Genomic DNA, 563,960 nt, shown 5'->3' with positions numbered 1-563,960 from the left:
ATAGAGAATTGAGTGATTCTGTGGTACCAACAATTTCATATTTAAACCTCCATGGAAAGTTTCTGTAACGTTATTTCCTAAAAAGAAATCGAATCTAAAGTTGACAATGCTGGAATCTAGTCTTGGAAATGAATATTGACTATTCCAGGCCTACTCATTACACTTGGTCCATGTCTTAAACACATTACACAATCATCAGACATTTTTTTCTCTTCTTGTGCTGATTCTGGGTCTTGAACTCAAGGTATGGGCACTGAGCATTTGTGCTCAAAGCCAATGCACTATCACTTGACGTATAGCTCTGATTCCAACGCTTGCTTTTGGTGGCTAAGTGGAGATAAGAGTCTCACAGACTTTCCTTCCCCAGGCAGGCCTTGAGCTTCTAACAGTGATCTTTTGATCTCAACCTCCTGAATAGCTAAGATTATGGGCATGATCATCAGATTTTTATCAAGTGTCACAGTCTATAGCATTGTCTCAGCCTGTAGATGGGGGAGGTGACATACCACAAATGTAATAAGGTAGTGGATGATTTTCTCAATGTAACAAAGCTTATCAATGTGTGTAGAGAAGACACCAGATTCCTTTGACTAAGCAAGGACCATTATCCCAGTCACAGCATTAACTGCCCACAGTTCATGGTGGGTCCATATTTTAGAGAGTCATCCTTTTTTTTTTTTTTTTTGTCAGTTGTGGGAGTTGGAGCTCTGGTCCTGGGTGCTGTCCCTCAGCTCTTCAGCTCAAGGCCAGCGCTCTACCACTTGAACCACAGTGCCACTTCCTAGAGAATCATCCTTGACTAAACAAAAGTCACTTCAAGTAAGAGTTTATATTTCTGTAGTCTTTACATGGACCCTGTTTTCTTAACAGTGAACTTGAATTCAACTGTGGCTAAAGAGCTTGCTATGTGATGAGGCTGACTCATGGGCTGACTCATGTCCCATAAAACAACATCTTCTTTACCCAGCTTTTCCCTTGGGCCCTGGCCCTACTAAGCTCCTCTCCTTCTCCTCCTGGGAGGATTCTCTTGAGAAACCACAGGCAAAGAATCCCTGTCTCAGGCAGGGACTAATCCATGTTCAATAGTATTCTTATTCAAGGGGCAGATAGAAGCAGAAATTCAGCCCAAACCTGTGGGCTGAGTTACACTATTTAGTACAGACTTGAGAGCTTTGGCCCAAAGCTGAGATTCAAAATGCAGGAACGCCACACTTCAAAGCTCACATTGTCCATGACAGTGGGGTGCTGTCGCCATAGAGGACTGAAGAGGACCAGCAAGGCCAAGGTGGGAGACAGGAAGCCAAAGTGGAGGAAAAGACACCGTTTTACTTCTCTATCAGGAAGATAGAGAAGTAAATAATTTGTCATTTGCAGGGGGGGAAAAATCATGCACAGTGAAAGAAGTCAGGTTCTGAGAGACAAAGGACTCATGTTTTCTCACAAATGTGGAAGTTAACACTAATATATAAATATATATAAGCATATACAGGGTTGTATGCACATATGCACACACATATTAAAGTAGATACAGGGTAGATACAGGGGAGGAGTCCAGTGGAATAAGTCCTTTAAACAACTTAACAGTTTAACAAAATAAATATCAAGAAACTGGAACATGTATTTTAGGGAGAAGGGGTGAGGGGAAGGGGAGGAAGGGGAGATACGTGGGAAGAAGAATGGATGAATACATTTCAGAATATTCAATATATATGAGAATGAAATCTGGTAAATTTAGAGGATGGCTGGGGTTGGGAGAGATAGTGGAAAATAACAGAAGGGGTGACCCTGATAAGATGCATTGTACTCCCAAAGTGACATGCTGAATCTTAACTCCTCTGTCCAACCACTTCAAGATAATGAGCCAATTAACTAAAAAATCTGGAAAATGAATTTAATAAATAAATAAAATATACCCATGTGCCAGTTTCCTCCCTGAAGAATGACAAAACCACAAGCAGTTTGTTCAAAGAAAAGATTTTCCCTAAAAGATCAGAAAGTAAATTGTTCCCCAAGTTGTAGTACACATTATCTTCCTACAAACGGGGTCATTCTGCTAAATCACCACAAAGCAACCTTTCAGAAGCAGGAAAGGAACACTAATGCAACACTGCCCTCTAGTCCTCACTCAAATCACTGGCCCCTACTGTCTCAGTAATGTCCTGTGTAGCAGAAGCATCCAGCCCAAACATGTCTCTATGTCTCATCTCCTTAGCTTCCTTGGCCATGGGTACTTCTCAAATGGTCTTGGGTTTCATAACCTTCATTGACTCTGAAATATCACCAATCTACGACATTATTATTTTTATTATCTTGTGTGTGTGTACACACGCATGCATCCTTAAGTTTGAACTCAAGGACCTGGGGCCAGAGTTGTTTTGGGATTTTGTTGTTGGTGGTGGTGGCGGTGGTGGTGGTGGTGGTAGTGGTGGTGGTGGTGGTGGTGGTGGTGGTGGTGGTGGTGGTGGTGTGTGTGTGTGTGTGTGTGTGTGTGTGTTTGGCTCAAGGCTAGTGCTCTAAAGTTGAGTCACAACTTTACTTCTATCTTTTTATTGGTTCATTGTCAATAGGAGTCTCACAGGACTTTTCTGCTCAGGCTGGCTTTGAACCATGGTCCTCACATCTCAACCTCCTTAGTAACTAGGATTAGAGGTGTGAGTCACTACAACCGAGCTATTTGATATAAAAAAAATTTTTGTCAGTCATGGGGCTTGAACTCTTGGCCTGGGCGCTGTCCTGCAGCTCTTCAGCTCAAGGCAAGCACTCTACCACTTGAGCTACAGTGCCACTTCTGGTTTTCTGGTAGTTTTTATTGGAGATAAGAGTTTCACGGAGCTTTTTTCTTGCAAAATGTCCATCATTGTTGAAACTGTACAATCCTATAAAACATAAACAATACTTGCTCATTGACAGTGTCCCAGACTTAACATTATCCTCATCGAGGGCTGGGAAGGTGGCTCAGTGGTAGAGCGCTTGCCTTGCATGCCTGAGGCCCTGGGTTCAATTCCTCAGCACCACATAAGCAAAAAAGAAAAAAAAACCGGAAGTGGCGCTGTGGCTCAAGTGGTAGAGCGCTAGCCTTGAGCTGAAGAGCTGAGGGGCAGCTCCCAGGCCCAGAGTTCAGGCTCCATAACCAGACCAAAAAAAAAAAAAAACAAAAAACATTATCCTCATCGATAAACATGTTTGTTTTCATGATCCTATTTCTATGCATTCACACAGATTTTTTTATGGCACTGATAATTGAACCAGGACATTCTGATTGCTAAACTTAAGCAATACCTCTAGCCCTTTTATTATTTATTTTCCTTTTAGCATAGCATCTCAATAAATTTTTTCCAGAATGATCTAAAACTTGGGATCCTCCTCCATTCACATCTCTAAGTGGCTTAATCACAGGTTTGTACCACCTTACTCCCGCATTCACACACACACACACACACACTACAACCTCCCTTGACTCCAGTATTATGTTTTAACAGATCACTTGTAAGTATTTCACAATGTTCCCGAGAGCATAACGATTCTTTGAAGCATATATGATGTTGATACCCTTATCATTTTTCCTAAATAAATGTCTTTCTTTAACCAGGCACCAGTGGCTCACGCCTATAATCCTAACTACTCAGGAGGCTGAGATCTGAGGTTCAAAGCCAGCCAAGGCAGGAAAGTCCGTGGGACTCTTATTTCCAATAAACCACTGGAAAACTGGAAGTGGCGCTGTGGCTCAAGCGGTAGAGCGCTCACCTTGAGTTGAAGAGCTGAGGGATGGTGCCCAAGCCCAGAGTTCAAGCCCCACGACCAAGCAAAAAACAAAAAAAATGTCTTTCTTTAATGAATTAAAAGGAATGAATGGATCATGAGTGTAAACTCTGAGTCATTTTTAACCTAATTTGAGGAAGTAGACAAAAAGTCAGTGATAGCAAAAGAGTAAACAATCCATACTATTGATTATATTGGAGGCAGAAAGGAAAAGAAGATTTAAGAAGGGAGGAAGAAGAAGAAGAAAAAGGAGATGAAGAGGAGAAAGAACTGCAAAAGGAAGAGAAGACAAGAGGATGAGAAGGGTGACAAATGAAAGGAAGAAAAGAAAGCTGAGGGGAGGAGAGGAAGGAGGGGAAATATGAAAACTCCCAAGTGATAGAGATTTTCTCCTACTCTGCCTCCGGGACCATGTGAACAACTTCAATGGGAGAAAGGACATTATCTTACATCAATCAAATTCCCTTTCACAATAGAAATAGCTCACTGTCTTAACTGAAATTATGTGTTAGTTACATTTTCTACCAAATGGTATTTATATTATCTCATCTCATCTCAACAACACTGGAAGCCTCTATAAGGTAAGAGGAGCAGAAATATACTTTAGTGTACATTTCTCAAAACAAAATAACTGCAGTACAATAATGCTTGACAAGAAATGTACTCATTATCTTGCCCATGCAATTGTAACCCCTGGTATTTTCACAATAAAAAAAGAATACAGACATGCAAGCTGCAAAAGGGAAAAAAATAACTGCAATAGTATGTAATGACCAGTCCACAAGTCTATCCTTAGACTATCCTTAGGCTATGGATGTACAAAAGACCATCCCAAAGAGATGTTTTGTGTTCCATTAAGTAATTTACATTCACTTTGTGATACCAGGTTCAGCAAGAAGAACAAAGACAATATTGATCCTTACACATCCTTGCCCTTTGGAGCTGGGCCTAGAAACTGCATTGGCATGAGGTTTGCTTTCACGAACATCAAATTTGCTGTCATCAGAGTCCTGAAGAACTTCTCCTTCCAACCCTGTAAGGAAAACCAGGTGAACCAGAAACTTTCTGTATAAATGATTTATTGATTTATGAGGAAGTCCTTTTACAAGTTGTATGTATGTGAGTATGTATATATAAATGATAAAGGAGCATAGTGGGTTTTTTTGTTTGTTTTGTTTTGTTGTGGGGTTTTTTGTTTTTTTTTTTTGTCGGTCATAGGGCTTGAACTCTGGGCCTGAGCGATGTCCCTCAGCTCTTCAGCTCAAGGCGAACACTCTACCACTTGAGCTACAATGCCACTTCTGGTTTTCTAGTGGTTTATTGGAGATAAGAGTCTCACAGACTTTACTACTCGGGCTGGCTTTGCACCATGATCCTCAGATCTCAGCCTCCTGAATAGCTAGGATTACAGGCATGAGCCACAGGTGCCTGGCTGCATATATGTTTTTAATATCTTAGCATTATATCTTTAGCATTTTTCCTCTGGAAAAATTAAAAATATATCTTAGCATTTTTCCTCTGGGAAAATTATCTATTTGGAGCTAGTTATGAACATCAAAGGATTTTTTCTGAAGTTATAAATCTGTGCAGGAATGAAGCACAATTATACTGATCTAATATCAGTGAAATCAGCATGACATGATTCTATGTGACCTCCTTGAAATTGGTTTCAAATTAAGATGGAACATGAAGGTACAATCAAAAGAAGTTGGAGGGCTTCACTTTACCAGAACTAGCACAAAATCCCTCCCAATTAATGTTTCCAAACTACTGCTTGTAGTCACCAAAGAGCTTAACATATCCATGATGCTTGATCATCTCAAGTATTTACAAATAACTCACAAGAGCATGTCTTTTCAAAGCTCCTCATTGGTGAATCACTGGTTTAAAGCACTGCTTCTAGCTATGAAGAACAATCTGGTCATCCTACTTGACCTCACAGTTCAGGAGCCCTGTCCTATACAAACGGTAATCCTTTAACTTAACCCTTTACCTTATTCTTCACATAAGCCAGGGATAGTTCAAATCCAAATTCAATTTCCAAACCCCTAGAAGTCTTCCCTCTCTTGTCCAGGCTCCACTGATACCTCTGCTCCATTATAGCTTCCTGTAGGCTGTTTTCACCTGTGTGGATGATACCTATGTTGTCATGAAACCATCTAATTTGGATCTGCGTATTTTCTTTGTGTTGAAAAATGTCCCCTTTAGTTTCTTCTTTCCCTCCCTTCAATTATTCCATAAGCTCCCAATGATAGGGAGCTTGTGAATCAAAATCCTTCAGTAAATGTTTAAGAAGTAACATGCAGTTATGTTAGAGCTCTTTGATAAACACCTTAAAATATTTTGACAAATGTCATTTGTGTGTACCTTTTTGTGCCTCTCTCCAGGGAAAATTTAAATGTATGTTTTTAAAAAAAATAAGATGGTGCCATTTCAAGAAAGTCTGTAAATGTCTCCTTTGTAGAACTTAAAGAAAAAAATTGACCCCTTTCATGTGACAGAAGTCCTGAGCAGGTAAGTTTTCAGGTCTCAAGCACTCCTCCCTCCCATAGACATTTTGCATGGCAGGAGTGTAAGCATGGTTATCCCTCCTTTTCACTATGAAGTTCTGCCTGGACCACTCTCTGAGGCTTTTTCTCTCCCAGTTCTGCTCTCAATCCTCTCATTTTTTTTAATGAACAGGCACAATCTGTTCATATGCCAGTGTATGTTTTTTTGTCACTCTTGCTGGTTCTTCCTTTTTCTTCTTGCCACTACTGAAGTTTGAACTCAGGGCCTCCCGTTTGCTCACCTTGCTTGGTCAGCTAGTGTTCCATCATTTGAACTACACTTCCAGCCTGGATTTTTTTTTTTTTTTTTTTTTGTTCAGTCGTGGGGCTTGAACTCTGGGCTTGGGCACAGTCCCTCAGCTCTTCAGCTCAAGGGAAGCACTCTACTGTTTGAGTCACAGAGACACTTGCAGTTGTCTGGTGGTGAATTGGAGCTAAGAGTCTCACGGACTCTTCCTGCCCAGCTGGGTTTGAACTGGGATCCTCAGATCTTAGCCTCCTAAGTAGCTAGGATTACAGGAATGAGCCACCAGCACCGGGCCCAGCCTCGATTTTTTTTGCTGGTTGAGGATAGAAATTCTTGGACTTTTTTACCCAAGCTGTCTTTGAACTACAATCCCTCAGGATTCAGCCTATTGAGTAAGACTATCCGAGTGAGCTACCCACATGAGGTTTTTGCTTGACTTTCACTTCCATCACTATATAGCTGCATGTGCTCTATTCGGTGTTGGGAACTCACTTTACTAAAGTAGACTCTCCTATTCTTGCTTCCAAAAGCACCTCTTCATTTAAAAAATACAGTTCTAAACTGTGTGCCAATGGCTCATTCCTGTAATCCTATATACTTAGGAGGCTAAGATCTGAGGATCACAGTTGAAAGCCAGCCCAAGAAGGAAAGTCTGTGAGACACCACCAAAACAACTGGAAGTAGAGCTGTGGTTCAAAGTGGTAGAGCACTAGCCTTGAGCAAAAGAGCTCAGGAAAATACTTAGGCTGTCACTTCAGGGTCAGCAACCCCCAAAACATGCAGTTCTAAGTCTAAACTACAGAAATCTCTGGAAGTGGCGCTATGGCTCAAGTGGTAGAGCGATCACCTTGAGCTGAAAAGCTGAAGGACAGCGCCCAAGCCCAGAGTTCAAGCCCCACGACCAACCAAAAAAAAAAAAAAAACAGAAATCTCAACATGTTCCTATCATTACACAACTAAAAGTGAGGTTTCTCCTCAGTTGTTTCAGGACCCTTCCCTACAAATACATAAGTGCCATTAGTCCACCATTTAAAGTGGCGCTGTAGCTCAAGTGGTAGAGCACTCACCTTGAGTTGAAGAGCTGAGGGGTGACGACCAGGCCAAGAGTTTAAGCCCCACGACCGACAAAAAAAAAAAAAAAACTATATAGAGCACCCATTAGTCCACCATTTAAAAAGTGCTTGTAGGTGGCTCAGTGGTAGAGTGCTTGCCTTGCATGCATGAGGCCCTGGGTTCAATTCCTCAGCACCACATAAGCAAAAAGAAAAAAGCCGGAAGTGGCGCTGTGGCTCAAGTGGTAGAGCGCTAGCCTTGAGCTGAAGAGCTGAGGGACAGTGCCCAGGCCCAGAGTTCAGGCCCCACGACCAGACCCAAAAAATAAAATAAAATAAAAAGTCCTTATATTTCTGTTTGTGTGTGTATGTGCATGTGTGCAATCATGTGCATGGGGGGGAGGTGCTCATGCACATGTGGAGTACTGTGGCTAAATTCAGGGCCTCCTTTGTCCTTTTCATTCATGACTTGTACTCTATGATTTGAACCACACCTCTGGCCACAGTAGTTTATTACTTAAGAGATACAAGTCTTATGAACTTTTCTAATTATGATCCTCTAGGTCTCAGCATCTTGTGTAGCAAAGATTACAAATGTGACTACCAGCTTGTATTATTATTCTTGTGTTGTTGTGGTTGGTTGCAAAGCCTGAACGCAGGGCTAGGGTCCTGTCCCAGAGTTCTTTTCCTCAAAGCTAGTGTTCTACCACTTTGAGCCAAAGCTCAACTTCCAGTTTCTGATGGTTAAGAGGCGAATGGGAACTTTTCTGCCCAGGCTGGCTTCAGACCATCATCCTCAGGTCTCAGCCTTCTGAGTAGCTAGAATTACAGGCATGAGCCACAAGTGCCTGGCTTCTATTATCGCTTTTTTTTTTTTTGCCACTGTGGAGGTTTGAACTCGGGGCTTGAGCACTGCCTCTGAACTTCTGTTCCAGTCTAGTGCTCTACCACTTGAGCCACAGCACCACTTCCACATTCTTTTGAGTAGTTTATTGGAGGTAAGAGTCCCATGGACTTTCTTGCCTAGGCTAGCTTCAAACCACAATCCTCAGATCTCCACCTCCTGAGTAGCCAGGATTATAGGTGTGAGCCACAGTCACACAGCTCATTATTATTTTTTTCCAAATTCTTTATTGTGATTACATGATTACATAATTTCTCAAATTTCACAGTATTGTGGGATAGTGAATCTTAAAGTCACAAACACATTCTAACTTTCATGGGGCAAATTGTCTATCATGGTCTATAACATTTATGAGTTCTATGAACTTTGCAATACACTTATTTCTTCCACATTGGGTGACATGTACATTTCTTTTGTTTTGCATAGCATCAGCTGGTCCCTCTTTCCCACTTCTTCCCTCCCTCTGATCACTGCCATTGAGTTGCTTAGTTCATTTTGATCAATGTCCAGTAAAGCTGATGGGTCATACTGGTGTATGTTTTTCCCTGATTCCCTCTAGTTCTGTGTCGTCCTCCTGGTTTCCCTCCAGTGTGCACATATATACCATATATGTGATCAGCAGCATGGGGTTATTTAGTAGTAATTTGGCCAGATGAGTGGAAGTCCTTTGTTTCTTAAGTCTTGTTAATTTTGTTGTATCACCTTACATTTTGAATTTAACATCCACTTATCAGGGAGACCATGTGCCTTTGTCTCTTTCCTCTTGGCTTACCTCGCTCAACGTGATTTCTTCTAACTCCATCCATTTCCCTGCAAATGCCATTATTTGTCCTTTCTAATGGCGGCATAATATTCCATTGTGTATAGATACCACAATGTTTGGATCCATTCCTCTGTGGTAGGACATCTGGGTTGTTTCCATATCCTGGCTATTGTGAACAGTGCTGCAATAAACATGGAGGTGCATGTGTCTTTGTATACTGGTTCCTGTTGTTCAGGATAATGCCTAGAAGTGGTATGACTGGGTCATAAGGGAGGACCCTCCAGACTGCTTTCCAAAGTGGTTGTATAAGTGGACATTCCCACCAGCAGTGTAATAGGGTTCCTCTTTTTCCGCATCCCCTCCAGCATTTGTCGTTGGCTGACTTGAGGATGTGGGCCATTCTGACTGGGGTAAGGTATGGTATCTCAGGGTTGTCTTTATTTGCATTTCCTTCACAACCAGGGATGGTGAATATTTCCTCATGTGTTTCTTTGCCATTTTTATCTCTTCTTCTGAGAAGTCTCTCTTTAGTTCCCTTGCCCATTTAGTAGTTGGTTTGTTAGTTTGAGAGGGATTAGTTTCTTGAGTTCCCTGTATATACTGGATATTAACTCCTTGTCTGATATATTGCTGGAAAATTTTTTCCCAGTTAGTTGGTTATCTTTCTAGCTTGGCTTCTATAGCTTTAGCTGTGCAGAAGCTTTTTATTTTAAGGTAGTCCCATTTGTCGAGTCTCTCTCCAATTTGTTGTGACCCTGGGATGTCGCTACCGCCTCGACCAGCAAGGAAGACGCGACACCGGACTCTTCTCTCTGCCGTTTATTCAGGACCTTTGAGTAATCTTCTGACCCCAACCCCGGGGAGAATTCCCCACAGCCTTAAGTACCCGCTGGGTAGCCAACCCTGATACGCCACGTGGGAACCACCAATAGGTTCAGGTGCGCGGAAGCAAGCCAGATTCTTTGCCTTAGCCATATAAGGAGTTGTTTACCACGAGAGCACTCGCCATCGGGAAGGCGGAGGGCGGAAGCCGGCGCCATCTTCCAGGTGCGGCCTCTCGCAGCTCTCTACACTGGAACTCTGTTCAGGAAGTTCCTGCCTGTGCATATAAGTTCAAGTGTCTCTCCTATTCTGTCCTGCAGTAGTTTCAGAGATTCAGGTTTTATGTTAAGGTTTTTAATCCATTTTGAATTGGTGTTGGTGCATGGTGATATTCTGGGGTCCACTTTTAGTTTTCTTCCAGTTTTCCCAGCAGTGGTTGAAGAGGCTGTGTTTCTTCCGCTGTATGTCTTTGGCTCCTTTGTCAAATATGAGCTCACTGTAGGCATGTGGTTTTTTATTTCTGGATCTTCTATTCTATTCTATTCTGGATATTCTATTCTATTCTTGGTCTTTGAGTCTGTTTTTGTGCCAGTACCATGCTGTCTTTGTTAGTATGGCTCTATAGTAGAGTTTGAAGTCCAGTGTCGAGATTCCTCCCATGTTGTCTTTTTTGCCTAGAATTGTTTTGGCTATTCTAGGTCTTTTGTTGTTCCATATAAATTTTTGACTGTTTTCTGTATTTCAGAACTGTACGTCATTGGGATTTTAATAGGAAATGCATTGAATTTGTATATTAATTTTGGCAGTATTGCCATTTTCACTATATTAAGTCTGCCTATCCAAGAGCATGGAAGGGCTTTCAATTTCCTGGTGTTTTCTGTAATTTCTTTCTTTAACTTTTTATATTTTTCATTAAATAGTTCTTATACATCTTTGGTTAGGCTAATTCCTAAATTTGGGGGGGGTTATTGTAAATGGGGTTGCTTCATTTATTTTCCTCTCTACTTGTACATTGTTAGTGTACAGGAAGGCAACTGATTTTTGTGGTTTGATTTTGTATCCTGCTACTTTGCCAAAGTGACTTATAATTTCTAAGAGTTTGTGGATGGAGTTTTGGGGATCGCAAAGGTATAGTATCATGTCATCTGCAAAAAGGGATTGTTTAACTTCTTCCTTCCCTATTCGGATCCCTTTAATGTCTTTTTCTTGCCTTATTGCCCTGGCTAAGGGTTCCAGGACTATATTGAAGAGGAGTGGAGACAGTGGGCATCCTTGCCTTGTTCCTGATTTTAGGAGAATTGGTTGTAGCTTTTCCCCATTAAGTATAATATTGGCTATTGGTCTGTTACATATGGCTTTTATTGTTTTAAGGAATGTTCCTTCTATTCATATTTTCTCCATCGGATCTGAATGCTAGCTTTGCTGGGTATATCAGTCTGGGCTGGCAGTTATTGGTTCTCAGGGCTCATATGGTACTTTCCCAGGCCTTTCTTGCATTCAGTGTCTTGTGTGGAGAGATTTGCAGTGATTCTAATTTTTTCCCATGTAGCATAGTTCCTTCTTCGTTTTTGCTGCATGCAAGATTGTTTCCTTATTATTCAGATCTATCATTTTTACTATAATGTACCTAGAAGTGTTTCTCCTGGACTCCTGCTTGTTAGGAGTTCTATATGCTTCTGTTATGTAGGTAAGATGTTCTCTTTTAAGATGGAGAAAATTTTCATTGATAATCTTGTTGAATAGGTGTTGCATTCCCTTGTTTTGATATTTCTCACCTTTGTCCACTCCAATTATACGAAGGTTAAATTTCTTGGCACTATCTGCTTGCTCTTGTATTTCCCTTTGGCATAATTTATTTTTCCATATCTGTGACTTTTTGGTCCACTTGGTGAATTCTGTCTTCTGTATCTGACACTCTAAATTCCATATCATTCACTCTGTTAACTATGGTTTCAATTGTGGTTTGCATTGAGGAAATGGACTCAATTATGGATTCAACGTTGGTTCTCAAAGTACTAATCTTACATCTTAGTGAGGTGTGTACTGCCTCTATTTTTGTACTAATTTCACCTCTTAGTGAGGTGTGTACTGCCTCTATTTTTGTGTGCACCTCCTGTTTGAGACCTTGCATCTCTTTCAATAGTTCGTCCCTGTGTTTTTTAAATTTCTGGTCTATTTCTCATTTAATTCTTGAGTCATTGCCTCCAGCATCTCTTGGATGTAGCATTTGTCTTCCATTCCTGCTTTGTTCCCACTGGGGCTCTCCCCTGGGTGACTGCTGGCTTTTGGGGGTAGCTTGATATCCTAGGTGTTGATAAACCTTGTAATTTTTCTCTGTGATTTTTGCATGGGTATTCGGGGATTATTGGAGACTATCTGAAATTTTGTTTTGGTCAATAAGTGTCTTTGCTTGGTTGCTGTTTCTGGGCTGGTGGAGAGAGTCTGTACCTGGTCTCGATTCTGTTAGGGGCTGACCTCCAGCCGCTGGTCTGACCCTCGTATGGCTCTCAGCTCTCTGCTGTAGATCACTGGCAGTTCCTGCCTTTAGTAGGACTCAGCAGCTTAGACTGCTCCTGTTTACTCCTACAGGTGCTCTTGTCAAGATCGGGTGTGCTGGATGTACTCTCCCAGTTGCTGGAGTCTGTTACGGGTTCCTGATGAGTTTTTTTTTTTGGGGGGGGGGGTTGTTTTTGTTTTTGGCCAGTAGTGGGCCTGAACTCTGGGCCTGAGGGCTGTCCCTCAGCTCTTCAGCTCAAGGCTGGCACCCTACCATTTGAGCCACAGCACCACTTCTGGCCCTTTCTGCTTATGTGGTGCTGAGGAATCAAATCCAGGGCCTCGTACACACAAGGCAAGCCCTCTACCACTGACCACCTTACCAGCCTGAGCTCCTGACTATTATCAGGTGCTGATGGCCTGAGTTGTCCAATTCCCAGCCTAGAATCTAAGGGTCGGGTTCTGGTGGGGTTTGGGCTTCTGGTTCTCTTGCCCTGGACACCCAGTGTGATTCCCAGGGGGTGCAGTTCCCTGTTTCCCCCTCTGCTGAGGCGTATGCTCAGCTTCTGACTTCAATAAGGAGGAGTTGGTTGTGTTACTCAGGTACCGGATCCCCAGGCCTGGTCCTGGCTCCCCGTCTCCAGCCTGGGGCATGCCAGGTTGGCCTGTGTTGCTGTGTATCCCGCCTGAGTTACGCAGCCTGGAGTACACAGTTCAAGTTTCTTCCACTGTTGGTTGTTGTGACCCAGGAGCGCTGTTCCTGGCTTGGGTGTTTCAGCTCCCTTCCAGAGGCACTCTTGATCTAGCCTGGCTGCCTGGATGTGTTCCACGGCTGGTGGAGCTCTCGAACAGTTCCCAGTTTTAGTGGGTCCTATAGTCCAAGTGTTGGGGTAGAGGTCTGGGTCAAGATCTGGGGGTTCCCACCTGCTCTGGTCTCCCTTGAGGAGGGATACACTGTCCCCTGCAGGATACTCACCGTGGAGCTACTTGTTTTTTTTGTGCGATGTTGGTGACTGGTTGTCTTTGCAATCAGAGTTCAGTTAAGATGCTTGTGGGCTCCAGAGGGTGGTGTTGGCTCTTTGTGTTTCTCCTCTGTCTCTGCCTCTGTTGATGCTGTTGGGGTCAGTGCCGAGGGATGGGCCTCTGGCTAAGGGCCAAGGGGGTGGGGGCTAGGTCTCTGTGCAGGTTCTGAGCGCTGGAGTTTGTCTCTGTTTACACTCTCCAGATCAGCACCAGTACCTTGCAGGTCTTCTGCTCTGGCGTTCTGTGGGCAACCCATGTAGTTCTGGGGTTGCTGTGGGGCTGAGTGGTTTTGGCGGGATGTTTTGAGAGATGGACCATAAATGGAGCAGTACTTCTTTGTTTTTCAGGAACAGTAGAGACTTTAACTTACTGTATGATTAAAATAATGATGAACTACTTTTGATGGATGCTCAAGAGATCAGTAATTCATTAAAACTGTTCAGTATTGCCTATAAAGTATCATTTAGTTAACAAAGTACAGGAAATGACTACATTGTTGCCAGATAAGCAGATTCATCATTTCCAGATCTTCTGGAATTATCTGTATCCAATTTCATCAGTTCCTTTTCAACTCAGATTAAAATGAACATGTCTGTAATTTTTTTGTCTGTCATGGGGCTTGAATTCTGGGTCTGAGTGCTGTCTCTGTGCTCTTCAGCTCAAGATAAGTGCTCTACCACTTGAGCCACAGTGCCACTTCCAGTTTTGAGGTGGTTAATTGGATATGAGTCTCATGGGCTTTCCTACCCAGGCTGGCTTTGAACCAAGATCCTCAGATCTCAGCCTCCTGAATAGCTAGGACTACAGGTATAAGCCATCAGTGCCTAGCTATTTCTCTGTAATTTTATCAATGATTTTTTTTTATGGAAAATGGGAATTCTTGTGGAAACTATAGTAGTGAGATTTATATCAAATGTTTTCTTTGTAATAAACTTATGATAAATGTTAAATTAAGAAAATAAAAATCTCTCTGAAAATATCTGCTTTGGTTATAAGTATGGTAAGAGGGTGACTATGCCAAACACTGTGGCTCATGCCTGTCATCCTAGTTTCTCAGGAGGCTGAGATCTGAGGATCCTGATGGAAGCCAGCCCAGGCTTTCACGTATTTCAAGTCTTTGTGATACTCTTATCTCCAATCAACCATTCAAAAACTGGAAGTGAGCAAGAAAGTCGTGAAACTCTTATCTCCAATAAACCACCAGAAAAATGGAAGTGGCAATGTGGCCCCAGTGATAGAGAGGTAGCCTTGAGCTGAAGTGCTGGGGGACAGCACCCAGGCCGAGTTCAAGCCCCATGACCGACAAAAAAAAAAAAAAAAAAAAAAAACCTGGAAATGTAACTGTGGCTCTAAGTGGTAGATGCTAGCCTTGCAAAAAAGAGCTCAGCCCCACAATTCACAAAGAAAAAGAAAAAAGAGGAAGGGTAGAACATGAGTGCTTAAATTTATCTAGGATTAGGAATAAGTTTTCCTTATTCCTTGCTATGAAGAGCTAATTTTCTATTTTATGCCCAGCATATGTTTATCTAGCCTTTAGGGAATTCTCAAGAGTTTGACTCTGGTGTACATAATGGAATGTATGCCTGAAGACCAAATGGTGGCATTGATCCTTCCTATCTCTTGGTTTACTGGCACCTCATCTCTGCAGTCTATGTTTTGTTTGACCAAAGTTTATTCCATCCTGTGGAATGAGAGATGTAGGCACAAGAGATAGCTTAGTTTAAATGAGTGTTCATTTTGAGTTTCCCAGCATGAATAACAGACAGGAAAATTATGTGTAAGATTAAATTTCCATACAAGCAATATGACCAACTGGCCAGTAAAGTAGCTGTTTACAACTGGAAGTTTTTAGGCAGTTCCTGCTACCATTTCTTCCCTCTTCTACCCATCTGGCTTATCTGATTTGTGAACCACATTGCTGATCAGTCCTGTTGTTGCAATTTTTACATTTTTTACAATATATTAGTTATACAAAGGGGTTTCTCTGTGATTTCTGTATATGCGTGCAATTAACTTATTCATGATGCCGTCATGAGGACCATTTAGACAGTTGTGAAAGAACTTTAAAAAAACATGAGATGCTGAGTCTATTTTAGTGGTTAATTTATCCAGAAAGACTCTAAGCCCTTTGTGATGGCACACTCCTGTAATTTCTGCAACTAAGAGCCTGAGTCAGGAGACTGAGCTCCAAGCCTCCTAGGGTTACCTAAAAAGACACTTGTTTCAAAGTAAAAATAATAACAAAAGCCAGACAACAGTGGCTTGTGCCTGTAACACTAGCTACTCAGAAAGCTGAGATCTGAGAATCTGTGCTTGAAGCCAGCCTGGGCAGAAAATTCTGTGAGACTGACTCCAATTAATCACCCAAAAAGCCAGAAGTGGATGTTGTCCAAAAACAAATGTCCTCTTCATCTGACTTATATAACTGCACTACTCTTGTACATCGCAAAAATTAAATAACAATTTAATTTTTAACAGAATGCTTAAGAGTAGAGGGTCCAATTAAATATATACTGATCTAAGTACAAGCCAGAAGTGGAAATGCGTCCCACGTGGTAGAGTGCTAGCCTTGAGCAATAAAAGCTCAGAGAGGGTACCCATCAAGGCCAAGTTCAAGCACACACACAAAACAAAACAAAACCTGCATCATCACCGTGTGATCTTCCGCCGCCCACCAGTAGTCTCTGCATTCTCTCGGCTCCATTACCCGAAAGACGCGGCCCACCACGCGGACTCACCCGGCGCCCTCGGCGCCTGGCACCCTCCCCCTGGACCCACCCTGCCCCCAGGCCCGGGCTCTACCTGCTCCCACCTCCATTCCTGGAGCACAGACCGCTGGGATGCCGGGCTCGACGCCACACGGGCGGCCTCCGGGCTCTGCGCTTGCTGAGGAGAAAGCTACTCCCACCTGGCCGCCTCTGTTCGGTGGCCTGGAGGGGAAGAACGGTGAGGGGATCTTTGTGAAGAAAGGACAATGGAGACGCTGCACAAGGAAGCTCGGGGATCCGGGGTTTTTCCTCAGCAAAGGCAACCAAGCTTCCAAAATGCCGGCGCAGGAGGAAGACCCTTGCCAGGCAGCACGGAGAGGAGAGCTCAGACGCGGGCATGGGGGAGGAGCTGAGAGAAAAAGGCGGGAGGAACCTTGGGGCGGAGCAAGGCGAGGCTTGCGAGCCCATTGGTTGCAATAGCTAGGGGGTGGGCTTAAGTGGCCGCTCTTCCCGGGTGCGGTTGGCTCTGACCCGGAAGGTCTTGGTGGGCTTGGCAGTGTGTGTGTGAGCGTCCCTGCGCCCCTCCCCTGCTCTCACCTCTTACCCCAAGGGGTCACCTAGCACTCGCACCGGGAGGCCTCACCTAGCAGCCAGTACTGAGCCATTCCTGGACCGCAGCCATCTCCTCCCCAAACTCAGGCCGTGGAGCCATGGCTCCTGCGCCACCCCAGCTGAGCACAGCGCCAAGCCATCCCAACCTCAAGCGGTGTGCGGGCAACAGAGCTTGGCAGTGGGGGTGAAAGGCTGAGCCCAGGCAGGATTGCTGAACCACAGGGCAGGAGGGGTCAGGAAAGCCAGCTTAGTGACCCCCGTGAGTGGCTAGAGTTGGGATTCCTCTGCCCATCAAGTTTCCTGACTTCCTGCCCAGGACAAGGGAGTGTAGGAGAGAAAGGCCCCAAAGGGGCCTCCCTCCCTCCCGGGAGGCCTCCCACTGGCTCTGTTTGCCAGCTACCTGGAGGCTGTAGAGTGGACCCCTACATCTTCACCGGGGAAAGCCAACTGGGGCCCTCTAGAGGACTGTTGACCTTCAGAGGTGCCCCAACTCTTTTTAAGGGTTGGACTTTGGTTGGTCTCCAGCTCTGCTAGGAAGTGTCCTCCCAGTGGAAAATTTAAAACTCTCTCTACCACGGGCTGCCCTCGTACCACTTGCCTTCCCATCGCCAGTAGTCTTTCTGCAGTGGAAGGCTGCCCTCTATAAGATGTGTGTGAAGTTATTACAGACCCTCTGAAAAGAAATGGCCACAGGGCCATCATTACACTTATGGACATGCACAGGTGGGTGATGTGTTCCTTATCTCTGAAGCGGCAGTTTAAGCATATATTTTCAGAGTAAAGCAAAATGTTTAAAGCTCATAGTTGTTGAGTGTTCCAGTGTCATTCCAAGTGATATTGTTGTAGTGGTAACAGACACTCTGATCCACAATTGGTTTTATCTTGCTTTATGGTTTGTTTGTTTGTTTTTTTTGGGGGGGTCCAGTCATGGGGCCTGAACTCTGGGTCTGGGTGCTGTCCCTCAGCTCTTCAGGTCAAGGCTAGCACCCTACCACTTGAGCCACAGCGCCACTTCCGCCTTTTTTTCTTTTTGCTTATGTGGTGCTGAGGAATCGAACCCAGGGCCTTATGCATGCAAGGCAAGCACTCTACCACTGAGCCACCTTCCCAGCCCCGTATATATTGTTTTATAAATACCACAGTGACCTTTGGTAGAAAAAAAAAAGATTCCTCATCCCTGAATTGGCATACATTCCTAAAAGAAGGCCAGTTGGAGGAATTAGCTATAGCTGTGTAGTTTTCTTCCTGGGTCTTCTATATTGTTGGTCTTCAGGTCTTTCTTTGTGTCAGTTCCCAGATGTCTTACTTGTCTTAGAATGACTCCTTTGAATAACTTGAAGTCTGAAATTATCACACACCACCTCAAATGGTATCCTTTTTCCTTAGAATAACTTTTGCTATTTGGGGTCTTCGAAGCCTCTTTATGAATTTTTGGACTGTCTTCTCTGAGAGGCATGATACTGAGATTTTTTTTGATAGGTATTGCTTTAAATTTGTGCAGTAAGGTCATTTTCATGATAATAATTCTACCAATCTATGAACATAAGATATATTTTTGCCTTGTGATTCTTCTTTTTTCTTCAAGCTTTCATATTTTTGTTGCAGAGGTCTTTCACTTCCTTGGCTAAGGTAATATCCAGAGTTTTGTTAGTTTTTTTTTTTTTTTTCGGTCGTGGGGCTTGAACTCTGGGCCTGGGCGCTGTCCCTCAGCTCTTACAGCTCAAGGCGAGCGCTCTACCACTTGAGCTACAGCGCCACTTCCAGTTTTCTGGTGGTTTATTGGAGATAGGAGTCTCACGGTCTCTCCTGCCCGGGCTGGCTTTGAACCGCGATCCTCAGATCTCAGCCTCCTGAGTAGCTAGGATTACAGGCGTGAGCCACCAGCGCCCGGCTTTTGTTAGTTTTTTTAAAAAATTGTTTTAGGAGCTATTGTAAGTGGAATTATTTCCCTATTTCTCAGTTTCTTAGCCTGTCCGTTCCCCACACACACACATCCCAGTTCTGGCGCTTGAACTCAGGATCTAGGTGCTGTCCCTGAGTCTCTTTGTGCTTAAGGCTAGCACTCAACAACTCAAGCCACTGCACTACTTCCAGCTATTTCTGAGTAGTTTATTGGAGATAAGAGTCTCACAGGGGCTGGGAAGGTGGCTCAGTGGTAGAGCACTTGCCTTGCATACATGAGGCCCTGGGAAAAGGAAAAAGCCAGAAGTGGTGCTGTGGCTCAAGTGGTAGAGTGCTAGCCTTGAGCTGAAGAGCTGAGGGACAGTGCCCAGGCCCAGAGTTCAAGGCCCCACGACCGGACCCAAAAAAAAAAAAAAAGTCTCACAAACTTTCTTACCCGGGCTGTCTTAAAACCGTGATCCTCAAGTCTGTGGTAGTGTGTTAAGACTAGAAAGACAATTAACTGATGAGTATAACTTATTGTGGGAGGGCCTTGGTGAGGAGAGCTTCCACATTTTTTTGTTTTTTTTAAATTTATTAAGCAATTGTACAAAGAGGTTACAATAAGTCAGGTTATGAGTACCATGTATCTTGATCTATGTTACCCCTTATATTGTTCTCCCCCATTTTCCCTCCACACATCTCTACTCTCAAGTTATGTACTTAGTTCAATTTTTACATACTGTACATTTGATATAATGACTGCATTTGCTCACTCTTCCACTCTCCATTTGTGTGCCTTCAGTTGTTCCTCCCCCAAACATGTTTCCACTTCCTGGTAATCATGCTGATAAATAATTCATTAGTTGTCCATAGTCCTCCCCTAAGTATACCATCCTTTAGTCAGTTTGTGTGTATATGCATAAAACCCTGTATATATTATCACACAGGTTTGTATTTTAGATCTAGCTTTCACGTATGAGAGAAAACATGTACCATTTGTCTCTCTGAGCCTGACTTATTTCACTTAACATCATTTTTTCTAGGTCCATCCATTTCCCTGGAAATGACATTATATTCTTTCAAACAGATGAGTAAAATTTCATTGTATATATGTAAAAAAAAAAAAAAAAAAAAAAAAACGTGATCCTCAGATCTAAGGCTCCTAAGTAGCTAGAATTAGAGGAGAGCCTTCAGTGCCTGGCCAACCTGGTCATTCTTTGTCTTGTTTTTGTTTGCTAGTCCTGGGTCTTGAACTCAGTGCCTAAGTGCTGTCCCTGAGCTTCTTTTGCCCAAGGCTAGCACTTTACCACTTGAGCCACAGCACCACTTCTGGCTTTTTCTGCATATGTGATCCTGATGAATTGAACCCAGGGCTTTGTGGATGCTAAGCAAGCACTCTACCACTAAGCCACCTTCCCAGCCCTCCATTCTTGATATAGAGAAAAGTGATAGCTGGGCACCTGTGGCTCACGCCTGTAATCTTAGCTACTCAGGAGGTTGAGCTCTGAGGATCAAGCTTGGGAAGCCAGCTTGGGCAAGAAAGTTCATGAGACTCAGCACCAGTTAACCACCTGAAAACTGGAAGTGGCCCTGTGGCTCAAAGTGATGGAGTATTAACCTTTAGAGAAAAAGCTCAGGGACAGCACCCAGATCCTGAGTTCAAGCCCTACGACTGACCAAAAAAAAAAAAAAAGTGAACCTTTTTGAGTATTGATTTTGTATCTCCCTACCTTTCCAAAGGTATTTATCAGTTCTAATAGTTTTTTGGTGGCATGTGTACTATCTGTTAAGCATAGGATCCTATCATCAGAAGACAAGGTTTTATTTGTATTTACTATTTGAATCACTTTTCTTTCTCCTATGTTATTACTGTGGCTAGGTATTCTAAAGCTATATTAAATAATGGGGAGAAGAGACATCCTTGTCTCATTCCTGGCTTTAGAGGAAATGATTTTGATTTTTGATCATTTAATACAGTGTATGGATTTATCACATATAGCCCTTACTAAATTTAGGTACATTCTGTCTTCAGAGCTTTTATCAGTAAAGGATGTAGAATTTTGTTAAAGGCTTTTTTTTTTTTTTTTTTTTTTTTTTGTCAGTCATAGGGCTTGAACTCTGTGCCTGGGCACTGCCCCGCAGCTCTTCAGCCCAAGGCAAGCACTCTACCACTTGAGCCACAGCGCCACTTCAATTTTTCTGGTGGTTTATTGGAGATAAGAATCTCATGGACTTTCCTGGCCAGGCTGGCTTTGAACCATGATCCTTAGATCTCAGCCTCCTGAGTAGCTAGGACTACAGGCATGAGCCACTGGTGCCTGGCTTTGTTAAAGGCCTTTTGTGCATCACCTGATGATGTGATTTTTTTTCTGGTGACACATTACGTTGATGTATGTACTTTTTCTTTTGATGTTGCTGTATTCACTTTTCAAGAAATTGAGAATTTTTGCTTCAAAGTTCAACAATGAAAATTGTGCATAACTTTTGTTATATCCTTGTTTGGTTTTGGATTGCTTTATATAGACTTTGGCAGCATTGGATTGCTTTATATAGACTTTGGCAGCATTCCTTTCTATTTCATGGAAGACTTTATTTTTATTGGTATTAGTTCTTTTGAAGGTCTGAGGGCTGGTAGAGTTCAGCCATAAATCCATCTGGAGAGACTATCACTATTTTGATATCATTACTTATTATAACTCTGTTTATGAGGTTTATATCATCTTGGTTCAGAGGGTCAGCTGTTTCTAAAAATCCACTTCTAAAATTTCTAGCTTGAGGGGCTGGGAAGGTGGCTCAGTGGTAGAGTGCTTGCCTTGCATGCATGAAGCCCTGGGTTCGATTCCTCAGCACCACATAAGCAGAAAAAGCTGGAAGCGGTGCTGTGGCTCAAGTGGTAGAGCACTAGCCTTGAGCTGAAGAGCTGAGGGACAGTGCCCAGGCCAAGTTCAGGTACCATGACTGGCAAAAAAAATTCTACCTTGAGTATAGATTTTTAAAGTATTCCTTAATTATCCTTTGGGTTTCTTTGGTAGCTGTTGACATTCCCTTTTTCCACTGTATTTTTTTTTTTTTTTTTTTTTTTTTTTTTTTTTGTCGGTCGTGGGGCCTGAACTTGGCCTGGGCACTGTCCTTCAGCTCTTCAGCCCAAGGCTAGCACCCTACCACTTGAGCCACAGCTACACTTCCAGTTTTCTGGTGGTTAATTGAAGATAAGTCTCATGGACTTTACTGCTTGGGCTGGCTTCAATCCACAATCCTTAGATCTCAGCCTCCTGAGTAGCTAGAAATACAGGCATGAGCCACCAGTGCCCAGCTATGTCTATACTATTGTTGTATTGTTATTTTCTTCCTCTAAGTATATCAGAGGGCTATTTGGATGTTTACTAGTAATTTTTGTGATGTAGGCATTCTTGGCTATGAATTTTCTCTCAGCATTGACAGTCTTTGCTATGTATGTCCCAAATATTCTGCTGTGTTTTCATTTGCATTAGTTTCCAGGAACTTTTTGACTTTTCCTCTTATTTCTTCAGTGATTCATGTCTGTCAACAGTGGTTGTTTGGTCTCCATGTATTTGAATATTTTCTGTAGGATCTTTTGCTGTTGAGCTGTAGTTTAAATCCATTATGATCTGACATGATATGTTCAATTGACAGGATGAATTGAAACTCGTTGGTACATTTAAAGATTTTTTTTAAAAAATCGTAATTTCAGTTTTCTTGTGTTTTCTCCTATTTGCTATACTCCTAAGATATGGTCTGTTTTGAGGAAATTTCCATGGCCTGCTGAGAAGAGTATGTATTGTCCTACCACAGGGCAAAATACTCTGTAGATGTTTGTTAGGTTCATGGTGCCATTTAATTCTCAGGATCTTTGTTGATTTTTTTTTTTTTTTGCTTGATGACCTGTCTGTTGGTGAGATTGGGTAGACATATATTTAAATGTTTAAACACCTGATGAACTTAGTCTAAGTAATTGTACAATTTCACATTTCCACCAGCAGAATGCATTCCAGGTGCTCCATCTTCTCATACTTAAGCCATTCCAGTAGATGTGTGCTGGTATGTATAAGTTTTCATTTGATGGAAGAAGTCCCTTTCAATGGATGATTTGTATTTAGAGCTGAGAAGAGGCCAACTGAACAGGAGAGCAAGGCCAAGTGTCAAGTGTCTCTCAGATTCCAAATGTCTTCGGAGAGATGGCAGCTATAATAAAAAATTTAACTCTGGGGGCTGGGAAGTTGGCTCAGTGGTAGAGTGCTTGCCTTGCATGCCTGAGGCCCTTGGTTCAATTCCTCAGCACCACATAAGCAAAAAGAAAAAAGCTGGAAGTGGCGCTGTGGCTCAAGTGGTAGAGCACTAGCCTTGAGCTGAAGAGCTGAGGGACAGCGCTCAGGCCCAGAGTTCAGGCCCCACGACCGGACCCCCCCCCCAAAAAAAAAATTACCTCTGGCTGGGATGTAGCTCAGTGGCAAAGTGCTTGCTTAGCAGGTGCAACACTCCAGGTTCGATCCCCAGTACCATTAAAAAAAGGGGGGGGCTGGGAAGGTGGCTCAGTGGTAGAGCGCTTGCCTTGCATGCCTGAAGCCCTGGGTTCGATTCCTCAGCACCATATAAGCAAAAAGAAACAAGCCAGAAGCAGTGCTGTGGCTCAAGTGGTAGAGCGCTAGCCTTGAGCTGAAGAGCTGAGGGACAGCGCCCAGGCCCAGAGTTCAGGCCCCACGACCGGACCCAAAAAAAAAAAAAGTAACTCGGGTCAACACACAAACCATTGATGTAGTAGCCTCCATGGCCTCTAGCAGCTTTGGGAAACAGACCTCCGAAGTCCACACTGAATGCCAGTGGGCCCTAGGGGAGAAACTTCCCATTGGATCTGGCTAGCAGGGGCTCATCAGCCTTACCTAAGCATCTGAAAACTGGGGGAGGCACAGAATAAGAGGAGCAGTTGTTGCACAGGGACCTCAGTGCTGCCTAGGAAGAGCAGTAGCCCCATACGTGATGTCTCAGTTAAGCAGATAGCACTCCTGCCTTGGTGAATGCCACCTCACTCACAGCTGATGGCCCAGGAGCCCCACTGGCTTCATGAAAATGAATCTGTCATAGTTGCCTGACAAGAAACAAGTGCTGAAATCTTGTGTTTCAAAAATATCCTCTGCCTTGTTACTATTTATGTTTTTTAGAGTGCAAAATGTGGGGGAAGGAAGAAGTACAAGAGCCACCTAAAGATACAGCATAGCTCACAATTACACAGTACAGATCTGGCCAAAGACAAACTTACAGAGCAGCCAGTTTGGGAAGGCTAGGCATACATTACACAGCATTCACACTAGTTATGTAGTTCCTGGAATCCTAACAAGAAAACTCTTTGGTGATGATGGAATAAAAGTTTACACAGTTACAAATACACAGACTTTCATTTGTAAAGAAACACATTGTTTTTAATACCTACAAACATCATTTTCTTGAATCAGCACACATGCCAAACAGGTACTACCTCGTCACCCCTCCTGGCATCCAGGACCCCGAGGGTCTTGGGTGACAAGGGCCTAGATACATGGAGGACAGTTCATTGACAAGAGGTAGGTAGAGAATGCAATTCAGCAGAGGTGGATGGGACCAAGAACACCTTCCCAGGCCCAGGGGACTCACAGGAATACCCACAGGTGCAGAGGATCAAATACTTTTCCCAAGTGAACTTGAGTCAAGGATGTTTTCTCCCAGTGTTATTCTCCAAGCCCCCAAAAAAGTTACTGGCATACGGCAGGGCTTTAGTAAATAGGAGCAAATCAAGAGAACACAGAAAAAAAGCATTTTATAGACTATAAAGTGCCATCCAATATACAGCATTAATACCAGTTCATCTTCCAGATTCTAGGCAGATCTCTGAATTTTTTAAAAAATACTCTCATGTTTATTCAGTGACTGATAGCAAAATATTAATTTCCTAATAGCTGTTGTTATAGTGCAGGGAAAATCGGGATAGGGAAATGTTACAAAGGGCAGAATGTTACAGCCAGACACAGGAGGCATGAAGAAAACAAACTAGTTTAAAGGAGGAATAGGAGAGGCTGGCAGAACAGGGCTGTGACAGGGTATGGCACACCACAGAATCTCTGTGCCAGGAGCACAGAAGGTGTTCAATAAATATTTATAAAATGGGAAAGGGAAGGGAGGGAGGGAGTCTGAGCTGATGATCTTGCAAGCAGCACTGGGCTCTCAGGAAAATGAGCTCCAGGCTGCTGACCACATGACAAATGGCAATGAGCCAAGGAATGCTGAAGCGCCCTAGAGCTTCCCTGCATGCCAAGGGAAACTGTCCATGCCACTGCTGCGCCCTGCACTTTCTCACAGGCTAGAGGGCATGTGTAACCCACCCCTCACCCACCAGCCAGGCACATGGGGGTCTCACTGCACTGGGGGTTCTTGGCGATGCTGGGTCTTCTGGTGCCGGTTGAGAATGGACCTCTGGTTGAAGCTGCGCCCACAGGCAGGGCAGTGGTAGGGCTTCTCGCCCGTGTGGATCCTCTGGTGGCGGACCAGGCGCTCACCCTTGCTGAAGCGCTTCCCGCACACCTGGCAGCCGTAGGGCTTCTCACCAGTGTGGGCGCGCCGGTGCACGGCCAGGTTGGCATTCCTGCTGAAGCTCTTGCCACACTCGCAGGTATAGGGCTTCTCACCGGTGTGTGTCCTGCGGTGCACCTGCAGGTGCTGGCGGCGGCTGAAGCTCTTCCAGCAGTCAGCACACTTGTAGGGCTTCTCACCCGTGTGGCTCCGCTGGTGCACTTCCAGGTGGTGCCTCTGGCTGAACGTCTTCCAGCACTCGCTGCACACATAGGGCCTCTTCCCCAGGTGTGTTCGCTGGTGCTTGGTGAGATACTCCCTCAGGGTGAAACCCTTCCCACACTCCACACAGCCAAATGCCTTCTCCTCCTCGTGGGTCCTCTGGTGGCGGACCAGGTTGGAGCTCCGACTGAAGCCTTTCCCGCACTCAGGACATTGGAAAGGCTTCCACGAACTGTGGACGTGGGGGGCATCAGGCAGGGGGACACCGTGCTGGGGTGCTGGAAGTCCAGGCAAGTCACCCGCAGGGCCCCCAGGCTCCTGCTCACAAGCTCGTCCGGGGCCAGGCCCCTGGACAGCAGCTTCTGCAAACCTCTCAGGAGCCAGCCCACCGAATGCCCCTTTCAGGTCCTCCTCATGGGGCTTTGCATCCTTGTCCTTGCTCCCTGAACCTATGAAGCAAAGGTTAATACTGATGCTGTGACCACAAGGAACTACTGCCCACAGGAGTCCAAGAACTGCTCTTCTCCCTCACTCCTACATTCAAACATTCCCCTCTTTTCCCTTCCCTGACAGGTTCCAACAGCTGACAGCTGCACTGCTTGCTAAGTCCTACAAAATCCAACAAACACATTCCTCTCACAGTCTGAGGATTTGCTCTCCATGGCATTTTCTGCACTATACTCAGTCCTTGTTCAGCATTTCGTCACCTGCTTCCTATGGCAAACATTAACACCTATGGTTCTCCCTGTCCTCTTGCTCAGCTCCTGCCCTCATGCTGCCTCTGCCCAACCTCCTGTCACTCACTGGGCTTCCTGGCAGGGGTCACCTGCAGGAAGATGGCCATCAGTGCTGGCTGAATGAATGAGCCTGGTCTGCACCCTATGCTGACACAGCTGTCAGGAATGAAATGATCTGAATGTCACCACAACCCAACCTCATCCTTTTTTGCCCTAATTCTGGTCCTTCTACAACTCTATAATCTACGGAGACAACTGTTACTAGGGAATGAAGAATACCAAAGAGGATGAAATAAACCAGGCACTGGTAGCTCATGCCTGTAATCCTAGCTACTCAGGAGGCTGATATCTAAAGATCATGGCTCAAAGCCAGCCGAGGCTGCAAAGTCCTGGAGACTGTTATCACCAAAAAAGCCAGGAGTGGAGCTGTGGCTTAAGTGGTAGAGTACTAAGCCTAGGCACAAAAGCTCAGAGACAGCAACCCAGGCCCTGAGTTCAAGCCCCAGGACTGGCACAAAAAAAAAAAAAAAAAAAGGCAGAAATGACAGTGGCACTTAGAAAAGGAGAAAACCCTTTCAGGTAAGTCCAGGACCACATGAAAAAGAACTGGAAGCCAGGCGCTGGTGGCTTACACCTCTAATCCCAGCTACTCAGTCAGGAGGTTGAGATCTGAGCATGGAGGTCCCAAAGCCAGCCTAGAAAGAGTTACCACTGATTTTTATTCTTTATGAACTTTTCATGAAGGGCACAAAATATGAATGCAGAGCTCAAAGAATTTCCATATCGAGCACAATCTTGTAAAGAGCTCCACTCCCAGCTGCATCTCCACCCAGGCCTCTCAAGCCCGGAGATGCCTATCTGGTAAGGGTGGACTGGGAATCCAAAGGAGCTGAGAGCCCACCAACCATGTCCCCAGATTCACAGGCCAGGACCACAAGCAGCTCAGGCCCAGCCCCTGTGGCTGTCACCGCAAGGACTACATGACATGGAACGAATGCCAGAAGTGGGGAAGGATCTGGAAAACAGACCTTCATGTCACCCAACAGAAACAAATTGGGATATGTGCCAGTTAGTTTTGAAACATGGAGCTAGTGAGGAGACAGTCAATATGCTCAGGGTCTCCATAACAATCAGAAACAACCAGAAGGGTAGAAAACCACATGGAGGCATGGTAGAAGTTCATCTCTATGTGGGTTGGGATCATGGCACTGGGGAACATCATAGAGCCCCTGTTTTAGGCAGTTGTTTATCCTAAGGGCTTGCTTCCATGTCCTTGGCCATCATATCAACCCCAGGGCTCCATGTAAAGCATGCCTGCCTTAGAAAGATAACCTGGCTACACCCATGTCTCCCAATCCCTCACCACCCAGGGCTCTTCCCAGTTCCTGGAACCACTGTGGCATGACTTGGCCATCACATAAACTATCAGACCCTCGAGGCAAGCATGCTTCCCCTTAGGATTGGGTTTTACTATATGCAGCCCAGCCTGGCCTCAGCCCACCACATGGCACCACCATGCCTGGCTTAGGGGCAAGCCCATTATTTTTCTTGACTGTACTGGGGACAGAACTGGGGTTTGAACTCAGAACTTTGCACTTGCTAGATAGGTGCACTACATAAGCTACACCTCCAGCAGCACTTTTATTTTTAACTCTTCATTGACCAGCAGAGCTCTGCCATACAGTAAAATACCAAGTTAACCTTCATAGGTGAATAAATATCAACTGGCCTATAAAATAATCAGTAGTATTTATATAACTAAGAAAAATATCTGACACCACTGTCTGACACATGTCCCCTTTCAGCCTCACAAAGCCTGAGGCCATGCCTGTATACAGCCCATTTCACAACTGGGACGGCTAAGACTTGGGCATCAAGGGAAATGTCCAAGGTGGTGGTTAGGAGGCAGTGGCCAGAGGGCATCTTCTGTCCTGAGGGACAGTCCTCACTCATCCCTTAAGTACAGGAAGGTGGGCAAAGACTAGGAGCTACTATCAATATACAACTTACCAAGTTATAAGAGGAAACAGAACTGGTGGGAAAGAAGACAGCTTCTCCCAGCCATGTGTCCTTTCTCTTCCTCGTCCTCATTGAACCTGAGATTTTCCACAGTCCTCCTGACTGGCAGACCTCCCGACTGGCAGACCTTCCATGCTGCCCTGGCTCTCTTCTGCTCCTATCATGTGTGGGATGGCTATGCCCTCACAGGTCATACCTGGCCACCAGCCAGGCTGCTGCCTCTATGACACAGGCCCACCCTGACCTCTCTCATTTCTAACACCTATTGCACATCCACACATGCACTTGTGGTCCAGCCCTACCTTCTTCCTGCCCTAACACAAAGCTACAGCACAGGACCTGCACACAGAGTGCTCACTAACAATCTCCTGAATGAACAAGATCAGAAGCCCCCTTGTTTTCATCCTGCTGTCAGCCCTCCCTACCCTTTAATCAAGGACACACAGCAGATATATGTGGTTCCTAACGACCAACTGTCATGTGCAGCCACAATAACATCTTGGCATTTTCCTGCTCTCCGCTCAGACCCTACCCTTGACACAAGAGCACACGCAGCCAGCGCCTTCCATCCCCAACCCATGCTCTTCTTGGGTGCCATGGAAACCCCATCCCTTGCAAGTAGCACCAGGACAGGGCAAGACCCATTACATGTAGGTTCCGAAACTCCGGTCTTACCTGGAGGGCCCCCACAGTCCTGTGGTTCCACATATTCCCCAAAGCAGTCGATCTGGGCTGGGGTCACATGCCTCCACTCCTCCTCGGGGAAGACCAGGGCCATGTCTTTAAATGGCCCCAGTCCCTGAAACAGCAAGAGATTGCTAGAAGTGAAGAGTGCCTACAGCTGGTGCAGCCTTGTAATTCTAGCTACTTGGAAGGTAAAGAGAAAGGATTGCAAGTACAAGGACAGCCCAAGCTATACAATGACACCTGTGTCAAAAAAAGAAAATAGAGTGGGCTGGGAAGGTGGCTCAGTGGTAGAGCGCTTGCCTTGCATGCCTGAGGCCCTGGGTTCAATTCCTCAGCACCACATAAGCAAAAAGAAAAAAAAAAGCTGGAAGTGGCACTGTGGCTCAAGTGGTAGAGCACTAGCCTTGAGCTGAAGAGCTGAGGGACAGCGCCCAGGCCCAGAGTTCAGACCCCATGACTGGACCCAAAAAAAAAAAAAAAGAAAACAAAAGGCCAGGATGGTGGCTCAGGGGTCAAGTGCTTTCCTTGCATGCATGCGGCTCTGGGTTCGATTCTCAGCACCGCTAGAAGCAGATAAAAAATGGAAGTGGTACTGTGGCTCAAGTAGTGGAGTGCTCACCTTGAGCTGAAGAGTCGAGGGACAGCATCCAGGCCCAGAGTTCAGGCCCACAACCGACAAAAAAAAAAAAAAAAAGAAAAGAAAATATAGCCAGGTGCCAGTGGTTCATGCCTGTAATCCTAGCTATTCAGGAGGCTTAGATCTGAGGACTGCAGTTCAAAGCCAGTCTGGGCAAGATACTCCATGAGACTACTATCTCCAATTAACCAGCAAAAAGCAGAAGTGGAGCTGTGGCTCGAGTGGTAGAGCACTATCCGTAAGCAAAAATAACCAACCCCCCCCCCCCCAAAAAAAAACAACTCAAGGAAAGCACCTAGACATTGAGTTCAAGTCTCAGGACTGGCACATACACACATAGAAAGAGAGAGAGAAAAAATACAAACCAAAAGACTAGGGTGTAGCTCAAGTGGCCACGCACTAGCTTAACATGCAGGAGTCCCCAGAAAGTGCTCCTTGGGGCACACAGGAAGGACTCAGCAGAGGAAGGCAGATGCCCTGGAGAGAAACAACCCACCTCCCAACAGCTTAAGGGAGTGCTCAGCTGGTTCAGCTTGGGCATCCCACATCCGCCCTCATGCTTCAGAGCCCCAAGCTGCTGTCTTAGGCATAATGCCATGTTGCTATGCCAAAAGTCAAGTGGGCTGGGGGATACGGTATACAGTTTAATGGACAACTAGTATATACTAATAAAAAGAAAATACATAAATGCAACTTTTTTAACAATTGTGTCACACTACAACGTGAGGAACCACTAGGGTGAAAGGAGGCTCTGAACACAGGGAGAATCGCCCACACCCTTCCCTACACCCTGCAAACCATGTCCTTGGAATCAAATGGAGAATGGCAAAGGCATCAAGTCTCTCCACAGGCAGCTCCCAATGGGTCCAATGTACACCTTTTTTTTCTACCAAATAACCCCTTTCCCTTATCAAAGAACACTGGCTAGCTTCTAATTCATGATTCTTCTGCCTCAGCTTCTGGAGAAGTTGAGAGTACAAGTATATAACAATATAACTTACTAAAGGTATGGCTTTTTTAAAGACATGGCTTTTTAAAGATATTTTTAACACTTGCCCCACTCAAAAAGGCACCTCTGGAAACCCTGTAGAAGATTCAAGCTGTGGCAAGAAGCTCTGTTTCTCACGAACCCTAACCTGTGTGTGGCAGGTTCACATGTTCACAAGACCCCAATTCCTGAAAGACAAGTGTGAGCCAGAGACACTGCTTAGCACCCAGGACCCCCAACTCAGGGCCCAGTGCCACAAAAGGCAGCTATTTCCAAACAAGCAGTTTCCCCAGACCCATACACAGGTTTTCCTCAGTAGCAATCTCTCCTCTCATGAGGAAGAAAATAACAGCCACAGTCAGTCTGGAACTTCAGCCAGGTATGATGTGCATACCTGTAATCCCTGCACTCGGATGGCTGAGGCAGACAGACTGCAAAATCCAAACTAATCTATGCTACATTGTCTTTTTTTTTTTTTTTTTTAATCTGGAGCTTTTCTTTTTTTAGTCTGGGATTTGGGGTCCAAGCATAAGCTGGTGTGTTTAACCACGGACCATGATGAAGTAGCAAGAACAACGTGGTAGAGCCATCACAGCTAGGAAGGCAGTGGCTGGCTTTATGGACAGCATAAAACCTCAGAGAACGAGAACCCCAGTCTAAACAGGATCAGGATTTCCAAAAGAGGAGGGAGCCTTGCTCACCTGGGATCCTGCTGTAAGGAACCCAGCTGCCATCTCTTGTTCTCTGGCACTCACTGTGGGGAGAGATGGACCTGGCGGGAGGATAGGCAGCGCTGAGCAGGGATGGAAAAGACAGAAGGATTAGCACTCTTGTCAGTCAGTCCATTCTAAGAGCATCACCCACTCAACACACAACAGCTCAGGAACACACAGGCCCCAGAGTGACCCACATCCGGGGGCAGGGGTGGGGGTCTGACTGTCCTAGCTCTTCAGGGTCGGTCAAACTCCCTGGTCACACTCATGAACAACTCTCTTTGAGAGAAAACAAAGTCACGTATGGGTGTGCTCTGATGTCAGCTGCACATTTCCTAGTGTTTTCTAGAAGGGATGTGAGGGAAGGGAGAAGGAACACTAACTCCACCATCCCCTCCAGACACCATGTGTTCAGTTTGGTTGACCAAGTGGCTGGGAATTCAGAGTCACACCTTGCAGGTTTACCTCTACTGGACTTCTAAAGGAGGCTGGCCAGAGGGCACAGTTTCCAGGCTCCTCAGTCCTCACCATCTGCATCTTACCCTGCTCCGGAAACGCCTGTGTCCGGTCCCCACGATGCTGACTCAGCTGTTCGTCAGTGCTTTGGTCTAGGCCTTGAACACCTTCCGCATGGGGCATCCCCCACTCAGGCTTAACCTCCACTGGCCCCAGATGAACCCCTGGCTCCCAAGAGCCTTGGCCAAGGGCTGTCTCCTGCTGCTCTCCCAGCACATGGCATGGAACCTGAGGACAGTCCCCAACACCAATTAGTATCAGGATTGGTCAAGGCCATTAAGAAAGGAGTTGAGGCACCAGGGCTCATGCCTATAATCCTAGCTACCCAGTAAAAGTTGAAATCTAAGTATCAAGGTTTGAAGCCAGCCTAGGCAAGAAAGTCTCTGAGACTCTCATCTCTAATTACCCACCCAAAAGCCAGAAGTGGAGCTGTGGGTCAAGTGGTAGAGCACTAGCCTTGAGTAAAAAAGCTCATGGATAGTACCTAGACCCTGAGTTCAAGCCCCAGGACTGGCACAAAAAAGAAAAAAAAGAAAGAAGGGAGTTGAATTGAAACCTACTGAGAACCAAGGAAAGGACCCCATGGCTTCAGAGAGGAGTTTTTCCCAGGGCAGCAGAAAATGTTGGAAAGGAAGCTCAACTCCCTGTATGGAGCCCAGAGCAACTTGGATCTGTGCAAGCCAATTGACAAGGGTCCCTCTGCTGCCTTCAGAGGCAGAATCCCCATGCTCCACATCACAAGACAGCCCAAAACTGCACCACATTCACTGCAAGAAAAATTTCCTAAGCTGACAAAGCTGAAATTTCAAAGAAAAAAGACAATGCCTACAGTCTACAGTGGATCAGTGAGAAACAGCTGCTCTACAAAGAGGACAACCTGGAGAGAGGCCGGGGGAGGGAGGAAGGAGGGAGTGAAGGGAGGACCTCACTCTAAGATACAGCCACAAAACAAAGTCCTCCTAGCCCACTTCTAAGCCCCTGCGTTGAGAGTGAAAATCAAATTCGCTTAGGACTCTCCGGCGAGACAAGAGGGACCCCAGCAGTGTGGCAAGCATGGGACTTGTCAAATGACTACTGCAGTGACCAAAATACAACCAGAGTCTGGAAGCAGCATATGGTAAGTCCTTCATACCATGAGAACAGCACTACAGCTCTGTCACAGGGGCCCAGACATGAAGACAGCACAGCTATAGGCCCCTGCACTATCCCCCCCCCAAGAAGGGCTGGGTCTGTGGGGGGACTCAGAATAATCACATCGCAGCCCTTTGACACACCAGCATCTTCCCTGGGAATGGCTCTTCTTGTGGAGACTCCTGCCTCATCCACTTCCTCTATACTCTCCACTCATTAGGCCCCACGCCAACCAAGACCTGGAGGCCCTCTTCTCACCCACCGCCTTGGCCTCCAGCGCACTCTCTGTCAAATCCTCCACCATGGCCACCAGTGCCTTGCCACTCTCCAGGCCGTGCTCCCGAATCCACGCATAGAACTCCCGGGGCAGGATGGTCAGGAACTGCTCCAACACCAGCAGCTCCAGGATCTGCTCCTTGGTATGCAACTCTGGCCTCAGCCACCTGCGACAGAGCTCCTGGAGCTCCCTAAGGGCTTCCTGGGGACCAGCTGCCTCCTGGTAGCGGAACTGGCGAAACCTCAGACGAAAGGTTTCAGGACTGGAGTCTTCCCTCGCCCTGCCCCAGGGCAGCTCCTTCTCCAGCTTCACCACAGGAACCCCCATGTGCTGCTGAGGCTCTTCCGCCATCCCTGGGCGCTCCTTAAGCATCTTCACTCTCCCTCGCAGAAGACTGAGAATGGAGGGACAAAGGAGCGTTTGAGAACACAAGACATGTTACGGCCAGTCCATCCCAGTCCTGAGGCATCGTCAACAAATATTCTACCAGGGAACAAGCTATAAAGGCCAGCAGAGGCATTTCCAAAGGGCTGAGTATACATCCCCAAAGTCCTGCCCATTAAACTCAGGATTCGCTCAGTACACAGAATACACAGGAAAAAAAATGTGGCACTGTGGCTCACGCTTATAATCCTACCTACTCAGGAGGCTGAGATCTGATGGTCACCACTCAAAGCCACCCCAATTAAGAAAGTCTGTGAGATTCTTATCTCCAATAAACTACTCAAAAAAAGTTGTAGCAATCGAGTGATAGCCTAGAGCAAAAGAGGCTCAGGGAGAGGCTGGGAAGGTGGCTCAGTGGTAGAGCGCTTGCCTTGCATGCATGAGGCCCTGGGTTCAATTCCTCAGCACCACATAAGCAAAAAAAGAAAAAAGCCGGAAGTGGCGCTGTGGCTCATGTGGCAGAGCACTAGCCTTGAGCTGAAGAGCTGAGGGACAGCACCCAGGCCCAGACTTCAAGCCCCATGACCAGACCTAAAAAAAGAGGCTCAGGGACAGCACCCAGGCCCTGAGTTCAAGTCTTACAACCAACAAAAAAGAGTGTGGGGGGAGGAAATGTGTAAGATTCAGCTCATACCCACAAACAGCTCAGGACCTCATTGGGAACATAACCCTACAACTGGGAAATAATAAAAGGGTAATATTTAGGTCTTCATTTAACACACACACACCATGTACCACATAACAGAGCACAAGCATACATGATGGTGGTCAACAAGGGGGCTAGGAGCCAGGTGCTCATGGCTCACACCTGTAATTCTAGCTGCTCAAGAGGATGACATCTAAGGATTCTGGTTCGATGCTAGTCTGGGCAGGAAAGTCCATGAGATTCTTACCTCCAGTTAACCAGCAAGAAGCTGTAAGTGGAACTATGGCTCAAGTGGTATTATACCAGCCTTGAGGGGGAAAAAAAAACACAATCTCAATGCTAGGCCCTGAGTTCAAACCCCAGGACAGGTACAAGAAAGGTGAGGCAGGTTGGGTAGGCAGCTTGCCAAGGATGGCAAGGCCCTGGGCTCCATCTTCAACACTAGGGTTAAAAAACATTAACACTGAGCTGAAAAATTCCTACCACCTAATAACATCATTGCCATGGAAATATGTAACATGGACCCAACACATGACATGTTTGTGCTGACACTGGAGTAACAAGCCTCCTGTACTGCCTATTGTAGTTATATACTACCCATAATATTCAATAATGACAATAAAGAACTGATAACCAATGACTGTTACAGTCATGTGTTTACTATACTGTATTATGGTTTTAATTGTTTTGCGTATTCCTTCTAATAATTTTTTAAAAATGTAAAAGGCATTCTCTGCATGTAGCAAGCAGCCTATGTATCTCATGTTTATTGTATATATTGATTGTATCACAAGGCCATGTCAAATAATCCACCCCTAACATCGAGATTTGTATACATACAGTCCATGATGTTCAAACAACAATGCATTTTTCAGGATAGATCCCCATCATGAAGTAACAAATGACTGTACCTATATGTCGGTGGGTGGGTGGGTGGGTGGGTGGGTGGGTAGGTAGGTAGGTGGATGGACAAATAAGTAGATAGTGGAATATCCACTCCACTCTCTGACATGTAGAAGATAGAAAAAAGACAGGCAAGGCATTTACCCTATTGAAAGAGGGTATAATGCTATACACTCACTCACACACACGCATGCACCCGTGCATACACGCATAGACACACACACATTAAATGTAAGCAAATACATAAAAACTGCAACTGGGAGCCAGGTGCTAATGGTTCATGCCTGTAATTCTAGCTACTTAGGAGACAGATCTTAGGATCACAGTTCAAAGCCAACCTGGGCAAGACAGTTTGTGAGTCTCTTACCTCCGGAAATGGAACTATGGCTCAAATGGCAGAACCTTGAGCAAAAAAGCTCATGAGCAGTTCCCAGGCCCTGAGTTCAAGCCCCAGAACAGGTGCACACACACGCACGTGCACACACACACACATGCACACGCATGAGCACACACACATACACACACAAATTGAAACTGGGGAAGAGTTCTATGAACAAATAAGTAGAGGTGGGAACATGGGGGGAGACAACAGACTTAAGAAGACTTTTCTGAAGATAGAATCTTAGGAATGAAAATGAGCCAGTCATTCAAATATTTCAAAGCAAAAGCCCTGAGACTAGAAATTGCCATGCATGTTCAAAGACAAGCCAAAATCCAGTGTGGCTTCAGCTGTGTGGCTGAGGGGCAGAGCCACACTAGAACAGATGGCAGAATTAGGCAGAACCCAAATTACCCAGGACCTGGGCCATGGTGTGAACCATGGATTCAGGGAGAATGCCTGTTTCAGCAGTAGAGCACTTGCCTACGATGCCTGAGGTCCTGGCTCAAGCCCAAGCACTGTAAAATAAAAAAATAAAGATTTACCGGCTTTATTCTTACTTCTTAGCTTAGTAGGGAGCTACATATTTTACAAAAGTCATACATGCCTGTACAGACAGAACAGATTAGAAGAGACACAAAGGCAATGGCCCAAGCAAGTGACAGGAGCTGACAGGGTGCAGACAATCAATCAGATAAAATTAAGACATACTGGGGCTGGGAAGGTGGCTCAGAGGTAGAGTGCTTGCCTTGCATGCATGAGGCCCTGGGTTCGATTCCTCAGCACTACATAAGCAGAAAAAGCTGGCAGTGGTACTGTGGCTCAAGTGATAGAGCACTAGCCTTGAGCTGAAGAGCTGAGAGACAGCGCCCAGGCTCAGAGTTCAGGCCCCACAACCGACAAAAAAAAAAAAAAAAATTAAACATACTTTGTAGGTAAAACCAACTAACTAGCCGGCCGATTGAGATGTGATAGTACACTCAGTCTAAAGCTAATGGTCTTCCTCACAAATACATGGTGTAGATCAGAATCATGGGGGGGCTGGGAAGGTGGCTCAGTGGTAGAGCGCTTGCCTTGCATGCATGAGGCCCTGGGTTCAATTCCTCAGTACCATATAAGCAGAAAGAGCTGGAAGTGGCGCTGTGGCTCAAATGGTAGAGCACTAGCCTTAAGCTGAAGAGCTGAGGGACAGCACCCAGGCCCAGAGTTTCCCACAACTGACCAAAAAAAAAAAAAAAAAAAAGGTAATCATGAGAAACTAAAATAAGAGAAAAATTGAAGGGATGGGAGAGGATGATGAAAAGGGTAACACTGATCAAGATGTCATTGTATTCAAAAGCTGTTTTCTTGAATGAAAACTCCTTTGTACAACTATATAATTTTTTTAATTTAATTAAAAAAGAGCCAGGCACTAGTGGCTCAAGCCTGTGATCCTAGCTACTCACACTTAGATCTGAGGACTGCAGTTGAGAGCCAGGGCAAAAAAGTGATTATGAGACTTTTATCTCCAATAAACTACTCAAAAAAGCCAGAACTGGAGCTGTGACTCACATGGTAGAACACTGGCCTTGAGCACAAAGAGGCTTAGGGACAGTGCCCAGGCCCTGAAGAGGCTTAGGGACAATACCCAGGCCCTGAGTTCAAGCCCCAGGACCAGAAAAAAAATAAAAAAATAAGGGCTGGTAAGGTGGCTCAGTGGTAGAGTGCTTGCCTTGCATGCATGAGACCCTGGGGTTTGATTCCTCAGCACCACGTAAGCAGAAAAAGCCAGAAGTGGTGCTGTGGTTCAAGTGGTACAGTGCTAGCCTTGAGCTGAAGAGCTGAGGGGCAGTAAAAATAAAAAATAAATTTAAAAATTTAAATATATATATATATATATATATATATATATATATATATATATATATATATATATATATGAGAGAGAGAGAGAGAGAGAGAGATTGACTGAGACAGGAATCCCCAGAGACCGAGACAGGAGAACTGCAACTTGGGCAACAAAGCAAGACCCATAAATTACAAATTAAGCTGGGTGTGGGTGTCTATCTGTGATCCTATCTACTCAGGAGGCTAAGATCTAAAGATTCTGGTTTGAAACCAATCCAGACAGGAAAGAGTGAAACTCTTCATCTCCAATTAACCACCAAAAAGTCATGAGTGGAGCTGTGGCTCAAATGGTAGAGTGCCAGCTTTCAACGAAACAGCTAAGGAAGCCTGACCAGGCCCTGAGTTCAAGGCCTAGTAGAGAAACAAATAAGTAAATAAGCAAGCAAGCAAAGGATGAATGTAAGCACCTGGGAGACAGGAGGGTGATACCTAATCTCTGTGCCAGCCTTCAGGAAGGAAACAAGACCTGAACCCCGAAGAGATGTGACTGAACAGAGAAAGAACAGGAGGCGTGCCCAAGCTTCTGATAAATAATCTATTCGGCATTTGTGTATTTATCCTCCTCGAAAAAATTTTGGTTAGGTTGGTTGCTTTTGTTTTGGTGCCAGTACTGAAGTTTGAACTCGGCCTCACTCTCACCTTCGGGTAGCAGTTTGCTAGCTATTTTGGAAATGGAGTCTGGTGGACTTTTCTGCCCGGCTGGCTGTGAACCACGACTTTCCAGATCTCAGCCTCCAGACTAACCAGGATTATAGTCAGGAGTCACCAGCGCACAGCTGTTGGTTTTTTGGGAGACAGAATCCTAGTGCTCTATTTTTTTTTTTTGGGGGGGGTCCGGTCGTGGGGCCTGAACTCTGGGCCTGGGCGCTGTCCCTCAGCTCAAGGCTAACGCTCTACCTCTTGAGCCACAGCACCACTTCCGGCTTTATTTTTTTGCTTATGTGGTGCTGAGGAATCGAACCCAGGGCCTCAGGCATGCAAGGCAAGCGCTCTACCAACTGAGCCACCTTCCCAGCCCAGAATCCTAGCTTTGTAGCTCAGAATGTCCTCCAACTCCTGCTATTCCAAGTTGGGCTTCCAGCGTGCTGGGATTACAGGTATTCACTACCAAGCCCGACCGTCAAGCCCAATTTACATCTTACTGTCTACGATATGCAGTTTCCCTGCTGTGTCGGGGTTTCTCCTTCTGATTTTATAGCTATTGCACTAGTTCCCGCCACCGGTGCGTACAGCACTGATACAGACTGGTGCGTACATAGGTACCGGGGTCTCCTTCCACCTTTCTTCCAGGTATGGTACTAGACAAACAGGAGACTTCGCGTGGCTGTTCTTTCAATAGCCCGTCCTAGGTCCTGTTCTAAATCCGCACTTTCACTTTTCAAAGAGTCCCCCCCCCCCCCGGGTTCAAGCCCACCCTGCGGTAGGCCACACAGGGCCTGGTGGGACCAGCCACGCTCCTACCTGAGCTATCGCGATGCGACGCGACGCGGTACGTTCGAGCCCCGGTCCTCAGAGCCACGGCGTCGCAGCTATACCACAGCCAGCCCTGCCGCCGGTCCGCCGCCACCTCCGCCGCCCGCCGCCGAGGCCCCGAACCCCGGCTCTCTCCCACGAGCACCCGCACCTGAGCGGGCCTCGCCTGAACGCTCCGCGAACCGGAAGTAGGTGGCGGAGGCCGTCGGACAGGTGCGCAGGGCAAGATAGGCCACTTCCGTTTCCCCTCTAGGGCGCTGGGAGGTCTCGGAGGTGCGTCTCGATGGTCTTGCGTCACCGCCATAGGCTCCGCCCTCCGGGCTGACGGCGGCGCGCAGGTTTCCCGCGCGGGCTCGGACGTGTCTCTGCTGTGACTTGGCCCCTGCTTTCCTCCTGTGGATGGGGTTCAGTGTGTTGCACGGGTCTGTTTTGCGCTACGGTGCTTTGGAAGAAGCGTAGAGGGAGGGAGGGTGGGACAGAGGAAACACTGGACATACATGGGGCTCACCAACCAGGCAGCCGCCTGGAGCACAGGGTGTGTGTGGAAGGGAGGGAGCGGCCGGGAGCCTATGGGGAGTGTGTGCTGTAATGTGGGAAGGCTTCCTGGAGGAGCAAGACAGTTGAAGTGTGGACCCAGAAGTGCCAGGAACTGGTGTTATTTCCACATCAGCAGAGTCACTGCAATGCATGGCTGCACTAGCATACAGCACACACTCTCCTGCCTGTAATCCTAGCTGCCTAGAAGGCTGAGACCCAGAAGATTGAAGTTCAAAAATTCCACAATACTCCATTCGCAAAATAAGCAGGAAAAAGGGTCCAGAAGATGAATCAAGTGTTACAGTAAGCTGAATGAGCATATGGTCCTGAGTTCAAATCTCAGTACCAAAAAAATGAGTATTAATTACTTGAGAAAATCTCTGAGGGAATGCATCTGTACATTATCCTTTTGTATTCCAGTCCTGGGGCTTGAACCCGAGGCTGTCCCTGAGCTTTTTTGCTTAAGGCTAGCACTCTTACCACTTGAGGCATAGCTCCACTTCGGGCATTTTTATTAGTGATTAATTGAACTTGTGAATCTTATGGACTTTCCTGAATGGGCTGGCTTGGAACTACAATCCTCAGATCTCAGCCTTCTACATGATCTACAGGTGCTGTGCTCTTTTTGTCTTGTTTTGCTTTGGTGTTGCTTCTGGGGCTTGAACCTGGAGCCTTTTTGCTCAAGACTAGTCTGCTGCCATTTAGGCCACACTTCTGTTTCTAGTATTTTGCTAGGTAATTAGAGATAAGAGTTTCATGGACTCTTCTGCCCAGGCTGGCTTTGAACCATGATCCTCAGAACTTAGCCTCTTGAGTACCTGGCTATCATCTTGACTGTGGTGATGGTTTTTACTGGAATATTTGTCAAATTTTGTGGAGTTACATACTTGGTGTGCAGTTTCTGGTCAGTTCTACCTCAATAATGCCACTCCCTTTGCCATTACCAGGGCTTGAATTCACTGGGGCTTTTTTCACTCAGGGCTAGCACTCTACCACTTGTGCATGCCTTGCAGTCCAGTTTTTTGTTCATTATTTGGAGATGGAGTCTCTCAGACTTTCCTGCCAAGGTTAGCTTTAAACCTAGTCCTCAGGTCTCGTAATTCCAGTAAAAGAGAAATAGTCTGAGCATGCAGGAAACCTCTGGCCATCTTTTTGGTCATTCGTCAGGGTACCATACATGTAGGGAGGGAAAGCTGTTATGTTGGTAGATGACTTGCCTTTACTCCTCCTATATGCACAGACTTAATTAGGTTCAAGCTTCTGGTCCCAGGAGACAAATTTTTGCCCCCTTTCTCAGCCCCAAATCTCCCCTCCTCCAAATACATATTGGGGAACATTTCCTGTACTAAGACATGCATTTATGCATTTATCTAGGAACATCACTTTTTAATATCAATGCAAATCCTGTGAATGGGTCTACTCTATATGTTGCTTTAAAAATCTCACTTCCTTTGATCATGTAATAAATATTCTTTCATCTCCAGGCTTGGTTTTTAAGGTATGAATCAACACCTGAAAAATAAAGAAAAAAGAAAAGAAAGTTACTCAAGCCAGGAACTGGTGGCTCATGCCTGTAATCCTAGCTACTCAGGAGGCTGAGACCTGAGGAACACAGTTGGAAGTCAACCTGGGCAGAAAAGTCCCCATGGGACTTACCTCCAGTTGACCACTCAAAAACCGGAAGTGGTGCTGTTGCTCTGGTGGTAGAGTGCTAGCTAAGAACTACTAATTGTACGAAGGAGAAAGACAGTCACTATAGCGTGAGGGAAGTGGAGGTTTAACTTGACCCTCAGAAGTTCCTCAAAGGGCTGGGCACTGGTGGCTCACGCCTGTAATCCTAGCTACTCAGGAGGCTGAGATCTGAGGATCTCAGTTCAAAGCCAGCCTGGGCAGAAAAGTCCATGAAACTCTTATCTCCAATAAACCACCAGAAAACCGGAAGTGGCGCTGTAGCTCAAGCAGTAGAGTGCTAGCCTTGAGCTGAAGAGCTGAGGGACAGCACTCAGGCCCAGAGTTCAAGCCCCAGGACTGACAAAAAAAAAAAAAAAAGTTTCTCAAAGGCAGCAGAGAGGCTGGGTGCTGGTGACTCACATCTATTATCCTAGTTACCCAAGAGGATAAACTCTGAGGATGGTAGTTCAAAGCCAGCCTAGGCAGGACAGTCCATGAGACCCTTTTCTTTTTTTTTTCTTTTTTTCTTTTTTCCAGTCATGGGGCCTGAACTCTGGGCCTGGGCGCTGTCCCTCAGCTCTTCAGCTCAAGGCTAGCGCTCTACTGCTTGAGCTACAGCGCCACTTCTGGTTTTCTGGTGGTTTATTGGAGATAAGACTTTCATGGACTTTCCTGCCCAGGCTGGCTTTGAACTGCTATCCTCAGATATCAGCCTCCTGAGTAGCTAGGATTAAAGGTGTGAGCTATTGGCATCTTTGAGACGCTTATCTTTAACCAACAAAAAGCCAGAGTAGAGCTGTGGCTTAAATTATTAATATAGTTACAGCTGAGGGACAGAGCACAGGCCCTGAGTTCAAGCCCCAGTATCAGAGAGCAGCAGGAGAGGAGAGTCATGTACACTAGGAACGCATACTCACCTGGCTGGAAAGAATGGTAGAAGGCGATATCTTGGGCTAGATAACTGTTTCTTCCTTCAGCAGTGTCTCCTTCTGTATGGAACTGAGGTCTCCTCCCAAATTCTCTAGCTTCTCCAGGTGTGGAGTCCCCTGGGTCTGCTCAGTGTTCTGGGAAATGGGCAACAAATGGCAGCTAAGGCAGGTTATTTCCTCAGAAAGGCAGATGGCACCTAGGTTAGAGCAAAAGCTTGGGTCAGGTTGGAGAGAAAGAGTGCAGAGCTCAAAGCTCCCTCCTGTAATGCAAGCCCTCTCTGTCTTGGGGCCTCCTTCCATGGCTCCCCCTCCAGAAGAGTGCCTCAGGAATAGAATGAGTGCTTCCAACCACAGGAATACCACCACATAGGTAGAAACCACAGAACCATGGAAAGTGGGAAATAATCTTATCAGGAAAATCCAGGCTTCTTAATGCCTAGCTCAAGAGGCTCAGTAAAGTAAAACAAAAGGGCAAAACAAAAAAGGATGTTCAGGGGCTGGGAAGGTGGCTCAGTGGTAGAGCGCTTGCCTTGCATGCTCGAGGCCCTGGGTTCGATTCCTCAGTCCCACATAAGCAAAAAGAAAAAAGCCGGAAGTGGCGCTGTGGCTCAAGTGGTAGAGTGCTAGCCTTGAGCCTTGAGCTGAAGGACAGCGCCCAGGCCCAGAGTTCAGGCCCCACGACTGGACCCAAAAAAAAAAAAAAAAAAAGGATGTTCATAAAATCAAAATGGAGGGGCTGGGAAGGTGGCTTAGTGATAGAGTGCTTCCCTAGCATGCAGTAAGCCTTGGGTTCAATTGCTCAATACCACATACAGAGAAAAGGCCAGAAGTGGCGCTGTGGCTCAAGTGGTAGAGTGCTAGCATTGGGCAAAAGAAGTTCAGGGACAATGCCCAGGCCCTGAGTTCAAGCCCCAGTACTGGCACAAAAAAAATAAAAATTAAAAATAAACAAAGTGAGACAGTGTGAGTAAATAATAAAAGCTATATTAAGGCTATTTTTTTTTGTCCGTCATGGGGCTTGAACTCTGGGCCTGTGCACTGTCCCTCAGCTCTTCAGCTCAAGCAAGCGCTCTACCACTTGTGCCACAGTACCACTTCCAGTTTTCTGGTGGTTTACTGGAGATGAGTCTCATGGACTTTCCTGCCTGGGCTGGCTTTGAACCGAGATCCTGAGATCTCAGCCTTCTGAGTAGCTAGGATTGCAGGCGTGAGCCATTGGTGCCCGGTTAGGCTAAATTTTTTTTTTAACTTACATTTTCAGCATTACAAAAGAGCAGATACTCTCAGCAGAAGCCTAGCACAGGCTCATGCCTGTAGTTCTAGCTACTCAGGAGGCTGAGCTCCTAAGGATCACAGTTCAAAGTCAGCCTAGGTGGGAAACTCTGTGAGACTCTTATTTCCAATTAACTAGCAAAACAGCTAGGAGGCGCCCGGACTTCAAACCTCAGGACTAATTAATAGCCAGGTGCCAGTGGCTCACACTTATAATCCTAGCTACTCAGGAGGCTAAGATCTGAGGATTGCGCTCAAAGCCAGCCCAGGCAAGGAAGTCCATGAGACTTTTATCTCCAATTAACTATCAGAAAACTGGAAATGGCACTGTGGCCCAAAATAGTAGAGTGCTATCCTTGAGCTGAAGAGTTCAGGGACAGCATCCAGGCCCAGAGTTCAAGTCCCACAAACAACAACAAAAAAAATCTATTGAAATATAAGCAAACAACAAGAGAATATAAAATGACAAGACTTACGACAACACTTATAGTTATGAAAATAGGTACAATAAAAATCATAACAGAAGCCGGGCGCTGGTGGCTCACGCCTGTAATCCTAGCTACTCAGGAGACTGAGATCTGAGGATCGCGGTTCAAAGCCAGCCCAGGCAGGAGAGACCGTGAGACTCCTATCTCCAATAAACCACCAGAAAACCGGAAGTGGCACTGTAGCTCAAGTGGTAGAGCGCTCGCCTTGAGCTGAAGAGCTGAGGGACAGCGCCCAGGCCCAGAGTTCAAGCCCTACGACCGACAAAAAAAAAAAAAAAAAAAAAATCATAACAGATGAGACAAGGCTAAACAGCAGCTGGGTAATACAAATGTGAGCAGGACCTAATAAAGAAATGAAACAAGTGAAGAAGGGGAAAGGGTAAAAATGTTGAAGGATGCTGAGCATTGTGCTACAAGCATTCTGGAAAGGAAGGCAAGAGGGTAATTAGCTCAGGAGCCCAGCCTGGGATATACAGAAAAACAGGCAAGACAGTGTAAAAGAGAGGGCAGATCTTTGGAAGCGTTTATTTCTAGACCCAAAAAGGATGAGAAGAGGAAGCGTAAAAATGGGGCACAAGGCTCAAAGTGCAGAGCAATGCTGCCCCATAGAACTTTCTAAAGTGTTGGTATTTCCTCCACCTCCTGTTCAATGCAGTAACCACTACACTAGTCACCTATGGTTACTGAAAATATGAAATGTGCCTTGTGAAACTGAGGATGTGGGATGTATTAATGGGGTGGGGGAAGAGATACTAGGAGTTGAATTCAGGGCCTGGGCACTGTCCCTGAGCTTTTTTACTCAAGGCCAGCACTCTCCCACTTGAACCACAGCTCCACTTCCATCATTTGCTGGTTACTTGGAGATTAAAGAGTCTCGGGGACTTTCCTTTGATCCTCAGAGCTCAGCCTCCTGAGTTGCTAAGGTTACAGATGTGAGCCACCAGTGCCCAGCCATAACTGAAATGTTAACTTATTCCCTTTTAGTGAAGTGAAATAGTGTGTGTCATAGGGCTACAGTATGGAAGAGTGAAGCTCAGAAACAATCCTTGAGCAGCTTTGCAACTGTGGCCAGAGGGCAGGCAGCAGGCAGCCCTGGGCACTCACCAGCCACTAGGAACAGCAGGATACCACAAGCCAGGACGTAGTACGGCCACTGCACAGAGAACTGCGTGGGAGTGGGCTTCGACCTCAGATCCCGGATCTCCAGGGCATGCAGCAACAAGGCCAGGAATGCAGAGGCCCCTGTGGGGCACAGGCAGGTGGCCTTGCTCTCCCTGTGCTTCCTGCCTTTATCCCAGCCTCCCTCACAGTGAGTCAGATGTAATGTGGCTCCTGCTTAAAGATGCTTCTATCCTTACCTTCCCAGAGCCAGCACCCGCCCTCCCTCCCAGCTTATCTCAAAGCATGCCCCTCACCTCCAGGGCCTGTGCCATCACACATCCCTTTGCTGATCCCTCTGCATCTGGGTACTTGGCTCACATCTGGCTGGGCCCCCTGGGTGTCACAAGCCAAGCTGATTTTCCCAATGCCTGTGTTCAACCCCTTGCCTTAGCCCAGGAATTCCTGGGATGGGGCCTTCCTCGACCTTCTAAAACATCAAAGAGCCCAAAAGGCAGAGACAGGCTCTTCCATTCATTACTTCCAGAAACAGTCACCTATCCTTATACTAAATAAGTCACTCAGAATTCTCTGCCACTATGGCCTCCCTAACATGGAACCCCAAGCCAACAAGGTCAGAGCTGGAAATACAGTGTTGAGAAAATCCTAAACTATGAGAAGGTGGATGTGGGGCCTTAATGATGTCTTTTTTCTCCTTGCACTCCTCCCAGGTTCTCCCAAAAGACAGGGTCCACACCTGTGCAGAAGCTGATGAAGGCTGACAGGACATTGTGCTTCCGGGTCCTCAGGAGGAACTCAGAGGCGGTGGAGACCATGAGGAAAGTAGTGAGGAATGCCAAGACAACTGCAGAGAGCAGGAAGACTCGGCCAAGGAGGATGTAAACTGCAGGGGAGGGAGAACCAGGCTGGAGCTCAGGACACTGGCCCCCAAAGGACAGAGCCCCCCCATAGAGCCTGGCACGATGGCTCCAGGGCCCCTCGCTACTCTCAGATCTAACATATGACCTTGGGACCTAAGCTGTAACCTGTCACTTCACCCCCAAGAATGCTCTGGTTCACCAGATTGCTTCCAACAACATGGAAGTGTACATTAAAAACAAATTAGAGGCTGGGTGCCAGTGGCTCACACCTGTAATTCTAGCTACTTAAGAGGCTGAAATCTGAGGATTGGGGTTCAAAGTCAGTCTTGGCAGGAAAGTCCATGAGACTTTTTTTTTCCCCATGGGGCTTGAATTCTGGGCCTGGGCACTGTCCTCAGCTCTTAAACTCAAGGCTAGTGCTCTACCACTTGAGCCACAGCGCTACTTCCTGTTTTCTGGTGGTTTAGTGGAGTTAAGAGTCTCACGGACTTTCCTGCCTAGGATGGCTCTGAATCTGGATCCTCAGATCTCAGCCTCTTGAGTAGCTAGGATTACAGGCATGAGCCACAGGTGCCCAACTCCATAAGACTCTTATCTCCAATTAATCATCAGAAAACTGCAGGTGGGCCTGTGTCTCAAGTTGCAAAGTGCTAGCCTTGAGTGAAAAAGCTCAGGGACAGCATCCAGGCCTTGAGTTTGAGCCCCAGGACTGGAAGAAAGGAGAGGAGAGGAGAGAGGAGAGGAGAGAGGAGAGGAGATGGGAGGGGAGGAGAGGAGATGGGAGGGGAGGAGAGGGGAGGGTTGGGGAGGGGAGGAAGGGGCCCAGACAGTATTCAGCCACATAGATCATCCCTGGCCTAAAGTGAAAGTTTGTTCCTGCACAATGGGTCCCAAGCCCAAGGAGAACCATAACTTCCTAAGGCTTCCCAGCTTTCCACATTCACTCCTCTTACCCCCAGAGTAGAGACATGTTCTCGTAGCTTAGTAAATTTGCCCTCCACCCCTAGGGCCCTGTTCCCTCCCAACCCCTGCCCCTACTGGCCAATCTCCCTTCTCTTCCCTCTCCCCAGCTTCTCCTTACTAGATAGGGGTCGGGGTTTCCAGCATTTGATATGGAAGCAGTTCTCAAACAGGCCACTGAAAAACACTTCCTGGGTCTCCTCATTCACAAGTCGCACCCAAAAGGGAAAGATAGAGACCAGCAGTATGTGTAGGTAACCCAGCGTGGTCAAGATCGGGGCAATGGCCCAGGCGAATCCCTTCCTGTCCTTGTTCTCCAAGCTGAGCATCACCTGGGGCAAGGAGAAGCAGGGCAGAGATAGGACATTTCTGGCACATGGGGTAGGTGGAAAGAAGGTCTAAGGGTAGAAGAAGGGTTTGGCAGTCAGGTGAGGTTCCCTGGACTCATCTCTGCTTTGCCTAACTCTATAGGTGCATACTGCCAACTGCTGCTGACTCACTGGCTTGTGTGTTGGACATACTGTGTCCCACTGCCAGCAGAAGGACCTTGCCACCTACCTCCTCTTCAGCACCCTTCCTCAGTGGCCTTCTGACCACAGGAACCTGAGAGATTCCAATGGGTTGGGGGTAGAGGAGCACCTGGTCAGGAGCCTTACGATAAAGAATGGGGACACCCCTCCACCCCCACCCCCACACACACATAAAATCTGCACGTAATTTCAGTGTTTCACATGCTAGGCCTAAAAGCAGAGCTCTCAGTTAAGGAGTTCTCTTCCATCAAGTCCATTGTCCCAGTTTATCTTCTCCTTCATAGGTCTGTAAGATCTTCTCTCCACTGTTAGACCAGCCTCACCACTTCTTGGTCATCTCAAGGAATTTTGCTCCAACTCTCTGGACCATGGCCTCCTCATTTGGAAAGGGGGGGTCATAAGACCTGCTCCACAAGGCCATTGGGGAGACAAAGGAGGAAACATACATGCAAGTGTCACACTCAGTGCTCTGTCCTCACATCCCTGGTTAAACTTGGGGGTCAGGGACAGGGGTGGAGACATCTAAAATCCACATCTCCCCTGCAGGAAGAGATGACAAGGTAGTCGCAACTTGGGGCCATATTTGCTGCACCAGTGTGCTTTCCTCTCCGCCTTGTGGAGCAGGCAGTGTGAGGAAGGAGGATTGTCTGTGAGGGAAGATCAGAGGATGGAAAGGTGGCTGGAAGTCCCCAGCTAGCTTCAAGGAGGATAGGCCTGGTGCCTTGGTTCTAGCTCCTTCCTCCCCCTTTCCCACAGTTCTTCAGTACTGTATGGTTGCCTGTCACTGAATCTCTGACTTTGTCATGGCTCAGTCACATCATCCCCAGGATCTCAGTCCTCCATTGTGCCATGGTGACTTGGGCTGGAGCGGAGTCCCAGTGAACGGTGGGGAATCTCCCATGACAACTGTTTTCTCCTGGCTTACCACAACGCATCTAGAGGGGACCTCCACCCTTCCCTATTCTCTTCCTTCTCCAGCCCTCTCCAGCTCCAGCCTTGAGCCTGGACCACTTCTTCCCGTCTGTCCCTCACTCAAGAAGGTGTGCAGGCTGCCGTCTGCCTTCCTTCCTGCCCCCCCCCCCCCGTGCCTCCTGGGAACATCCGAGCTTCAAGGGTGCGGCTTGCTCCCGCCCCTCTCTCCATGCAGCCCACCCTTACCCGTGGTTCCCTCAACAAAACCCAAGTGTGCACTTACTGACAGTCCCATGCCCATGGAGGGATGAAAACAGACAGGTCTCCTTGCGTCTTGGTTAACTGCAGAGGGGAGAGACACGAGGAGGAACCGTGATTTCCTCTCCCCAACTCTGGGTGCCCCCCTCCCCCACCCGGTCCCTCAGTGGCTTGGGGGGAGGGGATACCATGCTGATGGCCCTGGAGGTCCCTTTCCTCATCCACAGGGCCGTTTTCCAGACCTTCATCTCCACCCCAAGATAGGCCCCAGACCCGCCCTGTGCATCCCCATCGCTCCCGGGGTCTCTGGGGAGGGAGGGGACCAGGTCTTCCCTCCAGGCTGGTTCCCCATCTATCCGCCTGCGCCCACCCGGGTGGTCCGCCCAGAGCTTCCGTTGGGTTCGTTCTCTGGGGATCCCCCGGCTCAATCAGGCCCTGATGCTGAGTTCCTCCACCCCCCCCCCACGCCATCTCCGGGCCCTGGGAGGATGGGGGACTGGGCCCCCTGCGCCACCGCCCACTGCTCACCTGCCTAGGGAGGCACTGGGCCTCAGCAGCTGGCTCTGGGGCTCCGTGAGCAGTACCGGCCTCTCTCCCAGACCGGTGGGGGTCGGGGTCACCCAGAGCTGGATCTGAATTCCAATCCCTACTCTGCTGTGACTAGCAGAGTAAATTACTTCTCCTGGAGAGCCAGTTGGATCTTATTTGTTAAAACAAACAAACGTGAGAATAACAATGGTAACCTGCCCCATGGATGGCTGGGAGGAAGTACCCAAGCAAAGGTAGAGCTAACTACACCACTGCTGCCACCTGCAAGTGGAGGAGGCCCAGAGTCTCTGATTCCCCAGGTCCCTTACTCATCACCCCCACCCCGGCCCCCATGCCTCTGATGCCCTGCAGGCCCCCTGCTTCCCACAGTCAGCCGACGATCTCCTCTCCCAGAGGCTGGTCTTTGGGGTTTGTGTTCATTCCATTTTTCTTGGTGCCAGTCCTGGGACTTGAACTCAGGACCTGGACACTGTCCTTAAGCTGCTTTTTGTGCCCAAGGCTAGAGCTGTACCACTTGAGCCACAATTCCACTTCAGGCTTAAAAAAAAAAACAAAACTGGGACTGGGAAGGTGGCTCAGTGGTAGAGTGCTTGCCTTGCATGCCTGAAGCCCTGGGTTCGATTCCTCAGCACCACATAAGCAAAAAGAAAAAAGCCGGAAGTGGCGCTGTGGCTCAAGTGGTAGGGTGCTAGCCTTGAACTGAAGAGCTGAGGGACAGCACCCAGGCCCAGAGTTCAGTCCCCACGACTGGACCCAAAAAAAAAAAAAACAAAAAACAAAAAAACTAATTGGAGATAAGAGTCTCTCTGATTTGTCTTCCCTGGGCTGGCTTTGAACTGCAATCCTCAGATGTCAGCCTCCTTAGTAACTAGGATTACAGGCACAGGCATGAGCCATCAGCGCCTGTCATCAAATTTCCTACACCACCCTTCCACCTGGCCCAACAGCCTCTCTTCTTATTTCATCCATCCGAATCCTTCTAAAGTACCCGCTGAAAGGTAGCTGTCTCTAGGGAAACTAAGCCTGATTCAGGCTCCCAGGCAGAAGTGACTTCATTCCTTTGGATCAAATGGAGCTGTAGCTCAGAGCACCAGCCTTGAGCAAAAAGCTAAGGGACAGTGCCAGGCCTTGAGTTCAAGCTCCAGGAGTTGGAGGAGGAGCAAAGTGGGAAGCCAGCATGAGCAAAAGGTACTGGCAACCTTATGTGAAATATAACTAAAACAAAGTGGGTTGTGCTGGGTGCCAGTGGCTCACGCCTGTAATCCTAGCTATTCAGGAGGCTGAGATATGAGGATTTCAGTTCAAACCCAACCTGGGCAAGAACATCCGTGAGACTCTTATCTCTAATTAACTACCAGAAAACTGAAATTGGCACTGTGGCTCAAGTGGTAGAGCACTAGCCTTGAAGCGCCCAGGTCCAGAGTTCAAGCCCCATAACCAACAGGAAAAAAAAAGGGGGGACAAAGGGTGAGGAAGATAGCTAGTAATACTTACATTTGATACCCAGCACTGCATAAGATATATATATATATATTGACAACAAGTGTAAAAGGATTGCATTCTCAAAGCCCTGATTAGCAAAATGGATAAAGAACATACTCTAAGCTGGGTGAGCTACTCAGGAGGCTGAGATTTGAAAGATCTGAAACAAGCCTGGGCACGAAAGTCCATGCCACTCGTCTCCAATTACAAAAAGCCAGAGTGGAGCTGTGGCTTAAGTGGTACATTGTTAGCCTTGAAAAGCTCAGGGACAGCACCTAGGTTTTGAGTTCAATCCCCAAGACTGGAAAAACAAACAAAAAAAGAATATACTCTAGATGCAAACCATATACAAGAGACAGGCCCTAAATATACAAAGACAAACTAAAAATGGAAGGATATAAAACAATAGGCTGGGCATCAGTGGCTCACACCTGTAATCCTAGCTACTCAGGAGGCTGAGCTCTGAGGACTGCATTTCAAAGCCAGACCGGGCAGGAAAATCTATAAGACTCTTATCTCCAATAAACCACCAGAAAACTAGAAGTGGCACTGTGGCTCAAGTAGTAGGACACTTACCTTGAGCTGAAGAGCTGAGGGACAGTGCCCAGGCCCAGAATCCAAGCCCCATGAAACAACAAAAACAAAGTAGGTTGGGCTGTGGCTTTAGTGATGAGATTATTACTTAGCAACTATGAGGCTTGTTAAACCTCAGTAGAAGCATATGGTGTACATTATCCAAACATTTATTCTTCAATTAAATAATCCAACTCCTTTTTTTAATCTTACGTATTTTCTGTGCGAGTCCTAGGGCTTGAACTCAGGGCCTGGGCACTGTACCTGAATTTTTCTTGCTCAAGGCTAGCACTCTACCACATAAGTCACAGCTCCACATCTGGCTTTTTGGTGGTTAACTGGAGAAAAGAGTCTCAGACTTCCCTGTCCAAGGTTGGCTTTGAACCATGATCCTCTGATCTCAGCCTCCTAAGTAGCTAGGATTACAGGTATGAGTCACCAGCACCTCGCTTCCTTTTTCATTTTTTTTTTTTTTAATTTTGTTGGTCATAGGGCTTGAACTCTGGGCCTGGGCCCTGTCCCTGAGCTCTTCAGCTCAAGGCTAGCACTCTATCACTTGAGCCACAGTGCCACTTCCAGTTTTCTGGTGGTTCATTGGAGATGAGTCTTATGGATGTTCCTGCCCAGGCTGGCTTCGAACTGTGATCCTCAGATCTCAGCCTCCTGAGTAGCTAGGATTACAGGTGTGAGCCACCAGTGCTTTTTGTTGTTGTTGTTGATCATGGGGCTTGAACTCTGGGCCTGAGTGCTGTCCCTCAGCTCTTCAGCTCAAGGCTAGAGCTCTACCACTTGAGCTACAGCACCACTTCTGGTTTTCTGGTGGCTTATTGGAGATAAGAGTTTCACGGACTTTCTTACCCGGGCTGGCTTTGAACCGCGATCCTCTGATCTCAGCCTCCTGATAGCTAGGATTACAGGCGTGAGCCACCGGCGCCCAGCTCATTTTTTTTTTTGGGGGGGGGGGTCCAGTTGTGGGGCCTGAACTCTGGGCCTGGGCACTGTCCCTCAGCTCTTCAGCTCAAGGCTAGCGCTCTACCACTTGAGCCACAGCGCCGCTTCCGGCTTTTTTCTTTTTGCTTATGTGGGGCTGAGGAATCGAACCCAGGGCCTCATGCATGCAAGGCAAGCACTCCACCACTGAGCCACCTTCCCAGCCCATCATTTTTTCTTTTTAATGGCTATACTCTAGATAATGGTGGGAAGGCTGACTGAAATAAAAATGCTGACATGAAAAGATCAGTTTCATTTCCCATCAGCTGGTGGTTGACCTGTCTACTGTTTTATACCCACAAGGCATTCCCTTTGGGTTTGGACCTGGAGAGAAAATTGCATCTTCCCTAAGACAGGTGAAGTAGAATGGGTTAGGAATCAAATTTTTTCCTGTCACTGGTATGGCTGTTTATTAATTTATTCATATTCTGAGCCTCTGCAAAGACCATGCAAGAGTTTTGTCAGTGCTGCTGTGGCTATGCTCTGCCATGCAGAGGAGATGGGCTTTCCTAATTTGTGATAGGTCTTCAGATCTTTTTGTTTTGTTCTCTAAGTCAGTAGTCTTGTACAGGGCCAATTCTAAGCATAAGTTTAATCTTGAGCCTGTGGTCTGTCTGAGAGTCATGGATAGTTCAGCCTCTCACCCTGGCTATAGCAGCTCCTGCTCTGGGGGTGAGCCTATGGACTGTGGGGCATCAGGAAACCCTAGGTTCTATCTCTGATGATGCAAGCCCAGATCTCTAATAGTCTTTGGAGCAGGGCTTGGGATGTGCAGAAGCCTCAGGAAAGGGTGAAAGAAGGGACAGAGAGGCAACAGTGAAACTTCCTAAGCAGCACCCAGCTCAGAAGCAAAAAGCTCCACGCCTTCTCCAGGAGAGATGCCCAAAGGGTACAGTCAGCCAGCTCAGCACCAACTGCTCAGGAGGGACCTGCTGAAACCAGTATCAACCTGCAGCAAGGATCTGCAGCCCTACCCAGCCCTCAAAAGTCACTCCGACTCCACAGGCCCCAGCTCCAGAAACACAGGCACTCCTAACTCCAGGAACCTTCAGAACCTCAGGGTCCTCCATGAGCACTTCAGGCTCCCTCTGGGCAGCTTGGAAGTCTAACTTGATCAAATTCCACAGTGAGCCAGGGTCATCTTCTGTGTCCACCTTTACTCAAGGAGGGATTGAAGGCAGATGGTTGCCTTCATACCTACCTTTTATGGACTGAGGAGACCCAGAGTTAGTTGGTGGCCATCAGATTCCTTCTTGCTATTGCCCCCATCCCATCCGTCCCTCAACTTAGCCATCTCCACCTCCCTTGGAAGTCACAAGGCCAAGCTGATTCTGCAAGGCCTCCCTCCAGCCAATCCTCTATACCCAGCCCCTTCCAGCTTTGTCTGAGCAGCCTCCATGGGCCAAATAGGCACAAGAGCCTTTGAGAAAGGCCCAACATCCAAGCAGTTTACCATAGGCTTACCAGAGCCCTACTTGATAGATCAAAGCAAGAAAAAAGGTCACTTGTTCAACTGTGCCTAAGGGAGTTCCTGTTCATTTCAAAAAGAGCAGCTAACAGTTATGGGGCATTGTGTGTGTGTGTGCTGGTCCTGGGGCTTGAATGCTGACAGTTTTGTTGTTGCTGTTTGCTCAAAAATGGTGTTCTATCACTTGAGCCACAGCTCCATTTTTAAGTTTTCTTTTTTTTTTTTTTTTGGAATGTGGCTTAGTGGTAGAATGCTTGCCTAGAATACATGAAGCCCTGGGTTTGATTTCTCAGTACCACATAAACAGAAAAAGCCAAAAGTGATGCTGTGGCTCAAGTGGTAGAATGCTAGCCTTGAGCAAAAAACTCAGGGACAATGCCCAGGCCCAAGTCCCAGGAAAAGAAAGAAAGAAAGAAAGAAAGAAAGAAAGAAAGAAAGAAAGAAAGAAAGAAAGAAAGAAAGAAAGAAAGAAAGAAAGAAAGAAAGAAAGAAAGAAAGAAAGAAAGAAAGAAAGAAAGAAAGGAAGGAAGAAAGGAAGAAAGAAAGGAAGGAAGGAGAAAGAGAGAGAGAGAAAGAGAGAAAGAGAGAAAGGAGAAAGAGAGAGGAGAGAGAGAGAGAGAGAGAGAACGCTTTGATGCTTAATTGGAGACAAGAGTCTCATGGGATTTCCTGCCTGGGCAGGCTTCAAACCATGATCCTCAGATTTAGGATTACAGGTGTCAGCACCCAGCACCCAGCTCTCCCATGCTTTTTTAAAATATAGGGTTGAGCTCCTTAAGAACCTTGTTCTCAAACTTTCTCCACTGGGTAATGACTAACATATCTGAGGCCTGGATACAGTCTCAGGGTTGGGGAGTGCACAGCTGCTCCCACACCATTCCTAGGGTTGCCATCTTCATCTGTAAGGTTCAGAGTTGACACCCCCTTTGCTTCAGACTCTCCGTGGTACTGTTGTGGCGCTCCCCATGTTTCATTAGGCCTCTATTTCCATTCAGGAATGCAGCTTGATTTTTCCTGTCACTTTGCTCCACTAGGGTAAGGATGCACGCCCATTATACCAAGCTTGATTAGGAAAAGCTCAACAATTCTGGGACATAAGAAATGCAAATGTGGGGGCTGGGAAGGTGGCTCAGTGGTAGAGCGCTTGCCTTGCATGCCTGAGGCCCTGGGTTCAATTCCTCAGCACCACATCCACATAAGTAAAATGAAAAAAGCCGGAAGTGGCACTGTGGCCCAGTGGTAGAGCGCTAGCCTTGAGCTGAAGAGCTGAGGGACAGTGCCCAGGCCCAGAGTTCAGGCCCCATGACCTGAAAAAAAAAAGAAATGCAAATGTGAAACTAGCAATGGGAGTGGGGATGTTTGAGCAAAGCTAGGAATGTGGAAGCTTTCCAATTACCTGTCACCTTTGTTAACCTGTCAAATGACCAGTATGCTTCAAGGAGCTTAGATTAGCTTTACGTGTGCATTCACTTCTAGCATCCCAGAAAGCCCTGGTAACTTCATCATCATTTGCAGGTGACAATACTGAACTAATGAGGATGTAACAGGACATGAAGAGCCATCAGAATTAAGTTCTCAGAGTTCCAAGTTGTCCAGTAACACCATCACCACGTCAATGGATAGTTTTGGAGTCAAATAGATTGGACTTTATGCCACTAACTTACTGGGATCCAATTTAACTTTTCTACACCCCAGCTCCTCTACAAAATGAAGCAATTAATTCAGAATTGTGAGAATTAAGTTTAATCTGTACTTACATATGTGTGCATGTAGACAGGTGGTGGAAGAAAATAAATTAAATGTTCTTTTACAGCAGGGGTGGGGAACATCAGGCTGCAGGCTATGTAAGACCTTGAAAATGATCGGACACACAGTGGACAGATGTGTATGCTCCTGGTTGGCTGCACTTGGCTGCCTGAATTGATGATTTTGTAAGGTCAGTGGATAATATCAGAAATATTCAAGTGGGCTTTGGGAGAAAAAAGGTTCCCACCCCTGCTCTATGGGCTTCTTCTCGCCGCCTCCCCTTCAAGAACAGAGACAGGACACAAATTTACATTGTATTGCACCAATTAAGTGTCCTCAAAAAATATTTGGGCTTCTTTTTAAGTATATTTTTTACTTCCAAAATCCCCCATTTTCCAAGTTCTACCAAAACTGCCAAACTTCTGGGCACCCATGGCTCATGATCACAGTTCGAAGCCAGTCTGGGCAGGAAAGTCCTGTGAGACTCTTATCTTCAATAAAGTACTCAAAAAAAGCTAGAAGTGGTGCCATGGCTCAAGTGGTAGAGCAGTAGAGCACAAAGAGGCTCAGGGACAGTGCCCAGGACTAAGTTCAAGCCCCAGAATGGGCAAAAAAAAAAAAAAAAAACCCAACAACTGTAAAACTTATTTACTCTTCTACAATACACAGCAATCAAGTTAATAACCCATTAGATCCTGAACACTGAGCTGAGTTCCTGGGGGTAGGGGGGTGGCTATGGAAAAGCATGCTATAGGATCCATTCTTAATGAGAAGCAAAATTGCAGTCAAGAAGGTTATTTCATATTCCCAAATGCTTTCAGCTGAGGCCTTCAGATTTTGTTTAAAACAGATCTCAGAATATCAAGCACACCTTTATTCAAGTACAAAAGCACATTCCTAAATCAAATGCATACATATGATTTTTTAAAACATATTTTTCTATTTAGGGATTAATTCTGTCTCATAGTCACCAGAGAGGAAGGACTATTGGTCTCTACAAGAGTATACATGTGTGATAGAAAAAAAAAAAAAACCCAAAAACATGCATTTTTCATTTGCTTTTACATTTAGATCAACTCACAGCCTTACCTTGCCCTGATGGTGTCTTATGCTTGCTGACAGCAAAGAAGTAAACTACAGTGGCAGAGCTATTCTAGAGGTTAGCCACAAGAGGCTTAGAGAAAGAGCAGTATCTTTTTATATATTGGTTTAGGATTCCTAGTGAGTATTATAACATCTAAATATGAAAGCCCCAATTGCTTGACTGACAACTCAAAGTTTAAGTAACATTTGTCTTATTCACAAAATGTTCTAAAGACTAAAATGGAAAAACAACAAAATGCTTTGACAACAGCTGAAGAATCATGAACTCTTTAGGTATAGACGATGACACCAACACCCGTGATTTTTATTAATCAAAAAGAGCCATGTTCTTTTATATGGCCTGTAAATTCTACAACATACAAAAATACAGGCATGGTAGTACATGCCCAAAGAACCAGTTACGTGGGAGGCTGAGGCAGGACTGACAAGAAGAGGGGGGAATTCAAACAGATAAAGAAGCAATTCTAATGGTTACACTTTTACCAAGAACAGACCTGCCACTTTCTTGAAATACTGCTCTAGAAACAATACAGAACAGCAACATCTTTGTTGGAAGGCCGTATTCATTTGCAATGTTCTCATTTCCTAGGTCCTTTACATTTTCCCTATCAAAAGCAGACCTGAGCATTTTGCTGGCCTTCAATAGAAGCATATAGAAGAATTCTAAACTAACACATGCAGAATAGGCACTGAATGAATACAGCTAGGTCACCAGGAGCCTTCCTGGCTACCTTATGTCCTTATTTCTTAGAGGGCTGTGGATGCAGAAAAGGCAGCTATAAACTTGGCATCACTTCAAAATGTCTAATGGCCTGCTGCACAAAGGGAGATTGAATCTCTGTCCTTGTGGATGGCTGGTGTGGAAATCCCAATTCTTAGAAAACACCAGACCATACCAAATTGGAACAGCATATGTACTAGTGAGGAGCTTAAAAATAGGAAGTCATCACTTGAAGGTGCTTAGGAGAATGCAGAAATCGACAGGAATGTAAGGGTTGTAACTAGAAAGGAGCAGGATGTAGGATCCTCAGAAAAGAGCAAGCCTAAGAGTCTGTACTAGGAAAACTTGGGCCAAGAACACCATGGAAAGCTAAGTGAGCTGCTTTCCGCTCCTGGCATCTTAACCCTGGTGCATTGACAATATCCTACAGAAACCAAATAAGAACCAATTTCAAAAAATATAAATTGTGTATAGACTATAGTAAAATAAAAATAGCTTATGTCTGTAAATAAAATTCTCGTACCTACTTAGAACACTTAAATTAAAAAAATGCCATATGAAAATAGGACTGGTTTCAGCAAGTTACCTTTCAGACTAGATTCACCTGCCGTGAAAAAGACTGGGACTAAATACGAACAACTTCATACATGAATAACAATTTTCTCTCCAATAAGTTGAGGTTGGGCAAAGCCTGAAATACTTGCATTCCATCAGAACTTCATTTGGTATACAAATTCTGATCATGGCCTGACACATACACTGTACTCCAATGACTTCTCTGGGGCTATATTAGATGTTCAATGAGCACTGGGTTATGAGTGAATATCCTCACACAGAAACATTTATTACATTCATAGGCTTTCCATATGGCATGAATTTGACACTCAAGGTAGCTTCTTTTACTGATGGCTTTTTCATGTTCAGTTCAGTAGAGGAATTTTATTCTAGTACCAATTCCCCAAATGTGGAGAATTAACCACATCCAATACATTCATCAGCTTTCCTTAGTAGTGTGGATTTGCAGGAGCCAATTAAGTTGAACAATACTCAAATACTCCCAATACTGGTCACATTCAAAGGGTTTCTCTCAATGTGAATTCTGCTGAACAAGCTTGAGCAGTGGCTGAGTGCTTTACCACATCCAGTGTGGACGTAACTTCATCCCACTGGGAATTCAGAGGGTGAAGGAGGCTTGAACTGGACTAAGTGCCTGCCCATGTTCACTGCATTCATAAGGCTTCTCTTTGGTCTGAATTCTCTGATGTGGAACAAGATGTGCTCGTGGACTGAAGTTGTTTTCCCAGGCCTCACAATCAAAGCCTTTTTCTCTGCTGAGAATTTCTTGTTGCAGGGTAAGATCTGAGCTGTGACTGAAACTTTCCTCATCTTCATTCCGTTCATAGGCTTTCTCTTTCCTGTGCATCTTGTGATGCTGAATTAGGTATGAGGTCTGACTGAATACCTGTCCACATTCATCACACTCGTGCGCTTTCTCTCCTGTGTGAATTCTTTGATGCTGAATAAGATGGGAATTCAATCTGAAGTCTTTTCCACATTCTTTACAAGTATAGGGCTTTTCTCTGAAACGAACGCCTCGATGTTTCACATAGGCCAACCCACACTCATCATACCCGTAGGGTTTCTCTTGATGGTGGATCCTCTGGTGTTCAACCAGGTAAGAAGTATGACAGAAGTCACGGCCACACACACCACACTTGCAAGGCATCTCTCTGTGCACTCTCTGATGCTGCGTGAGATGCACGCTGCGGCTAAAGACACGCTCACAGCTGCTGCATTTGTATGATTTGGCTTTGGTGTGAGTCTTCTTATGCTGAATTACATCTGAGCTTTGACCACCGGATTTATCAGATGTTTCACATGACTTTTCAGATACTTCACATTTATAGGGTTTTTCTCTAGCGTGTATTCTTTTATGCCGACTGAGACTTGAACTCTGACTGAAAGACTTATCACATTCTTTACACTTGTAGGGTTTCTCTCTCGTGTGAATTCTCTGGTGTCTGGTGAGGGCTGAGCTCTGATGGAAGGCTTTCCCGCACATGTCACATTTGTAGGGTTTCTCAGTGGTAAGTGTGCTCTCCCATTTGCTAAGGTGGGAGAAGTCCATTATGCTTTCTTTATATTCACTACTTTGTGAGTTCTGTGTTAGACTTATTTGTTCATGTTTATCAGCAGCTGAGTTTTGGTTAAAGTTCATGTGGAACTTACTGTCATCGACAGTCTGTATTCTAAGAACCCTCTGGTCTGTATCAAGAGCGGAGTCGGCACAGAAGCTCTTCTCAGGGTCGTTACACTCGCTGCTCTTCTCATTGGCAGAGGTTTTCTTGCTGATAGTTATTTGCCTAAACTCTCTCTCCAGGAAGAGAAATTTCCTTAGGATTTCCTGAAGCCTTTCTAATCTGTCCTCAGACTTTTGTACTTCTCTAGTCTCAGGAACTTGGGCAATATCCTGTTTGGGTCTTCCTACTCTCATTTTGTCTGAATGAACTTCTTCCAGATTGTTTTCTTCTCTTGCCTCTCCATCTGATACAAAATACAAATATACAAATAGAAAATTCAAATGTAATCTGTACTCTGCCCTTAAAAAGAACCCCAGATAGGAATGAAGTAAATAATTTAGTATCTATGAAGATCAGAAAATTTATTTACTCTGAAAAACATGCACAAAAGTTTAACAGCAGACATAAGGGCATGAATAGGAGCAGTGATAGAGGATCCAAATGGACTGAGAAAAATGGCAGAAATGGGGGGGCATTTCTTGCAGAGTAAAAAAATATCTAGGCAAGGTGTTTCAAAGGCAATAAAAGGGAAATAGTTGAAAAGAATTTTAGACAAGGGGCTGGGAAGGTGGCTCAGTGGTAGAGCGCATGCCTTGCATGCCAGAGGCCCTGGGTTCGATTCCTCAGCACCACATAAGCAAAAAAAAAAGAAAAAAGCCAGAAGTGGCGCTGTGGCTCAAGTGGTAGAGCGCTAGCCTTGAGCTGAAGAGTTGAGGGACAGTGCCCAGGCCCAGAGTTCAGGCCCCATGATCGGACCCAAAAAAAAAAGAATTTTAGACAAGCAACTTGAATAGGGACCAAGTATTACTTGTACCAAAGGGGTAAAACACACAGAAAACATCAGCCTAAACTGCAAAGAAAGCAGATGCTCTCCATTCAGGAAGGCAGAGCTCTGTTTTGAATATCAAAGCAGCCAAAACATGGCTCAGTACTTAACTTTATATCCCTAAGTCCATTTGATTAATTCTGCCTTACTCACCTGAGCAGTCATCTCTTAAGACTTCTCTATCCTTAGTTTCAGGATCAAAGACCTGTAGATCTTGTTCCAGTGGGGTGATCTCATCAGGCTTAGAAATTGGAAATCCTGCTCATAAAAAAGGAAATGGGATGTGGCAATTTATCCTCAGATGCTACACCAGCCACATTTTCTTTTAACTGATAACTAGCAGAGAGAGAAGGGAAGTTCTGAGAAGACATTAATACAGAAGGCTTGGAGAGTAAGGACGACAAAGATGCTCTACAAGGAGCTCAGATTCGTGCTCTTTTGTAGGAGGGGTGAGCTAAACACAGCACAGTGAGCTGAACTGTGGCAAAAAAAAAAGTACATATTTCAAGGACCAACCTCAAGGAATAGGGAGCACCAAACCACAGAGGAATTAGTATTTCTGGTTCTCCTTTTGCACAACAGGGTTAATGACAGACTAAAAAACACTATTTCTTTCTTCTTTTTTTTTTTTTGGGGGGGGGGGTCGGTCATGGGGTTTGAACTCAGGGCTTTAGGCGCTGTCCCTGACCTCATATTTCTTCAAGGATAGTGCTCTACCACTTTGAACCACACTATCATTTCTGGTTTTCTGGAAGTTAATTGGAGATAAGACTCTCACAGACTATCCTACCCAGGCCAGCTATGAATGGAAAAGCCAAGTGAGAGTACAAGGCCCAGAGTTGAAGCCCTAGTATTGCCTCATGCATGGGTGTGTGTATAAGTACATACATACATACATACACACACACACCACAAACACACACACCATAAACACACACACACATGAGCACACACAAATACACACCACCAATTAATGTTTAATCATCCTGATTTGGTTACTGAATTAGCACAATGTATCAAAGTATCCCATGAAAATATACAAATATTATCTCAAAAAAAATGTTTTTGGTGCCAGTCCTAGGACTTGAACTAGGGTCTGGTAACTGTCCCTGAGCTCTATATTTTTTTCCCCCCTCAAAGCTAGTACACTACCTCTTGAGCCACAGCTCTACTTCCAGTTTTTTTGTGGTTAACTGGAGATAAGAGTATCATGGAATTTCTTGCCCAGGCATATTTTGAACCTTGGTCTTTGGATCTCAGCCTCCTGATTACAGACATGAGCCACTGGCACCTGGCCTCAATTTTTCTTTTTTTTGTCAGTCATGGAGCTTGAATTCTGGGCTTAGGCACTGTCCCTGAGCTCTTCAGCTCAAAGTGAGTGCTCTACCACTTGAGCCACAGCATCACTTCCAGTTTTCTGGTGGTTAATTGGAGGTAAGAGTCTCAAGGACTTTCCTGCCCAGGCTTGTTTTGAACCATGATCCTTAGATCTCAGCCTCCTAAGTAGCTAGGATTACAGGCATGAACCACCAACGCCCAGCTAAATTTTTTTTGTTTTTTAAAAGAAATTATTTGTTTCAGTGCACATGAGGAAAAAAGAATATGGTCCACAAGAGTTAGCTTACAGTTTTGCTTATTCAATAAGCATTTTTGGAGAACATCTTATAGGCCAAGCATGCAGGGGATGAGATCACACTAACTGCAGAGACAGCTGTAAACAATTCAACATTACCACAACGTGGAAATATGATAAAAGTGATCACTGCAAAAGGGGGAACTATGGTAATGAGGTTGTCAGCAGAAAGGGGACACAAAAACAATAGTGATCAGGGAGGAAAGAATAAAATCAAAGTATGTATGTATGAAAACAGCTTAATGAAACCCACTAAAAGCTATTAGAAAGGGGCAGTAAATTAAGAAAGAGTAATAGAGGGGGCGATTATGATCCAAGTATATTATATGTACATATGTAAATATCACAATGAAACTGCTTTGGACTATTAACTTGCACTAATGCTGTAGCCGGGCGCCAGTAGCTCACGCCTGTAATCCTAGCTACTGAGGAGGCTGAGATTTGAGGATCACGGTTCAAAGCTAGCCCAGGCAGAAAAGTCCATGAGAAGCCGGGCGCTGGTGGCTCACGCCTGTAATCCTAGCTACTCAGGAGGCTGAGATCTGAGGATCGAGGTTCAAAGCCAGCCCGGACAGGAGAGACTGTGAGACTCCTCTCTCCAATAAACCACCAGAAAACGGGAAGTGGCACTGTAGCTCAAGTGGTAGAGCAATCGCCTTGAGCTGAAGAGCTGAGGGACAGCGCCCAGGCCCAGAGTTCAAGCCCCACGACCGACAAAAAAAAAAAAAAAGAAAAGAAAAGAAAAGAAAAGTCCATGAGACTCTTATCTCCAATTAACCACTAGAAAACCGGAAGTGCTGCTGTGGCTCAAGCAGTAAAGCGCTCACCTTGAGCTGAAGAGTGCAGGGATAGTGCCCAGGCCCAGAGTTCAAGCCCCATGACCAAAAAAAAAAAAAAATTGTAAGCTGAGCACCAATAGCTCACTAAACTATTCAGGAGGAAGAGATGAGAGGCTCATGGTTCTAAAACTTCACAATAGTCAACAAAATGCCTGATTACAACATGGCTCAAGTGGCAGAGCATCAGAGGTGTGCACCTCAAGCCCAAGTACCAGCACAAAAGAAAAAGTGTATCTGCACAGAAAACAATTTTTCTATGACTTGCCTAAAGGCCTGCAAGGACCTCATCTCTTGTACTAAAGCATCAGGTAGTCTGATTCTAAGAGAACAAAACTTTGGTATTATTCTAATAGCCCAGAGAAGTTTTGTTTTGTTTTTGTTGGTCGTGGGGCTTGAACTCTGGGCCTGGACGCTGTTCCTGAGCTCTTCAGCTCAAGTCTAGCACTCTACCATTTGAGGCAAAGAGCCACTTCTGGTTTTCTGGTGTTTTATTTGAGTTAAGAGTCTCACGGACTTTCCTGCCTGTCAGAGAAGGTGAGTCCAGATAGTACACATACAAGATCTTCTATGAGCCCTTAACCTCCAAAAATATATTTATTCAGTGACTATAAATTTTTTCCCCTTACCCTGACATGTCACTATATAATATTTACAGATTGTTACAAATTGGCTTTAGACATTATCATCCCCACTCAGTTTATACTTGTTGATAGTCAGGACCATGTACCTTGCAATTTTTTGATTAATTTACTCAACAGCTACATATGTGCAAGTGTCAAAGTGTGACAGCATTTCAATTTTATAAAAAGGGTATTTTGGACCAGCAAGCATGATAGACCAATAGCCTGGGATCCCACATAAGACCCCATATGCAAGGAGATCAGAACACATCAAAGGCATTTACTACAATTCTGAATCCCAGCTGGGATTGATAGTCACTTTTCCTTTGGACATATTAATGTTTTGTGTCAAAAGTTTTGCTGTGTACATAGCCGTTGGTGAATCCCGAGTACTGAAAAAAGCTTAAAAAATAGCATGACATGAAAGACTCAGAATTCTAGCAGTATACTTTGTAACTTTTAACTTTTGGGGTACTTACTAAGGTGTTTTTTAGCATTTCATTTAGTTAGTTACACTGAAAATACAAAGGCATCAGGCAGTCCTCATGTGGGATAAGAAGTTGGGTTTTAGATTTGTTAAAGGCAATGCAAAGTGTGAGAGAAAATGCCTAAAAGGCAGTTAGAAGAGGTTAAGAGTGCCTTTTAGATATATACACTTATGAGTCACAACCATCCATATATTATAATATTGCTTACAAAATACTCAGTAGGTATAAGGCACAATGTCAAGAGTATTAAGTTTTTTACTTATTAAATACTCACCATAACTTTACGAGGGACAACAATGGACAACTTCCCCAAGGTCAGAGTAACTGCTGAAGCTTGGATTCCAACCCAGTCTTACTTCAGAACTTGGCTTTTAAACACTCGACTATAGCATAAAATGATGACTATAAAATAAACCCAATTTTTTAGTTGATGAATAAAGAAAACAAACATTGATAAAAGATTAAAATAGCTGGGCACCAGTGGCTCAAGCCTGTATTCCTAGCTACTCAGGAGGCTGAGATCTGAGGCTCACAGTTTAAAGCCAGCCTGGGCAAGAAAGTCCATGAGACTCTTATCTCCAGTTAACTACCAGAAAAACCAGAAGTGGTTCTATGCTCAAGTGGGAGAGTGCTAGCCTTGAGCTAAAGGGCTGAGGGACAGCACTCAGGCCCAGAGTTCAAAAAAAAAAAAAAAGGAGCCAGGCACTGGTGGCTCACACCTGTAATCTTAACTACTCAGGAGGCTGAGATCTGAGGACCACAGTTCAAAGCCAGCCCTGGTAGGAAGGCCCATGAGACTCTTATCTCCAATAAACCACCAGAAAACTGGAAGTGGCACTGTGGCTCAAGTGGTAGAGCACTCGCCTTGTGCTGAAGAGCTGAGGGACACTGCCCAAGCCCAGAGTTCAAGCCCCATGACCAACAACAACAAAAGATTAAAAACAAAAAGTCTTAGCACAAAATATGGGAGAGCTGGGGGGTAGGAGCACAGCTCAGTTATAGAGTACTTGCCTAGCATGCAAGAGGTCCCTGGCTGATTTCTAGCCTCCTCTTGTCTTGATCCAAAAAAAAAAAAAAAAAAGCCAGAATTCTTAGAATTTGGAGTCATAGAAATTATATTTAAAATTATCTAACTGGCTATTTTATGACAAAGAAATGCAAATTTCTTATATTGAAAATTCACACCGCGGGCTGGGAAGGTGGCTCAGTGGTAGGGCACTTGCCTTGCATGCCTGAGGCCCTGGGTTCGATTCCTCAGCACCACATAAGCAAAAAGAAAAAAGCTGAAAGTGGCGCTGTGGCTCAAGTGGTAGAGCGCTAGCCTTGAGCTGAAGAGCTGAGGGACAGCACCCAAGCCCAGAGTTCAGGCCCCATGACCGGACCCCCCCCCCCAAAAAAAAAGAAAAGAAAAGAAAAGAAAATTCACACCGCTAGAATGGTCTTAAGCAATATCTAACTTGAGGAAATTAACAGTATAAAGTAACATAAACATGCTCCTTTTGTGTTTGTCTTAGAAAATCTGGCCTACATTTCATTTGCTGTGTTCTCCAAAGTATTTAACATAAAACAAGATTTAGCCATCTGGAAGCATCATGCTTTTCTTGGTCCTTAATAAATATGCAAGTGAAAACTCTACTTAGCAACTGCATTCTTATGTAGCTACCTGGTAGGCAGCAATACTTCTCGAATGCAGGTCCCTTCTGTTCTCACACTGTATGAATTGGCCTGTCTGCCCAATTTGTTATGGTCATTTTGAATTTTCTTGCCATCAGAAAAGATAACACATTAAAAATTCCCAAACATGAGCTGGGAGCTGGTGGCTCATGCCTGTAATCCTAGCTACTCAGGAGGCTGAGATCTGAGGATCACGGTTCAAAGCCAGCCCAGGCAGAAAATTCCATGAACCTCTTATCTCCAATAAACCACTAGAAAACCGAAGTGGCACTGTGGCTCAAGCAGTAGAGCGCTCGCTCGCCTTGAGCTGAAGAGTGCAGGGATAGCGCCCAAGCCCAGAGTTCAAGCCCCACAACCAACAAAAAACAAAAAACAAAACTGCCATATGCAGTTGGACCTACTGTCATAAAAGGACAGATTTGGATCCCAAACCTACCTGATCTTGTAAAGGTAACTTCTCTGAGCCTGTTTCCTCAGCTATAAAATAATAATATCCTCTGCTCACAGAACTTTGATATCTAGTACCACGTATAAATAGGAAACAACCATCTCAGTAGAAAACATCTTATAGAAAATCACTTGTCCTCCATGACATCAATTTCAAAAAGCAATGGGAGAGCTGGGCCCTTGTGGCTCCCGACTGTAATCCTAGCTACTCAGGAGGCTGAGACCTGAGGATCACATTTCGAAACCAGCCCAGGCAGGAAAGTCCCTGTGAGGCTCTTATCTCCAATTAACTCACAGAAAACTGTGGCTCAAATGGTACAGCACTAGCTTTCAGCACAAAGAGGCTCAGCAACAGTACCCAGACCCTGAGTTCAAGCCCTACAACTGACAAAAACAAAAACAAAAAAAGCAATAGGAAAGATGTGGGAAACACAATCTACTGATTCATTTTTCAACAAGAATTACAATAAGCATATTTCTAACACCAGGACACCTGCCACAATGACACATGTGAAATACATTCTAGCCCTCTTCCCAGGTCTCACTCTCTAGGATTAACTCCCATTTGGGTATAACCCTTCAAGTCAGCTGTTCATTCATTGTCAACAGAATATGGTTCTTCTTAAATTTGATAATAAATAGCATTTAATATCCGATTTTCAAGAATGTGGGACTGCTTAAGTCAAACTTAATTATGCAGTCCTATTCACAATTCTAAACAAGAAATAAAATGACAAACATATAACCTTAAACTTTGGGTGGAGTAGTGCAGAACCCACATATGAAAATCACTTCCCAAGAACTGTAGAAATCTAAGGAACCGACAGGTGGTTCAGATAGGTGGTTCACGCCTGTCATTCTAGCTTCTCAGAAGTCTGAGATCTAAGGATCAAGGTTCAAAGCCTGCCCAGGCAGGAAAGGATATGAGACTCATCTCCAATTAACTATCAAAAAGCCAGAAGTAGAGCTGTGGTTCCAGTGGCAGCTTGACAGTCTTTTGAGTGAAAATGATAAGGGACAGCATCCAGACCCTGACTTCAAGCCCTAGTACTGGTATGTGCACATACACAAAAATAAATTGCTAAGATGTCACTGACTTGGTCACAAAAGTGAGCTGAGTAGGAGGGCTGCCTGGTGTGAGTGTGCATTTGTATCCAGTGTGTATGCACAGATGGCAGGAAAAAAGAATAAAGTCTAGTTTGGTAGATTCTTGGGCTATTAGGCTTTGTTAAACTGATACCAACTTTCTTTACGCCAAGAAGTAGACAAGTTAATGGTTGGAAATTCTGTAATTAATAGGTAAAATTAACAGTAGTTTACAATTATATATGTATCGCTTTACAGTTTACAAAGTTATTAAATATACATTCATTTTGATGCCCTGAAATAAAAGTCTTAATTTTTTTCTTAACTCTCCAGTTCCCCTCCATTAAGACAGCATTAAGGAACACTGAATTGGGAAAGGCAATATAAACACGCCAATCTGTAGGGCACTACAAAGAACCAAGGGCAGAACCTTGAAGGAAGGAGAAAACTATGATGTGAAACATGAAGAAAGTCCAAGAGTCACAGGACAGTGTGGCCACACAAGGGTCAGGTCATGTTCACTACTGAAAAGGAGGACCCATGTTCCACACTCTAACATGAAAAGAACATTAACTGAAGAAATGGGGGTGAAGTTGGTGTTTTTCAGAACAAAGCAGCTGACTACCAAACATGGTTTCCAAAGAAGCTGGGTTCAATCTGCAGCTGGTTGCACGGAAGTCTTCCTTCACCCCTCGAGTTAGAAACAACACCGGTCATTTGAGCAGTTGCAACTTTACAGAGTGGTGGCATCCTGAGGAGCATCCACTCCAGGAACCAAGCTTAATCTCACAATTGTGGAAAAGAAGTTCCCGAGCAGGCACGTGCACTACCGATGGAAAGCCGACACTTGGGCCACCTCTTGGAGATTCCTGCCGTAAGGACTGCAAGTGTTTCTCCAGAGAAAGCACAAGCCTGGGTATGACTCAGGGCTGGGCAGGAATTCACACAATGAATCCGGGTGGTGGGAAGGCGGAGAAGTATGCCTACAAAGATCAAAGAACCACGAATGGGAAACACACTAAAAACCTTCCCAGTGGGCAAACTGCTTCCCCACAAGAAGACCTCTTGAACACTAGATGTAATCAAGAAGAGAAAAAGTGTCCTAGATGTCACCAAAATAGGCAAACTAAAAAAGGGGGAGGAGACCCAAGAAGAGAGTGAGCAAGTATACACACATTCACAAGAGTGCAAAAGCAGACAGGCCAAAAAAAACAAAAGAGAAAAAACAATGCTCATCTCAAGGAGATTGTCAACAACCCCCTCTGATACTTCTCAGCAGCACATAGGCTTGCCTAATTTCAGCTGCCTACTGCACTAATTCAGACTTACAAGAGAGATGTGGTGGAAGGATTTACCCCATCTCAGAGTGATGCAAGGAGTGGGGTAAACATGTGAGACTTCTGCTGGCCTGGGTGTGGTTATTTAGGATTACCATTTAGGTGACTCACTGAAAACTACTCAGTGAGTCAGGTCTTTAAATGAAGTCTCTCAAACTTCCCTACTTAGAGATGAACTTAGGGATCTTAAGAAATGAGAGAGATTTTAGCTTATCTTTTTAAAAAGGTATTTTTCTTCAGTGGAAAATTTTCAGACACAGGGGCACTGATATATAAGAGGAAAAGAATTTAGCTGGGGGTTGGGAAGACATTCAGATCTCTCATAAAAAAGAAAAAGAGAAAAGGTGAGAACTTAGGCAAAGCACAAACAAGCTTTCCTTTGCTAACAAGGAACGGATGTCCCACAAAACAGGAAACATGAACTGGGGATAAAGAGTAAAATGTCTTCTTGACACTCCAAAGGAATTTTAGTTCCCCTCCCATAGGAGATGACCTTAAAGATAGAGGATTCAGAGGCTCTAAAACCTGAAATCTAAGCCACACTCTACTGACCTCAGAGATCATAAACCTACTCAGAAATAGGTAATTTGCATAATAAGAAAGCTGGTCCTTACCCAGTGAGACCACGTTCCCATAATTCTCTAACATCACTTCTCTGTAGAGATCCCTCTGAACAGGGTCCAGGCATCCCCATTCCTCTCGAGTAAGGTGAACAGCCACATCCTCGAATGTCACAAACTCCTGAAATAATACATCCTGGATGGTCTAGGGAATAAGGCCAATGCAGTACCATGACCAGAGAGTGAAGATGAGAACAGAGATGGTATTTGGTGTGTGTTTATGTTGGGGAGGAGGGAGAATGGAGAGAAGCCAGGGTATAAATCCCTTAACATCTAATACATGCCCATCACAATATCATGGACAAAGGTGGTGTTGGGAGATGGGAAAGAGGTTTACATAAGGTCTAGGTCTCCGAAGAGGAACAATGCCACACCTGAGGTCTGCTACTGAAAAAATAAATAAATAAATCCACGCAAGGTTCACAGATAGGATGAGGGATAGGCCACACTCAAGCAGCAACCACAGTCCCTGAGGAAAAGCAGAGGGTTCCTCAGCTCACCTGGTACCTGGCTGTCAGGAGTGCAGCTGCCTGGTCTCCTGGGCTTCCCTCATGGGGAAGAGCAGGTACCTGCAGAACAGATGGAGCTGAGGGAGGAGAAAGGAGCCAAGAGTGAGAGCAGCCCTTTCCTAGGGCTCCCTTTCAGAAGAAGCACAAGGGGTGTCAATGGGACCCTCCTTCATGTCAAATGTTCTAATGAACCACTTCTCAGGTACTGGGCATGCCTGCTGCCCCTCCTACTAGCTCCCACTTACACGTTTAGTCCTATGATACAGGAATTTACTACTATCCTCATGAATGATATTCCTCTTACAGAAGAGTAAGCCCTGTACCTGTCTTGGCACATGAGCAAAGCAAAGCATAAAGATGTGGATGTGTAATGACTTATCTAGGCCATTTGTCGATGAGCACTATCTCTGCAATCAGTGTGTAAAGCTTCTAGAAACAGGAATGATCCTCTCTCAATGCCCCCCCCCCCCACCTCATGGCACTCCACAGTGTTGCTGACGCACAAGTTACTTCAAGTACTGGAGCTGGCCACAGCAATCTAGGAACCAGCTGTCAAAAACAGGGAAAAGAAAAAAAAAAAAAAAACCTGACCAACCTATTTATATACTAACATGTGACTGCATGGTCAATATGTAACATATATACATCCAAACAGGCATTATGCTCATCCAAGGACTTAAATGGTTGTTTTCTTGCTGGTAGTTCATGTCTCTGTAATCTCAGGAGGCTGAGATATGAGGATGGCAGTTCAAAGCCAGTCTGAGTAGGAAAGGTCTGTGAGACTATCTCTAACTACCAAAAACCCACAGTGGAGCTTTGGCTCAAGTGGTAGAGCACAAAAGCTCAGGGACAGCACGTAGGCCTTGAGTTGAAGCCCCAGGACCAGCAAGCACTGCCCCTCTCAAAAAAAAAGTTGCTTGTCAAAAATTAGATATGTTACAAACACTGCAGCTGCAACAGAATGGCAGGGGCAAAGCACAAAACGTCACAAGGAAAGAGAAACTAAATGAAGGGAACAGGAGGTAAAGAGGGTGAATTTAAGAGGAAGCCCAAGTCAGTCAAGGACTGTGAGATATGGCAAAAGCAGCATATCTGAGGAATTATTCTGGATGTGGCAACTGGGACAAAGGGAAGGTTTTCTGAAGGACAAACAGCCAGAGCAGAGCAAGTGACTACCACTCTGACATTAAAGCAAGATGAGCCAGGCTTAGTAGAAGGGTCAAGAAGGAGCTGAGCTATAACTGCCCCTCCTGTCCAGTCCTCCCTCTAAGGGCCATCTTCTTATTCAAGGCTCTGGACTCATACCAGGCCCAGGATGTAAGTACCATCTCTGTCTTACCCCCAATGAGTCCCTGTTCCATGTTGGTATCTTGCATGAACTGAGGCTCTGGGGAAAGACACTCAGGTCTTTCAAAGGTCTCCAAAGACTGAAACTGGACCCTTGATGATCCTGCTGTTTCCTCAGTTGATATTTCCTCCATCCCTATCCAGGAGGTCAATGAGCATCACTGCAGGGTGAAATTAGGAGAAAATATTGTTGTAAGTTAAAACATCCCATAATTACTCAGGACTTAGCAAAGTATCTTTGTTTACTGTTCAAAATTAATCCCGATAAACCACCCAAAATTTGGAGGGGGGGGAAGGATATTATTCCGTTTCAAATACTTAAGATCCAAATGAGAATGTCCAACATTATTTCAACTCTAAGAAATTTGAACTTGTAGCTTTTTTGAGGCTATTTGTTTTTGTTGGAGTTGTTGGTTTTGGTTTTCCAAGACAGGGGCTCTGCTGGGTCTAGGCCTGGAACTCTGGCTCCCTCTCCCACTCACCCTCCCTTGTGCTGGGATTATAGGCGTGCACCAGCACACTAGCATTGTCATTTTTCTTTTAAGGGAAAAAAAAAAATAAACACATCAATTCAACAGTGTAAGGCTTTTCGGAGAAAGTTTTAAGTATCTGGGAATTTGCAATCTTCTCTGGAGGCTCCAGTGTGTTCTCAAGAGAACCAAGTCAGTTATGATTACTCATTGTTTTTCTCCGCCCCCCCCCCGCCCCCAAGGCAGGCCCTTTAGGAATTATTTAGTAACGCCGCCAGCACACCGTCAATTAATAAACAGGTCGGACTAATAATAAAAAGTCCAGTATAGGCGCCAGCCCCTTGGTTAGGCTGAGTGGACAGTCTGCAAGAGCTACGATTCCGATCGGGTTGAGTGATGTCCTTCAAACCCAAGGACGTAACGGGGCCCGGTCCTCCGCACCCAGCCCTCGCCCGCTCCCAGTCAGGCCCTCCCAGGGCCTCGCCCTGCGCCGCCCGCCTCCCACTTCCCCTTCAGAAGCGAGAAAGCGCAGCGTCCGAGCGGGCCGAGCGGGCCGTGCGGACGCAGCTCAGGCCAGGGCTCGGTCACCCGGTCCTGAGCGCCGAGCTCTGGGTCCCCGGGGCTTCGGGACTAACCAGGACGGAAGAGAAAAGCAGGCCCGGACGCCTGGGCCTCCGCGTTCCCACAGACGTCAGCCGAGGCCGGCCGCCGCCTCCTCCTCCTCCTCTCAGGGACTCGAAAGCAGGGCCTGCTCCCACGGCGGCGACGCCACAACGGCTTCCGGAAGACTCACCCGAGCGCAGAGGCGGCACCAGCGACCGTCCCGTCACCGACACACTCACTCGTTCGTCGGCCACGCCAGCCTTTCCAGGGCCGCTCTAGACTGCCGGGAGGACTGCGCTTCTCGACGTCACTTCCGGCGGGCCCCGGATGAGGGCCCCGGATGAAAGCCCCGGATGAAGACCCCGCCCAGGAGCCTTCTGAAGCTGTCACTCATCAGGCTGACGCTAGGTTGATCACTAGAATGATACTCTTTTTCCCCCCGGAGTTAGTGGGGTTGCGCAGAGCCACATGATTCTGAAAATCCCTTTTTCTTCTCTTTTGGTGCTGGTACTGGGATTTGAATTTCACACTCTCTCCCAGCTTTTTCCATCCATGGCTGATACTCTACTACTTGAGCCATGGCTTCAGCCCAGGTTTGTGTGTGTGTGTGTGTGTGTGTGTGTGTGTGTGTGTGTGTGTGTGTGTGTGTGTGTGTGTGTGTGTGTGTGTGTGTGTGTGTGTGTGTGTGTTAGCTAACTTGACTACTCAGGCTGATTTGGAACCGCTATCTTCAGATCTCAGCTTCCTGAGTAGCTAGGATTACAGGTGTAACTCACCAGGAATTTCTCTAATTCACAGGAAATTCTCTAATTCTTATATTATTTTCCTCTTTGTCCTAAACCTTATGCCAGTCACTCCATCCCCTTCTACCTATTTAGCATCCCAGTCCATAAGTGATTGTCAGTGGCTACTAAGGACTAGCAACACTCAACCCATCCTCATTAATGGAGGTCTCACTGGTCTCCTGGAGAACAACAACTAAACGAGTCATTCAGGTAAAGTACATCAGCTGTCCAAGACCACTGGGTCCTCTAGGGTAGAGCCTGAGGCTGGGATGCAGAGCCATGTGATTTACTATGAGTAATTCTTCAGGAAACACTTTGAGTCAAGAGGGCTGAGAGGACAGGGAAGACAAAGCAAGCATGGGTGTGGACTAATTTCAAGAAGATTTGGAATACAAACTGCACCAGAATTTCTGTCCCCTCTCAAGGCAGCAAATGACTCAGCCTTTGTGCCTCTTATCAGTCAGTCACTGCAGAGTGGCTTGGAGAAAGAACTGTACAAGGCAGGCCCTACCTTCTGAAGGTGATTTCCCCCAGATTCAGAAGGACAGGTGTGAGCACTTAGCAGCTGAGGTCTAGTCAAGGCACCATGATAACACACACAGAAGATCACAAGTACCAAATGGGCACTAGTTTTGCACCAGGCAATACCAGAAGGAGCAGTGATTCAGGAGTGTCTAGAAGCACTCTCTCTAGCAAACAAGCTCAAGTCCATGCTCCCAACCACCTCAACTTTCCCCCCACAAATTTCTGACTGATGCCAGATATAGCAGTGCACATCTGTAATCCCAGCACTCAGGAGGCTGAGGCAGTAAGAAGCCATCAATTAGAGGGTAGCCTGGGCTATATAGACTTCTAAGTCAGTGGAGCTGCAGAGTGAAGATGTCTCAAAAAAAAAAAATCCTACTGGGCTGGGAAGGTGGCTCAGTGGTAGAGCGCTTGCCTTGCAGCATGAGGCCCTGGGTTCGATTCCTCAGCACCACATAAGCAAAAAGAAAAAAGCCAGAAGTGGTGTTGTGGCTCAAGTGGTAGAGCGCTAGCCTTGAGCTGAAGAGCTGAGGGACAGCATCCAGGCCCAGTTCAGGCCCCACGACCAGACCCAAAAAAAAAAAATCCTACCAAGATGTTCCCAAACGGCAATGCTGAAACACATCCCTCTCTGGTCTAGCTGTGACATAAACTGAAACTCACTGTAGATACCATCTCCTTACATGGGAGGCCTTCCCAAGTACCACATACTGCACAGACCAAGTCTTTAATTCAACTTTGTCCCATTCCTTCTGTGGAATTTACTGCCTTCTCCTTTTTGGTTCAAGACTGGGACCTGAACTGTTGGTGTGGGGGGGGATGTGTCATGGGTGGGACCTGAAGTTTGTACCTGATGCTTTTGCTTATTGGCTAGTGCTCTACCAACTGAGCCACAATTCACACACTTGTCTCCTTCTTGTACTATGCTCCATTCCATAGTTTTGTATGTCTATTCTCTTCTCTGCCTCCTCAGGTCCCTCTCTCCTGACTTAAGTTCTGACCAACCTGTAGCACTGTTTCTTAATTTACAAATTAACACTCCTCTTTCTACCAGCTAGCCTTGTTCTAGAACAATCAAAATGAAAAGAAGACAGGGTTTCATGGAGGGTAAAGACTGAGGCAAGCAGGAACCTCATCAGGCCTCTGAACTCCCATTTCGCTAAATAAAATAAAATAAATGCCTGAAGTCAATTTCTCTTCAAAGGATTTAATACTCAAGATGGGAACAATGGAGCATTCTAGAAAAGGTTCATTGCTGAGGTACCCAGACGGATATCATGCTAAGGAGTTCTTTCCTTCACTTCACTCTTCCCTGAATAGATACACTGTCCAAAAAGAAGGCAGAAACTACAAATAAAGCTTATTTCTACTGCATTCACGTGTCAATTTTCTGAGTTCCACATAAGCAATGAGTACCATCCGGAAGGCTTTCCTTCATCCACCGTCCAGAGGTTCTTCTGGTGGCTTGGGGAGGACACTTCTGGAAAGCCAGCAGGGATTGATTTCTGGTGGACAACTGGCGGGTAATGAAGGCTGAGTTCTCATGGCACAGTTTCACCACACCCACAGGGGACGGTTGGATGGCTGTGCGGGGGAGATGACGTGTGGGGAGCTGTGTGCGGGAGGGCAGGCCTAGACGCTGAAGGGGCTCCTGGGGCCTGTCCTTTCATGGCTTCTCAGGTGCTTCAGGAGGCTTCCGCTCCAGCTGAAGCTCACCCCGCACTCCTTGCACTGGAAGGGCTTCTCGCCAGTGTGGATTCTCTGGTGTTGGCTGAGATGGGACTTGAGGGCGAAGCCCCTCCCGCACTCGGGACACTGATGGGGTTTGGGGCTCACGCAGACTTTCGGGGGTGGCTTGGCGTGGGGGCACGGGCCCGCGCCTTCCCTGCACGCGGCGCACCTGCGGGCCTTCTCCGCCGTGTGAGTCCTGTAGTGCTGAATGAGGTCGGGCGGGTGCGGGAAGGCTTTCCCGCACACGTCGCACTGGTATGGCTGCGCCTCCAGCTCCACCTTCTTCTCGTCGGTCACCGTGAGGTTCCAGCCCGGAGCCTCCTCGCCGGGGCCGTGGGTTTCCTTCTTCGGGCCCACGTGCAGCACCTGATGCTCGATGAGGCTGACGTACTGGAAGAAGATCTCCCCGCACTCGAGGCACTGGTGGGACCTCTGGCGGGAGTGCAGCCGCAGGTGGCCGGCCAGGTGCGAGCGCCGGCCGAAGCCCTTCCCGCACTCGGGACACTTGAAGGGCCGCTCGGCGCTGTGCACGCTCTGGTGCTGCACCAGGTGCGAGCGCACGCGGAAGGCCTTGCCGCACACGGCGCATGCGTACGGCTTCTCGCCCGTGTGCACGCGCTGGTGCTGCGTCAGGTGCACGCGCTGGTTGTAGCTCTTCCCGCACTCGTCGCAGCGGAACGGCTTCTCGCCGGTGTGGATGCGCCGGTGCTGAATGAGGTGGGCGCTCTGGATGAAGCTCTTCCCGCAGTCCCCGCATTTGTGGGGCCTCTCTCCGGCGGGGGACAGCTTCTTGGGGACGTCGCCGCCGTGCATCCTCTTTGTCGGGGGCTGTCCTGGGAGCTCTTTCCTAGGGAGCCCCGGCGTCCTCTCCGCTGGGCCTTGGGGGTCACAGCCGTCTCCCAGACTTCGAACTTCAGAGGTGTCTCTTTGGCTTTTCCCCGACAGCTCCGTGTCAGCGGCTGCAAAGTCTGACATTTTCTTCTTAACGCTCAGCTTCGTGTTCTTGGCTCTCTTGTCACCACCTAAAAATAAAGCAAAGAGCACATACATGGGCCATCGGTTCTTTTTTTGTTTTTGTTTTTTTGGTTGGTCGTGGGTCTTGAACTCTGGGCCTGAGCGCTGTCCTTCAGCTCAAGGCTAGCGCTCTACTATTTGAGTCACAGCGCCACTTCCGGTTTTCTGAGTGGTTTATTGGAGATAAGAGTCTCATGGACTTTCCTGCCCAGGCTGGCTTTGAACCGCGATCCTCAGACCTCAACCTCCTGAGGAGCTAGGATTACAGGTGTGATCCACTGGTGCCCGGCTCGTCACGGAAGAAAAACCAAATGATCAGGTTTGAAAAAGGCAATCATCAGATGAACCTAGGATATGACACAGTAATGGGGATACTGGAGGCACTTGGTGTCAAGGAGAATGAAAAGGAACAACCTTTTGGTCTTTGATCAGTGGGGAAAAAAAAGTGAGAGACTGACCACAATGAGAATAACTCAGGTTAAGCAAGAACAGACATGACTTTTTGTTTTGCTTTGTTTTGAAGTGTGGTTTCTCTATGGAATTCTGAAATGGGAGGATGAGAGAAAGGAGGGGGAGTGGCTCAGTAACCCACCATGAGGTAGGCAGGAAAAATAAGGAAGAATAAACATATACAACTGGATGGTGAGAGAAGTGACGGAGACCATAAGAATGACAAGCAAAGGATTATGAACAGAATATGGAGTTGGGAGAATATCTAATGAGGAGCTGGGAGAAATGACCCAGAAAAAAAAATACTATCAAGGCCAGGCTCAGTGACTCACACGTGTAATCCCAGTTACTTTAGGAGGCAAAGATAGGAGGGTCATGGTTTGATGTTCCCAGGAAAAGTTAGTAAGACTTTAACTCCAAGAACAAGTAGGTCAGGTGGGGTTCCTCTGTAATCCCAGCTACTCAAGAGGTAAGAGGATCAAGGTCTGAGGCTGGTCCATGGCTAGCTCTGGCAAAATCATGAGAAGTTATCTTAAAACAAAAAACAAAAACAAAAAAAAAATTGGGGCATGGATCAAATGGTAGAAGGCTTACCTAGCTAAGACTGAGGTTCTGCATTCAAATCTTAGTAAAACACACATACACACACACACACACACACACACACACACACACTGACAAGAGGACAAATGATACATGTAGCAATCCCTGCTTTCTTTACTCAGAGCTGGTGTTTTGCTTCAGTTTCCTGCACACACACCCTCACACTTCACCTAGGGAGTGCTCACGGCCTTTCCTGTCAGCTAATCCACCAGTCAATTCATGAGGACTCAACCAGGGTTTGTTCTGTTCATTGCCAGACCTTGAGAACCTAGTATTAGAGGCTCAAAGAACAAAACAGCTGGATGAAAAAGTGCTCCACACAAAAAAGTGTGGGGAGGGGGGTAGGAGTATTAACTGGGAAATCAGCCACAATTGCAAGTAAGATAAGAAAGATAGTATTTTAAGCCAGGCCTGCAATCCTAACTACTCAGGAGACTGAGATAGCAATTCAAAGCCGGTCATCTCTAAGTAAACAGCCAAAAGCTGGGATGGAGCATGGCTCCTGTGGTAGAGCACCACTCTAGCAAGCGCAAGGCCCCAAGTTCAAACCCCTATACTACCAGATTGCTTTTCAAGTCCAGAGTGTTTGGGTGGATTTCCCAACAGAATGGGATAAACCTGGTTGAGAGCCCAGATCAACACAGAACTTTCAACACATCACAAAACTCAATTTCTATATCATGACAGGGTACTTGAACAGCTAGGCTTGGGCTATTCGTATCAATTTTATTTAATACTGGGGTTTGCTATGCCCAGGGTTATTTTTTTTTAATTAACAAGTTGAATAAGCAGAAGAAATTTATTCAGGCCAGACACCCGTGGCTCACACCTGTAATCCTAGCTACTCAGGAAGCTGAAATCTGAGGATTGTGATTCAAAGCCAGCCCAGGCAGGAAAGTCAGTAAGACTTTTATCTCCATTCAACCACTCAGAAAACTGGAAGTGGTGCAGTGGCTCAAGTGGTAGAGCGCTATCCTTGAGCTGAAGAGCTGAGAGACAGTATTCAGAAAGTTCAAGCTCCATGACTGACAAAAAAAAAATAAAAAAGAAAAAAAAAGAAATTTATTTTCATTATTGAAAACTCTGAGTAATTTCCATTTTTTTCCCTAAGTGACATTAAACGTATATGGAAGAGATCACTGTAAATGGTGCTGTGATCTTTTAATACTCAATTATTAAGCTCATGAATTATGCCAAAAATTTAAAACCAATTTTTTTTGAACAAAGAAATTTCTTCTATTTATTCAACTTGTTTTTATGTGGATGTGTGCTGAATCTGGGGCTTGAACTCAGGGCCTGGGCGCAATCCCTAAGCTTTTGTGCTCAAAGCTAGCACTCTACCACTTGAGCCACAGCTCTTCTTATATTTTGATGGCTAATTAGAGGTAAGAATCTCATGGACCTCCCTGCCCTGGGGCTGGCTTTGAACTGAGATCCTCAAATCTCAGCATCCTAAACTGTTAGGATTACAGGAGTGAGCCACTGCTCCCAGGCCTACTCCTACTTCTGGGGTCTAATATAAGGAAAAATCCTAATTATAGGAAAATCTGTCAGGAAAACACAGTTATCAAGTCAAAAAAAAAAAAAGTTCAACACGGGAACAGCTGGATAATAGGTTGCAATGTCACCCATGGTGGCAAGATGGTGAAAAATAAGCAACAGAAGGGCTGAGACTCACTGGAAAATGTTGAGTGATAGCACCCTGTGAGTACAGCCTGGTAAAATGGGATCCTGAGGACAGAGAAATACTACATGACAATAGTGCTATTGGTTAGGGGTCGTGGGAGACCTTTACTTCTTTCTTTCCTTCAGTCTTACCTCAATACTGCTACTTTATCATTCTAAAATAAAGTGAGTGGATTGCAGTAAGTGAATCTAATTTGGTAGGACAAGCAAGGTCGCAGATCATATGCAAAAGGTTCCAGCAACAGCAGCGCCAGAGCAGAGCCCTATGAGCCACAGGCAGACGGCCCTGGGGAAGGGCGGGTTGTAGGCAGGGGTGACCAGGGGATCGGAGTACAAGGGAAGAGGTGCACGGGCTGGCATCTTTGCCAGGCAGTGGGGTGGGGTCCGGATGAGGCGGTGGCAGCTCCATCCGTCTGTCCGTCTGTCCGTCCACCACCCGTCCCCACACACACCCCTCCCGCGTGCGTACACCGTTGGGCCTTCTCCCTGGCATGGCGCTTCAGGTGCTCAACGAGGTGCGAGTGGCGGCCGAAGCGCTTCCCGCACTGGGCGCAGGCGTGGGGCCGCTCGCGGCTGTGCACGCTGCGGTGCTGCACCAGGTGCGAGCTCACGCGGAAGGCCTTGCCGCACACGGCGCATGCGTACGGCTTCTCGCCCGTGTGCACGCGCTGGTGCTGCGTCAGGTGCACGCGCTGGTTGTAGCTCTTCCCGCACTCGCCGCAGCGGAACGGCTTCTCGCCAGTGTGGATGCGCCGGTGCTGAATGAAGTTGGAGGCTTGCAGGAAAAACTTCCCGCAGTCGCTGCACCGGTGGCCTCTCTCCCCACCGCCTCCAGCGCCGCTGACTCCGCCAGTGCCAAGGCCGGGCTTGGGGGGCGCAGAGTGCCGCGACCTCCCCGCGGGGGGGCTGACCTGCCACCTCTGCACCACCCCCTCCCCGCCCGGGGAGCCGCTGCCGGCTGGGCCCGCTGCAGCCATCCAGTGCGACTCGGCCTCCTCGGAAATCTGCTTCACCACGAGCTCCACAGCGTCCTTGGACTCATAATCTGAAGGAAAGGAGGGGAGACCGGCAAGTCAGCCACGGCTGAAGCCGGCCCAAAAATGGAGGAGGGGCACAAGAGCAGTAAGTGGACAAGGGCAAGGACGGCACGACCTTGTAACATGACCTGGCCGACTGGTGTGCCTGACTTTCGTGGTCCCGACTACTTGGGGGGCAGACATAGAAATGTCACCATCCCTATCCCCCAAATAAACTAAAGGTAGACTGGGGACATGACTCAAACGATAGACTGGCTTGCTTGGGGAGTAGAAGTTCCATCCCCAACACTGATCAAAACAAATGAACAACAACAAAAGGCTAAAGAGAGCTTCCATCTAGCAGCCAAAGCTAAAATACTAGTAACAATAATTATAATAATAGCAATAGTTTAAAAAAAGAACTATCCAACTTGCAAGGGATACATTAACTGCTAAAATTAAAACTAAAATCGATTTATTTTAAGCATTTATCAACACTATCCACTGCAAAGGAGCACAGAAGGAGTGACATTGACCAAGATAAGATGCATTATACTGGGCTGGGAAGGTGGCTCAGTGGTAGAGTGCTTGCCTCCCACACATGTGGCTCTGGGTTCGATTCCTCAGCACCACATAAGAAGAAAAAGCTGGAAGTGGTGCTGTGGCTGTAGTGGTAGAGCACTAGCCTTGAGCTGAAGAGCTGAGGGACAGCACCCAGGCCAAGAGTTTGCTCCACAAGGGACAAAAAAAAAAAAAAAAAAAAAGATAAAAGAAAAAGGAAAGTATCAGCAGTAGAAACATATCTGCTTTTGTAGCATGTGATAGAAACATTGTTTACAAGATAACAAAATGAAGATGCCTTAAGTCCATGCAGTGTGATCATTCTTCTTACCCATGCAAGTAATCCTCCCATAATTGTCCTTCCTGCTGTCCCTATACAAAGACTTCTGGGCCGGATCCAAATGTCCCCATTCCTCCAGGATAAAGGACACTGCCACATCTGCCACATCTTCAATTTTCACCAACTTCTGAAACAGGAGAGGTCGGGTAAATTCCCACTCCTCATATTCAAATCATGAGCTAGGAGAAGGCCTTGTCATGAAGGAAGGGAATGAGGGGAGGTGCTATGCCTCAGAGGAGAGGAAGGAGGGAAGAAAGGAAAAGGACAGAGGGAATGAACCTACCAGACCTACCTGGGCATGGATGCATGAACGAAAATAACCTCCCTATAAAGACTTGGCTGAAGGCAAAGAAGTTCTGGCTTACCTGGGACCCAGCTGAGAGAAGTGAGGTTGTCAACTCCTGGCTGTCCTTCAGGGGAAGGGGAGGAACCTGGAGAACAGGAAGGGCTATAGGAGGAGAGAGAGAGGTGTCAGTGAGAATACTGCAGTCTAGGTCTGAAACCATCAAAGACCTCCTTTAATCAAGTCCACAATGCCCCCTGGCAACTGCTTAGCTCTCAAGACCCTCTACAACCAGGTGGGGTGGTGCACATCTGTATTCCCAGCTATGGAGGAAGTGTAGGTAGGAGAACCATGGTCCTAAGCCAGACAGGGCAAAGAGCAAGAAACTCTATCACCCAGAGACCTCCCTACATGGAAGGTTCTGACTCAAGAGGCCAAGGATATTCTGATTATTTCTTCCTTGTTCACTCCATATAGTGTGTGTGTGTGTGTGTGTGTGTGTGTGTGTGTGTGTGTGTGTGTGTGTGTGTGTGTGTGTGTGTGTGTGTGTGTGTGTGTGTGTGTGTGTGTGTGTGTGTGTGTGTGTGTGTGTGTGTGTGTGTTGTGGGGCTTGGATTAGGGCCTGGGCACTGTCCCTGGGTTTTTTCACTCAAGGCTAGCATTCTACCACTTTGAGCCACAGTACCACCTCTGGTTTTCTGGTAGTTAATTGGAGATAAGAGCCTCATGGACTTTTTTGCCCAGGCTGACTCCTGATAGGTGTGAGCCACTAGCGCCCAGCTAGTAACTTCTGAGTGAAATGTCACAGGCCCAGCCTCCCTGGAAGCTGCCTAGAAGTTCATCATAAGTTTCCAACCCTGTTCAACCTCCAGATCCCAAACTGCTTCCAGCCTCTCTCTTGCTCATATGGCCAGAGAGACTTCCTACTCTCACATCTATTTCACTGAACCACAGAGCCTCACCGTTTTCTTCCAGGAGATGGGGCTTCAGTGGCTCTTGATCAGCCTCAGGGTCTGTGGACAAGGCCTGGTGAGCGAGGGACTCCTGCACTACTTCAGGCAGGACCATCTTCGGAGGAAGCGCTTCAGGACACACAATAATCTAACAACAACAACCATAACCTATCAGCAGTGTTAGTGGACCAGGAAACAACTTAGGAGAGTCCAGCCAGACTTTTCATTTGTTCCAATGTTTCCTATGCATCTACAATGAGCCAGGCATTGACTAGGCAGGGTCTAAAGAACCACAGTTGGCTTCTATTTGGAGAACTCATACACACACACACACACACACACACACACACACACACACACAATTGTGAACTGTGTTACGTCTTAAGACAGGAAAGATATGCTGCCTTGAGACAGAATAGGTGAAACCCACTTTAGGCTTTTCTAGGTAAGGGTCCTTTTAAAAACCTACGATTAGAAGAAGAAAGCCAGAGGGAAGGCAGAGAAATAACCCAGACAGAAAGAGCATGTTAAAACTCTCCTACTAAGAGATGTGGAATGCAATCCAGGAAATGGAAAAAGCCCAGAGTGAGTAAAAGTTAATTAAGGGGCTGGGAAGGTGGCTCAGTGATAGAGTGCTTGCTTCGCATGCATGAGGCCCTGGTTTCAATTCCTCAGCCCCACATAAGCAGAAAAAAGCAGGAAGTGGCACTGTGGTGCAAGTGGTAGAGCGCTAGCCTTGAGCTGAAGAGCTGAGGGACAGTGCCCAGGCCCAGAGTTCAGGCCCCACAACCAGCCAACAAAAAAAAAAGTTAAGAGGAGAGAGCAGGGTGCTGGGAAGGTGGCTCAGTGGTAGAGCACTTGCCTTGCATGCCTGAGGCTCTGGGTTCGATTCCTCAGCACCACATAAGCAAAAACAAAAAAGCCGAAAGTGGCGCTATGGCTCAAGTGGTAGAGCGCTAGCCTTGAGCTGAAGAGCTGAGGGACAGCGCCCAGACCCAGAGTTCAGGCCCCACGACCAGACCCAAAAAAAATAATAATAAAAGAGGAGAGAGCAGGGCCCCTGTGGCTCATGCCTATAATTCTAGCTCTTCAAATGGGCTAAGATCTGAGGATTGCAGTTTGGAGCTAATCTGGACAGGAAAAACCATGAGACTCTTATCTTCAATAAATCACCAAAAAAAAAAAAAAATCACCAGAAGTGAAGCTATGACTCAAGTGGTAGAGTGTTAGCCTTGAACGCAAAAAGCTAAGGGATAGCACCCAGATCCTGAGTTCAAGCCCCAGGACTGGCAAAAAAAAAAAAGGAGAAGATTAAATTATATAAAGTTATAAATTCCCACTATACTGACATATGATTTAACATAACCTTAACAATACCAACTATATTTTTAGGGCAATGGAAATAAAACAATCTCTATTTTTCTGTCTTCCTTCCTATCACCCTTCCTTCCTTCCTTCTTTCCCTCCCTCTCTCTTTCCTTCCCCCTTCCTTAGAAAGGGTCTCACTATATAGCCCAGACTGGCCAGGAACTCATGATCCCTCTGCCTCATTCTACTGAGTGCTTGGATTACAGGTATGTACCACCAAGTTTGTCTCTAAAAAAGTAATTCTGAGGGCTGGGAAGGTGGTAGAGCGCTTGCCTTGCATGCATGAGGCATGCAAGAAGAAAAAAAGAAAAAAAGAAAAAAAGAAAAAAAGAAAAAAAAGAAAAAAAGAAAAAAAGAAAAAAAAGAAAAAAAGAAAAAAAGAAAAAAAAGAAAAAAAAAGAAAAGAAAAAGAAAAAAAGCCGTAAGTGGTGCTGTGGCTCAAGTGGTAGAGCGCTAGCCTTGAGCTGAAGAGCTGAGGGACAGCACCCAGGCCCAAAGTTCAGGCCCCATGACCGGACCCAAAAAAAAAAAGAAAAAGAAAAAACAAAAAGTAATTCTGACATTCCTAAAGGGAAAAGAAAGCACTGGAAAAAAAAACCCCAACAAACTGGGAGGAGTAAAAGTAGCCATACCAGATATCAAAAATATTTACACAAGTCAGGCACCAGTGTCTCAAGCCTATAATCCTAGCTACTCAAGGCACTGAGATCTAAGGATTGTGGTTCAAAACCAGCTCCAGCAGGACAGTGTGTGAGACGCTTATGTCCAGTTAGCTACCAAAAAGCCAGAAGTGGAGGTGTGCTCAAATGGTAGAGTGCTATCCTTGAGCATAAAACCTCAGAAACAGGCCCCAGGCTCTGAGTTCAAACCCTAGGACTGGCACCAAAAAACAAAACAAAACAAAAACTCAAAAAAAAAAAAAGGAAAAAAGAAACCAAACATTTACAGAGCTCAAATAATTCAAATAATGATACATGAATAGGCAATAAACTTGCTAAAATAAAATATACCAGAAATGGATCCCTATAAGCAGAAATCTGATTTGTGCTAGAGGTGACATCTTTAATCAGCTAAAATTTTTTTCTAAGTGCTATAACTGGATAGACTTCTAGGGAAAACAATAAGCTATAACTACATCAAACATGCTACATGAAAATAAACTCTAAAGAGAACACTTAAGAGCATTAAAAGGAAAAAAAAGGGCTGGGAAGGTGGCTCCTCAGTGGTAGAGCGCTTGCCTTGCATGCCTGAGGCCCTGGGTTCGATTCCTCAGCACTAGCCTTGAGCTGAAGAGGTGAAGGACAGCGCCCAGGCCCAGAATTCAGGCCCACGACTGGACCCCTCCCCCCCCCCAAAAAAAGTTGGGTACTAGTGGCTCACACCTATAATCCTAGCCACTGAAATCTAAAGAATCATGTTTAGAGGCCAACCAGGGAAGAAAAGTTCCAGTCTGTATCTTGATAATAACTAGCAAAAATCAGAACTAAAGGTGTGCCTCAAGTAGGAGAGCATCAGCCTAGCAAGTAGGAGGCCCCCGAGTTCAAACCCAAGTACTGACAAAAACAAAAAACAAAAAAGGAAAAGAAACAATGAGAAATGTTTTCATGACATTGTAGTGAAAGAGGCCTATTTAAAAGAATATGAAACCCAGAAACCACAAAATAAAAGTTAAACCTTAGCCTCAACTGGCAAGATAAACAACAAACTAGAAAAGTTACATATGCAAATCATATAGCAGACACACTTATTGTTGCTAATAGGTGAGAAATACAGATAAGAAACAGATCATTTGTGAGAAATAGCTTTTAAAAATATGTATGTGCTCATAAGAGAAACACAAATGATAACTGCACAGAAATGAAATGAAATTTCACATCTTTCACATTGGTAATATCCCAAAAGGTTGGTAATTCCATATTAGGCTGTGGTTAAAACAAAATGCTCTTGTGGACTGCTGGTGGGACTAAGAATTGGTATAACCTCTCCAGGAGCAAAATGCAACAGCTATCAAAACTGGAAATATACCTCTGAGCCAATAATTTGATTCCAAATCTTCCATTTTACAATCACTTATATAATGGAACAGTCATTACAGTCAACATTCCAAAACTATCTAAAGGAACAACTTCAATGTGACAAGTTACAGTCTTTTAATAAGACTGTAATAAATTACGGTATGTCATATGGTAGAATGTATGGATTCAGGTCAAAATTCAATAGAATGTAGTTTCAAGAGTAGGGCAGCTCTACTTACATTTACTTATATTTAAGATATAGTAGATAAAAAGGAAGAGGCAGAAGTACACAGAAACTTACACACACAGAAACATCTGTGTGTTTTTTAAGCACGCCATATACTTCTGTAATAATATCCAAATGAATATGGTATATCTCTGTAAAGATCTACAAGTATCAGCAAACGATAGCTGCCTCTGGAGAGAAGAATGAGGCAGATAAGCAGCAAGGGGTGTAAGGAAAAACTTACTTTTCATTATAATCTTATGTACCTTTTTTTTGTACCATGCCATTCAAGAAAATATATACAATCTTAAAAACAAATAAAAATTGCAGATTGTCTTCTGCAGGTTAACACACTGGATATTGCTTCTTTTTTTTTTTTTTTCCTCCTGGAGTGGCAAGGAATCTCCATAGTGTACCTAATTCCAGGAGAATAAAATAATATGAATGAAATACCCAAGGGCTAAGAATCTCACCCCTGCTCAGCAGCTCCTAAACTCTTTCCTCCTCTCTCTTTTCTCATTGCTCAGATCTTTTCTTCCACTCACCTGCTCCCTGCGTTCTTCAAGGTCTCTCTGTATACTTTCAATGACAGCCACGGCCTCTTCTCCGTTTTCAGGGTGATGGTCTCTGACCCAGGCTTGGAATTCTTCAGGCAGGATGGTCAGGAACTGCTCCAACACCAGCAGCTCCAGGATCTGTTCCTTGGTGTGCAGCTCGGGCCTCAGCCACTCACAGCAAAGCACCCGGAGCTGGCTCAAGGCCTCCCGAGGTCCTGAGGCTTCATGGTATTGAAAGTGACGGAACCGTTGGTAAAATGACTCAAACGTTGGCGGATTGTACTCCTGCATCCAGGTGCAATCTTCTTCTTCTTCCACCTTTACTATTAGAAGGTCCTCTTGTTCTTGAGACGACTCAGATGGAGGGTCTAAGTCTATAACTTCCCGGAACTCTGTCATTATCATTCCAACTCAGAGGGAAGTCTCTCGAAGTTGGGCTGTGTTACTCTGACTCAATTTCTTTTCTGCCCTTTAAGCTCTTGCGAAGGTCATTTTTTAGTATTGTATAACCTACTGATATATCGAGAATCATTGTTAGCAAAGAGAGATGGCAAAGGCGTCAACCATACTAAAGAGAACCACTTATCAAAGTAACTCACTTAGAATGACAGCCATCACTCCACCCTTAAAAATGATTACAAGCAGGGCAATCCTCAAGATTTTTCTTTTAAAGGTAAAGAATAGCCATAAAAATCGGACATCAGACCCAACCGTTTTAGAGGTGAAAATACATTTCGTATAAATAAGGGGCCAAGATATACACGAAACTTAAGTCAGCATAAGTGGGAAGAACCATTTAAAATGATCACAACTGTCCTGTCCTCCGAGCCACGAAAGCTTGAGAGATCCAGGGGAGACTTCATTAGTCCCGTTGGAAAAACTGGGCTTATTGGTACAGATGCGGACCGGGAATTCGCAGCGTCACCCCTGACCCCAAATCAGAGAGACCCTCCCCAGGGTGAGGGACAAGACCCCAGGCCGGACACAAAGCCCTAGGCCTTCCCACTCCGGTCTCCAAGGTCGGGGAACTCTCTTCTCAAAGATCAAGCACCCGGCACGCAGGCTGGGGAAGATGGAGTTCTTACAAACCCTGACAACACCGAACCCGACACTTCTCAACACTTCCTCGCCGGAAGTAAGCAAGTCCAAGCTTAAGCCATAAATCCCACCCCCGAGAGCACTTCCGAGTCCTCTCTAGGAATCCCGGAGGTCCTCTCCTCACAGCGGGCGGGCGGCCGGGAGGGAGGTGTCGCCTCTAGTCCCGCCCCGACCACGCCTACAGATGGAAGTCGACCAATCATCAAGGAGATGATAGGGCGTGGGTCTGACCCCCCTCCTGCCCGCTTCCTCTATAGCCTGGTAATCTAGAGGCCTGCCTGGGAGTCGACGGTGCCCAGTCACCAGAGTGGGTCGGAAAACAAGCCTTTCTGTAGTTCACCCCACACCATAGTGGCCTGCGCTCCCCTGGTTCCTGAGAATGGGAACAAGGGGGCGGGACCTCAGCGGAAGGACAGTAATTGCAAGCTTCTGATTGGATGTCACCATTCATCACACACCGAGGCTTACTTCGAAGTAAATCTGTACATTTCTGAAAAACCACAACCCTCAATCATCTTAAACTTTGGGCCTTTCTGTTTTTTTCTCAGCTGAATTCTCGCCAGTCCTCAAGTTCCTTTTCCAAACACACACCTCTGACCCCTGTCAATTCCCTTGGCCGAAATCTTCAACATCACCGGCCTCAGACGCTGTCGGGACTACATCTCCCAGGAAGCCCTGCGCGCGCCACACAGGATAACCAATACGGTTGCGAGCTCTCAAGAGCCTATCAGAATGCAACAAGGTTGGATAGGCGGGTCCTCGAGCGCCTTTCTGGCACGCTCAGAAAGAGAGGCGGGGCGTCTGTCAACCTCACCAGGGAGGAGCTCCTGGGAGGATATTGGTCTCTCCGGGCTACCCTGGCGCAGGAATGTTCCCATGGTAACCATCTCTCCCTGTCGGAAGATGCTCTAAGAGTTGTCCTCAGTTTTCAAAGCTATTGGACAAACAGGATCAAGAGTGCCTATCGCTGCTCTTTAGGATCTCAGAGGAGAAACTGATATGGAATTAAAGCCTCTGATAACAAATGAAAAGAGGTATTTAAAGGTTTAAGGACATTGGGGGAGGGGTGGGACACCTAAAATCATACCAGATAGGATCAAGCTTCTGGTGAAAGTCTGCAGCGTTGTGTTTTGTGTTTTGGTGAGTTGATAACTTAAAATAAGAGTAAGACTGTGAGAAATGAACTGTGTAACTTGTGGGCAGGGATAAGCCGTGGATAATTGAGGGAAAGCGATGGAAAAGGGAAAAGGAAAATGTCCAAAAGGATTGTACTTTTTTAATTTTTTTTGTCGGGTGGGGCCTGAACTCTGGGCCTGGGCACTGTCCTTCAGCTCTTCGGCTCAAGGCTAGCGCTCTGCCACTTGAGCCACCGTGCCACTTCCTGCTTTTTCTGCTTATGTGGTGCTGAGGAATCGAACCCAGGGTCTCATGCATGCAGCAAGGCAAGCACTGTACCACGGAACCACCTTCCCAGCCCCAAGGATTGTACTCCTATCTGACGTATGAAATAGTAACCCCTCAGTACAACACCTTAATGATAACAACAAAATTATATTTTAAAAAATGACTGCGACTCAGAAATAGGTTTGCCTAGTGAGCTAGATGCTTTGGGTTCAATTCTCGGCACCAATAGACCGATCAAATAAAAATCTTTGAAGGTTGTAGGTAGTATAGCAATTTTGCAAGGATGGCTTAACTTTGCTCCTTTATGTTGAATTGGCTTAGTTTATTGTTTATAAAAACTCCCTTAAGCCGGGTGCTGGTGGCTCACGCCTGTAATCCTGACTACTCAGGAGGCTCAGATCTGTCGATCACGGTTCAAAGCCAGCCCGGGCAGGAAACTCCGTGAGACTCTTATCTCCAATAAACCACTAGAAACCCGGAAGTGGTGCTGTGGCTCAAGCAGTAGAGCACCTGCCTTGAGCTGAAGAGCACAGGTAAAGCACCCAGGAACAGAGTTCAAGCTCCACAACCGACAAAAAAAATTCTCTAGGGGCTGGGAAGGTGGCTCAGTGGTAGAGGGCTTGCCTTGCATGCTCAAGGCCCTGGGTTCGATTCCTCAGCACCACGTAAGCAAAAAGAAAAAGCCGGAAGTGGAGCTGTGGCTCAAGTGGTAGAGCGCTAGCCTTGAGCTGAAGAGCTCAGGGACAGCGCCCAGGCCCAGAGTTCAAGGCCCCACGACCGGACCCAAAAAAAAAAAAAAAATTCTCTAAGCCAATATATGTGCTACCATTTAAACAATTTACAAATGTCCTTTATATCTTAAAATTTTCATTTGAATAGCTATACATTTAAGCTCAAACTTGACGCTTTTACAGAATGATTTTTCCTCCCATTCCTTATTCTGCATCTAATCATAAAGATAGTCGACTAATTTATTTTGTGTCAACCAAAATCATATATATATATATATTTAATGTACATATATATATATATATATATATATATGAATCGTCAGGCAAACATTTTACATGTAAATAACAGCACAGTTTATAGCTTTTCTCTACCCAACTATATTTACTTAATAAATCATGGAGCGTGTCTATCCTTGTATAGTGTTCGCATTATCTTACTGAGTAGTGTAGCATTTGCAAATAAATATATGTGTGTGCGCGCGCTAGTATTGGGCCTTGAACTCAAGGCTTTACATTCCTTCTTGCTCACGCCTTAATCTCACTTTTGGAGCCTCCAAATTTTAAGACAGTAACCTCCTGCTTAAGCCATCCAATTTGTGCTATGTTGACGGAGCGCTAACAAGTGCTGCCTCTTCACTTCTTCTGCCCAGGGAGGATGGAGAAGACGAGCTGCTATGCTTGAGCTTCATTGGCAATGGTTCTCAGGAAATAGTCATTGGGCACTTTATGACTGGAGGCTTAGTGTGTCCTGTATTGTGCTAAAGAGGTGCTGTGGCACATATTAACAGTAAATAGTCTGACGTGACTTGCTGCTTTCCTGAGTGCAAAACACTGTAGGCTTTTAACTCGAGTGAATTAGGCAGCAGTTAGAGAGAAGGGGGAATGACAATAAACGAACATAGTAACCGTGGAAAGACCTCAATTTTTGAGTTTGAAACGGACAATCATTGGTTTTATGTATCAAGTCATTATCAACTTGAAGTGGGGCATGGCTTAAGTTCCTCCAGCCTCGGTTTCCTCATCTTTGTTTGCCGAGACTACAATACGTGGTGTACAGGAAAGCACTTAAGGTTTTATTTCCCCCCCAATCCTGAAGGTTCCCTGCATCCACACTCAGCCACTTAGTCCCTTATCTTCTTGATCTGTGGCTAACTGGCCGGGGACCTGCTTCGCGGTGCTGAGGACCATAAACCACCGAGATGTGCTTCTCTTATTCCTCCCAGGCGCCTAGAGTGGTCCCGGAAGTACAAGGAGCGAACCCTTCAGGGTTTGTGAGGCACTTCCGGCACGGGATTTGCATTGTGACTTGGAGGCGGGGGATTTCAGCGGAGAGCGGCGGTGGAGGCTTCAGTTTTGCCAAGATCCCATGTTTGAGGAGATTCCCCCAAGACTCCGGGGAAGTCACGCCAGTCGGGCTTGACCACCCAAAGTCTCTGATGGCTGCAGGGCTCGGAGTCCCCGCCTCGTCCCTCTGTGAAGGGCTGTTGATGGTGAAAGTGGAGGAAGACTCACCCCGAGATTTGGAATCCGAACAGCCGGGGGGCTGGCAGCATCTCGAAACTTCTCGAAAGCAGTTCCGGCAGCTGAAGTACCAGGAAGTGGCGGGGCCCGAAGAGGCGCTGAGCCGACTCCGGGAGCTCTGTCGGCGGTGGCTGAGGCCCGAGATGCACTCGAAGGAGCAGATGGTGGAGCTGCTGGTGCTGGAGCAGTTCCTGAGCATCCTGCCCGACAATCTGCGGGCCTGGGTGTGGGAGCGCGGCCCCGAGAGCGGGGACCAGGCCGCCGCCGCAGCGCGGGCTTGCCAGACCACCCTGGACCAGGCCTCGTCTCAGGTGAGGCGGGGAAAGGTCTGCCTAGCGTGGAACCGGCGTGGAGAAGGGGACAGGTGAGGGAGGCCTTGCGCTTCAGACAGCCTTCCTTCCCGGATTCTCAGGCATCTGAACTTGAGGGAGGCTTTTGCGTTTGTCTGTGTGCTGGTCCGGGGACTTGAACTCAGGGCTACGCGTTGCCCCTTTTTCAATCAAGGCTGGTGCTCTACCAGTTGAGCCGTAGTTTTGCCTCTGCGTTTTTTGGAGAGTTAACTGGAAATGAGTCTCACAGAAAAAAAAAAAAAGTCTCACAGACCTTCCTGCCTGCCCTGACTCTGAACCTTTTTTTTTTTTTTTGGGGGGGGGGGTCCAGTCATGGGGCCTGAACTCTGGGCCTGGGCGCTGTCCCTCAGCTCTTCAGCTCAAGGCTAGCACTCTACCACTTGAGCCACAGCACCACTTCCGGCTTTTTTCTTTTTGCTTATGTGGTGCTGAGGAATCTAACCCAGGACCTCAGGCATGCAAGGCAAGCGCTCTACCACTGAGCCACCTTCCCAGCCCCCCCTGACTCTGAACCTTGATCCTAATCTCTCAGCCTTCTGAGTAGCTAGGCACAAGATGGCACCCAGCAAGCATTGTTCTGTGTAGTGCCGGTAGAGATGCTTGAACTCAGCCTTAGTGCTGTCCCTTACTTGTTTTCGCTCCGGACTGGCGCTCTACTATTTAAGCCACACTTGTCCTAGCATGAATCTTTTAGGTAACAATGACTCAAGACCTTAGAATTACTGTTAAAATCATTTCAAGACACCCTGTTACCTGACTGGGGGAGATGTTAGGATGGGAAGCAAGCTCACATCCCTAAATCTTTGTGCTAAAAACTGTACTCTCTCACCGCTTTGAAAGTGACCATCTTTTTTGTTGTTCTTTGAGATCACCGATGCTCCACACATCGATTCTGGGTCTGTGACAAGTGGAATTTCATGGCAGAAGGGCTATGGTGGAGCAGAACTGTTCACATGGCAGCCAGGAAGTACAACAGAGCTACAGGAAGGTGCCAGGGTAAGATACCATTTCCAAAGGCACATTCCTCTAGACAGGACCTCTTTCCTAAAACTTCCAGTAACTTCCAAAATAGCACCACCAGCTGGGTACCAAAGCTTCAACACATCCCATTTCGCATTCAAACTTAAAACTAACAGCCCCATGGAATAAGTTTGTGACATTCATAGGAAGCTGGACGCTCTACTTTTAGGACCTTCTCTTTCTAAGAATTGTGGGTTTAATCTGAGTGATTGGTTTATGTGTTTATTATTTATTTATTTTTGATTTTTTTTAATAGGGACATCTCAAAAGACTTTCAGCCATATGCTGGTGGCTCATGCCTGTAATCCTAGCTACTAAGGAGACTGAGATTTGAGGATTGTGGTTTAAAGCCAGCTCAGGTACAAGTCTGTGAGACTTATCTCCAAAAATTAAAAGCTCAGGACAGCACCCAGGCCAAATTCAAGCGTCAGGACCAGCACACACAAAAATGACTCATTGGATAATTAGCTTACCATGAAGTAGTCAAGTGAAAGAAAACATTAGCAAACACCTGCTGTGGGTGATGTACCCTTTTCTAGACATTATGTCTCAGAAATCTGCATACACAGCATCTAAAGTTAGCACTAGAATGTACACTAGAATGATTTTGTGTTTTTATCTATATCTAGTTTACATTTTGATAAATCAGTGATTTAACTCAGTTTTATTTGGTAGTCCTAGGATTTGAGCTCAAGGTCTCATGCTTGTGAGGCAGGTGCTATATCACCTATACCTAGCCCATTTTTTGGTTTCTCAGATAACATCTCATGTTTTTCCCTAGCCAGCCTGGATCACAATCCTATTAATGCCTCTCACACAGCTGAGCTGACAGACATTTGCCATCATGCCCAACTTGGTTGGGGAGGGGTGAGGGCCTCATTACCTTATTGCCTAGGCTAGCTTCGAAATTCAATCCTCTCAATCTTTGCCTCCAAATGGCTGGGATTACAAGCATGAGCCACTGTACCCAGCTAGCTCAAATATTTTACTACTAAATTATACTCCAGAGAAAGTCTTTACAGGGATACAAAAGAATGTTAAACTCTAGTCAGTACAAAACTCATTGGGAAAAGCCATGACTGTTTCTGGAATCCAGCCTCATGCTCAAGACTAGCAGTATCATGTCTGTGGGGATCTTGTGTTCCAGGGCTCTATGTGTTTTGACGATGTGGCTGTCTCTCTAACTTGGGAGGAGTGGGAACAACTGGATGCAGCTGAGAGGAACATCTGCAGAGAGAGCACACAAGATTATGGTAGCCCTGTCCTGCCTAGTAAGTGTTGTTGTTCTGCTGGTTTATGTTGTTTGTGATGTGCAAGGGGCTGGGCTCACTCCCATCCTCAGGCTTCCCCTCACAGACATGGGTCAAGACCCCTTGTATTTTTTCTGTGACTCCAGGCAGCACCTTTCTGTTCTTTTTTACAACATGACAGATTGAGTTTTTTATTTTTGTTCATTTTTAACATTGTGTTATTTTATTTATTTTGTGACATTACTGAGACTTGAACTGGGGGCCTTATGAAATTGCTTGACTTTTTGACTCAAAGCTGTAGCCCTACCACTTGAGCCATACCTCTACTTCCAACTTTCTGCTGGTTCATTGAAGCTAAGAATCTCACGGACTTTCTGGTTGTTCAAACCAGGACACTCAGAACTGAGCCTACTGACTAGCTAGATTATAGGCATATGCCACCAGCACTAGTTATTTTCATTTTTGAGACAGGGTCTCTGAGGAGCCCAAGCTAACTTCAAACTTGGAGGGTATGCACCACCTGGCATTTATTTAGTTATTTTTGTTGGTTGTGGGGCTTGAACTCCGGACCTGGGCGCTGTCCCTCAGCTCTTCAGCTCAAGGCTAGCACTCTCCTACTTGAGCCACAGCACCACTTCCTGTTTTCTGGTAGTTTATTCAAGATAGAGTCTTCGGACCTTTCTGCCTGGGCTGGCTTTGAACTGCGATCCTCAGATTTCAGCCTCCTGAGTAGCTAAGTATTACAGGCGTGAGCCACTGGTGCCAGGCCTCATTTTTCTTTTCTTTTCTTTCTTTCTTTTTTTTTTTTTTGTCAGTTATGGGGCTTGGGCACTGTCCCTGAGCTCTTCAGCTCAAGGTTAGTGCTCTACCACTTGAGCTACAGCACCACTTCTGGTTTTCTGGAGATAAGAGTCTCAGGGATGGGCTGGGAAGGTGGCTCAGTGGTAGAGCACTTGCCTGCATGCTCGAGGCCCTGGGTTCGATTCCTCAGCACCACATAAGAAAAAAGCCGGAAGTGGCGCTGTGGCTCAAGTGGTAGAGCGCTAGCCTTGAGCTGAAGAGCTGAGGGACAGCGCCCAGGCCCAGAGTTCAGGCCCCATGACCGGACCCAAAAAAAAAAAAACAAAACAAAACCAGAGTTCAGGCCCCATGACTGGCAAAAATAAATAAATAAATAAACTGAAAAGCTGTTACTTTAAAAAAAAAAAAAAAAAGAGTCTCAGGGACTTTCCTGCCCTGGCTGGCTTTGAACTATGATCCTCAGATCTCAGCCTCCTCAGTAGCTAGGATTACAGGCGTGAACCACCGGCACCCCTGAGCCCTTCAGCTCAAGGGGTGAGCCACAGAACCACTTGAGCCACAGAACCACTTCCAGGTTTCTGAGTGGCTTATTGAACATAAGAGTCACAGACTTTTCCTGCTTAGGCTGGTTTGGAACTGTGATCCTCAGATCTCAGCCTCCTGAGTAGCTAGGATTATAGACATGAGCCACAGTGCCCGGCTATTTTTCACTATTTTATACATTAAAAAGATAAAGAAAACCTGCATATTTATGATCCAGGTTTGCCCAATTTTAATATTTGGGCACACTGGTTTCATTTTTTTTATTTTCCCAAGATGCAGCTGTAGGTGTAGCCTGTGTATCTCGTTCCTTCTCCAGAGGTAACAGTATCCTGTGGTGGCATGTATCATTTTCCATGCATGTCGTAGTCTTTCTAACTGTACCTGCATGTTGTCACAAAGTGTGTATAATTAATACATGATTCTCTGTATTCAACATTGCTTTTTTTCTTTTGGCAATACTGTTTTGTTCATTGTTTTCTGCCTTGTCTTTGTTATTTGGTGGTACTAGGGACTGAACTCAGGGCACTGAGCTCCCTAAGAAGGCGTTCTACCACTTGACTCATATACCTCCAGTCTGGAATGCAGGTTTCATGCTTGCTAGGCTGGTGCAACATTGAGTCATGCCTCCAATTCTGTTCATTTTTTTGGTGGGTGGAGGTTGGTTGGGTATTGAACTCAGAGCCTGGATGCTGTCCCTGAGCTTTTGCAATCAAGGCTAGTGCTCTACCACTTTAAGCCACAGCACCAGTTTTTCTAGTGGTTAACGTGAGATAAATGTTTCACAATATTTTCTTTCTTTTTTTTTTTTTTTTTGTCGGTCGTGGGGCTTGAATTCTGGGCCTGGGCGCTGTCCCTCAGCTCTTCAGCTCAAGGCGAGCGCTCTACCACTTGAGCTACAGCGCCACTTCCGGTTTTCTGGTGGTTTATTGGAGATAGGAGTCTCACCGTCTCTCCTGCCCGGGCTGGCTTTGAACTGCAATCCTCAGATCTCAGCCTCCTGAGTACCTAGGATTACAGGCGTGAGCCACCAGCGCCCGGCTGTTTCACAATATTTTCTAGCCTGGCCTGGCTTTGAACCATGATCCTCAGATCTCAGCCTCCTCAGTAGCTCAATCCTATTTTTTTGCTGGTAGTTTGCCAAGCCCATGTCTAAGCTACAGTCCACTTACTCTTAGGCTTCTTGTTATTGCTGGGATCAAAGGCTTGCACCACTGTATCAGCTTCCCTCTGCTCTGTGGATATAGAATCTTGTGAACTTTTCCACCTTGATTGTGATATTCCTATTCTGAGCCTCTTAAGTATGTAGAATTACAGTCATGAGCCACTAGTATCCAGTTTTCAACATTACATTTTTGAAATTTATCCATATGGACGTGTATAACTCTTTCTCTTTTTTTCCGGCAGGTCCTGGGGCTTAAACTCAGGGTCTGGGCACTGTCCTTGAGCTTTTGTGCTCAAAGCTTGGTGCTCTACCACTTGAGCCACAGCTCACTTCTGGCTTTTTTGATGGTTAATTGGAGATAAGAGTTTCATGGACTTTGCTACCCAGATTGGATTTGAATCATGATCCTCAGATCTCAGCCTCCTGAATAGCTAGCATTACAGACATGAGCCACTGGCTCGCTCTCCTTTAAAACCCAAGTAACTATGAATAGTCCCAGACTCACCTAGTTAAACTGTAAGCATCTCTGACAGATTAGTTAAATAGTTAAAATAATTATTTAAGGAGTTCAGTGAATAATTAGAAAGTAGTTAGGAATGTTCTTTTGATAGCATTTGCTTCTTCCTTGCAGAGGGATGAAAAGCAGCAATTTCTATTTTAATTTTTTAGGTTTGGAAACCAGAGCTGAGAACGAGAGGTTGATTCCAAAACAAGAAAATTTAGAAGACCAACCACAGGACTGGCTACAAGAAATTGGGCCAGGGAAGACCCTCCCATTTCCTGAGTGTACTGACATCTGTGGGGATGGAGCACAAAAGCCCATATCCTTGAAACTCACAAATCCTCCTAAAGAGCATGAACTCACCAACACAAAAGGGAGTTCCACGCAAAAGGGAGTTTCTGGGGATAGTCTTAAAATGGAGAGGCCCACTGATGATGATGAACATGGGAACAAGCACACCTCAAGTCTGGCCAAAGGGAAGTGTCACTGGGTGAAACCTTACAACCATGCTGCCAGTGGAAGCAGTGTCTGCAGTTCTAGCCTTTCTGGGGCCCACATGCAGTGCTGTGAAGAAAGACCTTATAAATGTGAGAGCTGTCTGAAGGCTTTCAAACAGCGCTCAGACCTCTTGAAACACCAGAGGATCCACACAGGTGAGAAACCCTATGAATGCCATGACTGTGGGAAAAGCTTCCGCCAGAGTGCCGCCCTGATTAAACACCAGAGGACGCACACAGGTGAGAAGCCCTATGTGTGTCCCAAATGCGGGGAGTGCTTCCGACAGAGCTCACACCTAAACCGGCACCAGAGAACCCACATTGGCAAGAAGTACTGTCAGTGTGAGGAGTGCGGGGAGATCTGCCATGTTTCTAGCCTTTTGAAACATAAGAGACTCCATAAAGGGGAGAGACCCTATCTGTGCGAAGACTGTGAGAAAAGCTTCAAGCAGCGCTCTGACCTCTTCAAGCATCAGAGAATCCACACCGGGGAGAAGCCATACGGATGTACCATGTGTGGGAAAAGTTTCAGTCAGAGTGCAACCCTCGTTAAACATCAACGAACTCACACAGGAGAAAAACCTTACAAATGTCTTGAATGCGGGGAGAGCTTTAGACAAAGTACACATCTTATCCGACATCAAAGGGTCCATTGAAATAAAGTGCCAGCACTTTATTATGATTCTGTGTCACCTGTGTTCATGGGAGGATTAAGCAGCCTCTCACAGACATGATGCTGTGTGTAGGTGTTTATGGATGAGTTTTGGTTCATGTGATCAATTTCCTTGTCATCTGTACTCCTACCTCTGCTTTTCTTGTTGTTGGTCGTGGGGCTTGAACTCTGGGCCTGGGCACTGTCCCTGAGCTCTTCAGCTCAAGGTGAGCGGTCTACCACTTGAGCCACAGCACCACTTCCAGCTTTCTAGTTGTGCATTGGAGATAGTCCCACAGACTTTCCTGCCCGGGCTGACTTTGAACTGTGATTCTCAGATCTCAGTCTCCTGAGTAGCTAGGATTACAGGTGTGAGCCACTGGCACCTGGCTCCTACCTCTGCTTTTAGAACAAATCTTGACCCTTTCAATTACTTCACTAAGGCTTTGTTTTTTTTTTTAATTTGTGTGTGTATGTGTGCGCATGCGCGCGCGCGCGCTAATGCTGGTGCACCAGCCCAAGCAGAAAAGTTTGTGGGCTATTACATAAAAGTAGTCTTAGAGCACAGTAAGCAAATAGCTATAGCTGTGTTCCAAAAGAAATTTGCTACCAAGGCTCCTACTCCTATACAATATTGTCTTGACCTGTCCTGCCTAATGGAAGTCACATCATAGCTGTGAAGGGTAGGATAGGAGGAAGTTGGAGAAGGGAGCTATGGGAATAGACACCGGGCCTCAATTTCCTCCAGGCCTCTCAGTTCTGACCCCTGTCCCTGCTCCATCCCATTGGCATAGACAATCATAGGGCAAGAGAACAGGCTGATAGAAGAACATATCTAGAAGGATAATGCAGTAGGATTTCCTATATTGCAACTCACTGTGTTCAAGTCACAGGTAGGGCACAGTATACCCCCCTCCTGTAGCCTTTGGAGCAGAGGCTGTCCTTTCTTGACAATATACAGTGGTGGGAGAGAACACCCTTTTTGGGTGATCACCCTAACCAACTGCCTACAATCACATAACTAAGACATACAACTAGTTCTAAGCATGAAGGGATCCTTTGCCTTTTTGTTTTTGTTTTTTTTGGTCAGTCGTGGGGCTTGAACTCTGAGCCTGGGCGCTGTCCCTCAGCTCTTCAGCTCAAGGCGAGCGCTCTACCACTTGAGCTACAGCGCCACTTCCGGTTTTCTGGTGGTTTATTGGAGATAGGAATCTCACAGTCTCTCCTGCCCGGGCTGGCTTTGAACCGCGATCCTCAGATCTCAGCCTCCTGAGTAGCTAGGATTACAGGCGTGAGCCACCAGCGCCCGGCTATCCTTTGCCTTTTTATTTTATTTTTTATTTATTTTTTATTTTTTAATTTTTTTTGGGTCCAGTCATGGGGCCTGAACTCTGGGCCTGGGCGCTGACCCTCAGCTCTTCAGCTCAAGGCTAGCACTCTACCACTTGAGCCACAGCACCACTTCCGGCTTTTTTTTTTTTTTGCTTATGTGGTGCTGAGGAATCGAACCCAGGGCCTCATGCATGCAAGGCAAGTGCTCTACCACTGAGCCACTTTCCCAGCCCCTCCTTTGCCTTTTTATAAAAATTATTTTGTCAGTCGGGGGGCTTGAACTCTGGGCTTGGGTGCTGTCTCTGGGCTAGACTCTACCACTTGAGCCACAGTGACACTTCTGTTTTTCTGGGTTTTAATTGGATGAAAGAGTCTCACAGACTTTCCTGCCCAGGCTGGCTTTGAACTGCGATCCTCAGATCTAAGCCTCCTGAGTAGGATTACAGGTGTGAGCCACTGGTGCCTGGCTTAAAAGTTATTTTTTTGGTTTCTTTTTTCTTTTTTTTTTTGGGGGGGGGGTCCAGTTGTGGGGCCTGAACTCTGGGCATGGGCGCTGTCCCTCAGCTCTTCAGCTCAAGGCTCCCACTCTACCACTTGAGCCGCAGCGCCACTTCCGGCTTTTTTTTCTTTTTGCTTATGTGGTGCTGGGGAATCGAACCCAGGGCCTCATGCATGCAATGCAAGCGCTCTACCACTGAGCTACCTTCCCAGCCCCTGGTTTCTTTTTTCTTTGGTCAGTTGTGGGGCTTGAACTCTGGGCCTAGGTGCTGCCCCTCAGCGATTCAGCTCAAGCTGAGAGCTCTACCACTTGAGCCACAGTGCCACTTCTGGTTTTCTGGTGGTTTATTGGAGATAAGAGTCTCAAGGGGGCTGGGGAGGTGGCTCAGTGGTAGAGCGCTTGCCTTGCATGCTCGAGGCCCTGGGTTCAATTCCTCAGCACCACATAAGAAAAAAGAAAAAAGCCGGAAGTGGTGCTGTGGCTCAAGTGGTAGAGTGCTAGCCTTGAGCTGAAGAGCTGAGGGACAGTGCCCATGCCCAGAGTTCAGGCCCCATGACCAGACCCAAAAAAAAAGTCTCAAGGACTTTCCTGCCTAGGCTGGCTTTGAACCGTGATCCTCAGATTTCAGCCTCCTAAGTAGCTAGGATTACAGGCTTGAACCACTGGCACCTGGCTTATTTTTTAGGTTAATAATTCTTTTGTGCCAGTATTGGAGCTTGAGCCAGGGCCTTGAGTTTCCTTGGCTTGCTTGCTCATGTAAGCCATACCTCCAGCCTGGCTTTTTGCTGGTAAATTGGAGATGGCGTCTCCAAGAGCTGTCTGCCGTGTCTGGTTTTGAAGGCCAATCCACAAGATCTGAGCCTCCTGAGAAGAGCTAGAATTACAGCCATTAAGGCACTGGGGCCTGGTTGCTCCCTTCCCCCGCTTTTCTGGTCTGCTTGATGTACAGACTTGAAAAGCACTACTTGCCCTAAAGGGAATGTAAGTTTGCTTAACCACAAAGCGAATGGAGGTTGGTAAGAGCTTCTTAACTATAAAGATCATGCACATCCTGCTGGTGCCTTAGAGGCTGCTTGGGAACCGCTGGCGAGCTGTCCCTTCCTGTGTACAATTACCTCTTCAAACTCCCATTTGACCTGATGCTCACTTCTGACTATCTAAAATGCTATTTCCCAGTAGCGTGCATCACATCTTCGCAATCACATCTGTTTTTCCCCATAACCAAATCCAGTGTTAAATTCATCGCACTCTGATCCTAAGCGGCTGAAAAACGAGCATCCCCCAAATACTCAAAAGGAGGTTCCACACGGGCCTCTAGGACCCTGCGCCAGTACCCTGGATTCCCTGGCAGGCCGGGGGGGGGGGCGGTAGGGGGAGAGGGGGAGTGTCACTGGGTGTTGGATCCCCAAACACTGACAACTTTCTTCACTGTCTTCTTTCCCAAAACCTTCCCGACGCTTCCAGCCAGCCGCTGCTGTGTCTTCTTCAGAAAGTCCTGAGCGCAGTGTTTGGAGACCGTTGGTAGTGGTAGGTTTCCTCTGGTGGCTCCCCAGCTGGTCCACCGCTCAGGTCAGCGATTCTCCACAGACCCCAGACCTCCGCCTCCAGAAAGGCCGCCTCCTTCTCCACAGCCGTACGCATGCGCGTTTCTATCGGCCGCTCTAGGATGGCGGAGGTCTAGCAACTCGCTGATCAAGAAAGCATCCATTCACACGCCTCGGCTGGCCCGGACCAATCAACGATCTCAGAGCAGTTACGTAATATTCAGGCCCCTCCCCACTTGCTATTACCGAAGCAAAGCTTTGGATTTTCCCACTGGGAAGAACGAGAGAGACACGTTGGACCGTGGCAATGACTAGATTTCTCTAGATCGGGTGCAGAACCTCTAGGGGGTGGGCGGTAAGGCAGTGGTATATGTGCTGTCACTTCAACATAAAAATAAAAACAGGTGCTTTTTCTCAATGTCATTTTGTAGGCTGGGAAAGTGGCTCAGTGGCAAGAATGCTTTCCTTGCATGCGTGAGGCCCTGGGTTCATATTCCTCTGCACCACATAAACAGAAAAATCCGGAAGTGACGTTTTAGCTCAGATGGTAGAGTGCTAGCCTTGAGCTGAAGAGCTGAGGGACAGTGCCAGGCCCGGAGTTCAGACCCCACAACCAATAAATTGTCATCTTGTGACACTTCTCTGCTTCATAATGCAATTCTTTTATTTAAAAAAATAGCCATATGACAAGTTAGTAGTGGTTATAGCGATTAAATAGCTGGGCTCTTTAAATCATGTATGTGAGAAAATTATAATAGTTGCGTCTTTATTTCTGCCTACTGATTCGGAAACTTATCTATCTATCCAGATATTTATTTATTGTCAGTCTCAGGGCTTGAACTCTGGGCCTGAGCGCTGTCCCTCAGCTCTTCAGCTCAAGGCTAGCACTCTACCACTTGAGCCATAGCGCCACTTCTGGTTTACTGGTGATTTATTGGAGATAAGAGTCTCATAGACTTTTCCTGCCCAGGCTGGCTTTGAACCATAAGAGATACTCATATCTCAGCCTCCTGAGTAGCTAGGATTACAGGCGTGAGCCACCAGCGCCCGGCTTGGAAATTTATATTGGAAAGCTCTATATGCAACCTACGTGTGTGTGTGCGTGCGCGCGTGCATGCTCGTGCAGGTCCTGAGGCTTGAACTCAGGGTCTGGGCAATGTCGTCCCTGTCTTTTATGCTCTTATCTCTTGAGCTACAGCCCCACTTTCGGCTTTTTGATGGTTAATTGGAGATCAGATTTAAGGGGACTTTCCTGATCAGGCTGGCTTTGAACAGCGAATCTTCTGATCTCTACCTCCTGAGTAGCTAGGATTACAATTGTGAGCCACCTGGGCCCGGAGGCTATGCGATTTAAAAAAAAAAAACAAACATTTTTTTAAATTTAAATTTTATTTTATTTTATTTGAGAGCATACTGTACAGAGGGGTTACAATTACATTGGCAGGATAATGCATACATTTCTTACCAAGCATTGCAGCCCTTCACCTCCCTTCCCAGCCTCCCCCCTCCCCCCAATAAAAAACATTTTTTAAGATGCATAAATGTAAGCTTGCCTGTGATTTGTAAATCAAACCTGGTCTTCAGCCCTTTTTGGTGTTGTGAGACAGGGTCCAGTCAAACTCGTGATCATTTTTGCTTTCCAACTGCAAAGATTACTGGGACATTTCACCTAGCTCCAACTACCCTATCTTGTAATACGGCCCCAGGGCTGTCAACTGTCAAGGGCTCATTTTGTTGCCCTTCAAATCATGGCATCTTTCCAAGTCCAGCGAAAGACTGTATTACCAGCTGGTGACCTACTTCCCGTGAGCCTCTGCTCCCCGCGCCCGCTTGCGCGTAGGCTCTCTACCCAACATCCCTTGCGCGGCGCGGCTTAGCGGACAGCAGGACTCCGAGATGGCGTCGATAGGTGAGTCCCTTGTGTCTTTTTTGGATGTGGCGTTGACGGCCGGGTCCAGAGCCGTACTGGGAGGAGAGGGAACTGAGGAGCCGCCCGCCTTTCCTTCAGCGACTTCCCCACAGCCTCACGTGAGGCGCGATGGACCCTGGCTCCAGGGTTCTGAGCCATCCGACCCTCCTTGGCTCGCCCGGCCGGCTCCGAGCCCGCCGGGGCCTGCGCCGGTCGCGCAGGGCTGTGCGCAGGGTGAGGGTGGCCTGGAGACGCGCCCCCGGCCTGGCAGTGTGCTGCCTTCGGCCCCTCCATCCCCCCCACTAAGGATCGGTTAACTGCATCCTCCCCTCTGAGACTCGAACCTGACGCGCAGTCTCTGCCCTTCCCCCAAGCTGAAGCTCCAGTGAAGGTCTAGGGAAGAGCCGGTGCCCACGACGGTGTCGGACGCCACATTCGGGTTGGATGCGTGTAGATCGTTTAGGCTTGCCCAGGTGAAATGACCTGTTCAAGGTCACAGCTCTTGACCCAGCAGAGCTGAGCCTCAAGTCAAGCCAAGTGTGAAGACTCCGAGGTACATGAGCGCAATTCACACAAGTCTGGGCTGAGGACCGGCTGTCGGTTCCCTGACACTCATCGGCCGTGCATTCCGATTGATGGCTCCTTTCCTGAGTGTCTCTCGTGGTAACTCCAGGCTGATCTTGAATTTGCGATCCTCTTGCCTCAGCCTCTCAAGTGGATGCAGATGTGCTGCCACCATGCCCGGCTTGATTTTTAAGTCTGCATCATAGTAGTCTTATTAAGGAGTCAGTGCGGCTTGTGTTAATTCATTTTATTTCATATATACATTACTGAAATTTGAACTGGCCTTGAGCCATACCCTATTTATCCTTTTGTAAAGATGGGGAAAATAAGTGTTTAAGATATGTGGCTTGTGGGGCTGGGAAGGTGGCTCAGTGGTAGAGCACTTGCCTTGCATGCCTGAGGCCCTGGGTTCCATTCCTCAGCACCACATAAGCAAAAAGAAAAAAGCCGGAAGTGGTGCTCTGGCTCAAGGGGTAGAGCTGAGGGACAACGCCCAGGCCCAGAGTTCAGGCCCCACAACCGGACCCCCCCCCCTCAAAAAAAAATATGTGGCTTGTTAAGGTCCTGTCATCCCAATAGTGGTAGAGTATTGTGGGGTTTTTTTTCTTTTTTTTTTTTGGCAGTTTGGTGGTGGGGCACGCCATGGGGCTTCAGCTCATGGTTGGGTGCTGTCCCTGAGCTCTTTTGTTCAAGGCTAGTGCCATAGCCCAACTTCTGGTTTTCTGGAGATGAAAGTCCCAGGGACTCTTCTGCCCGGGCTGATTTTGAGCCATGATTTTCAGAGCTCAGCCTCCTGAGTAGCTAGGATTATAGGTGTGAGCCACCAACACTCTACTGATAATGGGTTTCTTGATCCACCCTTGGTACTATGTTGCTTTATCCAGGAACCTTCCTATGTTTTATTGCTACTCATTGGATGTGGCCTGAGCCCACCAACCCATTTGGAAAGGCTCTTACTAAGTTATTTGATTTCTTGAAATATGTTGTCTCATTACTGTCTCTGAAAATTGTTGATCGTAGCTGTTCCAAGTAGGCTGCATGAGAGTGGAATTCCTCAGGCTGGTATACCTGGGGAGGTTGGCACCTGATGGAGCCAGATGCTTCTCAAAGCCCACACTTAATGACCAAGTGCATCCACTCAGAGCCAGGAGTATTTGGAGGTGCATCCGCTGGGCTCCCTCTTCCCCTCCAATTCTCTGGCTACACATTTCCAGGGGTAGGACCAGTTATCCTAAATTCAGGAACATGGCTAGTTCTGAGGTTCAGTTCTGCTGTCAGGCTGGGGGTGAGACCTTGGCCAAGTTGCCTAACCTTTCTGAGTATATCTTTTCCCACCAAGGGAAAGACATGATTATTTATGATGATCAAATTAGCCAAAGTATGTAAAGCGTTAGTCTTACAGTAACCTATTCTGCACTTTCTTCCTCTCTCCCCTCTCCCTTTCTTCCTCTCTTCTTCAATACCACATAAACAGAAAAAGCTGGAAGTGGTGCTGTGGCTCTCAAGTTTGGTAGAGTGCTAACCTTCAGCAAAAGAAGCTCAGGGACAGAGCCCAGGCCCCAGCACTAGCCGAAAACCGCAAGTGGCACTGTGGCTCAAGTGGTAGAGCGCTCACCTTGAGCTGAAGCGCTCAGGGACAGCACCCAGGCTTAGAATTCAAACCCCAAGATAGAAAGAAAAAGAAAAGAAATTAGATGCTCAGGAAAACAAGCTATCATTTTTGCATAGATTTAACGTGCAGTATATAGCCTAACAAATGTCCCTTTTGGGTTATCAAGTTGATGGAAAAAAAAAATTGTGTCCAGAAACACATGAAGAAGGTACATAGTACATCTACACACACCTTGCCCTTGAAAGACAAATGTGTTCACAGTTTTACTTAAGGAAAAAAAATAACACTTCTTATAAAATAACACAGAATTATTGATTAAAGTTCAAATTTCTAGAAGAAGACACAACCCAAAAGGAAACAAAACCACTCACACACTGAAAACACACACATCTGACCACCTCAAATACTGGTCTGGTTTTTATACAAGTCCACCTACAAAACAATTACTAAAACTTGAGGCAAAAATAAGCAAAACTGGGCAACGATTATAAACATTTTTTAATGTCACAAGGAAAATTATCAATAATACACAAAACATCTACTTAAGCTGCCTTACAATAATAACTTCTCCCACATAAAGCATACTGTTTATAGCTCTTTTTGTAAGTTATTCCTAGCAAGGTGTAATTAAGATATCCTCTTGCTCCTTAAAGCAGTTGAGCAGTTTTGCCATTATATAAGCTTAGACCTAAAATAACAATTTTGACAGAATGTCCTTATTCATAATTTGATCTATGTATAGCCTGTGTGTAGTGACATCACACTCCTTCCTGAATATCTGAAATGTTAGCTTGGTCCTGGTAGCTCATGCCTGTAATCCTAGCTACTCAGGAGGCTGAGATCTGAGAATCATGGTTCAAAACAGGCACTAGCAAAAAAGTTCCCATGAGACTCATCTCCAGTTAACCATTAACGCTAGCCTTGAGCTTAAAGAGGCTCAGGGACATTGCCCAGGCCGAGTTCAAGCTCCACAACCGACAGAAAGATCGTATTTGGACTGTTGGCATATTATTCAGTGAGTATATTTTTTTTGTTCTTCTTTTCAGTACCACTGAAGGAAAAGAAACTAATGGATGTCAAACTAGTAGAGCTGCCAAACTGGATTTTGATGCGGGACTTCACCCCAAAAGGCATTGCTGGAGCATTTCGGAGAGGTCAGAGACTATTGATTATGTGTAAACAAAAGCAAACCTTTGTTCTTCCATTTTCTTTTTGCAGTGAATTAATTTGAGCAAAAAAACGTCTTTGTTTTAAGCCTAGTAAATTCTATAGAGAAGGACAGGAGAGGGATTTCACCCTTGAATTTCCACATTTGAGTCATCTGGGCTAAGATTTTAGCCCAGAAAATGTTTGTTTTGCTTTCTTTGGTTTTGAGATAGCTTATTACTATATTGGCCAAGGTAACCTGGATCTCACAATCCCGCAGTCTTGGCCTCCAGAGTGCTAGGATTACAGGTGTGCCACCACACTTAGCTAAAAAGGGAAGAAAAAAAAAGTTTTGTTGGTTTGAATCAATACTCCTTCATCAGAGGAATGTCAATAAGTATTTTGGATCGTCTCAGTCTATAAGAGCATTCATATCTCTATGCCATGACTCTCACGGAAAACAGTTAAAATGGCCCATCTTCCAGCTGTATGCATTTAAAAAATGCAGGACTTCTGAGTACAGCCAGCTACTCAACGACTTGGAAGGCAGAGATTAGGAGGATTGAGATTGGAGGCCAACCCAGGCAAAAAGCTATCTCAATAAGGTGTGGGTCACATCCACAGTCCCCAGCTATGAGGGAGGCTATAGGAAAGAACAGCCTTGTCTGAGCAGGCCCTGAACAAAAACGCAATACCCTCTGTAAAAAGTAAAGGGAAAAAAAAAAAAAAAAAAAACACAAAAAAACAGGCTGAGTTCGTGGCTCAAGTTGTAGAACAAATGCCTAGCAAGTGTGATAGCTTGAGTTCAAATCCCAGTTCTCTCAAAAATAGAAAGCATGCTGGGCACCCATGGCTCACCTGTAATCCTAGCTACTCGGGAGGCCAAGATCTGAGGATGGCGGTTCAAAGCCAGCCTGGGCAAGAAAGACTGTGAGACTTTTTTTTTTTTGGGTCTGGTCGTGGGGCCTGAACTCTGGGCCTGGGCACTGTCCCTCAGCTCTTCAGCTCAAGGCTTAGCACTCTACCACTTGAGCCAAGGTGCCACTTCCGGCTTTTTTTTGCTTATGTGGTGCTGAGGAATCGAACCCAGGGCCTCGAGCATACAAGGCAAGCACTCTACCACTGAGCCACCTTCCCAGCCCAAGACTGTGAGACTCTTATCTCCAATAAACCACTCAGAAAACTGGAAGTGGTACTGTGGCTCAAGTGGTAGAGTGTTAGCCTTAAGCTGGAGAGCTGAGGGACAGTGCCAAGGCCCAGAGTTCAAGCCCCACGACCGACTGGAAAAAAAAAATAGAAAGCACAAGACTAATTAGAGAAGTGCTTCATAACCTGTCATATCTCCAGGAATGGAGATTCAGATCATCCACAGAGGACAGGGAGCTACGTAGTCTCCACCTCATCTTTCTAGTGCTCACTCCCCTCTTTCTGGGCCTGCCTGACCCAGTGAACCACAATCAAGTAGCCCTTACTTGGGGTTGAAATCTGGGACACAAGAGTAAGGTAGATGGGGCTGGGAAGGTGGCTCAGTGGTAGAGCACTGCCTTGCATACAAGAGTAAGGCAGAATTAGGGTGGGCCTGGCACTGGACTTGGTCTTAGACTTAGACTGTGGGACTGGAATCTACAGAGGGTATTTGTGCTGTCTGCCTTTAATCAGCCAGTGAATATAGGGTGAGTATCTTGAGAGCTAAGATCAGGACCTGAATTCCAAGCAGAACCCACTGTGAACTACAGGACGCAGTCTGTCAATAAGCACCTTTTCTGTTGCAGGTTATGACCGGTACTTCAACAAGTACATCAATGTGAAGAAAGGGAGCATCGCTGGGATCAACATGGTGCTGGCTTGCTATGTACTTTTCAACTACTGCCGTTGCTACGGGGAGCTTAGTAAGTGCCTCTAGTTCTCTATAAGATTATAGCATGGTCTAGCTCTATTACATAGGGAAGCATTTTGGAGGGAATAGTCCAAATGCAGCATATAGAATACTGTTTGTGACGAAGAACAGAAAAAGACTAAATATAATACTTGTGTTAGATCTGCCTCTGGATGTTGGGGTATCACACAGTAAGAACACCAACTTGAACTCAGCAAGGCAGTTTTTACTTCTGCAGAAGCATAGGCCGACTGCCAAAATCTGGCAAGCCAATCACACAGCAGACAGGCTGATCCCCTTTTTATCCCTAATCCAGCAGGCCCCACCCCTCTGCTTGGATTGGCTAAGCTCAGGTTCACAACCTGCTACACGATGTGTTTAACAAGAACAGGCTAGGGTGTGTAACTAAAATTTAATCAGAAAGGGCCAAGCCAGGAACTTGTCAGAAAAAGTTCTTCCAAGATTGCAGAAAGAGACCAACTTTGATAGAAAGGACTGCTTTTCTCACTCCTGAGAAGCATTCTGTTCAGACATTGCAGGCTTGATCTGCAGTCAGTGCAGAGGAAGAGGTTCATGTGGCGTGTCAGCTATGTGGCTCCAAGACCTGGGCTTGTCTGGGAGGATGCTGGGAGCTGTCAGTAGCTGCTTTCTGAAGCTGTTTCTGACAGGATCCAGCCCCTACCAGTCTGCTGTGCCAGAGCAAAGCTGTCTCCAGATGGGCTCTTGGGGAGCTTTGTTCAGTGCCTTCCTAGAAAGGAAGGTCTGCTAACTCTTGTGGCACCGGCAAAAGGGGCTGGGTCATCTATAAGGAACTAGGAAGGTTTTGTGTGATCATACTGCTATGATTTCACAAGAACCCTTCTGAAGGCACTTTTTCCTGATTTCAGAACATGAACGGCATCGCAAGTACCACTGAAGAGCCCATGAGGCTACCTGCATTCTTGGAGGCTGTCTGGCCTGGCTCCCATCTGTCAACTTAATCACAGCAGAGTCCTTTCACATTCTGAGACAATTACTGCTCAATAAAAGGTGACCGGTATTGCTGTCACTGTTTGGCACCCAGGACTTTGTCCCGTGATACTTTAGTGGTCTCCATACAGCACTATTAGCTTAAAGGGTTCCATATCATTGTCCACAGTCCCCACCTGGAAGCACTGTGACCATTTGAAGAACTTCTGTCAGGTGACACCATATATAGCAGTGGCTGTCACTGAGAATGTCAGAGTTGGCCTGACCATATTCCCTCCCTCCATTTTCACATGAACTCAAGCCACCAAAAACTCCAGGATGAGATCACCGAGCAATGTGGCACTCTTAGTAAGATAGCTCCATTGGCAGAAAGTTCAAGCACAGGCCTAATGTGAGTTTACCATCCCCTGTGTGCCCAACATCTCTCTTCCTGGCCCTCTGGAGGTCTTGAAAGATAACTGAGCCAGGGCCCTCCTAGGTGAGTAGTTTGGAGAAGCAGATGTCATCCAGCATCTGACAGGCTGTTACTACTGTACAGTGGCCCTTCCCTCCTCTCCATGAGATCTAGTGAGGGACAGGAAGTACCAATGTCACCCTCTTCAGAACTCCCACGAGGAATAAGACACAGTTTAAAAAACAAGCTTTAATCAACTTCATAAAAATGGTGTTGTGGTTGAACTGGGATAGGCCCACTTGCCCAGCAGGCTGCAGGTGATGATTTCACATTTTCTAGGCTCCAAGATGGGGTGGTTTCCTCCGCATGCCCCATGTCTGAGTGACAGTACAGATGCTCCATTGGCAGGAGGTAGGCGCAGAAGGATTGGGTCAGCTATTTAAGGGGTGGTCTGTGATTCCAGCTGAAAGTGTACTTTAAGCACTATTAGGCAGGGTGCTCCACAGGAGTGAGCCCAGGGCCAGACAGGACAGGAAGTGACTGGACTTGGCGGGGAAGATGCCCTCATTCAGATCATATGGGTGGCTTCAGGACTCATGATGCCAAGTGTGAAGAAGCTGACACGACCAGCCCACAGGCTCACATGAGCTGCCCTGAGAAGAAAGGCCATCTTCCATACCCAAGAGCCTTTTGCCTCAAGCACTATCCCCCCCGCCTCCCCCAAGGCTGGTATTAAGGAAGGCCCAGCAAAAGGCCCTGGTGCCCAGGCAAATGTGGTGGTCACTTGGGAGCCCCACTGAAACATGTGTCCCTTAACTTACAGCACAAAGATAGACCAAGAGAGGGCCCCACTGTGGCCCTGCACAGGTGCCCGCAGGCTCGGCCAGAGTCCCACCAACACTACATCCAGTAGTCAAGTGCACACTCCCAGCAGGGCCCCTTGGGCTGCTCTGAGCTGGCTCCAACTGCTGTCACTGTCCACTGAGAAAGGCCAAGTGCCCTTTGGTGCATCTGTTGGCATAGTGTCCTTTTTCACCACACTGGGAATAGCAGGGGAGGAAGAGGAGACAAAACAATATTTTTTTTTCAAATGCAATTTCCAACCAAGGCTACCCATCAAATACCAGCCGGGAAAGACTGAAAATGTTGGCACAACTCCTTGAAAACACAGCCGACAGCTCCAGGCGGAAGAAACCACAGGAAGCTAATTGGTGGGTGGAAGGGAGAACGAGGCCACTAGAGTGGCCTTACTGCCCGGGCTGGCCTTACACAAGCTAGGGCCAGGCCAGAGACACTCTGTACAAAGACCACTTACCTCTGAGCCAACACCTAGAGCCCTCCAAGGAGACAGTGAACAATGTGAGGGAAGCCCCCAGGCTCTGGTCATGCTGTGGACATGGAGGGTGATTGCACCTGAGGGCTTCCCTCTGGCCTTTACCTATGTCTAGGCTACCCCTGGGTCTGGTTTCGTTCACGGGGCCAGAGATGGGCAGCGGTTAGCTGGGTGAGTAGAGATAGCTGCATCACCTAACACACGACTTAGACTAGCTGATTATCCAGGCTTGTCTGTACTGTCTGCTCTTGACACCTTTTTAAGGTGAATGGCACAGGGGTGGGAGGTAGCTGGAGCCCCCAGGTCTGCACTCTTCCTTGCCACCAGACCCCCATTACCCCTGCCCCCAGGCTTGCTTCCTTGATGATGCCCTACCACCTCTACCCATCCACTTCACCTGTTCCTCATGTTACTTGGGGTTTAAGTCACCTCAGTGACGCCCGCCCTGAATCCATATGCATCTTTCCTTTCCATGTTTTTAGACACCTGGACAGAGCAGGAGCAGGCCAGAGGAATGCCTGGCTGCTGAGCCAGCACCCTGGGGTCCCATCTTTCTTGACAACAACTTGTACACACAGGTTCAGCATGCATCCTTTTGCTCCACACTGCCTCTAGAAAGCACTGAGGTCGATGACAACAGACAAGAACTAAGATGTCCATGTGGCAGTCGTACTGTCACTAGGAGCCAAGGTCATAAACTGTCAACAGAAAACTGGTAAAAATTGTGATTATGCAGCCATTATAAATTTAAGATTAGATTTCCTATGTTGGTACAGAAGGGACTCTTCGGATTTTGATATATAAATCACCTTGTGAAGCACAGGCTGGCCTCAAAATCATGATCCTCCAAAGAGAGCCTCCTAAGTGCTAGGATCACAAGTATGGCCACCACATGTTGCTCTTTTGATATTAAGATGAGCTTGTGTGAACAGGTTTTCAAGAGCATTTCGACACAGGAGGCTTGAAGGACTCTAAAGGTTGGTTCAGAAGGACATGACTGATGGACAACATTTCTTGTGTTCAGTTTTTTTTTTTTTGTCAGTTGTGGGGCTTGAACTCTGGGCCTGGGCGCTGTCCCTCAGCTCTTCAGCTCAAGGCTAGCGCTCTACCACTTGAGCTACAGCGCCCCTTCCGGTTTTCTGGTGGTTTACTGGAGAGAAAAGTTTCCCAGACTTTCCTGCCCAGGCTGGTTTTGAACCGCGATCCTCAGATCTCAGCCTCCTGAGTAGCTAGGATAACAGGTGTGAGCCACTGGCACCCGACTGTGTTCAGTTTTTATAGTCATGTAGCAACCCTGTGCTTTGCTTTGTTGAGCAATTCCCAAATCTGCAGGCTTTGTGGGTTTAGTTCTTTTGCTGGCCATTACTGCTCACTCCCCTAGTGGTGTCTGCATTCTGTGTAGCATGGACTGCACACATACTGCTCAGAGCATGTGGAAATGCTTCTAAGAAGTGCCAGGAGTGAGAAGGGATGGGCAAGCAGAGATTAGAAAACGCGGTGTGGCTGGGTGCTAGTGGCTTATGCATGTAATCCTAGCTACTCAGTGCTGAGATCAAAAGATTATGGTCTCAAGCCAACCCTGGGAAGGAAAATCCATGAGATTATCTCCAGTTAACCACCAAAAAGCCAGAAATGGTACTGTGGTTCAAAGTGATACAGCAGAAAAACTCAGGGACAGCTCCCAGGACCTGAGTTCAAGCCCCAGGACCAGCACAAAAAGAAGAAGAAAACCCTGTGCATAACTTCAGCTCTCATCAGGAGTATGAACACAGGAAGTTAGCATGCAAATCTGAGCACTTTTCCTCCCCACCCAGAGCCGGGAATGAGAAAGACAAGCTCCTTAATAGGTTTAGGTTTTTGGTTTTGTCCCCCCAAAAGCTTTCCTAATGCAGTTCCTCCCAGTGCAGGCCCAACGCTGTCCTGCTTCTCCTAGCCACAGGCTTCAAGGCACTGCTTCTCCCTGCACAACTCAGTTCCGTGTTCAGCCTGTTGAAAACTTCCCTCCCACTTATCCACTCTCCACTGTGCTCCATCTTGCCCTGGTGTGCCTAGGAGTTCTAAGCCACCCTAGTGGCCCTCCTTGATTCTTGCAGTCAGCAAAAGCAGTGCTTCAATTTTCAAAAGCAACTAGAACATGTGGGGAGCACAAGAATGGAATGGCTGCTGACTTGAGAGAGGTCCCCACCGCTCCCCAAGCCCAAGACTCACCTTGTAACAGGTGACCTGCTCCAGCGGCCGGGGTCCCCGGTTGCCTGCACTGCTGTTCTGACTCTGCATGACCCCGATGACCTGCGGGGCTCTCTGCTGATTGGGAGAAGAGTTCTGACTCGTTAACTGGATCAGGGAGGACGACCTTTGTAATGGCGGATTGTTACTTTGCTGGAAAGAGTTACACAACACGGTTTTACTGCGGAAAACACGTGCACGAAGACTACCGTGGGGACAGAAAAAAAGAGGGCGGGACTGCTCCCGCATGACCAGCAGGGCTCCGCAATGGCCCAGCTCTAGAGAGCGGGCAGAGAAGGAACTTCTGATGATGATGGCAGTAGCCGCTGCCCGAAAACACCATGCAGACACACAAAAACGAAAAAGAAAAGAAAAGAAAACACCAAAGAGACAAGAGGAGGTCTCTGGGGCGGTGGGGCGAGGGCATGATCAGGCCTTACTTTTGTTTCTGAGGTTCTAGCTTCATGTCAGGATGAACGCTTGGTTCAGCCAGATGTTTAGCAGCCTACACGGCGAGCAACAGTCACAGAAAAACAGTTGGAGCCTGATACTCTGACCTGCATTCTAGGGGCTGACAGGGCCCTCCTCTGGGGAGTCGATGTGACAAAGAGGGAGAGGGGCTCCAGCCCGGAAACTTCCCTGTGCTAGGAAGTGTGACTGGCGTGGCACTGCCAGCTCCCGAGGGTAGATGGAGGGCAAGCTCAGCCATATGGCACTGATGAGGCCTGAGTGGGCAAGGGGCTCAGGCCATCCGGGTAAGAAGACTTGACAATGGGCGGGCCAGTTTACTGGGGTAGGGGCTGAGGGCGGGCTGCTGCTGGAAGCCCTGCCTGCCTTCCTGTGGGCCTAACCACCTCTCCTCCTATATCCAAACTAGGGTGTTCTTCGTTTGGGGGTTGCTTCCCGCATCTGTGTTTTCCTCTTTCCTGATACTGAGGTGATAGACCACAGCACCATGTACAGTCTAGAAAACTACAGCAGTGATGGATCTAGCCAGAGAGCATTGACACAGTCCTGCCCTCCAGGTGCAGACACCCTGCCTAGTGGTTACCCTGAGGCAAGTCCCTTCCTGTGGAGTCGTTTTCCTGTGTGTAAAGGGAAGTCTTCCCCACCCATCTCTTCAGGCAGACACAGCCACCCTTCCCATGCTCACACAGACAAACGGAGGAGACCTCAAAGTCCTTCTGCTCTAACGGATGCCCCCCATCTCCAGAGGCCATGTGAACTGTTCTGCTCTGACGCCCCCCTCCCCACCCCACTCCAGCCCTCAGCCAGGTCAGAGGCAGATGCACACCCAGGCGGCACGGTACCTTTGTCGGTGGCTGCGTCTGCTGCGGCAGTGGGGGCTGCTCAGTGGTTCCCATGGGCAGTTCAAATCGAGGGCTGGTCACCACCAGAGGGGATGAGAATGAAAAGAGGGGACAGGGCAGGGGGTGTGGGATAATGAATCACACCAACCTTGTAAGCACAAGTGGCCTAAAGCACAAGTGGCCTAAGGGGGGTGGGGGGGGGGCTGGCACTCAGCCATGCTACTGGGGGCTGCAGGAAAAACAGGATAGCCACCCAGAACTGGCAGAGGAGTCTTGCCTACTATGTAGAAAGGGCTATGTTCATAGAAGCCCTGCCCCTCTGGGGGTTACCCCATACTACTTGGAACCCAAACACAGAACCACTTGGGGTGTCTAAACTTCCCAACAGACCCAAAGCCTTCCAGGTCCCCAGATGGGTCATAGCAAGGCTGGCCTGGGCAGAGCCACCATTGGGTTCCAGAAGGAGCAGTAGCCATAGTGTGTTTTTGCCATCTCCCACCCAAACCACCCTCCAGGTTGGAGGCCACTCAAGGATCAGCCCCTAAGCACCTAGGGCGGAGGCAGAGTACTCACTGCATGAATTTACACAAGGGTCCCTCCGGGCAGAATCCCACGAGGTAATTTACGCAGATGACTCTCCGTGTGTGCCGGTGCCTGCACAGGGGACCTACGGAGCCCAGCGTCTGAGTCACTCAGATGTCCCCTCTGCGAGAGAATGCCCTGGTGTCCCAAACAGCCTGGGTGCAGAGGACCAGGGCACAGCACCAGATGCCACCTTTGCTGCGTAAAAAACCAGCAAGCTGCCCATTGCGCTAGAGGCCTGCTTATTTGTGGAGGACAACAGGTAAGACTTGGCCTCTGCACTAGCCCTCTCATCAAAAACACAGGTGAGAATGCAGCCCCCATGTCTCCACTGGGAGATGACGTATGAAAAAGCCTCACAGCTGGGTGTGGTGGTAAATAGCTACAATCCCACAATCCCAGGCTAGGAACGCAGAAGACCATCCTGGGCTTTAAAAAAAAAAAAAAAGGGCTGGGAAGGTGGCTCAGTGGTAGAGTGCTTGCCTTGCACATATGAAGCCCTGGGTTTGATTCCTCAGCGCCACATAAGCAGAAAAAGCCGGAAGTGATGCTCTGGCTTAAGTGTAGAGCCTTGAGCTGAAGAGCTGAGAGACAGTGCCCAGGCCCAGAGTTCAGACCCCATGACAACTAAAAAAAAAAAAAGCCTCAAGCCAGGTGCCTGTGGTTCACACCTGTAATCCTAGCTACTCAGCTACTAGATCTAAGGATCACGGTTCAAAGCCAGCCCAGGCAGGAAAGTTGCCCATGAGATTCTTATCTCCAATAAATGACCACAAAACCGGAAGTGGTGGTGTGGCTCAAGTGGTAGAGCCCTAGCCTTGAGCTGAAGAGCTCTCAGGGACAGCGCCTCAGCCACAGAAGGTCAGTTTTGCTTGGACAGGTGGAGTGACTTTCCCGGTGACCAGCCCAGGAGCCCCAGGGCCCCACGTCCTGGCACCTACCATGCTTGCAGAAGCCACGGTCGTACCAAGGGCAGTCCTTGATCTTGGACTCAGGGTCAATGTGCAGGAAGGGACACTCCTTGTTGCTGCATTCCCCTGAAGGAGATCAGACGTGTGGGCTCCCGGGGCAGGACAGTCCCCTTTTAGCCTCCAGCCCCCCAGGCTGAAGTCTTCTCCAAGTCTTCTCAGATCCCTCTGCCAGAAGTCAAGGCTACCGTGGGCATCACCACTGCTCATTTCCTCCCCTATACTTTCCAAGAGCCATTTCTCTGTTCCACTGTATTATCTGCTACCCATCCCTGGGTCACTAGAGCAAGAGCTCCATGGGACACAAGGATGGTGTCCCCTTGGTGCTTAGAAGAGGGTCCTCAACAAAAGCCTGTGGCCAAGTGACCCACAGGTATTGAGCTTGCATCTGTGCAGGCTCTGCAGGGAACAGGCAAGCGACATGGGAAGTGCCAGGCCCAGAACTGTCAGCAGAAAGGAGGGAACCCCAGGCCTGCCCCGTAAATATTCGGGGACAGATCTGTTGTGGCTGATGGCAAGACCTCAAGGGTGTGGGGAGCCAGGAAGGTCAAGTCCTGTCTGTTTGCTTTGAGGACAAAACAAGCCACAAGCACCATTAATAAGCCAGCAGCCAAGCCTGCTGGATCACTGAGATAATTAACACCTCTAAAAACACAAAGCATGTCTTGCATACCTCAGCTCATCCATTGCATAGCTTCCTGTAGGCTTTTGACCAGCCTAGTCCCTGTACAGGGCCTGATGCTGGCAGTTCTAGAGCTACAGCTAGCCCTTGTTCTGACCACCTGAGCTGCTTTCTGAGGCTGCAAAATCCACACCATCCTCATCCCTGGATCCTGCATACAGGCTGCCCAGGACAGGGGACCCATGCTCTCCAATCATAGCTTAAAGCAATCTTCCTTTCTGGGTGAAGAGTGGAGCTCACTGCCACCAGAAGTCAGCCCCCTTCCCCCTACTATCATGAGGTCTGTTGGCAGAGAGAAGGAACCCCAGCAGGCCCTGGGCAATCAGCAACCACAGTGGAGAGAGAAGGACATGCAGACTTCTGGAATAAGGCTGATGTCTATGATAGCTGTGCAGTTCACTTCTCATTGCAAAACCCTTCTTAATCTCGGGATAACCCCAGAGCACTAAACAGCACTAAACAGCTCTCTGGCTTACCAGAGAGTCCCAACATCCCCTCACCAAAGAGCCAGCTCAGGCTTCCAGGCTCTGCCCGTGTCCCAGAAGGGTGGGAGGAGGCAGGCAGGGATGGAGTCTCTGTCAGCTCTGGGCGGAGCCTCCCAGGGTTCCATGCAGCTTACCAAACTTGGAGTAGAAGTAGCACTCGGGCATCTTGGTCATGTCATACTCATGCAAGAACTCACACTGGTCCCCTTTCTTGCACAGCCCTCGCAGCCAGTGCTTGCACACCACTGTCTTCTCACCGCTGATGTGGCGAAATGGGCACATACCCCCTGGCAAGGAAGAAGGGCAAGGCTGTGAGGAGAGAGATGGGCCGGGGTGGGAGTGGGGGATGACAGGGACAGGTCTGGGGTAACCAGGCCATCTTCATCCCACACAGTGAACAGTTCATGCTGGATGGCGGGTAAGGTACCCCTGGCAGAGGTAAGCTAGTGTGCTGGCAATTATTTTCAGTTCACATAGCTATGCATTTTAAGATGTTTTGGCATTGAATCATGATCTTAGAGATACTAGAAGACGGAAGCCAAACAAGCCTAGAGTAGGATGGTAGATCCATTTGTTAATTTAATCCAAGCACAGCTCCAGTAGTACACAGGCATGAAAAACTATAGTAACATTATTAATGACTAGGGTTTAGGAAACCCTAAAGGAGAAAGACAACCATCAGCAGAAGCGCCAGGTATGGTGGTGCATGCCTGTAATTCCAGTTGAAGATAGCCTACATTTCATTCATGAAGATAGCCTACATTTCATTCATAGTGAGATTTTTTAAAGTGTCCATACAGCCTCAAGATTAAGATCAACTTCATGACTGAAGCAATTAAATGAGCACATAGGTAGAGGTGCCCCACAGCAGGATCTACCTGGCCTTGCTGGGGCAGGACCATCCTCTGGGGATGTCGGATGTCTAACTGGCCTTGAGGACCAGAATAAAGCTGTGACTGAGAAAGCCCAAGACCAGCTCTGTTAAGAACTGTCCAATATGGCCGCCACTCATCACACATGGCTATCTGGTACTTGAATGATCACTAGTGTGCTGAGGAACTAGATTTAGAATTCTTCAAATTTTTATAACACATCTGTGGCTAGTGGCTACAGGACTAGCAGACAGTTGTGGCACTCTGTGTTAAGATGAGTTATCACAGAATGGGGCTGGCATAGGACAGGGTAACTGAGCAAATATGGCAATGAGACCAGGAGCCAGTGGGGGAATGACACACAGCATGAGGAGCTGGCTGGCACACGAAGCCATCCCTTGCCATGAACTTCCTATTCAAGCTTCTGACTCTCTTTCCCTACATGGAGGAAGATGCCCAGATCTCTACACACCTTTAATTAGGAGCTAATGGATACACTCAGCTTCACATGGCTTGTTGGGCTTTGTGAAGAAGATTCAAGAAGGAAATATTACCCTAGGCCTTTGGCTAAGAAGCCACACAGGTCAGGAAGCCCTTGTACACTGCCAGTAGAGCGGCCTGGATTCAGACACTGAGTTCAACCATACAGTAACCATGGAACCATGAGAAAATTCGTGAAAGTGTAAATGTCAGGGGGCCTCAGTCCACCTCACAGGGAAAGATCAGTGAGCCAGGCTCAGTCTTGGGCTTAGAGTTGGGACACAACACCCAGTCACAGCTTCATCCACATCATTATTTGTCTGCAGAAGGCAATGGTAACTGCAGAGATGTGGTGGCTCTTAGCTCTGTTAAGGTACCAAAGGAGGCTCGGCAAGAAGCCAGTGATAAGGGTCTTACCTTTGCCACAGGCAGCTTTCAAAAAGAATTCGCAGACAGCAGCCCCGGACTCTGGAGAAAGGAGAAAAGGCAACAACATCAACCAAAGTCAGGTGCCACCACTGTCAGTGACAAACAGACAGTGGAGGGTAGGGGAAGAACACTTACTGGTCTTTGAGCCAGGACATAGGAAAGAATATAAACAATGCAAAGTCCAACCAGCCAGCTCAAACCTGAATATTTACCACCATGCCCTGAAAAATGAGATGTGTACACTGAGACCATTATTCTGAGCTTTCTGATCACACCTGCAATTCCAAGAGGCAGGGGTAGGAAGATCAGAGTCAGGGGCTAATCCAGGCGAAAGCAAGACCTTATGTGAAAACAGACTAAAAGCAAAGGACTGAGGGCATGCTACCCTGCGTTTGAACTCCACATCACCCACCAACACACAAAACAACGAGTGGGTATTACAAGATCCCAGAACTAAAATTACCCCCTCTTAGGAGGGCTAATTCAAGGAGTCTTTATTTAACAGAAGCAGTGGGATAGAATGAAGCTCACAGAAAATACCATCAATGGAAAATGGCCCTCTGGGACCAGATTCTAGGAGGAAGGACACAGGTGTTCTATAGAGGCCCATCCACCTGGAGGAGGTGAAGAGGAGCCCCAGAAGCAGGACTGCTCTTTTTTTTTCTGGTCATGGGGCTTGAAATCTGGGCTTGGGTGCTGTTCCTGCGCTCTTCAGCTCAAGGCAAGCACTCTACCGCTTGAGCCACAATGCCACTTCCAGTTTTCTAGTGGTTTATTGGAGATAAGAGACTCACAGACTTTCCTGCCTGGGCTGGCTTTGAACCACGATCCTCAGATCTCAGCCTCCTGAGTACCTAGGATTACAGGCGTGAGCCACTGGCACCGGGCAGGATTGCTCTTAATAGGCCATGGCCACGTGTAATTACAAAGAGCATCATCTACACAAGTGTAGCCAGTTCTGGTGACAGAGCAAGACTGCAGAGGCAGTGCCCTGAAGTTGGTGCCATTCTGATGGGCCCAAGAATTCCCTGGCAACAGCTTCTAGAACCAACTGTCCTTGAGCCAGGGAGGCAGCTCCCTGGGAGAGTGCTCATGTGGGAGGCTCTGGACTCAACCTCCAGTACCAAAGAAAATAGAAACTCATTCACAGGCCTCCCTTGTCAACTTGCCACTTCCTAAAAGTGGGCAGGTATTGTTAGGACTGAATTAAGGCTGTAGAATTTAGGGGTATCAAGGGGAGTTAAAGAGGGATCACTTTTTGGCTTTGAAAAGTTGCATTAGAACAATGTACCATTCAGGAAACCCTGGCTGGTGCCAGCCAATGAGCAAAAGCATCAGATACTGAGTTTGAGTCCCAGTCTTAAACAAAAAAAACCCAAACAAACATATTTCTGGACTAGGTATTTAACTGGATGGGAGAGTGCTTGTCTAGCATGTACAAGGTTCTGGGTTCCATTCCCAGCACTACAATTAATATTTAAAAAAGAAAATCATTCAGAGGTTAAGGTTGCATCATTCCCTAGTGAGAAATTCAGTGCTTGGAACAGGGTCACAGGCTGACATTAGAGCATGCCTACGGGTCAATCAGTTTTCACACCAAGAAGGGAACAAAGCAAAGGGACCAAGGGGAAAGGGCATGATCATCCAGAGCCTTAACATATTGAGCCCAATCTCACACAAGTAGTGTATACTCACACAAGCAGTGTATACTGAACCAAACACAAACTAGCATTGCAAACTAACACAATCACAAACCAGCACTGCATACTGAACACAATCATAAGTCTATGAAGGCTGAAGCCCAGGCTAAGACAGCACCCTTCCTAAGAACAGGTATGTGCAGCCCTCACCACAGCACCCATCCCCATAGGGCTAATGACCTGTGGTGCCAGGCAGGAGAAGGGTGGAAGAGAAGGCTGTATGGGCAATCACAAAGTGATCAAAGGTTTCGAGGGGTAAGGCTGTGAATATGAGCAGTTGCTTGTTAAGGATGTCAGATGTGATAGTGTATGCCTATAATCCCAGCCCTCAGGAGACTGAAGCAGGAGAATGTTGAGTTCAAAGCTGGCCTGAAGACTCCCTTGAGAGGAGTAAGGATGGGGTGGACAGGCAGGAGGGCACCAGCTGCAGCCCTATGGCAGTTAGGGGGGACAGCAGGGGCCCCAGCCCGTGGTCACTAGTGGGAGTCCTCAGCAAATCCTTCCCACCCTGGGCCTCAGATTCCTCACCAACAGATTGAATTCAGTGATTTCTAAGAGCCTGGGCTTTTGGGGGGGCGGGGGAAGAGAGGGTTAGGTTTCCAGTACATCCAGAATGGAGTGAATAGGGAAGCTGCTGGTTTCTCTTAACACACAAGACATCCCAAATGAGTAGGGGAGGTGGAGCGCCAGAAGCCACCACGTGAAGCGAGATAATTAAAGGGGATATTGGTTAAGGGTCCATCTCAACTACCTGCCTGCCGCAAAACACCCACAGTTGGGGGTACAGAGAAGCAGGGCCTGGCCCAGACTGGGAATGAGAAGCCCCCACCCCCAGGACAGCGAATCCTGGGGAAAGAACAGAGTTGGAGCTTCTAGTTGAAGGGGGGGGGGTCACCAGCGGAGAAGAAGCGGGGTCCTTCCCTCCAACGGCCTAGCTTTAATCCAAACAAGGGCGTCCAAGTGAGCGGGGGTGGGGGGGAGGCTGAGAGAGACGAGGGGGGGGGTCTCCCAGGACTTTCCTCTAGCGGGGGGGGGGAGAGGGGAGCATGGAGGGTACCCCAATTCACGATGGTCTGTTCTCATCCAAGCACGGCACCCACAACCCGCCGCCCGAGGACCACCCCCCCACCCCCCCGCTTCGGGGGTCAAAGGCCAAACCAGGCAAAGTATGGATGGGGACTCCCGAGTTCCACAGAGGGGACAAGAGGCTCCAGAGAAGGGGGGGAGTTCAGGGCCCGTCCGCCCGGTCCCCGCGCTCACTGTCCATGCCCGGGAAGGGCAGCGGCTGCGCCCCGAGCTGCTGCTCCACGGCGATCTCCAGGTCGAACTTGATGTGGTCCACGCTGGCGATGATCTCCTGCATGGTGGCGGCGGCGGCCCCACTCGGCCCGGCTGCCCCCTCAGATCCCCGGCCGCCCTCACGCCGCCGCCCGGCCGTCCCGCCGTCCCGCCGCCCCGCCGCACTCGGTGCTGCCGCCGCCGCCGCGCCCGCCACCGCCGCCGCCACCGCCGCCCGAAGGATGTCGGGAGCGCCCCAAGCGCGCCTTGGCCTTCCGCCGGCCTAGGCCTAGCCAATCCAGCGGCCGACTACGGCCACGATGCCAGACATAGTTAGCAGAAAGCCGAGCCACCGGCGGGTCGGCGCTTCGCCTCCAGCCCTGCGCGTGCGAGAGCTCGAGACGCGGACTGCGCCTGCGCGAGCCTCGGCTGCGGCGCCTGCCTAAGGTATTGGGTGACACCGCCCGGCGACCGCCCGGGGGACGCGCTGAGGACCGCGCGGGGACCAGCACGGCGTTCTAGGCTCCCGGCCGTTCCGGTGAGTTCCTGTTCCATCCACGCAGGAGTTCTGAGACCCTGGCAGAGCTGGCCCGTGTGGCAGCGAGAGTCCTGAGCCCAGGACTGACTGGAACTTGGGGCTTGACTGGAACTCAGGCTCTGAGGGCCTGGGGAGAAGGGGGTCGCGCTGGGTCGAGGGCCGCGGGATGGGCAGTGGGGTCTTCAGCGTGTCGGTGATTCTGGAGTTGGATTGGTCGATTGGGGTGCGGTGGAGGGGGGCTGGTGTCTCACTAGGAAACCCAGGCGGGCCTCTAACTCGCGATCCTCCCGATTCAGCCTCCTGAGTGCGGGGGATTACAGTCGAGCCTAGGAGAAAGAATGGATTTCCTAGGAAGATAACTCTCGCTTTACTTTTTTTTTCCCCCTGTGTAAACCTTAGCATTTCCTTCCCTGATTGGCAGAGAATATGTTAGCAGTGGATTTGTCAGAAGACAGTTTGTGCAGCTACCACACAGGGTGGTCACTCGTGCTATCATTTAGGCGCACTTCTGCTGTGAAATTACCATAGGCTTGTGTTATCTAATGCATTGAAAACTTCATAGACTAGTATACCACATATGCATGTACAGTACATATGTACACTGCTATTGAACTACAGTCCGACTCCACTCTAGTCTCAGTTATTGATGTATTGTCTTTTTTTTTTTTTTTGGTCCAAGACTGGGACTTGAACTCAGTACTTGAAGTTTTCACTCATTGACTAGCACTGTAGCAACTGAGCAATGCTTCCAACCCCAGAGTCTTTCTAACGTATCCAAACCTTAAAGGTATTTTCATGCTGCCAGTCTCCAGTAGCTCATACTTGTAATCTTAGCTACTAAAGAGGCTGAGATCTGGGGGAGGTCAAGGTTTGAGGCTAGTCCAGGCATGGGAGTCCTAGAGACTCCATCTCCAAAAATGATCATCCAATAACGAGGCTGGAGGCGTGGTTCAGGAGGCTAGGATTGATTATTGGCAGGCCTTATATAACCACTACCCAATCTTCTGCCTTTGTAACTGTGAAGCTGACTTGACTTCCTTAATTTGTTTGAAATATTACAGGCCCCGGTGGGACAGGAAAGCCAGACATGGATATTATGAGACTTGCCCGCCTCTTCTCTGGTCCTGGCCCTGTGGGACTGTCCATCCTCCAATGCCTTGGTCCTCGTGGAGTCTGGTGGGCAGGAGGCAAGGAGGGGCTGGTTTGGCCCAGGATCCTGCAGCCAGCACGGCCAGTGTCAGCAACCTTCAGCAGCTCCCTGGGGCAGGGGAGCCGGAAGAACATGAGCAGCCAACACAGTGACCCCAGTCAGCCCAGCACCCTAACCCCTCAGGAAGAAGAGGAGGAAGAAAGCTTTGGAACTCTCTCTGACAAATACTCCTCCCGAAGAATATTCCAGAAATCCACAGCTGAGTTGTATAACTGGCAGCTCAGAGAGCAGAATGTGGAGGAAGATGAAGACGGGGAGACAGAACCCAAAGCATGGCAGGGCCGAAGGAACACCCCATATTGGTACTTCCTCCAGTGCAAACGCCTGATCAAAGAAGGGAAGGTGAGGGAACCTGGCATTCCTTCTGCTTTCCTGAGCTCAGTGTTGGGTGTGTAGCATCTCAGTGCTCCCCATTACTAAATGTTGGGGTGCTCAGCAGCACTTGATCCATGGGCCCTTTTGTTCCTTGTCTTTTTTTTTTTTAAGTGGTACAGGGATTTGAACACCCCCAACCTTTTTTGCTTAAGTTAATTTTCAGATAGTGGCTCATGCTTTTGGCTTATGCCAGCGTAGACTATGATTCTCTTACTTATGGCCTCCTGTATACCTGGGATTACAGGTATGGGCCACTATGCCTGGCTTATTAATTGAAATAGAGGGGAATCTCACTTTTCCCCCCCTCAGGCTGGCCTCAAACTTGCAGTCTCCCCAATATCTACTTCTTGCATAGCTGGAATTGCATGTGTGAATCACTATCCCCTTTCTTTACTCACCATGGTGACCCAGCAGTCTCATAGCATGACTATAACTCAGTTTCTACTGTTCAGGTCTCCTGCCCCAGCCTCCTATAGAAGCTGGAAGTATATATGTACAGCTCTGGCTGTTTGCTGGTTAATTGGAGATAAGACTCTCAGATTTGTCTGCCGGGGCTAGCTTTGAACTGTGATCTGCAGATCTCAGCCTCTAAATGGCAATTCTATTATTCCATTTGCTTGGTCAAATTTCCTTGGGTCATGCTCTATTCTCTTTCTCTGACCCACACTACCTCCAAGCTTTTCCAACCCTGCCCTCAAATGTCTGGGTGTAGACTTTCCTTTACCTCCTCAACTTTGGTGTTTTTTTTGGTTGTTGTTGTTGTTTTGTTTTGTTTTTTGTTCTTTGGTGGTAGTACTGTGAGGTTTGAAGTCAGGGCTTCTATTTGCCAGGGAGGTGCTCTACACCTGAGCCATACTCCCGACCCTTTTGCTTTGATTATTTTTCAAGGAGGGTCTTGCAGATTTTGCCTAGGCCAACCTGGCTCATGATCTTTCTATCTATAGCCTCCTGCCTTGCTGGGACTACAGGTGTCTATCACTGTGTCTAGCTCTCCTCAGCTATTAAGGACATTTGTCACTAGGTCTTCTGTCAATATCATGTCCTTTGCCACCTACTTGCAGCACAGAAAGCAGATCCTGATCATCTTCTCCCTCAAACTACCAAAGTATCCTGTGCCATTGCTTTTATGTTGCTGGTTAGAGCGTGTGGCTCAGTGTGCTTGCTCAGCTCACTCAAGGCCCTGAATTCTATCCCCAGCACTGAAAAAGAAAACAAAAGTTTCTTAAAGATTGACAATGACATTGTGTTTATATTTTAAAATCTCTTAGTGGTAGGTGCTGAAGACCTTTTGAGTGTTTGGGATTTACTTTAAAAAATGGCATTTGGGGCTGGGAAGGTGATTCAGTGGTAGAGTGCTTGCCTTGCATGCCTGAGGCCCTGGGTTCGATTCCTCAGCACCACATAAGCAAAAAGAAAAAGCCAGAAGTGGCGCTATGACTCAAGTGGTAGAGCGCTAGCCTTGATCTGAAGAGCTGAGGGACAGCGCCCAGGCCCAGAGTACAGGCCCCACGGCCGAACCCCCCCAAAAAAAATAAAAAATAAAAAAAAATTTTTAAAAAAATGGAATTTGATGCTGGCTATAGGTGGCTCATGCCTGTAATCATAACTACTCAGGAGGCTGAGATCCGAGGATTGTGGTCCCAAAAAAAAAAAAAAAAGCCAGAAGTAGAGCTGTGGCTCAAGTGGTAGAGTGTTAGCCTTGGGTAAAAAAGCTCAGAGACAAAGTCTAGGCCCTGAGTTCAAGTCCCAGAACAGGCACCAAAAAAAACCAAAGGGGGAGAGTGCCCAACTCAGAGTTAATAAGATCAGCTAGTCATTGAGCCAGCATTGTATGTACATCCTTTTCCCCTACTCTTCTGTTCACTTGGAATTTACCATTGTGAGAAGTTAAGAAATAAACAAAGAAGGCCAGGTTCCAGTGACTCACGCTTATAATCCTAGCTCCTCAGGAGGTTGAGATCTAAGGATTGAGGTTCAAACCCAGCTGGGGCAAGAAAGTCCATGAGACTCTTAACTCCAATTAACCACCAAAAAAAAAATCAAGTGGAAAAGCACTAGTTTTGAATGGAAAAGCCGGGACAACACCCAGGTGCTGAATTCAAGCCCCAAGACTGGCACAAGAAAAACAAAGGGAAGCCAAGATCCTCACAGTGGTTTATGAGGACCTGGGGGATCTACTGCCCCATCCCATTTCTCTCCATCCTCCTACTCCCATGCTGTGTGGCCATCTGGGCACCTTGGCTGCTCTTTTAATCCTTCCCACTTCCGTGGCCTCAGGACCTTTGCACTGGCTGTCCCTTCCCACCTTTCTCCCTTTGCTGAGCATCTTGGAGACCATCCTGAGCCCCTGCCCTGTCCATCTCCACTTTCCCCTCAGCTGGCCAATGCTCTGGACCTGTTTGAGAGGCAGATGCTGAAGGAGGAGAGACTGCAGCCACTGGAGTACAACTACACGGTGCTGATTGGTGGCTGTGGGCGTGTTGGCTACCTGAAGAAGGCCTTCAGGCTCTACAATGATGTGAGTGCAGGGGGTGGGGGGTGGGAAGGCAGGCAGGGCCTCAGGGCTGAGCCTCTAAAGGTACATGCACTGGGTGCAGGACCTAAGGGTGCTAGTTGCCAATGCTTGGGCCAATAACTCAGACTTCCTGGAGTCAGGTTCACCACTGTAAAATGCAGGTGGTCTCAGGGGATTGAATGAAGCAATGTGAAGAAACATCCTTTACCTGAGCAGATGGCTCACACCTTTAATCTTAGGTACTATCTGAGGATCATGCTTCAAATCCCACCTGGGCAGGAAAGTCTATGAGCTTCTTTTCTCCAGTGAACCACCAAAAAAAGCCAGAAGTGGAGCTATGGCTCAGGTGGTAAAGCGCTCTCCTTGAGTACAAAAGCTTAGGCCCTGAGTTCAAGTCCCAATACTGGTACCAAAGAAAAAAAAAAGGAATATCCTTCAACACTTATCATGCCTGGGCTGTGGTGTGCATTTCCTGAGTACCTTTTTTGTCCTGTGTGTGCTTATTCTTTTTCTTGATCCCACTCCATCCAAGCTAGCTCTTTGGGAAAAGACCTCCCTAAGAGCCAGGGAGCCATTTCCTTTTTTTTTTTTTGTCGGTCATGGGGCTTGAACTCTGGGCCTGGGTGCTGTCCCTCAGCTCTTCAGCTCAAGGCGAGCGCTCTACCACTTGAGCTACAGCGCCCCTTCCGGTTTTCTAGTGGTTTATTGGAGATAGGAGTCTCACAGTCTTTCCTGCCCAGGCTGGCTTTGAACCGCAATTCTCAGATCTCAGCCTCCTGAGTCGCTAGGATTACAGGCGTGAGCCACCAGCGCCCAGCGCCATTTCCTTTGTGTGTCAGAAAGGAGTGTGGCCCTGGAGACTTGGGTGCTCACAGGGGAGAGCTCATCTCCTGCAGCCTGAAGCCAGCCCATGGCAGCCCATGCTCTTACCATTTGGTATACTCTGCTCTTGGCATGACCATGGGGAGGCCAGGAAAAAAAGGGGTGTGTGTGTGTGTGTGTGTGTGTGTGTGTGTGTGTGTGTGTGTGTGTGTGTGTGTGTGTGTGTGTGTGTGTGTGTGTGTGTGTGTGTGTGTGTGTGTGTGTGTGTGTGTGTGTGTGTGTGTGTGTGTGTGTGTGTGTGTGTGAAAGAGAGAGAGAGAGAGAGAGGAAGACCAAGGAACATCATGGTCTTTCAATGTCCCTGTATTTCTCCCATCTGCACAGATGAAAAAGAGACAGCTGGAGCCTTCAGACGCCACATATACAGCCTTGTTCAATGTCTGTGCCGAGTCCCCGTGGAAGGACTCAGCCCTGCAGAGTGCCCTGAAGCTCCGACAGCAGCTGCAGGCCAGAAACTTCCAGCTCAACCTCAAAACCTACCATGCCCTGCTGAAGGTAGCTGCCAGGTGTGCAGACCTCAGGATGTGCCTCGATGTGTTCAAGGTGGGGAGCCGCCCCTCTTTCCTGCCCCTCCCCTGAGGGTCTTAGGGTACTCCTGTGGGGTGAGGAAGTAGAGGGAGTGTCCCAGGAAGGCAGTGGCTAACTCTGACATGCCCAAAGGGCCAGTGAGAAGTACTGTGGCAGTGTGCTAATCTTGGTGGGCTGTTCCCACTTGCTCCCACAGCTGGCCAGGGGTTGGGTTAAGAGACCCCCCCCAGCTCTGTGACTGCCTGGGTGGCCTTTGCAGAGGTGCTGCCCAAGCTGGCTGGAAGCAAGGTATGCGGCCTGGGCCCTGCTGTAGGTTTGCAACCAGCCTGCCTTGCTCCCCACCTAGGAAATCGTCCACAAGGGCCACTTGGTCACTGCGGAGACCTTCAGTTTCCTGCTTATGGGCTGCATCCAGGACAAGAAGACAGGCTTCCGATATGCCCTGCAGGTCAGTCCCTCCTACCCTGAGCCTCATGCGCCGGGGTGCAAAGCAGGTTGTGTGCATGGCCAACTTTGGCCCTCCTGGTAACCATCATGGGGCACCTGGAGCCCCTGTTTTGTAGACAGCAGGAAACAAAGGTGTGCAGATGGGCAGTGACTCTGCCCCCTAAACTCCCTGCTGACCCCCTGCAGTGTGATCACTAAGAGTGCAGAGATCAACACATCCAACCTGAATCCCACCCCACTTACCCCCATGCACACATGCATGCAGTCCCCTTCATTGCAGGGTTGGTTGGTGTTTACATGGGTGTTGTGGCTGCTTCTGTGGCCTCTCAGTGTCATCCTCTGCATCCTAACGTGTGTGTCAGAGACCAGCAGCAATCCCACCCAGCCTCCCATCCTGTCCTCTGTCCAGCAAGCTCCCCCCGCCCTCCCTAAGCAAAACCACAACTTATTAGGACCTCAGGCCTGTGTCCCTCTGCAGAATTCCCAGAAGCTGTGGCTGCCCAGCTGGCCTCCACCTCCTAAGATCAGCCAACACATTCCCCTTGGCCTTGGTCTGTTCTGGTTAAAGTACCCTATTGTCCTCAGGGGGTGTTTGTGCTGCACAAACACTGAAATGCCTCTGCCCGGCTCTGTGAGTCCCATTCTGCAGGTGAGGAAATGGAGATTGGTGGAGATTTGAAACTTCCCTGAGACCCCACATCCACTGAGCGCTGAGGCTAAGACTGAAGTTGATGTGACCCTAGAGCTGACTCCCTGCCACCATCATGGGGTAGCGTGTGTCCCTTACACATACACACACACTCCTTGTCTGTGTGGCTGTCCAGATCCTTACCATCCTCAAGATCCTGCCCCAGCAGGCGGTTGGGACCTGGCCTGCTGCTCTCCCGGGCAGCTTTGGGAGTGCCATTCATCCGGTGAGCTGGGATGTCAGGCGCCACCCTGGCCCCAAGTTCGGTGTAGATGCCTGTCTGAGCCTGCAGATGAAACACATAAGCTAACTGGCATCATAGAAACAACAGCACAGTCCTGGCCCAGATGTGACCCCAGTGCTGTGGGTCACCCCCACACATGTGCTGGGTGTATGTTGCAAACACGGGAATAGCTTGAGATGTGGGGTTTAGGCCACAGCCTGACAATCTACATTGCTGGCTCTCTCTGCCTCTGTCCTGCTCTGCATCTGACATGATGAATTCAAGTCTCAGCATCTAAGCCTCAGCCTTGGGGCCTGTGGCTAGGCATGCATCAGGTAAATGGGAGGCACTGCTGAATCTCAGCCTGCAAAGTCAGCCTAGACTCTTCTAGAACTTAGCCTCTTTGGCCAGCCCTACCATAGGGGAGGCGAAGGAGATGATGGGCAGAGATCTCAAGTAGAAGGGTTCTGAAGAGATGGTAAAGGGACCATACTGGTAGAACAGTTTAGGGGTGAGCTTGAGGAAGGAGAGGAGAGCTGCTGGAGTCTGGAGTCAGGTAGACACTTGTCAGATTCTTCTGGCCACTTAAAAAAATATACATATATATTATACATATTATTATATGTAACATATACTGCATATCTATACATATACATAGTGTTTATATATGTATAGACATGCGTATATATATATATATATAGTGTTTTTACTATGTTACCCAGGTGATCCTTGAACCTAGTCTCAAATGAGCCTCACATCTCAGCCTGCTGAATGCTGGGACTACTGACCCACACCATTCTGCTTTTTTTTTTTCTTCTTTTTTTCTGGTATTGGGTGGAACCCAGCTTTTCACTGCGCCTTGAGGGTTTTAGGTACCTTTTGACTTTGCCATCTGATTCCTCACTCCCCTGCTGCTGGAGGCCTTGGATTGGTAGAACTCTGAGCCAGTGTCTGTGTTTTCCTCACAGGTGTGGAGGCAGATGCTGAGTCTGGGAATCAAGCCAAACCAGTATGGCTACAACTTGCTCTTGGGGGCAGCTCGGGACTGCGGCCTGGGGGACCTAGAGTTGGCCTCCAGGCTGCTCCTGAGGCCCCAGGAAGGCACAGTTCTGCTCCAGCCATCTACAGGCAGGCGGCGGGTAGGAAGGAAGGGCCAGTTCAAATTAGGTGATGGTATGGCAGCAAGACTCCACGTTGAGGCACTGGAAAAGGAGCTGTTTCTGGAACCTTCTCAGGCACTAGAGAGGCCTCCAAAGCCTCGGGATGCCAGGGTGCCTAGCAAAGCCCAGCCCGAGATGGAAATGGAGGCACAGGCTGACCACTCAGCAGCCCTCGCCCCACTGGCCCTGAGGCCTCCTCCCATGGAGCCAGAGGTCAACCTCTTGGCTCTCGGGGCTGTCTCCCCAACTGTGGTCTCCTTTGGGAATGTGGCCACTCCTGCTGACAGGCTGGCCTTGATGGGGGGCCTAGGCGGCTTCCTAGGCAAGATGGCAGAGCACGGGATCCAGCCAGACATCAAAACCTTCACATTGCTGGCAGAGGTGGTAGAGCCCGGGAGCCCTGCAGAGGCCTCGCTGCTGACCTCACTGGACACACACCAGGTGGAGGCTGATGTGACGTTCTACAACACGCTGATGAGGAAGAAGAGCAAGTCAGGAGATCTGGAGGGGGCAAAGGTAAGGGGCTTGGCTGGGGGTGGGGCAGGCCCCAGGCACACTCCCATGAGCCCCTTTTCCCCTTCCTCTCTGGATCCCATTGTGAAACGTGGCTCTAGAGCCCAGGCCCTGCATGATGCCTGCAGCAGAGGGCACTGGGAGGCCTTTGAACAGACCTGGGCCCCTGGGGGCTCCAACAGCCCATCCAGGGCTTCAGCACAAGTCCTCCCCTGGGAGGGCGAGCCCCAGAGGACAGACATGATACATTTGACCTCACAGGCTCTGCTGCCAATCCTGGCAAAGCGAGGAATTGTCCCTGATCTGCGGACGTTCTGCAACCTGGCCATTGGGTGCCGCCAACACAAGGACGGTCTGCAGCTGCTCGCAGACATGAAGGTGAGGGGGTCCAGGCAGGTCTCCTGTGGTAGTGCGCAGGGTAAAAGTTGTCAAGGACATGGGGGTACAGACCCTCTACACTTGGGAAGGGTAAGTGGACTCCACACTTGGGAAGGGTAAGTGGACTCCACACTTGGGAAGGGTAAGTGGACTCCACTTCCAGCACAGAGTGGCATCTACCCCCTTGGGGACCAAGGGGAGCTGCTGTGGGACGTGGCACAGAAACAGGCCATTTCCATACTAAAGATGGTGCTCTTGGGGGGCCCATGGAGGGGATGGGAACAGGTCTGGGCCCAAGCACCCTGGAGGGATGAGAGGTATTTCTAGAGGACAATGGATTGGAAGTCTTGGGGGTCAAAGGGCAGTTATCACTGCCTTGTCCAGTTCTGATACATACCCTGCCTGGCCCTCATCGGATCTTAGTGCTAAATGGATTTTATCTGAGCCTAAGAGGGCGCTTTCTTCGGACCACATATGCCCCTCATGGTCAGCCTATGGCAGCTCCTCTCCAGGGTGCTGCCACCTCCCTGTCCCCAGGAAATAGCCAGAAGCGAGGCCCTGGAAGCTCCTGTGACCTCAGCAGCAGGCTTCTCCCAAGTTCTGCTGTCCTTTTGGAGGGGGAGGACGGCCAGTGTTGCCTTAAGGCTCTACCCTTCTGGCCCCTGATGACTGGCCCCAGAGCCGGCCTGATGATGACTGCCCCTGCCATCATACCGCTGTGTGCTTTCATTTCAGAGATCCCAGGTGACCCCCAATACCCACATCTACAGCGCCCTCATCAATGCAGCCGTCAAGAAGCTAGACTATGCCTACCTCATCGACATTCTGAAGGACATGAGGCAGAGTGGTGTCCCTGTGAATGAAGTGATCATCCACCAGCTGGAGTTTGCGGCCCAGTACCCCCCCAACTTTGACCGAGTATGTGCCCCAGGCTGAGCATTGCCTTCTTGGCCAGGGTCACCCTGGTTCTGGCCTTTGGGGGCTGTCTAGCAGCTTCTTGGAGAACCCTCTCCCTCTCCCCTGGAGATAGTTGTGGTCCCAGGACGGAGGTGCCTTCAGTGTGGGGGCAGTGAGTGGATGAAACCCAGTGACTATGGCTTGTGGGGCTAGGAGACCTCCATTGGGGAGATGACACTGCCTGGGCAGGGATCTGACCTGCCCAGTGGGGTGGCCATCTTGCCAGGAATCAGGCTGACTACAGCTTTTCTGCCTCTCCCTGTAGTCTGCTAGGAGGCAGCAGGGAACAAGGCCAAGCCAGCTGATGGGATTTGGGGTTGGTGGCAAAAGCACACAGACCCTGATGCCCTCTTTATCATTACAGTACAAAGGGAAGAACACCTACTTGGAGAAGATCGATGGCTTCAGAGCCTACTATAAGCAGTGGTTGAAAGTGATGCCAGCAGAGGCGGCCCCCCACCCTTGGCAGGAGTTCCGGACCAACCCCCAGAGGGACCAAGACTCGAGTGAGGACACTGGTGTGGACAAAGGCCATGGGGGACAGAGGTGATCAGAGGCTATGTGGGACAAGACGCCCTCACGCTGTCCAGAGGAGCCCCAGGAGTCTCTTCCACCTAGTCAAGGGAGATGCCGTGGCATCTCCATAACAGGTACTATGCTGGTATGAAACACATTTGGAACCTACGGTGCCCACATTACAGCAGGGAAAAAGCAGGTCCAGTCACCCCTGCTCAGGTCAGCCAGACCCGTACAGTTTTCATCTTCACTGAGGAAGCACACTCGCTCAGGGCCACCCTGCACCTAGCAAGGGGAAGCAGGACGCCCAACTCAGGACCAAGAGGTGGAAAGGTTTTATTTTTACAAATCACAGCTGGTGAATGCCAACGCTTTCACCTGTAGAGGCCACCCACAAATGGGGTCTGAGGAACTGCTCTGACAATAGCCAATCCTAGGAAGGAGTGGGCACAGTCAGCAGGAACCTGCGAGGTCCACAGTCCAGGATGGAGAAGGGGGTCTGGGCCAGGGGTCTCAGCCGGAGCAGCCACGGCAGCCACAGTGTGTGCACTCGATGATGCGGCCCTGCAACAGAGGACGCTTGTCAGACTGCAACCCACCGCCATACCCCTGCACCCACAGAACCAGTAGGACATTCCCTATGGGAAACATGAGAGTTCTAGAGGGAATTTCATTCCCTGTGTGCATTTCATTTATGTGAATTCATTGCTGGATAAAAAAAAAAAAAAATCTGTGTGCCTAAGTCTTATTCTGAAGAACCTTGGGCCCTCTGCTGGTGGGGACACTGGACAGAGTAGGCCCACAGGTTACTGTGGCTCACTGGCCCAGCGCCCTGGTGGCCCTAGAGCAGTGGGATGGGTTCTACCTTTCCTGACTCTTGGAGGAATTAAGTGTAAGCACCTCCTCTGGTGAGATCCAGTTAAACCCAATCGTGACCCTCTGTGCAGTCCAGAGGCTCTCCAAGGGGAGGGGCTTCTGCCTGCTGCCTGCCCCCCACCCCCAATCCATGTTCCCAGCGCACCTGTGTGTGCATGTGGCCTGAGCACAGCTTGGCTCCAGGATGAACATTTGCTGTGCACAGGCTTTGTGGAGGGGGCACCTGTGTGAAACTAGAGGCGAAAAGGCCACACTGGCCAGACCTCCAGCTGGGCCAACAGCTACCATGGGCCATATGCCAGTGACTCCTCTGCCTTTCAGCTGCATTTCAGAGGGGCTGGAGCCCTAAGCGCAGCTACTGCTTATCAGCACCACTCCTGGGTGCATGGCCAAGCTAGAATATTAGTTCTTGCAAAAGGAATGTAGTAATGGTGACACTGAAGTGTCTGAGGACAGACGAGCAGTCACACTTCTCTAGTGTTAGCAAAAGGGGCTCAACACTGACCTAGATACCCCACCTAGCATAGACTCCAAAGAGAGAGAAGCGCTCCCAGGAAGGATGGATAGCAGGGCCCCTGTGACAAACTGCATCCCAGATAAGTGCTGCTCAGTGCTCAGCAGGAATTAACATGTAATGGAACCATTAGACATTACCACTTCCAGCTTGCTTTTGGGAACCCGGCAAATGCAGTTTGTCCCAAAATTAGTGTCCCGGGTCTGAATGCAGCGCAGGCAACACAAATTCTCATAGCCCTGTTTTTTCCACTTTGCAATAAGGTTCTTGTCCGCATAGCCTTCTTTAATACAGTATTCATAGAGTTCTGCCAAAGAGATGAGCAGAGGGCATCAGATTGCAGCATGACAAACCCACCTCCAACCTCAATTAAAAAAAAAAGTTGCCCTCCTTTTTTTTTCGGTTGGTCATGGGGTTTGAACTCGGGACCTGGGTGCTATCCCTGAGCTTTTCTGCTCAAGGCCACAGCTCCACTTGAGATTTTACTTGAGAATTATCAATTGAAAACCACCGAGTCATGGGGCTGGGAAGGTGGTAAAGCTCAGTGGTAGAGCGCTTGCCTTGCATGCATGAGGTCCTTGGGTTTGATTCTTCAGCACCACATAAGCAAAAAGAAAAAAGTTGGAAGTGGTGCTGTGGCTCAAGTGGCAGCCCGCTAGCCTTGAGCTGAAGAGCTGAGGGACAGCGCCCAGGCCCAGAGTTCAGGCCCCACGACCGACCCCCACACTCCCCCCCCCCCAAAAAAAGAAAATCCCCACTGAGTCTTGCAGACATTCCTGCCCAGGCTGGTCTTGACCTGAAACTTTCAGATCTCAGTCTCCTGGTTAGCTAGGATTACAGGCATGAGCCACCAGCTTCCCCCATTTTTTTTTCCTTTTTCTTTTTGCCAATCCTGGGGCTTGAACTCAGGGCCTGGGCACTCTACCACTTGAGCCACAGCACCATTTCCAGCCTTTTCTGTTTATGTGGTACTCAGGAATCAAACCTAGGGGCTTCATGCATGCTAGGCAAGTACTCTACCACTAAGCCACATTCCCAGCCCCCAGAGTTTCCCAGTTTTTAATGGTAAGACAAATCTCAGTGTTTGCTGGGGTAACAAGGACAAGACTCTACTTCATTTTGGAAGCTGTTCAAGTGTAATAGGCTGAGAAAGTTTAGCCACTCACCTCTGCTTATGGCTTTCCGCTTGTAAAAGAGGTCAAAGATATAGCGGGTTTTTTGGTGGTGGATTCTAAAGATGGGCCAGAGGGATTCCACTTTCCTCTTTCCTTCATGAGGCTCTGTTTCAGCTGTGAAGAGAAAAGTATAAATGACCGTAGTGTGTTTAGCAGAGTAGATGCAGTCTGCACAGTGGGGAGGGTTTTGTTTAAGACAGAGGATTGTCTCAGATTGAGGACATAGCTCAGTGGTACAGCACTTGTCTACCATATATAAGGCACTGGGTTCTGGGTTTCATCCCCAGCAATGCAAAAACAAAACACCAGCATCTTACTATATAGTGCACCCTAAGTAAGGATGGCCTCAAAGTCTGGATCCCCTGGCTTCAGTCCCCCAAGTGCTAGGATTACGGATGTAATCCCAGGAAACAATCTGGAAATTCCTCAACAAGTTAAATGTAGAGTCAGCCATTGACCCAGAAATTTCACTTCTAGGTGCATACCAAAGAGAACTGAAAATGTGCCCACATACTTGTACGTGAATATTCACAGATGAAAGGGTAGAAAGAACCCAAATGGCCATGAGTAGAGGCATGGATAAACCAAGTGTGGATTCCCCACACAATGGAATGTTATTCAGCCAGAAAAGGAATGAAGAAGTGATTGACACATGCTACAACACAAAACAAACTGAGTGTACACTAAGCACCTCTTAACTAGACACTTTAAACTTTACAGTATTTGATCTGTGTCTCAATCAAACAGTAAAATAGAGATCTTCAACAATTACATTGAAGTCTTATGACTAAAGGACAATGGGGGGGCTGGGAAGGTGGCTCAGTGGTAGAGCGCTTGCCTTGCATGCATGAGGCCCTGGGTTCGATTCTTCAGCACCACATAAGCAAAAAGAAAAAAGCCGGAAGTGCTGCTGTGGCTCAAGTGGTAGAGCACTAGCGCTAGCCTTGAGCTGAAGAGCTGAGGGACAGCACCCAGGCCCAGAGTTCAGGTCCCACGACTGGACCCCCCCCAAAAAAAAGTAATAATAAAAAATAAAGAACACCGAGGTCTGAAATCAGGGTGCTTATCAACTTCAGGAGAGCAAAGAAATGCTGAGAAGTTATGCTGTTAGAGCAAAATGGCCCAAGGAATATTCTTTTCACAAATAAAGAATATCACATACAAGGCAAGATTCCCCAGGGTTAGATCCCTAGTACTGTAAAACACTGCTCCTTTGAAGAGTAAGTTATAATTTTATTTTAGTCTGTCATGGGGCTTGAACTCAGGAGCTGAACTCTGTCCCTAAGCTCTTTTATTCAAGGCTATTGCCCTAACACTGTGAGCCACAGCATCACTTCCAGTTTTCTAGTGGTTAATCTGAGATGAATCTCACATATTTCCTGCCTAGTTTGGCTTCAAACACTGACCCTCAGATCTCAGCCTCCTGAGTAACCATGATTACAGGTGTGAGCCACCAGTACCCACCTGGAAGTTTTGGGTTTTTTTTTGTCGCTCTACCACTTGAGCCACAGCACCACTTCTGGCTTTTTCTGCTGATGTGGTGCTGAGGAATTCAGGGCCTCATGCATACAAGGCAAATGCTCTACCACTGAGCCACCTTCCCAGCCCCATAATTTTTTTTTGCCAGCCCTGGGGCTTGAACTCAAAGCCTGGGCACTGTCCCTGAGCTTCTTTTGATCAAAGCTAGTGCTCTACCACTTGAGCCACAGTGCCTCTTCTGGTTTTTCTGTGAATCAGACCCAGGGCTTCATGCATGCTAGGCAAGCACTCTACCACTAAGCCACCTTCCCAGCCCTGGAAGTTATAATTTTAAAGGACTCTTTATTCCAGCACTCTCTTGTCTCCTTTATTATGACAAGAGCTGCTTGGAGAAAAAAAAAAAAAAAACCCTCTCATCTCACATTAACCTTGATTACTGTAATTTCCTCACCCACAAGTTACCTTCTGTTGTAAAAACAAGAGATAAAGTAACAGGCCATCTGACTTGTGATAACAGCTAATTACAGTAAGACTTCATAATTACAATGACTAGATTAGCAACAATAACCATTTAAAAATGGACAGAGTAGCACACATCTGTAATCTTAGCTACTCAAGAGGCTGAGACCTGGAGGGTAGCAATTGGAAACCAACCCTGGCAGAAAAGTTCTAGAGATTCCATCTCCTGTTAACCAGGAAAAATGCCAGGCTAGAGGTGTGACTTAAGTGGTAGAGCAACAGCCCAAAGCTGAACTAGAGTGAGAGGCTCTGAATTCAATCCCTAGTACCAGTACACACACACAACTTTAAATAGCAATTCAAGTGCTTCCACCGTGATTATAGGTCAACAGATCTTTGTGTTTCTGATAAAATTTCAGAGACAGTATATACATAGGTTCACAAAGTGCAAGATCACACCCTATGTAGAAAGAAGTAACAGTACATCTAGAAGACTAAAATGATGCCAAGACTAAGAAATAAAAGAAACAGTGTTAAAGATGCAAAACAGTATCAAAAAAAAATGTTCCATAGAACATGATTGTGAAAGAGCATTTCCAAGTAACAACACATAATACTAAATATATAAAAAACTGAAGTAAGCCGGGCGCTGGTGGCTCACGCCTGTAATCCTAGCTACTCAGGAGGCTGAGATCTGAGGATCGTGGTTCAAAGCCAGCCCGGGCAGGAGAGACCGTGAGACTCCTATCTCCAATAAACCACCAGAAAACCGGAAGTGGCGCTGTAGCTCAAGTGGTAGAGCGCTCGCCTTGAGCTGAAGAGCTGAGGGACAGCGCCCAGGCCCAGAGTTCAAGCCCCACGGCCGACAAAAAAAAAAAAAAAAAAACAAACTGAAGTAGTACATAATTTATAGGTAGGCCATCTGACCTTCGTTCCCTAAAGCTTTAATATTCAAGTTGATCAAAAAGCTTTTGGAAGTGGCACTGTGACTCAAGTGGTAGAGCGCTCGCCTTGAGCTGAAGAGCTGAGGGACAGTGCTCAGGCCTAAAGTTCAAGCCCCACGACCAAAAAAAAAAAGCTTTTGGAGACTGGTGCCAGTGGCTCACGCCTGTAATCCTAGCTACTCAGGAGGCTGAGATCTGAGGATTGCAGTTCAGAGCCAGCCTGGGCACAAAAGACTGTGAGATTACTATCTCCAATAAACCACCAGAAAACCAGAATTGGTGCTGTAGCTCAAGTGGTAGAGCGCTTGCCTTGAGCTGAAGACCTGAAGAGCTGAGGGACAGAGCTCAGGCCCAGAGTTCAAGCCCCACGAAGCTTTTGGAAGGCCTTTTCATTAATGTTATTTTACTGGCAGCATTTCCAGCACTGTGTGTACCGACAGGTCACTGTTAGTAGACTTGTCTCTTCACTATAATGAGTTTATGCCCCTCCTGGAGGCACCAGTCCTTCTCCAGCCCACCCACACAGGAACATCTCCACTCACCTTCTCTCATCTTCTGATCTAATTCATCCAATGTTGGCTCAATCAACTCCCAGCCATCTGGGGGGGCTTTCCGGCTTCTTTTTACTTTAGGCATTTCCCCCCAACAAGATAATTTTCAAGGATCTGGAGGGGGTAAAAAGCAGTGGATTAGTTTGTGAGCCTCAAGTTACCAAAAGCCTTTACCAGTCACTATATTTGGAACACCTTGACTTTAGGGTTGTAACCACAGGAAGTAGTTCAGCATTCCAGTCAACCTGGGTTTAAATTGAAGCTAGCCAAGACAGGAAAAGTCCAAGACTTACTATTTCCCACTAGCCACCAAAAAACCTAAAGTGGAGGTGTGGCTCAAGTGGTAGAACACCAGCCTTAAGGGCTGGGAAGGTGGCTCAATGATAAGAGTGCTTGCCTTGCATGCATGAGGCCCTGGGTTCAATTCCTCAGCACCACCTAAACAAAAAAAGCTGGAAGTGGTGCTATGGCTCAAGTGGTAGAGCGCTAGCCTTGAGCTGAAGAGCTCAGGGACAGTGCCCAGGCCCAGAGTTCAGGCCCATGACCAAAAAAAAAAAAACCCTCCAGCCTTGAGTAAAAAACCTCAGGGACCCAGGGACCCGGGGAGGGGTGGGGGTGGGTGGGAGTGTGTGTGTGTGTGTACCAGGCCCTGAATTGAAGCCTCAGTACGTGAATTGAAGCGCGCGCGCGCACGCGTGCGTGCGTGCGTGCGTGCGTGCGTGCGTGTGTACCAGGCCCTGAATTGAAGCCTCAGTACGTGTGTGTGTCTATGCACACAGCATTTGCCACTAAGAGGTGAAATCTTAGTAAGATTGACAAACAAGATTACAAGCCTGGGGAGAAAGGACATCAATTATGATAGTGTAAATAGGACTACAACTGAAAGAGCTATAAGGAGTTAGAATTTAGAGAAAAAACAGCCACAAAATCATGGTACCTTAGAATCTTTCCTGGTCTTTGCAGTAACAGGCTTGGATTCTTTCCAGCTTTATCAATTATTCTGTGACTTTGGAGAGATTGCTTTCCCTCTTTGGTCCTCAGTCTCACCTGAAAATTGAGGTCTTATATTACCCAAGTGCCAAAATCTCTTTTAGACCTAACATGAAATCTGGCCAGTCCAAACTTAAATATCAATGTACTTTTAAAACCACAAAGCATTTCCTAACTGGCAAAACAAACTCCTACCATTAAGCACAGCAAACTTATCTTCCTCAAATCCATTCAGTCCCTCCCATTGTAAGGTGCTAAGGTGCCAGGTGTTTTACAAAGACCCTTCTCATAAGAACTCTCCCATTACCATTTTTAAAAAGGGAAAAGGAAGAAGGAAGCTGGGTGCTGGTGGCTCATGCCTTGCAAACCTTAACCACTCAGGAGGCTGAGATCTGAAGACCAAGGTTCGAAGCCTGCCTGGACAGGAAAATCCCTAAGACTCTTATCCCCAATCAACCATCAAAATAAAAAAAAAAAAAAAGCCAGAAACAAAGCTGTGATTCAAGTGGTGGAGTGCCAGACTTGAGGGAAGAAAAAAAAAAAGATCTTAGGGACAGCACCCAGGTTCTGAGTTCAAGCTCTAAAACAGGCACACCCCAAAGAAAAGAAGAAAAAGAAAGAAAGAAAAAGTGGAGGAGGAAGATGAGGAAAGCAGCAGCAGTAGCAACGAATTCTACGGGGGAGCACATCTGGATGGAACTGCAGGAGTGGCGCTGAACAGGGACTCCTGACATCCCCAACCAATGGTCTTTGCAGGAGTCCCTGCTCTGAAGCTAGAGACGGGTGGAATCTGGTCCTTGTCCCAGAGCGTCCCGGGACGACAGCCCCACTTTCCTCCGATCTCCGATCCCCTCGGGGAAGGAAAGGGATCGAGGGGGACGAGGGCGCTACCCAGAACTAGAGAGGGGTGCTGGGGAGAAGAGGCGAGAGAGGAAGACAGGCAGGGAGAACTCTGCAGCCATGCCCACGATGGAGTCGGCATCGGGACAGAATGGAGGAAAACCAACGGGAGTTTACACAGAAGGCGTCCGTCCCAGCATTGAACCGCGGCGGGAGCGGAAACGAGAAAAAGATCCCAAATCTACCCGCCGCCTCAGGGCATCCGAGCCTAGTGGGCCCCGCCGGCTCAGGCCGCACTCCAGGCCCTCCCACCCCAGCTGGCGCCCCGGGCCGGCGATGGGAACGGAGGAAAACACACTCACCAGAAGCCCGGGCGCCGAAAGCCGTCGCTTTTCTTCTGACAGCTTCCGCTCCTGTTGGGCTCTCTTCAAGAAGCGGCCTTCGCGGGGGGGGGGGGGCCCGCCCCTCCTCTCGCGAGATTTGTCGCCTTAGCTGCCCGCAGCGCTGCCAGCTAGAATTCCGTGGTGGCCCTCCGCCCTCACTTCCGGTAGGGTTAGCCGTCAGGGCTACGCGTCTCCCCAGACGGGAACACTGAGCGGGGCGGGGGTGGGGGGTTGTTGCCTGGCAGCGCCCTGGCCGGCCTGAATTCAGGCGACTGGCGGGGGCAGTCCCCGCCTCCGGTGAGGTCCTGATCTTCGCGGCGACAGCGGCGGCGGCGGCGGCGGCGCGCGGTGGGGGTGAAGGGGGAGACTGAGCCCGACGGAAGAAGTCGAACCCAAGATATTTCCGGTTCCGGTGTCAGTTCGAGGCGCCGCCGCCGCCGCCGCCGCCGCCGCCGCCGCCGCCGCCGCCGCCGCCGCAGCTGCCGTAGCCGCGATGCCTAAAGGAGGTGAGGTGCGGGCGCGCGTGGCCCGCGAGCCTGGAAGGGTGGCCTGGCGTCAGCTCTGGTGGTCCCCTCGGCCCACGGGCGGCGCGGAAGGCGGCGCGGAGGGCAGCGCCGGGCGCCAGCTGCCGGGGCCTCGCTTTCCAATTGTCCTCGTGGGGAGGGAAACTGAGGCCCGGGGGGTGATGTGGAGGCTCCAGGTCCGGGGTGTGAGGAGATGGAGAGGCCCCGAGTTCTCCCCTCGAGGTGCAAAAAGCCGGTTCCGGGCGCGCTGCTCCGTCCGATCCCGGGTGGGGATGGGGCTGGGGGGTGGGGGTGGGGGGGGATCTGAAGTTTTCTCCCACTTTGAGAATGTCCGGAGACCGAGTCCCCGCGCCCCGCGCTGGGCACGGCAGGGCCTGCCCGCCCCGCGGGGCAAGTGCGGGGCGCCCTGGGGGCTCCAGCATCCAGTCGCATCCTCCCTCCTCCTCCCCCCTCCCCCGTGTCTCCATTTTCTTATTTGCAAATGGGGAGGCAGTGATTGTGTCTACTTCATAATACGAGGCGTAAGCGACAGGCCTCCAGTGCCAGGCCCCCTGGAAGCGGTAGCTATTAACTCCTCGTAGGGTTCTGGTAAGATCCATAACGTCCACGGCTTCCTAGTGAACATCGTAACCCGTCTAACCTGTCCTCTTCTCGCTTTTTTAAGAGTCCATACCTAGTGTTGGGCTTGAATCCCAGGTGTCTTCCCCGTCGAATTCTGTGCCTCGAGCACGTTATTTAATCTCGTCCAGCTTATCGTCTGCCTCTGAGTGTCTGGGGTGTTGTCTTAGCTTGGTGAGTTGGGCAGAGAGGTAATAAAATGACAGGACATGGGAGTGGCAGGCTTAGCTCCTGGCACAGAACAGATGTTTAGTTGCTATTAGTGGATTAGGTGTTTTAGGCTTATTAATGCATTCTGGCCTACAGGAACATCTGCCCCGGGCTTTTTGAAACCTCAATTGCTTCCTGCCTTTACTACACTCAGAGATACTGACTGGGCTTTACAAAGAAGAATCTCTATATTCAGTGTCATTCTCTGCTGAGTTCTCCATCTGGAAGAGACATGTCAGTTCTCTGGTGCCTTGTCTATAAAAGGCAGGAGGGGTGGTTTTGTTTCCAGCTGTGGGTTGGAGGTTACAATTACAAGAACTAAGTTACAATTACAAGCTAAGGTGGCTTGGTCTTTTGATTTGTGCTAAGCTTTTCTGACAGGTAGGGTTGCCTTCCTTGTTTTAAGGTGCTAGAAAAGCCAAGAAAACATGAAGATGTTAAAAGAAAAAAAAATCCCCCAAGATCAGAGACCAACTCTTTGTTCTCATTGTTCTAAAAGTCTCGAAGAACCTCTGATAAAAACCTACTTGCACATCAGGCCAAGGCAGTGTCTGGAGTCTAGGATGAGAGCCTATAGAACCAGTTTAGTTGTTAACAGTTGCCTGGAATATTAAGAAAGGGTGTGAGATTATTTTTTTTTAATGGCAAGTTTGATTTCTGACAATAGGCTTTCCTGAGTACAGACTGAGATACTCCTGGGAATGGAGGTAGTCATTAAAAGTGGGTGGTGTGGGCCATACACTGCCCAATTATAGCTCTGCAGCTGCTGTCTAGGAAATCAGAGGAGGCTGATACCTCTGCTACTGTCTCTGGAGTCCAGGGCTGCTCTGGCTGGCTAATTACAGATTCTCTTCTCACTGAAGGGCTCTCTGGAAGTCAGGTGGGCTTTAAGATTGCCAGAGGGGATGCTGCCTTCTGTAAAAGTGTGTCAGATGGCTTTAGTAAGGGTCAGTCTGTTCTTAGAGGCTTAGAATGTAACACTGACACTTTTTCTTGTTGTTGTTGTTGGTCATGGGGCTTGAACTCTGGGCCTGAATGCTGTCCCTCAGCTCTTCAGCTCACGGCTAGCACTCTACCATTTGAGCTACAGTGCCACTTCCGCTTTTCTGGTAGTTTACTGGAGATAAGAATTTCATGGACTTTGTTGCCTAGGCTGGCTTTGAACCACGACCCTCAGATCTCAGCCTCCTGAGTAGCTAGGATTACAGGCGTGAGCCACTGGCGCCTGGCTAACACTGACACTCTTACATGACCTTTAGTTGGTAGTCACTTTTTCTTCTTTTTTTTCCCTGGACAGTGCTGGAGTTTGAATTCAGGGCCTCACACTTTCTGATCAACTACTCTACCAGTTGAACCATATCCTGCTTTTTTTTTGCTTCAGTTACTTATTTGGATAGGCTCCTGGATTTTAGCCAGGAGCTGGTGAGATCATTTCACCTACTGCCTCAGATGCAGTTGAAGTGACAGTTGTATACCACCCCATCCAGCTTATTGGTTGAGATGGTGGGGAGTGGGGGCAGGGGTGTCCCATCAACTTCTTGCTGATGCTGGCTTTGAATTGAAATATTCCCAATTGCTATCTCTGAGTTGCTAGTCACGGTAGACTGTATAGTTAGGTTTTATATTGTTTTGCTAGTGGGTCTTGAGGGTTGATTCCCTTAAGTTTTCTTACTCTACCACTAAAATGGATGTGAAATATTTTATTCTCATTTGATATTGCTTATGTGGCCAGTGGAATTTGTTACTTTCCCACCAAATTCTCTATCGAAGAAAAAAATGAAAATCTCAGAAAACATTTTTGGAGTGCTTGTCCAGTGTCAGGCACCACCAGCATCTCTATCTATGTTAGCTAATTTATGACCATGGCAGCCCAGGGAAGTAGGAACACAAATGAGGAAACTGAAGCTCTAAGATAGAGATGGAGTGCTTGCTTAGAGTCACAAATGTAGCAAGTGGTAGTGCTGAGTTTTGACTCCCAAAATTTGTCCCTTTCCCTGTTTCATCTTAAGTCCGCTTTGATCTTAAGTCTATCAAATGAGATTAACACTGGCTCTTGCAGCATCGGTTCCTGAGGATCTGGTGAGCCTGTGCCTGTGGCAGCTTTGCAAGTAATATCTTCTGTCATTGGGGTGGGAGGCAAGTACTCCCAAGTGGAGACCGAAGGGGTCATTCTGGGTCATGTACTGTCCTGTATTTTCATGGGAATATGCTTCTGCAAAGTTGTTGCACCAGGCGGTGTCCTTTGAACACTGGAGGGTAGGTCTGGGTATTGGGTGAGGGTGGGTCAAACGTGCAGCCTTCAGCCCTCTGAGGGGTAGGATGATCAAGGCAGCCGTCTCCCTCTTCCATTCTGAATTGTTACTGTCTGGACAGGGAGAAAGGGAGGCCATAAAGGCCGGGCAAGGCAGTATACAAGCCCAGAAGAGATCGACGCCCAGCTCCAGGCTGAGAAACAGAAGGCCAGGGTGAGTAGGAGCCTGTCCAACCACTCTAGTGGTTCAGGGTGGTGTCTCTAGTTCCAGGGAGGAGTCCTCACTCTTATGTGAGAACCAGAATGTGGAGTGGGGAGGGACAGCCATCCTGGGGACCGTCCTGTGACTGGGCAAGTAAGGAAGAACTTGGTTCACAGTCCCTCTCCCTGCCTCTGCCCATATACACTCATGCTCCCAGTGTGCCACCTGTCTCTACAGGCACATAGGACTGCTTGCCAGGCTTGCCCTCAGAGTCTCATTTGCTGCTCTGGCTTTGTTCAGTGTCACCTCCTTCAGGACTTCCTGGGGCAGCCCCACCCCTGGTGCTTCTAAACTCGAGAGATAAACTTCTTATCCAGGCTGCCCAAGGTGTGTCCCAGAACAGGGTCTTCTACAGCAGTGTGAGGGACTAGCCTCAGCCCATGGTGCTGCATGGGTCGATTCCCTATCTCTGACTCTAGTCTCCCACACTGGGGACCAGGCACACAGAGTAGAACCCTTGTCATACTTAGTTCCAGTTTCTAGCAGTTAAATGTCAAGGTTATTATCTGGGGGTAGGGTGAGGCGGGGGTCCACAGTGGTGGGGGGATGTTTTGCGTTCTTAGATTTTGAGTTCTTTTGTCCATTTTTGAAATAGGAAGAAGAGGAACAAGAAGAAGGTGGTGATGGGGCTGCAGGTGACCCCAAAAAGGAGAAGAAATCTCTAGACTCAGATGAGAGTGAGGATGAAGATGATGACTACCAGGTACTGAGCCTGATAGAGGTCTGAGACTTGGACTCAGTTCAGACAACATTTACAGGTCCTGTCCTGATGGGAGATCAGACAGTATGAATTCAGTGTTGTACCCTGGTTTTTGTTGTTATTTTGGGCTTTTTTTGGTGCTCCTGAAGTTGGAACTCAAGGCCTCACACTTGCTAGACAGTGGCTCCACTGCTGTGAGCCATGACTGCAGACCTTGAGTGATTTTGCTGTAGAATGTTTTGTTTTATTTGTGATGAGTATTACGGACAAAACACACTATGATGGCAGGTATGAATAATGTGGTGATGAGGTAATGTAAGCTGAGATACGGAAAGCAGGACGAGTCAGTCATGGTGAAAATGTTTTGCAGAGAGATTAGCTAGGGCATTGGGAACAGAAATGACCAGATTTTCTTATAAAGGATGGTTTGGGCTACCCTAGAGAAGGGTTCTGGGACATTGAGATTGGAAGGAGTGAAGTGGCATCCCATGGCGAGGAGAAACTGGCTTGCTGTAGGTGTGGCAGCGCCATAGAGGAGAGCTGTCATACTCAGGCCATGTTTGCAGTCTGCTGGACAAATTAGGAATCAAGAGTGTTCTTGGGGTGAACAGGAGCAGGTGCAGGAAGGAGAATCTCAAGTTCATTCTTCTACTTGCCTTGTGCAGTCCAGGGCGTCTGGGTGGAGTTGTGAGTAGGTGGCACACGGAACCGTTAGTCAGATGATCACTATTAAGCTGCCTTCTTGGTCACTTGAGAAAAGCTAGGATGGACAGAGCAGAGAATTGTGACCAGACTTGATAAATAACTGGTATTCTCTATATCTTCACACACATAAGTGCATGCGTGCATGCACAGCAAACCTGCAGACTGTGATCCAGTGATCACGTTGCTCACAGGTTGCCCTTCGGTCTGCTGAGACAGGCAAGGCTGGGGTGGTCAGGAGAACACTTCTCCTTCCTTCCTCTGCATCCCTCCCCCCTCCCCTCCCCGCCCCCGCCCCCGGGGTCCGGCATGTGCTTCTTGAAGCCAGGCAGGGCTTCACTGGGAACAGCTTCTAGAGGCTGTGCTTAGAGTAGGGAGCAGAGCTCTCGTGTTGAGGCCTCTGCACATCTACTGTCCTCTTCTGGTTCACCTTGGGCATGTTTTCGACCTTTAGTTGCCAGTGTCACCTCTGAAGTTAGGGTGATAGTCCCCAGTTGCTGGGGCTTGCCAGAGTAAACCTTCCTTTTACATGCTTGTGTTCCCTTCCCTGCCTCCCCCTCCCCAAGCTGGTAAAGTACTCCTGACTTCTGTGCCCCTAGGAGATTTGCACAGGCGCCCTCTAGGCTGGAGGTAGAGACCTGGGGCTTTGGAGAGATGGTGGGAGTGGCCTTCATGGGCTCTGCCAGTCCTGAACTTCTTGCTCTTGTCTTAGCAAAAGCGCAAAGGCGTGGAAGGGCTCATTGACATCGAGAACCCCAACCGGGTAGCACAGACAACCAAAAAGGTCACACAACTGGATCTGGATGGGCCAAAGGAGCTTTCGAGGAGAGAACGGTAATGTCTGCCAGGCAGGCCTAATGACCTGAACGCAGAGGCAGAGGCTGAGGTGCCTGGTAATTGAGTGGGGGGCCACACATCTAATTTCATCTAATTCCCAAAAGCTCCACAGTAACTCCTTGAGAGAGAGAGAAAGCCAGATGCTGGTGATCACTCTTGTAATCCTAGGTACTCAGGAGGCCTCAGCCTCCAGAGGGTTGTGGTTTGAATCCAGCGTGGGCAGGGACATGCTGCCCAGCCAGCACATTCCCACTTTCCTTTGGGTGCCATGTGAATGTGGTTGAGATCAAGTTCCCATGTGCCTGCGCATGGTCAGTCCTGAGAAGACGTCCCTTGACTTTTTTTGAGGGGGGGAGAGGGTGGTGCTAGCGATCGAACCCCGGGCCTTGAATGGCTGATGAAGTGCTCCACCACTGAGCCACACCTCCAGCCCCAGTGACTTGATGGCCTCCAGGTAAGAGGTTGAAGGCTTCTTGGCAAAAGGGCCCCGATTCCCCGATTCCTCTCCTGCTCAGCCTGCTAGAGCTTCAATCCGCCATCCTCTAGGTCCTGGGTAGCTGAGTTCAAAAACTCCACAGTAAGGGCCATGAGCTCAGGGCATCATTGGAGGCTACAGGACTCCTCCATCCTCATCCTTCCATTAGCTTTTCTGGGAATTGACTGCCAGAAACCCAGCAGCTCTGGCTCCAGTGTCCACCCTGGTTCTGCCACCTTACCCCTGATCAGCCTCAGACAAGTCACTGCCTTTGGGGGCCTCAGTGTCCTCTCCAGTACCTGAGGATCCTTTGCTTCCTGCTTGACAGAAGGGATACCATCAAGGCCAACCCCTGCCAGGTGCCCAACCGCCGAGGGTCCCTGGCACACGCTGGGGTAGCCTTGCACCTTCTGGGGGGCCAACTTAGACAAGGTGTTCATCTCCTCACCTGGTCTACGTGTTTTGGCCTCTGGGTGAGGTGTAGACAAGACCCTGGCCCAAGTTTCTTGCCCGTCCCCTCTAGCCAGGCTCTTTGCCTGGGACTGCACAGGCCTCTTAAGAGGTCAGGTCCTTCCCCACCTCCTGCTGGCCAGGGCTCTCCTCCCCTCTAGCGCAGTCACAGGCTTGGGAGGATCTCTCTGCTTACTGGGGTGATGACTGGTCCCATGGAGTATAACTGGCCTCGAGAGGCAGTCTTGCACACCTGAGCTGGCACAAGAACGTCCCGTGTCACGATGACCTCTTTCCATCTACAGCCCTCCTTCCCTGCCCCCTGACAATCTGAGGCACCTATTTCTCTGTGGTCTCCAGTGCCTTTATCCCCCTGATCATCTTCCTTGGTTTGGGTCCCCCCGCCTTTTTTTTTTTTAACTGTGGCCACCATACTCTGGTCATGACTCCCTTTGTCACCACCTTGACCCACAAGCCAGGCTTTGAGCTCATGCCAATTCTCTCTCGGGTGTTTATCATTTGGGCCTGTTCCTTCTGCTTGTTTGGTGGTGTGTGGAGCCAGGGCCCTTCCTGCAGCTAAGAGTACATCTTTCCCCCTTTATTCTGGCTTTCATAACCAGGTGAGCTAGTCTTGATACGAAAGATGTCCTCTGATACCATTTTATCCAAACAGAGAAGAGATCGAGAAGCAGAAAGCAAAAGAACGCTACATGAAAATGCATTTAGCTGGGAAGACAGAGCAGGCCAAGGCTGACCTTGCCCGGCTGGCGATCATCCGGAAGCAGCGGGAGGAGGCAGCGAGGAAGAAGGAAGAAGAGAGGAAAGGTAAGGCCAGTATTGGCTGTGTGGCCTGTCTAGTAGAGGCCAACCCAGTGTGGGGGGTAGACAGGAGCTCTAAGAGAAGCCAGTGGGCTCGTGGAATGTGGGTGGACATTCAGCAGAAAACTGTCCATGACAGTACTTTCGCTGTCACCAGCAGCTAGTGACAAGAGTATCAGTAATACTGGAAGTCCTGCTGAGGCCTCTGGTGCCTAGTGAAGCCAAGCAAGCTGATAGTTCCTACCATGTACCCAAAGGCTAGACACAAAACCCTGCAGATTCTCTGTGTGCCTCCCCCATGAGTGTGTGTAGGTCAGAGGCTTTACAGAAGCATTTGCTCATGACTGTCCGTGTCCCCGAGGCTGGGGAAGCCCATGGAGGTGAGGGCAGTTCAGGGCTCGGTTACAGTTCCCATCCTGCGAGCCCAGGCAGGAAAGGACCTTGTGCAGCCAGGGGATGTTGCTGCTGATGTAAGACCCTGTGGAGAGGATGGACCCCACAGGGTTTTGCACTGGGGCTTGGAGCTTTTGGTCTTCCTCGGCGGTAACAGCCTGGGCCCATTGGGTCTCTTCCTGTGTGCTGGCTGATGAGCACTGTCCTTGGAAACCTAGAGTTCTGTGGTTCACTCTGCTGTGTTCTAACTCCTGCCCTTCCCCTTCTGCTCCTCAGCAAAAGACGATGCGACTTTGTCAGGAAAGCGAATGCAGTCGCTGTCCCTGAATAAGTAAGCTGGCTATGGGAGGAGATGCCAGGGAACCCGGCCGTGCCGTCAGGACCTCTGCAGCATCTCACCCACCCTGTGCTCTGGCGCCGCTGCAGCAGCCCTTCATGGCCGCGAGCCCCCGGCCTGGGGCCTCCTCCATCGTGGCACAGAAATTGCGGGGCTGTGGGGGGAGGGGCAGCTGCTATCTTTGTGACAGAAAGATGCAGGACAGCATTTCATATGTAACCATTTGAATGTTTTTGCTGTTTTTAGAATTCAGAACCCTGGTTGGGGGGTGCTGGGAGGTGGGGTAACAAGAGCTTCCGTTTGTCCAGTAGATTGCACGTCGGGGCAGGGTGCAGGGGGCAGGGCAGCTTCTGTGGATTTGCAGCAGCCAGCCCCAGTCTGTTGCTGGGTGCTCACGTGGGGCTGTTGTCCGGAGCCTGCATAATATCTGGGTCCCTGAGGGTCTTGGTTTGTCCCTGGCCAGTCTCTTCCCGCCAAGGCCCTCTCTGCTCTTCCCCACCCTGTTCCCACCCATCTGGCCAGGGCTAGTGCCCATTTTTACCTACCCATGAATCATTTCAAGAACCTCTGGTTCCTGTGCAGCACCAAGGCAGAACATGTTCCATAAATTCAACTTGTATATTTGGCAGATTAAAGTTGACATTATCGTAACTCACGTTTCAGTTGTCTTGTTGCTGATGCTTGTGCCCCTGCTAAGGTAAGCTTGGCTGGGGAAGCCTGTCAGGTGGCACAAGCATGATATGGGGACTAAAAGGGAAATCAAGCGGGGAAAGCTCTGATGTCATGGCTAAGGGCAAGTCCAGCCCAGCAGAGTCTGGAGCAGCCAACAGACATTTGTCTTCTGGCCTTCGAGTGCCCCCTAGTGGTAATGGCCTGGTTCTGTGTTAGCTTGCTAATAGCTAGGTTTGCCTGAGTGTGCTTCTATATGTGTGGTTGGGGGGGGGGGGGAAGGGGGGTGATGAGGCTTAATGCCATTTAGGGCTATCTGTGGACTCTGCTACCTGGAGGAAACTCCACAGCCAATCCTACCCTCTACATTTTTTTTGGTTTTTGGTTGGTCATGGGACTTGAACTCTGGGCCTGGGTGCTGTCCCTTCGCTCTTCAGCTCAAGTGAAGAGTTCTACCAATTGAGCCACAACGCCAATTCCAGTTTTCTATTGGCTTATTGGAGATAAGAGTCTCACGGACTTTCCTGCCCGGGCTGGCTTTGAACTGTGATCCTCAGATCTCAGCCTCCAGAGTAGCTAGGAATACAGGCGTCAGCCACCGGCGCCCAGCTTCCTCTACCTTGTAAAATACATGGTCCTCAGAAGCCAGCACACCTGCAGTGGCTGGATGCAGAAGGGAGTGTGGGTGAGAGTATTATGGTTAACTGACACCATGCAAAATTATTTAGTGGTAGATACTGGGGCAGGGGCAGGGAGGGGACTTAATCTGTCTAGATTCCATTTTATTCATCAGGTGGAATTCCACCACTAAGAAGTCCTTATAATTCACTACTTAGATTAAGATTCTTAGGTGAAGAGAGATCCAAATCTGTGCTTTAGGAAAAAAAATACCCTCTAGGAACAATGGAAATAGGAAAAGGATCTTAACTGGAAAATCATCAATTTATCAAAGCCCAACTTCCTGCGTCATGTTTGCACTAAAGTCCAAAACCAGCCAAATGTCCACTAAAAATCATGACCTAAAAGATACCTTTTTTGCCAGCTTTGAAAGGTGCTGCCCACCGGGCACCGGTGGCTCACGCCTGTAATCCTAGCTACTCAGGAGGCTGAGATGTGAGGATCACAGTTCAAAGCCAGCCCGGGCAGGAAAGTCTGAGACTTTTTTTTTTTTTGGTCCGTCGTGGGGCCTGAACTCTGGGCCTGGGCACTGTCCCTCAGCTCTTCAGCTCAAGGCTAGCACTCTACCACTCGAGCCACAGCACCACTTCTGACTTTTTTCTTTTTGCTTATGTGGTGCTGAGGAATCGAACCCAGGGCCTCATACATGCAAGGCAAGCGCTCTACCACTGAGCCACCTTCCCAGCCCTCCTTGAGACTCTTATCTCCAGTAAACCACTAGAAAACTGGAAGTAGTGCTGTGGCTCAAGTGGTAGAGCGCTCGCCTTGAACTGAAGAGCTGAGGGACAGCGCCCAGGCCCAGAGTTCAAGCCCCAAGACGAACAAAGAAAAAAAAAAAGGGGGGGGGCTGCCCAGGCAGGGCTGGGCTGTGGTGGGAGCTGGGACTGTTCACTGGGCTTCAAGCCGGTGGATACCAACTTTCCAGACACAGGCAGACATACCACATTTGTAACATTTATTACCTCCCTTCTGAAGCAGTTCATGACCAGCATTGTGCTTTAGGAGCATTTTTACAATAAATGCAAGCATTTCTTTGTAAAGAAAAAGGTACATGTTCTTTGAATAGGTAAGAAAAGCCCCCACCCCTCCCCTGCGTGGACTCATACTGGTACCTAGAAGCATTCAGCAAAGCCACCCTCAGCCTCCTGTCCCCTGGTCCTTTGCCCAGCAGCATGTATGAAGCGGGGACAGCGTTCCTCCCACAGCTCACTTGATCTTCAGGTCCTTCAAGGCGGACTCCAAGCTCTGCAGGGAGGCAGAATGGACAAGCAGACTCAGCTGCCTTGTGCTGACACCCTGCCATGGACAGTCCCTGCACATCTCTCAATCCCGGCACTTTGAATCCTGACCTAGAGACTTGAAGGTCAAAGGGATGCCATTGTTCCTCTCTCTCCTCCCATCCCAGGACTTTTCTCCTGTAAGGATTCCAGACAGGAGGAGTGGGGGAAATCAACCCTGGAGGCCTGGCAGGAAGTGGGGTTCACAGCAGGCCTTACCTTCACATCCCAAATGCTCATGCCACCGTCCATGCCTGTAGTGCAGAACTGTGAGCACTTAGCCTTGCCACCGCTCAACACCGAGATCTGGCTGTAGAGAGGATAGAGGGTTCAGGAGCTCCCAGACCCCTGGTGGAGCCCACTCTCACGCTGAGCACCAACATGGGGTGTGCCAGCCAGGGGCTGCCTGGAGAGCGCACTTCCCAGCCTGCTTTGGGGCGCAGTGGTGTGGCTGGCAAGGATGGCCATCTGGGCCAGTGTAACATTACTGAAGGCTTGGGTGGGGAGGAGGGACACAGAAAGTGCCTTTAGTGCCCCAGGCCAGGGGGAAAAGCTAGAAATGGGCCTATTAGGATGTCATGGCTGACTGAAGAGCCCCTTCCTCTGCCTCCTGGCCCCGCCCACGCCGATCTGCGCCCCACCCCCATTGCCCTGGGCGGACAGGCACGCCCACCCGGAGCCCCGCCCACTCGCACCTGACGCTGTTCTTGTGCAGCGAGTCCAGGCCCGCGCCCGCGCCGGCGCCGCCCTCGGAGCTCGCCTTCTTGTCCAGGCTCTGGAAGCGCTCGCGGGCCGTCATGCCGCGCTGTGAGCTCTGCTTGGGCACATCCAGCCGCCCTCCGAAGCTCAGCGACCCCGAGGCGCTGTCGTAGGTAAACAGCACCGGGAAGCAATCGTGGCCCTGCAGCAGGATCGAGAGGTGTCACCTGGGAGATGTCACGGGCCACTGGCCACTCACCACACGGGAAACCAAGGCTAGAGGAGAGGCCACCCCACTGCTGCGGGGGAAGCAGGCCTGCTCGGTCCAGGCCTGGCCCGCCGGGGAGGAGATCTCTACCCCAGGCAGGCCTCGCACCCGACCATGTGCAAGACTGCCCTCTGCCCTCACCCCAGATACCCAGCCCACCGGGGACGCCCCAGGATCCCTGGCCCCTGCCCGGAAGCAAGCAAGCCTCATCCTCCTGGCAGCCCCATACTGTACTGCAGAGGGATGAAAAGAAAGTTGGCATCCACGTGGGCAGGCGGGTGAACGCATAGTGGACATGGTTGTCCACTCACTCACAAGCCTGTCCTTTAAGGGTCTGCAGATGCTTGTAGCTAAGTAGCCCAAGCTAGCCTCAAACTCACATTCCACCTGCCTCAGCCTCCTGAGTGCTGGGATGGGCATGCACCACCATGCTGGGTCCCGTTGGGAATTTGTTACTGCAGCATCACCCAACCTATTCTACTACACCACATTCATGGAGGCATGGATGGATGAGTGGATAATGAATGGATGATGGATGGATGGGTGGCAGATGGACAGGAGGGAAGTAGGGAGAGCAGAATGGATGAGTCGCATGGACTCAGCCTACCGCTGCCACCAGGCTGTTGTCGGTGATGAAGGTGAGGGCCAGCAGCGGGAGCGTCTCCGAGGTAAGGGTGGCAACCCTGAGGGGGAGAGGAGGTCAGCCGCGCCCTGCTGCTCTGGGCCCTGGCTTCCCGCAGCCGCTCCCCCCACCTGCTGGACTCACGCCATCTTCTTTTCCGCGTCGGCCAGGCACACAGTGCTGTCGTGGCTCACCCAGGCCACGCGGCTCCCACTGGCTGAGAAGCAGACGCCATGCACCCAGCCGCAGCTGCTGCTGGACTCGAACATCAGCTCCCCGAAGGGCATCTTGGAGCCCCACGGGGTGGGGGCTGGCCTCTCCTCCACCTCCTTGATGTAGGCTGAGAAGATCCTGCGCGAGAGATCACCTAAGAAGGGCAGCCCTCTTCCAAGGCAGCCACGGAGCCATCTCAGCATGGTCAGTGCATGGAGTGAAGCCTGGGCCTCAGTGTCCCCTCTGAGTAACGAGCTGGGGGCCCAGTGGTCTCCCAGCTCAGCATCCTCTGACCTCCTGCAAACCCTGGGCCCTAACTTGAGCCAGCCAGGAATGAAAATATGAATGGAAACTAGACACTTGATAGTCTAGGCTTTTAAGGTAATAATAAAGGCAGCTATGCTTCATCTTACTAGTCTTTTACACTTGAGTATGAATCAGGATACCCATTCACTCTCCTCCAGACAAGCCAGGAAACAGCTGTGGTGAGAGGGTCTACTGAGGCAGGAGGAAGGCTTGGACAGGACCCTGCTGACGTTCAGAGGTGACATGGGGTGTGCCCTGCTAAGCCCACCTCTGGGCATGTAGCCCCATCCCTGCACAGCTGCCCACCTCACCTGCACTTAAAGTCACAGGAGCCAGCAGCCAGGAGCACGTTGTTGGGGTGCCAGTCCAGGCTGAGCACGGTGGAGCGGATTGGCTTCTTAATGTGCTTGCACACCCACCTGGGCACACGGGGCGAGAGGGACAGGCAGGTGGTCACCATGGGTCCTGCAGCCCTGAGGCACCAGGTGCCCCTGGCTCCCTGCCACCTCCTGTGGCCCAGTGGCTCCAGTGGCCATGTGCGCTGGTCCCATCTCCCTGCCTTGTCTCCTGTATGTGGCTAGAGGCCACGGTGGGATTTGAACTGAGGTCTCCCAGACTCGAACTGCGCTTCTGCCTGGATCCTGACCTCAGGACACCCAGTCTCACACACCTGACAGGGTTGTGCAGAGTGATGGCTCCTTGTATTCCCAGCTATTTGGGAGGCAGAGACCAGGAGGATCACGAGTGGGGCTGGTCCAGGAAAAAAAAAGAGAGAGTCCCCATCTCAACCAGTAACCAATAGGCACGGTGGGGCACACCTGTGGTTCCAGCTGCAGGGGCAGCACGGACAGGAGGAGACCCAACCTCAAGATGACCTAAAGCCAAAAGGGCTGGAGGTGTGACTCCAGTGGCCGGCGCTTGCCTAGCAGGTGCAGGGCTCTGAGTTCAAGTCCCAGTAGCGCATACACACACACACACATACACAACCATGTGTGTGCGCCAAAAAACGACGACTGATAGCCCAGAGCTTGGAGCTTGTCCGCGGCGCCCCACAGCCTCCTCGTGCCCCTGTGTGAAGCCGGCAGCCTGGAGGGCTGCAGGGAAGGGGGCACTGGTACCGCCCTGTCCCTCTACTGCACGGATGAGGCCCTGAGCCGGAGCTCTCGGGGGTCCCCGTGCTCTTGTGCGACACTCATTCCTGCCCTCCCCACGTCCCTCCGCCCCTCCCACACACTCACCAGTCGTTCTCCTGCTCGAAGTAACAGATGGAGATGACGCGAGAGCCACTGCCCACTGCGAACTTGTTCTCCTGGGGCGCCCAGCGCACGCAGCGGGCAGCGCGATTGATCCGCAGGATCACCAGCGTGGGCTTCCACGTGTGGCCCTTCAGCGTCCACACGTAGGCGTTGCGATCCGTGCCGCAGGTCACAATGCGGTTGCTCTCGGGGGCCCAGTCGATGCCTGGGGGAGGTGCAGGGCTGAAGCCGCGCGCGTGCGCGGTGGCACCTGGCCGCGTGGGAGCCACTTCACGGTCTTCCCACCTCGCGAAGCGGCTCTGCGGCGAGCGCGCCCCTCTCCCCCATGCTGCTCCTGGAGCCTACCTGAGAACCTGACAAGCCTCCCGAACTTTCAGATGGGCAAAGAGGCAGGAAAGAAGCAATGTGTGGCAGTGAGGAGCTGCTGGATCAAGCCTCTCCTGAGGCCCAGACACCCCTGCATCGCTCAAGCCAGGGCTAGAGCAGAGTCTGGTGATGCCCCGTGTATTCCCAACTGTTCCACCCTGGAGGCCAGGGAGAGCGCCAGGCCCTGACCCACCTGTCACCTGCCCGTTGTGCTCCTTCAGCTCGTGCACCTTCGTCCACTTGGCCCCGCTCTTCTCATAGATGTGCACCTCGTGGTTGTTGGGGCAGATGGCGATCTCTGTGGGAGAGAGGACGGGGTTCAGCCCCCCCCTCCCCACCACGGCCCCCGCTCCTGAATGCCTTCACAGGGCTGCGGACTGGGGCCCTCCCCACAGCTCATGACCTCTGCCACTTCCGCCCACTGCCTGGCTCCAAACCTCCAGGGAGCTGCTTCCTCCTCTTCCTCACTCCTCCTCCCCTTTTCCATCCCAAAAAGGTCTTTCTGAGCACCAATTCTAACCTGGTACTCCTGCCTTTCTTTTCTTTTCTATTAGTCATGGGGCTTGAACTCTGGGCCTGGGCGCTGTCCCTGCGCTCTTCAGCTCAAGGCAAGCGCTCTACCACTTGAGCCACAGCGCCACTTCCAGTTTTCTGCTGGTTACTTGGAGATCAGAGTCTCATGGAGGACTTCCCTGTCCAGGCTAGCTTCAAACCACAATCCTCAGATCTTAGCCTCCTGAGTAGCTAGGATTACAGGGATGAGTCACCAGTGCCAGGCACCCCGGCCTTTCTATCTTCCTTCCCTTCCTCCCCACCCCCAGGTAGGTGCTCCACGGCATGCGCTCCTCCCCCTGTCCCTCTCTCCCTTCCTCTTTACTATTTGGAGACAAGGTCTCACTATGTAGCCCAGGATGAGCTTGAACTCCCAGTCTTCCTAGTTCTGAGATTACAGGCATGTGTAACTATGCACAGCCGCTACCATTTTTCCCACACCTCCATCTGCTCCCCAAGACTGCATGTTCTCCCTTTGCCTGCCTCCCCCTGGTCCCCTCCATGCAGCACCCCAACAGGGCCCAGTCCCTCCCCACCCGACTGCCCTGCTTGTTCTGGGTATCTCATTGTCACCCCTCCCAACACAAGGACTGGGGAGGGACTCAGGGAGCCCCACTTCAGAGGCCTGCCTGCCTCTTTCCCGGCCCTGCCCCCCAGCGGATCCCCACTGCCCAAGGGGCAGCGAGCACTCACGTGTGCGGCCCTTGTTCCAGGCATGGCAGCTGATAGGCTCCACCAGGAAGCTGTGGTACGCCATGGCCGCTCAGCTCCTGCCACGACCAGATAATCCAGGTGACACGGGGTCCGGGGCTGTGCACCCCACCCCACAAGGGAGGACTCTGGCCCATGGCCTCAGTTTCCCTCATCTCAGACAGTAGCCGTGTCCAGGAACAAGGGTGGGGACAGGCAGCAATGGGAGGGGGGCTAAGCTGAGCTGCTTCCTTTCCACAGGCAGCCGTGGCTACTCAGAGGCTCACAGCCAGAGACCACTCCACCCAGAATATGGGGTGCAGATGGAGACAGCCCCACCAACCACGCAGCACCAGCATGTGGCCCCCAGCCGAGGGTCTGAGGGGAGGACAGAGGTAGGCAGATGGTCAGACAGATGGTGTCCCTGGAGGAAGGAGGGCATGTGAAAGGAGGTCCCACATCTGGCCCTAGCACCGCTGGTAACTCCCCCACAGAACACATTCTGCCCACCTGCCCAAAGCCCCAGGTCTAGTTTCTGGGGGACCTTCTGGGTGGTGGCAGGGGACTAACCCAAGCCCAGCTCAGGTTGGAGTATGGGGCACTGCCCCCTGCCCCTCCCACCTCTTCACGTGGCTATCCATTACCATCCCTCCCTGGAACGCCCGCTGCCCTGAACACGCTTGGAGGCCACAGGCCCCCTGGCCTTTGCACCGGCTCTTCCTGTCCAGCTGGTGTGTCATCAGGGCAGTGTGTGTGTGTGTGTGTGTGTGTGTGTGTGTGTGTGCGCGCGCGCTGGCCCTGAGCTCTTTTTGCTCAAGGTGAGTGCTCTACCACTTTGAGTCACAGCACCACTTCTGGTTTTCTAGTGGTTTATTGGAGATAAGTGTTTCATGGACTTTACTGGCTTGGAGATGCAATCCTCAGATCTCAGCCTCCTGAGTAGCTAGGATTACAGGCGTGAGCCACCATTGCCTGATCATTTTTATTTCACTTTTGCTGGTACCAGAGCTTGAGCTCTGGGCCTCCCACTCTCACTCGGCCTTTCCTGCTCAAGGCCGGTGTTCTACCACTTGAAACACACCACAACCCTCAAAGCCATCCTTTTCACACCTGTAATCCACACCCCCTGCTCTGGTCCAACTCAAGGCAAACACAACCTCCAAACCCACTCCTGCCATTTGCAGATCACCAGGTGGGAGGCAGAGGCCCAAAGCCCTTGCCAGATGTGTGGCCCCGGCTCCTCTCCTTGTCTGCATTTCCTCACGTGTGCGCAATGCAAAGCGTAGAGAGGGTCAAGTAAGATGATGCACCTAGGCCAGGCCTGATGTGCATGCCTATAATCCCTCCACTGGGGAGGCTGAGGCAGGAGGAACATGAGTTAGAGGAGAGCCCAGCTACATAGTGAGACTGTCTCAAAAAAGCCTCAGCTCTAAGGGTCACCACTGGAAGTTAGCCCAAGAAGAAAAGTCCATGAGACTCCCCCACCACCTCCCCAAGTCGTGGGGCTTGGGCACTGTCCTCAGCGCTTCAGCTCAAGTCTAGCGCTCTACCACTTGAGCCACAGCGCCACTTCCGGTTTTCTGGTGGTTTATTAGAGATAAGAATCTCTTGGACTTTCCTGCCGGGGCTGGCTTTGAACCGAGTTCCTCAGATCAGCAGCTAGGATTACAAGTGTGAGCGACTAGAGCCAACTCCATGTGACCCTTATCTCCAATTAACCAGCAAAAAGCTGGGAGTGGAGCTGTGGCTCAAATGGTAGAGTACTAGCCTTGAGCAAATAAAGCTCAGACAGTGCCCAGGCCCAGAAGTCAAGGCCCTGGACCTGCACAGATTAAAACAGGGAGGGGAGAAGAAGAGTTGTATCATGTCTGCTAGTGACAGCTCCGGTCCACGGGGTGGTGATGGCACCCAGCCTCAGTTTACCCATTGTGAATTATCCTCCCTGGCCAGGTCAGAGGGGCACAGAACCCACTGTGTCAGGCCCCTACACTGGCTGCTTCAGCCCACACAGCCAGCCCCAGACACAGGGCTCTGAATGGCACCGCCTACTTCCTGCTTACCACCTGCTTCTCTATGTGGCAGAATGTTCTAGAAAGTCCTCAGGGCCACATGGGACAGACACAGTGTGTGCACACACCTTTGTAGGTGTGAGATGCACACGTGTTTCCTCCACATTTAGAATGGCATCTTTACTTGCCCTTTGCTGAGGGGATGTGTGCAGATGTGTGTGCACACAGCTCAGGCCTCAGGAGCGATCAGTGTGGCACCCGCACGCATGCACACATAACCAACCACTGCAGCCACTGGGTCTCACCTTAAGAGTGAGAAGCAGCCTTCACAGCCTCCTCCGCCCCTTTCCCGTGAAGGCCTCTGGGTAAGGGACAGACAGGTCCGCAGGCCCGACCAGGCTTTTCCTGAGGGCTTCTGGGGCCAGAGGCCCAGCTCCGGAAAGGAAGCTCCAGGCTAGTCTGCCAAGCTGTTCCTCCAGCCCAGGCCACTGTGCAGGAGGCCAGAAGCCCACCTCCAAACTCCAGCAGCAGTGTGCCAGGTACATGGCTGCTCTGGCTGTAGAGAAAGAGCCATTGCCCCCATTCACAGCCTCTATGCCCTGGAGGAGGCCAAAAGTGGGGGGGGGGAGGTGAACAAGCTAGTAAACATAGCCATAGGCAGGGTGTGAGGGCAGAATGAGTTCAGATCACTTCTATCAGCCAGTCACACTTTAGTATGAATTCAGACAGCTCCCCAGAACCTTACAAAGTGTAGGGGAAGGGGCAGGGGAGGTAGGAGAGAGGAAGACTCATTTCCCCTTTATTCCCTTGTCATCCCCCTCACCCCCAGCCCAAACAGCAAGACTCCAGCAGATTGGCCTACCAAAGAAGGAAGTGGGAGCCCCGAAAGGGGTAGGCCTCAGGGCTCACATCATGTGGTTATATCCCGGAAGCAGCTTTCTCTGCCTCAGCTCCAGCCCTGGCTTTATCTAAACCTCCAGCCTACCAAGTAGGCTGCACACCCACCCCAGGCTCCTGGGGGAGGGAAAGGCTGCCCGGGCGGGGCTCCCATTCAGGCCCATGGGTATCTTATTTTAGATTTTTATAGTGCTGGGGATGGAACCCGTGGCCTCCCACAATGCTAGGCAAGCGCCCCACCCCTGGCCTTCCACCTGTATTCCTTCCTCACATACTAGAAATGTCCTGTATTGCCAGGAATGGTAGCACATACCTAAAATCCCAGCTACTTGGGAAGAGAAAATAGGTGGATCAACGCCCAAGGCCAGCCAGGGTAAAAATGCACGAGACCCTATCTGAAAAAAATAATTTAAAAAAAAAAAGCAAAAAGAGGCCAGGCACCAGTGATCTGCACCTGCCATCCTAGCTACTCAAGAGGCTGAGATCTGAGGAGCAAAGTTTGAAGTCAGCCTGGGTAGTTAAGTCCATGAGACAAATATCTCCAATTAACCATTAAAAAGAAAAAGAAAGAAAGAAAAGATAAATTCAAGAGGGGGATGGGAGTACATGCTCCAAATGGAGTCAGTAATCAGGGGAGGCTTGGAGCCGCCTCTGGCCTCCAGTCGGGGTGCACAGCCCCCTGCAAGCCAGCCTGACACAGCGGCAGGCTGTGGGTCTTGGGTCGCAGGGCTCCTTGCAGCAGGGCTGGGTGTCCTCAGCCCACAATCCCCTGGTGTATCCTGGAGTCCCAGGTATCACTCAGCTTCCCCGAGTGTAGGATCTCAGGCAAAAGCCGGCAGGCGTTGCCTGCAGCAAGGTCTTGGCTCTAGGAGCTCCCCAGGAAGTCCACGCCCAGCTCTGGCTGCCAGCAAGTCACCCAGCGCAGGGCTAGGCGTTACTCAACTTCCTGTTGTGCGCTGGAGCAGGGGGCCGGGAGCAGCCTGGGGGGGGGGGATAGGATCGAACACCAAGCTCAGATTCAGCCCCAGTAGTCTTCCTAGCCAGGCCAGGTCAATCCGAAAACAGACACACCAATCACCAGAAGGCATGCAACAGCAGCCCACAGAGTCCCAACAAACCCCACACACAGGAAACTCAGTGCCAGCAGGATGGTGGGAAAATCCACACAGCTGCCAACTCTTAACTCTCCACAACTGTGGAAGGTCACTGTGAAAGGGAGACCCGAAGGAGAAGGGAGGGAGAAAGGAGAGAGAGAAGGGGGTTGGATATGACCAAGTACCCATAAGTTTGTGTGTGTGTAAATATAGATAGATAGATATACATAAACCATATATGATATGGTATATATACATATATGTACACACCATACAGGATATATACATATACATGTCATATGACATATAGACACTACATAGGAGATAGATAAGATAAACAGATTCCACTAAAATCTGTTAAAATGAGGGCATAAGGACATTATATGCCACTATGGAAGTATCACCATGCCCTTCTGTATAATTTATGCTAACAAAAATTAGAAAAGCCAGACATCTGAGGATCAAGGTTTGAGGCCAGTCCAGGAAGGGAAGTCCAGGAGACTCTTATCTCCAAATAGGCATCAAAAAAGCCACAAGTGGAGGGAACAGTGGCTCAAATCATTAGAGCCTAGACAGCCTTAAGTTCAAGCCCCAGGTCCTGAACCAAAAAAAGAAAAGAAAAAGAAGCCAGGCTCTGGCAGTTCAAGCCTAAAATCCTAGTCAGGAGGCTGACATCTGAGAATCACAGTTTAATCAGCCCAGGCAGGAGAGTCCCTGAGACTCTTTCTCAAGCGGAAGTAGAGTTGTGGCTCAAGTGGTAGCCAGAGCGCTGCTAGCTCAGGGACAACACCGAGGCCCTGGGGCTCAAGCCTCAAAACTGACAAAAAGAGAGAGAGAGGAAAGAGAGAGAGAGAGGGGGAGGGAAGGAGAAAGAGGGGAACACGTAGGCCCTGGGGTTCAAGCCTCAAAACTGACAAAAAGAGAGAGGGGGGGGAGGGAAGGAGGAAGGGAAGGAAGGAGAAATAGGTTTCACATTAAAACTGTGTGAGAGCACAGGACAGATTCACATTTTGTTATTTTTAAATTGCTGGCAATCTTAGGTTCATGTATAGCCTTTGTAGGGCTAAGGAATCAACCACCAATATTTTTTTGAAATTATGTTAATGTTCACAAAAGCCATTGGTTTTACAATGGTGACAAGTTAGAACTTAGGTTAGACCCTCCCAAACATGTAGAGTTTGCTGCACTGAGTTTAGGGGGCTCAGCATAGGGCCCCGTTAGCAGAATGCATGCCCAAGCATGCACAGGGCCCTGGGCAAGGAAAAAAAAAAAAAGAGGAACAAATATGAAATTTCGTCCAGTGCGGTGGTTCATCCCTGTAATCCTAGCTACTTAAGAGGCTGAGATCTGGAGAATCTCGGTTCCCAGGCCAAGTCCCAGAGGCTCCATCACCACTTCACCACCCAAAGGGAGGGCTGGAGACGTGGCTCAAGAAAAACGATCCACTGACGACGATGCAGAGAAGATGGAGCTACTTCCCCGGCCGGGGTTAAGCTAGAACTTTCTCTCGCACACTTCTCTCTTTTGGGGCCCTGAAGCGATCCTGAGACGTCTGTTTCCTTGGGCTCTTCCCCCCCCCTCTTTTGTAGCCGACCACAGTCAAGAATCCCTCCAAGTCACACAAGTCCTCCCTGGCTCGGCCTAGGACGGGGGACCCCGAATCACACCAGGTCTCCTGGGGTCACCCCGGGGGTCCACCTCCGTGTCCTCTGCACACCGACCCCCCATTTTCCAGGTGAGGAAGTGGGGACCCCCGGCCCGGGTGGAGGATCGCGGGGGAAGGGGGAGGTACGGGCCGCCTCCACCCCGACCCCCGGGACCCCGGCGGGACCCCGGCGGGACCCCGGGCCCCGCGCGCGGCCGAGCGGGCGGGGGCGCCAGCTCACTTCCCGGCCGCAGCCGCCCGAAGGCGGGAGCGCGGCGGGGAAGCGGCTGGGCGTGGGGCCCTGCGCCCCGGAGTAACGGGGTGACGCGGGGGGGGGGGTCCGGGCCCGGGGCGGGGGGCCGGGCGCGTGCTGCGACCCCGCGCCCCTGAGGTGCGGGGCGGGGGGGGCGCCCCGCTTCTGCCCTCCGCAGCCCACGCCGCACTTCGCTCTCTTCCGCATCCCCTCGCCGTCGGGCAGCGTCTCCCACCCAGAGCCCCCCACGTAAGGCGACCGCGAGCCCCCACCCCCACCCCGGGCCCGGCGCCCCCTCACCTCGGGGCGCTCCGGCCGCGGACTCTGGACAGTCGACGCGCCGACCCGGCTCTGGCCCCGCAGCGCTTCCTCGTGGGCGGAGGGCGGGGCCTCGCGGGGCGGGCCGGCGGGGCGGGGCCACGGGGAGACGGGCGGGGCCACGATGAGAGGGGCGGGGCTTCCTGCCACGCCCACCCCGCGGGTATGGGGATCCGCCCTGGACGTCAGACTCCCCCCCTTCCGCGGTCGCCCCTTCCTGCTTTCTGGGTGGGGAAACTGAGGTTGCTAGAGAGGTGCGCGCAGCCTGAGCGCCCGGGGCGGGTGGCCATAGGACCCAACCATTTCGCGACCCCTATCGCCCTGTCCCAAGCCCCGTCCCGTCCCACGAGGGTTCCCCGCCCTCCCCGCCCTCGGTGTACCGCGGGCGTCGGCCCTGGCGGGGGCCCGGGGAGCAGGGCGGGGGGAGCCCCTGACGGCGAGCACAGGGCCTCCTCTGGGGACTCCCTGTCCCTGTACATTCTCTCTCTCCCCTCCGCCTCCCCCCCTCCTCCCCATTTCTAGTCCCACTGGGCCTGCTTCTCCTGGGCTGCCTCGCGGCCACACGCTTTACACCCTTGCCATTCAGGTTCCCCTCGGATGGAGGCCCTGGGTCCGGGAAATCTGAGAGCTCTAAGGGGTATTTTTATTTTTGTGCGTCCGTCCTGCATTTTGAACCCAGGTCCTGCACACTGTCCCTTAGCATCTATGCTCAAGGCTAGTTCTCTACCACCGGGGCCACAGCTCCACTTCCAGGTGCTTAGATGGAGAATAATCTTACGGACATTCCTGCCTGGGCTGCCTTTGAACTGCCATTATCTGCTTTTAGCCTCCCGAGTAGCTAGGATTTCAGGCGTGGGCCATCGGTGCCTGGCCCACCTAGTCTTCTTTTGCCAACTTGGATTTGTCCTGCATGAGGAGGCTGAGGACCCATGAGGTCACTTTGCCCCTGTCACTGCCCTTCCACCAAGGCAATGCCTGCTAAGCTCCCAATAGCCATCGTCACCAACTTGAGACTCTACTCGGAGTCCCTGAGCTCTGCCCGGGAGAATTCTGCATCAAAAATTTCAGCTCAGATTTATTTAGTTCTGAGAACACCGGGAGGGGCTACAATCCAGTCCCCCTTCCCCGCAGCCTGCTGTTCCTGCATATTTGTTTACATAGCCTTGGCAAAGCCACGTAATAGCTTTTAGCTTAGAGAAGTTTCCAGCGTTTTGTAGCAGCAGCTTCCTTCCCATGGGAGAAGGGAGGCAGGGAGCTTGTGTGTTCTAAGTGTATCAGCTCCAGCTATCTTCTGTCCCAGGCTGTGACCTAAGCTGACCCAAAGCTTTGGATCTTGACCAAAGCTGAACCATGTCTATAACTCTGGGGTTGGCGATCCAGGCCAAGAAACCCCTTTCTGAACATGAAAGTGCCCCCAGCCTAGGGAAAACAATGCCCCCAACACAGTGCAAAGAACCCTAGAGAAAAAAAACTTCCTGTGTCCACTCAGCCTCCAAAGGATTCAAATAGGTAAGCCAAGACACCTGCTGAATCTTCCTTTCTTTCCTTCTTTCTTTTCTGTTTTGATTTTTTTTTTTTTTTTTTTGGATCCGGTCATGGGGCCTGAACTCTGGGCTTGGGCACTGTCCCTCAGCTCTTCAGCTCAAAGCTAGTGCTCTACCACTTGAGCCACAGCGCCACTTCCGGCTTTTTTCTTTTTGCTTATATGGTGCTGAGGAATCGAACCCAGGGCCTCAGGCATGCAAGGCAAGCGCTTTAACCACTGAGCCACCTTCCCAGCCCTCTGTTTTGATTTTTGAGACAGGGATGGTTCACTATTGTAGTTCAGGCTGCCCTCCAACTTTTGATCTTCCTGCCTCAGCCTCCTAAGTGCTGGGATTACAAGTCTGCTTTGCCACACCCAGCCAATGTGATATAATATTATATATATATGTGTGTATATATAAATATATAATTTGCCTGGGGGGCAGGTGGGAGTATTAGGGCTTGAACTCAGAGTCTTGTACTTGCTTAGATAGGTACTCCACTTAAGCCATGTCTCCAAGTCCTTTTTACTTTCGTTATTTTTTTCCATAGGGTCTCTTCCTTTTGCCTGTGCTGGCCTCAGACCATTATCTTCCTTCCTTCATCCCTCTGCTTTCATATAGCTGGGATTATAATGCACTACCATGCCTGGACTGGCTTCAAATTGGTTTGTGCTGCTCTTCTGCTATCCATTACCAGAAGCATCCCAAGCACTAGGTAGGCCTGAGGACGTTTCTCTGAGGCTGGCTGAGGTGAAGAAAGACTCAGAGTTGACACAGGAAGCAGCAGCAAGGTTTGCATAACCCACTGTGCCCCTTGAGGGGGATATCCTCAGCATGATCACATGTGGCCCACAGCAGAAGGCAATTCCAGTTGGGCCACTTTCAGCAGTGGTAGTACCCTCAGGGCCCCTCCTCCCCATGACGGCAGAGGGCCTTACAAACCTGCCCTAAGGCCCTGTGAAGCAATGGGAGCTGTTATTTGAAATGGCCCAGCCTAGTCTTAGTGAGGCAGGGAGGGGCAGGAGAGCTGAGGATGGAGGAGTCTCATCTGGAGTGTGGAGGGGGCTTGGGCAGCTTCCTGGCATCTGAGTGTCCAGGGATGAAGATGCTCAGCTCTTTTTTTTTTTTTTTTTAAATCCAGTCGGAGGTTTCCAAGAAATGCTGTTAACTTCTTCAGAAACAGGCAGGCAGACTGAGGTTCTTGCTCGTTCCCCACTCCTCCCTCCTCCTCCTCCCAGCTGTCCCTGAGCTCTTCAGCTCAAGGCTAGCGCTCTACTACTTGAGCCACAGCACCACTTCCATTGGTGGTTTTCAAACCTTTGAAACATCACAAGCCCCATTAAGATAGATGCCCATGGGTCACTTAATGATGGGGGTACACTCTACCACTAAGCCACATTCCCAGCCTTCTGTATGTATTTTCTACTTCCTAGAACTGTCAGCCTGGCACAGTCAAACTTTAAGATGGAAAGACCAGTTTAAAAAAAAAAAAAAAAAAAAGAGGATGAAGCTGGGCACTGGTGGCTCACGCCTGTAATCCTAGCTACTCAGGAGGCTGAAATCTGAGGATCCCAGTTCAAAGCCAGGCTGGGCAGGAAAGTCCCTGAGACTCATCTCCAATAAACCACCAGAAAATCAGAAGTGGCACTGTGGTTCAAGTGGTAGAGCACTAGCCTTGAGCTGAAGAGCCGAGAGACAGCAAGCACCCAAGCCCAGAGTTTAAGACTTACGACTAACCAAAAAAAAAAAAAAAAAAAGGGAGGATGGCTGGGAATGTGGTTAGTGGTAGAGTGCTTGCCTAGCATACATGAAGCCCTGGGTTGCATTCCTCAGTGGCACGTACACAGAAAAAGCTGGAAGTAGTGCTGTGGCTCAAGTGGCAGAGTGCTAGCCTGGAGCAAAAGCAGCTCAGGGATAGTAAGGGAGGAAGAGGAAGTAGGCAGGGCCCTCCTCACCAGAGCACAGAGTTTAAGGGGGGACCCTCAGCTTGGGCACAATAATCTAAGACAAGATGATGTTTCTTCCCTCTTGCCGTCCTGCTGTGGGCCCTGGGCTGGCGTCCTCCAGGGCTGGCTGGCTCGGGGCGCAGTGTTGAGGGAGCGCTGGGATCAATGCGTCCTGCAATCAACAGTCCCACAGGACAGTGCAACCTCGAAACTGGACTCTTAAGATCCCACCCTCAAAACAAACTAATGAGGAACTGACCCACATTTGTTCTGATGAAAACGGCAGCGTATAAGAAAACAAAACCAAAAGCACATTCAGGATGTTTATTTCATTTTCTAGCAGACAACGAACATACTTCCTCCTCTTTTCTTTAAGTTAGTGTGACGTTTCCATAATAAACTAAAAGAAGCTTTGGTCAAGAATGGAATGAAATAGCAAACACGAAACAAGATGAAAAACTCACTGCTGCCATTAAAAACCACCACATCCACCACGGCTGTGCTCACACACGCACACACAGACACAGACACACGCACACACAGACACGCACACGGGGCTGCGTGCTCCGTGCTCCTGGGCGGCCGTCCTCACCCTCATGCGCGCGGCGGGCGGCGGGCCGGGTCACCGCGGGTCCTCTTGCGGCTGGCAGAGGCGCCCTCACTTCACATTATCCGGAGGCCCTGGATGGAGGCCTCCAAGGTCTTGAGAAAGGTGGAAGACACTCGCTGACCATTTGCAGGACTGTGCACTGGCTTCCCACCGTGCTCCAGTCCCACTCCCTCCCCAGGACCAGGCCCCGCCCCCAGGGCTGGGGACCCCTTGTCTTGTCTCTACTGTACAGCCCGCACCCTCAGCCACAGCGGGCTGAGCTGTGCTATGCCATACATGGTGGAGTTGCCATTCACTGTCCCACCCCTGCTCTGTCCCTCCTAGGTGTCCATTGCACGATCCCCAAGCGGACAGCGTGGTTTCCCTGCAGATGCGTCACTGTGTCCTCACCCCCTCTCCTGGCTGGGTGCGCACACACTTTACCCATGCCCTCAGTGCGCTCTCTCAAGCTCTTTCTGGCCCCCACAGCTCTCCTCTCCAGCTCCATCTTGGGTTCCAAGATTCCCAGAGGGCCATAGCACGGTGATGATGAGACATGGCTGGGGGGTGGGGCAGGACCATGCTTCCTGTCCTCTCTCAACTCACCACCCCGGCCCTACCCCATTGAGACAAACCTGTCCCGCTCTGTCAAGGACCCCTACACCTCCAGATGCCTATCCCTAGCATGGTGCCCGACACCTGGCAGACTTTTTGTGTTAATTGTATTAATCACCGTAGAGTACAGCTGGGCACCAAAATGCAGGCTGGTGGCCAGGGCAGGGCCTGCTTTGCCAGCAGCACTCAGGATCTTGTCAGTGTCAGAAAGTATTTCTCACCCCACGGAGAGTGGGGGTTCCCTCTGGTAAAGAAGGTCAGAGTTTTTTTTGTTTGGTCATGGGACTTGAACTCTGGGCCTGGACGCTGTTCCTGAGCTCTTTTCACTCAGGGCAAGTTACCACCTTGAGCCACAGTGCTACTTCCAGTTTTCTGATGGTTCATTGGGGATAAGAGTCTCATGGACTTTCCTGCCTGGGCTGGCTTTGAACCATGATCCTCAGATCTCATCCTCCTGAGTGGCTGGGATTATAGATGTGAGCCACCAGTGCCTGGCCTGCTCAGGTTTTAAAGCAGTCACACTGTAGCAGCCTGGTCTTCTGTGGATACAGAGCTCACCACTTCACAACATGAGGAATATTTGTCTGGGGAACAGTTGCTATACAAAAGAGATATGTTTACCTTGAAATCCCAAATGGTCATGGCTCCATCAATACCAGTAGTGCAGAATTTGCGACAATCTTGTTTGTCGACCTCATAGATAGACACTTGGCTGGAAAAAAGCAATGATAAGAGATGGTGCAGTGCATGGTGGACACGAGCCCCATGTTCAGCGTACATGCCCTTTAAGGAGATGATCTGTTTTCCTTTCATTAATTTCTCTATTATCATTTATTTTTTTGAAGATAAACTTGTAGCCCCGGCTGGCCTCAATGATCTTCCTGCCTCAGCCTCCCAAGCGCTGGTATTACAGGCAGGCACCACCATGCTTGACTTATGACCAGTCTTTCACCTTCTAAATGGTAACATGTCCAGCAATGTTAGGCCACAGTGATCTGACTCATAAGATATCCCAAAGCATTTCACTGCCAGGTGTGTAGGAAAGACAAAACTGAATCCTCAAGAGGAACGTAGTGGGGTACGAAGCAGTGTGGCTTGAAGAAGCCCCTCAGGGATGACGGAGCCACCCTGTAGGCAAATAAAGAGCACTCTGTGGGATTGAGACGTGGCTCTGAGGCAGAACACCTGGCTGGCACAGGCAAAGCTCTGAGTTCAAACCCAAGTATTGCCACAAAAGAAAATGAAAAAAAAAAAAAAAAAGCAAGCCAACAGCAAAGACAGACACAGGAACAATTTTCTTCCATGATTACATGTTAAGTGAAATCCAACTGGCTCCAGACAAAACTCTGAAACCACCCTGTACGGCAGCCCGAGCCCCCAAAGCCCCCCAGACTCAGCACTAGGCCCCAGCCCTAGGGCTGAGCAGCTAAGAGACATTGTGTGGGAAGCTAAGAAAGCCAGCCCTACAGTTGAGACAGATCCTTCTTTCTTTCTCCTCTGAGCTGCACAGGGTAGGGGCAGTGAACGAGGCACACACGGCCACTGTGTCCGGCCCGAGAGCAGACAATGGCCTTCACATTTTTAAATGACTGGGGAAAAATGGAAAAGACCATTATCTCATGATGTGAAAATCCTATGAAACTCACACTTCAGTGTAGAGCATTCTGCCGGGCCCAGCCAGCACACCGTGCTTTTCTCAACTATTTTCATGCCTCAATGCAGAGCAGAAAACTACCACAGGAGCGCAGCTACCTAACAGAAAAAAGGTGCCAACACTGCACTAGCAAAGATCTGTTTTTGTTTGTTTATACTTAATTTTTTAAATTTGTTTGAGACAGGGTCTTCTATGTAGCCCAAGCTGCCCTCAAACTTGCTATCCTCATGTCTCTAAGCCTCCAGAGGCTGGGACTACAGGTTTATGCTACCATACCTGGCTTAAGATTTCTAATTCCTATGAACAAAAGTAGACTATCCAGTATGCAAGAGTTTCTTTTACTTTTCACCAAAAAGCGTCAGAGAGGAGATGAGAACTGCTTCCCTCAAGTTAGCACAGAAAAAGTAAGAAATTCACTAGTCAATTAACTAACTGGTTCCAGAGAGAAATCTCAACAATGTGGTTTTTTTTGTTTGTTGTTTGTTTTTGGGTCCGGTCGTGGGGCCTGAACTCTGGGCCTGGGCACTGTCCCCAAGGCTAGCGCTCTACCACTTGAGCCACAGCGCCACTTTCGGCTTTTTTTCTTTTTGCTTATGTGGCGCTAAGGAATCAAACCCAGGGCCTCAGGCATGCCACCTTCCCAGCCCCAACAATGTGGGTTGTTTTTTTGTCAGTCGTGGGGCTTGAACTCTGGGCTTGGGCGCTGTCCCGCAGCTCTTCAGCTCAAGGCTAGTGCTCTACCACCTGAACCACAGCACCACTTCCAACTTATTCTTTTTAAGTGGTGCTAAGGAATCAAACCCAGGGCCTCATGCATGTGAGGTAAGCACTCTACCACAGAGCCACCTTCCCAGACCAACAGCATGGTTTTACTTAAGCTCAGTTTGTACTTTTCAACACAGCTGGGCATTTTTAGCCTCCTTTGTATATATTTTTTAAACTTTTTAATTTTTTGTTGTTCGTGGGGCATGAACTCTGGGCCTGGCCACTGTCCCTGAGCTCTTCAGCTCAAGGCAAGCTCTCTACCACTTAAGCCACAGCACCACTTCTGGTTTTCTGGTAGTTAACTGGTGATGAGAATCTCATGGACTTTTCTGCCAAGGCTGGCTTTGAACCGCAATCCTCAGATCTCAGCCTCCTGAGTAGCTAGGATTACAGGTGTGAGCCACCAGCACCCAGCTTCTCAGCCTCCTTTAAATCCTGCTGAACATGAAGCACAACTTACATTTAATAATTACATTTCTAAATCTGGTGCTAGTGGCTCACACCTATAATCCTAGTTATTCAGGTGATTGAGATCTGAGGATCGCTGCTCAAAGCCAGCCAGGGCAGGAAAATCCAAGACTCTTATCTCCAATTAACTACCAGAAAACCAGAAGTGGCACTGTGGCTCAAAGTGACAGAGTGTTAGCCTTGAGCCAAAGAGCTCAGGGACCATGCCCAGGCCCTGACTGAGTTCAAGCCCCATGATTAACAACAACAAAAAAAGCACCTTTCTAGAAAAAGCCAGAAGTTTCCTTTATTCTTCCTGCCAATACCACCATAATAAAAGTCTCTTGATATTAAAGGCCTAGTTATGCCAGGTGCCAGTGGCTCATGCCTGTAATCCTAGCTACTCAAGGGGCTGAGATCTGTCTCTGGAAGGGCTTGTGACTCCAGGCCTGTGACACAGGATGTAGGTCACTCAGGAAGGTCTCCTCCCATGCTCAACCCACTTGGTGAGAATCAGGCCCCATGCCCCTCCTGCTGGACATGCGGCACCATTATAATGATAGTAGGACTGGGTGGCAGTGGTTCCCTCTGTGTGTGTGTGTGTGCCAGTTCTGGGGCTTGAACTTGGGGCCTAGGCACCGTCCTGAAGCTTTTGTGTTCAAGGCTGGCACTCTGCCACTTGAGCCATAGTTCCATTTCTGGCTTTTTGGTGGCTCACTGGAGATGAGTCTCACGGACTTTCCTGCCTGGGTTGGCTTTGAATAGTGATCCTGAGCTCAGCTTTCTCAGTAGCTAGCATGACAGGCGTGACCACTTGTCTTATGACCCAGGAGCCAGGGCGGTACCTACGTGATGCTGTTCTGGTGCAGTGTCTCCAGGGCAGCGTGGCGGTCCTCCGTGGTGGCCCTCTTGTCCATGTTGCGGAAGCGCTCCATGGCTGACATGTTGCGCTGGATGCTCTGTTTGGGGATGTCCAGCTTGGAGACGAAAGTCAGGCAGCCACGGTCGTCGTAGTTAAACAGCATGGGGCAGCAGTCATGGCCCTGATAGGGGAGGTCAGTGAGTGGGGGCAGAGGAGGCCACCACTGCCCACTCCTCAGCACAGTGCCCAGGGGGCAGGGTCACAGGACATCACCATGCCCACTCTGCACGTCACAGCGGGCCCCACGGCGGGCAGGGGATACTTACAGCAGCTACGACACTGTTCTCTGAGACAAAGGACACACTGAGGAGAGGCAGGAACTCGGTCTTCAGAGTGGAGACCCTGAACACAGAACACGTGACCCTGAGCGGAGCCAATCGTGCATCCTGAGACACAGATGACAGAGGCCCCTGCTCCAAGGAGCTCCAGTCTCAGCTGCTGCTGCTGAGCCGGGCACTGGTGGTTCCTGCCTGTCATCCTAGCTACTCTGGAGGCTGACATCTGAGGACTGTAGTTCGAAGCCAGCCCAGGCAGGAAAGTTCATGAGACTCATCGCCAGTTAATCACCAAAAAGCCAGAAGTGGAAATGTGGCCCAAGTGGTAGAGTGCTATCCTTGAGCAAAAAGAGCTAAGGTTCACAGAAAAGCTCAGGGATAGCGCCCAGGCCCTGAGTTCAAGCCCCATGACTGACAATAAACAAACAAATAAAAAGCTAAGGTTCAAGCACCAGGCCCAGCACCCCCCAATAAAAAAAACCCTGATCTTTCCTGCAGGAGTCTCCAGCATGCAGTGACCCCCTAAGTGATCCTACCCTCAGGAGCTGAGGCCTTCTGGCTGGGGGTGTAGGTAGAGACGGAGTGAGACCTTGGCTGCATCCCAGCATCGGAAGAAATAGGAGTTGAGTTCTCTGTCTGCCTCTGCTGATGCCCTTCTCACTGAGGACAGGCTCTCCACAGACAGTGTGGTCCTGTTCCTCTAGCCATCAAGGTTTGGCCCCGGCAGCAGTGGCAGCACCTGTCACCCACTGGAGTGCCCATGGAGTGCTGGCCCTGCTGGGCACTCTCTCTCACCCAGGTGCCTCCAGAATGAGCTGTGTGTGCAGCCTCCACCCCCACACCTGGCAATCCCTGAGGTGAGTCAGAAGCACTGGCATTGCCAGCTGCTGGGCCTCAGGAGACCCTGACCCTATGGGGATGGAGCTGAAACACTAGGTGGCGCTGTTGAGGTACACTCGACTTTTATGTCCTCAAGTATTCATGCTGGCTGGAATAAGGAAACATACTTACATACTTGCACAATTAGAAAGGGTAAAGCCTGAGTCTCCCTGATGGCAGGCAAGAATGTTCTTAGGGAAGTGGGAGCGGGGGGGGGGGGGGGCGCGGGGGGCTAGGACAAAGGCTTAGTGGTAGAGTGCTTTCCTAGTATATATGAAGCCCAGAGGGTTTCATTCCTCAGTGCCACATCAACAGAAAAAGCCCGAAGTGGTGCTGTGGCTCAAGTAGTAGAGTACTAGCCTTATGCAAAAGAAGCTCAGAGACAGTGCCCAGGGCCTGAGTTCAAGTCCCACCCCCCCCAAAAAAAGAATGTATTCACAGCCCACCCCAGAAATCAATGCCAGCCCCAGCCTGACACTGCACACTGCACTCTCTCTAGGGAGGTAAATCACTGCCCAAATGGCCACACAGTCCATTGTGTGCAAAAAGAAAGACAAGTGCCTGTATCTGTACAGGAATTTTCCAGAAGGTACTGTTTACTCTTAGTTTAAGGAGATTTTTCTTGTTTTCAGAATGGGACCTAGCTAAAGAGACGAGGTTGGCCTTGAACTAGGATCTTCCCCTCAACTGGGATTATAGGCATACCACACTCAGTTTAGGGAGCTACATTTATAATAGGGGGAATCCTTATAAAAATAAAAATCAACCCATAAAATAACAAAATCCATAGTAAGTCCAGGTAGGAAGGGCTATGCAGTGTCACGTCTCCCAGTCATAGGGTAGTGGGGGTGGGAGGAGAGAGAGACTTACTGTGACCAAGACTACACACAGCCCAGAGAGTCTGAGACCCCTAGCAGTGAGCTACTTTTTTTTTTTTCGGTCGGTCGTGGGGCTTGAACTCTGGGCCTGGGCACTGACCCCAAGGCCCTTTCTCTCAAGGGTAGTACTCTACCACTTTGAGCCACAGCTCTATTTCCAGTTCTCTGGTGGCTCATTGAAGAGTCTCATAGACTTTCTTACCTGGGTGGGCTTTGAACCATGATTCTCAGATCTCAGCCTCCTGAATAGCTAGGATTATAGGTGTCAGTGCCTGGCACAAGCTACCTTTAGCTACCAAGGGCAAAATTGCAGCAGTAGACTCATGACAGGAAAAGGATTCCAGTATCTCCCCTCCCGCATCTAATAAGCATCAAACTCTGCACCAGACTGAACAAGGCTGAGCAGGCGGCCCACTCACGCCAGTGGTCACAGCCAACTTCTTCTCTGACCCACCTTGAGTGGGTCATCCATGGATGAACAGCGTAAGCTGCCATTTTGAAGGGGCCTTTATGAGCAGCAGAGCAGGAGGTTGTCCCTAAGAGTTACTGGCTACACTAACTTCAAGGAGTGATTACCCCAGGAAGTGCCACCTCTTCAGAGCTGGGCATGGCAGCACGCGTCTGCCTGTAATCCCAGTACTTGGGAGGCAGAATATGGGGCAGAATCATGAATGTTGAGACTGTCTCAAAAAGCCAAAAGATGTCTGTCTGTCTGTCTGTCTGTCTGTCTGTCTGTCTGTCTGTCTGTCTGTATATGTGTGTGCATGTACACATGTGCACATGCATGTATGTAGACATGACAAAAACAACTGCAAAAGGTCACAGGATGGTGGGTCTGTAACCTCACTGGCACCTGCAATCTGACTGGCATCTTTTTCGTGCCAGTGTGCATCCAGGGAGGGACATGGTCCATCTGCTCCCTACCTTCCAAACAAACAATCAAAAGCAAATACGCACTGCACACTCTTTGAGGCATCAGCAACAGACACAGTGCTGTCGTGGCTGACCCAGGCAAGACGGTTCCCACTGGCGGAGAAGCTGACCCCATGGACCCAGCCACCAGTACCACTGCCACCAAACTCTGACATCAGCTGACCAAAAGGCATCTTGCTGCCCCAGGGTGTACTGGCTGGCTTTTCATCCACTTCTTTAATGTAGGCAGAAAACACTCTGAAGGGAGAAAAAGAAGACACAATCAAAATATATGTATATAGGCTGGGTGTGGTGGCTCACACATGTAATAAAAGCTACAAGAGGGCTGGGAAGGTGGCTCAGTGGTAGAGTGCTTGCCTTGCATGCATGAGGCCCTGGGTTCAATTCCTCAGTACCACATAAGCAGAAAAAGCCAGAAGTGGGGCTGAGGCTCAAGTGGTAGAGTGCTAGCCTTGAGCTAAAGAGCTGAGGGACAGCGCCCAGGCCCTAACTTCAGGCCCCACAACCAACAACAACAACAAAAAAACCTACAAGAGAGACAGAGATTAGGAGGATAGTGCTCTGACACCGTCTTGGCAAGAAGCTCGCAGGACTTCATCTCAATAAACAAGCTGGGTACAGGGGTTACATGTATGTTACATACATGTATGTTACATACATGTAACCCCAGCAGTGTGGGAGGTGTAGCTAGGAGCATTGCTGTCTGAGGCCAGCCCTCGAAAAAAAACCCGCTAGGCCCTATCTGAAAAATAAAGATAATAGGGCTTGGAGTGTGGCTCAAGTGGTAAAGCACCAGCCTAGAAAATATAAGAACCTGAGTTCAAGCCCCACTACTAAAAAAAAAGGGGTTGGGGGGAACAGAAAGACAAGCTGAGAGGAAGAGATAGAACAGACAGCACAAACTAATCCTCCACTTGAAACAATGGCTGTTCTACTTAAGGCAAGCTCTCCAGCCTGCCCTGCCCTTCCTACTGCATTCATCTATCTACCTTGGTGACTTACGCATGTGCCTTCTTTAGACCACAAGCTCCTGCAATCTTTGTGGCCCTGCCAGTGCTTAGCATAGAACCTTGTAAAGAAAAGGAACCTTGAACAGCTGCGGCCTGCCAGGTTCTGTGAGTCCGCACCTGCATTTGAAGTCACATGACCCTGCAGCCAGCAAGACGTTGTTGGGATGCCAGTCCAGGCTGAGGACAGTGGAGCGGATTGGCTTCTTAATATGCTTGCTCACCCACCTGCGGGAAGAGGAAAATCACAGTGGCTTATCCACACATGATTTACAAATGCCCCTGCATGGGTTTAAGATGGCGCCAAGTCTCCTGACAGAGAGCAGGCGCACTTTCGAAAAAGAGAATCTGAGGGCTGGGAAGGTGGCTCAGTGGTAGAGCGCTTGCCTTGCATGCATGAGGCCCTGGGTTCGATTCCTCAGCACCACAAAAGCAAAAAGAAAAAAGCCAGAGAGGCACTGTGGCTCAAGTGGTAGAGCGCTAGCCTTGAGCTGAAGAGCTGAGGGACAGCACCCAGGCCTAGAGTTCAGGCCCCACGACCGGACACCCGCCCCCCCCACCAAAAAAAAAAAAGAAAAAGAAAAGAAAAAGAGAATCTGAGATTGTATCTCCCGTGATGTTAAAACCTTTGGGATAAAAACTGGGCTGGGAAGGTGGCTCAGTGGTAGAGTGTTTGCCTTACATGCATGAGGGCCTGGGTTTGATTCCTTAGCACCACCTAAGCAGAAAAAGCCAGAAGTGGTGCTGTGGCTCAAGTGGTAGAGAACTCACCTTGAGCTGAAGAGCTGAGGCACAGTGCCCAGGCCCAGAGTTCAGGCCCCATGACTGACCAAAAAAAACAAAACCAAACCAAACCAAAAAAAACTGAAGGCTGAAGCTGGAGCCAGTGGCTCACAACTATAATCCTAGCTACTCAGAAGGTGAGATCTGAGGACTGCGACAGAAAGCTAGCAGGAAAGTCCGGGAAACTTTTCTCTAATAAACTACTCAGAAAAAGCCAGAAGTGGCTCTGTGGCTGAAGTGGTAAAGCCATGGCCTTGAGCAAAAGAAGCTTAAGGACAGCACCCAGGCCTTGAGTTCAAGCCCAGGACTAGCAAAAACAAAACAAAACAAAAAAAACCCTGAAGGCTAAAATTACTTAAGTGTTTATTACAAACACCCAATAAACATTGAAGTAATTTGGATTAATTTTGGTTTAATTTCTTTTACAATTGTCCATGAAGCTATGAATTTTTTTGTTTCCCATTGAGAAATCACAACCAAGTAAGTAGAACTTCTTTTTTTTTTTTTTTTGGGTCCGGTCATGGGGCCTGAACTCTGGGCCTGGGCGCTGTCCCTCAGCTCTTCAGCTCAAGGCTAGCACTCTACCACTTGAGCCACAGCACCACTTCCGGCTTTTTCTTTTTGCTTATGTGGTGCTGAGGAATCGAACCCAGGGCCTCTGGCATGCAAGGCATGCGCTCTACCACTGAGCCACCTTCCCAGCCCCTAAGTAGAACTTCTTGTTGGAAGATTATCCTATAATTCTGCACTGCCATTCAGAAAAGATCATTTATGTATAAGCTGCTTTAAAAGTCAATCAGAAGCCAGCTGGTGGCTCACGCCAGTAATCCTAGCTACTCAGGAGGCTGAGATCTGATGATTGGGGTGTTCCAGCCCAGACAGTAAAGTCTGTGAGACTTTTATCTCCAATTAACCACCCGAAAACCAGAACTAGCACTGTGTCTCAACTGGTAGAGTGCTTGCCTTGAGCTGAAGAGCTGATGGACAGTGACTAGGCCCAGAGTTCAAGCTCCATAACCAACAAAAAAAAGTCAATCAGTACAGGGCACTGGTGGCTCACACCTGTAATCCTACTCAAGAAACTGAGATCTGCCGGGCGCTGGTGGCTCACGCCTGTAATCCTAGCTACTCAGGAGGCTGAGATCTGAGGATTGCGGTTCAAAGCCAGCCCGGGCAGGAGAGACCACGAGACTCCTATCTCCAATAAACCATCAGAAAACCGGAAGTGGCGCTGTAGCTCAAGTGGTAGAGCGCTCGCCTTGAGCTGAAGAGCTGAGGGACAGCGCCCAGGCCCAGAGTTCAAGCCCCACGACCGACCAAAAAAAAAAAAAAAAAAAAGAAACTGAGATCTGAGGACTGTGGTTCAAAGCCACAGAAAAGTCCCAGTGATACTCTCATCTCCAATTAACCACACAAAAACCAGAAGTGGCACTGTGGCTCAAAGTGGCAGAGTGCTAGTATTGAGCAAAAGAGCTTAGGGACAGTGCCCAGGCCCTGAGTTCAAGTCCTACAACCATCACCACCACCATCACCAACAACAAAAAAAGTTAAGGTGTGGAGGGAAGAATTTATAGCTAATAAATATTCTCCAGTAATTTAGAAAAGAAAAAGGTAAATCAGAAGCTGTGCTGATTGATCATGACTATAATCCTAGCTAGTAAAGTGGTTGAGATCTCAGGATCACAGTTCAAAGCCAGCCCAGACAGCAAAATCCATGAGACTCTTACTACCAATTAATCACCAGAAAATCAGAAGTGGAATTATAACTCAAGTGGCAAAAAAGCTCAGGGACAGTACTCAGGCCTTGAGTTCAGGACTGACATAAAAACAAACAAAAAGAATAAGAAAACAGCATCTGGCAGCACAGACAAGAACTGTAGTACATTCTACAGAACAATCGAGTTAAGAGAGGAGAGGTTGTTCACAGTAACTATACTTTGATAAGAAAAAAAGATGTGAGATTTGACTCATTCAATGTACCATAAGGAGAAGAAATAAATGCTCAAAGGATGAAGGATTCTAGAAGGAAACCCCACAAATCTCTCAATGAGGAGAGCCTGGCGCTGTAGTTGGGCATTCACACAGTGCCTCAAGAAGCCCTCACCTGTCCAGGAGTGGATTCTGCAGAAAGAAACACAAGGAGGGCCATGGTGCTCACCAGTCATTTTCAGACTCGAAGTAACAAACGGAAATGAGTCGGGCTCCACTGCCCACAGCAAATTTGTTCTCGAGGGGTGACCACTTCACAAACGTGGCCGCACGATTAATCCTCAGGATCACCAGTGTGGGCTTCCAAACACCGTCTTTCTGGCTCCAGACATAGGCATTGCGGTCTGCCCCACAAGTGACGATGCGGTCGCTCTTCGGAGCCCAGTCAATGCCTGAAAGTATGACAAACACCACCTGCTGTGACGGTGGGTCCAGCTCAGCAGAACACAGTGCTTGACAGCTTCCTCCACCACCAGGCCTCACCACAACCTCATACCAAAACAAGGACCTTTCTCTGCAAAGTGTCTGGTACTCAGGAAGTCCCACGAGGGACTCTGTCTCAACAGAGCTCATTGGTTCAGTAATTGATCACAAGCCGGTAGCTGGTGGCTCACGCCTGTAATCCTAGCTACTCAAGAGGCTGAGATCTGAGGATCACGGTTCATAAGCCAGCCTGGACAGGAAAGTCTGTGGGACTCTTGTCTCCAATAAACCACTAGAAAACCGAAAGTGGTGCTGTGGCTCAAGTGGTAGAGCACTCACCTTAAGCTGAAAAGCTGAGGAGCAGTGCCCCATGACTGACAAATAAAAAAAAAAAAGAAAAGAAAGAAAAAAGAAGAAACTGATCATAAAACAAAAAGACTAATCACAACCTTGTATTTGACTTCATTTGCATATCAATTAAAAGTTGGTGGGATCCAGGTGTGGTGGAACACACTTATAATAACAGCATTTGGGAGGCTGAGGCAGGAGGTCAGCCTGGGTTACACAGTGAGATACTCTCAATAGAAAAAAACAAGGGGGGTGCTGGGAAGGTGGCTGAGTGGTAGAGCGCTTGCCTTGCATGCATGAGGCCCTCAGCACCACATAAGCAGAAAAGGCCGGAAGTAGCGCTGTGGCTCAAGTGGTAGGGTGCTAGCCCTGAGCTAAGGAGCTGAGGGACAGTGTCCAGGCCCAGAGTTCAGGCCCCACAACTGACAAAAAAACAAAACAAAACAAACAAAAACAAAACAAAAAAAAACAAGGGGTCTGGGAAGGTGGCTCAGTGGTAGAGTGCTTGCCTTGCATACATGTGGCCCTGGGTTTGATTCCTCAGCACCACATAAACAGAAAAGGCCAGAAGTGGTGCTATGGCTCAAGTGGTAGAGTGCTAGTCTTGAGCTGAAGAGCTGAGGGACAGCGCACAGGCCGAGTTCAGGTCCCACAACTGACAAAAAAAAAAAAAAAAAAAAAGAAACAAGAAAAAAACAAGGCAATTCAATAAACTCTGAGACCATGTCCCAAACTTTGTCATCCCTTTGATGTTTGCCCTACTTGTGTTGTGTATAATACTGGCTAGTTTTTCCTTCTAGAATGCTTCAGAAAATCTGTTTCCCGTGAAGTTACTATGAGAAAATATATTTTATTCTTGATTTCCAATAGAGAATTATATTTTGATTTTCCAAAAGCAAATTTTTTTTTTCAGATTTAAAAACTGAAACAGGTGTGATGGCTCACGCCTATAATCCAAGCTACACAGAAGGCTGAGATCTGAGGATCACAGTTTGAAGCCAGTTGGGGCAGGATAGTCTGTAAAACACTTATCTCCAATTAACCACCAGAAAAGGCCAGAAGTGGGCTGTGGTTCAAGTGGTAGATCACTAGCCTTGGGCAAAAAAAGCTCAGGGACAGCACCTAGGCACAAAAACAAAAACTCTTCTATGTGAGTGGACAGAAAACAGGCCCCAGTTCAAAGGACCCAAGGAAAGAAGCAAAGTGAAAAAAAAAAAAAAAAAGTATTTCACACTTTTGGCTATATTTGGAAATCTTTCACCTACTCTTTCTCATTTAAAAATATTTAAAAATATTTCCTAGCCAGGAGCCGGTGGCTCATGCCTGTAATCCTAGCTACTCAGGAGGCTGAGATCTGAGGATCACAGTTCAAAGCCAGCCTGGGAAGGAAAGACTCTTATCTCCAATAAACCACTATAAAACCAGAAGTGGTGCTGTGGCTCAAGCAGTAGAGCACTCACCTTGAGCTGAAGAGCACAGGGACAGTGCTCAGGCCAGAGTTCAAGCCCCACGACCGACAAAAAATAAATAAATAAATAAATTTCCTAATGCTAAACTTCCAATTTAAGACTTAAATGTCTTCTTTCTTAAGCATAAGGCCATTGGCTGAGGAACTTAAAACAGGCCAGAGCTAATAGAAATGAAGTCCTGGGAAGCAAGCGCAATGAAAATAGAAACAATGACTTCGGTGATATACTTGTTCATAGCGCTCATGAGCAACCTGTCTAAACCACTGGTCAAAGCACGATTGCCAGGATTACTTGCCACAGAGCCTGAGAAGAAGTTTTCATCTATTAGACCAAACTGCTCAAAGCAGCCGGTTGAGGCAACTGTTCTGCCAGAACATAGTAAAAAAGGCTACACAATGACAAAATACTAAAGAGCACCTATGAATACATAAACATACATGTAAATGCATTAAAAATAAAGTGGTGCTAGAGGCTGGTGGCTCATGCCTATAATCCTAGCTACTCAGGAAACTGAGATTTGAGAATTGTGGTTCAAAGCCAGCCCCAGCAGGAAAGGCCATGAGACTCTGATCTCCAATTAACCAGTAAAAGCTCAGAAGTAGAGTTGTGGACCAAATGGTAGAGCATTTGTTTTCAGCTAAAGAACCCTGAGCAAAAAAAAGCACAGATGCAGTGCCTACATCCTGAATTCAGCAAACTGTTTCATGGCTTTAAATGACAGGGCTCAATGCCTGAGCCTCTTCACTGAAAGGCTGCGTGCTTGAGGGGGAAGGGGAGCGTGCACCTCTTACCTGTGATATGCCCATTGTGCTCCTTCAGCTCTTGAGCCTTCACCCACTGACTCCCGTTCTTCTTGTAGATGTGCACCTCATGATTATTGGGGCTGAGGGCGATCTCTGAGGAAAGAAGACCACATAACTGTTAATACCTGATCTTAAAGCTGTCACCAAAACAAAGAGATGTTGCAACTGAAAATGAAAAAGCAGTTTCAAAAAAAGGGGTTCCCCACTACCAAATATCCCCATGCTGCTGATCACATATATGGTATATAACATGTGAGCACCGTTATATATTACAGACTGTGATAGACAATTTGCTCCAGGAAAGTTAGAATGAACTTGTGACTTTAAATGAGCATCATTATTCCACAATACTGTGAATTTCCGGAAATTATGTAATCACTTAATCACAATCAAAAAAAAAAAAAAAAAAAAGAACCTGGGGAAGGGAGGGAGGGAGGGATGATAGGGGGAAAACAATGGAGGGGGTAACAATGTTCAAGAGGAAGTGTACTCATTACCTCACTCATGTAACTATAATCCTCTGTATAGTATCTTTACAATAAAAAAATTAAAAAAAAAAGGGGTTCCCAAAGTCATCCCTGAAGAATACTTTACTAGCTGGGTACTGGTGGCTCACGCCTATAATCCTAGCTACTCAGGAGGCTGAGATCTGAGGATCATAGTTCAAAGCCAGCTGGGGCAGGAAAGTCCAAGAGACTCTTATCTCCAATTAACTACCAAAATGATGGAAGTGGAGCTGTGACTCAAGTGGCAGAGTGCTACCCTTGAGCACAAAAGCTTAGAGACAGAGCCCAAACACTGAGTTTAAGCACCCAGGACTGACACAACAACAACAAAAAGATATGTAATTGTGAAATGCTCTGAAGGTATCAAATACTGTAGGGAACTCAACAGCATACTTACGGGTTCGGTCCCTGTTCCAGGCATGACAGGTGATGGGCTCTAGTAAGAACTGGTGCAGCGACATGATTCTCAGTATTTTTTAAGAACAGAAAGCTGCAACAGGCAACAGAAACAAGCATTTCAAACGGTAGACAACCAGTATTCAACTTATGAGGACCTTGGGATAACTCACACATTGTTCTTTCATTAAAAAGAATAAACTTCAAAAGGTAAGCATTTAAACAGAACTAGCATTGTAAACATCACTGTAGACTCTCAAACCATGGTTTAAAGTTTGTAGGGGAAGCTGGACGCCAGTGGCTCACACCTGTAATCCTAGCTACTCAGGACGCTGAGATCTGAGGATCAGGGTTCAAAGTCAGCCAGGACAGGTAAGTACATGAGACTCATCTCCAATTAACCACCAGAAAACCAAAAGAAGCTCTGTGGCTCAAGTGGTAGAGCACTTGCTTTGAGCTGAAGAGCTGAGGGACAGTGCCCAGGCCCAGAGACAGGCCCCATGACAAAAAAAGAAAAAAAGTTTGTGGGGGAAATAGGCTAATGTACACAGCCTCAGATTATCACTCCACATAGCACTCTTGAGTTACAAAGGGGAACACATGGCTTCATAAATGATCAAACTTCTTTTTTTTTTTTTTTGTCGGCCGTGGGACTTGAACTCTGGGCCTGGGCGCTGTCCCTCAGCTCTTCAGCTCAAGGCGAGCACTCGACCACTTGAGCTACAGCGCCACTTCCGGTTTTCTGGTGGTTTATTGGAGATCGGAGTCTCACGGTCTCTCCTGCCCAGGCTGGCTTTGAACCACGATGATCAAACTTCTTTATCAAATAGCAAGGTAATCTAACCTGTTAGGGCTCCTAAGGAGAGGCAAGAAAAAGCAAGTGCACACCACCATTTTAACACTGACCTACTTGGTCATCCAGACCAGACTAATCCTGAGAGATGGGCTGTGACGGGAAATGGCCATGGGCCAACAGGTCACAGGACAATCCTGAGGCAACATGGTCACCCCATCTAGAATACCCTTGCATGCAACAGGCCTGCAACTCCTCAAAAAAAGGCAATACAAAGCCAGGCACAGGTGGCTCATACCTGTAATCCTAGCCATTCAGGAGCCTGAGATCTGAGGGTGACAGTTCAAAGCCAGCCAGAGCAGGAAAGGCTGTGAGACTCTGGTCTCTAAAAAAGCCAGAAGTAGAGCTATGGCTCAAATGATAAGAGTACTGGCCTTTGACCAAAAAAGCTCAGAGACAGTGCCCAGAGTTCAAGCCCCAGGACTGGCACACATATACACAAAAGACAACAGGAGAGGAAGATGGTTGAAGACGTAAGTATCTCATAAATAAAACTTGATTATACTGTGTTGAAATAGAAACTAAAGATATATGCTGTCAGACAACAAGGTTTTTGTCTTTTTGTTCCCTTGCAGGCTAGGGCTGGAACGCCAGGCAAATGCTCTTACTGCTGAACCACATCCCCAGCCCAATAACACAATATACAACTGGGAAAACTTGATTTGAGGCTATTACATAACAATAAGGAATTCTTTTTATTTTCTTAGCTATAGTAATGGCGTTGTCTTAAGGCAGAGGCATGTCTTGGCTTTTTGGAGATAATAAAGATGGATGAACTGCTTCAGATAAAATCTCACAATATCTTCTGTAACTTCAATTGTTCAGGACAGAAAATACAAAAAATATGAATGTGGCAAAAAAAAAAAAAAAAAAGACAACTAAGGGGCTGGGAAGGTGGCTCAGTGGTAGAGTGCTTGCCTTGCATGCATGAGGCCCTGGGTTCCATTCCTCAATACCATATAAGCAGAAAAATCTGTAAGTGGCACTGTGGCTCAAGTGGTAGTATGCTAGCCTTGAGCTGAAGAGCTGAGAGACAGCACCCAGGCCCAGAGTTCAGGCCGCATGACCAAAAAAAAAAAGACAACTAAAAATCTGTTAACTAGTAATCCGAGCAAAAACTACACGATAGTTTATATTACTGTTTAACTATTTTTCATAGGATAAAAAGCAAGAATATGCTGGGCGCCAGTGGCTCACGCCTATAATTCTAGCTACTCAGGAGGCTGAGATCTGAGGATCACAGTTCAAAGCCAGTCCAGGCAGGAAAGTCCGTGAGACACTTATTTCCAATTAACCACCAGAAAACTGGAAATGGCACTGTGGCTCTGGAGGTAGAGTGCTCGCCTTGAGCTGAAGAGCTCAGGGATAGTGCTCAGGTCTAGAGTTCAAGCCCCATGGCCAAAAAAAAAAAAAAAAAAAAAAAGCAAGAATATGAAAAACATTCATCAAATTAAAAACAAAATTAAATTCACTCTCTTTCTACTCAAATAGCAATTATTTCCTCAACTGGGGAAATTTTTCCAAAAGGGAACCAGTTATTTCCTTGTTTTGGTGCCAGTCCTGAGGCTTGAATTTAAGAACATAGGCACTGTCCTTGAGGGTTTTTTGTTTTTTTTTTTGATCTGGTCATGGGGCCTGAACTCTGGGCCTGGGCGCTGTCCCTCAGCTCTTCAGCTCAAAGCTAGCACTCTAGCACTTGAGCCACAGCGCCACTTCTTTTTTTCCCCTGCTTATGTGGTGCTGAGGAATCGAACCCATGGCCTCATGCATGCAAGGCAAGTGCTTTACCACTGAGCCACTTTCCTAGCCCCGTCTTTGAGTTTTTTTGTGTTCAATGCTAACACTACCACTTGAGCCTCAGCTCCACTTCCAGCTTTTTAAAGTATTTAATCAGAGATTAAGAGTCTCACCATAGCAGAATGTACCTCAATGGTAAAGTGCTTGCCTAGCAAGTGTAATATCCTGGGTTCAATCCAAAAAAGAAAAGACAAACACACAGTTGTTTTTGTTTTTGTTTTAAAGTCTCATGGACTTTCCTGTCTGGGCTGGCTTCGAACTGTGATCCTCAGATATCAGCATCTTGAGTAGCTAGGATGAACACCTAGCCAAACTTGTTATTTCTATCTCACTATAGATAAATTTCAACACACTTACCTAGGTCATGCTAACCTAGGGAGAATATTGAAATGTGAATTTTTGTGAAACAGGAATTTTTGTCTTTGGCCCTGGGTGTCATTTACGCAGCCCCAAGTTGTTCTCCAGTTTCTTGCCTTCCTAGTGTCACTCCAGGCACACTGCTTGCTCCTCTCCGGAAGTTGATGCTTACCCCAACTGTTCTGTCACAACAGCTTAGACCCAGAGTCCTGTCACGAATATCTCTAATGAAAGCAATTTAGTTTAAAAGCAAAATCTTGTTGACTTCCCTCTGTACAGAATTTTTACCATAAAAACATATAAAAAAAAAAAAAAAGAAATGTCAAAACAAAAAAAAAATCTTGTTGGCTGTCACAAAATTTGTTGGCAAACTAATAATTTCACATGAATATCTGTATAAGAAAAGCATATGGGCTGGGAAGGTAGCTCAGTGGTAGAGTGCTTGCCTTGCATGCAAGAGGCCCTGGGTTCGATTCCTCAGCACCACATAAGAAAAAAGCCGGAAGTGGCGCTGTGTCTCAAGTGGTAGAGCACTAACCTTGAGCTGAAGAGCTGAGGGACAGCACCCAGGCCCAGAGTTCAGGCCCCACGACCAGACCAAAAAAAAAAAAAAAAAAAAAAAAAAAAGAAAAGCATATGTTTCATGTGTAGCCATAGACAGAGGTTTTCAAAAGAGGTACGTGGTCATACAATGGTATAATTACTTCTTAAAATACACTTCTAATTTTGTTCAATCACTCAAGTTCTATATTTGAACATATATCTGAACCAGTCTTTCTTTTATAATCCTGTGGCTATTTTAAGTCTGCAGGCCTAGACAATAATCCATGTTAGTTAAGTTTATAATGCATGCAGTGAACATGTGACTTTTGTACCGAGAAAAGCATACTTCTGACATAGGGTGATAATTATACTCTCTACAATGACTGGCATTTACATGGAATCTAAAAATTTTTGTGCTAATTAGGCTTAGAGAGGAGAAAAATGGGGACAAAAGGTGGTGACATTAAACATAGCAAGCTCCTTTGTCAGCACTGAGAGAAATAAATGACTTATGGAAGAGTAGAATTCCAGGGACTCCCACTCCTGTTCTTCCTGGATCACACTGAATACTGCCATTCTGATGTATGGACACTGAACTTGGATACACTGACATACACTGTACATTCTAGACCTTAAACATATCGGTGGAAGTGGGAATTTCTATTCTCTGTTTAGGTTCAGTTTTTCAATACTGTGATTCATCCAGTTTCTAATAATTTAATCACTCTCATGACCCAACCCAGCCACAGCAGGTTCTTCTAGGAGATAGCCACACCCTCCCCTCCCAAGGCCCACAGGTTTCCACTCCAGCTAGGCCAGCAAATCCAGCACCTGCGTCTTAACCTAAGATTAGATATTTAGCTCCAAGTACTGCCACAGTTGACTCCAAAAGCATGAGCTGTAATCTTCCAAAATGATTTCCCCTTCTTTAAATGGGAAACCTAGAATATCAGCCAAATATTTTGTGGTAGCAAGCAATCAATTAGTTACACCTACTTCCTACCAGGATAACTACACCTTCCTCACTGATAACTTCTGATTTCAGATAACTTAACTCTAAGGGCCTACAAGAAACTAGAGGGTTAGGTAAAAGTAACAGAAGAGGAGCGAGCTAGGGTGATTTTGCTCATTTGAGTTGAAGTAGACAGAAGGCTCCAAAGTCCCAATATAAAAACAGATGGCTTTATAATCAGATTCTAAAGTACAATTAACTAAGGGACTACCATGTTCCCAACAGTATTCTAAGTAACCGGCTGGAGCTAAAAACCTAAATAAATCTGCTATCATTCTGGTCCTCAAATCAGGAGTGGGAGAGTAAGATAGATAGCAGTAATACTAGTTAATATTAATTGAACACCTACCCTGGGCCAGAAACAGTTCTCAGCAGTTTAAATATGCAAACAAGTGGATGAGGAAACCGAGGTACAGAAAAGTTACCTTCCCAGAGTCACCCAACAAAGTGACAGCTTGGAGATGGGAACTTGGCTGGTCCTAAAGTAAAAGGTTCCACGGAGTGACTAGGAGCCCGGAAAAGAACAGCACACAATTCTGATTTGGAGGAAAAGTGTCCTAAGACTCGGGCGGGCTTAAAGAACTCGAGGGGAGGTTTTCTTCGAGTTGGGGAGGGTGGCCCATGGCAAACATCTTAAGACACTAAAGAAGGGCCCCTCGTAACGATCCATTCGGGGGAAGATCTGCCCATTTTAATAGAATTTTATGGTCTGTGACAGATGCCCAGACTTGAGGTACCACTAGGGTTTATTGGGGCGCCGGAGAGATGGGTGGAGAATCTTGATAGAGGGCCGATCTGTAACAGTGGGGACCCCAGGAGCTTGAGGAACGTCACGGGGTTAACGGGGACCTCCTGATGCCCTCCCCTGGTTTCTCAGAAGGTCCGGCCGCCCCCCAGCTCTGGGCCCCGAGGCCTAAATCCCGCTCTCACAGCCCCACAGGCCCGAATTCCATGAGAGATGGGGGCCGTGGTGGCCCGCAGGGCCAGCCGTTCGCCCCTGGAGCCCCTTACCTGGGGTTGGGGCGGTTCCGGGGCTCGGAGCGGAGGATTCGCGGACTCTGGTCAGTCGACGCGAACGGGCTCCGGCGGGCGCGCGGGCGGAGGACGGAAGCCGGGAGGGAGCGGCTGACAGGTCCCGGAAGTAGCCAGGGCGCTTGCGCGGAGCAGTCGCTAGCCGCGTCTGCGCACGCGCACGGCTCGGTGGGCAGCGGGTCTACGCACGCGTACGGCTCGGTTGGGCTGGGCCTGGGGCGTGGGGGTCCTGGGGGCCGGGGGCCGGGCGGCTGGCTGCCTGCGGTCTGGAGTTGGTCCCTCGAGGTGGTGCGAGACGACTTCCGGAAGGTAGTGACCAGAGCTCGCTTCTGGGAACATCTCGGCAGCTAGACGTGTGCTCTTGGTTAAAGACGCGAGTTACTGAGTGTGTGTGTGTGTGTGTGTGTGTGTGTGTGCGCGCGCGTGCCTGCCTGCCTGTGTGTCAGTCAGTGTGTGTAAGTCGTGGGGCTTGAACTCAGGGCCTGGGTACTGTCCCTGAGCTCTTTCGCTTGAGGCTGGAGCCATACCACTTTGAGCCACAGAGCTCTTTCTTACCCTCCTTCCCTCCCTCTCCCCCTTCCTTCCTTCCTTCTTTCCCCCCTTTCTCTCTTTCCTTTCTTTCTCTCCTTCCTTTCTTCTTCTCTCTCTCTTTCGGCAATAAGAGTCATGGGTTTTCCTGCCCGGGTGAGCTTTGAAATCACAGTCCTCAGATCTCAGCCTCCGAGTAGTTAGGATTACAGGCGTGAGCTACCGGCGCCAGGCCAGAATTGGGGACTTGTGGTCTTCGTTCACCTGGAGGGCGACTAAGTGCTTGTCTTTTCAGAGCTTCAGTGGCCACAGGTGACCTCTGCTCGGCCTGTGATCTTGTTTCCTTTGTTCAGAGCTTCTGAAATCCAACTCTTCCCGCTCCTTCTTCTCCCACGTTCTCCTCCCTCACCTCCTCTCCTACTCCTTTAGTATCCCTTGAAAAAGAAAAGTTGGAGGGAACTTGGCAACTACTCCAAAACGAAAAGATGCACTTTTTTTGGTCGGCTGTGGGGCCTGAAGTCTGGGCCTGGGCGCTGTCTCTCAGCTCTTCAGCTCAAGGCTAGCGCTCTACCACTTTGAGCCAGAGTGCCACTTCAGGCTTTTCTGCTTATGTGGTGCTGAGGAATCCAACCCAGTACCTCATGCATGCAAGGCTAGCACTCTCCCACTGAGCCACCTTCCCAGCCCAGAAGAAATGTCTTGAACCAATGGGCTGGGAAGGTGGCTCAGTGGGAGAGTGCTAGCCTAGCATTTATGAAGCCCTGGTTTCAAATCCTCCGTATCACTTAAACAGAAAAAGCCAGAAGTGGCACTGTGGCTCAAGTGGTAGAGTGTTAGCCTTGACCATAAAAAGAAACTTAGGGACAGTGCCCAGACCCTGAGTTCAAGCCCCACGACTGATACACACACACACACACACACACACACACACACACACACACACACACACACACACACACACACACACACACACACACACACACACACACACACACACACACACACACACACACACACACACTGTGGCTCAAGTGGTAGAGTGTTAGCCTTGACCATAAAAAGAAACTTAGGGACAGTGCCCAGACCCTGAGTTCAAGCCCCACGACTGATACACACACACACACACACACACACACACACACACACACACACACACACACACACACACACACACACACACACACACACACACACACACACACACACACAAATGTCCTGGCTGGGAAGGTGGCTCAGTGGTAGAGTGCTTGCCTTGCATGCATGAGGCCCTGGGTTCGATTCCTCAGCACCACATAAGCAAAAAGAAAAAAGCCGGAAGTGGCACTGTGGCTCAAATGGTAGAGTGCTAGCCTTGAGCTGAAGAGCTGAGGGACAGCGCCCAGTCCCAGAGTTCAGGTCCACGACTGGACCCAAAAAAAAAAAAAAACAAAAAAAACAAATGTCCTGAACCACACTTCCGCCCAGACAGACTGCTGCCCTTGAACCTGTGGAAGTTCAGGGGTAAACACTGAGTCTCACTACCTGTCTCCAACGTGCTTGCTCCATTCCTGATGATTTGTTTGACCACCATGATGTGAAATAAACTCTGCCTTAGCAGAAACAATAGTCTATTCTGAGCCAGAAGGGACACAGGTTAAATTACTGTGAATGACATCTGTCATCATGGGAGAGGTTACTCAAATGTTTACATTCCCATAATGAAAGAAAGGCATAAATCAGCACTATTATCAAAGTCAGTTGATGAGGCTTCAGCTAGGTGGGGAAATCAAGTCACTTCCTATAGGTTTCAGCTATTAGCTTTGAGTGGGTGGGGAACAGGGGTTCCCTAAGCTTAGTCATCCATTCCCAGAGGCTTACATGATAATCATGAGAATTAGCTAAAAAATTTTTAAAAAGTGAATGGTGATTCAAGTGTCTAAGATAGCCCAAGATCATTTTGTCTCTCAACCTGCAACATTCATCTCTCCATAATACTATGTTAATACGATTCAGCTTCCAGGAATTTCAGTTTACAAATTCATACCTGTTCTAAAGGTGAGATTTAGTAGCCTTGGGCTAGTGGTGGTTTATACCTGTAAACCTAGCTACTTGGGATGCAGAAGTCTGAGGATTCTTCTACTAAAGCCTTCTGAGTACTAGGGTTCTAAGCATGTACCTCAGGACCTGGCAGCAGAACATTTTTTTTAGTCTAAAACATAGCATAGGAAAATGTAGAAAGAACAGTCCTTTATAATGTTCAGCAGGTTCCCTTTGGGCCTTTGATTCAACTAAGTTATGACTGGCCTTTTTCTAGCAAATCTTCTGTCTTGATTCCCAGTAGCTAGTGGGTGGGAGGGTTGGGAGTTTCTGTGATGATTTCCTGAGGAGAAATAACAGCCTTGAAAGCTGGCTCAAGACATTAAGAAAAGCCATTTAGTTGTTGGTCCATTTTCTCTGTGTCTGTACCCTTACTTTGACTTCTGTGGATTTGCGGATTACCAATTAGTGTCGTGTGTGTGTGTGTGTGTGTGTGTGTGTGTGTGTGTGTGTGTGTGTGTGTGTGTGTGTGTGTGTGTGTGTGTGTGTGTGTGTGTGTGTGTGTGTGTGTGTGTGTGCGTGTGTGTGCGTGTGCTGGTCCAAAACTTGAACTCAGGGCCTGTGTGCTATTCGTAAGCTTTTTGCTCAAGGCTAGTAATACTCTACCAGTTGAGTCATAGTTCCACTTTCAGCTTTTTGGTGATTAATTGGAGGTAAGAGTTTCACAGAATTTCCTGCCAAGGCTGGCTTCAAACCACAATTCTCAAACCTCAGCCTGGGTAAGGCTGAATAGCTAGGATTACCAGCGTGAACCACCAGTGCCCAGCTAATAAATTTTTTTTTACAAGACCATAGATTATATTTTCGTATCAAACCATTCTGCAATTACATGACAAAGCGTGTGTGTCACAAGTCCTTTTTTCTTTTTCTTTGTGTGTGCTGGTATTAGGACTTTGAACTTAGGGTCTGGGCATCATTCCTTAGCTTTTTCACTCAAGATTGGTCCTCTACCACTTGAGCCACAGTTCTACTTCTAGCTTTTTGGTAGTTAATTGAATATCATAGTCTCACAGTCTTTCCTGCCCAGGCTGGTTTTGAACCTTGATCTCAGATGCCAACTTCCTTAGTATCTAGGATTATAGGGGTGAGCCACTGTCTCTGTGCCGGTCCATTTTCTTAGAAATATGAAGCTAAAAACATCACCTCATATCCCACTACAAGAACTTTTCTAGTTCTGCTATTAGGAAGTTGAGGAAGGCACAAACACACCTGGATCCTGAAAGGCAAGGAGGGCTGCTTTGGAATTCCGTGAGGCGGGGGAGGGGATGCCCTTTAGGAAATCACCACAGTGCCTCCTTAAAGCCTAGGGAGCCCCCCCACATTTCTCCAGTAAGAAGCCTCCAAGCTGACACCTGCTAGAATGGTTGATAGGCCAAAAGCCCCTCTGGGGATGAGCACAGGAAGTCCTAGGGAATGACCTAAGGAACTTGGGAAGTGTCAGGCTTAATGGGATGTGTACCAAGCCATTATAATGAAACTTCAGGTTAGTATGGGAGGGACTCTGTACTTGTTTTGGCTTAATTGTTGAGGAAATGGAAGGGTAGAGTTCTTCAGATCATACCCCTGAGCAAATGGAAGCGCAAACAAGAGCCTGAGTTTAAATGGGGGAAAGTTGAATTGCTATTTTATGGAAAGATATCCCTAACTGCACATCTCTCAGGATGTTCTGTCAGCCGTGAAACTCAAATATAATTCTAAGTTACGACCAGGAAATCCACACACAGTAGTTCCCCACCTCACCACCTTGTGGCAGTGTTTCCACATTTGGTCCAGTTGCAGGGAAGGAAAAAAGAAAGGCTGAAAAAAATGGAGTCAAGAAGTGTTAGAACAATGGAAACCTACGACACCATTCAATCTAAAGACAACCAGGAGGGGCCAGCCCCCATGGCTCATGCCTGTAATCCATTCAGCTGCCTGAGATCTGAGGATTGTGGTTTGAAGCCAGCCTGGGCAGAAAATTCTGAGACTCGTTTCCAGTGGGTCAGCAAAACACTGGGCTAGAAGCATGGCTCAAGCACCAGCCATGGGCAAGAAAGCCCCGAATTCAAGCCAGAGTACCAGCAACTACAACAAAATCCATTACAGATCTGCCAGTGAGCATCCTGAGAGATGCAGGGATGGAACTTGTAGCCAGCTGCACTACAGGTGTTACCTCTCAAAGGATTCTTTGACTCTCTTGGCTTTAGGAAACCTAGTTTGTCTTTATTTCTCTGATATGCCCTTTCAAAATGTGGAAAGAGCAGAGGACACTGGTGGCTTATGCCTGTCATCCTAGCTACTCAGGAGGCTGAAATCTGAGGACCATGGTTTGAGGTCAGCCCAGGCAGGAAAGTCCATGAGATTCTTATCTCCAATTAACCAGCAAAAAGCCAGAAATAGAGCTGTGGTTCAAGTGGTAGAACATTAGTTTTGAGAGAAAAATGGACAGCATCCAGGCTCTGAGTGAAAGCCCCAATATTAACACATGCTTGTGTGTATGCACACACACACAGTTTAAAATGAACCTCAACAAAATGGTGCAGTATTCATGGCTTCCAATAGAAAGTAGTCTGGGAATTAGGGTCCAAGTATACAGTTAGACCCATGATATTTGGTAGTTGTGAAATTTGTATTCAGATTTGGAAGTCTTAGATAAAAATACAAATTCTTAAATACGAACACTAGAGCTGGGTATGGTAGCATATGCCTGTAATGCCAGCACTCAGGAGAGGGAGGCAAAAGGCTCATGAATTCAAGATCATGCTGAATACACAGGGAGACTGTGTCTTAAGCTTCCCCACCCCCATCCCCACACACAGAAAATGAAAGCTATAAAGAGGAAAGCAGGCTGTCATTGTGTTTTGCACATATCTTTTATGGAGGCGATAGTGGAACAGATACTGCAGTTGTCCACATGAGAAAGACTTTTAGAGAAGGGACAGGTCCCGACATGACACATTCTGTCCTTGACATGAATATGTAGCCCCTCAACTAAGACAGACCCATTGTTCCTGTCACCCCAATGCCTGACACAGCTCAAAGCTTAGTCCTGAGCAGCTGGATGCTTCACCCCTCCTCATCTCCCCCATAGCTGCCTGCATTCCTTAGCACCCAATGCAAAGGAAACGAACAGGGAAAAGGGAGAGCTCTTGTTAGTGGTTTCTGTAATCAGATGAAATTCATCAGATAGCCAAAGACATTTTTGGTGGTATCAGGGTTTGAATGCAGTGCCTCATTCTTGCTCAGTTTGCTTTTTCCTGGCTGGTGCTCTACCACTTGAGCCATACCTCCAGCTCTGTGTTTTGCTGGGTATTTTTTAAGATGGGGGTCTTGCTTGCCATTCAGGTCCGCACTTGGGCCTTGATCCATCATTGGCTGGGATCACAGGCATGCACCAAAACATCCAGCTTCTCATTTGTGGAGATGGTATCACAGATATTTTTTGCCTGAGCTGGCCTGGGATTGTGATCCTCCTGATCTCAGCTTCCCATGCAGCTAACAGACATGAGCCACCAGCACCCAGCTACATAGGCCAAAAATTTAAAGCAATATCCAGAGCAATGCAACTCCAGTCCCAGAGGCAAGTGCTCCCACCCAGCATCTTCTAACCTTTTTCCTCTGATTAACGTACTACAAGAGACTGTCAATGGCCAGGTTCCCATCGTTGTTGCGGATTCCAGCCCACATGTCCCACAGCTCACTCTCAGAGGGTCCAAAGACAGGGGTGAGACCTTGCCTCTGTAACGATTCCCATTCATTTTATCTATGGGCCATTGGATCCTATAAACCCCTACCCAAAGGTTTTGGAGCTGTACAGGAAAATGCTGCCGCAGTCTACAGTGTCAATTCTGGATGACCACATTAGCCACGACCCACAGCTAGAGGATCCCATGGTCTTCTTGAATACATATATGGGCTTCATCAAATCCTTCTGAGCTGGAAAGAGTAGTTTTCCCATATTACCTCCCCCACTCCCTTACTTGTTGTATATTCCATTTAGGAAGAAAGGCCCAAAAGAGGTCCTGGAAACCCAACACTATTCTCTTAACAAAAATCCACTTTACTCACATTGCTGAACAGAATATAGAAAAAGGCAGCAAAAACTCCAACTAAGAGTGACATAGTAGTCCACCTCAGTCCTTTGACGTCTGATCAAGTATGTGGACTTGCCTTTGTGCTATTAGGAAATTCTGGTCTGCCTTACTTCTTACTGATGCAGAAAGATAGGCATTAGACATCACTTTGCGTAAAAGACTTTTAATACTCCTGTGGATTTTTCTGAAAAAAAAAATTTTTTTTGGTCGGTCGTGGGGCTTGAACTCTGGGTCTAGGCGCCATCCCTGAGCTCTTCAGCTCTAGGTTAGTGTTCTACCACTTGAGACACAGTGCCACTTCCGGCCTTTTCTGCTTATGTGGTGCTGAGGAATCGAACCCAGGGCCTCATGTGTGCATGGCAAGCCCTCTACCACTGAGCCACCTTCCCAGCCCCTTCTGAAATATTTATATATGGGAATTTCTGTCTTGATCCCAAGTGAAATCCCACAGTAAAGAATGAGGAAGGCTTGTTTACCTCTCCTAACATGGCTTTAAGAACACATAGGTTTTTTTTGTTGTTGTTTTTCAAATAAGTTTTTTATTGTGAAAATACTATATAGAGGGGTTACAATTACATGAGCAAGGTAATGAGTACATTTCTTATCAAGCATTATTGCCTCCTCCTTTGTTTTTCCATATCATCCCTTCCCTCCCACCTCCACAACTACACCCCCCCACACACACATAGTTTTTTTTAAAAGTTCTCTAAGAAACATTGCTTAAGTGAGAATGAGAATATGTTGTCTTAACTGTGGATTTAGTTTCATCAGCTATTTTAATTGTGGATGTTTTGTTAGATGCTAGTCTAAATAATGTAGTACCATAATTATGCTCTAAGACAATGACTTGTCTGCACATGTATATGTTTTATAAGGATGCTAAACCAGCAGACCCTTCCCCTGCCAGAGTAGTAAACCTTATTAAGAATGTATAAGTTCTGGGCTGGGAAGGTGGCTCAGTGGTAGAGCGCTTGCCTTGCATGCATGATGCCCTTGGTTCGATTCCTCAGTACCACGTAAGCAAAAAGAAAAAACCGGAAGTGGCGCTGTGGCTCAAGTGGTAGAGCGCTAGCCTTGAGCTGAAGAGCTGAGAGACAGCGCCCAGGCCCAGTTCAGTCCCCACAACCAGACCCCCCCCTCAAAAAAAGAAAAGAATGTATAAGTTCTGAATAAATTGAACTAAATCCAAATTATTTACAGAATTTCCTAAAATCACAGGACATTAAGGACCAATTGCATCTGTGCCAGATACTTACTGTTACTAGCTGGAAAGCCAATAATAATGCGACTCCTCATACCTCAGTGCTTAGAAGCATGTCCCTCTGGAGGGAGAGGGGAGGGAAAGGGACTGTTGTTACAGAGCAGATTATTGTGCTGAACATACACTGACCTGTGATGCTTAGCTCCCTATTGTCTGTCCCAGAGAGGCTTCCCACACAGCTCAGCAACTCCTGCACCTTACAGATGGCAAAGTTCCTAGACACTTTCACAACAAACTTTTTATTTTTGGTCGGTTGTGGGGCTTGAAATCTGGGCTTGGGCACTGTCCCTGCACTCTTCAGCTCAAGGCAAGCGCTCTACTGCTTGAGCCACAGCGCCACTTCCAGTTTTCTAATGATTTATTGGAGATAAGAGTCCCAGGGACTTTCCTGCCTGGGCTGGCTTTGAACCACGATCCTCAGATCTCAGCCTCGTGAGTAGCTAGGATTACAGGCATAAGCCACTGGCGCCCAGCTCACAACAAAATTTGAAAGACCCTGAGAAAATGGTGCTGAACACTCTTTTTTAAGCCACAGTCTCATTGTCTTCGTAGAAAAAGAATTAAGTGAGTAAATTCTTTTTTTTTAATTTTAGAATTAGGAACTTCAAGTATAACAACTTTGAAACTGGAATAAGTGTTTATTTTCTACCAATAAAAATGAATTATGATCTATCCTGACAACAGGAACCAGTATACAAGGACACATGCACCTCCATGTTTATTGCAGCACTGTTCACAATAGCCAGGATATGGAAACAACCCAGATGTCCCACCACAGATGAATGGATCCAAAAATTGTGGTATCTATACACAATGGAGTAGTATGCAGCCATTAGAAAGGACAAAATAATGGCATTTGCAGCGAAATGGATGGAGCTAGAAGAAATCATGTTGAGCGAGGTAAGCCAAGTGCAAAGAGACAAACGGTACATGGTCTCCCTGATAAGTGGATGCTAAATCCAAAACGTAAGGTGATCCGACAAAATTAACAGGACTTAAGAAACAAAGAACTTCCACTCATCTGGTCGAAACACTACTAACTAACCCCATGCTGCTGATCACATGTATGGTATATATGTGCACACCGGAGGGAAACCAGGAGGATGACACAGAACTAGAGGGAATCAGGGAAAAACATACAACAGCGGGACCCATCAGCTGCACTGGACATTGATCAAAATGAACTAAGCAACTCAACGGCAGCAATGGGAGGGAGGGAACAAGTTGGAAAAAGGGAACAGCTGATGCTATGCAAAACAAAAGAAATGTACATGTCACCCAATGTGGAAGAAATAACTGTATTGCAAAGCTCATAGAACTCATAAATGTTATAGACCGTGATAGACAATTTGCTCCATGAAATTAGAATGTGTTTGTGACTTTAACTAAGCATCACTATCCCACAATACTGTGAAATTTGGGAAATTATGTAACCACTTAATCACAATAAAAATTTGAAAAAAAAAGAATTATGATAAAGTGGAAAAAAACTCCAGTCCCTGAGTCTTGTGAAACATGGATTATTCACTTATGAGAAATGTAAGGACTCAGAATAGAAAGTCATTCAAGCCACTGTGTGTGCCAGGTAAGGACTTCATATATGTCAGATTTTATTCTCACACGAAGCTGTCAAGGAAAAAGTTATTTCCTGGTTTTGCAGATGAGGAAACTCACAGGGCTCAGTTTCCAGGGCACTCAGCAGGAACCAGGCCTGGGGCGTGGCCCAGGCGGGGCCATCACCCTGCAGGTTTTCTTCTTCTTTTTTTTTTTTTTTTTGGGGTCCGGTCGTGGGGCCTGAACTCTGGGCCTGGGCACTGTCCCTCAGCTCTTCAGCTCAAGGCTAGTGCTCTACCACTTGAGCCACAGCGCCACTTCCGGATTTTTTCTTTTTGCTTATGTGGTGCTGAGGAATCGAACCCAGGGCCTTGAGCATGCAAGGCAAGCGCTCTACCACTGAGCCACCTTCCCAGCCCCTAGGTTTTCTTCTTCACTGGCTCTAGGTGCTAGAAAAACTCCTTATAGGCCATCTTGATCTTGAAGCTCTCGGTCATGTACACGCAGCACTCCTTCTGCGAGCTGTCCACCTCCACCCGCAGCTCCTTGAACTTGTGCTGACACTGGGCCAGCATCTTATCAAATGCACTGCTTCTTGTCCAGGGCAGCAGTGACCACGTTGGCCTGGGAAGAGGAGGCCAGGGGGAAGGGGGAGGGGGAGGAGCCCCATCTCCCAATCCCTCCCTCAGCTCCCATGGGCCTCCTTTCCACACTCTGGCTCTGAACACACACTGTGGGAAGGCTGTGGCTGCCCTATGACCTCTGCTCAGGCCTGGGCTCAGGCAGCATTCTCCATTTTCCCAGACCAGAGCTTGCCTTTCCTTCCTTCCTTCCTTCCTTCCTTCCTTCCTTCCTTCCTTCCTTCCTTCCTCTCTCCCCCCCTCCCCTCCCTTTTCTTTTCTTTTTTTTTTTTTTTGGTCAATGGTGGAGCTTGAACTCTGGACCTGAGCCCTTAGCTCTTTAGCTTAAGGCTTGCCATTTGAGCCAAAGCGCCACTTCCAGTTTTCTGGTGGTTAATTGGATATAAGAGTCTCGCAGACTTTCCTGCCCAGACTGACTTTGAACTGTGATCCTCAGATCTCAGCCTTCTGAGTAGCTAGGATTACAGGAGTGAGCCATGGGCACCAGGCATCTCTCTCTCTCTCTCTCTCTCTCTCTCTCTCTTTCTTTCTTTCTTTCTTTCTTTCTTTCTCCTTCCCTCCTTCCCTCCTTCCCTTCCTTCTTTCCTTTCCCTTCTTACCTTTCTTCCTCCTTTCCTCCCTCCCTCCCTTTGCCTCCCTTCCCTTCCCTTTGTCTCCCTTCCCTTCCCTTTGTTACTCTACCCTTCTTTCTGCCTGCCTTCTTTTTTTTTTTTTTTTTTGGTCTGTCATGGGGCTTGAACTCTGGGCCTAGGTGCTGTCCCTGAGCTCTTCAGCTCAAGGCGAGTGCTCTACCACTTGAGCCATGGCGTACTTCCAGTTTTTTGGTGGTTTATTGGAATTAAGAGTCTCATGAACTATACATCTTTGGCGTGGGGGGGGGAGTATGGTGGTCAGGGGTGGGTGGGGAGATGGGAAAGGATGGTAAGGGGAAACAAAGAACGAAGCAACAATGTTTGATTTAAATGCACTCATTACCTTGCCCATGTAATTGTAACCCCTCTGTACAGTACTTTCACAATAAAAAATATATTAAAAAAAAAGTCACAGACTTTCCTGCCTGGGCTGGCTTTGAACCGCAATCCTCAGATCTCAGCCTAGCTAGGATTACAGGAGTGAGCCACCGGTGTCCGGCATTTTTTTTTTCCATGAGACTCTAGAAAACCAGAATTGGCTCTGTGGTTCAAGTGGTAGAGTGCTTATCTTGAGCTAAAAAGCACAGGGACAGCCCCCCAAGTCCAGAGATCAAGCACCATGACTGATAAAAAAAAGTTTCACAGACTTTCCTGCCAGCTTTGAACTACAATTCTCAGATCTCAGCCTCCTGAGTAGCTAGATTACAGGTGTGAGCCACAAGTGCCTGGTTTCCTTGAGCTTTTTCACTGAAGGCTAGTACTCTACCACTTGAGCTATAGCTCTGCTTTGAACTTTTTGCTGTGAATTGAAGATAAGAGTCTCTTGGAGTTGTCTGCCTGGGATGGCTTCAAACTGTGAGTTTGCAGACTGATTTGTCAGCCTGAATTAAAATAAGATGTCTAGGCTGAGCACTGTATCTCATGCTTGTAATCCCAGTTACTTAGAAGATGGAGATCAGAAGGACTGTGGTTTGATGATGGCCAATTAGAAGACCCTATCTCAACCAATAAACTAGGCAGTAGTGACTCACAAATGTCCCAGCTAAGAGAGCAGCATAGGTAGGAGGATTGTGGTGTGAAGCTGGCCAAGACAAAAAAAAAAAAGGAAGACCCTACCTGAAAAACAACTACAGGAAAAAGCTAGGAGCCTGGGTCAAGTGGTAGAGCACCAACCTAGTCTGCATTCACATTCCAATACTGTGGGCAGATGTGTACATGAACACACACACACACACACACACACACACACACACACACACACACACACACACACACACACACACACACACACACACACACACACACACACACACACACACACACACACACACACACACAGAGCTTCCCAGGAGAACACACAGCCCTCCCGTCGGTGTGGGAAGGATCCTGGACCCATACTGACTGTGACAGGTCGCAGGTAACTGAGTCAGAAAATGTGGCTCTGTCCAGTGGCCACACAGCCAAGAAGCCATATCATGTGAGAATGTTCCAAACAAATCCCTGACAGCCAAGGGGTTCTGCCTCCCCCAAACTTTATAAAACGTAACCTTGCACAGCAGTGCATATATGATCACCAGAGGGTTATGAGGCAGCTGGAAGAACCACAGGAAAATCAAGTCTGAAAACAAGACATGTTATCATCTAGAGAAATGCATCATGGGGAAATTAGGTTGGGTGACATGCATTTCTCATGACCCAAACTCCTCATTCAACACTGGAGAAAATTCTAGTCCATGCCTCATAATCCCAGTAATTTCGGAGGTAGAGGTAGGAAGATCTTGGCTAGTCCCTGGAAAAAGCAAAACTCTATCTGAAACATAACTAAAAGTAAGAGACGCTGGGGTGTGGCTCAAGTGGTAAATTGCCTGACTAGCAAGTGTGGGGCTCTTGAGTTCAAACCCTGGTACCACTGAAAAGAAAGACCTAGCTACTCAGGAGGAAACCTTGTAAAATATATATTTGTGGTGCTTAGAATCAAACCCGGGGCCTTGGTCATGCTAGGCAAGAGTTCTAGCACCAGGCCCACACCAATGAACCACGTCCTCACCACTGAGCCACGCCCCCAGCCCTGGGCCAATCAGTCCTTACCATAGATGCAATGAGACATACTTACACAGCGTGGTGAGACCTGGTTTGTGTACACAAGAGGGAAATGGGAAGACTTGTCACATAACTTTCTAGGAATACATTTTCTCTTCATGGACCTATTTAAATACAGCTGTTCCTCCTTATCCTCAGATTCTGCATCTACCAGCCATAGAGTCAACCAGCCACAGATCAAGAATATTCGGGAAGGCATGAACTGAGACAGGATTCAGGTGGTAGAGTATTCACAATGTAAACTTGGGGTCCTGAGTTCAAACCCCAGCACATTCAAAAATAGGTACATAGAACATATGAAAGGGTATGCAAACACTTCATAAGGAACTTGAGTACCCACAGATTTGAAGATCCTTGGAGAATCCTGGAACCAATCCCTTGCCGGTCCTGTGATGATGGTTGTAGTTTGATGGGTGTTAAGATCTCAGAATAGGGCTGAGCGTGGTAGCCCACAGCTGTAATTCCAGCTGTTCAGGAGAGGGTAGGATCGTGGTGTGAGGACAGCCTAGGCAAAAGTATGTAACCCTATCTAAAAAAATAGCTCAAGCAAAAAAGGGCTGAAGTGGTAGAGTGCTTGGCTAGCAAGAATGAGACCCAGTAAGTCTCCTTCCTGCCCTCTCCTCCTTCTCCCTCCCTCCTCCCTTCTTTTTGTGGGCACGCACATGCAGCGCACACACACACACCCACACATGTCCAGTGCACTCGTGAAGACAAACCCTGTGCCCCACTCTCCTGTCACAGGCATATGATGGCCTCACCCAGCCAGGGCTGTGAGCTTTCCAACCTCTCACCTTCTCCAAGTGGATGGGGAGGTCCTCCACTTCTGCCTGGAACCTCTGTTTATTTTTCTCAGGGGACGTAATCCAGGCCTGGGCAGTTTCAGCTGCCTCCTCTGTTTCCTGGAGCCTACCCGCCAGCTTCCTCCTATGGATGAGGACCAGACTGGCTGTCAAGGAGACAGGAGTACACAGGCCTGGCCTGCCATTGGTGGGGGCCCAGGGCATGGCACTGAGCTCTGGGTTAAGAGTGGAAAAGTTGTAAGATAGAGTGTTGGTGAGAAGAATGGCTGCTGTCTGCTGTCCAGCCAGCCAGCTGTCTATGTATCCATCCACGTATTAATCATTAATCATCCATCCACCATCCATCCATCCATCATACTATCCATGAATGTATCCATCTATTCATCCATCTTCCCATCCATCTATCATTCCACCCATCCATCTTCCATCCGTCCATCAATGTATCTGTCCGTCTATCATCCATCAATCCACCATTCCTTCCACCTATCCATCTATCCATCACCCATTTGTCCATCTATCCATCCACCCTCCATCGATCCACCCACCCATCCATCTTCCTATCTATCCACCCATAATTCCATCTATCCATCATCTATTTATCCACCCATCCTCTCATGCATCCATCATGCATCCATCCATCCAGCTGCTGCATCTCTGACAGCAGTGAGCAAGTGTGGATTGGTCCCGAGCAGTGAACAGCACACAAGGATGCACAGTACATGCAAGTGCAGACAACTTCCTTCTGGTCTTGGCCCTGGTCAGCAGGGACTCCTGAGACTGAGAGCCACCACTACCACCTCCTGCTCAGCCTCTGGCTCTTGCTGGAGGCCACCACTCACTTGGTCTCCTCCAGCCCCTTGGTCCTCTGCATGGTGTCTGTCTCGTACTTGGTCCCCCAGGTGATCACCTCGGTATTGAGTCTGGACACAAGGCGCCGCAGCTCTGACTTGCCGCCCTGCTCCTTCTCCAGCCATTCCTTCAGCAGGTCCAGGTCATGCTTGGTGTCGGTGAGACTCATGACAGCTGTGCTGTGGTGGGACTGTGGGACGAGCCTAGGAGGACCTGCGTTCTGCCCTGGCACTGAGGCTGCTGCATAGCTGTATGCAACCCCACGCTCCTGTGAACATCAGTGGAGACATGACATACTCACACCTGGTGCTTTAGTCCACGCTATCTGTCCATGATTGTTTTCCTCCCCTCCTTTCCTTGACAGTACCAGGGCTCAAACTCAGAGCTTTGTGTTTACTAGGCATGCACTCTGCGACTTGAGCCACATACTGGTCCTTTTTGTTTTTGTTATTTTTCAGATAAAGTCTTTCGTTTTTGCCTGGGCTGACCTTGGACCACTTTCCTCCTGTCTATGCCAACAGAATATCTGTGCTCACACATGCACGATACCATACCTAGCTTATTTGTTTAGATGGGGGTAGGGGGTATCTCAGTAACTTTTTCCCAGGCTGCTCTGGAATCTCAATATTCCCGATCTCTGCCTCCTGAGCAGCTGGGATTATAGATGTGAGCTATGGTGCCCAACTTAAACTGTTATTTTCCTCTAGGAGACAGCTCCACTTCAAACCAACCTTGGACTCTTCTTGTAATCATGCACTTGGGAGGTGAGAGACAGTTTCACCCGCAGGATTTGATGGAGCTGGCTCTGGGACTCTTCATACTCGCAGGTCAGTTCACTGTTTTCAGCTGGGTGGGAAGAAAAGCAATGCAATATGGCTGAAAAACTGGCTCTCCAACCCAATTCAAAGCAGCCCTGAGCATTGCTGCCAAAGGATCTCATAAATACGGTGGGCTGCCCAAGTGAGCTGGAGTGGGAAGCCCATTGCACCACCCAGCAGCTACCAAAGGAGGGGGGCTCAGCACGGGGTGTGGCCCAGGGTTGCCAGTGTCCGGGTAGCTCACGTGGACTCTGTGGCCTCAGACAGCAAAGCCTCAGCTCCTAATTCTCACAGGACCTTGGAGAAACCAGTGAAGCACAGAGTCTCATCTGTACTTTGTCTGGATCACCTTCCCAGAACCCACTCCTCTTCATCTGTGAGTGACTGCTGGGGTCCCATTCCATGCGTCAGAGAGTCATTGCACGAAGACTCGCTTTCCTTAACCCTACTTTAAGCAGCAGTCCGAGGCCAAGTATAGTGGCTCATGCCTATCATTTCAGGAACTGGGCAGGTAGAGATGGGAGAATGTCAGTTTGAGGCCAAACTAGGCTAAAAAGAAATTAGTGAGATTTTCCACCGCACCCCCCCCACCTCAGTCAATAAGCCAGACATGATGGTTCATTCCTATAATGCCAGATATAAGTAGGAGGATCACAGGCCAAGATGTGGGCAAAACTGTGAGATCCTAGCCCCAAAAATAAATAACTAAAGCAAAAAAGGGCTGAGGCTGTGGCCTCAATGGTAGTGTACCTGCCTATCAAGTGTTAGGCTCCACATTCAATAATCTAGTACTGAAAAGGAAAGTACTCCAAATACAGAAATGAGACCACAGGTTGCCTGCAACTTAATGTGAGCGAAGAGCTAATGCTCTGTCTGCTTTTCTGTTTACTGCTGACTAGAGCTGTACTCCTGCAAAGCTACAAGAACTTGCGTATCAATCAATGGCAAACTATTTAGTCACAGAGAGGCAAAGGATTTTCTTTGTGATAGGATGAAACAAAACAAAACCCAGAGGCTACCATATTAGAGCCTTGAAGGACACACCTGAGGTTTGCAGGTAATTTAGCAAAGTTGTTTTAGTGGAACTTTTCTGGTAGAATCTATACAGCTCAGCCTTACCAGTCTTCTTAGACGGAAGTCTTTTCAGGTTATCTCATTCATGAATTAATAGAATTATTGATGAATGGTCATTTTATATTCATCTGGGGTGCAGCTTTAAAATGTTTGGAGTCAGGTGCCACTGGCTCATGCCTGTAATCCTAGCTACTCAGAAGGCTGAGATCTGAGAGGATCAGGGTTCAGAGCCAACCTAGAAGGAAAATCCATGAGACTCTTCGTTCCAATGAACCACCAAAAGGACCAGAAGTAGTGTTGTGGCTCAAATGGTAGAACACCAGCCTTGAGCAAAGAAACTCAGGGACAGTGCCCAGGCCCTGAGTTCAAGCCCTAGGACCAGCACCCATACGCAAGAAAAGTTTGGAGACTGTGTTTTGTCAGGACTGAGAGAAGGGACAGGAACACGCAAATGAAGAACAGTCTGCCGTCCTCTGGCCAGGAATCTCGGTGTGAATTTTCCAGACCAGAAAGCTTGGGGAGGAGACAGGAGTTCCTCCATCTCCCAAGGTTCCTGGCGGCTCCCCAGGCTCACATGGGCCCTGGAGGAGGCGGGTCCTGATGGAGTTGATTGCCTGGTTTTTGCTCCAGCTCGACCACCTTGGCGTTAGCTTCTGCTAGGCTTTCTTCCAGCTTCCAGACGTGTTTACCTGCCCAGGAAGAAGGAACCCAGCTCAATGGACATTTCTTCTGGGTCAGGGACAATCGGAGACTTACAATAACTCTGCAGTGAGTGTTACTGTTTTCCCCTCCATTTTCCAGATGAGGAACCCAAGGACAGTGAGGACCTGGGACAGGTTTGTCCCAGTCTCCTTCATGGTCTGGAATGTGGCCTGGTGTGGGGGGGCTGGTGCTGGAACCTCCCGGGCTCTGGGAGGGGCCCCCTCACCTTGGACTTCTGCGCAGCCTCCATTCTGGCATTGAGGTCGTCGATCTCAGCTTTCATGACTTGCTAGTCCTTCTCCAGCTTGAACGTGATGCTCTGCAGGCTCTCCACCTGCTCCATCAGCTCTGCTACGGGGTCCGTGTGTTTCCTGCACAGCACTGAGGCCGTGGCCTGGCTCTGCAGGGCAGCCTCCTCCAGTTCACAGCGTCAGCAGCTCTACCTCCCACTTGTGGTTCTGCTTGATCTGCGGAGGAGGAAAGGGAAGAGGGGGGGGAGGGAAGAAGGGGAGGAGAGAGCAGATGAGGTTGGCACTGCCCTCCTGCGGGTGGCCACAGCTCATCTGTCCTTCTGTGGTCCTGACAGTATTCTGCGTCCTGCAGAGGAATGTCCTAGAATTGCCAGTCCTTAGCCTCGACGCAGGCCATGTGTACGACGTGTGTTATGTATTGAACTGCACCCCACCTCCAACCCCACAACACATTCAAATCCCAACTTTGGCCACCTGTGAATACAAATATATGTGACCACAGGGGCTTGGTAAAGGCAGTGAAGGTGTCATATTGGGAGCCAGGTGTGGTGGGTCACACCTGTAATTCCAGCAGGTAAAGATTGACCTCCCAAAGGTAAAGATTGGGAGCACAGTAGTCTAAGGCCAGTCCAAGCAAAAAAGTTATGTCATCTCAATCCATAACCCAGGTATAGTGGGTCATGTTTGTAATTCCAACTGCAAGACAGACAAAAGTAGGAGGATGACAGTCCATGGTGAGCCAGCCCTGGGCAAAAAGGCAAGATTTGCTTGAAAATCAAAGCAAAAAAAAAAAAAAAAAAGGCTGAGTGGTGACAGAGTGCTTGGGAGAGGCTCTGAGTTCAATTCCCAGTGTAGAAAGGAAGAAAAAGAAAGAAGAAAGGAAGGAGAAAGACGCAAGGAAGGGAGGAAGAAAGAAGGCAGGAAAGAAAGAAAAAAGAAAACTAAAACAAAATGGAAAATGAACTCGAAGACCCACAGGGAGGCCAGGTGAAGGAGAGATTTTTTTTTTTTTGGAAAATACTGATTTATTATATTACATGTCTTCCAAATGTTAATATATTGAGAAACAGTAGGAGGAGTAAGTTTCTCAAATCTCACTATTGGGAAACAGTAATAGAAATAGGTTTTCCAAAATTTTAGCTTTTGCTTGAAAACAAATTTTATCATCATCAAAAACTATCAGTTTTTAATGGCATACATACAAATCCATTTCAAGAAAGTGTCTATCAGATATTCAAATATGATTAATCATAGTTTGTCAGCTGAAGTTACAAGTAAAAGTGGAATTCCATGAAAATAAGATAAAACAATTGGTTTAACTTACAACTCTAATAATTATACAAATTTATCCTCAAAACAACTGTCTATTTTGGTATATAATAAAAATGTGTGTTGTGTGTGTGAGAGAGTGTGTGTGTGTGTGTGTGTGTGTACTGTATTAAAATCAGGGGAACTATACCACTGGAGCCATGCCTTCAGTTCAGCATTTTGCTGGTTAATTGGTGATGGAATCAGCCCAGGTTGGCTTCAAACCACAGTTCTTCACGCCTGTCAAGGAGAGAATTTTTAGGAGGGGGATCTGGGTCCACCCCACCATCTCCAGCTTCCAGAGGAACTAAGACCACCCACACCTCGACTTCACATAGGGCCCTAACCAGGAGAGGTCCACTTCCCTGGCTTTCTGCCACCCTGATCGTGGGCAGCAGCAGCCCCTTGAACCAAGAGCCTCCTCTTCATGCCCAGCTTAGGGCCTGGGCTGCCCCGGGTGCTGAGCACAAATGTACAGTTCTCACCTAGCCCCAGAACTTGGGAAGCTCAGGTCTCCACCAGAGCCTGCTCCAGCCCTTCCAGGTGCCAACTGTCCTTGCCTGCCGGTCTGTGTGTCCTTCCTCTCCCAGGCCTTCCCAGCTCCAGCTTTCATGCCTTGGCCCTGCTTCCTGCCATGCCTGAGGCTTTTCCACCCCTGCAAGATTCCTATAAACCCCATGGAGTTCCCATGCCAGTGGCTCACGCCTGTAATCCTAGCTACTCAGGAGGCTGAGATCTGGGGATCGCAGGCAGGACAGCCCAGGAAACTCCTACCTCAGTGAACCACCAAAAAGCCAGAAGGGGCGCTGTGGCTTAAGTGATAGAGTGCTAGCCTTGAGCAAAAAAGCTCAGGGACAGTGCCTAGGCCTTGAGTTCAAGCCCCAGGTCCAGCACATACTCTCCCCCCCGCCCCCCGCAAGTGTATTTAAGCCAACTGCCCTTGACGCACAGTCTTTGCCTCCACGCATAGGCTGTACAGGGGCGCTGGGCAGGAAGTAGGGGCTGGGGAGGTCCCTCTCCTCCAGCCTTTATTCAAAATGGAGTTCTGCTGGCTGCTCGGGAAACCACAGCTCTCTGCTGGGTATTCTCAGCGCTGGGGGCCCGAGCCCCTCCAGTCCCCCATGATAGCAGCAGGCTGATGAGGTCCTGCCACATCCTCCAGCCTGTCATTCGGGTCCTCCAGGTCCCTGGACAGGTCTCTGCACTGCTTCTCCACCTGGGGGGATTTGCAGATGCTGATCCGAGCTACCCAAGGCTCCTTTTCCTCAGCCATCACCGTACTTGGGGTCCCTGTACCCCTGTACTCATACTGGGTGGGGGCAGGCCTGAACCCCATCCAGTGAGGTGTCTGTGACAGACCTTCCACCAGCTTTCAGGCCTTGTCTGCACTTTTTAAAAAATTAATTAATTTTTGCAGCAGTACTTGAACTCAGGGCCTGGGCAACGTCCCTGCTCAAGGCCATCAGTCTACCACTTGAGTCAGTGCTCCTCTTCTCTCTCTCTCTCTCTCTCTCTCTCTCTCTCTCTCTCTCTCTCTCTCTCTCTCTCTCTCTCTCTCTTCTGTCACACATGGGGTTAGAACTCAGAGCCTGGGCGCTGTCCCTGAGCTCTCTGCTCAAGGCAAGTGCTCTACCATTTTGAGCCACAGCGCCACTTCCAGTTTTTAGGTTGGTTTATTAGAGATAAGAGTCTCGGGGCTGGGAAGGTGGCTCAGTGGTAGAGCGCTTACCTTGCATGCCTGAGGCCCTGGGTTCGATTCCTCAGCACCACATAAGCAAAAAGAAAAAAGCCGGAAGTGGCGCTGTGGCTCAAGTGGTAGAGTGCTAGCCTTGAGCTGAAGAGCTGAGGGACAGCGCCCAGGCCCAGAGTTCAGGCCCCACGACTGGACCCCCCAAAAACATTAAAAAAAAAAAAAAAGAGTTTCATGGACTTTCCTGCTTGGGTTGGCTCTGAACTACAATCCTCAACTCTCAGCCTCCTGAGCAGCTGGGATTACAGGCGTGAGCCCCCTGCGCCCTCTCCTACATTATTCATTCATCATTGAGGCCAAGTGTTTCTTCTCTCTTGGCCCCTGGCAGCACCCATCCCCGGGATTTGGCCACAGGAAGTATCTTTGCATCTCATCATGGCTCAGGGGCCCTGTGGTGCAGCACCTGGCCAAGGGTTCTCTGTCCTCTCGCTTCTGCAGTGCGTGTTTCTGCCGCTGTTAGCTGTGAGCTCAGCATTGATTGGGGTCCTTTGACTCAAGAAGGAGTAAAAATATTTCCTTTACCTTGGCTCTCCTGGGCCTCTCTAGATCTTCCTCTAGCTCTTTGATTTGGGCCTGGCACACACAGAGACAGGTAAGAGTACACATCCAGTCTTGAGTAAGACATAGGGAAGGGAGTATATGGTGTCCAGTGTTAAAAGCACAGAGACACAAGGCACATGCAAAGACCCTGCGGTAGAAGGGGGCCGGGCATAGGGTGGAAGATGGTAGATGATGAAATCCAGCAGAGAGCAGAGGTTAGATTGTGCAGTGCCTCATAATCATCATAAGGTCTCAGCCCCTCCTTTAAAATGGGGGGGGGATGAGTGACAGTGTGTTTCAAAGGGGAAGCTCAGACTTTTGGGTCTGGGATGTACTTGGTGTTCCTCTAACTTCCGCTGCAGGGTGGAATTCAGAAACTGCTCATCCTTGTATTTCAAGGTGAAAGAATTGATTTCCATGTCCCTCCTGCAAAGAGAAGGGTTGTCTTCTCAGGAAAAGACCAGAGGCAGAGCCACCAAGCTGGAGAGCCATGGAGCAGGCAGCCAGACACCTGTAATGACTCAGGTCCCCTCCCCTCCTCTCCCCTCCCTTCCTTCCTCCCTCCCTCCCTCCCTCCCTCCCTCCCCCCTTTCCCCCCTTCCTTCCTTTTTTTTTTTTGGTCCAGTTGTGGGATCTGAACTCTGGGCCTGGGTGCTGTCCCTCAGCTCTTCAGCTCAAGGCTAGCGCTCTACCACATGAGCCACAGTGCCACTTCTGGCTTTTTTCTTTTTGCTTATGTGGTGCTGAGGAATGGAACCCAGGGCCTCAGGCATGCAAGGCAAGTGCTCTACCACTGAGCCACCTTCCCAGCCCCCCCTTCCCTCCTTTCCTCTTTCCCTCTCTTTCCTTCCCAACCTCCCTTCCCTCTTCCCTTCCCTTTTCTCTCTATTTCTTTTGTGGTTCTAGGATTTGAGCTCAAGGCCTATGTCTGTTAGGTAAGTCCTCAACCACTTGTACCATATCTATTTTTTTTGCCAGTCCTGGGGTTTGAACTCAGGGCCTGGGCACTGTCCCTGAGCTTCTTCTGCCCAAGGCTAGCACTCTACCACCTGAGCACCACTTCCGGCCTTTTCTGTTTATATGGTACTAAGGAATTGAACCCAGGGCTTCATGCATGCTAGGCAAGCACTCTACCACTAAGCCATATTCCCAGCCACCACATCTATTTTGCTTAGTAGTGGTATTATGATTTACTTAGTTTTGCACTGGTCCTGGGGTTTATATTGTATACCTGGGTGGTATCTCTGAGTTTCTTTTGCTCAAGACTTGCTTTACCACTTGAGCTACACTACTTGCACCTTTGGGGGTGTTTCATCAGAGATAAGATTCAAACTTCAGTCCTCAGATCTCAGCCTCCTGAGTAGCTGGCATTACAGGCGTGTATCACGGGCCCTAACTCAGGCAGACATACTTTTTTTTTTATACCACCTCCTTGAGGTCTGTCTTGGAATGCCCCAGGTCGTTGAGGTTGATGGTCATCTTCAAGTCGCCCTTGGCGTTCAGGTGAGCCTTCTCCACCTGGATTTTCTTTTCCTGCTCCCAATTGTCCTCCAGCTATGGAGAACAGGTGAGTTGACTGAGGAAACTGAGGCAAGCAGGAAGCAGCCCAGGCGTGGTTCCTCTGTGTCAGGCGGGGAAGGGAGCCGTTACCTCGTGGATCTGGGTGCTGAGCTGGCTGTTGCTTTTGGTCAGGTGATTCACCTAGTCCTCCTGTACTTGCAGGTCATCCAGAGTTTTCTCGAAGGGAAGATGCATACTCATCTCCCACTGGTGTCTTGGAACACTTGGGTTTCTTCCATTGCTTCTGAGTTGCGTGGTCCTGGGTCCAGGGGGCCTATGCTAAGCTCAGTAAGGGGTTACTGGGGGCCACTGGGGGTTTGTGGGTGTCACAGGAGTAGAGGTCCTATGGACAGGGTTACGTGTGTGTGTGTGTGTGTGTGTGTGTGTGTGTGTGTGTGTGAGAGAGAGAGAGAGAGAGAGAGAGAGAGAGAGAGAGATCTGAACTCAGGACTCACTCTTGCTAGGCAGGCACTCTACTACTTTTTTCCACCCTGGTTATTTTGAGATAGGATCTCACTTTTTTTTTTTTTTTTTTTTTGGCTAGGTCTAGCCTAGACTGCAGTCATCTTCCTTAGGCTTCCAAGAAGAATTCTGCAGCCACATTTTGGATGCCCTCCGGGGGTGTTCATGCTCATAAAACAACTATTTATATTCTTTGGGACTTTAAGGCAATGTTCCTTTTGTTTAGCACATGCTACATTTGTTGTTGTTGTTGTTGGTCGTGGGATCTGGGCACTCCCTCAGCTCTTCAGCGCAAGGCTAGGGCTCTACCACTGAGTCACAGCGCTACTTCCAGTTTTCTGGTGGTTAATTGGAGATAAGAGTCTCATGGACTTTCCTACTTGGTCTGGCTTTGAATTGCTATCCTCCGATCTCAGCTTCCTGAATAGGTGGGATTATAAGCGTGAGCCACCGGCATCTGGAAGGCTATATATATATATATATATATATATAGGGCTCGGTCGTGGGGCCTGAACTCTGGGCCTGGGCGCTGTCCCTCAGCTCTTCAGCTCAAGGCTAGCACTCTACCACTTGAGCCATAGCTCCACTTCCGGCTTTTTTCTTTTTGCTTATGTGGTGCTGTGGAATCAAACCCAGGGCCTCAGGCATGCAAGGCAAGTGCTCTACCACTGAGCCACCTTCCCAGCCCCATGTTTTTTGACACTACTGGGATTTGAAACCCAGGGCTTCATGCTTGTTAGGCGAGTCCTTTACCACTTGAGCCACACTTTGGTTATTTGTCAGGTAGGGTCTGACACTACTGCTCAGGTTGGCTTTGGACCATGATCTTTTCTTCTTCCACCTCCTGAGTACTGGGATTACAGGTGCGCACCGCCACTCCTGTCTACACTGGTAAATTTTTTACATCCTGCATTGTATCCCTTAGAATTTCGACTTCAAAATATAAAAGGCATTCTCAAATACAGTCAGTCCCCAGTGCTTGTTTTTCCTCCAAATCGAAGCCTGTGGTGTGCTTCTGGGGGTTGTTTGTGGATGTGTGCACAGCTTGAGACCAAGATGGACACATTTCCCGCTGAGGCTGAGCAAGGTAGTGCCTGGCCCTCGTTTCGGCTCCAATTCTGTGAACCAACTGGTGTCATTTAATGCCATTTTGTGCCATGATGTTGCCCTTCTATACTTTTTTTCGGTTGTGGGGCTTGAACTCTGGGCTTGGGCACTGTCCATGCACTCTTCAGCTCAAAGCAAGCACTCTACTGCTTGAGCCACAGCACCACTTCCAGTTTTCTAGTGGTTTATTCAAGATAAGAGTCTCATGGAGTTTCCTACCTGGGCTGGCTTTGAACCGTGATCCTCAGATCTCAGCCTCTTGAGTAGCTAGGATTACAGGTGTGAGCCACCGGCGCCCGGCCTTTCTATACTTCTTGATGGTGTTTTCCCCATTTAAAATAGTCCCAAGCTGGGTAGGCGTCGCAAAGCACAAGAAGGCTGCCAATCCACTGCACAGAAAATGTGTGCACTCAGTCAGTGCCACTGGCCCTGAGTTTAGCAATCATGATCTGCTGCGCGGAGGGCAAAGTGATGCATGGGCCACAGCTGTGCTTGCCGTGTGCGGGTGGCCTGACAGAGCCTCAGAAGCTGTGGTGTACGGTCTCTGACTCAAGGTTTGTTTGGGAGTCATAGACCAAAGGCAATGGTTCCAGAAACAGCCAACACCTGGGCCTCTGTCCACTCCAGACTCCCTACCTGTGTGTCTCTGAGTCCTGTGCAGTGCTGGCTCTGCCTCAGCAGGCTGGGGAGGGGTGGTGTGTGAAGTGTTAGTTGGCGCTTATCTCCACCTCCTGAGTAGCTGCGATTACAGGTGTGTGTCACCAGCTTTAGCTGTGTTGTGCTGCTTTCCCCTCTCTACCAGGGGGGACCCTACCTGGTGCAGCTCCTCCAGGGCCTCTTCTCTTTCTTCTCCTTGGTGATCTTGTCCTTGTGAAGGGACAGGTACCCCAAGAAGGTGTGCATCTTGTGGCCCAGGGCCTGAGGTGGAAATAGTGATGGGGCCTTAAGGTGAGAAGCAGTATTTGCAGTGGGATAGACTCACCCAGGAGCCTGAGGCAGAGGACTGGGGGTGGGCAGGAGTGGCCACTCAGGTCTTGGTGGCTCAAAGCGTCAGACAATGGTCATTGACCTCCTGTGGCAGTGCCCTAGAGATGCACATTCTGGGCCTTGTCCAGCAAGACTGCCAACCTCATGGCATCAAGAGTCAGGACTCCTGAGGAACCTGAGGGGGTGCAGCAAATGCTTATTTAAGAAAAAAAAATCCAAAGAGGGGACAAAGATGGCGACAGGACAGTAGGGAAACGCCACAGCTCTCTCCAACCAAAAAGAGAGTTTGTGTGCCAACGCTTAAATTTCCCCAAGAGACCGACAACAGCAAAAAGACAAACACCCCAAGAAAAACAGGAAGCGGAAAAAAAACAAAAAAATAAAGAAAAGGAAGAATTTCAGAACAGAGAAGCACGAAGACCCCTCCCCCAACCTTTACTGGCTGTGTGCCAATGCACCAAGTCGCAGCCAGCCCAACCCCGCAGGGGCTGCCAGAGTCCCCAGAGACACGGGGTTGTCTGCAGATCACCTGTGCAGAAGACGCATGAGGTACCAGTGTCAGACCCACTGATCGCAATGAACAGAGAAACCTCTGAGCTGGGAGCCTTACAAAGATCCCACTCCCACCCCTCACTCTCTGAGCAGAGGGGCTCCATCCCTCCAAACCCACTCGGCCCCAAGGCGGAAATCCCAGAACTATATGGGTTGCCCATAGAATGCCAGGGCAGAAGACTTGCAAGGTACTGGTGCTGATCCGGAGAGCGCAAACAGAGACGAACCCCAGTGCTCAGAACCTGCATGGAGACCCCTCCCCCACCCCTCGGCAGGAGGCCCATCCTAACAGCATCTACAGAGGCAGAGACAGAGGTGAAACCCAGAGCCACCACCTCCAGGCCCAGCTCACAACCATCTCAATTGAACTCTGATTGCAGCAGCAACCAGAGACCTACATCACATAGAAGCAACAACTAGCTCCAGGGTGAGTACCCCGCAGGGGACAGTGTATCCCTCAAGGGAGACCAGAGCTGGTGGGAACCCCCAGACCTTGGCCCAGACCCCTACCCCAACACCTGGACTACGGGACCCACCAAAACTGGGAACTGTTCCAGAGCTCCACCAGCCTGTGGAGCATATCCAGCCAGTCAGGCTAGAGCAAGAGCACACCTAGAAGGGAGCTTAAACACCCAACAGCGCCCCTGGGTCACAACAGCCAACAGTGGAAGAAACTTGAACTGTGTACTCCAGGCTCTGTGACCCACGCGGGATACACAGCAGCACAGGTCCAACTGGTGTGCCCCAGGCTGGGGACAGGGAGCCAGGGCCAGGCCTGCAGATCAGGTGCCTGAGTAACACAACCACCTCCTCCCGATTGAAGTCAGAAACTGAGCATATGCCTCAGCAGAGGGGGGAAAACAGGGAACTGCACCCCCTCGGAATCACGCCTGTGACAGCAAAAGACCTGGGTGTCCAGGGCAAGAGAACCAGAAGCTCAAACCCCACCAGAACTCGACCCATATATCCCAGGCCAGGAATTGGACAACTCAGGCAGGAGCTCAGGCTGGTAAGGTGATCAGTGGTAGAGTGCTTGCCTTGTGTGCATGAGGCCCTGGATCTGATTCTTCAGCACCACATAAGCAGAAAGGGCCAGAAGTGGTGCTGTGGCTCAAATGGTAGGGTGCCAGCCTTGAGCTGAAGAGCTGAGGGACAGCACCCAGGCCCAGAGTTCAGGCCTACAACTGGAAAAAAAACAAAACAAAACAAACCCAAAACATCAGGAGCCCATTGCAGACCCCAGCAACTGGGAGAATACATCCAACACATTCAATCTCGCCAAGAGCACCTGTAGGAGTAAACAGGAACAGTTTAGACTGCTCAACCCTTCTAAAGGTGGGAACTGCCAGTGATCTACAGCAGAGAGCAGAGAGCGCTATGTAGGTCAGACCAGCAGCTGGAGGTTGGCCCCCAACAGAACCGAGACCAGGTACAGACTCTCTCCACCAGCCCAGAAACAGCAATCAAGCAAAGACAGACACCTATTGACCAAAACAAAATTTCAGATAGTCTCCAATAATCCCTAAATCCCCATGAGAAAATCACAGAGAAAAATTATCCAGGATAGCAAGTTACCCCCAAAAGCCAGCAGCCACCCAGGGGAGAGCCCCAGTGGGAGCAAAGCAGGAATGGAAGACAAAAGCTACATCCAAGAGATGTTGGAGGCAATGACTCAAGAATTAAAGCAAGAAATAGACCAGAAATTTAAAGAACACAGGGATGAAATATCGAAAAAGATAGAGAGTCTCAAACAGGAGGTGCATGAAAAAATAGAGAATAGGAAAATAAATAAAATTAATAAGTAAAATTTATAAAACAAAAAGCTGGTTCTTTGAAAAAATAAATAAAATTAATAGACCTTTGGCAAGATTAATTAAGAAAAGAAGAGAGGAAACCCAAATTAGCAAGATCAGGGATGCCACGGGAAGAATCACAACAAGTACCCAAGATATCCAAACAATTATAAAGAACTATTTTCAAAAGTTATACGCTCTAAAGAAAGAAAACCTAGCAGAAATGGATGCATTTTTAGAGAAATACAAGTTGCCCAAACTGAGTAAAAGAGAAGTAAATCAATAAATAATCCAATATCTTACAACGAGATCCAGAAAGCAATCAGAAGTATTCTATCAAGGAAAAGCCCCCAGGACCAGATGGATTCACAACAGAATTCTATAAGACCTTTATAGAACTAATACCCATATTCCTCAAGCTCTTCAGAGAATCAGAGAAGGAGGGAGCTATCCCAAACTCATTCTATGATGCCAATATCACACTCATCTCCAAACCAGGCAAAGACCCAACTAAAAAAGAGAATTACATACCAATCTCCTTGATGAACACAGATGCAAAGATCCTTAACAAAATTCTAGCTAACAGAATCCAGAAACACATAAGAAAAATCATACACTTAGACCAGGTAGGCTTCATCCCAGAGATGCAGGGATGGTTTAACATACGTAAATCAATAAATGTAATCCAACACATCAACAGAGCCAAGGTCAACAACCACATGATTATCTCCACAGATTCAGAAAAGGCTTTTGATAAAATACAACATTCATTCATGTTTAAAGCTCTGGAGAAAATAGGAATAGAAGGAACATTCCTTAAAACAATAAAAGTCATATACGACAGACCAATAGCCAATATTATACTTAATGGGGAAAAACTTCAACCAATTCTCCTAAAATCAGGAACAAGGCAAGGATGCCCACTGTATCCACTCCTCTTCAATATAGTCCTGGAACCCTTAGCCAGGGCAATAAGGCAAGAAAAAGACATTAAACGGATCCGCATAGGGAAAGAAGTTAAACTATCCCTTTTTGCGTATGACAGGATACTATACCTTCACGATCCCAAAAACTCCATCCCCAAACTCTTAGAAATTATTAGCCACTTTGGCAAAGTAGCAGGATACAAAATAAACCCACAAAAATCAATCGCCTTCCTGTACACTGACAATGAACATGCAGAAAGGGAAAAAGCAACCCCATTCACAATAACCCCCCAAAAATAAAATATTTAGGAATTAACCTAACCAAAGATGTAAAGAACTATTTAACGAAAACTATAAAAACTTAAAGAAATTACAGAAGACACGAGGAAATGGAAAGACCTTCCATGCTTTTGGATAGGCAGACTTAATATAGTGAAAATGGCAATACTGCCAAAATTAATATACAAATTCAATTCAATTCATACATTTCTGAAATACAGAAAACAGTCCAAAATTCATATGGAACAACAAAAGACCTAGAATAGCCAAAACAATTCTAGTCAAAAAAGCCAACATGGGAGGGATCTTGATGCCGAACTTCAAACTACTATAGAGCCATAATAACAAAGACAGCATGGTACTGGCACAAAAACAGACCCGAAGACCAATGGAATAGAATAGAAGACCCATAAATAAAACCACACACTTACAGTCAGCTGATATTTGACAAAGGAGCCAAAGACATACAGTGGAAGAAACACAGCCTCTTCAACCACTGGTGCTGGGAAAACTGGGCGGCCACATGCAGAAAACTAAAAGTGGACCCCAGCCTATCACCATGCACCAACATCAACTCAAAATGGATTAAAGACCTTAACATCAAACCTGAATCTCTGAAACTACTGCAGGACAGAGTAGGAGAGACACTTGAACTTATAGGCACAGGCAGGAACTTTCTGAACAGAGTCCCAGGGTCACAAAAATTGGAGAGGGACTCAACAAATGGGACTACCTTAAAATAAAAAGTTTCTGCACAGGGGCTGGGAAGGTGGCTCAGTGGTAGAGCGCTTGCCTTGCATGCCTGAGGCCCTGGGTTCGATTCCTCAGCACCACATAAGCAAAAAGAAAAAAGCCGGAAGTGGCGCTGTGGCTCAAGTGGTAGATACTAACCTTGAGCTGAAGAGCTGAGCAACAGCACCCAGGCCCAGAGTTCATGCCCCACGACCGGACCCCCCCCCCAAAAAAAAAAAAGTTTCTGCACAGCTAAAGCTATCGCAACCAATCTAGAAAGACAACCAACTAACTGGGGAAAAATATTTACCAGCATTATATCCAGTATATACAGGGAACTCAAGAAACTAATCTCTCCCAAACCTAACAAACCAACTATTAAATGGGCAAGGGAACTAAAGAGATACTTCTCAGAAGAAGAGATAAAAATGGCAAAGAAACACATGAGGAAATGTTCACCATCCCACGTTGTGAAGGAAATGCAAATAAAGACAACCCTGAGATACCACCTTACCCCAGTCAGAATGTCCCACATCCACAAATCAGCCAACGACAAATGCTAGAGGGGATGTGGAGAAAGAGGAACCCTATTACACTGCTGGTGGGAATGTACACTTATACAACCACTTTGGAAAGCAGTCTGGAGGGTCCTCAGAGAGCTAAATATTGACCTCCTTTATGACCCAGTCATACCACTTCTAGGCATCTATCCTGAACAACAGGAACCAGTATACAAGGAGACATGCACCGCCATGTTTATTGCAGCACTGTTTATAATAGCTAGGATATGGAAACAACCCAGATGTCCCACCACAGATGAATGGATCCAAAAATTGTGGTATCTATATACAATGGAATATTATACAGCCATTAGAAAGGACAAAATAATGGCATTTGCAGGGAAATGGATGGAGCTAGAAGAAATTATGTTGAGCGAGGTAAGCCACGAGCAAAGAGACAAAAGGCACATGGTCTCCCTGATAAGTGAATGTTAAATCCAAAATGTTAGGTGGTCCAACAAAATTAACAGGACTTAAGAAACAAAGGACTTCCACTCATCTGGTTGAATCACTACTAAATAACCCCATGCTGCATGTATGGTATATATGTGCACACCGGAGGGAAACCAGGAGGATGACACAGAACTACAAGGAATCAGGGAAAAACATAAACCAGTGGGACCCATAGCTGCACTGGACATTGACCAAAATGAACTAAGCAACTCAATGGCAGCAATGGGAGGGAGGGAACAAGGGAAAGAGGGAACAGCTGATGCTAAGCAAAACAAAAGGAATGTACATATCACCCAATGTGGAAGAAATAACTGTACCGCAAAGCTCATAGAACGCATAAATGTTATAGACCATGATATTTTGCTCCATGAAAGTTAGAATGTGTTTGTGACTTTAACTAAGCATCACCATCCCACAATACCATGAAATCTGGGAAATGATGCAACCACTTAATCACATTAAAAAATTTGGAAAAAAAGAAAAAGAAAAAGAAATCCACCTGACACTGGTGGCTCCTGCCTATAATCCCAGCTACTCATGAGGCTGAGAGCTGACTGTGGTTTAAAGTCTGCCTCAGCAGGAAAGTCCATGAGACTCTTATCTCCAATTAACCACCAGAAAACCGGAAATGGTGCTGTGGCTCAACAGGTAGAGTGCTCACCTTGAGCTGAAGAGCTCAGAGACAGCACCCAGACCCAGGGTTCAAGCCCCACAACCGATTAGGCCCCCCTCCCCCCAAAAAAAATCCATCAGCTCCAAAGGGGACTCCTCTCTCTGGGATGAAAATATCTCCAGTCCCCTTGGTCCCAAAGAACTTCATATTATGTGATTTTTTTAAAATTCTTTTTTGGGTGGTAATGAGGTTTGAACTCACAGCCTTGTACTTGCTAGGCAAGTGCTCTACTACTCAGCCATGTACCCAGTCCTTTTAGTTTGCTTGTCAGACAGGGGCTCCTTAGATCTCGATCTTCCTATTTCTTTTTTTTTGTCGGTCGTGGGGCTTGAACTCTGGACCTGGGCGCTGTCCCTCAGCTCTTCAGCTCAAGGCGAGCACTCTACCACTTGAGCTACAGCGCCACTTCCAGTTTTCTGGTGGTTTATTGGAGATAGGAGTCTCATGGTCTTTCTTGCCCGGGCTGGCTTTGAACCGCGATCCTCAGATCTCAACCTCCTGAGTAGCTAGGATTACAGGTGTGAGCCACCAGCGCCTGGCTGATCTTCCTATTTCTATATATAGGCAACTGCCACCATGCCCAGCCCCAGTCCTGTAGAACAACGATGGGCACATTCTCTGTACAGTCCAATACGGAAGCACTTAACAGAAGTGAGCACTGAGCATTCAGAATGTGTCTGGGGAAGCTGAGGTGCCATATGAACTTGGGTTGGGTTGATGGGAGCTCAGACATCCTCCATGGCTGGCAACTGGGTACACTGAGGGGATCATGGCATGGTCCTGCTGGTGAGCAGGCTGTGCACCTGCTTCTTCTCCGTCTTGGCCAGCATGGTCTCCAGGCCCACCAGGTCCCACTTCAGGTGGCTCAGCTCCCCTTCCAGTTTGTGTCTGAACATTGTACCTTCCTCTTCCTCCAGCCACTCCCACATGCTGGAGATCTGACTTTCCAGATCCATCTTGGATTGCATCGTCTGTGTCAGCCGCTCCTCTGTGTCCCTCAAGTTCTCTGTTCCTGTTGTGAGGAAGAGCCTTAGTCAAAGGCAGAAGCAAAGCCAGGCACCAGTGGTGATGCATGGAATCCTAGCCACTCAGGAGGATCGCAGTTCAAAACCAGCCTGGGCAAGAAAGTCTGGGAGACTCTTATCTTCCATGAACCAGCAAAAAGCCAGAAGTGAAGCTGTGACTCAAGAGGCTACTTTCTCTCCCTCTCTGGTTCCAACTGAAGCAACCCAGAGGCCTCGGCTGCTCCCAAGGCCACCCTAGTCCCTACCCTTCCCCTCGGGCCCCCACATACGGCCTGCAGTTAGATGATAAGAGCCTTCTTCTCCTGGCTCAGCATTGCTGTCTTCTCCAAATCTTTCACCTTGTTTACCAGTTCCTGGGTCTTGGCCACGGCATTCCTCAGCTCCTCCTCCTTGGCCTTCATCTCTCCTCTTGTTGAGCCACGTTAGGAATGGTTTGACCTGGATGATGAGTGACACCACAGTGTTAGGAGGGGTCAGTTGCGGGGGCAAAAGGCATTGAGCTGTGGTGTACCAGCCTCAGAATTGACCTCAGACCACATTGTGGTTGCATTGGCTCTGCAGGTGCAGTCTCTCTCCACAGATGCTGGCAGTCCCAGTTTCTTGCTACACAGCACCCCAAGTGCTCATAGAGGAGGCTCGTTTGTTCTTGGGACTGACTCATTCTTTATCTGAGAGCCTCAGATCTCAGCCTCTTGAGTAGCTCAGATTACAGGCATGAGCCACTGGGTGCCTAGCCATACCGTGATGTTTCTGTAGGAGGAAATTAGCCTGTCAGCAAGGTGGCTAGAATGCCTTGTCTCCAACATCCCTATCCCTGTAGCCTCCCACCCCAAGGGGCCCCCTCCCCAGAGCTGAGCCTCCTGCAGCCCACCCCAGCCGTACTGGCTCACCCGGCCTGGCCTCTGACCCTCACTTTATTGTAGAGTTCCCACCAGCCCCATAAGCAGAGCTGCAGGAACTTTCACACATTCCTCTGAATGACTTTCAGGCCTAGTCTGTAAAAATAATTGGGGTCGGAGGAGGGAGGAGGAAGCAGGTGTCAGGTCCTGGCCTCCCTAAGGGAAAGGATTTGGGGAAGGAAGGGGGAAAAGAAGTGCACAAACCTATGTTGTCTAGACACAAAAGTGCTTCCTAAGCCCTAGCATAGCTTATGAAGTCTGGGACAGAGAGAGGCAGACTGGAATCAGAGTGCTGTGGCTGATTAAGGGAGTCAGGCATGGTGACTCACGCCTGAAATCCAAGCTACTTGGGAGGCAGAGGTAGGACAATCATGATCTGAGGCTGCTGGTGTAAAGTTCGTATAAGATCCTGGCTGAGCTAGATGGGGATGGCTCATACCTGTAATCCTAGCTAGTAAGGACTACAGTTCAAAGCCAATCTGGGCAGACAAATATGAGAGACTCTCACCTTCAGTGAACCAGCAAAAAGTTAGAAGTGGAGGTGTGGCTCAAATGTTAGAGAACCAACCACCACCAACAACAACAAAAAAAGCTAAGGAAGAATGTGAGGCCCTGAGTTCACACGCTAATGACAGGGGAAAAAAAGACCCCATCCGCAAAAAAAATGGAAAAGCAAATTGTGCTGAGGCATGGCTCAAGTGGTAGAGTACCAGCCTAGCAAGAACAAGGCCCTGAGTTCAGTCTCAGTACCATCAATAAAAGGGAGGAAATGGAAACGGATAGAGTTGTTCCCTCTCAGACAGCACAAAGCTGAGACACATTTACTCCAGTGTTTTTCCTCCGTCAGCTCCCTCACCACAAATCACCAGTCTCCAAGTCTCATCAATGTGTGGTTTCTGAAATCCGCCCTTTCACTGTTCCCTGTGGCTTCATGGACTGGGCTGGTATTTGTTGAAGGCTTCTTTCACCCAGAAGGCTAGCTGGTGCCCCTCCCTCTGGGTGGAAGAAGGTCTGCTAGCAGGTGACTAATTCATGATTAATATTATGATCACCAAGAGCCAGCATCAACCATAGGCCACCTGTGCTGGATGGATCTGGCAAGTTTTGTTATTTGGCAATACTGGGATTTGAAATCAGGGCCTTGTAACTTGAACCCCCACTTTTTTGGTTTTGTTTTTGCTTTATTTTTCAGGTATTTAATTTTTTCCTCAGTCTTCCCTTGGATCTCAGTCCTCAATCCTAATGCCTCTCCTGTAGCTGGGATCACAGGCATACCACCACACCCAATTTGTTGTGATAAGATCTCATAAAACTTTGGCCTGGGCTGGATCAAACTGCGACCCTCCTCCTGACTCTCCACTGGGAATACAGGCACATGATATGTCTGTTTCCATCAAGTAACTTAAGAAAAATGATTGAAAAATACAATTGCTAGGGTCACTTTGGGAGGTCGGTTCCTTGGTTCTAATCCTGACACTGCATGAACTTGACCTAGTCCCTTAAACCTTCCACATTTTTGTTTCCACATCTGTAAAATGGGGTACTAGTCTTACCACACTGCCTCTCCTTGTGCCATCACAGGACTGGAGTAAGGGTAAGGCCATGTAAATGACTCGTACCTTTAAAGGGAGGAGTTATATCAGTGGGTCCCTGTTAGGGGTTGAATTGGGTCCCTTTCAAAAGATAGGCTGATGTCTTAAAACCTAGCCTGAGCAAATGTGACACCATGCTAGGGAATTATGATTGATGCAAGAGAGATGATGGTGACACATCCCCACAGGAGAATGTCACATGAAGATGGAAGGGGGGGGGGACCAGTGAACTCTGGAAGAGACAAGAAAAGCTCTGTCTTTCCTGGCTTCAGAGGGAGGTATGGCCATGTCCACTCACTTTGACCTTGGACATGGGGCCTCCAGAATTTTGAGAGCATCACTTCCAGTTTTGTAGTACTAAGGATTGAACTCAAGACCTCCTGCATGCTAGGTAGGCACTCTACCACTTGTGCCATGCCTCCACCCCGACCTGGCCTCTTACCTCTCTCCATCCTCCTCCTGCCTCTGCCTCCCAAGGTCTCTGAGATTACAGGTGTGTATCACCACACCTGGATACAGTCTTACAGTCTGAAGCCACGCAACGTGCAGTGAGTAGTGATGGCAAGCTGCAGGAGACTAAGCCAAACTCCAAATGGAATTCCTGGCCTCTGCAGAAGGCATTAGCTATCTACAACTCCTCCCCGTGGGATCCGGGGAAAGGCGCCAAGTACCATTAGTACCATTTGTTCGTGCGCATGCGTATGTGCATGAATGCGCGTGCGTGTGTGCGTGTTCCTGTGAGGGCGCATGCGTTCCTGTGAGGGCGCATGCGTTCCTGTGAGGGCGCATGCGTTCCTGTGAGGGCGCATGCGTTCCTGTGAGGGCGCATGCGCACGTACACGCGTGCGTGTGTGCGTGCGTCCATGCATGCTTCGCGTTCCTACCCTAGGAGGGAAAATGCCTGCAAACGTCCCCTTTGTTCCAGCATGGTCTTGAACTCCACTCTCCTGAAGAAGCCCCGGCACTGAAACCATAATCTTGACCAGATGCTCATCTGTCATGTCCTTAAACTTGGCCATGATGCCCGCCCGGGAGGACACCTGGGGAAGAGTCACGATCTGAGCGGAGCCCAGGCCGTGGGGAGGCCACCTCAGGGCAGTTCTCAGGAAGACCCGGATGTGCTGGGGACTGAAATGTGAAGAAAGATCCCAGCCGAGCGCTGTGCTTCACTCCTGGTTGCAGCTAGTCAGGAAGCTGAGATTTGAGGATTGTGACTCGAAGCTTAGCCAGGGCAGGAAAATCCGTGAGACTCTTTTGCCTCCAAACAAAAAGCCTGGAGTTGTGGCATGAGTGACAGGGCACCAGCCTTGAGCAATAAAGCTCAGGCCCTGAGTTCAAGCCCTAAGGTTCAAGCCCTAGGACGGACACGTACAGACACACAAAGTTAAGACCCCAGCTGGCCCCACCTGCACACCACCTGCAGGTTCCCCACAACTTCTGTATGTACTTTCTCTGGCCTACCAGACCCTTGGATCCTCCAGAGTTGGCTGAGCTCCACGTCCTGGCTTTGCACCTGGAAGCTGGGTCATCTTGGACCTACCTTGTCACCTCTCAGGGCCTCAGTTCCTCATCTGGGTGGGGGGCAGGGTGCTGCTTCCTGTCTTAGCGGGTTGCTAGGGATGATAGGATAGACCAATGCACAAGGGCTTCAACGAAGGATGACATGGTGGAACATTATATACTATGGTGAGTGCCTGCAGCCCTCCCTCCAGCATAATAAGACTTCTGATGGTACATGACTGTAGTCAGTTATGCGGGAGGCAGAAGGAGGATCAATTTGAGGCCACCCTGGCAAAAGTGCAAGACCTGGGGCTGGGAAGGTGGCTCAGTGGTAGAGTGCTTGCCTTGCATGCATGAGGCCCTGGGTTCCATTCCTCAGCACCACATAAACAGAAAAAGTCAGAAGTGGCGCTGTGGCTCAAGTGGTAGAGCACTTAGCCTTGAGCTGAAGAGCTGAGAGACAGCACCCAGGCCCAGAGATCAGGCCCCATGGCCCACAAAAAAAATAGTGCAAGACCCTACCTGTAAAACAAACTAAAAGCAAAGAAATATGGGGATATAATTTAAATGGTAGAATATTTACCTAGCAAGTTGAAGGAGGCCCTGAGCTCAGTCCCTTTCTCATAAATAAGAGGACTCCTAGTGAAACAAGAGCTGGCAAAGGTGTTCATCTAGGGTGAGTAAATTGGTAGAAGAATTTTGAAAAGCATTCTGGTATTCCTGTCGCAGGTGGGATGTTAACCTGGTTCCTTGGAAGTATCCCAAACATGGCTGCCTATCAAACTGCCTGGAGGTTTAGAAGATACTCAGTAATGCCTGGGCACAAATAGAACTTCTGGATTATATTATATAATATACAGCATATTATATATATATATATGCACATATACACACGTGTGTGTGTGTGTGTGTGTGTGTGTGTGTGTGTGTGTGTGTGTGTGTATTTTTCTAGTCCTGAGACTTGAACTCAGGGTCTGGGCACCATCCCTGAGCTTTTTTGCTCAAGACTATGCTTTACCAGTTGAACCGTAGCACTACTTCCCTCTTTTTTTTTGGGGGGGGGGTCCGGTCGTGGGGCCTGAACTCTGGGCCTGGGCACTGTCCCTCAGCTCTTCAGCTCAAGGCTAGCACTCTACCACTTGAGCCACAGCGCCACTTCCTGCTTTTTTCTTTTTGCTTATGTGGTGCTGAGGAATCGAACCCAGGGCCTCATGCATGCAAGGCAAGCACTCTACCACTGAGCCACCTTCCCAGCCCCTACTTCCCTCTTTTTGACAATTAATTAGAGATAAGAATCTCACAGACTTTCCTGACCAAACTGTGATCCTTAGATCTCAGCCTCCTGAGTAACTAGGATTACAGGTATGAGCCACCAACACCCAGAGCAGGATTTGGTATTTTTAAAACTGCTCCCTCCCCATCCCCAGATGAGAATACTTGAAAACTTTGTTGTAGAAAAACTCCTATATGGGACCAGGGGAAAGAAATGTGCACATGGCAGCATTGTTGCTGACTACATGGAAAAAGAGAAAATTTGAAAAAGGAAGAGAGAGAAGAAGAGTCAGGATGAGGAAGCAATCCAAGTGACCATAGACAAGAGAAAGGGTAAATGTGTCAGGTCATGACGGCCATCACGATACAGTGGCAGTGATGGCAAATCGGTGTCATGTGCCACAGAGAAGAATCTTGGAATATGACTTAACTGCTCATAAATGTCATCTGTTCCTCAGCCACAGCATGAGAGCCCGCATCCCACCATGCCATGCTCTGGCATGTAATAGAGTTAGTTATTCACCCTATATGCTAACTTCCTTGTCTTCAAGTACAGGAAAGGGATTTTGCCTTTTTTAATGTATGCCTGTCCTGAGGAGGCTTGAACTCAGTACCTGAGTACTGTCCTTGAGCTCTTTTTATCCACTCATGGCTAGTGCTCTACTACTTGAGCCACATACAACTCCACTTCTGGCTTTTAGGTGATTAATTGGAGGTAAGAGTCTCAGGGACTTTCCTGCCCAGGCTGGCTTTGAACTGCAATCCTCACATCTCAGGCTTCTGAGTAACTAGGATTACAGGTGTGAGTCACTAGTGCTTGGCAGCGTTGTTTTCACTTGTACATTTTGTGGTATCTTAAAAAGAAGAAACTAAGGGCTATGTCTTATTAATTTTTTGGATTTCAGATTATAGCAGACTATTTAGCATAAAAGAGATGATCAAGTATTTTGCATGCACATGGTCACAGTTCTGCTTCTGGCTTTTGGTTAGTTAGTTGGAAATAGGAGTCTTGTGGACTTTTCCTGCCTGGGCTGGCTTTGAACTGTGAGCCTCAGATCTCAGCCTCCTGAGTAGCTAGAATTACAGGTGGGCAGTGAGTTGGCTTAATTTTTTTCATTATTAAGCTATCCCCTCCCTCCAAAAATCCAAGACCTCTCACAAAATTAGCATCACAAGGTAGAGAAGAAATTGGGCTTGGGGCCATAAAGTGTTTCTTCGTATTTCAAAACTAATTGATACCAGGTGCAGTTGGCTCACACCTGTAATCCTAGCTAGTTCAAAGCTAGCCTGGGCAGGAAAGTCTAATCTCCAATTAACCACCAGAAAACTGGAAGTGGCGGTATGGCTCAAAGTGGTAGAGTACAAGCCTTGAGCTGAAGAGCTCAGGGACAGCCAGACCCAGAGTTCAAGCCCCATCACTGACAAAATCCCCCCCCAAAACCCTAATTGGCAACGAGGCTGGTATTAGTGTGTGTGTGTGTGTGTGTGTGTGTGTGTGTGTGTGTGTGTGTGTGTGTGTGTGTGTGTGGTGGGGGGAGAGATGGCTTATAAGAGATGACAGCCAGGAAAAGGACACAGTTGTCAGGCAGAACCATCCTATTCTTTGTTCAGCTCCTGCTGCCAGATTGTCCTAATCCTTAAGGCAGCATAGACGGGGAAGGTGAGGCACAGCAACAGCCAGGAATTCAGAAATACATGTTATATAAATGAACTTGATTAAAAGCACACAGGAACCAGGCCCTGCTGGCTTATGCCTGTAACTGTAGCTAGTCAGGAGGCTAAGATCTAGAGGATCACAGTTCAAGGCCAGCCTGGGCAGAAAAGTCCAACAGACTCTGCAGAATAACCAGCAAAGCTCTGGGCTAGAGCTGTCACTCATGAAGAGTATCAGTGCACCACTTAAATGCCAGGTAGAGACAGTCCATTTGCTCAGGCAATGGTTGTGTCTGATTGTGGAGCTGTGAACACCCAGGTCATCTGACAGGTTTGTGACATTGGCAGGCTACCTCCACTCTTCTGCAGTCTTCCTTAAGATTCACATCTGTCAAAGGTGCGGGGTGGGGATGGGAGGGTGTGGGGGTGTAACCAGAAAACTGCAAGTGGAGCTGAGGCTCAAAGTGGTAGAGTGCTAACCTTGACCAAAAAGAGCTCAAGGACAGCACCCAGGCCCTAAATTCAAGCCCCATGACTGACAAAAAAAGGGTGCTAAAGGAAAGAAGGGGTATGTTAATATCTACCCAGGTTTTATTTGTGATCAAGTGTTCAAAAGCTCAAGGGTCCCTGTAAGTTAATGCAGCTACACACATATTTGGTTGGTACTGGGGGAGGTAGGTGCTCTACCACTTGACTAACGAGACTTGGAGGGGCAAGCCAGATGCTTGTCTCCTGTCTCCCAGATGCTGTGTTGGGGTACATAATCTGCACCTCTGGCCGAGCTGGGCCTCCTGATTCTCTCCTTTTTTTCCTGGAGGGCCCAGGAAGTGGGTTAGACCCTGGGTGGCCTGAGTCCCATGAGTCAGGATCAGGAGGCTGCTGTGAGTCAGCCCTGATTCACTGCCAGCTCAAAACTCGGACATGCTGTTGGGGTGAGCTGGGATTATGGGGTTTTATCACCCACACATGCAGCTAGGCCCAGTCCAATCTGGGACCTCAACTCTGATCCATTCTTTAAAACTTTTTTTGCCCTCTCTGTCCTGGGATCAAATCAAAGCCCTTGGGTATGCTAGGCTGGGGTTCTAGCACTGAGTGACACCCGCAGTGCTTGCACCTTTTCCTTCAGGGTGTAGAGGAGACAGTACTAGAGTTTGAACTCATTTGCTAGGCAGGTCCTTTTTCACTTGAGTTATACCCCCTGGCCTACCTGCCTGCCTGCCTGCCTGCTTTCTTCCTTCCTTCCTTCCTTCCTTCCTTCCTTCCTTCCTTCCTTCCTTCCTTCCTTCCTTCCTTCTTTCTTTCTTCCTTTCTTCCTTCCTTCCTTTCCTTTTGCTTTAGCTATATTTTTGAGATTGGCCTTGGTTTTTCAGAAGCTAAACCTGAGACTCAGCAGTGGCAACACGCTCAGTGGCTGAGCTGGAATCAGTCCAGGGAAGAGGGAAGGGACAGAAGCTCCCACCTTGGTATGTATTCGTTGGCATCCAGAAGGATGCCAGCGAGCAGCAGCTCTGAGGTCTTGTTGTCTACAAAGCCCTGGGGAATCACGTTGGGGCTCAGCACTTGGTACCTGGCAAGACAGAGATGAGTGACCATGGTTACAGGCAGGCGGCATGCCTGGCGCATCCACAGCCTCATCTGCTGATCTGCGCATGTACCAGGCCATGGCTTCAACCTGAGCCACTGGTACCCAAGGTCTTGGGGCACAGGCTATAGCTTGGGAGTGAGTGTTGGTGTAGGATGGGGTTCTGGGAGTACAGAAGGGGACATGACTTTGTTGATCTGTGGGCAGCCCTGTTGGTGACTGTAAATCTTCCATGAGGAGGCAGGGCTTGGACAAGGTGAGTTTTAGTGACTTGGAGAGGGGCATACTTGCTAAGCAAGCACTCTTACCACTTCAGCCATGCCCCCAGTCCTTTCGCTTTTAGATTGTTTTTGTTTTGTTCCCACTTGGGAGGGGTTACACTTGAACATACCCATCTAAGCGTCCATTGCTGTTCTGTGTGCATGCCAGTACTGGGGCTTGAACTCTAGGCCTCATACCCTTGTGTAGCTTTTTTGCTTATAGCTATAGATTGTTTTAAAGGTAGGATCTCACGCTTTTGCTAAGGGCCTACCTCAGACCATGATCCTCCTATCTCTACCTCTTAGCTGGGATTATAGGTATGTACCACTGGGCACTGATGTTTTCCATTTTTGGTGGTACTGAGGTTTGAAGGTCTTAAGCCTCTTTTCTAGTTTTCTTTCTTTTTCTTTGAACTCAGGGCCTAGGTGCTTTATTACTTGATGCACTCCATCAGCCCCCCCCCATTTTGGTTTTTGATTTTTTTTTTACTTGAGACAAGGTGTCACTATGTATCTCAGGCTGACCTGGCACTCACAAGTCTTTTAGACTTCCAAGTGCTGGGATGTGTGCCAGCATGCCCAGCTTTCTAGTGATTTCATGTGCGAGTAGGCCAGGCTTGATGGCACATGCACGTAATTCCCAACTCTGTAGGAGGCAGAGGTAGGAAGACTGATGCTTAGGCCTATTTTGGGACTTAGGCTGACTCAGGCAAAAGGATGAGACCCTTGTGGGGGGGGGGGTGTCTGAGTGACTACTGACCCACTGTCACTGCCTGGACAACAGCCCCCTAAGCAGGGGTTCACAGAGACACCACTCACCCCTGTTTGAACTTGGGATACTGCAGTCTGTTGGGGAAGCCTTTCCTGCAAATTTGGATGCCCTCTAGGATGCCATTGCGCACCAGCTGGTACAGGATGAGGTGGGCCTCCACCACACCTGCTGGGAGAGAACACTGGCTGAGCGCCCAGCCTGCAGCCTGGCCTGGGCCTGCACTCGTCCTGCGGGGCCCCAGCTTCCCTGTGGTTTGAGTGGGATGTCAGTGGATATGGTCTGTGGGGGCCTGCTGTGGCAGATACCTTGTCTGTCATCACCAGTTTGGGCAGGGCAGGGCAGGGCAGAGTGAACCCTGGGATGAGCCCCATAACACACCTGACTGCTTGAATTCAACAGACAAAATGGGGGGGGGCATGCTGTGCAGCATGGTCATCAGCTTGTTCATCTGCTCTTGGGGACAGAGAAACAAAGAATGAGCAAAATTCAGCATTCATGTCACAGGGTGACCTCACTCTGGAGAAGTACTTTGCTAGCGTTTGTCTTGGGTGTTGGTGTGTGTGTGTGTGTGTGTGTTGCTTTTTGTTCTTGATACCAGACCTTAAACTCAGGGGCCTTGCACTTGCTCAACTTGCTTGCTCATAGCTGGTACTCTACCTGTACTCTACCAGCCCAGACTTTTGTTGGTTAATTGAAGATGGCGTCTTGAATATGTTTTAGTCCAAGCTGGTTTCAAATGGTTATTGTCTGGGTCTCAGCCTTCTGAGGGCCTAGGATGACAGTCATAAGCCACTGGTGCCTGGCATGCTGTTTTTGTTTTTTGTTTTGGTGGGGGTTGGGGTCAGGGTCTTGCTGACATTGCCTCAGCTTTCCAAAATGCTGGGGTTACAAGAGTACACCATCACAACCAGATTAGAATGAAATAAAATCTTCCTTCTATCACACCTGCCCCTTTTCAAGTTCTCCCTAACTACCTGGGGCTGTGGCCACCATATTGGACAATGCAAAAGAGAACATTTTTTTCTCTGCAGGAAGCATCACTAGGCACAGCTGTTCTCCAGATTCAGGGTGATATAAGCTATAGGAAACAAAAGCCTTCTTTGTTTGGGACCACTGCATTGTACGATCTCAGTTCTAGAAAACTGTGGGGTTGGACTGGGAATGTGGCTTAGTGGTAGAGTGCTTGTTTAGCATTCATGAAGCCCTGGGTTCAATTCCTCAGTACCACATAAGCAGATAAAGCCAGAAGTGGCGCTGTGGCTTAAGTGGTAGAGTGCTAGCCTGAGCAAAAGAAGCTCAGGGACAGAGCCCAGACCCTCAGTTCAAGTCCCAGGACAGGCAAAAAAAAAAAAAAAAAAAAAAAAGAAGGAAGGAAGAGAGAAGGAAGGAAAGAAAACGAAAGAAACTGTAGGGTTTTCATGGACAAGGACCTGCTGGCAGATACCCTCCCCCCTGGAGGGTCCCTTCCCTGCCACTCAGGTGGCCACTCTGGCCTGGACTATCAAGCCTTGGTAAATCCTCTGTGTAACAGCTTGCTATTACAATACTGGTGTCCCAGTATTGCCCAGGCCCTCTTAGAAGCCTTGTTGGCCAAGTCTGGCACAAGGTCTTAGGCATTGAAATACTGATCGGTCACACAGCATAGTCCCTTTAACACTGGGGCTCATCCACAAATGATGTGGTTGGATTGGACCTTCTCTGAAGGTTTGTATGTGTGTGTGTGTGCGTGTGTGCATGCACACACACATACTCATACATGCACATAGGTGCTAGGGCTTGAACTGAGGGCCTGGGTACTGTCCCTGAGAATTTTGTGCTCCAGGCTAGCGCTTTACCACTTGAGCCACAGCTCCACTTCCAGTTTTATGGTTGTTCATTTGAGGTAAAAGTCTCATTGACAGGGCTGGGAAGGTAGCTCAGTGGTAAAGCGTTTGCTTTTGCATGCATGAGGCCCTGGGTTCGATTCCCCAGCACCACATAAGCAAAAAGAAAAAAAGCCGGAAGTGGCATTGTGGCTCAACTGGTAGAGCGCTAGTTTTGAGCTGAAGTGCTGAGGGACAGCACCCAGGCTCAGAGTTCAGGCCCCATGACCGGACCTCCCCCCCCCAAAAAAAAGATAAAAAGGGGCTGGGAAGGTGGCTCAGTGGTAGAGCGTTTGCCTTGCATGCCTGAAGCCCTGGGTTCGATTCCTCAGCACCATATAAGCAAAAAAAAAAAAAGTCTCATTGACTTGGCCTGTGCTGAATTTGAACTGTAATCCTTATATCTCAGCCTCCTGAGTAGCAAGGATGACAGGTGTGAGCCACTGGTGTCCAACATCTGAGCATCTTTTCTGCTGAGGGACCCATGTTTCTGTGGTTCTCTTCAGAATTGAATCAACTCCCCAGATGAAGGAGCCGGTCACAAGCAGAGAGATGAAGTGATCCTGCCTTCCTTTGTGTAGCAGCCGTGAGATGACCATCACACCATTGAAGGCAGGGCTGTGGCGCTGGCTCTAGGTAACCCCTGGGAAATGTGCATTCACCCTGTACAAGTTGGATACTGTCACAAAGGAGGAGCCTCTCTTCTGCTTCTTGGTTCCAGTAGAGAAAGAGAAAAGCACATTGTATGTCCATATCCAGCATCAGCCAGACAACCATCCAGTGCTCTGTGACAAAGCACAAGCAACCAATTCTCTGATTTTAAAAATGCTTTTCTTAGCTGGGTGCTGGTGGCACAGGCCTATTAATTATAGTGACTTGGGAGGCAGAGAACGGGAGGATAGTGGTTTGAGGTCAGCTGAGCAGGGGTTGGTATTTGCCTTATGGGGAGAGTGGGGGAGCTCAGAGGATTTGGTGTCAACTTTTGCAAAGCAAGAAACTACCTAGAGGTGATGGCCCAGTAATCAAATAAGATGATAGAAACTCCCAGGAGGGGGCTGGGAAGGTGGCTCAGTGGTAGAGCGCTTGCCTTGCATGCCTGAGGCCCTGGGTTCGATTCCTCAGCACCACATAAGCAAAAAGAAAAAAGCCTGAAGTGGTGCTGTGGCTCAAGTGGTAGAGCGCTAGCCTTGAGCTGAAGAGCTGAGGGACAGTGCCCAGGCCCAGAGGTCAGGCCCCACAACTGGACCCCCCCCAAAAAAAAAGAAAAGAGGAAGAAGAAGAAAAGAAACTCCCAGGAGGGGGGCTGGGAAGGTGGCTCAGTGGTAGAGCACTTGTCTTGCATGCATGAGGCCCTGGGTTCGATTCCTCAGCACCATATAAGCAGAAAAAGCCAGAAGTGGTGCTGTGCTTAAGTGGTAGAGCGCTAGCCTTGAGCTGAAGAGCTGAGGGACAGTGCCCAGGCCCAGAGTTCAGGCCCCACGACCGACAAAACAAAACAAAACAAAACAAAACAAACTCCCAGGAGGCTTGTTGCCACTTTGCACTCATTTATTCAGTCACTCATCCACTCAGTCATTCACTCAATTATTTGCTCATTCACTCACTTAACAAGAACATGGGTTTCTTTCTTCCCATTTTGGCCATTTTGGGGCACTGGCACAAGTGAGCCCTACCTGGAGCCTCCTCCTTTTTGATGAGAAGGGCCAATATTGCCAGGGAGGAATTTGGAACAAGCCCACCACAGTCATTCAAGGGGAATTTGTTCTTCTCCAGCTGCCTGTGATGTTGTAACCTCCATTGGGTGTGTGTGTATGGGGGGGTGCAGATGCCAGTCCGTAAGCTTGGGGCTCAGCCCCCACATTTTTGTCAGTCATGGGGCTTGAACTCTGGACCTGGGCGCTGTCCCTCAGCTCTTTAGCTCAAGGCGAGCGATCTACCACTTGAGCCACAGTGACACTTCTGGCTTTTTCTGTTTATGTGGTGCTGAAGAATCGAGCCCAGGGCCTCATGCAAGGGAGGCAAGTACTCTACCAATAAGCCACCTTCCCAGCCCATCAGTGCCCCCTTTTAAGGTCTCTCCCTGTCTTCAGCTCCTGCCTACAGCTCTGCTCTGCTGTAGGCACCCAGGACCTGCCTTCAACCCTGGCGCTTCAGTTCCCTAATGTATTTCCTGGCATCTGGGATGGTCCTGAGCCCCACATGGAATTGGAGCATCAGCCACTCACACGTGAACACTTACTGAATGAACATGGCTGGGAACCAGGGCCCCTGGTTGTGCTCTCCTGACCTTTACCTGCTTCCCCTAGCCCTCAGATCTTTCTCTGTCCTGGTGGAATTGCTGGTGGTGACTGATCACACCTGCCAGGATCCTGTGCTACAGGCAAAAATCTCTCCAAGGCTTCTCATCTCCCCTCTGGACAGCAGGCCTTCCCTTTCAAAATACCACAGACTCATCCATCGGAATTGGGGATCCAGGTAATTGGGGATCCAGGTAATCGGACATCTACTACTTTCTGTGTCCTATTTTGCCACATGGCTCTGGCTGGAAAGAGGAGCAGGAAGCAGCCTGCCAGATCCTACCGTGGTACATAGAGAACAGAGGAAAGTAGGTGAGTGTTAAAAACCTTTGAGCTTTCTATCTCCTACCCACCATGCCTGATTTTAGGGTCACGTAAAAGGGGACAGGTATCATTTGATTTCGAATCTTCCATTGCTATAGCTACCAAGCTTTTCTTGTTTCAGGAGTGGAAGTCTAGGGCACTGCAGTGTGGTTTACTAAAAATATTGGCCCAATGCATTTGGCCAGTCATTGGTGCTGTTCTGACTGCTGATACAGCTCACAGCCCCGGGGCCCAGTGCAATTACGACTTTCCTGACAGCGTGTCCTAAAGCTGCTGCTTCTCCACATTCATCCTAGAGAGGCACAAGCTGCTCTGTGGGTGACAGGCGCCTGGGCCCTTCTGGTAATATTAAAATTCCAAGGAAGACAAACACACTCTTCCAAGCTGGCTGGACAAGTGATTGTCAGCCCCTCTATTAGTCACCAACAGAACCCAACTCTTGTCTATGTGTCATTTCCCTCCTTCCCCTGGAACATGTTTGTCATGACTGGAAAAGCCACTTGCAGGTAGTGGCTTTGAGCAGACAAATGGACACATCCATCCACTGGAGGTCGTTCACAGGCTCGTGGATTTTTTTTTCTCGCTTTGCAAGTGTTGTCATTTTTGGCCAAGACTCATGTCCAGCCATCCCATCGATGGTCATAAACACTGGTGTGGCTGCCTCTGGCCTACCTTTGGCTGCATGGCACTGGGAGTCTCCCAGGAGACAAGTTCATTTCAGTGAACTGTGCTAGCAGGGGCAGGTGGTCAGGAGGGACCGGCCAGGGCCTATCCCACAAGCATAGAAAGGGCAAGGGCAGTACTCACAGTGCTGGTGTAGTGGATATACATGAAGTGGGCCTCTGGCCCTTTGCCCTTGCCTGCAGCCCCGGGGGATGAGGAAGTTGCTAGATTTGCCCAGGTGGTTGTCATACAAAACTGCCTTGAACATCACATCTGTAGCTTTGGGGAAGACACACTGCTCCTCCAAGATGAAGAAGATCCCCATGGGCTAGGAGGGAGAAGAGTGGTGTTGGAGAGGGCCTTGATCTGGGGCTGGTTGCCAGGCTGCCTAATTACCCATGTGACCTGGAAGCAGAACTTGGAGCAGTTATATCCAGAAACAGCTCATGACATTCCCTAGCCTTGTCTTCAAAAGCCATAGCCATTTAGACAACAAGAGACAGAAGGGAAGGCTGAGGTTAGAAGGGGCATTAGCTCCCTGAGTGCCAGTCCCACCTTAATCAGACCCCAGGCAACACTGACATTATAGATGGGTCCCCCCTGCTTTTCCTTCTCCGTGCCTGCTCCTCTGACCCCGCCCTCTGTCGACCTGGGGCCTCATGTTGTTCCACATTGATTCTCACATGAAAAGTGGGAAAAATAACAGTTGCTGTTGGTGACCTCATTGTCCCCTTGGCTTTTGTTTCACTTTGTTTTGTTTTGGAGGTCCTAGAGATTGTACTCAGGGCCTAGCACTTGCTAGTCCAGCACTCTACCACTTGTGGCCCAACCCTTTTATTTTTTTAGTTTATTTTTCATGTAGGATCATGTGATTTTGCTCAGGACTAGTGTCTGACTGTGTTCCACTTATCTCCACCTCCTGAGTAGCTGAGATTATAAGCACCCACTACCAGACCTGGCTCTGAGGATCTGGATTTTGAACGATGATTGTGGAAGAAACAGTGCCTAAACCCAAAGCTTAAAAATGAGGCTATGCCCTGCTCTGTAACAGCTGCGTGGGGAGGCCCGTGTAGGCACTGGAGGGCAGGGGGACCACGCATACAACCTGGTTTTAGAGCCTCTGCATTGCTGGGAGGTTCAGGTTAGGCCACACTGGAGACCCCGAGAGGCTTCGAAGTATAACTGTGGCTAGCCAAGGAGGAGCCTCCACAACAAGATATAATCTTTTCAAATTTATTTTAAAATTACCTTTAAATAATTATACATCCAGGCACCAGTGGCTCACACCTATAATCCTAGCTACTCAGAAGACTGAAATCTGAGGATCGTGATTCAAAGCCAGCCCAAGCAGCAAAGTCCATGAGACTCTTATCGCCACATAACCACCAGAAAACTAGAAGTGGCTCTATGGCTCAAGTGGTAGAGCGCTCGCCTTGAGCTGAAGAGCTCAGGGACAGCACCCAGGCCCAGAGTTCAAGCCCACAAATGAAAAAAATAAAAATTATACAAGGGGGTTTTAGTTCCACATGTCAGTCTATAAATATAGTGCATCTCGAGCAGTGCCATGCTCCCATTTGTCCCAGCCCCACCCAGCCTCTCAGGTTGATTTGTTCTTTCTTCAGATTTTCACATTGAAATAACCTCAGGTTTGTAAAAAAAATTGCAAGTAACTTGCAGATTGCTGCAAATAACACAAGTCCTTCCTCCAGAGTTGCAACCCAGCCTGCACACTAGCATTAATGATTATGTGGTAATAAAGCTTAGCATGGATACCCTCAATTATGAACAAATTTTGTTCAGATTGTGTCATCTATCCTGTCACATCTTTTCCTGAAGTTCCTGAAAATGTGCCACTTAGCCAGTATAGGCTGGGCCTGTATTGAATTGGAAATATCTATATGCGTGTGTGTATATACTCTTGAAATAGAGTCCTACGACTTGGGTTCAAATTAGCTTCAAACTTACCAGGTAGCCTAGGCTGGCCTCAAATTTAGGATCCTCCTGCCTCTGCCTCCTGTGTGTGCCCGGATTATGGGGATTACAGGAGTGTGCCATGATATCTGGCTATATTCTTTTTGTTGTTGTTGGTTGTGGGGCTTGAACTCTGGGCCTGGGCACTGTCCCTGAGCTCTTCTGCTCAATGCAAGTGCTCTACCACTTGAGCCACAGCACCATTTCTGGTTTTCTGGTGGTCAATTGGAGATTAGAGTCTCATAGACTTTCCTGCCCAGGCTGGCTTTGAACCACAATCCTCAGATCTCAGCCTCCTGAGCATCTAGGATTACAGGCTACAGGCATGACCCACCAGTGCCCAGCTCTGGCTATATTCTTGAAATAGGCCATTTGCTAAAAATATTCTCTGGGGTGTGATTATAGGGGAGGTAGACTCTGACTCTGCCACTTGCAGGTTGGGGGACTTGGAGAGTGACTTCCCACTGTGAAGTGGGTATAATGAAAGCCCTTCCCTCACATAGTGGGTGTGAGTGTCCTTTGCATGTTGGTTTAACAGCAGCCATTACAGTTGCTACTGTGGCCATTATGTAGAAGATGAGCGAGGGGTCAGGATGTCCAAGGCCTTCAGTGGTGTCTCCCACTGCTCCTTAGCTCAGTGTCACCTCCTGTGGGTTTTAGTGAAGTTGATACACAGCTGCTTGAAGCTGTTGAGCTGATGAAGGTCATAGAGGGTCATGGATGCAGGCCCAGGTGAGCAGGATGTGTACATGTGCAATGATGCGTTCATGGCTCACCAGGATCAGCCTTAATGCTGACTGGTCCAAGGTCAGGTCAGCCAGTGAGAAGGGGCTCTCTGTTATCTCCCTTGTACCAGGGATGCCGGGAACAGAACCAGGCAGCCCAGACTCCAGCCCCTCTGGCTAATTAAAATCATCATCCCAGAGATGCTTTGTGGACTGATCCATCACGTGCCACCTGTGATGTGTTGGCAAATCATCCTATTCAAAACAAAAGCAACCTTCATTTGTAGCATTTGCCAATTTCCATGGTGTAAATGTTCCCACCATGGTGAATTTCACACAGTATTAACTAGCTCCCCAAATTCCTGAAGTTCCTGAAAATGTAACACTCAGCCAGTACAGGCTGGGTCTGGCACCTCACGCATTCCGTCCATTCTTTACAACTCAGCACCATAGAGCTGAAGATGGAAATTTCTGGAGTCCAAAAGTCAAGGATCCAGTAGCAAACTGAGATTGGCCTGACCCAGGTCCCCGGTGATAAACAAGACAACCCCAATGAAAAGTAGTTTATAAAAAGAGATTGAGACTTTTATCTCCAATTGACCACCAAGACCCAAGAGCAGCACATGCACATGTGCGCATGTGTACACACACACACACACACACACACACACACACACACACACACACACACACACACACACACATGCTTTGGGAGGCTGAGAACAAGAGGATTATGGTTTGAGGACAGCACAAGCCAAAGGTTTTCCTAAGATTCCCTTCTCACAGCTGGGCACAGTGGCACCTGTCTAATATCTAAGCCACATGGGAAGCTGAAATGACAAGGATCACAGATCCTTTTCTGCTGGGCAGAAAAGTCCACGAGACATCATCTCCATAGAGGGGAGCTGGCACACACCTGCTACCTGCCATCCCAGCCATAGGGGAAGCCTAAAAAGTAGGTGGATGGAGGCTCAAGTGCTTGTACTGGTGGGAGGCGAGACTAAAAAAAAATTACAAGGGAGCTGGGAAGGTGGCTCAGAGGTAGAATGCTTGCCTTGCATGCCTGAGGCCCTGGGTTCGATCCTCAGCACCACATAAGCAAAAAGAAAAAAGCCGGAAGTGGTGCTGTGGCTCAAGTGGTAGAGCACTAGCCTTGAGCTGAAGAGCTGAGGGACAGCGCCCAGGCCCAGAGTTCAGGCCCCATGACCGGACCCCCTCCAAAAAAAATTAACAAGCAAAAAATGAGACTGGAGGTGTGGCTCAGCCATATCTCATCAGACTAGCAAGCTCAAGACCTGAGATCAAAGCACCTCAGCAGAGGCGGGGAGGGGGCTTGACATGGCAGAGCAGACACTGCACATAAGACCAGATGTACCTTGAAGCTCTTGAAGCCTGTGATATGCAGCACTCCAATGAAGAGTTGCCTGTGCCTTTTTGGTGGCCAGGGTCTTGTTGATCCTGACCACCAGCCACTTGAACATCTTGTCATAGACTGCCTTGCCCAGAGCACCCATAGAGTTCTGGCACTGTTTCAGGTTCTGCCCCTTTTGTATAAATTCATTGTCGACTTCAACCAGGGGCCTGGTGATGCCCTTCTGGAGATCCCTGGAATTGAGACCCATGAGATGGGTCAGCCACTGCAAGGGGAGCGGTAAAAGGAAGATGGTGGTATGCCCAGGAGACAGCCAGCACCTTCTGCTGTGCTTTTGGAAGGAGAACAAGGGAAGGCAGGAGATACTTCCAGGCCATTTCCATACTTTCTCAAGGTTGCAAAGGTAGCAAAAAAAAAAAAAAAAAAAAAGTAGAGAAACCCAAATCAGCTGGGCATGGTGACACACCCCTGTAAGCCCAGCACTCAGGAGGAGGCAGCAGGAAGACAGTAGGTTTGAAGCCAGCCTGAGCTACATAGGGAGAGCCAGTCTCAAAAAGGAAGGAAGAAAGCAACCTACAGCCCCCAGTCAGTCTTCTGGCTCTGTTCCATGCCTTTCTGACAGTTTTGAAGTCTTAAGACTTGAAGGAGCAAGCTTGATTTAGACACACCTGGCCCGTCTCTGCAATGGCCCGGAGCTCCCGCCATTGGCTGCCCCTGCCCAGCATTAACCCTTTGTGGCACACACCTCAGCTTGCTCCTTTCTGGGCTTCTGCTTAAACTTCATGCTCCCAAAGTGCATAATGCCCCCAGTGAGCTTACACAAGTCATCTGGGAACACACAGAAGGAAGCCAAACCTCAGTGAGCTCCCCACACGGCCCTGGGGCCCAGGGACTGCCACCCAGGGACGCGCAATGTGCCTCTGTGGTGGTGAACTCTTAGTCTGGCCCAGAACCTTAAGACACCTGCTTTCCCCCAAGAATCCCAAACCAGACCCTCTGTGCCTAGACACAATGTGTCTTCAACCTCACTGGTCCCTGTAGAGCCATCTGAAAAATGGGGAGAGGGAGTGGTTAGAAGAGATCAGAATGCCATGTAAAATGTTTGGTTCCAGGGCTTGTCACATAGCAAGTGCTCAATAACAGGAGGCATTATTATTATTATTATTATTATTATTATTATTATTATTATTATTATTATTATTGCTGGTAATGTTAGGGCTTCCTGCAAGGTTCTGGGAGTGGGAAAGCCAAGATGAATTAAGAATCTATCCCTTGCCACGTGCTGGTGGTTCATGCCTATAATACTACCTATTCAGGAGGCTGAGATCTGAGGATTGTGGTTCAAGGTCAGCCTAGGCAGATAAACTCTTCTCTCCAATTAACCACCAGAAAAATCAGAAGTAGCTATGGCTCAAGTGGTAGAGCAACAGCTTTGAGCAGAAAAGTTCAGGAACAGTGCCTAGGCCCTGAGTTCAAGCCCCATGAATGATTAAAAAAAAAATCCATTCCTTTATGGAAGAGGGCCTCGTACAGTGCAGTCACATGCCAGACTGGGCCACACAGCCATGGTGACCTGCAGGTCCTAGCATAGCTGAGAAATGCTTTACTTTTCCTTTTCCTTACCACATATTAGTCCTACAAAGGCCTTCCCCCCTGGTGATTTACAGGCATATTTTATAATTAGTCGGGTTAACCTCATAGTCCTCTCTTTCTCCCTGGTACATGGGGGGGATTGAACTCAGGACTCATGCTTCAAACATTCCACTATTTGAGCCATGCCCCCCAGCCCTCTTTGCTTTTTCAGTTTGTTTTTCAGGGATGACCTCACACTTTTGCTCAGGCCAGCCTCAGATGATGATCCTCCTACCTCCACCTCCTGAGCAGCTGGGGTCACAGGTGTGTGCCATCACCCCTAGCGCCTTAGTATGTTTTTTCATGGTTATTTTTAAGTACTTCTACTTTAAAAAAAGTTCTGCATAAGGTAGTGTGTTGGGTTAGGTCGGCAGCAGCTTCTTACATCTTTCTTGGCAGCGCTGTTTCTCTCTGCATGATTTCATCTTCTGTTTTGTCCACCCTGGCCCTTGCAGCAATGCTTTCTACCACACATACGACACAAACTGTGTAGTAGAGGCTTCTAGAAGTATCGGCTCTGGTGTTCGGCCGATGTCTCCTCCCAGCGCATTACCAGGCAACACAGGACTGACCTGCATGGAAGTTCAAATGCTGCACACAGACACCTGCCATCCCCACCCCTGCAAGCAGAGGCAGGAGGATCACAGGTCGAGGCTGGCGCAGGCAAAAAGTTAGCAAGACCCCATTTATAAAACAAACAAAAAGCAAAAAGACTGGGAGTAGTATGGCTCAAGCAGTAGAGCACCTGCTTGTCCTCCCCTCTCCCTGCAGCATTAGGAAAAAAAAAAAAAAGCGGAGCCCGTGGAGCCTGTGGCTGCTAGCTGGGCTGGGAGGCGGGTGGCATGCGGTAAGAGGTGATGAACTGAATCTCCACAGAGAACTTAAGCCAGGCTGCTCTGAGGGGCCCTGTCCTATCCTGCTTCCCCAAGTCCTCCACTCCCCATCCTTCTAGCCACCACTCACCACTCTGTGATCTGTAGTTCCTCCCATGTTCTCCACCATCATGACGCCTTAGCTCACCCACCTAGTGGTATTGCTTGGGGTTGGGGCCAGCAGCAGACTCTGCCAAGAGCGCCAGAGGGGACAGCAGCCGGGTGACGGGAGCTTGTCCCCTTCATATCACTGCCAGTCCCAGGTGGGGGGGGAGGGAACAGTCCCAGGTTGGGGGGGGGAAATATGTCCTCTGACCTCTGCCCTGACATGCATCTTTAAACCAAATGCTCATGGGGAAATTCTTTCATTGGGAAAGAAAGGAAAAGCAAGTTCCAGGGCAGGAAGATGGGCACCAGGCCCCTCACCGACAAGTTGGGGCTTCTTATTGGAGAGAACCTGGTAGAAAATGTGGTAGCTCCTCTCGGCTCCCTGTGGCGAGGTGACCTGAGATGTCTCTAAGAGGTCTGAAAAAGAAATGGGAGGAGCACGGAGCATTCCACCAGGCGATCGGGTTCCCTGGGGAACCGGTGCTCCCTCTCCTCGAGCCCGCAAGAGTCACCACTGGGGGACCCACAGGCTCCATGCATGCATGCATGCACATGTGTGTGTGAGTGCATGTGTGTGTACATGCATGTGTATTCACTGACTACCAGTGAGGGAATCTAGAGCAGAGCCTGCCCCTGAGCGCAGGACCGCTAACACTCAGATGCTCTTGATAGAAATCATCTGTGGGTGCTTGAAGTACTTACTTTTTTTATTTTGTAATTTGTATTCTTCTTTTCAAGGCGTACTGAGAATGGAACTCAGGGCCCTGTACTTGGTGAATGAGCACTGTACCACTTAAGCCACCCCCTCAGCCTCATTTTGCTTTTATTTATTTTTCACCTAGGGCCTTGTTCTTTTGCCTGTGGCTGGCCTCAAACTTTAATCGTCGTACCTCTGCCTTCCAGGTAGTTGGGATTACAGGTGTGAGCCATCACGACCAGCTTGTTTTTTGAGTTAGGTCCTCACGACGTTTTCTGCCCAGGCTTGCTTCAAATCATAATCCTCCTGCCTCTGCCTTCCATGTGGCTAGGATGACAGAGGTGTGCCACTTCACTCACTTTTCTTTTTTTACTTTTGTATATTTAATTTTTTCTCTCTTTTCTTTCTTTCCTCCATCAGTTTGGGGGATTGAACTCAGAGCTTCACTCTTGTTAGGCAAGTGCTCTACCACTTGAGCCACAAGTCTACTCCTTTTAGGTTTTGAGACAGGATTTCACTTTGTAAGCCCAGGCTGGCCGCAAACAATCCTCCTGTCAGCCTCCTAGGTGCTGGGATTACAGGCCTGGACTATCACATCCGACTTGAACTTAATATTTTTTAAATGAAGGCTCCTCATCTTCATGTTGCCCAGGGCCTCAAAAATGAGGTAGCCTTTCCCGCCTGGATGAGCTCTCTTCTGGGGGCCTGACTTACCGCTCTCATCTCCTCCTGCTACAAAGCCCTGACCCACCCTTTGTGGCTCTCAGGGCCTCCGCCCTTAAGCCAGGTCTTTGGTCCCTTGATTTTACTATGAAGCAAGCTCTGTGTGTTGATTAGATCCCAGTATGGATTAGACCCCACCCATGGGAGGGGAATCCTTCCCCCCCCCCCCTTCCTCCCTTCCCCCTTTAAATCACTCTCAACTTCTGACACCTGTCCTACCACCCCCACGGGGCCTCGATTGCCCCTGCTCATACTCACAAAGCGGGAAGTTGTTCCTGGTGGTCTCAGCATTGAAGGCCTCCAGCACCAGGTTCACCTGGATGATCTGATCCTCCAGGGATCCCTGGCTAGAAAGCAACCGACGGGTGGGGGGTGGGGTGGGAGTGGGCAGTCAGCCGCCCCCCTGGGGACCCCAGGGAGGGGCTGCAGGGAACCTGGCCTGTGTGCTGCAAGACAGGATGGAATGGCCCAGGGGAGGCTGATTTGTGGGGGGCGGGGGGGGGGGGGGCACAGGGAGGGAGGCATACACACATTGTGTCCGGAGAAAGCCCCAGCTGTGTGTGCCTTTGTAGCTCTGATGCTGGGAGACTGTGGCAGGCTGGGATGGGAGCTGTCATTCATTCCCTCACTATGCTCCTGGTGGAGAGATGCTGCTGAGCAGACCTGAAACCTGGCCCTGGCCACTTTGGTCAGCCTTCAGATCTTTGTCACCTTTCCATAGCTGTCACTTGCCCAGAGGTATTCCATGTGTTCCCCCAGGGGCACAAGAAATTAACAAAGAATTAAGCTGCTTCTTCTCTGCTGAGCACAGTGGCTCTTTTCTGTGTCTTTACTCAGGCTTATCACCTGGGAGATGGTCATAACCCCCCCCCCCCAAGTGGCCCAGGACCCTGTGTGTGTTCCTTTACTGCGTGTGCCTGATCCTAGCATATGGCCTTAACTTCTTATCCGAGGACTGCTTTCCAGAACCTCCAACGTTGGCAGAATACTGGATGATCTTCGTGTTCTCTGTCTTGCCAGCACCTGCTGCAGGAGGAATGAGGGGACCAGAGAGAGACCCACCTTTCTCCTTTTTCTTTTTCTTGTTTTTGGTCAGTCATGGGGCTTGAACTTAGGGCCTGGGCACTGTCCCTGAGCTGCTTTTTTGCTCAAGGCTAGCACTCTACCATGTGAACCATGGTGCCACTTCCAGTTTTTTCTGTTCATGTGGTATTGAGGAATCAAACCTAGGGTTTTGAACATGTTAGGCAAGCACTCTACCACTAAGCCACATTCCCAGCCTTTGAGACCCACCTTTCTATCCATAGCCCCTCCCTCAGCCTGTACCCCCAGCCCGTGGGGCCACCTTCCTATTGGCTGAGCAGGTGAGCCCCTTCCCTGCCTGCAAGCTCTGTTCAAAGTCCCCCAATTAATCTAAGAAGGCTTAATTATATGTGTAAGGTACCGACCTAATTATATGTATATAGCCTGGGATAAAGAAGAGACACTTACGTGATTAGCATGGACCGATTTTCACGATCTGTGGGGAAGAAAACAGCAATGGAAAGATGTAATTAGGAAGCGTTGAGAAATGAGACATTTGACAAACCCCACCACATTCTTCCCGATCCCTGCCGCTGCCGGCCTGGCTGCTCTGGGATCCTGCAAGATTGCGTGAGTGTGCCCAGCACTTCCACACTCACGCTTGCAGAATCTACCAGTGATTCCATTTCTACCCATTCAGGAAACAATATGAAGAGTGAAAACCAGGACTGAGGGCCTGGCTTAAGTGACAGAGCACTTTGCCTAGCAAGCATGAGGTCCTGGGTTCAAATCACTTAGTGGTGGCTTCTCGTTTGGGTGTGAGGTAGGGATGTTGCTTGGCCCATGCCCTCCCCCAGCAGAACTGGGGTCTTGTGGTTGGTAGCCACAAATGCCCAGGGAAGGCTTCCCCCACCTCCCATCCCAGGGCCTGGGATGCACCATGAGCATGTCATGGGTGTCAAAGATGGAGAAGAGGTGGGGCAGCATCTCTGTGTGCTTCGTGCCCTTGTACATATTGGCCACATGGTGTAGATGGGCAGCCACCTGTAGGGGTTGATTGTCATGCAGAACAAGCTGGAGTAGGTCTGGTGGAGAGAAGAATATGGTGGCGAGGAGGCCTGCATCCCTCTGGGCTGGGCACTCTGCATCTCACCATTTCTCTATCTAGTAAGCACAGCAAAGCCTTTGCTGTAATCCACATTTGTTTCATTTTCTTTGGCATGAAGAATTCAAAATAGGCAGCACACAGTCCGTTGTGGGTGGCACAGCATCTGGTCCCCGGCTTGGGTGCTTCCCTCCCTCCTTCCACAGGGGGCGCTGTGTTCTGCTCTCCTCTCACACATTGTGGTAGAGTTCCAACATGTCAAAACCTGGGCTCAGCACCTTTGTCTGCATCCTGATGGCTACGGGAGGTAGGGGCAGGGGAGAGCGTGGGAGGGCCCCACCCAGCCCTGCCACTCTGCCACTCACGTAAATCCTCATGTGGCTGTAGCACTGGCTCAGGTTGTCCAGCGCACTGGCCTCATTCAGAAAAGTCCTATCTGCCATGTCGCTGGTCTGGTAGAACTTGGCTGGGTTCCTCTGGTGGATTTCGTCTCTCTTCACAGTGAGCATCTGGTGGTTGGGAAGTGGTGTTTGCATGAGGAATTGTACCTTGGTGGCCCAGGGACACCCAGCAAGCCCCACACAGCCCCTGATGTTCTGGAAGGGCCCCCGAGTGAGCCCAGCTCCTGGCCTGGCCATGGCAGCCTGCACTGCGTCCTCTCTGAAGCAGGGATGGCAAGAATCATGTCAAATACCTCCACCTCCTTCAGAGTGTTTACTTCTAAAATGGCAATAGACCTGTCCACTTTTTTTTTTTTTTTTTTAGTACTGGGGTTTGAATTCAGGGCTTCATGCTTGCTAGGTAGATGCTTTACCCCTTGAACCAACAGGGAATTGCATTTTTGCCTAGGGCCAGCTTGAGGCCTGCCTTGAGCAAGATTCTTCTACCTTTGCCCACCAGGTAGCTAGGGTTCATAGATGCATGCCATCACATCTTCCTAATTGATTGAGATGGGGGTCTTTAGAATTTTTTTTTCCTGGGTTAGTGTGAAACCACGATCCTTCCCAATCTCTGTCTCCCAGGTGCCAGGATTATAGGGGTGAGCTTGGCTCAAATATTTTACTATTTATTTTGTAATACAATTTTATTGTTACAATTAAGGTGTTATTTATTTATTATTTTAAAGAGACATTACCCTGCTTGCAGCAAACCACCTTTAAAAAATAAAATTAAACTGGGAGCCAGTGGCTTATACCTATAATTCTAGCCACTTAAGAGGCTGAGATCTGAGGATGTTAGTTCAAAGACAGCCTGGGCAGACAAATCTTTGAGACTCTTGTCTCCAATTAACAAGCAAAAAGCCAGAAGTAGAGTTGTGGCTCAAAGCTGTAGAGCATAAGCTATGAACAAAAAAGGTAAGGGAGAGGGAGAGGACCTGAGTTCAAGCCCCAGTACAACACACATACACACGTGCACATGTGCACACAGATCGAAAATGTAAACAGCAGTATATGCTTAGCAATAATGTGTCTTACTCCTAGGTAAGGCAAACAGATTCCTCTTCCTCTCCCCTAATTTCTTCATCCATAGGAGAACCAGCACTAGCTCTTAAGTTCCAGTAACTAGGACAAAGCTTAAGACACATGATTCAGAAAACAAACATCTTTCAGCTGCCTACAGCCTTAGATGTGAGGTGAGAGGACATCCTGGGATTTCTGGGCCTTTTTTTTTTTTTTTTGCAAGCACATGAGAGTCGTTTATTGCAAGCTCCAGCCTGGACTCACAACCGTCACCTGTGGAGCGGGTCAGAGTTGAGAGCCCTGACTTCCAGTTTAGCAGGGATTTTACTGTGGTTACAGCAAGGGTAGGGGGTTTCCAACTTAAGGGTTACATGATCAGTTAACATTTAGTGAGTGAACCTTGTAACAATCTTTTTTTTTTTAACCTATAAAAAGAAAGCTTTATAGATTATGCCTGTAATCTTAGCTATTCAAAAGTCTGAGAACAAAGAGATTGCAGTTCTAAGCCAGACAGGAAAGTCTGTGAGACTCTTACCTCCATTTAACCACTAGAAAACCGGAAATAGCACTGCGGTAGAGTACTAGCCTTGAGTTTCTGGGCCTTTTTAAATAATTTAGAAGTTCTAGAAAAATCTACCTGGAGCAGTCACCACACCCCTGGTGAATGACGCTGACGTTGAATTCAGAGTCCTTTCCTAATAGTTTCCAACTCTCGGGCCCTTGGACCTTAGTCCTCCTATTCATTCCCCCCACATAGCTAGGCACATGGCTGTTTGGTGTCTAGGAAGGATGCTTTAGAGGATGCAGAAGAGGAGACATGTAGAGCAAAGTTCAGAGGAGTCCATGTAGGCAGGCACTCAGTCCCGGACCTGGGGTGCATCACCCTCTCAGCACTTGAATGTATCTTTGTTCACCACCCAGGAAGCTGTCTGCACCCTGTCGCTCCAATATTACTCACACAGCTTCATGGCACAGTGTTGTCCATTATTCACTCAGTTTCCAGTCCCTTTCGCTTCCCAGATGATGGGTGGGGCTGGGCGCCCCAGGCTTCTAGCGCTGCTGATTTTCCTGGTGAGCTCACTAGGGAGCAATACCATTAGAACAAAAGATGCCCTGTCACCTGGGAAATCACAGAGACTGTGGGAGCTCTGTGTCAGGCTGGGTGTGGTGGTGGCATGCCCCATCATCCCAGCTACTTCGGAGGCAGAGGTAGGAAGGAGGATCGTGGTCCAAGGCTGGCTCCAGGGGAAAAAAAAGCAGGAGACCCTGTCAGAAAAAAGATAACTGAAACCAAAAAGAAGGGAAAAAGAAAAGGAAAGAGCTGGGAGGGATTCCCTGAGTTCAATCGCCAGTGCTACCAAAAAGAAGAAAGAAAAGAAGAAAGAAAAGATCTCTGGATCGGAAACGTGGGCTAACGAGCAAGTAGGAGAGTGCTGGCCCACCATCCCGTGACTCAGGAGCTAACGCAGGCATGCGGTGGGAGGCAGGGAACAAATGTGTATTTTCTATTGTGGCACACCTGGACACTTTCCTGAGTCAGGTAGAATGTGAGAGTCAAGAACTTGGACTCCTGGGGGATTGAGCCATGGCTCTACCCCTCATGAGCTCTTTGGCCGCCTCTGTTTTCTGTCAGTGAAGTACCACAGTGCTATCTTCCTTAGTAGCTATCCTATATGTTCATCCAGGTGAAGTACTAAGATTTCTGGAACCATCGGGTGTCTGCAGGATGAATGGAAGCCAGGCCATGACAGACAGGACTCTCTTGGGTGCTTGGGGGGGCAGGGAGGGGAAATGACATGTACAAAGGACCAGGTCTTTACCCCACAGCACTGAGGAGCTCAACCCCCAGCCCTGTCTGTGTAGCCCTCTCTTCCTCTTCCCCTCTTCTCCTCCCCCCCCCCCCAGCTCCTTGGTGAGCAGCTCTGTGTTGGCTTTTTCTTTTTCTTCAAGGAACTAGAAAAGACACAAAAATAACGTTCATTCTCTGCCCTTGAGCTTCTGAGTCTCCTTTGAGGAGTTTCCTTTGTTCTGTCTTGGCCTCCAGCAAGAAAACACTGAGCTAAGACAGCCCAAGGAGGAATGAAGAGTTGGTGAGCTAGAGGCTGGGAGGGGAGGCCCCTGCTCCATGCTAGAACCATGGATAAAACTGAGTTCCCAGTCTAGGTATGTCAATGTAGGCTGTTAGTGGCTCCTACCGGTAAGCCCAACTGTGGAGGTACTGTCTTTACAAGAAAGTTGAGCGTGGTGGTACATGCCTGTAATATCTGCTACACGTATATGGGAGGAATAAATAGGAGGATCGCTGTCCAGCCCAGCCCAGCAACCCCTTCTCTCCTCGCCACACACACAATGGAGAATCTATCTGAAAAATTAAAAGCAAAAGTGCTGGGGTGAAGCTTAAACAGTAGAGTGCCTGCCTAACAAGTATAAGGCCCTGAGTTCAAACCCCCCGACCACTGAAAGAAATAAAATGGTGTTTAAGTGAATCTGACCGCTGTCCAGATCTGCAGGAAGAAGTATGCTATCAGTAGAGATTTTTCTCCTGTGCACCAGGCACTAGACAGGGACCAGGCACCTCTGGAACCGCGCCCCCTTTCTAGAAACCCAAGTGGCTTCTGGGGACATTGTGCAGGGCAATGCTGACAGCCTGTGCAAGGAGGATCTGCAGCAGCTGCCTGCTGAGAATGCACAGGGCCCAAGTTCTGTGCACTGTCCTACAGCTTAGGCGGCTGCCTGACTGACTGTCCAAGACCGTGCATATGGAGGGGGGCGTGGCCTTCTCTCTGCTCACCAGGCCTCATCCAATTGGATGAGAGGTGTTGGTGTCTAGCATCTCATGGAGGCCAGGAAAGAAGAGAGAAGGAGGATGTGCACCATCTTGGACGGCCCGGCAGGCAGCTGCCTAAGCTGTAGGCCCGTGCACAGAGCTTGGGCCCTGAGGATCATCAGCAGCAGCTGTTGCAGGTCCCCTTCCACAGGCTGCTAGCGCTGCGTGCACGATGTTCCCTGATGCAAGTCAGGTTCCGAGGCTGCGTTTTCCATATCTTCATTCTGCACGTGTGGTGTTTGTCCTTCTGAGTCGTCTTTGTTTCACTCAGCATCATGATCTCTAGCTCCATCTGCTTTTTTGCTTTTTTTTTTTCTTCTGTAAATCCCATCATTTCATTGCATGCTTCCTCATGGCTAAATGTCTAAAGTTTTCAGGGCAAGGACTATGAAAGGCTTCTAGCATTGGAAATAATTTTTAGTGCAAAAGAGGGCAACAATGCCAGTGGGTGCCAGGAGGCTCCCCTTGGTTCTCCATTGAGGGGGTGGGAGGGTCCTTTCTGGAACCTTCCCAGAGGTTCATTCCCAGCTGTTGTTGGCCATCGAGGAGGAGGAGGAGGGGAGGGAGGAAGGGAGGGGATCAGTGCCCTCCCAGCGGGGGTGTGGGGTGAAGCCTTGGCCAGATCACTGTGTGCTCCTTAAAGACCAAACATGGACACGGAGTCTGGGCTCAGAAATAGCCCCTTGCCCCAGAGAGCCTTGGAATTCTGCAGGGTCATCTCAGGGAGGGGAGCAGGGCGCAGCTGCTGGAACCTTCCTTCCTGACTCTGAAAGGGAAGAGGAGGGCCTGGCCACTCATTCCTGTGTGCATGGGACTCCTCCATTTTGGCCTATGCAAGCCTGGGACCTGGGCGAAGAATTCTCCAGTGCCAGCCCAGCTTCAAGAGTCTCTGTTAGCAGCCGCTTGGAGATATCCACCAAATGGGGGGGGGGGTGTCTGCGGGCCCCAGAAGCCCTAGGTCTCCTTTCTGTCTCTTGCTCGCTTGTTCGCTTGTCTCATCCTGTAGCCCAGGCTAGCCTCACACTCACAATCCTCCTGCCTCTGCCTCCCAAGTAATCCAAGATTTCAGGTGTGCACTGTGTTCAGTTTTCATACACAAGGGGCATCTACCAAGCCTCACCTGCCCCCAACACATCCAAGTCCTGAAGTGGCTTCAGTGAACCCAGGGTAGACTCTGTGTCTGTCTGTCTGTCTGTCTGTCTGTCTCTGGCTCATCTCTTCACCTCTGTTGAGCTCTCACAGTACATGTGTGTGTCTCTCTTGAGAAACTTGCCTTCGCAGATCTCAGCCCTTCAGAGTCTCAGATCTTGCGGTTGCTGCGACCACTATCGAGCATCACGGGCACTTAGGGCGCAGACATGGACTTGGCACCACAGCTAGATAGGAAAGACCAGCAGCAGCAGAAATGGTGAAGGGTGCAATTGTCCTGCAGAAGCACAAAGAGGCTTGGGGACCAAGCAAGGATGTCATTGGTGGGTGAGGAGGGGAGGGGAGAGAAGGGGTAGGGCAGCCTGAGTTCCATGAGGGCCTGGGGGAGGCAGATGTGTGGGGGTGAGGCCTGAGAGATAAGAGCCCTAGTTTCTAGCTTGACTGGGAGCCATTCATTGTCCTGAGCTTGGCTCCTTTATCTCAGATGCTAACACTGTGGACCCTCTTCTCCCCACTCCCTGCCTGCCACCCCTCCCCGCTTCACACTGCCCTCCTCTGTTCCCCTCAGTTCCCTCCTATGCAAATCTCATGACTGAGGCTGGTCCCACTGTGGAAAAGGGAGGCCCTGTATTGTTCAGGGAACAGCCGGGGGCAGGGAAGTCTGGAGTGCTCATCACTGATATTCATATCCATATGTCACAGGGGACCTCACAGGTGCTCAACCACTGAGCTACATCCCCAGCCCTTTCTAGTTCTCATTTCCAGACAGGACCTGGCTAAATTACCCAGGCTGTAATCAGGCCTCAGCTTCCTGTGTAGCTGGGCTTACAGGCACACATCACTAGACCTGTCGTCCTGGGTACTCAGGAGGCTGAGATCTGAGGATTGTGGTTCCATGCCAGCCTGAAAAGGAAAATCCTTAAGACTTTTATTTCCAATTAGCCAGCAAAAAAGCTGGAAGTGGAGCTGGGGATCAAGTGGTAGAGCACTCATCATAAGCAGAAAAATTCAGGGACAGTACATAGGTTCTAAGTTCAAGTTCCAGGGCAAGTAAACACGCGCGCGCGCGCGCGCGCGCACACACACACACACACACACACACACGCTGGGGACATGGTGCAAACGGTAGACCTCCCTAGCAAACACAAGGACCTGAGTGTAGTCCCCATTACTGCCAGAATGTAATTCATTAATGACTACAGTGGTTCATGCCTATGACATGAGCTACTCAAGAGGCTGAGGTAGAAGGATCGTGGTTTGAGGCCCACCCCAGGGAAAAGCGCAAGATTTTATCTGAAAAAAAAAAAAAGTTAAATCCAAGAGTACTGTGCCTAGCAAGTGCGAAGCCCCCAGGCATCCCCTAAAGGAACCCCAAAAGCTATAACCATTGAGGGCTGTGGCTGTGGCTTTGGGGGGCTCCTGGGAGCACAAGCAGCCTCTGGTATCTGCTTGCTGTTGTCCCCCGCATCCTGTCTCCTTTCCCCCCATGTCCTGGTTCGGGGCCAGATGCCTTCCACAAGAACCTAAAATTAGCTCCTAGAAGAGTCACATGATCCCCCGGCCCTGGGGACCGTGTGGTCCTTGGACGCCCATGGAGGCGGTATGTGGGCGCCACCACGTCAGCAGCCCGTGGGTCCCGGAGTCTGACCTCGACCCAAGTCCTTCCTCAGTCCCCGAGGAACCACGGCCCCGGCTCGCAAACACAGGGGCTTGGAGAAGAAGCCCTTTTTATAGTAACACAATAAACAAGTGTGGCTATGGCAGTAACTAGCGGTCACCAATCGGGAGGGCAACATCATGCCACCTCCCCTGCCCGGGGGAGCCCCTGGGGGTCATGGTCCTGATGATTCAACAGAAAGAAACATGCAAAGTGTGCTTTTGCTTCAAGGAACACAATCAGAACGCAAGGAATTCTTTTGTTGTTGTTGGTGGTGGTTGTGGGGCCTGAACTCTGGGTCTGGGCGCTGTCCCTTAGCTCTTCAGCTCAAGGCTAGCGCTCTACCACTTGAGCCACAGCACCACGTCTGGCTTTTTTCTTTTTTCTTATGTGGTGCTGAGGAATTGAACCCAGGGCCTCATGCATGCAAGGCAAGCACTCTACCACTGAGCCACCTTCCCAGCCCCAAGAAATTCTTTTTCCTTTCCTCTCCTTTCCTTTCCCTTTCTTTCCCTCCCTCCCTCCCCCCTCTCTCTTTCTTTCTTTCCTTCTTTCTTTCCTTCTTTCTTTCTTTCTTTCTTTCTTTCTTTCTTTTTTTCTTTCTTTCTTTCTTTCTTTCTTTCTTTCTTTCTTTCTTTCTTTCTTTCTTTCTTTCTTTCTTTCTTTCTTTCTTCCTTCCTTTCTTCCTTTCGGTCTTACCAGGCAATGTAGGCTGGCCTTGAATTCATGGTCCTCTTGCCTCAGCCTCCCAAGTGCCAGGATTATAAGCAAGTACCACTATGCATGGCCACACACAGATATACTTGACGATACCAGGCTGAGTGAGGCAAGCCAGGCCCAGAGGACACATCTGTGAGCCACCCACAGGAGTCCCTCAGAGGTGAGGACCAGAGCTGGGCAGAGCAGAGAGGGGGCATTCACTGGGACAGTGTCAGTGTGGGCTAAGAGCACTAAAACCTGCGTCTGGTGGCTCATGCCTGTAATCCCAGCCACTCAGGAGGCTGAGATGTGAGGATCATGGTTCCAAGCCAGCTCAGGCAGGAAAATCCATGAGACTCTTATCGCCAATGAACTACCAGAAAACTGGAAGTGATGCTGTGGTCCTAAGTGGTAGAGCACTAGCCTTGAGCAAAAGAGCTCAGGGATAGCATCCAAGCCCCGAGTTCAAGCTCCATGACTGACCAAAAACAAAACAAAACACTGGAAATGGATATGATGGCAGTTGCACTGTGAGCATACATAATGTGCTGGACTGTCCCTTAACATAGTTAAGATGTAAAGTGGGAGGCAGGGAGGGGAAGACAGGTCATCACACCTGCCCTCCTTGCCCCGTGTGACCTTGGACACGTGGCAGGATGTCTGCAGCCTCTGGTGGGAAAAGGCAGGTAAGCCACGCCCACCGCGGCGATCCAATCTCAGGAACATGGGAGTTTGTTAGAGGGGCACCAAAGAACCAGTGGACTGGTGTCTCCCCAGCTCCACGGGCATCAGGGAGCAGAGACCATGAAGACCTAGGAGACATCAGTGCAAGATGAGGCGAATGTGGAGAGGGAGGAGGGAAGGGGACAGGGTTGGGATTTCAGGGTACAGCAGGCACACCGGCTTCCATTTGAGGCCTCACATCGCACCCAAAGATTTTCCTTCCCCTCCTGCATTTCTGACCTCTTTGGGTTGCTAGTTCACTGATGAGACTCATTTCAAGCCTGAAGACTTAGCAGCGCATGGAGGTACACTCTAATCTCTCAGCACCCAGGAGGCTGAGGCAGGAGACGATGCTGGGCTGGGGAGCATTCTGGAGCTCTGCCTGCTGTTCTGTGGCCAAGAAACACCATGTAGAGCGTAGGGAGAGCCTGGGGTTGGGGCACTCCATGGGTGAAGGGACTAAAGCAGTCAGATGCAGTAGCCGGCACTCAGGAGCTGGCTTTCTAGCTCAGGAGACAGAAAGCAAAGAAGCAAGCGAATGAGGGCTGCCAGGGAGAAATAAAATACAGGTCAGAGTGCAGGTTAGGGTGGAGTGTGGTTTTACACAGGGAGAGTCTCTAACAGCATTGTGTGTGTGTGTGTGTGTGTGTGTGTGTGCGTGTGTGCCAGTCCTGGGGCTTGAACTCAAAGCCTTACACTCTTACATGGCCCTTTCTCTCAAGGCTGGCACTCAAGGCTACCACTTGAGCCACATCTCCACTTCTCTAACAGCATTTGAACTGAACCCTGAAGGAAGTAGGGGAGGAAGCCTGTACTAGGGATCAGGTGCAAGCAGGTGCAAAGGCCCTGTGGTGGATGTGAGTCTGATGTGCCTGAGAGACAGTGAGGAAGCCAGGCATCTGGAGCACAGCAAGGCGTGGTGGGCAGCGAGGTCAGGAGTAGCAGGATGGGGTGGGTGGAGCATCCAGGGCCTCATCTGGGCAGGGGAGGGGCCCAGCACTGCCAAGGGCTGTCATCAGGCTCAAATATGTACAGGGCCCCTCCCACATTACCTGGGGAATTGCCTTGCAAGGACACCTGCCAAAGCAGCCGTGGCTCTTTGAGGAGAAAGGGGGAGAGATGTGGAAGAAGGTCATCTGTGTGTTGTTCTCTTAAAGTGAGACCCTACCTGGAAAATAGCTAAGACAAAAAGGAGCTGGAGGCGTGGCTCAAGTGGTAAAGCACCTGCTAGCCAGTACAAGGCCCCGGGTTCAACCCCCAGTGTCGTCAGCACAAACAAAATTGCAAAAGAATTCTTCCATCAAGAGGTTAATGAAGAAAACCTACCTTGAGTTGGCTTAGTACTGAATTCAAGTCCCCTGTAGAGCTGGTATAGAGCTGGGGGCCTGATCCCAGCTACGGGAACCTGAGATCTGGAGGATCTCAGTTCCCCAGACTTGATCTCCAGATAACCATCAGAAAGAAGTAGGTAGGGAGGTATGGCTCAAGCACCAGCCAAGCAAGCAAGCTTGAGACCCTGAGTTCAAACCCCAGTACCAGCAAAAAGAAAAACCTGCCTGGTAGAGAGAGGCTAAATGGTAGAGCCCTTGTGAAGCAAGCATTAGGCCCAAATTCTGTACCCAGCACTACCGAATCAAATCCCCTCTAGGTTCAGCAGTCCCTGATGGTCTCATCCGCTGTGGTGTCCCATCCCTCCCTCCCCCTGTACACAAGCCATCTTACCCCCTCTGTTCCTATGGCAACACTGTCCTAGGACTGAGGCCTTGCCTGGAGCTATTGCTCCTCCCCCAAGCCCTGCACTTGGCAGGGAGGGTTTACCTCTCCTGCTCTCTGGGGAGGTAGATACACCGGTCTTTCATTTGCTTTATGTGGGTACTCAGACTCTGTTAAACGTACGTACGCCTGACATGTTGTTATTTCCGTTTCTATTGGAAGCAAGCAAACTGATTCTCATTACCACCACCCCCCCTTTTTTTAACCACCCGATTCTTATTGCTCCCTCACAGGTGCAAAGGCCCTGAGGCTGGGAAAGTAAGGAAATCAGAGAAGCCAGAGCCTGGTGGTTGGTGAAGCAGTGGGGAGTTGATGCTTAGTGTCATTCAAAGGCAGCTGGAAGTATACCCTGCGATTTTAGGAAGGGAATCACCACCCAAGTACAGCTCAGGAGCCTGAGATCGCCAGGCGGAAACGGGCCTCAAAAAAGCTACAGCTGTGGATGCTGGAGGCTGCAGGCCTCCAGCTGGACCTGAGTATCACTTGGGAGGCAGGCAGAGGTGATGGCGAAGGGGCTTCCCTCCCTCCCCCAACTCCAGCCCCAGTGCTCCACGTGATCCTAATGTGGGTGAGAGGAGGCCAGCAAGTCTGGGAACCACCTGCGGGCTGGGAGGACATTTAAAGCTGACCCAGGAGTGAGAGGTAGAAGCTCTCGGCCAGGTGAGTGAGAGGTAGGTGGTGGCTTGTGGCTGGGTGGCAGGGCCTCTGGGCTGACCCTCTGACACCCCCCCCGGCTGTGTGGCAAGTGAGGTGGCGCCTTTCTCCTGTCTGGGTGGCAAGCCAAGTAACTGCGGCCTTGTCTGGGAATAATGGAGATGGTTTTCAGGAGCCTTGCCAGAGCTAAGTGGCCTGATCTAAGCAGGCCTTCCAAGTCCTAGGCTGCTGTCTGGCCTTCCTGAGTGGGGCTTTGGGGTTCAGGGTACTTGCCTAGCCTGTGCAAGGCTCTGGACTCCATCCTCAATACTGAAGAGGTGTGTGGAGGAAGGGCAGGGGAAGGCAAAACTTTGGCTGGGTGCAGTGGCTCACAACTGTAATCCCAATTAGTGAAAAATGGCTTGGTGGATTTCGGGAGGATGAAAAGATGAAGCTTGCCCAAGCAAAAAGTTAGCAAGACCCTCCCCCCCACACCCCATCTCAAACAACAAGCCGGGTGTGGCAGTGATACCTGTTAGCCCAGCCCCCCCGGGAAGGCCATCAGCACGATTACAGTCCATGCTGGTCCTCAGCCCAAAGCAAACCTATCTGGAAAAAACCTTAAAGCGAAGAAAAGCGTTGGAGGAGTGGCTTAAAGGGTTGAGCGCCTGCCTAGCAAGTACTTCAGAATTTAAGCAACTTCAGAAAAGGTAAAAAAAAAAAATCAGCCAAATCAGTCCTGGCTTATTCCAGGAGGGATGAGGAGGAGGCCATTTCTGGACCCAGGGGCCCCGCAGTGAGGCCTCCCCCACATGGCACAGTGGCCTCCTGAACCCCTGGCTGTGGCTGTGTGCTTGGTGGGCCACCTGGAGCCCTGTGCGGCCCCCCACCCCCGTGGGTACTGCCCACCCGAGTCCACCTGAGAGGCCTAGTCACCAGGAGAGGGCTGCCTGCCTGGCCTTGAACCTGGCTCTGGAGCCCACCCGGCTTGGGACGCCCACGTTGGTGCAGCCCCTCCCTCGGGGAACCCAACAAGCGCCAGATGGAGGCCGGGCCTCTATTGGAGTCCTCGCTGGGCCTGGCCCGCCCCCTACCTGCGTGCCCTGGTAACTGGGACCCCTCTGCTGGCCTTCCTGGGGAGTAGGTGTCACCTCAATGTGTGGTTTTTGGCTGGAAACAAACCCTCCACGGAGCATGTGGCCGTCCATGCACGGCTGACCATACAACCCAGGGACCCAGCAAGGAGAAGACTCGGGTGCTGCCCGCCATGCGTTGTGAGCGCTGTTGCATGCGTGCACACGTGTTTTGCGCATGTGCGTGCCCACCTGCCTAGGTACCAGGCTTTGAGTCAGAGGCTTGAGCTCTTGCTCTGCCTGGCTTTTTTTGCTGGTTCATTAGAGATAGACACTCAAGCTCTTCTGCCTAGTCTAGCGTTGAAGCATGTTTCTCCAGTTCTCAGTCTCCTGAATAGCCAGATTTGCAAGCTTGAGCCACCCGGCGGTGGTACTAGGTTTGTGTGTATGTGTGTGGATATGCATGCTGGTTCTGGGGCTTGAACTCAGTGCCTGGCCACCATCTCTGAGTTTTTTCACTCTACCACTTGAGCCATGGCTTTACTTCTGGCTTTTTATTTTTATTTTTGGTAGTTACTGGGGATAAGAGTCTTTATGGACTTTCTTCCCCAGCCTGGCTTCCAACTGCAGCCTTCTGCGCAGCTAAGATTATAGATGTTAAAGGTGAGCGTGATGCTGGACTGGGATGTTGGTAGTTGATGCTCAAGGGTTTTCTGAAACTACAGATGCATCCAAAGTTACAATGACTTTATGATTTCTGTTTTTTTAATTTAAAAAACCGAAAAAAAATAACTGTATTATACTTTGGGTAGAAACTTCATTCCCTTCTTTCCTCCCTTTTTCCTCCTTCCTCCTCTCCTCCCTTCCTCTCTCTCCCTTCTCTCTTTCCTTCCTCTCTCTCTCCTTCCCCGTCTCACTCCCCGCCTCCACTTGGGATAGAACAGAGCTGGTGCTGTGAGGCAGACACTCCACCACTGAGCTGTATCCCCAGTACTGAAGTTTCATCTTTCCTCAGACTAGAGACACTCAATTTGATGCTGTCTTGACATACTGTCCAATGTGAGTCGCAGGGGTAAACAGTATAACGAAGTTACATAAGGCATTTAGCACCTTTATAACATGAGTCTTGTAGTTTTGTTCAACTGTAGGCTACTCTGTTATGTTGTCTGAGTTTATTAAGGTTGAGCGAGGCTATGTTAGCATGTTTAAGTATATTAAATGTTTCTCGTTTTCTGATATGGAGTTTGAACTCAGGGCCTTGTCTTGCTTGCTTGGCTGGTTCTCTACAGCCTGAGCCACGCCTCCAGCCTGGTTTCTTGTTGGGTTAGTTGGAGATGGAATCCTGCAGACTTTTCTGCCCAGGCTAGCCTGAAACTGAGATCCAGATCTCTGCCTTCTACGTAGCATGGATTACAAGCAAAGAGCAACCAATGCCTGGATTTAAATGGATTTTTCACTTAAAATTTCAGCTTATGAGTTTATTTGGTTATGATCCAATCCAAAATCAAGGAGAATCCTATATATTTTTTTTTATTTTTTTTGGGTCCGGTCGTGGGGCCTGAACTCTGGGTCTGGGCGCTGTCCCTCAGCTCTTCAGCTCAAGGCTAGCACTCTACCACTTGAGCCACAGCGCCACTTCTGGCTTTTTTCTTTTTTGCTTATGTGGTGCTGAGGAATCGAACTCAGGGCCTCATGCATGCAAGGCAAGCGCTCTACCACTGAGCTACCTTCCCAGCCCCTATTTATATTTTTTTAAAGTCATTGATCTGTTACTTTAAAATGTAAGAAAAATAAAATGAAGACTGGGCATGGTGGTACACATCTATAATTCCAAATACTTCTGGAAGTCAAAGGTAGGAGGATTGAGAGTTTGAGTTCAGCCTGCAAAGGGAGCAAAATTCTGTCTCTAAAACAAAATGTTTAAAAAGCGCTGGTGTATAATCAAGTAATTGAGCACTTGGCTAGCAAGCTGGACTCTCTGATTTCAATCTCCAGCACCACACAAAAAAAATAAGAATAAAGGGAGGGAAGAGGGCTGGGTGCCAGTGACTCACACCTGCAATCCTAGCTACTCAGGAGGCTGAGATCTAAGGATTACAACACCAGCCTTGAGCCAAGAAGCTCAGGGACAGTGCTCAGTCCCAGTACTGGCACGCACATGTGCACACAAAAGAGGCATTTATGTTTTCTGTGCAGCTTCGTTTGGCCATCAATGGTCAGGTTCCAGCCTAGTTTCCTTTTAAAGGATTCCTTCACTCCTGTGACCCAGGACTGGCCCCACAGCATTCCCACCATGCTGTCATCACTGATTGCCCTGAGAAGCTTTCACCTAGTAACCCAGCCCTAAACACTAAGTATCTTTATGATTGTCCACTTACAGGTGTTTCCTTTCCTCCCATGAGCATGCCTCTCTTGGACGCTCCTGAGGAGAGGCTGAGAAAATTTAAATACCGCGGCAAAGATGCATCTGTGAGTATGCGGGCCAGGCCATGGAAAAGCATGTGATGGCAAGATATCAAAAGTGGGATGCAAACTAGGTGTGGTGGGGCATGCCTGTAATCCCAGCCCTGGGGAGGCTGAGGTAGGAGGATGGATCTCCAGTTGCAAGCCAGACCAGTGGCATAGCAAGACTTTGTCTCAAAACAAAGGATTGAGAAGCTGGGCGCTGGTGGCTCACACCTGTAATCCTAGCTACTCAGGAGGCTGAGTTCTGAGGATCGCGGTTCAAAGCCAGCCCGGGCAGGAGAGACCGTGAGACTCCTATCTCCAATAAACCACCAGAAAACCGGAAGTGGCGCTGTAGCTCAAGTGGTAGAGCGCTCGCCAAGAGCTGAGGGACAGAGCCCAGGCCCAGAGTTCAAGCCCCACGACCGACAAAAAAAAAAAAAAAGCAAAGGATTGAGGGGTCTAGGGATATAGCTCAGTTGTATGCACCAGGTCTTGGGTTCCAGCCCCAGCATTGAAATAAAAAAAAGTGAATAGAATTAGGAGACAGACAATTTTGGACTCAAATCAGAGTTTCTGTGTAGTCTTGAAACCACTTTAAAAACAAAACAAAACAAAAACCAACCTTTTTTGTGTGCTGGTACTGGGCGTGAACTCCGGGACTAGGTACTATCCTTTAGCTAGGATTACATGTGTTTGAGCCAGTAGTGCTGGCTTGAAACCACAGTTTTTAATCAACAAAATGGAACTAAAGTCAGATGCTGTGGTAAATGCCTATAATTCCAGCTACCCAGGGCACAGATGCAGGAGGACTGAAGTCCAAAGCCAGGTAGAGCAAAAGTCTGAGACCCTATCTAAGATAGGACTGTTAATACTGTGAAATTTGTGAAATTTATGTAATCAATCTCAATAAAAAAATTTCAGAAAGAAAGGTCTGGGCCTGGAGGCATGGCACAAATGGTAGAACACCTGCCTAGCAACGGTGAGGCCCTGAATTCAAACTGCAGTACTGTCAAAACAATACAAATGAGTAATAATTCTAAATGGGGCTGGGGCCAGCTGCATAGATATTGAGCTGCAGCTGTTTCTGCCTTTTTTTTTTTTTTGCCAGTCCTGGGCTTGAACTCTTGGCCTGGGCACTGTCCCTAAACCACTTTTGCTCAAGGCTAGCACTCTACCACTTGAGCCACAGTGCCACTTCTGGCTTTTTCTGTTTCTGTGGTATTGAGCAATTGAACCCAGGGCTTCATGCATGCTAGGCAAGCACTCTACCATTAAGCCACATTCCCAGCCCTGAGGCTGTTTCTGGGAGGTTTACAGAGGCTGCAAATGCTGACAGACAAGCATGCCTTGAAAAAGTCAGACTTGGATCAGAAAAGTCCAGACTGGTCTCATGGTTGAGAAAAGCAGGGGAAGTGTGTGTGTGCATGCGCACGCACGCTGTGTGTGTGTGGGGGGGGCGTGCTGTGTGTGTGTGTGTGCATGCGCTGTGTGTGGCTTTTCTTGCCACTCTGGCCTGAGGGCTGCTGGCTCTCGCCATGCCCTACGAGTGTGTATGTGCTGCTCATGTCACATACGATTGGTGACATCTGGGATTTGAAAGGTGGCTTAGGTCTGGGGGAGAACCCACTCCCCACTCTTAGCGCAGTGCTCTCCAGCACGCGTGGTTTCTGGCTGCCAAAACCACTGCATGACAAAACCAGTTTGAAGCTGTACACTTGGTGACTGAAGCAAGGAAAATTTTGAGTTCAAGGCCAGCCTGGGCTACATAGTGACACCCTGTCTGAAAAGAAGGAAAATATTTAGAACAAAGCCAGAGCAAAGGCTAGCAAAGGGGGCCAAAGGGGCAAAATCTCCTTTCAACAAGGAGATGTGATTTGGCTACCATAGTCCTCAGGCTCTTACCTCGCTGTGTGGCACTACCATGGCCCCACTTTCAAGCAAGAATCAAATCACTTGCCTCAGGATGTATTCATTCCTGATATGTCTGAACCTCTCGCACAGCTCCTGCCAGCAGTCAATCTTTCTGTTGGTCTTTCTGTTCAGGGACTGAACTCAAGGCCACATCTCCAGACCCTGCATTGGTTATTTTTAAAGATAGGGTCTGATTTTATACCCAGGGAAGCCTGGGCTGTGATCCTCCTATTTCTGCTTCCCCATGTCCCTGGGGGAGGGATGGCCATGAGCCATGGCACCCAGCCATTGTGCTGGCTGGGATTGCAGGCTTATGCCACCACACCCAGCTATTGTTTGAGGAGAGAATTTTGAACTTTTCTGCTCTGCCTACCTTTGAACCTCAGTTCTTCTGATCTTTTATCTTCCAAGCAGCTAGGATTATAAGTGTGAGCCACCAAACTCCGCTACCACATACTCTGTGGTTGGTCCCCTAAGATTTTATTGCTTTGTGACACTGAAGCTTTTCTGCTTTTTGTAACTTCATCTTGTCATGTGTGCACAAGGCAAAATAAGCCAACAGCCTCCCTGTTGATAAGCAATGCATGATTGTAATTACTATTTCAAAGTCTTTAGTTAAAACTACATATCAGGAACATTGAAGTAATTTCTTTGAGAGTCTCAATACTGTCTGTGAGCTGTCTAGAGATGAAAGAAAAAGGGTTTTGTTTTTGTTTTTTTAATTAGGGCCAGGCACCAGTGGCTCATGCCTGTAATCCTAGCTACTGAGGAAGCTGAGATCTGAGGATCACAGTTCAAAGCCAGTCCGGGCAGGAAAGTCCCCAAGAGACTCTTCAATTAACCACCAGAAAACTGGAAATAGTGCTGTGGCTCAAGTGGTAGCTTGCCTTGAGCTGAAGAGCTCAGGGACAGGGCCCAGGCCCAGAGTTCAAACCCTAAAAAAAAAAAAAAAAAAATCCAGGCACTGGTGGTTCACACCTACGGATCACAGTTTAAAGCCAGCCTGGGCAGGAACATCTGTGAGACTCTTATTTCCACTAAACTACCAAAGGAAAAAAAATCTTCAAGTGGTGCTGTGGCTCAAGTGGTAGAGCACTAGCCTTGAGCCAAAGAAGCTCAAGGACAGCACCTAGGCCCTGAGTTCAAACCCCAGAACCAGCTTCTTGGGAGGCAAAGATCTGATCCTGATTCGAGGTTAGCCAGGGCAAAGGTGAGACCCTATCTACAAAACAAAGGAAAGGCAAATGGACTGGTGGTGTGGCTTAGTGGTAGAGTACCTGCCTAACAAGCCTAGTCTTCTGAACTCAAGCCCTAGTACCATAAAATTCTAAATTGCCCCAGGAAATCTGGGTCTGGATCAAGGCCTGGGTGATCTGCTCGGGGCATCTAGGTCTAAGGTGGTCCCTGGAAGGTTCACTCTTACCTGTCTATGTTGGAAGACTCAGGCCCATCCAGGAAGCAGGGTGATCTTCAGGAATGAATGGGCATCAGGTGTGAATCCTGGCCTGTCAATGTGCACACGATCTTCCTTTACTTGGGACCAAGACTGAATCATTCATTGCTTAGGGGAGTCGGGTCTTCACGGCAGGAGAGAGCTCAGAAACATTTCTCATCTCTGGTCTTAGCAGTTTCAGGCAATTGCATCTGTAAAAACGCCTCCAGAGGCTGCAATGCTTGATAAGAAATGTACTCATTATCTTGCCCATGTAATTGTAACCCCTCTATACAGTATCTTCACAAAAAAAATACATTTATAAAAAAAGTATAGGAAAGGCAAAATGATAAAGGAAGGACAGACGATATGACTATATATGATACCTAACTCCATGACGTTCTGACTTATCTTCTTTGCCACGAATTTTACAACTTCTTTGCAAAGTTATCCAACCTTACCTTGGGATAAAAATCAATGTTAATATCTTTTGAACAAACATATTTGTTCATACTTTGCCAATGCAAAATAAAAAGGACTAAACAACAAAAATAAGGTAAATCCAAATTGTCAAAAACATGAAATATATGTATGAGATGCTATTAACTGAAACAATAATCTTAATAAAAATATTTAGACATTTAAAAATAATTTTTAAAAAAACGCACTGGTGGCTCATGCCTATAATCCTAGCTACTCAGGAGGCTGAGATCTGAGGATCATGGTTTGAAGCCAGCCCAGGCAGAAAAGTCTTATCTTTCCAATTAACCACTCAAAAATCAGAAGTGGTGCTGACAGTTGTAGAATGCTAACCTTGAGCTCAGTGATAGTGCCCAGGCCCTAAGTTCAAGCCTCACAACTGACAAAAAACAAGCAAAAGAGCATGCAGCCAGATACTTGGAGACACGTGTGATGACATCTTTGGTGGACTTACTGAATTGTTTCTCTCCTCCCCTTAGGTGCTGCGGCAGCAGAGGGTGGTGGCCAGCTTGGAGCTCCGCAAGGCCAAAAAAGATGAGCAAGCCTTAAAGAGAAGGAACATTACTCTCCTATCCTGTGATTCGGCTTTTGAAACTCCAGCCAAAGTGGTAGGTAGGCATGTAGCCTATAGAGAAGTGTGCAAAGATCCCCTTCTCCACATGGCTCTCTAAGGTGACAAAGTTTGAGAGATTCAGTTTGTGACTTCTCACTTAATTTTTTCTTAAAGAGGGAGTAACATAGCCAGGCGCTGGTGGCTCATAGCTGTAATCCTAACTATTCAGGAGGCTAAGTTCTGAGGATTGTCATTTGAGGCTGGAACTCCACTATACTTTGTCTCCAAAATAACTAGCAAAAAAGCAGGGCTTGGCTGGCCACCGGTGGTTCACGCCTGTAATCCTAGCTACTCAGGAGGCTGAGATCCGAGGATCACAGTTCAAAGCCTGCCCAGGCAAGAAAGTCCATGAGACTCTTATCTCCAATTAACCACCAGAAAACCAGAAGCAGCGTTGTGCCTCAAGTGGTAGAGTGCTCACCTTGAGCTAAAGAATTCAAGGACAGTGCCCAGGCCCAGAGTTCAAGCCCCATGACCGATAAAGAGCAAGGCTTGGAGGTGTGACTTAGGTAGTAGAGTGCCAAACATGAGCGAGCAAGCAAGCAGCAAGATTGAATTCAAACTCCAATGCCACTGTAGGGGCGGGGTGTCATAAAGAGATCAAGGTTAGAGCTAAAATGCCTTTGTTAGAAGGCTAAGACTTTTTATGGCTGAGAGTCTGGGATCTGTGTTCTACTGAGGGTAGAGAAATTGCTACCTTTGTTTGGGTGCTACTACTAGGGATCAAACTTAGCCTGGAGTGTGAGGAAAGCAATCATCATTGAGCTACACCACTTGTTCTTTTCCTTTGTAGTTTTTCAGATCGGGTCTTGCACTTTTGTACTTTTGCACAGGCTGACTTACAATGATTCTCCTGTCCTACCTCCTGAGGAGCCATGTTTGCAGTCATGAACCACCATATCTAGCCCTTGTATTTTTCTTACCTCTTCAAGACCATCTTAGGCAGCCCAGGCTGGCCTCAAACTTGTGATTCTCCTGTCTCAGCCTCCTGAGTATTGGGGATTAGAGGTGTGCAACACCATACCTGGCTAGAAATTTTTCTTGTTCTCTCTAAACCCAGAAATGGAGGGAATGGGCATTTGTGTAGTTCTAGGACTTAGCGGGAAAATCACTGGATATTGTCATTCACTGTACTGCTGTAGAGATAGCCAGGTGTTACGTTAAATTCAGTAGGCCTTGGTGTTCTATTCCGGAAGGAATGAAGCAGGATGATGAAGAAACATGATTTTTGCCCCATACGAAAAGGTCCCTTTTTAAAAAAATTAAGTTATAATTCAAAATTGAGATACAATTAACTATTTACAATGAACACTGTGTGTTCGCACATTCACATTCAACCAGATCCTGTTTGTCACCTGCAGCTGGAATGCCACCGCTGCTAAATAGTCAGTCCCTTGGCCAGCGCCAAGCTACTTTCTGCCTCGATAGGTCCCTGATTTGATCACTTTATGCAAATGAGAATGTACACCATGTGGCCTTTAAATTTTTATTTTTTAGTACAAATTCTAGGTATAAGTTCCTTCTAGCTTGCTATTTTTTTTTTTTTTAATGTCAGTCATGGAGCTTGAACTCAGGGTCTGGGCACTCAAGGCTAGCATTCTACCACTTTGAGCCACAGCTCCACTTCCAGTTTTCTGATGGTTAATTGGAGATAAGACTCTGTCCTGGACTTTTTTATGCCTGGGGCTGGCTTTTACCCATGATCCTCAGATCTCAGCCTCCTGAATAGCTAGGATTATGTGAGCCACCAGCACCCGGCTGGTTTTTTCTTTTGGCGGCTGTACCTTTCTAGGACTTAAATTTTGGTTCATTTCTTGGGTTGTATTTGTTCATAGTTCCTTTACTGTTTTTTTAGGTCTGTAAGCTCAGTAGGTATTTCTGTACTTTTCATTCTTGAGTTTAGTAACTCAGGTCTCCTCTCTTTTTTTCTCTTGGTAAGTCTGCCTGTGGGTTTTGTAGTGTTGATCATTTTCAAGATTATTGGAAAAGATTTTTTTGTTGTTGTTCCATAGTTTTCTGTTTTCCCATTCTGATTCTATTCAGTCATTTCCTTCCTTCCCTGCCTCCTTCCCTAAAGAACTTCGCTCATGCTCTATCCTTTGGATTATCTTCTCAGCCCTTTTGTCCTTGAGACAATCTCACTACTTTTGCTGGCCTCAAACTCTCAATCCTTCTGCCTCCACGTCCCATGTAGTCTAGATTACAGACATGAGCCACCAGATTAGGCCCTGCTTTGGGTTTGTTTTCTCTTGCTTTCATAGAGGAGGGAAATTTTGGAGGTCCTCACTTTGCTTTTTTTATATCTTTTTCTTTTCCTGCTGCATACACGAACATGTCCTTATTGTGTAGGATAAGAAAAAAAGGTCCTGGTGAATCTACACGAGGAATTCTCCTCACATGTGGGGAGTGTCTCCTTGTGACCTATGACCTACGACCTATGTCCTATGCCATGGACCTATGCCACAGCGGGCCTGCCGCTCATGCTGGCCTGTCTGATCACCTGGACACCCTGCTCATTGATGTTTATGCTTCCTTTTTGGAGGGAGCTCTCACCTAGATGTATGTATTCTTGCAGGCCAGCCTCACTCTGGAAGAGATAATCGAAGGTGTGAATGGCTCAGATCCAATCCTCTGTTTCCTGGCCACCCAGGCAGCCAGGTATATGGCCAAGCCCACAGCTGCTCTTGATGGGTTTATAACCAGAAAGGTGTGCCAGTGGTCTGTGGCATCTTGGGATTGGTAAAATACCCATAAAATTCATGGAAAGGCTCCTGCCTTCAAAAGCAGATGGCTGGGCTACCTTGTCCTTGAGGGCAACTTAATAGATGCCATGTGTTGACAGAGATGAATGACTTCATTTACATCGGCCTCTGCAGGAATGTAGCTCATAGATAATACCTGAAGGTGAAATGCTGCTGCTGTGTTTCAGGGCTGCAGAGCTAGTGCTGCAGCCTGAACAACAGATTCTGAAGGAAGTCTGGCCAAGGGGTTTGCCCCATCTGTTCATTAGGGGGTGAGGCTTTGGATGTAGGGGTGTGGTTTGGCAGGGGGTGGGACTTTATGGCAGGGCAGGGTCTGGTGGCAGTGGTGGCTATTGAGCTTGCTGGTGTGGGTCCCCAGCACTGCAATATAAATATGGATGTAGATATGTGTGTATATGTATTTATATATATATATATGTGTGTGTGTGTGTCTATGTCTATATAATATCACAAAGGTATCGGAACAGATGTTCCTTTATGTGCATCTAGAAAGGAGGGTCTTCATCCCTCCCTGACCTGACCTTTTTCACTGCACAGAAAGATGCTCTCCCAGGAGAAGAACCCTCCTCTGAAAGTGATCGTGGACGCCGGGCTCATTCCCAGGCTGGTGGAGTTCCTGAAGCACTCGCTGCACCCCCACCTGCAGTTAGAGGCTGCCTGGGCTCTGACCAATGTAGCCTCCGGGACTACGGAGCAGACCCGTGCCGTGGTGGAAGCTGGCGCCGTCCAGTCCCTGGTGGAGCTCCTGTCCTCCCCCCACATGACGGTGTGTGAGCAGGCTGCCTGGGCCCTCGGCAACATCGCAGGTGAGACGCTCTCCTTGGAGCAGCTTGTTTGGGTAGTAGGGTGCACCTGACATCCCGGGCACCCCTTGAAGCACTGGGGAAGAGACAATGTTATTTTGAAAATCATAGCTAAGTTCAGAGATGACAAACAGAAGCTGAAAGTAGATGTTGCACAGCATACTAACGTTACAGTTTTCCAAAGGACACCTGCCCCAAAACACAAGTCCGCCTTATGCAGGTGGGGGGCAGGGGAGGGAGTTAAGGCCCTACCTTACATAGCCCGAACCCTGAAAGCCCTGACTGGTTAATATGTGTTGTGCATGTACTGATACATTGAATTGAAACCTTTGTGTACAAATAGGTAAAGATAATTACATTTATAAACTTATTTCCTTAGTTTGGAGTAAAAAGCCCTAAAAATGCAGCCTTGGGTCTCCCTTAAGACCGAGACTGCCTATCTAGCATGGATAAGATCTTGGGTTCAATCCCTAGTACTGCAAAAAAAAAAGTAAAATTTAAAAGTAGGCCATGCATGGTGTCTCACACCTGTAATTCCAGCTACTTAGGAGGTGGAGACAGGAATGCAATTCAAGGCCAACCCAGCCCCAAATAGTTATCAAGAACTTATCTCACAAACCCGACCTGGTGAGGTATCCCTGTAATCCTTACTACTTGGGAGATGGAGGGAGGGGGATCTCTAAGGTCAATCCTGGGCAAAAGCCAGGGACTCTGAAAATAAAAAGGGGGAGGGGTGGGCACCTGGCTCAAAGGTAGAGCATTTGTGAACAAGTTTGAAGTCTTGAGTCCGAACTTCAGCACATTCTCCCCTCCCTACTCCCCCCGCCCCACAAAAAAAAAGGCCAAAAAAGCAATCTTAAAATCCTTGTGTGGATTTGGGGTTTGATACTTTACTCCCTGTATGCTCTGTGAAAGCACAAGGTAGGAAATTAATGGCAGAAGGGTTGAAAGTCCTGTGTTTTCTGGCTGAAATCAAATGTTCTCTAGGGGGAAAAAGCTCACCTGAGTCCCTCAGTGTGTATGCATGTAGGGGGGGCATGTGTGGTGATAATGGGACTCGAACTCAGAGCTTCATGCTCTTGCCTGGGCTTTTTTCCCTCCCTGCTCATAGTTAACACTATCATGTGAGCTATGTCTCTAGTTCTGGATTTTTTGCTGGTTAATTAGAGCTGAAGAGACTTGGAGATTTGTTTGTCTGGGCCGGCTTTGAATCACAATCCTCAAATTTCAACTGAGCAGCTGGAATTATACCCCTGAGCCACTAGCACCCAGCTTCCCATCAGGGTTTTTGGCAAATTAAGATGGGCCAGATCTTAGCAATTTCAAGTACAGAAAAACAGCAAGCCATTCTCATGGAGCCAGCATAAACACTAGCAAGCAGGACATAAATTAATGTCTTTAACAATACTCGCAGAGGGGCTAGGAAGGTGGCTCAGTGGTAGAGTGCTTGCCTTGCATGCATGAGGCCCTGGGTTCCATTATTCCTCAGTACCACATAAACAGAAAAAACTGGAAGTGGCACTGTGGCTCAAGTGGAAGAGTGCTAGCCTTGAGCTGAGGAGCTGAGGGACAGTGCCCAGGCCCAGAGTTCAGGCACCAAGACCGAGACACACACACACAAAAACAACAAAAAAACAATGCTTGCAGAGGTGATGCATGCATTACAGATATTACCTCTCATCTTTGCTGTTATTGTTGTTGTTTTGGGGATTAAACTCTGGGCTTGGGCGCTGTCTCTGCGCTCTTCAGCTCAAGGCTAGCGCTCTACCTCGAGCCACAGCGCCACTTCCGGTTTTCTAGTGGTTAATTGGAGATAAGAGTCTCACGGACTTTTCTACTCAGGCTGGCTTTGAACCACGATCCTCAGATCTCAGCCTCCTGAGTAGCTAGGATTACAGGCATGAGCCACCGGCGCCTGGTGACCTCTCATCTTGCTGGATGCAGTAACAAGCAGTCAAGACTGGGTGGTATAAACATGATATGGTATAAACATGATATGTCTTCCTTTAATGGCTGAAGATAGAAGTTGAGGAGCCAGCCCTAGTGGCTCACTCCTGTATACCAGCTAGACAGGAGGTGAAGATAGGAGAATCCTAGTTCCAGGTCAGCCTGGGTAAAAACTTAGCCAGACCCCCTCGATAAGGCAGGTGTTGTGGCACAAACCTGCCATCCCAACTTCACAAGAGATTTCAATCTGATGGGCAAAATCGTGAGCCTACCTGAATCACCCTTCCTGGCTGATTGCCAACCCCTGTGCACCCCAAGATTTTGCTTTGAATTGCGTTTGGAAGGTATTTCTGCATGCTGAAGCCTCTGCCCCTGCCTCTGCTGCCAGCTGCCGAGTGGCACCTGTCTGTCCTGTTGGGAATGTACATCCAGCAGACCCGGGAGAGCCAGGACCTGGTTCCTGGCTTGCCTAGTATCCTGACAAACTTGTAGTCTCTGATCCTTTGTACGAACTTTTGAAGTCAGACACCCATTGCAAAATTTGCTTTGTTCTCCCTTTGGATGTCATGTTTTGATCTATTTGTAGGCGATGGCCCAGAATTCAGAGACCTCGTTATCTCCAGCAATGCCATCCCACACCTTCTGGACCTTATGACGTCAGACATACCAGTGAGTGTCTTTAAACCACCACACCCAGGAAGCTGACCATTTCTGGGTGAGAAGCAGGGGAAAGGACTTCCGTATCATAGCTGGCCTATGGGCTGCAGGCTAGACCTTTCTGATAGGGCTCGGGGACTCAGTGTATTTTGGCTGAAGACTGAGTTAGATTTGTCACTAGGGACCAATAGCACATGTCTCTGAGGTAACTAGCAGAGGTCCGTTACAGTTTTGGGTTTTTTTTCCTATTTTCCTGCAATGCTGAGATTTGAACTCTGAGCCTCATACTTGCCAGGGAAAGCACTCTACCACTTGACCATCTTCTATTCGGGAGGCCCAGACAGATAATCTCCAGTTTTGATCATAGTTATTAGGGGCTAGATTTGAGGCCTAGGGTCAAAGTTCATTCGGGTGTTAACAAGAGAGGAAATTATGTTTAGAAGTTTTGTGGTTTAGAAACTGGGTTCTAGCCAGGTATGGTGACTCATGACTATGATCTCAGCTACAAGGGGCGGGGCAAATAGGCAGTTTATAGTCCACGGCCTGTTCAGGCAAAAGTATGAGACCCTGTCTGAAGACAAGACAACCTAAAAACTAAAAGCAAAAGCAGTGGGATGTGGCTCAATTAAGAGTATTTGAGGGCTGGAAAGGTGGCTCAGTGGTACAACGCTTGCCTTGCATGCTTGAGGCCCTGGGTTCAATTCCTCAGCACCACATAAGCAGAAAAGAAAAAGCCAGAAGTGGCGCTGTGGCTCAAATGGTAGAGTGCTAGCCTTGAGCTGAAGAGCTGAGGGACAGCGCCCAGGCCCTGAGTTCAAACCCCACGACTGGACCCCAAAAAAAAGAGTATTTGACTTAGCAAGTGAGACTCTGAGCTCAATTGCCAGAGAAAGGAAGGAGAGAAAGGAGAAAGGAAGGGAGGAGAAGAAAAAGGATGGAGGGAAAGATGGATGGAAGAAAGGAAACAGAGGCAGAGAACTAGAATGGCAGAAGGAGTGAGGAATTCCTACTTGAGATTTTTGTTGAGGAAAATGAAATTAAGTCATCAAGCGAGTAATATGGGAGAGGACATTTTGAAGGACTGTCCTCTCTGAAGGACTCTCCAGGTAGCATTTGAATCCTTCATCTGCACAGCAGCCTCAAACACAATGCACAAACTCTTTGGCTGGGGCTTGGTCTGTCACATGGATCCCAGACACATAGGGAGGGCATGCTGCCACTTACATCCTTTCCCCTTGGGCCTGGTTACAGATTGGCTTTCTGCGCAACCTCACGTGGACCTTGTCTAACCTGTGCCGTAACAAGAACCCATATCCCAGCAAGGAGGCCGTGATGCTGATGCTGCCCCGTCTCACTCTCCTCCTGCGCCACCTGGACAATGAGATCCTGTCAGACACCTGCTGGGCCCTGTCCTATCTCACCGATGGCCACAATGAGCGCATTGAACAGGTGGTCCGCATGGGAGTCCTGCCCCGGCTGGTGGAACTCATGACCGTCCCAGAGCTCAATGTCTTGGTAAATGTCACCCCTGCCTTGTACCCCATTTCTTCTCAGCCAGTTCAAATCCTTTACCTGGAGCTCAGTTTCCTGTGGACATTACTCTGTTTCTTGCTGCTCTCTAGCCAAAGGAAGGCTGGAATCCCTTTTGATCTGACTGTTCCAGGAGCTTTCTCTTTTTTAATCTGATAACTAGAAAAATGAACCAAGTGAAAAATGGCTTAGAATCCTGCCAGTCCGGAACCATCCTTGCATTCTTGCCTTCTTGTTGTATAATTTGGATTTCTTAGGTAAATATAAGGGGAGATTTCCTCTTCTCTCCCCAGTGGCTTCTCAGATTACCTAGATGCAGGTAAAAGCATTATGGACACTTTGAACAAGTACCTACTGTTCTGAGTTGTGGGTGCTGGCTTGGTATATGGTCAAGTAGTGGTCATCTCCTCTGAGTTAGTGTCCTATTACCCAGGTGGCCTATCACTCGCTAAGTTCTACCACTTGAGCCACATCCCCAGATCTGTTGTTTGTTTGATATTTGCATAGAGTCTCCAGCTTTTGCCTTGGCCAGCCTCAGTCTTTCTGCCTCCACCTCTTGAGGAGCTGGGATTAGAGATATCCCTCATCCTTCCAGTTTGTTTTCGAGATACTGTTTCACTAACTTTTGCCTTGACTGGCCCTGGAACTGAGATCCTTTTATTTCTGCTTCTCATGTAACTGGAATTACAGGCATGTGCCACCATGCCCACTTTTTACAGACAACCTTTTTTTTTTTTTAGTAAGACATCTCACTTTATTAACAAAACAACACTACACTGAATACATGTTACTTTCACTACTACATTAAGTTTTTGATTTTTAATATTTAAAGCAATCTCCTTAAGAAAACCTACTTACTCCTTAATGTATCCCACTTATAACAACTTCCTTTTACTATGCACTGTGTCGCCTTTCGATGTCATTACTCATTAACAAGACACAATTACTTTAAAATCTGAATGCTTTTTTTTACATATTTTTATTATTTTTAAGTAGTTGTACAAAGAACTTCTCATTCTACAAAACAGTATATGAATACAAGGTGTCTGACAACATTGTCACCCAGCGTTCCTAACCCATCCCTTCTCTCACTTTTTTTAAAAAATTGAGATTAGGTGATTACATAAATTTCACATATTTCACAGTAATGTGGAATAATGACACTTAAAGTCACAAACCCATTTTAACCATCACAAGGCAAATTGCCATTATCATGGTCTATAAAGTTTGTGAATTCTATGAGCTTTGACAAATTATTTCTTCCACATCAGGTGATGATTACATTTCTTTCCTTTTGCTTAGTGTAAGCCGTTCCCTGTTTCCCTCTCATTCCTCCTTTCCCATCACTGTCTTTGGGTTGCTTAGTTCTTTCTCGTCTATGTACAGACAAGCTTTTATAGAAGTGTTGGGGGCCCAGTTGAAGCTGCCCTGTCAAGGCTGTGATTGACCTGCGGAGCTGCTTCTCCATGGAATAGCAGGTGTACAATTCTGATAAGCTAGGAAAACTCTGGAATGGTTAACAGACTCCCTTGTCCCAGGGGCAGAGAAACTCAGATCAATCCATGGTCAGTCTTCTACAGCATTTGTTGCCTTGAGTCCAATCATTAGCCATCCTGCAGACCTTCAGGGTCACTGGGAGGCAGCCTGTGAGCATACCGGGCAATGCCATTGGGCTCTCCTATGTCCCACTTAGAAATAAGCAGTCACAAATACCAAATACAAACGTGATCTGCACTGTCACTGGCTTAGTGTTTTCCCCAGTTGAAAAGTAATGCAAGTGGCAGCATTTCCTTTTTACTTTAGTTACCAGGGTTTGAACTCAGAGCCTCTTGCTGGCTAGGAAAGCCCTCTACCACTTGAGCCATGCCCTCAGCCCTTTCTGCTTTAGTTTAATTTTTGATAGGGTCTCATGCTTTTGCCCAGAGTAGCCTGGACCACCATCCTCCTATTAATGCCTTCCTTCCGCAGAGCTGGGATGACAGGTGTGCACAAGTCAGCAGCATTCCTTGCTAAAGGTGTCCCTTGCCCCTTAGCCAATAGAGCCACTATTGTAGAAAGCCAGCAAGAACCTGAAACTAGATGGAAAACAGCCACCCATGATTTGTTGCATGACAAGGGTCATGAGTATGGTTCCCAAGCTGACCCTGGGCATGTGAGTCCGGTCTTCATGTTTGGGAGGGCATGGGTTTCACATGATGATAGCTTTGTCTCTCGCCTGGCTCTTCCAGACCCCTTCTCTCCGCACCATGGGCAACGTCGTCACTGGAACGGACGAGCAGACGCAGATGGCCATAGATGCGGGAGTGCTGAAGGTGCTGCCCCAGCTCCTGAAGCACCCCAAATCCTCCATCCAGAAGGAGGCCATGTGGGCCCTGAGCAACGTGGCCGCCGGGCCCCGCCACCACATCCAGCAGCTGATCGCAAGTGATGTCCTGCCTGCTTTGGTGAGGATGCTGAGAGATGTAAGTAGCACACGTAGCCCTCCAGCCTGAGACATCTCCCAGAGGCCCAGGCCTCCCGGTCATTGCAGGCTAGAAAGGGAAGCCTAGTTCTGGCCATTCTGTTTTGTCACCAGACAAAACAAGCTTATGTCAATGGATAGGGACCCCTTGGCTCCAGAAAATGTGAGACTGTGCAAAAAATAAAAGGACTGCTGGTGTGGTTCAAATGGTAGAGTGTCTGGCCAGTAAGCCTGAGACCTTAGGTTAAACTCCAATTTGAAGAGGGAGAGACTCTCCTTAAGAGCAATTCCTGCTGTCTGAGTTTCCTTTTGCCACCTTTTAATGAATGACTTGTGATTACGCTACCTGCGTGCAATTGGGCTGCAGTGGGAAGACCATCAGGGAGGGAAATTGAGGCACGTATGCAATCCAATGGCCTCTTCTCATCTCTTGGTACTCCTAGCCTGCCTCCTATGGTTGAGGAAATGCATTTTTTTTCCCTGAGGTACCAAGGTTTGAACTTAGGGTCTCATGCCACTGGTCTCACTAATGTAGCCAAGACTAGCCTTGAACGTAAGATCCTTCCACTTTAATTTCCTGATAGCTGGGATTACAGGTTTGTACCACCATGCCTGACTTCAGAACTTGCATATTTGATTTTATTTCACATAGAGGGTAACTTTCCCCAATCATAAAACGAGATGAGCTCTCTGCCCAGGAACAGAAGGTCCATGATAAATTATGCCCATATCTCCAGGGCCAAACACTCTTGCTGCACATGAAGGATTCATTGAGCAGTATTTAAAGTCTTGTTGTTACCTCTGGCCTGACTCTGTCCCCTGGATGACATCTGTGTGTCCGTCATGGAACTTGTCCAACTTTTTATTGGGTGAGAAAGATGAGAAGTGTAGCTGTAAGCCACTGCCATTGGAAAAGTCCAAGTGTAATTCCTAGTTTATATTTGTGGCTGGACTATTTCTGTCTCTGCAGACAGACCTAGGGAAGAAGCTACCTTAGTCTCCCTGCCTCCTTGCCTGACTGAGGGTTTCATGGCTTTATATAGGCGCCATTTCCTGATCCAGAACTAGAGGCAGGGACAAGTGCAAGGAATGGGAGGATCACAGCTTGAGGCCAGCCTGGTTAGAAAGTGAGTGAGAACACACAGGTGGTACACACCTGTGGTTCCAGACACAAGGAAGCATAGATAGGCAGATTGTGCCCCCACACACAAAAACTCTAGACCCTGTGTGAAAAATAACTAAAGCAAAACACAGTTGGGAGTGTGGCTCAAATGCTGGAGCATATGCCTAGCAAGCACAAGATTCTTGAGTTCAATTCCCTGTCCTTGAAAAAAAAAAAAAAAAAGGCAGCCAGGACATTCTGCAGAAGTGACCCAGTGCTGGCTGTCGCCAGCCTGCCTGGAAAGCAAACCTTCCGTTTTTCCAGGATCCTGAGAATGTAAACATTATGTTCCTGCAGGGAGAATTCCGGGTCCAGAAGGAGGCAGTGTGGACAGTGGCTAACTTCGTCACAGGGGCCTCGGTGGACCAGTTGTTCCAGCTCGTCTACTCGGGTGTTTTGGGGCCGCTGGTGAATCTGCTCAAGGCCCCCGACGTGCGGCTGCTCCTTCTCCTCCTCGATGTCATCGCCTGTATCCTCCAGGTGTGTGCAAACCTGCGTCTCCCCGTCTACATTCTTATTTTACTTTTGTTTCTTAACATAATTTTACCAGTAAGGTGTTGTACAAGGGGGCTACCATTTCATAAGTCAGGTAATGAGTACATTTTTTTTTTGGACAATAGCCCCCTTCCTTTGCTTTCCCCCAATTTTCCCCTCCCTGCCCACAAGTTTCTCATGTGCTTACATTTGTTTTTTTTTTTGGAGGGGGGGTGGTTGGCACTAGGAATTGATTTGGGAGTCTCACACTTGCTAGGCAAGTCCAGGATGACTATGTCATTTCCTTACCTCAAATACTTCTTTTATTTTAATGTATTCATTTATTGTCAGTTGTGGAATTTGAACTTTGGGCCTGGACACTGTCCCTTAGCTCTTCAGCTCAAGGCTAGTGCTTTACCACTTGAGCCACAGTACCACTTCCAGTTTTGCTAGTGGTTAGTTGGAGATAAGAGTCTCACCGATGTTTCCTGCCTGGGCAGGCTTTGAACTGCAACCCTCAGATCTCAGCCTCCTGAGTAGCTAGGATTATAGCTCACCCTCACTGTCCCACCTGTCCACACATTCTGCAAACATCTCAGGTCCAGGTAGGGAGTAAGAGGAACCTTCACCTGCGACAGGATAGGAATGGCCTCTGAGCAGAGCTGTGAGGGAGTGAACCAGGAGTGGTGTGGGTATTGGAGGAGAGGGTATAGTGGGAGCTCAGGCCTGGAAATGCTGGATGATGAGGCCTGCAGGGCCTGGCAGACAGGAGGCAGTGATTAGTTCTGTGTAAGGTAGAGAAACCCACAGAATGTTTAAAATGGGGCAAAGCCAGTGAGCAGCCGGCCCATTAAAACAGCCTTGCTCCAGGGAGGGGCAAGAAGTTAGCAGCAGTAAATCCTGAGGATGGTGGTAACCTTGTGCTCCATCCACCTGTGTGCCTGTGAGTGGGGAAGGGACTGCAAAGCACTGACCCGTGATTCTAGAAAAGTCTTAGCTCTCACATATACCAAAATTAAATCCACTATTTTAAGTACTGTTTGAGTTTCTTCTATATTGCTGCATCACAAATTCCCATCAATTGAACTCAAACTCCTAAGCCACACCCCCTCCCCAATCCTTCTGCAGAAAGGGTCTCATACTAACTTTGCCTGGCTTGGCCTCCTATCACATTCCTCCTACCTCTGCCTCCAGGGTAGCTATGCACTACCACAGCCAGCCTCAGTAGTGTCTTAACACAAATATTTGTGTTTCTGGAGTTAGGAATCTAGGGCTGGCTTAGCTAGTATGTTCTGCTTCAGGGTTGGTGACGCATAAGGTTTAGTTAAGGTGTCACCTGGGGTGGGGGTGGGGGGCAAGCACTGTGGCTCACACCTGTGATTGGAATCCCAGCTACTCAGGAGATAGAGATCTGGAGGATTGTGATTGGAGGCCAGACTGGGCAAAAGTTACAGAAAGCTCATCTCAGCCTAATAGTATGGGTGCCTGTCATCCTAATTAATTAATATAAGAGATCATAGGTGGGAGGATCATGTTCTAAAAGTTTGCAAAAAAAAAAAAAAAGGGCAAATCTGTATCTCCTTCCTTTTGGTAGTACTAGCATTTGAACTCAGGGCCTCGTGCTTTCTAGGCAGATTCTACCACTTGAGGCATACTTCTAGCTCTTTTTACATTAGTTATTTTTCAGGTAGGGTCTCACACTTTTGCTCGGTGCTAGCCTCAGATTGCAACCCTCCTACCTTTGCTTCCATTTCTTTGCTCCAGCCAGTAACTGACTTTGAACCTTCATACAGGGCTTGAGGCTATCAAGATTTAGACAGGCAAGCCCTGCCAAAACAAAGGCACTTCGAGTATGTTTAATTTGACCAATAGCCTATTTTTGTGCTGCTGCTCATAAAATTGTAATAAAAGGGCTCTTCAGCCAGATGCCAGTGGCTCATGCCTATAATCCTAGCTACTCAGGAGGCTGAGATCTGAGGATCGTGGTTCAAAGCCAGCCAGGGCAGGAAAGTCCGTGAGACTCTTAATATGCAATAAACCACTCAGAAAACTAGAAGTGACACTGTGACTCAAGTGGTAGAGCACTTGCCTTGAGCTGAAGGGCTAAGGGACAGTGCCCAGGCCCAGAGGTCAAGCCCCACAACCGACCAAAAAAGTGGGGGGGCTCTTCAGGAGAATGATGCCAAAGTACTTTTTTTCTTCTCCTCTGTCTTTCCCCACCTCCAAATAAGCCATTTGGCCCATTTCCCTCCTGTCATAAAATGCAGCATTTGTTTCTCCAACCTTTTGTCTTTACTGTCCATTCTTTGGGAATGTTATTCTCCTGGCCAGCAAAGTGTCATTTATTATATTTGGGACACCTTCCAAACCTGGCCTCCATGTTTCTTATTACTTTCCTCTCTGATGGCTCACTAGGTTTTTCTAGTGCTGGGCTAGAACCCAGAGCCTTGTAAGTACTTGACCACCAACTTCCTTTTTTAACTCCCATATTTTTTACACTATTTATTTTTACACTATTTATTTGTCACCTTATTGGTCTCAGTGATGAAAAGACCTTCTGAGTCCCCTCCCCACCCACAGCACAGTGAGGGATGTTGTGAGCAAAACAACTCAGGTTGTTTGCTCCAAGGACTTTGTTCTTTGCCACGAGGCGGCTTCTGTGATGCGGGGGCTCCTGATTTCTCTCCTGAGGCTCCAGGGGGCACAGGACTGATCATCCACGTTACTTGAAATTCCATATTTAAAATGACTTCCACACTGGGCACTTAGCTATTCAGGAGATGAGATATGAGGACTGCATTTTGAAGCCCAGGCAGGAAACTCTGCTGAACTCTCCACTGAACTGCCAAAAAAGCCAGAAGTGGAGGTGTGATTCAAGTGGTAGAATACTAGCCTTGAGTAAAAGAAGCTCAGAGACAGTTCAAGACCCAGGACTGGCACCAAAAATAAAAACTTCCAGGGCTAGGATATAGTACCTGCCTTGCAAGTCCTGGGGTTGGATCCCCAGTACCAAAGAAGAAAGGGAAAAAAAAATACAGTTAAAAACAAAGCTCCCAAAACACAACTTCCCATTAATTAGAAGACCATTTTTACAAACTAGTCATAAAAATGTATTTAGCTAAAAAAAAAAAAAAAAGACATCATCCTAAGACCAAGTGTGGTAGTATATGCATATAATTCCAGCAGTTTGGGAGGTGGAGATCGATCATGGTCTAAGGATGGCCTGGGCAAAATCCCATCTGGCAAACTAAAAGGCTGGGAACATGGCTCAGGGTGTAGAGCACTTACCTGGCAAGCATGAAATTTTGAGTTCAAACCACAGTATGACAGAAAAAAATTGTGTATATGTATATTTGGTATAAATACCCATGTAGTCTCGAAATACTCTATTTTGTGCAATGAAAATAGGCATAAGTGAATAGCAAAGAAGCATGCGCTGATACATACATGTTTTACATGAATGTGCATGGATTTATATGCATGTAATTTCTGTGTTCTGCAGAGGGCATTATGTAATCTATATATCATATTATGTATTCGGTATATCACAAGTATGTGGCAGGGAGAAGGTGGTGCCATTTCCAGTCACCCTGGGGGTCCTGGGTCTGGTCCCCTGAGGTGACATGAAAGCTGGGTAGAGGGTCCCCCCTTCAGGGCGCCGAGGGTCTCAGGAGCTGCCCCCCCTCTCCCCCCCGCCTTAGGCAGCCAAAAAGACGCAGCAGCAGGAACGCCTGCGGCTCTTGATGGAAGAGCTGGGCGGCGTGGACCGCATTGAGGCGCTGCTAATGCACAACAACCACCGCGTGGGCCAGAGTGCACTGACCATCTTGGACAAACACTTCAACGAGGTGAGTGAGCCCCAGGACCCTGCACCCCCCACTCCACCCTACTGGGGAGGAGGAGGTGAGTACTGTGCAACTTGTCTTGTGTACATGTGTGCGTCAGTCCTGGGGCTTGAACTCAGGGCCTAGAGGCTGTCGCTGAGTGTGTGCTCAAAGTTGGCACTCTACCACTTGAGCCACAGCTCTACTTTCTGGCATTTTTTTGGAAGTGGAGATAAGACTCGTCTTACCGATTTCCCTGCTCAGGCTGGCTTCAAACCTCGATCCTTAAGATCTCAGCCTCCTGAGTGGGCTAGGATGACAAGCGTTGAGTCATTTCTGGCGAAATCATGCTTTCCTTGCCACCTTTTGGAGAGGATAGGGTGGGACAGGGAGCACTGGCCTGGCAAACCTGAGTCCCTGAGTTCAAAACCCAGGACCTCTAAAAATGTTTTCTTTTTTTTCTTGTTCTCCCATGTGTCCCTGTGGACTTGGCTGGTCATAGGACTCTGTGTGGAATTCACCATCCTTCTCCCTATGACTGGCATTTATCTACTCCAGTTCACCCAAGTTAAAGCTTGTGTCAGAGTTTGATTATTTATTGTTGTTGGCAATACCAGAGTTGGAACTCTGGGTCTCACACTTGCTAGGCAATCCGCTGCTGAATGATAATCTCCAGCTCTTTTTGTTTTAGTTAATTTTGGATAGTGTCGGATGGGTTTTTCCCTAAGGCTGGGCTCAAACTACAATTTTCTCCCCTACTCCTGCTAAGTAGATAAGACAACAGATGTGAGCCACCACACGTAGATTGTCTGTTGAGATGAGGGTCTGCTCACTTTTTGCATGAGCTGTTGAACCCTGATTTCCCCTTTCCAAGGTGCTGGGCTTGTAGGCATGTACTACCCTGCCCAGCCCTTCATTCTTTTTTTTTTTTTTTTCAAAACAGAATATTCCATCGAATATATATATATATATATATATATATATATATATATATATATATACTATATCTTGTTTAGAATGCATCCATCAGTGGACTCAGGTGGCTTCTATTTGAGTATTCTGAATAACACTGCTATGAACATGACTGAACAAATAATCTATTAGAGCTCCAGCTTTCAATTCGCAAGTGGAATTGGTGGGTCATAAGGTGTTCTGTTTTTGGTTTTGTTTTCTTTTGTTTCCTGGGGCTAGGGTTTGTACTCAGGGCTTCACTCTTGTTCAGTGTGCTTACTCATGGCCACACCTCCAGCCTGGTTTTTTGCAGTTGGGCCTTGTCTGGTTATTTTAGAGATGAAGTCTCACTTTTCTTACCCAGGCTGGCCTTGAACCTGGATACTTCTGGTTCAGCCTCCTGAGTAGCTAGAATTACAAGTGTGAGCCACTGGTACCAGGCTGGTATCTGTTTTTTTAGCTTTTGAAGAATTTCCATATAGTTTTTCACAGTAAATGTGTCTTTTCATTGCTACAGCAGTGTTGAAGGTTTCCTGACCAGCACTTGGTATTTTCTAGTGGTTTGGATAGTCATTGTCCTCATGAGTATGAAGTAATGCCTTGTGGTTTGGACTTGGGGTTTCAATTAGGCACTCTTTATTTGTCCATTGATTTTATTTTGTGTTATGTATGTGTAAAGAAAAGAGGTTTAGTTGGGCAGGTGTTCTACCACATCCCCAGCCCTTTAGGCTTTAGTTATTTTTCAGATAGGTTCTTGAGATTTTGCCCAGGTCCAGCCTTGCAGCATGATCTTCCTCTCCATGCCTCATCCACATCAGATACCTTGTCTGACTTATTAATTAAAATGAAGTCTTGTTAACTTTTTGCCCAGGCTGCTGTTGAACCGTGATGCTCTCGATCTCTGCCTCCCAAGCAGCTGGGATTACAGGTGTGAGCTACTGCGTCCAGCATGTGAATGTTCTTAATGCCATGGAACTCTTCTTTCAAATGGTGAAGGTGGGAGATCTTTATGATGTATGTTTCACCACAGACAAAACTGCACTTGAAGTGTTTCCAGGCTCTGTCCTCAGAGGGGGCTCCTGGCCACTGGCAGCAAACGAGGTGTAACAGGCTGGGCCCCTGGTGCCTGTCTTCCCTGAAGAGAAAAAACAAAACAAACCATCATTTTCTCCATCCTCTGCCATGACTGAGAGCCGGAGGTCCTGATATCAGTCTCTGAATTGAGACTGAAATCCAGGTATTCTAGGCTAACTTCTTTGAGAGGCAATACCCCAATATCTGAGTGTCACAGATGGAAAACTTTTTAAAACTTAATAAAATGTTCAGTGCTTTCACCTCTTAGTATGGTTTGGGATCTGAAAAGTCCCCCAAAGGGTCCGAGCCCATGGGGAAGGGATGTGAGGACCCGGTGACTTCCTGTTCTCTGCTTCCTGGCCAGATTCCACACATATTTTTAATTTGATTAGGATCACATTCTTTTTCTACTTTTTTTTTCCCCTGCTAACTAGGGCCTCACTCTCTAGGCAAGTGCTCTACCACTTGAACCACGCCCCCCAGTCCTTTTGCTTTTACCATGCTTTTTAGAGAGGGTCTTGCACTATTGTTGCCCAGGACAGCCTCCAGTTGTGATTCTCATATCTCTGTCTCCCGACAGAGAATTTAGAGGCATTTGCCTCTGGAATTAGAGGCATTTGCCACCACATTTGGCTGCTTTCTGAACATTTCAAAAGCATCATTTCTCCCATTTGTAGATTAAAGTTGGAAGGCTGTTTACAAATTATATCTGACAGGTTTCTTTTTTCAGTCCAGGGGTTTGAACTCAGAGCCTCATACTTGCTAGGAAGACATTCTTTAATACTGAGCCACACCTCTAGTCCTTTTCTGTGCTATTTATTTTTTTATTTTTTATTTTTTTGGTCGGCTGTGGGGGCTTGAACTCTGGGCCTGGGCGCTGTCCCTCAGCTCTTCAGCTCAAGGCGAGCGCTCTACCACTTGAGCTACAGCGCCACTTCCGATTTTCTGGTGGTTTATTGGAGATAGGGAGTCTCACGGTCTCTCCTGCCCGGGCTGGCTTTGAACCGCGATCCTCAGATCTCAGCCTCCTGAGTAGCTAGGATTACAGGCGTGAGCCACCAGCGCCCGGCTTTGTGCTATTTATTTTTGAGATGGGATCTCATTTTTGTCCAGGAAAAAAAAAAAGTCTTACATTCCTCTACTACAGTGGAGCTGGTGTGCACCACGGTGCCTAGTTTTTGATTGAGCTGGGGGAGGGGTTCCCCCTGCCTTTTCTTTTGCTTGGGCTGGCCTCAAACTGCAATCCTTCCCATCTCAGCCTCTCCAGTAGCTAGGGTTATGAGACACCATTATGCAAATTTTTAAAGACAAAACAGTTGCAAACTCTTGAAGTTTAGTCCCTCTGCCCATGTGGTCTAACTTTGATTCCACTGAAGGTTAGCCTCTTGCCTCTTTCTTACTTAACTATTCTTTATTCTGGTGGTGACACAAAGGGACTTTTGTAGTTGGGAGTTACTGATCACCAGCTGGTCTAGCAAGGTTTTAAAAAAAGCAGCAATTTGCTTTTAGGACTTGGCCTGGGTGTATATCCAGGCTGTTAGTCACCTTCTGGCTGGATGCCCTTGGGCCTGGACTTAGCCTTTTGGGGTGACTGGCAGGGTAACAATGACAGGAAGGAAGGAGTGAGTGGTGATCATCTAGCCCTGGGTGAGCAAACCCCTGGAACAACAGACCTTGCACGCGGCTGCCCCTCAGTCCTGCAGCACGGAAGAGCCATGGTCTCTGCTATCCTCCATGATGGTGCCCAAGTCTAGCTGAACACTGATGGAGGGCAGAGTGGAGGAGCAGGCAAAGAGTCCTGCGCCCGTGTCCTTGCCCAACATTGGTGGAAACATGGTTGTCAACAAAGTTTCTTAACACACACAACCATCCCCATGTATGTGTGTCTACCTGTGTACATACTTGCATTTGCAGGTAGACCCAGAACACGAGTGCAACTTCTTGGAAGGGGAAAGGAAGAAGTGAACAATTTAGAAATACAGCTCTAAGAAAATGGCTCCAAGCCCTTCTGTGAGAGCTGGTGACCAGCAGTGGGTTGGGGGCAAGGAAGGAGAAGCAGGCTTTGGGGGTGAATACTAGCAGAAGGGGGTTGGGCCGACAAGGATGAGAGAATAAATGAAGTAGTTTGTTTGCATATATGAAGATAGAACAATGAAACCTTTAGGAAGTGTGTGTGGGGGGGAGAGGAACACATTGTAAACATACCTGGAAATATCAGTTGAAAGCCCCCCCCAAACTTATGTAACTAATATAAACTAATAAAAGCCCAGATATGGGAAAATAGTATCTTCAAAAATGGACACACAGGAGAAGACTTAATTACAAACTCTTTCATAATGGGAGAATCTTGATCTGGTGAATCAAGGAATAAAAGGGTGAAGCTGGGCACGCCTGTTATCCTAGCTTCTGTGGAGGCTGCAATGTGAGGATCGCAGTTTGAGGCCAGCTCAGGCAGGCAAGTCCAAAAGAGTCTTAGGTTTATTTTACTAGCAAAAAAGCTGAAGGCAGAGGTATGGTTCAAGTTAGAATGTTAGCCTTGAGTGAAAAAGCTAAGGAAGGGAGAATACAGGTTCCTGAGTTCGAGTCCCGGGGTGAGCTGGAGCTAGTGGTACATACCTGTAACATTAGAGTTTGGGAGACTGAGGCAGGAGGACAGTGAAGTTTCAGGCCAGTTTGGGCTATATAGGGAGACTGTTTAAAAAAGGAAGGGGAAACAGTTTATGTACTATTTATAAATCATATATGTGACATTTTACATATAGAAAATTCTAGAATACTTTTCAACTAACTCCTGGCTTCTAGTTGAGACAGAGTTGACTAATCCCCAATTTCTCATTCATAGATTTTTTTTAAGTAATGAAAAAAATATTAGAAACCTCAGATACATTACATAATGTCATCTGACCTTTGGATTCTAAACCTGTATTTCTGAATTACACTACTTACAATCATACAATGAAAATTGGGGTTTTTTTTTTTTTGAATCAGTACTGGGGTTTGAACTCAGTCTTGACACTTGATAGGCAGGTTCTCTACCACTTGAGTCACACTCCCAAACCCTTTTTGCTTTAGTTATCTTTCTGGCAGGAGCTCACTCTTTTGCCCAATGCTGACGTCACACCACGATCCTCCCACCTCTGGTCTCCCAAGCAGCTAGAATCACAGCTTGGTGTTGAGCATCACCAAACCCGGCCTCACACAGTACGAGTCTGATAAAGGGTCTGGGAGTTACCTGGGAGGAAAAGGCGTTTCCTTATCAGAGCTGCTCTCCTCCAAAGAAAACAGTCTTGTTCACATGGAGTGATTCATAAACGGGAAACTGTCCAATTGCTAATTCACTTGTCCTTGAGGAACTGGACTATTTAGAAAACCTTTAACTTCTTTGTTTTTGTTTCCCAATGGAGAGAGAGAGGAAAGGGAATCCTGGTCAGTCACTGCTTTCAGTGGAGAAATTCTATGGAGGAAACATTTTCTCTCGTGACAGTTGAGGTACAAATCTGCTGAGATCAAGAACTATCATTTACTATCACTTAAACGATTTCTTTGTAAAGTACTTTCATGGATATCCTCTCTCCCTTCTCTCCTCCCTCTCTCTGCTTCTCTCTCCCACCATCTCTTCTGTACTAGGGAATGGGGAAGCCAGGGCCTTTCTACTTCTCAACCTTGTGTTTTGTTGTGTTTAGAAGGCAGGGTCTTGGTATCTAGATCACGCTGTACTCTAGACTCATGATCTTCCTGCCTCAACCTCTCAAGTGCTAGAATTTACAGGTGTATGCCACCATGCCCAGCTGAATATCTGTATTTGTACTATTTATAAGCCTGAGTTGGTGTCAATCTCTGGTTTATAGATGAGGAAGTTGGACATCCAGAGATTTAAAGGGTCTCAGGCTAGCAAGTAGGAGAGCATGTCAGCCCATCAAGCTTATGTCTGTCTGACAGCCCTACTCTGGAAGTTGTCAGGGAAGTCATTGCTCTGGGATCTCTCATGGTTCTTGAGTGTGTTGGAATTAAGTTTGCTATGTATTTTGTGGGCTGGAAATGCATTTTAAGAAGCAAAATAGTTTATTACTCTCTAGGTTTAAGTAAAAATGTTTGGGTGACCAGGAAATCAGAACAGGAGGAATGAAAAGTAGATTACAGGCGCTCTCCTTTGGTACTAGGTTTGAACTCAGGGCTTTTGCTCAAGAGGCAGGTGCTCTATCACTTGAATCTCACCCCCAACTCTTTTGTACTTTCGTTATTATTATTATTTTTTTGTCAGTTGTGGGGCTTGAACTCTGGGCCTGGGCACTGTCCCTTAGCAATTCAGCTCAAGGGTAGTGCTCTACCACTTGAGCCACAGCGCCACTTCTGGTTTTCTAGTGGTTTATTGGAGATAAAAGTCTCATGGTCTTTCCTGCCCAGGCTGGCTTTGAACGGTGATCCTCAGATCTCAGCCTCCTGAGTAGCTAGGATTACAGGCATGAGCCACCAGTGCCCAGCTTTGCACTTTATTTCTTGGAGAGGGTCTCAATATTTTTTGCCAAGGGTGGCCTCAGACTTCACTCCTACCTCTGGCTTGCTGAGTAGCCAGCCATGTGCCATCATGCCCGGCCCTATAGGACTCTGTCATCCTTGAGGCTTTGGTCTACAGCACATACAGACTTTCTTTTTGTGTACAGCCTGAAGATTAGTCCTGATTTATAGGCACTACCCAAACCCTAGGAATCTTCTGAGTGAGAAGCCAAGGCAAGAACTTTGCTGGTACTAGGATTTGAAATCAGGGCTTCACTCAGGGCTTGTTTTGCTGGTGCTCAACCACTTGAGCCACACTTGCAGCCTGCCCTTTTTTTTTGGCTGGTTAATGGAGATAAGAATCTCAAAGACTTCTGCCGTAGCTGGCCTCGAACCAAGTACCTCCAGGCTTCAGCCTTCTAAGCAGCTAGACTTTCAGGTGTGAGCCCCTGGTGCCTAACTGCAGCTTTCCCTTTTCAACTTCCAGGGCAATTTCTTTTTAACAAAATAACTTAATTCCATATTCTAGACAACTGGCCGGTTTCATAACTTTCCCTTGTCTTTTATTTGCACCAACAACCCCGTCTCCATGTCTCCTTGTCAGTTCTATTACGAATTCCATATAAAAACACGGTGGCTCACGCCCATACTCCCAGCAGCAACTCAGGAGGTGGAGGGAGGAAGATCCAGGTTCAAGATCAGCTGGGCAAAAAGTACAAGACCCCATCTGAACAATGCAAAGTCAGACAAAACAAACAAAACACATGCAGAGGCGATGGCGAGCCGGACCGAAGCCCTCCTGAGCTCGGCGAGCACCCACAGGCCTGACTTTCGCCGCCTCTCCGGGGCGGCTGCACGGCTCAGGGCCCCACGCGCCCGCGGGTGACGGGTGACGCAGAGGCGCGCCCCGCCCCGACGTGCCGGGGGCGCACGCGCACGCAGGCTCGGGGGCGCGCAGGGCCGGGCCGGCGCGGCGGCGGGCGCGCGTGCGGCTCCGGGAGGCGGCAGCGCGGCGGAAGCGGCGAGGGCGGCGGGCGTCCGGCTCTAAGGAGGCGGAGGACGACGAGGAGGAGGAGGAGAAGGCGGCGGCGGCAGCGGGAGCTGCGGTCCGGGCTCGTCTGGCAGGACCAAGGGTCGGGGTGTGGGGCCGAGCACGGAACCCCCCCCTCCCACACACACCCCCGGCTCGACCACCCTGTCGGCCGCCCCGACGCCTGGGCCGCGGAGTTCGTGTCCCGGCTCGGACCCCGGCGCCCAGCCTGGAGCCGTAACCTTGAGGCGGCGGCGCCGGCGGGGCTGGGCCGGGCCGGGCCGGGGGGCGGCGGCGGCGCTGGATCCACGGTTGCCGGAACGTTGGCGGGAGATGTCGAACCCCGGGACGCGCAGGAACGGCTCCAGCATCAAGATCCGCCTGACAGGTAAGGCCGGACCCAGGCCCGCCCGCCGCCCCGGCGCCCCCTCTCCGCGCAGCCCGGGCATCCCCCCGCAGGGCGCCCTCGGATGTCGCCCTTCCCCACGCCGCCCCGGTCCCCGGACCTCGTCACTCCCCCCCGCCCCCCTCGGCGAGAGCCCCTCGCTTCTCCCTCCGGCCCCGCCCCCGGCGCCCCGCCTCCTGGATGCTCCCCTTCACCCCCCCCCGCGCTTCCCTCCCTCTCCCCCACACCTGCCCCTAGCTTCTCCCGGCCCCCCCCTCCGTCCCCAGGCCACGCCCCCGCACCGAGACCACGCCCCCTGGCTTCACTCGTTTCCTCCCCCCCATTCCTGCCTGTGGCTTCTCCCAGTCCTGCTCCCTCCTTCCCCCCATGCCCCCCTCCCTGTCAAGGCAACGCCCCCCTAGCCTCGCTTCCTCCCCCCACCCCTCACCTGCCCCCGGTTTCTCCCGGCCCCACCTCTGTCACCGAGGCCTCGCTCCTGACTTCACTCTCTTGCTTGTGTCCCCCCCCCCAATTCCTGTCTCTGGGTTCTCCTGGCCCCATCCCCCGACGTCAAGGCCACCCCAAGGCATCTAGGCAATACCCTCCGGCTTCACCCTCCCCCCTGGGTCCCTCCTAACTGCCCCTGGCTTGGCTTCTCCAGGCCCCGCCCCCGGCCTCGAGGCCGTGCCCCTGTTGGTCCCCCCCACCTGCTCAAGGCCTCTTCTGCCCCCCCCCGCCTCGAGACCACGCCCCTTGGCTTCACTTACCTATCCCCCCCCCCCTTCGTGTTCCGGGCTTCTCGGGTCCCTGGCTTCCCTTCCCTCCCCTGATTCGTCCCCCCTCCCCCACACCTGTTCCTGGTTTCTCCCTGGCCCCGCCCTCTCCCTGGCCCCGCCTACTCACTGCCCCTTTTTTTCTCCCTCCACCCCTCTTCAACCCCCGTATTCTTCCCCTGCTCTCCCCCACCGGCTTCCTCCCTCGGCCCCACCCCTTGCTCCACTCCGCCCCCTCGCTTTTCCCTTGTCCCTGCCCTCTCTTCTCACCCACCACCTTCCCACCGTCTTTATGTCTTTCTTCCCTCGTCCCCAGCCTGCTCTCACTTTTCCCTTCTGTGCAGCCCTTACTTTTACTCCCACCCTCTCCTCCCCACTCATGTACTTGTTCCCTTATTTCATCCCTCTTGGATCCCCATCTCCAGCCCACCCTCTCCTCTGTCCTCTTTCTGGCTTCCCGCCCCCGGCCTTCTTCCCCCTCCGGCCCCGCCCACTCTTTCCCCTAGGCCCCGCCTCTCATTTCCACTTAGTCCCGCCCTCGCTTATCTCCCCGACTCGCCCCCACGCTTCTGTCTAGCAGCCTCCACCCTTTCTTTCCTACAGCCCCGAATTCCTCCAGCCTGGCTTGGAGGGAGCGGCTCCTAGGCCTGTTCTTGCTTTCCCCCTGGTCCAGACCTCACCCGTCTGGTGCATTTCCTTTTTCCTGAGGCCAGGCCACTGTTTTCTGTCCCTTCTGCTTCATCCCTTCTTACCTGGCCCTTGTTGCAATTCCGCCCCATTCACTCTCCCTCACACACTAGGGGCTATGTAGCCGCTCTGCGCTGGTGCAGGCCCCTAGATTCTCTGAGTCTTCAATGGAATGCCTATGTTTCCTAGGAGGCTCTGTAGTGCCACCTTCAAGGGTGGGCGCGAAGCTCTGCTGTGGGCCTGTGACGTGGTTGTGATTTGGATGCCTAGAGGAGCGAGATGCCTGTTGTAGTGGCTCCTTCTCCGGGGCTCCCCAGGTTCCCGGCCACACTGCAGCTCGGCTTCCCTTCTCACTCTGCAGTCCTGGCTGCGGGCCTCAGCCTCCTCCCCTTGCACCTCCCTGCCCTGCCTGTGACAGCCGGTCCCTCAGTGTTGCAGATATGATTCTGTTTGCAGAGTTTCAAAACTCCAGTATTTCCAGTCCTAAAAGGGAAGAAAAACTTCTGTCTCAGGAATTTGACACTGGATTTTCCTGCTTGGTGGCCTGAGGACTCTAAAATCGGGCCTGGCCAGGTTCCTTTAAAATGAGCATTTTGAGCTTTCTGGCACAGATATATACCAAGTAAACAATAGATGACTTTTTCATACCGGAATTTCCTTTGAAAGACTGTAGTTGTGTGGTCTACTTTTTGATTTAAGAAAGGGATTTGTATGAAGATATCAGATGAGGTTATTTGGCCCCAAACACAATCTCTGGTCTTGTAAAGTGACTGTTACATTTGTGAGATCGTTGCTGTTGGAAAAACATTTGTGCCAGGGCCTGAAACCCTTCTACCTAAGGCACGCATATACACATCGTTATTTTTTGTAGTTACCTTAAGTCATTTTTGATATTGCTATGCTTGTAAAGCCTTAATTACAAATTTGGTTCTGATTTACAAGGTAATATGTAATTGACATCAGATTGGTTTCAGTTTCCTTGTTAAAAGGAGTAGTAACTGGTTTGGGAAGTTGTAGTAGAAACGAGGTAACTGTTATAGAAGGACTAGAGTTCATTTACAGTATTTGTGTCAGATGTATGCATATTAACTAGTCCTAATTGGCTGCTCTGGTTTCTTTCCTGTCAAAAGGGGGGACTTTGTTGATTTAAGTGTTACAAATGCAGAACTGCTTCAGAGTTTTGGAGTGTTCTTTATATGGAAGAGGTACTGTGACTTTGCAATGAATATCACACTAAGCATAACAAATACAGTTCTAAGTCTGTAGGGCTCTAGAGTTCTAAAAGAACATGAAGGACTTTTTGGCCCTTGATGCCTCATCTGTGGTGGCAAGCAAGTGGAGAGTAAGGTTAGGAGCCTTGGGTTGGTGAGATCTGTACCTGAGCAAGTGTTTAACCTTGCTGGATCTGAGTCCTTCCTTGAACGTCAAGTGAGGTTTCAACTCCCTTACAGCATTCTTGGATGTCTTCACATGATATATCCACTTGGGTGCCCACTTGTTTCAAGTGACTGTTGGGTGTGTACACTTTCTTGTTCTGGTCTTGATGATCAGAACAACATCGATGTTTGATTTAGGCCCAGCATTGATTTTGTGTGCTGATTACATTTGTACTGTTTTTCTTCCTGGGGGACCTGTTTTGATTTTGAAAACAGTTGAGTAATATGGTGAACTACATTTGAAAGTCTGGTCCAAACAGAAGAAAAATGTCTGAATTTTTGAAATAATATAATCTTAATGAATGTCTTTGTGATATTTTCACAGGGAAATAATTTTTCAACAGTTTCATGAAGTTTGGCAATATAATAAACACAAAATCAAGTGATGCTTGTTAAAGAGCATTGTCCTGCACACATCTTAGAGTCCATTGGCAAATCCAACACTTTCAGAAACATTTTGATTTCAGACTCAAGCAGAATTGCAAAAGCTTTGTTCTTATTTGGTATACAAATGAATCCCAGATACTCGTCTAGGTTACTTTGGGTAAAAAAATGGAATTTGGAGCACTATGGGTTACATGGTGCTCTTCAAGAATATTTTACTCTGATGTTAACCAGTTAGTTGAAATCCTTTATGCCTGAACCTTGTAAATGCTTTAATGCCAACACCCTCCTAGGCCATAATACCTCTAGTATCTTGCCATTTGGAACATGACTATCAAGACCAAGGTTTCCTTATGGAAGTGTGAGGCTAGTTTTTATTTTTGGTGCCAGTACTCAGAGCCTGGGCACTGTCCGTGCGTGCGTGCGTGCGTGCGTGCGTGCGTGCGTGCGTGCGTGTGTGTGTGTGTCCTGGGGCTTGAACTCAGGGCCTAGGCACTGTCCCTGAGCTTTTTAGCTCAAGGCTAGTGCTCTACAACTTTGTGCCACAGCTCCACTTCCAGTTTTCAGGTTGTTAGTTGGAGGTAAGAGTCTCACAGACTTTTCCTGCCCAGGCTGGCTTCAAACCATGATTCTCAGATCATAGCCTCCTGAGTATCTAGGATTACAGGCATGAGCCACCAGTGCCTAGCTCTGTCCCTTAGCTTTTTCTCTCTAGGTTGGCGCTCTACTACTTGGCTCACAACTCCACTTCTTCCAGCGTTTTGCTGGTTTATTGGAGATAAAGAGTGTCATGGACTTGCCTGCCCAGGCAGGCTTTGAAGTATGATCCTCAGATCTCATCTGCCTATTCCTGGTCGTGGCTCCCAGCATACAGCTGTTTTTAAAGAAGGAGCACATATGCCTCTGCAATGAAATAGCTGCTGTCATGGCTCTCTGTCCTGGAGGCTTTTGTTATTTCCATTGTGCAGGAGCAGTTAGGTGGCCTAGTTGATTCAGCATAGTTCAGCTTCTCGAGAAAGTTTAAGAAAACCACTAGGCATGTTGATCTTGTCCACTATATCAGCAAAGAGCCTCACTCACTGGCTGGCTTTAGTAAGAGGTCTTATTTCACCTACTATGGTAAGATGCAGACAGTGTCAGATCATTGCTTAGCCATGTGCTGCATCTCAGTTTGTGTGATGATTTCCTTAGGGTTTGCATCAAGTCTAAGCAAGTACAAGATTTAGGTCCCAAAATCTTTCATGGATTTTATTTATGTGTATATTTGTCCGTGTGTCTGTATGTCTGTGTGTGTTGTGCCAGTCCTGGGCCTTGAACTCAGGGCTTGGGTACTGTTTTAGAGCTTTTTTGCTCAAGGATAGAGCTCTACAATTTGCTCCACATCTTACTTTTTTTTTTTTTTTTTTGAAGTTCATTGGAGGTAAGCGTCTCAAGGACTTTCTTGCCCAGGCTGGCTTTGATTTGCGATCCTTAGATTTCAGCCTCCTGATCAGCTAGGATTACAGGCATGAGCCATCAGTGCCTGCCTATGTGTATTTTTTTAAGTAATTATCATCCATCAAACTAAAATTTTTTACTCCATGTTTATCACTTAGAGTTCAATGCTGCTTTTTGCCACCATGAAAGTTGTTTCTGAACATTCTGCTTTTTTCTTAGTTAAATTTTTATTTTCTTAGGTCACTCTGGAGGCTTATTACTAGTAAACTATTTTCTCAGGAATTGAAAAGGAAGGAAGAGAAAGAAGAAACACCCAAAATATTTCAACATTAGCCTAGTGGTCCAGTTAAATAGATGGGCTGTTTTGTAACTTGTGTGGGCACTGTTAAAAGTTAAAATAGCCAAATTATGCAATTCAGTAAGTGGTTGAAACCTCTGTGGGGTGGAATATTTGATATCTTCACAATAACTTCTGCTTGAGGATTTTTTTTTTCTTGGATTGATTTTTTTATAATTTCAAAACTTTCAGAAGTTCAATATTTTTCAGCAAGTAAGGAATGAAAACCTTTGTTACTAAACAACTAATTTATAGTTTGTTGTTTTCTAAGGGCGTTTTATCAAGAGCAAGCCTCAACTTATATTTGCTTGTCTGCAGCTTGCTGGCTCTGACTCTGTCTCCAGCTGATGGAAATCCCACAGGCCATTGCTAGTTAAAGGAGAGCAGAAATCACATAGCCATGTGGAGCGGGTGTATTTTCTTTATACCACATTAGAGAATTACTATTGTATTTACAGATGCAATTTAATCCATTTCAGTATTTAAACTTAGTGGAATGCTGTTTCCCCATTTCCGGACTCATGGAATGGGGTGGGCTCCGGAGGACTTTCATTGTCTTAAAACACGGCTAAGTCATGTTCAGCTCCCTGACGCTGTGCCAGCCCTGCCATTCCAGCTGTGTGCACCTCCTCTGCAGCCAAAAGGAATTCTAATTGGCTGAGGAATGTCAGCAGCGTCGTGTATCACTGAGCAGAAACCTATTCTGCTGCCTGATGCGTTTTAGATGTTGCCAGCTCCTGACTCCAGCGTGGAGTTGCTTTCAGGAGAATGTGTGCAGCTTCAGTTGTAGATGGCAGCCTGCTTTCTTCATGTGGTGGGCGTGTGCTCAGTTCTCTGAAAGCCATGGAGCCCACTGGCTTGGGAATCAGAAGGCCTGAATTTTACTTCTAACTCACTAAAATACCACCATGAAGAAGAGATGTGGAGAATTACCACGTTTCCATGCCTCCATTTCCTGTCTGTAATATGAGCTATCTTTCTTTTTATACCATGCTAGACCTGAAAAGGATGGGTTAACTATTTTGATGGGTAGTTGTGAATTATTTATGGTCTAGCACAGTGTAATAGACTCCTAGCTTGCCGGTCTGTCTTGTGCCACTGTGACTACAAGTGGTAAAGCTCATGTGTCCGTTGACACTGGAGAAAATCTCTGGAACGGATTGATAAACATGGAAGATGATACCCAGAAATGAATAGTTTTCTGTGTGTTCAGAAAGTTCCTTAGGGAGATAGTGTTACAAGCCCAAAGCTACATTGTCTGTAATGGAGAAACCTTGGAGGCATTCCTTTAAAATGAGGAGTAATTCAGTGATGTACAGTGTCTCCATATTTATTAACAGGAGTAAGGTGTCAATACGGGAAACAAAATGGCTGTGATTTGCAGGTTATATGTTTGTATATATTTTAAAACCATCCTGAAAATAATCTGAAAAGTAATAAGCAATAAAGAACTTTTTTTGTAGCTAAATAGAAAATGTTTCCATGGTAAATATATGATGAAACCATTGTGCAAGGAAAAACTAGGAAAACAATTTCAAATCTATATGGAAATGAATGTCTGGGAGCCTAAGCATGGTGGTGCATTCCTGTAATCTCAGCTACTTGGGAGGTGGAGATGATGAGGATCACGGTTCAAGGACAGCACTAGCAGAGTTAGCTATACCCTGCCTCAGCCAATAAACTGGGCATTGTGTCTTGAATCTAATGCCAGCTACATGGGATATATGTATAGAAGGATGGAGGCACAGGGCAGAAAACAAAACCCTATCTTAAAAATAACTGAAAGAGGAAATGACTGATGGTGAGGAGACTGCCTAGCAAGCCCAAGGTCCTAGGTCCAAACCTTAGTACTGCCCCTGCTTGCTTGAATCCTTCCCTCCCTCCCTCCTTCCCTTCCCTTCCTTTCCTTCCCTTCCTTCCCTTCCCTTCCTTTCCTTCCCTTCCTTTCCTTCCCTTCCTTTCCTTCCCTTCCTTTCCTTCCCTTCCCTTCCCTTCCCTTCCCTTCCCTTCCCTTCCCTTCCCTTCCCTTCCCTTCCCTTCCCTTCCCTTCCCTTCCCTTCCCTTCCCTTCCTTCTCTTCCTTCCTTCCCTTCCCTTCCCTTCCCTTCCCTTCCCTTCCCTTTTCTCCCCTTCCCTTTTCTCCCCTTCCCTTTTCTCCCCTCCCTCCCTCCCTCCCTCCCTCCCTCCCTTCCTTCCTTCCTTCCGTTCATTTTTTGGTTATGGGGCTTGGTTCCAGGCTGGGGCACTATCCCTGAGCATTTTTGCTCAAAAGGTTAGCACTCTACCACTTTGAGCCACAGTGTCACTTCCAGTTTTCTTGTGGTTAGCTGGAGGTAGGAGTCTCTTGGATTTGTTTGCATGGGCTGGCTATGAATGGTGATCCTCAGATCACCAGTACCTGGCTTTGAAATCCATTCTGTAAAATTAATATATACTAATAAACATTTTAAAAGTTAATCAAGAAAAGGGCAATGACAGAACAGCAAAACTACAGACAGTTCATTGGAAACAAAGTGAAGGTGGATTTCAAACACATAAAAAAACAGTCAAGCTTGTTTTGCTAAAAATGCACTTTTCTTTTTAAAAATATCTTTAAATTCATAGCTTTCTCTGTTTTCATAGAACAAAATACAAATTGGAGCTTAGGTGCAGTGATTTTTCATAGATCCCCTGGGCAGGCAGTAGGAGGACAGGTGGGAAAAATAGTTCTGGTTGGTTGTAGGCCCAGGGCAGACTGGTGCAGGGAGGTGCTGTCAGGTAGGGAGTGTGTGTACCCCTTCTAGCACTCACACTTTTCCTCTCAGTGCTATTCAAATCTCATGAACAAAATGATTGCGGCATTGTTTGCAATTACAGAGCCGGAGATCAACTTAAATACGCAGCCAAAGAGAACTACTTAAATAAATTACTGTGTATCCCCCAAGGGTGTGTAGCTAGTCAAAAGAATAAGATAGTGCTTTTGTTGTGATTAGGAACATTCTCCCAGATACTGTGCTGAGTGGGAAGGGGCATGATTCAGTAGAGTGCACTGTGCACATACTAGTTAAGTAATAAAACTTAAAAAGGGCGGGGGCGAGGCTTGTAGATAGGTTTGTATAGACTGTCAGGAGGAGGCTACTGTTGAAAATAAAATGCTAACTGGGGGAGAGGGAAGAAAATGCTGTGATTTCTCTCAGGAGGGGGAACCTGGAGGAGGAGACCCCAAAGTCTTCTGATTGAATTCTCTTTTTTTATTTTTGTGTGCCAGTACTGGGGCTTAAACTCAGCTTTGCACTCTTACTTGGCTTTTTTTTTTTTTTTTTTTTTTTGATAAGGCTGGTGATTCCCTACTTGAGTCACAGTTCCAGTTCTGGCTTTTTGCTAGTTAACTGGAGATAAGAGTCTCACAGACTTTCCTGCCTGGTCTGGCTTCCAACAGTGATCCTCAGATCTCAGTCTCTTGAGAAGCTAGAATTACTGGTGTGAGCTGCTGGCATGTGGCTTCATTGAATTCCTTTTGTGCGGCTTAGTCTCCTCCACCTTTTACCTTTTACTCCATTGCTTTCCAAGAGTGAAAAATACTAAAAACAGGAAAGAACCTATAGCTCTTAAGTTTTTAATACATTAACTGCCAGTAGTAATTGTTTTACAGTGTAAGTGTTCTGAACATCTGAAATGCTGATACCAAGTGTATTTTATTTATCAAGTTCTTGAGACAGGGTCTCAAGACGTAGCTCAGACTATAAGCCTCAGCCTTGTGATCCTGTCTCAACATCCTGAATGCTGGGATTGCAGGTGTAGCCCACATGGCTGGCTCCAAATACTGTTTCAAGACTGGTCTAGCATCCCAGATTTGCCATGTGTCTGATGTTTCCTATAGGAGGGCTCTGGGTTTTGCACTGTGAAACACTTTGTACACTTGCCTTTTGCTCAGAACAAACTTGTTTTCCTAGAGAGTGTGTTTATTCTGATACTGAGACATCCTTCCTCTCAAAATCCTGTTAGCACATGTTACAATAAGTCTCGGTGATTCTTTCCAGATTCAGAAACTGGAGCCCTATTGTCCAGGGTTCCTACAGAGTTCTTTGAAAACTGCAGTCTCAATTTTGAAGATTGATGCTGGTTTTGTAATTTATTTGGAAGGTTAGTTGGGGTTATCACTGTTTTTTTGTAAAATAACCTCATCTAGAGGGGGGGAGACGTTTACCCGGTAAAGCAGGTGTTTGTAATCACTGGTCGCATGGAGGCTGTTTGAAGGCTTTTTTTTTTTTGGTCATGGGGCTTGAACTCTGGGCTTCGGTGCTGTCCCTGCGCTCTTCATCTTTTTTTTTTTGGGTCCGGTCGTGGGGCCTGAACTCTGGGCCTGGGCGCTGTGCCTCAGCTCTTCAGCTCAAGGCTTGAGCCACAGCACCACTTCTGGCTTTTTTTCTTTTTGCTTATGTGGTGCTGAGGAATCGAACCTAGGGCCTCATGCATGCAAGGCAAACACTCTACCACAGAGCCACCTTCCCAGCCCCTGTCCCTGCGCTCTTAAGTGCAAGGCGAGCACTCTACCGCTTGAGCCACAGCACCACTTCCGGTTTTCTAGTGGTTTATTGGAGTAAGAGTCTCACGGAGTTTCCTGCCAGGGCTGGCTTTGAACTGTGATCCTCAGATCTCAGCCTCCTGAGTAGCTAGGATTACAGCAGGGAAAGGGGGGGAGGTTGGTGGTACCTGACTCAAGTAGAGAAGAAAAGGCCATGTGTTATTTTGCTTGTACTTTACCTCTTAGCTCTTGGGATGAAAACCCTGAAGTTTTACTCACTTTGTAGGTTGGTTACTGCCAATCGTGCCCCATTACAGATGAGTGGATGGCTGCCCATTTGTCTGCAGCTGGCTGCAGTGCTAAGTAAGGCCTCAGAGCAGCCCACAGCTGCGCACTGGGTCTCAGAGCTTCCTTCGAGTGCACACACACAGCTCTCACTTGAGCCAAGGCAAAAGCTTCTTTTTTGGTGTGTGCTGCTTTTATTGCTGAGTTTAAAAAAACTAGCATGCAATTTGTTTTATTATCTAAAAACATACTGTACCAGAGAGAAAAGGGATGTTCCCTTGTCTGAATAGATAATGCTACAGTGTGCAGGTACAAAACACTCAGAAGCACACTTTATCCAGCTGTTAGAGATGCATTTGCTTAAAATAATATCATGGAGGAGAAAGGGTAAATTTATTGGTGGACACTGACACGGCTCTTCTTAGGCTATTAGGTAAAGCTTGGGTTTGTTTTTGGACAGGTAGCTTTTTTTAACCTGTAATTATGCAAGGCTGGAAGCTTGATATTCTTTTTGTGTGTATGTGCCAATCTTGGGGGTGTGAACTCAGGGCCTGGGCACTGTCCCTGAACTACTTTTGCTCAAGGCTAGCACTCTACTACTTGAGCCACAAGCACCACTTCTGGCTTTTTCTGTTTATGTGATACTGAGGAATTGAACCCAGGGCTTCATGCATGCCAGGCAAGTACTCTAACACTGAGCCACATTCCCAGCCCATTGATACTCTTTTCTCTAGTGGATTTTTTGTTCATTCGTTTGTTTTGTTTGTCGGTCTTGCGGCTTGGAACTCTGAGCCCAGGTGCTGTCTCTGAGCTCTTCAGCTCAAGGCTAGCACTCTACTACTTGAGTCACAGTGCCACTTCCAGCTTTTTCTGCTTATGTGGTGCTGAGGAATCAAACCCTGGGCCTCATGCATGCAAGACAAGCACTCTATCACTGAGCTACCTTCCCAGCCCTACAGTGGATGTTTTAAACTTAGTGAATCCAGGGAGTTCCCTCTGACCACAGACCTCCTTCCCCACTCCTCAAGTCTGTCTGTCCACATGCCCAAATAAAAAGTCAAGATTGAGTGGGGCACTGGGGGCTCACACCTATAATTCTAACTACTCAGGAGGCTGAGATCTGAGAGTCACTGGCCAAAGGCAGCATGGTCAGATAAATCCTCAAGACAAAAAGTGAGGCTAGAGGCATTGCTCAAGTATTGAGCTCCAGCTGATAGCAAGAAAGCTAAGCAAGCAGACCCATACTGGCATGTATACCCCAAAATGTCAAGCTCCATTGTAATTGTTCTTAGCTGATTTATCATTAGATCCTCCTTTCTGCCATTAGTGTTTCCCTAGACTTTGTCTTCTCTCTATACCCATTGTTCTGTCTTGGTTCAAGTCTGAACATCTCTTTCTTGCTCACTTTGCTGTGGCTCACCCCATTTTTATCTAATGTACTCATGACCTAAACCATCCTGCTAGTGTTACTTGTTTTTTAAATTTCAAGATGGTAAAGAATTAAGTATAGTCAGGCCTTGTGTCATCTCAATACTAGGGAGATTAAGGTGTAAGTTTGAAGCCAGCCAGGGCTATGTACCTAGACTTTTTCTCAACAACAACAACAAAAAAAATAGGAAAAAGAGAAGTCAAGCATAGTGGCCTATGAGTGCAATTTCAACTACCCTGGAGGTGGAGATTGAGGTTCTGGTTCAGGGCCAGCTAGGGAAGAAAGTTAGCGAGACCCCATCTCAGTCTCTAAGCGATGTATAGTGGTACATGTCTGTTATCCCAACTATGTAGGAGATTTTTTAAGTAGGAGTTTCACTGTTAGAGGCTGGTCTGGGTAAAGAAAAGCTGGATGATTGGCTGTTACTACTCTTTTCTCCTGGCTAGAATGGCCCCTTCACTTGGCTCTTCTGCCCCTGCCTCCAGGCAACAGCTCTGAAAGTTCCAGGAAGGTCAGCTGGAGGTCTTTGTCAGGGTGAGGTGTGATGACTTAGGGATGGCCCGAACACAAGTTGAATTATGTCCAACACAGCATAATGGTGGGGTGGAGCTGACCAGAGAGCCAGCCTGAGGGCTCTGCTTGGATAACGAGCCTGTTCCAGTCCTCTAGTACAGGCACTGGACACTGGTAACCTGTGGGTAACCCCTGTGACCTTTCCCCAGAGGCACTTGCCCTAGCCTGCCCCAGCTTTGTAAGGTGACACTGCCACACAGGCCATCACCCAGACGTATTGTCACCAGTCCAGACATCAGTGCTCCTATCAGCTGGCGTCATCACCTCATCCTCAAGCTTTATTCCACATCTGTCATCCCTGGTTCCAGCCCCTCACCGCTCCCTGGGGTGTGTCTCCGTGGTCTCCTTGCAGTCTGCTAATTGAAATCTCTGTCACTTATTTACAGAATAGTGGTTGGTGTGTTGATACTTGATAAATCAAACATGCTCACCTAATTAGCAACTAGGTTACAAGTGGGGGCAGTTTTGCAACTCAAGGGACAGCAATGTCTGGACACTTGGTTTCTTGCTGTAGCTTTGTGGGTGCTTGTGATATCTTGCAGGAAGGAGGAGGCCAAGAAAGCTACTGAATGCTTTCTGGGCCTGGATACTGTCCCTGAGCTCTCTTTGTTCAAGGCTAGAGCTCTACCACTTGAGCCACAGTGCCACTTCTGGCTTTTTCTGAGTAGTTTATTGGAGATGAGTCTTACAAACTTTCCTGTTCTGGCTGGCTTTGAAACATGATCCTCAGATCTCAGCCTCCTGAGTAACTAGATTATAGGGGTGAACCTCTGACACCCAACTTAAGGTGTAGCCCAGGGTGATCTCAAATTTGCGTTCCTACTCCCTTATTCTTCTTGATTACCATATATGCCACTATGGCCTTCCTCCATTTTTAATATTTTAAGTAAGCATAACATCAAAGCCAGGAAATTAACCATTGTTATTGGTATTATCCACAAAATTTGTTCACCTTTCCCCAGTGTGTATGAGTGTGTGCTCACATGCATGTGTAGAGTGTGTGTGCGTGTGCTCACATGCATGTGTATAGTGTGTGCGTGTGCTCACATGCATGTGTATAGTGTGTGCTCACATGCATGTGTAGTATGTGTGTGTGCTCACATGCATGTGTGGAGTGTGCATGTGCTCACATGCATGTGTAGAGTGTGTGCGCGTGTGCTCACATGCGTGTGTAGAGTGTGTGGGTTGATGTAGTCATCACCACAGGGGAGGTGCAGAACTGCCCCTCCTTCAGGCTCCTCCTAGCTGTGCTCCTTCCCTGGCTGGAGGCCTGGCAGTCAGTCACCCACTCACCTGCTGGAAGGCTTCGCAGAGCCTGAGCATAGATGAGACTTCGTCACTCCCTTCCTAAAGAAGGAGGTCTCCGGTGTCTTCCCCCTCAGTGATGCTGTCACTGACTCTCTGGTCTGGCCTCTCCTATTCTGTACAGCTGAGATTTCAGGCATGAGCCACTGTTCCTGGCTTGGTTTTTGAGATGGGGTTCTTGCCCAGGTTAGCCTCAAACTGTGATCGTCTTGGTCTCTGACAATTATAGGCATGAGCCATTATACTGGGCCCCTTATCTCCATTTTTTCTTACGGGTTCTTTTTTTTTTTGGTCCCGTCATGGGGCCTGAATTCTGGGCCTGGGCACTGTCCCTCAGCTCTTCAGCTCAAGGCTAGCGCTCTACCACTTGAGTCACAGCACCACTTCCGGCTTTTTTCTTTTTGCTTATGTGGTGCTGAGGAATTGAACCCAGGGCCTCAGGAATGCAAGGCAAGCGCTCTACCACTGAGCCACCTTCCCAGCCCTCTTATGGGTTCTTTATGTCATCCAGGTTTCATCATAGAGCTCTTTCCAATCCCATGAAGGGCCCTTGCCACATATACTCATAGCTGCTGCTGCTGCTGTTACTTCCTCCTTCTTCTCTTCCTCCTCTTCCTTCTCTTCTCTTCCTTTCCTTCTTCTTCTTCCCCTCCCCCCTTCTTCATGTAAAAGTGAGGTACAGAAGGGTTACAGTTACACAAATCAGGTAAAGAGTCCATTTCTGCCTGGCGCTGTTAGCTCATGCCTATAATCCTAGCTACTCAAGAAGCTGAGATCTGATGATCAAGAGTCTTGAAATGAGACTCTTATCTCCAATAAACTACTCAGAAAAAGCTGGAATGGCACTGTGGCTCAAGTGATAGAGTGCTAGCCTTGAACACATAGAGGCTCAGGGACAGTACCCAGACCCTGAGTTCAAGCCCCAGGACTGGCCAAAAAAAAAAAAAAAAAAGGTATTTCTTTTTGGACAGTTCCCTTCCTGGTGCTCTCCCAGTTTTCCCTTCCTGTCCCCACCTACAAGTTGTTTAGTTCAATTTCATTTTCAACATAATATACTCACAATTTTTTTTTTTTTTTTTTTTTTTTTGGTCAGTCGTGGGGCTTAAACTTTGGGCTTGGGCGCTGTCCCTCAGCTCTTCAGCTCAAGGCAAATGCTCTACCGCTTGAGCCACAGCACCACTTCCAGTTTTCTGAGTGGTTTATTGGAGATGAGTCTCACAAACTTTCCTGCCCAGGCTGGGATCCTCAGATCGCAGCCTCCTGAGTAGCTAGGATTACAGGCGTGAGCCACTGGTGTCTGGTTCTTGATATCTTTTGCTGGGTTGCTGGTCCATTGCTCATCTAGTCATTCATTCGATTTTATATTTTGTATCTGCTCCTGGTCTGCAAATTCCATGACACCAGGGCCCTTGCTGTCTTCTGTGTCCCCCCTGCTTGGTATGTGGTGGGGTTTGGGCCTGGTCCACCTCCTTGTTGCTGGGGCTCTCTGACAGTGTCTGAGCTGGGCAGCCTTCTGTAAGTCAGCTGCTGCTTGTTGATGTGAGTTGGGGGGGCCTGGGGTTTGGGTAGCCATAGACTGTCACCAGCAAGTCTGGCTATGTGACTTTTGAATATGTGACTTGGTGACAATTAAGAAACCTATTTTTTGTTCTCCTGAGTTTCTAGGCAGTTCCAAGGCCTTGAACTAAAGCCTGAAATGTTTTCATCTGGAATTTTCTTTCCAACTTCCTGATTTCCTGCCTTTCTCCTTAGCTCTTCCTCTATATGCTGTTGAAACTAGTGTTGGAGAGAGTGGAACAGGGATTTTACTTTTCCTTTTGTTTGGGCCATGCATTTGCATCCTACACAGTATTTTCTGTTTTCTGATTGTGGAGAATACCTTCCAATGCTTGTTGCCTGGAGTGGTACTTCCTACTCTTAGTGAGGAATAGGTAGGAGGATTGCATTGTATAAATTTGGCCTTGGGCAGAAAGGAGAGACCCTATCTGGAAAACAAGCTAAAAGTCAAAAGACTAGGGATGTGGCTTAGCCCTTGCCCAGTAAGTTGAGGTCAGAGCCACACACCAGTCTTTGAGATAATGAGGCTAGACCTTTTCTATAACAAGTGCTGAGAAGTAATTCTTCTTCTTCCTTTTCTTCTCCTCCTCCTCCTCCTCCTCCTCCTCCTCCTCCTCCTCCTCCTCCTCCTCCTCCTCCTCCTCCTCCTCCTCCTCCTCCTCCTCCTTCCTTCCTCCTTCTTCCTTCCTTCCTCCTTCCTTCCTCCTTCCTTCTTCCTTCTTCCTCCTCCTTCCTCCTCCTCCTCTTCCTCCTCCTCCTCTTCTTCCTCCTCCTCCTCCTCCTCCTCCTCTTCTTCTTCTTCTTCTTCTTCTTCTTCTTCTTCTTCTTCTTCTTCTTCTTCTTCTTCTTCTTCTTCTTCTTCTTCTCCTCCTCCTCCTCCTCCTCCTCCTCCTCCTCCTCCTCCCTTCCTCCTTCCTTCCTCCTTCCTCCTCCTTCCTCCTCCTTCCCCTTCCTCCTCTTCCTCCTCCTCCTCCTCCTCCTCCTCTTCCTCCTCCTCCTCTTCCTCCTCCTCCTCCTCCTCCTCCTCTTCTTCTTCTTCTTCTTCTTCTTCTTCTTCTTCTTCTTCTTCTTCTTCTTCTTCCTCTTCCTCTTCCTCTTCTTCTTCCTCTTTCTCCTCTTCCTCTTCTTCTTTCTTCTTTCCTCTTTCTTCTTTCTTTCTTCTGTCGTGGGGCTTCAATTCAGGGCCTGGGCGCTGTCTGTCAACTCTTCAGCTCAAGGCGAGCACTCGGGTAATTAATTGGGAGATAAGAGTCTCATAGGACTTTGCTGTACAGGCTGGATTTGAACCATGATCCTCATATCTCAGCCTCCTGAGTAGCTAGGATTACAAGTGTGAGCCACACCAGTGTCTGGCTGTAATGTTTCTTCTTTGATATTTAGAGTTTTGTATGTTACTTTTGGATTCCTAAACAAGCAAACAAAAAGCCCAAAACCAGTCCAGCCGGAAGTGACACTGTGGCTCAAGTGGTAGAATGCTAGCCTTGAATGAAAGAGCTCAGGGACAGTGCCCAAGTTAAGAGTTCAAGCCCCAGGACCGCCCCCCCCCAAAAAAAAAAGTGTTTCTAAGAGGCTGACTGATGTTTGAACCTGTGCTCTCAGAGTGGTCTGTTCTCTCAACCCCCCCCCCCCCCAGCTCTTCCCGCTGTGGTGTCAGTGAGGAGGTGGCCAGGGTCAAGGGCTTACAAGTGACTTCCTTGGTGAAAGTGGGTAGAGAACTGAAAACTGGGGGTTGTGGGTGGTATCATCACATGAGAGTGGTTAGTGTGTGTCAGGTAGTGCTCACATTGTCTTATTTCACCAAATCTGAGATGGCTCTGCCTGAAAGTCATGTCATCACTTTAGGTTCCATTGAAAAGAAGCTCTAGTCATTTCTCTAGAAAATGCGATTCACCGGAGGAGCTCAGAGAGGCTGGAATGGTCTTGGAATGCATGGTCTGTGGCGTTCCCCCCAACTCAAAAGTCTTGGAGGACTTGCCTCCCCCATGAGGCTGCCTCCTGCCTTCAGCCACTCACCAGGATTGCAATGTGAGGCTTCTCTTCATTTGCTGCCTCTGCCCTGAACTTACATTGGGTTTGGTCTCCTGTGTTACAGTATTGGAAATTTAACAACCCAGATTCATTCTGGAGGTTTAAATGATGGGTTATGCATGATTCAAGATAGGCTTGCCAACTGCTTATTTGCCTTTCATTAGCAAATGAGAAAACAGTCTGAGCTGTGTTTTGGAAGTCATTACTGTAGGAAGCTGGAGACAGGTTACATGGTGAGGCCCAGAACCTTCAGAGTAATCCCCACACAGTCTGTTTCGAAAGCATAGGATTGATATTTCAAAGCAGTGTGTAGTAGTTGACTCCCTATTAAAATTTAAATGTGGACAGTGTATTAGAGAGCCTGAGTGGCAGTCACCTGCTATTTCAGTGTCAACTTAGCATAGTAAAAAGTTGCTACGTCAAATGCTCAGCATTTCAATGCAGAAATGCTGCAGAGAAGATAGCACATAGCTATGTAGAGCCCAGTTTCCTTTAAAGCCTGCTGTTTAGGATATGTCAGTGGGTGGTCCACAGCTGGTCATTTTAATATTAATTTTGCAGTGAATTACAGCAGAAGTCTTTGGGGACTTGATCTGTTTGCTTACCACATTATTTGTAGCTTACCTCATTAGTTGCACACTGGCAGATTGTACTTCTAAGACAGCTACACAAGAGGAGTCCATGTCCTGGTGGGTTCTCTTTTAGTGAGCCCCAAAGGCTGCCCTCTGGTGCACCTCGCATGTGCTGCACTTGGGTATTATTTGAGGGTGTTGATTAGCATTTGTAAAAAAGCCGCTTCCCATGGTGGGCGCTGGTGGCTCACACCAGTGATCCTAAGTACTCATGAGGCTGAAATCTGAGGATCGTGGTTTGAAGCCAGGCTAGGCAGGAAAGTCCGTGAGACTCTGATCTCCAGTAAAATACTCAGGAAAAAGCCAGAAGTGGCTCTGTGACTGAAAGTAGTAGAATGTTAGCCTTGAGCAAAAGAAGCTCAGGGGACAGTAGCCAGGCTCAGAGTTGAAGCCCCAGGACCAACAAAAAAAGAAAAAGAAAAAAAACAGACCAAAAGAGAAGTAAATATGATGGCTTCCCAGTGTTATGTTTTAATACTCCCTGAAACAGCAGTGCTTTCTGAAGCCAGCAGGCTTTACTGCATCTGTAGGGGGTTTGCCTTAATAGTACCTGAAATACATTTTTATTTTCTTGTATTTCAGTTTTTCTGAGATAGAGTTGTGCTGTGGAGTGTAGGCTGATCTGGAATTCACTGTGTCGTATAGATTGGCCTCAAACTCATGATCCTTCTACCTCAGCCTCCTGAGAGTTAGGGTTATAGGCGTGCACCAACAACATTTTTGAAAGGCAATTCTGTTTTTAGAAGATGGTTCTTGAATTGAATTAAAAAGGAAATTGTTCTTCACAGAGGCAGTGTCCCAGGAAGTGCTGTTCATGTCTCCTGCATAGCGGGTCAGGGGCTGCCTATGTTCAGGGTAGATGGAGCAGGACACCCTTCCCCAGGCTGGCTAGGCAGCAGAACATGGCTGTGACAGTGTTCTGGATGGCTTTAGTTGCTAGCAGTGAGTCAAAGGATCCTTTGATTCTTTTTACTAGAATAGATTAGACTTTATTCAGAAAAGAAAGACTAATTTGAAGTTCATGCATACCTAACAGCCTAAAATTTATTTTAGTTAGTGTTTTTAAATAGACAGTGTGTGCATATGCTATAAAGGGATATCCATTAAAAATAACTTTCAGGGCTGGCAATGTGGCTTAGTGGTAGAGTGCTTGCCTAGCATTCATGAAGCCCTGGGTTTGATTCCTCAGTACACATAAACAGAAAAAGCTGGAAAGGTACTGTGCTCAAAGTGGTAGAGTGCTAGCCTTGAGCAAAAGAAGCTCAGGGACAGTGCCCAGGCCCTGACTTCAAATCCCAGGACTGGCCAAAAAAAAGTCTCCCAGCTCCCTGTTAACTGCTTTGTCTGCAGAAAAGCCTTCTGGCTGCCTGTATGGCAAAGACACTGCCCATAGGTGCTTCACCATTTCTGCTGCCTTGTTGTGAGGTTGGGACACCATGGCTGGTTCACAGCTCCTGAGTTATGAGAGTGGCTGTGTAGTCCTACTTCTGGGCTGGGGGACTGGGGCTCCCTGAAGCTGCGTCCTGTCTCCTTCTGTAGCCTGAGTCCCTCTGCAGGAGCAGCTGCCCTTCTCCCTACCCCTCTGTCCTGCCCAAGTCTCTGCCAGTCATCCTGACCTCTCCTAGTCAGTAACAGCCCATTTCTTGTCAACAAATGGGAAGGGACTAACACTTTGGAGGAACCCAGTACAGATGATCAAAAGAAGCATCTAATTAAAGAATAATAATGGAAACAAATACCAGATAAACACACATTACCCAAAGTGTTACTATACCAGTGAATTGGTTTTTCTTAAAAAATAAAGGATCCTAGGGCTGGGAAGGTGGCTCAGTGGTAGAGCGCTTGCCTTGCATGCCCGAGGCCCTGGGTTCAATTCCTCAGCACCACATAACAAAAACAAAAAAGCCAGAAGTGGCGCTGTGGCTCAAGTGGTAGAGTGCGAGCCTTGAGCTGAAGAGCTGAGGGACAGCGCCCAGGCCCAGAGTTCAGGCCCCACGACTGGACCCAAAAAAAAAAAAAAAAAAAAATAAAGGATCCTATTATATAATTAGTGAAAAATATAAAGGAGAAATAAGTATTTTAACTAGGCTTGATTCTTTTAACATAAGTTTTGCCTTAGAACTTGATATTCCCTAGTCATTTTTTAAAATTTTGTAAGATAGTTTTTATTATCTTGAAGTAGTTGTTCAAAGTGGTTTCAATTTATCATATCAGTTTATGAGTACAGTGCAGTTTTGATCAATGCCACCCCTTCTATTTTCTTCCCCATCTCTCCCGACTCTAACAATGACAGTTTTAATGTCATGCCAGATAAATATTACAAAGAAAAAACACCTTTTAGGAGTTGAAGTTTATAAGGGCTGCTGTGTTCAATAAGATAGTCAGTGAAGGCTGTGTAGAAGAGATGAAGTTTGAGCAGTTTTGATTGAAAAGTAAGATACAGCCATGCAACTATCTGGGGGAAGAGTTCAGATAGTGGGAACAGCACATACAAAGGCCCTGGGTGGGAGCAGGACGTGAGCATACTGATGACAGTGATGGGATGGGACTTGACTTGTTGACCAGAGGCAGCTAGGAAGGCAGATAGTGTCCCCAGTTATTTTTACACATCCACAATAGAGCTCTATATCAGGCCTGTTGAGTTCTATCACTCAGGACTGGAGAGTGTGTCCCCTGTAAGGAGAGGTAGCACTTGCTCTTCTGGTGTCCAACACATGATGATCCTTCACAGAGCAAAGTAAAGTGGGAGGTAGATATCAAGCTTCTTACACCAGTAAAGGTCCTGGGAGCTGAGCATGAGAGAAAAAACTGTTGCCTTCTGGGAATTTCCAATGATCTACTCTTTTATCCTCAGTAGCAGGCTCAAAACAAAAACCAGTTGGAGTGCATATAGCAATTGGCATTTGTTGAGCATGTGGTATATTCTAGGCCTACTTTTGAGGGTTGAATGTACAATAATAACTCAGGTTATTCTTAGGGTGAGGCTATACTATTGTGACTCTGTTTCACAGATGAGAAAACTGAGGCATAGAGATGAAGAAAGTTGCCTGGGGTTGCACAGGCAAGTAAGTAGAGAATGAAAATTTGACATTATGTGGTGGAACTTTTGGGCCAATACTGTTAACCATTGTGCTGTAGCCAAAATATACAGATTCAGCCTCTGTCCCCACTGTTAGGAGACTCAATCAGGATGGAGTTCTGTCTGTCTGCTGCCCCAGTAGATGACACATGAAATCAGTCCCATGATAAAGTACCCATGCCATATGGCTCATTCCTTTAAGTAGTCCTAGGCTGTGGAGTGGACACAGGTGCAGGGCAAACATTGGGTGGGCTGGTCAGGTTCTTTTAATTTCTACTGATGTGAGCCCCAGCCTTATGCCCAGAAAGTGCTATTTCTCTGTGGGTCTTCTAGCCTCTCAGCTGTCACTTTAATGTCACCATTCTTTCCTCATCCATGTCAGAACACATGGATGATTATCTGTCTGTCTGTCTGTCTGTCTGTCTATCTATCTATCTATCTATCTATCTATCTATCTATCTATCTATCTATCTATCTATCTATCTATCTATCTATCTATATTGTAGTTTAGCCAAGGTACAGAATGAGGATCTGAAACAGGATGTTGGTGTTTTAGATTGTTTTCTGTTGCTGTAACAAAGGGACAGGGTAATTTCTAAAGAATAGGGTTGGAGGGCTGGGAAGGTGGCTCAGTGGTAGAGCGCTTGCCTTGCATGCCTGAGGCCCTGGGTTCGATTCCTCAGCACCACATAAGCAAAAAGAAAAAAGCTGAAAGTGGTGCTGTGGCTCAAGTGGTAGAGTGTTAGCCTTGAGCTGAAGAGCTGAGGGACAGTGCCCAGGCCCAGAGTTCAGGCCCCACGACAGGACCCCCCCTCAAAAAAAAGGTACAAGTTATTATGTCGGAAACGAACTTTACAACTTTGGTGGCGGGGGGGGGGGGAGGGGGGAGAGGGGGCAGGGAGGATGGGGGGGCAGGGGAAGGATGGGAAGGGGAAACAAAGGAGGAGGCTACAATGCTTGATAAGAAATGTACTCATTATCTTGCCCATACAGTATTTTCACAATTAAAAAATAAATAAAAATGAAAAAAATGAAAAAAAAATAGGGTTGGAGAGGGTTAACCTATGGTTTTGAAGGATGGGCAGTCTAAGAGCATGATGCTAGTACCTAACAAAGGCTTTCTTGGAGTCATGAATCTGGGTACAGTATCATGTAACAAGACAGCAAACTAGACACAATTGCTTTTTATCACAAAGTCAGTCCTAAGAAACAAGTTGCTTAATCACCTCCCATAGTTCCCATCTCTCAAATACCATTAACATATGTATGACTGAAGATTGTTTCCAACCCAGGAATTTCAGAGGACACATTCAGATAATTGAAATTGACCTTCTACTCGGCTTCTGTGGTTTGCAAACAATGATTTGAGTGGACAAATTAGAATATGCTCACAATGTGATCAAGTGCTGGGCACCTGGCTCCCATCTATAATCCCTGGGGGGTGGACATGGAAAGAATCATGGTTCCAGGCCAGTCTGGGCAAAAAGTTTGTGAGATCTCATCTTAAAAGCTGGACCTAGTGGCACACACCCATCATCTCACCTATTAAGGAAACATAAATAGAACATGATCCAGGCTAGCCAAACATGAATTCAAGACCTTATCTTAAAAATAACCAAATCAAAAGACCAGGGACATAGCTTATGGGAGAGCACCTGCATAACAAGCCCTAGTCATTGTTTTAAGTTTTATTTTTGTTTATTGATTTTTTTTGTTTTTTGTTTCTTTCTTTGTGTTGGTCCTGGGGCTTGAACTCAGGGCCTGGGCGCTGTCAATGAGCCTTTTTTTCCTCAAAGCTAGCACTTTACCACTTGAACCACATCTCCACTTCTGCTTTTTATTGCGTACTTGGAGATAAAAGCCTTACAGACCAGTTCTTGTCTGGGTTGACTTTGAACCATGATCCTCAGATCTCAGCCTCCTGAGCAGCAAGGATGAGCTGCTGGCGCCTGGCTTTTATTGAAGCTTTTGAGACAAAGTCTTGCTGTTTATGTAGCTCAGCCTTGAACTACTGATCTTCCTGCCTTGGCCTCCCAAGTGTTGAGGTTACAGGCTGTGCTTTCACACATGGCTTCTAATCAAGTTTCTAAAACATGTTGAACACGAAGGCCATGTTTACCATCTGTCCATTACTGAGTGTGATAGACAGTAATCATTATGACAGAATGAAGAGTACTAGAAAAGACAGCAGTGTCCAGGAATGTCCCAGGATAGAGAAGCAAAACAGACATTCAGTAGAAAGTTAGATGACAATACCGGCATTTAGAGACTGGAGAGCAACTGTGGGGCCATTTTGAAGGCTGAAGTAAAAGGTAGGGCAGGTGGAGCCGGCAGCAGGCGAGTGGCTCCTTTGACCTGTGCAGTGATCTGGGCAGGGGTTTAGCACAGAGGGGGCAGGTGGAGGAATTGGAGCAGGAACCCCAAGGATCAGTTCTAATTGGTAGAAAGAAGAGGCACATTTTTTTCCGTGCTTGGGGGGCAGCACAGGTGCCAGTGACTGGAGCTGCTTGGTTGCAAGGGGTCAGGCGCCTGGTCTTGCTGGGAAAAGCGTTGGAATGGTGCACAGAGCTAGAGCTTAGGGAGTGGGGTCATACATGGTGGAAGGACTTTTGTGACAGTGCTGTCTGATGAGGGAATAAATGAGTCTCCTAGACTGTGTTGTTTGCAAGTATGCTGGATGACAGTTTTCCTGAGGTGTTTTAGAAGGACTTCTTTACTGTGGACTTAATTTATTTAGGCCAAATACAAAGTTTCTTTCTCATTTTTTTTTTAAACCCACTTGTTGCATTGCTGCTTTGGATTCTTTGGAAAGCTGGAGTCTGGCTGTAAGGAAAGGGCATGGGGGTGGGAGGAGTGCTGTTTATATTCAAGGGATTGTTACAAAAGTACTGAAAGGATCTTTCACAGTCCATCTCAGGGTAGTCCATCCCAGGGACCACCCGGAGGCAAGCAGGCACTCAAGAAAGATTTTTACAAAGTTCATTAGAGGGGCCATATTACCCAGGAGGGGAGCACATGGCACCTGTCCCTATTCAGGTAGGAGGAGTGTTGGGGGCAGGAAGTGAGATAGGTGAGTGCTCAGATTAGTCTGGGTGAAGAGAGGGAGTGGCCAGTGTAAGGCAGGGAGGAGCTCAGGTATGGGTGGAGCTGAGGACCAAAGGTAGGTATAATACTAACAAGTATCAAATTCCTATGGGCCCTCAAATAGCTGTCAGCTTCATTGTTACTGCTTTCTTGGCCTGCTTTTCTTTTTCTTTTTTGTCAGTCGTGGGGCTTGAACTTGGCCTGAGCACTGTTCCTGAGCTCTTCATCTCAAGACCAGCACTCTACTACTTGAGCTACAGAGCCACTTCTGGTTTTCTGGTGGTTTATTGGAGATAACAGTCTGCCTTTCCTGCCCAGTCTGGCTTTGAACCACAATCCTCAGATCTCCGTCCCCTGAGTGGCTAGGATTACAGATGTGAACCATCACCTGATTTCATGTATTTATTTGTTTGTTTATTTATTGGTCACCTGTGGGGCCTGAACTTGGCCTGGGTGCTGTCCCTCAGCTCTTAAGCTCAAGGGTAGTGCTCTACCACTTGAGCCACAACACCACTTCCAGCTTAGTGGTGCTGAGGAATCGAATCTAGGGACACATGTATGCAAGGCAAGCACTCTACCACTGAGCCACCTTCCCAGCCCTAATCACCTGCTTTCTTCAAGCTGTCTCTGTGGCTGGTCTCGTCTTTGTTTTTTTTTTTCCCCATGGAGAGCACAGGTAGTCACCATCAGTGTGCACAAGGTGGGGCACAGAGTGCAGTCCTAGGAAGGGTGCAGGGTGGCCTCCGTGTGGGGAGGCAGTCTCTGCTAGCTCACATCCTCTTTTCCCCTTCTGCCCTGTCCTCTACATGGAACCGTGCAGCCTTCACACCAATGCTTGGAGTCTTTCCAGGAATATTCTAGAACAAGGTGCTGTCAAAAACCAGCTTTAAAAAAGCTGAGGAGCAATGGGTGACAATGTTGTCAGACACCTTGTATTCACATACTGTTTTGTAGAATGGGAACTTCTTTGTACAACTACTTAAAGATAGTAATAATAAAAATAAATAAAGCTCAGGAGCTGGGCAACAGTGGCTCATGCCTGTAATCCCAGCTACTCAGGAGGATGAGATCCGAGGATCTGGTTCAAAGCCAGCTTGGGTAGAAAGTCTGTGAGACTCTTATCTCCAATAAACCACTCAGAAAACCAGAAGTGGCACTTGTAGCTCAAGTGGTAGAGCACTAGCCTTGAGCTGAAGAGCTCAGGGGACAGCGCCCAGGTCCAGGGTTCAAGCCCTACAACCAACAAAAAACAAAAAGCTCAGGATTGGGATATCATTCTTCAGTGTGCCATTTCTGTCCTTTGACTTTTTTTTTTTTAAATGGGAACGAGATCAGATTTAGTATCCTGAGGTGAACACATAGGTTCCAGGGTGGGTGTTAGGGCACAGCTCCCCGCTTCCCATTCCAGCCTTGCAGGAACTGAGTGGCTGTGAGACGTGGTGATAAAAGCATTTGTCACTTGCTGAGCTGTCACTCTTGTCCAGACAGGAAGTGTACAGAGAACTTTTCCTCCTCTCCATTCATGCCCCCTTTTAGAAACATGCAGGGACCCAGTTCCCCACACACCAGTGGCTGTGGGCAAAGGCCCGTGGAGTCGCCTAGTGCCCAGCAGATGCCTGGCAGAGGGCCTGCTCTTCTGAGGGTATTTTGTAAATGGATTCTTAAGTTGAACTGCTGTGTGAAGCACTCCACTTCTTTCTTAGTAAAAGCTGAAGTAGAGATTGCTTGCTGATGTTTCTTGTATTTTTTTTTTTTGTTGTTGTTGTTGTTGGTCATGGGGCTTGAATTCTGGGCCCGGGCACTGTCCCTCAGCTCTTCAGTTTTAGGCTAGTCTTCTACCACTTGAGCCACAGTGCCACTTCTGTTTTTTTGAGTGGTTTGTTGGAAATGAGTCTCATGGCCTTTCCTGCCCAGGCTGGCTTTGAACTCAGATCCTCAGATCTCAGCCTCCTGAGTAGGATTGTAGGTGTGAGCCAACAGGGCCTGGCGTAATTTTTTTTTTTTTAATCTCCAAATTACAGTCTCATGATTGTTCAGTTAGGAACTCCTAAGGCCAGCGCAGGAAGCAGTCAGTCCAAGTTGTGTGGAGGGAAGTAGTTTTAGCTGTAATGGGACTCATAATAACAAATAAAATGGAGGAGAAAGAATATTCATAAACTTCAACTCCACCCCTTTTACCAACCTAATATTTATTCTGTATTTTTGTTGGTACTGGAATTTGAACTCAGGGCCTCATATCTGTTAGGCAAGTGCTCCAGCACCCCAAGTTCCTAAAACTAGTGTCTTGTTCCTGTTTACAAGTTGATCTCCACTTCTATTGATTACTTAAATCAGAATGAACTTTGCCTATTAATTTATTGCATATGTAAATATGTATTTGCCTGTGGCTTGTATGTTTTTGAAATGTCTGTAATGCAGTTCTAGAGTGACTTCTCACAGTTTGAAAAGTCTCAGTACAAGCCGGGCGCCAGTGGCTCATGTCTGTAATCCTAGCTACTCAGGAGGCTGAGATCTGAGGATCGTGGTTCAAAGCCAGCCCGGGCAGGAAAGTATGTAAGACTCTTATCTCCAAAAAACCACTAGAAAATCGAAAGTGGTGCTGTGGCTCAAGTGATAGAGCGCTTGCCTTGAACTGAAGAGCGCAGGGACAGCGCCCAAGCCCAGAGTTCAAGCCCCACGACCGACAAAAAAAATTAAAATGAAAAGTCTCAGTACAGGCTGGCATTGTGCTGTTGTGTGGGCCATGTCACTGCACTCCCTCTGAAAATTTGCTTTAGGTCCCATTTGATAACAGGTGCCTGGTGCTGGTCCTGACACAGGAGAGGACCAGTTTGTGGTTCAACATAATCAGTCTGTGAACTCTCAAAGCAAAAAGGAGAGACTTTGCAAGGGTGGATAATTGCAAGATCTTGGAAACATTTTATTTATTTATTTTGTTTGTTTTTGCCGGTCGTGGGGTCTGAACTCTGGGCCTGGGCGCTGTCCCTCAGCTCTTTAGCTCAAGGCTAGCGCTCTGCCACTTGAACCACAGTGCCACTTCCGGCTTTTTCTGCTTATGTGGTGCTGAGAATCGAACCCAGGGCTTCATGCATGCAAGGCAAGCACTCTACCACTGAGCCACCTTCCCAGCCCTAGGAAACATTTTGAATAGCACTCAAATACAACTAGAGTGGCCGTCCAAGGGACAGCAGGGAAAGATGTGGGATTCTGCTGTGTGAAGGGATGGCTGGAGGCAGCAACTGAATCAGCTTCTGAGTGCAGAGGAAAGGACACACACTGAAGACAGGTTGTTCTAGTTCACACCATTTGTTGCGCACAGTAGCTCTTACTGGCTTAGTGAGGAACTGAACTGGTGGTTATCTTTCCTTGTCCCTCTGCCCCCTATTGCTGAACACAGTCCTGTGGGCGCTGTCTAAACAGTACTTTTCCCTGGACTTGGGAGATTTTCTGTGTGTGTGCTGTGAATTTAACTCCCTGCAGGTGAAAATGCAAAAGGCCAGGCTGTGTGCCAGCTGGTACAAGGAGGTTGTGACCTGCACTAAGTTCCTCATTGTATGGAACAGCTTTCAGGCTAGGCCTTGCTCTGAGTCACTCCACTGTGTGGAACAGCACTTGGCTCCATTTTGACTGAAGTTGTGGAGCAAAATGAGTCTGTATGTTTGTGGGATTTTTGTTTTTGTTTTTGTTTTTTTTTTTTGGTCAGAACTGGGATTATGAACTTAGGACCTTGTGATTGCCAAGCAAGTGCTCTTAGCTGCTGAGCCACACGTATAGCCCTGATTTTTGCTCATTATTTTTGAGATAGGGTCTTGCTTCCTGCCAAGTTTGTACCTGTGTGTAATCCACTTATGTTGGGTTTCCAGTAGCTAGTCCAGTGCTCAGTTAAGAAAGGGGTCTTTCCAGCCGGGTGCTCGTGGCTCACACCTGTAATCCTACTCAGGCTGAGGTCTGAGGATCACGGTTCAAAGCCAGCCTGGGCAGGAAAGTCAGTGAAACTCTTTATCTCCAATAAACCACTAGAAAACCGGAAGTGGAGCTAGCCTTGAGCTGTGAAGAGCTCAGGGACAGCGCCCAGGCCTAGAGTTCAAGCCATGACCACCAAAAAAAAAAAAAAAAGAAAGGGTCTTTCAGACTTTTTTTCCTGCCCAGGCCAGCCTTGACTTTTGAACCTCCCAATTCAGTCTACCAAATAGGTAGATACAGATGTAAGCCACTGGTGACACCTTTACATCTTGTTTAGTCAACCCCTTGCTGCCCAGCAACAATAATGGGAATACTGAGAAATTATTGTTATAAGTGAAAGAGAGCCACCTATCAAATTAAGTCAAGTATATATATCAAACTCATATCAGAAAAATCACACCCATGAACTTACTAAACACATGAGACCCAGGGACCTGAATCATATAAAAAGAGAGGCACCCTAACACTAGGATACCACACACCAATCTGCCATTCATCAGACCAGCAAGGGCCATGTGACCTGCAGGCAACTCGCAACTCTGGGCCTGGGCTTCAGCTCAGCTCAGCGGAATCCCCCTGCTTGTGGGTCTATTAATCCAGGAGGCAGCATTGTGCCTGGGGCCCCATCCTCCCTCTCCTAAGACCTTACCTAGGTAGGATTGGGTGCCCTATGTTGTCTTATTCTGCATCCTTAGGGAATCTCTGCTATTGTCTTCAGCAAAGCCTCTTGGAACCCTGCAGTTGCTTTAACCCTTTCTTACCAATCTTGTAACCTCCATGTTATCTACAGTGTAATGTGTGATCTGAGTTAATATCAGTAATTAAGATGGAAGAACTTGAACCCATGTTGCCTATGGCTCAGGGCTATCAAGCAAAAGCAGCAACACTTGGCACATTCATGACAAAGAAATTGTTGTAACTTGTGAATTTATTACTATCCAGTAAGCTCTGATATTTTGGAAAGACATGAACAGATCCGGCTGTTTGTGACCTGCTCACTATAACAGGAGTAGTCTGCCATCCCAGGCATTTCCTGGCCTGCATGCTTTCCCTCCACACTGAGCTTGGACAGAATCTGGGAAAGGCTCCCAGGCGCCTGCTGAGGTGGGAGGGGGAAGAAAGGACACGCCTCATCTCTTCCTTTAGTGTCCACAGGTTCTCCCTGAAGTCTGTCCACAGATGTGCTTTGCAAAACAGAACCTCTCCCAATGCCCCTCCCCTAGGGCTACTAAATGTTCATATGAAAACCATCTAGAATGATTTTATTGGAAGAATGGACTTCAGAGATTAGCTTTTAAATGAATCAGCTTTACTCTTGAAAAAAAATTTTTTTTAATTCAGGAAGCATGGTTTCCTTCCTTCCTTCCTTCCTTCCTTCCTTCCTTCCTTCCTTCCTTCCTTCCTTCCTTCCTTCCTTCCTTCCTTCCTTCTCCCCGTGCAGCCCCCCCACGCCCTCCCCCCCCCCCGTCTCTGTCTCTCTTTCTTTTTTTTTTTGGTTGGTCATGGGGCTTGAACTCTGGGCCTCTGGGCCTGGGCGCTGTCCCTCAACTCTTCAGCTCAAGACTAGCACTCTACTACTTGAGCCACTGCACCATTTCTGGCTTTTTCTGCTTATGTCGTACTGAGGAATCGAACCCAGAGCCTCATGCATGCAAGGCATGCATTCTACTACTGAGCCACCTTCCCAGCCCCTTCCTTTCTTTCTTACTTACCTCAGCAGCTTGTTCTGACCTTTGTCATCTGAGTTGGCTCTTGGAAAGATACCACAAGTAGCTGGTTTCTGCCTCCTAATGGACTGTTGTAGACAATGTGTTGATTTCAAGTCTCACTGGTAGTAAAGTGGCTTATTAAGCTTTTTGTTTTGTTTTCTAAGACTATTTTGCTATGTAGCTCAGGCTTTTGGGAACTCATAGTACTACTGCTTCATCTTCCCAAGTGCGGATATTACACACAAACATCACAGTGTGCTTCTTAGTCAAAGTCTTGTAAAAACAACTGCTTCCTTTTTTTTTTTTTTTTTTTTTTTGGTCAGTCTGGGGCTTGAATTTAGGGCCAGGGTGCTGCCACTGAGCTTTTTCTGCTCAGGCTAGCACTCTACCACTTGGAGCCACATTGTCACTTTTCCTGTGTTCTGGTGGTTAATTAGAGAAGAGTCTCACAGACTTTCCTGCCCAGGCTGGCTTTGAACTGCAACCCTCAGATCTCAGCCTCCTGAGCAGCTAGGATGACAGGCTTGAGCCACTGGTGCCTGGCAATTACTTCCCTTTTTTTTAGTAGCAAAGGACTATAATAATTTACTTCCTTCCTTCCATCTGTCCGTCCGTCCGTCCATCCGTTCTTTCTCTTTCTTTTGGTTATTGTGAAATCATGGCACACTGCAAGCTGGCTTAAGGGCTGCCTGCTTTGTTTGGTTGGAGCCTATACCGTCCAGGGGTAGCTGTACACAGGTGAAGTGTACCTGGGCCTTGGTGACTCTTGACTGACAGAAACAGCTGTTTCCTCAGTTCACTGTGTCTTAAACGTTTTTGTAGCTCTTTTGTATCCTGGATGTCCAATGAAGATCCCAGAAGCCGGCTCATGGGACTGTGCAGTTTCCCTTCCTCAATACACAGATGCATTTGTCTGTGTTTTGAAGTCGTGTTTCGCCCACCTCACCCAGCCCCAGCTGTACATATGGCTCCCTAGCTGCAGAGGCTGGTTGGTGAAAGACTTGAACATAAGTTTAGATCTTCATCCTCTTCAGAGGTTTCGCAACATATTCTCAGATGGTGGAGTCACAGTCTGCAGAGCTGCTGAGAAATAGGGTTTTAAGATGAAGCAGGGCAGGAAGGGCTGGCTCTCACCCCGGCCTGTTTGCAGTTTTCCACCTCTAAACTGAAGGCAGAGAGAGCGTCCATACACAGCCCTTGAGAGAAGGTGGTAGTGTTTGTTAACAGTCTGACATAGGAGAAGCAGTCTGAATATTGGGAGCATGGGGAAAACAGGTACACTGTTGGGTTGTGTTGCCTGTCATGGGTGCTAGCAATAGGCTTTCTTTGTCTGCTACCTGTGACTTTACGCAGAAACTTAAAACGCCATCAGTCAGTTTTAGGGATAGTGGTGCAGGTGGAAGATCTTCAGAGACAAGAGTTGAAAATGGAGTATTGAGCCCTGATTCATGGGTATTTTATACAATCTCTCCTCATGCAGTCTCTTCCCCCCCCCATTTTGTGTCAGTACTGAGGCTTGAACTCAGGGCCTCAAGCTCTTGTTTAGTTTTTTGTGGAGGCTGACAGTCTCTTGGATTTGTCTGTTTGGGCTGGCTTTGAACTGTAATCCTCAGATCTTACCTTCTTCAGTAGCTGGGATTACAGGCACGAACCCGTTACTCGGTGTTTAAATTCAGGACTTCACACTCCCTAGGCAGGCATTCTACCACTTGAGCCATGCAGTTAACCCCTTTTTGCTGTAGTTATTTTTCAGGTAGGATCTCATGTTTGTGTCCCAGCTGGCTTGGATTATGATCCTTCCTCTGCCTCATGTATAGCTAGCTACATAGGCATGTGCCACCATGCCTAACTTCTCTTTGCCTCTTATAGCCTCAAACTGCAATCCTCCTGATCTCAGCCTCCCAAGTAGCTGAGATTGTAGATGTGAGCCTTGCACTTGACTCTCCTTGAAAATAGAAATGATGGTCCACCCTAGAGAAGTCCAGAATGGAGGGAGCAAGTGGTCATGGCCCAGATTTTCTTGCCCCTAGAGAAGTGTGGGTCCTGATGACACACCTTCCACTTGTGCTGGGGCCCACTTTACTGTTACGGGATCCTGAGCTGGGGAAGAACTGCATCAGATCCTTCACAAATTGCTGCCATAGCCCTCATTGCCAGATCAATCCCACGTCCTCTCCTCCCCATGTTCTCTCCCAGCTTGGGTGCTCAGCCTCCCACAGCACACTTTCCTTACGTAACTACCCTGTCCCTAAATATTTGCTCTTTAAAAGGTTAATTTGTGTTTTGTGAAAGTCACACATAAACCGTGCAGCCCTGAAACTATACAAGATGGTATTTGACACTTGACCCAGGGCACTGTGGTGATGACTTCTCCTATACTTTTGTAAATTTACATCAGGTACAAGTGTTTATTGCTCTTCCTCTACTCCTTGCCCTTTTAAGGGATAGCATGCTACCTACATGGTAGGTTTTGGTGGTTAATTAGAGGTATGAGTCTTTTATGCTTTTCCACCTGGGCTAGCTTTGAACCACGATCCTCACATCTCAGTCTCCTGTGTGGCTAGGATTATAGGTGTGAGCCAGCAGCATCCTGCTAGCGTCCTTTTCTAATGGAGCATCTGTCTCCCTGGATTTCCCTTCCTGTACTGCTCTTCCCAGTTCCATGCACTTAGATAGACTCCTTTTCATTTGCTTTTCTCGTTTTCTGATTTCCCTTGTTGTTTTGCTTTTGACTTAAGTGTGGTGCTTAATTCAGATAATCGTGAATTCATATTTCTTTCCATTACTAATTTCTTAATTTCATTCTTCTTTGGTCAGAAAAGGTACTTGGGAGGGGGTAACAGTGTTCAACAACAATATACTCATTACATTATATGTGTAACTGTAACTCCTCTGTGCATCACCTCTATAATACAATTTTTAAAAAATTATATGATTATAATATATATGTTATAATCATATAATTATATAATTTTGGTATTTTAAATGTATTAATTCATTTATGTCTTATATCCAGAATGTTCTGCATGCTTATGAGAAGAATGCGTTTTCTGTTGTTGCTGGCTAATGTGCTCTGTTGTCTGATTGGTAGGTCTGGTTGGTTTATCATCCTGTTTAAGTCTTCTGTTTCCTTGTTCTCCTGTCTGGTTGTGTCCATGACTGAGAATAGGGAATGGGTGTCTCCAGCAGGGACTGGACAGTCTTTCTCCTGCATTCTCCCACAGTGCTGTCACTTTCCCTTCCTATATTTGGGCTTTTGCTGCCAGGTGCTTGCACATATGTTTGTAATTGTTTAATCTTCTTGATGGTCTGACTCACCTATCATTATATAGTTTACACTCTCCTGTCAAAAGTTTTTGGCTTCGGGTCTACTATGGCTGACACTGTCAGCCATTGGGGTTGTCTGCGTGGAGCAGCTTTACATGTCCTGTTCCTAGGCCTGCTCCTGTCCACACGCCGTATCTAGAGAATCCCTTGTAAGTAGCCTGCAGTTGAATCAATTCTGTTAATTTCTGCCTTCAATTGAGGAGTTTATCCTATTTACATTGATGTAATTGCCAATAAGGAAGATTTCTACCATAATTTTTGCATCCTATCTGTTTATTATGTTACTCCCCCAATATTGCCTTGTTTATGTTAGGTAGATTTTTTTTCTCTTTTTCTTTTTCTTTTTCTTTTTTTTTTGTCGGTTGTGGGCCTTGTATTCTGGGCCTGGGTGCTGTCCCTGAGCTCAAGGCGAGCACTCTACTCCCTGAGCCATAGAGCCACTTCTAGTTTTCTGGTGGTTAATTGGAGATAAGAGTCCCATGGACTTTTCCTGACTGGGCTGGCTTTGAACTGAGATCCTCAGATCTCAGCTTCCTGAGTAGCTAGGATTACAGGCATGAGCCACTGGCCCCTGGCTAAGTAGATATTTTCTACCATACTATTTTAATTTTCTTTTACTGTGAATTTAAGAATATTTTCTCTAGTGGTTGCACTGTGAATTACAATTATTATTCATAACAACTTAGTTTGACTTGATGGCAGTGTAGTTTTAACAGTAGATAAAAACTATGTTCCTAGTAGTTCTGTCTTCCTGTTTACCTTCCTTTTTGCTTGTTTTATTGTTTAGAAGCAAGGTCTTCCTTTTGGTCTGGCCTGGACCTGAGATCCTCCCCCCTCAGCCTCCTGGGGGATGGGATATCAGGCATGCATCTGGCTCTCTGAGGGACTGGGTGCCTGTTATCAGGAATGGCAATTTGTTTCCAATGCTGCTGTGGGCAGCTCTTTATTCTTTACTCTTTTCTCTTACTTACTGTAAGTTTCTCTCTCTTGCTCTCTTGTTATCTTTGTGCCCGTAGTGGGTTTGAATTCAGGGCCTTGTGCTCTTGCTTAGTTGTGTGTTGTTTTTTTTTTTTTTTTGGCTCAAGGCTGGCACTTTACCACTTGGGCTACACCTTCACTTCTGGCTTTTTGCTGGTTAACTGGAGATGAGTATCTTGGATTTGTCTTCCCTGATTGGCTTTGAACTCAATCCTCAGATCTCAGCCTCCTGAGTACCTGGGATTATAGGCATGAGCCACTGATGCCTAGTTTGCAGTAAGCTTTTGATTGTTTTCCAGAGTTTTGAAACGTTGGCTTTGATGACTTTTACTAGTAGTATTTCATTGTTTTTAAGAGAGTGACAGACTTGTTGTTGGATGCTCTGGCACTTTTATTGTGTTTTACTTTGTAATTTTTTCTTGGTGATTGAACTTAGGACCTCATGGTTGCTATTAGGCACCACTGGAGTCATGCCTCTGGCCCTGATACCTCATCTTTGTAAGAATACTCGTATGAGATTGGTGTCATATTCTCTCTTTTTTCCCCTCATCTTTTGGCAGTACTGAGAATAGAACTAAGCTGTGGTGCTTACTAGACAGGTATCTACCACTTGAGCCACAGCCCCAGTCTTTTGCTTTCAGCTTGTTTTTCAGATAGGATCTGACCTTAAACTCCCACCTCTACCTCTCAAGCTGGGACTATATGCATGTGCTACCACGCTCACCCATTTCCATTACTTTTTTTTCTTTATTGAGATTAAATGATTACATACATTTCACAGTATTGTGGGATAGTGATACTTAGTTAAAGTCATAAACACATTTTAAGCCAGGTACCGGTGGCTCACGCCTGTAATCTTAGCTATTGAAGCTGAGATCTGAGGATCAAAGCCAGGCCGGGCAGGAAAGTCCATGAGACTCTTATCTCCAATAAACCACTAGAAAACCGGAATTGGTGCTGTGGCTTAAGAGGTAGAGCCTTGAGCTGAAGAGCGCAGGGATAGCGTCCAAGCCCAGAGTTCAAACCCCACAACCTACAAAAAACACACACACACAAAAAACCAAAAACCATATTTTAACCTTCACAAGGCAAATTGTCATTATCATGGTCTATAAAGCTTATGAATTATACAAACTTAGACACTACAACTATTTTTTCCAAATTGGGTGACATGTACATTTCTTTCCTTTTGCTTAGTGTAAATGGTTCCCTTTTTTTCCTCTCATTCCCTCCCTCCCATCACTGCCCTTGAATTGCTTCGTTCGCTTTCATCAATGTCCAGTGCAGCTGATGGGATCCTCTGCTATATTTTTTTGCCCTTTTCCCTCTGATTTTGTGCCCTCCTCCTAGTTTCCCTCAGATGTGCACGTGTATATACCATCTATGAGGTCAGGAACATGGAGTCATCTAGAAATGGTGTGACAAAGTAAGAAGTCTTTGTTTCTTGAGTCCTGTTTACTTTGTCATATCTCCTTGCATTTTGAATCCATTCTTTTTTAATGGCTTGCTTGGATGTACACCAATCACCTTGCCCACTCTGATCGACATGTAGGATGTCTCCAGTCCTGTTTCTATTGACAGTGCTGCAGTAAGCATGCTCAGAATCTTATAGCCAAATGTATGTGTTTTCCACCATTGGTATTTCTGTATTGGAAGAGGTGTGTGTGTGTGTGTGTGTGTGTGTGTGTGTGTGTTAAATAGTTTCTTATAGAGATGGTGTTAATTTGTATGACAGGACCTGTTTCTCCACAGTATTTCTGTATTGGAAGAGGTGTGTGTGTGTGTGTGTGTGTGTGTGTGTGTGTGTGTGTGTGTGTGTGTGTGTGTGTGTGTGTGTGTGTGTGTGTGTGTGTGTGTGTGTGTGTGTGTGTGTGTGTGTGTAATAGTTTCTTATAGAGATGGTGTTAATTTGTATGACAGGACCTGTTTCTCCACATCTGTCATACTGTGACATCCAATTTCTTTGTCTTTTCAGTTGTAATAAGAATACTTAGCCATTGTTTTTTTGTAAGTCGTGGGGCTTAAACTCTGGGCCTGGGTGCTCTTCCTCAACTCTTCAGCTCAAGGTGAGTGCTCTACCACTTGAGCCACAGTGCCACTTCCAGCTTTCTGGTAGGTTATTGGAGATAAGAGTCTTATGGACTTTCCTGCCTGGGCTGGCTTTGAACCATGATTCTCAGATCTCAGCCTCCTGGGTAGTTAGCATTACAGGCATGAGCCACCAATAACTGGCTCTGCCTAGCCATTTTTGGTGTGGATTTCTCTGTAATTGTGGATAAGCACCTGTTCTTGTGTCATTTGTGGTTTTGCCCAAGAACTGCTTTTTTTATGTCATTTACTATTGCATCAGATTGTTGACCTTTCCTGTTACATTATTTTGTTATTCCTGTTGACTGGTTCAAAAATCAAAGTAAAAAGACTATGAAATTTTGTACTGTGTTTGCCTGCTTATCCTTTCCTCATCTCCATAGGTAATTGTAACTTTCTTATTTACTTATTTATTTTGGAGTTGATGTACATTGTAATAGAGGAGGTTTCGTGGTGATATTTCTGTACATACACACAATGTACTTTGAACAATCCCTCCTCCCCTGTTTTCATTCCTCCTGTCCCTGTAGTGAGTGTATCTTTCCAGTGGTTTTCAGAATGTGAACATTAACACTGCTGTTTTCTTCTCTCCCCCTTACCCAGAGCAGCACCTTGTGTCTAGCATTCTGCTTCTTGCTTTTGTTATTGGTTCCCTGGAGATAACATCTGTGTGTGCCACTGCACAGAATTCTGTGGATTGACTAGAGTTTGTTCAACAGGTGTGTGTTGCTGGACCATTGGTCTTTGGCAATATGCTGAAATCCCAGGTACATGTACTTCTACACATGCGCCACTTTGTGGACAACAGCTTTCCTAAAGGAAAATTGTCATTTAAAAAACTGATAGATATGGTCAGGTGCCGGTGGCTCACTCCTGTAATTCTAGCTACCCAGGAGGCTGAGATATGAGAATCATGATTCAAAGACAGCCTTGGGCAGGAAAGTCTGTGAGACTTATCTCCAATAAACCACCAGAAAACTGGAAGTGGCACTGGCTTAAGTGGTAGAGTGCTCGCCTTGAGCTGAAGAGCACAGGGATAGCATCCAAGCCTAGAGTTCAAGCTCTATGACCGATTAAAAACAAAAACAAAACCAAAAAACTGATAGATATGGCTGCATTTCTCTCTCTAGGTGGTGTATCATTTTGCATTGCCCTAGTCTGCTCCCTCTGGTTTTTTTGTTTGTTTTGTTGTTATTGAGACATAGTTGCATTGTGTAAACCAGGCTGGTCTCAAACTGGAAATCCTCCTTCCTCAGCCTCAGTCTCATAGGTGAGAAGTAACATGTCAATGTAGGGTTTTTTATTTTTTGTTTTGTTAGTCCTTTGGCTTGAACTCAGGGCCTGGGCACTGTCCCTGAGCTGCTTTTGCTCACGGCTGGCACTCTACCACTTGAACCACAGCACCACTTCTGGCTTTTTCTGTTTATATGGTACTGAGGAATTGAACCCAGGGCTTCATGTATGAAAAGCAAGCACTCTACCACTAAGCCACATTCCCAGCCCCAATGTAGGGTTTGTCTGTCCATCCTTCCTTCCTTCCTCCCTACCTCTTCCCTCCCTCCCTCCCTTCCTTTTCTTTTGGGGTTTGAACTCAAGGCCTCACAGTTGTTAGGTAGGAGCACTGCTGAGCCACACCTCCAGCCCTGTTCCTCCCTGGTTGTTGTTGTTATTGTTATTATTATATTCTGGTGCTGGTACTCAGGGTCTGGACACTGTCCCCAAACTTTTTCATTAAGTTGTGCCATAGTTCCACTTCTGGCTTTTTGCAAGTTAATTGGAGATAAGAGTCTTGTGGAGTTTTCTGCCCAGGCTGGCTTCAAACTGCAATCCTCAGATCTCAGCCTCCTGGATAGCTAGGATAATAGGTGTGAGCCACTGGCACTCAGCTTTCTCTGGTTATTTTTACAATAGAGTTTCTCTCACTTCCTTCCTGAGGGGGAGCCTGGACCATTTTAGGCTTCTCATTGTCCCTGGGGTGACATGCATCCAGCACAGTGTCCCACATCTTCCCATTGAGATGGAGTCTCACGAACTTTTCTTCTAGTCTGACATGGAACCACCATCATCCTAATCCTAGTTTGGGACAGCCAGCATTCTCCACTCTGCTCAGCCAGGGCTGGAGAAGGGATCTTGTTTCAAAAGGCTGGCCTGGAAATTTGGTCCTCTCATTCTCAGCCATTCAAGTAGCTGGGATTTCAGGTGTGAAGCATCAGAACCTGGAACTTTGTGGGATGTTATTCTACATCCTTCTATGCTTATGTGAAGTGGGACATTTTTTGAAACATCTGAGGGCCATTTCAATTTATTTTCTTTGTTACTTGTTGATATCTAGTTCTATGTCTTATCCCCAAGAAAATTGCACTGACAATTTAAGTTCCTAGATTAATTTGGAAAGAACTGATATTTAGAGTGTTGGTCTCTACAAGTTGTGTTTTCTAAATTGTTCAATTTTTCACATACCAAGTTTTTGTTAAGATTTCAAAAACTTTCCCTTTTTTCACAGTTAGTCTAAATAAGGTGTCCTCACACCTTTGAGGTATATACACAAAAGATTTCCATTTTCTTACTGTGTAACCAGTTATATTATGGAATTATTCTTTATAACAGTGTCTCAGTTGGTTCTCTTGATAAGTAATTATGGCATTTAAAATTCAAGTCCACTGAAGGCTCTTGTGTTTTCCTTCTGGCTCTTTCTCTTATCCTGTTGAGTCATTCCTGCCTTGGATGGATCTGGATGGATGGCTCTGGCTCGGCAGTGCCGGGAGGCGTGCTGGCGCCAGGGAATGTCCTGGCTTGCTCTCAGTGGATGGAAATGCTGTCGTTTGCCCATGAACTCAGTCTCGTGACAGCTTTCCAGTTGAAATATGTATCTTTTCTCATGGAGAAAACAAGCTACCTTTTACTTTTGTCAAGTTTGACCCTCATTCAAGGTTTTATCAAAGGCTTTTTGTATCCTCGGTGACTGAGTCAGCCCAGGGCAGTGTGGGGACAGCTTGGAGCTTAGGCCTCCCCGCAGCATGCTCGCGGGTGTCTTTGAGGGGAGGTGACAACACTGGTGCTAAGAGTGAGAAGAGAAAGTGGAGGCTGGAGCTGCTGCCATCTGCTGCTGGGGTGCTACCACAGAAACGGAAATCAGAAGGAAGCCCTCTCTTTCCTCTTTTAGCCTCTTCTTATGTGAGAATCAAACTTCTCATCTCCCTGACAACATACCTGAGAAACCATTGAAGTGGGGAGAGATTTATTTTTCATAGTTCTAGGGGGTTCATTCCAACATGGCAGACAGAAAGCAGAGCAGAGTGGCAGCAGGAAGGGTCTAGGGTAAGATCTAGCCCCATCTTCCAACCACAGTTCTACCACCTCCCTGCTCTATTTAGTTCTGAGTGGATTCTGTGGATTCAGCCACTGATTGGTCCAGCGCCCTGGTGATCTGAGAGCCACCCCCACACCCTCCCTGACATTTGCCTTGCTATCCTGGGCACTACTCAGCCAGCTTGACCATTGAGATCAGCCTTCATAGCTCAGGAGGCTCACGGAGCAGCCGTTGCAGTCAGGAGACCCATCTGTAGAACCTAGCCTTGGTGTCTATGAACAGAGTAGAGCAGAGTGGGCTCAGAGGGTGAGAAGAAGGGCACAGAACCCTATAAGAAGCCCCGCCCTGCCTCGCATTGCTGTGCCTAGATACGCACCATGATTTTCAGCATGGTGGGTAAGCTTCTCAGCATCCTCATAGGAGAAATGGAACAGCCCGTACCACAAAGTGTGCTCACCTGTTGGCTCTTGAATCCTGCTCCTGTGCTGCTGACCTCCCTTTTGAGTTAAAGTGTGCAGATGATGGGGCTGGCAGCTAGGTTTCTAGTGACTGAACTGCACAACTGGCTCTGTGAAGCGGTGCCCCTAGTGGCCGGCTTGCTCATGCGTGTCCCTTGTTGGCAGATGTCTAAGGGCAGGTAAGTGGCTGCACGTTAGGGCATCTGTACATGAGAGCTGAGGAGGGCATTATCTTAGGTTGGCCAGGTTTTCAGCGCCTGCCTGTGGTCCCCACATTAAACTACCAGGTGCCTGGGTTGCTTGATGCGGTCACCACAGAACACCCTGTCTAGCTGTTGGTTGGTGTTATTCTCAGACATTCTAGAAGTTCAGCAGCTCAGATGTTGAGCTGTGTTAGAGAAGCCATCGTCTGGCTTGGAGGGGACACAAAAGCCTGTGCTGTCAGGCTTCCGGGTCTTCAGCATGCACACCCTGCAGGCTTTCAACCCTCACGTGCGAGCATGCACACAGCTTTGCAGATTCTGTTCTGCCCATCTTCTGAGCTGTTACTCTTTAATAAAGGGCGGCTTCTTGGAGCTGGTGGTGTGGCTCGGTGGTGAGGTGCTTGCCTAGCATAGGAGGCCCTTTGCTCCCTCTCAGCTCTACACACAAAAAAAGAATAATTCTAGTTGAGAGATCCCATTAATCTTTTCTGGTTGTCTTTTTTTTTTTTTTTTTTTCTTTCCTGGTTGTGGGGCTTGAACCCTGGGCCTGGGTGCTGTCTCTGAGCTCTTCAGCTCAAGGTGAGCACTCTATCACTTGAGCCACAGTGCTGGTATTCTGGTGTTAATTTGAGATAAGAGTCTCAAGAATTTTCGTGCCTGGGCTGGCTCTGAACCTGGATCCTCAGATCTCAGCCTCCTGAATAGCTAGGATTACAGGTATGAGGTACTGGCACCTGGTTCAGTTGTAAGTCTTGAGTGCAGGTGCATAACAGGTAATACCTGGTCTGGGTTGCTTGCTCAGACTTGGCACAACAGCAGTGGCCTTTTGTTCTGTGGTGGGAGCAGGGTGGTAATTGCTATAGGTTTGATTGCACTTGCTCTGTTTGTGCTTTCTTTCAGGGAATATTATTGAGCTGCTGAGTCTGGCAATGTGTGTTAGGAAGGAGTTCTTTGGACGTATTGATACCCTCAAATTCCATTCTTCTTACATTTTTGGGATATCTGTCCCTTGTTTTCTGGCACAGGTGGGTGTCCATGTGAAGTCTTGTCGGGGAAGTGAACAACACATGGCTAGGTGTGGTAATCCCAGCACTCAGGAAGCTGAAGTAGGAGGATCACAAGTTCAAGGTCAGCCTGGGTTGTTAGGCGAGGCCCTATCACAAGCGAGTGAGTGTTGTAATTCTTGTTTCTAAATCCAGGTGGACTTGCTTCCAATTTGTTGGTGGGATGAAGCCAACAAGTCTCTAGAGAGCCTTGTGTCCCTGGGTCATGAGAACTGACTGACCTAGCCAGAAATGACTGGAGGTGCACTTTTTAGTTTACTGTCAAACTTGAGATTTTTCTTAAAGACCGGTGTCCCCAAGGACCACTGAGAGGGGTCCTCTTGGTAGGGGGACACACTCACTATTAGCCCTTCTAGCCCTCTCCACAGGGGTGGACATGTTCTACCTGTGATCTGCAGGTGGTGTGGACCGCCCACCATTGGCTGCCTCCAGGGTGTTATTTCCACTTGGCAAGTCATTGGACTTCTGAGAGGAGGTCTTCCTCCCATCTGATCCTTCCTTGTCCATTCTTTCTTGTGCACCTGGGGAAAATGCAAGCGGGAGCCCGTTTTATATTGCTGTAGTACTGCAAGGGTCTGTGCAGGATGAACTGACAGCTCAGGGAGGCGCCTCGCAGCTTCCATTCAGACCCGGGGTTGCTGGAGGAGAGCCAGTGGAATGGGGAAAGGAGAGTGCAGAAGGCCATGGTGTGCATGTGTGAGTGTGTGCGAGCACAAGTGTGTTTATTAGGGTTAGCACTTGCTAGGCAGGCACTTTACCACTTGAACCATGCCTCCAGTCCTCTTTACTGCTAGTTATTTTTCAAGTAGGATCTTGCAATTTTGTAGGCCAGCATCCAGCTGTGATCCTCATGTTTACACAATAGTGTGATCATAGTGTGATCACAGATGTGCACTATCATTTCAGGCTTATTTGTTGAAGTCTCAAGATTTTGGACCTGCCTGACCCCAATATCTGGTCCTTCTAATCTTGTCTTTCCAAGTAGCTGGGATTGCAGGAATGCGCCACTGTGCCCATGGCTATGGAATTCTTAAAGCCAAAGGCCTGCAGTGTTTACCCACACTGCGTGATGCAGAGATTGCCAGAGTTTTAGCCCCTCTTCCTTATGTTCATGTGACCTTGTATGCCTAGTGTTTACCAAATACTTAAATTTCCTCCTTTGTTTTGTGTAGTGTACACTTGTGGACCGTGAAAGGATCCATTGATACAAATGCTAAAGTTTCACAAATCACAGAGCGTCTTACTAACTGGTTTTTGGATTGAGATTTCTAGGTCACTTAGTGGTTTAATGGAGGGGGGCTGGCTACTTGTGAGTCCTTGCTATTTTGCAGTAGCCTCTTTGGGACTAGATCTTGGTAGAACGTTTTGCCCATCCATTTTCTTTCTTTCTTTCTTTCTTTCTTTCTTTCTTTCTTTCTTTCTTTCTTTCTTTCTTTCTTTCTTTCTTTCTTTCTTTCTCTTTTTCTTTCTCGCTCTCTTTCCTCTTTCTCTCTCCTTCCTTCCTTCCCTCCTTCCCTCCTTCCCTCCTTCCCTCCTTCCTTTCTTTCTTTTCTTTTCTTTTCTTTTCTTTTCTTTTCTTTTCTTTTCTTTTCTTTTCTTTTCTTTTCTTTTCTTGGGTCCAGTTGTAGGGCCTGAACTCTGGGCCTAGGCTGTCCCTCAGCTCTTCAAGACTAGCACTCTACCACTTGAGCCACAGCGCCACTTCCAGCTTTTTTCTTTTTGCTTATGTGGTGCTAAGGAATTGAACCCAGGGCCTCATGCATGCAAGGCAAGCGCTCTATCACTGAGCCACCTTCCCAGCCCCCCATCCATTTTCTTAATGTCAGCAAAGATGAATTGAGGAGGCCAAGCAAAGGATGAGAACTTGTTGGGTGTTTCCCTTCTTTGTGGAATTTTACCTTGTTGGGGAAGAGCAGCACTCGGTGGTGTATTAGGTGGTGGGTCAAAGAGGGGAGGCAGAGGCATATTGCTGTCGCCAGAGGGGTTTGTGGAAAACATGCATTGATTGACTTGTAGTGTGTTTGGCTGGAAAGAGGCAAATAAGTGGTGGGTTGGGTGGGCATTGTCAATCGTGGAAATAGCTCAAGAAAAGGCTTGCAAGCAGAAAGCACTCGTCCTCTGTGAATAGAACATAGCCTTAGTCCAAGAGAATCTTAAGTAGATGGAGCCCACATTTGTGGGGTCCACGTGTGTGGACCATTTAATCCCTGTCTGTGACACAATAAAAGAGAAGATATGATCAGAACTCAGACGTCTGTCTTTATACTCTTTTTTTTGGGGGGGGGGTCCGGTTGCCTTTTTTCATTTTACTTATGTGGTGCTGAAGAATCGAACCCAGGGCCTCAGGCATGAAAGGCAAGCGCTCTACCACTGAGCCATCTTCCTAGCCCCTCAGACGTCTGTCTTTATAAAACAGTTACCTGGTAGTTGGGGGCATGGTGTTTGAGGCTGGCTTGCCTGTATTTGGGTCCTTAGAGGCTATGGGTATAGCTCAGTGGGTATCACAGAGACTCTGGGTTCCCCTCTGGCATTCTGTGAAAACAACACAGTACAACCTGAGTAGTATACTCCAAGACTCTGATGCTTTTGTTCCTCTTATTTATGCAGGGCTAATAATGCTGGTGAGAGGCTTGCTGCAAGAATTCGATGCTTACGACATGTCCACAGCAAGGCCTGGCATACTTCACAGGATTAGTAGCTAGCACTCACTCTGGTTTTGGTATTAGTACTTTGGGTAAAACGTGCAGGGTTATCTTTTTCCTCTGAGAGTCATCAGGTTGGCTTTTCTGTAATTTTACTCTTGTGTGTAATTTTTCTTTGGTGGGATTACAGCATACTGGGCATGCCTCACATGAAGAACTGCAGCTGGATTTTCATGGGGATGAAAGTGGCCTTCCTGGGAACCTGAGCATAGATTGCAGCTGATTCCTGACCAGCAGTGGGGCATTTTATTATGAGCCACAGAGTTTGGGTTTGACTAGCTCGAGTGAAAGCCTCTGGACCATCTTGGGAGGGTGTTGGTAGCTGTGAGAATGGCTAAAAGATTGGATACTGAACTTAAGAGGAGGAGTTGGGTTTTAGGTCAGTAGCCTGGTGTGTGCTGTCGGCATCATCTTCCAAGCACACTGCTGTCCCTGTCTAACGGCTCCATGACATGGCAGCAGAATAGTCAGGGCCAGGTGTAGCTGCTGTGTGGTGAGGAGCTCTGACTTCACTGTTGAATAGCCTTGCACTGGAATCCCTTGCAGCCCTTACAGGTTTCATACAAGAGTTACCTAGTCAGAGATGGTGGTTCACACCTGAAATCCCAGCCACTTGGGAGGGGAGGTGGGAGGATTGCAGTTTAAGACCAGCCCCAAGCAAAACATTATTGAGACCCTAACCCAAATAACAAGCTTGCATGATTGATGAGTCATGTCCATAATCCCAGCTATATGGAAGGCAGAGGTGGGAGAATCTTGAGATGCTACCTGAAAAATGACATCAGAAAGGACTTGGGGCCCCAGGTACTGGTACATCATGTCTGTCTAGCAGCTTAGGAGGCTGAGATACGAGGATTGTGGTTCAAAGCCACACCTGGGCAGGGAAGTTCATGAGACTCTAATCTTCACTTGAATCATCAGAAAACGGGAAGTGGCTCAAAGTGGTAGAGTGCTAGCCTTCAGCAAAAAAGCTCAGGGACAGTGCCCAGTCCCTGAGATCAAGCCCCATGACCACCAAATAAAAGGACTTGAGACATGGCTGAAGTGGTAGAGAACCCTCCTAGCAAGCACAAGGCCCACCTTGTTGTCCTACCAACAATGAATGACACAGAGGCTGTTAATACATTGTCACGAGTGCACACAGCGGTAGGGAGATGGACTGGGGTGATTCCGTTAACCATTTGATGCAGCGGCAGTGGGAGTGCCATTGCTGCCCCGTGGCACTGAGTCCATCATGTGCGGAGTAAGTAGAGTAAGGGCTGAACTTGGGAGTTAGGCACCAGGGTGGACAGGCAGTCACTTCCCTGGCTGTGAAAAGGGCAGAGAAAGCACTTTTGAGGGCTGGGGAGATTGTGTTTTGTGACCATTTTGTCATTTCTGTGATGCCCTCACGCCACCTCTGTTGTGACTAAACATGATTCGTAGATTGTATAGAGATGTCAGCTTGCAGGGTGTTCTTTCAGATGAAAAGTTAATTGCCCAGAGACACTCATTGAAGGTTTCTCTTTTGAGGTAACAAGAAATCCCAGTAATCATCTCCATTCATGTTTTGGTTTTGAGTTTGTAGGTCATCACTGTGTGTTTCTTATTGCTGGGACAAGCAGGTACCTTGCTTATGACCAGCAGATGACATTGGAAATTTACACTCAGTGTTGCTGCATGTTCAGGATTACGATTACATAAAAGCACTGATGAAGTAGCTTGTGCTTTAAGTGGAAGATTTAAATCTGTGAAGCTTTTTCAGATTTTTGTTTGTCACGTCTTGGCATGAGTTTCTTGTTTGTAAAGTCTACTTAGGAAAAGATCGTGGTGTCCATATGTATATTTAAAAACACCGAGTCATACATTCAAATTAGTACTTGACATAATATCTATCTATAAAAGGTCTGCCCTGTCATGTTTTGACATGAAGGCAGGCAGCAAATTTATTTTAGCTTCTCTCGTGCTCACTCTCCTCAGGGCCTAGCATTTTCTAGGTAGCCCTCTGTCCCAGCACTTATTTTAGTAATGAACAGCAAACATATTTAACTGGTATGTGGTACTTGTATTAAATTCCCTTCCTAGTGTCTGCTTGGAGTGTGTAGACATGGCTGCAATGGAATGGAGGCTGTTGGTTTCCCAGGTTCTTGAGTACAGGCGTGCATAGGTGCTGTGGGCACTGTGTGTAGAGGTTTTATAAATTCCTACTTCCATGTCTGCATTCCCACATTACCAAGTCTTACCCCTCTAAAATCACCTTAATGGGCTTGGGGGCAGGGCAGGGGGAGTGCACCCGCTAGCATGCTGGAGGCCCTGAGTTCAAATCCTAGTACCCCTAAAACATTAACTGTAAGATCAGATTGCTTGTGAGCCATCCAGTTAACGTGCATCATGAGGGCAGAGAATATGGTAGGACTTATGATGACAGTGCTTCCCACTCGTGGAGAACGTTACTTTACCAGTGAGAGGGCTCATTACTTAGGTCTCCTTCATGTGTTACTGCCTACAAAAACGAAAGGTAGCCAATGTAGATTCCAGAGCTGGAGGTGACCTGGGTGGCTGTCAGAAGTGGATAGTTGGATGGTTAAAACATCTGGATTCCACTGCACAGCTACAGAAGGGAGCCGATTGTGGAGCATGTAGAGACTTGAATGTGTGTCCAGGGAATTATACTGAGTGAATAGAACATTCCAGAAGATTACATACATCCTGTACCATCCTGTTCATAGCATGTTTTCTGTGGGTTTGGTTGAGGTAGCAAGGACTTGCTTTGAAGCCCAGGCTGTTATGGAATGCCTGAGTTCTTCTCCCTCCGCCTCTCAAGCGCTGGTTCACAGGCATGTGCCACCTTGCTTGAACTGGCAACATTGTAGAAATGGAGGGTCCAGTGATTGGTAGGGGGCTGCAGAGGCAGAGCTTGAGGGCCCAAGTGATGCTGGAATGATTTGCAATCTTGACTGTTTGTGGACACATGGATCTCCAAGTGCTCAGATTACATAGGACTCACACACAGCTCAGTACAAGGGAAAATGGGGAGCTCTGAGTGAGATGGTGGGTTGTGTCAGTCTCACTGTGCTGACTGTAACAGTGCAGAATGTTGCCACTGAGAGAACCAGGGCAGAGGCGCAAAGGACGTCTGCATTTCTCAGGACTTCATGTGACTGCAAATATCTTAGTGTTAGGTTTTTAAAAAGAGGAAGCCGAGTAAGAACAGCACCAGCACGCACGTGGTATTCAGATAAGGGGTAGGTTTATTTAGTAGACCTGCTTGGACCAGGCAAGGGTGGCACTCCACGTGGCTGGGAAAGGCCTGGGAATGAGAGAGAGCTGGGAAGAGAGGAAAGAGAGAGAAAAGAGCAGAGAGAGGGGTAAGAACAGTAGCACTCACGTGGTATTCAGGTAAGGGGTAGATCTGCTGGGACCAGGCAAGGTTGGCACTCCACGTGGCTGGGAAAGAGAGAGAGCAAGAGAGCAAGAAAAGAGCAGCAAGAGCTAGAAACGAACAGAGAGAAAAAAAGAGAGGAGAGAGAAAAAGAGAGCAAGAGAAGAGCAGCAAGAGCTAAAAACGAACAGAGAGAAAAAGGGAGAGTCTGGGCCTGGGCTAGCCCTTATGTAGGGTATGGGTGGGGAAAGGTGTGGCCACATCAAATTCAGATGTGACGTCAGCGGATGCAGATGTGACCTCTTCCAGGTGTCCCAGTTGCCTAGGTAACGCAGGTACTGGGTGGAGACTTTGCTGTGAGGAGGGTGGAGTCTGCTCGCCATCCAGGTAAAAAGAGGTGACCGAGTAAGAACAGCACCAGCACGCACGTGGTATTCAGATAAGGGGTAGGTTTATTTAGTAGACCTGCTTGGACCAGGCAAGGGTGGCACTCCACGTGGCTGGGAAAGGCCTGGGAATGAGAGAGAGCTGGGAAGAGAGGAAAGAGAGAGAAAAGAGCAGAGAGAGGGGTAAGAACAGTAGCACTCACGTGGTATTCAGGTAAGGGGTAGATCTGCTGGGACCAGGCAAGGTTGGCACTCCACGTGGCTGGGAAAGAGAGAGAGCAAGAGAGCAAGAAAAGAGCAGCAAGAGCTAGAAACGAACAGAGAGAAAAAAAGAGAGGAGAGAGAAAAAGAGAGCAAGAGAAGAGCAGCAAGAGCTAAAAACGAACAGAGAGAAAAAGGGAGAGTCTGGGCCTGGGCTAGCCCTTATGTAGGGTATGGGTGGGGAAAGGTGTGGCCACATCAAATTCAGATGTGACGTCAGCGGATGCAGATGTGACCTCTTCCAGGTGTCCCAGTTGCCTAGGTAACGCAGGTACTGGGTGGAGACTTTGCTGTGAGGAGGGTGGAGTCTGCTCGCCATCCAGGTGCAGACCTTACATTCCAGCCTTTTAATAATCATGAAATAGGGCGAGGATTCTCTCTGGCTACTTCCTGCTGACAAGGGGCGTCGACAATAGGGGTAAAAGGCTGGAATTTGGTCTCCTCCCAGAGAAGGCAGTGAACAGCAGCTGTCCCTTGGTTGCGTGAGTCCTTAGATGAAATCTGGAGAAGTCTCCTGAGCATTGAGGGGCTGGAAAAAAAAATACTAGAGAGCAAATAAATGGCAAGAGGAAGGACTTGGGGCTGAAAATGTTGGTAGAAATGTCCCTAGTTACTTCTAACATCTGGCGACTAGGTAGAGAAGTCAGGTGACAAAGGCAAAAATATAAATTCCTGTTCAGTTAATAGGTAGACAGGTATAGACATTGGATGGGCAGGCTTCTTACTTCTACTGACCTCCCGGCTCAGGTTAATTTTGAAAGGGCAGGCACAAAGTAGCTGATGTGACATCATCTCCCCTTACTCCTTTCCACGTTCCCTTGTTCCCTAGACTGGCTGAGTCTAGGTGCTCGTTGCTGGGATGGCTTGTCCCAGTTGGTATTCAAGATTTGAACTCAAGGCCTGGGCACTGTTCCTGAGCGCTTCCGCTCAAGGCTACCACTCTACCACACTGAGTTATAGTACCACTTGCAGAGTTTAGCTGGGAGATGGAGTCTTAGGGATTTTTTAGCCCGAGCTGGCTTTGAACTGAAATCTTTGCCACAAAAGCCCTTTATTATTTTCAATTAAAGCAACAAGGAGATCAAGTAGAATAAGTAGAGCTTACCTGGTTCTTATCAAGAATTGCCAACAAATATTCTGAAATGACAAAACTCATTAGATGTGATGAAAATTTTAGCATAGATATGCCCAGTATTTTAGAACCATGTAGTCAGTAGTAGAATACACAACACAAAACAAAAAAGGCAAAACTCAAAACCTAAAATTTTGACAACATTTAGACATCTTTGCTAACAAAGCACATCAGATGGTTGGGCCTCAGTTACTAGGGCCTGTGAAAACAGCAACTTGTTAGCAAGGCACCTTAGAATAGATGGAGTAGTAAACTTAGTGGAAGGTTAAGGGTCAGATGGGGCCAAACCCTTAACCCACCACGTGGCCAAGATGGCGGATTCAAGATGGCGAATTTCTGAAAGAATGCAAAGAAAGCCTGAATAGATTAAGCCTACATTGGCTAGCCTTTGAGAGGGAACCTAGAGGGGGGTCCCTGGGACCCAGCCTGCGTCGCACTCTTCAAGGCACAAGCCAAAAAGTTGTAGAAAAAAAGGGTAGAAAGTTGCCCATGAATGGCAGAGAGAGCAAAGAGCCTGAAATTAAACTTCTGACCATTTACCATTGCAGTAGCAAAAACTGTGCTTCTGAGAATGGCATAAAAATGAGGCTCTCTGGCTTTCCAGGGAGCGCGGGAGACATTTCAAAGGGGTTTCACGGCTCAGGCGTGATTCGTAGCACCCCATTAAATGAGTAGGAGAGTCAGTCTGGTGAGTGAAGGAGAGCTGACCAGGCAGAAGCGGCGTCCCGAATAGTTTCACTCACCAGAGTAGAGAAGTGTGGACGTGGATGTGAAGGCAGCAATGGTATCGATGCGTTGATTCCACCGCAGACAGATGGGTTCGCAAAAGGCCGTCAGAACTGCGGGTATTCCTCAGAGCAAAAAGGGAAGAACAAAAAAAAGAAAAAGGAGGAAAAAAAACAGAGAAATCCCAGCTATCCTGACTTTAAGCCTTTATCCGAGTCACGGCACCATTTATGTTAGGTTTTTAAAAAGAGGAAGCCGAGTAAGAACAGCACCAGCACGCACGTGGTATTCAGATAAGGGGTAGGTTTATTTAGTAGACCTGCTTGGACCAGGCAAGGGTGGCACTCCACGTGGCTGGGAAAGGCCTGGGAATGAGAGAGAGCTGGGAAGAGAGGAAAGAGAGAGAAAAGAGCAGAGAGAGGGGTAAGAACAGTAGCACTCACGTGGTATTCAGGTAAGGGGTAGATCTGCTGGGACCAGGCAAGGTTGGCACTCCACGTGGCTGGGAAAGAGAGAGAGCAAGAGAGCAAGAAAAGAGCAGCAAGAGCTAGAAACGAACAGAGAGAAAAAAAGAGAGGAGAGAGAAAAAGAGAGCAAGAGAAGAGCAGCAAGAGCTAAAAACGAACAGAGAGAAAAAGGGAGAGTCTGGGCCTGGGCTAGCCCTTATGTAGGGTATGGGTGGGGAAAGGTGTGGCCACATCAAATTCAGATGTGACGTCAGCGGATGCAGATGTGACCTCTTCCAGGTGTCCCAGTTGCCTAGGTAACGCAGGTACTGGGTGGAGACTTTGCTGTGAGGAGGGTGGAGTCTGCTCGCCATCCAGGTGCAGACCTTACACTTAGTAAATATTTTCATTAAAAAAGTTAATACAAGGGGCTGGGAAGGTGGCTCAGTGGTAGAGCGCTTGCCTTGCATGCATGAGGCCCTGGGTTCGATTCCTCAGTACCACATAAGCAAAAAGAAAAAATCTGGAAGTGGTGTTGTGGCTCAAGTGGTAGAGCGCTAGCCTTGAGCTGAAGAGCTGAGGGACAGCGCCCAGGCCCAGAGTTCAGGCCCCATGACCAGACACCTCCCCCAAAAAAGTTAATACAATCATTATATTCAATATACAATACGTAAAACTTGAACTAGGTAACTTGAAGGTAGGGGAGGGGTGACATTGGTCAAGAAGCATTTGTACAACTACTTAATAATAAAATCATTGAGGCAGACACCTCGCTACTCAGGAGGCTGAGATCTGAGGATTGCTGTTCAAAGATAGTCTGGGTAGAAAAGTCTGTGGGACTCTTATCTCCGATAAGCCCTCAGAAAACCAGAAGTGGCCTCTGTGGCTCAAATGGTAGAGTGCTGGCTTCGAGCTGAAGAGCTGAGGGACAGCGCCCAGGCCCAGAGTTCAAGCCCCACGACCAACAAAAAATAAATAAACAAAATATTTTTATTTTTACTTATTTTTAACTTTTTATTGTATTAAAATCTTTTTTTTTAAGTTAATTTCAGCTGCTGAGGAGGTGAAAGAAGGAGGGCTTAGGTCCAGACCAGTCTAGAAACAAACTAAAGCTAAAGGGCTAGGAGTGTGGTACAAGTGGTAGAGCCTCTGCCTAAACAGCTCAGGGCCCGTGTTCAAATCCTAAAATAGTGTTTACCAAATGTGTTGTGGGACTCAAGGCTGTCAGAGTGCACCTTGAGCTTAGTGAGGTTGCACATAGCCTTGGAACAAAGCTTGTGACTGGTAACTTCAAGCAGTGAATAGGTTTCACTGTTTTTGGTGGTGGGGAAGGTGTGGATAGAGGATAGAGCTGATGGCAGTGCCAGGCACTTGTGCTGCTGCCCTCGGTCTGCAAGCTCTCCCCCCCACTCCTGCCCCCCTCCCCCAGCCTTGACCAGCATACGTGAAAGTTGCCTGTGTCCTATATCTGGCCTTCTGCTTCTCTTGTGATACGTTCCCCCCTCCTCTTTTTATTGTTAAGATACTGTAGGGGGGGGGGGGGAGGGGCGGGGGCGGTTACAGTTACATGAGTAAGGTAATGAGTACATTTCTTCTGGAGCATTTTTGCCCCCTCCTTTGTTTTTCCCCAGCCATTCCTTCTCTCCCCACCTCCCCAACTCCTCCCTCCCCTCCACCCCCAAGTTGTAGAGTTTGTTTGGTTTTGTTTTTTGTTGGTTGTGGGGCTTGAACTCTCCTGGGTGCTGTCCCTCAGCTCTTCAGCTCAAGGCTAGTGCTCCATCACTTGAGCCACAGCACCACTTCGGTTTTCTGGTAGTTATTGGAGATTAGAGTCTCATGGACTTTCCTGGGCTGGCTTTGAACCTTGATCCTCAGATCTCAGCCTCCTGAGTAGCTAGGATTACAGGTGTGAGCCACCAGCGCCCAGCTTAGAGTTCGTTTTTAACATAATGTCTTGTATATCTCATTGTTGCAATAGGTCAGCCTGTATCCTTGTTTCAGTGTTTTGTTATTTTTTTCTAATTTGGGGAGGGGAAGGGATTAGAAAATTAGAAAAATGTATATACAAGATGCAGGGTACCAGAATCAAATACAGTGAAAACTGGGGTATACCAATAGGGAAGAACATATGAAAGAAACAAAAGAAATCATGTAGTGCATTATAAGTACATTAAAAACAAATACAACAGAGATAAACTCTCTTGTGTGTCTATCTTGGGGTTCATTTTGCTTAGCATCATCTTATATGGTCATATGTGCATAGCTTTTGACCTTTTCTAACTTGTCTGGTAAGGTTATCCTACACGTATACATTACTGCAAATAAGGGAAACCAAGAGACCTATGTTTCTTTGGGTCTGGCTTACTTCACTTAGTATAATTTTTTTCCAAGTCTTTCCATTTCCTAACAAATGGGGCGATGTCATTCTTTCTGATGGAGGCATAGAATTCCATTATATATATATATATATATATATATATATATATATATATATGTATATATCACATTTTCTTGATTCATTCATCTACTGAGGGGCATCTGGGTTGGTTCCATACCTTAGCTATGGAGAATAATGCTGTGATAAACATAGTTGTGCTGGTAGATTTAGTATGGCCTTGTTTGTGATCATTTGGGTAAATGCCCAAAAGTGGGATTGCTGGGTCATTAGAGAGCTCTATGTGTAGTCTTTTTTTTGGGGGGGGGGTGTCTGGTCGTGGGGCCTTGAACTCTGGGCTTGGGTGCTCTCCCTCAGCTCTTCAGCTCAAGGCTAGCACTCTACCACTTGAGCCACAGCACCACTTCTGGCTTTTTCCTTTTTGCTTATGTGGTGCTGAGGAATCGAACCCAGTGTCCTATGCATGCAAGGCAAGCACTCTACCACTGAGCCACCTTCCTAGCCCCTATGTGTAGTCTTTTGAGGAACCTCCATAATGCTGCTTTCCATAGTGGTTGAACAAGTTTACACTTACCAACAATGCAGTAGGGTTCCCTTTTGGCCACAGCCCCTTCAGCATCTATTGTTACTAGCTCTCTTGATTATAGCCATTCTGACTGGGGTGAGGTGGAATCTCAATGTTGTTTTGATTTGCATTTCTTTTATGGCTAGAGAGGTTGAGCATTTCTTCATGTGTCTATTGACCAGTCTTACTTCCTCTTCAGAGAAGTTTCTCTTTAAGTCTTTAGCCCACTTATTAATTGGGCGGTGTTTCTTTGAGGATTTGTTGTTGGGGAATTTAATTTTTTGAGTTCTAAGTATATTTTAGATATGAAGCCCTTCTTTGTTGTATGTCTAGTGAAGATCTTCTCCCAATCTGTGGGCTTTCTCTTGATCTTGCTAGGTATGTCCTTTGCCATGCAGAAGCTCTGCAATTTATGTAGTCCCATTTGTCCAACCTTTCTTTGATTTGTTGTGTTTCTGGATTTCTTAATAGAGACCCAGAATTTGTGTAACGCCTGGGCCAGCCTTCTGTCTATATCCTGTCCCTGAGTTACATTTGTGTACTGTGCACTGTACCACGGCTGGCCACAGGGTGGTGAGCAGGGTGATGGATGAATGAGCTGTCCCTTCCATCTAGAAAGTCCTCGAGCAGCTGGGGGTGAGGCGCTGAAATGTCTATGCAGCTGCCCTTCCTGAAAAGGGAAGTGACTTCTAGTAACCTTCAGCAGCAAGCTGGTGACTCAGGGATTGAAAGCAGGCAAGACACGTAGGCAGGTACGGGAAGCAGAGCAAGGCCACATAGTTTGTAGGTCAGGAAGCACAGGAGGGCCGAGGGAGAGGCATAGTGAGGAGTAGGCTGGGGAACCTGGAGCCAGAAAGGATGGGAAAATGCGGCCAGTCTAGGGACCAGGTGGCCTGGGACCACGGCGGAGACCTTGGGTCTCCTGCTCCCACCTCCAGCACAGACTCATTGGAATCCAAACAGCAAAGCGCAGATGGATAGACTGGGCTCATCTGGGACAGTGGGCTGGAGCCTGCCCAGCTGTCCCCTAGCATTTGTGAGGCCAGGGTTCCTTCCCCAACACTAATGCTGTCAGGAGCATGGGCCAAGGCTTGATTTCCTTGGGAACACAAACCAAATAAAGGCACCACAAGAATTTGTGTATTACAGGCTGGAAGTGTGTCTCTAGTGATGGAGCTTAAGGACCTGAGTTCAAATCCTAGTACTTGACAAACCCAGGCATTGCCGGAAATTAGATAGCAAGTCAAATGTCAGTTGGATGAACAAAGTCAGCTTTTCCTCTCTAGTAACATTTTATTTCCCCTTTATAGCATATAGCATGGAGATGAGTTGGTTTGCTGGAGAAAGCATTGTTTTGAGTTTTACCTTCTGTTTTGGGAGGAAAGGAGATTCGGAAGGCCCTTCTTGCTGCTTTTGGTTTGGTTCAGTTGCGTGTAGACTGTATGAGAACAAAGGTGGCTTGTTGGCTGGTTCATGTAGGGCACTAACTGCAAGTCTGAAAATTTGTTACTGGTGACTAGAACACACCAGTTGCACACAACATAACAAAGCCATTTGGTGTTGTTGAGTAGGATCTAAAAGCCGTATAATACAGTGTGCAGGGTGATTAGTGTAGGATTAGCCACAGTCTTTTGCCACTGAGGCTCAGCTGGAGCCCAGAGCCTTGGGTCTGAGATGTGGTAACGCAATTCTGTTCTCAGAATCTCTGCCACTGAGCCTACAAATTTGGTCTCTCAGACCTTGTGGCTGAGGCCAAGGTGATCATGCACTGGTGGCCTCTGAGTTCAGTTTCCAGCGTGTCTCCTCATTTCTTTGTTCCCTAGGCCCCTGCTCCAAGTCACAGGCCCAGTACAGCTCAAACATTTCCAATCTACTGTTTATATAGAGTCTTTTTAAATTTTTATTTTTTTTATTGTGAGAATACTGTACAGAGGGGTTACAATTACATGGGCAAGATAATGAGTACATTTCTTATCAAGCATTGTAGCCTCCTCCTTTGTTTCCCCTTCCCATCCCTTCCCATCCTCTCCCCGCCCCCCCTATATAGAGTCTTACGTTGCCTGTCTTTTGTATAGAGTGCAGATTGACGGGAATCACAATTTAATAATCCTTCTATGAAAAGATGGCCAGTAAGCGATGGCTTATCTTAAGTTTTTTTTAATTGTCCACCATAAGTCAGATTATAAATCTTGGATAGGCATGGTGGCTCACGCCTGTCATCCCAGCTAAACTGAGAAGGCAGAGATGATGAGGATAAAGGGTCATTGCCAGCCCAGGCAAAAAGTTAGTGAGACCACATCTTAACTAATGGCTGAGCATGGTAGAGTGGGCCTGTCGCTGTGGTGGGAAACATAATGAAAGGATTTGGGTCCAAGCCAAATTGAGCAAATAGCAAGGTCCTATCTCAGCCATAACCAGAGCAAAAAGGGCTGGAGGCATGTCTGAAGTGATAGAGCAACCACCTAACAAACATGGAGCCCCAAGTTCAAACCCAGAGCCACCCAATAAAACAAATGGTGACTTTTCCCTGTATTAGAAAGTATTAAACTCCCTGTGTTCTGTTCTCTTCCTGGGATTTGCACTTGAATCTAGTAAGAATCACCTAGGAATCCTTTTTTTTCCTGCAGATTCTTACTGCTTCACTGAGTGTGACCATTGGAATTTTATTCCAGTCTTAAGTGTTTATTTGATTATTAACAGAGGGTCGGGCTATGACTGAGTTAATGATTGCTAGTCTCTGGAAGGCAGGACACTCTCCCTTCACTAGTCTTCTAGAAGGTGGGTACTTGTTTCTCTACTGCTGACCTGGCACTAGGAACCTGAGTCTTTTTTTTTTTTTTTGGTCGGTCGTGAGGCTTGAACTCTGGGCCTGGGTGTTGTCCCTCAGCTCTTCAGCTCAAGGCAAGCGCTCTACCACTTGAGCTACAGCGCCACTAGGAACCTGAGTCTTAAGTTGGGGTTAAGCTCTGGCACCCTCCTCTCCTTGGTAAAGGCCGACTCTTTGCTGAGCTCACTCTGCATTTCTCCACCCATGTGTGTGCACCTCCCTGTGTGCAAATGAAGACTTGAGTATTCATTCTTAGCCTTAGTTTTTAGTAATGATTAAAAATAAAGTGGTTTGTTACATTCAATAAAAGGCAGTGTCCTTTCATTTCAAACACAATTTGCTTTTGATCTTGTGAGGCCCCAAGTAAGTGCCTGTGGTCCGTCGTGGAGTGTGTTTAGTGAATGCTAGCTTCGTAGTGTTTGGCACAAATGCCTGATTAACTCTGGATTTCAGAACACAGATGAACTCAGTGTTCCAGTGGATCCTAAATGCTATGTATTTAGGGCAGTAAGAATATAATGTGTTGGCTTTACCCAACATAAGTAAATACCTTTTGTACTCTGTTTCTATGCTGTTGTCCATCATATTTGTGATAACTTTATTTTTCCTCTTTTTTTTTTTTTTGGCAGTACTGTCACTTGAACTCAGAGCAGTAAACTTGATATGCAGGCATTCCACCATTTGAGCAATGCCTCCTGTCTATTTTGACTTACTAGTTAAGTTTTTAATAGTCTTCAGTTTTTGCTAGAACTGGCCTCAGATCTCCAATCCTACCTAGGCTGACCTTGTAGCATGGGCACCATCACCTCTGGCTGGCTTCTTGGTTGAGGTGAGTCTTGCTACTACTTCAACTGTAATTCTCCCATCTCATATAGTTGGGAGCATAGATGTGCACTACAATACCTGGCCTGCAAATAATTTTTAAGCTATTTGTTTATAAAGGGCAGATACTTAACACAGGTGCCAACTTAGCTGATAAACAACAGACGGATACCATGTGTTTTAACATATGTGTGACAGCTGTATTGAAATAAGATCCCCTTGCCATGAAATTCACTATTTTGAGTACAATTCAGTATCTCTCAGTATATTCTCAAAGGGGTACATCCTCCACCACTATCTCAGTTTTGAACATTTTCATCACTCTAAAGAGAACCTCTGCATGCCTGGCACGGGAGGTATACACCTGTAATATTCCTAATTACTGAGGAAGTTGAGATCTGAGGATCATGGTTTGAAATCAGCCCAGGCAGGAAAGTCTGTGGGACTCTTATTTCAGTTAACCAGCAAAAAGTCAGAAGTGGATGTGTGGCTCAAATGGTAGTGCACCTGCTTTGAGCAAAAAAGCTAAGGAACAGTGCCCCATCCTGAGTTCAAGCCCCAGTATTGGCATGAAAAGAGTCCTTGCTTATTTGCAGTTACTTTCCATACCTGCTAGCCCAGACTTGGGCCATCACTCACTGATTGACTTTCTGTCTCTGTGTTTGCCTGCCCTGCACATTCATCTCAGTGGATCCTTATGATACGTGTCTTGTTTTTTTTCCCCCTTCGTTAACACAATGTTTCCAAGGCCCATGCTTGTTACAGCGCGCTGCAGCCCTTCGTTCCTTCTCATCTTTGAATAGGGAATAGTATTGCATACATTGATGGGTGTTGGTGCTTTCCACCCTGGGCCCTGGCTCCTAATAAGCAAGTGTGTATAACCATCAGCAGTGTGGAAGGCTTCTGGTCCTGCCCTTGCATACACATGCACATTCTCTCTACGCAGGAGGCTCCAGCCCTTCTGCTTCCTCACATTCACACTAGGCCAGCGCTCTATCACTGGGCTGCATTCCCATCCTGAAGGGTGGGACGTAGTATCTGTAGTGTCTGGCTGGAGTTGGGTTAGAGTTTGTGGGATGTAGTATCTGTAGTGTCTGGCTGGAGTTGGGTTGGCGTTTGACTTTAGAAATCACCTGTAGAGTTATTTAAAAATTCCGATGATATATATAGTTGTAAGGTGCTCCATTTTAGCTATGTTTCTGATTAGTGGGAGACCTCTGTGATGGAGAAAGCTCTGCTTTTTCTTACAGAAGGAATTGTCCATGAACTTTTAGCTTGATTCAAATAATACTTTTAGTTTGCTTCCCTGAAATATTTAAGACTTCTTTTAGTCAACAATCATTGGGTTTTAACCTCAAGATTAACTCATATATAACTGGTTTTCATTGTATTTAGTTTTAGTAATTCTGTGTATAAAGTTCAGCTGAGCTAGTCATGAAATTAGCAGTTTGAGTTAATATGGATTTTGATGATCTGTTTGGTGTGTGCATGCGTGCATGCTGGTCCTGGACCCTAAACTCAGGACCTAGGCGCTATCCCTAAGCTTTTTTGCCCAAGGCTAACACTCTACCATTTGAGCCACAGATTCACTTCTACCATTTTGCTGGTTACTTGGAGATAAGAGTCTCACTGACTGCTAGATGGTACTTTACAACAGAGCCACACCCCAGCACCTCATTAGTTGTGAATTTTGAAATTTCAAATTACTACAACGTAAAAATCGATCAGCTCTACTATTTACACTGTAAACTTTTAATTTCAACATACTTATAACCAACTCATAGCTGAAGAATTAGCCTCTTATTTCAGTTTAGCCTGAGGTGTATATATGTGTGTGCTATGCATACAGAAAAGTAGATGTAAGGGACTGGGAAGGTGGCTCAATGGTAGAGCGCTTGCCTTGCATGCCTCAGGCCCTGGGTTCGATTCCTCAGCACCATATAAGCAAAAAGAAAAAAGCTGGAAGTGGCGCTGTGGCTCAAGTGGTAGAGTGCTAGCCTTGAGCTGAAGAGCTGAGGGACAGCGCCCAGGCCCAGAGTTCAGGCCTCACGACCGGACCCCCCCCCAAAAAAAAACAAAAAAACAAAAAAACAAAAAAAAAAACCCAGAAAAGTAGATGTATGAAGAGCCCAAAGCTATAAACTGCACTTGACACAAAGGAACTTATGCATGACATTTTCAGAGGGAATAGTGGATTGCAGGGCTTCAGGTGATGTTTCTGTGGGGCTCTAGCAGTCAGGACTGGTGGTGGCTTTGTTGCGCTTTGCTGAAATGTTGACCTCTATTCCCCAAGAGTCACAAACCCCAAGCTAAACCTTCACATGGTCCCAGGGTGGTGATACCTCTCCCGCAAGGACAGGGAGGCCCGCTCTGCTCAGGGGCCCCAGACCAGAGATGTCTCCTGATGCTATTCATTGGCAGCTCATCTTGGGGAGACATTTCCCACAAGCGGGGCTTCAGAGGACACTTCTGGAATGTTCTCTGTGCACTGGCTACTCCTCTTCCTTCCATGCCATGAGGTTACCATACACCACCTCCCCAGCCCTTTGTCTTTCTTCCGAGTGCTCTACTACATTCTGTGCGGTGCAGGCCTCAGGTAGAGCAGCTGAAGTCAGCTCCCCCCACGCAGTGGCCCCATCACCTGTTACGGTGCCCGCGGGACACGGAGCTCAGACTCCTTTTGCATCTATCCCAACCTTTTCATCAGATGGTTAATACATAGACTCATTTTCTGTGTGTTTAAGCTGTTCAAAGACACCATTCCTATATGATAGTGAGCTCGTGGCTCCCAGCTGCGGCAGTGGCCACACCACGCACAACCTCCCTGGAGGCATGATCAGCCTCTGCAGCAGGCTTGGGGCCTCTGACACAGCGGAAGTCTCCGAATGTGGGTCATGAAAAGACCACTTGTTTGCAGCCCAAGGCTGAAGCAAGACCACAGTGTTGCTTTTGCATCTGCTGCTTAGGCCCTAGCAGGAATCGGATTGCTGCTTCTTAGAGCCAGGACTAGTGATGGAGCACTGAGCGCTGAGTGGCGAGGGCTGCCGCCCTTGAAGGCTGGGTACCATCCTACCTCGGCCCCCCAGATGGCTGGGGCAACGGGCGTGTGCCACCACCCTCAACTCATTCCTTTCGTGGGGTGATCTTGGAAAGGGCTTCTTATCCTCCCACAGCTAGTCTTTGCAGTTGGGGGGAGTTGGGAGCCATCCAGTTTCTTATGTCACCCTAGTTCTTTGATGGACAAAGGCCTCAACAGGGCCCTCCCCCGCTGCCAGCAGTGCCGTTCAGAGCCAAGGCTGGGCAGCACTGTGAATGCCCAGTCTCTCAGACAGACGTGGTAAGGTTTTCATTCTGCACACATTCTTCAGAGGCCTGCAGAAGCAGAAGGCGGGGAGTGTCTCTCGGAGTTCCTGTGGAGTTCTTACGGACGATTACATCTGCTGCACGTTTGTGGATAGACATTGCCTGATTCTTACCAAATTGCGTGTGTTTCCACTCTGTGTGAATAAATGAATAAGTAGTCAAAAGCAAGGGAAGTATTTTGGGAATGTTTATCTTACTTTCTGAGGGTTACAGGAAAACTCCTGAAATGCCCAGATAGTAAATATTGTATGCTTTGCAGCCATATGGGCTCTGTTGCAGTGACTCAGCCCTGCGTGTAGCCATGGATACCACATAAACCGACTAGTGTGTCTGTGTCCCAGTAAAACTTTATGCAACCCCCGGTATAAAGGAGAGATCTTACCTTGTGACCTGCAGAGCTTCTCCCTTTGTCAGACCCTGTAGAGGTCAGTGGACAGGGCAGTGGAGGTATATACAGTGTGTTAGATAGAAAAGTTACCTTCTGGGCTGGGCACTGGTGGCTTATACCTGTAATCCTAGCTACTCAGGAGGCTGAGATCTGAGGATCTCGGTTCAAAGCTAGCCTTGGCAGGAAAGTCTGTGAGACTCTTATCTCCAATAAACCACTCAGAAAACTGGAAGTGGCGCTGTGGCTCAAGTGGTAGAACACTCGCCTTGAGCTGAAGAGCTGAGGGACAGCGCCCAGGCCCAGAGTTCAAGACCGATGACCGACAAAAAAAAAAAGAAAAGTGACCTTCTATGAAGAATCCAATACCAAGGTACTAAATTCATAGAACCATCTTTTGGAATACCCAGAACTGAGCCTTGCACTCAGAGGCCCTCCCACTTGCTACCCCCCATCAGCCTGGAAGATCTTCCTACCTCTGCCTCCCATATAGCTAGGATTACAGGCATGCACCACCACATGCATTGAACATTTTTATTGGTGGTGGAAAAGTAAAATGGAAATGAAATATAGGAAGCCTAGTAAATTTGCTTATGTTCTAATAGGTTTTTTTCCTACTATAAATTGAGCATTTAGTGATAAATTCTGGAATATAGGAATTATGTACTCAGGCAGGATATGTTCCAAGACCACTCCCCAACCTGCCCACCCTCCCTTCCCTCCCTCCCTCCCTCCCTCCTTCCCTCCCTCTCTCCCTGCCTTCCTTCCTTCCTTCCTTGGCCTTGAACTCAGGGCTTGGATGCTGTTCCTGATCTTTTTCACTCAAGGCTAGCATTCTACCACTTTGAGCCACAGCATTCTTCCAGTTTCCTGGTCATTAATTGGAGAGAAGAATCTCACAAACTTTCTTGCCTGGTCTCGCTTGGAACCATGATCCTCATATCTCAGTCTCTTGAGTAGTAGGATTATAGGTGTGAGCTACTGGTGCCTGGCTCTTTTTAAATTTTCGTTGTTGTTGGTGGTGGTGGTGGCGGTGGTATGGAGCTTGTTTTAGGGCCTGGGTGCTACTTTGAACATCTTTGTGATCAAGACCAGCACTCTACCACTGGAGTCACAGCTCCACTTCTGGTTTTTGAGTGATTAATCGGAGATATTTTTCTTACCAGGCCAGATGCCAATGGCTCTTGCCTGTAAGTCTAGCTACTCAGGAGGCTAAGATCTGAGGATTACGGTTCAAAGCCAGCCTGGGAAGGAAAGTCCATGACATGCTTATCTCCAATTAACCACCAGAAAACTGGAAGTGGTGCTGTGGCTCAAGTGCTAGAGTGCTAGCCTTGAGCTGAAGAGAGGGACAGCGCCCAGGCCCAGAGTCTAAACCCCATGATGGACAAAAATAAATAAATAAATAAACAAACAAAAGAGTCTCATGGAGACTTTCCTGCTCAGGCTGGCTTTGAACCATGCTCCTCAGATCTCAACCTCTTGAGTAGCTAGGATTACCAAGTGTGAGGCACCAGTGCCCATCTTAAAACATTTTTTTTGAGGAATTCATATTGTACATCAGATATTTATGTGCCAGGCGTTAGATAGTGAAGAGTGTATTATTCATCTCTCCAACAGATAATTGTTTCAGGATGAAAATGAATTAGAGCAAAGAGATGCCAGTGCCTGTTGTAAAATCTAAACACGGGCTGAGTGTTGGCTGGAACAGAGCAGAAGCAGTGGGACAGACACGTGGACTTAAGGATATTACAAAAGATGAATTGATATGGTGCTTCACAAAAGTGATCTACGCAATCATTTGGTTTTCTTGGTGATGATTTTAGCTAACTGTCAAGTCTTAGGGAGTAAACTACATTTTACAGTCCTGTTACAGTAAGTGTCTTTGTCTTTTTGCCCCCAGTGCCCATTACTTCACACAGCACAGCATTTTAAACATCGATTTATAATGCCCTAATAACATAAGGCTAAGACTGAGAAGTTTATCTTATAAGAAACAAAACTAGCCTGGCAGGTTGGTAACACTTGTAATCCCAGCTGGTTGGGAGAAGACAGAGGTAAAAGGATTGAGTCGGAGCCTGGCCCTGGGTAAGAAGCATGAGACCCAATCTGAAAGAAAAACTAGAAGCTAAAGGACTGGGAGCAGGCTCTAGTGGTAGAGGGCAAGCTGGAGGCTCTGAGTCCAAACCCCAGTAAAGCAAAACCAACCAGCCAACCAAACAAAAACCCCCAAATGCTAATAGAGGGCTTTGTATCACAATTATGTTTAATTAATCACAATTTTATTAGCATATATTTGTTCTGTGGGGGTATCATTAATACACTATGACCCACATATACAATATTTCCAATTAATCTCACTCCCTTTATGACTCTTTCTTCCCCTCATCCTTTGAAATATAATTTCAAGGCCAACATTACCTGTACAAGTCGGTGTTTTAGTGTATATTCAGAGTCCTTCCTGGTCCTAGCTCCAGCCCCTGGCAACCATTGATCCACTTTCTCTCCAGACTTGTCTGATCTGAATAATTCTTATGAATGCAATCATATACTATTTGAGGTTGTTTTGTTTTGTATCTTCTCTTTCTTTAGTACAGTGTGGTCAAAGTGCATTTATGTTATATATCAAAACTTCTTTCTTACAGCTAAATAAGATTTCATTATTACAGATTTTAGCTATTATCCAATGATGGGCATTTCAACTGTTTTGCAGAGTAAAGAGTGCTGCTGCAAATATTACTGTAGAAGATTTTGTGTTACCATGTGTCTGCAGATCTTGGGGTATTTAGGCATAGAATTGCTAGGTTATATCCTGCCTTTTTTTTTGGTCGGTCGTGGGGCCTGAACTCTGGACCTGGGCACTGTACCTCAGCTCTTCAGCTCAAGGCTAGCTCTCTACCACTTGATCCACAGTGCCACTTCTGGCTTTTTCTGCTTATGTGGTGCTGAGGAATCGAACCCAGGGCCTCATGCATGCAAGGCAAGCGCTCTGCCACTGAGCCACCTTCCCAGGCTATATCCTGCATTTTGAGGAACCAGCAAAGTGTTTTACAGAATGGCTGCATGCAAGGAAAAAGGGTGAAAAAGTGCAACAGTGGAGTGCACTAGACATTGTTGAAAGTGAACTGGGCAGCTTGTGGGTGAAAATGGGAGAGAATGAGGAAACAGATGCCCCTGTATGAAAGCAAATGTACTTATTATCTGAGCCATGTAAATGTAACCCTGCTGTATATTACTTCTAGAATAACAGTAAAGTTACCTTAAAAAAGCAAAACGAAGTGGCTGCATGGGTTCTACTGCCATGGTCAACATTGTTATGTCCACTTTTCCATTTCCCTCCTGGCATTTGCTCCCCTCTCCCATAGTCCCTGGGTGCTCTCCTGTTACCTTGTTCCATTCTCCCTGATGAGCACATTGACCGTTTGTATGTGTGGAGGAGTGTCTGTTTGGTTCCATTGCCTGTGCTTTAATTGGATAATATGTCTTTTCACTGTTGGTGAGTAAAACTAAGTGAAAGAGGCCAATTTGAGAAGGCTACACACAAGCTGGGCACTAGTGGCTCACTCCTGTAATCCTAGTCACTCAAGAGACTGAGATCTGAGGAACAAGGTTCTAGACCAGCCTGGCCAGGAAAGTCTGTGAGACTCTTTTCTCTCCAATGAACCACCAGAAGACTGGAAGTGGCACTGTGGTTCAGAGTGGTAGAGCGCTCGCCTTGAGCACAAAAACTTGAGGACAGCGCCCAGGCCCTGAGTTCAAGCCCCATGACCAACAAAAATTACAAGAAAGAAAGGAAAAGCTACACACTGTGGTTCCAACTCTAGAACATTCTGGAAAAGGGAAAAGCTTGCGGTATTAGGAGGAGGGTAGCTTCACCAGGACCTGTGACCTTATTGTCTTTTGATGTAGTTTCCGCTTCTGTGGTAGCCCTATGAATTCAGTTGGGGTGACACCCTTTTTTTTCAAATTTATTTTATGAGATGAGAACTGCCTGGATCTTGAAATCTTCCTAAGTTGTTGTTGTTTGCCTGTCAGACCCTCCGTTGGTGCCTTGCTTTCGTGGGCAGCACCAATTAAACTGTTTCTATGAATATTAGGCAGAGCTTTGATTGCTTCTTGGGCTAATTTTCTAATGGGGCACTTTGCCGGTAAGCATTTTCTGTGGCTTTCTTTTGTCTTCTGTATATTATTTGTGCTCCCTGCTTCCTCTTATTTACTGCCACAGGTTTGCTCTTTTCAGTTTTGTTTTAACTTAGTCCCTCCTCTTCCCCCTCCCCTCAGCCTCCTCCCCCTCTCCCTCCCCGTTGTCTCCTCTTCCCACCTCCCTCCTTATCCTTTCTCTTGGTCCTGGTGTGTAAAACTTGCTAGAACAGGCACAATACCATTTGAGCTACATTCCAGCCCTATTATATGTGCTGTTTGCTTTTGAAATAGGGTCCCACTTTATGCCCAGACTCAGCTGGACAAAATTTTACTGTGCTCTCTGTGTAGCTGGGTGATAGGTGCACTCTACTAAAGCCTGCTATTGTAACAGCTTCCCCGTGCCTGGCTTTTCCTATCACTCCATCCTCCAGACCTCCACCTCCTGAATGGCTAAGGTTACAGCCTGAAGTGACATGCCCAGCTGTTTGAGGCAGGATCTCATGTAGCGCAGGCTGGCCTGGGACTTAGGAACATCTTTCCTTAGCATTCCATGTGCTGTGGTTACAGACCTGCACCACCATACTTGGCTTTTCCTGTATTTTTAACGATTAAATTCCAGTCTGTATTTTAGCAGAGTGTTCTCAGTGGATTTCAGATACTCTCTCATTTCTTTTCCGTCTTTAATCCAAGAGCTACTTAGAATTGTTCCAAAAGTTGAAGAATTAAGTAAACTGTCCTTTGTAGCTTAGCATGTAGCTAGCTTCTGTAAGTTGAGTAAGAATGGGAAGTCTCTGTTTGAGGAGGGAAACTGTCTTTCAGGATGTAACATTGTGTGATGCTTGTGGCTCTGGGTCGTGTGTCCTTCTCAGGTCTGAGTCTCCTGCTCCTCAGGCAGGGCAGCCGTGTGGGAGAAGGCAGAGGTACCATATGTGGCTCTGTGTACTGGCCTTGCTCTGTCCTTACTGCCCTGAGCCATGCCCTGCCCTGCCCTGTCTTGCAGCTGGTGCCCATTGGGGTGGGCATGCCCAAGCCACAGGGAGCCTTGCTGCACCACCCCCATCCCATCATTACTCTAGTGGCCTTTCCTGTGCATTCTTGTGTGTGTATGAGTACATACATGTGCGAGCGTGTGTCCCCCCCCCCCCCCCCCAATCTACCTACCTAGAACTTGGACTCAGGGGCTTGGCTGCTGCCCCTAAGCTTTGTACTCAAGGCTAGTGTTCTACCACTTGAGCCACAGCTTTGCTTTTGGCTTTTTATGGTTAATTGGAGATAAGAGTGTCATGGACTTCTCTGCCTGGGCTGGCTTCAAACCATGATCTCAGCTCTCAGCCTCCTGAGTAGCTGGAATTACAGGTGTGAGCCACTGGCACCCAGTTTCACATTTCATTTCTAACGGACTGTGGTAGAAGAGTCCAGCCTCAGTTTTCTGGCCAGTGAGAAGAATGCAGCAGGAATGTGACCAGCATGGACAGTACACTGCCTAGGTAGCGTTTGATGAGATTTCGCTGCTGACACTGATAAGGAAGGACTTGCATTTTGTCTTTAACAGCATCCAAACCATCCAGTTGCTCTGCTGAGTCAATGGTGGTCTGCATGCCTGTCATCCTAGTGAGGAGGGAAGCACAACAGGAGACATTGTAGGCTTGTATTAGCAATGCCTCATCTCCAAAGTAGCCAGTGGGAAAGAGATTTACGGATTGCAGTAAAATATGATACAGTCATTAGAGCATGAAAATGTCATCTCAAAAGACAAATTTGTCATTGGACATGGTTGTGTACACCTGTAATCCCAACACTTGGGCAGCTAAGGCAGGAGTAGTTCAAGGCCAGCCTAGGCTACATATCCCAAAACAACAATAACATTCCAGGAAATGGAAACAAAGTGTTTTGGGTTTTTTTTATTAAAAAAGTAAAAATATTGAACATGACACAGTGCAACTGTGTTTATAGTCCCAGAGGCAGGCTTTGCTGAGTCCAGGGGTTTGAGGCCAATCTAGGCAGGAGAGGGAGATGCTGTGTCAGAAAAGAAGAAAGCATCTTGTGGAATTAAGGTCCACCCTGAAGGCGGTACAGACTCCTCCCTCCTCTTGGCTAAGTCTCTTTTTTTTTTTTTTTTTGGTCCGGTCGTGGGGCCTGAACTCTGGGCCTGAGCGCTGTCCCTCAGCTCTTCAGCTCAAGGCTAGCGCTCTACCACTTGAGCCTCAGCGCCACTTCCGGCTTTTTTCTTATGTGGTGCTGAGGAATCGAACCCAGGGCCTCAAGCATGCAAGGCAAGTGCTCTACCATGAGCCACCTTCCCAGCCCATTGGCTAAGTCTCTACCCAGTACCTGTCACCTAGGTAACTGGCACACCTGGAGGCCCTCCCCCCCCCCCCAAGTCTCATCCTGGGCTGCCCCAGTCACACCTTCCATCAGACTGGAGGGGAGGCTCTGAGGTCATGTCCAAATCCATGGTGCCATACCTTCCCTGATCACACCTTCTCCCCGCCCCCTTCCCTACTTAAGACTGGGCAAAACAGCTCTCTGGCCCCTTTGGCCATGTGCTTTCTCTCCACCATGCACCATGTGGGAGGCAGTACAGTACTACAATAAACTTCTCTTCCTGCCTGAATACCCTGTTCTCTTTATCAGTTACCTAATTAAATCTACCTATTTAATTGACCTTGCAGTGGATTTTGGCCAGGGAAGGCATTGTCATGATTAGGTGGCACTAAGAACAGGAGAGTGACTTAAAGGACAGGATGAATCAAGAGACATTTATAAGAACTGACACCTACATAAAAGAAAAAGAGGCAGGTGTTGGTGGTTCATACCTGTAATCCCAGCTATTCAGGAGGCTGAGATCCGAGGATCACAGTTCAAAGCCAGCCTGGGCAAGAAGGTTCATAAGACTCTTATTTCCAAACCAACTACTTAAAAAACAGTCAAAACTACAAGTGGCTCAAGTAAAGTGCTACCTAGCTTTGAATAAAAAGCAGCTCAATGACAGCACCCAGGGCGTGAACTCAAGCCCAGGACCACCCCCTCCCACCCCCCACCCCCCAAAAATAGGCTGATGGAGGATCGTGAGCTCCAGGGCATCCTTGCCTTTGTAATGAGACCCTCCCTGCCTCTAAACACAAAACATAATGTGACATATTTCCAGCCAGGGTTCTAGGCTGAGGTCAGAAGTGGTGAGGAGCGTTGGTACTTGAGTGCCTCTTCTGCTGGAGCAAGCCTCCTGCGGCCCGGCCCGTGTGCCGTGTGGGCACATTGCGGTGAGTGAGAGGAGGAGGAGCACCTGGTGCTCGGGAGGTGGGCGGGCGCTAGTACACACAAGACTTGAAACACTTGAAAACCTCATGGAAAGGCTTTAAAGATGGACGTTGCCAATAAGCCACATTTAAGCATGGGAACACTCGCTATATTGTAACCAGGCCAGAATTCCTCTCTCAAGTTCATAAGGTCATCTTTTTGAAGCTTATTCAAATGATCCCCAAGTGTAGTGAAAGAAATAGGCATGCATGAGGGGAGCAGGGACAGTGGCCGACAGTGAGATTGGTTGAACACACCGGAAGCCTGTGTGGGAATAAGCAGTGTATGTACAACTAATCCAAGCTAATAAAAATAAACACAACAGTGGTGTGTATGAGACCAGTGGGGCAGATGCTGGCACTTCCTAGTCCTGCCTCTCCCCAGCTTCAAGCATGGCGTCCCTAGAGAAGCAACCAAAACATCAGTGGAGGTTGCAGTAAATTGTGGTCTGAAGCCAGTGCTAAGTGGCTCACGCCTGTAATCCTGGCTACTCAGGAGGCTGAGATCTGAGGATCCCTGTTCAAAGCCCGCCCAGGCAGGAATGTGTGTGAGACTCTTAACTCCAATTAAAAACCAGAAAGTGGATCTGTGACCCAAAAGTGGTAGAGTGCTAGCCTTGAACGAATGAGCTCAGGGACAGTGCTCAGGCTCTGACTGGCCCCAGCCCCATGACTGACCAAAAAAGACAAAAAAAAAAAAATAGACAGATAGATAGTGGTCTGTCCACACAAAGCCTGGGCGGCCGCAAGGAAAACATCTCTCCTCACCACAGGAGCCCATCAACACAGCAGCTCACGTAGCTTAGAGGCAATCCACCAACTTCCAAGGTGATATAGAGGGAGACGTGCGAAGGTAGAATGGCCCTAGATAGCAGAGTGGAGGTCAGATGAGTAGAGTTGCAAGCAAGGCATCGCTGGTGCTTGTTCCCACACACCGAAGAGAATGAATACCAGTTCCCAGAAACTTAAAAAAAAATAGACAATACTCCACGACTCAAATTTGTAAGGCCAATATGACTGAAGTCCAAACTAGACAAACAGAACAAAGACAAACTGCATAGAGCACCACTGTCTCTTCTAAATCTGGATGTGAAATTCCTCAACTAAACACTAGCAAGCCAACTACAGTAGCATATTGAAAGGGTGCTGCTCTAGGACCAAGCAGAAGTGATCTCAGAATGCAGGTGGCCCAGTACTAATACCAGGCCAGGGGTTGGAGGCCCGGCACAAGAGGTAGAGCAACAGTCCAGGAGCAGAAGTGTCAGACTCCGAGGAAGACAACAAAAGTAACCAGTCAATACCATATCAACAGATAAAGGCAAACACCCAACAAGCACCTCTTGAGTGAGTGCAGAAAAAGCATAACAAAGTCTCACTACATTTCATGATAAGAAACAACAATAAAAAATGCCAACTGGCAGCATAAAGGAACCTCATCAATAACGAACACCCCCACCCCAAGCTGGCTTGAGACTCAACTGATTCAAAGCCTGAATACCAGTATCTTTTTTGGAAGGCTCCCACCCCACGAGCAGCATGGCATATGTGGATGAGCAGCCAGGCGTTCAAGTTAGAAAGGAAGACGTGAAAGTTACCTTTAGATGATGCCATCTTATATGTAGAAAAGAAAGGAATCCAGAAAAGAAGTATGAGAGCTAATAAATCACATTCAAGCTTGTAAGGCATATGGTGTGTATACAAAACTGAGCTCTCTGTACACAATCAATAGTCTGAAGGTAAAATTAGGAAAACTCCAAATATTTTTTGGTTGTCCTATGACTGGAACTCAGGGCCTCACATTCATTGCTTGGCTGGCATTCTACCACTTGAGCTACAGCCCCACTTCTAGATTTTGATGGCTAATTGGAGATAAAAGTTTCTTGGGCTTTTCTACTCAGGCTGGCTTTGAACTGTGATTTTTAGATCTCAGCCTCCTGAGCAGCTAGGATTGTAGACCTGAATGAACCACCAGCATCTAGCTAATAATTCTATTTATAATAGCATACATACACATAAATGTTTACTTATCAAAATATCAAAAGTTCTTGTTAGCAGTTGCAGTAAAAATAAATGCTTCACACAGATTGAAGGTATTTGTTTTTCATGTGCTCCTATGTAGTCAAAGGACAGATTGATAAATCCATCTTTGTGTGTTTAAGATTTAAACTAAAGCATTTTAGATTTGCTGTAGTTGGTCCCTGTTGAGAAACTACATTTTAGATCAGAGCTGAGTTTTTGTTCATGGGATACTAAATTTAGAAGACAGATCATTGGCTGAGAATTTTTGCAATCCTTTCCCTCCATAGCTGTGGTGAAAATCTTGTCCATAAATGTTAATCTTAGTATTTTTTGTTTGTTTTTAGTATTGTGTGCCAAGAACCTTGCAAAGAAAGACTTTTTCAGTAAGTAAACACTTGTTTTTGTATTTCTGAAATCTTAAACTTAAAAATCCCATTGAGTACAGTCTCCTAAAAGTCTCCATCTCCTAGCTGATTAGGCAACACCTGCCTCTCCTGCCCCACCAGCCACACCTCCTCCTGCCCCGCCCTGGATGGACCTTTAGCCACACCCACTTCCCTATATTCCTGTGACTAGACAATAGGTCACTGACTGCTTCCTGCTGGCTGGAGGCTCTCCATGCAAACTCACATGACACACTTTTCTATAAAACATCTGCTTTGGCTAAAATCATAAATCCAGTTTTACAAACAATCTCATTTTCAAAACCCTACAATTACAGGAACTATAAAAATAAGGAAGGGATTCCTTCCTAAAGGAAAACCTCACTCCTTAAGGTAAGAACTTCACTTACACTCAACAGCATAAAGTCAGGGCCAGCAACATTCAGTCCTTCACACTTGCTGATCCCCCAGACGCCTAACTTCAGTGGGATTACTCACACTCAGAGGATGAAGAGACTCGGCTCAACGGCTTTAGCCAAGTATCTAGAAAGCTCCTAGCTCCCTGCTCACCACCTGTCTGCCAGATTTCTGCTCCTATCAGTGCTTGAGGACTTGGGGTTAGGACTTGGTGAAGGCTTGCTTCCATAGGCAAGACAGACCAGCACCAGCAAGCAAGATTTCTGGGAGCAGTGACTTTTGAGGGTGTATACATACCTGTTCTCCACATAGTGGTCCTGCTACCATTAATAAGCTCATCAAGAGATGGGATGGAGCCTATTTCTATAGTTGCCTTTCCTCTAAGAGTGAGGCCTACAGGTATCCCCTAGAAAGCTAAATGATACGCCTCCCTTGCTTTACTTTACTGGACGACTAGGCTCCTGGTCTCATCTGGGCATCGCTGTCCTCCTCTTTCCTTCAGGACTCCCTGACCCCTTCGCTAAGATTGTTGTGGATGGCTCTGGGCAGTGCCACTCGACCGACACTGTGAAAAACACATTGGACCCAAAGTGGAATCAGCACTACGACCTGTGAGTTGAACATCCTGCCCGCTATTTGGGGAGAGCTAGAAGCAGGGGCTGAGTGTTGAAGGAGAAGCATTTTGAAAAGAAAGGAAAACAGTGGATTGCAAACCTTTATTGAAAACAAAGTGGATGATGAGCTTGGCATGGGGGGGCCCAGCCTGTAACCCCAGCTACTCAGGAAGCAGAGCCGTGAGGGTTGACAGTCTGAAGCCAGCTTGGGTAACTTAAAACTTTAAAAAGAGCCAAGACCCAGAACCGGTGGCTCATACCTGTAATCCTGGCTACTCAGGAGACAGAGCTGAGGATCATGGTTCAAAGTCAGCCTGAGTAGGAAAGCCCATGAGGCTCCTATATCCAATTAACCAGCAAAAACCCAGAAGTGGAGCTATGACTCAAATGGTAATGTTAGCCTTGAATGAAAAAGCCCAGGGACAGCACCCAGGCCCTGAGTGCAAGCCCCCTATACCTGTGAGTGCGTGCTTGCACGCGTGTACCTCCCCCCCTGCTGAGGGTATAGCTTAGTGGTGTCAAGCACTTGCCTGGGGAGCCCTGGGCTCAATCCCCAGTACTAGAAGAAAAATATATATGGGCAAATGAACACATATTGCCTGATCCTTCTGTTCATGTACTTGGAAATGTTTGCCTTTGACATTCCCATAAATATTTGTATTGGCATGTACCAAATTGTCCACAGTGAGGGAAGTCATCATGACATTCCCATACATGCACATAATGTGCTTTGATTGTATTCACGTCTACACTTCTCTGTCTGATTCCCCATCTCTCCTCCCCCACCCTCTTCCCCATCCACCTCATTTAGTTAGTTAGTTAGTTAGTTAATTTTGGGATTTTTCTCCCTAACTTAACTGAGCTCAAACTTTTCCTTCCCATAATCATTTTGGCAGAAAGAAGGACTGAAGTTCGTGTCTTTGACATGCTGTGTTTTCACTGAAATCACAAACTTTGTTGTAGTTCTTACCTAAAACTACATTATTATGACTATATTTCTTTTTATTCTTTTTTTGTGTTTGTTTTTGTGATAGTGGTGTTTGACTTCCTGGCCTCCAGCTTACTAGGCAAGTGTTCTATCACTTGAGCCATGCATCCCATCCCTTTTAGTTTTAGTAGTTTTTTTTTCAGATAGGGTCTTGTAAGGCTTCTACCCAGGCCAGTTTTGACCTGTGAGCTTCCTAGCTGTACCTCTAGTACTAAGCTAGGATTACAGGTGAGTACTGCCCCACCCAGCTTATTTTCCAGATAGGGCCTTGCTAACTTGCCTGAGCTGTCCTCCAACCATCCTCCTATCTCTACCTCCTGATTTCTTTTTTCTGTTTTTAAAAGCAATGTTTATTTTTTGTTTTTGATTGTAAAAATACTGTACAGAGGAGTTACAGTTACATGAATAAGGTAATGAGTACATTTCCTATTGAGCATTGTTACCTTCTCCTTTGTTTTTCTTCTACTATCCCTTCCCTTCTCACCTCCCCAACTCTTCCCTCCCCCCAGCCGACATTGTAAAGTTCATTTTCAATAGTGTCTTGAACATCTCATTGTTAGAATGGGTCTACCTGTATCCTTAGTTAAGCATTTTGTTATTTCCTTTCCCCTCCCCAAATTAGAAAAATGTATATGCAAGATGCAGGGCACCAGAATCAAATACAGTGAAAACAGGAGTTATACTGTGGAGGAAAAGCATGCCAAAAAAACCAAAAAAACTCACATAGGACATTATAAATATGTTAAAAACAATAGCAAGAAAGAAAAAAACCCCTTGTGTCCCTATCTTGGGATTCACTTCACTTAACATCATCTTGTATGGTCATATGTACATAGCTTTTGACCTTTTTTGCTTGTCCTAGACATATACTAGTTATTGTAAATAAGGGAAACCATGGGGCCTGTGTTTCTTTTGTGATTGTTTTCTTAATGTTGTTTTAGTACAGAATTATTTTCTATAGGAGAAAACACAGTTTTGCCTAGCCAAACATACCTAATCTCGCAACAACCAATTTTATATATTCCTCCAAAACAGTGGATTGTACTTTGGATATTGCACTTTATAGAGCACCTTCCTTTCATAGCGTGCTTGCAGATTTTCGTCAAAGTAACACTGTGTGACTAGTGATTTTATTATGAGATTTCCTTTCAGTGACACGCAAGGCCCCAGAAATGGCTTGGAAAGTGGTTACCAGTTTTTGTCCTGCCAGTTTCCTGAGTAGCTGCTTGTGGGTTGGTGTGCTTGGGGTGGAGTTGTGTGTTTCTAAGGAGTCCCTTGTTGCAAATTGATTGGTAGCAGCATGGATGTCACTGTCGTGCGGAAGTTCTAGAACACAGTAAACCTGTAGCCTCATCCAGCTGGAGTGCCAGCATTATTTTGTGCAGCTTCTTAAGCCTTGCGGGATGGAATTCAATGAAATGGTTCTAACTCACAGTCATGAGTTTGACATGACTTGCATGTTCTGTGCAGATACGTTGGGAAAACAGATTCTATAACCATCAGCGTGTGGAACCACAAGAAGATTCACAAGAAGCAGGGAGCGGGCTTCCTGGGCTGTGTGCGGCTGCTTTCCAATGCCATCAGCAGATTGAAAGACACTGGCTGTAAGAAGCAGCACCTCCCCGCCCACCTCAGCGCAGCTGCTTTTCTTTTCTTTTCTTTTCTCCTCTTTTCTTCCTCCCTCCCTCCTTCCCTCCCTCCCTTTCTTTCTTCCCTCCTTCCCTCCCTCCCTCACTCCTTTCCCCCTCCCTCTCCCTCTGTCTCTCCCTCTCTCTCTCCCTCTTTCTCTCTCCCTCTCCCTCTGGTGTTGGTCCTTGTGCTTGAACTCAGGGCCTGGGAGCTAGCTGTTCCTTAGCTTTTGCACTCAAGGCTGGCGCTCTTTTACTTGAACCATAGCTCCACTTCCAGCTAAAAAGCTGGTTAATCAGATTGGTGCCTGGCTTTGTAGTTCTCCTTTGGGTTTTGTCTTGCTTTTTGAATGCTGATGGCTGAATCCCTGCTTTTCTCCCTAGAGCCCTTCCCTTGGGTAAAGTTTTGCATTGTTTGTTTTCAGACCAGCGTTTGGACTTGTGCAAACTAAATCCCTCAGATTCTGATGCAGTTCGTGGCCAAATAGTGGGTAAGAATCTTCTCATCTGTCTAAAGGCTGCTCTTAAAGAACCTGGCTTGCTCTCCACCTCTGAGGCTGACCTCCTCCCCCCCCCCCCCCCCCCCCCCCCCGGCAGGCACAGGTGGCCATCTCTGCCTCCACCCTTCTCCTCTCTGGGCACTTTATCCATTAATCCAAGGAGTGAATAAGGCTCTTCTGCAGAAGGGCTCGGGCGAATGGGTGGGAAGAAGAGTGGCCACCTGTGCAGGAGTGGGGCAGGTTCCTCGGGCAGCCACATTGTCTATGGACAAGATCCTCTGTAATGAAGACCCGGCACTGTGAGAGTCAGGATTACAGCGTTGGCTAGAGGCATTTCAAGGACAGGGCTGCCCTGTCACCTAGTGCATCCCATTGCTGACCCTGCCAGGATTCTAGGGGAATGCAGGGGACTGGAAATGTCTCATGGCAGCACAAGTAACTCTGTCACTGGCTTGAAGCAAATGCATGGAGTGAACCCATCCTGAAAATGATGATGAAGAGGGCCCCACTTGTCTTCCACCTGAGCCTCATCCTTCCTGTGGCGGGGTGTGCTGGGGTGGGGGGAGGGCAGGGGGCAGGGGACCAGCTTTATGAACATCTCTGCTCATAGTGAATTCAGAGCATAAATATTTAGTCGGATCTTCACTTGGACCTGCAAGTGCTGTATGTCCTTATGAAACCTGAGTTACAGCTTCTTAAGGCATTGGCGCCTTAGAAGGAACTTTGTGCTGCCTTGTGCTGCTTTCTGGGGAGCATGAGAAATGCAGCACCTTTCCAGAGCTTCCCCAAGTGGTAGTGTTGCGCTGCTGTGGGGAGATCAGAGGGCACACGTGGATTCTGCCACAGCCCTGGATGCTAATGCACACCACTGTTGTCTTCTAGTCAGTTTACAGACGCGAGACCGGATAGGCACTGGAGGGTCAGTGGTGGACTGCAGGGGACTGCTAGAAAATGAAGGGTATGTATACCACCGCTGACCACGCTGAGCCCAGCTCCTTAGGCATTCTCTGCTCCTTAGGCTCGCGGCCTTGTGTCACAAGATGCATTCACAGGCTTCAGGAGAAAACTCATCCAGCCTATATATTTAGAAAGGATCCAACTTAGGAAGGCTCTCCCCAACCAGAGCTGTGATGACAGGTTAGCCAGGTATAGTGGTGCATGCCTATAATCCCAGTACTCTAGAGGGTGAGGTAGTAGGGTCACATGTTTGGGGCCAGCCTGGACAACACAGTGAGATCCTATCTTCCTGGCTAGCCTCCCCCGGGGCCCCTCCCCCAGTGGCGTTTGAGCATCAGTAAGGATCTTTAAAATCTATTGAGGGGCAGGGCTAAGACACTCTCAGTTTCACAATCCTTCGTCAACTGATGGACGTAGGCAGCAGTCCTTAGTGCCTGTTACCAATGTCACAAGAGATGGCATGGCATTTATGCCACTCTTGTTACTGAGTAGGGCAGATAACCCAGTGTCTTCAGTGCACTGAAAGATTGAGAGTCCAAAGGAAAGACGGAGGACCTAAATCAGAAAGGAAAGACTAAGACCTGCACCGGACGCCAGGCATGGACTTGTGATTGTCACATCAGAGACAACTGGAGAGAGCTGAACAGACTGGGCCTTGAGGGTCTCCTTTCAGGCTGGAAGAATGAGCTTGGGCTCTCCTGAGCCCGGTGGGGTGCCCCCTGGGATTCAGGCAGGGTGCCGCGCTGCCCGGTGTGCCTGTAACTAGCATGCAGGGTGAGGAAGACTGGTTGCTCTAGTTTCCCAATTTCTGTGTGTGTTTGAACTTCAATATCAGAAATTTTTTTTAAGCATTTGCTTAATAAGAGAAAAGGGTCCATGAAAGTCATCAGAATTGCCCAGGGAGCAAAGATTCATGTTTTAAAAGTACTTAGACTCATTGCAGCTTGTTACACAGTAAAATAGTGGACTGTTTGGGTTTGATTTGAAATCAAGAAAAATGAAATACTATTTTACAATCCCCTTTATAGTGCAGGGTTGTTGGTAGTTGTTTCTTGTTTTTTGGTGGGGGGGTTCCACTCTTTATATTTGAACTCAGGGTCAGGGGGGGTCTATCCTAGAAAACTTTTTTGCTCAAGGGTAGAGCTCTGCCACTTGAATCAAAGCTCCACTTCTGGCTTTTCGGTGGTTCATTGGAGATGAGTCTCCTTAACTTTCACCAGGCCAGCATTGAGCCTTGACCACAGCTCTCAGTCTCCTGAGTAGCTAGTCTTATAGGTGTGAGCCACTGGTGCCCCGCCAGGGTTGGTGTTTTTCTCCAGTGTTGGGTTGAAACCAGGGCCTCACTTTGATAGGCAGGTGCTCTAACACTTGAGCCACACTCCCGGCCCTTTTTTGCTTCAGTTTTTTAGATGAGATCCTCCTGTTTTTCCCAGACTGGCTTTGGATTTTGATCCTCCCATCCATGACTCCCATTTAGCTAGGATTACAGGTGTGCACAATTGCCTGGCTGGTGGGTGGAGATGGAGTCTCCCTAATGTGTTGCCCAGGCTAGTCTCAAATGGTGAGCTTCCTAGTCTGATTCGGCAAGAGACAGGAAGCGCGGTTGGTCTTTGCAGCCAGCCAGCACTACCCTAGGCCGCCCTGACACCCTCTGGCCACCCGCCTCCCTGTTTCCTTTTTCTTTCACTTGAGCACTGATTGTTGAAGAAGACGGAGTGTGCTTGACAGCTTGTGGGGACCTGAAGGTTCTGGGGAGTGTGTCTAGGGACACTCAGTTTCCATCTTGCTGCACCGTTTGTTCCAGAACGGTGTATGAAGACTTGGGGCCCGGAAGGCCGCTGAGCGGCCTCATGGAGGAGCCGGCCCCATACACGGACGGCACCGGGGCGGCGGCGGGCGGTGGGAACTGCAGGTTCGCGGAATCCCCGAGTCAAGAGCAGAGACTGCAGACGCAGCGGCTGCGGAACCCCGAGGTGCGCGGGTCGCTGCAGACACCCCAGAACCGACCGCACGGCCACCAGTCGCCAGAGCTGCCGGAAGGCTACGGTGAGACCGGGCGCGGGCCCGGCGTGCAGTCACTCCTCCGCCCTGGGGTCCGGTGTCCCCGGGGCCGGGGAAGGCTGGGGGAAGGTGGCGGCCCGCCGGTGCCCCGGCCTCGGGTGAGGAATGCCACGGAGGAGCCAGGCGCCAGGCGGGCCTGTGATGTCCGTGGGCACCGTGGAGAGGGGCGGTCGCGTGGCCTGTGCCGCAGCGAGGCCATCGTTTTGTGGGGAGCTGGTGGCGGGGGAGCAAGGCCGTCGCCACCGCGGCGCAAGCTAGCTGTCCTGTCGTGCGCCGAGGGCAGCCGTGGAGCTCCGTGCGCGCGGCCCTGCGCCCACCCAGCGCTGGGAGGGAGGAAAGCCGAGAGTGCAGCGCCGGCCACCGTGTCCCCGCGCGGCGCTGACCCGCCTCCCTCACCCCATCCTTCTGCAGAACAGAGAACAACCATTCAGGGCCAGGTTTACTTCCTACACACGCAGACTGGAGTCAGCACGTGGCACGACCCCAGGATACCCAGGTAGGCCGCGGGCCGGCCCGCGCGGCCCCGCCCCCGGGAGCGCCCCAGTGAGGCGGCGGCCCGAGCCCGTGTCTTGCGTGCGCAGCCTTGCTCCTAATGTCGCCATGCGCGCAGGGACATCGCCTGTCTGTAGCCGGTGGTCGGCTGTACGGCCAGAATGCGATAGGATCCACGGGAAGCGCCGGGCGGAGCTCCGCTCGGGTTGCGGGTTCGCTGTCCGGCCTCGAGCGGCGCCGCGGCAGGCAGGGGCAGGCCCCGCGCGGGTAGGGAAGCCCGGGGTCTGGCGCCCGACTGGGGTCGTACCGCCCGGCGTTCGGTGGCAAACCGTGGCCTCTGTGTTTGGTAGAGACCTTAACAGTGTGAACTGTGAGGAGCTTGGACCGCTGCCGCCCGGCTGGGAAGTCCGGAGCACCGTGTCGGGGAGAATCTATTTTGTAGATCATAATAACCGCACTACCCAGTTTACAGACCCCCGGCTGCACCACATCATGAGGTGAGGTGCCGCGCACGCGCACTCCTGCCGCCTGACTGCTCCCCGCACGCGCACGCGCACGCGCACGCGCACGCGCACTCCAGCCCGGCCGTGGGGGAGCGAGCCGCCCCCTCGCCCCCCTCCCGCCCACCGCGTTTTCACGGGCTGCAGACCTGGCGGCGGCGCTTGTCCTCCCTGGCCGCACAGCATCTTCTAGAGGAGCCTGGGCTGTGGTGGCTCCTGAGCGGTGTTGCAGCGTGTGCGCCCTGCAGTGCTGGGGGGGCGCCCGCCAGTGGGAGGGGCATCTCCTCTGCTGTGGCCACCAGTTCCCCGTGACCGCGAGCTCAGCCCCCCCACCCCCGTGACCACCACCTCAGACCCCCACCCCCGTGACCGCGAGCTCAGCCCCCCACCCCGTGACCGCGAGCTCAGCCCCCCACCCCCGTGACCGCGAGCTCAGCCCCCCACCCCCGTGACCGCGAGCTCAGCCCCCCCTCCCTGTGACCGCGAGCTCAGCCCCCCCACCCCCGTGACCGCGAGCTCAGCCCCCCCACCCCGTGACCGCGAGCTCAGCCCCCCCACCCCGTGACCGCGAGCTCAGCCCCCCCACCCCGTGACCGCGAGCTCAGCCCGCCACCCCCGTGATCGCGAGCTCAGCCCCCCACCCCCGTGACCACCACCTCAGACCCCCCACCCCCGTGACCGCGAGCTCAGCCCCCCACCCCGTGACCGCGAGCTCAGCCCCCCACCCCGTGACCGCGAGCTCCGCCCCCCCACCCCGTGACCGCCACCTCAGACCCCCACCCCATGACCGCCACCTCAGACCCCCGTGACCGCGACCCCCGTGACCTCAAGACCCCCGTGACCTCAAGACCCCCGTGACCGCGAGCTCCCCGTGGCCCTTCCATGCATGACCGGCCATCCCCCCCCCCCCCCCCCGCAGTCACCAGTGCCAGCTGAAGGAGCCGAGCCAGCCGCCGCCGCTGCCCAGCGAGGGCTCCCTGGAGGAGGAGGAGCTGCCGGCGCAGCGCTACGAGCGGGACCTGGTCCAGAAGCTGAAGGTGCTCCGCCACGAGCTGTCTCTGCAGCAGCCCCAGGCCGGACACTGCCGCATCGAGGTCTCCCGAGAGGAGATCTTCGAGGTGCGTTGCAGGCCTTTGGGAGAGCACCAGGTGCGGTGCCTGGGGTTCCCACCTCAGAGTCGCGGATGGGCTTACGGCTCAGTGGTCTCTGATGGCTTGGGGCCTGTGGTGAATCCCTCCGCACCATGTCACGGATGCGAACCTGGTCTGGAAGGTCCACAGATCACCTCTGCTCTCCTTGTTGCTCTGGGACTGGGGGGCCCTAAGACCCCCACTCCCCCACTCCCCACAGGATCAAGGCCTTGGAGTAGGGAGAATATGATCATGAGGAATAAATGGTGGTGGTGATTGGACCACATCTCACCCTCCTGTGTGACACTGCCAACACTGATAGACTTGAGAGTGTAGGCACTGAACTTGGGAAAGCGGGGCATGGTGGCTCATGCCTGCAATCCCAGCTACTTAGGAAGCAGAGAACGGGAAGGTGGATGTTTGAGGCTAGCTTGGGGAGGAAGTTAGCTAAACCACACTATCTGCCAACAAGCCCAGTCTATTGGTTCACATCTGTAATCCCAGCTGTGTAGATGGAGACAAAAATAGGACAGATGTTGTCCTAGGCAAAAGTTTGAGTCTCTATCTGAAAAACAAGTAAAAAGAAAAGGTAGCGGGCTAGGAAGGTGGCTCAGTGGTAGAATGCTTACCTTGCATGCATGAGGCCTTGGGTTCGAGTCCTCAGCACCACATAAGCAGAAAAAGCCAGAAGTGGCACTATGGCTTGAATGGTAGAGTGCTAGCCTTGAGCTCAAGAGGTGAGGGACAGCGCCCAGGCCTAGAGTTTAGGCCCCATGATAGGCCAAAACAAAAAAACAACAAAAAAAGGTAGGGGATATGGTTCAAGTGGCAGAGCACTTGAGTAGCAAATGTTGAGTCCCTAAGTTCAAAACTAGCACCACCAAAAAAGGAAAATGAACTTGAGTGTTAAGAGAGGGCCCTGGATTCCATTCCTAAAGTCTTACAAAAACCAAAATTGACCTTGTGATCTGTCCGTGCTGAGGGAGGTTCAGAGGCAGGCTGCCACCCCAGAGCCAAAGCTCCCTCTCCTTGCGTCTCCCCTCCGGCCCCTCTCTCTCAGGAGAGGACTCTGGCCCTGGGGCAGCAGCCCGTAGTGCTGACCTCCACCCACACCCTAGTAAGCACAGCCCTCCCCAGCACTGCACGGGAGGCCTTGCCACTGGGGCGCCCGCTGCCACTTCCCTTACCAACTCCTTTGCTCTGAACTCAGTGTGATCGTGAGTGTTTTTCACAAAATCCTGTGATGCCCAGACTCATGGCAGCTTCTCTTTGGTTAAAATATATACGTTGTTCCCTAAGGCTCATGGAGAAATGTCCTTAGGGTGCTGAACACAGAGTTGTATTTCCTTCTGTCCTCAAACCTTGAACTTGCTGATCTCTGCTTCCTAAGTAGCTGGGATTACAGGCATGAGCCACCATGCCCCGCTTCCCCACGTTCAGTGCTTACACTCTCAGTCCTTCAGTGTTGGCAGTGCCTCACACAGGAGGGTGCATGTCACCGTCATTGGAGGAGAGGTGCTGTGGGAGGGTAGGGTGGAAGGTTCTCGAGGTCAGGGAACAGGACAGATGAGCACTGGCATAGATGTTGTATGGTTTATCTGTGAGTGGGTGTGAGTGTGGGTGTGCGCACATACACATGTACATACATGCCTCTGTCTGAAGTGTGGCTTGCCTTGTAGGAGTCTTACAGGCAGATCATGAAGATGCGGCCTAAAGACCTGAAGAAGCGGCTCATGGTGAAGTTCCGCGGAGAGGAGGGCTTAGACTATGGTGGCGTGGCCAGGTGAGAGTCCTGTCTGCCTTTTGCCCATGTTTGCCCTGGCGGCTTCTGTGTCATGTTAATGCACAGGGCTGTGAAAAGCCCCTGGGGCCGTCAGGGCCGGCGTTAGCGGGCACTGCATGGGGACCCCGGCCGTCACCCACTAACCTCTCAGTTCAGCCTCTAATCTCACCTGCCCCCACCTCACCGCAAGCGATGGCACAGCGGGACTAGGTGGCATGCCAGTTGTGTTGTGCCACAGGACTCTTGCAAAATGGTGAGGGCGTGGCCAGCGTAATTCAAGGAAATGATTTTAAGCTTTTTTTTTTTTTTTTTTTGGTCGGTCGTGGGGCTTGAACTCTGGGTTTGGGCGCTGTCCCTCAGCTCTTAAGCTCAAGGCGAGTGCTCTACCACTTGAGCTACAGCACCACTTCCAGTTTTCTATTGGTTTATTGAAGATCAGAGTCTCATGGTCTTTCCTGCCTGGGCTGGCTTTGACCCGAGATCCTCAGATCTCAGCCTCCTGAGTAGCTAGGATTACAGGCGTGAGCCACTAGTGCCTGGTGAACATGTGTACATGTTGACAGTAGGACTTGAACTCAGAGCCTCGTGCGCTTGCTTGGCTTTTTCTCATACGGCTGGTGTTCTACATGTTCTACAACTTGAGCAAAACTCTACTCCTGACTTTTTGCTGGTTGAGTGGCTACTCTGTTGTCTCTCACCCCTCACCTTCTTTCTAGGAGCACGTTCCACTTGTCTCCTAGTGCTGCAGGTACTTTTGGCCTTCCTTGCCCACTCCCTGCAGTACTGGGGTTTAAACTCAGGGTCTCACACTGCTGGGCAGGGGTATGCTCCACCCCTTGAGCCACACTCTAGTCATGTTTTGCCTTATGTTTCAGATAGGTTCTGGTGCTTTGTGTTCAGCTCCCTGCTTTCCCTGGCCTACGCTGTGTTCAGGCGATCCAAAGCTCATCACTGGAGGAGTCTCGAGGGAGGCCCAGTGGGTCCTCACCTGAGGCGCCTCATGTCACGTTGTTGTCTGCGACCTGGGCCTTGCAAGGGGGTTGCTTTTCCGTGATTGGCCCCTAATCAGTTAGGTGTTAGACCCTCCATAGGGGATCTGGCAGGTCAAAGGACAGCCGTTGGCTTGCACAAGGCGCAGGACGCTTGCCAGGCTGCATATGCCACGCCCTCTGAATAGTGGGCGGCTTCCAGCTGATAGGCCTAGACTGCAGGAGTCAGTCGTGCTGCTCTTCTTCCCAGGGAGTGGCTGTACTTGCTGTGCCACGAAATGCTGAACCCCTACTATGGCCTCTTCCAGTACTCCACGGACAACATCTACATGCTGCAGATCAACCCCGACTCCGCCATCAACCCGGTGCGTAATGTTCTGACTGGCCCCAGGGGCCTTGTCCTCCCCCAGGGACTGCCTCTCCCTTCCCCACGTGCAGGGTGTGAGAGGCAGGCCGCTCGCTCTACATGAGCCCTGTGACCTGTGACATTCTTACCCACTTTCTCTGCTGATTTGCATTCAGACCCGAACACAGAAATGTGAAATGCCTTTATTAAACCCAGCCCAGCTCTAGTTTCAGAATGGCTTGTCTACTTCTTTCATGGCTTATTTGCACACCCTGTCCCTAGGGTGGGGTGGCAGAGAAAGGAGGATCTGCCCCCCCCCACTCCCCCAGGGAGGGCTCCCTGCTGGCCAGTGCTCCGCCGGGGACACAGTGGTGGCCCAGTTCTGAAGACCGGCCTGTGTGTGTGAATGTTTAAGCTGGGCAGGGTTGGGCACAGCTGTAATCCCTAAGGCAGGAGGTTCTCAAGATGTGGAGGCCGGTGTGGGCTAGACAGCAAGACTCCGTCACAAAACAAAAACGTCCTGCTGCCCTCCATGGAAGACTGCTCTAGATGAGCAATCCAGTGGCCTCGTGCCGCATGGCCCCAGGGGCACTGGCCCTCAGGAAGCGGGGAGGTTGGGGAGGGGACGCCGCTTCCTCCCTTGCTACGCTCTGACAATGCTCTCCGACCCCCAGGACCACCTGTCTTACTTCCACTTTGTGGGGCGGATCATGGGGTTGGCCGTGTTCCACGGGCACCACATCAACGGTGGCTTCACGGTGCCCTTCTACAAGCAGCTGCTGGGCAAGCCCATCCAGCTGTCCGACCTCGAGTCGGTGGACCCCGAGTTGCACAAGAGCCTGGTGTGGATCCTGTGAGTCCCTGGCCCCCCGTGTGAGTGTGTGTGCGTGCACACCTGTCTGTGCCTGGGTCCAGTTTGAAATGTGCATTACAGCCGCAACGGTCATGATTCCCAGGCTGGCTTGTGTCCCCCATGCTGGCCTAGCCACGTGTGTCTCCCCGGCGTCCACACCACGCCATGATGCGCACACGCGCTTCTGTGTGAACAGTGGTCTGGGAAGCGGGGCCTCGCCTCCCCACACAGACCCCTCCCCCACACCCCTGCGCCTCCCTTCTCCTGCACCCTCAGCCCACCTTCACACAGCCCTCCCACGGACAGGGAGAACGACATCACCCCGGTGCTGGACCACACGTTCTGCGTGGAGCACAATGCCTTTGGGCGCATCCTCCAGCACGAGCTGAAGCCCAATGGCCGGAATGTGCCGGTCACCGAGGACAACAAGAAGGAATATGTGCGGTAAGCCAGCGCCATGCCCTGCACCCGCTCCACACACTCCGACCACAGTGGCTGTGCGTGTTCACCACGGCGTCTGCACCAGCTCCCGGGGCCACCGCCAGCAGCTGCGGGGCCCCTGACGTGCAGGTTTGGCTGCAGGCTTTATGTGAACTGGAGGTTCATGAGAGGAATCGAGGCGCAGTTCCTGGCACTGCACAAGGGCTTCAATGAACTCATCCCGCAGCACCTCCTGAAGCCCTTCGACCAGAAGGAACTAGAGGTGTGTGTGCGAGGCCCAGCCTGGCTGCCAGTAGGATGGGCGGCTGCCAGGACGGACAGGGTTGGGAGTCAAGTGGGAGATGTCACATGGCGCAGGGCCCCTGGCCGCGCTGAGCTACCCGGAAGTGTCCTGGGTCAGCTCCAGGTGTCGAAGGGCCTGGCATAGAGGCTCGGTGGCCTTCCCACAGGCCCCACAAGAAGCTTCCCGTTCGTGGTTTATAGACAGTAAGGGCCGCTGTCTAATTGCCTTTCACACTTGAACAAGGCGCCGCCCTAGTCCCACCTTACTGCCTTCTACACTTCCAGATGCAGAGCACCTGGAGCCCGAGGGCTGGGTGCCATGGGGTGGGGCGGTGGGTCCCGTGGGTGGACTGCACAAGCCCGGCCCTAGTGATGAGCAGGCCTGAGGGTGTTTGGGGCTGCCGGGCGTGGAGGTGACCACAGCCCCCCTGCAGCTAATTATCGGCGGCCTGGACAAGATCGACGTGAGTGACTGGAAGTCCAACACGCGGCTGAAGCACTGTGCGGCCGACAGCAGCATCGTGCGCTGGTTCTGGCAGGCGGTGGAGACCTTCGATGAGGAGCGGAGGGCCAGGCTCCTGCAGTTCGTGACCGGCTCCACCCGTGTTCCTCTGCAAGGCTTCAAGGCTCTGCAAGGTGACTGAAGGGGAGGCGGGGCCTCTGCGAGCCTCTGCGCCAGGCTCGGGGAGCACGGCGTGCTGCCGTGTGACAGCGCGGGGCTCCCGTGCCCTCACCACTTTCAACAAGCCAAGAGGGCTGGAGGGGCGCAGGGCCGTGGGCTCAGGTGGCCCAACGGGGAGGGTCCGGCCCGGGCCCCGCCCGGAGGAGGCAAGCATCTGGATTGGAGTCCAGATGAGCTTGAGAAGCGGAGCGGGGTGGGTGCGGGGCACAGCAGTGGGCTGCGGCTGCCTGGCCTCCCGCGCGTTCCCCAGAGAAGCTCCAGCGCCACTGCTCCACGTCGCCCTAGGGAGTAGGGCCCGGCCTGGCGCCCGCGCACAGACTTGTGCTGGCCTTCAGCCCGCTGTGCGCCCCTTTTCTCCACACGGGGTACTGGCTCTCCTGCCCAGAGAGGCGCGCGCACGCGGGAGCCCAGGGAGAGGGGCGCGCGCATGTGAGCTCACCTCGGGAGAGGCACGCGCACGCGCACGCGCACGCGAGCGAGTCCAGGCCGAGTCCACAAAGCCCAGTCTGAGCCTCGGCTGCCCCCGGGGTGTCCAGCAGCCGGCGCTGACCGGCTTGGGGTCCTGGAGCCAGGACGGCCAGGTGGGCGGGGCCTCCCGTGCAGTGTCTGCGCATGCTCCTGGGGCCTGGCCGGAGCCTGCGGTGGGTGCGGGGAGAGGAGCGGGCCGGTGCGGGCTCTGAGCGCGTTAACTACCACGCTCTGTTGTAAGGCTCTACAGGCGCGGCAGGGCCCCGGCTCTTCACCATCCACCTCATCGACGCCAACACCGACAACCTGCCCAAGGCCCACACCTGGTGAGTCCGCTGCCCGGCAGCGCCGCGGCTCCCTTGCCCTCTGGAAACGCGGCCCTCCTCTGTTGAAAGGTTGCGGAAGTAACTGCAAAGGGGCTGCGGGAGCCCGAGGCCCTGAGTCCGATTCTCGGGAGGTCATGGCACCCTCAGAGGCCAGGGCTGGGGGTGGCGGGCCCCGCGTTGCTGGTCACCCGGAGGCTGCGGCCTGGGACGGGGAGGGTGGCGGCCTTGCGCCTGGCCGCCCGCGCCGCAGCTGCCCTGCCTGCCCGCCCGCCCTGCCCGCAGCTTTAACCGCATCGACATCCCGCCTTACGAGTCGTTCGAGAAGCTGTACGAGAAGCTGCTGACGGCCGTGGAGGAGACGTGCGGCTTCGCCGTGGAGTGAGCGCGGCCGGCGCCTGTGAGCACGCAGCGGAGGCGGACGCGGACCGCCGGGGAGAGGCCCCGCACCCTCCCCTCGCCTTCCTCCATCGCCATCCAGTACAGCGCAGCAGGTCTCGCCTCGGCCTCGGCCTCGGCCTCGTGAAGAGAGCTGTGAGGAGAGCTGAGGCGGCGGCGGCGGCAGGGGGGAGGCCCGCCCGCCCGCGAGTCAGGCTGCGCCACCCGCCCGCGGCCACGTGGGACAGCGCAGACCAGACCAGAGCGCCGGCCCGCGCGGGTGGCAGCACCGGGCACCGGCCGCCCCGCTGCCCGCGTCCGGCTGTCCCCGCACACGGCCGCCCACCGAGCGTGCGCGAGCGGCGGCGCTGACCACCCTGCCGGGCGCGGCCCGCAGCCTCACTCCACTCACGTTCCTGCCTTGCCCTGTGGGCAGCGACGAGGGGACCCGCCGGCACCCCCGCCCCGCCCGCCCGCCCGCGCAGCCCTGCGCCCGGACGCTCTGCTGCGTCCCGCGCGCCGCGGGGCCTGGCGGGCCTGCCTGTCCACCCACCGCCACCGCCCGCCCGTGAGCTTCAGGGGCGCGGCCGCACTCAGGGATGCAGCGAACCCCGCGCAGCCTCGGCCACGGGGGACCGCGGCGCCCACCGAGACCCTGCCCCATGCGGGTGCGGCCCCACGCGCCTGGCCACGCGGCCGCCGAGGCCTTCCTGAAACATAGTATGGATTTTAAAAATCGGTTTATTTTTGTTTCTCAACCACTTTATAATGTATTTTTAATTTATTTTGTAACGTCGTGTTGGGAGTGCTGCTAGCCCCGCCCGCCCGCCGCGGCGGGGGAGCGGGAGCCGCGGGAGCGTCGCATCGCATCGCATCGCGGGCGCGGGCGGCGGGCGGGCGCGGCCGGGTCCATTTTGTTACACATGCAATAAACTCACGATCACGTGCGGCGTTGTCTGGCATGGCGGCTTTTGTTGCGGCGTTCGTTCGTTCTGCCTGGTCGCTGCTGCAGCGCGTGGAGCCCTCCATCGCCGCCTCTGCGGCCTGGGGTGGACGAGATCCTGATTGAGCCCCAGCGCGGTTTTCTCCGCCTCCTCCTCCTCTCGCCCCACGCGCTCCGCCTTCCGAGCAGCCAGTCTGCTTTCTGCCCCACCGCGCACCAGTTCATCCGGGCTGTGCGCCGTTCTCCCTGTGCTTTCAGCCGCAGGCTCTCTGGGTCCCCTCGCGTGTTTGCTGAGGTTCCGCCGAGGTTCTGCGTTGGCTCCCGTTTCCCGTCGGGCACGTCTTCCTTGGCGCATGCTCTTTCAGCATGTTTCGGGAAATGGTTTCCTGTCTTGGTCTGGTAAGTCTGTGCCGTGTGCACTTTCCTCTTGCTTGGGCTGCGGTAGGGTTTTGTTGTTAGAAATGGACCCCGACTCTCTGCCTTACTGGGCGACACCCTTCTGGGCCCTGCTGTGTGCTGCCGGGCCTCTGGGGCAGACCATGGTGGTTTCCCAGGTGCTCGAGGCCCTTGTGCCAGGCAGGTCCTGGCTGGGCCTCCGCTCAGCCCCTGGGCGCTCAGCCGACGCCACGGCCCAGCCATGGTGGGCGCCGGCGGCCCCGCACATTCCTTTGGGCCTCTATTCCCGTCAGCACCCGGAGTGTTCTCCGGTCTGGGTGCCATGGCTGGACTCGGAAGGCATGCGCGACAGTGCCTTGCCCGCCCTGTCTGCTCCAGCACCGGGAGACAAGACTCTCCCACTCAGCGAGGCCCTGCCTGACTTGGGTCAAGTCTCCTCCCAGCCGCGCCATTCCCGAACCCCACGGGTGAGGCTGGCAGGACGGCACGGGCTTTGCTTCGGGGATCCCCCGCTCGGGCCAGGGGTGAGAAGGAGGTGGCCACACAGCAGCAGGCACCACGCAAACCCCTTTATAAAATATTTATTCTAAAAAACAATCACACTGTACAAATTCTGATAGAGCGCTCTCAAAGCCAGGTTATAAAAACGTGAACGGAGAGCCGCGGGGCGCGCGCGCCACAGGCTCTTCTTAAATTAGGAGGGGGATCGATCCGGGCACACTGATCACGAGGTCTACAGGGCTCGAGGGGGGCCACGCGCAGCGCGGGGGAGGCGGGGCGTGGGGAGGCGGGGCTGAGCGCAGCCGGCCCCGCCCTGCAGCTGCACCCAGCACCCCTGCCTCACCTGCGGGAGTGCGCGTGGGGAGAGGCCCACCCCACGGAGAGCACCATTAAAAAGACTTACTCGGCTGAGCCGAGAACCGGGTCCTTAAAAAGCCATGTGTGGGCAGGGCGCTGGGGGAGGCTCAGCCCGCCCACATGGCTCCGGGGTTCCACTCAAAGCCACCGGCGGGCGTGGGGTCACAGCCACGGATGCCAGGCGGGATCCATGCGGCAGAGGTTATCCAGGCTGTTGGCCGCGGCCACCAGAGTGTTCACCTTGCTCTCGCCGCCCTCAAACTGTGCCAGGTTGTGCAGGCGCGTGACAATGGCGGTGACGGCCTTCTGCACGAGTGACACAAGCTGCTGGCCATCCATGTTCTCAGGCTGGCCGGCGGCCGAAAGTGGCGACGACGTGTCCTCCTGCGTCTTCTTGTGCCACGCGATCACCTCATCGCGGAGCACCGTCTTCAGGATGCCATCCACCTGCGTGGCAGGGCGGGAAGCAGTCAGGACTCGGTGCCCCACACCCTGACAGGGGGGGCAGGGGGTGCCCCTCCCTTCTGGCCTGAGAGTGCAGGAAGCCTCCACCCCCATTAGGAACCAGGGAGTGGTGAGCAGGAGCCCGGGGTCCCCTCCACCCCAGTGCCTGGACTCCATGGGAAGGGAGGGGGAGCATGGAGAACAGTGAGGACATGGCACTCAGCGCCAGAGTGGCAGCCACGAGCGCAGTGCCATTCCAGGACAGGGCCGCTGAGGTCTGCTGGGGACGTCTGGGATCAGGGGCACCCCACAGTGCTGAGGACTGCCATTTAAGTTAAGGACCACAAAGGTCTGAACTCAAGGCCTCACACTGGCTGGGCAGGCACTGCAGCACTGAAGCATACCTCCAGCTGTTTCTGCCCTGGCTCCCTCTGAGACAGAGTCTCCTGCCAAGGTGGACCTTAATCTGCCTGTTTCAGCCTTCACTCACAGAAGCAATACTCAGTCCAGACAGTCTCCTGAGCTTCCCGGCCTGGGGTGGCCCCAAACCACAATCTCAACTTCAGCTTCCCACAAACATGATGCGAGGTGGCCACCTGAGTCCCACAGGCCTCACAAGGGGCCTTACAAACACAGGCCCAGGCTGGGCTGGCCTAGATACACCATCCTCCCAAATAGCTAAAATTACAGTGTGCAGCAGCCCGGGACAGCCCTAAATGGGACACTGCTACCTGAACAAGAACTTGCCATGAGGCAGCTAACTTGACATCTGCATTACAATAAGGAGCAGGCTTCGCTGGGGGTGGAGTATGGGGTCCAGGTTTGATCCCAGCACACAAAAAAACCCCAAAAAACAAAACCAAAAACCACTTTGCCAGAGGTGATGGTTCCTACCTGTAATGTCAGCTACTTAGGAGGTGGTTACCAGAAGGGTCACAGTTAGGGCTAACTCTAAACCAGTCAAAAGCAAACAAGAGCCCATCTCAACCTAAACTAGGTAGGGGGTGTGCCTCTGTCATCTCATAGGAGGATCATCATAGTCCAAGCTAGTCTAGGCAAAAACATTAAGAAGGCTCTATTTGAAAGAAAATAGCAACAAAAGCAGAATGACAAAAGGGTAGGTGTGGCTCAAGTGGTGAAGCCTTCAGTTCAAGCCTCAGCACTTCCCTTTTCAGGTCATTAAAAATGAGAATATGCCCCCGAAAATCCTAGCTACTCAGGAGGCTGAGATCTAAGGATTGCAGCTCAAAGCCAGCCCAGGCAGGAAAGTGGGTGAGACATCTAACGAAACACTAGAAAACTGGAAGTGGTGCTGAGCTGTGGCTCAAGTGGTACAGCGCTAGTCTTGAGTAAAAAAGCCCAGAGAGTGCCCAGGCTCTCTCTCAAGCCCCATGATTGACAAAATAAATAAGTTGAGAGTGCATGCAATGTATGGATAAGCATTCATGCAATTTAAAAACAGGTCTGAGTACATGTTGCTCCAAATCAATTCCTGATGCCTTCTCGAAGTGCAAATTGCTGTCCAGGAAGGAACCGCATTCTCAAAGTGGCTCCTCTGGCTCAATCCCAGGCGGTCACCCTCCCTCCCCACCCCGACCCTGGGTCCCAGGGCCCCTGGCTGCAGACCCAGCCACCCCGACTGTGGCTCTGCAAATGCCGCCCTAGGAGCACAGCAAAGGGAGCGGCCCCATAGGACTCCTGAGCCCTAGGGCAGTGACCAACCTCAGTCAGTGGCCACCGAGGTCAGAGGCAGGTTGTGCATTTGAACCTGTAATCCGAGAGTGAGGGCCCAGAGACCCACCTTGAAGTTGGGCTGAGCGAAGCAGCGGGCCACGGCAATCATGGAGGCAGTGAGCGGGCCCGAAACGCCGATGGTGGTGAGGAACTCGGAGATGTTGGGGGTGAGGCGGAACGGGACGGGACGGTTGGCGTCCAGGTCCCCAGTGGCGTCGTTGATGTCAAATCTGAAGTAGGCGACATTCAGCTTGCCGGTGTCCTGCGTGGGGGGAGGGGTGTGTGTGTGAAATGCCTCAGTGACCCGGAGCGGGGGTGCGGCTGGGGAGCAGCGCTGCACTACCTGAGCAATCTGCAGCATCTCGGGGTTGAGGCGGTTGAGGTGCAGCACGAACTCGGCAAAGCCAATGAGTGCCAGCTGGATGGTGAACATCTTCCGGAAGGTCCAGTAGTCAGTGGCATTGGGCAGTGCGTGCAGTGCCCACTCCTTCAGCATGCTACGGGGCACCATGTTGCCCTGCACCTCCTTCAGGATGTCCCGCAGGACCTGCAAGACACGGCGCCGGCCCCACGCTGGTCATGAGCCTCGCATGCATGCGAGGGTGACAGTGACATGCCCCCCACGTACCCCACACGGCCCCGGACGTGTCCTCGAGCTAAGGGCAGGGGTGCGCAGGCAGGCGGGGTGCGGCCTGTCCTTGCACCATGCTCCTGCTCAGGCGAAGCAAACAGCTGGTCTCGTGTGTTTCAGGGTCTGCCGCGTTTTGGGTTTAGAAGTTCAGTGTCTGAGGCTGGGACATGGTGAAGCCTGGCGCCTCCAGAGCTGCCAGCGTGCTGTGCTAGCCCATCAGGAGAAAGGGAGAGCCGGCTCACTGCCCCAAAGGGGGAAGGGGGAGCCCTGTCCCCTGTGCCCTCTACCTGGTGGCTGGCCTGGGTCCCCCGCGCCTGCACCGTGGCCAGCCTGTCGTAGTAGCGGGAAATGGGGTTGTCGTGCTCGATGCCCTTCTTGGCACAGCGCTGCTTGTAGATCTCCACGAGGGACAGTGAGGAGGGGTTGTCTTCCACCAGGCGCATCTGCGGGGACACAGCCACCACCCGCGGCACTGGGGCAGGGCATGGAGGGACACCGGTCAGCACTGGACCCACTAGCCCGGCTCAGCAGCCACCCCCGCAGCTGCCACTGGCGCCCGTTCTCCATGAGGTCTCCACCACACGCGCATGCAAGCAGCCTTCGCCATTCCTGAGGACTGAGCCCACAGCACCCACCCACATCCCTCCACCCCTGCCTTCCACAGCCACAAAGGCTGGGTCCAGCTCTGCAGTTACTCCCTGTGGCCTAGGGCTCCAATGTCACAGCTCGTGCACTTCATCCGTGCCCAGTGACCAACACCCCTCTCTGGCCATCTCAAGCCCCCACCCAGCTGACAGAAGGCGAGCAGAGCGCGCCAGTGGGGCACCTGAAGACGGACCTCTGTGGCCTCCCCGCCACTCGCGGCCGCCCAGGCTGCTGCTACCAACCATTCCCAAGATGACGCTGGACCATCACGGAGCGCCACCATGGCCAGGGGTGCTGGCACAGACATCACTATATGCCTGTGCGGGGGACACCACACAGGACGCTGCACACATGCTCATGCGCACAGCGAGGACGCGCTGCGGGCTGCCCTCAGACTCTTTCCTGAACCTTATTTTGAGATGTTAACATTTATAGCCAGCACTGGGCGCCAGTGGCTCACACCTGTCATCCTAGCTACTCCGGAGGCTGAGATCTGAGGATTGAGGTTCAAAGCCAGCCCAGGCAGGAAAGTCGGTGAAACTCTGATCTCTAACTACCAGAAAACCGTCAGTGACATTGTGGCTCAAGTGGTAGAGCGCTCACCTTGAGCTGAGGGACAGCGCCCTGGCCCACAGTTCAAGCCCCACGACCAACAAAACAAAAACAAAAACCATAAAACACCACATTTACAGTCAGGTAACAAACACCTGTAATCTCGCACTCAAAAAGCTGAGGCAGGAAAATCTGGAGTTTCAGGCCTGCCTGGCATATAGGAGGTCCCGTCTCCAAGAACAAAGGGACGGTGCGGGTTCTTCCACCCATCTATGCTCGTGACAGAGTCCACTAGGATTAGACAGGAAGACATCGCAGCGCTCCAGACTGACTTGGGGCCAGGGTATCGTGAGCCACCGTGCCTGCGCCCCCTGCACAGCACAAGCTCAGCCAGGACTCGGGTCCAGGAGAGGGGGTGCGTGCATACCTGTGAAGAACAGGTGTCTCTTGGTGGTCTCCTTCCTCTTCTCCAGGCAGGGATTGAGCAGGCGCAGGAGCTGCAGCACGCGCTCCTCACGCCGCGACTCGGTGAGGCACGCATCATTCATCACCAGGTACGGGTAAATCTTGCCATTGTGACCGCGGATATACAGCCGGCGTGCCGCTGTGTTGTGCTTCTGCACGATCTCCACCCGCGGCATGAACCTGCCACAAGGAAGCAGGAGATGAGCGGCACATCTCGCCCATGTCTCCACCTTGCTTGGGGAGACCACCGTTTGGAGCCGAGGTCAGCTGATCCGGCAGTGGGCTGGCAGCGAGGGGCACAGCACCCACCACCCGCCGCCTCATCAGCATCTGCCCGTGGCCTGTGCTCAGTGAGCCGCGCCAGGCCGGCACACTCACCGAGCAATCTTGATGTAATAGTGCGTGGGCTTGGGCATGAGGAACTCGCCGGGGATCTCCACCTCTGCCGTCTGCGCCGAGAAGTTGCTGAGGAAGCGGCACTTCTCCTCAATGAGGAAGAACTTGGGCAGCTGCTTGGTTTTAGCCTCCAAGATTTTGATCCACTTTTTCAACTTTGAAATGAGATTGTGAAGCTTCATGGAGCCTGGAACGCTAAAATCAAAGTCTGCAAGATAAAAAACATGGCTGGAAAGAGTTGCGACACGCAGGTGATAGCTAAGCCCCTGCAAGACCACTACCCAGCTGCGGCGGCTCGGCGGCCTGCTAGCGGGATGAAAGCCCCAGCTGCACAGGTCCGGGGAGGGCTGCCTCAGCACACAGGGTGCCGAGCCTCACTTTTTCCTTTGGGGTCCTGAAGCCAGCTGAGGTTCTGGATCTGATACAGGGGGGCGGGCCTGAGCCACACCGAGGCCAAGCCTGCCCGCGCTCCACTGTGCACATGTTCCATGTCATGCGCCACCATCATGGCGCAGTATTCCCTCCGCCTCCCCCAGTGGCAGCCGTGGTTCCATTGTTTTCTCGTTTTGGGGCAAAGGGGGAGACAGTAGCTAAACCCAGGGCCTGGGGCACGCTAACGAGTGGTCTACTTTGGAGCAGCACCTCAGCCCTGGCTTTCCCCAGCAATTCTCATGGGTTACAATTTCAAAGCCCCAGAGGCCAGCAGTCGGCAGAGCAGAGGCAGGATAGAGGGCCCCCGGCGCCTCTGGCTCATCCGCAGTGCTCCAGGGAGCCCGCTCTGCGATTCCTTTCTCAAACTTTTATTTACAACCTGTACAGTTCCTTAACAGGTTGCAAAGAAACACATAGGAAGTCCCAGGCATACCCCCCCTTCTGCCCTCCCTCCTATGCCCGCATCCGGTGCCAGCACAGAACAGAGCAGGACCAGCAGTGCCCGGGACACAGCTCGCTGGGCAGATTCACATTCTGCCAGTTAGATGTGCACTGTGAGTGTGGGGACAGTGTCCACGAGGAACCCTAAGCCACCATCACTAAAGCAGCTCAAGTGTGGACAGGTGCAATGGCTCATGCCTGTAATCCCAGCTACTTGGGAGGTGGAGATCAAGAGAATCACAGTTCAAGCCCATCCTGAGCAAAAAGTGAGCAAGACTTCATCTCAATCAATAAAAAGCTGAGCACAGTGAGACAAATCTGTCAAGCTAGCTATGTAGGACGTATGAAGAGAAGATCACAGGCCAGGCCACGCCAAAACTCCACAGAAAAGTAACTAAAGCAAAAAGAGTACAAGCATGGAGGCCCCGAGTTGAAGAAACAAAAGAAAACAGGAATTCAACTGTGCTCTGTGTCCTCAGACTCCGCTGGCCCCCTTTGCAGCCCCCTTCCTTCCGCCACACCTTCCTCCTCCAGTACTGCATGTCCCCACCTCTGCACTGCTCACGTGCGATGCATCAACAAGGCTCACACTAGACTGGCCCTCCCAGCAGCCCCAGCTGAGGCTCAGCGAAACACATTCCCCCCGGCCACCACTGCTGCCACCAAGGGGACTGGAGGGGGGGTGGTCTAAGTAAGCACAGGCCTCTGCCCAGCTCTTACACCAAACCTCACTCATGAGCACACAGAAGCACCCTGGAAGTTTCTCCCGCCTCTCGGAGGACAGGTGGGTGGCGCGTGGAGCAGCTCCTAGCCGCGTGCGTGCAGACGGGTGGGAATCCTCGGGAGCTCATTTCTCCGAGTTGCAGGTACTCTGCCCCACATGTAATGTCCTACTCACGTGACATTTGGTATAATGACTGGATTTCAAGGAAGATCCTGAATGCTACTGACTTCATGGGGCTTGAACTCAGGGCCTGGGCACTGTCCCTGAGCTCTTTTGCTTAACTAGTGCTTCACCATAGTTCTACTTCTGGTTTCCTGGTGGTTCACGGGAGGTAAGAACCTCATGGACATTTCTGCCTGGGCTGGCTTTGAACCATGACCCTCAGGTCTCAGCCTCCTGCGTGGCTAGGATTATGGGTGTGAGTCAGCAGTGCCCAGCCACTTACTTTCAGTTAAAATAGCATGGAGTCTAGAAACCCTTTATCTCAGAGAAGGGTGGAGGTCTACACGATGACAAAAGATTGTTGGCACTAAATTTAGGTGCAGACATGGGTCGTGTGTCACCTGCTCTTTTTTCATGATAGGGTCTCATTCTTTAGCCCAAGGGAGCCCTGAACTCTGACTCTGGATCTCCCTGCCTCTGCCTCTCAAGGACTGGATTACAGGCACATACGACCATGCCTGGCTTTAACACTCTATTTTCAAATCAACCTTTCCTCAGTCTAAGTCCACTGTGGACGTGTAAGGCTGAGGTGGGTCATTCATTCTGCTCTCAGCGCCCGCCTTGCACGTGGGCGTCAGCACATGGCCACGCAGCCCCACTGCCAGTCACATGGCTCAGAGGAGCCACGGCTGCACTGGAGGTGCGCGTCAGTCAGTGGGGTTTGCTGTCACGTTATTTCAATGCCCCTCCTCTCCGGACTCTCACACATTGAGTCTTGGAAGCAAAGGCTTAGTGCGTCAGTGAGTAAGCCGTGTTTTAGCATACAGTGGAGTGGCGTTTCTTTGACTCTGGGCAGTGTGGAGGGAGGGTGGCGCGCCCATCTGTGCACGGGGCGCTGCAGACCCGCGCCGAGGGCACTCTCCTTCCCCTCACACCGAGCAACGAGAGGCAACAGTCATGGAAATGGTCCTCACCCCCTCCCCGGTCCTTTGGCCACAGTGTCCCTGGCTATTCTGTCCTCTACCTGCACTGACCAAGTGAGGGAAAGTATGGGGCTCCGAGCTGAGCCGCAAATCCCGACTGCACAGTCACGGCTGGCCTGGAAGAGAACAGCGTGAAGGTACGGCATGTGTCCAGAGGAAAAAGCAGCGCAGGGAGGTACGCGGCTTACCTGTTGTGAACTGGCTTTTCAGCTTCTGAAAAACGGGGTCCTGGGCTGTGGCCTGCGCGCGGCGGGCCAGTGACTCGGAGGCCGCGCTGGAGAACATGGTAGACACATTGGACACGTTCTCCAGGCCCACCCCAAATGTGCTCACCAACTTCTTGACAAAATTCAGGGTGTGGGGGGTGATTTTGGCGTCAGACACTGCTCCACTTTTCTCAAAGGCGACCGAGTAGCATTTGGCCAGGCCTTGCTGCAACTGCCTGAGCACCTGGTGGGAGAGAGGCCAGGGGATCAGCCAGCTGTGTGAGCACCTGGCGGGAAAGAGGCTGGCCATCACGCGCTGGGACTCCCTCCAGGTTCACTTTAGAATGCTCATCTGCGTGGACCACACCCAGTCATGGGCACCTGGACCAACAACAGGAAACAGAGCCTTTTCACGATCCACATCCCCACCTGCTGTCCAACCATGGAAAACCTTGTTTCCAGCAGCTGTCCTGTTCCCATAGCACATGTATGTGCGTGCCCACAAAGCCTCCAGGCCCACCTCCAGCTGGCCTGGCAGTCATGTGCGCTATTTCATTGCCAGTTTAAGCAGAGACTGCCAGGAAGAAGGATTGCACTGAAGGATACAGAGGCAGAAGTGATGTGCGCAGCCGCAGCTGCGCATGCCCGCCCTCCCCTCATTCACTCAAGGCTCTCGTCAGCAATGGCTGCAGGGCTGATGGTCACTCCACCCTACGCCTTCGCCCCACATGGTTGAGGCTGAACTAGTGTACAAGCCTGGCCATTGTTACAGTCCACAGCTAACAGGCAATGACCACGCAGCTGAAGTTAAAGACAACATGGCTATGAAGTATCCAGCAGGACCTGTGCTCTCCACGGCCGAGATCCCAGAGGTACATGAGCATACCTCCTCGTGCCAGTTCTCTCGGAACCAGACCATCTGATCCACGATGCCTTCGAGAGAGGACAGCAGGGTGGGGTGCAGCTCCCGCTGCATGTGCATGATTCGGCTGCAGCGCCACATGGGGGCCGTGGCTCTTATGGGCCCTGGATCTGATGCAGAATGGGACTGGTTACCCACTGAACTGGGCTGCTGCTGTCCAGAATCTGAGAGCAACACACACAACGCCAATGTCAGCGCATAGCGAGCAACACCGAGCCGAGAGCTCTACAGGACCCACTGGCACAAAGAACGTGGGCTCCTGCTGCTGTGGGAGACCACTGACGGAGACCGTGTACCCAAGGCCACGGAGGGGGTGCCCTGGTTCTGGCCAGTGGTGGGGGAGGGGTGCAAGAGTGCAACATCGACTCTGTGCTTCCACATGGACCCCCCCCCCTCGAGTGTCCAGGCGAGGGCGGCCCTGAGCACCACTTGCATTCTACACTTCCTAGAAGCTCCAATGCTTTAAAACGAAAATTTGGAAAACTTATTTCACAATGCATTCCTAGGGACTCTCGGAAAAACCCAACCATACTTGTAAGATGACATTTTTGAAATATTTTCTCAATGAGAAATACATTGCAGAACTCTTTATGCCATTTTCCGGATGCAGCTCTCTATACTTATTTTTGAGATTAAAAATAAAACGTTAATTTTCAAGTAAGCAAGACATCCCAACCGCGTCTTCCTAAGGAAGATGTGTAACAGCACTGAAGGCTGCGGCTTGGTGCGGGCTCATGTCTGCACTCCAGCGAACAACAAATATGAGACAATTCTTTCCTTGTTTGCAAAGTAACATGCTTTATAGATTCAAATTCTTACATTTTTAGTCCTCCCCCTAGCCCTGGCCCTACCAGTAGGGACTGGGCTCTAGGTCTCTAAGCACTTAGTCACTTGAGCCACCATCCTGCCTGTACATTCTTTTCTGCTAGTCTCTCACTTTTGTCTGGGCTGGCCTGGGACCATCACAAAGGATGAACCTTCAGGGCCCAGATAGCCAGCCTCAGCTGAGACATACCACTCTTGTAGCGCTCCCGTTGTTCTATTTTCAAGGTCAGGTAGAGAGTCCGGATTGGAAAGTAGACAGCTTGGGGGTAGACTCGTCCAACCTGATCAGAGACAAGAAGGTGTGAACACACAGCTCCCCTGCATACTGTGGGCAAAGACAACTCGTACCAAGAATAACCAATGACGAGTAAAAAATGGGCTTCTGGTCTGCAGCTGGACCGAAGGACTAATTACTATGCCACAGACTGAAAATATGAGGCTGGATTACATAGCTGGTAAATATCGTTACTAGCTTTCAAAGACTCCAGACAAATCAACAAGTGCATTTCACCCACTCCACCCAGGGTAATTTGCTCAAGCAGAGAAACTACACTTTCATTTTATTCAGTAAATCTGAGGAAGGCTAGGACAACCCATCCCAGATCTTGTTCAAATAAAAGAACCATAAAACTAGGTAATTTATATTTCTATTAGGTACAATTCATTGCAAACAGTAAACTAAATTGGTTAGCGCCATCACCAGGTAACTTCCATTCTGGAGAACTGTAGGAAGGAGAGATTGTCAGACATCTATTGAAGATACGAAACACCAGTGCTACCAAGTGAAAGCCAGTGGCTGAGTGGACATTATTGTCTTACTCAGAACCTTCCAGAAGGATCCTAGTAGGAAAAGGGGGAGGGGGAAGGGAGAGGATGTGGTGTGTGTGCTGACAGGTAAATTCGAAGCAGAATGTCAGGACAGAACAGTAAAACCACAATGGAGAATGCTCACATGCACAGAGCAAGCCAAATGAGCATGGTGTATTTGGAATACGTATCTGCTCTATTACTCATCGATGAGATCATGTGACACGAATATAAAGCAAACAGGATAGTACAGTGCACCCTAGGCCTTAAGCCTCTACTGTTTTCATTCTTTTATCCCTTGATCTTTCTGCAGACAGACGCACCCTGGAACCATGCTCAAGGATTAGGAAAGGGACCTAGGTCTGCCCAGTTTCAGAACTAGCACAGGATAGAAAAGCAGATGCAAAATGCTGATCTGACTACTACCTCCTGCCCCCCATCGCCACCCTGCCATTCCATTTCACTTCTCAGGGCCCCAGCAATGTCACATCTTAAAAGGACTTCATTTCACTGGTATCCTATGTGGAAAGATGGGCAAGCAACAAAATTACCATTTTAACACTGTTATGCTTTATTCCCTATCTCATTTTAGCCCCTATAGGTTCTTCTGAAACTATTTTGCAGACAAAGTGTTGCTATATGGTCCAGGCTGGCCTGCCTCAGCCTCCTCAGGGCTAGGATTAGAGGTGTGTGTCACCACAGAGCTCAGCACTACCTTTTCTTGCTCTTCCTGTTGTGAGACATGGTCTCAGAGCTCAAGCTAGCCATGAGCTCACAAAGTGGCTCAGGCTTAAACTTTTTTTTTTGCCTGTCCTGAGGCTTGAACTCAGGGCCTGGGCTCTGTCCCCGAGCCTCTCTCTGCTCAAGGCTACACTTGAGCCACAGAGCCCCTTCCAGCTTTTTCTGTTTATGTGTTACTAAGGAATTGCCCAGGGCTCCATGCAAGCTAGGTGAGCACTCTACCACTAAGCCACATTTCCAGCTCTGACTGAGCTTCTGATGTGCCTGCACTAGCCTTCCAAGTGTGGGGATTACAAATATAATTGACAGCAGGTTCTCAGCTTGCAGCAGGTGGGCCATAGCCCATGCTCCTGGGAGTCTGAATCACAGGTATCAGAAGCATCAGATCCAGTTTCTCTCTGTGGTGCTGGGCATACCCTCAGGGCCTTGAGAATCTTTTCTCTTTTCCTTTTTTTTTTTTTTTTTTGGGGGGGGGGGTCTGGTCGTGGGGCCTTAACTCTGGGCCTGGGCACTGTCCCTCAGCTCTTCAGCTCAAGGCTAGCACTCTACCACTTGAGCCACAGCATCACTTCCGGCTTTTTTCTTTTTGCTTATGTGGTGCTGAGGAATCCAACCCAGGGCCTCATGCATGCAAGGCAAGCGCTCTACCACTGAGCCACCTTCCCAACCCCAGGCTTGAGAATCTTATGCAGAGTTACTGAAAAGTGCATGATACCTCCGCCCTTTTTAGTAATATTCATAGTTTATATTAAATGATAATCAAACATGTACAACTTGCCATCTCTTGGTCCATTTTCAATACCTTAACTTTGGCTTTCTAGAATAATCAAAATGATTTTCTGCACAGAGGTGTCCAGTAGCGCCCACCTGGCTGATGAGGTTCAGAAGCAGCTTGCCCTCGGAGCCCACTAAGCAGGTGAGCAGCTGCGGGATCCAGGCCAGCCACTGGATGGGTGGCACCCCGATGCAGTACTTATCGACGGCATCTGCCAAAGTGTTCTTGTCGTCATCAAAACTCAAAAGCCACAGCACCTAGTGCAGAGGGAAAGTTCTATAACTGAAGCCCTCCATCAAGTTACTTTTTTTGGGGGGTCCGGTCATGGGGCCTGAACTCTGGGCCTGGGCGCTGTCCCTCAGCTCTTCAGCTCAAGGCTAGCACTCTACCACTTGAGCCATAGCGCCACTTCCGGCTTTTTTCTTTTTGCTTATGTGGTGCTGAGGAATCGAACCCAGGGCCTCAGGCATGCAAGGCAAGCGCTCTACCACTGAGCCACCTTCCCAGCCCTCAAGTCACTTTTTTCCAACTTAAAAATTTCAAGTAGATTGGCTTTGGTAGCCAGGCAGAAAAATAGCTGCCAGAGCACTTATATTATCACTAAACTTAATGCTGAAATCTTAGTTAAGTATAACCTCAAATGAGGATATCATTTTTCTCTCTAATAGCAATCACTAGTTGATCAAATGTGTTGGCTTTCAGTAAAGCAGTAACAGATGGCCAGGGCCGGCCAGCTCTGCTCTGCCCATTCATATATATGGCCTCATTCCGGCAAAAAAAAAAAAGCCAGCTTTTTGGTACAATTTTCATCATTCTGCAGCAGGTAACATGAGTCTGGTGTGTGAATTATAAGCAGTAGAAGCAGACAACTTCAGGTCAGGTAGTTTAGTCCCTTGTTTGGGTATCTATATTTGCTGTTAACTACATGGAATTCTAAACTCTCAAGCTTCAATCATAAAACAGGAATGACAACTGACTCCTACATTTTCTGCAAGCATTATTTCTGAGTTTATATGATCCTTGGGAAGAAGAAAGGAAGGAATACCAACTCAGAATGTCCACCTCAGGATCCTTCAAGACAAGTGCACACCCAACGCCCACCCTGCACTTGGGGAGCAGGCCTGGGGCACCAAACAGATCACCGGTGAGATGCCTCCGTCTGGCAGGTGTACGGGACACACTCCAGTGCCCTCTTCCGTGTTGGAGACAGTGTGACTCCATCTACAGCACTGGATATGGAGTCCAAAGAATCAGAATCTAGGCAAGGCTTTGCCTCCATTAAGGATGCCCAAGCCTCATTCACCAGCTATAACAAAACTGGGGAAAACACTTTGGAGAGTGATGGGAATCAGGGGTTAAGCATGAGATCAGGTCTCTGCCTACCACAGAATTAGTGCACTGCAGATAGACTTCTTTTACCCGCATGAGAGCATCAGGATCGACTTTGGTCAAAGCCGAGATATTTTGTCTCACCTTGGCTAGGTATTTCCTTGATTTGCTCTCATTCTGATGCCGACATGCATGCAGGTAACAGGTGATGGCAGACACCCCAAGATGCAGCTGCCGCTCCTTCACGAAGATGTTCTCCAGGTAGTCCCCCCACATGGCCCAGGCTTTCACCAGCACATCGTGCATCTGCACAGCAGCGGAAAAGGCTTTGTTGGCTTCCTCAGACCTGTGAGGAGACACAAAACCAAATGGTAATTCACATGGCATGAAATTAACTTTTTTTTTTTCCTACCAGTCCTGGGTTTGAACTCAGGGCCACCAGCACTAGCACCCAGCTGAAATTAGCCATTTCAAAATGAACATTCCAAGCTAGATATGGTGGTGCATGCCTGTAACCTCAGAACTCAGGAGGGTGAGGAAGCCTGGGCTTTATAGCCTGATCATGCCTTAAAGCAAGCAAAAAAGCAAAGAGAAGTAAATGTTCCAGAAGCATTCAGCACAGCCATATAGCCACCTCCTAAGCAGTCTCTGATTCCCACCAACTCAGGCACTGGCCACTGCCACTCTGGCTTCCGTGTCTATGGACTTATTCACTCTATATTGCACATAAACCCTGTCATATATTCTGTCATCTTTTGAGTGTTAGAACTTTATACTCCACTTTTCATATATACCAAGTTTTGGTTATTCCATTGGTGTTGTTTCCCTGTTTTAGCTATGGTGGCTTTTCTGGTGGACAGTCAATTTGAAACGGTTTTCCACAGAAGTAATACTATCACATCAGCAACGTAGGAGACATATCAAGAAAACTAGAGGGCTGGGAAGGTGGCTCAGTGGTAGAGCGCTTGCCTTGCAGGCAAGAGGCCCTGGGTTCGATTCCTCAGCACCACATAAGCAAAAAGAAAAAAGCCGGAAGTGGCACTGTGGCTCAAGTGGTAGAGCGCTAGCCTTGAGCTGAAGAGCTGAGGGACAGTGCCCAGGCCCAGAGTTCAGCCCCACGACCGGACCCCAAAAAAAAAAAAAAAAAAAGAAAAGAAAACTAGAGACCCATCTTATTCATGAATATAAACATTCCCAACAGCAACAAAACTATCCCACAGCAGCATCTGAAAAGGATTATTGACCAAGTGGGACTTAGCTAGCAACATGTGAGTGGTTAACCATTAAGAAAAAAAAAATCAGTGGCACATATTAACAGACGTAAATAATATCTCATCACTTCAACATTTTACTTAAGATTCTAGTTGAGACAAGTGGGCAAGAAATAAACGGTACCTTAGCTGGAAGATGCAAAAACTAGCTCTACTTGCAGATGCCATGATCTTATAGTACTCAGAGAACCCTACAGAGTCCACATAACACAACAAAAACTACCAGCAGAAATAAATTCAACAAAGTTGAAAAGTTTAAAATCGATACAGAAAACCGGTTAAAAGGGCTGGGAATGTGGCTTAGTGGTAGAGTGCTTGCCTAGCATGCATGAAGCCCTGGGTTCAATTCCTCAGTACCACATAAACAGAAAAAGCCAGAAGTGGTGCTGTGGCTCAAGTGGTACAGTACTACCCTTGAGCAAAAAAGACAGTGCCCAGACCCTGAGTTCAAGAGCCCTAGGACTGGCAAAGAAAGAAAAGATAATCAGCTGTATTTCTATGTATGAACAATTAAAAAACTGAGGTTATGAAAACTTACAGTAACAAGAGAATCTAAATATTTAAGAATGTAATACGTGCAAGGCTTTTAAATTGAAAAACAATTGCTTAATGAAACTAAAGATCTAAGAAAAACACTTTCTGTTCATGCATTGAAAGACCTGGTAGCGCTGACAAAACATTCCCCAAATTGATCTACTGATTCAAAGAATCTATTGCATCACCTGCTTTTCTTCTTTGGAAGTGGGTAATTTAAGATTTGTGAGAAAATATAAAGGACTATAAATCGCAGATAAGCAGAACAGAGTCCACTAATAAACCCATATGTATCTGGTCAGCTGGTTTTTCAAGTAGCAATTTAAGGAGAAAGAAAACTTTTCAACAGATGATGCTGAGACAACAGGCCAGCCACACACAGCAGAGTGTATCTGGACCCTGCCTCACACCACATGCAAAACAAGCTGAAGCAGATCAAAAGGCCTAACCCTAAGAGCCAATTCATGAAGCTCTTAGAAGAAAACATAGATGTAAAAGTGACCAGTTGCTTAGATGACACCAAAAATCTGAGGAAAATGAGGCAGATGTCATCAAATTAAAATCTTTGTCCATTAAAAGGTAAGAAAGCAAAAACAGCTTGGAGAATATGGAACTTTCATATTAGGTATCTGAAATTTTAGCTCAACAGAAGAATTGTAACTCATGAGACAAATCTCAACATCGTTAGTCATTAAGGAAGAGACACGTCAAAGCCACAGTAAGATGTGACTGCACTCACGAGGGGAGTCCTGGATAGAAAGCACTGCATGGGACTCTGCAACACTCAAGACATTCCCACACAAACCATGGTCACAGAGGCACTGCTCCTAATAGCTACAAAGCAGAAACAACCCAAATGTCCCGCAACTGTTGAATGGGTGAACAAAATGCGTGGACACATTATTTGGCCATGAGAACAAATGATATAACCTGGATGAATCTTGAGAACACCCTGGAAAGTGAAAGAAGGTCATATATGTCTAAGACTATTTATGCAAATGTTCTGGATAGGCAGACAGAAAGCACACGGCTGTCAGGAGAAAGGAGAATAGGTGCTGAGAGGACAGAAGTGTAATTAGCTATCAGTATGACTCTACATATTCGAAACATAAACATGCAAAATCCCCCTGGTTTGTCCATTTCAAGCACATACCCTGTGACAAAGTTGCCTCTTTATTTAAAAATAAGCCAAAAATGCAATCCTTATGCCTTAAAATGTAAAAAGTGGGCATGAGGATCTTCTAAGTCATTCTCATGCCATGTATAAACTTCACCCAATGCTTCTTTCCCTCACATAGAGCTTGGCACTTGCAGTACACAGCAGGCCATGGACAGCATCACCCTGTCTGCCATCACCACTCAACTTGGGTGGAAGCGGCTACAGACTGGGTCAATGGGTATGGATGTGATCCAATGCAAGTTCACTTCTAAATCCCTGCTCTAAAACAAGAATCATCTCTTAGTCACGTGTGGAGGATGCACCTGAAGTCCCCACTACGTGGGGTCTAAGGCGGGAGGATCATGAGGCCAAGGAATGCGAAGCTGGTCTAAGCCATAGTTAAGACCTCATCTCAAAAAGAATCTTTATCATAAAGAAAGGCCAACTCTGCTTCAAAATGTCCATGAGGCAGCAGGTCCTCTGTGAAGAACTGTCCAGTATTACATAACTGGCTTCTCCATTGGCTGCTTATTTTCCCTCTGTGCCAAGGTTGACACCACCTAAAAATCCATTCTGAGCCAACTGCCAGAATGGCCCAAGCCATGAGTGGAGCTTCCTGCTAGCTGCCGTGTACGTGACCACACAGCAGGGCCTGAGCCCCACACGTGCCACTGCCAGGCAGGCACTCCACCTCTTAAGCCCGCTCCAGCCCCTAAGTGGTTGAAGTAATCTGGAGGGTGCTTTCTTATCACCCTCCCTCCACATCACATACGTACTTGTTGATTTGAGCCAAAAACATTCCTTTCAGTGCGTAAAATTCAGCTGTCATCTCTTTTGTGAAGTACTTTAAATTTGTAGACTCAATAACTTCAAGGCCCTATTCAGAAGGAGAAAAAATGTTCCAGAAATGTCTAGTTAGTAACACAAAAACATCACAAAAACATTTATCTAAAGCCAGGAGCCGGTGGCTCATGCCTGTAATCCTCGCTATTCAGGAGGCTGAGATCTGAGGATCACAGTTCAAAGCCAGCCCAGGCAGGAAAGTCCGTGAGACTCTTATCTCCAATAAACCACTAGAAAACCAGAAGTGGTGCTGTGGCTCAAGCGGTAGAGCGCTAGCCTTGAGCTGAAGAGCTGAGGGACAGTGCTCAGGCCCAGAGTTCAAGCCCCACGACCGACCCCCGCCCTCCAAAAAAGAAACACATTTATCTAGGCAATGGGTATGACAAGTCACTGAAAAATACACTTCAATTGAAAACAGACTCACCTTCTCTGAATATGTTAGTAGTATTGAAAGTGAATCATTAAATATCAAAATTAAATCTTAGACAATAAAGGGCATTTTCCTTTTTTCTTTTACACATTCCTCTGAACATGAACACAGCCAACTTAACTTACACCCTCATGATTCTGCAGGCTTAAACACATGGCAGAAGAGAGACCATATATATAACCTTGTCTATTTATCATACATACAATCTTGAATAGGGCTGTGCCACTACTAAGCGCACTGTGAGAGGTGCTAGTCCTCCTGAGAAGGTGCTAATGATGACGCCTTCAGCTGTGAAGGGGAGGCCATGCCTGGGGCCCTACCTGCATGCACTCATTCTTGCCCATCACTCCTGCCAGCTGAAGGTAGCATTTAACTTGCTGCCGAATCTTCTGGAAGCAGTCCACGATAGGAACAGTGGGGATCGTATGAATACGACTTAAGATATCCAACGCTACATTGACGAGTCCTTGTTTCCGAGCAATTTTGCCATATTGAATGATAGCCGAAGCTGAGGCATGGACCCCAAGCATAGCATTATTTGAACTTGGATCATGCTGAGAACTATTTTCATAGGCAGTTACAATCGCTAGAGAGCAAAGGAATGAGTTATCAGTCCACACCATACAGTTTTCAGCGGTACACAAGGCTTAAGAAAAAAATGAAAAAACATCCATGGCTTATGAAAACAGGAAGCTGTGATGAGCCCACGTTACTTTCCCCTGTCGTTTGTCACAGGCTATCAAAGGCACAAACAAGCGTCCAGCACTACGACTCAGCTCACTACATGACCAAATCACAAAGGTAGTCCTAAACACCTCCATGCCTGGAGGGTCTAAGGATTGCCCAGGGGGCCAAGAACACCAGGGGTCAGCGCCTCTTAAATGGCAGCAACCATTCTAACTAGAAAAGCATGACAGAAAAGAACAATCCCCCCCCCCCAAAACTTCCCTCTTCTTCCCCACATCATCTGTTCCCTCACTATTACCACCACTATCTCTCATGCCTACCCCAAGAGAGAAAATATGGGGGGGGGGGGAGAGAACACAACAACAAAGACAAGACCAGCACAGCAGGGCGCCTGGGCAATTACATGATGAATGCATGCTGGACCAGGTCGGTTTACCCTGGTAATGGTGCTGCCTCCACATGAAGATGCTGCTCCAGTGGGACAAGTCATCAGACACAATGGGCAGCCGGTTCCTCCAGGTCTTCACCACCGTCTTCATGTCATGGAGGCTGTTGTTCCTCCCCAGGTTTGTGGGCTGCAAGCCTGCGTTGATCTGAGCGGCTTCTTGAAGCTCGATGATCTGCTGAGCTGCCTAATGGGAGGAGTGCAAAGCATTCCCCAGTAAGCACTCCATGAGATCACGAGAAACCAACCAGAGTCAGTGCACAAGCTGGTTACCATGACCAGCTTACCAAAGGAAGCCCTCCACGCAGGGACCAGAGCCCTGACACTGCTCCAGATACCCACCCACCCTGCTTGGGCTGCAGTGATAGGAGACTGGGGGGGTTGTACGGTGGGCGTAGAGCCTCATTAACCAGAGCTTCTAGTCTTCCATGTTTCATATTCCCTCTGCCAGACCTTCGATTTGCTCCATCTCCCTGTCTGCAGGCTCCATTTCCACTCAATGATTTTTCTATCCCAAAGCTCGGGAGCTCTCTCTGGGCTACTAGTAGGTTCTGAGCACATTCCTTTTAGATGAAAATTTTTAGATAAGAGGAATAAGCTTTCACTAGTAGGCCTGTGATAAATTTCACAGAATAGAGACTATAATACTATTTGTAAATTATGACTATTTATTAAAAATAATATGGCTTGTAAGACTGTTTCTTGCTGGGCTCTGGTGAATCACGCCTATAATCCTAGCTACTCAGGAGGCTGAGATCTGGGGATAAAGGTTCAAAGTCAGCCCGGGCAAGAAAGGCTATAAATAGACTTTATTGCCAGAAAATGCCAAATGTGGTACTGTGTCTCAAGTGATAGAGTGCTAGTCTTGGGCAAAACCAGCTCAGGAGGTGGGCTCCCATGGCTCACGCCTGTAATCCTACAAAGCAGGCTAAGAGCTGAGGAACAGAGTTTGAAGCCCACCAGGCAGAAAGGTCCTGGTGAGACTCTTTTATCTCCAATTAACTACTCAAAAACTAGAAGTGGAGCTGTGACTCTAAGTGGAAGAGCTCTAGCCTTGAGCAAAAGAGCTCAGGGACAGCACCTAGGTCCTGAGTTCAAGCCCCACGACCAACCAAAAAAATAAAGAAGCAGAAGCTCAGGGACAGTGCCTAAGCCCTGAGTTCAAGCCCCAGGACCAGCAAACACACACAAAAACAGACTGCGCAGTTTCATTACAAAAAATAAGTTTGTCAGATACTAAATTTTTTAATTGATATAATCCATTTCAATATACAATGTACCCACCCACTAAATACATCATGTATACAATATACACTTAAAACAAAAGTAGGAGCTGGGAATGTGGCTTACTGGTAGAATCTTAGTCTTAAGGAAAAGTTTTAGAATACAGTAGTTTAATAATAAGGATGAGAATTACTATATATTTGAAAACTAAATACTACTTTAGGGCATACTCTCAGAAAAACCCTCAAAAGGGAATAGATACAAAGTAAAAACATACACATAAGTCATTATCCAATAAATATCTGGTCTAAGAACCTTTAGAAACTACTATAGTGTTATGGATTGAATATGGTTTTTCCTCTTCAGAACCTATGCTGGAATTTCATCTCTACTGTGAAAGTAGATTTGAGGAGGTAGACTCAGTCCAACCATGCTCTGCAATGGGAGCTTGGGGGAGGCCACTGGGATGGAATGGGCCATCAGGATTAATGTTGTTATCTGTGTAATGGAGGTAAGAAGCAGCACACACATGTCCTCAGGCGCTCTGATTCTAATACCCTGCAGAACCTTCGGCTTCTGCCACAAGAAGCCTATCATGAGGTATGGTTCTTCAACCTCTAGAAACAGTTAAAGTAAACCTCTTTTCTTTATAATGTAGCCAGTCTATGGTATTGTAATCAGCAACAAAGAAAAGACTTATACACTAGAATAGAAATCAATATACTGGATTAGTCTAAATCACTGTGGACAAAGTATGACACGCAAGGTATGGCGAAAACACTGGTCTATCAGCTCACTCTCGACTCTGCAGCTGCTCCATGACAGGCACCACAGTTAAGACAGGGCTTACAGCTGGCACAGGCTTGGGTGTGCAAGCTCGAGGGCATGTGCACGTGTGGAGGCCAGCAGACATGTGAGGAGTTCTGCTGAGAGCAGTGTGTTCAGGGCCGATGGGCAGAGGGCAGCCTGAGGAAGGATTCAGCAGCTCACAGTGGCTGGAAGACGGCTACAATGCATGCATCCATAAGACTTGGGCTACTGGACAGAGTGGGCATCATATTGGGGATGGTAGTAGGTACCAAAGATGTCTTAAGTCACCATAACCTAAATCCCCCAGAAATCCCCTAATTGAGATGTAACTTATTTTTCCTCCATGTTTTGACCCGGCTTCTCTCTCCCTGCAATGAATCAGCAGTGGGAAGGGAGGAGAAAGCAGGTTCTGCTCCGGCCTAGTCCACAGGCTTGAGCCTAGATTGTGGCGCTGACTGGAAGCTGCACTGGGGAAGGGGTGTGCTCACCTGCAGGAGGGGCGTGTGCACGTGCGACACCACATGGGGCAGCCGCCGCCACTCTCGGATGGCCAGACTGCTAGCCATTTCCACCAGGCGCTCAATAAAGCTGAGCTGTTGCTCCTCGGGGTGGCAGATGGCCAGGTACCCGCGATACATGTTGACCTTCCATGCCATCTCCTTGGGACAACTAACTTCTACCTGTGGCCAAAGATCAGAGGAAGGAGAGAGCAGTCTTCTTAGCATAAAGATTCAGAAGCAAAAAAGCTCATTTTATTTTGGCCATTTGTGCAAAGCAAAAAACCTGGCATTATCTTCTGAGAACAAAAGAAATAACAGGAACAACAAAAAAAGAAAGCAACCCTTTTCTCTCCTAAGAGCTACTTTTCAACTGCCAAAGTACCCAGAGTGAGCTCAACAAAGAAATACATAGGCTGCCCATGTGTGGGCACGCACGCGCGCGCGCACACAAGCACACGCACACACACACACAATCAGTGGTGGGGCCTGGGTGGGTCAGCATTCCCTTAACACAACGGCAGGGCAGGGGAGGGCACCTCACCTGCACCAGTGCCTCCTTCATGGCAGTCCAGTTGGACACCCGCCACGCACACTCTAGGACGAGGTAGGGGTTTATATGGCCTTTGGACTGGCCATACTCGGTCAGGGCTTCCCACTGGTTCAACTCCTTGGAGCACCTAGAATATTAGGGGTTGACAGTCAGGGCTCAGCCACAGCACTCTGGCGGACGTGCAGTGTCGCAGCACATTGTCACCACAGCAACATGGTAAAGGGCAGGTAGACCAGAACAGTCCACCATGCAGTCAGGACACAGAGCACCAGAGTGATAGATGAGGAAGGAATATCTGATTGTTTCTCATTTGCACATTTAATTACTCAAGCCCTTGAATGCATTGCTTAGATCTTTGTTTGCTACGTAGTCATCATGCAGCAATGATGCCTCTTTGAAACACTCACTATGAGGAATTCTCGAGATTTTCCCTTGATTTCTTGTACTGGCCCCCCTTGAATAAGTCACTGTGTTCAGCTTACCGAATCCAGTGGTCTTCCCAGAGCTGGTATTCAGGGAAAATGGCAGGGGATGCATTACTCCGCTCATGTTCCTTTTTGGCTTTGTCCATTGCTTTTTCATAGGATTCCTGAGCCTAGAACATCAACAACGTTGTCAAGTCACCATTTAACAATACACCTGCTATTACCACCACTGCACAACTGATGGGTAGTGAATTACAGGCTTGGGGGCAGGCCTCAGGCTCTTGTCCAAGGATACCGGATGTCCCAGACTCCCAATGCAGGGAAAGACAGGAGGGGAGCAAGGCGGGGTGACCCCACACAGAAAAGGAGAGGTTGTCCACAGTTGGGACTCATTTCTGTCTTTTAATGATCAAGAGTTACAAGACCAGGCAAATGTTTGAGTTTCTGTGTCCTTGTGTCTACACCTCACAACATGGGCTGCGCCACAGCAGGATACTCGTGGCTTTGAAATTTAAACACTAAAAGCAACCTACCTACCTACCTACCTTTTAAAACAACCCTATTGACATCCGACGCTAAGAGATTTATGGCTGTACTTTAAACATATTCGTGTCACTATGTAGACTTTTCTCACATTAGGGCTTTGATTTAGAGCCTCATGTAAGCTTCAAATGCTTCAAATGAAACAGTTTGGATGGGCAGGGAGAGTTGGTGGTAAGAGTGTCTGCCTTGCATACATGGGACCAAAAAAAAACCCTACAGGCTCAAATACTAATTTTCTCCCTCAAATGTGACCTAACTTGAAGATGAATGACATTACCAAATTCCTAGAAACAAGATCCAACCGAGCTACCTGCTCAAAGAAGCCATGCTGCTCATAGGCGATCGCAGTTGCTGTTTCTGAATATTTGCACCGCTTCTGCCACAAACCGGCCCACATGTCCTCCTCTTGCAGCAGAGAGTAAAGCTCAGCAAGGGAATCCAGTATCTCCTGAAAACAGATCCGTTTCTGGTGCTTAGGACAAATATGTGCTTCATTCAATAAAGCAGTTTCACTGTACTATAGTTGTAAGTATCACTTGGGAGATGGAACAGGGAAAGCAGCACTAAGTGGAACGAGGTGCGGCCTCACCTGCTGCGGAGGTGTGATGCTCTCCTGCTCATAAAATTCTGTCGTTTGCTTTGGCTTAATCTGCAGACTCAGACCTTTTTCGAAAGCCTGGTGCTCCAGCATCAATGTGGAACGGAACCAGAGGTTGTGTGTCTTCCCCAGATATTTCAGAACACAGGGTCGGATGGGGATCGGAGGGACACACTGGGACATAGCTTCCACAAAGCAGTTCAATGCACTCGGCTGACAGTCCCGCTGTACCTGGTGACTACCACTGCACAGGAACGGACTGATCTCCCCGGCCAGAGCCTGCAAGCACATAGTATGTCTTTTAGGTCTGCATTCAAAACTGCCAAGTCTGAGCCAAGCATAGTGGTACACACCTGCAATCTCTAATACTCAAGAGGCCGAGGCGGGAGGATCCTGACTTTTAGGCCAGGCCAGCCTGGGTGACACAGCAAGACCTTCTCCTCTCCTCCCACCAGAGAAAAACTCACACCCACAACACAAATAAAAAAACACTTGGCAAATCCTTGCTTCCTCTCACAAGGCACCTAGAATGTGTTGGTAATTCACCTGTGGATAATAGCAGTTTCTTCACCCTCTGATATTGAAGAGTGTTCTCTCCTGAATACTCAGCAAAAGCTCAAAGTATATTTTTCCGGGGCAGAATTTCAGAAACCAACTCACATGCTGCTGTCTGTCTGAGAGGATCTTCCAGAGTCTAGGGAAAAGCTGGACCCAGGTTTTTTCTGCCAGCGTTGTGGAAATGTGGCACAGCTGAACAAAGGCACTGAGCAGCGCTCCCGTCTGGGACAGAAAAAGATGTGCTTAGATATGCCTCCCAAATCCACGCCTAGAAAACCACTGGCCAGCCAGTATGGATGCAGTGACCATCATCCACACAAGGCCTTTGGGTTTAGAGACCCTGATGCATAGATCTCCTTTCTGGCAACAATAGTGGCTGGGAAGGGACAGGGAGCTATGCATGAGAACTTGCCACCTACCTATGTAAGGGGCTCCGCTTCCAGCTCCACCCAGCAGAAAACCAAGCATTTTATGGTTATCCAAGAAGACGATGGGAAGCAAATACAAGTTCAAATACTTTACTGTACAAGCTATTGATGTTTTTATTTCTTTTTCTTGCTGGTTGTGGGGCTTGAACTCTGGGCTTGGACGCTGTCCCTGGGCTCCTTTTGCTCAAGGCTAGCGTTCTACCACTTGAGCTAAAGTGCCATGTCCAGATTTTTCTGGTGGTTAATTGGAGGTAAAGAGTATCACAGACTTTCCTGTGCAGGTTGGCATCGAACCATGATCCTCAGATCTCAGCCTCCTGAGTAGCTAGGATTACAGGCACCCTGCTTTTTTATGGTTTTTATACTTAAGTCCTGATGTGAGTGATTCACAGAATCATTGCTGATTCTGTGAGATAATCTTCTAAGGTAACATAGTACATGGATCCTTAACCAATTCTTCTCAGAGTTACTGCACAGTAACCACTACACCCGAGCCAGGCCCTGCTGGTCACAACTGTAATCCTACCTTCTCAGTAAGCTAAGGTCTGAGGACCACAGCAGCCAGCTCAGGCAGAGAAGTCCGTGAGACTCTCATCTCCAATGAATCAGTAACAAGCTGGAAGTGGAACTGTGACTCAAGTAGTAGAGTCAGCTCCCCCATCCAAAAAACAGTTGCCCCCACAGAGCCAAGTAGTACAGCTGTAATTCCAATACTCAGGAGGCTGAGTCAAAAGGGTCATGAGTTTGAACCTGCCTGAGCCAGTGACCCTGTCTCAAAACAAATCAAACAAAAAACCCAAATTGATCCCTCCCAAAATTAAGTGGAGGGTTTGTGGAATCAGTTTCTATTTGACTAAATCTCAACAACTTAAGATATGTTTGGAGTGAATGATTTACCACATCCACTTGTTCTCTTTTATGGTCTTTGACCTCTTTTTCTTAATGATTTCAACTGAGACAGAAGAGGAAATTGAATGGAACGGAAGAAAGGAAAATCTCTATTACAATGGAGAAGTGAATTCAGGATTGAGAAACAACTCCTAACACTACTACAGACCTTCACTTCCCGGAGAGTATCGAGGAATTTGTCATGTCGATTAGTTAGCATGTGCAGCTGGTTTCCAATGTCCTTTTCAGAAAGTTCTTTGGTCTTGGGTGTGCTGGTCTGATCTCCAGGGGCTAATTCAATATCTATCTCAACATCCTGAAGAACAGAGAGATCAAGCACAACCAGCAGATCAAATCTAAGAGAACTCCTACAGACGACCTAACACATTTGTAACAAGTCAAATTCTCTTATTAGGGAGGTTTGAAGTACAGGAAGAATATATCTCATATGAGATACAAATACAAAACTTAATTCAAACCTTTTAGAGTTTGAAAGGTTTGAAGGATTACTTTGGATTATGCGTAACTGTGGTAAAGTATACACAAACATTTGAAAATCCAAAATCCTTCAAAATCTGAAATACTCAGGTCACAAGCATTTCTGATAAAGGATACTCAATTTGTACTAAGTAATCTTAAATCCTAATAAATGACTACTTACTATACCTAGATTAATTTTTTTCCTAAGTAACTTTGGAAAGAATATCCGTTTGCTTTCACATCCAGGTTAAGAAAAGGAAAATAAAATAGTATAAACTAAAAGATGTGAATTATCAGGATGACAGCATTTCATTCTTCAGAACATAGGATGGCTACCTAGCCAACACCTGTGATGATTGTTCTCTACGACCCAGTCCCAAACAATGATAGGAATGAACCTTATTTCTACCTGAAGCCCTCAGAAAGTCAGTCCATTCCACCATCAGACTATATCATAAATGTGTCCTCAAAAAAAACTTCAAAGATGACCATTTATTTCATATAGAAGATTACAAGAAGATTAAGCCATTAAAATAATCTATGATGTAAACCTAATGATCCTGTTTGTCAAAAGTGAATTTTTTTTTCCCCCGTTCTGGTCCTAGGGCTTGAAGGGTCTATGCACCATCACTGAGCTTTTATGCTCAAGACTCATGCTCTACCACTTGAGCCACACCTCTACTTCCTGCTTTGTGCTGGTTAATTGGAAGTAAGAGACCACAAAACGAAGGCTGCATCAGCCTTGGTTGGCACATTCTAGCAGAGAGAAATGGAAGGTTTAGCAGCTGCTCATGGACCAGTTAGTGCCAGGGCTCCTGTTTGGTGTGAGCCCCCCAGAGTGGAGCTTTATAGCACAAAATGGGTTACTTACACTAGGAGAGAAAAGTCTCAGAACAGTATTCCATTCTGAGTAGTTCTAGCTCATAAAAAGTGATCTGTCTCCACAAACAGAATGGCAATAAAGCACATGCTGCTTCTCCATTTTAACTTTTCTGGACTTTTAACTTAGAAAATGTAATCAGTGGGATGTGAGGCACAAGCCTGTAATCCCAGCACTTAGGAAGCTGAGGCAGGAGAACAACGAGTTTTAGGATGGCCTGAGCTACACAGCAAGACTGTCTCAACAGATGAGAAGGAAAAAAACAAAACAGAACAATCTAACAAAACTCAGGGACTACATTCTGAGATTCAAGGTAGACACAGGTTTTGTTTGATCTGATATTTGGGCCAATATAAAACCCTCCTGTGGGAAGAGGAATTTGCCTCCAGGTCCCAGAGCCTCACCTCCTCTTTGGACTCGCTGTTCTCTCGTTCCCGAGGTTCCTGCTTGACATGTGTGACCATGGCAAAGGCAGCTCGATCATGGCTGTCAGCTAGGTTGATGACATTGGTGATGGATGGGAGCATAGCCCCCTGGCAGCTGGTACCAATTGGTGTACTCTTCTCACACACAGCCAAGAGGAGCTAGAGAGGTTTGTGGAGAAAAAAAAACAGTCTGAAGGCAGACATATGGTATGTGTGTACATGCAAATGTATGTTCAACTCAGAAGGCAAGCACGTGGTGGGGTGTACATATGTGCATGCATGTGCAACTTAGCAGGTGTGCACAGGTAAGGGCCCTGAGTTTATGGTCAGTTCTACACTCCTGAAGCCAGATGTGCTTCCCACTTCCCTTCTAGCTGTCCTGAGTGCAGATCTTCCATCTCAAGCCAGTCTGATGTCACCCAGCACTCCTTTCCTCCCCTACCAAGCATTTCCTTTCTTGGGCCCTCAGAAGCATGTCCTGGTCCCTGGCAGAAGCCAGGGAAGCTGCCACTTCGCTCATCTACTTTTCCTTGTCTCTCATGGCTCACAACACATCCCTAAGTCCTGACGTGTGTCACCTCCTCCCTAAACGGAAGCCAGCTCAACTCCAGATGCACTCTCAAAGCTTACTGATTGCCACGTAGCTAGCTGGCCTCACCTCTCACTGCCCTGTAGCCCCCAGAGGACCCATGGCCTTGGGAGACAGTGGAGGCTGCCTGGGACGGCACACGGGCTTTCTGTGTGGATTCACCCTTGCGCCTGCCCAGCAGTAATCCTCTCCCCATTGCTCGCAGCTTCTGAGAGTCTCCTTCAATAGCAAACCAGGTGCACCACAGAGCCTCTGCTCAAGCCACACTTGCAAGGTGTAAGTAAGCCAAGCACCTAATGGGTGCTATGGAGGCCCTGGATGCTCACTCGTCAGCTGTCCCCACCCCACCCTCATGGAGCTGAGCAGTGGAGGACAAGCCCTGACATGTTCCTGTGTAAAAGCAGCCCAAACCCAGGCTAACAGGATGAAGAGGACACCCACTATGGCTTAGTGAGACAGTGCTATATTCACAAACCCAAATGGTCAAGGGCACAAAATCTCAGCTAGACAGGAGGAATACTGCTTTTTGAGATCTATTGCATAGAATGTTAAATATTTCATGATCAAAAGAGTGCAAAGTGGCAAATATTAAATGTTCACACCACATAGAAAATGTTATAGGTCTGAATGTACAGATAACTAAATCAAATTATTGAACCTACAGTATAACATCACCTTGTTCCCCATAAATATTCTTCAAACTGCCTTAAAATCTCTTTAAAGGACACACAAAACAACAGAAGGCTAGCCTCCAGATGGAAGCAGGACTGCAGTGGGACAAGCCTAGTCACTTGGGACTTGCACACCTAACTGGAACACTGGCGTTTATGCCAAGTTCTGGGTAAGGAGCACCATGCGTTTAAGAATAAGACAGGGGGGCTGGGAAGGTGGCTCAGTGGTAGAGCACTTGCCTTGCATGCTCGAGGCCCTGGGTTCGATTCCTCAGCCCCACATAAGCAAAAAGAAAAAAGCCGGAAGTGGCGCTGTGGCTCAAGTGGTAGAGCGCTAGCCTTGAGCTGAAGAGCTGAGGGACAGCACCCAGGCCCAGAGTTCAGGCCACACGACCGGACCCCCCCCCCAAAAAAAAAAAGAATAAGACAGGAACCTGAGAGAAACAGAAGGGGACGTGGGTGAACTGTCCTTATCATCTTTGTGAAGGAGGTGGCTGCAGTGTCTGTGATCTGGAAATGTTGGTGGAGAGATGGGGACAGTGAGACCAGAAGAAGGACTGAGGATCCTGGCTCAGGCCACTTCTCTAATAAACTCAAGTGTGCATGCCAGGACCAGGTCTTAATCATCTCTGAATTCCTCAAATCAGGCCTGGTGTTGGTGTCTAATTTGCAGATCACAGACCTCTTAAGTGGGCAATTACATAATGCTAGACTAAGCCCATTGTGCAGCCATCAGCAAATATCTCAAATCCCTGCCACATAGAGCGCCAAAATGTGTCTACTTAACACAAATAGGACAGGAGTCCTCACTGAGGCCTGGGGCACAGGCCCTCTTCCTCTGCCACAGCTGCCACAAGATGGGAGCCTGTTGCAGAGGTGGTATCCTCGGTAAACAGATGAATATTTGCTGAGTGCTGCTAACCTGTGGCAGGAAACTGGAGATGCTCGGTGTCTGAAGCTGATGAGCAAAGCAAGCCAAAGAATCAAGGACAGCTGACCAATACATTTTTCTGTGTCCTGTCAGACACACCAGAAGGACTGACTTTGCCTCCACTGAAGCACTAACCCCATTCCAGGCTGGATTTTGGTATCCTAACAATGATCAATGTACACCTGCTTATGCCTTCACACCCAACTCTTAGATAAACCAACACACTCTGCTTTCTTGCTTTAAGAATGAGAGGATGCTAGTGCCAGTGGTTCACACCTATAATCCTAGTTACCCAGGAAGCTGAGGTTGAAGACTGCAGTTCAAGCCAGCCTAGACAGGAAAGTCCGTGAGACTCTCATCTCTAATTCCAGAAAACTGGAAGTAGAGCTGTGGCTCAAAGTGGTAGAGCACTGGCCTTGAGCAAAAGAGTTCAGGGACAGCAACCAGACCTGAGTTCAAGCTCCACAACTGGCAGGGGGAAAAAAAAAAGAAGAAAAAAAGAAGAAAAAAAGAATGATGGGGCTAACAGGGCAGGATGGCTCAAGCCTGTAATCCTAGCTACCTAAGAAGTACAGGTGGTGTGGGGGAGGGGGGAAGGTGTACGGTGGCAGATTATGGTTCAACGCTATCCTGGTCGTAAAAGCTGCCCATCTCAGTCAGTGAATGGCTCTCATCTCGCCATGTGGTAGTAAAAATAGGAGGAACACAGTCCAGGACAACCCAGACATAAATGAAGAGCCCGAAAATAACCAATTCAAAAACACACTGACAAAGTGACAAATGCCAAAGTGCCTGCTTATTAGCAAGTGGGGTTAAAAAAAAAAAAGGCTGGGCGCTGGGGGCTCACGCCTGTAATCCTAGCTACTCAGGAAGCTGAGATCTGAGGATCACAGTTCAAAGCTAGCCCAGGCAGGGAACTCCATGAACTCTTTTTTTTTTTTTTTTTGGGGGTCCGGTCGTGGGGCCTGAACTCTGGGCCTGGGCGCTGTCCCTCAGCTCTTCAGCTCAAGGCTAGTGCCCTATCACTTGAGCCACAGCGCCACTTCCGGCTTTTTTCTTTTTGCTTATGTGGTGCTGAGGAATCGAACCCAGGGCCTCAGGCATGCAAGGCAAGTGCTCTACCACTGAGCCACCTTCCCAGCCCTCCATGAACTCTTATCTCCAATAAACTACCAGAAAACCAGAAGTGGTGATGTGGCTCAAGTAGTACAATGCTCGCCTTGAGCTGAAGAGCTGAGGGACAGCGCCCAGGGCCAGTGTTCAAGTCCAAAGACTGAACAAAAAATTGTAAAGTTGACAATACTGATAGAATTTCCTAGGAAACAAACAAAAAATTTATATATATGTATCTTTGCTTAACAACTAAGCCAATCTTTTGAGAGAGAGAGAGAGAGAGAGAGAGAGAGAGAGAGAGAGAGAGAGAGAGAGAGAGAGAGAGAGAGAGAGAGAGAGAGTGTGTGTGTGTGTGTGTGTGTGTGTGTGTGTGTGTGTGTGTGTGTGTGTGTGTGTGTGTGTGTGTGTGTGTGTGTGTGTGTGTGTGTGTGTGTGTGTGTGTGTGTGTGTGTGTGTGTGTGTGTGTGTGTGTGTGTGTGTGTGTGTGTGTGTGTGTGTGTGGTGCGGGTGCTAGGACTTAAACTCAGGCCTGGTCGCTGTCCCTGAGCTTTTTTGCTTAAGACTAGCCCTCTCATGTTTGGGCCGACTTTGAAATGTAATCTTCAGATCACAGCCTCCTGAGTAGCTAGGCCACCAGTGCCCACCTTGATAAAGGTTTTCATAATCAGTCCCAAACTGTAATTGAGGAGCTATAGCTTTATTTCTTCCTGGGGAGTCACAGCAGGTTTCATGTGTGGACAGTACCTTCTGTACCCCTCAGGAAACCCACAGCTGTCTCCCAGACACCGATGGTGAGCTGAGTATATCGTACCTCAATGCACTGCTTGATCCAGAAGTGGTTCCCCATGGCTTCCCAATTCTGGGAACAAGTCACATACAGCAGGCGCTCGTAGACCCGGTGTTTCATTGAGTTGTCAAAGACCTCAAAAAACTTAGCTCTGATGAGTGGTTGGGCACAACGCAGTCCAGAGAGGAAAGCAGGCTCGAGCTTTGCAGTCAGCTCACTCCCAGACAGGGCTTCATCTCTACAGAGATTACAATCAGAGGGGTCATTTGTGAGGCTCAGGTCCTGAGCAAACAAGCTGAGCTGTGAGGTGAGGGGAATTGACACAAATAACTGCTGTCCAAATACCACAGTGATGGCCAAGAGTGTGTTTTCAATTCTGACAGACTTAAGCCACATTTCAGTAACAATGCTAACATACATTATACGAATTATAGTGAAATGAATATTTTTAAATTTATGTGTGAGACTGAAGTCATGTTGCACTGGTTGGAGTACATCAGGACCAGTATGTATGTGTTAACATTTGATTAACTGCTGTAATTACCTGTAGACATAGTTAACAAGGTCTAAAAACTGGGCATTTAATTCAAGGTCTTCTGGGAAGCGTTTTTCTATGTAGGTCATCATTTTCACCAGCAAAATGGACTTCTCTCGCAGTGTAGGTGTCTACAGATTTGTTTTTTAAAAGAAAAGCTTGATTACTTCCATTTGAAAAAAGACATATTTACAAGTACTTCAAGCCGGTCACTGGTAACTCATGCCTATAATCCTAGCTACTCAGGAGGTTGAGATCTGAGGATCATGGCTTAAAGCCAGCCCAGGCAGAAAAGTCCCCGTGAGAATCTTATCTCCAATTAACCATTCAAAACATGGTGCTGTGGCTCAAGTGGTAGAGCATTAGCCTTGAGCACAAACAGGTTCAAGGACAGTGTCCAAGCCCTGAGTTCAAGCCCCACAACCAACAAAAATTATTTTAGCAATCTACTCTGCTATTCTATAAGCGCCTACAAATTTTATCAAGTATAACAAAATGGTAATTTCTAAACAAAACTCCAAGATGACTGGTTATCTTAAAATCAATACATGCCAATATGGTTTATCATGGGAGCAGTAACTGACATTAGAGAGGAAGCCACTAAATAATAAAGCAAATTCCAAGTCCATAGCACCACACCACTAACCCCACGAGGCATCACCACTAACCCCACTGTGCTATTAGTACAAGCATTCTCTGGTCCATCTGCCACCATAAAAGGGTAACAAGATTCATTCAGTATTTAAACACAAATGATCAGTTAAGCTCAAGATTCTATTTAACACCCATTCAGTGCTTACACCAGACTCAGTCCTAAGTGAGCAAAGACATTATGGAGGTAAAACTAAGAGAAAACAGTGTTTTGCCTGAAGAAGTTTTGGAAGGAAAGGTGAGAAGGTGCTGCTCCTCGAAGGCTAAGCACATTACTTCTCCAGCTCACCTGGTTGGCTGCCATTGGAGAATTGTTCTTAACCCACTCCTCCACAATTTTCACCACGGCCCGAAGGATCTTGGCATCTGGGGACTTCTCAATGAGTGACGTCAGAATAGCTTGGATGAAGTTCTTGCGCATCTCCATGCTCATCACAGCCAGCCTCGTCTTTACCAGCTCCAGGCTCAGCATTACCAGCTCACTTGTTCCTGCTCGTGTAGCAAAGACAACACACCCAACAAACCTCTACAGACACAGCTTAAAGGACTGTCACCCTGCACTACTTGGGAGTGTTTTCCCCCTCAATCTTTTAACTAGTAACTGGAGCTCTAGAGTTTAAAGCAACTTGTCAGTATTTTAGTGCTGGACCTCAGAAGAGGGGGGGCCTTCTAGCCAGCAAGGAAGCTAATATGGAGACCACCCCAACTTCTCCATACCCTCCTCTGAGGCCACAGTCACAGCACCTGGGTCCTAATGCTGTCTATCAGCCTTGCTAATGACAGCACCCTGCCAAGTCCCACCCCACCCAGCTGGAGGAAGCTGTAACCTGCTTCTTCAGAAATGCCAACTAGGACTAAGCAGTCTGTCTTAGAACAGCCTAACTCAGCAGTGCTTGTGAAGGCTCAAGCTAAAAACACAATAACAAAGTTTTTTTTCATTGTTTTCTAATGGTCTTACTTGGGAGTTGAAACCTCTGTTTTAGAACCCAGGTTTTGTTTTAATAATGAATTTCATGCAAACCACAGAACTGTGAGCAAGCCGCATTTACATTAGAGTTCGGTGGCACAACTGGCCCCATGCAGGTGTTTAACAGTTGAGAAAACCTGGCCCAGGTGGTCACCTGCAGCTGCCTCAGTGCTTCCAGACGCAGCCTGTGGGTTTAAGTGCTCCCGGACCATCTTCTGCAGGGAGCGCATGAAGACAGAGATAAGCCTGTCGATGTAGCTTGGATTGTTGCTACAGGCTGACTTGAGGATCATCAGGGTCCCTGAGGCACAGAAATTAAGGTTTTATGACAAAACTGAATAGCAGAAACATGCTTCTCAAACATTCTGACAAAGTACAGACTAGTCCCAGTGCCAGCCCAGGAAGTTTTTTGGCTGGCATGCCTCCAGTTGTATACCCTACATTCTGAAGTACTGCTTTCCCATTTTTAATTTCGACTATGTCAGCACTGTGCTCAGTACAAACCATGCATTTCCTTCAGTTCTGGATTTTTTTAGATGTTCACCAGCCACGTCAGTAAGAGTTTTTTATTCCATGAAAAGGAAGAAAGACCTTTCTTTTTGGCCTAGCCAATCTGATCACAATAAATAGTTCACTTTATCCTGAAAAGGCCTATCAAGATGCAATAAATTAATATTTGCATTTTGATACTGAAAAAATGAGTATCAGTTAAAATCAGCAAAGTCAACAATGGAATGTTAATACTAAGTACGTAGAAAGACTTTATCTTTCATAACTGATATTTTTACTATCGCCTTGATCCTGACATCAACATTATATTTTGATCTGTGTCCATGGATCTTACCATAGATCAATCTTAGGATATTTGCTATTGACAGGTACCAGCACCCCAGCCTTGGACAAGGGTAGATGTCTTGCTGAAGGCAAGTTCTTCATGGAGCAGGCTAGATATAGCCAGACTGACTCTTAACACATATAACCCTTAACATTGGTGATGTCAGTAATGAAAATGTGATGCATCCTGCTGTTCCCCTCCACTAGGCAGATGCTGGTGACAGAACCCTGGGACCAGTGTGGCCAACAACCCAGGGCTACCTTGCTCTGCCCTGCCCTGCCCTGCCGCCACGAGCCCCACAAAGGGGACAAGACCAATGGGTCAGCTCTTCTCCTCTGGAGAAGAGCAAATGTTAAAGAGTTTAGAAATGCAAAAATAATGTGTTTATAGACACAAGAATATACCTAACAAGGGCTATGTGTATATGTGTACATATATAGGTACTATGTATGTATACCTGTGTACAGAAAAAAAATGACCCACACCAAAATGTTAACATTGAGGCTTATAGGTCATGTTTAGTTCTCTGTCCTCAACAACTGTGCAATAAGGGAGAAAAAAACTTGAAGTCACCCAAGTTGGATCTTAATCAGAAAAATGGGTTTGACAAAGGGTAGAGTGTTTACAAATCTGACTTCTAGGTGCCCAGGAGCCAAACTTTTCCAGCTACCATGATCACCAGTCAGTCAGAGCCTCGCTGACTTGTCAGGGACAGGTCTTCTAAGTGGCTACCAGCTGCATGTTTGCTCTGGTGGCATCTCTGTACCAGAGGTCACTCTAGCCAGAAGGATCCATGTGCCACAGGCAATTCCTCTCACTACTAACCCTGCACCAGAGGCTGAGGCAGAAGCAGAGAAAGAGCAGCAGTGGTGGGCAGGTAGGGTCATTCACCTCAGAGAAGCCAAGATGGAAGCTTTGTGGACAACCAGGTGAAACAAAGACTCCTGAAGAATGCATCCATGTAGAGCCCCGCCCCCCGCAATAGCCTTGGACCTCCCCAGTACAGCACATCCAGCGAACCACTGCTCAGATACCCACCGAAGAGCTGGGAGGGATTTGCATTGGTGGCCTTCTCATAGTTGGTGAGTCCTTCATAGATGACCTTCCCCACAGCCGCATAGAGGCACTCCAACTCCTCATACTTAGAGGCAACACTGGAAGTACCTGGAACAGAAGTCAGGACTGAGCTCTGCTGTGGTGTCAGTCTCTAGCACAGCAGTGTCTACTGAGGGGACGGCACGGCCTCATCTCGGGAGCAGCTTTACCTCACCATGCCTTCCCAGAATGTGCCCCAAATACAACCTGCCAAACTGTGACCTGCTAATTACCCAACATTTGCCACAGTTTCTTCCCCTTTAATACTTAGTACCTCAACAAAATGCTAACATTCAGGGGGGTAAAGAACTGAATATCTAAAACAGACGGAACAATGTGATGCTGTTAAGTTTCTACGTCACTTTTCTTTTTTTTAAAGAAAGGCCACGGTAAAAGGAAGTGGATAAGGAAGCTCACTGCAGCCCCAGGGGATGCACAGCCTCCGTGACAGAGCACCGCACTGCCTGTGGCTCCCAGGGAAAGGACACCTACTTGGTTCTGTTGGGAAAATGCTCATCAGGCGAGAGAGGAGGCTGTGGACAGCTCTGAGCACTTTGGTATTCCCACACGTCATACAGGCAGCAATACCCCGCTGCAGGGGCTTGAAACTGCTGAGGATAGCCTGGGACTGCAGGACACTCAGCAAGAAACTCAGCACTTCCAATCCCGTACAGATATTCCCATAGTTCACTTGATTTGGTTGCTCCTGGGATGAAGAACACAGGGTACTCACAGATTAAATTAGTACTCAAGTACAGGGTCAGAGAAACACAAATGCAACAAGTCTCAAAACTACATAATTTGAAAAAGCTGCTTTAAAATGAACATATTAAAAAAAAAAAAAAAGCACATTAAGCCAGGCACCCTTGGCTCACCTCTGTAATCCTAGCTACTCAGGAAGCTGAGATCTGAGGATCATGGTTCAGAAGCAGCCTAGGCAAATAAACCCACAAGACTTTTATCTCAAACTAATCAGCAAAAGCCAGAATTGGAGGTGTGGTTCAAGTGGTACAGCCCTAGACATGAGTGAAAAAGCCAAGCAAGAATTTAAAGGCCTGAGTTCAAGCTAAAGTACCAGCAAAAAAAAAATAAAGTAAAATCCCAGGAAGTTAGAAATTAGAAACCTTGGTTTGTAGGAAGGACAGGCACTGCTTCATGGAATTTGCACTTTCGTGACATGCATGCATATACATGGCATGCTACATTGCCAAGCCAGCCTGACCAGAGATTGGCCAGAGGCTGAGTTTTTTTTTTTTTTTTTGGTCAATCGTGGGTCTTGAACTCTGGGCCTGCGAGCTGTCCCTCAGCTCTTCAGCTCAAGGCAAACTCTCTACCACTTGAGCCACAGAGTCACTTCCGGTTTTCTCATGGACTTTCCTACCCAGGCTGGCTTTGAACTGCGATCCTCAGATCTCAGCCTCCTGAGTAGATAGGATTACAGGCTGAGCTACCAGCACCCCACTGAAGCTGAGCTTTTAGCAATAAATACCTATGTGAGATTGCCCCAAATGCTGGTTACCCAACAAGCCAATTCTGAAGCCCATGCAGTGCTTGAGAAATGATTACATATCCCTCATTTTACATGAGTTTTAAAAATTCAAGTTTATTGTAAAAACTATTCCATAAATCAACCTCAGATTGTTTTTCAACAGCTAAGTCAGTTTGAGAAATGTGTCCGTCACCCTGTACTCGTATACTGTTTTGTAGAATGGGAACTTCTTTGTGTAACCACTTAAAGATATAATAAAAAAATGTAAAAAAAAAAGTATAAAAGAAATAAATTAAAAAATTAAAAAAAAGACATGTGTCTGCAAATGCCAAGACAACTGTTACAACACTTTCACACAGGCCAACATGTATGTTCCACCCACTCCCCGTCAGCAGAGGAAGAGAGGCTGCTGAGCAGCCAGGGTGCGGAAAACAATCTATAGACTACAGACACGTGTTAGAGCCCACACAAGCAGCTGACCTAATACTAGCTGTGTCACCTACCACAGTCATCAGCAGCTTGTCAAACCACTGCAGTTTCAGCTCCGATTTGGACCACATATCCGGTCGTAAGGCAGTCTTCAGGAGCGTGACACAACGGCGGGAGAGCACCTCCCCGGGAGAGCCAGCAGTGTTTGTGTTGTCGTTGACCTGCAAATGCAGCCGATTAAAACCAGGCTCTGAGTGTCCATGTGGGATGCCCAGCAGCCCCCGCCCCCATGGTTGCCTTCCCACAGCTGCATGGCAAGAGCTAGTTCAGGTCTGTGCCTCTGCCCCACAAGCCAGAGGGACGCATGACTGACTCACTGGTTGAGCAGTTCAGCAGTCTGCTGTTCTTAAGAAATTTTGAACTTTATCAAGATGCAATTTTTTTTTTTTTGGTGGCCCGTACGGGGAGATGCATTGTTTATTATATTTAATAACTTAAGATCTCAAAATTTAAAAAACAAGATACTTAGAAATCAATTCCATTTAGTGCTTTTGGGGGGTAGGGTATGGATTAGGGATTGAACCCATAGCTTTGCACATATTAGTGCTGAACTACTTTCTTTTTTTAATCGGTTGTGGGGCCCAAACCCTGGGCCTGGGTGCTGTCACTCAGCTCTTCAGCTCAAGGCTAGCACTCTACCTCTTGAGCCACAGCGCCACTTCCGGCTTTTTCTGCTTCTGTGATGCTGAAGAATCGAACCCAGGGCCTCATGTCTACAAGGCAAGCACTCTACCACTGAGCCACCTTCCCAGCCCTGCTAACCACTTTCTAGCTCTTGTTTTTTGGTCAGTTGTGCGGCTTGAACTCTGGGCCTGGATGCTGTCCCCTGAGCTGTTTTACTGCTTTGAGCCACAGCTCCACTCCCAGTTTTTATGGTGGTTTACTGAAGATAAGAATCTCATGGACTTTCCTGCCTGGGCTGACCTTGTAGCCCCATGTTTTTTTTTGAGCTAGGGTCTCACTATGTAGAGTATAGGCTGGCCTGAACTCATGCCTGTAAACCCAATACTGGGATTACAGTCATGCCCTACTATGCATGGTTTGCATGAAAATTACACTGCCATGTACAGTTTTCTGAAAAATGAAATTAACATGGGTAACCATGACATATGCTCATAATCTCAGGACTCTTGAGGAGTAGGCAGGAGGATTATGAGTTTGAGGCTAATCTGGACAGCAATGAGAGACCCTGTCTTAAAACAAACATACAGAACAGCTCCTACCAATGAGAAGACAGTGGAGTCTGTCAGGAAAGTGACTGGCCACCCAGCATAGACATCATATTGAGTATTACTTGTCACTTCTGCAGTCCCGTACCTGACAAGCCACTCGGATGAGGAAGTTCACCACTGTGTCTGTGTGCTGTTTATCAATGGGCTTAGAAAGAAGAGAATCTGCCCCAGGCAGTGACTGGCTCCTCCCGAACACCTAGAAAAGGGTTGTTCTTTTTAACATGAAGGGAATTCTCAGCTGGAATTGTCAACATGATGCAGACTCATTCAGCAAGCAGTCAGGTGCTGGGCAGCTCAGAGGGATGGACACTGTTCTGGGCATGAGAGATACCAAGAACAGATGCCAGCAGGTAAGCCCGGGTAACCAAGGAGAGGGAGACTGGCCAGACAGTGACAGAAGAGTTACCAAGAAGAAGCTGGCAACCCAAAATGAGCAAATGGCTCTAGGTAGAAGAGCAAGGGGCCCACGAGCAAGTTCTCGCAAGGGAGGAAAGGGCATGGGTGGCCAGAGCACGGTGAGAAGGTGCCTGGTAACGCAAGCTGCCAGAGGACCTGCTCACTCAACACTGCGGGCTTCCGCTGAGCACACAACAAAGCCAGACTAACTTCATTTTTAACTTGAGTTTTAAATGACTACAAGATTCACAAAGTATTATAAAAAACAGTATAGAGAGTGTAGCCTTTACACTGCTTTTTACATTCTGACCGTGTTGTGAACAATACACTTGGAATAAAGGTCCCAAGAATTTTCTTTTGTTGATGAGAAAGGTCAGAGGCTCGAGGCCCAGTGGTCAGGGAGGGATGGGGCAGGCTGGCTGCTCACAGCAGGACAGACAGGACTTGTTCTCAAGCTCATGTGGGGAGAAGGAAAGGGATGAAATGTCTGCCTCGAGCCCTGGATGGATGTGGAGCCACTTAAGACTGGGCACTGTAGGGTGGAGAACACACACGAAGTTGCAAGTGCTAGCCAAAGGCCAATGACCTATACTGACAGCTGAGCACAGCAACCAGGGCTGCCGTCTCTACAAGGGCTGAGTAAGAAGCCCAGGACAATCTTGGAGGCTCCCCTGCAGAAATGCAGAACAGGCACAATTACCTTTTTTAAATTTGATCAAATGTATGCATGTTCTCAACTTTCTTGCTTCAAGTATTTTTTTTTTTTTCTTTTGGTGGTGAAGCTCACACCCAGGGCATGCTCCTCCACATCCCCAGACCTCACAGAGATTCTCTTGAGGCCATTTAGCTAACTACCTACCAACACAATTCTAATGGTATTAGGTGAATGGGAAGAAAAATGTGTCTAGAAACTTGGGGACAAGCCTGAGGGAAAAATGCCCTGGGGCTGCCAACTGCCTCACCAGTGCACAGGCCCACAAGGAAAGCATTTGCTCTTACTGCACTGATGGCACCGGTGGCCGTCCGGAAGCGCTTCACTTCCTGGGCAGAGTCCACAGACAGGCCTCTCTTAATGGAGGATGAGACAGAGTTGACGCCTTCTCCACTGGAATTTGGGTCCATATCTGAATCCGGCTTAAACACACACACACACCTGATTTACTGACCAATTTCCAGAGGTATGAGAAACATAAGTAGGGGCAACACCCAGGCCTGATATTCCTACCTGCTGGTCCTTGATCCGCTGCAATTCCCACTTGATGACGACCTCAGACAAGTCCACAGCCAGCCTCCTCTGCTCAATGGTCACACTGGGCGTGAAGCCCAGTCTCTGCATGGCACTGACCATGTGCTGGACCAAGTGATGCCGCACTGGATAGTACACCTGTGGGCACAGGTGTCCCATCAGGGAGGACCTTGGCCCTACATGTGTATACACATACACATGCACATACCCACACCCCCACAGCCTCCCACTCATTCTCTCTTCCTCGGTATGTCCTACTACCTATTTCCCCCCTGAATCTCAACAGAATGATACAACTCAACACTTTCATACCATAGTTACAATATGTTAAAAACCTAAACCAGGAGCCATTGGCTCAGGTCTATAATCCCAGCTGTCCTGGAGGCCAAGATCTGAGGACCAAGGTCCAAAGCTAGCCAGGCAGATAATTCTGAGAGACTCTGTCTCCAACTAATCAGCAAAAAAGCCAAACTGGAGGCATGGCTCAAGTGGTAGAGTATTAGTCGAGTAACAAGTTGAGCAAGAGCATGGGGCTTTGGGGCCCTGGGTGCAAGGCCCAGTACTAACTCAAGCAAGGAAAATCTAAGTTCTTTACATAGATAGGGAAATCTAGTCACTTATGTCACCTATGTCAAACTTCAGACTTGACATCATAAAAGCTTAAGATGTACTAAAAGGGAAATTTCCAATTATAAAAGAGCTGGCTACAAAAACATGAGCTTTGACTCAAATCTTTCCTCTTTCCAGTCTACAAGAAATCCCCAAAAGTGGGTGATTTGGTTATTGAGGAGCTGCTCTCAGCATGATTATCTCATGAGATTTTTTTTTTTACCCAAATCTAAAGTTACTTATGATAACTACTTTCTACCTAACTCCTTAAGAAGTTACAATAAAATGTACTCTTTACCTGGCTTATGTAACTATAAACCCCCCCCCTTTAGATAACTTTTAGAACATTTTTTTAAAAAAAGTTAAAACACTATGTCTTCATAGTCAAGAAAACAAGTAGAAAGAGACACACAAGACATTGTCTATACTACCACCACCCTTCCATGTTCTTACAGCCATACCCAAATCAATCAATGACCACTTTACTACAGAAAAAGACAAAGAAGAGCATTATCAATGCCTAAAAATGCATGCCACATGTATCTTTGTACACACCTTAAAATGCTGAACGATCAGATGCAAAATATGCACCAGCTGTGGGACCGTGTGTCCCTCCTCCACAATGATCTTCCTGGTCCAGTGTGTCAGCATCTGGTGCCCATCCTCCATGCGGGCAGGCACTGCCGGAGTCAAGATAGCCATTGCTTGTCTGACTATTGCTCGGGCTTCCATTGCATGAGCTTTGAGAAGACTGTGGAAAACCTGAACAGGAAAAAAGTTTGTATGGGCGTGAGAATGATGGTTTCAAAGAACAAAACACCCAGGATGTGTTGTTTTTGCAAAGCCATTTAAAAAATCCTCAGGATTCTCATTAGAAACAGATTAGTTTCTAGTATTTATTGAGCACCTCCTCTGTGCAGGTGCAGGGTAAAAGCCAGGGCACCCAGAAACAAGAGCCAGCTCTTTGCAGAGATCTTCCTTTTAGACTAAGCAGAAAAAAGCTAGCTGAGGCACATAGATTTTACCACATTGTAGTGTGGGAAATGGAGGGAAAGGTGCCAAACTAGGGGGGGTGGTAAACAGCAATTTTCAGTTCTTTTCAGTTCTTCAAATGAGAGATAAAGGCCTGAGGTAAGGTCATAGGAACACAAGGAAGCCCACCTGACTGCACTGAAGGTAAGGGGGCAGGAATGGTACGGGACCACAAAAGGCCCTCGGGTTGCTTTCTGGGACAAATGGGATAAAGCAGTGCCTGTCCCAGAGCCTGGAGTTGCATCTCAAGTGTCTATAGATGGTGAGACTGGCTTTCTGGGTATCGAGTTTAACATCATGAAAATTCACAAGTCAGGGAAAACTGGGAGAGGTGGTCTCAGGACAAGAGCTGTAACTGCCCAATGCTGAACGTGTGTAATTCCCACACTGCTGCCTGTGTGTGGAACCAAGATTCAACCTAGGGCTGCCTGCTATCCGAACTCAAGCCACCTGTGGGGCTCAGAGAAGATATTCTAAAGTGATTCACACAGCAAACAGGTAGTAAGACATAAGTCCAAAGAGTCTATCATTTTTGGCTGAGAGGAGTGGCCAAGCTGGGACTCTTGACCTCACTTGAGCCCCCTTCCAGGTCAGCCCGAGCAAGAGTTTCAATGTAATGTTAAAGTAACCAAAATGCACTGAGTAGAGGAGCCTGAGGTGGAAAGAGACATTCTGTTTCAAGAACAAGGCTTTTAAGGAACCAAAAGGAAGGGCACTAGCTAGGGACAAAGGTGACATGGAGGAATTATAGTATGCTTTTTCTTTTTTTACTCAGTTATTCTTTCACTGTGCACAGAGACACATTAACATCTGAACCATCTTCAGCTCTGCAGTCCAGCAGCATCCAACATGATTAAATCTTCTGCAATCACCCCTCCTCCAGAACTATTACTTCATCTTCCCAAACTGAAACTTTCCCATTAAACACTAATTCCCATTCCTCACTCTCTCCAGAGCCCAGAAGCCTCTGTTCTACCTCTACAACTTTTACTAAATACATCATAAATGCCACCATGCAGAATTTTTTCTTCTTCTTTTTGTAAGAAGGAAGAAGGCAGAGATGAGCACTTCTAAAACTGATACTAGGGAAAAAACAGAAGAAAAGGAGCAACTGAGGCCGTTCGAGGTGCCAGGTAATACCAGGCTGGAGTATCAGAGGGAGGGAGAGAGCCCAGCAAAGCACCTGGAGGACAATTTTCTTATGTATTGCAAATTTGGCAATAATGTGGGCCAGAAGTAAGTGTCCGCTGTATTTGCAAGCAGGATCCACACAGGCCTTGGAGAGCAGGCAGGGCCACGCGAAAGTCATGAGGCGGCGCAGCTTGCTGTTGCGGTTCTTGTTGTTGTCATGGATGTGGTGGGGGGCGTGCTCCACCAGCAAGGTGGCGTACTGCAGAAGGTAGATGCGCAGGGAATCCAGCATGTCTGCTTGCTTCTCTGGGTCCAAGACCTGATGGCAAAAATGAGAGGAAGGAACTCATTGCTGATTTGAACTGTTAGTAAAACTAGCAAGCAAGCAAGTAAGAGGCCCAAGTTCAAATCAAACAAATTCCAGGCACCATAAATGACCTAGTACTTTTTCATTAAGGTGGTGATTACACATCACAGTGGCTCTTAGGTAGACTTTTCAAAGCTGATGTCCACAAATGAACCCACATTGGGAATTTTTCTGACTGACTGGAATCAATCAAAGCAAGGCACCTTCAACAATGTATTAGTTAGAATTGCAACAGAGTACTCTGTCATGAACATAATCATGAAAACTAAAAGCCTTGGACAACTAAATGGAACAATGTATTTCCATGACCCCCTCACACATGAACACACATTGTGTCATCTCCAAGTCCTTGCTCTTGAGATACCACTGGGAATCCTACCTTGGTAATAAATACACTAGTGATACTCTCTGGGTTGTCTCCCTCAGGATTGGGAGGTCCTAAGAGCTGCTCTCCTTCCCCCTTCTCAAAGCTGTATAGAAAAGCAGGATTCAAGATATGCTGCAGAACCTACAAAAAGAATAAAAAAAGATCAGGGCAGGATGGAACAACAACTGTGGCCAGCCTTAATCATGAAGTCAGAACTAACCAAGTCATCATATGATGACTGTCAAGGCAGCTAAAAACTTAAGGAAGAGGCCAAATCCAAGGTAGCCAACTCTCATTGCAAACTAATCACCTTCTCAAAAGAAAACTAACAACCCACTTCTCAACAAACACTGGTTAGCCAACAAACCTGCTGTGTCCCTTGGCAGCGGGTCTTCTGAGCACCCCAGAAGGTTTAAGTGTCAACAGACACAGGGCAGAGCTTCCTAGGAAGCCAACCTAGACACCCACATCATCTACCAAATAATCTTCAGTCTAACTGGGGGCCTCACCTTCGCTTTCAGTTCATCTCCAAAGTTGGGATCATTGAAGTCCACAAAGCGAAAAAATAGGGCACGTTTTTGAGCGATGCTGTAATTTTTGGGAATCTCTTCTTCCATGTACTCCTTTAAGAATGTCATATTGCAGAGAAAACGACCAGTGAAGGCTCTAAGCAGCTGGAACAGCAATTCTATATCTCCATAATTCCTTCTGAAGGGTTCAGAATAGAAAAAAAAAAAAAGAAACAGATTAACCGGAGGAAAATTTTGTAACTATGGACTACCCAACTTGCCTCTTCAATGGCTCGAAGTTAAAGCCTACTCTGTAAAATTCCAGCCAACTACATCCACTGAATACAAGCTTACTAGATGCACCTACTTGCAGTAATTCAGCAGACAAAAGGCCAGCAATTTGGGCTCCTTCCAGTTGGTGGCAGCCATGTTCTCTTTGCGGTGTCTTTCTTGAAATGTCTCACTAACCCACACTCTTCTCAGCTGGCTCACCAGAGAATGCTGATTGGCCAGCCAGGTGTCATCATTTTTAACAATGATACTGATGATCTGCAGCAGAAAAAACAATAAAGGAACTGTGGCTCAATCACACTGTGGGGGTTGGGAGACTAACCAAGAGATTCTACCTTGATGGCCTGGAACTGGAGGTCCAGGCGCAGGGTACTGGTGCTAGGAGAGCCAGGGCGCACAGCAGCCTGTGCACCACCCGGCAGCAACAGAGTGATGAACCTGTTGGGGTTAGCAGCCAATACATCTCGCAGAGGCCTGGCATCTTTGTGTTTTAAAAAACTCTGAAAATAGAACAAAGAGGAAAACTAATTTGGGCAAATCAAACTCACAGAACATGAATTCATAGGTTTGTGCTAATTCTCTATAAGTAGGTTTAAAAAAAAGTATCACTACAAGCACTTTTGAAAAATAAATGATGCTTTAGCTAGAAATGGAGCTGTGGCTCAAGTGGTAGAGCACTAGACTTAGGCAAAAAAAAGCTCAGGACCCAGGGTCTGAGTTCAAGCACCAGGACAAGAACACACACACACACACACACACACACACACACACACACACACACACACACACACACACACACACACACACACACACACACACACACACACACACACACACACACACACACACACACACACACACACACAGAGTTCAAGCACCAGGACAAGAACACACACACACACACACACACACACACACAGTTTAAATAGTAACCACACATCACAATGATGATTTTAGAATCCTAACAGAGTATTTACTTATATACACACAACCAAACAATGATGTCTGCAATACTCAAATGTCCCTGAGAAACAGGGATGCTGACTGGAAAAATGTGAATTCAACATGACATTGGGCACACAACTGATACAGATTTACTGGGACCAGACCGCTCCAGCTCCTACCATGAACATCCGGCTCCACTGTGGATCATTCAGCGTTGCTTCCATCATGAACAACTCCACTGTCTGCGAGGGGTGTCGCGTCAAGAACTTGATCAGAGGCTCTCTGAATGGACTTCCTGCCTATGAAACATGGGCAAAGCCCCACCTATGAGACATGGGCAACGCTGCATGCCACACTCCCGACTCATGCACCTGATCACATGGTTAGGTACAGTAACACACACATTAGGAGGCTAAGTCAGGAAGATTGGGAGTTTGAGGCCTATCTGAACTACGTAGATAACTTTTTTGGGGGAAAAAAATCAATTGAAAACACATTTTTTAAAAAAGTACATTCATTTCCCATTCAACTAGACTAAAAAGAGTAAGTAAATAATTTCCCTATTAAAATGTAACAAGCTGGGAACTGGTGGCTCATGCCTATGATTCTAGTTACTCAAGAGGCTGAGATCTGAAGAGTGTGGTTTAAAGCCATCCCAGGCAGAAAAATCTGTGAGAGTTTTCTCTCTTAATAAGCTACTCAGAAAAGGCTACAAGTGCCGGGCACTAGTGGCTTACGCCTGTAATCCTAGCTACTCAGGAGGCTGAGATCTGAGGATCACGGTTCCAAGCCAGCCTGGACAGGAAACTCCATGAGACTCTTATCTCCAATAAACCACTAGAAAGCCAGAAGTGGCACTATGGCTCAAGTGGTAGAGCGCTTGTCTTGAGCTGAAGAGTGCAGGAACAGCGCCCAAGCCCAGAGTTCAAGCCCCATGACTGGCAAAAAGAAAAAAAAAAAAAAAGCCAGTAAGTGGGGCTGTGGCTCAAGTGGTAGAGTGTTAGCCTTGAGCAAAAGCAGCTCAGGGACAGGACCCAGGCCCTAGTTCAAGCCCCAGGACTGGCAAAAAATAAATAAAATGTAACAAAATGAAGCTAAGGCCCCAGTGGTTCATGTATGTATGCCTAGCTACTCAGGGCTGAGATCTGAAGGTCCTGATTCCAAGTCAGCAAGATCAAAGTCTGAGACTCTTGTCTCCAGTTAAGCAGCAAAAAGCCAGAAGTGGAGCTGTAGTTCAAGTGATAAGAGTGCCAGCCTTGAGCACAGAGAGACTTAAGAGATAGAGCCCAGGCCCCACGTTCAAACACCAGAACCAGCAAAAAAAACAAAAAACAAAAAAACCCCAACTAGTTCTGGCACTAAATAAACAAAACAAACTGAAATGCAAATCATAAGCAGCAGATAAAGAATCCCTCAATGTGTTACTGATCACAAAATATTTATCCAAATGAACTCCAAGAAATGGAAACAAGGTTTTTTACTTTTTTTCTAATTTTGTTTTCTTTTCTTTTTGTTCATTTGTATGTTTCTGGAAGTATAAGAAATGGACAAACAAGGGTGGAAGAATGCAGCAGTGGTACACACTGGATACTATGTGGAAAATGAACTATGTAACTTGTGGATGAGGGATAGGAGGGAAAAACTGGGAGTAAGGGAAGGGGTGACATTGTCCAAAAAGAAATGTACTCTTTACCTGACAGTAACCCCCCTCTGTACATCACTTTTATAATAATTTTTAAAATTTTAATTAAAAAATAAAGATCCTAGACAGGCATCCACTAGTGGCTCACGCCTATAATCCTAGCTACTCAGGAGACCGAGATCTGAGGATCGAGGTTCAAAGCTAGCCAGCCCAGGCAGGAAAGTCCGTGAGACTCTTATCTCCAATAAACCACTAGAAAACTATAAGTGTCACTGTGGCTCAAGTGGTAGAGCACTCACCTTGAGCTGAGGGATAGTACCTAGGCCCAGAGTTCAATCCCCACAACTGACAAACAAATAAATAACTAAAGATCCTGCTTGTCATCAGTGAAATAAAAAAATAAAATTTAAAGTCCCCCAGATCCATCCCAAGAGACCCTTCTACTTTCTATGTCCTGGATCTTCTCAATAGTGATGGTTGAAATAAAGACATGAAGATTTATACCATTAGAAAAAAAAATCCCTTGGGCTGGGACGGTGGCTCAGTGGTACAGTGCTTGCCTTGCATGAATGAAGCCCTGGGTTCGATTCTCAGCACCACATAAGCAGAAAAAGCCGGAAGTGCCCTGGTGGCTCAAGTGGTAGAGAGCTAGCCTTGAGCTGAAGAGCTGAGGGACAGTGCCCAGGCCCAGAAGCTCAGGCCCCATGACTGGCAAATAAATAAATAAATAAATAAATAAATAAATAAATAAATAAATAAGAAAAAAATCCCTCAGTTTGGTCCATACCTCAATCAACATGGCTCGCTCTGTTTTCATTACAACCTCTAACAAAGGCTTGACCAGAGTTTGAGGTGCAGCTGGGATCAGATGAAATAGGTTTATAATTGCTGAACAAATCTTCATTTCCTAATAAAGAAAACCAGAAATCATAAATAGGCCAATTAGTTTTGTGAGTAAGACAGCACTAGAGACCCGACTACAGTCTAGCTACATTTGCAAGGCTGGCCATCAAAGCAAAGAGTTAACATGGAAAAGCCACAACTTACCCATCTTAAATTAGTACTGTCTTTTGTCCAGAGGAAACTTTCTGCCCCTAGCCTTCAGTTCAGATGTCATTAGGGGATGGGAAGAATGGAGGACCTGAGGGGACATCACTATTTACGCCTATGTTGGAGGTGATGTGGGGGTCTCCTGTGGTAATCTCTCTCAGTCTCCTCACTTTGGTATACAAACTGTCTCGGGGACTTCTTAATTCTCTAAGGGATGAATGTACAGACTTCTCTCACCCTTAAAACCTAGTCAAGGTTAAAGTTCCTCAGAAAATACTTGGAAGTGTTTAACCTACCAAGTATCAGTGTAAACAAATGACTGAAGATGGAACTAAGCATTTGTCAACCTGGCCTCAAAATGAAGCTGACAAAGTGTCGGCTGAATCACATGGAAGTGTTTGAATGTCAGGCTCTGCGCTTTTTCATGGCTGATTACTATATGGGTCATTCAGTAGCTCTCTCTCAAAGTCTTTGGCTTTGCCTCTGCTGTTCTAAGGACGCTTCATGGCCACAAGGAAGGAAGGAGTCCAGGACAGCACCCTACATCCTGTGCATGGTGGTGTGTGTGGCTGTCAGCAGGTAAAATGGAGATAATAAACACTAGTCAGAATGGGCATATTCCCAGCAGCATTGGAGATACTTTCCATACATTCTCTTTTAAAGGTATAAAAGGGAGAAAGGCTAAAAGTGAGAAAAACTGATTCATTCTCATGTCTGCCCCACCTTTAAAGCTCTTAAGATAAAATAAGTTCTGTCCTCATATATTGCATCTTAAGATGATCTTTAATGGCATACATTTTTTGTTTTGCAACAGTCATAAAAGTCCTTGTTTGGTCTATTACAATACCACTGGGAGGCTGAAACAGGTGTTATTATCCCCATTTTCCAGAAATGAGAAAACTCAGAGCTTGACAATGTGATTACTATATGGTGTGTGATGTAAATACCTGTGCATGCCCGTGAGGGAAGGGTGGAATGAGTGTGAGAATTGGCAGGGGCGCAGGACAGTAAGGCTTGAAATTCAAGACAGTAAGTTAGCAATTCTGAAGGAAATACCATCATTCCCCATTTCCAGCAGAAGTATCCTCTGCAGTTTCCTCTCAGGAGGTTGTTACATATACATCTATGAATATATATATCAACACCAAGATAGGAAAACCAACTCAATTTTAAATAGTATTGAAATATTGCAATTACACGTAGAAAACAAAAGAACTTAAGAGTCTTGCTTAAAATGTCCTAATAGAGAACATGCGTGGCATCCGGACAGGTCACAGCAAGGACACTAATACAACTCTGCCACAGACAGACAGTACAGGTCACCGCACTCAAAGGCACAAGGCACTCTGTCCACTACAGAATCACAACACAGCTAACGAGTCACAGCAAAACCAAATGCAACAAAACCCCCTCCTGCAACTCCACTCAAAGTCTCACCTCTACCCCTTCCATGGCAGGCTGAACCAAAACAAAAATTACAGCATGAAAAAAGGCAACAAAAAAGTAAAAAAAGAAAAAAAAAAAAAAGAAAAAAGAAAAAAGAAACAAATCAAAGTGTTCTTCACATTGCAAGTCATAAACTGACTTTTAATAGGTTGTTCTCACCTCAAACTGACAGAATGGAGACAAGGAACATCTCCCGCACTCTGAAATGCTTTCCTGAGGATGGGGAGGAAAATCATCTTTTCTATTTATGTCATTTACATTAAAAACTTCCCACATTCTCAAACACAATAAGGGTTATTGGGGTTAACAGGACAGTAAAGACACAATTATTAGAAAGCACAGAATAATTAACAAATGCTCAGCAGCAAAACAAAAACAAAAAACAAAAAAAAATCCACCTCATCTCAGATGTGTCAACACGGGCCTTTCATAGTCTAACATGGTATTTCTTCCCTAAGTTTAACATTAAAACCAGGATTTCAGTATTTTTGTGTAAAGGGAGAAATGGTGAAACCTAGTGGTTATGTAAATACCTTTTAAAAAGACTTCTTGCTGGGCGCTGGTGACTCATGCTGGTAATCCTAGCTACTCAGGAGGCTGAGATCTGAGGATTGTGGTTCAAAGCCAGCCTGGGCAGGAAAGTCTGTGAGATTCTTATCTCCAATAAACCACCAGAAGTGGCACCATGGCTCAAGTGGTAGAGCACTAGCCTTGAGCTAAAGAGCTCAGGGACAGCAACACAGGCCCAGCGTGAAAAAACCACAACCGACAACAACAACAAAAAAAAACCCAAAAACACCTCTTTCAGGGTAATTTGAGATTTCATGTGAAGTACTAAGGTAATTTAAAAACACTCTTCCCCAACTAGTCAGAAGAATCAGGTAGTAGTGTCCATCAGTTAGGCATGCCCAAGCCCCACCCACAAACAACAGTAGGCTACCACATCACCCACCAGAGTTGCTGTGCATAAGGCTACAGTCCTTACAAACCATCTTTGCTAGACACACAGGAGTGCCTGTGTTACTGGAATAATAGGTGAACATGTGCTGTTTCCTATAAACTCAGTACCAAAAGAAAGCCCTAACCAGTGAAAAGCTATGGTCATCATGGACTTAAGTTGAAGAGGAGGTTTTCTTTTATATTTTTAGTCAACTACTTAACATTTCCAAGTATGGTGACTTGACAAAGCAAAGTACGCTGGGAACAATAATAGGAATAAATTACCTTCTGAGAACTATTCCTTATCCTGAACAGTATCACTATTAATTGGAGCAAAAAACCTGAGCAGTGGTCTAGCTCTGACTGAAGGCAAAGAAACCACAGCCATCCTGTTTTTGGACCCCAATAAACCATGTCCTGAATTTCAGACATGGGTAATATAGCACACTGTCTAATGGAACTTGCTGTTCAGGCAGTAGATTCATGGCATGGTAAAAATATCCCAGCATACATGCATCCAACCCCAGCACAGCTACCCCAAACACAATGGGCTACAGAAGTTTATGGGATTTTGTCTGAGTCAATGGAAATCATTCATTTGCCCATGTTAATTTTGAACTGTGTTTCAGACAACAGGATGTTATTTCAAAATTTAAAAAAAGTAAAATTTAAAGCACAAACACCTAACAGATGCGAGATGGGAGAAAAAGCATCTGCTCTCAGCTCAACTCTTATCAATATGCTCTGCTCTCTTACATGAAGATATGATTTGTTTTTGCATATATAAATAACAAACCTTCCAATAGGTCATGTAGTGTTTGAAACTTCTTTTAACAAGTTTAAAATCCTGTTTTAGTTCGGCTTAGTTGGCTGTTTAGAAGGAGCAGAAAGATAATATACTTAAAAAAAACAACACCTGGATACAAAATGGTCAAAATGAAGCATAATAAAGCCAAAAAAATCCAAGTCAGGATGAAATATAGCATCAAACAAATAGGCACAGGAGGACAAAAAGCCACATTAATTATGCCTGAAAAGAACTGTAAGGAATTCTCTAATAGGGATATTGCTGTATGTAAAATGTTACCAGGGGTCGCAGAATTTAGTGAAACTGTAATTCCCCTGATGAGACATCATCATAAAAGTAAAACATATGCAATGACATTTAGAACAGCAGGAAGCATGCATCTTTTAAAGAAATAAGGGTTTTGTTTTTGTGTGCCAGTCCTCAGCTTGAACTCAGGACCTATGTGCTGTCCTTTAAGCTTTTTACTCAAGGCTATACTCTACCACTTGAGCCACAGCTCCATTTCCAGCTTTTTGGTGCTTCATTGTAGATTAGGTGTCTCTCAAGAGTTTCCTGCCCTAGGCTGGTTTCAAAGATCCTCAGATCTCAGCCTCCTTGAGTAGCTAGGATTACAGGTGTGAGCAACCAGTGCAAGGTTCTAAATTTTCTGATAAACAACTGGAGTGAAAAGTTTAGACCTAGAAAATACACATGCCAGTGTTTATGTGCTTATTACATTCTCCTTAATCCTTTGATAAACTCTTAAAGAGCTTCTAGTTCATTTTACTAGACAATAATTTAAACACAAATGTTTACTGACCACTGAGTGATGAAAAGCAATGGAAACAAGAGCGGAGGAATGCGCCACCATGTAAACTGCAGCTGCCAAGAACAGCCTAGAAAATACACCTTTTAAAAAGCAAGACTAGTGAAAAATACTAACATTTCAAGATTCCCAGACTCTCATATCAACAGAAATACCACATTTAAATGATCAAAAGATCGATTTTTAAAGAAATGTAAAAAGAAATGTTCAGCCATTGAGAAATAAAAACAAAATGTAGTGCTAATAAAAAACTGTTAGCAATTTACATGGACAATAATCACAGGAAATCAGATTTCACACAGGCATTGTACTTAAAGCACTGCTCCAGCATTAGCTCGATGCTGTCAGTGGTGGTGCTGGTGCCCTTTCCAGAAACAAGCAAGCTACTCACGTTGCCGTCGCTCCTCTGGCCCCCTTTGTGGGTGATGACCACAACTTCCATCCACTTGCGCAGATGTTGCTGTTGAGAAAACAAATTCTTTAGAAACAACTTCTTCTTGATGATCATAGGAACACTTCCTTTCCCACCACTGCCTTGTTGTGGGAAATTGTCATCTTTAATTTGTACTTAATGTGAGAAATGCAGTAGCCCGCATGCCACTAGTAATGTGGCTCACTGGCCTCTGCTCTTGTTCTGTGAGCAGCAAGGATGAACTTAACATAACAGGGAGCAGCCAGACCTGTAGTTTCTGTCCATGCTGAGTACTCGACTGTCCCAGCAGACCTCAGCTGTGCTAGGGAAGCTCCTAGCCCAGTGAGGAAGTAGCAACACAAGGTACATACTGTGTGCAGACAGACAATCACAGTAAGCATCATGAAGGAACAGGAACCAACTTTAGGGAGGGCTGGGTTAAGGAGACTGTGATGTCTAAACAGGGCTGGAAGGAGAAAACACATGCGCCAGAGATGGAGGGAAGAGGAAAGAGGGAGGGCCCTGAAGCCACCATGCAGCAGGTAGCCACTTGGAGCTGAGCAGACATCATGGATGCAGAGGCTATGCACTGATGTGGCAGCAGGCAGCAACAGCTGCCTTTCCATGTGGGAAAGGGCAAGTACATGGGGTGGGAGGAGGGGGGCTGCTAGCCAATCCAGGAGCCCTGTGTCCAGTTAACCCATAGACACACTCACAGCCTAAAACTAAACCACAATAATATGCTCAAATAATGGGTTTCCTTACTACCCTGCATTGCTCAAATTTATGTTGATGCCCCACAAAAAGTTAACAAGTTACTTTTAAAGGCTAAGAAAATAGAGACAGGCTCCCAGGCCTTTAACATCCTTACAAGTCCTTGTCAACACCCACAGAGCTGTACTTCCCAAACTCACATAGCCAAGGAACACTATGCGATGTGGGTCAGTGCTCCATGCTGAGGAACAGTAAGAGGAAGGTAAGACACACTTCCCAGCGAGGCTATAAATTAGGCTAACAAAATTCTCTGAAGCTGGGCCCTTATCTCACATCATATACAAAAAATGAACTAAAAAAAAATGAACTAAAAATGCACCAAAGACCTAAATGTAAGAATTCAAACTGTAAAACTTAAGGGGAAATATTCACCATTGTCAACTGCTAACCTCAAAGATATTGTCACATGAGGAAAATCACAACAGCACCCATGTCTGAGCGTGACTCTGCAGAGCACAGTTGCAGTGGTCCTGGCAGAGCACAGCAGGCAGAGGGTCAGCCAGGGAGCACTGTGCTGTGCTTCCTCGGTGGAGGAAGGGAGAGCAGAGACAAAAATCCCCACACTCTTGGCCTTCATTGGAAACTATAGACTAGAGGCAGTTCTCTTCAAGCTGCACTGACAAAGTCTGCATACCAATGTTCTCACTGAATGAGCCGCAAACTCAACAACTTATCTAAAGGACTAGACAGGGGTTTAAAAAATAAAGCTTCATGCAGGCATGCACAGGCAGCAAGAAACGACAGCTGACAAAGGACAGAGACAGATAGTTTCTCAAGCCACATATAAAAACTTCAGGCTGGGCACTGGTGGTGAAAGCATCAGAGCCTCCTAACAGGATGGAGGACCCAGGTGTACCTGATGTGTTCTGATCAGAAAATGATATAACTTCACTTATTTGAACCCTGTGTACTTGCCCATATGCAAACTGTTAATGAACTACATAGGAATAGTGCATTTGGAGAGTTGGATCAAATACTGTCCAACATGGAAATGCATCCCACTGTAATACTTCATTTCTCAATTACAATCTATTACTAAGGTACCACTTGCAATATTGTGTTGCGGTCTTTATTCTTCACTGGAAGATCTATAGATACAACGAACCTGTATGTGACATCAAAAACAGTGTGGCTTTCCTATTTATGTGCTGAACATCTATACTCTGAATACAGTATCTCTACATCTACATAATCTCACTCCTATTTGCAGCTGATGAAAAGGGTACTACACACACAAAAAATACCTTCCGTATCTCTGTGAAATCAATAATGAAAGGCTACTTAGGAAATAAAAGCATGAAAAAAACATACATACTTGCAGTGATGCGCAATGAAATCCTAAGTTAACAAATGATTATTAAGCTATTTGCCACAAGCAAAATGGAGTGCAAAAAAAAAAAAAAAGAAAAGAACACATGAAATCCTCTCTCATCTGCTTAGAGATCAATGCTAAACACGGTTAGATCTCTTATCTGCATAATGATTTGCTTGAATAACACTAAAACACAAAGGATTTTTGATGTTCCTGCTTTGGGCCATACAGAAGAGTGCTATTCTACTCTGCAGAAGGGCAAAAGTGGCAAGGTCTCTTCAGAGAGCACGCAACAATGCACTTGGGTTAATATGTATGTATTCTTTCTGACCTGCAAGTTCTACCCTACAAATGTATGCAATAGGTACACACTGACCAACTATAGCAGCAAAAGAGTGGGAACAATCTAATGTTCCCTTCTGGGGAGTAGTCTAGGAGCTCAACTAATAAAATACTATGCTACCAAATAACACAATGAGATAGCACTATGTATTCATATAAAATAGTAAGTGTTCATGGAAATAGCAAGGACTGTATGCAATTTATCCCTTTGGTGAGATAATGTTACATGTCAAATTCTTCCAGAGATACACCAAGGTTAACTAGCTGTCTTCGGGGAAAAGTACTGGACTTGCAACAAGGATTTTTTTTTTTTTTTTTTTTTGGGCAGTCATGGGCTTAAACTCTGGGCCTGGGCACTGGCCCTCAGCACTTCAGCTCAAGGCTAGCACTCTATCACTTGAGCAACAGAACCAATTCGGTTTTCTGGTGGTTAACTGGAGATAAGAGTCTCACAGAGTTTCCTGCCCAGGCTGGCTTGAACTGCGATCCTCAGATCCCAGCCTCCTGAGTAGCTAGGATTATAGGCGTGAGCCACCAGTGCCCAGTGCAGCAAGGATTTTTGTGTTTACCCTTTGCAGCTTTTGCATTTAAAAGCATATGAATGTATTACTTATTTTAAAAACAATTTGTTTCCAAAGTTCATTACAGAGTATGAGGTAAATGCATTTAGCTTACCATCATCTGATCGCAAAATTTATCATTGAAGGAATTTGGGAAAAGCCTAGTAACTGAAGTCAGCCGATTCACAACGTTCAACGTCAAGCTTCGGTAATCTCCCAGCATCATCAGCAAGGGTCGCATGTGTGTGTGAATCTGATCCACTTCTATGGTAGCACCTTCCAAAAACTATTACAAAAGAGAAGGTTTCGAGAAAAATAGGCAACCAAGATTCTGTACTAGAACTCACACTCAACTTCCCTTAGGGAAAACAGGGTATTAACCATGCCTTGCAGGAACAGAATTGATCTGTTTTTAAAGTTCAGGCAGAGACTATAATATGCAATAACCAAACAAGTGTACAGAATGAGGCTGGCATCCACTCACCTTCCTCATACAGGCCTCTCCCGCCTCCTGGAGTTCACTGTTGGTAGAATTCAGAGCTTTGAAGAGTGCAGCGATGATTTTCTCCCTGGACTGAGGAAGGTAATTGCAGGCAGCAAGTGCATCTTTAGGAGAGAAAATCAGTGTAATTTCATTAGTAACCTGAAAAATACATGAACAATTTTCTGCCCTAAAAGATCCTACCAACTATGAGTCACTAACCCTATTTCCTAACAACTGCACTTAAGAAAAGACCAAAGTCTTACAGCCTCAGATTCAGTACTGCCTCAAAATGAGACAATGGCCTGCCTGAAAAACCATGGTCAAGGTCAACCTTTTACCTCTAGATCTTCAGGTCTCTAAGACAGCCTCATAGGACAAAGAGCATGGATGACCTGGAACAGTCACATCTGAAGTACAGAGGGAATGATCTCTCAAACACTAGTAAGTAATATGGGAAAAGATCTCCATTGACTTCTCTCTACTACCAGAATCTAATCAGGTGATAAAGGCTTCATGTCTTCAAAAAATGTGAATATTATTAAGAAAGAGTGACAAACCTCAATTCTGTATTTTAGTTAAGTGAAAACATTCTAGCAAGAGTTAATACTCAAACTTGCCAGTGGAAATGAAGTACCTAAGAGTAACCTTTATACAGGAACTCCCATAAAAGAGAGGAGCTGTCACAGTCTGGTGTATCCCAATCACTTTGACTTGTATAAGAACCCTCTACCCCCATTCTTTCCACCTACCCCCCCACCCCCATTGAGGGGACTGAACTCTGGGCCTGGACACTGTCCCCGAGCTCTTTCACCTCAAGGCACTTGAGCCACAGCACCACTTCCAGCTTTTTCTGCTTATGTGGTGCTGAGGAATCAAAGCCAGGGCCTCATGTATGCAAGGCAAGCACTCTACCACTGAGACACCTTCCCAGCCTCCCCCCCATTTTTATTCTTGGGTATCAAGCGTCTTCCTCTCAGCTCTTCTATCTCTAATTCAAAAGAGGAGGGATCTTAGACAATATTTTATTAAATGCATAAAAACTAAAGCAACATCTAGCCACTACCAAAAAAACCCCTTCTATTATGTATTCAACACAAAAAGGAAAATGACAGTTTTGCATTCAAGTTCTATTCTCCTAAACTCTGAACAGTTCTCATGCTAAACAATGAAAACTGATATTCCTAGAAAGACTATAGATTCCCAAATGCTTCCAGCACATTGAAAAGCCTAGGAAAGCCACAGCAAACCCAGTAAGGTTATACATTGAGTCTGGTGAAAATAGTCTATAAGGAGTACAGGACAATTCTCCTAAGCCAGAACACCAGAGGCCTAAGAGAATTACAGAATAGGAGTTTACTACAGAGTGAAATCCAGTTTAGAGTATCATAATCACATACCACTTGATAAACATAATCTCTGATACCATCTTTAAAGGCTCACAGAAAAGCCAAAAATTACAAAATAGCAACAACAAAAAAATAATACTTACCCTACCTTTTTGCTTTTATACCCTGTAACTTACTTCTGATTTACATTCACTTACTTAATGCTGCAATCCGTAAAGGAACAAGTGATGGAAGGCTCTTGTAACATGGCAGCTTGGTCAAAGCTGAATCCTCAGCCTCACACAAATTCAGGAGCTGTCAACAGGAAATAAGTTAGGTTACCCACCCCACCCCTTCTGGAAAGACACAGTGACCTTGCAAATAACAGGACACAGCAATCTGCCACACACACTGTAACACAACCCACAAGCCAAACTCAAATCCTGAACAAGTGTGAAAATATGACTGTGCTCCTTTTCTAAAGCAGAACTCTGGTAATTTCACTGGTGGATTCTTAGGCACATTCTCACTCACTTGATACCATGATTTATCTCAAAACAGAAGATCACTTTATCTGTAACTTGCAAATCCCACAATAGGAGGTGCATCTCCCTCTTCTTCAGGACTGCTTCCCCAATGCCTGGACAAACCCTCAAGAAACAAATCATAATTTAAAACACTTGAGCAGTGAGTAGTATTTCTTCTTTTCCAGTACAGGAAAGCATAATAATGAAGCAGGCTGAATGTCAAGCATTTTAGCATCCAAGTGTATATTCATTTATCTAACATTTAAAGCATTATAATGTTCTATTGCTATTTTCCCTTCTCTTTATTGATATCTCAGAAAATAGACTTCTACCAATTTTTCCCTTAAAGATTGCTATCTGAGCAGGGTGCCAGTGGCTCAAGCCTTTAATCCTAGCTATTCAGAAGGCTGAGATCTGAGGATCTCAGATTGAAACCAGCCCAGGCAGGAAAAGACCATGAGACTCTATCTCCAAGTAACCACCAAAAAGCTGGAAGAGGAGAAGTGGCTCAAGTGGTAGAGCACCAGCCTTGAGCGAAAAAGGTAAGAGATAGCGCCCAGGCCTCAGTTCACGCCCCAGTATGGCAGACACACACACACTTACACACATACACAATTCCTATCTGGTAAAAGATTTTATTTTCATTTTACTGTTTTAGCTTTCATTTTGAAAAGATTGTGTGTGTGTGTATGTGTGTGTGCTAGTACTGGGGATTGAACTGAGGGGCCTCCCGCTCTCGCTCGGCTGATTACCTGCATCACTGCCTGAGTCTTCTCTTAATGTTGCCTGACCAGTCCTCATGTACAAAGACAGGCATGGGACTCAGTCATCACCATCCACACGATCCACACCACCACCCCCCTACCTCTGTGTAGAACACCTTATGCTCCACCACGTTGAGGTCCATTGTGAAGAGCCGGGGCTGCAGCGTTGTGCAGAATGTGTTCCCTTCCATCAGGCCAATCTGTGCATTGGCAGGCTGGTGTCGCAGCAGGTGCTTCTTAGGTGGAACCATATCCTGGAGGACCTGGGAAAGTAGAGAGGGGCACCAATAACCAACTGTTCCTTGAAAAGCAAAGACCCTTCCTTGTCAACATGAATGACAACTAGGAGATAACATTACAACAGATGCCTTTTAAGTAGGATGTGCTTCATGGACTAGAAGCAGATCATACATTAAGGCTCCAGCACAGCCTCTCTTAAAACAAAGCAAAATAAGCCTGGCAGTAAGGGTTCACACCTGTAATCCTAGCTATTCAGGAGGCTGAGATCTGAAGATCGTGGTTCAAAGCCAAGCCAGGCAGGAAAGTCCCTGAGATTCTTATTTCCAATTAACTAACAGAAAACTGGAAGTAGAGGTGTTACTCATAGTGGTAGAGCACTAGCCTTGAGCAGAAAAGCTGAAGGACAATACCCAGGCCTTGAGTTAAAGCCCCAGGACCAACCAAAAAAAAAAAAGAGAGAGACAATCTACCAGATGATGTTATACAGACTCAGAAAATCAGCCTCCTATTCCCTTAGTAGTGTTACTAATAATGTCATAAACATACCACGCTATTTGTGTATCTGAGGTTAAAAACAATGTGCACAAAAAAAGAATGTGCACCAAAAAAAAAGAATGTGCACAATAATACTGTAAAACGGACATAAAATTGTAAACTATTTACAACTCAAATCTAAGAGAAGAAAGGGATGTGAGACATCTCACCTCTTTGTGGGGTTCCATTATCACTGTCACGCTTTTCCCAGTGACCTGGGCCAGTACTTGAAGGGAATGCATAGCCTGTTTTCTCACAGTAGAGTTTGGGGAGGTGACCTCTCGAACCAAGTCATGGGTCACATGGTGAAAAGACTTCTCCTGAGCTGCTACAATCTCTTCAGCTCTCTCCTCATCTTTCAAAGGAGTTGCACATCTCATCAGAAGCTGTTCCAGAGTGGTCTTTGCCATAGCAACTGCCCCATTGGAAACCTGCAAAGCAGGGAGGCCTTAGAAGGAAAGTGGGGTGATGCTGCCTACCACAGCCAGGGACTGTAGTTGTGGAGGTGGGAGGGAAGGGATGGTAGGGGATAAACAAAGGAGAAGGTAACAATGCTTGATAGGAAATGTACTCATTACCTTGCTCGTGTGCTCATGTAACTGTAACCCCTCTGTATAGTATTTTTTTTTTTTTGCTTTCAAGTTATTATATATTTTTATTGTAAAAATACCGTACAGAGGGGTTCCAGTTACAGGAGTAAGATAATGAGTACATTTCCTATCAAGCATTGTTACCTCCTCCTTTGTTTTTCCCCTACCATCCCTTCCCTCCCCCACTTCCAACTCCTCCCTCCCTCCCTTCCCCCCCACAAGTTGTAAAGTTCATTTTCAACATAGTATCTTGTCTGTATAGTATTTTTAAAATAGAAAACGTATTAAAAATTAAAATACAATTTAAAATTTTTTTTAAAAGGAAGAAATCTAGGGGCTGGGAACCTGGCTCTGTGGTAGAGTGCTTACCTCGCATGCATGAGGCCCTGGGTTCAATTCCTCAGCACCACATAAGCAGAAAAAGCTGGAAGTGGCACTTTGGCTCAAGTAGTAGGGCGCAAGCCTTAAGCTGAAGAGATGAGGGACAGTGCCCAGGCCCAGAGTTCAAGCCCCACGATCAACAACAACAACAAAAATATTTTAATAAAAATAAAGAAGAAATCTACATCAGAATATCTACTTGGGAATTAGTACCACAATCACTTCTAAGGCCATTTCTGTGTGTCACTTAGAAAGGAAATCATGACATAAAATGACCCTGGCACTAGCCAATCTAAGGAGCTGGCAATGGCCACCACATCCTATAGGGATGAATTAAATCTACATATGGATCATAAAGAATATTGTTTTTGCTTTTTTTTTCCCTTGGGGGGGAGAGGAGGAAAGGAAGGGACACAGACAGGGAGAGGGATAAACAAATGTAATCACGCTACTTAGTATATACATTACATGGAAAATGATCTTTCTAACTTGTGGGCAGGAATTGGAGGGAGAATCTAGGGGAGAGTAAAGGAAGGGGTGGCATTGTCTGAAAGAAAAATGTACTCATTACCTGACTTATGCAATGGTAGCCCCTGTGTACAATACCTTAATAACAAATTATTCTTAAAAAAGAAAAAAAGAGGAAAAAAAAAAAAAAAAAAAAGAGGAACTTAGGTAGCACATAGGAAACAATGTTAGTGCCATTCTGGGCTAGCCTCTATGCATCAGGCACTGTCCTAGCATTAAAGTCACAGTGTCACACCGAGTATCAAGGATCCCCTACAGCATGGGCACTGTGAAACCATCTCAAACTGACTGTTCTCCAGGAAACCAGTTCCTCGACAACACATGGTCCATCACCCACCTCTCCAGTCAAGTCCATCATGACAAACAGGAGCGCTTTGAGGAACGTCTGCTGGTTCTGGAGAACCCATGTGAGAGGGAGTCGCTCCATGAGAAACTTAATGGACACCACACCTCCAAGCTTTGCATACCAGGCCTGCTCATAGCAACATGCGCACAAGCGCTCCACGATGTAGGAAAAGAGGGGCAGCTGACAGGCCTGGAGAGAAAGAAACCAACTGTGTGGCATCACTGCAATTTTAAACTAGCAGCTTCCCGAAGGACTCCTCAATATGTACATACCCTCTCTTTTGAGCCCAGGATGATGCTTGCAACATCGAATATCACAGCTAAGGCCACCTCCCCTATTTTGCAAAGTTCCTTTTCTTCATAGGCCATACAGATAGCTATGGCATCAATAAGAACCAAAGGATCCATTCCTTTTGACCCATTCTCTTCACTGTGAAACATGGCAGTGCTCGGCTGACTGCCCACCTGGTAGCAAGGCAGCAGGAAAGGACCTGAAAAAAGTGAACATATAAGAAAGTGGAATTCATGCACATGAACAGCCTTGGCCCTCTAGGTTAAAGAACTCAATAAAATCCAGCTTTGGTTACCTTACAGCAACTTTTGTTACCTTACAGCAACTTTTGTTAAATGCAGTGATTTGTAAAGTGTTCTAATAATTCACAGGCTGTTTTTGTGAATGTTTCCTATGGTATGCTGCACTGCTTTATGATTTCCTCAATTAGTAACTCAAAAACGAGCCACAATGTAAAAAGTCACGAAGCAGGCTAAGGGGACAGAGCCTGGGATGACCCAATATCCTGATTCCTCACACACACTGAAATGAGTACCTTATGGATCCTAAAGCTAGGCAGGATGGAATTCCAGCCAGAGAGAGAAGGTTAGCACAGGGGAAGTTCTGAGAAATGACATGTTCAATTATATAACATGGAAGAAAAAAAAGGGGAAAGTGTTCACCAAAAACTGTGGTTGATCTCAGGGTCTGAACCACTAGAGCAAACTGCAGCAGGGCTAATTCAAGTGCTCTGGAGACTTACTGGTCTGGTAAGAGACAAACAAACAAACAAAAAAATGGAATACTGAAACAGCTGGGCGCTGGTGGTGCATGCCTATAATCCTAGCTGCTCAGAAGACTTAAGACCTGAGGATTGCGGTTCAAAGCCAACCTGGGCAGGAAAGTCTGTGAGACTCTCACCTCCAATGAACCACCAGAAAACTGGAAGTGGTGCTGTGGCTCAATAGGTAGAGCACTCACCTTGAGCTGAAGAGCTCAGGGACAGTGCCCAAGCCCAGAGTTCAAGCTCCATAATCGACAAAAAAAAAAAAGAAAGAAAGAAAAAAAAAGAAAATACTGAAACAGACTTTTAAAAAAACATTCCATGAAAGGAACAGAAATAAACAAACAAGAGCAAATATAACTGATCCTTCACCACCAGAAGGTGAGAGTCACTGAGGCAGCTGTTCTAGGTAGAAGAACGCAGAAGAGGGCTGTGGAACAGACTAACTGCTACAGGGGAGAGCTGCCTGGAGAGCAGAGTGGGTGGTAAAGCAGAAGGGAGGCTGGCAGTGGGGAATACCACTGGGGGAGAACCTATTTTACATACAGAATGTCCAAAAGGGCCTGCAGATTAAATTCAGTAATTTTAGTCAAAAAAACAAAAAAACAAAAAGTCCAAAAACTTTGATCAATGTCATAAAAAACAACAACAACAAAATCAATCAGCCGTCAAACAGAAAAGGTCAGATAATGTGATGTTAGGAAAATGAACCCTTAGATATGTATTTTAATCTTTTTTTCTTTCATGCATTTGTTTCTAACTCATTTATAAGATTATTTCTTTGTTGCTTTGTATGTCCCTCCCCCACAGTATAACCCCTGCTTTCACTATATTTGATGTCAGTATAACTTGTGGAGGAGATGGGGAAAAACAAGTTGTTTAAGGATACAGGTGGACCTGTTGCAACAATGAGAAGTACAAGTTGTCATGTCGAAAACGAACTTTACAACTTTGGTGTGAGGGGGGGAGGGGAGGATTTGGGGGGGAAGGGGGGGAGGCTGGGAAGGGATGAGAAGGGCAAACAAAGGAGGAAGCTGCAATGCTTGATAAGAAATGTGCTCATTATCTTGCCCATGTAATTGTAACCCCTCTGTACATTATGTTCACAAAAAATAAAAATAAAAATAAAAAAATCAATCAGCCATTCAGCTTCTCTGAAGTAACAAAATGTAGTAAGTGTTTTGCAGCATGTGAAGATGGGAGTAGGCACTTCCTCTCCCCAATAACTTCACACTCACCACATTGCTGGGCCACTGCCACCATGGTGTAGTGGCGGATCAAGCTGGCTACAAAAGGGAGAGCACTGGGCCGCAGGTCCTTGATAACAGCAGACATAAACGCCCCCGTGAGAGCCTGCTCAAAGGTCTTCCGTGCTGGAGTGTCTTGTGCTTTGTAGCGATGTGATATGATGACATTAGGTATGGCCTTTTCAGTAAAGCTGAAAGTCAAAATGAGAACTCACCATGATACCCAACTCCTAGTCAATATTTCCACTGTGACTACCTGGCCACTTCCCTCTTATTCAGACATTTTGGATAAGTGAATTTCACAACTTTAATTATGGCAACATCTAGAATCAAATATGAATTTCATTATCAACATTTATGGTCAGTGGCTCAAGACACATCAGTTACTCTAAACACAAGAAAAGAGTAAGATAAATTACAAAAATGGAGGCATATTCAGTAGTCATTACTTTTTTGACTTAGGAGTTGATGATTCTGTGGTATGCTGGTGGCTCATGTCTGTAATCCTAGCTACTCAGGAGGCTGAGATCTAAGGATTCTGGTTAAAGCCAGCCCAAGCAGACAAATCTGAGACTCACAAAAAGCTGGAAAAGACTGAGATTCTATCTCTGAGCTTTCTCACTCAAGATTGATGGCCTGTGCCTTAAGACACAATTCCACTTTTTCAAGATCCAAGAATCACCTACATTTTCCTGCCAAGGCAGGGTTTTTTTGTTTTTTTTTTGTTTTTTTGGGGTCCGGTCGTGGGGCCTGAACTCTGGGCCTGGGCGCTGTCTCTCAGCTCTTCAGCTCAAGGCTGGCGCTCTACCACTTGAGCCACAGCACCACTTCCGGCTTTTTTCTTTTTGCTTATGTGGTGCTGAGGAATCGAACCCAGGGCCTCAGGCATGCAAGGCAAGGCGCTCTACCACTGAGCCACCTTCCCAGCCCACAAGGCAGGGTTTTTTACTGTGATCCTCAGATCTCAGGCTTCCGAATTGTTATGATCAGACACATGAACAACCAGCACTGACCTTTTACAATTAAAACCAGCTGTGTGTCAGTGGCTCATACCTATAATCCTTAACTCCTCAGAAGACTGAGAGACCTAGGAACATAGTTCAAAGCCAACCTGTGCAGTAAAGTCTGTTCGTGGTTAATTGAAGACTGCTACCTCCAATTAACCACTCAAAAAGCTAGAAGTGGAGTTGTGTTTCAAGTGGTAGAGTGCTAGCCTTGAGCAGATAAAGCTCAAGGACAGTGCACAGGCACTGAGGTCAAGCCCCAAGACCAGCACCAAAAAAAAAAACAACTAGGAGCCAGTAGCTTATACCTACAATTCTACTCAAAGGCTGAGATCTGATGATCACAAGTTCAAAGCCAGCCAACCCATGAGACTCTATGTCCAGTTAACTAGTAAAAACCACAAGTGTAGCTGTGGCTCAAGAGGTTAGAATGCTAACCTTGAGCAAAAAGCTCAGGGGTGCCACCCACACTGAGTTCAAGCCCCAGAACCAATGTGGGGAAAAAATGAACAACAACAAAAAAAAGCCCTACACTTTAAAGAAGCCAAATCCTAAGAAGTAAATCAAGTGAAGATCAAATAGGCATGTAAAAAGTCACAACTAGAAAGGCATGCTGCTACATGCTGAAAAATCCCACCAAGAGAACAGAATCAATCAATTATGTGGATCTAGCTGTTAAAGCATTACTGCCAGTTTTTTCATGAGATTAACTAAAACCCATACAAGTGAAGAACCGAGGCAGCACTAGCTGGGCACCAGTTCTGGAAGTTCCGGTCATTATGTCTCCTTCACTCCAATTCTTCAAGCCTCTTACTATTTTTAATTTCTACCTTTTTATCTCTGCATGCATGCTTCACTTCTTATCTAAAGGATTTCTCTCATGCACATTCTCTCTCAATTTGAGCAATTTCTAGATTCCTAGTTCTCACTGGTATTTATGCGTCTTTTTATTACTTTTAACTATCTTCACTTGATCTTAGTCCTAAGGCGGAGAGGCAATGCACTCAACATCTTAAGCATTTTAACTCCAGGTCAGTCAATGTCTACTTGTTTTCTCTGATGGGATTATTGGTTCTCACTTATGTTGATGTATTTCCTTGTATACTTGCTTCTCTCTTACTGCTCCATCTTCAATGTCCTTTCCCCTCATCCCCACCTTTATGCAATGATAAGGATTGAACTCAGGGCCAGCCATGTGCAAGCTAGGCAAATGTGCTACCACTGAACTACATCTCCAGCCCTTCAGTGCCCTCTCAACAACCGATTAGATTCTATATACTCAGAAATCCTAAATTTTTAAAAAAGAAGAAGACCAGGTCTCACTATACAGCCTAGATTAGCCTTGGACTTTCAATCCTCCTGCCTTAGCCTCCTGAGTGCTGGGATTATAGGCATATTCCACCATGCTCAACATGACACTAATTTTGATTCTGGGAGAAATGTAAAAATACATGGGAAAAATCTGTTACCTGAAGTTTACAATACTGAAATATACAAATGTCACCTCAAAAAGCCATTATATAAAGATCATATATACAGCCTAAAGTGGTCAGAACAAAAGACAAATATCATAACATTTGAAAAGTGAGCACAATGATGCCTCGTATTCCAGATGCTATGGGAAGCCCAAGGGGAGGGGAAGGGACACCACCCTTGATTCACTGAAGCTTATATTCTAAAGGAAGAGGCAAAAAGTGGAATAGAACTAAGATCAGTTCCTATTCTCCACACCCAGGTTCTCCCTCCCAATTGCTCTAAAAGCTAAAAGAAGACCTGAGCAGCCCCTCATCCCTCATCTTTGCAGCAAGGTGTGCACAGTCAGATCATGACAAAGCCACATACTTGGGATGTGCAAGCAGCTGGTAGAGTGCATGCTTGTTGTCCTCAAGACTCATCATAGCCACCAGGAAGCACTTGATCACCTCCCAGGCCTGCCTGCGGTAGTAGGGCTCTGTGTTGGCACTTTTCAGGCAGTCCAGGGCAGTTTCAATGGCCTGGGACAAATAGGTACAGAAAATATGATGTGTACTAAAATCACATGATGTTTGAAAAGCTTTCACTAAACACTGGCAAAACACAAAAGAACCTGAATCTTGTTTTTCTAAAGTGATCACAGTGGACCATTCACTAATGAAAAGTTCTAGAAAAGGTGGTGAAAGCATTATGAAATAAGGAGTTGTACAGGTCAAATCAGAATCAGGATACAGTTAATAATTTATTTACATAAACAATGAATGGTAAGTAACAAGAAACTAAATGAACTCAGCAGGGCCTTAAATGTGGTAGGTTTGTTGGATTCAACTACAATCTGTGTCATCTACACAAACCATGGCACTCTAATACGTATCATCAACTTTCTACACACCACAGCTTTGCCTATATGTAAGCTCAAAACTGAAAAATAGCTTTCTAGGCTTTTCCTGGATTCTCTCTTTAAAAGACAAAGAGCTTGCCAGGCGCTGGTGGTTCACACGGTAATCCTAGCAACTCAGGAGGCTGAGATCTGCGAGTAACAGTTCAAAGCCAGCCCCAAGCAAAAACGTCCATAAGACTCTTATCTCCAATTAACCACCAGAAAACCAAAAGTGGCACTGTGGCTCAAGTGGTAGAGTGCTAGCCTTGAGCTGAAGAGCTCAAGGACAATGCCCAGACCCAGAGTTCAAGCCCCTTGACCAGAAAGAGAGAGAGAGAGAGAGAGAGAGAGAGAGAGAGAGAGAGAGAGAGAGAGAGAGAGAGAGAGAGAGAAATAGAGAGAAATAGAGAAATAGAGAGAGAAAAATAGAGACACAGAGCGAGAGCGAGAGCGCTTGACACCTTTGTTCCCCTTGAAAAAGCTTCACAGCTACATAAATGGATGCATATATCACAAATGCTTTTATCCCTATTCATTTCAATTAGATAAAAAAGGTACAATTACAGAAACACACACAACTTGAAGCCTTTAATAGCTAAGACATAATTACATGTTAAGAGTTAGGAAGAAGAGAATAAGAGCTATGTTCAGAGAGATCCAGGTTCTGGGGTAACAGATGAGAGACAAGTATGGGTCCAACTTGAGTTCTCAAAAATACTTAAAATAAAGCTCACTGTGATCAAAACAGACCAAGAGTTCAGAAAAGATGCACTACTCAAAGACTTCCACCGGCCCCCTAGCCTTCTTCAAGGAGATCACCCCACAACTTCATTCCACTGAGTTAAACAGCACACCTTAAGTAAATAGTTTCAACAGGCCTAATGTTCTTAAAATAAAATACGTCCACTCAAAGCTCTCCAAAACTTTCATCTTTACCTTCTCCATGGGGAGCTGAAGAGAGGCTTTGCAATCAGAGAACTCTACTGTAATGCTGGGTCCTTGAACTTCTGTTACAACATAATGCAGCTTCTGGGATTCTTTTAACATCTTCCTGTTGCTGCCGCCAAACTTACCAAGCACCCGGTAGGCCACATGAGAGATGCTATCAGCAGGATTGCGTAAAGTGCGCCATAAAGCCTATAAACAACACGCTCTGGTGAAGTGCTTTCAAAGCAGCCATTTACTATAAGTCATAAAACACTATATAGCAACCATTCTTCCTCCCACTTTTATCTCCCAACAGTTTCCTTCTGTTTTCAGAAAAGCCAATTATTAGTCTTATATGCACTATTTCTTCACCAACTAAGTAAAAAGACATTATATATAAATATAAATGTGCTGTGGGACTTTGTAAAATAGGAACTTGTGGCTACAATTAAAATTGAAGCTGGGAACCAGTGGCTCATGCCTATAAATCTAGCTACTGGGAAGGCTGAGATCTGAGGATCACAGCTCAAAGCTAGCTCAGGCAGGAAAGTCCATGAGACTCTTTTTATTTTGGTCAGTCATGGGGTTTGAACTCGGCCTGGGTGCTGTCCCTCAGCTCTTCAGCTCAAGTGAGTGCTCTACCACTTGCGCCACAGGTCCACTTCCAGTTTTCTGGTGGTTTATTGGAGATAAGAGTTTCACTGACTTTTCTGCCCGGTCTGGCTTTGAACCTTAGTCCTCCGATCTCAGCCTCCTGAGTAGCTAGGATTATAAGTATGAGCCACCGGCACACCCGGCTTATCCATCGGACTCTTACCTCCAATTAACCAACAGAAAACTGGAAGTGACATTATGCTCAAAGCAATAGCTTGGGGAGTGGGGGGGAGAAGGCCAAGGACAGCATCCAGGCCTTTGGTTCAGGCCTTACAACTGACAAAAAACAAAAAACTTTCTGTACACACTGCTCTTTCTCCCTAGGGATTACAGGTGAGCAAGGGTGGACACCCATGCCTTCCCTGCAGAAGTGCCTCTTTTCACTATGGATCGGAGAATCTCTGTGGATAAAGGTTCTTGCTGGGAGCAACGACAGTCATACACACCTGTAACATTTGCCTTTACAAGTTATCACTTTTCAGCGAATCTAATACTGGTAAAACCTCTGCAAAATACAGGCAATGCAAAACAAGCATCCATTCAACACCTAAGGCATTACTGTACATCTTTTAATACATTTGAAAACTCACAAAGCAAGTGCTAAGTTCTACACCATGTTGAAGAGAGCCCACCTCTGAGTATAAAGGCCAAGAATGGCAGACTCCTTATATACAAGTGGAGAAGCGAGGCTCTGGTGCCCCTCGCAAGGCAAGGTCCACTTACCTGCATAAGCTCAGCACGCACGGGCTGAATATGGTCATACAGGAAATCAGGCTGCAGGTTGTCCACACACAATTCCAGAGTCCTCAGGCCTTGGCTGACCAGTGTCTGAGACCCATTGAGTGCAGATACCAAAGGATCCATCAGCATGGGCAGGTAAGGCAAGAGAGAGCTCAGTCGTACAGGCACGGTGAGACACAGTTCTACAAAGAGGTCCTTCATGTGCTGCTTATGCAGGCCACTCTGCAACATGTTCAGTCCTAAAAAGAGGATTTGAGACCATCAGAAGGTGTCAATTTCCTGACACATGCCAAAATTAGCCGCACAAAATTATGGTCCACCTTTCATGAGATTCTCTAATACACTTCTCCAGTTAAATTGGCTATCTAACTGTACTGATAGCTTTTGGAGGGGCGACAGCAGGCTGCAGGAAACTACCATAAATTACATTATACTCTCAGAGAAACATAAATTTTAGCTAAAACATCATGTTACACTTTTTTTTGTATTGAACTCAAGGCCTAAGTATTTTAGTTTTCTCTCTCAAGACTGGCATCCTACCACTTGAGCCACAGCTCCACTACCCACTTTTAGCTGGTTAATTCATGCTAAGAGTCTCTCAGATTTGATTACTACTGGCTTCAAACTAGGATTCTCAAATTGGGATTCTTAAACTGAAAGCCTCCGGAGTAGCTAGGATTACAGGTGTGAGCCACCAGTGCCTGGTTATATTACACTATTTGCATCAAACACACATCCACCTCCTCCCATAACCAGGACCTTTGCTAGCTCCAAGGACAACCCAACCAACTATGAGCAAGTACATTCACAAAATAACACCAAAAGGCAAAGGTAAAGCCAAGCCACTGCTTTAACCTTGGAGGAGGTTCGGGAGAAGAGGCAGAAATTCCTGATACAGGAGATCATGGCTTCCTCCACCAATAGAACGGAAGAGTGCACGGAGTAGCAGAAAGTAGTTGTAGGGCTCCTTGGCTGTCTGTGCAAGCTCCATGGAACTGTTCACAATCTTGTGCAGGTGAGGCTATGGTGTAAAAAAGAAAAGGCCACTTTGTGAGCAGAGTGTACAGTTGAGCTAACACATTAGTGCAATAGCCATGTGAGTGAGGCAATTCTGGAGTTGATGCAAAAGAAAAAAACCAAGACCTTCCCAACCATGATTTAATTTTTCCTTAATGTACCCATTGGTCCACCAGGGTGGCTGTAAAGGAAGCCTTTATTAAGTTCTGTGGCACTATGTGACACACAGAGGGCAGGGAACTGCACTAGGAACCAGAGCAGCTGGCTGCTATGTGGTTCTGGAGAACATGGTTACTCTTTACAGGACCACAAAGTTTCAGTGGGGCCAAAACCGCCTGACATGTTAAATGCAATAAGTAGCCTAAAGGCAAGGCCAGCCCCAGCAAAGTTAGCTGGAGATCCTATCTGAACAACAAAGCAAAAAGGCCTGGGGGGTATAGTAGAAAGCTTGTCTAGGAAGCACAGGCCCAGTTCAATCACTAACACTGAAAAACAAAAAATAAAAACAAAACCCTTATCAGATTATAAGTACCTTTATTCAATATTTTATGGCAAATTAGTTTATTTTCTATTCCCAATCTTGGTTCAGACGTGCTGGGAATGGTCTCAGGACACTAGTGTGTATGGAGAAAAAAGGATACCCAATGGAAAAGAAATCAGCCAGGCAGTTTTCTTCTGCCTCAGGCGTGCTACTGACAGGAAGCCAAGCAAGCAAGCAGTAGGTGCTCAACACACAGGTTTTATCCCTAATACATTAGTGCCCTTTGTTCTAAATGGCCAAAACTTAGGTTCTGAACAATCTTGCACAACTATTCTGAAAAGGGTTGTTTACCCCAGCACTCAACCAAAACCTGTATGATATTTGGCTAAAGCTTATCAGAAAAACAATTCTTACTCAGTTGGCACTCTACCACTTGAGCCATACCTCCAACCCCTAGAAAAAAAATTCTTATAACAGGTTGTGGTTTCAAGTAAGCTTCTTATAAAATGGTGGCTACCCTTAAAAATGGCAGTGCTTAGCTGTGTCAAGCAACCACTTTTACAAAAATTCTGGTTCCTAGCCGGGTGCTAGTGGCTGAGATCTGAGGATCGCAGTTTAAAGCCAGCCCAGGCAGGAGAGACCGTGAGACTCCTATCTCCAATAAACCACCAGAAAACCGGAAGTGGCGCTGTAGCTCAAGTGGTAGAGCACTCGCCTTGAGCTGAAGAGCTGAGGGACAGCGCCCAGGCCCAGAGTCCAAGCCCCAAGACCGACCAAAAAAAAAATTCTGGTTCCTACACATCACAGGTGTTCTTTTGAGTATATGCATGATACATTTATCGTATAAACTACACGTTATTTTCTTGACGAAAGTTTTAGGGAATTTGTTCTTTGACTACTTTTTTCGGACAATACTCCAACATTCCAATGTCAAGTTTGTCCTGTTAGGTTTGATTCTGGTTGTTGTTATAGAGATATATGTAATGTTGGCAACAATGGAAATATTTGAAGATAATGAAGACACAGATTACAATCAAGTTTTATATCCTAAAGAAAGTTGAGTACTTTTCTTTCATATTAACACGAAGGTGGCATTAAGATTGTTTACAGTTATTACTGTATAACTGGAAAAAGGTGAGGAAGCCATCACATAAAAGCACAGCTTGTAGGTGCCGATGGCTATAATCCTAGCTACTGAGGAGGCTGAGATCTGCCAGCCCAGGCAAGAAAGTCCATGAGATTCTTATATCCAATTAACCACCAGAAAACCTGAAGTGGCGCTGTGACTCAAGTGGCCAGAGTTCAAGCCCCAGGATCAACCAAACAAAAATCAAAAAAACAGCTTACAGGCATCTGGACAGACTAATGGCCTAGCACTCTAGCACCTTGAACACAGTGCCACTTCCAGTTTTTTGGTGGTTAATTGGAGATAAGAATCTTGCTGGGCCAGGGGCTGGGGCTCACGCCTATAATCCTATAATCCTAGCTACTCTGGAGGCTGAGATCTGAGGATCCCGGTTCAAAGCCAGTCCGGGCAAGAAAGTCCGTGAAACTCTTATCTCCAATAAACCACTACGGAAGTGGTACTGTGGCTCAAGCGGTAGAGCACTCACCTTGAGCTGAAGAGCACAGGGACATCGCCCAAGCCCAGAGTTCAAGCCCCACGACCGACCAAAAAGGAAAAAAAAAAAAAAAAAAAGAATCTTGCCGGGTGCTGGTGACTCACACCTGTAATCCTAGCTACTCAGGAGGCTGAGATCTGAGGATCATGATTCAAAGCCAGCCCAGGAAGGAAAGTCGATGAGATTCTTTATCTCCAATAAACCATCAGAAAACCAGAAGTGGTGCTGTGGCTCAAAGTGGCAGAACACTTGCCTTGAGCTGAAGAGCTGAGGGACATTGCCCAGGCCCAGAGAGTTCAAGCCTCACAATTGACCAAAAAAAAAAGAATCTCAAGAACTTTCCTGCCCTAACTGGCTTTGAACTGTGATCCTCAGATCTCAGCTCCTGAATAGCTAGGATTACATGTGTGAAACACCAGTGACCTGCTCCTGTTCCATATCCTTTTGCCTCATTTCATTTTTTAAAATTAAAAATAGCCAGGTGCTGGTAGCTCATGTTTGTAATCCCAGCTACTCAAGAAACTGAGATATGAAGATCATGGTTCAAAGCCAGCTCAGGCAGGAAGTACATGAAGTACAGGCAGGAAGTACATCTCCAATTAATCACAAAAACAAAGCCAGAAGTGGAGGTATGGCTTAAGTGATACCCTGGAGCTAAAAAGATCAGGGTCAGTACCAAGGCCCTGATTTCAAGCCCAGGCCTCCAAGCCCAGGCCTCACACCAAGAAAATAACAATAAACACAAAAACAATGTGCTCCTATTTTACCCATGTGACCCAGAAACACTGCAGTTAGAAGAGTAGTTGTGGCAATAGTAACACTGGTTTACCATTAAAAATTACAAGTGAAATGCGCTCTACTTAGAAACCACATGAGGCATTTTTCACACTTGGCCCTTATTTGTAGTAAATCAAATTCAAAAAACACTTTACACATACCCAATAGTCACTGCAGTTTCAACAGTTAAAAACAAAAAGTAAAAATCAGACAACAAAAAGCCCCTGTACACAAGTTATACAAAATCTCAATGAGCTTTACCTTCAGCATTTGCTCATTCTCAGCTGCAAAGAGAGAGACTGAGCCAAAGACCAATTTAAAGAGCTTGAGGTACAGGTTGGAGAGTTCCACATTGGAGCCCATCTCTGGCAGGCGATCCAAGAGATACTCCACCAGGATAGTAGCAAACAGGGCCGAGGTAGTAGGATTTGCCAAGAAAGAATTGGCAACAATCTGTTAAAATAAGAAATGCGCAAAATAAAATAATTCCTTCCCCAAAGCAGCTTTAAGACAAAGTAACAAGTCATCTAAAAACACAAAAGTAAACTCCTGAAGAAAATTAATTATCCACCAATGGAGAAAAATGAAATGCCCTGTTGAACCTAAGGTGGGCAGGTCACTATGAATTTAAATGACAATAATCTGCATGTGACAATGTCTGTGTCAAGTACCAGGGCCCTACATTTAACACATACTTCATTTCTACTAATAAAGGAATTGGTCAAAACATTTGGCACTTCTAAAAACTTTTCAATGTTATGCTCTTTAATTTTTTGATTTAGCCCTACAAGTGCACTTCCTTAAGTACTTACTCTATGTGAGACTAGAACTCAAGACCTCATGCTCTCACTTGACTTTTTTGCTCTCTGTTGGTACTCTACCACTGGGTCATGCCTCTACTACCAGATTTTACTGCTTACTTAGAGGGATGAGCCTAAGTATCTGTCTGTCCAGGCTGGCTTTGAACTGTGATCTTCAGATCTCAGCCTCCTGAGTAGCTAGATTATAGGCCTGAGACACTGGCACCTAATAGCAGGTACATTGTTTTTTAATATTCTAAAGAAACACGAAGTTTAAAATGAATGTAGAAAGAATGTGAAAAAGAAAAAATAAAGAAGTTTTATACCTGAAGAGCGTAATTTTTTGAGATTCTTTCCACCATATAAGGAACTGTAGTTTGAAAGATTTCTTTAAATGTTAAGGGATTCATCATGGTAAAGACACCAGCAAAGTGCTCCAATACCTCCTTCTCCTCCTTCATTCTAACAGTCTGGCAGTTTGCTACTCGAATGTACGTTTGTCCATTTCCTGCTATCTGGACCTAAAATAGGAGAAATCACCCCCAGGTATTAAAAACTGAGCTTATCTATATGGATTATATTTCAAACCCCCTACTTAAAACTGCCCTGGAGGATATGGAGAGGGTAAAAGAGTAGATACGGTCAAAGTACTTTATATGTACACAGGATAATACAACGATTTGAGATTGAGTTGAGATTGTTTTGTGTTGGACAGATGAAGAAGAACGATAATGGAAAGACTAATGGGGTGTACTGCGGCATATATGGAATTGTTACAATGAACCCCCTGCTTATAAATGTTATAAAAAAAATCTTAACCAAAAAAAAAAAAAAAAAGAAAGAAAGAATACATAAATTCTCCTTTGATAAGTACTCTTAAGCTTAATTTGGGGCTTTAAAAAAAATATAGATGTTCAGATCATGGAAAAAAGTAAACAAATCTGTTTCCAGTATATTCCATCTGCACCAGTCCTCCCCCCCACCCACTCACACCCACACCCACACCCACACACACACAGCCTTTAGGGACTCTTTTTTGGTCCATTGTGGGGACTGAACGCAGGGCCTAGATGCTGTCCTTGAGGTTTTCTGCTCAAGGCAAGCACTCTACCTCTTTGAGCCACTTTCAATGGAGTCTTATAGATATGAATTACCATAAAAATGCACAACTAAAGCAAACCTCAGACCATCCAGACAGTAACCAAGCTCTCTAAGGGGCATCTTCCACACTCAGCTTGATTTGCAGACATTTCCTCACCTGGTAAATATCTAAGGCCTGCATGGCATACTTTACAAGTTTTATGTAGATCTGAGTTTCTTTAGGTTGTAACTGCTTGTTGGGAATGAACTGAGCTTCTGGAAAAGACATAGCACATTAAGTTACATCCAATTAAATGCACTCAGATGAAATTGCCATTTGTCTACACAATTTCCCAGCATTACCACCAGGCGCTTTACACGACGTGATGCCCCATGTGATCGTCTTGACGCCGCAGACCAAGGTTTTCACCAAGCTTCGGCAGTCTGTGACCTGGAATGTCTGCTTGTCCTCCTTATCTTTTTCTCCTTGCTTCTCAAAGGGAGGCACAGGGGCTGGGGTCACAGGAGTAGCAGGAGTTGTGGGTGGTGGAGGAGGAGGGGCAGGAGTGGGAACAGGGGCTGGGGAGGGTGCAGGGCCAGGGGCAGCAGGAGCAGCGGGCACCCCAGGCAGAGCTGCCTCCACGGCTCCAAGTTCAGACTGAGGTTTGCACTTCTTAAAAATGGCAGAGAGTTGATACCGAGCAATGGTATGGAACTTGAGAACAAAAACCTAATGGAAAAATTAATTGGGGAAGACAAATCATAAACAGGCCAATCAATCCTTCCAGATGACATTAAAACAAGATGTCAGTAACAACACCGGCTCAAGTCCTGCTTATTCCGAGGTGGGGGGGGGGGGGGCAGAGGACCCCTAAAGACCAGCAGTGCCAGAGCAGCTCCTATGTGCTAGTTATCCGTGAAAGGAACCACGTGCCAGGTCCATTACCTGGCGGTTAGCGCCATCTTATGCTCAGAAAAGCAAACAACTAGTCTCACAACTAGAGCCACCACTGCTGGACTCGTCCCATTAGGTTCCCACCAACAGCCACTGGCCATGGAAAACATCTTTTATCCTTCATCAAGGCACCCACTGGGCTCTTCCAAGATGCCTGTGGCTGAGTCAGCACTTGTCTGCTGCGCCCCAGAAAATACTTTCAATTATTGCCAGAAGGATGCAAAGAGCACTCACTCACCATTCTAGCTCCTAAAGCAATCCTATGAGATACATGCCATGATTTACCTTGGTTAAAAGATGAACAAACTGGCACAGGGAAGAACAACTCACCAAACACCCTAGCTAGGGAGAGGGGACCCCAGGCGGGTCCAGGGAACCAAGAGAGATATGGGACCTGCATCAACTTGCCAGTCAGGCACTAGCCTATACTTAGCAGTGTGCAGACAAAGAGCACAGGCAGGATGTAGCCCAGGAACGGCCTGTACCTCCAGCATCCGCATGAGGACATCTCTCCCATTGCCGCTTTCCTGCTCGCTCTTGGAGCGGATGCAGTCCACCAGGTTCAACAGGAGCTTGCAGGACATGGTCTGGATGCTGCTGGGCAGGGACTCATCATCAATGTTCTTGGCAAAGAGTTGGACAGCGAGAGAGAGGTCACTGAGGGGCAGGTGCTGGCGAACATGGTGTACTAGGTCGGCCAGTGTGCTGTAGGCAAGGGGCCTGTGGACAGAGACCCTGTTAGTGCTGATTCTCTGTAGGCCCCATGAATTTCATTATCTGCTAGAACACACACTGGGATTACACAGCTAAGTTTGCTATAGCCCTAGTCATGCCTCCCTCCCAGGAGCAGGACTAAACTAAAAGGCCCAACAAGTCTTTTTTTTGGCAGTACTAAGTTTTGAACTCAGGCCCTCACATTGGCTAAGAGGCAGTGTACCACTATGCCTCCTATGTAACTGGGATTACAGGTATGAAACACTGTGCTCAAGTCTTGTCATGATGCTATTATAATCTTTCCTTGCCTAGTGAAAGGTTAACTTTCACTCTTGCCATTAAAATTCCTAACAGATACTACTTGTGGCTAACCTGAGCAGGAATACTTTGCAGCGGCATTTTGTGGTTTTGATGCTCAAAGGTAAGGAGTGTATGTGGGTCAGCAACTTATAATCATCTCAGAAATATAATAATAATGTTCAGGCTATAGTTCTAGGCTCAGGACAGCAGAGATATCACAGTAACTTTAGAACACAGTCTGCGCTCATAGAGCTTAATTCATGGAGAACACATGAGGAGGGAAATACATTAGAAAAGCTGACAGGTGCTGAGGAAGAAGTGAGAAGGACCAGGAGGGGAACTTTTTCAGGACAAGTCCCTTTGACGAGACATTGAAGCTGAACCTTACAGACAAAAAGTGGACACAGGCAAAAAGCCAGAGAGTCAACAAGGAAGACAAAGGTCCTCGGGAAAAACTGTCCAGAGTAGCACTAGGAGACTAGGAGTAGCAGTAGTAGGCTAAGGAGGGGAAGTGAACACAGCAAGTGGAGGGGAACGGGATGGGGAGGGAGAACAACATAACAATTTAGGACAAGGGGCTGGGAAGGTGGCTCAGTGGAAGAGCGCTTGCCTTGCATGTATGAGGCCCTGCGTTCGATTCCTCAGCACCACATAAGCAAAAAGAAAAAAGCGCAAGTGGCACTGTGGCTCAAGTGGTAGAGCTCTAGCCTTGAGCTGAAGAGCTGAGGGACAGTGCCCAGGCCCAGAGTTCAGGCCCCACGACTGGACCCAAAAAAATAAAAAATAAAAAATAAAATAAAACAATTTAGGACAAGTGTGAAGAAGCAAATCACAAAGAGATTTGCATGCTACTGCCAAGAGTTTGGGTTTTATCTAAGGAAAACAGAAAGCCATAAAACAATCTCAGATAGTTTCAAGTAAGTTCAACTCCTCCTGTTAATATAACAATAGTTTATATAATAATGCACAGGATTTAAAATGTCGTGCACATTTTTCTAAAGATTCATCATACCTCCCTTACTGGAAGAAAAAAAATTCCTTATTGCCAGTTACCAGTGGCTCACACCTGTATTCCTAGCTACCCAGGAGGCTGAGATCACAGTTCAAAGTGAGCCCAGGCAGAAAAGTCCGTAAGACTCTTATCTCCAATTAACCACAAAGAGCTGGAAATGGAGCTGTGGCTCAAGTGGTAGAACACTGGCCTTGAGCACAAGAGCTCAGGGACAGACCCTAACCCCAAAATTCCAGCCCCAGAACCAGCACACGCACACAAAAACTTCTTTATTATACAGATGAATAATCTTCTTTTCTATGACCATATTACATTTTTTTCCTTTTTTTTCTTAAGACGATCCTGGGGCTTGAACTCTGGGCCCAGGTACTGTCCCTGAGCTTCTTTTGCTCAAGGCTAGTGCTCTACCACTTGAGCCACAGTGCCACTTCCAGCTTTTTCAGAGTAGTTTATTGGAGATAAGAGTCTCACAGGCTTTTCCTGCCCAGGCTGACTTTGAACCACAATCCTCAAATCTCAGCCTCCTGAGTAGCTAATACTATAGGTGTAAGCCACCAGCTCCCAGCTACATTTTATTTTTTAAAGTAACAATGTTAAAGTAACAAAGAGAAAGGGAAGGGCTGGAAGGAAATACACCAAAATATTAGTCATGTTACTTAAACTTCCTGCACAGGGCTAAAGGCTTTCTTCTCTCTCCTTGGAAGGTACTACTCTGATTTCATTTAGTGAAGACACAAAAAGCAATATGAAGCCTTTCCAAAAATTACTTTTTTTAATTACATGTTTAAGTGCCAGTGGCTCATGTCTGTATTCCTGCCTACTCAGGTAGCTCAGAGAAGAGGATCTCAATTCAAAGGCAGACAGACAAATCTGAGAGGCTCTTATCTCCAAATAGCCAGCAAAAAGGCAGAGGTAGACATGTGGCTCAAGTAGAGAGTGCCAACCTTGAGCAAAAAAGCTAAAGGAGAACACCCAAGTCCTGAGGTCAAGCCCCAGTACTGCTTCCCCACAAAAAAAAAAAAAAAAATCCGCCGGGCGCCGGTGGCTCACGCCTGTAATCCTAGCTACTCAGGAGGCTGAGATCTGAGAATCGCGGTTCAAAGCCAGCCCGGGCAGGAAAGACCGTGAGACTCCTATCTCCAATAAACCACTAGAAAACCGGAAGTGGTGCTGTAGCTCAAGTGGTAGAGCGCTCGCCTTGAGCTGAAGAGCTGAGGGACAGCACCCAGGCCCAGAGTTCAAGCCCCACGACCGACAAAAAAAAAAAAAAAAAAAAAAAAATCCAATTTATAAGACGAAGCCCAACTGCATCTATTAAAATATTCATAACATTAAGTCCCATTCATTACTATCCCTGGCGTTTAACCAGATATAATTCATCTCATCTCATACCGTAGAGTCTCTCGAGCAGTATATCCTGAGCCAATTAGTATGGATTCATCGAACAGTTTGTCCATGCAAGGAATAAACTCTAGAAAACAAAACATATTGCATATATCATCTACGAGAGCAATTATACACAAAACTACTTCATAGTGCTTTCAAAGCTGACAGTGTGAAGCCTGTTAAGCAAAGAAAATGGACACACAGGAGAGCAGAAAGGGACATGTGCTGTCTCAGACTAAGGCACTGGCTCTGCTGGGCCACCAAAACCATTTACCTGCGAAGATGTCATGGGTCATGTTTAACGTCAGAGAATAAACTAAAAATAAGAAACATAAGCCAGATACTAGTGGTTCACACCTGTAATCCTAGCTACTTACGAAGCTGACATCCACAGGATCATGGTTCAAAAATCCATCCTGGGTAGAAAAGTCTGTGAGACTCCATCAGCAAAAAGCAGGACTGGATACATAGGTCAACTGGTAGAGTTCCAGCCACAAACAAACAAGTTGAGCAAATATGAGGCCCAGAGTTCAAACACTGGTACCAGCAAAAAAAAAAAAACAGCTAAGTGAAGTAAATATCCAATGGATGTTTAGGTTCTGTGGAACAAGCCTGACAATATGGCCAGCCCAGTTTCAGTAAGTCAAGTCACTTGCACCAGCAAAGAGCCATTAAAAATTATATCCTTGAGACACAATATGCATTATTGATTAATTTCCAAAGCAAGGCAACACCAGAAATGCCAAATGCTACTGGAAAGCAGCAACAAGCAATCTCCTGACATCAGAAGGGGGTAAAGGTGGTTGAGATTCAGGAGACACAGAGGAATGATGAAAGGGTCAGATACCCAATGCTGGAAGGCTGACAAAGAGATTAAAACTGCAAATAATGAAACTGAACTGCATAGCCACTGGCTCCCATAACTTCTACATGATTCCAAAGTAGAACTCTCTAGAAAAACAGTGAAATTCTGCTAAGAACACTCAGGATTTCTCAAAGTCATTGAGTTCCTCAGAATTAGTACAAATGGGTTGCCACTTGGCAACCCATATCAAAGAAAGAAGGCTAAGAGCTGGGCACTGGTGGCTCACACCTGTAATCCTAGCTACTCAGGAGGCTGAGATCTAAGGATCTCGGTTCAAAGCCAGCCCAGGCAGCAAAGTCTGTGAGACTCTTATCTCCAATAAACCACTCAGAAAACTGGAAGTGGTGCTGTGGCTTAAGTGGTAGAGCACTAGCCTTGAGCTGAAGAGCTGAGGGACAGCGTTCAAGCCCAGAGTTCAAGCCCCATGACCGATGACGACGACGACGACAACAACAACAACAACAACTCAGGGACAGTGAGCCTAGGCCCTGAGTTCAAGCCCCACATTTAAAAAAAAAAAAAGGGAAGACTAAAAGAAAATGATAAAACTCATACGTGATGGTAACTAATGGCATGAGTCTTTTTACTATTATTTCTCCCAATTATCCTTTCTGAGATGCAATGCTTTTACCTACTCAAATCCAGGGACTACTTACTACAAAGGTCAAAACCAAGTTTGCTTTAAAAAAAACCACACACACACAAAAAAAACTCAATGATTAGAGACCACTCCAAAAGAGTAGTCTAAAAGATGAACTCAATAGGGGTCTAAGAAGATCAGAGCCTGGACAAGAGCAGCCTGGATCAACCCAGGTGAGCAAGTGCTGACAATGACTTAACATCACACTTTATGGCCAAAAGAGCCCGACTGTGCAGTTCTAATCAGGGTTCTACTTGGGAACCCTGACAACCACACAGCCACACATGGACACCTCATAGTACCCAGATGCTCAGACAAAATCGCAAACCTCACTACACTACACTTGTGACAGGGACACTGGGAAGGCAATGCGACAGTGGCAACAGAGACACAGGTCACACCTCAGTACAGTAAGCTGCCATATTCACTCATTACACTTGCTTTTGACCAAGTGCAGCTACATTATAAATTAAAATTTTTTTTCCAAATTGCACTATTAGCCAGGCACTGGTGACTCACGCCTATAATCCTAGTTGCTTAGGAGGATGAGATATGAGGATTGCAGTTTGAAGCCAGCCCGGGCAAGAATGAGACTCTCTTACCTCCACTAAACTACCAAAAAAGCCAGAAGTGGCTCAAGAGGCAGAATGCTTGCCTTGAGCAAAGAGTTCAAGGCCACTGGCCAGGCCCTGAGTTCAAATTCAAGGACTAACACACAAACAAAAAAATACTGCAATGACAAATATTTCAAATTACTGCATGTTCATCACTTGATCTGAGAAGCTCCATCAGTCCCATGTTATCACCAATTGGGTCATATTGCTGTGGGATCTGCTGAGTGTTATACTGCCCTTAATTCTGCCATACTACACTTCCCAAAAAGCAAATGATGCCTTGAAGCAAGGTAAAAATGTGGTACTCCTTTACCAAGCCAATAAGGGCTGTAATGTGCTGATTTAAATGATAAAGCAACTGTCATATATTTGTTGAGGGGCAACATGTCTTTAGCAGAAGTTGGGTGGTGCTATGGGAAGAATAAATCAAGTACCTGTAGCATAGCTCTAAACACACTGCATCAGAGTATCTGTGGATTTTCTCTGAGGCAGTCTCCTTAGAACCAGAGATCCACGTATACCAAGGGTCAACTATAAACAGGATTTGGTATGTTTCTCAAAGCTCTTTTTTTTGTTGTTGTGGGACCTGAACTCTGGGGCTGGGCACTGTCCCTCAGCTCTTCAGCTCAAGGCTGGTGCTCTACCACTTGAGCCACAGCACCATTTCTGGCTTTTTCTGCTTATGTGGTGCTGAGGAATCAAACCCAGGGCCTCATGCATGCAAGGCAAGAACACCACCAAGGAGCCACTTTCCCAGCCCCTTAAAGCTCTTCTTTTCTGTATTGTTCAGAGATGAAAATGGAGGAAAGGCCATACATTGCAAAGGAAGCATCCCAGCCACGTGGCAATGGCAGCTAGGCAGCTCTGGAGGCAAGCAGAGGCCCAGGCAGTGTATGATCTCCAAATGTGGCTAAATAACTAATAATTTGCTTTTGAATCCATATGGGAAAGCAGACTGCAACCTTTACTTTCATGTTTAAAAACTGTAAGGAAGCCCACACTCAGTTTTACACACTCTCTGGTTTACAAGCTCATGACAAATAAAACAACTGTTCTGAATGACTTAACATCTCTAAATAATTAGGATTTAACTTTAATCTAAAATTTGGACATATCACATAAGCAAAGTATTAATAACTATCCACCAATATTCACAGAAAAAGTATAAGATCAGTAAAAATCAATCTGGTGAATTATCAGATTAGAAAAAAATCAGCCTTATGCATAGAAATAATCATTTTCACAGCAATGAACAGTGTAAACATACTTTGTTCTTCTTTTAAAGACTGCTAGCTATAATTGAGCAATAGCTACTTGCAATTCCAAAAAATTTAGAAAGGCAGCAAAGTATCAGTCAAGATATTCATAACTTAAGCTAAGGAAATAAACAGCACATTGAGGATTTTGTAAAGATAAAAGGAGACCCCTTATGCCGCGAAGAGACTGGGAGTATAGGCAGGCAATCAGAGATGACGCAAGAAGAAAAAAGAATATACATTCACGAAAGCAATTAAATAAAAAGTACATGTGGAGATGTAGCAGCATAACCGTGGACTGCCACGGAGCCCCACCCCCACCTCCAAGAAGCCAACAGGCTCAGACAAGCATTCAAAGGAAAGACAGCCATACGGTTTCTTAGTTCGGTGGTAAGAATGTGTTTTGCAGCAATCAGAAGTTCCTTTCTGAGATGTGCAGTCTCTGCTGGACAATTTGAAAGCAACTGTAACATTCCTTTTACCATCTGCTGCGAGTACTTGGTTACCAGCTCCTGTAAGAGGGAAACAACAATAACATTGCCAGGATGGTGAAGAAAATTCCAAACTGCCAGGTGCTGGCAACTAATACGTGTGCTGTTTAAACCTCCCATTTTATGGGATTTTACTAAGGTAGATGATGTAGTAAGACAACATCCTACACTAAAGGAATTCTACCCTTGCCAAGCACTGGTGGCTCAAGCCTATAATCCTAGCTACTCACAAGGCTGAGATCTGAGAATCACAGCTGGAAGTGAGCCCTAACAGAAAAGTTCTAATGAGACTTTTTTCTCCAATTAACCACTCAAAAACCACAAGTGGAGCTGGTACTCAAAGTGGTAGAACATTAGCATTGAGTAAAAGAGCTCAGGGAGAGTTCCCAGGCCCTGAGTTCAAGCCTAACAACCAACATTATTTAAAAAAAAAAAAAAAAGAATTCCACCCTTGATGAAATAACAAGGACAGCTTTCAGCATTATTGCTAAGTGAAAGTAGTCACTCAACAAGTTGTATTCACTATGCAATGGATGAGCTGATCTCTGTGACAATGAAGAGGGCAAAACTTTGGAGGCAGAAAACACCACCATGTGCAGGGATTAGCAACAAAATAAAGAAATACCATGGTGACAGGAATGTTCTATATTTTGACATGCTGGATTTTTCACAGTTAGCAACTGTCAACTCAAAGCATACACTCACAAATGGTGACTTTTACTGCATAGAAAGTCAGCAAACTCACCTGGTAAATTCTGATGATATATGCCAAAAATGACAATGTTTTAATCTGAGCAGCAATGAAGTCAGCATACAACTCCTTGTTGTAAAGCTTATGTTGCCTGAGAGGGAATAAAATTGAATAAAATTTACAGTATTAGCCCTCACTCTTTAGGTGCCACTAATTAAATGCCTGTAACAGCAGGACCAAGTTCATTTCTATCCAGACTAGAACACAGAAGCAATAGGAATGCATCTCTACTTCTTTGCACTTCCAAATAATACAAAGGGCTTAAAGACCCTAAAGCAAGCAGTCTGCCAAACCACTTCACAGTAGCCACAATGTAAGTGGCACAAAGCCAACACAATACAAGTCCAGGGCTGGGGGTCACATCAGACCCTGCCTCAACTGCCTCAGCCAGAGAGACCACAAGTCAAAACAGTAAGCCATAAAGGTCTGAGGAAGAAAGCTATGAAATTGGAGAAAAGACTCAAAAGAATGAGTGTGGTATTAGCCTGTACACAGACTCTGCGTTTGGTGAGGTGTCCCTAAGAAGGTAAAGAACTCTCTAGTGGTCAACAGAAACAGCCAGAACAAAGACTTGAAAGTGAGAAAGGCACAGACATCCCACAAGTCTCAGTAATGTTCAATGACACTTTTTTTTCTTTTTCCCAGGGTGCGGGGGAGGAGGGGGTCAGTTGTGGGGCTTGAACTCTGGGCTTGGGCACTGTCCCTGCGCTCTTCAGCTCAAGGTGAGCACTCTACCTCTTCAGCTACAGCACTACTTCCGGTTTTCTAGTGGTTTATTGGAGATAAGAGTCTCACAGACTTTGCTGCCCTGGCTGGCTTGGAACCAGGATCCTCAGATCTCAGCCTCCTGAGTAGCTAGGATTACAGGCCTGAGCCACTGGTGGCGCCAGGCTAAATAACACTTCTAAACTTACAAGATAACAGAAACTGGGGCTAGGAAAGTGGCTCCGAGGTAGAGTGCCTGCCTTGCATGCATGAGGTCCTGCGTTCAATTCCTCAGTACCACATAAACAGAAAAAGCCAGAAATGGTGCTGTGGCTCAAGTGGTAGAGCACCAGCCTTGAGCTGAAGAGCTGAGGCACAGTGCCCAGGCCCAGAGTTCAGGCCCCATGACTGAAAAAAAAAAAGCCGGGTGCCGGTGGCTCACACTATAATCCTAGCTAATGAAGAGGCTGAGATATGAGGATCATAATTCAAAGCCAGCCCGGACAGAAAAGTCCGTGAGACTCTCATCTCCAATTAACCACTAGAAAACTGGAAGTGGTGTTGTGGCTCAAGCGGTAGAGCACTCACCTTCAACTGAAGAGCACAGGGACAGCACCCAAGCCCAGAGATCAAGCCCCACAACCGACAAAAAAAAAAAAAGACAACAGAAACCAAAGTATTGTAACATCTTTTCAAAATAAGGGACTAAAATAACTATAATCATTACCACTACAAGATAAGCTAAAAAAAACTTTACCAAATTAAACTTTACCAATTAAACTTTACCAAAAAAAAAATTTTTTTTTGTTTTTTGCCAGTCCTGGGGCTTGAAATCAGGGACTGGGTGCTGTCCCTGAGCTCCTTTTCCTCAAGGCTAGCACTCTACCACAGTGCCACTTCCAGACTTTTCTGAGTAATCTATTGGAGGTAAGCGTCTCATGGACTTTACTGCCCAGGCTGGCTTTCAACTATAATCCTCAGATCTTAGCCTCCTGTGTAGCTTGAGCCATTGGCACCTGGTTTTACCAAATTTTAACTTGTAATTTTCATCAGTTTATAATGACAGCAGTGAGCATTACTTTTCAGCACAGCTCTGTGGCAGGCAGCTACATGACAATTGGAAGACGTCTCACCTGGCTTGTGCAGAAACCTGAATGGCAATGGTATTCATGATCAAGGGCACAAATTCAGCGACAACGTTGTGGATGTTTAGCTTGTAGAGCTTAAAAAAAAAAGATACCACATTTTTATATTTTTACATTCCACTACAGCAAAATTAGATGGCACACCAAGGAAACTGTGGGATCTACTACAGTATGGGGGGGTAATTTTTGTTCTTGTTTTGTCTTTTTGTTTGTACGGGGATTTATGCAGGGCCTTGTGCTTGCTCAACTTGCTTGTTGGGCTGGTGCTCTACCACTTGGGCCACATCTCCAGCCAGGATTTCTGTTGGTAATTTTAGAGTTTCATGTACTTGTCTACCTGGCTGGTTTCATGTCAGCCTCATCAATAATTAAGATTACAGGTATGAGCCACCAAACCTGGCTTTAGTTTGTACTTTTCATATACATTTTTGGCTACAGAAAAACAGATGAGAACATTCTTACAGAGAAGCAAAAAAAAAAAAAAAGAAACAAAATTAAAAAGCAAGCTGGGCGCCAGTGGCTCATAGCTATAATCCTAACTGCTCAGGAGGCTGACATCTGAGGATCGTGGTTCAAAGCCAGCCCGGGCAGGAAACTCTGTGAGACTCTTATCTCCAATAAACCACCAGAAAACTGGAAGTGATGCTTTGGCTCAAGTGGTAGAGCGCTCGCCTTGAGCTGAAGAGTGCAGGGACATTGCCCATGCCCAGAGTTCAAGCCCATGACTGACCAAAAAAAAAAAAAAAAAAAAAAAATTAAAAAGCAATACACTTACCTGATACATTAAAACAACAATAATGGGCAATTCTGCCAACACTTTGAGAGAAAGTGATCCTCTTGGAATGATGGAGTGCTGTAAGATGCAAAGAAGAATGTGGTTATCACTGTGACACCAACAAGAGCCCAGCCAGTTCCCACTGCTAAGCATCACTACAGTGAAGCAAGAAAAAACCACTCACATTTTTACAAATAACTGAGATGAAAATTCTAAGTACACAGAACTATTATTTAATGTGAAGGATTTTAACTTTTCTAATGTAATCACACTGGGAAAAAACAGGAAAATCCACCCAAAGAGAAAGAAATTTTTTTTTTGTTGGTCATGGGGCTTGAACTCTGGGCCTGGGCACTATCCCTCAGCTCTTCAGCTCAAGGCTAGTGCTCTACCACTTGAGCCACAGCACCACTTCCAGCTTTTTCTGTTTTATGTGGTGCCGAGGAATCGAACCCAGGGCCTCATGCATACAAGGCAAACACTCTACAACTAAGCCACCTTCCCAGCCCAAGAAAAATAATTATGATAATATTAGTTCACTTAAAAGAAAATATTAGCCAGGCACTTGTGGCTCATGCCTATTCAGGAGGCTGAGATCTGAGAATCATGGTTTGAAGCCAGCCCAGGCAGCAAAGTCCATGAGACTCTTATCGCCAAGAAACTACTTAAGAGAAATCAAGAGTGGCACTGTGGGTCAAGTGGCAGAGTGCTAAGCAATTGAGCACAAAGAGGCTCAGGAACAGCACCCAGGCCCCGAGTTCAAGCCCCAGGAAAAAGAAAAAGAAAATAATATTAATAAAAAAATAAAAAGTATGTGTTTTACTCAGATATTTGTAAACAGTTATTTTCTATATACAAGAAAAAAATGAAAGGCCTCTCAAAACAAAAAAGGAGATGGGAGGGAAAAACGAGAGAGTAAGAGAAGGGGTGACACTGTCCAAAAAAAATGTACCCTTTTCCTGACTTACATAACTGTAACTACTCTATATACCACCTTTTTTTTTTGGCTGTGGGGCTTGAACTCTGAGCCTGGGCACTGTCCCTCAGCTCTTCAGTTCAAGGCTAGTACTCTACTACTTGAGCCACAGCACCACTTCCATCTTTTTCTGCTTATGTGGGGCTGAGGAATCAAACCCAGGGCCTCATGCATGAGAGGCAAGCACTCTACCATTGAGCCACCTTCCCAACACTGTACACCACACACCACATATAACTGAAAATATTTAAGAACAAAAAGCAGCAAAGGAAAATGTCAGATCCAAAATATAAACACAAAAAGGTTATGAACAGATAAGGAAAAATCAATGTGACACAAAAAAATTCCTAAGAAAAATGAAGTAGTGAAATTATTACTAAAAACCCAAGTCTAGCCGGGTGCCAGTGGCTCATGCCTGTAATCCTACCTACTCAGGAGGTTGAGATCTGAGGATCGAGGTTCAAAGCCAGCCCAGGCAGGAAAGTCCGTGAAACTCTTATCTCCAATAAACCACCAGAAAAGGGGAAGTGGTGCTGTAGCTCAAGCGCTAGAGCACTAGCCTTGAGCTGAAGAGCTGAGGGACAGCGCTCAGGCCCAGAGTTCAAGCCCCACAACCGACAAAAAAAAAAACCCAAGTCTCATGTTCATCTTAGTACAAACTGAAAAATTCCACACGATCATTTCAGTAAGACAAGCACAGGCAATGAAATATTTTTAATTCAATGCTATGAATATGCATTATGGCAACAGCTCAACATTGGGGCCAGAGGCATGGCTCAAGAGATAGATCACTTGCTAAGCAAGCACAAGGCCCTGAGTTCCATTCCCAGTAATCCCCCACCCAAAAAAGCTCAATATGTGCCAGACACTACATAAACAATATAACATATTATCTCTACAGCAGTGTTACCTACACAAAATCTCACAAGCCAGGTTTTCAAGACAGTAAGAGAAAGAAATAAGGTCAGAAGGATCCCCAATGTCAGAAAAGCTAAGAGGTAGGGCTAGGACACTGTTCTGGAATTGTCCTGGGGCCCAGTGCTCAAACAACAACTTTATAACTTCAAGGACTTCACTAACATTCCAAGACACACTGATCTTTGTATCCTGGTCTCCCTCAGATCCAATGGTTCATTTTCACCACTTCTGCCTGAATGAGGCTCTGACCAGATATAGATTTATTTTCACATCTATTTCTATTTATTTTATTTATAATATATATATATATATATATATTACTTACATTAAATGCCTCCAAATATTAAAAAATACAGAGAGAGAGAAAAAACTTCAGTGGTCTTTAAAAACCTATAGTAGCACACTGTGTCCTCTGCCAAGTAGAGGAGCCCCAGGAAAGTAGATAAACTGGGTGGGCCGGCTACCAACACCTACCGTCCGTGTCTCACTATCCTCCCGCTCAGGGTTGACTTTGACAGCAATTGTTGTTATCATACCAACCATTTCTGGAGGTGGCACTGTGTTCTCGGGGATTACTTGAGGGTTCTCAAAATAGCGATTCTACATCAAAACAATCAAAATTGCCACAGTCAAACAAAACATACCTTATAAAAATATAAGTAATATTTAGTAGTAGAAAGCAAAATGCTTATACTTATTAATACCCTAGAAAAAAAAATTATATACTTACATATAAAGATCAAAATATAAACCTACTCCCAAAAAACGATTTTTTTTTTTAATTGGTTGTGGGGCTTAAACTCAACCTGGGCACTGTCCCTCAGCTCTTCAGCTCAAGGACAGCACTGTACCACTTGAGCCACAGCACCACTTCTGGTTTTCTAGTGGTTTATTGGAGATAAGAGTCTTACAGACTTTCCTGCGCTTTGAACCACAATTCTGAGATCTCAGCCTCCTGAGTAGCTAGGATTACAGGTATGAGCCACCAGCGCGCCAGCAACCAAAATAGATTTTTGAGCTCCATCATTTATATAAAATGCACAAAGTGAAAAATAAGACAAAACCTCAATGGTAACAGTTGCTTTCAAATGAGATTTGGGTAACTGTTTGCTTTTACTAAAATTTCTACAATGAAAATTTACTGCTTTTATGTTAACAAAAAAATAGAAGTTTTTAGCCAGCCGCCAGTGGCTCATGCCTGTAATCCTAGCTTCTCAAGAGGCTGAGATCTGAAGACCAGAGTTCAAAGCCAGGCTAGGCAAGAAAGTCCGTGAGACTTTTCAATTAACCACCAGAAAACCAGAAGTGGCACTGTGGCTCAAAGTGGTAGAGCTCTAGCCTTGAGCAAAAGACCTCAGGGACAGCACCCAGGTCCAGAGTTCAAGCCCGACAACCAATAAAAAAATTAATTAACAAAAAGTTTTTAAGCTAAATAAGGAAATCAAAAGAATTTTTTTTTGTTCAATCCTGGGGCTTAAACTCAGGGCCTGAGCATTGATTGCTAAGTCTCTTCGTGCTCAAGGCTAGCACTCTACCACTTGAGCACAGAACCATTTCCGGCTTTTTCTGAGTAGTTTATTGGAGATAAGAGTCTCACAGCTTTCCTACCCAGGCTGGCTTTGAACTGCAATCCTCAGATCTCACCCCAAAAGTCTAGGATTATAGGCATGAGCCACTGGTGCCCAGCTAAAATCAAAAGAATTTTTATCTTTGAATTTCTATTTATCAACCTAGATTTTAGTCATCACTAAACCTTCCCTATTATTAGCAATGTCTTCTCAAATGTTTCTACAAATCCCAGATAATAAATGTTAATAAATCCAAACTACAGTAAAAACATACCACTACTTTTGGAAGCTCCTTGTAAATCTGTTTTACAAAATCCAAAAAATGATGAATCTAAAAAGAGAAAAAAACATGTAAGAACACATTTAAAAGTAGAAATTTTTAATTGCCTAAATGTACAAAAACTCATAAAACAGGTGGGGAGATGCCAGAAAAGATAAACAGGCAATGGAAATGAACTGTAAAATAAAAGGAATGAAAAGAGCTCCTAAGGGGCTGGGAAGGTGGCTCAGTGGTAGAGCACTTGCCTTGCTTGCCTTGAGGCCCTGGGTTCGATTCCTCAGCACCACATAAGCAAAAAGAAAAAAAGCCGGAAGTGGCGCTGTGGCTCAAGTGGTAGAGCGCTAGCCTTGAGCTGAAGAGCTGAGGGATAGCACCCAGGCCCAGAGTTCAGGCCCCACAACCAGACCCCCCCCCCCAATAAAAAAGAGCTCCTAATTCTAAGAAATGAAAACTAAAATACTGCTTTTTGCCTCTCAGAAATATGAACACACGGGCTGGGAAGGTGGCTCAGCGGTAGAGCGCTTGCCTTGCATGCTTGAGGCCCTGGGTTCGATTCCTCAGTACCACATAAGCAAAAAGAAAAAAGCCGGGGGCTGGGAAGGTGGCTCAGTGGTAGAGTGTTTGCCTTGCATGCATGAGGCTCTGGGTTCAATTCCTCAGCACCACATAAGCAAAAAAGATAAAAGCCAGAAGTGGCACTGTGGCTCAAGTGGTAAAGCGCTAGCTTTGAGCTGAAGAGCTGAGGGACAGTGCCCAGGTCCAGAGTTCAGGCCCCACAACTGGACCCCCGCCCCAAAAATAAAGAAATATGAACACACAATACTCTAAAGAATATAGTAAGAAGGAGAACCTCATACTAAGCAACCAAAAATTGCTGAACCCTTTCTAGAAATCATCTTGGCAATATATTAGAACTAAAGCAACGACACATTTGACTGACTCATTGAGTTAACTTGAATTATAAACAAAGATATATAGTACTAGTAATAAAAACACTTTAAATATAAAGAAATAAGGAAACCTGTAAGAAAAAATAATATATACCATTAACTTTATAAGGAATTTTTAGGGCTGGACTCAAGTGGTAGAGTACATTCCTAGCAAGTTTGAGGCCTAGTTTAATCCCAAGTGTTGCCAAAAATTTTTTTTAGTAATTTTTCTATGATTGGGAAAATACTTATAAAGTGAAATGAAGTCATTATGACATAAAAATTTTACATGCAATACTGTCACAATTATACAGAAGTGTGCATATATATAGAGAGAGAGAGAGAGAAAAAAAAGGAAAATAGTGCCAAGCAGAAATTCTCCATCATATTTATGCTTAACTGCCAAGTAATCTACAGCAAGAATTTACTAAGGTTATCGATCCTATGAGAAGAAATGTTCATAATTATGGTGAGTACACTATGCTTACTGAAAATAGATGGCAATAACTGGGTTTCAACTTTTTTTTTTTTTTTTTTTTTTGGGGTTTCAACTTTTTGTTTTGTTTTTTGGTCAGTCATGGGGCTTGAACTCTGGGCTTGGGCGCTGTCCCTGCGCTCTTCAGCTCAAGGCAAGCGCTCTACCTCTTGAGCCACAGCGCCACTGCCAGGTTTCAACTTTTATAAAATTAATAAGCTCTTATAAATTAACTGTAATAAATTCCTCACACATTTTGAGGATATACTGTAATCAACCCATATTACAGAGAAGAATCTCAAGGCTATGACCTCACCAAATACCACTCTAAGGTGCAGAGCTAATGTCCACCCAGCTATGACTTCACAACTCCCATCTTAACTCTTTCCTTCTCAAACAGAAAATGACTGGAAACTTCCAATACATCTCATATGTAAATACAATAGCATGAACAAATTTAGGAAAATACTGGCATAAACATTCAAAATAAATGAATTGGCAAACCTACAAAGAAGTGCCTAGACTTTGCTTTCTACAGTGTCCAGTCAACTTTAAAATTCATAAGAAGAAGGAACTTAACACTTGATAAATGCTACGAGGATAAGTAACTTACTTCTTGTGTGATCGGTGGTCTGAACTGTTTGTGTAGTTCAATAATTATTCTTAGACAAATAAGAACATTTTCTTCATTTTCCGTCTTTAAAATAAACATGAAAAGAAGTTATGCTTTCAAAGATGTTTTAATCTTAAGATCAAAGAATAATTTTCTAAATATTTTCTATATACACACTTCCCATTTTGATTTGCTAAAAATTCCTAACTCCCAGAACAAAGCTTTCCCAGACAGGAAGTGCCATGGGCATCGATGGACCACCTACATGCAGGACATCCTGTCAGCCAACTCTATGTAATAACCCTGAGATGGCTGAACTGGCATAATTGGCAAGTCACACCTTGAACTAATGTTTTCAAGGCCAAATTGACAGTGTTCACTGCTTCAAAAAACAGGCTGAACATCCCTAAGCCAAAAACTCACCTAAACCTGAAAGGTTCTTTGAGCACCCACATGATACCATAAGTGAACAGTCCACACCTGACCTCATATGCTGGGCCAGTCAAAACACAAACACATTAAAAGTAGGATATAAAATTACCTTTGAGCTACATATATTAAGTGTAAATGATTTGTAAGTGAATTCCATATTTAGATTTGGACTATGATGCTAAAATATTTCATTATGTATATACAAATATTTGAAAATCCAAAAGCTTTGGGTTAGGAATAAATAATCAATCTGTACTGCCAATGCCAAAAAAGAAAAATTACTAGATCAGAACCCACAATGCACAGGACCCTGTCTGAGCACTTTAGGCTATGGGAGGGGTTCCAACCACATTTTACCTATGAGGTTAAAAGCCTCACAGAAGGTAAACAATGTGGCTAACAGGTTATAGCTAAGAAATGATGGAGCCAACACTTGAATCCAATTTCTGTTTTGGAAAGCTTCTCTTGCCAAGAAGGCCCAATGATACAATAGAATTCTAAACATATTAAGACTAAGATGACAGGAAAACAACTTTAGAGACCAGCTTAAAAGGAAACAAATGGATCCCCCAAGAGCAGGTCTTCCTTCTGAGCACCCACTAAAGTAGAGTAGTGAGAAAGATCCATACAACACAAAAGACCAGGCAAACAAGCCTAGACCTGTCTGTGGACTGCAAATTTGTAGTTTCAAACTACGTAATTTAGAAAAATTATCATCAGTCAATTCATCTTTCTAAACTTTCTTGTTAGTTGGTCGTAGGGCTTGAACTCTGGGCCTGGGCACTGTCTCTCAGCTCTTCAGCTCAAGGCTAGTGCTTTACCACTTGAGCCAAAGCACCTCTTTCAGTTTTCTGGTGGTTTATTGGAGATGAGTCTCCCGGACTTTCCTGCCTGGGCTGGCTTTGAACTGTGATCCTCAGATCTCAACCTCCTGAGTAGGTAGGATTACAGGCGTGAGTCACTGGTGCCCGGTAAAATTAAATATTTTTAACAAATTAATCCCTTTTTTTTTTTTTTTTTTTTTGGTGCTGGTCCTGGGACTTGAATTCTGGGCATGGGCACTGTCCCTGAGTTTTTGTGCTCAAGGCTAGTGCTCTACCACTTAAGCCACAGCTCCCTTCAGCTTTCTATAGTTAATTGCAGATAAAAGTCTCAGACTTTCCCACCAGCTGGCTTTGAACTTTGATCCTCAGATCTCAGCCTCCTGAGTAACTAGGATTACAGGCATGCGATACCAGTACCTAGCTAAATCTTTTAAAGTTTTTTGTTCTTTTCTTAATACCCCAGGGGAAAAACTGCACTAAGAAAAAAAATGTTACTTACATGAATCAGAATTAGTGGAGGGCAGACTACTGTATAATACTGGATTTTGCAGTAACAAAATCTCTGAAAGCTCTGAATCTGGCTATATAGAGAGACTTTATTCCTAAAGCTTACCTCTAAAAAGCGAAACATGACCGACAAAACATTTTTTGTATGAGGACGAAGATGCTCGTTGGTTGGTATTCTATGAATTATTTCAAGCACTAGCTTCCGAAGTTGCTGGTGAGAAAAGAAAAAGTTCCAAATTAATTGTATCACTTTTTACATGTTATGCAGTGCCAAGTATCTAGCAATAGCAACCACCATACAACAAAATGGATGTAATTTTTAAGCATCTTGAATATTTAAATGAATCCAGGCTATTTGGGATAGATCACAAACATATAGAAATGTAATAATGAAATCTCTCACCCCTTCTAATTAATTAAAGCTAATAAAAAATGTAATTCAATGTACTGGAATTTGTTATTTTCTTTCAGTATTTCCACAACTGTGTACCTAGCTGACTAAGTCAAATATTCTTTTTTGGAGACAGTGTCTCACTATGTATAATCTCACCAGGATAATCTCAAACTTGAGATCCTACTTCTGCTTCCCATGTTCTGAAATTACAGGTGGTTGCTACCTTGCCTGGCAACTTTTTCTCTTCCACAACTTATCAGTATTTCATACTGTCACTAGTGTGAATATGGAGTAGAATGAAGATGAAAGAGCAAAACACAAACTGAATATATCTTGAAGTGTCCCTTTGTACCTCAGTCTATCTCCCATAATGCAATCTCCTGTTAGTTTGGGCCTATGGAGTAAAGTTGTACCAAGCTTCCACAGATTCTGTCTGTGGAGCTGACAGACAAGTAAATATGTAAATTCTTGAACTGGTACAACATAAAAACATGTCATAGGAATGAACTTTCACTGGTGTTAGGGTAATTTTCAAAAGTGCTTCTTAGGAGATATACGTTGATGGGCACCAGTGGCTCTAATTTGTAATCCTAGAAACTTAGAAGGCTGACATTTGGAGGATCATAGTTCAACCAACACAGGCAGAAAAATTTGCTAGACTCCAACTTGAAACAACAAAAAAGCAGTGCTAAAGACATGACCCAAGTAGTAGAGTGCCAACCTAGCAAATAGCAAGCCTGAGGACCTGATTTACCAAAAAAAGGTGGTATAAGAGAACTGTTTTAAGATGCTCAACATAGGGAGACCAAGTGAGGAATGGTATAAAAAACTGTCCAGGTATTAAAAGTATTGAAATTGCCTGTAAAAGGTGATATCATTAAACCATGTTTCTTTTTTTTTTTTTTTTTGTGAAAATATTGTACAGAGGGGTTACAATTACATGGGCAAGACAATGAGTACATTTCTAATCAAGCATTGTAGCCTCCTCCTTTGTTTCCCCTTCCCATCCCTTCCCCCGCTCCCCCCAGCCCAATCCTCCCCGCTCCCCCCATCCCCCCGTTTCTTTCTTTAGTGTTTGTCTTAATGGTCTATAATAAACAATGTAGAGATACATAGATATAGATATATGTGATATATGAATAAAACTAAGACACTTAGCTGAGGAGGCAACAGTCTTGGACAAAGCATGAACTAACAAAACCTCTTTCATTCTCAAAGTTCTCACTGGGGAGTGATGGGGGAGTGGAGTCACCGTATCACTTGAGTCATGCCCCAGCCCTTTTTTTATTTTTTTGATAAGGTCTCATATTTTGCCCACATGAACAAGGATTCTTCTGCCTATTTATCTTCTATTCAACTAGGTCACAGATGCCTGGATTTTATTGGTTGAGATGAAGTTCTCACTTTTTGCTGGCCACAAGTAAGTTTCTCCTGATCTCTGCTTCCTGATATTTGATAGTACAGACAAGACTCATCATGGTCAAATAAAACCTCTTTCATTCTTAAATAATAACCATGTTTTCTGAGTTGTCTTAATTTATAAATGCTTACAAACATATAGCATGACACTTTTCTCTCACTGCAACTCTGGATCACATATTACCTGGGCTGGTTTCTCCTGAAGAAACTGGACTTCACCATCTTGGAGAAATGTAAGAAATCGAGGGATGATGTGTTCCAGGAATGTTGAATATTGAGGAGATGATGTTACATTCTAATCAAGCAAAAATGAAAGATCGTCCCAGTAAGTGATATGTATTTATTTTCATTTCAATTTCACAACTTATAGTAATCTCAAAAGACTATCTGGGTATTTTCAGATGTTTTTGTGATAAAATAATTTAAATAAATTGAGATGACTGGTACTTCAGAAATCAGATTCAAGGATCTAAATACAAAAATTCACTGATAAAATACAAATATTGGAAGGAGGCAGAACAAAATGGCAGATTAGAACATCGATCATTTTATTCCATGCTTGAGTAGAGGAGTGACAAGGAAGAGACCAGATCCTGAAGAGAGGAAGAGAATCAATCACCATGAAGATGGTGACAGGAAGGCATAAAACTATGGAGAGGGCTGGGAAGGTGGCTCAGTGGTAGAGCACTTGCCTTGCATGCATGAGGCCCTAGGTTTGATTCCTCAGCACCACATAAGCAAAAAGAAAAAAGCCAGAAGTGACACTGTGGCTCAAGTGGTACAGCGCTAGCCTTGAGCTGAAGAGCTGCCCAGGCCCAGAGTTCAGGCCCCATGACCGGACCCCCCCCCACCCAAAAAAAAAAAAAAACTGTGGAGAAACCAAACCAGCAGGAGACCTGGGCCTGTCCCAGCTCCCCATCAAGGACAGAGGAGCTGAAAACTCCATTACAAGGTTCATCCTAGATAAGGAAGATACATATTGGTTCCAGATTCATCTAAAGGCACTGAAGCAATGGTGACTGGTCTTCATTAGGGATTGCTACAAGAACAGGTTGTAGTTTATCAACTGTGAGAGCTTGTGCAGGCAAGCTTCCTCATTCTGAGGGGAGAAGTCTATACAGTGTCCAGCACTAAAACTAAGTCTCAGGGAAACCAGAGATGTGGCTCAGTCCTGTAATCCTCACTACTCAGAAAGCTGAGATCTGAACGTCAGGGTTCAAAGCCAGGCTGAGCAGAAAAGCCAGTGAAACTCTTATCTCCAACTAACCCTCAAGAAGCCAGAAGTGGAGCTGTGGCTCAAGAGGGAGAGCACCAGCCTTAAGTGAAAAAGCTCAGATACAGCACCCAGATCCAAGCACACACTAAAAAAAGTCAAGGAGATCCACAGGATAACCCATAGTAACTGTCAATGACAGAGCTTTCGAGTATCTTCTCCAGGCCAAGCCAAGGAATCCCAGAACTCAAGAGGTTGAGGCAGGAGAATCACCAGTTTGAGGTCAACCTTGGCTACATTGCAAGACCCCATCTCCAAAAAAGAAAGTTAGTATGGAAGTTAGTATGGAAGTATTTCAACTCATTGACTCAACAACCAGTTTTTTTGATCCAGATGAATTTATTTTTGTATTGTTATTTTTTTTGGTCAGTCATGGGGCTTGAACTCTGGGCTTGGGCACTGTTCCTGCACTCTTCAGCCCAAGGCGAGCGCTCTACCACTTGAGCCACAGTGCCACTTCCGGTTTTCTAGTGGTTTACTAGAAATAAGAGTCTCACGAGGGCTGGGAAGGTGGCTCAGTGGTAGAGCGCTTGCCTTGCATGCATGAGGCCCTGGGTTCGATTCCTCAGAACCATATAAGCAAAAAGAAAAAAGCCAGAAGTGGTGCTGTGGTTCAAGTGGTAGAGCGCTCGCCTTGAGCTGAAGAGCTGAGGGACAGCGCCTAGGCCCAGAGTTCAGACCCCACGACCGGACCCCCCCCCCCAAAAAAAAGAAGAGTCTCAAGGACTCTCCTGCCTGGGCTGGCTTTGAACCGAGATCCTCAGATCTCAGACTCCTGAGTAGGTAGTATTACAGGCGTGAGCCACCGGCGCCCAGCTCAGATGAATTTATTTCTAACATCAAGGTTTCTGTTCTTTGTCTTGGAAGGTACCCCCAATTACTTTGCCTAAAACTTTAGCCCTAACGAGTTAATGAAATGATGGGTTAGGGGAATGGTTCAAGTCATGGAACACCTGCAGACACAGAAAGAGCCCAGAATTCAAAGCCCTGTACCGTCAAAAGAGAAAAAGAAAAAACTGAAATCAGTCATAAATGCTTCTGAATCACTAGAAGTGATATTTTCCTTTAAAAAAAAAAAAAAGTTTAACTTGCTTCACTGAAATATGAAACCATTTCTAGAGACAATCTACATATGAAACAGTAACTAAGGGGGACAGCCGAGCCCTGAATATGGGGAGTACCATTCCATTGGCTGGAGCCTGGATGGAATAAAAGTGGGAGAAAAGAGGACATCGACTAGCAGAGGCCTTCCTTGTCTCTGCTTCCTGACTGTTATCATATGAGCTGCCCTACTACACTCCCACCAGGATGAACTCCAAAAACTCCTTCCTCCCTCAAGTTATTTTTCCTCTGGTACAATGTGACATTGATAAAAAGTGTAATGCAGAAATGAAAACATGTTTCAAAACAATAACAAAACCAACATTCCTCAACACAGTTTGGAGTCCTTTTTCACTAGTATGAAGACACAGTTCCAAATTTTAATTTTTGAAATACGGTAAGTTAAAATGATTTTTGAGTTGGTAGACTTGACAGAACAGCAATAGAGAAGCATATGTGTTTACCTCAAAAAGAAGAATATAAAACATAAAGCCCATACCTCAAAATTTTCACTAACTTCTTGCATCATTTTTAACTTTGTTTCATCAGCTGTAAATAGCAAAACAACCCATCAGGTAATGGAAATTATGTTTACGTATGTTCCTGAATTCCTAATTTGGTCATTTAAGAGAAGCAATCAGATCTTATCAGTTTGACTGTCACAGCCCAATAAAAGAAGGCACATAGCAAGTTCCCTATAATTAGCCATCATACATTCATCCACTGTGCACACACACACACATACACACGTACATGCATGCACACACACATACACATGCCTCTTTGGGGCTCCAGCCAGTAATACTCATCACTTTGCTTCTCCACATGGTAGAGAAAGGAAAAGCAAGGGTTTGGTTTTTTTAAAACAAAAGTTAATGTTACTATTAATGTTCGTGGGTTTATATTTTAACTATGATGAATATCATATTAATCCATTTCTTAGCTACAAAAAGCATTAACTCACGTGTATTCACATCAGTGAGAGCTGCCACAAACTGAAGGTATTTTTTCATTAGAGTGGTTTGGTCAACCACCGTAGCCCCCTGTGCTGCAACAAACGCCATTTTGTTTTGTGAGCTGGTTTCTCTCTCAGAAGAAAAGTAACAGGTCCATGAGTTCTCTCAGCCTATGAAAAGGAGCATCCTGTTAGCTAACTTACCAGGGCATATGACTCACAACCTCTGAAAATGTAAACCGCCGCACTTGCATTAACCTAAATGCATACTTGCACTTGCCTAGATAACTTAAAGCCTTTGGTTCACAATGACTAGTACTAGGGAGAAAAATCTTCCCAAGTCTTTAAAATCCAAAAACAAAAGCAGAAACACCATTCAGAGGGTTGAGGACATCCTTCCATAGCAAAGCACTTGCCTAGGATGCATGAGGCCTGAACTTCAATCCCCAGCATCGCATAAACACAATAAAATAACAACCACCCTCCCAATCATTACCCCAGAAATGGCCTAAGAAAGTTCCAATTTTGTTTGCAAGTGAGGCACACGATGTTCTGGAAAACTGCTCCTCCAGGGTGAGCTAGAGGCAGGCTGACCATTCTTTGAGCACTGCTCCAAGCTGCCATACAAGCGGAAACTTGGATTCCATCCAGAACTGTCACATGGGGGTGTGTGGCTCAAGTGGGAGAGGGGGCTTGCCTAGTAAGCTTAACATCAGGAGTTCAAACCTTAGTTCCATCACCAAAAAACTACAAATATCCAGAGAGAACCAACTGAAATTGCCTGTCCTCATTCTTGTATTAACTTAATAAAAAATTACACATTATTAAATGGCTTCAAGCTGGACATTTATGCTGCACACTGTAATCCTAGCTAGTCAGGAGGCTTCGCTCTGAAATTGCTGTTCGAAGCCAGGCAAGGCAGCAAAGTCTGTAAGACTCTTAATTACCAAAAAGTGGAGCTGAGGGGCTAGAAATGTGGCTTAGTGGTAGAGTGCTTGCCTAGCAAGCATGAAGTCCTGGGTTCAATTCCTCAATACCATATAAACAAAAAAGGCCAGAATTGGTGCTGCGGCTCATGTGGTAAGAGTGCTAGCCTTGAACAAAACAAACAAACAAACAGCAGCAGCAACAACAACAAAAAAAGCAGCTCAAGGACAGTGCTCAGGCCCTGAGTTCAAGCCCCAGGACTGGCCAAAAAAAAAAAGGGGGGGGGAGCTGTGTGTCAAGTGGCAGAGCACTAGCTTTGGGGGGGGGGGGGCGGGGGAAGCTCAGGGACAGCCAGCCAGGCCCTGAGTTCAAACCCCAGTTCATAAGCACAAAAGTAATAAAAATAAAAAATGGTTTCATGATGCAGATGATGGGGGTCACCCGGAGGCATAGGTATCACTTCGGTGCAGCAAGAGAAGATGACTATCAACCTACCAAAACATCCTACCGGAAGTCCCCACTCAAAGAGGCCCAGGAGGGGAGAATCACAAGGACACCACGGAGGGGGGGGGGGGTCCCGCCAGCCTGGTGAGGGTGACATGGCCGTTTGCTGGCCTCTTTGAGGACACAGTCCTCCCAACACCGCCCCCATCCCCATCCTCTGGGACCCAAGACTTGGGTGACCCACTCAGAACCCCCTCCCCCGAAGAAAAAGCCCGCGGCCCGCTTCCCACTGCGCCCCACCCTCCCAAACAAGGGAGGCAAAAGTCCTAAGGTCCCATCTCGCCTGATTCGGTAAACTGTCGGGACTCCCCGAAAAACCCACCATGTTCCCCAGCAAGGTGGGAAAGGCCAGGGCGCCCCGCGACACTGCGCCACGCCCCCCTGACCACAGGCCCGGCCCGGCCCACCGCGCGGGTCAGCACCGCCGAGCCACCAGGGGCGCTCTCGCCGCCCCTACCTTGGCTCCCCGAGTCCGATCCAGCCCGCCAGGTGCTCGCGTGGAAGCCCCGGCGGGGACGGGGGGGCGGGAAGGGGTTGGAGCCGGCCCCTGGCTCCGAGAAACAGACCCCAGGCCCTGGCGGAGGCGCAAACGGTCCCGGAGACTCCTGAGCTCCCTCGGCCGGCGACTCCGGTCGTCCCAAAATCGACCGCCTCAGAAGCGGCCTACGGCGAGCGCCGAGGCCCACACCGCGCGCGCCCGACCCGCGCGCAGCCCCCCCCCGCCCCTCGCCCGCCCAAGTGCGCGCACGCGCGCGCGCGCGGCCCAGCCCGGGGCAGCGCTGAAGACCCTCGCCGCTTGGGGTCGCCGACTTCCGACGCGGCCTACGAGGTCGCGGCCGGCCCGAGGCCCAATTCCACCGCCTCACAGCGGCCTCCCAACTCTCGGAGCGAGCGAGCGCCGCCCCACCCCCTCACTCCCGGCGCCGTTAGCTCCAGCTTTCCCGCACTCACCAAGGGCCTGGCATCCGGCGTCCCGCAACCGGGCCCGCGCGCCCCGCCCCCCCTCCCCCGAGAGGAGCGGTCGTGGCCAGCAGCCGTCGCTGTCCTGCCGCTGCTGCTGCCGCCGCTGCTGCCTCCACCGCCGCCAACGCCGCGCGCAGCCCCGCCCCCACTTAAAGCGACGGCGTCTGGGGAGGGCCGGGCCCCGCCCCCGAGGGGGTGAGGCCTGGAGAGCGGGGCGGGGGCTTGTGGGCGGGGCGGCTCCGCCCGTCTCGCCCCGCCCCTCAGTCCCGGGTGGCCCACCCGCAGCTGGTCAGTTCAGCTAGAAAGCTCTCTCCCTAAGAAGCCCCCAGCTTGGCTCCTTTTTCGCCTTTTCCGGAAGGCGAATGGAGGAACTCTTCTCCCTGGTTGTCAAGTCACTTAGTTTCCTGACTCCCTCCCGCCCCCTGCCCGCCCAGGGAACCTGGAAGTTCTTGTTTACCCAGTTATCAGCCCTCCTACCTCCCCTGGATTCTTTTCTCTCTTTGGTCCCCCAATGAATTCCCATTGCTCCAGGGATGCTGGATGGATGGATGGATGGATGGATGGATGGATGGATGGATGGATGGATGGATTTCCACCTCCCTTCCCCCCTATTCCCCCCAGGATCTGGGGCTGTCTTGTGTTCACACTGGGCTTGCTTTGCTAAACTGTTACTCTGCCACTTGAGTCCCACCTAGAACTTTTGTAATAGGTCGGATGGATCCAGACACGGTGGTAATACCTCTGTAGCACGGGAGGCCTACACAAGAGGCCCAAGTTGTTGGGAAGCCAGCCTTTGTTACAACACTGAGACCCTGTCTAAAAAGAAACAAAACTGTAGCCAGCTCTGGTTGCTCACACTTGTAATCTTAGCTACTCAGGAGGGTGAGCTCTGAGGGTCACCATTCAAACCATCCCAGACAGGAAAGTCTGTGAGACTCTCCTATTAACCACTATAAAACTGGAAGTGGTACTGTGGCTCAAAGTGGTAGAGCACTAGCTTTGAGCAAAAGAGCTCAGAGGCAGTGCCCAGGCCGAGTTCAAGCCCCACAGCTGACCAAAAACAAAAAGCTAGGGCTCCCCTGAATGTAGCTCAATTGGTAGAATGTTACCATGCATGGGCCTTGAGTTTGATCTTCAACATTGGAGAAATATATATGTATATATATATATATATTCATTTTTAGGAGGCTGAGATCTCAGGATCACAGTTCAAAGCCAGCCCAGGGAGAAAGTCTATGAGACTCATATCTTCAATTAACCACCAAAGCCAGAAGTGGAGGTGTGGCTCAAGTACAAGCGAGCCTTGAGTTAAAAAAAAAAAAAAAAAAAAAACTAAAGGACAGTACCCAGTACAAGCAGTAATTGAATTTTTATAAAAACAAAAAAATATAAATGTGGGTTTGAATTCAGGGCCTGGGCACTGTCCCAGTTTCTTTTGCTCAAAGCTAGCACTCTACCACTTGAGCCACAGTGCCACTTTCAGCTTTTTTCTATATGTGGTACTGAGGAATCAAACCCAGGGCTTTATGCATGCTAGGCAAGCACTCTGCCACTAAGCCACATTCCCAGCCCTAATTTTTTTAATTTTTATTTTATTTTTTTACTTTTTTATGGTCTGTACTGGGGCTTAGACTCAGGCCTGCCTAAAGTATGTCCCTGAGCATTTTTGCCCAAGGCTAATGCTCTTACCATTTGAGCCACAGCTCCACTTCCAGCTTTTTTGGTGGTTAATTGGAGACAAGAGTCTCATGGACTTTCCTGCTTGGGCTGACTTTGAACCACAATCCTCAGATCTCAGCTTCCTGAGTAACTAGGATTATAGGCATAAACCACCAGCACTTGGCTCACAAAGATTATTTTACCACATTAAACAGTCTCAGACATCTGAAACTCTAACCTAAAGAGTTCCTTCCAGATTCCTGATAAACAGACCAAACTCCTCTAAGTCCTTAAGCACTTTTCATTATGACCACCAACCCTGACTGAGCCCTTGTTTCAATCTAACGGGTGTTTTTTTTTGTTTGTTTGTTTTGTTTTGTCGGTCGTGGGGCTTGAACTCTGGGCTTGGGCGCTGCTCTTGCACTCTTCAGCTCAAGGCGAGTGCTCTACCGCTTGAGCCACAGCACCACTTCTGGTTTTCTAGTGCTTTATTGGAGATAAGAGTCTCATGGACTTTCCTGCCCAGGCTGGCTTTGAACCACGATCCTCAAATCTCAGCCTCCTGAGTAGCTAGGATTACAGACATAAGCCACCCGCGCCCAGCCCTAAAGAGTGTTTTATCTTCAGCTTTACAACGTTTTCCTAGGTCAGGACTATGCCTGGACCCATCTTAAATAAAGGAAACTGAGGCACAGACAGTTGACTTTTCCAAGATCATACCGGGAGAACCCAATGACCATGACTCCTGGTCCCTAGGCCTGTTGTGTCCATTGATGGAGGGACAGTGCTCTAGGGCTCTTAGCGTTTCTAAGAAGGCTTGCTCAAGTTTTCTAAAAAGGCTCCCTCAAATGTGATGCTTCCCGCCCCCACACCCCCCCACCCGGAGTCTGGCTGCTGAGACTCACCCCTCGGAGCCCACTGCTGTCCTGGAGACAGAGTACACGCCCTCCGAAAATCTTGACACCACCTGCAGCAGGCAGCCCATGCAATTACAGCCCATTAGGGCTTCTCAGGTTGGAGAGGCCATCCCATCCATTTATTTGTGCCAGGATGGCCTGCCCAGGGGCACGGCAAGGTTGAGGCACAGCTGAGACCGCAATCCATGCCCTCATCCAGTGAAACCCAGCTTGTAAAGGTGAGGAGGCTCTCTTTGCTCTGGGATAGCAGCTGAACACCTGCCTGGACCAAAGAAGCAACGCCTCACTCATCTCAAGTCTCTCAGTGACAAGCAAGGGACAATGGGGCCGAGAATGACCAAGAACCCTGCGTAAATACTTTGGCGGGACCAATGTGTACCAGGCCTCTGTCTGAAAAGCAGCTCCAAGGTGATCCCAGGTCCTTTCCCCAGTGTCTAGTACACAGTAGGTGCTGGATGTTTCTGGAATGCAGGGCTGCCCCTCAAGCCACCAACATGTAGATGATGACGCGCTTGGAGAGGCCCCCTGCACCCCAGGGCCTGCGCACCCCCCAGGGGACGCTGAGTCAGAGTGTGCACGCACGTGCGCGTGCGTGTGGTGTGTGGGTGGGTGGGCGTGCGCGCTCAGACCGGGCGAGGGGAGGGAAAGGGAGGAGGGGCGTGTGGGAGGGGCAGAGGTGCGGGAGGATGGGAGGGAACAGGCTCGTGTGGGGGTGTTGGGGAGGGGCGGAGCGCGCGCACTAGCGCGGGGCGCGTGGATCTGGCGCTGGGAGAGGCGCGGGGCCGCGGGCCGGGGTCGCGCGACAGCTGTGGGCGGCGGCTGCGCACGGCGATCGGGCATCCCGAGATTCGGATGAGCGACGCGGCGCCCGCAGTGTCAGCGCGCCCGTCCTCCTACTCCCGCCGCTCCAGTCCCGCGCGCCTCCCGCCACAAGCCTGGCCATGGGCTCCGCTGTCTGGTGTCGCCTCGGCGGCCTCAGCCTCCGGCTGGCCTGCCTCCTGTCCTTAGCACCGGCGAGGGTGGCCGCAGGTAAGGCGCTGCGCCCCGCCAGGCACCGGCCCGCGGCCAGGGTCGGGATCTTGTGGGCCGCCGGCGGAGAGCAACGATGCCTCCCCCTCTCCCTTTGACTCGTCTCCCCAGGAATCGCCGGATGCCCCTCGGGGCCTGCTCATCCCCCCTGGGGTTGGCGATGACTGAGAAGTGCGCGGGATGGCCAACGCGCTCACCTACCTGGGCCCCGCGGGAGCCCTGGCACCCACCGGGGGCGGAGACCGGGAGGACGAAGCAGGGAGGCCCGGGGCGGGGGTTGGAGAGGAAGGGCTGTCGGTGGTGGGCATTGCGCCACAGACCCCCACCCCACACACGCACTCCCCGAGGTCTGACACGCAGCAATTTTGCCCTCAAATGTCGTCTTTTACATGGTTTCCATTTAGGGGATTCTTGGGGACTTGACTGGGGGTGGGATTGAATTTTAGAACCCCGAGAGGCCAGTCTGCCATTTCTTCCCTGGGAATGATTTCCAAAATGGACCCCAGGTTGCTGCCCACCCTGTGCCTACCTCCCCTTCGTCCAAAAGACCAACAAGCACGATGATTCCACCACTTTTGGAGATCAGATCGGAGGGACAGGAGGACCGTGGGCAGCTATGGGGAGGGTAATTAGTAGCCAGCATTTTTTCATCTGTGCTTCTCCCACCCCATCCCCCTCTGACAGTAGTAGGGAAAAGAAGGACCCCATGCAAATCTGTATACAAGCTGAACTGAAAATCTGTGCCTTGTGCCTGACTGAGAATCCTGTGGGAATTGTGTTGCGCAGATTCGCCTGCCCCCTCCTGGGGGAGGGGATCATATAGAAACGGAGTCTCTCATCCATTAGGGTTATGTGTCTAGAAATTACCACCATGCCCTACGTTGAAAAGAGAGGGGGTGGGGCTGGGCAGTGGTAGCTCATGCCTCGCTATTTGGGAGGCTGAGAACTGAGGATCACAGGGTCTGAAGCCAGAGGAGGCAGACAGTCAAAAAGACTCATCTCTAATTAGTAACCAAAAAGCTGTAAGTAAATGTGTGGCTCAAGTAGTAGAATCCCAGCCTTGAGTAGAAAAGGCACCCCAACCCCCCACCCTCACAAAACACAAAAACGACTTCAGCCATGGTGTGTGGTTTCCAGGCTGGCAGACTACACTCTTGATACATACGGCTGAAATTGTAATAGCAAAGAAATAGAGGCTCAACACCCTTTTCCACCACGCTTCCTGGGGTGTAGGCCAACTTGTTTGAGTGGTCTGTACCACCGACACGCACAAGTTAGAAATGCTGTATCCACTAATTTATGTCAGGTTGCATTCTCCAGACAGGTGTACTTGGCAAGTATTTGGGCTGTCTATATGTGCCATGTGAAAGGGCTGATGGTGGCCATGTTCTGGAACATTCTAGAACATACCACATGGTATATGGTAAAGTGGTAGTCCTAGTGTCCTGGCAGGTGTTTCTTTTAGAATCAGGCTTTGGAAACACTTGCCCTTTGTGCTTTGGCTCCTTTAGCTCGTGGGCACCTGTGGGGCTCCTCAAGTACCTTCCTTAGTGGTTTGATTCTGACTCCTAGGCAGAGTCACTAGGGTTCTGAAACCTGAAAGATGAATCTGTATGGACAAGTGTCCACATCTTCATGATCCACTTCAGCCTGGATATCTGGACCTCTCCAAAAGCTTCCCTTCATGGCTCCCCCCCCCCCCCCGCCCCTTCAGAAGGACACCATCACCTAGAGTGTGAAGCTCCACCTTTTGAAAATCCAACCTGAAACCAGGCACTAGTATCTCACCCATTATCCTAGCTACTAAGGAGGTTGAGATCTGAGGATGGCAGATAGAAGCCAGCCCAATAAGGAAAGTCCGTGAGACTCTTTTTTTTTTTTCTGTCGGTCGTGGGGCTTGAACTCTGGGCCTGGGCGCTGTCCCTCAGCTCTTCAGCTCAAGGCGAGTGCTCTACCACTTGAGCTACAGCACCACTTCCAGTTTTCTGGTGGTTTATTGGAGATAGGAGTCTCACAGTCTCTCCTGCCCGGGCTGGCTTTGAACCGCGATCCTCAGATCTCAGCCTCCTGAGTAGCTAGGATTACAGGCGTGAGCCACCAGCGCCCGGCTTCCGTGAGACTCTTATCTCCGATTAATTACACAAAATGCTGGAAGTGGAGCTGTGGCTGAAATGGTAGAGTACTCACCTTAAGCACAAAAGCTCAGGGAGAGCGCCCAAGCCCTGGGTTCAAGCCCAGGACTGGCACAAAAAAAAAAAAAAAGAAAGAAAAACAATCGAATCTGAGAAAAAGCACTTGGGGGCCTGCTAGAGACAGGGCTGGCAGAGGGCTCCCAGGAACCAAGCCAGCTACTGCAGTAGTCAAGCCAAAGCCCAATCCATCCCGCCCACGCCCCCTCCCAGCCCCAGGGTGCACCTCCTGATTTCATCCCCTTGGCAACCTATCTGCATCACTCAGGCTGTCCCCCTCCCCCCAGCAGATCCTGAGTGGCCATTAGCATGAGGCCCTAAGTCCCCACCAGCCAGCCTCCATTTGGCCCAGACTCCTCCTCCACTGCGGGGAGGGTGGCGCCAAGAGCCAGAGGGAGAAAGGAGGGGGTAGCCTCTCTTCCAAGCAACTCTCTAGGCAAGCACTCTACCACTGAGCCATCTTCCCAGACTCGGGTGTATGTGTGTGTGTGGGGGGGGGGGGCAGAGACTGTGTGTGTGTGTGTGTGTGTCTCCACTACCCAAAGGGAGGGAGAACAGCCAGAGGAAGCAGCAATGGCGTGTGTGTGTGTGTGTGTGTGTGTGTGTGTGTGTGTGTGTGTGTGTGTGTGTGTGTGTGTGTGTGTGTGTGTGTGTGTGTGTGTGTGTGTGTGTGTGTGTGTGTGTGTGTGTGTGTGTGTGTGTCCACTACCCAAAGGGAGGGAGAACAGCCAGAGGAAGCAGCAATGGCCCAAGCTGTAAATAAAATAAAAAATAGCCTTGAGCCATCAAGTGTTTCTCACATCTGTAATCCTAGCGAGCTACTCAGGAGGCTGAGATCTGAGGTTCATGGTTCAAAGACTGCCCAAGCAAGAAAGTCCACGAGACTCTTATCTCCAAAAGCCAGAAATGGAGCTGGGACTCAAGTGGTAAAGTACTAGCCTTGAACAACAACAACAAAGCCCAAGGACAGTGCACAGGCCCTGAGTTCAAGCCTCAGGATCATTACCAAAAAGAAATAGCCTTGTAAAACAGGGGACACAGGACTTGGATGACAGGAAGGGCTGGACCCAAAGTCCCCAGTGGGGACAGGTATTGCTGCGTGGAGCTAAGGGGGCAGGTGCTTTTGAGGAACAACTCACCTTCTTGTTTGGCAGAGCCAACAGGTGTCCTGTGAGCCCCACAGGCAAGAACAAGGTGCCCTGGGAGGTTGGGTTCTTCGGGAGAGTGGGGCACACAGAAAGGGCTCATTAGTAGCACCTGGGTGAACACCCTCTTGGGATCAGTGCCAGATGGGTTGCTCTGTCTGCCGGCTATCACTTGGCTAAATGGCAGTGCTGAACACCATGTATATGCCCAGAGGAGATGGCCGTGACTTCTGCCCTCAAGGAGTTCCCAGGGCACTGGAGTGAGGTTTCTCTTTTTCATCCAGCATCCTGAGCACAGAGGGGGAAGGGACACAGGGAGGGCCTCCAGGTAGTTATCTATGCATAAATAGGTAGACAGAAGCATATGCAAAGGTCCTGAGGCCAGGAAAAGCAGAACAGGTATGGGAACAACAGAGGTTCAAAGTGTCTGGCAGCACAGATGTTGTTTTGTAAGATTTCAATCTGGAGGTCTTGGAATGTATCATAAGATGCCCACCCAAGCAGGTTTCTGTGACAGCGCCCTGTGACACAGCCTGTTTCTGGTCTCCTAGGTCTGTATGAGCTCAATCTCACCACTGATGGCCAAGCCACCACGGGGACACAAGTGACCATCTCAGCCACCCTGGTGGCCAACGACAACAGCAGTCTGACCCTGCCTGCCAGTGCCCAACTGTACCATTTCCATTGGATTCACACCCCACTCATACTCACAAGCAAGGCCGAAAATGATCTCACCTCGACCATCGGAGTGGTGAGCAGCGTACCTGGGGACTTCCCAGTCTCCGTCTGGGTCACTTCAGCTGACTGCTGGATGTGCCAGCCCATGGCCAGAAGCATTATCCTTCTGTCTTTCACAGGTGAGGGCTTCCCTGGGTGCTAATTGTGCTTAGTGTGTGCACATGTGCATCGCACTTGAACTCAAGGCCTGAGCACTGTCCCTTAGCTTTCTTGCTCAATGCTGGCACTCTACCACTTGAGTCACAGGTCCACTTTCAGCTTTTATTTTTTAAAATTGTTATTAATAGACGTGATATACAGAGGGATTACAGTTACAGTAGGGTAATGAGTCCATTTCCTATCAAGCATTGTTACTCCCTCCTTTGTTTTCCCCTCCCATCCCTTTCCTCCCCATCTCCCCACCTCCCCCACCCCACAAAAGTTGTAAAGTTGGTTTTCAACATAGTGTGTGAGTACATTTCTTTTTGGACAATGCTATCCTTCCCCCTCTCTCATTCCCAGTTTCCCCCCTCCCATCCCTATTCACAGGTTGTGTAGTTCATTTTCAACAAAGTATCTAGTGAGTATCACTGCTGCATTTGTACACCCTTCCTTCCTCCATTCCTGTGCCTCCCTTACCCTCCCAAAGACATATTAATGTAGATACAAGACAAAAAAAAAAAACAAAAAAACAAAAAGAGCAACCAAGGGAGGGGGTTGGGTTTGCGGGGGGACACCCTCCTTTCCATTTCCTGGAGTTCATTTTGACAAATACTATTTTATATGATCAGAGACATACATGCATTGCACCTTTGTGATACACCCCAAAAAGTATCCTCCTTTGGTCTTAATGTGTGAATGTCTAGAGTCTTGTATAATTTATCATGTCCCAGTGTATTTTAGATCAAGCTTCTGCATGTGAGAGAAAATATGGGCTGACTCTCTGAGCTTGGCTTACCTTACTTAACATGATTTTTCCAATCCATTTACCTGCAAATGACATAATAATCTAATGGCTATTTCTTTTTGGTAATGAACCTGAGGCTTGAACTCAGGGCCTGGGCACTGTCCTTGGACTTTGAGATGGAGTTGTTTTAATTTCCTTTATGGCCAGGGATGTTGAACATTTCATGTGTTTGTCATTCTTCCCTCTTCTTCTGAGAAGTCTCTCCTTAGCTCCTTCCACTTCTAGCTTTTTAATGGTTAAGTGGAGATTAGAATCTCATGGACTTTGCTGCTCAGGCTGGCAATGAATTGCCTATCCTTAGAACTCAGCTTCCTAAGCCAGGCACTGGTGGCTCATATCTGTAATCCTAGCTACTCAGGAGGCTGAGATCTGAGGATCCCAGTGAAAGCCAGCCCGAGCAGGAGACCATGAGACTCTTATCTCCAATAAACCACTCGAAAACTGGCGCTGTGGCTCAAGTGGTAGAGTGCTCACCTTGAGCTGAAGAGGGCAGGGACAGCGCCCAAGCCAAGCTCAAGCCCCACAACTGACCAAAAAAAAAAAACCAAAAAAACAAAAAACAAAAAACAAAACTCAGCTTCCTGAGCCTCAAGGATTGTAAGTGTAAGCCACTGGTGCCTGGCTTGATGCAGAGAAAAGCATCAGCCTAATATCAACACCAAAATCTACAGCTACTCAAGTCCCTTATAAAACGTGGCATGGCTTATAATAATAATTGTAAATACCATGCCAAATTGTTTGACTTGTATTGTTTAGACAATAACAAGAAATATGTATGTGTTCAATACTGAAATTTCTTTTAAAGCCTGTACATTTCTATGTGCAGGCATTATTACAATTATTTTATTTATTTATTTTCAGTTGGTCGTGGGGCCTGAATCTGGGCCTGGGCGCTGTCCCTCAGCTCTTCAGCTCAAGGCTAGTGCTCTACCACTTGAGCCACAGCACCACTTTCAATGGCCAGTTTTGTTATGGTTTATTGGAGATGAGTCTCATGGACTTTTCTGCCCGGGCTGGCTTTGAACTTTGATCCCCAGATCTCAGCCTCCTGAGTAGCTACAATTACAGGTGTGAGCCACCAGCACCCGGCTGGTTTTTTTTGGTCAGTCATGGGGTCTGAACTCTGGGCCTGGGCACTGTCCCTCAGCTCTTCAGCTCAAGACTAGTGCTCTACCACTTGAGCCACAGCACCACTTCCAGATTTTTCTGCTTATTTGGTGCTGAGGAATTGAACCCAGGGCTTCATGCATGCAAGGCAAGCACTCTACAAGAGCCATCTTCCCAGCCCCTATTCCAATTATTATTAATAAATTATTATTATTAATGTTGAAATTGAGAGGTCTTGCCATGTATCCCACGATGGCTTTGAACTTGTGATCCTCTTGTCTTGAGAACTGGGATTTCAGGTGTGTATCACTGTACTGGCACCATCACCAGCAGTGCCCACAGCAGGAAGGTGACTATGGATGCCTCTGTGCTGAGGAATTTGTAAGGTCCCCTTCCCCATCCGGCACCTGGAAAGTCTGGGTGGGAGAGCAGTAGCTCTGCTCCCAGGATCCTCCTGCTCTGGTCCTCTGTGGACTTGCTCTTCTCCTGTCTTTCTCAGAGTTCCTTGTGGGGGACTTGGTTGTCACACAGAACACTTCCTTGCCATGGCCTAGCTCTTACCTCACCAAGACAGTCCTTAAAGTAGCCTTCGTCCTCCATGACCCCAGCAACTTCTTCCAGACGGCCTACTTTCTCTACAGCTGGGACTTCGGAGACGGGTATGTCCTTATACTTTCATGTTCTCTCTCTCTCTGTTTCAACTCAAGGCCTCATGCCAAGAACTATACAATTGAGGATTATAGGCAGGAGCCATAAGCATCTGGCTGGATTTGTTTTGTGCCAGTCCTGGGGTTTGCACTCAGAGCATGGGTGCTGTCCCTGAGCTTTTAGTGCTCTACCTACTTTGGCCACAGCTCCACTTCTGGCTTTCTGTGATTAGTTGGAGGTAAGAGTCTCTTAGACTTTTCCTGTCTAAGCTTGCTTTGAACTGAGATCCTCAGATCACAACCTCCTGAGTAGTTAGGATTACAGTGTGAGCCACTGGGGCCTGGCTACTTGTAATTTTTGAAGAAGAGCTGGCACTATTGCCTGAAGTAGATCTCAGACTATGATCCTTTTACTCCTCCCTCCCAAGTAGCTGGAATTATAGGCATGAGCCACCATCCCTTATTTACCTTCTAAATGTCCCAAAGCCAGGACCAGTGGCCCAGTATGGGCTCTGCTGTCTCACATGTTTTACAGACTGTCCTCCATTTTCCATCAAACACTCCTTAAGCACTTGCTTTGCTCAGTGTCAGGCCCCAGGGAACCTCCATGAATCCATCTCTGGGCCCTGCCTCTGAAGTATATCTGCCCAGTACAGGCAGGTACTGGTTGGTACCTGCACAACTCTCTCAAGAAGACAGGTCAAGATAGGGTTTTCTCATCTGATGACTCTGAATGGCATGCACTGTATTAGACAAGCATGAGGCCCCGAGTTCAAGCCCCAGTACCACAAAATGATGGTCACTGGTAGCTCACCCCTGTAATCCTAGCTCCTTAGGAGGCTGAGATCTGAGGATCCTGGTTCAAAGCCAATCTAGGCAGAAAAAGTCCATCACGAGGTGTTATTTAATCCATTGATGATTTTATAGCTCAGGGAAGTCAGGTGCTGGTGGCTCATACCTGTAATCCTAGCTGCTCAGGAGGCTGAGATCTGAGGATCATGGTTCAAAGCCAGCCCATGCAGGAAAAGTCCATGAGACTTTCATTTGGCTCTGTGGCTCAAGTGGTAGGTTGTTCGCCTTGAGCTGAAGAGCTCAAGGACAGCACCTAGGCCCTTGAGTTCAAGCCCCATGACTGACAAAAATTAAAAATAAAAAAATATTAAGGAGGACCTGCTAAAGAAATTACCTAGAAAAGACAACAAAAACAAGCAAAAATAAATGCTTGTTATCAGGAGATTTTAATATTCCAGACTTAGTACCAGGGTACTGAGCAGGACCTCATGCTTGTTTCACTTACTTGATTACTGGCGCTCTATCAGTTGAGCCATCCCTGTAGCTGGCTTTTTTTGCTGGTTAACTGGTGATGGAGTCTGAAAGATGTTTCTGCCCAGGCAAAGATATGAGCCATTATCCTCTGGATCTTAGGCTCCAGCATAACTAGGATTACAGGTTATGAGTACTGATGTGCAGCCAAGCACATCCATTTGTAACAGGGTTCCATTACAAAGATAAGGTCAACTCTCTGGCCTCAAACTCTGAACTTATGGTCACCAAATCAACCCAAAGCCTTCACCCAAAGTTACATTGTTAATCTGTCCACAATGACTCAAAGCTACTCCAGCAAACAAAGACACCCAGCAATTTAATACTGATTCTTGTTGGTTAATTAGAGATGAGTCTTGTACACTTTTATGCCCAAACTGACCTTGAACCATGATCCTCCTGGATCTCAGCTTTCTGAGTGTGAGTCACCAAATGACACCTGGCTTCCTGGCTCTTGATGAGAAAAAAAAGATCCACAATCAGTCAAATACTTTTTGTGAATCAGGTTTGCAGGTGGTTGCCATAGCAACCTGTGGGTGACTAACCATCTGCCTCTGCAGCACAGGGACCATGAGCTATGTCCATCTGTTTCTTGGAGGACACATACATCTCGTCCACAGCAGAGCCCCATGGAGTAAGGAGAGGAAGCTATGGAAGACCTTCCCTGCCTTCTCTGGCCCCAGAGAGCCAGATGACCTTAAGCCCCAGCTGGTGTATTCATGACAGGTGTATTCAAGGCTGACCAAATGTCACCATACTGATGCCCCTTATCCTAACAATTCCCACAAATCACTAAGTTCCAGGAAGCATAGCTTTTTAGCTTCCTCTCCCCTCCTCTTTGTCACTTCACAGGACTCAGATGGTGACAGAAGATGGTGTGGTCTATTACAACTATTCAGTTATGGGAGCCTTCACGGTGAAGCTCAAAGTGATAGCAGAGTGGGAGCATGCACAGCCAGATGGCTCCAAAGTCGTTATGCAGAAGACCGGTGACTTTGCTGCCTCATTGAAGCTGCAGGGTGGGTCTTCCCAGCTAGTGTGGGTCAGCTGACAAGTGCCCCAATCAGCTGGCCATCAGCTGGCTCCTCATCTCAAATTATCTGGTTCTCACTGATTGTGTGTGTGTGTGAGAGTGTGTGCATGTGCACGCGTGCGTGCTTGAATTCTGGGCCTGGGTGCTATTCCTTAGCTTTGCACTCAATACCGGAGCTCTACCACTTGAGCCAGCTCCACCTCCAGCTTTTTGTTTTTTTGCCAGTTGTGGGGCTGAACTCTGGGCCTGGGCACTGTCCCTCAGCTCTTCAGCTCAAGGCTAGACTCTACCACTAGAGCCACAGCGCCACTTCTGGCTTTTTTCTTTTTGCTTATGTGGTGCTGGGGAATCGAACCCAGGGCCTCATGCATGCAAGGCAAGCACTGTACCACTGAGCCACCTTCCCAGCCCCCACCTCCAGCTTTTTGATGGTTCATTGGAGGTAAGAGTCTCCCAGACTTTCCTGTCTGAGCTGGCTTTAAACCTCAATCCTTAGCTCTCAGGCTCTTGTGTAGCTCGGAGCCACCAGCTACCGGCTCTCATGGATTCTTGTTCCCTGATCCCATCAGCTTCTGTTCAAGATTCATGCTGGCAGGGTGGGAGGCCTCAATCTATCACATAGGGAGCTGATTCCCAGGGACATCTCTCTCTCTCCTCCCCCTCTCTCCCTCCCTCCCCCTCACTTGGGGCCACTGCAGGGATTTCTTGGATTCTGCTAATGTAGTGGTATTTAATCCTTGGTTAGAGCCAGTGGCCTTTGCCACTTCTCTTCCCTGGGTCAGCTCTAGTGCCTGCTGCTGATGGGGAGGGGCCCTGTTGCCCTCCCTTGGGAGAGGGCCAGAGGAGAGGACCAGGTGGTAGCCAGAAGAACCTGGGCTCTGGAAACCTCTGGACAGCAGTCTTGAATGAGTCCTGACAGGGTCTAATGGGCTCCTGTTTCTACACAGAAACCCTACGAGGCATCCAGGTCTTTGGGCCTACTGTAATTCAAAGCTTCCAAAGGATGATAGTGACCTTGAACTTCCTGGGGAGGTGAGTGAACCCCAGAGGACACTCTGGGTGCCCTGTGCCCTACTACATCATGACAGATGCTCCTAAGCCTGCTCCACCCTCATCCTTCCTCCACTTTTTTTTTTTTTGGGGGGGGGTACTGGGGCTTGAACTCTGGGCCTGGGCACTGTCTCTCAGCTCTTCAGCTCAAGGCGAGCGCTCTACCACTTGAGCCACAGTGCCACTTTCGGTTTTCTGGTGGTTTATTAGAGATAAAAGTCTCACAGACTTTCCTGCCCTGGCTGGCTTTGAACCACAATCCTCAGATCTCAGCCTTCTGAGTAGCTAAGATTATAGGCGTGAACCACCAGCGCTGACCTTTTAAATTTTCTTATAAAGGACTTGCTATGTGGCCAAGGCTAGTTTAGAACTTTCCATCTGCCTGTCTGCCTCCTGAGTGCTGAGACTGTGGGCACAAGCCACCATGCCTGGCTGGAGAGCCCTCACTCTTTCTAATCTACTCAAAGCCACTTCTCCTTTCAGATTCTGCTCACACTGCCTTCTCCAGGAAGCCTTCCCTACATTCTTCATTCACAATGTGCTCACGGGCCCCACTTCACATTCTTAGCCTCACCAGGAGGCCTTAGGACATCTCCTCCATGATGCTGTGCTCTTGGGCTGGACTCCAGGGCAGCTTGATGTCAGGTCTTAGAAAGGACCCTGGAATCTGTGTCCACCTGGGTTTTTGCTCCTTGCCAAGCCAGTTCTGAAGGTCATCTGTTTCCCTGCAGCCCCCCACTGAATGTGTGCTGGCGGCTCAAGTCCGAGTGCCTTCCACTGGAGGAGGGGGAGTGCCACCCCATATCCGTGGCCAGCACAGCTTATAACCTGACCCACATCTTCCACAGTCCTGGAGACTACTGCTTCAGCATCCGAGCTGAAAACGCCATCAGCAAAACACACCAGTACCACAGGATCCAGGTGTGGCCGTCCAGTAAGTGCAGCCATCTCCCCTCTCCACAACCCTGCTGCCCGGGTCATCATAGCCAATAACCTACCCACACCAGCACCACCACCAGCCCTCCTGATACCTCACCACCACATACCCTTCCAGGTACCATTCCAACACTCTACCAACACCAGTACCACCACCACACCCTTCCAATACCATCCCCAACACTGTATCAATGCCAGTACTACCACCACACCCTTCCATACCATTGACAACATTACACTAAGCCCAGTACCACCATGAAACTCTTTTAGTACCATCATCACTGATATTGTACCAACCTCTGTGTCACCACTACCATCAACACTCTACCAACCTAAGTACCATCATCAAATCCTACCAGTACCACAGATAGCACTGTATAATCTCAGTACAACCAACAAGCCCTTCCATTACGATACATATCAATCCCAGTACCAAACTCTGTCAGTACCATTAACAATAAGCTCCCAACTGCAATACCACCACCAAACTTACAGAACTCTTACAACACTGTACCAATGTCAGTAAGGAGCCTGCCAATTCCATGGCATCCCTTTTCTCCCTGGCAGGCCTCCAGCCAGCTATCTTTGCTTTTCCGTGTGCCACAATTATTACCATATTGCTGGCCTTCATCATGTACATGACCCTGCGGAATTCCCCCCAGCAAAAGGAGATAGTGGAGGTAAGTGTTCAGTGAGCTGGGAGCTGGATCAAGGGCCCCCCCCACAGGATTTCTGGAGAGGGTGTGGGGCTGAGCCAGGATGCCTGGAAGGGATTCTGAACAAGTCTCTGAATGTGGGGAACCATGGCTTACAGTCTTGTCTAGCATGATTAAAGCCCTGGGTTCGATCCCTAAGGCCTTAACACAACATGAAACAAGTTCCTGAGGGATGGGATGATGTACCAAAGGAGCAGCTGGAGACTGCTTAGAAGTGCTGTTAGCTCATGCCTGTAATCCTAGCTACTCAGGATGCTGACAGCTGAGGATGGAGGTTCACAGCCCACCAAAAAGTTGGAAGTGGAGCTGTGACTCAGGTGGTAGAGCCCCAGACTTGAGTGAAAAAGCTCAGGGACAGAGCCCAGGACCTGAGTTCAAGCCCCAGTACAGAACTGTTAAGTGAGCTGGTGTCCAAACTGACTTACCTCCTTGCTTGCTTGCCCCTTGCCTATGGGTACTGCCAGATGCATTTCTGCATGCTGTTGCCAGACAGCTGAGTTCCTAAGGCCACCAGACATGGCTCCAGGTGGGCAGTGAATGACCTGTGTTTACTATAGCTGGCTGATTTTTTTTACTCCCTTCCTCCCTTGCCCCCCATGTCTGACAAGAACCCGGAGCCACACTCTGGGGTCAGGTGTTGCTGCCAGACGTGTTGTGGACCTTTCTGGCTGGATACACCATCAGAGTACCTGGAAATTGTCCGAGAGAACCACCGGCTGCTCCCTCCCCTCAAGTCTGTCAAAACATACACAGTGTGAGTGCCCTGCTCCCGCTCAGCTCAGTATTATCAGATGTGACTCACTAGGAGCCTCAGGGAGGGTGGCACATGCTGCTTAGGAGGGGTCTTGTGTATGGGCTGCTCTGTTCATCCCTATATGAAGCCCCCATCCTCCTAGCCATCCTCCCATCTGTACAGTCCAGCCACTGTATTCAGCCTCACTGTGTCCCCCACCCCTGTCCTCTGCCAACATGTGGTGTGCTCCCTTGGGACTCTCCTAGGTGGACCTGGTCACTATTCATTCCATATTGGCCTATCTGTTGTTCACCAGGGGTTCATAGTTCCCTTCCTGGGGTGGCCCTGCTTATACTAGAGAACTAGGAAGGAAATTGCAGATTCAGGATACAAAGCGAAAAGTTATATACAGAGATGGGCTTCCCAGAATCACTCTGTAACTGTAAGGGCCATTGCTAGATGAACTTGAACTAGAACTCAGATGAAATTTGGCCCTACCCACTCTACCCCTGTGCTTTGCCTCTGCAGCTCCCTGGTCCTATTTTAAGGCCACTTACTTGTGAGTGCACAGGTGTGCTTTGTAAATTCATCTTTCTTATTGAAGCACAGAAGTTCAGTGTCCACTGAGGAGGTGGGCTGAGTGACCTGGTGTGGGACACCTTGTCCAGCAGCTGGAGAAGGGTGCAGGTGGTCCTGGCTCTCCCCCTCCAACCAAGTTACAGGGGTAGGCAGAGAAGCAGGGAGAGCAGGTGCAGAGGGAGATGTGGGTTAGGCTGTTTGCAGCAGCCTGCACCTGATGGACTTGCAAGATAGAGGGCTGTGTGCTATGACCTGTGCTCCTGGATTTCCTGGTGGGAATTGCATTCGCACCATTGTACAATTCATGCCCATGAAATACTGCCATTACTGCTGAATAAAGCTCTATTGCTCTGAGTATTGCCAAGCATGCTGCCTGTTGTGGAGTCTTGTTTTTACCGGTGGGACACTAGGACCTGGGGAGACACCACAGGACATCCATGAGACAGAACCCCTCAAAGTTCCCTGTAACTTGGACGGGCAGTCCAGTTGGAGATCCCAGGTAGATACTATGGGGAAATCTGTCGGCCTGTGAGCTCAGCCTCTCACCTGAGTCAGCACCTGGGGAGGAGCAGCCATCCTTATACACAGGCTTCAGGGGATTCGAGCTTGTGACTGTCCACAGGTGTCCTCGCCCTGGACAGGATGTTCTGTAGCTTCAAGCCTGACCTAAGTTAAGATGGGTTTCAGTGTAGACAGACATACCTCAGAGGAACTGGGATGAACAGCGTCCCTGGGCAAGCGCACGTCCACCTGGCACTTGGGAATATGGAAATCTGGCCGTATAGGAATAAGATCTTTGACTGGGGACAGGTAGTTTTTATCTGGAATTAGTAGTTCTCTAATGACACTGACGCGCTAGCTTCGGACTGACTCTAGAACTACCAGGAAATATACTTTTAATGTCTAAATTTAGAGGTACGTGGAACACACAAACACATCACGTCTTACAGGCAACAAAGACTACAGCTTGTAGAAGATTCCTCTGCAGCGCAGAGAGCTCGGGCGGGACCGCGGACTCCCTCCGGAGGCCCCAAACCACCCAGAGCCCTTCTTCTCCCAGGACCGGGCGGGGCCTGACGGGTGCGGGCGGCGAGGCGCCACCACGAGGATGAGGGCGGAGGTGGGGACAGCACCCCGCAGAGAACAAGCTTCGTCGCAGTGGGGCGGGGGACAAGACCCCGGGCCTGAGCAGAACCCAGGGGGTCGGGAAGGGAGAAACGCGACCTGGCCGGGGAGTCGGCGGGCCCGCGTCTGAAGAGCCCGGCGCGACACCGTGGGGTCTTTCGACGCCCTCGGCGCAGGGTTTTCAGGACAGTCTAGATCACTGCCTGGATATAGGGCGGAAAGGGGAGCCACAGAGTGGCAGAAACGGGGTATATACAGCACTCTAAGAGACTCTATAAAGATCAGGAGATATAGTGGGCTGAAGTCTAGGGGCGAAGGGTCCCCGAGAAAGTGGCTCAGTACGCAAACTGATCAGGCATCTTGGCGGACAGCCCTAAAGTCGGGCCTTGGGCGCCGTGTGTAAACAGTTATCGGGGCGCCTCAGTTTCGCCCAACTCGGGGCCCAAACAAGAACTGCATATCGCCGCTCCCCCCTCCCCAGCCCGCCAGAGCCGCGGGAGCGTGAGGGCTGGGCCGCTCGGGGCGCCAGCGGGGACGGGAGCTCCCCGGCCGGGTCGGGATGCACCTCGCGCCGAGGGGAGCAGCGTGACACCACCTCCGGAGACACCCCGGGAAGCGAAGCTGCGCGTCCGGGCCGCGGCGTTTTGGGGTTTGTGAGCTTTACACGGCCGTTTGTTATTTAAAAACAAAACAGACGAAAAAAAAAACTAGCCCCCGAGCAAGCTTTGCGGGGTGAATGTCACCGTATTAAAATCAGCTCGCGGTGGAATCGTAAGCAAGATGGTAAGGGCTCAAGGCAAGGTTTAAAGACAGCTTTAGCTTGTTGAAGGTATTAAAGGGCTGGCTTTTGACATTAGGTGAGTGGTAAGACTGTCAGTTTAATTTCTTAGTATTAGACTTTAAGTGTGATGACCGTTTATACCTAGTCTTTATACACGTATTTATTTTCACCATTTTAGACTAGGAAAATAAGGGGCTTCTTTTGTCTCTAGGTAGCTGGCTTGCAACTTGCCGTGTAGTGTGGAAGTTTCTGTCCTGCCTGCAGTTCTCCTAATCTCTTGCCTGAGAGCACTGAGGAGAACCACTATATCTGTTTTTTTTTCATTGTGAAAGTAATATGTCCCTATCAAAGAGAATTTAGGAAGTAGAGGGGAAATTTTATATACATATATATATACGCATATATATATATATTCTAGGCATTACTGTGTTTATACGGTTTTCTCCCATTTCCCTTCCCCCCAATGTATGAATTTCTTTAAAAATTTTGTGCAGATGCTGAATGTGGCTGGTTTGAATTCTCACATTTTATGCTGCTTCCTGCAGTGTGTGGTCAGCCTACACTCCTCTGCCCTTTGCTCATAGAACACAGCTCCCTATGGTAAATTTGGCAATGTAAGTGCACCTATTAAAGTGTACTTGGCCTGACTCTCAGATCTGTGAACATTAACTTTGTCAAGTAATTTAGGGGCTTTTAAAATTAGTTATCGTCCAAAACCAGCGCTCATGCCTGTATCCTAGCTACTCAGAAGGCTGAGATCTGAAGATCACGGTTCAAAGCCAGCCTGGACAGGAAAGTCCTTGAGTCTCATCTCCGGTGAACCACCAGAAAACCGGAAGTGGCACTGAAGCTCAAAGTGGTAAAGGCTTGAGCAAAAAGAGCTCAGGGACAGCGCTCAGGCCCTGAGTTCAAGCCCCAAGGCCAACCAAAAAAAAAAAGTTAATGTATTTTTCTCCCCCATTGTCTTAGCTTAATGCTAGACTATAAGTTTAAAGCGAAAAGACTTATTAATAAACTTTCACTGTAATTTTGTATTTATTTTTAATTTTTTGTATATAAATAGTTGCACAAAGAGGTTTCGATTGAACATGTCAGTTGAGTACAATGCATCTTCAACCAGTGTCACCTTCTCATCCTCCTCCTCAACTATCCCAACCCCATTCAGCCCCTCAAATTTCCTTGTTTATATTTATTTAATGAGAAAACAGTATGAAGCAAAAAAGCACTTAATTTTCCTTTAAATGCTTAAACCATAATCACACCTGGCAGCATACAGACTAATGACCCAGCCCAACTGGCACATAAGATTAACTGTATTCCTGCATTTGAGTCAGACATGCTTGCACAAGCTTTCTTGAACATTGCTGCCCCTCACAAGAGATGTTCTAGAAGGTTGCTGCCAACCATGAGAAGTAACACCTGCCAGCCCAGGGTGGGCCTCTGCCTTGATGGGAGCCTGAACAACCAAGTCTTCAGCTGTCCAGACCTGCTGGCTTGGTTCCCACGTCAAATGTACAAAAGCCACAACAAGAAAATAACTAGGAACATAAAGAAATAAAAAGATGTAGAAGACAATAAAAGGCAGCAAAATCAAACAAGGAGAAAAAACTTTGGCTCCCAGATGTCACTGCACATTCTGGCCAGCAGGTGGCAGTGTGTGGCAGGTGCCTCAGACTGAAGGCCTGTGAGATCCAATTCAGGTTCTGTGAGGTCTTTAGAGGTGTGGACTTTTATAGCTTCTCCCCTTCCCCCACTTCGCTCCAATCCCTGTCTTGGGAGTTTTCTGTCCTGCAGCCCCGCTGCTGTGCAGTTCAGTTTCCAACGTGTAGCTGAGGCTGGAGGAGGTGCACCACAAAAGGTGTGCTACCTTTTGTCTTGGGATTCTGAGGTGCACTTGTGTGTGTGGTGTGCTGGCTGTACAGTCTCCTCCAGCATCTGAGTATATCACTTCAGGGCAGTGCACAGAATGGCATCGCCAAAACACGTTTGCTGACCCTCAGCAAGTTCTCTGGATGTTGGAGTTCAGATCTGTGTCCTCTGCTCTTGTTCTGTCAGCAGCCTTTGTGTAGAAGCAGGTTCGTAGTTTTCTTTCACTCCTACTGAGTGCTGGGAAGTCCTCCCTGCTGTTGTCTGTATACCTGTCTGCTGCTGGCCCGACTCCCAGGGTCCTGGTCATGAAGCTTGGTAGAGCCCAGGTTCAAATAGGGCCATGCAGCTGCATGTGCAGACAGCACCAGACCCGTGCTTAGCTGTAGGAGGTCTCAGTTCCATCCCTTTAGTAATTAGGGAGGAACCCCAGAGCATGAGGCTGGGGTCCCATGACCAGATCTACCTTGAAAATGTGCTAGTTTGGGAAGGGAATCAGCAAGACTGCAAGCATCTCTAAGTGTGTCGCTACACTCCAGAGTACCTGCGTGACAAGGACCCAGAGTGACAAAATCCACTCCAGCCTCTCATGGCTCCCAGGGACTATGCCTGCCTGCCACCCACACATCCACTTACCCACCCATCCATCTACTTGCCTAGCCATCCATCCACTACCTACCTACCTGTCCATTATCTCCCTATCCATCCACCAGCCTGTCCATTCATCTACCATCAATCACCTGTCCACCAGCCATTTATCCATCATTCACCTGTCTATCCTCCTACCCATCTTTTTATTCATCCAACCTGCTTTCCTCTCCTTGCCCTTTCCTTGCACGTTTGTGGGCTAGCCTCAGCCCAGAAGCTGCCACAAGAAGCTTTCCTGTCCTCAGGAATGGGAAGTTTATCTGCACACATCTTCTCTTCCTAGCCGAGCTAACAACTATGGGTTCAGCTTCTCCCATTCTTTTTTTTTTTTGGGGGGGGGCTCTGGTCGTGGGGCCTGAACTCTGGGCCTGGGCGCTGTCCCTCAGCTCTTCAGCTCAAGGCTAGTGCTATACCACTTGAGCCACAGCGCCACTTCTGGCTTTTTTCTTTTTGCTTATGTGGTCCCGAGGAATCGAACCCAGGGCCTCATGCATGCAAGGCAAGCACTCTACCACTGAGCCACCTTCCCAGCCCAGCTTCTCCCTTTCTTGAAGGAGAAAAAACCAAATAACCCAAAACATTCTTTGTGCTTAGTTTGTGTGTGTGTGTGTTCACACGTGCGTGTATGTGTGCACACCTAACTCCTAGCTGTTTGTAGACCTTATCGTCAGAGGTTGTCCCAGTACCAGCCCTCACCTTTCCCCACTGTCTGGCAAGCATCCTTTTTGTCAGTCATGGGGCTTGATCTCAGGGCCGGGGCACTGTCCTGAGCTCTTTTGCTCAAGGCTAGCACTCTACCACTTTGGGGGTGGTTCACTGGAGATGAGTCTCACAGCCTTCCTTTTCCGGGCTGGCTTTAAATCACGGCCCTTAGATCTCAGCCTCTTGAGTAGCTAAGATTCCAGACATGAGCCATTAGAGCCCAGCCGTAAGCATCATTTTGATTTAGTAATGTTCTCCTTAGCCATGGCTCATTGTCAGCTGACACTCTTGCGAGAGCAACAGAAGGCAGAAGGCAGTTGTGGGTGACCAGCAGTGCGTTGGAAGCCTGGCCCCCTCCCCGCCCACCCCCAGGCAGTGATTTCGTGTCCAGATAAGCAAAAGCACAGATTTTCTACCAACGGGGAGATAAAGGAACTGCAACCTGGCCTGTCAGCCCTGACAGTGGCATTCCAAGCCCCACCCAGTAGCCTTCCCCATCCCCTAACTCCTTAGGGCAGTCCCCTGTAGTTCTGAATTCTAGGTACATGCCAGAGAGTAGTCATTTTTCTGACTCAGAGACCTGGTAACCAAGGAACATCCAGGTGTCCTTAGAAACAGGACCTTGAATTTTTCTTAAGAGTGCTAGGGAACAAGCTCAGACCCTTGCACAGGCGCTCTACCACCCAGGAAGGGGAGAAAACACAGAGAACTAACCCAACCTTAATTGCCTCATCAGTGGCAATTAAGTCAGAAGTCACAAGGCTGGGGTGATACAGCTGGCATCAGAGGACATGCCCACCAGATCACTCACTAGCTTCCTTGGAAGACCACCTAAGCTGCCAGTGTCCAGCGGAAGGAAGCTGGACAGAGAAGACAGAGACCAAGTTGCAGAAGCTGGTCTAACCACCAGGGGGCGCCCAGGCTCTGAAAGAGGGAGAGATGCCACCAACCAGAGCTTAGGGTAGAAATCCAGGCTCAGGATCCTGTCTCCTGTATTCATCTTTCCTGGGCTCCAGGGTCTGCAAGCAGTGTGACCTTGGGCTAGTTATTTGCTGTACTGAAATGCTTTTCTTAGGAAATAATAGTGCTAGAGAGCTGTACCATGTACTACCCAGTTGGGGGTTTGGAGGTGGTTTTTTTTGGGGGGGGTAATACTGGCATTTGAATTCAAGGACTTGAACTAGCTAGACAAGTACTCTGCCTATTGATTCACTGTCCATGTCTTTTGGAGAAGCTCCCATTTTTTGGTGTGGGTAGGCCTTAGACCAACCACAGATCCTCCAATCTGGGCCCTCACAGTCATGAATCACCATACCGTGTTTATTGGTTGCGATGAAGCCTTCCTAACTTTTTGCCCAGATTGGCCTGGAACTGCAATCCTCTTGATCTCCTGAGCATCTAGGATTGCAGACCAGAGCCCCTGTGCCTGGTGTTCCATTCAGTTTTTAATAAAAATCTGTCTGGCTGTATGATCTATGTGGACCTTCCTTCAGATGAACTTCCAGAGCTTTCCAAGGCCCTTGAAACGGTAATCTGTAATAGGATAGGGAGCATTGTAGAAAGTTGGAGCAGGGATATCTGGGCAACTCCCAGCCACAGTGACCTCCAGGCCTCAGTTTCCCTGAAGATAAGCCCTTGGAAGTACCTTCATTCCCAGGAATATTGACCCCAACTAGGAATTCCAGGAAGTGAGGACCAATGTCCAGCAATGTCCTGGGCCAAGAGGATGGGACACCAGAGGGTAGAAGAAGATCCTTGGGTACAGTGGACAAATGCAGTAACAGGGCCTGGCGTGCAGGATCTGTGGGGTGCTCACGAATGTGCAGTCTCTCCCTAAGTGCCAGGTGACCTTCAGGAGAAGACTCCCAGTGATTTTCCTCCCAGCCTGGCCCGCAGCTCCATCTGTAAAGATAGTTGCAGGAGAGCCCATTGCTTATTCAATGAGCTCTTTTGTTAAGGGGGAAAAAAAAAAACCCTGCAGTTTTAGTTTGTTTAGTTCATAAAAGGCCCTATGCAAGCATCAAAGAGCAGGCTCATTAGAGAGTGGCTGCAGGGCTGGAAGGAGAGGGGCAGGGCTGGGGAGGGACAGCAGGATCTAGAAATCAAGGTCAGCCATCCCACTTCATTCAGCCCCACTTGTCTCAAATAAATAATGCGGGGTGCAAAGAATCAGAACTGAACAGGGTGTTCACTGTCCCCATCCATCCACTCATCCATCCTTTATCCATCCTTTTCCTGTCCATCCATCCATCCATCTTTTCTTAGGAGTTTTTTTTTTTTTTTTTGTCATGGGGTTTGAACTCTGGGCTTGGGTGCTGTCCCTCAGTTCTTCAGCTCAAGGCAAGTGCTCTACTGCTTGAGCCACAGCACCACTTCCGGTTTTCTAGTGGTTTATTGGAGATAAGATTCTCAAGGACTTTCCTGCCTGGGCTGGCTTTGAACCGTGATCCTTAGATTTCAGCCTCCTGAGTAGCTAGGATTACAGGCGTGAGCCACTGGCGCCCGGCATACCCAGCTTTGTGTGTGTGTGTGTGTGTGTGTGTGTGAATACTGGGGCTTGGACTCAGAACCTTGTACTTGTGCTCAGCTTTTCTGCTCAAGGCTGGCACCTTGAGCCACAACTCCATTTCTAACTTAGCCCATTTCCATTTCTTTGGATATGTTCCCCACTTTTGGAGAGCCATGAATAGCTGGACAACTCCAGTTTGCACATCCTTGTAGAGTTGAGGGTGGCCTAGGGAGCTAAAACCCAAAGTTTGAGGTTAAATTTCCACAAAGTTCTGTAGGATGATGGGAAGTTTCTGCCCTTTCCTTCCACCACAATTCTAATGCTAGCCACTGGCCAGTGAGCTTGATGATAATGGTTTTCCATCTGGCCCCCTCGCTCCCTCTGTTCTCCCTGGGGCTGGCACCCAGGGCTTGGATGCTGTCCCTGAACTTCTTTTACACGAGTCTAGCACTCTACTACTTGAGCCACAGCTCCACTTCTGGCTTTTTTTTTGGTGTGAGTATGGAGCATAGTTTATTAGAGATAAGGGTCTCAGAGACTTTCCTGCCCTGGCTGGCTTTGAACTACGATCCTCAGATCTCAGCCTCCTGAGTAGTTAGAATGATAGGCATGACCCATCCATACCTGGCTAGAACTGAATGTTAAATTCTATTCATTTCTCATTTGTTCAAATGTAGCCACATAGGCCAATGGCTACCCTACTGCATCCTGCCTTTGTTACCCTGAGGAAGGAAGGAGGAGAGGAGGGGAAGGGGAAAACCCACCCTCCCCTTTCAGGCCAGCAAATTAACACAGCCCATCAGGCATTGTTCAGGGAGCTTTCTATTAGCTCACGTCGTTCCCAGGTCAGCATGGTGTGTTTTAAAGCTGGGGACCTGATGTACTGGGACATCCAGTAACTTGTTTGCTACACACAGCCAGTAACAAGAGAACTCAAACCAAAGGCCATGGGCCAGGCTGCAGTGGGAACTGGTTTTCCAGCCCCTCTGACAGTGACCTGCAGAACGGTGCACGTTGTATATTCACATCCAGTACATGGCGCTTACATAACAACCCTGCAAGCAGCTTTATCAAATATTAATGACAGTACATGCCATGCATTCTGGTGTGCTCTGTTCTAGACTGTTCCGTTTTCTTCTGTCTCATTTCAACGTGTGGGTTGTGCCCCATCCAGCTGGTTTCACGACTCACTCCACTGTTATTATTTATACAAACCATTTTCTGTTTGGAGATAAAAGAGTTTCCCTGTGGAGCTCAGGGTGACCTGGAACTCGTGATCTTCCTGCCTCAGACTCCCAAGCCTCAGGATTGGGCTTGTGCTACTGCAAACCTTTTATTGTTGTTGAACTCACAGCTTTGTGTTTGCCAGGCAGGTATGATACCACTTGTGCTGTACCTGCAGCCCTTTTCTGCTTTAGTTGTTTTTCAGATATGGTTTTGGAGTGTTGCTTGGGCCAGCCTTGAATCTCGATCCTCCCGCTGCCATCTCCCAAGTAGTTGGGATTACAGGCGTGAGCCACCACACCATAGCCACTGAGATAGCTTTTCTTCTGTACTGGAGCCCCCCAGCTGTAGCAGAGCTGGCCATGCGAGAGTCTGCTGTGTTGAGGACTTGCTCTGATTTTCAAGGCCACTGCCTCATGGCTTGTCTTGGGCAAGGTGATTTGCACTGGGGCCTCAGTTTCCCCTCTATAAGAGCGTGCAGTGCCAGTTAGGCCATCCCAGCTTGCACATTCCTGGATTCCCCCACCATCTCAGGGCAACCCAGAACCTTCCAGGCAAGCATCAACACGTCTCACTGTCTTGTGTTCTTAGAAGAAAGTAGAAATCTGTGCCTTGAGGACAGGAGGTGGTACCCAGGGAAAGCTGGGAAGATTCTAGGCCTTATTTCACTTTAAAGACTTCTGCAGAAGCTGTGGTGGAACCCAGGAAATGTTGTCTGTGGGCTAGTATGGAGTCTGGAGTCCCTGACCCTCTGTGGATGTGGCACCTGGCCCAGGAGGAAAGGTTGGCACAGGCGGATGGAGAATCCAGTGGAAGCCAGAACTTGGTGCCAGATGGGCCTGGAGCGGTGTCAGCACGCAGAGGATGCCCAGGGAGCCAGCGGGTGCCGGGCCTCCCTCCCGAGCCCTGGGTGAATGCCAAGCCCCAGTTTGGTTGCAGTGTAATAGGACAAGGTGACCCCAGATGGCTAAGGGCCTGGGGGGGGGGTGGAAGAGGCTGGCAGATGGGCACACTGTGAGAAAGGCTGTGCCAGGCTCTCTGCTGTGTGCCCCAGGTGCGCTTACGCCGGTACACAGTCACAGGCATGCACACCTCTTTGTGTGAATCGTCATGAAGCAGGGCTTTCCATGGGCAGTGTGGCATGCAGGCAGACACGGGGGCGGCGACTTCCAGGCCCAGCCTCACCCATGGTGCCTTTCCTAGATGTGTGGTATTGGCCTAGAAATCCCTCACCATTTGTTTGAGGATTTCTTGGAAGAGCTGCAGCCAATTTTCATTCCTGCCATGAGCTCCTGGCAGACCCTGCCAGGAACATCTCTCTCTCTGTCTCTCTCTCTCTCTCTCTTTCTCTCTCTCTCTCTCTCTCTCTCTCTCTCTCTCTTTCTCTCTCTGTCTCTCTCTCTCTCTCTCTTTCTCTCTCTCTCTCTCTCTCTCTCTCTCTCTCTCTCTCTCTTTCTCTCTCTCTCTCTCTTTCTCTCTCTCTCTCTCTCTCCCTCTCCTTCTCCCTTTTCTTTTTTTTCAGGCTCCAGAGACACAGTGAGGTGGGAGACTGTCTCAGTGTTTCCTCAGACATGACAGCTCTGGAGCATATACCCAGGGCCTCACTCCAGAAGAGGCAGGCGCCTGCTCCAGAGCAGACAGGCCTGGCTGCAGAGCAGACAGGGCCCCCAGCATCTCCATGCACCTCCATTCCCATCCCACCCCCCGACCTGTCTGATGCCCGCATTTTCTGTCCTGTGCCTGGCTCACAGAGGTGACAGCACAGGTCCACTGGGAATCAGGACTTCCTCCGAGTCACGCAGTGTCATAGGTTGAATCCTGTCCCTGCACAAAGCCACCACCAGCCAGGCCGCAGCCTCACTGGGAAACAGAGCCTGTTGATGTCATGGATCAAGAAGCTCAAGATGACAACATCCTGGGTGTGGGGACAGCCCTTGTCCAGTGAGTGCTGGCTGACCTTAGGAGAAGAGAGGACACTTGTGGCCGCAGGGGCAGAGATAGGAGCACTGTGTCTATGAGGCAGGGACAAGAAGGGTGGTGGAAGTCACCAGGTGTTGGGAGAGTGCTAAGGGCCCAGGGAGAGGGAGAGAGGGAGGGAGGGAGGGAGGAGGAAGGTTTCCTTGGAAACATCCTCTACTTTGGGGTGACTCGGGCCAGAGTTAGCCCTCAGGGTCCTGAGTCTCAGACCTGGTCTGCTTCAGGCATTGCTGGTGACATGGTCACAGGGCGGCATCAGGTAAAAGAGAGTTCTGGATTGGAGTGTGGGTCAGGGAGTGCCTGCACTTTCTCGCTCCCTCCAGCACTGAGTGAATGAACAGACAATGAAAGGAAGTTGCTGCTGGCCAAAGAAACATCTTTGGAGCTAGGACCTTCCTTGAGGCGTCAAAACCCAAGAGAGCTGGTGCCATACAAACTTCTAGGAGGAACATGGTCTGTGTCTTATAGAGCTGTTGCGGCAGAACTGCCCCAGTCCAACTGCTGAGTGAGGTCCTCTTCACTTAGAACTTTCTTCCTCCACAGGCCTGGAGACCTGATACAAAGCAGTCGGGTGGGGAGAGGGGGAGATGCTGGGGGTGCTCTTCCATACCCAAAGGGTGAGGTGCAGGGATTGTGAATTTGAGGCAGCCTGGACTGCATAGCGAGCCACTTTCAAAAAACAAAAACTTGGAAGTGGCACTGTGGCTCAAGTGGTAGAGTGCTCATCTTGAGGAGAGCTCAGAGACAGCGCCCAGGCTCAGAGTTCAAGCCCCACAACTGACCAAAAAACAAAAACAACTTGCTGGGTGCCAGTGGCTCACACCTGTAATCCTGGCTTCTCAGGAGGCTGAGATAGGAGGATCTGGTTCATAGCTAGCCCAGGTAGGAAAGTCCACGAGACTCTTGTCTCTAATTATCAACCAAAAAGCCAGAAGTAGAGCTGAAGCTGGAGGGGTACAGTGCTAGCCTTGAGCATAAAAATTTAGGGATAGTGCCCAGGCCCAGTGTTCAAACCCTAGGACTGGCAAAACAACAACTAAAGCCAGGGTGCCAGTAGCTCACACTTACAATCCTAGCTTCTCAGGAGGCTAAGATCTAAGGATCATGGTTTGAAGCCATCTCAGGAAAGTCCACAAGACTCTTATCTCTAATTATCAACCAAAAAAACTGGAAGTGGAGCTGTGGCTTAAATGGTAGAACGCCAACTTTGGACACAAAATCTTAGGGACAGCATCTAGGCCCTGAGTTCAAGTCCCAGGACCAGCACATGATAAAAACAAACAAAAAAAACCCATTAATAAGAAACAGTCTGGAAGGTCTCACATTTTGATACCATTGCAGTATCTGGAAGTTTCCATGACCACCACCCCCAAGCCTGAGTCCTTTACTGGGGTTCTGTCAAATGATAGGCACATGCTCCCCTCCCACCGTCCATCCTCACTGCCCCCCTGTAAATACTCAAGTCCCCTGTAAACACTTTTGCCAGTTAAGGTAGGGATTTTGAGATTACCTCCTAGGCACTAGTGGCAGAAGCCTTGCCCCCCTTTGTTTTGTTTTGGTGGTTTTTTTTTTTTTGGTAGTACTGGGTTTTGAACTCAGAGCCTTCACTTGTTAGGCAGGTACTCTGCCACTTGAATCACATATTCAAAGCCCATATTTGCTTTAGGTTATTCTTCAGATGAGATCTTTCACTTTGAGACCTTAGACTTTCACAGCATCCTATCTATGCCTCCCGCTTAACTGGGATTACAGGCATGAATCAACACTCCTGGCTTGTTTGTTGAGTTGGAGGGAGGGTCTCACAGCCTTTTTGTCCACACTGGCCTCCAAAACAGTGATCCTACCCATCTCGGTCTCCCTAGTTGCTGGGATTATAGGTGTGATACTGGACCCTAGCCAAGGAGCCCGAACAAGAGGCTAAAGTCTCCTGGCAACCTATTCCTACATCTGCAAAATGGGCAGCCTTTTCAAGAGGTTTAGATAACAGCATGACAAAGGTCCCAGCCCAGTGAGTGAGTGGGCACCTCACGCACAGCTGATCCTCAGGAAGGGCAGCAGCCTCTGGAGGGTAGCGCTGGCTCAGCCAGGCCTGACTCACAGGAGACTCATCTGCAACAGGGACCGAGGAGATCTGAGCAGAGCAGAGCCGCGTGGGCTGACGGGAGGCTGAGGAGAGCAGAGGAGAGCAGAGCGCTGAGCTCATCCCTGAGCTTTTTGATGAATTATAAAGGGCTGTGCCGCCAGGCCAGGCTGGGCTTTATTTCTAAACCCACCCTCGCCATGGCCAGGCAGCGCCCCCACCCCTCAGCCAAGAGACACAGAGCAGGACAAGGGGTTCCTGGCCCCCAGGCCAGCTGTTACCGGTGTCTTTCAGGGACAGATCTGAGTCTATGCTCTCCCTTCAGATCACCTTGCATTGTGTCAACCTCTACCGCTAGTCCCTCTACAGATCCCACTAGCAGCCTGCACAGTTTATCCAGAATCTTCCTACTGCTCCCATGCTGGTGCGGCCCTGGCACCTGCCCTGCTTTCTGGAGATCACTGCCCCCCCTTTTTTTGTCCATTGTGGGGCTTGAACTCAGGGCTTGGGCTCTGAGTTTAAATGCAAGCCTGAGCTAAAGAGCAGCTCAAGGCTAGTGCTCTACCACTTGAGCCATAATGCCACTCTCAGTCTTTTGGTGGTTCATTGGAGATAAGAGTCTCACGGACTTTCCTGTTCAGGCTGGCTTCAAATGGAGATCCTCAGATCTCAACCTCCGGAGTATCCAGGATTACAGATTTGAGCCACCACTCCTGGCTGAGACCCCCTTCTTGTAGTCAGGCAGGGCAGCAGCGTAGAGAGCCAGGCTGGGCAAGCACCCCACCCCACAGGAAACAGCCCTCGGGAGTCCACAGAATAGCCTACAACAGGTGTGACTAGCTCTGTCTAGTTTCTGTGGCCACATTTGAAGCATGGCCTGAAAACAGCCGCATGGAACTTCTTCCTGGGATGCGTGGACTGCTGCTGGTGTGGAAAACAACCTTGACTTTGGTCCACAGAGTCTCTCAGGAGCCCTCAGCCTTGAACTTGGAAGTATTGTTGGTAGCTCACCCCTCCCACTTTAGTAGGGCCTGGCAGAGAACCATAAAGGCAAGCTCAATTTCAGCATGCTCTCTCCCTAGGCTCTTGGTGATTACCATATGCAAATGAATGGTATTTAAATATGTAAATATGTTATAGTAATGACACTGACAGCTGCCCTGCCCAGCCCTTTGATCATCACCTACTTCTACTGAGATCCCAGGTCACTCCTTTTTACAGGTGAGGAGACCAAGGTTCAGAGAGATGAAGTGACTGTTGGGAGAGTGGCTGGGATTCCTGCTCCGCTGATGTGCTTCCTGTCTGTGCAGGCACACAGGAAAGCCAGGGACCCCCTTTCTCTGCACCTTGCCAGGAGCACGGATGCATCTGTCACTCTGGCTGGTGACTGATGCTCTCTGGGTCTTCTGCCACATTCTGTACAACCTGCCAAGCCCTGGGCCTCCAGGGCCTCGTCCTCACCCTCCAGCAGCCCACCACCCCTTTTCCCTGCCTCTCCAGGCTCTGCTGAGGGACCAGATGGTAAAAATACACTTGGGCTTCAGCACAGGATCCTAGGGAGGCTGCGCTGCAATGGAAAATGTAACCCAGTCTTGTCCAGGTGCAATCAGCAGCTCACCTGTCTTCCCAGCCCTTCTGGTGTCAGAGGTGGGAGGACTATGATCCAAGGTTGGCCCAGGGCAAAAATGGAAGACCCTCTCTGAAAAATAAAGAAACTAAGACAGAAACATCTGGGGGTGTGTGGCTTGAGTGATAGAGTCTCTGCCTAGCAAGCTCAGGGCCCAGAGTTCAAATCCAGTGCCACTGGGGAAAAAAAATTATCCAGACTCCCAAAAAGGTGCCAAGCATGCAGCCCAGCATCTGAGGCTAACAACCTGGGATGGATGTCTCCACCTCTGTGTCCCCAGCCTCCCATCTGCAGCCTCTATTTCTTCACCCCCCCCCCTTAGTGATGGGGAGAAGGTTCTTTTCTCTTTCAAGGCAGATCTGCGGGGCCATAAAACAAGGCAGTAGCCATCAAGTAGGCATTTTAATCAAAGCCTCTATCGGTCCACCCTTTCCCCGTAGCCTCATCCCAGGCCTGGCTCAGAGGAGCCTAATAAACTTATAGGTGAATGGAAATTAGGTCTTTAATGGCTCCATTAGTGGCAAGGGCTGGCTCAGGTGGCCATGTCCTATGGCCTACGGCGTTCAGTGTTCTCTTCACCTCCCCCCAATTGTCTCATCTTCCACAGATTTTTTTTCTTTTGCTGTATTGGGGCTTGAATTTAAGACTTGGTGCTTGCTAGGTGAGTGCTAGAACCACTTGAGCCACCTTCCCCCCAGCCCTTTTTGCCTCTCATTTGAATATACTTTTTTTTGGCTGGCCTCAGATCACAATCCTCCTACTTAATGTTTCCCCCAAAAGCTGAGATTACAGTAGGTACCACTACCCCATCCAGCAGGGGGTATTATTATTATTATTTGAGATGAGGTCTTTATAACTTTTTCCCCCCTCCCTCCCCACCCCAGCCCTCCTGAGCTCTGTCTCCCGAGTAGCTGAGATTAAAGGCATGATCCAGTGAACTAAGGGGTCTGGGAAGTAACTGGCTGCTTGTGATGTGCCCATGCTGGGTTAACAGAGCCAGCATCTGCTTGCTGACAGCCATGTAGGAAATGAGCCCCCAGGGCCTGGCCCCTGCAAAGAGGGCCAGCTCTCTGCTGGCAGCCCCTGCCATGGCCCAGGCGGGGCCACAGTTTTTATCTGAGTGGGACAGCAAGAGATGAGAGATGGGCAGGGCGCGGTGTGGGAGAGCCCTGGGAACAGTGACCTTTCGTCTCAGTTCCCCTGTCCACCCTCCCACACCACAGGGTCACCCAAAGGACACGGCCTGCCTGGGGACTGCGCCCAGGACTGTTCCGTTGAGTTTCAAAAGGAGACCATGTGTGTGTGTCTTTGATGCCGTGCACACCCACACTGGGATGGCATGGCTGTGTCCCTGTGGAGGAGAGGCAGAGGCGGTGGGTCATCTGGGGACAGCTCAGCAGTGGAGGTTGGAGGAGGACAGGGGATGCGCCATGGGGGCAGGGAGCAAACACTTGCAGGGGAGGAAGAGTGGGTGAGGGACACCGATGGACAGGCCAGGGCCAGAGACTCCCAGCAGGCGACCCTTCAAGAAGGTGCTTAGGAGTAGAGATGGACAGAGGCCACGACCGGTGGCTCATGCCTGCAATCCCAGTTGTTCAGGAGGTTAGCAATCAGGAGGATTGTGGTCTGAGGCTGGCCCACAGAAAAATGTTAGACCCTCCTACCCCATCTCAATTAATTAAGCTGGATATGGTAGCTCCTTCCTGTGATCCCAGCCACTTGGGAAGTATTCATAGGAGCATTGTGGTCCAGGTCCATTCAGGTAAAAACACAAGGCCCTAAGTTCAAATGTCAGCACTGCAAATAATAATAATAATAATGATGATGATGATAATGAAGATGTAAAAAGATAGGCTGGGAGCTGGACGCTGGTGGCTTATGCCTGTCATCCTACCTACTCAGGAGGCTGAAATCTGAGGATCGTGGTTCAAAGCCAGCCAGGGCAGGAAAGTCCATGAGACTCTTATCTCCAGTTAACCACCAGAAAACCAGAAGTGGCACTGTGGCTCAAGTGGTAGAGCCCTCACCTTGAACAGAAGAGCTCAGGGACAGTGCCCAGGCCCAGAGTTCAAGCCCCACAACTGCAAAAAAAAAAAAAGAGACTGGGAAGGTCTGAGGGTGGAGTGGAAGGGGGGGGGCGAGATCTCTGGACACAGTAGGACTGCCCTGCTCAAATGCCACACAGAATAAGGCATGGCCATGAGCTGGGGTAGGCTAACCACACTTGATGGTACCTAGAAGAGACCATGAGGAGACAAAGCTGCTTTGACTGCAGATGTCTGAGCCCCCTGCCATGCCTGCTCCAACACAGGTCCTGTAAGACCTTGGCACCCTGTGAGAATTTGGAGAGACCATCTGACTTCCCAAAAGTTTGCAGAGCCAGGAGCTGTGGTACACTGCTATAACCCCGGCCTCTCAGGTGGCAGGGGTAGGATGATCGTGGTCTGAAGCTTGCCCAAGCCAAAGTGTGAGACCCTATCTGAAAAACAAATGAAAGCAAAGAAACGACTTGTGGGGCATGACAAGTGGCAGAGCTCACCCCCGCCTCACCCCCCCCCTGCCCCCGCTTAGCCTGCAAGAGGCCCTGAATTCAATCTTTAGTAGCCAGTACAAATGAAAGCTTCTGTTCACAACTGAGAGCCCATGTGGTACACTACAGCCTGCTGTCTTCTGCTTCTCTACACTTCATGCTCACAGGCCTAGTGTTTGCAAAAGTCTTGGACAGGGGACAGGTCGGGGCCCCCGTGCTGAGTTCCTCCATACTCCCCAACGCCCCCACCACCCTGCACCAACTACCAACAGCATGTGGATGTCAGAAGGTTTGCACAATCAGAGCCCGGCCTGCTGCTCAACTAGGGAAAAAGCCCCTGTGGTTAGCACAGCCTCTTGCTCCTTGAATAATTCATCCCCCTCTTGAATATTCAACCCAGGGTGTGCTGTTGAAGGAAGCAAAGCTCTTGACAAAAGCCGGTCATGGTGATGCACACCTGTAGTCCTGGCTACCCAGGAGGCAGAGGCAGGAGGAACATGAGTTCAAGATAAAAACACAAGGTCCGGTAGGTGTGGCTCAAGTGGTAGAGCATTCCCCTACCCAGCACAGGTGAGGGCCAACAAAGAACGAAGCAAAGCAAAACAAACAAAACAGAACAAATCTTGCTGGACTGGGGTCACTAGCCCTGTGGCCAGAGGCTGAGTGGACTTGAGAACGTACAGGATCCATTTGCAGGGGACACAGAGCCTGGCCCACATCCTCACTCCCCCTTCGTGGAGGAATGATACACGCAGCTGCCTTCCCATGGTCTGGAAAGCCAGAACAGCCCGACCACCACCACCACCACACACACACACTGGGGGATGGAAAGGATGTGTATGGGTTGCCATGGAGATGTCCTGCATCTCCCAGCATGGGTTGGGCCCAGCAGGGCAGAGTTCCCTGTGGTCCCTGCTAGGGAAGGGAGTGTAGCTTCTTATGGATGCTTCCAGTGTAGCTGGGATTACATGCATGACACAGTCCAATTAGGCTTTTTGATGGACATGGGGTCTCATGTCCCTTCTTTCTAGCTTAGGGCCAGGCATAGATGTGGCCAGGGGAGAGGGCCTTTTGTACACAGACGTTCACAAAGTACAGATGACACTGGATGTTGGGCTTACTGTTCTTCAAAACCCACCTGGAAGCTGGGCACCGGTGGCTCAAGCCTGTAATCCTAGCTGCTCAGGAGGCTGAGATCTGAGGATCATGGTTCAAAGCCAGCTGGGGCAGGAAAGTCCATGAGACTCTTATCTCCGATTAACCACCAGAAAACCAGAAGTGGTGCTATGGCTCAAGTGGTAGAGCACTCTCCTTGAGCTGAAGAGCTCAGGAACAGTGCTCAGGCCTGGAGTTCAAGCCCCATGACTCACAACAAATAACCCCACCTGAAAGGCGGGGACACATGGATGCTACAGCCACTAGGCGGAGTGGTGCATGCCTGTGATCCCCAGCACTCAGGAGGCTGAGATAGGAAGATTATGAGTTTGATGCTAGCCTGAGCTACACAAGGAGAGCTTGGCTTATAAATCTTAAAAAACAAAAATAAAAACAAACCACCATGTTCCCAGAAGTGGAGGACACCTGGCTGTTGGGGGGAGGAACTCTTCCTACTCCCCGGATCAAAACTCTGTTGTTGGCACTGTCTGAGTACATTTCTTCCCAGGGCTGCAAACAGAGACATGACCCACTTCATCTTAATCATAGCTAGAGCCAAGTCAGGATTTCCTGGGAGCCCCAGAGCCTTGGCAGGCTCCTCACTGTGCCCAGAAAACCCATTTTCTAGCTAGTAGGGACACGGGGCCTGCAGCTCCCCACACCCCAGCACTCCAGTCTTCCCCACTCTCCCCCCAGCCAAGGGTTCCTCTCCCCCCTCCCTCCTGTGATTTATGCGATTAATATGAGGAGCGCCATGATTACTCTGTTAATTTATCATTCATTTCACTGGTGATCTATCCTCCCTGCACCCAGCACGGGGAGCCCATTCTCCCTCCCCGCCAAGCTAATAGAGCCGCATTTGAAATGGTGAGAACAGTACATTAAACATGTATAAGATGTAATCTCATTTACAATGCTTTCTTCTAGCCCATCCGCCTCCTAAGTGCGTGTGCATGTATGCGTGCACGTGCACGCCACACACACACACCATGAAAAACACTACCTTGTTAGGCAAGTCCCACCCCTAGTGGGAGGGCAGCTGGGGAGAGGCTGCCCCTCCTGTTGTGGGGGGGGGGAATGGGAAGGGGGAGGGGTGGTTTAGAGAGGTCCCTTCCCCTGTGCCACCCATACCTCTAAGAAGGTGCCATCTAGCTGGGTGCTGGTGGCTCATGCCTGTAAATCTAGCTACTCAGGAGGTTGAGACCTGAGGATCATGGTTCAAAGCCAGCCTAGACAGGAAAGTCTATGAGACTCATCTCCAATTAACCACTCAAAAACCAGAAGTGGTGGGTGCTGTGGCTCAAGGGGTAGAGTATTAGCCTTGAACCGAAAGGAGCTCAAGGACAGTGCCCAGGTTCAGAGTTCAAGCCCTAGGATCACCACACACAAAAAATGATAGGGGTATGACTTTCTTCCCAGGTGTGCACCTAGTTTAGATTGGGGCACAGGTGTGCATCACCACACACAGCTTCTTCCATTGAGATGGAGTCTTGCAGACTTCTGACCCTCACCCCTCTCTTGTTCTCAGATCCCAAGTAGCTGGAATTACAGGCATGAGCCACTGGAGCCTGGTGAAAAATTATTCCTTTATTCAGAAGTATAAGTTCCCAGCTACCAGCGCAGAGCCCTATTAACAACAACAAAAACAACAAAAAGCTGACTAAACACAAACATATGTGGTATGAATAGTGTCAAGAGTCATCTTCTATCTAGCAAGATAGCTCTTTATGGTATTTTAACAAAGAGTAATAAATCTGGCAAAGAGAAGACAAAGAAGTTTCTGGCATCAGAGGCAGAAAACTACTGGAAGGTGGTAAAGCTTATCCCTGGCTTTCTGGCCCTATTGGTGGTCAGATCTGTCTGACATGGGCTTCCATATGGAAGGGTTCACATTTAGAGAACTTTTACCTGCAAGCACTGCTGCCCTGCTCAGGAAGCAGAGGCAGGGAGGAAGTCCCGCCCATCTCCTTCCCCTTCCTTCCACCTGGCATTCTGTACCTCAGTAGAGATGGTCTGGCTTCCTTCCATCATGGCCGACCATGCCATGCTGCACTTGCAGAGTACACACCTGAAACCTGTTCTCCCTCTCATAAGCTCTCTAGCTGTGTTAGTTTGCATGGCATGGCTGTGAACAAAATATCTGGGAAACTTGTAAAGAGGTTTGGCTTGGCTCTGAGTCTCAGGGCCTCAGTCTGTGAGTAACTGGACTTGTTCCCTGTAGACCTGTGCTGATGCCTCAGCGCATGGTGGAGGAGCAGGTGGGAGACCAGCTCAAACCTCAGGGGGGCCAGGGATAGGGAGGGGGTGACAGTGGAGAGTGGGGGCCAGGAAAGAGAGGAGAGAGGGATAGAGAGGAAGACAGGGAAAGGGAGGAAGACAGGGCAGAGAGGGAGAATAAGAAGGAAGAGGAGAAAATGAAGTGGCCAGGCCTCAATATTTGTTTCATGGCTGTTGATAATATAACAGCTATGTTAGCGAGCTGCGTGGGGGCTTACAGAGCTAATAAGACATCATCAAGGGATCAATGGCTGTTGTTTCTCCTCCCCTTCTCCCCCCGAGCAGTGAGTGCTCCCCAAGCAGAATTGGATGGGCTCTCCCCAGCCTGCACCCCTTTCTCTTTGGGGAAGGGCAGGGTCTGGGAAATATGGCTTGGGCAGGGGTGATGCCCATGGTCCAGAGTGGCCTTGCCCCGGATCTGGTCCCCTTTGAGGTTTGGTCTCAGCACACAGCAGGAGACACATCCTTGGCTCCTTCAGTGGGGGTGTGGGGAGTCCCTACGCCATTCCCAAAGCCACGTTGTTCCTCTGCCTTCCTCCTCCCTCCTCCCATCACCCCCAGCCCCTCCCGTCCCCACTCCACACACGGATAATGAGTCCCAAGGAGAGGCCGCGTGCCAGGCGGCCGCCTTTCCTGTTGGCAGATGAGGGCCCCTGAGAGCCCCTGGCGTGTTTGGCTCTGCTAAGTGCAGCCCAGACTCCGGGTTTCCATGGTGATGGCACTCGTGGTAACAGCCTTGGCGCGTTGCCAGGGCAGATGGCAACAGCAGTCGGACGGACGGCCTGGAGCTGCAGGTGCAGCCACGGGTGGGGGTGCACGTGGGGACAGCTCCCCATGTCCTTCCCCAAGGCCTTGGCCTGGTGCACGGTGCCCTACTTGCTGGACAGCCTCAGCGTGCAGGAGAAACCCTGGATGGGGGGGCTGGGCCTGGCAGCCTGCCACACCTGGTACTTCTTACTGTGCACACCTGGACAGGCTAGTTAGTGTCTTCTGGGGGAGGCATCGCCCTAGGGCACTGGGTTCCCTGCTCCCTGGAACCGCAGGGCCGGCACAGGCTCCTGACAGCAGACATTTGACACAGAGTGGATCTGTAGTTTCCTTGCTGGCCCTGCCCCCTGTCACCTGTAGTCTTCCCTTCTGGGCCTGGGAGTGAGGCCTGGGGCCTTCCCTGTGGGCCTGAGGGGCCCGGATGCAGGCATTTGTGTCTGGATGTTGTTACTGTTTGAAAAATGCTCTCTGTCCTTCTCTCCTCCCTCCCCTCTCCTTTCTCCTTTCCTTCCCCCCCCTTCTTTCCTTCTGATTCTTCCTTCCTCCTTCCTCCCTTTCTTCCTCTTTTCTTCCTCCATCCTTCCTAGCATTGTCACCTGAAAAGCCAGTTGCCGTGGATCACTCTGGGACGCCCCCACCACCCAACCCCAATCTTAGCAATCTCTTTGGACCTTGCCAGCAATCCCATGATTTCTGGTTCCAGTAAGTGCAGAAGGAGAAATGGGAGGGAGGAAGAGGAGAGATGGGAGGCCCCCCAAGAGTCTCCTCTGCTCATCCGCTGTGAGTTCTCTTGGTCTGGGGTGCTGGGCTCAGACCCCACAGCCTGTCCCACACCCACAGCCTGTCCTGTGCTGTGACTGGCGGCTGGGACAGCAGGGCTTCTCTCTGAGGCAGGTGGTGTCCTGGAGAGCACCTGGCTGGCTCAGCCGGTGGCTGCTGTGCTTGCAATAGGGTTCAGGCATGCTCCCAGGTACTCCTCTGTGGGACACTTGCTTGCCACTGTGGTGATGGAGGAAGGTGGCAGCACTTCTTGGAGACGGGCCCTGGTGCCATGAGGTCATCGGAAGCACTTCCTGCAGACCGGAGGGGCAGTTCCCAGGGGAGAGATTGCTCCAGAAGAGCAGGGCCATCCCTCCTCTCTCTCTCTCAAGTCCCCACCATGGCCGGGAGTCCTTCCTCAGCCTTTAGGCTTTCAGCCTCCAAAGCTCTAAGGTAAAAACCTTTGCCCAGTCCATGGGCAAGAGCTCTGGGTAGGGGTGAGCTCCCCCCTGAATTGAGAGTCAAAAACTCTTGGTGGGCCAAGCATCGGTGGCTCATGCCTGTAATCCTAGCTACTCAGAAGGCTGAGAGCCAAAGATCATGGTTCAAAGCCAGCCCAGGCAGGAAACTCGGTGAGACTCTTATCTCCAACAAACCACTAGAAAACCCGAAGTGGCGCTGTGGCTCAACTGGTAGCGTGCTCACCTTGAGCTGAAGAGCGCAGGGACAGTGCCCAAGCTGAGTTCAAGTCCGACTTGAGAGACATAGAGACGGATGAGGGGGAGACGGCAGGAAGACAGAAGCCAAGAGTGAAGTGTCTGTGGTCAGCGGTGGAGCTGGGTCACATGCATTTCGCTGCACCTCCTGACCCAAGTTTGTCATGTCTTTGTGGGGAGTGGGGCAGAGGAGAAAGATGGGGTGATGGCTACTAGATAAAAGTTCCTCTTCTTTCCTTCTACAGCCTGTGTCAAGGGCCTGGGCGGCGCCTCCCTTTGGTGAGGTGTGGCTAGCCCAGGAGAGGACTTGTGTATGTCCCTGCCATCCTGTTTCCTTTCCTCCATTCACCATCCTGGAAAGCCAGCTCAGACTCTATGTTCCTTTCAATTTTGTGCGTGCCTGCGTGCGTGCGTGCGTGCGTGCGTGTGTGTGTGTGTGTGTGTGTGTGTGTGTGTGTGTATATGTGTGTGTGTCCCTGTCCATTATGGGGCTTGAACTCAGGGGCTGAATGCTATCCCTGAGCTTTTCACTCACAGTTGGCATTCTACCACTTTGCGATTCGGCTCTACTTCTGGCACTCTGGTAATTAACTGGAGATAGGAATCTCATAGACTTTCCTGCCCTGGCTGGCTTCGAACCACAATCCTCAGATCTCAGCTTTCTGAGTAGCTAGGATTATAGGAGTGAGCCACCATCTTTTTTTTTTTTTTTCTTAATTGATGGTATTAGGATTTGATCTCAATGTTTAATCACTTAAGCCCACTTTTCAGCTTGGGTGCTTTCTGTAGAATGGCAGCATTGGCCCTTAGGACTTGTGAATTGGTGGAATGGAGGGAGTAGGGAGGGGGCTTAAGCTCCTCTTGCTCCAGCAGAGGCCTATCTGCAATGAATGCTGGGAAATGTAGTCCAGCTGTGGCTAGGTGGCACACAGCTGCTGTAAGGACCACAGGCCTTGTCTGCTTCCTCCTTAGTTGGTACCTTGGTCCTACAGTATGTAGCTGCTGTGCTCTGGGTCAAGTTCAAGCCATGTAGACCATCTCTGTTCAGGACATGGGGTTGTGGGGTTGAGGGACCTCATCATTCACGAATGAGCAGAGCCTCCTAACCCCTCTTCCTCCAGGCAGGCTAAAGCTGGACCCTTCCCACTGGGGCAGGATGGCCTGGGTCACATGAGATGTGGGAAATGGCTGCCAGGAATTACAAAGACTAGTCACCACCTCATACGGGAGTCAGATGAAATCCCCATCAGCGGCTGGAATCAGTGTGCCTTCAGCTCTGGTCTGTGTGCGCGGTGTGGGGGCTGGAAATGAGCATTGCTTTCCAAATAATATCAACAGCAACCTCACTGCAAAGGAGCCTCGGCCTGCTGAGCGTGCTCTGCGCTTTCCTGAGCCGGCTGCTTCCAGGCCAGGCAGGATGGAGCCGGAGAAACAGGGGCCCAGCAGGGAGGATGGATGCAGGCCACAGGATTGGGATATTTGGAAGCAGGGAGGGAGGGAACACCCTGGAAGCGCTTGCTGCACAGACACAGGGCCCTGATGCCAAACGCTGTTCTGCAGGGGGCCATGAGGGACAGGCAGGCCCAGGCTTCCAAGCCAGCAGCTTTGTGAGGCCAGTGGCTCAGAGTCAGCCCACAGGGGGAATCTGCCACCAGCCCCAGGGGCTTCTTCTGCACTTCTCAGCCATCACCCCCAGCTCTGGGTGGAACTGGGCTCTTACCTGAATTCTAGACCCCCTGGTCCTATCTCATCTGCCATGAGACCCTGAGCCACTCGCTCAGCCCCATCTGAGCCTTGGCATTCTCATCCAATAAGTGGGCGCAGTAGTGAGCTGGTTTGGGATTCCATCACTGGAGGGCTAGTGTTGCCATGGTGATGAGAGGGCTGTGGAGGATGGTGATGGTGTGCCCCTCCCTGGCCTCCTACCTGACTCTGTCCAGCCTGATCCCTATGAAGGAAAGGGCTAGAACTGACTCTTGATTTTTTTCCTTGCTGGAAAAATCTTTTTTTTGTTTTGTTTTGTTTTGTTTGGGTTCAGTCGTGGGGCCTGAACTCTGGGCCTGGGCGCTGTCCCTCAGCTCTTCAGCTCAAGGCTAGCACTCTACCACCTGAGCCACAGTGCCACTTCCAGCTTTTTTCTTTTTGCTTATGTGGTGCTGAGGAATCGAACCCAGGGCCTCATGCATGCAAGGCAAGCATTCTTACCACTAAGCCACCTTCCCAGCCCCTGGAAAAATCTTTCTCAGGGGTTGGCAGTGTGGCTGAGCTGGTAGAGTACTAGCCAATCAGTGATCGGAAACCTAAAAAAAAAAAAAAAAAAGGCTTTCCTGGTGCCAGGTTCAATGATTCTGGATCTCTTCAGGTGAGAGAGCAGCCCAGCTCTGTGTGTGTGTGTGTAATGTATATAGATTGTATAATATAAATTATATATGTATATATATATATATATATGTTATGTGCACATCCAATCCAGAGTTCTCCCACCCAGGCACATGTTTGAGGGTCTGTGCTGACAGTTTCTGCACTTACAAAATCTCTGTGAGCCAAGTGTGGTAGGGTATGCCTGTAATCCCAGCTACTTGGGAAGCGGAGATAGGAGGATCTTAAGTTCCAAACCAGTCCAGGCAGAGTTATCAAGATCAAAACAACACAACACAACACAAGCCGGGTGCTAGTGGCTCATGCCTATAATCCTAGCTACTCAGGAGGCTGAGATCTGAGGATCATGGTTCAAAGCCAACCTGGGCAGGAAAGTCCATGAGAATCTTATCTCCAATGAATCACCAAAAAACCAGAAGTGGCGCTGTGGCTCAAGTGGTAGAGCGCTCGCCTTGAGCAGAAATGCGCAGGGACAGTGCCCAGGCCTTGAGGTCAAGCCCCACAACCGACAATGAAACAAAAGCAAAAACCAAAAACTAAACACAAATATAAAGGACTAGAGAGGACAGAATGCTTGCTTAAGGCCAAAGGCCCTGGATTCAGTCCTCAATACTGCCAACAAATTTTTTTTAAAGAGAGAGAAAGAAAGAAGGAAAGAAAGAGAGAGAGAGAGAGAGAGAGAGAGAGAGAGAGAGAGAGAGAGAGAGAGAGAGAGAAAGCCAGACGCTGGTGGCTCACGCCTGTAATCCTAGCTACTCAGGAGGCTGAGATCTGAGGATCACGGTTCAAAGCCAGCCCAGGCAGGAAAGTCCGTGAAACTCTTATCTCCAATAAACCACCAGAAAACCGGAAGTGGTGCTGTGGCTCAAGCAGTAGAGCACTTGCCTTGAGCTGAAGAGCTGAGGGACAGCGCCCAAGCCCAGAGTTCAAGCCCCACGACCGACAAAAAAAAGAAAGAGAACGAAAGAAAGAAAGAAAGCAAAGCAAAAGGCTCCATGGACACACAGCTGTTTTCTGTCTCTATGGTCCTTAGAGGCCTCAATCCAGGCAGTGTTCCCTCCAATCAGACAAGGTTTGTACTGCACGCTCTCTCTCTCCCTCCCTCCCTCCCTCCTTCCTTCTCGCTCCCCCCCTTCTCTCACACACACACACACACTCACACCAGCCTCTGACCTAGTTGGCTATGAGACCCCGGAGCTCCCAGGGCTGCTTCTGTGCCTCCCCGGATGCTGGCCTCATCGTGTGATCTCATGTGACAGGCGCCCAGGGCTTGTTTGTGCCTGGTGCCTTCATGAGCCACAGCAGGTCATTTTCCAAATCCAGCCTGGGCACCAGAAGCTGGGGACACACGATCGGGGTTTGCCCAGGCCTGGGAGGGCAAGGCCACAGGGTCACCCTGCCCTACTAGGCTACTGTGAGCGGCCCTGTCCATCCGTGCGTGGACCATGATGAGGTACACGTGACAGGAGCTCATGCTGTTCCCACGTGCACAGCTCAGGGGCTCTCAGCCCTTCCACACAGCCAGGCACCACAGAGGCCCCTTCCATCTTCCCCAACCCAACAGGCACACTGTCAACTCCTGTTGCAGCCTCCTGAGTGCTGGGATTATGGGCCACCACCAGCCTCAGTCTCCCTGAGCCTTCCTCTGTGTGTGTGTGTCTGTGTATGTGTGTGTGTGCAGGAGTCTGTGTCACTGCCCCCTGCCCAGCCTCACTGGCTGCCTCCCTGCCTCTGGGCTAGCTAGGGTAGGTCATGCCACATACCCCACCCACTTCCTTGTAGCTCCTCCCACCAACGACTTGGGTTTTAAGTCTAGGCTGTGACATCCCAGCTTTCTCCCAGGGGCTGCAGGAAAGCCCTTGATTGTTCGGTCCCATTGATTTCTCTCCAATGACAACAAAACAAAACAATGACAACAGCAACAACAATGAAAGCATAAATTAATTGCACACAAGGATTTCACGGTGATATTTACATGCCTGCAAAGAATGTACCTGGATCAAATTCACCCCATCCACAGTTTTTCTTTCCCGATTTCCACCCTGATTCCTCATCCTGGATCTTCTAAGGCTAAAAATGAAGATGATCCCAACACAAACTCCCTATCAGGTCATCCTACTCCAGCTCAGTTCCCTCCTTCCTCATCCTGGACAAGGAGAACCCTTCCCCCCACCACCCCCACACACACACTGGAGTGGCCCCTCACCCAGACTGGTGATATAGATTAGCTGAGTGGGCCAGCATAGCAATGCATGCCTGTAATCCTAGCCCTTGGAAAAACTAAGGCAGATGGACAGTTTTAGGCCAGTCAGGGCTTCATTGTGAGACCTCGTTTCACAAAACTAAAATAATAAAATGGAATAACAAATAGAGTAGCTGAACAGCCTCTGTTGTTGAGGTATCAGGATTTAGGATTTCAGATGTAAGTGTGGGACACAGTTTATAGCACGTGATGGGGGCTGAAGTGTCCCACAGAAACATTCGCTCCCAGGTCCATGTGAGTGTCTCAGTTCAGGCTCTCACAAAATACCCTAGACCGATGGCTTCAGAACAACAGAATGGATTTCTCCCACCCCAGTTCTGGAGCCTGGGCAGCCATCATGGAGGTAGCAGCCCACTCTGTCTGGTGAGGGCCTGCCCAACTAAATGACACTTATCCCCACACAACAGAAGGACAAAACAAGCTCACTTCAGCCTCTTTCTTACTCCAGTGCTCCACCACTTAAGCCACATTCCCCATCCCTGTTTTGTTTATAGTTTAAGTCGATAGGCTCTCCCATTTGTGTTCACACCTGGCCATGGACCGCGATCCTCCTTTGTATGTCTCCCTCCTAGCTGAGATTACAGGTGCTCACTACTATAGCCTAGCTTGTGGTTGAGGTGTGTACTTGCTAACACTCTGCCTGGGTTGGCCTAGAACCACGAGCCTCTTGACCATCCCATCCTGAGTAGCTGGAATTACTGATTGGTACCACCTTGCCTGTCACCCCCGGCCTCTTTTTGCAAGGGCGTTTGTCCCATTCAGGGAGGCTTCATCTCAATAACCTGACTACCTCCCAAAGTCCCCCTCTTAGTGCCTGAGGATTAGGTTTCCACGGATGAATTAGGGGTTTGGGGTGGGGAGGGCGGACACTGAGATCAGAGCAGTGAGTTTATCAGACACAAATTGCTAGAGGACCTCATTCATTTTGTGCAGTAATTAAATAGAAGCTGTTTGGAAATATGATTATAGATTGGCCCATCAAAGCAAATTAAATCTTTGAAGAATAATGGCCTAATTAGCTTCAGAATTCTGCTATTAACATTAAAAAAAAAAAACAAACTAAAAACTCCAAATGCCCTGTTGTCTCCAATCAGGAAATAAGGGGCCGGGCTGTAAAAGGTACCAAGGGTGTTGGAGCAGGTGGCTGTGAATCCTGAGAGGATTGCGGGGTCTCAGCTTCCTCACTAAGATGCTCCCCGCTGGCTATGAGGCTCTTCTGCACAGGGTCTTGATTTGCTTTGGTTTATCTTAAGACAAGGTCTTGCCCTTTAGCCCAGAATTCTCCCGTCTCAGCTTCCTGATGCTGGAATTACAGGCATGTGCCACCCTGCCTCTGGTACAAGTCATGAGTTGAAATTCCAGAAGGTTCTAGAACTCACTGGAGTCTTAGGCTTCATTAGTATCTGAGTCTTGATTCTTGATGGGTTAACACACTCTCTTTCTGTCTGCTCTGCGGATAGACGCAGGAGAGCTCCCAGCAAAGGTGACCACGCTGAGCTCCACAGTCATTCACCTCAGTAGTAGAATCCTGAGCTTCCCGGTAGACCCTCCATCCAGTTGGGCTCCAGCAGGTGGAGCTGGTTAACCTAGGCCCTTGGCCCAAGAATGGACATGTGATCCAAGTCTGACAATCAGAACAGAGGACTCTGGGCTGCCTGGACACATGATCTGGACCTGGCCAATCAGAACACCTGGAGTTCTTTGGGTTGGCTGGGCATGTGATCCAGATCTAGCCAATCAGAATATTTATAGAGCTGTTAGTCCTGGGGCCAGGGCTACTTGCCATCTGTTCTGAAGATCTTCCCCTGTGTCCTGGGCCTTGCTGGACCTTGGCCAAAAGCTTCAGCAAGACACACATCAGAACCACCCAGGGAATATCTGCAGCACCCACCTCTGCCTCACCCTGTGGGTGCAGAATGACCCTGGGTGGCTTCCACCCCCAGGCTGAATCTTGAGGACCCAGAACCAGGGAATCCTCCGATCTGCTCAACTCCTCAAATTCCTCCTGTCAACAAGAGTGAGCCACAGCCAAGACTGCGATTTATTCCTGCTCATTACAGGGCTAGCTTTGTAGAGCCAGGGGAAGACAGGCTGGCAGGCTGGTTGCAAATGAAAACCAAACACATTCTAAATTATGAAATGCACACACACAAATAAGCCTCGGAAGCCAGACTCTTTCATTGAGATCCTGAGGGCCACAGTGTATCCTTGACAACGTGGAGTTGTAGAAAACCAGCTCTCCTCCAGCCCCAGGGTAGGAGGCAAGGCTGATGCCTGACCCCAAGCCAGCTCCTGACCAGCCCTATCCAGGTCTACTCATGTGTGGGGTCAGGAGGAAGGAAGGAAAACCTGGTAATTCAAGAACCTTTCTGGCAGCTGGGCGCTGGTAGTTCACTCCTGTAATTCCAGCTATCCGGAAGATTGAGATCTGAGGATTGTGGTTCAAAGCCAAGCCAGGTTGAGTGCACAGGAAAGAAGGAAGTAAGGAAGCAAGGAAGGAAGGAAGGAGAAAGGAGAGAGGAGGAGAGCATTGTGGGACACAACGTGAAAAATGCAGCCCTTAGAATTGTTGCCAGCCCATTGCCATTTCCTCGTTGCCGTAATCTCTTTGATAAATGGCCTCTATAATTGCACCTCCCTTAGAGTCAAGCCCGCAACAAAAACATTGTAACCCTGGAAGATACAATAGTTGCTTTGTCATTGCAGGAGGCGGAAGCATTAATGAACACGTTTGGGATAAATTTAGCTTCACATTTAATTAGCTCCATATTGATTTGCATCCGTGTGGTTTAACTAATTACCTCCGAGTGAGTTCTTAGTTTAAGAGGAAAAGTTCAAGTTCCACAACACAGACATAAAGGTCTGGAAGATCCATGAAGTTCTCAGGCCAAGTGGTTCGGCCATGTGCCTGACGCTTGTATCCCTCCGTTCCTTCCTTCCTTCCTTCCTTCCTTCCTTCCTTCCTTCCTTCTTCCTCCCTCCCTCCCTCCCTCCCTCCCTCCCTTCCTCCCTCCCTTCCTCCCTTCCTTCCTTCCTCCCTCCCTCCTTCCCTCTCCCTCCCTCCTTTCCTTCCTTCTCTCCTTCCTTCCTTGCTTCCTTCCTTCTTTTCCTCCCTCCCTCCCTCCCTCCCTTCCTTCCTTCCTTCCTTCCTTCCTTCCTTCTTCCTCCCTCCCTCCCTCCCTCCCTCCCTTCCTCCCTCCCTTCCTCCCTTCCTTCCTTCCTCCCTCCCTCCTTCCCTCTCCCTCCTTCCTTTCCTTCCTTCTCTCCTTCCTTCCTTGCTTCCTTCCTTCTTTTCCTCCCTCCCTTCCTTCCTTCCTTCCTTCCTTCCTCCCTCCCTCCCTCCCTCCGTCCCTCTGTCCCTCCCTCCCTCCCTCCGTCCCTCCCTCCCTTCCTGTCCATTTTCTTGCTCTCATGTTCCGTCCCTTGGCCGTGCTGCCCTGCTGGCCTCTCTCCCCCACCGTCTGTGTCTGCGCTGCTCGCCTGGCACAAAGCTGTGAATTGTTGGGGTTTGCGCTAAATTCATTTCCCAGAAATGTCAAGCATCAGCAAGGCCACAGGGAGGGAGACACGCACCGTTCCATCTTTTGTTCCCGCAGAGAGAAAATGTTCTTTTCATACACAAATGTGTTATTTCACTCGTGCTGCCCTGAACCTCTGTACCTTGAATGGAGCCCCTTTTGTGTGTTGGGAGGGGCGGGGAGGGGTGGGGGGAGAGGACCCAGCTCTCCAACCTGCAGGGCTGCCTCTGGCTTTGTTATACCCACGAAAATAATCGCTTCATATCTGATTCCAGAAAGAGGAGGTCAAGATTGTCCAGCTCTGGCTCAGTGGAGGAGCCACAGAATCCATATTCTGGCCCTGAGCAGGACAGATGGGACCCCCACATTTCTGCAGAAATTGTCTTGAGTGTTGGCTATTCCCCCCAACTAAAAGAGGGGTCTCCCCTGCCTTGTCTTGATCAGCCTGATTAGAGCTCAGGGGTAGTACCAACCTTTCTGTCATTCCTAAAGACTTCCAACATCTGCTGGACACCTGTGGCTCATGCCTGTAATCTCAGCTACGAAGGAGGTTGAGATCTGAGGATCGCAGTTCAAAGCCAGCCCAAGCAGGAGAGTCTTTGAGACTCTTGTCTCCCATTAACACCAAAAAGATGGAAGTGGAGGTGTAGCTCAAGTAGAGTGCTAGCTTTGAGCAAAAAAAGCTCAGGGACAGCACTCTGGCCCTGGGTTCAAGACTAGCACCAAAAAAGGGGGGGGGCATCTTTGTGCCTATGGTATTAGTCATTTTTCTCCTAGACTTTCTTTTTTTCCTAAATGGTTTGTGTTTCTCCCAAAACACAGACACATTTCCAGGTCTGCTCTGGGGCCATGGGCACAGGGGCTGGGATGGTAGGGTAGAAAATGGCTTCAGCCTACTGTGTGTTTGCAAGGGTGTGACCATGACTCAGTGTATAATAATAAGTCAGCAATCAGGTACTGCTTCATACTTATTAATAATCAAGCTTTTATTTCTTGTTGTGGTTCTCGGATTTGAACCCAGGGCCACAAGTGTTTAGGTAGATTGCTCTACCACGTGAGCCATGCTCCTAATCCCTTTTGCCTTATTTGTAATCCCAGCTACCCAGGAGGCTGATATCTGAGGATCATGGTTTGGAGCCAGCTTGGACAGGAAAGTCTGTATGACTCTTATTTCCAACGAGTCACCAGAAAATTGGAAGTAGTGCTGTGGCTCAAGTGGTAGAGCACTAGCCTTGAGCTGAAGAGCTGAGGGACAGCGCCCAGGCCCAGAGTTCAAGGCCCATGACTGACAAAAAGAGAGAGAGAGAGAGAGAGAGAAAGAGAGGAAGGAAGGAAGGTAGGAAGAAATGAAGGAAGGAAGGAAAGAAAGAAAGAAAGAAAGAAAGAAAGAAAGAAAGAAAGAAAGAAAGAAAAGAAAAGAAAAGAAAGAAAATCTCAGTTCCAGCCACCTTTGTCTGCAAAGACTCTTTGAATGTTGTGGCTCCTGCCTTTCCGAGTAAGGCCTGGAATCTTCCAGAAGCCTTCCTCGTACATTTCCTGGGTTGGAATGCTTTATGGACAGGGCAGAAAGAAGCTTCCATTATGCAATGCTTTGTGATCTCCAAAGTGACATGAATGTAGATTTTTACCCCATGTCCTCGGCGCAGGAGTTTTCATTTCTAAGCTTTATTGAACATTGTTCTCTTTTTTTATTATTATATTTTTAAAATAATGACCCATCTACAACTTCTGAACAAAGTGTAATAAAAGTGACAAATACTGCTACACTGTACCCAGATTGTCACTTTGGATTTACCGCCTTCCCCCTTTTCCTGGCAGAGTCACAGTAAATTTACAGGCTAGGTCTTAATCCATCACTCTATCTTTTAATGCAATATCTAATCTCCTTCCTGCTTTTCTCCTTTTAATACAATTTCTCTCAAGGTGCGTTCCTACAAGCGATCTTTATCACTTGCAACGTGGTTTAAAATAATGCTTCAGCCATGAATCAAGGGTCTTTATTGGGATGCTGGAAAAGTCTCTTAAAACTCAATACACTTCCTCCTTCTGGTTCACCCTGGGGAGGCTGATGGTGTGGGAGGAAGTGGAAGTCCCCTCCTCCCCCAACCTGGCCTTTGGGGGGCTGGGATCTCACCCCCCTCAAGGTGGACTGGAGTATTTTCTTCAATGGAGAAACTTGTTGCCTTCCTTCCAATGTCAGCCTCGCAGAGCCAGAATTCTGGCAATGACAGCGTACCATTTGATCCAGTGGCATCTGCTGGGGACCAGATAAAGCTGGACTGAAAGCCACGGTCCCAGACACTCGGAAGATTGAGGCTCTCTGCTAGAGCCTGTGTTCAGGCAGGTGCCACCAGCCTGGCTTTGTCCCCAGACTCCTAATGTTCAGCCTCCAGGGGACCATTTACCCCTCCCTAGTCCTGACAGGGTGTCAACCTCCCTCTCCCAGGCCCTCCGCTGCCCTCCCCCATTCTTTTTGTTAGAAACAGTGTCTCCCTGGTGTTAAGGTCCACCCTGAGGAGGCGGGGCAGATTCCTCCCTCCTCTTGGCTAAGTCTCTGTCACCTAGGTAACTGGTATACCTGGAGGCAGTCACCTACCCCCGCCTGTGAAGTCACATCCTGGGCCACCCCTGGTCATGCCTCCCAAGGGACCAAGGGAGGGTCCCAGGCCCTAAGGTCACATCTGCATCCAATGTGGCGACACCTTCCCTCACCTGGCTACATTAGCCCCCGCCCCCATCCTTGCTTAAACCCAGGCTGGACTTGAGCCCACCCCTTCGGCCATGTGGTCTCCACCATGCACCATGCACAAAGATGAGGCAGGAAGTCTTCTTGCCTAAATACCAGCTCCTAATTAGACCTAGCTATCCCAGGTTGGTCTGAACCGTGCCATCCCAGCCTCTTAAGCACTGGGATGACAGGAATGCACCTCCATCCCCAGCTCCAAGCCATCGCGGGGGCTCTGGCCAGATGCCAAGGCTCTGTGCTGGGACACAGACCTTGTCTGTTTTCTTGCTGTTGGAACACACCAGTTTGTTGACCTCAGGGTCTTTGCACAGGCTGTTCTCTGCCAGATGGCACTTTTCCCAGACCTGCACACGGCAGACAGACAGTGTCCAGTCTAGGCCAGTTGTCAATCTGCAGGTAGCTACTTCCAGCATTGTATGCACAGGGCTAGGGTCAGGGAAGAAGAAGGGGCCAGGAACCCAGAAGGGATGAGGAGGATATTTTGGGGAGAGAAGCTGGACGTGAATGAACTGGAGTAGCTGATGTGGGAAGAAACAGCCTTATGACCTTGTGAGTGGCCTTGAACATTTCTGACCCCAATATTGTCCCTGGTGGGGGCTGGGCTGGGCTGGAAGAGGGGACCATCAAGCCAAAGGAGGCTCTCAGGCCGCTGGAAATGGAGGTCACTTCAGAAGATCCTTCCAGAAGCCACCCAGCTGAAATGAATGGGATACACGGCTTTCGGCATCCTTACCAGCAAGACATTTGCAGAGCGTAAATTTGAGCAGGAATTAGTCACTCTAAATCGCTTGGTTTGGTTTTTAACTTAGAATAGCATCTACATTATTCAGCTACGGAGGGAGAAGCAGCGTGTGTAGGGCACGAGTGAGTTTGGCAGCCCAGCACCAGCCTTACGGAGTCATGGGCGGCGGGCACAGTGGCATCTGTTTGGGGGTGGCCTTGAGGAGGTTGCCTGGTGGTTGCCTGGATTCTTTCTGGATTTGGTTAAAAACAAAACAAAAACCAACCCTGGGATGTGGGACTCACAGGCACGAATTCACATCAGTCACACACCTGTGCCGTGCCAGGAAGGGATGTCAAGTTCTTCCTTGTTGCAGGGTGTGGTGGTACATGCCTGTAATACCGGCACCTGGGATGCAGCGGTAGGAGGATTTGAGAGTTCCAGGCTGGGCGAGGCTACAGAATGAGATCTGGTTCCAAAACAAAATAGGTTGGAGGCGTGGCTTAGTTGGTAGAGTGTGAGCCAATGAACAAAAGGATTGGGTTCCAAGTTCAAATGCTCATCTGAGCTGGGCACCAGAGGCTCATGTCAGTAATCTTAGCTATTCAGGAGATCTGAGGATCGAGGTTCAAAGCCAGCCCGGGCAGGAAAGTCCATGAGGTTCTTATCTCCAATAAATCACCAGAAAACGAGAAGTAGTGCTGTGGCTCAAGTGGTAGAGCACTCACCTTGCGCTGAAGAGCTCAAGGACAGTGCCCAGGCTCTGATTTCAAGCCCAGGACTGGCACTAAAGTCTCTCGAGGACTTTCTGCCCAGGACCCGGTTCACCATTCTCTCCCTACCAGTGTAGACCTTGGCATCCACTAATGGCTCTCGGTTAACACCAGCTCCAGCACTCTGTGCTGTGTGACCCCTCTGGACAGAAGCCTCTCTGGGCTTCACCAGCTCTGAGAAAGTACCTGGGGTGGAGGCCTGTCAGCTTATGGAGGAAAAAGGCTTGTTTTGCCACATAGTTTTTTTGGGGGGGAGCTTTTATCCATCAGGGATGGATCTTGTTTTGGGGGCGCTGTGAAAGGAGGCTCACCATGGCTGCCAAGTCTGGAAACACCATTCACCTTCCAGAGAAGACCTGGAAGAGAGGAGGAAGAGGCCGGATGCCCATCAAGGTCAAGGCAACCAATGACTGGAAAGCCTCCTGCGAGGCTCCACCTTTTAAAGGCTCAGCCTCCTACCAACAACACCTTAGCCATGGAGGGGAAAGTGGCCAGTGTGAGCAGGGTTCTGGGAAGCACGGAGTCTGATGTTGGTCCCTGGGTGGAAATGGAAGCACAGCGGAGCCCTAGATCAGCAAGCTTGGCCAGGCCAAGGCTTAGGGGGTGGGCTTAAACAAGGCATCCAGGGCAGGGGCGCACTTCCAACCATCTGCTTCACTTTGACCTGCTCAGTGTGACGGTAGAAAAAAGAAAAAAAAAAAAAAGGAGCCTGGAATGGACTGCTGGCTAGATGACTAACGGTCCATACTAGCACCTAGATCCAGTGCTACCTGAAGCCATCCCTAACCCAAATCCTGCCTGCTTTCTCTCAGGTCCCAGCTTGGTCTGTGGAGTTACTGTTACATCATCACCTCTTTTTTTTTTTTTTTGGCAGTCCTGGGGCTTGAACTCAGGGCCTGGGCACTGTCCCTGAGCTGCTTTTGTTCAAGGCTAGCGCTCTACCACTTGAGCCACAGCACCACTTCCAGCCTTTTCTGTGTATGTGGTACAGAGGAATCGAATCCATGGCTTCATGCATGCTAGACAAACACTCTACCAGCCCACATCGTCACCTCTTTATATCTCAGATTTGGTCAACTGTGGCGTGGGGGACGGGCAGCACCACTCAAAAGAACCCCCATAAACTGATTTATAAGACAGTTTGTGCTTCAAAAGTACTCAGAGGGCCAGGGAAAGGAGCTGAGCGTGTGCCTCCCGGGGAAGGAAGAATTACCCGGCACAGATTCTGGAGCTGGTCCGTAGCCAACCAGGCCATGTTACCATTGTTTTCTGGCGGCCTTGGGGACCCCTGCTCCCCCACCCCTCAGCCTGCACAGCGGATGTACAAAGCAAAGAGACAAGCCATTCCTGCCGGCAAACAAGGCCTCTGAGGTGGGGTGGGACCCCCCCAGAACACACTCACACACCTGCCTCAGGTTTGAGAAAAATCCCTGTCCAGCACTCACCTGCTTCTGCCCCAATTTGGGAATTGTGGGGTGTTCAGAGAGCCCGGGCTGGGTGTTTGTGGGAGTCCAGGAGGCTACAGAAGCCACAGCAGACCCAGGAGAGAGGCCCACAGAGCCCGCCGAGCCCTTCAAGTTGGCAAATAACGAATGCACCTAATTAAGGCCTCTGGGTGCCAGCGTCCTACCCAGGGTGCACTGGGATCCACCAGACACCCCCCACGGGAAGGTCCCTGCACTGTTGGGGAGGATTAGCGAACATGGGGGGCAGGGAGCAGAGGCCTAGGCATGCACAGCCTCATGGAAGATGCATCTGTATCTGGCAGGCACCAAAGAGCCTTGGATGGATTCACCTCCATCCCCTCATTAAATTCTACTTGCTCCAGGCACTGGTGAGCCGAACTATTCAGGAGGCTGACATTTGGAGGATCACAGTTGGAGGCCAACTGGGACAGCTGCTCGCTGAGGAATTTGAAGCTCAGAGAAGGCAGAGTTTCCTTCACAGCCTGCGGAGGATGAAGGTGGAGCTGGGAATCCCACTTCATAGCCCTACTCTAGCGTCACCCACCAGTAACCCCAGTGACCCCAGCTTCCAGGGCCGGTATGCCACTCAACAACTGGGGACAATGTGAACCATTGTCCTGTGGCCTCCAGGAGGATGGGGGAGAGAGGCTAGAGGGTCTCTCCACTGGCCAGCCTCAGTCCAGGGAGAGAGGCTGGGGGAAATCAGGCAAGATGGAAAACAAGCACATAGTTTCCTTTTAGGTCTGAGCCCATGGTCGGTCAGGAGACCCCGTGGGGGGTGGGGGAAGGTGTTGACCTTACTCTTGCTCTTGGGAAGGGTCTTTCTAAATCTGTTCTTGTTTCTGGAGGTGTTGGGATGGAGCCCAAGGCCCTTGCACATGCTAGGCCAGTCATGTCGTGGGGCTTGAACTCTGGGCCTGGGCACTGTCCCTGAGTAGTCAAGGTTATAGGCATGAGCCACCAGCGCTCAGCTTCTTCTTCTTTTTTTTTTTTCTTTTTTTGTCGGTCGTGGGGCCTTACCTCTGGGCCTGTGCGCTGTCCCTCAGCTCTTCAGCTCAAGGCTAGTGCTCTACCACTTGAGCCACAGTGCCACTACTGCTTTTTCTGCTTATGGGGTACTGAGGAATTGAACCCAGGGCCTCATGCATGCAAAGCAAGCGCTCTACCACTGAGCCACCTTCCCAGCCCTCAATTTTTAAAAAAATCTTTTCTTGCAGATCCTGAGACTTGAACTCAGGTCCCGGGCGCTGTCCCTGAGACTTTTCTTTTTGTTCTTGTTGTTCCAGACTGGCTCGCTATCATTTGAATCCCACCTTTTAACTTTTTGCTGGTTAATTGGAAATTAGAGTCACTTGGGTTTGATGGCTTGAGCTAGTTTGAAACCTCGATCCTCTGGTCTCAGCCTCCAGAGTAGCTGGGATGGATGACAGATGTGAGCCGCCCGTGCCCAGCTGAGAATCTATTTATTTATTTATTGAAGCATTCTGTTTCTCTTGCAGCTTCACTGTTGGGCTACCTGCAGTTACAGCCCATCACCACCAGGGGTCGCAATGCAGCGAGACTAGAGCTGGCTTTGGCAGAAAAGTGCACCCACCCTCCACCCCCAATGGAAGTAATCAGTGCTCTGTACCAAGTGGAGAAATCTACAGACAACTCATTATTAGGGCTTTGCTTACCTCAGGTTTCCAAAGACCACCACCTCCCCCAAAGGAAAAAAAAAACCTGTTAGACCAAGAGCACTCCAGTTCCACCATGACAGAAGGCTGGTGAACACAAGCAAGAGCTCCTGCAGGTGTGAGCCCAGCCTGGCTACACCCCACCCTTGGATCCCATTCAGTTATTACATTTTTAGTCCATTTTCCTGGAGCATGAATAATAAAATGCTACACTGTGTTTGGCTTGCTGAGAGAATGCTGTGTATATAGGAGGTTCTGTTTTGTTTTGTTTTGGTCTGGTCATGGGGCCTGAACTCTGGGCCTGGGCTCTGTCCCTCAGCTCTTTAGCTCACAGCGAGCGCTCTACCACTTGAGCCACAGTGCCACTTCTGGCTTTTTTTTTTCCTGCTTATGTGGTGCTGAGGAATCGAACATAGGGCCTTGAGCATGCAAGGCAAGCGCTCTACCACTGAGCCACCTTCCCAGCCCTCTGTTTTGTTTTTGTTGGTCATGGGGCTTGAACTCAGGGCAACTCAGGACCTGGGTGCTGTCCCTGAGCTCTTTTGCTCAAGGCTAACACTCTACCACTTTGAGCCACAGCGTCACTTCTGGTTTTCTGGTGGTTCATTGGAGGTAAGAGTTACATGGACTTTCCTACCCAGGCTGGCTTTGAACCACGATCCTCCTATCTCAGCCTCCTGAGTAGCTAGGATTACAGGCGTGAGCCAACAGCGCCTTGCTGGTGTGTACACTATTTGATGGGCTAATTTCACCACACTATAATGACAACACGGTTGTTGTCTGGCACTATAAACGTGTGTCCAATTAGGCTCAAGTCATCAACTACAGAATGTATTATAAATGTTGTTCAATCAACCCAAGAGCTATTAGAAATGCTGCTGTGCTAGCCAGAAAAGGGGACGCTGCTGCTGAACGCATTTGGCCCTCTAAGTTCCAACGTGGCTGTGGAATTAGAAAATTGGTTTAATGAAGAAATAACCTTGTAATCAACATGAGTGCAGATTTAAAAAGAAAACAATCAAAGCATAGAATGTGTAGCTAAAACCCTGGTGGACCCAGTGTGTTCTCTGCCTGCAAGTATTCAGTAGGATGGAGGAGACAAAATCAGGCACAATTAACAATAATAATAATAATAATAAAATCAGTGTCCTTCTGGAGGAAAGAGGAAAGAGCAGGAAGACCCATACCTCATCTCCAGCTCTGATCTACTCCACTGTGTTGGGAAGAAATGTCACGATTAAATATGTTGCCTTTTTTTGTTGGATTGTTTGTTTTGTTTTATAGCTAGGAAAAAAAATAGAAAAAGTGTGGGCATAGTGGCTCATGCCTGTAATTCCAGTGCCTTGGGAAGTGGAGATTGGGGAGAACTATATTTCAATGCCTGAGAAAGAGTTAGTGAAGCCGGGCGCTGATGGCTCACGCCTGTAATCCTAGCTACTCAGGAGGCTGAGATCTGAGGATCGCAGTTCAAAGCCAGCCTGGGCAGGAAATGGCGCTGTAGCTCAAGTGGTAGAGCACTGGCCTAGAGCTGAAGAGCTGAGGGACAGCGCCCAGGCCCAGAGTTCAAGCCCCACGACCGACAAAAAAAAAAAAAAGTTAGTGTGACACTCCCCTCCTAACTCCCCCCCCCCCAAAAAAAAATCTCAATAGTAATCAAGGTTTGATGGGTCACAACTTCCTGGGAAGTAAAAATAGGAGGATCACAGTCCAGAATTGTCCAGGAATACATACATACATACATACATACATACATACATACATACATACATACATACATACATACATACATACCTCTGGAGAATGACTAAAACAAGGGCTAGGAGTGTGGCTCAAGTGGTAGAGTGCCTGCTTGGTTTTAAACTCCAGTGCTGTAAAAAGAGGGGACAAAATGCATGGGGGGGGGCTGGGAAGGTGGCTCAGTGGTAGAGCACTTGCCTTGCATGCATGAGGCCCTGGGTTCGATTCCTCAGCACCACATAAGCAGAAAAAGCTGGAAGTGGTGCTGTAGCTCAAGTGGTAGAGCACTATCCTTGAGCTGAAGAGCTGAGGGACAGCGCCCAGGCCCAGAGTTCAGGCACCATGACTGGCAAAAAAAACCAAAAAAAACGCATGGAGGTAACTAACACACAAAAGCACGCGCACACTTGTGCATATGGATTCTGCACTGTGAGCCAGAGTGAAATCATGGAAGTCCCTGGTAACATGTGTGTGGTCTGCCTTGACCTAGGAACTTGAGTACGAGTGAAATCAGGTAGGACTCAGAACACACAGCAAGGTCCATACACTCATGGTGACAGCCAGGCCTTCCCTGGGGGCTCCAGCCATTCGTCCTGTACTACGTCTGCATCCCCCACCAACCAGGACCTCTTTGGGTCACAGCTCCATCCTGGTCATCTGAGGGTCATAAAATAACCCAGGACTCCCTTCCTTCCCCTCCCCTTCCCCCTTTCCTTCCTTTCTTCTTTCCTTCCTCCCCTCCTTTCTTGCCTAAGGAAGTGTCTATGAATAATGGTCCGTGATCATCATCATTTGACAAGTAGAAATGAACAATAATGACTAATAATAAAACAGGACGATTATAGGGATACACTGTGGTCACAGTTCAGTGCCTGTGCTCTGTCTGTCTCTCCCTTGTGTTTCTCATCCTGCTTCTCTTCTTGCTTGTGCTGGTGGCGCTGTGGTGCAGTGCGGTGTGGCTTCGGGAGGGGGCGCCATAGCGAGGCCTCTGCCAGTGTCTGCGGTGAAGCCATGGATGACTCCTGAGCTGGGAGACATGATGGAGACTGAGGGGAGACCTGTTGAAGTGTGTGTGTGTGTGTGTGTGTGTGTGTGTGTGTGTGTGTGTGTGAACCTCGGGGGTGTGGCCTGTTCTGGCCTCTTCATTCTCTGCCGTGGTCTCTCTGTCTGTCTCTGTCTCCGTCTGTTCCTCTGTCTCTGTCTTTTCGTTGGTCGTGGGGCTTGAACTCTGGGCCTGGGCATTGTTCCTGAGCTCTTCAGCTCAAGGTGAGTGTTCTACCACTTGAGCCACAGCACCACTTCCAGTTTTCTGGTGGTTAATTGGAGTCTCATGGACTTTCCTGCCTCAGCTGGCGTTGAACCTCGATCCTCTGATCTCAGCCTCCTGAGTAGCTAGGATTACAGCCATGACCCACTGGCACCCAGCTCTCGCTGTCTTTCTTGTCTCTGTCTCTCTGTCCCTTTCTCTCTCTGTCTGTCTTCTGGCTGCATGGAGCATGTCGCTCTGAGCTGGGCAGTGCCATGAAGCTCTGCCCCCCACAGCGCCCAGCCACACAGAGCTGGTGATGAAGGACCAGAAGTCCTGAACCTGTGACCCCAATAAATCTCTTCTAACTTGCTTTTCTCAGGGACTAGTTTTGTCAGGGAGGGGAAGCCGATGGGGACAGGGGCGGGACAATTCCAGCTGTGGCAACCATGACCACCTGGGATCCAGCGACAGGACTGAGCGACAGCTTGCTCATCGGGGCTCCTGGGGGGCCGGGTCTCCCATTAGCAGAGAGTAATGGCTGCCTTCTGTAGGCAGGGCTTGCTCATCACTGAGGAGCAATGAAGGGTCACGTGGTGAACTTGGCTCAGCCCACGCCACCGGCACTCAATGGATTTTCCTGCCTGCACTGGCCTTGAACCATGATCCTCAGGGCTTGGCCTCCTGAGTAGCTGGGATGACAGGTGTGAGGCTCTGATACAGCTCCGTCATCACCCCGCTCCAGGCTAGCTTCTGGAAATCACTGTCCATCTTGCTTTGGGTTTGTTGTGGTTCTGCCACGTACTGAGGTTTGAGCTCAGAGTCCCCTAGTCCCTCAGTGTGTGTGCTAGGCTGGTGTTCTACTGCCTGAACCATACCCTCAGTCTGGCTTTTTTGCTAGTTAATGGGAGATGGGATTTCTCACTGCCTGAACTGGCTTTGTGCTGTGATCCTCTGGATCTCAGATTTCTGAGCAGTCATGATTACAGCTCAGCACCCATTATACATCTGTTCCTGCATCTGGTGTGACCCCAGCATGCCAGGGTTAAGCTGCTGAAGGTTGCCCATTCATCTTCCTTGACTGGATATCAGTCCTGCTTGTTCTCAAGTCTAACTTGGGCCTTGTTAGGAGAAAGCCTTAGAGATGCCTGGCTTTTTTTTTGGGGGGGGGGCATGGGGCTTGAACTCAGGGCCTGGGTGCTGTCTCTGAGCTCTTTTGCTAAAGGAGAGTGCTCTACCACTTTGAGCCACAGCACCATTTCTGGGGTTTGGTGGTCCATTGGAGATAAGAGTCTTGTGGACTTTCCTGCTTGGGCAGGCTTTGAACAGGGATCCTCAGATTTCAGCCTCCTGAGTAGCTGGGATTACAGGTGTGAGCCACCAATGCCCGGCTGACACCAGGCTTTAGACCATTACCCACCAGCCCTGTGACAATGGGGATCTCACAGAATCTCTCTGGGCCAAGAAAGCCCCAGCTATAAACGCAAGAATGGCCATGCTGTCCCCTGCCAGGGCCTCAGCTGGGGTCACACGGCTGAAAGGGCTCGGCCTCCCGTGGACACAGTAAACACACACAGCCCTCCTGGTGTTTGGCAGCTCTCTGTCACCACAGCCAGTGCCCCAGACAATCCAGTTATAAAGAAGAAAGGGTTGTTTATGGCTTGCAGGGTGGTAGGAGCCTCCGTGATTGGTTGGCCCTCTCGTGTTTGGTGGGAACACAAGGAGGAGGAGCATGCTTACCTCATAGAGGCCAGGAAGGGGGAGAGAAAGAGAGAGAAAGAGAGAGACAGACAGACAGACAGAGACAGAGGGAGAGGGAGAAAGGAAGAGAGAGGGAGAAAGAGATCAGCATTCCACAATCCCCTTTGAGGCCACGCCCCCAATGACCTAAACACCTCCCAGCAGGCTCTGCCCCTTAATTAAATATTCTACCCCCTCCCAGAAGCACCCAGCTGTGGACCACGCCTCCAATACACCGAGGAGCCGTCACTCACACTTTGTCCACTAGGAAAACACATACTGGGCACATCTGGGGTGAAGCTGGTGGTGTCTTGGTGTCAAGATCAGATTCCCTTCCATTCAACCCACTGTGAGGCCATGGGGTCTCCCCAGATAAGATTATCTGTGGGTCATCTGAGGAAGGCATTCTAGAGACACGGGGTGGTTCCCACCTGCAATCCTAGCTACTCAAGAGGCTAAGATCTGGAAGCTCAAGGTTCAGAGTCAGTCTGGGTAGGAAAATCCGTGAGATTCCATCTGCAATTAACCAGCAAAAAGCTGTGCTGGAGGTATGACTCAAGTGGTAGAACACTACTTGGACAAGCTAAGAAAACACAAGGTCTTATGGTCAAATCCCAGTATTGGAGAAAGCAGGAGAGGGAAGGAGGGAGGGAGAAGAAAAGGAAAGAAGAGAAAAGATAATATTAGGCTACAAGGGCCAGAACTGGCCATAGTTCTCCCAGACTTTCAAATGGCATTGTTGGACTCTTAGCTATTCCCCCAGCTGGTTCTCTTTCTTCTCCTTTTGCCTGCCTCTTTAAGACACTTCTTTTTCAAAATATAGACACCATTTCTTATATCACCAGTCTCATTTCTTATTCACTACTTTTTTTTTTTAATAATAAAACCCTCCTTGGTGTCTCTGTCTGAGGGTGTGTGGAGTTATTCTGCATTCTGACAGCTTAAATCAAATATTTTAAATCCAATCAAGAGGAAGGCAGTAAAAGCCCATGCTTGAGATGCAGACCACACACACACACACACACACACACACACACACACACACACACACACACACACAAACAACAACAACAATAATAAAGATCTCATGTCAGAGTCACAAGCAACAATGATCCCTGTGTCTCATTAGAGTTCATGATTTGTAATCGTGATGGACAAGCATTTTTAATAAAAAAGGGAGAAGGTGATGAAAAAACCCAAATGTTTATTTTTCCTCCCTCTTATTCTATCTCCTCTCTTTATTTGAGCGGTATGACTGTTTGTGTGGTTGGGGTTTTTTTTCTTTTGTGATTAGTTCTTGGGGTGCACAAATCCTGAGCCGTCCTGATTCTGATGAATAAATATGGCCAGAGGATGCACTTGTAGGGTAGCAGGAGCCAAATAAATCGGATCGTGAGCAATCGCTGCCTGACTCTGAGTCATGTCAAAAAAGGAAAAAAATAAAAATAAAAGAAACACTCCTCCTGCTTCTCCACCCACCTTGTGCTGGGCCAAATTCTCCTCCGCAGAGGAGTTTGCTGGGGTCCCCCTGGCACAAACGTGTTGAAGTGCTGAACCAAGTCCCTTTGGTTACATAGCCAGTTCCCAACTGGCTCCCTCTTATTGGTGGTTTTGCTTTTCTGTGTGCAACCAAAGTCTCCAAAATGGCTTGTGGAACCTTCTAGAAAGAAGCAGTTCATCGTTTTGAGGTCTCCTGGATGTTCTGCAGGGTGTCATGGAATCTCACACTGGCCTGCTTAGGGGGAGGGCTATGAAGAATCTCCTTGTCCCTTTGTCCCCAACTTCCATTCTGTATACGCGACTCACCCATGGGTCACTGAGCCATGTCAGTGACCACATTAGTCCTTGAGTTCGAGGACACCTCAGTTTCCTTCACCACAGACCCTGAGGCTCTATGGTAGTGAAGCTGGCAATTCAGAAACGCTGAAGAATAGCTGTGAAAGTATTTCTTTTGAGTGAACATCTCCCAGGCTTTGCCCCTGTGTTTCAAGCACACACTTTGGAGGTCTTGGAGTCTATTCCCAGTAAATTAAATGGGGGGGGGATCACTGTACCTCAGTGTTCATCCACTTAAAACAACAAATACATCTCAGTTCCCACCACCTATGTGAGCCAGGACTTGGGGTGAGGCTTCACCAGTCAGCTCATGCACTGGGGGTAACTCAGGAGGCTCAATCCACAAACAAGGCAGAGTCTTCATCATCTGAAGGCTCAGCCTGGGGGGTGGAAAGTCTGGGGTCCCAGGTACATCCCAGACAAGAGAGGATGCACTTTACAATATGGTGCTGGCTTTCAAGTAGGAGATTCAAGGCAGAGGCCACAGATGCCCGTACCAGGATGGATTTGGGAGAGTGAGTACTATAGATGCCACACGTAGGCTACAGACTCGGGGCGAGCTTGTTGGTAGAACACTTGCTTAGCACCCTCCAGGCCCCAGGTTCAATCCTCAGCAATGCACGAAAAATTCTCCCCCATTCCTCCTCTGCACAGGAAAGAAAAACATATTGAAGAGCAACAAGCATCAAGCCGCAGCCAAGCCCTGACCCACATCTCCAGGAGTTTTTTTTAACAAAGAAGGGAAGTAGAGAAGGGAGGAAGGCAAAGCAATAGGTTTTATCTTCTTTTTGAAAAATTGTTTATTAATATTTTGCTGGTACTGAGTCTTGAACTTAGGGCTTGGGCTAGAAGGGACAGAACTGGAATTCTGAGCCCTAATCTGAAGAGGGCAGGAGAGCTCGGTAGTTGATTGGTGATGTCTGCCATGGTCAGGTGAACAGACACCTCACATGCTTGACTTCCACACTACATTCTATCGGAGACACAGAGCTGTTGGCCATGGGGTCACAATCCCCACTCTCAGACAGGCACGGAGGTGGCCATTACCTACAGAGCAGTTGGTGGGCAAAATTGTACACCTAAGGTCCTGGAAGAGTTTGACGTTCTGGGTCTGTGAAGGTTAGAACCATGAATCATACCCTCCTCAGCAGTCAGTGAGTGTCTGGGTTTTGGCTTTGCACAGGTAGGAATCTTCCCAGCGAGACCCTTCATGAGTCGCCATAGAGGCTTTAAGGTGTCTCTGCTGGGGTTCCACAGAGCACTGTTTGAGAATCACTGATGACAGCTGAAGAAACTGAGTCTAAGGGAGAGAAAGGGATTCTATGAGAGTGGCTGCGGATGGGCGCAAAAGCTTGGAGTTGGGCTGGGAAGACGGCTCAGTGGTAGAGCGCTTGCCTTGCATGCATGAGGCACATAAGTAAAAAGAAAAAAGCCGGAAGTGGTGCTGTGGCTCAAGTGGTAGAGCACTAGCCTTGAGCTGAAGAGCTGAGGGACAGTGCCCAGGCCCAGAGTTCAGGCCCCACGACCGGACCCAAAAACAAAACAAAACAAAAAAGCTTAGAGTTGCCAGGTGGTCGTGACTCAAATGCAAGTGTTATTTGGGGAAGGCTAGGAAGGGAATAGGTGCGCATGCCTGTAACCTTAGCTACCTGAGAGGCTGAAGTAGGAGGATCATAGTTTGGGGGCAGCTCTGGCAAGAAAATAACAAGAAAAATAATGCAGGCAAAAAGGCTGAGGGGAGGATTCAGTGAGTAGAGAGACCTGCTGAGCAAGCTTGAGGCCTTGAGTTCAAATCTCAATACGGGGGGGGGGGGAGGGAAAGGGGGGGAGAGAGAGAGAGAGAAAGCTAGAGAGAAAGAGAGGAAGAGGGAGGGAGGGAGGGAGGGAGGAAGGGAGGAAGGGAGGGAGGGAGGGAAGGAAGGAGGGAAGGAAGGAGGGAAGGAAGGAGGGAGGGAGGGAAGGAGGACAGCCAAAGAGGCCGCACTGTGCCCTTGGCCCTGCCAGGGGCCCCTTGCATGCAGGATGGCTGCTGGGAACCTTTTAAAGCCTAGCGAGAGAGCAAGGGTTCGAAGCCCGTGACTGCCTCCTCCTCTTTCTCCTTGGAGTGGGGCCGCGCCGCGCCTTGGAGCAGCCTCCACCACCGGCTAATTTGCAGTGATTTGTAGCCCGCATTTGCGGTGTAATAAAGTGAGTTTGCCGAGCCCAGTGTGTCACAACTCAGACCCGGAGCCTCGCTGGGGAAGCATCTGCCGCCGCCGCCGATCACAATAAAAAACACGCTCGTGAGCTGTCTGCAACTCCCTTCGGGTGACAAGCCGTCTTCCCACGAAGGCACAAGCCAGTGAAGAGAGCTTGGTGTGGAGAGGGGAGGCTGAGGCACGGAGAAGGGGGTCTTGGTGGGCAGAGGAGAAAGGAGAGGAGAGCGGGGAGAGGAGAGAAGGGAGGGAGGGAGAAAGAAGAAACACAGCCGCGTGTGGTAGTGCATGACTGAATCCTGGCACTGAGAAGGAGGAGAAGAGAATTTTGATTCTAAAACCAGACTGAGCTAATCAAGAGAAACCAAGACAGACTGACTGAGTGAGGTGGCTTACACTTATAATCCCAGCTCCTCGGGAGGCAGAAATGGGGAGGATCACAATATGAGGCCCAGACAAAAAGTTAGTGAGAGACACCTCCATCCCCCATCTTAATAAATAAACTGGGTCTGGAGGTATCCAGGCAGACCCAGGCACAGAGAGAAAGAGAGAGAGAGAGAGAGAGAGAGAGAGAGAGAGAGAGAGAGAGAGAGAGAGAGAGAGAGAGAGAGAGAGAGAGAGAGAGACTATACTTGAAAAATAACCAAAGTAAAAATGAGCCAGAGGACTTGGTTCGGTGGCTCATGCCTTGTCATCCCCGCTACTCAGGAGGCTGAGATATGAGGATCGTAGTTCAAAGCCAGCCCCAGCAGGAAAACTTGTGAGACTCTTATCTCCAATAAACCACCAGAAAACCGGAAGCAGAGCGGTGGCCCAAAGTGGTAGAGCGCTTGCCTTGAACAGAAAACTAAGGGACAGGGCCCAAGTGCTGAGTTCAAGTGCGCGCGTGCACACACACACACACACACACACACACACACACACACACACACACACACACAGAGGTAGCTCTGCTAGGGGTTCATACATTAAACAAACTGTGCCATCCATCTTACGGAGAAATGCAATTTGGGCAAAATTTTATTTTTCTGCTTAATAATTATTTACCAAAAAATTTTTGTATAATGAGTTAGTGTTGATAAATTGGATGCTTGTAATTGCTCCGTTAGCTGAAGCCAGAAGAAAAACTTAATCTATAGCTTTATAGTCATGGGTAATTAAAAAAATGTAATTTTAGCTATATACTTCTTGTGGAGAGAATTATGACAGGACGGTTATTAAGATACTTTCAGGCATAAAAATATATCACATCCAAAGACCATTCCATGGGAGAAATGGGGTGGAAATGTGTTCAAAGACAAAAAAGAAAAATTTTTAAATTGAAAAAAAAAAAAAAAAAGAACAAAAGAATGCCAGGCTGGATTCTAGTGGCTCACGCCTGTAATCCCAGCTACACAGGAGGCTGCGTTAGGAGGATTGAGGTTTGAGGCCAGCCTGGGCAGGAAAGTCCATGAGACTCTTAACTTCCAACGAACCGTCAGAAAACCGGAAGTAGCGCTGTGGCTCACGCGACAGAGCACCAGCCTTGAGCACAAAAGCTCAGGGACAGCGCCCAGACCACTGGAGAGAAGAGTTTCATGGATTTTCCCCACCCAGCCTGGAATGCTTTCCTTTTATAAAATGGTGGGCTGTTTTTTGCTTTTTCTTTTCACTCTCGATGATTAACTTCCTGCCTTCCTATGAAACGTGTATCCCAGCCACTCATGATTTGATGCCTGGGGACAGAAGTCACTTATCATTAAGTAAAATCACCGTGAAATTATGGGATGAAACAGCTTCTAGAATATTCTATGAATAAGGAAATTCATTTGCAGGGCTTAACACATGGGATAAACTTCTAGCTGATGAAGGGATGGCTCATGGGTGCTCTGTGCCACCATCCAAGATCGATGAGGGCCAGGTAGTGTAGAAATTGCTCTTTTCGGGCTGGGAAGGTGGCTCAGGCATGCCTTGCATGCCTGAGGCCCTGGGTTCGATTCCTCAGCACCACATAAGCAAAAAGAAAAAAGCCAGAAGTGGCGCTGTGGCTCAAGTGGTAGAGCGCTAGCCTTGAGCTGAAGAGCTGAGGGACAGCGCCCAGGCCCAGAGTTCAGGCCCCACGACCGGACCCCCCCCAAAAAAAAAGAATTAAAAAATAAATTGCTCTTTTCCTCCTTAAAATATTCTAGCCCTAATAGAATATTAGGCTAGACTCGTGGGAATGAAGCCGGCCGCTGCTCTTGGATATCACTCTGTACTCTAGAAAAAAATCAAAACAAAAAAACAAACAAAAATTCATGCGAGATCTTAACAGCAACATGTTGCTAAAAAATCTCCTCACTCATGTTTACTTCTCCAGCGTGGGGTCAGTGGGGAAATCACATCTCTAATTTGTTATCGTGAAATGCAGTCAACTTTTGTTGATAGGAAGCCATGAACAGCTTCTTCTGTTAAGCTGTGCCAAGTTCAAGGATCTGAGCATGGTGGCACATGCCTGTAATCCCAGCTACCCAGAAAGTGGATGTAGGAGGATTGTGGTTCAAGGCTAGTCCTGGCAAAATGATGATGATGATGATGATGATGATGATGAGATTCTGTCTCTAAAAATAATCCTGGTGTGGTGGTGATTGGCTGTGACCCCAGCTTCTTGGAAGGCAGAGATAGGGGGATCACAGTCTTGAGGCTGGTCCAAGCAAAAGCATGAGACCGTATCTGAAAACGAATCAAAGCAAGAAGGCGCTTGGGGGCAGGGCTCATGTGGTAGAGTGCCTGTCTAGAAATAAAGGCTCTGAGTTCAAACTCCCAGGACCCTTAAGCAATTAGAAACAAATGAACCAAAAGGATACCTCAGAACCAACTCTCTATGCCAGTCCCGGGGCTTGAACTCAGGTCCTAAGCACTGACCTTGAGCTTTTGCACTCAAGGCTGGCAAAAAAGACACAGCTCTGCTTCGGCTTTTTTTCCTTCCTTGTTTTCTTCTGGTAGTTTAGTGGAGATAAGAGTCTCGGACTTTCCTGTCCTGGCTGACTTTGAACGGTGATCCTCAGACCTCAGCCTCCTGAGTAAGGGTAACAGACGCAAGCCATGAGTGCCCAGCTCTATATTTATTTTTGTTGGTACCAGGACTTCATCTCAGGGCCTCCAATTCTCTTTTGGCTTTCTTCCTGAAGCTTGGCACTCTACCACTTGAGCCATGCCTCCAGCCCTGCGTTTTGCTGGTTGTTTTGGAGATGGAGTATGTGAGACTTTGCCTGGTGAGTGACTCCAAATGCACGGAAGGAGGTCAGTCAAAATCTGAAGGCCCAGCTCCTCCTCCATCCCTCCCTCGGGCAAAGACAGAAACCACAGATGCTCAAGGAGCGGCTTCTAACCCCCGGGCGCCTGCACTGAGTCCAGGCACAGATGAACTGTGGAATGAAATTGAGGAGGGCTGGAGCATTAAGCAGGTGATCCTCACAGTGGGAACAGTCAGGGAAGGCAGGAGATGGGAGAAGATTCACACACATACACACACACACACACACACACACACACACACACACACACACACGGCATGCATGCATATACGTGCACCTGGTTGGGCATGGTGGCTGCTACCTGTAGGCCAGTTCTTCAAAGGGTAAAGATCAGAAGATTTTTGGTTTAAGGAAGGTCTGGAGAAAAAGTTAGGGAACCCCCCCCCAAAAGATACCCCAGCCACACACACATACACACTATTCTCAATCCATAAACCAGACATGAGGTTTGTGCCTGTAACCTCAGTCACTCAGGAGGCTGAGATCTGAGGATCACGGTTTGAGACCCAGCCTAGGCAGCAAAGTCCATGAGACTCAAATCTCCAATGAACCAGCACAAAAGGCAGAAGCGGAACAGCTGCGGCTCACGTGGTAGAGCTACAACCTGGAGTGAAAAAGCTCAGGGACAGTGCCCCGGCCCTGAGTTCAAGTCCTAAGACTACATGGCCCCCTCCCCTTCCCCCCTCCCCCGCCGCCCCAATTCTCTTTTCAATCTGCCATCTTCAAAGCACCCCTTTCAGGAGAGTTCTAGAAGGGCTGGTCCCAGGCCCCCTTCTTTTTCCCTAAAGGATTCCTCCTTTGTTCTTCACCTAGCTATAGTCCTCTCTCAGATCCTTCTAGAAGGCAGTTTCAGCCTGTGTCTTATAATGCCCCCCCACACTTTGGCGTCTGCTGATAACATCCCCCCAGCCCCCCGCCTGTCCCAGGCAGGTGGGAGTCCCCAGCTCCCCAAGATAAAGCAGCACGCGCCCATGCAGCTGGGCTAATTAAAGATGTGTATCACTGCCGCGATGGTCTCTTTGGAACCAAAAAATTAATTATGTCTCCCTGGCCTGGTGTCGAGCTGTGAGGAAGCGAGCGGTCCCACGCAGGACTCGACAGCAGCGGAGGAAAACCTGGACTTAGTCAACTCACCGCCAAGATGGGGGGGGGGCGGGCAGGGAGTGGGGACCGTAAAAGAAGCCATGTCCCCAAGATGGCTCAGGACTCTGCCCATCACAAATAGCAAGTGAGTCAGGCATGGTGGTACATGCCTGTAGTCTCAGCCCTTGAGAGGGTTGTAAGTGTAATGGTGGAGGTGTGGGGGGGAGGGGCTCGCCAATGTCCTGGGGTAGAGCAAGCCTGCCTGCTTCTCCATACAGTAGGGGGGGTTGGGGTGTGTGTGGAGGTGGGGAGCCCCCTCCCCTTTAATTCTGTCAGTTGTGGTGCTTGAATTCAGGGCCTGGACGCTGGGAGCTCTTTTGCTCAAGACTGGAGCTCTACCACTTGAGCCACAGCACCACTTCTTGCTTTTTGGTATTTCTTTGGAGAGCAGCGTCTCACGGAATTTCCCTCCCTGGGCTGGTTTTGAACCGAGATCCTCATATCTTGGTGTCTTGAGTAGCTGGGATTACAGACGTGAGCCACCAGCACCTGGCACCCCCCCTTCCTCCTCCTCTTCCTCCTCCTCCTCCTCCCCTCCTCTTCCTCCCCTCCTCCTCCTCTTCCTCCCCTCCTCCTCCTCCTCCTCCCCTCCTCCTCCTCCTCCTCCCCTCCTCCTCCTCCTCTTCCCCTCCTCCTCCTCCCCTCCTCTTCCTCCTCCTCCCCTTCTCCTCCTTTTCCCCTCCTCCTTCTCCTCCTCCTCCTCTTCCTCCCCTCCTCCTCCTCCTCTCCTCCTCCCCTCCCCCTCCTCCTCCTGCCCTCCTCCTCCTCCTCCTCCTCCCCTCCTCTTCCCCTCCTCCTCCTCCCCTCCTCCTCCTTCTCCCCTCCTCCTTCTCCTCCTCCTCCTCCTTTCCTCCTCTTCCTCCTCCTCCTCCCCTCCCCCTCCTCCTCCTCCTTCCCCCCTCCTTCTCCCCTCCCTCCTCTTCCTCCCCTCCTCCTCCTCTCCCCCCTCCTCCTCTTCGTCCATCCTCCTTCTCCTCCTCCCCCTGGTCCTTCTTCTTTAATTTGGTAGTACTGGGGTTTGAACTCAGGGCCTCAAACTTGCTAGGCAGGCGCTCTACCACAGAACCAGGCCTCCAGCTCTGCTTTTCATTGGTGTTTTTCCGGATGGGAGTCTCACAGCCCCTGGCACAGACCTGAGTCAGGATCTGCTTCAGGGTCCACATCCTGCTTCCCACCATGAAGATGGAGTCCTGCCCAGTCTGGTCTTGAACGCGATCCTTGGGCTCTCAGCCTCCTGAGCAGAGAGGATCACAGCGTGAACCGGACTTGGCTCTGGGGAGCTCTTGAGAGGCCCCCAGCCGCCGTCCTGAGCCCCAGCTTAGCATGATCACCCCATCCACGCTAAACCTCGAAACGGCAGGATTAGCCGACAGCAAGACAGAAAGCCAGGAAGGATTCGTGAAATCTGCCACCTGGGCCGCGGAGCGGAGAGGTCACGGCCAGCACACGGGGCCCAGATTGCTGAGATGTGAGCAGGGCAGGGGCAGTGTGTGTGTGTGTGTGTGTGTGTGTGTGTGTGTGTGTCTCCAACTTGGGTCTTCCTCACCCTGCCTCCTGTGTAGCTGGGATTACAGGTGTGTGCTACCATGCTGGACTTTGGAGTTGTTCAGAGACAGAGAAGGAAGAAAAGAAGGGAGGGAGGGAGGGAGGGAGCTCCCTGGAGTCATGTGATGCTCTGTGGCTCCTACACCCCCAGAGATCTTTCCATGGGGAAGGAGAAGGTCCATAGGCAAGTGAGCACGCGGATGGGAGGGAATACAGGAGGGAACTAAAGAGCCCGTCCTTATGTCTGCCAGCCGTGAGGTAAGCCAAGCTGGACACCAGGCCATCAGGAGATGCTGCATGGGGGCTGCTTTTCTAAACCTCCTTCTTCAAGTCTCAGGCTGGACCCCAGCTCCAAGGGTCCACCCCTCACCCTGTTGTTGGGGGTGGGGAGTGCTGTGTGGCCAGAGGGTCCCGTGTGTGTCTCTGGGCCCTCAGCCCTGCTGTGATGCAGTGGGCACATCAACCACCGTCCCCCCCCACACACACACAGAGGGGCAGGAGAGGGGGTGGCTAGCCCGGGCTGATACTACAGGAAGCCGTTCATGGTCTCCTAAAAAGGACTACGGGTTTGATTTGCATTCGGCCGGTCCTCTGACACAGGCGATCCAAATGCAACACAGACACTCTGAGAGGCTTTGACGGGAGCCGCAGCGAGTGAGCCACTTCGGGGATGAATTATTGATTTGATTGAAGCTCTGGCAGTTCAAGGGAATAGCGCCTGTAAATTAGAGCAGCAGCACCGGGCCTGGCGGTGCATGCCTATAATCCTGGCCCTCAGCGTGGACTGTGTAGCGAGGCCCTGTCCCAAAAGCAAAGACACAAAACCAAACCCAGTCGGTAGCAGGGATGACAGATGCGTTTGACTCATGTTATCTTTTCACATAAAGCCTTTCAGTTTTGCCCAGGAGTGGCCTTAGACCTCGGTCCGCCTGCTTACACCTCCCTCGTAGCTGGAACTACAGGCGTGAGCTACCACATGCAGCTTATTTGTTGAGGTTCAGGGAGGGTGTCCCTCTTGAGTGTGTGTGTGTGTGTGTGTGTGTATGCGTGTATGACAAAGTCTCAGTGTTTGTGGGGACCAAGGCTAGCAAGCAAGTTGTGCGGATGGCTGGAAACTATTTTGAAGTCACCTGCAGAACACAACATGGCCGGCCTGCGCCAGCCAGCGGATCCCCCAAGTAGACTGACCTCAGTGGACCGGCCTCTGTCTGGATGATTTAGGGAGCCAAATGTCCCAGGAGGCAACCTATCTCACCTAGCTGCTCACCCCCAGTGGTCAGACTCACTCGATCTCGTTCATATGCAGCAGCGGCGCCAGCCATCTTCCTCCCATTCCAACACACCTACACTGGCTGTCCCGGAGGAGCGACCTTTGCCTCCCCCCCCCCCCCCCACCAGGGGCCGCAGAAACAAACTATGGTGAGGGGCCTGGCTGTGACTCCTGGCCATGGGCTCATCTTGTCTCTTCTTGCTCAACCACAGAAATGCAGCTGCAGGCCAGGTGTGGTGACTCATGCCTGTAATCTCAGCATGGGGGCTAGGGGGGTGGTGTAGGAGGAGGAACTCAGTTCAGGTCCGTGAGACTCTGCTCTCCAAGTTTCCAGCAAAAAGGCAGATGTGGAGCTGTGGTTCAAGTGGTAGAGCGCCAGCCTGGAGCCAAAAAAGCTCAGGGACAGCACCCAAGCCCTCAGTTCAAGTCCCAGGACAGGGACACACACACACACACACACACACACACACACACACACACACACACACACACACACAAACTCCATGGAGGTGTGTGGGGCAGGGCTGTGTCCCCTTCAGGATTGTGGTCTTAGGGGTTCTGGTAGAGGGGTCACCCCTTTTTCTGTTAGCTTTCCACAGTGGGTGGGAAGGAAAATTGGGGAACTGTCAGCAGCGGAGGGGACCATGGGGAATTGATTTCTCTGTCATTTGTTCAGTACTTTTCCAGAACGCGTTGGGCCGCAGCCCGGCTGCTGTGTCAACACGGGCTCCCCATTCTATTAATGCTAATGACGGCTTATTAAACGCGCCTCGCATTGGCCTTATTTTTGTTTTGTTTTCCAAATGAATAAACTGAAATTCAAACAGATACCCCGTGCAAGGTCACATTGACACGGATGCCATTGGCGGGAAGAGTTGGCAAGAGCTGGCACCTCCAAAGCCAACTCCCAAGCCTCCTTCCTCCTTGCCTTATGATTTTGTTTCCTCTCCAGAGGATAAAGAAGTCAATTGTTTACTTGGCGAATGTCTGAATTGATTGCTGGGGGCCTCTGTGTGATCAGTTTTGGATATCTGATCAAACAGAGATTCTCGAAGCAAAAACATTAAAACACACACACACACACACACACACACACACACACACACACACACACACACACACACACACACACACACACAAATTGTCCCTGGAATATAGACCCAATGGTTGGAGGCACGGCATCCATCTTGGGGCCAGGAGGACAAATTTACACGCCAACCATGGCAGAAGCAAGACAGCATTGGGGTTTTCAGCGAGCTAGCTTTCCCAGAATTCATTCTTTCACGAGGCAGACAAACCTCTTCTTCCTTATCTAGTCTCTATTTGTTGGGGTTCAAGCCTCTCTCTAGCTTTGGTACACCATCAGAAAAAAGGCTCTAGGATGAAAGCTTGGGATTCTAGCCCACAAACCCCCCTTGGCATCCTGGGAGTTTCAAGAGTCGGGTACAGAATTCACTCACTGCTGGTCCTGAGACTTGAACTCAGGGCCTGGGCACTGTCCCTGAGCTCTTTCACTCAAGGCTGGTGCTCTGCCACTTGAGCCACACAGCTCCACATCTGACTCTTTTTTTTTTTTTTGCTGGTTATCTGGAGATAAAGAGTCTCAGGGATTTGGCTGGCTTTGAACCTCAGTCCCCCAGATCTCAGCCTCCTGAGTAGCCGGGATTCCAGGTATGAGCTACCAGGTCCTGGCTGTTGATGCCATTTGAATGAGGTTAGACGTGGCAGCCAGGTTTATTTCTTGATTCCTGAGCTCTGCCGCACAATGCCCTGCGTGTCCACCGTCCATCCATCCTGCGCCTCCGGCTTCTCACAGGGGAGGCTCGGAGGCCAGACCCAAGGCCTCTGCTTCTTCTCCCAGCTGGGGGAGGACAGAGTTGGAGGCTGGGTGACTTCATAGGCAAGGGAGGGAAGGGTCCCCTTGCGGGCCCGGCCAGGCTTGCTGGGCCAGCGGCTGGCCCTGTGCTGTGCGGAGACCCCGGTGCCTCCAGCCCAGGCAGATGACCTCTCTGCCCTCTGTGGAGGCCCACAGCCTCCCTGACTCCCAGCCGATTCCTTCCTAGCCCGGGTTGGAATCTAAAGATGGGGTATGTGCAGTAAGGTTGTGGTATTGCTGCAGAGAGAAAATTTCCATCTGGGGTGAAGGAAGCAAGCTTCCTCCCCTCCCTTCCCTCCCCTTCCTCCCTCCCTTCCCTCCCCCTTCCTCCCTCCCTTCTGGTTGGAGGTACTGGAGGTTTGGACTCAAGAGCTTGAAGCTTGCCAAGGCGTTTACTTTTATGTCTCAAAGAACGTCTCAGGTTTTGGGAAAGGTTGGACCTAGATCCTCCACCTTCCACCACTGCCATCCTATCTCAGCCTCCTGAGTAGCAGGGATTCCAGGTGTGTGCTACTACACCTGTAATGACTTTCTGCATTAATTGTCCTTATATTTCTGATGCTTTGATATCCCGGCCTTTGGTGTGGTTCTCATGTTTCTGAGTCACCCTGGGTACCCCAGAATCCACTGAATGATGCAAACCAGCCATGCTGCAGTTTGCTCTCCTAGCCTGGTGTCTGTTTCTTCCCATGAAAGACCTTGTCCATGGGGCTGGGAAGGTGGCTCAGTGGTAGAGCGCTTGCCTTGCATGCTCGAGGCCCTGGGTTCGATTCCTCAGCACCACATAAGCAAAAAGAAAAAAGCCAGAAGTGGCGCTGTGGCTCAAGTGGTAGAGCGCTAGCCTTGAGCTGAAAAGCTGAGGGATAGCACCCAGGCCCAGAGTTCAGGTCCCATGACCGGACCCCCCCCCCCCAAAAAAAAAGAAAGACCTTGTCCAGTCCCCATTGGCTACCCTTCTAGAGGGCACTGCTGCTTCCTGACCATGACACCCCCCTCCCCCCCCCCCCCGCCCCATTCCCTTCCCACCCACACACTGTCCCTCTTCTTGGGAGCTAAATAACAAAGTAGGTTTTCTGTGGGAATCCTCTCTTGCTCTTCTGGCCTTAACCACACTATTAGACTAAAACCCAAGCTGGGCACAGTAGCTCACACCTGTAATCCCAGCTATTCTGGAGACAGTTGGGGAGGATCAAGGATTGAGGCAGCTCAGGCAAGAAGTTTATAATCCATTCTCTCTCTCCCTCCCCTCCCCCCAGCCCTGCCCAGCTATCTCAACCAACAAACCAAGCTTAGTGGTAGTCCATATTTGTGATCCTAGATCCTCGGGAATGTGTAAATAGAGGGTCACTCTCCGGGCCAGCAGGGGCATAAACATGAGTCTATCAAAACTAATTTGGGAGTCAGGTGCTGATGGCTCAGCCCTGTCATCCTAGCTACTCAGGAGGCTGAGATTTGAGGATCAAGGTTCAAAACCAGTCAGAGCAGGAAAATCCATGAGACTCTTATCTTCAATAAACCACCAAAACGTCAGAAGGGGAGATGTGTGGCTCAAGCGGTAGAGCGCCACCCTTGAGTGAAAAAGCTAAGGCACAGCCCCACCCTCTGACTTCAAGCTCCAGGACTGGCATAAACAAACAAACAAACAAGAAAGGAATTTGGGGGTAAGGATGGGAGGAGGGGTGACAAGACACATTGTACTCAACCAGACGTTTGGAATTGAAAATCCTTTATATAGCTGCTTAATAAAAACAAATATTGAAAAACATCCAGAGCTGGGAAGGTGGCTCAGTGGGAGAGCGCTTGCTTTGCATGCATGAGGCCCTGGGTTCGATTCCTCAGCACCACATAAGCAAAAAGAAAAAAGCCGGAAGTGACACTGTGGCTCACGTGGTAGAGCGCTAGTCTTGAGCAAAAGAAGCTCAAGGACAGTGCCCAGACCCCAAGTTCAAGCCCCAGGACTGGCCCCCCGCCCCAAATCCAAAGGCCTGGATGTCAAAAGCATCAGAAACATAACGTTAATGCAGGGGGAAGGGGGAAGAAAAGAAAAGGTTTATGGGCGTGGCTTATGTGAGGGGGCGTGGCCTGAGAGGTAAGGGCGTGGCTCCATTGGTAGGTGGGGCCCAAGTGCTAGGGGCGTGGCTCAAGCAGTAGGGGCGTGACTCAAGGGTTGTGGGGCTAGGCCTAAGTATCAAGGGCGTGGCCCAAGTGTCAAGGGCGTGGCTAGAGCAGTGGGGGCGAGGCTAGAGGGGTGGGGGCGTGGCCCACGTGTTGAAGGCGTGGCTTGAGCCTCGGGGGCGTGGCTTAAGTGGTAGAGCACTTGCCTAGCAGGCACAGAAACCTGCGTTCAAATCTCAGTGCTGCCAACCTTCCAGGGAAAGGCCTGGATTTTCTCCCCGCAGGCCAGGTGGGTGAGGGGAGGCGGCAGGGGAGGGCCGGGCCCGCCCAGCGGGTTTAATTGAAAGGTCGGCTCTCCCCAGCTCGGCTCTCCGCAGGCAGCGGCGCCTTTGAATTAAACATGAGCAGTAATTTATTTATCAAGTCTTTGAAAATGTCTCTGTGTGACTGGAGTTGGGGGGGGCTCTGGTGCACCCCTGTGTGAGAGCGTGTGCTGGGTTGGCGGCGGGTGCCAGGGCCCTGCCCCCCCCGGCCCTCCCCTCTCCACCCTGGGGTGGATGGGGGTGGGGGGGCGCCCCGGCTGCAGGCTGGGGGACATCAGACCTTCTCAAGCCGGGTAGCTAGGGGGGCGCAGCGCAGCCACTTCGTGATCCCAGGAAATCCAGCCTCAAGCGAGGCTGAGCAGAAAGAAGGAGGGGCAAGAGCAACACCCCCACTGCTACAGGCTAAACCCAATCAGGACGCCCCACTCCCACCGCACCCCAAACCCTCCGTCCCCACCTCTCCACCTCAGAGAAAGGTGTCACCATCCCCCAGGCGCTGTGTGGTCCCCAGCCTGAATCATCTGCACCCACGGCCCATCTGTCGGGACTCTGCTCCCCAAAGGCTTTGCACCCCTCCCCCGGCCCCACTAGGGGCCTCCTGGCTGACTGCAATCGGCTTTGTGGCCCCCCCCCCAAATTCTCCCGTGGGGTCTCCATAATCTATTCCTGCAGCAGTCAGGATGCTCCTGTTAGCCTCCCAAACCAGATGATGTCATGGCCTCCACTAACTTTCCAGAACTTTCTGGAACAAGGCTAGCAGGAATCCTGAATACCCAATGTGGAATTTAGGGGCCTCAAAGGTGTCACCCTGGCTAGCTCCTGTCCATACTACACACATGCGCTGCATTGAATGACACAAATAATAGATTCAGATGGATATCTAGAGAGGTTATTAAAATGACAGATAGAAACACTCTGGAGGCTGAAGCAGGAGGATGGGGAGTTCGAAACTCACGTAGGCTGCATAGCAAGTTCAAGGCCAATTTTAGCAAAGTGGAAAGATCCTGTCTCAAAATAAATAAATAATCTGGGTGCCAATGACTCATACCTATAATTCTACCTACTCAGGAGGCCTGGCAGTTCGAAGCCAGTTAGGACAGGAAGGTCTTATCTCCAACTATTCACAGATTAATTGATGCTATAGCTCAAGTGGTAGAGTGCTAGCCTTGAGCAAAAAAGAGCCCAGGGACAGTGCCCAGGTCCAGAGTTCAAATCCCAGGACAGGCACGAGAAGGAAGGGAGGAAGGAACAAAGGAAAGAAGGAAGGAAGGAAGGAAGGAAGGAAGGAAGGAAGGAAGGAAGGAAGGAAGGAAGGGAAGAAGGAAGGGTGGAAGGGACTGAGAGGGAACACAAGACCATACTTGAAAAATGAGTAAGAAGCCGGGCGCTGGTGGCTCACGCCTGTAATCCTAGCTACTCAGGAGGCTGAGATCTGAGGATCGCGGTTCAAAGCCAGCCCGGGCAGGAGAGACCGTGAGACTCCTATCTCCAATAAACCACCAGAAAACCGGAAGTGGCGCTGTAGCTCAAGTGGTAGAGCGCTCGCCTTGAGCTGAAGAGCTGAGGGACAGCGCCCAGGCCCAGAGTTCAAGCCCCACGACCGACAAAAAAAAAAAAAAAGAAAAATGAGTAAGAGCAAAGAAGGGGCTGGGAGACCTAGCTGAAGTGGTTGAGCAATGGCCTAGTAAGAATAAGGCCCAGAGTTCAATCCCCAGCACAACTAAATAAACACTTAGCAAGGTAACTCAATATTTTATGCATGTTGCTAATCAACTGAATCAAATCCATCCTGGTGGCCACCTATGTTCAATATTTCCTGATTCAGAAACCAATAACCCACTTTAACCATCTGTATCAGCTGGCATTGGGTTTTCTATGATTTGTATTGGTGCAGGTAGGAGTTTGGTCAGATGGGACGGGAGTTGTCAGTTTCCATCATGGTGGCTTTGGGCCTTAAGGCAACACAGTGATTTGTGTCAGGAGTAGGGGGTGGAGGTCTGTTTGCCTGGGAGGTGCAGAGACCGAAGAACCATTCAAAGCCACATCCCCAATGACCTAATTGACTCCTACTAGGCCCCGCCTTTCAAAGGACCACAGGCTGAGGATCAAACCTGTAGCACCAATGGAATTGGGAGATTTTCTAGTTCCAAACCGCTGTATTATTTTCTTTCTTCTTGTTTTTATTTTTCTGGTGAGAACACTTAAGTTCTATCTCATAATTCCCTTTATTTCTTCAGTTTGTCTTTAGATGGGGGGGTCTCACACTTTTGCCTGGACCAGCCTCAGAACATGATCCTCCGACCTCCACCTCCATCACCATGCCAGCTCCCAAGTCTTCGGAAGCAATTTCAAAAGTCAGCTTCAGAAATCATCCCCAGAAAGCACCGCATCTCCTTTCTAAGGTCACCATTCCCAGGACGGCATTCTGTTCACACACTGATGGCCATGAGCACATGTCTATGAGCCCTCCAGCTGCGGGGCTGAGGAGCTGGCCACACCCAGGCTGGGCTTCCTGAAGGCTCCTCCAAGCCTAGGACTAGGGAGGCTGGGGCACTGAGGCAGCTGGTCTCTGTGGGACACTGAAGATCCAGTGTCCAGCTTTGCCAAAACGAAACTCCTCCTCTTCTCCAACTCCTTCCCCTCCTCCCTCCTCCTCCTCCTTCCCCCTCCTCCTCCCCATCCCCCTTACCCCCCTGTTCCTCCTCCCCCTCCCATTTCTCCTTTTTCCTCCTCCCCCTCCCCCCTCCTCTGTCTCCTCCCCCTGCCCCCCTCCTCTTCTTCCTCCTCCTCCCTTCCAGGCATATTCTGGGGTGAACCCTGAATCCCATCCAATCCTAAAGCATGTCTAGTTCTCAGAGGACCTGAGCTGACTCCTAAAAATAGATGTGACTTTTTACACAGGCAGGATTATACATGTCTCGTGATTTGTTTTTTTATTTTATTATGGTGTGAGCAACAACTTTCCAGTTCTGCCTGGGCTTTGGTACATGCTGGGTTGTTTGAGAGCGGTGGCATGCTTCATCTTCATTTATTCATCAAGTGCTGGAGTGCCCTCCTGCTGTAGTGTGGATCTAGAATGTCCCCTCCTTGCTCCTTCTCTATCCGGCCCTGCAGGGATGGGGTCCAAGTCTCTGGCTGGCCCAGGGACTGTGCCTCAGTAGACCCTGGGGTCCCTATCCAGGGTCTGGTCTCTTTCTAGTGTTCCCTTTCTCCAACCCCAGTGGTTCCAGGTTCTACATCATGCCAGGATCCCCACCTTAGCTCTACTTTTCACTGTGACCTTTGCCGGCTCAGTCAACTTCATTAGGATTTCACCAAAGATCCTGAGACTGAGTTGTCCAGCCCCACCATTCCTGGATTCCTAACTGTGGGACGTTGTCTTCCTCTGATAAAATTTTGATGAACTAATTCTTTTTTGGGGGGAGAGGGTCTGGTTGTGGGGCCTGAACTCTGGGCCTGGGCGCTGTCCCTCAGCTCTTCAGCTCAACGCTAGTGCTCTACCACTTGAGCCACAGCACCACTTCCAGATTTTTTTTTCTTTTTGCTTATGTGGTGCTGAGGAATCGAACCCAGGGCCTCATGCATTGTAAGGCAAGCGCTCTACCACTGAGCCACCTTCCCAGCCCCTTCCTCTGATAAAATTTTGGAGTAATTAATGAATCGGATAGGTAACAGATGGAGGTTAATCTTAAGGGCCCAACATGGCTGGATTGAGAGCCGTCCAGATTAGTACAGAGCACTTCTGGGTGTGTCTGTGAGGGTGGTTCCAGAGATGATTGACATGTGGGACAGCAACTGAGGGAAAAGACCCATTCTGAATATTGGTAGGTGTGTCTGTGAGGGCGGTCCCAGAGATGATTGACATGTAGAATAGCAACTGAGGAGGAAAACCTACCCTTCATGGGGATAAACCATCCAATGGGCTTGGAGCCCAGAATAAAAAAAAAAAAAAGTGAAGGAGGAAGCCCCCTCCTCTCTCTCAAACCTGAGTAGCAGCCAGCCTCATTCACCCGGTGATTGCAAACTTCCAGCTTCTGGAATGGCGAGACAATAAAGTTCTCTGCGTTCTTTAGCTCAGTACATGTCATGACTGGGAGAAATGATGGCCACACACCTTAATGAGCTAAAGAACCCAGGTCTGAGAGCGAAGGGGTGATTCCCCACGCTCCCAGCTCTGGTGGCCCCATGCACTCCATAGGCTCTATGCGGAGCGCTTGCAGAAATCCTCACATCTCTGAGTGTATCTGCGTCCCAACTCCCTCAGCTCCTGTCTCCACATCAGGTTAGGGCGCACCCTACTGACCTCCTTAAGTCTTCAGTTGCTATAACAGAAGGCTTGAGACAGACATGTTTAAGAAAAGATGTTTCTTTTTCTTATTCTTCCACCACCACCACCTCCTCCTCCTCCTCCTCCTCCTCCTCCTCCTCCTCCTCCTCCTCCTCCTCCTCCTCCTCCTCCTCCTCCTCCTCCTCCTCCTCGTGTGTGTGTGTGTGTGTGTGTGTGTGTGTGTGTGTGTGCTGGTGGGGCTTGAACTCTGGGCTTGGGCCCTGTCCCTTAGCTCTTCAGCTCAAAGCTACTGCTTCAGCTCATTCTACCGGTTGAGCCACAGCGGCACTTCTAGTTTTCTGAGTGGTTTATTGGAAATAAGAGTCTCATGGACTTTCCTGCCCAGGCTGGCTTTGAACTGTGATCCTCAGATCTCAGCCTCCTGAGCAGCTAGGATTACAGGCGTGCACGCTGATGCCCGGCGTTGTTGTTGTGCTGCTGCTGTTTCTTCTTCTTCTTCTTCTTCTTCTTCTATCTTCTTCTTCTTCTTCTTCTTCTTCTTCTTCTTCTTCTTCTTCTTCTTCTTCTTCTTCTTCTTCTTCTTCTTCTTCTTCTTCTTCTTCTTCTCCTTCTCCTCCTCCTCCTCCTCCTCCTCCTCCTCCTCCTCCTCCTCCTCCTCCTCCTCCTACTCCTCCTACTCCTCCTCCTACTCCTCCTCCTCTTCTTCTTTTTCCTCCTCCTCCTCCTCTTCTTTTCTTCTTCCTCTTCTTCCTCTTCTTCCTCTTCTTCTCCACCTTCTTCTCCTTTTGTTCTCCTCCTTCCCCCTTCCTCCTCCTCCCTCCCTCCCTCCCTCCCTCCCTCAACCTCCTCCTCCTCCTCTACCTCCTCTTCCTCCACTTCTACCTCCTCCTTTCTTCTGCCACTCATGGGCTTGAACTCAGGACCTAGGTGCTGTCTTTGAGCTCTTTTGCTCAAGGCTAGTAGTACTCTACCACTTTGATCCACAGCTCTATTTCCAGTTTTCTGATGGTTCACTGGAGAGTGAAAGTCTCACAGACTTTCCTGCCCAGCCTGGCTTCAAACCGCAATCCTCAGATCTCAGTCTCTTGAGTAGCTAGGATTATAGGCATGAGCTACCAGTGTCCAGCTGAAAAGAAGTTTCTTCTGACTCACCAATTTGGAAACTAGGAAATCCTAACTTTGGATTTGCCTGGGTTGACCTCAGCCTGTGATTCCCCTATCTCCAACTGGGATTACACGGGTGCACGACCATGCTCAGCCTGTTAACCTTCACTTGGAGGGCATAGTCCAACCACAGCAGCTCTACAAAGCTGTACCCACAGGGCTTCACTTCTTTTTGTAGAAGACAGTTCTGCCATCGTACCTGGTAGCTGTGATGACATCTGTCAGTCCATTTTTTTTTATTTTGTCAACGCAGTGACCATACTCCGAGGCACCAGACATACTGAACGTTCCTGGGCACCACATTCATAGATATTTGCTACCAAGAGATCACCAGGAGAACCCATGGCTGATGTGGCAAGCACATGAAACATTATACAGCAGTGAAAATGGATGAATCATAGCCAGCCACGTCAGCATAGAGAAATCACTGAAGCAATTCTTTTTTTCCATCATGGGGCTTGTATGTTGGGCCTTGGTGCTGTCCCTGAGCATTTCAGCTCAAGGCCAGCGCTCTACCATTTAAGCCACAGCGCCACTTCCGGTTTTCTGGTGGTTTATTGGAGATAAGAGTCTCACAGTTTTCTGTCCAGCGTGGCTTTGAACCGCGATCCTCAGGTCTCAGCCTCCTGAGTAGCTAGGATTACAGGTGTGAGCCACTGGCACCTGGCTTTCTAAAGCAATCTTAAGTTTAAAAAAAAGGAAAGATTTATATGATTCGTTTATGCAATGGAGAGAAGGGTCAAGTCTTCGGCCTGCTTCCTGTCTTTCTTCCATCTTCTCCGTGATGCCTCCTCCCTCAGTCTCCCTTGAATTGTGAGCCCTACCTCCATTTCCCTCTCCCCCTCCCCCCACCACATTTTCCAGATCCTTCCCTTCCACTGCTGACAAATCCTGTACTGCACTCACTCACCAGCTAAGCAGCCATGTTCCTCTGTTCCCCGCAGAACGCCAGGCTCTCAAGTTGCAATCTTTGTTCTCTTTTGTTCCCTGATGTCAACCGAGTTCCTAGAACAGCACCTAGGAGGAAGGAACTAAATATTCCTTTAGCTGAATGGCTGATATACAATTGTTCCTTGAGGATTAAATTCGTTCAGCTGTGCAAATGAGTGAAAGTGAGGCTGCCTTATTCAGGGTGATTCACAATGAGATTTTTCTTGGAACGAAACAGGTGTCATATTTCTTGCAAATGATTCATCTTTTCTTTTTGGAGTAATGGAGTTTGAACTCAGAGCTTTGTGCTTGCCAGGATGGCGCTTTCCTACATGTCCCACACCTTCCCTCCCAGGCCTCAGCTTCTTGCTTCAGCTATTTTTCAGATAAGGTCTCTTGCTTTCTGCCTGGAGCCAACCCTGGATCAGGATCCTCCTCCTTAGGCCTCCGAAGTTGCTGGGATGACAGATGAATGCCTCCAGGCTCGGTTTGTTGAGATGGAGTCTCACCAACCCTTTGGCTGGGCTGGCCTTGAAGCACAATCCTTCTCATCTTCGCTGCTGCCTGAGTAGCTGAGACTACAGGTATGAGCTACCGTGCTAGCTGAGACCTGAGTCTTTTGTTGTCATGGAGACCTTCTGAGGCTTGTGTTACCCATTTCAGCCTAGAAATCCAGGGACTGGCTGTGTGGTCCCCAGGGCACGCTCATCTGTGTGTGACAGTGACAATGCACTTCTCTGGGACCGGTTTCTGCTTGAACAGGGCTGTCAAATGAGCCTGTATTTGCAATGACAACCAGGGAGAACAGGGCAGCTTTGCTGAGCTCAGCTCACCTTGGTTGGGTCATGTGGAATAAGGGCACATTAAAGAAATGACTATGTGCCTAGCACGGTGGTACACTCCTGTCATCTCAGCCCTCAGCAGGCTGATATAGGAAGATCAGGACTTAGTCCAGGGAACAAAAAGCAGTCATTGTGGCAAATGCTCCTCCTCCCCCCAGACTTACCCAGGTACATACAGGTTGTCTGAGCCTGTAACTTGCATAATGGCGGACTTGACTGTCATAGTCTCTCCTACTAGCTGCGAGGTAAGGGGAATTCTCATTCTTGTAAACACTACAGAGTCCATCAAGAGATCCATAGTAAGTTCAATTGTCTTGTGCACAATTTTTGTTGTTGTTTGAGATAAGAGTCTCACTCCAGGTCAGCCTGGGACTCAGGATTCTCCTGCTTCAGTTTCCTCAGTGCTCGGATGGCAGGTGGAATGAAGATGTGACTATGTCTTACTAGGGGTTGAGGGGGGCTTAGGCCCCTGCGGACACACTTGAATTCCCCATAATGGAGTCCCTGTCACCTCCAAAGATTTCACAGTGGGCCAGGGACTTCCAACACAGAATTAAGTTAAATCTTTGGCCACTTATAAATTGGCTTGGAGGGAGGGAGGGGATGGTAGGGGGAAAACAATGGAGGGGGTAACAATGTTCAAGAGGAAGTGTACTCATTACCTCACTCATGGAACTGTAACCCTCTGTATAGTATCTTTACAATAAAAAATAAATAAATTGGCTTGGAAAAAAATGGTGTCCATTTTTCCACAGGGAGGGGAGGGGTAGAAGAGGGGAAGGAAAGGGAGGTAGGAGAAGGGAGAAGAAAGGAAGAAAGGGAAAAGGGGAGGGGAAATTGGAGGGAGGGAGAAGGAAGAAAACAAGATTATGGGAGAGAAAAATATTTTTAAATAGAGGTCCACAATTTGACCCAGTCAGAAATAAAAATGTACTGAAATAATTTATCCCAAATTAGGTTAAAGTGTGCCAACTTTTACCTTTGTACTAAACTCACTACTAGCATGATTCTATTACCAAAGTTTCATGGCTTTTTAATAACAGTGGTGCTCAGCTGGGCACCAGTGGCTCATGTCTGTAATTCCAGCTACTCAAGAGGCTGAGATCTGAAGATGGAGGTTCAAAGCCAGCCCAGGCAGGAAAGGCCATGAGACTCCTATCTCCAACTAACCACCTAAAAAAGCTGGAAGTGGAGCTGTGGTTCAAGTACTAGAAGGCTAACCTTGAGCACAAAAGCTCAGGGACAGCATCCATGCCCTGAGTTCAAACTCCACGACTAGCACGCCTGCACGTGCGTGCCCCCCCTTCCCACCTCACACACAGAGTGGGATTCAGATCACACATAGCTGGAGGCCACTTTTCATTGAAACAAGACACACTGACACCTCTGGACTCCCCGAATCCTAACACAGGGGCCCTAGAACATTTCACCATGGCCACAGAGGCCCTGACCCAGTGATTAATCATCCTAATTAAATTATATCTTTGCCACTTGTAAATTGGCTTGGGGGGTGGGGAAGGAACCCAACGGTACTTCTCCTTGCTAAAAACAGTTAAAAGAGCCCTGTGCAAAACAAAACAAAACAAAGCACCATCTTCGAAGTTTGAAACCGATTTCCTAAAACCCCTTTGTGGGAGAGCCACCATCCCCAGTCTCAGGGCCAGCCTAAGGGGGCCTGGATATAGGTTGAGTTTCATCATCTCTGAGATAATAGCTCCACCCATCCAGGCTCTCTGAACCAATGGTTTCCAAGCTTGGAATCACTCCATCCAATCAGCAAGCAGGGAGCATTTTGCTATGGTGCATTTGGCTAACAGATTCTGTGCTGGGTCCCTCCATAGCCTGGCCACCACACCCCATGGCGGGGACCCAGTTCTGTCCAGGAGCAGAGGAGAGAGTTCACACAGAAGAGGACACTGCTTGGCGATCACCCAACACACAATCACGGGAAGCTCAACCAGCTTAAATGCGTAAAAAGTATACCACTCATGGTGGCCAGTTTCTTCTGTTGGATGGAGTCTCCTAGGGTTTTCTGTTCCAAGTAGCCTAGAATGATGAACCTCTCAATCTCAGCTTCCCACGTAGCTGACAGACTCAGGTCCAGCTGACATTGACATTGAAAAGATTAAGGTTTCTGTTAGCTGTCTGGCCATTTGTTTTCTGAATGGCTTATGTATCTTTTTTTTTTTTTTTTAAAGTATTCTCTTATTTCTCCATCCCTTCCTCCCTCCTTCTGTGTTAAGGAGATATTTTACGGTGCAACTTTTTAATACCCTTGTTGTTTCTATGAATACATTCCTTCCAATGATTTTTTTTTAGTGGTTGCCTGGCTGTTATAATTAACATCGTGATTTATAACAAGATTAATACCAACTTAATTACAACAGCACCAAACATTTTGCTTTCTACATAGCTCCATTTTCTTTCTCCTCTTCTGTTGTGGTTATACACATTACATCTTAATACATTTATGCCTATCAGTGCAACTTTATAATGATAGCTTTTTGCACTTGTCTTTTAAATCACACGGAAGAAAAAAAGCTTACACACACAAATCCCATTTATATTGTGGTTTATAGTTCGGTTATCCTTTTCTCTTTTTTCTTCATTTTGTTAATTTCTCTGGGAGGGTTTTCATGTTTTGACACAGGATCTCGTTATGTTAGCCCAGGATGGCCTCAAATGTGTGAAATCTGCCCCCTCTACCTCCTAAAATGCCAGGACTACAAACAGGCATCACCACACCTGATAGTGTTTTATATTTCTTCTTGTAGGTAAGTTGGTGTCTAATGTTTTTCCATCTTTGCTTGAAGGACTATATCCAGTTTTTCTTACAAGTCAACTCTGCTAGTGCTACATTGTGTTTTTATTTAGGAATGCTTTCACTTTTGAAGAATTTTGCCAGATGTAGGATTCTTGGTTGCTACACTTTGAATATGCCATACATCTGCTTTCTGGTCTCCATAGACACTGAGAGAGGTAAGCCGTAAATCTTATTAAGGAGCCGGGTCCCAGTCCAGTCTCTTCTATCCTACTGCTTTTTGAGATTTTGACAGTTTGGAGATGAGGTTTCTAGCTGTGGGTTTCTTCCCAAGTTTATCCTACTTAGGAGTTTGTTAAGCTCCTTAACAATCTCACATTTGATTTTCTTTCAAAAATCTCAGAGATCAGCAAGTCTTGATGATTCTACTTCCAAGCAGATCCTCTTCCCCTCTGTAGCCCAGCCCACCTCTTCTCACCAGAACTAGTGCAGTAGCCTTCAGTCTCTAAGAATTACCTTCAGTCCTCTCTCCATCCACCAGGAAGATGGAATCATTTGTTGAGTTTGAGGTTTTGTTGTTGCTTTTTGGTACTAAGGTTCGAACTCAAGTCCTCATACTTACTAGACAAGTACTCTACCACTTGTGCCACACCCCCAGTCCATTTTTGCTGCTTCTTCTTCTTCTTCTGTTTTTTTTTTTTTTGCTTCCTGGTAGGATCAGAAGGAGCGGTTTGTTTTTATACCCAGACCAGCCTGGACAGTCATCATCCTTCTGCCTCTCAAGTAGGTGGAATGATTAAATGCATGCCACCACACCGGGCTTATTGAGATGGGGTTTCACTTTTTCCCAGGCTAACCTCAAGTGACATCCTGAGCTCCCCCTCCCAAGCAGCATCTGAGATTATAAGCATGCACCACTGCACCCAGCCCAAGAGTAGTGTCCTTAACATACTAATTATTTATTTAACCTCCTCATTTCTTCACTTTTCAGTAAGACCTGAACTCAGTCCCTTCACTGTTGGTCCCTGTCCCCTCTCTATTCATTCTCTCACCCCATCTTCTCCTCAGTCCAAGAAGCCACCTTGACTACCTTTCCCTCCTTCTCTGCATTTTTATCACTTCTCTGCTCATGAATCATTGATCACTCGCTGTTTCCATGGCAATCCTTTTCCAATCAGCATCTCCCACCATCTCTGATGCTCTCTTCTTCACCAGATTGGAGAGCCCTGGGGATCCATTTTCTGCTGATCACTCCAGTTATGGGTCCTCTGGCTAAGGAAGCTCCACCCTCTGGCAAAATACTACAGGGACTGTTGGAGGAGTGGCAGAGCCTGGAGTGATGTGTGAGGGGCCACACCTGGACCACAGGCCCCTTCAAGCACACTCAGCTCCCCTAGATCCCAGGGCAGAGTGGATCCACCGGGGGTCAGACACTCCGAGAACCCACAGGACCATGCCCACCCCCTTGGGGCTCCAGACACTGCTCACAGCATCTTCAATGCACTTTAATTAGCATCCATCATCACAGGCGTGCTCTGTGGCACAATGTCAGGATGGGCACGTCCGTGGACTTTGTGCTTCCAATGGGTATGAAAAAATAAAATATATAATATTCAGCTTTATAAATTCCCCCCCTTCCCACCACATCACTTACTTTCTCTGTAAAATAAATTACAATCTGTGGTGCAGCCTGGAGCCACTAGGCCAACATTGGCCAAATGACATCCAATGTCCTCAGGAGTTCTGGGGGACAGAGTCAGGGGGGACTATAGGATGCTCACAGGAACCAACATGGATCAGAAATGGGAGGAACATCGAGGAACGGGGGAGCCTTATAGTGGGCAGGACAGG

The 563,960-nt window shown here is 48.1% G+C and overlaps 17 protein-coding genes, 3 long non-coding RNA genes and 1 other non-coding gene across 59 annotated transcripts in view; 9 read left to right on the top strand and 12 right to left on the bottom strand.

The window, feature by feature from the left end:
- Positions 1–24,211: 24,211 nt before the first annotated feature.
- Positions 24,212–39,208, bottom strand: Zscan25 (zinc finger and SCAN domain containing 25). 4 transcript variants are annotated; one of them, XM_070033602.1, is made up of 6 exons: positions 39,025–39,208; positions 33,290–33,698; positions 31,923–32,124; positions 31,369–31,460; positions 29,031–29,154; positions 24,212–26,048 (listed from the first exon to the last, which is right to left on the bottom strand). In XM_070033602.1, the coding sequence occupies exons 2-6, from the start codon at positions 33,674–33,676 to the stop codon at positions 25,222–25,224; spliced, it is 1,632 nt and encodes a 543-aa protein (XP_069889703.1). In that variant the 5' UTR covers positions 33,677–33,698; positions 39,025–39,208; the 3' UTR covers positions 24,212–25,221. The 4 variants fall into 4 exon arrangements, with proteins under 4 accessions (XP_069889703.1, XP_069889704.1, XP_069889705.1 ...); XM_070033603.1 differs by lacking the exon at positions 31,923–32,124 and having other exon boundaries at positions 33,286–33,698; XM_070033604.1 differs by lacking the exons at positions 31,369–31,460; positions 31,923–32,124.
- A 154-nt stretch (positions 39,209–39,362) lies between these two features.
- Positions 39,363–46,167, top strand: LOC138834854 (uncharacterized). Its single transcript, XR_011374277.1, has 3 exons — positions 39,363–39,458; positions 44,918–45,188; positions 45,763–46,167. It is a non-coding gene; the product is annotated as an uncharacterized lncRNA (long non-coding RNA).
- Tmem225b (transmembrane protein 225B) lies at positions 40,595–49,311 on the bottom strand. 4 transcript variants are annotated; one of them, XM_070033618.1, is made up of 7 exons: positions 49,101–49,311; positions 48,598–48,656; positions 46,994–47,204; positions 45,789–45,935; positions 45,038–45,175; positions 42,162–42,370; positions 40,595–41,085 (listed from the first exon to the last, which is right to left on the bottom strand). In XM_070033618.1, exons 2-6 carry the CDS (start codon positions 48,613–48,615, stop codon positions 42,198–42,200), a joined length of 687 nt encoding a protein of 228 aa, XP_069889719.1. In that variant the 5' UTR covers positions 48,616–48,656; positions 49,101–49,311; the 3' UTR covers positions 40,595–41,085; positions 42,162–42,197. The 4 variants fall into 4 exon arrangements, with proteins under 4 accessions (XP_069889719.1, XP_069889720.1, XP_069889721.1 ...); XM_070033619.1 differs by lacking the exon at positions 49,101–49,311 and adding an exon at positions 48,943–48,980; XM_070033620.1 differs by lacking the exon at positions 49,101–49,311 and adding an exon at positions 48,761–48,928.
- A 6,922-nt stretch (positions 49,312–56,233) lies between these two features.
- Znf655 (zinc finger protein 655) lies at positions 56,234–72,309 on the bottom strand. 10 transcript variants are annotated; one of them, XM_070033589.1, is made up of 6 exons: positions 72,037–72,307; positions 70,924–71,092; positions 69,576–69,661; positions 69,070–69,220; positions 60,485–60,589; positions 56,234–59,749 (listed from the first exon to the last, which is right to left on the bottom strand). In XM_070033589.1, exons 2-6 carry the CDS (start codon positions 71,063–71,065, stop codon positions 58,380–58,382), a joined length of 1,854 nt encoding a protein of 617 aa, XP_069889690.1. In that variant the 5' UTR covers positions 71,066–71,092; positions 72,037–72,307; the 3' UTR covers positions 56,234–58,379. The 10 variants fall into 10 exon arrangements, with proteins under 10 accessions (XP_069889690.1, XP_069889692.1, XP_069889691.1 ...); XM_070033591.1 differs by having other exon boundaries at positions 69,070–69,196; XM_070033590.1 differs by having other exon boundaries at positions 72,195–72,306.
- A 2,202-nt stretch (positions 72,310–74,511) lies between these two features.
- On the bottom strand, positions 74,512–87,849 carry Zkscan5 (zinc finger with KRAB and SCAN domains 5). 7 transcript variants are annotated; one of them, XM_070033586.1, is made up of 7 exons: positions 87,807–87,849; positions 86,106–86,627; positions 81,961–82,099; positions 81,081–81,163; positions 80,707–80,842; positions 79,268–79,843; positions 74,512–76,067 (listed from the first exon to the last, which is right to left on the bottom strand). In XM_070033586.1, the coding sequence occupies exons 2-7, from the start codon at positions 86,520–86,522 to the stop codon at positions 74,947–74,949; spliced, it is 2,472 nt and encodes an 823-aa protein (XP_069889687.1). In that variant the 5' UTR covers positions 86,523–86,627; positions 87,807–87,849; the 3' UTR covers positions 74,512–74,946. The 7 variants fall into 7 exon arrangements, with proteins under 7 accessions (XP_069889687.1, XP_069889686.1, XP_069889685.1 ...); XM_070033585.1 differs by having other exon boundaries at positions 86,106–86,630; positions 87,807–87,825; XM_070033584.1 differs by lacking the exon at positions 87,807–87,849 and adding an exon at positions 87,207–87,263 and having other exon boundaries at positions 86,106–86,630.
- Positions 87,850–88,091: 242 nt separating this feature from the next.
- On the top strand, positions 88,092–97,678 carry Znf394 (zinc finger protein 394). 2 transcript variants are annotated; one of them, XM_070033569.1, is made up of 5 exons: positions 88,092–88,249; positions 90,574–91,182; positions 92,089–92,217; positions 93,389–93,512; positions 96,667–97,678. In XM_070033569.1, exons 2-5 carry the CDS (start codon positions 90,787–90,789, stop codon positions 97,650–97,652), a joined length of 1,635 nt encoding a protein of 544 aa, XP_069889670.1. In that variant the 5' UTR covers positions 88,092–88,249; positions 90,574–90,786; the 3' UTR covers positions 97,653–97,678. The 2 variants fall into 2 exon arrangements, with proteins under 2 accessions (XP_069889670.1, XP_069889671.1); XM_070033570.1 differs by lacking the exon at positions 88,092–88,249 and adding an exon at positions 88,286–88,355.
- A 5,160-nt stretch (positions 97,679–102,838) lies between these two features.
- On the top strand, positions 102,839–109,192 carry Atp5mf (ATP synthase membrane subunit f). The gene is made up of 4 exons (XM_070033567.1): positions 102,839–102,932; positions 106,155–106,262; positions 108,027–108,143; positions 109,018–109,192. The coding sequence occupies exons 1-4, from the start codon at positions 102,920–102,922 to the stop codon at positions 109,044–109,046; spliced, it is 267 nt and encodes an 88-aa protein (XP_069889668.1). The 5' UTR covers positions 102,839–102,919; the 3' UTR covers positions 109,047–109,192.
- A 535-nt stretch (positions 109,193–109,727) lies between these two features.
- On the bottom strand, positions 109,728–122,003 carry Cpsf4 (cleavage and polyadenylation specific factor 4). 4 transcript variants are annotated; one of them, XR_011374270.1, is made up of 9 exons: positions 121,821–122,003; positions 118,849–118,899; positions 117,214–117,366; positions 115,886–115,981; positions 114,936–115,029; positions 114,363–114,435; positions 113,035–113,205; positions 110,315–110,533; positions 109,728–110,146 (listed from the first exon to the last, which is right to left on the bottom strand). XR_011374270.1 is itself a non-coding variant. In XM_070033562.1 (8 exons), the coding sequence occupies exons 1-8, from the start codon at positions 121,921–121,923 to the stop codon at positions 110,465–110,467; spliced, it is 810 nt and encodes a 269-aa protein (XP_069889663.1). In that variant the 5' UTR covers positions 121,924–122,003; the 3' UTR covers positions 109,728–110,464. The 4 variants fall into 4 exon arrangements, 3 of the variants coding, with proteins under 3 accessions (XP_069889663.1, XP_069889664.1, XP_069889665.1); XM_070033562.1 differs by having other exon boundaries at positions 109,728–110,533; XM_070033563.1 differs by having other exon boundaries at positions 109,728–110,533; positions 113,035–113,130; positions 121,821–122,000.
- A 287-nt stretch (positions 122,004–122,290) lies between these two features.
- On the top strand, positions 122,291–132,994 carry Ptcd1 (pentatricopeptide repeat domain 1). The gene is made up of 9 exons (XM_070033561.1): positions 122,291–122,376; positions 123,438–123,928; positions 126,339–126,479; positions 127,683–127,901; positions 128,233–128,334; positions 130,213–130,920; positions 131,179–131,295; positions 132,031–132,213; positions 132,617–132,994. Exons 2-9 carry the CDS (start codon positions 123,464–123,466, stop codon positions 132,800–132,802), a joined length of 2,121 nt encoding a protein of 706 aa, XP_069889662.1. The 5' UTR covers positions 122,291–122,376; positions 123,438–123,463; the 3' UTR covers positions 132,803–132,994.
- Positions 132,995–133,087: 93 nt separating this feature from the next.
- Positions 133,088–141,171, bottom strand: Bud31 (BUD31 homolog). Of its 2 annotated transcripts, none has more exons than XM_070033565.1 (6): positions 140,959–141,171; positions 139,704–139,813; positions 138,758–138,880; positions 135,325–135,447; positions 134,299–134,465; positions 133,088–133,332 (listed from the first exon to the last, which is right to left on the bottom strand). In XM_070033565.1, the coding sequence occupies exons 3-6, from the start codon at positions 138,849–138,851 to the stop codon at positions 133,282–133,284; spliced, it is 435 nt and encodes a 144-aa protein (XP_069889666.1). In that variant the 5' UTR covers positions 138,852–138,880; positions 139,704–139,813; positions 140,959–141,171; the 3' UTR covers positions 133,088–133,281. The 2 variants fall into 2 exon arrangements, with proteins under 2 accessions (XP_069889666.1, XP_069889667.1); XM_070033566.1 differs by lacking the exon at positions 140,959–141,171 and adding an exon at positions 140,842–140,935.
- A 178-nt stretch (positions 141,172–141,349) lies between these two features.
- Pdap1 (PDGFA associated protein 1) lies at positions 141,350–150,208 on the top strand. The gene is made up of 6 exons (XM_070033568.1): positions 141,350–141,485; positions 144,705–144,796; positions 145,440–145,547; positions 146,959–147,080; positions 148,682–148,833; positions 149,497–150,208. Exons 1-6 carry the CDS (start codon positions 141,473–141,475, stop codon positions 149,553–149,555), a joined length of 546 nt encoding a protein of 181 aa, XP_069889669.1. The 5' UTR covers positions 141,350–141,472; the 3' UTR covers positions 149,556–150,208.
- Positions 150,209–151,842: 1,634 nt separating this feature from the next.
- On the bottom strand, positions 151,843–163,441 carry Arpc1b (actin related protein 2/3 complex subunit 1B). Its single transcript, XM_070033560.1, has 10 exons — positions 163,352–163,441; positions 157,157–157,233; positions 156,105–156,209; positions 155,528–155,750; positions 154,601–154,708; positions 153,915–154,121; positions 153,756–153,831; positions 152,877–153,082; positions 152,401–152,491; positions 151,843–152,149 (listed from the first exon to the last, which is right to left on the bottom strand). The coding sequence occupies exons 2-10, from the start codon at positions 157,218–157,220 to the stop codon at positions 152,111–152,113; spliced, it is 1,119 nt and encodes a 372-aa protein (XP_069889661.1). The 5' UTR covers positions 157,221–157,233; positions 163,352–163,441; the 3' UTR covers positions 151,843–152,110.
- A 3,709-nt stretch (positions 163,442–167,150) lies between these two features.
- Arpc1a (actin related protein 2/3 complex subunit 1A) lies at positions 167,151–188,203 on the bottom strand. Of its 2 annotated transcripts, XM_070033559.1 has the most exons (11): positions 188,096–188,203; positions 187,510–187,620; positions 182,524–182,616; positions 181,609–181,713; positions 178,747–178,969; positions 175,926–176,033; positions 174,823–175,035; positions 172,100–172,175; positions 171,761–171,954; positions 168,667–168,757; positions 167,151–167,543 (listed from the first exon to the last, which is right to left on the bottom strand). In XM_070033559.1, exons 3-11 carry the CDS (start codon positions 182,585–182,587, stop codon positions 167,505–167,507), a joined length of 1,113 nt encoding a protein of 370 aa, XP_069889660.1. In that variant the 5' UTR covers positions 182,588–182,616; positions 187,510–187,620; positions 188,096–188,203; the 3' UTR covers positions 167,151–167,504. The 2 variants fall into 2 exon arrangements, with proteins under 2 accessions (XP_069889660.1, XP_069889659.1); XM_070033558.1 differs by lacking the exon at positions 187,510–187,620 and having other exon boundaries at positions 188,096–188,202.
- Positions 188,204–259,468: 71,265 nt separating this feature from the next.
- On the top strand, positions 259,469–281,647 carry Kpna7 (karyopherin subunit alpha 7). 2 transcript variants are annotated; one of them, XM_070033557.1, is made up of 11 exons: positions 259,469–259,549; positions 263,831–263,959; positions 266,540–266,622; positions 267,264–267,532; positions 270,063–270,145; positions 271,385–271,648; positions 273,892–274,125; positions 275,584–275,766; positions 279,462–279,608; positions 281,407–281,463; positions 281,566–281,647. In XM_070033557.1, exons 1-10 carry the CDS (start codon positions 259,478–259,480, stop codon positions 281,422–281,424), a joined length of 1,482 nt encoding a protein of 493 aa, XP_069889658.1. In that variant the 5' UTR covers positions 259,469–259,477; the 3' UTR covers positions 281,425–281,463; positions 281,566–281,647. The 2 variants fall into 2 exon arrangements, with proteins under 2 accessions (XP_069889658.1, XP_069889657.1); XM_070033556.1 differs by lacking the exon at positions 281,566–281,647 and having other exon boundaries at positions 281,407–281,494.
- Positions 281,585–289,392, bottom strand: LOC138834820 (uncharacterized). The gene is made up of 4 exons (XR_011374268.1): positions 289,044–289,392; positions 284,842–285,106; positions 284,226–284,300; positions 281,585–281,670 (listed from the first exon to the last, which is right to left on the bottom strand). It is a non-coding gene; the product is annotated as an uncharacterized lncRNA (long non-coding RNA).
- Smurf1 (SMAD specific E3 ubiquitin protein ligase 1) lies at positions 287,126–374,138 on the top strand. Of its 2 annotated transcripts, none has more exons than XM_070033555.1 (18): positions 287,126–287,521; positions 357,321–357,359; positions 358,279–358,387; positions 360,849–360,982; positions 361,432–361,497; positions 362,389–362,464; positions 364,268–364,509; positions 364,936–365,020; positions 365,367–365,513; positions 366,436–366,634; positions 368,326–368,429; positions 369,669–369,783; positions 370,439–370,617; positions 370,924–371,061; positions 371,200–371,320; positions 371,775–371,976; positions 372,741–372,816; positions 373,099–374,138. In XM_070033555.1, the coding sequence occupies exons 1-18, from the start codon at positions 287,467–287,469 to the stop codon at positions 373,196–373,198; spliced, it is 2,187 nt and encodes a 728-aa protein (XP_069889656.1). In that variant the 5' UTR covers positions 287,126–287,466; the 3' UTR covers positions 373,199–374,138. The 2 variants fall into 2 exon arrangements, with proteins under 2 accessions (XP_069889656.1, XP_069889655.1); XM_070033554.1 differs by having other exon boundaries at positions 372,732–372,816.
- A 957-nt stretch (positions 374,139–375,095) lies between these two features.
- Positions 375,096–476,856, bottom strand: Trrap (transformation/transcription domain associated protein). 10 transcript variants are annotated; one of them, XM_070033544.1, is made up of 73 exons: positions 476,779–476,856; positions 474,406–474,567; positions 473,941–473,990; positions 471,252–471,362; positions 469,361–469,465; positions 467,492–467,575; positions 465,469–465,525; positions 464,101–464,226; positions 461,733–461,810; positions 460,946–461,034; positions 459,102–459,198; positions 458,239–458,377; positions 454,497–454,575; positions 451,564–451,798; positions 450,487–450,853; positions 450,302–450,399; positions 449,370–449,564; positions 448,505–448,696; positions 445,202–445,367; positions 444,329–444,585; positions 442,961–443,161; positions 441,514–441,665; positions 438,659–438,858; positions 436,639–436,856; positions 436,358–436,555; positions 434,692–434,952; positions 433,849–434,010; positions 432,675–432,771; positions 431,132–431,253; positions 430,763–430,933; positions 427,639–427,707; positions 424,855–424,908; positions 424,687–424,707; positions 422,987–423,106; positions 420,737–420,856; positions 419,948–420,112; positions 419,689–419,870; positions 419,322–419,520; positions 418,825–418,953; positions 418,131–418,397; positions 416,471–416,677; positions 415,286–415,444; positions 415,060–415,194; positions 413,750–413,860; positions 412,447–412,593; positions 410,947–411,160; positions 410,398–410,523; positions 408,679–408,825; positions 407,847–408,049; positions 406,916–407,037; positions 406,396–406,609; positions 402,260–402,439; positions 400,665–400,811; positions 399,282–399,401; positions 398,613–398,900; positions 398,334–398,471; positions 397,538–397,650; positions 397,047–397,182; positions 396,494–396,685; positions 393,930–394,158; positions 393,160–393,425; positions 392,343–392,443; positions 388,747–388,948; positions 387,366–387,530; positions 385,141–385,231; positions 384,090–384,289; positions 383,186–383,447; positions 380,238–380,463; positions 379,822–380,039; positions 378,485–378,669; positions 377,910–378,113; positions 377,634–377,828; positions 375,096–375,835 (listed from the first exon to the last, which is right to left on the bottom strand). In XM_070033544.1, the coding sequence occupies exons 2-73, from the start codon at positions 474,503–474,505 to the stop codon at positions 375,551–375,553; spliced, it is 11,661 nt and encodes a 3,886-aa protein (XP_069889645.1). In that variant the 5' UTR covers positions 474,506–474,567; positions 476,779–476,856; the 3' UTR covers positions 375,096–375,550. The 10 variants fall into 10 exon arrangements, with proteins under 10 accessions (XP_069889645.1, XP_069889650.1, XP_069889646.1 ...); XM_070033549.1 differs by having other exon boundaries at positions 393,963–394,158; XM_070033545.1 differs by having other exon boundaries at positions 407,847–408,046.
- LOC138834970 (small nucleolar RNA ZL1) lies at positions 474,072–474,264 on the bottom strand. Its single transcript, XR_011374315.1, has one exon. It is a non-coding gene; the product is annotated as a small nucleolar RNA ZL1 (small nucleolar RNA).
- Positions 476,857–480,129: 3,273 nt separating the features above from the next.
- On the top strand, positions 480,130–493,904 carry Tmem130 (transmembrane protein 130). Its single transcript, XM_070033543.1, has 8 exons — positions 480,130–480,395; positions 484,281–484,586; positions 487,020–487,179; positions 489,343–489,509; positions 490,471–490,555; positions 491,305–491,507; positions 492,077–492,189; positions 492,834–493,904. The coding sequence occupies exons 1-8, from the start codon at positions 480,308–480,310 to the stop codon at positions 492,981–492,983; spliced, it is 1,272 nt and encodes a 423-aa protein (XP_069889644.1). The 5' UTR covers positions 480,130–480,307; the 3' UTR covers positions 492,984–493,904.
- A 1,207-nt stretch (positions 493,905–495,111) lies between these two features.
- LOC138834608 (uncharacterized) lies at positions 495,112–532,028 on the top strand. Its single transcript, XR_011374217.1, has 3 exons — positions 495,112–495,445; positions 530,510–530,644; positions 531,647–532,028. It is a non-coding gene; the product is annotated as an uncharacterized lncRNA (long non-coding RNA).
- Positions 532,029–563,596: 31,568 nt separating this feature from the next.
- Positions 563,597–563,960, bottom strand: part of Nptx2 (neuronal pentraxin 2) — a 10,949-nt gene continuing 10,585 nt past the window's right edge. The window contains exon 5 of the mRNA XM_070033542.1: positions 563,597–563,960. This exon is cut by the window's right edge and continues 992 nt beyond it. The gene's annotated coding sequence lies outside the window, so the exon portion shown is untranslated.

Source organism: Dipodomys merriami, unplaced genomic scaffold, assembly GCF_024711535.1.
Source record: "Dipodomys merriami isolate MVZ:Mamm:240054 unplaced genomic scaffold, mDipMer1.0.p SCAF_22, whole genome shotgun sequence".
NCBI classification, from domain to species: Eukaryota; Metazoa; Chordata; class Mammalia; order Rodentia; family Heteromyidae; genus Dipodomys; species Dipodomys merriami.
Note: the sequence above shows the minus strand (reverse complement) of the source record. Positions and strands in the feature narration are given on the sequence as shown.

What these genes read in the sequence shown, in the direction of transcription:
- Cpsf4 (XM_070033562.1), bottom strand. Translation starts at nt 121,923, where the DNA reads ATGCAGGAGATCATCGCCAGCGTGGACCACATCAAGTTCGACCTGGAG. An exon ending in GCCCTTCCCGGGCATGGACA is followed by an intron (nt 118,900 to 121,820) that starts GTGAGCGCGGGG and finishes TCCTTTCTCCAG; the next exon opens with AGTCCGGGGCTGCTGTCTGC. An exon ending in CTACTTCTACTCCAAGTTTG is followed by an intron (nt 115,982 to 117,213) that starts GTAAGCTGCATG and finishes GATCTCCTTCAG; the next exon opens with GGGAATGCAGCAACAAGGAG.
- Znf655 (XM_070033589.1), bottom strand. Translation starts at nt 71,065, where the DNA reads ATGGAGGAAATATCAACTGAGGAAACAGCAGGATCATCAAGGGTCCAG. An exon ending in GGAACAGGGACTCATTGGGG is followed by an intron (nt 69,662 to 70,923) that starts GTAAGACAGAGA and finishes CTCCTCCCTCAG; the next exon opens with CTCCATCTGTTCTGCAGGTA. An exon ending in CTTAAGAGATGACTGCTCAG is followed by an intron (nt 59,750 to 60,484) that starts GTGAGTAAGGCA and finishes ATTTTGTATCAG; the next exon opens with ATGGAGAGGCAAGAGAAGAA.
- Kpna7 (XM_070033557.1), top strand. Translation starts at nt 259,478, where the DNA reads ATGAGCATGCCTCTCTTGGACGCTCCTGAGGAGAGGCTGAGAAAATTT. An exon ending in GGCCCTCGGCAACATCGCAG is followed by an intron (nt 267,533 to 270,062) that starts GTGAGACGCTCT and finishes ATCTATTTGTAG; the next exon opens with GCGATGGCCCAGAATTCAGA. An exon ending in TCATCGCCTGTATCCTCCAG is followed by an intron (nt 275,767 to 279,461) that starts GTGTGTGCAAAC and finishes CCCCCGCCTTAG; the next exon opens with GCAGCCAAAAAGACGCAGCA.
- Trrap (XM_070033544.1), bottom strand. Translation starts at nt 474,505, where the DNA reads ATGGCGTTTGTTGCAGCACAGGGGGCTACGGTGGTTGACCAAACCACT. An exon ending in CCACCGGTGCCATCAGTGCA is followed by an intron (nt 413,861 to 415,059) that starts GTAAGAGCAAAT and finishes ACCCTTTTCTAG; the next exon opens with GTGTTCGGGAGGAGCCAGTC. An exon ending in ACAAGCTGCTGATGACTGTG is followed by an intron (nt 411,161 to 412,446) that starts GTAGGTGACACA and finishes TCTTCATCCCAG; the next exon opens with GAGCAACCAAATCAAGTGAA.
- Pdap1 (XM_070033568.1), top strand. An exon ending in ATGAAGATGATGACTACCAG is followed by an intron (nt 145,548 to 146,958) that starts GTACTGAGCCTG and finishes CTCTTGTCTTAG; the next exon opens with CAAAAGCGCAAAGGCGTGGA. An exon ending in GAGCTTTCGAGGAGAGAACG is followed by an intron (nt 147,081 to 148,681) that starts GTAATGTCTGCC and finishes TTATCCAAACAG; the next exon opens with AGAAGAGATCGAGAAGCAGA.
- Arpc1a (XM_070033559.1), bottom strand. Translation starts at nt 182,587, where the DNA reads ATGTCGCTGCACCAGTTCTTACTAGAGCCCATCACCTGTCATGCCTGG. An exon ending in TTCGAGTCTGAAAATGACTG is followed by an intron (nt 176,034 to 178,746) that starts GTGAGCACCATG and finishes CTCTTCCCGCAG; the next exon opens with GTGGGTGAGCAAGCATATTA. An exon ending in TCATGTGACTTCAAATGCAG is followed by an intron (nt 175,036 to 175,925) that starts GTGCGGACTCAC and finishes TTCTCCCTTCAG; the next exon opens with AGTGTTTTCTGCCTACATTA.
- Ptcd1 (XM_070033561.1), top strand. Translation starts at nt 123,464, where the DNA reads ATGGATATTATGAGACTTGCCCGCCTCTTCTCTGGTCCTGGCCCTGTG. An exon ending in GAGATCTGGAGGGGGCAAAG is followed by an intron (nt 130,921 to 131,178) that starts GTAAGGGGCTTG and finishes TTGACCTCACAG; the next exon opens with GCTCTGCTGCCAATCCTGGC. An exon ending in AGCTGCTCGCAGACATGAAG is followed by an intron (nt 131,296 to 132,030) that starts GTGAGGGGGTCC and finishes CTTTCATTTCAG; the next exon opens with AGATCCCAGGTGACCCCCAA.
- Znf394 (XM_070033569.1), top strand. Translation starts at nt 90,787, where the DNA reads ATGGCTGCAGGGCTCGGAGTCCCCGCCTCGTCCCTCTGTGAAGGGCTG. An exon ending in TGGACCAGGCCTCGTCTCAG is followed by an intron (nt 91,183 to 92,088) that starts GTGAGGCGGGGA and finishes TTGTTCTTTGAG; the next exon opens with ATCACCGATGCTCCACACAT. An exon ending in TGGTAGCCCTGTCCTGCCTA is followed by an intron (nt 93,513 to 96,666) that starts GTAAGTGTTGTT and finishes TTAATTTTTTAG; the next exon opens with GTTTGGAAACCAGAGCTGAG.
- Tmem225b (XM_070033618.1), bottom strand. An exon ending in GAAACCCCGACCCCTATCTA is followed by an intron (nt 45,936 to 46,993) that starts GTAAGGAGAAGC and finishes CCTCCCCTGCAG; the next exon opens with TTTACATCCTCCTTGGCCGA. An exon ending in CTTCATCAGCTTCTGCACAG is followed by an intron (nt 45,176 to 45,788) that starts GTGTGGACCCTG and finishes TGTGCCCCACAG; the next exon opens with GGGCCTCTGCATTCCTGGCC.
- Smurf1 (XM_070033554.1), top strand. Translation starts at nt 287,467, where the DNA reads ATGTCGAACCCCGGGACGCGCAGGAACGGCTCCAGCATCAAGATCCGC. An exon ending in CCCGAGAGGAGATCTTCGAG is followed by an intron (nt 366,635 to 368,325) that starts GTGCGTTGCAGG and finishes CTTGCCTTGTAG; the next exon opens with GAGTCTTACAGGCAGATCAT. An exon ending in GACTATGGTGGCGTGGCCAG is followed by an intron (nt 368,430 to 369,668) that starts GTGAGAGTCCTG and finishes TCTTCTTCCCAG; the next exon opens with GGAGTGGCTGTACTTGCTGT.
- Zscan25 (XM_070033602.1), bottom strand. Translation starts at nt 33,676, where the DNA reads ATGCTTAAGGAGCGCCCAGGGATGGCGGAAGAGCCTCAGCAGCACATG. An exon ending in TCCTTACAGCAGGATCCCAG is followed by an intron (nt 29,155 to 31,368) that starts GTGAGCAAGGCT and finishes TTGCTGTTTCAG; the next exon opens with GGACTGGGGCCATTTAAAGA. An exon ending in GGACTGTGGGGGCCCTCCAG is followed by an intron (nt 26,049 to 29,030) that starts GTAAGACCGGAG and finishes TTTGCTTCATAG; the next exon opens with GTTCAGGGAGCAAGGACAAG.
- Arpc1b (XM_070033560.1), bottom strand. Translation starts at nt 157,220, where the DNA reads ATGGCGTACCACAGCTTCCTGGTGGAGCCTATCAGCTGCCATGCCTGG. An exon ending in GACGCGGAAAAGAAGATGGC is followed by an intron (nt 153,832 to 153,914) that starts GTGAGTCCAGCA and finishes TCTCCCCCTCAG; the next exon opens with GGTTGCCACCCTTACCTCGG. An exon ending in CTGCACAAGAACAGCGTCAG is followed by an intron (nt 152,492 to 152,876) that starts GTGCGAGTGGGC and finishes TCCTCTCTACAG; the next exon opens with CCAGATCTCGGTGTTGAGCG.
- Tmem130 (XM_070033543.1), top strand. Translation starts at nt 480,308, where the DNA reads ATGGGCTCCGCTGTCTGGTGTCGCCTCGGCGGCCTCAGCCTCCGGCTG. An exon ending in TGCCTCATTGAAGCTGCAGG is followed by an intron (nt 489,510 to 490,470) that starts GTGGGTCTTCCC and finishes GTTTCTACACAG; the next exon opens with AAACCCTACGAGGCATCCAG. An exon ending in ACCTTGAACTTCCTGGGGAG is followed by an intron (nt 490,556 to 491,304) that starts GTGAGTGAACCC and finishes GTTTCCCTGCAG; the next exon opens with CCCCCCACTGAATGTGTGCT.
- Atp5mf (XM_070033567.1), top strand. An exon ending in TGCTGGAGCATTTCGGAGAG is followed by an intron (nt 106,263 to 108,026) that starts GTCAGAGACTAT and finishes TTTCTGTTGCAG; the next exon opens with GTTATGACCGGTACTTCAAC. An exon ending in CCGTTGCTACGGGGAGCTTA is followed by an intron (nt 108,144 to 109,017) that starts GTAAGTGCCTCT and finishes TCCTGATTTCAG; the next exon opens with AACATGAACGGCATCGCAAG.
- Bud31 (XM_070033565.1), bottom strand. Translation starts at nt 138,851, where the DNA reads ATGCCTAAAGTAAAAAGAAGCCGGAAAGCCCCCCCAGATGGCTGGGAG. An exon ending in AGATCAGAAGATGAGAGAAG is followed by an intron (nt 135,448 to 138,757) that starts GTGAGTGGAGAT and finishes TTCTCTTCACAG; the next exon opens with CTGAAACAGAGCCTCATGAA. An exon ending in CCAAAAGCAAGCTGGAAGTG is followed by an intron (nt 133,333 to 134,298) that starts GTAATGTCTAAT and finishes CCTCTGTTGCAG; the next exon opens with GGCCGCATCATCGAGTGCAC.
- Zkscan5 (XM_070033586.1), bottom strand. Translation starts at nt 86,522, where the DNA reads ATGATAATGACAGAGTTCCGGGAAGTTATAGACTTAGACCCTCCATCT. An exon ending in CCATCTCCTGGAAGAAAACG is followed by an intron (nt 81,164 to 81,960) that starts GTGAGGCTCTGT and finishes CTCCTCCTATAG; the next exon opens with CCCTTCCTGTTCTCCAGGTT. An exon ending in TGGGAGGATTACTTGCATGG is followed by an intron (nt 79,844 to 80,706) that starts GTAAGAAGAATG and finishes CCTTTCCTTCAG; the next exon opens with ATTATGAGTCCAAGGACGCT.